Genomic DNA, 475725 nt, shown 5'->3' with positions numbered 1-475725 from the left:
GCTCAGTGGGTTAAAGCCTCTGCCTTCAGCTCAGGTCATGATCCCAGGGTCCTGGGATCAAGCCCCGCATCAGGCTCTCTGCTCCATGGGGAGCCTGCTTCCTCCTCTCTCTGCCTGTCTCTCTGCTTACTTGTGATTTCTCTCTGTCAAATAAATAAATAAAATCTTTTAAAAAAAAAGTAAATAGATTAAATTAAATTTAAAAATAAATTTAAAAAAAAAAAAAGTTGGGGAACCTGGACGGCCCAGTTAGTTGAGTGTCTGACTGTTGGTTTTGGCTCAGGTCTTGATCTCAGGGTCATGAGATCAAGCCTGTGTCAGTCTCCACACTCAGTCTCCTTAAGATTTTCTCTCCCTTGCCTTCTGCCCCTCCCCCACATGCTCGCTCTCTCTCTAAAATAATAATAATAATAATAATAAATCTTTAAAAAAAGTTGACTGCTGGGCGCCTGGGTGGCTCAGTGGGTTAAGCCGCTGCCTTCAGCTCAGGTCATGATCTCAGAGTCCTGGGATCGAGTCCCACATCGGGCTCTCTGCTCAGCAGGGAGCCTGCTTCCCTCTCTCTCTCTCTGCCAGCCTCTCTACCTACCTGTGATCTCTCTCTGTCAAATAAATAAATAAAATCTTTAAAAAAAAAAATAAAATAAAAATAAAAAAAGTTGACTGCTATTTTTTATCACCAAAATGATTTTTATCACCAAAAGTGATACTACCCGGAGTCATCCTATATATATCCATTGGAAATGTCTCTTGAGCTGTAAGCTTATGAGGTCAGGGACAATGTCTAGATGGTCAATTATATTGCCTGACATACAGTAGGTGCTCAACATTTGTGGATAACTAAATATGCTGGGCTTATTGAAAAGTCAGGGATGAATGAAGTCTCCTTTGTGTGACTAAGAATCACCTGTGCCAGTTGAATAAATTTCATTCCTAATCCTACCTCCACAAAGCAGGATTCAAAGATCTTGAGTGTATGGGGCACCTGGCTGGCTCAGTTGGTAGAGAATGTGGCCCTTGATCTTAGGGATCCTGAGTTCCATCCCCATGTTGGGCATAGAGTTTACCTATAACAACAATAACAAAGGTCTTGAGGGTAGAGTTTGGGAATCTGCATTTTAATAATTTCCCAAATGATTCTGATACAATGGGTCTACAGACCATACTTTGAAAAATATCAAAGAATTGTACTAGGAAAGAAAAAGAATATGCATGATTAGATTTTCTCTAGTTTGGGAATAGAAACATGGAACTTACGGAGTTACTTCAGTCATGATTGGTGGTGAAGGAGTCCAAGATCAGTTGAGAGGGGAAACCAAAAAAGAACTGATTGGGAAAAATAAGGGTGGCTGAGGGACTGAGGGTGTTGAGCAAGAGGGCAAGGTCAAAAGGCATAGGGGATGTGGTAAAACATATAAAGAAATATTTAAGACCTATAACAGATACTTTTATATCCACCTCCCAGCTTAAGAAAGAAAGGGCTACCTGTAGAGTTGGATCTGTCTGTGAATTCCTCACTGATTGCACCCACTCTCTCCCTCCCAGTGGTAACCACTACACTGAAGCTAACTTCATCATTCATGTGAATTTCTTTGTGCTGATATTTTATATATATATATCTTCACATTTTAAATCCAACTGAAAATGTTAAGTGGACAGATACAAATGTTTGGAGTTTAAGGGAAAGAGGCCTAGGCTGAAAAAAATTGGGGTATCATCACTTTATAATTGGTTTTTAAGTCATGAAATTGGATGAAGTTGGCTAGGAAGGGAATATATAGATGGGGAGAGGGGGAGAGAGAGAGAGAGAGAGAAGACTAGAGACTGAATTCTATATACTTCAAGGTTTAGTAATCAGGGAGAGGAGGAGAAACCAGCAGGAGACAATAGGAAAGGCCAATGAGGTAGGAAGGAAACTAGGATATGATGAGGGTCCTAGAAGTCAAGTGAAGAAAATATAAGAAGGAGCAAGTGATCAACTGTGCCAACTGCTGTTCATAGGTTAACTAAATTAAGAATTGAGAATATGGAATTATTGGTGACCTTGATGAGAAATTTTAATGAAGCTGGTCCAATGGTAGTGGGTTATCAAAACTTGTTAACATTAGTGTCACTAAAGCTGGTATACAACATCCCACTGTTAAATTTGACTGGCTTAAAAAATTTTTTTCAGTGAAGAGTTGGGAACAAAAGCATGATCATAATAGGTTCAAAAGAGAATGGGCAGAATGTCTCTAACATATTATTGTTAAATATGATCCTAACTGTAAAGAGAGAATGGGATGGGAGAACATTGAAGACATCTTTTTCAAACAGATTTGTTAAAAAAGGAAGGAGGACAGTGGCTGGAACACTGCTGTGGGGTCAAGACAGGGATTTTATAAGATGGTAGAGGGGCGCCTGGGTAACTCAGTCCTGAAGTCTCTGCCTGCGGTTCAGGTCATGATCCCAGGGTCTTGGGATCGAGCTCTGCATTGTGCTCCCCACTCAGTAGGAAGCCTGCTTCTCCCTCTCCCACTCTCCCTGCTTGTGTTCCCTCTCTTGCCATGTCTCTCTCTCTGTCAAATAAATAAATCTTAAAAAAAAATAAAATGGTAGAAACATCATCATGATTGCTTAAGGATGGGAAAACAGAGAAAGAGAGAAAAGTAGGTGATATTGGAGACAGAGAAAGCCATGTACTTGAACAGACAAGGGGTGGAGTCCAGGGCACGGATGAAGAGGTTGGCCTTGAGTAGGAGCACAGACAGTTTACATAAATAACAATTTAGAATACATAATGTAAAAGCAGATGGGTTGTGTAAGGACCTATTTAGCCCGAGTGACTCCATCTTGGCTAAAAGCCATTTTGTTGTTTGTGCAGTAAAACTTAAACTGACCCTGCCCTCCCCCCACCCTCAAGAAACTTACTTAGAAGCCAGTCTGGGAAGCCAGTAAAATATGGTAGGCTAGTTCCTAATAAGAGAGCCCAGAATACAAGGCCAGGTCGGCCAGTTCCTGATAACAGAGCCCAGAATACAAGGACGAGTCAGGCCAGGTGGAGACAACCAATCAGTAAAAGTACACATGCTGTCTCCCTAACCACCAAAGAATGTAAACTCCGCCTTTTGGGCGCCAAACTTAAGCGCCAGTTCTAACCAGAGTAATAGGTTAGTTCAAACAGCTACTAAAGGGTAAATTGTAATTCAATTGGCCACCTGCGTGTGACCTAACATGGCTATGCAACTTTCTCTATGTGTTACAATCTCATTGGCCACCTATGTGTGGCCAGGCTTTTGCTCTATAAAAGGTAATCTGTAAGATGGGGAGTGGTCGCTCTCTTCGGAGGTGGCCCTGACCGGTCAGTCAGTCAATTCTTAAGCCTGTAAGCTGGGGGTGGTCGCTCTCTTTGGAGACAGCCCTGGCCGGTCAGTCTGACTTCAAATGCTTAGCATAGAATAGAGCTTTGCAGAACTTTCACCTTGTCTCAGTCTCATTCCCCTGGCCGATCAGTCTAACTTCTAATACTTTAATAAAACTTTAAATAACTTTCACTTTGTCTCAGTCTCGTTTCATTTAATAACGGACCTAACATTGGGGGCTCATCTGGGATTAAATGACGAGAACTGAGCCAGCATCAGAATTTCTGGGAAAAGCCTCCGGAGGTAAGATCCTGTCTGTTTGTCTGTCTGGTTGCGGAGCTCCAGGGGTATGGCCCACTGGGGAGAAACTGGTTGCAGTATTGCTCCCAGGGCTGGAGTGGATGTGGGGACGCCCCATCCCTCCATTGGTGAATCGCCAGGGGTTTGGGTCCCCCTGGGTGGGCAGGGGACTGAAAAAGTCCCCACCAGTGGCAGGTTGTGTTTTTGAGTTGGGATTACATTTTGCACACCCTTAGACTTGATATCTGGTTGAGGAAGGGCCACTGGGTCTGTGGTTGTCTTTTTGTCTTTTTGTTGTCTGTTGTGTTGTTTGTTATGTTTGAAGGAATGGGGCAAGCAGAGAGTAAGGGAACTCTGACTCCTAACTCTCTGTTTCTCCTAATAGATATGGGGCTTCTCCCTTACTCATTTCTTGTGTTAATGGCTATAACTGGAGCCAACTGTGGTTAGTCTAACTCGAGACAGAGACTTCAAGGAATATTCCCAAGCAGCTACCAAAACTCCCTTTGTTTGGGGGAAGTTCTCTGTCTTCTCTGGCTTGATATGGATAGCCTAACCCCTCCCTCCTTGCTGGCGGGAAAGCATGGCATCTGCTCCTCTGTTGAAACTAATGAGCTCTAAAACTGGAATCCTTTCTCTGCCTTCTGGCAGCACTTTGTTCTTCTGTCTCCCCCTTCTGTTTCTACACCAACTTGGGTATTACCTGCATAGCTGGCCTCTAGACCATCCTTGGTTCTTCCTGCACCATGGCTCCTTCCCTGTCAAGGAATGAGAAGAGCACCCCCTAGACCTAACACCCCCCTACTCCAGATCTTCCCACCTGTGTCTCAGGTAAACATTTGAAATGAGTGGTCCCAGGTGGAATGTAAATCTGTATTTGAGCTAAGTTAAGTTTGTTGGTTTAATTAAGATAGACATGTCTTTGAAGTTACAGCAGTAAATGTGAAACCTTTATTCTATCAAAGTTTACTAAGGTCAAATAAGCTCATGTTATTTGTTAAAATCTGTTAGCAAAAAATGACTGGACTGATGGTTAATTGTCTGTCTCAAAGTTTTAATGGGTAATTGTTAAAGTAGCTTTCAAAGTCTTTGGTAACCTGAAACTTTAAAGTTTTAGATGACAAATTAAATTAAATAATGGACATCTAGGTCTTAACCAAATGGAATAAAATGCTAAAGCATTGAGTACTCGATATAGGTTTGTGCCTTTGACTTCCTAATGCAAAAAAAAAACTAAAAATATTTAAATCTGTTGGTAAACATGTTTTGTGCTTAACTGATTCATAATTTACCTCCTAAAGAATTCCGTTATAACAGTTCACAATTGGTTTATATTTAGTCTTCACTAGAGATTAAGATGTTTCTAAGAGTACAAAATTCTACTAACTGTAAGACTGATGAAAATTTAAAAAAAAACCCATCCCTGTATGTAGGAAAGTAGGAGATATGTAAGAAATATTTAAGAAATAAAAATGCATTTTGTTAAAGATAAAGGAAGGTAATTTTGTCCTAAATGAGAAGGTTGTTTGGAAGAAAATGGCTTGGGACAAAACCTACATGCAAAAGCAAGTTGTAGAAGGTTTGTGAAGGGAAATCTTCAGAAAAGGAATTTTAGGTATGGTCAGACAGACTAAGATTAACTGTACACCATGAAAAAGAGGGCCTAAGAGAGTGAATAGTTTTATCTTAAGGTAAAAATATCTGGTCTCACCAGAACATGAAAGGAGATAAACTTGAGGGTATGAAATAAAGTCATAGAAGGCGTAGGGAAAGTAACTTTTATTTGCCTTGGTTTATGGGTTTAAAAGAAAACAATAAAATATGTTGAAAATTTAACCATATTAGATCAGTTTTGGTGGATTTATTCACAAGAGAGAAAAAAAGGCTAATGAATCTTTTCCTGTAAAACGTTTCCATTCAAATGAGACATAGCATTTATTTTTTTTTAATTTTTAAAAAGATTTTATTTATTTATTTGACAGATCACAAGTAGGCAGGGAGGCAGGCAGAGAGAGAGGGGGAAGCAGGCTCCCTGCTGAGCAGAGAGCCCGGTGTGGGGCTCCATCCCAGGACCCCGGGATCATGACCTGAGCCGAAGGCAGAGGCTTTAACCCACTGAGCCACCCAGGCACCCCAAAATGAGACATAGTATTTAAAAAAGAAAGACTAAAGCCCTGTGTCATGACAAATCTATATTGGTGATCCACTCAAGTACAAAGTTTTCCTAGATTAATTGATCTACTGTTAAGAAAAAAATGTACATGGTTTTCTCTTTACCTGCCCAGAAAAAAACAGTTTCTATGTTTTGTTTTATCAGGTATTTAACATACATAATCCTATTTAGGCATGTATTTTATTTATTTTATTTTTTTAAACTTTTTTTTTTTTTAAAGATTTGTTTATTTGACAGACAGAAATCACAAGTAGGCAGAGAGGCAGGCACAGAGAGAGGGGGAGGCAGGCTTCCTGCCGAGCAGAGAACCCGATTCGGGGCTCGATCCCGGGACCCTGGGATCATGACCTGAGCTGAAAGCAGAGGCTTTAACCCACTGAGCCACCCAGGCGCCCCTAGGCATGTATTTTAAAAGATTTCAACAAACTTCCTCAAGATTAAAATATTGAGCAAAATCTTGATTCTCTTATAAAATGAGTTTTGTCTTAAAGGAGATTCACATAAAGAACTTTCAGGACAAAGACAGGTCTTTGATATGTTAAAAATCCTAAAACTGAAACAGGTAAAATGTCCAGAAGTAAAAACTGCATTCAAACTAAACCAGAATTAGTAACATGGGAATAAACAAGCTAAAAGCTTATAATGTTATGTCTCTTAATGTTTTATCTCATTTTAAACATTGCTGGTTCTCTAATGTTTGCTCTTCCAGACTAAGGACATTTTTTTCTTAAGTTATCTATAACTTACAGAAATGTAAAAATACTCATTTGTAAAGAAATCAAGACATTCAACTTTTCTCTCTATCTGAACCCTCTGAAACCAAAGGTCTCAGCAAGTATTCTTTCTTCCATGGTAACCAGTCATTTGCATAAGTTCAATAAGAATCTGTTCTCCTTTTAACAGGACACTATTAAAAACTCTAGTTATTTTACCAAGACTTTGACTGGAATGTCATATTTTAAAAAGACTCAGACAACTTAAAGGAACTAAGGTTGACTTTATAAAACCTGGAGCCATAAAGCCCCTTGCAACTGTTGGCCTGATACCTTGCTTACAGAGTTCCCAGCAGCCTCACCAGGTGAATAAAAAAATGTCACTTCCTGGAAGGTGCAGGAACCTCAAGATACTTTGGGGACCTCAGGAAGAGAAATTCGCCCAAATCAACAAGTATTGCAGGCAAATATATGGCTTGGCTTCTGGCCTAGATAGACTCCTTATAAAATTTCCAGCAAAGCAGATTCTAAAAGATCTATATGATCACTCATTGTTCTTACTGAGCTTATGTAGATAATTAGGCCAAATTTGTTAAAACTGGAACTGTTTTTTGGGGCACCTGGATGACTCAGTTGTCGCTCTCGGCCCGCAAGAACGACTCGGAGACTCACGTAGTGGCGAACCTTCTTCTTTAATTGCTTTTTTCTTCTCTCCCTTTACCCTCGGCGCATGCGTTTTTATACAGGCAGTGTTACCCAATCACAATGCAGTGCTCATGCACCTCCCGCGAGAGTGGACCTAAATGAACAGCCAATCATATTCAGTCCCTTACGGCTCTTAGAGTAGGCCTCCTGTACCGGCTCCCGACACTCAGTGGGTTAATGCCTCTGCCTTCGGCTCAGGTCATGATCTCAGGGTCCTTGGATTGAGCCCCGCATTGGGCTCCCTGCTCCACAGAGAGCCTGCTTCTCTCTCTCCCTCTGCCTGCCACTCTGCTTACTTGTGCTCTCTCTCTGTCAATTAAATAAATATATTTTTTTTTAAATTTCCTCTTACTTCTTTGTAATCTCACCATCCTGTCACTCCAAGCCCCCTCCCAAGGCAACCACTTATCTGCTTTTTGTCACCATAAATTAGTTTGCATTTTTCTAGAATTTTACATAAATTAAATCATATAATATAAACTTTTAAAATCTTGCCTTTTTGCATTCTGCATAATTATTTTTTGAGATTCATTGTTGGATGATTGCTTTTTATTGCAGAGTAGGATTTCATTATGTGGATTTACCACAGTTTATTTATCCATTCATCTGTTGATGGGCACTTGCATGCCTTTCCAGTTTTGGGCTATTATAAAACTGCTATAAACATTTATATACAGGGGTGCCTGGGTGGCTCAGTTGGTTAAGCCTCTGCCTTCAGCCCAGGTCATGGTCTCAGGGTCCTAGGATCGAGCCCCACATCGGGCTCTCTGCTTAGCAGGGAGCCTGCTTCCCCCTCTCTCTCTGCCTGCCTCTCTGCCTACTTGTGATCTCTATCTGTCAATTAAATAAATACAAATTTAAAAAAAAGAATGTAAAGCTTTGCATAGCTATTTTAAAAAGACTATTTATATACAGAGTCTCTGTGGACATATGCTTTTGTTTCTCTTTGGTAAATACCTAGGAATGGAATCACTGGTTGGATGAGTCACACTGTAAGTATATACTTAACTTTTTAAAAAACTGTAAAAAAATTTTTTTAAAATTTTTTAAAGATTTTATTTATTTATTTGACAGAGATCACAAGGAGGTGGATAGGCAGGCAGAGAGAGAAAGAGAGAGAGGAGGAAGCAGGCTCCCTGTTGAGCAGAGAGCCTGATGTGGTGCTCGATCCCAGAACCCTGGGATCATGACCTGAGCCGAAGGCAGAGGCTTTAACCCACTGAGCCACCCAGGTGCCCCATATTTTTTTTTAATTAAAAAAAATTTTATTTATTTATCTGACAGAGAGAGAGCACAAGCAGGGGAAGTAGCAGGAAGAGGGAGAAGCAGGCTTCTTCCCAGGCAGATCAGGGAGCCTGATGCAGGACTTGATCCCAGAACCCTGGGACCATGACCTAAACCAAAGGCAGATGCTTAACCAACTGAGCCACCCAGAATTCCAGTCAGTATGAATAGTTAGATGGGGAAACCTTGTCTACATAGTACCCGGCATAAGGTCATACATATGCCCTGAGGAAACATGCCTATACATTGTATGTCATGTAAAGGAGACTGAGGCTTCTCCTTGGACAGAGATTTTAGAATTATAATTTAAGTCATTCCAGAGGTCACACCATGATCCATCTGCTCTGCCACCAGTCAGGTTTAGCTCAAAAGGTCTGGGTGGCTCAGTCGTTAAACGGCTGCCTCGGCTCCATGATTCCAGGGTCCTGGGATTGAGCCCTATACCAGGCTCCCTGCTTGGTGGCAGGAAGTCTGCTTTCCCACTCCCACTCCCACTGCTTGTGTTCCCTCTCTCACTGTGTCTCTGTCTGTCAAATAACTAAATAAAATTAAATTAAAAAATAAGATCTGGGTGGTCTGAGCAGTGGGAGGTCTTGTCAGGCCAGTCACCATCACCTGGAGGGTGGTTTTGGGTTTCATTTGTCTGAGTTAAGGAAAGCTGGAAAGAAGAGCTTAGGGAAAAAAAGGTTAGTGAGGTGGTGGACGTAAAGGACTGGTCATGGGGTGTTGCTGGTGACAATAGTGCTGTCTTCTTATGGTTTTTAATTCATTTTTCCATAATAACTAATGATATTGAACATTTTTTCAGGTGCTTAATTGCCAGATATATCTTTTTGGTGACATGTCTGTTCCAATCTTTTGCCCATGTTTTTAAAATTGGTTTGCTTATTTTTATTGAGTTGGTTTTTGGTTCTTTTTTTTTAAGTAATCTCTACACCCAACATGGGGGTTAAACTTACAATCCTGAGATCAAGAGTTGCGTGCTCCACTAAGTCAGCCACGTACCACTTTACTGAGTTTTGTGAGTGCTTTGTATATATATATATATTTTTTTTTTAATAAATATTTTATTTATTTATTTGACAGACAGAGATCACAAGTAGGCAGAGAGGCAGGCAGAGAGAGAGGGAAGAAGCAGGCTCCCTGCCGAGCAGAGAGCCTGATGCGGGGCTCGATCCCAGGACCCTGAGATCATGACCTGAGCTGAAGGCAGAGGCTTTAACCCACTGAGCCACCCAGGTGCCCCTATTTTTTTTTTTTAATAAGTTTTTATTGAGAGGCGTGTTTTTGTTTGTGGAGTTTTTTTGGTTTCTTTTTAAAGATTTTATTTATTATTTCTTTGACAGAGAGAACACAAGCAGGGGGAGCAGCAGACAGAAGACAAGGGGGAAGCAGGCTCCCCACTGAGCAAGGAGCTGGATGAGGAACTTGATCCCAGGACCGTGGGATCATGACCTAAGCCGAAGGCAGACAACAGACTGAGCCACCCAGGCATCCCAGGAGGGCTTTGTTTTTGTTTTTGAGAGTTCTTTATTCTGAATGCAAGTTATTTCTTAGGTATATAATTTGCATATTTTTTCTTCTACTTTGTGACTTTTCCTTTTATTCTCTTAACAGTGTCTACTGAAAGTAGAAGTTATTAATTTTGTTGAAACAAATTTGCTTTCTTTTATAGATCATGCTTTTAGTATTGAATCTAGAATAGTTTCTTTATTCAAAGTCATGGAGTTCTTCTCCTGAAAGTTTATAGTTTTAGATCCATGATCCACTTAAATTTTTGTATGTGCTACAAGATGGATCAAAAATTTTTTTTTTGCTTATTTCCAATTTCCAATTGTTCCAGCACCCATTTGTTGAAAAGACTATCCTTTCTCTATTGAATTATCTTTGCACTTTTGACAAACATCAATTGACTATATATTTCTAGACTTTATTCTGTTCCATTGATATATTTGTCTATCTTTATACCAATATCATTATCTTTTTTTGAAGATTTTATTCATTTGTTAGAGAGAGAGAGAGCAAAAGTAGGGGGAGCAGCAGGCAGAGGGAGAAATAGGCTTCTCACTGAACAAGGAGCTCAATATGGTACTCAATCCCAGGATTCTGGGATTGTGACCAGAGCCAAAGACACATGCTTAATGGCTGAGCCACCTAGGTGTCCCCGAATATCATTATCTTGATCACTGTAGTGAGTGTTGAAGTTAAGTAGGGTAAGCTGCCAATTTTGTTCCTCTGGCACTTTATACAAAAAAAAAAAAGAAAGAAAGAAAGAAAGAAAGTTTGAGATTTGGAGGATTGCACTGAATGTATGGATCAACTTGGAGAGAATTTGACATCTTAACAATATTGGGTCTTTCCACCAAAGAGTGCAGAATATCCCTCCATTTATTTAGGTTTTCTTTAATTTCTCAATATTTTATAAGAAAACTCAATTTTGAAAGCTCACTTAGAGTCAAACTAGGCATACACTATGGGTCAGAAAATTAGCCAAATCATTGAAGGAGTAGACTCAAGTTATAAAGGCCTGGGTTGAAATCCCAAATTTTACTATCTATATTATATTAAGCAAGTTATTTAAACTTCTGGTGACCTAATGTCCTAATCTGTAATGTGAATAATACTAGTAAATTCCTTATGGTGTTTTGAAGATTAAATGAGGTAATAGGAGGGCACCTGGCTCAGTCAGTAGAGAGTATGATTCTTAACTCCAGGTTCTGATTTCAAGTCCCACACTGGGCCTAGAGCTTACTTAAAAAACAAAATTAAATGAGGTAATATGTTCAAGACATTTAGGATAGCAGCTGGCACACAGTAAGTACACAATAAATGTTACTTATTATTACTATTTATAAGGCATCTCATTTACATTTCAATTCCTGAGACACCTCTCCTTTTAGATCCAATCTTTGATGATACATTCCTAGCATTTCAAACATTCCCTTTATTATTTTTTTCAAATATTCCTTTTAATGTTAGCCTCCCATTTACACTAAACACAATCTACCAGCTTAACTCCCACTGAAGCTAAAGGCTCACTGCTCTTTCATTTATTTCTATTGATTTTCCATCACAAGATTGGAGATTTTATTTTTCTGTTTTTCACTATTTTCTCTCTCTCTCTCTCTTTTTTTTTTTTAGAGAGAGAGAGACAAGGACAGAGAGAGCACGAGCAGGGGGAGGGACACTAGGGAAAGGAAAGGGGATTCCCTTTTCCCTTCCCCTAGGGAGAGAAGGGGGTTTGGCCACTGGACCAGTCCCAAGACCCCAAGATCATGACCCAAGCTGAAGTCAACTGCTCAACCAGCTGAACCACCCAGGTCCCCCTGTTTTCTACTACCCTTAAAAGTTTATGGGGTGCCTGGGTGGCTCAGTGGGTTAAAGCCTCTGCCTTCGGCTCAGGTCATGGTCCCAGGGTCCTGGGATCGAGCCCCATGTCCCCACGTCTAGCTCTCTGCTCGGCGGGGAGACTGCTTCCTCTCCTCTCTCTCTGCCTGCCTCTCTGCCTACTTGTGACCTTTGTCTGTCAAATAAATAAATAAAAATCTTTAAAAAAAAAGTTTAATAAAATTGCAAAATACAAGGTAACTATGGTATTCCACTTTTTTTTTTTTTTAAAGATTTTATTTATTTATTTGACAGAGAGAAATCACAAGTAGGCAGAGAGGCAGGCAGAGAGAGAGAGACGAGGAAGCAGGCTCCCTGCTGAGCAGAGAGCCCGATGCGGGACTCGATCCCAGGACCCTGAGATCATGACCTGAGCCGAAGGCAGCGGCTTAACCACTGAGCCACCCAGGCGCCCAGGTATTCCACTTTTTAAGTGGGCAGAATCTTTTCTTCAAGTGAGCATCTCTCAGAAGCTTAATATTGTAACTGGTGAAAGTTTGCACTTGCTGGAGCAGGACGTATATGTGTCTATGAGGGGCTCACACTCTTCACTTCTCTTCCTTCTGCCAAAAACACCTCCAGGGTTCCAGGAACATGGTTAGAAAAATTCCTGGGGTGGGGGGTGGGAAACAAAGAAAAGGAAAGAAGAAAGGAAAGAGAGAAAGAGAGAGAGAGAGAGAGAAGAAGGGAAGAAAAGAAAAAAAAAAAAAAAGACAAGACAAATACTTCAATGCTATAATTGCATAACAGCTCCAAAAACAAAGTAACTGGTAGAAAGCAAACTGTTGGCTGTTTCAGGAAGCATCTTCATATAACTGTATGATGGGAATAATTTGCTGATGAAAGGAGGTTGAGGTACAAATATATAATGTGCAAAAGCACTGGTGTGGAGAGATGAGCCTAGAAAAGCTAACCCCTGTGTTATCCATCAGAAAGCCCTTGGGGACAGAGGCTTAGAATTCTGCTGCCCAGTTTCCTCTGAGGACTTTCCTTCCTGGCCTCTCTGTTCTATGGGCACACCACCCTCAGTACCTGTCCCAACTCTTGCCTAGTCCAAATGTACCCCACCTTCTGTATGAAGGTCATGGTTTTCTGGTCACTCATGCTCCCCCATTTCCGTATCTTTAAACACAACTAAGTTGCAAACCCCAGATTTGGGCTAATTCCAAATTTTGTTGTCTTTATTCTTTGCCTAGTTGCCTTCTAAAGCCAAGATGCCAATCTCTGATTTTTTTAAAGATTTATTTACTTATTATTTGAGAGAGATTACAAGAGAGCACAAGCACAGGGTGGGGGGCGCAAGGCAGAGGGGCAGAGGGAGAGGGAAAGACAATCTCAGACACATCCCCTGTTGAGTAAGCGTGGAATCTGATGTGGGGCTCTGTCTCCCAACCTTGAGATCATGACCTGAGCTGAAACCAAGAGTTCCACCCTCAACCACTGAGACACCCACATACCCCTAATCTGTGTATTCCTGATGGCACCTATCTCTAGCAAAACAATGAATTCTAGTCACTCCCTTGGGACAGTTTTCCCTGCCAGGTGAGTTAACTCAGGAGACCTATAAACTAAGGGTTTAACTATAAACTAAGGGTTGTTTTCAGCACAGGATTAGGACTGAAGTGGTAAACTGCCCTCTTCTACTCTAGGGAAGTTTTGTCCAGGAAAGATCTTTTCTGTATAAATACAACATACCCTCTTATGACTCTGTAAGTAGGCCATATTCCTACTAACCTTTCCCAAACCTCATTAAAAAAGTTTTTTTTAAATGCATTTACTATGTTTGTACATGGAACATTTCTAGAAGGATCTCCAAGATTAAAGTGGATAAGGAGATAACAGTGGTTGCCTCTGGGGGTAGAATTGGGTGACTGGAGGACAGTGGGAGGAAGGTTTCTTTTTCAGTTGCTGGGACACTAGTCCCAGCCACAGCTGTTGCCTCTCACCTAGATTACAGCAGTGACCTCATCACTGGTCTTCTTGCCTCAACTATTACCCATCACTCTTCATCGCCACATAGCAACATTCATATTAATGAAAAAATAAATCCAATCTGTCACTTTCCCACTTAAATCTGTGGATACAAGCCTCTGCCTGATCTGGCTCTTCCCTTCCTCTCTGACCTCCTTCCCATGATTCTTTCTGCTCCAGCCACATGGGTCTCCTTTCTGTTCCTCAGGCACTCCGAGCTCATTCCTTTCTCAGGACCTCAGATCAACACACAACTGGCTCCTTCTCATTCAAGACTTGGTGCAAACATCACCTCAGAGAATCTCCCTCTAATATTGTACCTAAAGGAGCCCCTCCCCACACACACCAGTGATCTCTTCCCAATACTTTGTTTTGTTTTCATCATACCACTTACTACTGAAGCTATTTCTTGAATTATCTGTTGAATGTCTTCCCTCCTAGAATGTAGGCTCCTTGAGGGTAAAGGACTAGTCTCTCATTTTACCATTGTTTTCTCAGCATTTAGAGCAGTGCATGGTACTGAATGAATGGATCTGTGCATAAGGTCATGTAGGAAGGTGTCAGGTGGTGGACGATTGTATTACTGACAATGGTTGCTGTAACAAATTACCACAGACTCAGGGGCTTAACACAACACAGGTTTATTATCTTACAGTTCTAGACATCAGAAGTCTGAAATGGATTCTACAGGGCCAAAATCAAGATACCAGCCCAGCTGAGTTCTTTCCGGAGGCTCTAGAATGCATTTCCTTCTCTTTTCCAGATTCTAGAGGCTATCTGCATTCCTTGGCTTGGGGCCTCTTCCTTCATCTTCAAAGTCAGCAGCATAACATCAAATTTCCCTGACAGTCATGCCCCCCTTTTATAAGGACCCTTGTCATTTCACTGGGCCAACCCAGATAATGCAGGAAAATTTCCCCAGCTCAAGATTCTTAACTTAATCGCATCTATTAAGTTTTTTTTTTTTTTTTTTTTTTTTTTTTTTTTTTTTTTTTTTTTGCCATGTAGGTAACATCACCACAGGTTCATGGATTAGAGTATGGACATCTTTAGGAGCCATTAATCTACTACGACAGCCATAAACCTCTGCCCTGGAACCTATCCTGGTTATCTTAACTCAAGCACTCCATCTACCCTGAAACCTTGTCAGACCCTGTCCCCTGCATAAACTGATAACCAGTCCTCCATTTGTGCCTGCTTCAGAGAGGTCAATGAATCTATTTACCTGCCTGCCCCTCCATTAGGGCTGTGAGCCCTTTGGGGCAGATTCTAATGTTATTCATCTTTGTGTCTTCAACACCAAAAACACTGATGGCTTCGTTAATTAACTGATTCATTCAAAAAATATGTATTGAGGGGCGCCTGGGTGGCTCAGTGGTTAAGCCGCTGCCTTCGGCTCAGGTCGTGATCTCAGGGTCCTGGGATCGAGTCCTGCATCGGGCTCTCTGCTCAGCAGGGAGCCTGCTTCCTCCTCTCTCTCTCTCTCTCTGCCTGCCTCTCTGCCTACTTGTGATTTCTCTCTGTCAAATAAATAAATAAAATCTTTTAAAAATATATATGTATTAAAGGCACAGTATGCTCAAGTTACTGAGAATATAGTGCTAAACAAACATAGGCATGGCCTCTGCCCTCAAAGAGCTTGCGGCGGTCTATCTAGAAAGAGAGGCAAACTATCCATAACCATAAAAGGAGGCCAATGAGAGGGTAAGTGCAATGGAGAGCATAGAAGGAGAATCTATCTGCTCTTATCTGGAGGTGTCAGAGAGGGCTTCCAAGAAAGTCCTGGTAGATGTCACAGATGAGAAGGAATTAGCCATAAGTGGAATCTGGGGGAGAAGGTGGCAGGCCCCATGACCACAACTAAGGCAGCACCACTACCTCCATGAGCCCCCCCACACCATAGGGTCCAGCCCAGTGAGCAGGTGCCCACAAGGCAGCCACATGCAAGGGATGCATTAGAAATGAGTGCTTCAGGGGTGCCCAGCTGGCCAGGTTAGTGGAGCATGCAATGAAGAGATGGAGGGAAGAAAGGAAGAAAGGAAGGAAGGGAGGAAGGGAGGAGGGAAGGAAGGAAAGGGAAAAATGAGTGCTCCTGGGAAAACTTTGAGGGTCATAGGTATCTTCATTATCTTGACTGTGATGATGGTTTCAAATACATATGTCAGAGCTTAACTTACACACTTGGATTTTACTGTATGTCAGCTATACCTCAATAGGGCTGTTAAAAATAGTAACGAACTGGGGCACCTGGGTGGCTCAGTTGGTTAAGCATCGCTCTCTGCTCAGGTCATGATCCTGGGGTCCTGGGATCAAGTCTTGCATTGGGCTCCCTGCTCAGTAGGGAGCCTGTTTCTTCCTCTGCCTGCTGCTCCCCCTGCTTGTGCTCTCTGACAAATAAATAAATAAAATCTTTTAAAAAGTAAAAGTAAATCATTATTAAAAAATAAATTAATTAAGGGGTGCCTGGGTGGCTCAAAGGGTTAAGCCTCTGCCTTCAGCTTGGGTTATGGTCTCAGGGTCCTGGGATCAAGCCCTACATGGGGCTCTCTGCTCAGCAAGAAGCCTGCTTCCCCTTCTCTCTCTGTTCTGTCTCTCTGACTACTTGTGATCTCTCTCTCTCTCAAATAAATTAAAATCATAAATAAATAAATAAATAAAAATTTAAAAAATAGGAGCGCCGGGGTGGCTCAGATGCTTAAGCATCTGCCTTTGGCTCAGGTGATGATCCCAGCATCCTGGGATCGAGTCCGGCATTAGGCTTCTTCCTCAGCCCGGACCCTGCTTCCCCCTCTACCTCTGCTGCTATTCCCCCTGACTGTGTTCTTCTCTCTCTTTTCTCTCCCTGTCAAATAAATAAATAAAATCTATAAATAAATAAATAAATAAAATTTGGAAAAAAAATCATTATCAAGTAGAGTTTATCCCAGAAATGCAAGAATGGCTCAGTAACAGAAAATCTAAAAATGAAATTTCACATTAATAGACTCAATGATAAAATCATAGGATTATCAAGGAGAGACCTCCTCCAACCCCCCAAAAAATGTTTTGGTAAAGTTCAATGTTATTTATTATAATTCTCTCTCTCTCTCTCTTTTTTTTTTTAGAGAGGAAGAGAGAAAGAGCGTGTGTGCACCCAGCCATAGAGCAGGCAGGGAGTGGGGGGTGCAGAGGGAGAGGAAGAGAGAATCTGAAGCAGGCTCCTCGCCCACTGCCAAGCCCAATGCCAGGCTTGATCTCAAGACACCTAGGTCATGTATGACCTGAGCCAAAATCCAAGAATTGAATGCTTAACCAACTGAACAACTCAGGTGCCCATGACCTTTCAATTTCTTAACCATCTTGTCCCGCATGATCTTTCCTCACTCCACCAATCGTAACTTAAACCCTGACATCACCAAAAAACTTTCATCTTAGAAACCTCAAACCCTGGGGCACCTGGTCGGCTCAGTCTGTTAAGTGTTTGGGTCAAGGCAATCCTCATCTTCAACAACCACGGGAAGCCATGGCTCTCCAAGTTCTACCAGACAGACTATAGTGAAGACACAGAACAGCAAATCATTAAGGAGATGTTTCATTTGGTATCTAGGAAAGGTGAAAAATTTCCTAGAAGGAGGATTGTTAACTGGAGGATCTGACAAATTGATTTATACACATTATGCAATATATATATATAATTTAATTTTTAAAATTTAATTTCAATTAATTAATATATAGTATATTATTATTTTCAAAGGTAGAGATCAGTGATTCATGAGTCTTATATACCACCCAGTGCTCATTATATCACGTGTCCTCCTTAATGTCCATCACCCAGTGACCCCATCCCTTCCCTCCTCCCCTCCAGGGACCCTGTTGGGCTCTCTGCTCAGCGGGGAGCCTGCTTCCCCCTCTTTCTCTGCCTGCCTCTCTGCCTACTTGTGATCTCTTTCTCTGTCAAATAAATAAAAAAAATCTTAAAAAAAAAAAAGAGTCTCTCATAGGGGGCACCTGGGTGGCTCGGTGAGTTAAGCCTCTGCCTTCTGCTCAGGTCATGGTCTCAGGGTCTTGGTATCGAGCCCTGCATTGGGCTCTCCGCTCGGCAGGGAGCCTGCTTCTCTGCCTACTTGTGATTTATCTCTCTCTGTCAAATAAGTAAATACAATCTTTTTTTTTTTTTTTTAAAGAGTCTCTCATGGTTTTTCTCCCTCTCTGGGTTTTCTTGTTTTAGTTTTTTCTCTCTTCCCCTATCATCCTCTGTTTTGTTTCTTAAACTCCACATATCATTGAGTTCATATGAGAATTGTCTTTCTCTTACTGACTTATTTCACTTAACAAAATACCCTCTAGTTCCATCCATATCATTGCAATGGCCAGATTTCATTTTTTGATGGCTGAGTAATATTCCATTGTATATAACTACCACATCTTCTTCATCCACTCATCCATTGATGGACATCTGGGCTCTTTCCATAGTTTGGCTATTGTGGACATTGCTGCTATAAACATTGGGGTGCCAGTGCCTTTTTGGATCTTTGGGTAAGTACCCAGTAGTGCAATCGCTGGGTCATAGGGTAGCTCTATTTTAAACTTTTTGAGGAACCTCTATACTGTTTTCCAGAGTGGCTGCACCAGCTTTCATTCCTATCAACAGTGTAAGAGGGTTCCCCTTTCTCTGCATCCTCACCAACATATGTTGTTTCCTGACTTGTTAATTTTAGCCATCCTGACTGGTATAAGTTATCTTATTGTAAGATATCTTAATGTAAGGTATCTCATTGTGGTTTTGGTTTGTATTTCCTTGATGCCAAATGATATGGAACAGTTTTTAATGTGTCTTATGGCCATGTGGCTGTCTTCTTTGGAGAACTGTCTATTCATGTCTTTTGCCCATTTCTTGATTGTATTATTTGTTCTTTGGGTGTTGAGTTTGCTAAGTTCTTTACAGATCTTGAATACTAGCCCTTTATTTGATATGCCATTTGCAAATATCTTCTCCCATTCTATCTATTGTCTTTTGGTTTTTTGGCTGTTTCCTTTGCTGTGCAAAAGTTTTTTTTATCTTGATGAAGTCCCAGTAGTTAGTTCATTTTTGGCTTTGTTTCTCTTGCCTTTGGAGATGTGTCTAGAAAGAAGGTGCTGTGGCCGAGGTCAAAGAATTTACTGCCTATGTTCTCTTCAAGGATTTTGATGGATTCCTATCTCACATTTATGTCTTTCATCCATTTTGAGTCTATTTTTGTGTATGGTCTAAGGAAATGATCCAATTTTGTTCCTCTGCATGTGGCTGCCCCATTTTCCCAACACCATTTGTCGAAGACTGTCTTTTTTCCAATGGATATTCTTTCCTGCTTTGTCAAAGATTAGTTAACCATAGAGTTGAGGGTCCATTTCTGGGCTCTCTATTCTGTTCTATTGATCTGTATGTCTGCTTTGTAGCAGTACCATGGTGTCTTGATGAGTATAGCTTTGCAATAGAACTTAGAATCTGGGGGGCTGAGCCTGGGTGGCTCAGTGGGTTAAAGCCTCTGCCTTCAGCTCAGGTCATGATCCCAGGGTCCTGGGATGGAGTCCCGCATCGGGCTCTCTGCTCAGCAGGGACCCTGCTTCCTCCTCTCTCTCTGCCTGCCTCTCTGCCTACTTGTGATCTCTATCAAATAAATAAATAAAATCTTAAAAAAAAAAAACAAAAACTTAGAATCTGGGATTGTGATACCACCAGCTTTGGTTTTCTTTCTTTAACATTTCCTTGGCTATGCAGGGTCTTTTCTGGTTCCATATAAATTTTAGGATTATTTGTTCCAACTCTGTAAAAAAAAGTTGATGGTATTTTGATAGGGATTTCATTAAATGTGTGGATTGCTCTAGTTAGCATAGACATTTTCACAATATTTGTTCTTCCAATCCATGAACATGAAATATTTTTCCATTTCTTTGTGTCTTCCTCAATTTCTTTCATGAGTATTCTATGGTTTTCTGAGTACAGATCCATTGCCTCTTTGGTTAGGTTTATTCCTAGGTATCTTATGGTTTTGGGTATGATTGTAAATGAAATTGACTCCTTAATTTTTCTTTCTTCTGTCTCATTGTTCGTGTATAAAAATGCATCTGATTTCTGTGCATTTATTTTATATCCTGCCTGTGCTGAATTCCTAGCGATTTTGGGGTGGAGTGTTTTGGGTTTTCTACATAGAGTATCATGTCATCTGCAAAAAGTGAGTTTAACTTCTTTTTTGCTGACTCAGATGTCTTTTATCTCTTTTTGTTGTCTGATTGCTGAGGTTAGGACTTCTAGTACTATGTTGAATGGCAGTGGTGATAGTGGACATCCCTGCAATGTTCCTGACCTTAGAGGAAAAGCTCTCCATTTTTTCCCCATTGAGAATGGCATTTCCTGTGAGCTTTTCCTATATGGCTTTGATTATATTGAGGTATGTTCCCTCTATCCCTATACTGTGAAGAGTTTTAATCAAGAAAGGATGCTGTAGGGATGCCTGGGTGGCTCAGTCAGTTTAGCAGCTGCCTTCAGCTTAGGTCATGATCCCAGAGTCCTGGGATCAAGTCCCTCAGGGGGTAGGGGGAAGTCCTTGCTCAGCAGGGAGCCTGCTTCTCCCTCTACCTGCTTCTCCCTATGCCTGCCAATACCCTGGCTTGTGCTCTCTCACTCTCTGTCTGTCTCTATGACAAGTAAGTAAGTAAAGTCTTAAAGAAAAGAAAGAAAGAAAGAAAGGTGCTGTACTGTATCAAATGCTTTTTCTGCATCTACTGAGAGGATCATATGGTTCTTGTCCTTTCTTTTACTTACGCAGTGTATCACTTCGATTGATTTGCAGATGTTGAACCACCCTTACAGCCCAGGAATAAATCCCACTTCATGGTGCTGAATAATCCTTTTTTTTTTTTTTTTTAAGATTTTATTTATTTATTTGACAGAGAGAAATCACAAGTAGTCGGAGAGGCAGGCAGAGAGAGAGGGAAGCAGGCTCCTGGCTGAGCAGAGAGCCCGATGCGGGACTCGATTCCAGGACCCTGAGATCATGACCTGAGCCGAAGGCAGCGGCTTAACCCACTGAGCCACCCAGGCGTCCCTGAATAATCCTTTTAATATACTGTTGGATCCTACTGGCTAGTATTTTGGTGAGAATTTTTGCATCCATGTTCATCAGGGATATTGATCAGTAATTCACCTTTTTGGCGGGGTCTTTGTCTGGTTTTGGGATCAAAGTAATGCTGACCTTAAAGAAAGAATTTGGAAGTTTTCCTTCCATTTCTACTTTTTGAAACAGTGTCAGAAGAATAGATACTAATTCTTCTTTAAATGTTTGGTAGACTTCCCCTTGGAAGCCATCCGACCTTGGGCTCTTGTTCATTGGGAGATTTTTTTTTTCTTCTTTAAGATTTTGTTTATTTATTGGCCAGAGAGAGAGAGCACAAGCAGCAGGAATGGCAGGCAGAGGGAGAAGCAGGCTCGCCACTGAGCAAGGAGCCCGATGAAGGACTTTGCCAGGATCAAGATCCCATGATGGTATCATGTCCTGAGCTGAAGGCAGCTGCTTAACCAACTGAGTCACCCAGGCATCCCTGTTGATAGATTTTTGGTTATGGCTTCAATTTCCTTGTTTATGGGTCTGTTCAGGTTTTTTATTTCTTCCTGATTCAGTTTTGTTAGTTTATCTGTCTCTAGGAATGCATCCATTTCTTTCAGATTGCCTAATTTGTTTGCAAATAGCGGCTCATAATATGTTCTTAAAATTGTTTGTATTTCTTCAGTGTTGGTTGTGATCTCTTTCATTCATGATTTTATTTATTTGGGTCCTTTCTCTTTTCTTTTTGGTAAGTCTGACCAGGGGTTTATCAATCTTATTAATTCTCTCAAAGAACCAGCTCCTAGTTTTGTGATCTGTTCTACTGTTCTATTGGTTTCTACTTCATTGATTTCTGCTCCAATATTTATTATTTCTCTTCTCCTGCTGGGTTTATGTTTGATGGGCTGTTCTTTCTCCAACTCCTTCATATATAAGGTTAGGTTGTGTATTTGAAACCTTTCTTATTTCTTGAAGAAGGCTTATAGTGCTATATAAAAAGATGCCTTTGCTGCATCCCAAGGATTTTGAACAGTTGTATTTTCATTTTCATGGATTTTTAAAATTCTTTAATTTCCCGGCTGACTCATTCATTCTTTAGCAGGATGCTCTTTAGCCTCCATGTAACATGATATTTTGTCTTCTGTGTAGATTCTTCAAAAAGTAAACTGGCATTTTAGATCTAATTCAAGTTTTTTTTAACTTTATTTACTTATTTGAGCGAGAGCAAGCATGAGCAGTGGGGAGGGACAGAAGGAGAGGGAGAGGCAGACTCCCCACTGAGCAGAGAGCCCGATGTGGGGCTCCATCCCAGGACCCTGAGATCATGACCTGAGCCAAAGGCAGATGCTTAACCAACTGAGCCACCCAGGCGCCCCTGTCACATATACATAATATGTGTTGCATGAAAACATGACCTTTTTCTCTTAGTTTAAATAAACTCCAAGGTACCTGGACTTCTAAAAAAGAAAAAAAAAAAAATCAGGGCACCTGGTGGCTCAGTCGGTTAAGCATGTGGCTCTAGGTTTCAGCTAGGGTCATGATCTCAGGGTCATGGGATCAAGCCCTGAGGCAGACTCTGCACTCAGCAGGGAGTCTGCTTAAAATTCTCTCTCCTTCCCCCTCTGCCTCTCCCTCAGTAGGCACTCTTTTTCTCTCTTAAATAAATAAATTAATTAAATCTTTAAAAGAAATTAAAACAAATTTAAAAAATAAAAAAATCATGGTTCCCAAAGCCACAGAAATGAAAAAATTAGAATATCTCAGTTACTCATTTGCCTTATCCCACATTACACATTAGTCTCAAAATAACTAGTAATATTACCTCCACCAATTACAGAAACAGATACTTTTTTTTTTGCAAGTGCTATACTCATTCTCTTGCCATTTTCTTATGGTTATAATATCTACCTTTTCAGATCATATGGCCATTACATAATATACTTTCTCTTTTAACCTTCATTTAGTCTCAGTTCTACAAGTAACTAATATTACAGTGTTTACTCAGAGGCCTTATGTTGATATCTCTCCAGACAGTTGGTTGTCTGAATTGTATTCTCCAGTGGATTTCCCTTTTTTTTTTTTTTTTTTTTAAGATTTTATTTATTTATCTGACAGAGATCACAGGTAGGCAGAGAGGCAAGCAGAGAGAGAGGGAGAAGCAGGCTCTCCTCTGAGCAGAGAGCCCAATGTGGGGCTCAATCCCAGGACCCCGGGATCATGACCTGAGTTGAAGGCAGGGGCTTTAACCCACTGAGCCACCCAAGTGCCCCTCCAGTGGATTTCTTAGGAAGGGCTCATGGGGACAATATTCTCTGAGTTCCTGCATATTGATATCAGTTTGTCTCTGTCCATTATAGTTAAGGGTTAGTTTGCTTTGGCTCACATCTCCTTTTCTTAAATATTTAAAATACATTAACTTTATTTTCTTCCTGCAAAAACATTGTTTTCAGACAAGTCTGAAAAGTATTTAATTTGTCCCTTATGAGTCTATGCTTTGTTTTTTTTTTTTTTTAAGAGTCTATTTATTTAGGACTTCCTGGGTGGTCCAGTGGGTTAAAAGCTTCTGCCTTTGGCTCAGGTCATGATCCCAGGGTCCTGGAATGGAGTCCCGCATCAGGCTCTCTGCTTAGCAGGGAGCCTGCTTCCCTTCTTCTCTCTCTCTGCCTGCCTCTCTGTCTACTTGTCATCTCTGTCTGTCAAATAAATAAAATCTTTAAAAAAATATTTTATTTATTTATTTATTGGTCATTGAGAGAGAGCACAAGAAGGGAGAGCAGACAGAGTAGGCCAGAGGGAGAAGCAGACTCCCCACTAAGCAAGGAGCCTGATGTGGATGGGATGCCTGGGTGGCTCAGTCTGTTGGGTGTCTGCCTTTGGCTTGGGTCATGATCCAAGGGTCCTGGGATGGAGTCCTGCATCGGGCTTCTTGCTCTGCAGGGAGCCTGCTTCTCCCTCTGCCTGCTGCTCCCCGTGCTTGGACTCCTTCTCTCTTGTTCTCTCTGACAAATAAATAAAATCTTAAAAAAAAAAAAAGAAAAGAAAAGGAGCCTAATGTGGGACTTGATCCCAGAACCCTGAGATCATGACCTGAGCCAAAATCAGTCAGTTGTCACCCAGGTGTCCAGAGCCTATGCTCTTTTTGTCTGGTTAAAGGATTTTTTCCCTTAAAGCCTAGGGGTGCCTGAGTGGCTGTCAGTTAAGCAACTGACTGATTTTGGCTCAGGTCATGATCTCAGGGTCGTGAGATCCAGCCACATGTTGGGCTCTGTGCTAGGTGTGGAGCCTACTTAAGATTCTCTCTCTCCCTCTGCGCCACTCTCCACCTGCACCTGCTCTCTCTAATAAATTAGAATATGCCTTGGTCTTGGTCATCATAGGTAAATATTTTAGGTACCTTCTGTGTTCTTTTTTTTCTTGTCAAACAATTTACTTGAGGCAACAACTGAAGTATAATTTTTTTCTTTTTGTTAAGAGAGAGAGCACGCAAGCATCATAGTGGGAGTGGGTGTGGAGGGAGCAGAGGGAAAGGGAGAGAGACACATTTTTTTTCTTTTTAAAGATTTTATTTATTTCACAGAGAGGAAGAGAGAGAGAGAGAGCACAAGCAAGGGGAGCAGCAGGCAGAGGGAGAGAGAGAAGCAGGCTCCCCACTGAGCGAGGAGCCCAATGTGGGGCTCATTCCCAGGACCCAAGATCATGACCTGAGCCAAAGGCAGACACATAACCGACTGAGCCACCCAGGCACCCAGGGAGACAGGATCTTTTTTTTTTTTTTGCTCCAGAATTTTTTTTTTTTTTTAGGGGGAGAGAGTCTTAAGCAGGCTCCACACGCAGCATGGAGCCCCACAGAGAGCTCAGTCTCGTGACTCTGAGATCATGAACTGAGTTGAAAATCAAAAGTCCAACACTTAACCCACTAAGCCACCCAGGTGCCCCCAACTGGAGTGTAATTTAATTCAGCAAGAAATATCACACTTAAAGGGAAAAGAGAGGTAGGGAACCCTTAAATTAAAGTCAAACATTTTTTTCCAAGCCACAGCACTGACATTTTCAAATTGACAAAATAGGTTTGTTTCCATAAAAGAAAATCATGAGTCCAAAGTTTGCCTTTGAAACAGCTTTCCACTTGGTCTCCATTTCTCAAGGCTCAGGGAATGACACTTGTGGCCTTCCTCAGGGACACATAGTCAGTGGTGACATTGAATGGCAGCCTCTGAGTACAGGAAAACTCTTCAGTGGTGCTGAACTCCAGCTTGCTCTGGGGGTCTGTGTAGTTGGCAAGAAGGCCTAAAACATCAGAAGACTTCTTCAATGGTTTAAAGGATGGAGAAGCATCAGTACTGGAGTTGCCATGGCCATGCCCTTTGAGAAGGGAGAATTTGTTTCAAGTTCTTCCAGGTTCTGTTCTTCTTGCCAGCTACTGCGCCACCATGGCCAGAGTGCACAAAGTTTGGGACCTTAAATGGCAATGGCTTGGCAGCGTTTTCCATAGGTCTTGTGCTGAAATCAGAGGGCATCATTTTATTCTCACTCATGGCTTCCATGCTGATACCCTGCCTAAAGCTGGTGGTAGACACTTTTTTTTTTTCCTGGCACTATAACCCCCAGCACTCCTGCCCTTGTGGGAATGACTGGCCGACCTCTTCTTGCTGTTCTGGGCTATTCTGGGCTGGAAGTAGTGGCCACAATTGAAATTTGAGCCACCAATCCTACCCTCCTTGTATCCTTTAATACGTAGTTTTGACATTTTTAATTTCAGGAAGATCTTTTTTTTTTTTTTTTTTTTTAAGGCAGAAGAATATTCTTTTTTTTTTTTAAATAAAGATTTTATTTATTTATTTGACAGAGAAAGAGAGATCACAAGTAGGCAGAGAGGCAGGCAGAGAGAGAGGAGGAAGCAGGCTCCCTGCCAAGCAGAGAGCCCGATGCTGGACTCGATCCCAGGACCCTGAGATCATGACCTGAGCCGAAGGCAGAGGCTTTAACCCATTGAGCCACCCAGGCGCCCCTCAGGAAAATCTTGAGTAATTTTTTTGTTTGTTTCTTTGTTGTTCGGGTTTTGTTTCGTTTTTGTTTTGTTTCTGTCCCTTTGCTTTAGTTTTTTTTTTTTTATCAGAGATTTCTATTAACCTGTTAGTGGAGGCCTTGAAAATGCTCAAAGGAAGTTGCCTAAGGAAAAAAAATGTGAGCCAAGAATTGATTTTATTTATTTATTTATATTTTATTTTTTCAGTGTTCCAAGGTTCATTGTTTATGCACCACACCCAGTGCTCCATGCAATCTGTGCCCTCCTTAGTACCCACCACCAGGCTCACCTATCCCTCCCCTCTCCCCTCCAAAACCCTCAGTTTGTTTCTCAGAGTCCACAGTCTCTCATGTCTTGTCTCTCCGTCTGATTCCCCCTCTGATTCACTTTACTTTTCCTTCTCCTAATGTCCTCCATGTTATTCGAGCCAAGGATTTTATATTTTCCTTGTCTGTCTTTACTATTTGTCACTTTTTATTGAAACCTCTTATTTCATTTGTTTTTACTTAAAAATTTTTCCCTTTAATTATTATTTTACTTTTTAAAGATTTTTTAAAATTTTAATTAATTATTTTAAAAAGATTTCATTTAATTATTTATTTTGAGAGAGAGAGAGAGCAGGGGGAGAAAAGAGGCAGGGAGAAGAATGGGGAAAGAATCCCAAGCAGACTCCACACTGAGCAACCTGGGGCTTGATCTCATGACCCTGAGATCATGACCTGAGTTGAAACCAAGCATTAGACCCTCAACCAACTGAGGTACCAAGGTACCCCTAATTTAATTTTTTAAAAAGATTTTATTTGTTTGAGAGAGAGAAAGAGAGATGGAAAGAGCACCATAGGGGGAAGGGGAAGAAGGAGAGGGACAAGCAGACTCCCCACTGAGCGGGGTGCCCATCCTGGGGCTTGCTCCCAGGACCCCAAGACCATGACCTGAGTTGAAGTCAGAAGTTCAACCAACGGAGTCACCCAGGTGCCTCTTTTTTTTTTTTAATTTATTTTTAATTTATTTTTGGCATAACAGTATTCATTATTTTTTCACCACACCCAGTGCTCCATGCAATCCATCCCCTCACCAATACCCACCACCTGGTACCGCAACCTCCCACCCACCCGCCAATTCAAACACTTCAGATTGTTTTTCGGAGTCCATAGTCTCTCATGGTTCACTTCCCCTTCCAATTTCCCCCAACTCCCTTCTCCTCTCTAACTCCCCATGTCCTCCATGCTATTTGTTATGCTCCACAAATAAGTGAAACCATATGATAATTGACTCTCTCTGCTTGACTTATTTCACTCAGCATCATCTCTTCCAGTCCTGTCCATGTTGCTAAAAAAGTTGGGTATTCATCCTTTCTGATGGAGGCATAATACTCCATAGTGTGTATGGACCACATCTTCTTTATCCATTCTTCCGTTGAAGGGCATCTTGGTTCTTTCCACAGTTTGGCGACCGTGGCCATTGCTGCTATAAACATTGGGGTACAGATGGCCCTTCTTTTCACTACATCTTTATCTTTGGGGTAAATACCCAGGAGTGCAATTGCAGGGTCATAGGGAAGTTCTATTTTTAATTTCTTGAGGAATCTCCACACTATTCTCCAAAGAGGCTGCACCAACTTGCATTCCCACCAACAGTGTAAGAGGGTTCCCCTTTCTCCACATCCCCTCCAACACATGTTGTTTCCTGTCTTGTTAATTTTGGCCATTCTAACTGGTGTAAGGTGATATCTCAATGTGGTTTTAATTTGAATCTCCCTGATGGCTAGTGATGATGAACACTTTTTCATGTGTCTGATAGCCATTTGTATGTCTTCATTGGAGAAGTCTCTGTTCATATCTTCTGCCCATTCATCAAAATCAAAAGCTTCTGCACAGCAAAGGAAACAGTCAAAAAAACAAAGAGGCAACCCACGGAATGGGAGAAGATATTTGCAAATGACAGTACAGACAAAAGGTTGATATCCAAGATCTATAATGAACTCCTCAAACTCAACAAACACAAAACAGACAAGCATATCAAAAAATGGGCAAGTGCCTCTTTTTAATTTAATTTTCAGAAATTTTATATCTAGTGTGGGGCTCCCACTGGATCCCACCCCAGGTTCCGGAATCACACACTCTTCCGAGTGAGCCAGCCAGGGGTCTCAAATCTTGGCATTTTTTGTTTAAAGCTTTTATTTATTTATTTATTTATTTATTTGAGAAAGGGAGAGAGCAGAGACAGTGACAGAGATACTGAGAAAGAGCTTGAGCAGAGAGGAGATGGAGAGGCAGGCTTGTTCCCAGGAACCTGGGACCATGATCTGAGCCAGAGACAGATACTTAACAACTGAGCCACCCAGGTGCCCCATTGCTTTTTATGTGCCTATGCTCTTTTTATGGGCAAATAATATTCAGTTTTCTGGTTATATAAAGTTTTGTTTATCCATTTTTCAGTTGATGGACATTTGGGTTGTTTCCATTGTAGGGGAGGCAAACTTTACCTCTACCCATCTTAGGTTCTCAGCTAGAGCTCTTTAACAAGAAAGATAGATTAACAAGATAAAACAGACAAGTTGTTTTTGTTTTGTTTTGTTTTTAAGATTTTATTTATTTATTTGTCAGAGAGAGAGAGCGAGAGCGAGCACAGGCAGACAGAGTGGCAGGCAGAGACAGAGAGAGAAGCAGGCTCAAGGAGCCCGATGTGGGACTCGATCCCATGACGCCGGGACCATGACCTGAGCTGAAGGCAGCTGCTTAACCAACTGAGCCACCCAGGCGTCCCTGTTTTGTTTTGTTTTAAGATTTTATTTATTTATCAGGGGGGGGGAGAGAGCGAACACAGGCAGACAGAATGGCAGGCAGAGGCAGAGGGAGAAGCAGGCTCCCCGCCGAGCAAGGAGCCCGATGTGGGACTCGATCCCAGGACGCCGGGATCATGACCTGAGCTGAAGGCAGCTGCTTAACCAACTGAGCCACCCAGGCGTCCCAAAACAGACAAGTTTTTAACACATGCAGCACTCATTAGAGGGGAGGAACCTCAATGAAGAGTAATTCAAAGTGGTGGCTTAGAACCTGTAATATAGCATCTTCAACAAAGAGCAAGAAATCTATGGGAAAATGACAAGAGAGGACAAAGGAAAAGAGTTTTTCACTTCTAGGGGCAGCAAATGGTGGGAAGGTAAACATATGGGAGGACACTAATGGAGTGAGGATTGTTTGCTGATTTCTCTGGTGCCATTTCTGGGCTGATAAGAGTCTAGAGCATCTCCAGTAAAGAATTTATATTCTGCCTTTAGGCAGAAAAGAAGGGGAGAGAGATAGCTTTTTATGTGTTTGCTGCTTCTTAATTGCCTTTAGTTCAAAATAACTTCATGTCAAAGAGGTATATTTTGGGGTGACATTTTGGTTTCCTTCACTATCTTTTAGCTATTATGAATAATGCTGCTATAAACATTCATGCACAAGTTTTTGTGGAGAGCCGTGTTTTCATTTCTCTTGGGTATATAATCACGAATGGAATTGCTGAGTCATTTTATTTACTCTGTTTCGATTAATGGACATAGTCTTCAGGATGTGCTAAATGGTAGTCCCACCTGTAATCTGTTATTGAATCCTGGACAACACACATTGCCAACTGGGCCATGTACAGCGAAGAGAGGCCAGTGCAATAGAGAAGGGATTGTTAATCAAGTCACCTGAAGAATAAGGGGAAGATGCGCAGACATCTAGCTGGAGAAAGGAAAACTAAAGGGGAAAGAAGGGACATATTCGAAGATCTAAAGGGTTGTTATATAAAAGGGTGATCAACCAGAGGGAAGAACTAAGTGTACTAGGTAGAAGTTTCAGAGAGATATAACTGGTCTGAAGATTTTCCTCCCTCCCTCCCTCCCTTCCTTCTTTCTTTCCTTCCTTCTTTCCTTTTTCCTTCCCTCCTTCTTTCCTTTCCAATTATTTTATGTTTTGATTACATAAAACATGAATAAAACATAAAAAGTACAAAAAATGTACAATGGCATCTTGCATTCAGTTTCCCTTCATATAGGCAGTTTCTTATATATCCTTTGAGATATATAAACAGACTTTTAAATTTTTTAAGGATTTTATTTTTATGTAATCTCTGTACTCAATGTGGGGCTAGAACTCTCATCCCCAAGGCTAAGGCTGTTCCATCTGATCCAGCCAAGCACCCCAGATTTTCTAATTTTACAAGAAGAAATTTAGTTTGCTCTAAAAGAGAGTAAAAACATTTCTAACTTAAAAAAAATTTTTTTGGAGGGGCACCTGGGTGGCTCAGTGGGTTGGGCCTCTGCCTTCGGCTCAGGTCATGATCTCGGGGTCCTGGGATTGAACCCCGCGTCAGGCTCTCTGCTCAGTGGGGAGCCTGCTTCCCCCCACCTCTCTGCCTACTTGTGATCTCTCTCTGTCAAATAAATAAATAAATACAATCTTTAAAAACATTTTTTTTATTTTACTATGCCCCAATCCTATGATGGCTATCTCAGGCATTTGCTATCCTGGAGATATTAAGGAGAAATACACAAATGGTCATCTATGAATCTTTTTTTTTTTTTAAGATTTTATTTATTTATTTGACAGAGAGAGATCACAAGTAGGTAGAGAGGCAGGCAGAGAGAGAGAGAGGGAAGCAGGCTCCCTGCTGAGCAGAGAACCCGATGTGGGACTCGATCCCAGGACCCTGAGATCATGACCTGAGCTAAAGGCAGCGGCTTAACCCACTGAGCCACCCAGGCTCCCCTCATCTATGAATCTTATGGGGTATTTTTCTCTTGCAGTTTATTTGTTGAAGACACTTAATTGTTATCCTATAGAATTTCCCATTTATAGATTTTGCTGGTAGAATTTTCTGCATTCTGGATTTTGCTGTGTGTTGTCTTTCCTTTGTTTTATGAATTTCTTGCAAATTGGTATTGGATTGAGAGGAAAAGATTCAGACTTGATTTTTTTAGTAAGCCTACCTCATAGAAGGTGATGAGTTTCTTACATCAGGAGCTATATAATATGTGGTTATCTCTTTTTGTGATGTTAGCAACTATTATTGTCCAAAATTCTGGTATTCTCATTGTATCATTTCTTCTTCATGTATTAGCTGCCATACTATTTTTTTTTTTAAGATTCATTTAATCTTAAATGAGTGAGGAGGGGAGGGCCAGAAGGAGAGAATTGTCAGGCCGACTTCCTGCAGACCACAGAGCCTGACTCAGGACTCGGTCTCGCAATCCATGAGATCATGACCTGAGCCAAAACTAAGAGTTGGACACTGAATTGACTGAGCCACCCAGGCACCCCAGCTGTCATACTTTTATAATGAAGAACTTCCCCTCAGAGTAGTAGTTGGCAAGGCAAGATAAATTTTTGTTACTTTATCCAGAGTTTTCAGAATAGTGGGTTGTTTCCCTATCATCTTACATGACTAGTATTTTTTTAAAAGTAACATTATGAATTCACGGATTTAAATCTATTTAAGGTGTTCCATTGTGGTTATTATTCCTGTCAAATTGGGATGGTTACACTGGGAGCTTCTTCAGTTTGGCTCTTGAGTTCTTTTGATAACACCTTAGTAGTCAGGCACCTGGGTGGCTCTGTGGGTTAAGCCTCTGCATTTGGCTCAGGTCATGATCTCAGGGTCGTGGGATCAGTCCCGCCTCGGGCTCTCTCCTCCTCGGGGAGCCTGCTTCCTCCTCTCTCTCTGCCTGCCTCTCTGCCTGCTTGTGATTTCTCTCTGTCAAATAAATAAAATCTTAAAAAACAAAACAACCTTAGTGGTCTTTGATAGTTTCTCCCATTCTCTCTTCAACCCACTATAAATTAAGTGTAATCCCCATCATGTGAGACAATATGTCTTGTTAAGGTCATCAAACACCTCCTTATGTGGTCAAATCCCTGCTCAACTCTCAATATTCAAGTTTTTTTGCCCTCCTAGTAGTTTTTGTGCCTGCTTATTAGGTCTTCTTTGCTTATCTTCTGAAACCATCTTCTTTTCTGGTTTTCCTCCTACTTCACTGAACACGGGCTTTCTGTCCTCTTTGCTGGATCTTCCCCTTTTCCTAAGATCAAACTCTAAGACCAAGGACCAAACTCTAGAACCCTCCATTGTTTAGAGGTTAAAAAGAAGAAGAAGATATAGCAAAGGAAGAGCAAACTAAGCCAAAGTCTAGCAGAAGTAAGGAAATAATAAGTACTAGAGCAGAGCTAGAGAATAGAAAAATAATGAGAAATGAAACCTGAAGTTGGTTCTCCGAAAAGAACAAAACTAACAAACCTTAGCTAGCCTAAGAAAAAAAAGAGACACAAATAACTAAAAATCAGAAGTAAAAGTGGAGATACTACCAAACTTACAGAAATAAAAAAGACTGTGAGAGAATACTATGAACAATTTTACACCAACAAATTGGATTATCTACATGAAATGGGCAAATCCCTAGAAACACAGGAATTACTAAAACCAACTCAAGCAGAAATTAAAAATCTGAACAGACCTATAACAAGTAAAGATAATGAATCAGTAACCAAAAACTTCCCAACAAAAATAAAGTCCAAGACCAGATGGCTTCACTGGTGAACTATACCAAACATTTTTTTTAAAGATTTTATTTATTTATTTGAGAGAGAGCGAGAGCACAAGCAGGGGGAGTGGAGGAGGGAGAGGGAGAAGCAGGCTACACGCTGAGCAGGGAGCCAAATGTGGGGATCCATCCCAGGACCCTGGGATCATGATCAGAGCCAAAGGGAGATGCTTAAGTAACTGAACCACCCAGGAACCCCTGAGTTCTACCAAAAATTTTAAGAATTAATACCAATCCTTTCAAACTTTAAAAAAAAGAAAATAAAAGAGGAGGAGGGGGAATGTGCTAACTCATTCCATGAAGCCAACATTACCTTGACACAAAAATCAGAAAAAGACATCCCAAGAAAAAAAATTACAATTCAGTGTCATTCAGTTTCTTTACAATACTGTACAATCATCACCTCTATCTAGTTCCAAATAATTTTCATCACCCCATAATAAAACCCCATATTCATGAAGTAATCACTCCCTTTATTCCCCTACCTCCAGTCCCTGGCAGCCATCATTTTTTCATTTTTGTGGATTTACCTATTCTGAATCATTTATATAAATGGAATCATACAATATGTTATCACGTATGTCTGGCTTTCTTTCACTCAATACAATGTTTTTGAGGTTTAGTCACATTGTAGGATGTAACAATTGTTTATTTTCTTTTTTTAAAAGATTTTTAATTTACTTATTTTACAGAGAGACAGAGAGTTTACAAGTAGGCAGAGAGGCAGACAGAGAGGGAGGGGGAAAGGAAGCAGGCTCTCCACTGAGCAGAGAGTCTGATGCCGGGCTTGATTCCAGGACCCTGAGATTATGACCTGAGCTGAAGGCAGAGGCCCAACCCACTGAGCCACCTAGGCGCCCCCAATTGTTTATTTTCTAAGACAGTAGAAAACTTTCAATATTTTGCCCTTAGATGTATACGATATTTGCTGTAGGTTTTTGGTAGATACCCTCTATCAAAAAAAAAAAAAAAAATTTTTTTTTTTTTTTGGTCAGAAAGAGAGAGAAAAAGCACACAAGCAGGCAGAGAGGCAGGCAGAAGTGGAGAGAGAGGCAGAGAGAGAGGCAGGCTCGCGCCAAGCAAGAAGCCTGATGCGGGACTCGATTCCAGGACCCCGGGATCATGACCTGAGCCAAAAGCAGCGGCTTAACCCACTGAGCCACCCAGGCGTCCCATCTATCAAAAATGTTTAAAGTCTTATCCATTTCTAGTTTGCTAATAAGTTTTTTAATCATCAGTGGTTGTTGAATTTTATCAAATACTTTTTCTGCAACTATAGAGAGGATTACATGATTTTTCTCTTTTATTCTGTTAATGTGGTAAATTGTATTGTTTGGTTTTCCAATGTTAAACCACACTGGAATTACTGAAATAAAGTCAAGCTGATTATAATGTTTCTTAATGTCTTTTAACATATTGATAGATCCTATTTGCTATTATGTGTGGGATTTTCACATCAAAGTTTATGAGAAAGGACTCTGTACTTGCCCTACTTTATAATTTAAATTTATATTTAAATTATATATAATTCGGGCGCCTGGGTGGCTCAGTGGGTTAAGCCGCTGCCTTCGGCTCGGGTCATGATCTCAGGGTCCTGGGATCGAGTCCCGAATCCGGCTCTCTGCTCGGGGGGGGGGGGGGGGCTGCTTCCTCCTCTCTCTCTCTCTGCCTACTTGTGATGTCTCTCTGTCAAATAAATAAATAAATAATCTTTAAAAAATATATAAAAAAAATAAATTATATATAATTCAAATTTTTCTTCAGGTTATATTGTCTCAAGATGAACTAGAAATTTTCTTTTTCTCTATTATCTAGAAAAGTTTTTGTAAGATTGGTGTTATTTCTTCCTCAAATGTTTGGAATAATTCACTAATACATCCATCTGGGTTTATAGTTTTCTTTATGGGAAAGCTTTAAATTATGTATTCAGTTTACTTACCAGATATAGGACCATTCAGAACTTTCTATTACTTCTTTGATCAATTTAGGCAAGTTTTGTTTTCCTAAGAAGATATCTGTTTCAAGTAAATTTTAAATTTTACTTATTTATTTTCTTTTTTTTTTTTTTTAAGATTTTGTTTACTTGACAGAGACACCGAGAGGAGGAACACAACCAGGGGGAGTAGGAGAGGGAGAAGCAGGCTTCTCACTGAGCAGGGAGCCTGATGCAGGGCTTGATCTCAGGATGCTGGGATTATGACCTGAGCTGAAGGCAGATGCCCAACAACTGAACCACCCACTCCTAAATTTTATTTATTTTTAAAAGATTTTATTTTTAAGTAGGGGCACCAGGCTGGTTCAATCCGTAGAGTGTATGAATCTTGATCTCAGTGTTGTGAGTTTGAGCTCCACCTTCGGTGTAGAGATTACTTAAAAATAATTTTAAGATTTTATCTTTAGAAAATAAACCTTTCAGAAAACATGGAGTTGTTCCTTTGGCCACAAACATGTGAATCTAAAAGAAATATGATATTGTAGACATTAAGAAAATGGGCACTATTCATAAAGGAACATTGCAAGGGGCGCCCAGGTGGCTCAGTCAGATGAACGTCTACTTTCTGCTCAGGTCAAGAGGAATCGAGCCCCATGTGGGGCTTCCTGGTCTGTGGGGAGTCTGCTTGTCCCGGCTCCTCCCGCTTGTGCTCTCTCTCTGTCAAATAAATAAATTGAATCTTTAAAAAAAAAAAAAAAAAAAAAGGAAAGAAAGAAAAAGAAAAAAGGAAACACCCCACAAATGTTACCATGGCAAAACCAGAGAAGTCTATGATGTTACCCAGCATGCTCTGCATTGTTGTAAGCAAACAAATTAAGGGCTAGATTCTTGTCAAGAGAAATAATATACATATTGAGCATAATAAGCACTCTAAGAGCTGAGACAGTTTCTTGAAATGTGTGAAGGTAAATGATCAAGAAAGAAGCAAATGAGGGGCGCCTGGGTGGCTCAGTGGGTTAAGCCGCTGCCTTCGGCTCAGGTCATGATCTCAGAGTCCTGGGATCGGGTCCCACATCGGGCTCTCTGCTCAGCAGGGAGCCTGCTTCCTCCTCTCTCTCTGCCTGCCTCTCTGCCTAATTTGTGATCTCTCTCTCTGTCAAATAAATAAATAAATCTTTAAAAAAAAAAAAAAAAGAAAGAAGCAAATGAAAAAAGTACTTGGGAAGCACCCGCTTGTGCTACCCAGAGAAGCATACTTCGTGAGAACAAGTGTGGAAAGGGGACTGGGCTGCTGGAACCCATTCCTTATGAATTCATCACAGGTGTATGAAGAAGAAAAGACCACTGAACTGTGGGGGGAAAAAAAGGCAAAAGTAGTAGTCCCCATAATATCTTCATTTAATCCACCAATCCGGCCCCTACAAAAACCAGGTACTGGAGGATATTTGTGAACCACTATATAATTCAGCCAAGTAGTAGCCCTAATTGCAGGTGCTTTGCCACACATGGTATCATTGCTAGAGCAGATTAGCAGGGGCCCAAGTACCTGGTATGCAACCCTTGATCCGCAAATGCATTCTTTTCCATCCCTATCAGAAAGAAAAGAAACCCTTCACGTTCACTTGTAAAAGGCAACACTGTACACTTACAGTCTTACCCCAGGGCTCTGTTTATTCTTCTGCTCTCTGTCATTAAATGATTTGAAGAGAGCTAACCGGCTAGACATCTCTCACAGATCCCAGATGGATCTGCTACGTTGATAACATCATGCAACATGGACTGGTTGAGCAGGAAGTGGCAAGTATGTCACGTGCCTTGGTACAACACTTGCTCTACAGAGGGTGAGACATTAACCTTTTTTGCCAGGCAAAAATAAATAAATAAATAAACCGAAAGTAAATTGGGGTTTTTTTTTTTTTTTTTTTTTTTTTAAAGATTTTATTTATTTATTTGTAAGAGACAGAGGGAGAGAGAGCAAGCGAGCACAGGCAGACAAAGAGGCAGGCAGAGGCAGAGGGAGAAGCAGGCTCCCTGCCGAGCAAGGAGCCTGATGTGGGACTCGATCCCAGGACCCTGGGATCATGACCTGAGCCGAAGGCAGCTGCTTAACCAACTGAGCCACCCAGGCGTCCCGTAAATTGGGGTTTTAATATGTGATAAAATTCTAAAAAGAAAAAATGTTTTTGAAGATTTTATTTATTTATTTGACAGAGATCACAAGTAGGCAAAGAGGCAGGCAGAGAGAGAGGGAGAAGCAGGCTTCCTGCTAAGCAGAGAGCCCGATACGGGGTTCAATCCCAGAACCCTGGGATCATGACCTGAGCGAGCTGAAGGCAGAGGCTTAACCCACTGAGCCACCCAGGCACCCCTATTCTCTTAATTAAAAAAATGGGGGGTTGACTGGCTGGATTAGCCGGTGGGACATGCAACTATTGATCTCAGGGTCATGATGAGTTCAAGACCCATGCTGGGCCTGGAGCCTACTTAAAATAAAAAATTTTTAAATGTAATGCGTGATAAAATTCAAGGCAAAAAATTATGGGGCCATGGCACCTGGGGTGGCACAGTGAGTTGAGGATCAAACTCTTCATTTTGACTCCAGTTATGACCTCAAGGTCCTAGAATCAAGTCCCAAATCAGGCTCTCTGCTCAGTGGAGAGCCTGCTTCTCCCTCTCCCTCTTCCTGTTCCTCTGCCTACTTGTGCTCTCTCTCTCTGTCAAATAAATAAAAACCTTAAAAAAAAAAAAAAAGATTCTCTCTCCTTCTGCTCCTCCCCCCCAAATAAATAAGACTTTAAAAAATATGTGGGACCAAAGAGAGAGTATTATATAATGATAAAACAAAGAAAATATAACTAACATAAATGTGCTTGGCAATATAGGCTCAAAATACATAAATAGTAAAAGTTTGGGGCATGTGGCTGACTCAGTGAGTAGAGCATGAGACTCTAGATCTTGGGGTTGTAACTTTGAGCCCCACATTGTGCACAGAGATTACTTAAAAATAAAATCTTTAAGGGTGATTTGGTCGCCCTAACCAACTCTTAATTTTGGCTCAGGTCCTGATCTCAGGATTGTAGGATCAGCTGCGAGTCAGGCTCTAAGCTGGGCATGGAGTCTGTTTAGGATTCTCTCTCTCTCCCTCTCCCTCTGTTGTCCTCACCCTCTCCCTTTTGAAGAAGAAGTAAAAAGGAAGAAGAAGGGGGAAGAGGAGGAAGAAGAAGGAGAATAGGAGGAGGAGGGGAAGGAGGAGAAGAAGAAGAAGAAGCGGAAGAGTTTAAAACCAAGTAGATAGGGGTGCTGGATGGCTCAGTGGGTTAAGCCTCTGCCTTCTGCTCGGGTCATGATCCCAGCATCCTGGATCGAGCCTGGCCTCGGGCTCTCTGCTCAGTGGGGAGCCTGCTTCCTCCTCTCTCCTCTCTCTCTGTGCCTGCCTCTCCCCCAACCTGAGATCTCTGTCTGTCAAATAAATAAATAAAATCTTAAAAAAAAAAATCAAGATCAGGGGCACCTGGGTGGCTCAGTTGGTGATCCTGGGGTCCTGGGATCGAGCCCCACATGGGGCTCCCTGCTCAGTGGGGAACCTACTTCTCCCTCTTCCTCTGCTGCTCTGCCTGCTTGTGCTCTCTTGCTCTCTCTGTCAAATAAATAAATAAAAGGAAAAAAGGTAAAAAAAAAATAAAAATCAAGATCACAAGCCATAAGAAGTAAAATCGATTAGATTATACCAAAAAACAGGATATCTGTCCAATAAACAATATTGACAGAGTTAATAATAAAAGTTGGGAAAAGATATTTGCAATGTCCAAAATCAACAAAGGACTAATATCTAAACTTACAATTAACTGATGCAAATCAATAAAAAATTTGGGAATCCTTTGGGCGCTTGGTTGGCTCAGTTGTTAGGCGTCTGCCTTCAGCTTGAGTCAAGATCCTGGGGTCCTGGTACTGAGCCCCGCATAGGGCTCCCTGCTCAGTAGGAGGCCTACTTCTCCCTCTCCTACTCCCCCTGCTTGTGTTTTCTTCTCTAGCTGTTTGTCCGTCAAATAAATAAAATCTTAAAAAAAAAAAAATGAGGTGCCTAGGTGTCTCAGTTGGCTAAGCATCTACCTTCAGCTCAGGTCATGAGCCTGGGGTCCTGGGATTGAGCCCCGCATCAGGCTCAGACTCCCTGCTCCATGAGGAGTCTACTTCTCCCTCTCTCTCTGCCCCTCTCCCCGCTCATACGCTCACCTGTGAGCTCTCTCTCTCTCTCCCAAATAAATAAATAAAATATTTTTAAAAATAGGAATTCCTATAGAAAAATTGGCAAAGGAAAACAAAGAGACAATTCATAAAAGAGAAAAACCAAAAGTAAGAATAAATTTAAGATGTCAAACATATTAGTAATTAAAGAAATTCAAGGAGATATTTTAAATTCATGGCAAATGAGAAAATTGGAAACCTGAATAACATTAAGTGTTGTCAAGCAAGAAAGTTGAGATATAGAAATCCCACCATTGATGGTGTGACATTCCAGAGAGCGTGGAGCTCAAAATGCACATGAAATTACCACAGAACTAAAGGAGAAATGTCCACATGCAGCATCACTTGAAGTAGTAGGAAGCTGAAGGCACTTACTGGAGTAGTGAACAAATAAAAGCATAGGGATCCACACAATAGTATATTTTGCAGCAGTTAAAGGAGCAAAGGACTAGAAAGCCATGACATCAAAGAAAGTTTGTTTTTACTTATTTACTTATTTATTTTTATTTTTAAAGGTTTTTTTTTTGTTTTGTTTTGTTTTTGGACAAACAGAGATCACAAGCAGGCAGAGGGGCAGGCAGAGAGAGAGGAGGAAGCAGGCTCCCTGCTGAGCGGAGAGCTGGATGAGGGGCTCCATCCGAGAACCCTGACACCATGACCCAAGCCAAAGGCAGAGACTTTAACCCAAAGAGCCACCCAGGTGCCCCTAATTTTATTTTTTTTTAAAGATTTGTTTATATATTTTCAAAGAGAGAGAGCGTGTACGCACGAACCGGGGGAATGGCAGGCAGAAGGAAAAGTAGGCTCCATACCGAACAAGGAGCCGGATGTGGGACTCGATCCCAGTACCCCAGATCATGATCTGAGCCAAAGGCGGATACTTTAACTGACTAAGCCACCCAATTGTCCCGGAAGTTTATTTTATTTTTAAGGTGGCAGATATTACTGCACATTTGTATGCTAATGTGAAAGATCTAGTAGAAAATTTGATAATATAGGAGAAAGGAAGAAGAAATAGACTGAGATACAGAACTGATACCTATAGACTGAGGTATAGGAAGGTGGGCATGGTGGTGAGGGATGGAAATGGGAGGGGACAGTTGGCTTAAACAGAAACAAGAATGATTCATTGTAACAAGATGAAGTCCCAGTATGTAAAAGAACATGGAGGTAAATTGGCCAGATTGGTGGTAGAAAGATAACTATGTTTTCTTTTGATTATTTCTATTTTCACAGTAAAATAAGAATCAGTCATTAGCTAAGAGTAAGGAAAGATAAGGGATGCTAGAAAGATAAGGCAGAGACCTGTTGTAAATAAAGTCTCCCTTTCTTCATTTATGCAGTGAGGGCAGCACCTAACACAACTGGCCACGTAAGTGTGTCAGCTTTATCCACTTTATCCAGTGTTCATATCCCTGATTCTTAGCATGATGTCTCTCTAAGTATAAGAATATATACCAGTAAACACACCCTGGGATCTAGTTGGAGAGGGAGAAAGTGGGGTTGCTCATAGAGGGAATAAATAGAAGTAGCATTCATTGAATGCTTTTTTTTTTTTTTTAAGATTTTATTTATTATTTGACAGAGCCAGTGAGAGAGGGAACACTAGCAGGGGGAGTGAGGGAGAATCAGGCTTCCTTCTGAGCAAGGAGCCCGATGAGGGGCTCGATCCTAGAACCCTAAGACCCTAAGATCATAACCTGAGCTGAAGGCAGACACTTAACAACTGAGCCACCCAGGAGCCTCAATCATCTGCCTTCAGATCCAGTCATGATCTCAGGGCTCTGGGGTTGAGCCCCAGGTCCAGCTCCCTGCTCAGCAGGGAATCTGCTTCTCCCTCTCCCTCTGTCACCTGCCTTGTGCCTGCTCTCTCTCTCTCAAATAAATAAATAAAATCTTTAAAAAATTCATTTATTTTATTTATTTGAGAGAGGGAGGTGGAGAGGGGGAGGGAGAAAGAACCTGAAGCCAACTCCACATTGAGCCAGAAGGGTAGCTGGATCCCACCACCTGGAGATAAGGATTGGAGAGGAAACTGAAAGTTGGTGGATTCGCAGACTGAAACAACCAGGTGCCCCTCATTGAATGCTTTTTTTTTTTTTTAATTGAAGGCTTCTTAAAGGACCAGCATGACACTGTAGTTAAGAGCTCTACTAGCCTTTTCTCACTGCATTCTAACAACAACCTTATAGATTGATAGAACTGTTTTACAAAGAAACTAAAGAGGGTTTTCTCTTTCATAACCAGAACTTTGAACATCAGGTGGGTGCTTAATAAAAGGAAAGGCCCCTGAAAATGCTCAGTTAGCTGATGAGAACTTGATTCTGAGCAGATGAAGCTCCAGTCTCTGTGACGGAAGAAACCTGCAACGAACCCTGAGCTCCCTCTCCTGATACACCTGATTCACTGTCAGGGAGTGGGTGACCTTGAAAGATCCACCCATTTCCAGTTCTGCAAAATCAAGTGATGTTGCCTACCCCACCTGAACTGGGTTTATGTTAAGTGAAATATCTATCTAAGTTTGGGGAAACGTTTGCAAATGAAGTGATATATGTATGTATATGTTAATGTTTCCCTGTTGATATTACTATTATGACTGTTATGCAAGCGTCCAGGGCAAGGCCAAGGCCTGAGGGCAAAGGTAAGCCTCCCGTAGAGAATGGGCGCTCTGGGTGCATATCAATATAGAACAAGTTTATAAAGAATTCTAGGCGGAAGCCCTGTCTCAATAGGGGCGAAATCTTTCTCCTTCAAAGTCTGGGTCTCGGGCTGGAAACTTGAGGAAATATATAATTAGGGTCTCTGGATTTCAGGCTCATCCAGAATGCCAATCTTAGGGATCTGAAATGCGACGCCGTGTGGGGCCTCACTGCCGCCCGTTGGGCACCAGGGGGCGCCCATCGGAACCGTCCGGAGGCTGGCCGGGTTTGGGGCAGCCAAGCCATTCGCGTTGAGCGTGGGACATCAGGATCTGGGAACTGGTGCTGGAGGTGCCAAGTGTCCGTGCCGTTCGTGGACGCAGTCTCTGCTGCCCTCTTTGAGCCTCCCCTTTCCAGCGCGAGCCGGGGCTTGGAAGGCGCCCGAAAAGGCGTGAGCGCCTGTAGTGGGGACGGTGTAGCCGGTGTGGGTCCGCGTTAAAGCGGCGGGAATTCCGGCCGCCCCGACGGCTCGGTGACTCGTGTGGAAGGGAAGGCAGCTGTTCTCCCAGGCGGCCGTCGGGGGCAGCAGAGGGGACCGCGACAGGTGCGGGAGCCCCTCCCGCGGTGGAAGTGAAAAGGCGGGCTTCGGGACTGTTCCCAGGCTGGAAACCGCCCCCGCCCCCCGCCCTGAGCCAAATCCCCCGGAGAGGCCGGGCCGGCGCCGGGTCTGGAGGAGGAAGTTGCCGGAGACAGTGCGATTTCACGCGGTCTCTGGGGCTCGGGTTCCTCGGCAGGGTAGATGAATTATGGGGTTTCGAAGGGTTTCCGGGGAAACTGAGGTGGCCTAAGAATGAGGCAAACACCTTTCTCCTCAAACACACACACACACACACACACTCACTCACATTCAGAGAGAAAAATCCCCCAAGTGACCCAACCGGCTAGGGAAGTTGAGTGATTTGGTTAATGGGCGAGGCCAACTTTCAGGGGGCCGGGCTTTGAAGCGCTCTCTCCACCCACAGTACCTTTTCCCTTTGGAGGCATTTGGGGGCGTTTGGAATCTTGGCCTCCCCTTAGTCCAGCTCCCGAAGAGAAATTAGGGCGAGACCCATGCCCGATGTGCGTGGCTCTCGTGGACCCGCACTAGCGCCTGGGGTGCGCTCGGGGCGGGCGGTCCGCGGCTCCAGCCTTTTCCACGCCGGCCTCGCGCCGGAGGGGGCGCGGCCGTGAGTCACCCCCTCCCCCTGCGCTCCCTCCTTCGCCCTCTCAGACATACACCCCTCCCCTGCTATCCCGCCCCGGACTCTGGCTCCGGCTCCGATTGCAGTTTGCAATCTCCTCTGCCGCCGCTACCAAGTCACTGGCGGTTCAGGTGGCTCCGCTTCGATGTCCTAGTCCAGCCCCCCCCCCCCCACGCCGCCCGGGCTGGATTCGGCGGGGCCGCCTTCACCCTCCGCTGGAGTCATGAGGGTGAACGCGGCTCTGCAGGTGCTGGGCTTTCTTCTCAACCTGGCCCAGGGCTCCGACGTGGGCAACTCTCAGGCAGGTAAGCCGCGCGGGAGCAGCGACCGTCTCGGAAACTGGGATCCCTAACCCAGTGCGCGGAATCCTGGAGGGCAGGGGGCAGGAGCTGGGGCGGTGCGAGGTTGGGGTGCCGACCCTGGGTCCGCTGGGACCACCTAGGCAGGGACCGTCAGCTTCGGGTTCTCGGCGCGGTCCGGGCGGGGTCGGAATTCCTGACATCCCCCCCACCCCCCAACACACACACACACATACACACACCCCACTCTCCCGAGCGCGTCGCCGGCCTTCTAATTTGTCTCTCTCGGGCGGGGATGGGGGGTGGCTGACGCCGAGACAGGTCACACTTCCGAGGGACTCTGTAGGGAGGGGAGCTGAGCTGCGACCTCCTTCTGTAAACGTGAGGAGATGATCGGAGGTGGAGGTCTTGGAGAAAGGGGGGGGGGTGTCTCTGTTTGTTCCCCAGCCCCATCCCTCGGCTTTCAGCACCTCTAGTTTCGTTGTTTTGCCGACAGGGCGGAGCTATGGAAGGGTTGGGGGGGTTGTTGTTCTCAACGTTTGGAAAAACAAGAATGGCACCTCCTCTTCCGTGAGTGGGCCTGCCCTGGGAAGGGCTGAGTCTAACCAAAGGGCCAAGTCCAGGTGACATCAGGGTGAGAGGCCACTCAGAGGCTGACCTCCCTCTTTTCCTGAGGATAATAAAGCTGCTGGTCCCCAACTTGATCAAACTCTCTTTGTCAAGACCCAGACTGATTCAGTTGATATTTATTGAGCATCTACTATGTACAAGGCCCTGGGTCAGGAGCTGTAGGGTCAAGGACTTCCAGCCTCTGCTTCTCAGTTTGTCTTTTCCCTCCCCAACTTGAGACCACTAGGGCATCACTCCCACCTTCTGAGCTTCCTGTATCCTGGGAGTCCTTCCTAAACCCAGCTTCTCCTCCACCTACATTGTTTATTGTCGGATATTGCTGGTCTGTTTCTCCAACTCTCATACCGTCAGAGCCCACCCCCTTGGGTGTCTCTGGGAGTCTGGACACCTGAGGGTGCTGGTGCTGCTCACACTGGAGATATCCTGTTGCTCTCTTCCCCTCCCCCAGACCTCAGCTTGGGGTTTGGCACAGCCAGGGCCTCTTCCCCAGAGTGGGAGTGGGAGAAACACCTGTGCTTCCCCCACAGTTGCTGGGCCTAAATTTAGACCTGGGATCTTGAATGTAAAACTCCCAGCTGGTGGAGGGCGGAGGGGTCTGGGGACTGGAGTGGGAGGGACCAAATAGAATGACTGCATCCTGGTCCCATCCAGACCCTTGGAATCTTCAACGAGGAACCCAGGAGTCCCAGATCTTGGCCACCTTCCCTGAGGGAGACAGGAGGCAGGCTTGGTTGGGTTTCTTTACCCTTTATCTGTATCGTGCAGCCTCTGGGCATCCGGCCCTGTCTCAGTCCTTCTATAGTCCCTTTGTCCTGGCTGTGATGGGGGTGGGGGATATTGGAGAGGAGGCCTCTGGTTGAGGAGGGGCTGAGGATTCCTGGTCTGACCCACCCCAGTGCTCTCTACCAAAGGAGCGCCCAGGCCCCTCCCTAGGCCCCTGGTGCCTGGGTATGGGGATCTTTATTATTCCCTTCCCCCAACCCTCCTCCCCAGGCTGCGTGTTCCTCCTTCGAGGTGGTTTTCATGTTTTTTTCCTGAGCAGGCCCTTTGCTCCCTGTTTGTGTAATATGGACTTTACCCCCGGGGTGGCAGAGAACGGGGACCTCTAACACTGTAGCCTCCCAGACACAGACAAGAGTCTGCACAAACACATAAAGGCAGGTGGGATGGATGGGGCCACCTGAAATAACCTCCTTATAAGGAAACCCAAGGACAGAACCAGTATAGATTTCTGGGCCAGTGGGGGAGCTGGGTACACGCTTGTCTGTGTGTGTGTGTGTTGCAGATGCACGTACACACACACACACCCCACTTCTCTGTAGAAATCTTGGCTCCTACCTTATCTGGGGAGGATTGGCGCCTTGTTTTGGAAGAAAGGGTGTCCTGCCAAGAAGGGGTTTAGGGTGGGGCTGTTCCCTAAATGACTAACCTTCCTAGTTTCTCTCCTTTCACCCCAAGGACCCTAGAGTTTCCAGGCTCCTCTGGGAGCTCCCAGTCCCTGCACCCGTCTGCTAGGTCTAGCCCACCCCCCTTCCTTTCCATTGTGGGGAGCGATAGGGAATGGGAGGCCTCAAAGGTCTAGTGGTCAGACTAGGGGTATGCCTAGGAGGAGGGGCTGGGGCCTCACTAATGTCCCTCCCTCCATTCCCACTCCCGCCCCCTACTAAACCACCAGCGCCTCAGGGAAGGGTGGTTGGAACAGGTGGTTTCTACCCCCACCCTCCCCACAGTCTTTCCCAGAGCCAGAGGAAAGAGACCTGCCTAGGGCTTCAGGGTCCAAGATTTCCCATACCCTCTCTATCCTCTATACTTATAAGGTCAAGTGAACCCCCAAGACTGGCATGCCTCATGAGGATTGCCATGTTGGAAAGTTTTTTAATGAATCTTTTGACAGTGAAATTGGGTGGAAGGCTTAGAATGGCGGGTGGGGGGGGGTAATCCTCTGCTGTTGCCCTCCAGGCTACTGTGTATTTGCTGGAAAGTGTGATGCTGAGGAGCTGGGGTGTGTTGGGATAGGGGAAGACAAAAGGGAAGTCAGAGTTTAGGAGGAGGGGATGTGTGGGGTAGGCAACCAGCTCCTTATCTTTCAGCTTTAAAGACAAAGCTCACATTGACCCCCTCTCCCCACCAGAGCTCCCCACTCTGGTGAGGTCACTTGTCTGAGCCCAGGGCTTGAGGTGGGGGGACGGGTGCTACTGAGGACAGGGTGTCTTGGGACAGGGTGGAGCAGCGCCCCTCTCCTAGATAGAATTGCCTCATTGTGGGCTGAACTGTGGCCCTGGGCACTGCCCCCACCCTCTGCCCCCATCCCACCCTCAGTAGACACAATAGGGGCTGTGTGCTAGCCCCAAAGAGATATTTATTCCAGGACCCAGAGAGAGGCAGGATGGGGGTAGAGAAGTAAGTACCCTGGTCAGAGAGGGGGAAGGGAAGAGGAGGGTAACCAAGTTGGAATCCTTTTCTAACCTCTCTAGGGAGGGAAAGAAAACCCTACATCCTCTTTGATTAACTCCTTAATACCCAAAGTCATACCTGAAAGGGGCACAGAGGAGGCCGTGGTGGAAAAGGGAAACCTTTTCACCTGCCTGTTCAGAGAGATGGTGAGGGGATTCTGAGAGAGGGGGGAGTTCAGGCTCTCAGTCCAACGTAGGCTTTTGTGTCTCTCTCTAGGGGTGACGGTTGGAGGTGGCTGCTTCCTGATCGTGTTGAATCTTACTGTAGGAGGCAACCAAGGGGATGGTTTTGGGGGACCGGGCTGAAAACTTGTGTCCAGCTCTCTGCCATTCTACCTCCACTTTGAGCAGTGTGTCCTGGGACTCTGAATGGGCTGAGTGTGACGGGCGATGCCGAGAACCAGTACCAGACGTTGTACAAGCTGTACGAGAGGTGTGAGGTGGTGATGGGGAACCTTGAGATTGTGCTCACAGGACACAATGCTGACCTCTCCTTCCTGCAGGTTAGAGTCCCTCACTCCCTCCCTCAACCTCTTCCCCCTTAATCCTCCCCATAGAAGGCTCCTTCCCTTCCTCAGGGTTATCCTCTGCTGGAGTTCAGCATTCCTAAAATTCTGCATTTCCAAAGAGCCAAACTTGTGTGTTTATGGGGACCGTGACTGGACTCTGGGACCTCTGGTCTGGTCAGGGTCCCAGGGATGCACAGGGGCTAGCGATGAGAAGCAGGCACGGGTAGAATAGTGTTACGCACTGGGAGCCAATGGAAAGAGGCACCTAGGAAGGCGAGGAAGGGACCAAGCGAGGACCCTCCTGGCATGAGGAGCTCTGAAAAGTAAAGGGTAGGAGATTAGAATTCCTGTCACTTCTGCCGCCTGTCTTCCTTGGCAGAAGAGACACGGCAGTGTGACACCAACTCCTCCCTACTTGGAGTAGGAATTAGAAAGAATTAGAGGGGTTGGGGATTCCCTAATGAGGGGATCGAGCCTTTTGCCCTGTTTTCCCTCCTACTGACCTGATCTGTTCCATCACAGTGGATCCGAGAAGTGACCGGCTATGTCCTCGTGGCCATGAACGAGTTCTCTACGCTGCCACTGCCCAACCTCCGGGTGGTGCGGGGGACTCAGGTGTACGATGGGAAGTTTGCCATCTTTGTCATGTTGAACTATAACACCAACTCCAGCCATGCCCTGCGCCAGCTCCGCTTTACTCAGCTCACTGGTCAGTTCCTGACGATTCCTTCCAGTCTTGCCCCTCAAGCAACCTGCAGACAGGTCTCTCCGTGATGATAACCCAAGACTGCCCATTAAGTGCCCCCTTCGTGGGGCCCGCTGTGCTCTAAAGGTCCACTACTCCCCACGAGGAGGGTCCCCATGTCCCGCGGGGCTGGAGTTAGCTAGATCTATTACCCACTCCTCTATCTTTATTTTTATTTTTTAAAAAGATTTTATTTATTTATTTGACAGAGAGAGATCACAAGTAGGCAGAGAGGTAGGAGAGAGAGAGAGGAGGAAGCAGGCTCCCTGCTGAGCAGAGAGCCCGATGCGGGACTCGATCCCAGGACCCTGAGATCATGACCTGAGCCGAAGGCAGCGGCTTAACCCACTGAGTCACCCAGGCGCCCCTCCTCTACCTTTAAAACACGGCATACTTTGATGTCCCTTCTTCTTTGGGAAGGAGAGTCCTATCTCCTCCCCCTCACAATTCCCCACAGGCTGGGGGGAATATCGGGTTTAATACCACAGGGCTACCTTTTACTTCTCCCTGTGCCAGTCAGTTGGAAAACACACAGGTAGGGCGGAGGAAGGAGGCGATTGAGTCAGGGATCTTCTCTCTTTCTTTCCCTTCCCCTCCCCCACTGGCTAAACCGGATCTGGACAGGTGTCTGAGGAGGCAGGAGTTTCTTTTGGCCTGGCTCCTCTACCTCACAAGGCAAGCCTTCTCTGCAGTGTAGATTTAATTAGACATACTTGTCTGCCCCATCTCCCCTTCTCTTGAGGCTTGGGTGGCCTTTTGGGTTGGTGGGGGAGGGAAGAGGAGGTCTGCTGTAGCCCTTATCCCTGTCCCTTCTCTTCCCCACCTCAGAGATTCTGTCAGGGGGCGTTTATATTGAGAAGAACGATAAACTTTGTCACATGGACACAATCGACTGGAGGGACATCGTGAGGGACCGAGGTGCAGAGATAGTGGTGAAGGACAATGGCAGGAACTGTGAGTGACCATGATCAAAACTGCTCCCCTACCCCCACCAAATAGAGTGACCTCTTTCCAGTCATCATTATATCCCTAATGTGAACCCACCTCTCCACTGGGGGGAAAAAAAAAACACCTCAGGCCTTAGACCCAAGGAGCCTGCCAGGAGAGAGCAGGCCAGTCTCCTAGAATCCAAATTCCCGAAGCATTATGTGAAAAAGAGGAGCAAAAGATCTCTGTATACTAGGTGGGGAAGCCAGATCTTTGGACTCCATATCCACATCTCTTTCCATTACAACATTCTCTCTTCTCCTTGAAACCTACCTCTCCCTGATCACAGTCTGCTGGTCCCGGTCCACTCACACACAGGTATTCCTACTGGGTTCGGTTTGGAAGGAGTCACCAAGTTCCTGGGCTGGGCCTGGAGCTGAGCTTGGCAGTTGCCCGGGACCCTCCCATTCAGCTGCCCTGTGGGTGGTGTGGAGGTGTGGTTCCGCCCCTTGTTGACCCATTCGCTGGAGCCCAGCCCTGCTCTGCAAGGGGAAGGAGGGACACTGCCCTAGCTCTTTGCTTCGCAGGACTGGGGTGCCTGTGTGCTGACATCATACCCTGTTGATTCAAGCAGGCCTTTCTTAGCCCTGACAGCCCTTTGTTGGTTTCTTTCCCAACCAGGTCCCCCATGTCATGAGGCCTGCAAGGGGCGATGCTGGGGTCCTAGACCAGAGGATTGCCAGACATGTGAGTTTCCTCCCCTCCAAAAACTTCAAGCTCATCCACTTTCCTATCCCTACCCACCCCGACCTGTGTCAACATTGTGGGAAGGGACAAGCCTAGAAGGCAAGAAGTTGAGCAGTGGCCTCAGAATACAATCTTAAGAGCCCTCGCTGCCATGCTTTCTGTCTTTCTGTAGTGACCAAGACCATCTGTGCCCCTCAATGTAATGGTCACTGCTTTGGGCCCAACCCCAACCAGTGCTGCCATGATGAGTGCGCAGGCGGCTGCTCAGGCCCTCAGGACACAGACTGCTTTGTATGTACCACCATTCGCCTGGATTCAGAAATGGGGATGTGGGCTTTGGGGAGGAAGTAGGGATACACACATAACGTGAATTTTATGCATCTCCTATGTCCTTAGGCCTGTCGACTCTTCAATGACAGTGGGGCCTGTGTGCGCCAGTGTCCACAGCCTCTAGTCTACAATAAGCTAACTTTCCAGCTGGAACCCAACCCCCATACTAAGTATCAGTACGGAGGAGTTTGTGTGGCCAGCTGTCCCCGTAAGTGCCTAAGAAGAGGAACAGGGGTTGTGGAACCAGGATTTTAGGAGGTAAAAAGGATCAAGTTGGGTGGGAAATCAGGCTGTTGGTTGTGATCCTCTAACCACTTCCAATGAATGATTCCTGTGTCCTACTCCCTGTCTACTTCCCCAAGATTTTTAGCCATGGCTCCTAGTTCTGCAACAAAGCGCAAAGGGCCTTTCTCATCAGTAGGACAGTACTTAAGGAACCCCGGGTAGTGAATTGGGACAAACCCAGCACAGGGCAGGAGGGAGCAAGGGTTAGCCGGTCATTGGCAGTGTTTCTCCTCCCTCATCTCTAACGGTGCCCTCTTCTTTCCTAGATAACTTTGTAGTGGATCAAACTTCTTGTGTCCGGGCCTGTCCTCCTGACAAAATGGAAGTAGATAAAAATGGACTCAAAATATGTGAACCTTGTGGGGGGCTCTGCCCCAAAGGTGAGTAGGAGATGGTGAGGAGGTGGTGAAGAGACCTCCTTTCCCCAGAGACCAAGCAGGCCCCACCCACTGAGCCTCTTTTGTGTTTACAGCCTGTGAAGGGACAGGATCTGGGAGCCGCTTCCAGACTGTGGACTCTAGCAACATTGATGGATTTGTGAACTGCACCAAGATCCTGGGCAACCTGGACTTTCTTATCACTGGCCTCAATGGGTTAGAGATTCTGCTTCCCCTCTCTAATCCCCTACTCCAGCCATCGCCTCACAGTTCATTGCATTTGGCTCAACCCTTCATATGGGCAGCTGATGAGGAATATAAATCTTATCATAAATAGAAATCGAGCCCCATTCTGCTCTGTGCTTGAGATTCTCTTCCTCCCCCTCTGCTCCTCCCCCTGCTTTCTTTCTCTCTCTCAACATTAATAAATAAAAATCTTCTTTTAAAAAAATAAAAGATCGGAGTGCCTGGGTGGCTCAGTGGGTTAAAGTCTCTGCCTTCAGCTCAGGTCATGATCCCAGGGTTCTGGGATCAAGCCCTAGCATCGGGCTCTCTGCTCAGCAGGGAGCCTGCTTCCTCCGCTCTCTCTGCCTGCCTCTTTGCCTACTTGTGATCTCTGTCAAATAATAAATAAAATCACTTTAAAAAAAAAGTAAATGAATAAAAGAGGGATGCCTGGATGGCTCAGTTAATTAAGCGGCTGCCTTTGGCTTTGGTCATGGTCCCAGGGTCCTGAGATGAGTCCTGCATGGGACTCCCTGCTTGGTGGAGAACCTGCTTCTCCCTGTGCCCGCCACTCCCCCTGCTTGTGTGCTCTCTCTCTCTGACAAATAAAGTCTTTAAATAAATAAATAAATAAATGGAATATAAATCATAGTTTTAGAGGACACACAGTTCCTGACCATACCTAAGTCTGTTTCCCACCCAGGGCTTGAATCCCTCAGAGACATCCCTAAGCAATCTGATACCATCTGGCTAAGTGACAGGGGACAAGGGCATTGTGTCCTCCTCCTCCTCTTTTTTGTTTTTTCTTCTTCTTTTTTTTTTTTTTTTTTAAGATTTTACTTACGCTATTTATTTGTTTATTTTAGAGAGAGAGAGCAGGAAGTGGGGGAGTGAGGGCGAGAGGGAGAGAGAGAATCCCAAGCAGGTTCCATGCCAGGCATACAGGTTCGTTCAGAGCCTGATTCATGACCTTGTAGTCATGATCTGAGCCGAAATCAAAAGTCTGATGCCTAATGGACTGAGCCACCCAGGCACCCCTTAAGATTTTATCTTTATGGGGGTGCCTGAGTGGCTCAGTGGGTTAAAGCCTCTGCCTTCGGCTCAGGTCATGATCCCAGGGTCCTGGGATCGAGCCCTGCATCAGGCTCTCTGCTCAGCGGAGAGCCTGCCTCCTCCTCTTTCTCTGCCTGCCTGTCTGCCTACTTGTGATCTCTGTCAAATAAATAAATAAAATATTAAAAAAAAAAAAAAAAGATTTTATCTTTATGTAATCTCTTCACCCAACGTGGAGCTTGAACTCCCAACCCTGAGACCAAGAATCATGTGCTCCACCAACTGAACCAGCCAGGTGCCCCTACCTGAATCAAAAAAACATTTTTGGGGGCGCCTGGGTGGCTCAGTGGTTAAGCCGCTGCCTTCGGCTCAGGTCATGATCTCAGGGTCCTGGGATCGAGCCCCGCATCAGGCTCTCTGCTCAGTAGGGAGCCTGCTTCCTCCTCTCTCTGTGTGCCTCTCTACCTGCTTGTGATCTCTCTGTCAAATAAATAAATAAAATAAAATAAAAATTTTTTAAAGATTTTATTTATTTATTAATTAGAGAGAGAGTGAGAAAAAGTGCACATGGGGGTCAGGGGAGAAGCAGATGGGGAAGGAGGAAGAGGTGAGCACAGACCTGACCTGGGGCTTGATCCCTTGACACTGGGATCATGATCCCAGCTGAAACCAAGAGTTGGATGCCCAACTGACTGAGCCACCCAGGTGCCCCGCCACTTGATGATTTTCTAATTCCATTATTCCTTATTCCTTCTGCATTTATTTGTTGGCATTTTAGTGTTAGGAAGTCTTTCCTTCCCATTGATTGATTGAGAACTATTTCATTCAGTCCTTTATAATCTTTTATAGTCGTTATTTTGGTGTTCAGCTGTCTCTGATCTGGTCACTGGGGGCTACTTCAAGCTGGATCCTGTGTTCTTAGGGCTTGTACCCTTCATTCTCTGACCACTTCTTTACTTTTTTGCATCAGCTGCTGTAAACTCATGTTATATTTCTCCTGCCCTAGCCGTTTCTCCAAGGAGCCCTGTTTCCTTTTAGTGGAGAATGGTATTTAGAAACTAGGTTCTAGGGGTGCCTGGTTGGCTCAGTGGGTTAAAGCTTCTGCCTTTGGCTCAGGTCATGATCCCAGGGTCCTGGGATCGAGCCCTGAGTTGGGCTCTCTGCTCATCAGGGAGAGAGCTGCTTCCTCCTCTTTCGATCTCTGTCTGTCAAATAAATAAATAAATCTTTAAAAAAAGGAAAGAAGGGCGCCTGGGTGGCTCAGTGGGTTAAGCCGCTGCCTTCGGCTCAGGTCATGATCTCAGGGTCCTGGGATCGAGTCCCGCATCGGGCTCTCTGCTCGGCAGGGAGCCTGCTTCCTTCTCTCTCTCTCTCTGCCTGCCTCTCAGTGTACTTGTGATTTCTCTCTGTCAAATAAATAAATAAAATCTTTAAAAAAAAAAAAAAAAAAAAAAAAAAAAGGAAAGAAAAAAAATAGAAACTGGGTTCTGAGGCTATGCATGCTTGTTGCTACTGGGTTCTATCTCTACCTTGTTGACCGGTTTTTACTGTTCTCTCCAGAGACCCCTGGCACAAGATCCCTGCTCTGGACCCTGAGAAGCTCAATGTCTTCCGGACAGTACGGGAGATCACAGGTGAGTAGGGGGAGAGGTTTCCCTTCCTGGAAGAGGTGAACCACTGGCACATATTCTTATTTAGCTACTTACAAAATCATGTACCCAGTAAGAGGGGAGGGACTGACAGAACTTGAAAAAGCAAGGGGAGAAGACTCCAGGCTCATGTGCCTCTTTCTAACCCTTCAGGTTACCTGAACATCCAGTCCTGGCCTCCCCACATGCACAACTTCAGTGTCTTTTCCAACCTGACAACCATCGGGGGCAGAAGCCTATACAAGTGAGTAGTAAGGAGTGTGGTGGTGGTAGCATGAACCCAGGCAACGAACCTTGTTTCTTACACAGCCTTGAGAAAAATCCAGGCATTGTCTCACACAACACGCCCAAAGGGTCTGAGAGTTTGAAGGGGAAAAGGCGGAAGGAAGGGGAATTGCTCTTCCTGGTCTGCCTGATCCAGAGAAATGTGTTGAATGAAAATGAATCCATTGCGTGGTCATTTTTCCCAGTATAATCTCCCTTATCCTGTCGTCTTGTTCTCAGCCGGGGTTTCTCTTTGTTAATCATGAAGAACTTGAATATAACATCTTTGGGCCTCCGATCTTTGAAAGAAATTAGTGCCGGGCGTGTCTACATAAGTGCCAACAGGCAGCTCTGCTACCACCATTCTCTGAACTGGACCAGGCTTCTTCGGGGGCCTCCTGAAGAGAGACTAGACATCAAGCATAATCGGCCCCGCAGAGACTGTGGTGAGGGGAAGGGCCCCTGGGGTGGTGGGGAGAAGGAAGTCAGGGAGGAGAGCGTAAGTGTAGAGACTTCTCAGGTCTGGAAGCAGGAATAGGGATTAGCGGGGAGGGGTAGAGCCAAGGAAAGGGGAGTGTTAGGCTGGAGGCATTTATGAGGAATAGTTCAGAAGAGGGCATGTGAAGAGACCCCTCCTAACTCACCCCTTCTTTCCAGTGGCCGAGGGCAAAGTGTGTGATCCCCTGTGCTCCTCTGGAGGATGCTGGGGCCCAGGTCCTGGTCAGTGCCTCTCCTGTCGAAACTACAGCCGAGGAGGTGTCTGTGTGACCCACTGCAACTTTCTGAATGGGTAACGCTGAGGGTAACGCGAAAGAGTCAAGCAGGGGTGGGGGGATGGAGCCCTGGGATGGAGCTATTCAGGTGGCACCTGAAAGCCTTTAGTCAACGTCCTTTTTTTTTTCTTTTCTTTTTAAGATTTATTTATTTATTTTAGAGATGGGTGGGGGAAGGGCAGAGGGAGAGAGAAACCCAGGCAGACCTGAGCCTGACATGGGGCCTGATCTCATGATCTTGAGATCACAACCTGACCTGAAACCAAGAGTTGGACACTTAACCGACTGCACCACCCAGTTGCCTCTTGGCAACTTTCTACATGTGTCTTGGTGGGAATGAATAAGGGGCCGCTGTGGTTAGGGAGCAGGACATAAAGGTCAGGACCTAGAAGTGACCCCTCTCCCTTTGCCCCCCTACCCCCAACTACAGGGAGCCTCGTGAGTTTGCCCATGAGGCTGAATGCTTCTCCTGCCACCTGGAGTGCCAACCCATGGAGGGTACTGCCACATGCAATGGCTCGGTACGGTAGCAGCACCAGGATCTCTAAGGGAAAGAGGGCAAGGGCAACACAAGAATGTCTTGGGATGACATGGCCAAATCACAAGGCCAACACGGGGAGGCCAGACAACACTAGGGTCTGTGGTTGGAGCATCCTAAATGTCTGGGTGGGCCCTGGCTGGGAAGTATGAAATTGACCTTGGGATCCCATTCTTCCCAACCTTCTCTTTCCATCCAGGGTTCTGATGCTTGTGCTCAGTGTGCCCATTTTCGAGATGGGCCCCACTGTGTGAGCAGCTGCCCCAGTGGCATCCTCGGGGCCAAGGGCCCCATCTACAAGTATCCAGATGCTCAGAATGAATGTCGGCCCTGCCATGAGAATTGCACCCAGGGGTCAGTGATGGGATGATAAAGGGAGAGGGGAAGAAACAAAACTAGGCAGGAAAGAAGAGGGTAAAGTGGGGCTGAAAGAAGAAAAGGACTATGATTTAAAAATCACTCCAAGCTGTATCAGGAAGGATTGGAGAAAGGGGATCTCTCAGTAACAGCATAAAATGATACTGGGTTTCGAGAACCTGGACTAACCTCAGCTCAGGGGACTTTCCTTCAAGAGAGGGACCCAGGGAGAATGGGAAAGCTAGAGATATGGGGGTCATGTCTCACATGATGGGGCTTCAGGATGGGTTACCATGGTAGGGTCTGAAACAGTGTCCTATGTTGAGGCTGTCAGAATTGTGCTTCCCATGAGAGTCTCCCAAGCTCCCATTTAAGGAGATGACTTTCTTCTCCAGGTGCAAGGGACCAGAGCTACAAGACTGTTTAGGTCAAACACTGGCACTGATCAGGTATGATGGGCTTAGAGACTTAGTTAGCTGGGGGTATTTGGGAGAGAAGCTAGGGAGGGGGCAGTTACTTGCTGGGAAGAGAGGAGTCTCTATTCATTGTGGCTTTCTATACACACCACTGTCACTGGACTTGGATACACAAGAATCCAGGCTTCTGGCATTCCCTTCCTTTTATTCTTTTCTTTTCTTTTCTTTTCTTTTTTTTTTTTTTTTTTAAGATTTCTTTTATTTATTTGACAGAGAGAGATCACAATTAGGCAGAGAGGCAGGCAAAGAGGGGGAAGCAGGCTCCTCGCTGAGCAGAGAGCCCAATGGAAGCTTGATCCCAGGACTCTGAGACCATGACCTGAGCCAAAGGCAGAGGCTTAACCCACTGATCCACCCAGGCACCCCTGGCCTTTCCTTCCTAAAATTAACTTATAGTATCCACAGAAGGTCCAGATTTAGGTTAACCCTTTCAGTGCTCAAGGATATGTGTATATGTGAATGTTAATTTCTTGCCTTAGATCTGTACTATACATTTACTGTAAGCATAGGTGACATTTATAAGGGAGGTGGAAACCCAGGATAATGCTGGACTTCCCCTATCCCACAGCAAAACCCATCTGGCAGTGGGTTTAACAGTGGTAGTAGGATTGGCAGTGATTTTCCTGATCCTTGGAGGCACTTTCCTCTACTGGCGTGGGCGTCGGATTCAGAATAAGAGGGCTATGAGGCGCTACTTGGAACGGGGTGAGGTGAGTGTCTAGTTTACACTTGAAAGGTAACTTGTATACCATTAGTCTTTAAGAGCCTCCACTTTTCCCAGAGATTTGATTCCTTTCTTCAAGGAGGTAATATGGTCCATCAGAAAGAACTCTGGCCAGAGAAATGGGAGAAAATTCATTAATTGCCAACATGACTTTGAAGAAGTTAGCTTTCCTTCTCTGTGCCTCATTTTATGCACATATACAGAAGAAATAATAACATTGATCCTTATAAGATGCTTGTAAGGGTGAAAGGGGATCATGTATGTGAAAGTGCTTTGGAAAGCATAGAGAATGATATAAAAAGTGATAGCATTACCAGCTCTCCCCTCTTTCTCCCATCAAAGAGGAAACCCAGCCCTCTTGATTCTTGATCTCATGAACACACCAGCGTCCTCAGTCCTTAGGGTCTGTTACTCCCCAATATGCCTGCAATGCTTTTTTTTTTTTTTTTTTTTTTTTTTTTTTTTTTTTTTTTTTAAAGATTTTATTTATTATTTATTTGACAGAGAGAGAAATCACAAGTAGGTGGAGAGTCAGGCAGAGAGAGAGAGAGAAGCAGGCTCCCGCTGAGCAAAGAGCCCGATGCGGGGCTCGATCCCAGGACACTGAGATCATGACCTGAGCCGAAGGCAGCGGCTTAATCCACTGAGCCACCCAGGCGCCCCCCTGCAATGCTTTTTAAGACTAAAGACAGTTCCTCTTGCTCCCCACCCCTTTGGGCCTTGTTGCTCTGGGCATCTACCCATAGGCAGGGGGTTGGAGTGGGACATGGGAATGGACTTCCCTGAGTATTTTCTTCCCTTCTGCTCCTCAGAGCATAGAGCCTCTGGATCCCAGTGAGAAGGCTAACAAAGTCTTGGCCAGAATCTTCAAAGAAACAGAGCTAAGGAAGCTTAAAGTGCTTGGCTCAGGCGTCTTTGGAACCGTGCACAAAGTGAGTGGCCCACAGGAAGTCTGTGGAAGAGGAAGGGAAAGGATCTAGGGTGAAGGAGAGAAAGAGTTGAGGAAAAGGGCTAGCCCCAGGGAGAATGACCTTATGCTGACTCCTGCCCAAAACTTTGCAGGGAGTATGGATACCTGAGGGGGAATCAATCAAGATTCCAGTCTGCATTAAAGTCATTGAGGACAAGAGTGGACGACAAAGTTTTCAAGATGTGACGGATGTAAGTGAGGGAAGGGTATTGTGTATCCCCACTGGGAGAGAGGTCACTATTAGACAGGATTTTGTAGAAGCATGGGCCTGTGTGTTAGCAGATACTGTTAGCCATAATAATGTCCTTGAATGTTGGGATAGGCCTGGTCAGTATACGTGAATCTTTTTGATTCCTGGATGACCCCTCCTATATCTCGTAGCATATGCTGGCCATTGGCAGCCTAGACCATGCCCACATTGTACGGCTGCTGGGACTATGCCCAGGGTCATCTCTGCAGCTCGTCACTCAGTACTTGCCTCTGGGTTCCCTGCTGGATCACGTGAGACAACACCGTGGAGCGTTGGGGCCCCAGCTGCTGCTCAATTGGGGAGTACAGATTGCCAAGGTGAGAGGAACCTGGAAGAGCTCTATCAACTGCCTGGCTGGTTGCTGGCAGGGAGGTTGAAATTCTGAGAGGTGCCTTCAGGGTTTGGGATGATTCTGGATCTCAAGGATCAATTCCCCCAACCTTTTTTTTTTTTTTTTTTTTTTAAAGATTTTATTTATTTATTTGACAGACACAGATCACAAGTAGGCAGAGAGGCAGGCAGAGAGAGAGAGAGAGAGGGAAGCAGGCTTCCTGCGGAGCAGAGAGCCCGATGCGGGGCTCGATCCCAGGACCCTGGGAGATCATGACCTGAGCCGAAGGCAGCAGCCCAAACCACTGAGCCACCCAGGCGCCCCCAATTCCCCCAACCTTAAGAACACTTCCTTCCTCTGTAGGGGATGTACTACCTTGAGGAGCATGGTATGGTGCACAGGAACCTGGCAGCCCGAAATGTGCTACTGAAGTCACCCAGTCAGGTTCAGGTGGCAGATTTTGGGGTGGCTGACTTGCTGCCCCCTGATGATAAGCAACTACTACACAGTGAGGCCAAGGTGAGGTTGCATGAGGGCTGGGTAAGGAGGTGGGGGGTAGAATGAAGCATGGGAGAAGGGGGCAGTCAGTGGTCTCCTTCAGAGGCAACAGAAGCTGCACAGTAAGTTCAAGGAGAGGAACCTGGAAATACTAGAAATTCAAGTTCAGAAAACAACAAAGAAAAGAAAGATTGAAAACCTGGGGTTTAGAAGTGCTGAGAAAATTTGTGGAAGTCAACTGATGACACTTTTGCCCTTAATTCCCCAGACTCCAATTAAGTGGATGGCCCTGGAGAGTATCCACTTTGGGAAATACACACACCAGAGTGACGTCTGGAGTTATGGTCAGTCCATTTGGATATCCTCCATACCATCATTGGCCCAAATTCTATAGTTGCCTCTTGAGAGGCCCTTCTTAGAGTTTCTAATCCGTCTAGATCCTTGTGTTGGCTCAAGTTCTGCTTTCCCTCCATTTTCACGCCCATGTCTACTGTTTCACCATCAACCAGTCATGTTTTCCTATACCAGGAGTGACAGTTTGGGAGCTGATGACCTTTGGGGCAGAACCCTATGCTGGGCTACGACTGGCTGAAGTACCAGACCTGCTAGAGAAGGGGGAGCGACTGGCGCAGCCCCAGATCTGTACCATCGATGTCTACATGGTCATGGTCAAGTGTGAGTTACCTGCTGATCCCAGCCATTTCCTGCCTGCCTGCCTGCCCTTCTTGCCTCCCTCCCTCTCTCCCTCCCCTCCTTTTTTCTTTCTTACTTTTTCTTTTTTTTTTTAAGATTTACTTACTTGAGAGAGAGAGAGTGCACATGGGCGGAGATGGGGTAGTGGTGAGAGAGGCAGAGGAAGAGACAGTGAGATTCCCAGGCAGACTCTGTACTGAGCAAGGAGCCTGATTCTGGACTTGATCTCATGACCTGAGCTGAAACCAAGAGTCCGGGTTTAACGGACTGCACCACCCAGGTGCCTCCAGCCATTTTCTAGCCGACTTCCCTCCCTACTCCAACTCCCCTCTTATGGCTCTACTTCTTTCATCTTACCCCCAGGTTGGATGATTGATGAGAACATTCGTCCAACCTTTAAAGAACTAGCCAATGAGTTCACCAGGATGGCCCGAGACCCACCACGGTATCTGGTCATAAAGGTGAGCAGTGATAGGAGTTGTCAAAGAGATCTAGAGGCAACGGGACTTGGCTGGGACTAGGACCCACCTTAACCATCACCTGTCCCTACAGAGAGAGAGTGGGCCTGGAATTCCCCCTGGGGCAGAGCCCCCTGCTCTGACAAACAAGGAACTGGAGGAGGTGGAGCTAGAGCCAGAATTGGAGCTAGACCTGGATTTGGAGGCAGAGGAGGATGGTCTGGCGGCCACACTAGGCTCTGCCCTCAGCCTACCTGTGGGAACACTTAATCGGCCCCGTGGGGTAAGGTGCTTCCCAGCATTTTAAGACTTTCTGCACCCTGAGCCTTCTACCTACCTGCACCCTCATGAACCCTACTGATGCCCAGATTAACTACTTGGAGGTCCCCATGATGAGTAGATTTCTCCCTTAACCTAAACCTTTTCCTCACCTTTTTCATCCTAGAGCCAGAGTCTTTTAAGCCCATCATCTGGATACATGCCTATGAACCAGGGTAATCTTGGGGAGACTTGCCAGGTAAGGTCTGTCTCTTCAAGGGGCTGCTGAGACGCTGGGTGGCAGTGTCTTGGGATCCATAGGGGCAGTGTGGGAGACTGTAGAAATCAGAGGTTTAATCAGTGCCCCACAAAAAAGAAGCATTGAACAACCCAGTCTTCTGAAGAAATACCTCTTCCCTCGTCTCTCTGTAAATCTCTGTGTATTCCTTTCCTCCTTAGGAGTCTGCATTTTGTGGGAGTGGTGAGCGGTGCCCCCGTCCAGCCTCTTTGCACCCAATGCCACGGGGACGCCTGGCATCAGAGTCCTCAGAGGGCCATGTGACAGGCTCTGAGGCTGAGCTCCAGGAGAAGGTGTCAATGTGTAGGAGCCGGAGCCGGAGCCCACGGCCACGTGGAGACAGTGCCTACCATTCCCAGCGCCATAGCCTGCTCACTCCTGTCACCCCACTCTCCCCACCAGGGTTAGAGGAAGAGGATGTCAATGGATATGTCATGCCAGATGCACACCTCAAAGGTGCTAGACTCTTCCTAGAGCTTTCCTCAAATCCTTCTCTGGTCCTTTCCCTAGGCTCCTCTTAATCCTTTCGTCTTCTCCGATCTTGTTCCCTCCCTTTTCATTTTTTCCTAACTTTCCCAACTCCCCACTGTCTACCACCACATTCTCCACATACCTATCCTCTTTCTCAATCCCTAGGTACTCCCTCCTCCCGGGAAGGTACCCTTTCTTCAGTGGGCCTCAGTTCTGTCCTGGGTACCGAAGAAGAAGATGAAGATGACGAGTATGAGTACATGAACCGGAGGAGAAGGCGCAGTCCAACTCGTCCCCCTAGGCCCAGTTCTCTCGAGGAGCTGGGTTATGAGTACATGGATGTGGGATCAGACCTCAGTGCTTCCCTGGGCAGCACACAGAGTTGCCCACTCAACCCTGTGCCCCTCATGCCTGCTGCTGGCACAACCCCAGATGAGGACTATGAATATATGAATCGGCGACATGGTGGAGGAGCTCCCGGGGGAGATTACGCAGCCATGGGGGCCTGCCCAGCGGCTGAGCAAGGTTATGAAGAGATGAGAGCTTTCCAGGGGCCTGGACACCATGCCCCCCATGTCCACTGTGCTCGCCTCAAAACTCTTCGTAGTTTAGAAGCCACTGACTCCGCTTTTGATAACCCTGATTACTGGCATAGCAGGCTTTTCCCCAAGGCTAATGCTCAGAGAACATAACCTCTGCTCACTGAAGTACTCAGGGAGCATTTGATGGCAGCTATTGCCTCTAAAGGGTACCCCTCTTCTCCCTAGTCCCTCTCTCACGGGTCTTAGCCTTATTTCCCCAGCCCTAGACAATTCCATTCAACCTTTGGAGGCTTTTAAACACTGCAACAAAATTCTTGTGAAATGTAGCCAGCTGTGCACTTTCTTCCCTTTCCCAATCCAGGAAAAGGAGATTTCCCCTATTTTATGTGTGTTTCTAATCCCATTCCTCAGCTTCCTCAGGGAGACTCCCTGGAGATATGAAGGATTACTCCCATGTCCCTTTCTCTCAGTCTCTGACTTGTTGAGATTAGGCTTTAACGTGTGCTTTTTGTTTCCTACCAGACTAGTAAGGAAGGGGAAAGTGGGTTGGGGGGAACGAGGCAGGGGAAAGTAAAATTTTGGCTGATGACTCAGCCCCCTGGAAAGAATGGAAAGCTTCAAATCTTGAGTGAAGAAAGAGGTTGGGCACAGATATTTAGAGTACTATTAATTCTGCATCTACTATGCCAGGCATCATGCTAAAGTTTACCTATGTTATGTCATCTGATGCTTACAACGATTCTGTGAGCTAGTTATTCTCCCATTTCACAAATAAGGAAACTGAGCCTTAAAAAGAGATTATGTAAGTACATAAAGTGGTGGGTCCTGGATTCAGAATCTCCCATTTGCAGGTTTTCTCCCTGTAAGGTATCAAGGCAAACTGATAAGTCAGAGTCCTTGTCAGGGCATTGTTGTCTTGTTTTTGCACTGAATCAAGTCTAACCCCAACAACCCCAGCCTCCTCCTACACCCAGACTTCTCATCTCAGGAAGTAGGGGGGAGGGGATGGTCAGAAGGAAAAAATAACTGGACATTTTTGTGTAAACCATAATCCATATGTGCTGTAAATGATCACTTCTTACCCAAGGGACAGATTCACAAGAGTCCCAAGAGCCACTTTTAGGGTCTGTACTCATCCAGGGAAACTACCAGTTAGGATAGAAAGAGGACCCAGCTTCAGGCCTTTGTCTGCTCAGATGGGAAACGGGGTGTCTTGTTATCACTGAAGATTTTTGTTTTGTTTTTATACACACCTGAATAAAAAAATGCCGGTTTTTCAGCTTCCTGTCTGTCAAATGTAAGAAAACCTTTAGTGTGTAAAGTCACCCCTTTGCTCCTCAGCAGTGGGTAGCCGCTACCGCATGCTGTTCTGTCTTGTGACCCTTCTATCCTGCACCTTGCAGTTTACTCAGCCCTACTTTTCTTTGCTGAAGACAAGCAAAGCACACAGTCCTTTTCATTGAAAGCTTTTACTAGGGATCTCTTTACAGGACAACCCACCGGGAATAAGAAAAAAAAAAACCAGAAAACCCACGTTTGCGAAAAAGCCTTACTGATGTGCCTCATGAGGTGGAACACTGAAACTCCCGTATGTTTCAGAACTCTTACTCTTGAAAAAGTCTGTATGAACACTTCCCTTGGTTGCCATCAAAGCCTATTGTTGGAACAACAGTGCCATCTTCAGTGGAGTCTGGCTTCTAGACTGGGAGGCTGTGAACGGATGATCTCTCCGGACTCCGCTGCCCAGTTAGCCCCCGCTTGTTGCACCCTTGGTCTCCTACCACAGCGCTCTTGCCCCTCCCCGACCCCCAACATCAGAGGATGATTGGACCGGCTGAGCCGGTCCCGCCGGCCGCTCTGGGGATCTGGGGAAGGGCGCACCCAGCCTCCCCGCCCTGACTGTAGTCACTCCCCAATCGCCGAGGCTCCACCCTGCTCCACCCTGCGGGGCTGCCTCTACTCTCCTGGCCCCGCCGTAGCTCCGCCCCTTCTCCCTTTAGCCCGCCCCTCCCTATTACGGGTTCTAGCTCAGTGCTCCTGGTGTGGTTTTTCCGGGAGAGACCACGCTTCCCCTCAGGCTCGCCAACGGCTCCGCCTTCCTGCCGGAGCCTGACCCTTCCCAGCGTGCTCGGCGACTCCGGCGTGCGAGGCCCTTGGAGGGCAAGGCCCTAGGGCCTGGCTGAGGGGCGCGAAAGGCGGGCTGGGAATTGTAGTTCAAAAGTCGGCAAGGTCGGCTAGAGGCGGGGTGTAGAAAGGACTCGTCGTCCCAGCGTGCCTTGTGCTTCAGCCCGCGCGCTCTCAGCTTCTCGCTCTCGCCCGCCCGCCTGCTCCCCTGCTAGATCGCGCTTTTGCTCGCGCTCTCCTCGCGGATCGAAGGGGCTCTAGCCACAGCCTGCGGCTGGAAGGGAGGCAGAGGCGGCGGCTCAGGGGAAACGAGGTTGCAGTGGTGGTGGTGGTGGTGGGAAGATGTCGGGCGAGGACGAGCAGCAGGAGCAAACTATTGCCGAGGACCTGGTCGTGACCAAGTATAAGATGGGGGGCGACATCGCCAACCGTGAGTGCGGGCCTTGGGGGTCCGGGGATCGAGGCTGAGAGGGGGAGGCAAGGGGGACGGGGCTGGGCTGGCTCCGGAGGGGCTGGAGCGGTGGGGTCATGCAGAGTGAGGTACTGAGGGCCCCTCTCCGGTCCGCTGGGGGTGGCGTGGTGGGAAGACTCCTTGTTGCGCCTGGGACCTGAGCCGCCAGGCCTGGGCTGGAGTCTGGGGAGGTGCGGGCCCGCTACCGGGAAGAGCGCAGAGCGAGGGCCCCCAGCCGTCTCGGACCTTAGGCCGTTAATCAGGAGTCAGGGTGCATCTTAAGCCCCTCACCCCTAGCTCCGGATCCCTGCCTTCTCTGGTTCTGGCAGCGGCAAGGCCACCTCGAAAAGGAAGCGCCCAGCTGTTGGCGACGGAAGTGCCCCTCTATTTTGTTTTGGCTCCGCGGCGTCAGGGGCCCAGCCGGCACGTGTCGCCGGGTTCCCATGCGGATCGCCGGCTCTCTTCTTCCGCTACCGTCCCTGACACCAGCTTCCTTACCACGTGCTTTACTGGAGTCTTGCGTTTTTTACTTGAACTCCTTAGCTGGTGGGGCTCCCTTCTACCCTTGGGCCAGCTCAGGGACCGTTGGAGGGAACTCCTGGAGATCTAACACAGCTCTTGAAGATCTATCTGGCTTTCCTTGAAGTTACTCATTACTACCAACTATCTGTGCAGATAGCCTTAGTTAGCCATCAAATTTGATTGTTCTCTGGGGCTTGTCAATTCTAGGAGTGTTTTGAGGTTCTCACCTCAACTAGGCAGTCTTGTGAATAGTACTGAAGGGGGGGGGGGCTACTGATTTTAGGGTCTCAGAAGTCATCCTCATTAGGACTGTGCTCTGACCTTAGCAGCTGCCTGCCGATCTAGGCAGATGTCTTACTTTCTATTTTCTCTCTCTCCAGTTCACCTTTTCACTTTAATACCCAGTTAGGAAGACAGAAAATGGTGGGGTTTGGGCTTTTAAATGGTTTTGACAGTAAAGATAGGTATTTAGGATCCCTTTAGTCCTATGGCTTAAAACCTGAGCCTTTCACACTTCCAAAGATTCACCAAAACCTAGATGACAAAAATCAAACCTGTAGTTCAGGATAGGCCATGGAGAGGAGGACATCCACTGAACAGAACAATGTTTTATAACATAATGGGCATTTAGTGTAGTACCCCCGCTTTGGGATGCTTTTTAGTATTAGTGGCTTGAATTAGAAAACAATGTTTTCCCTTGCAACTTACAACTCCAGGGCACTTGTGATCCCAGATACCAGTTTGAAACTTTTTTTGGGTCTTAACACCTCTTTGAGATGTGCTAAGATCTGTAAGCCATGAGCCTGTTGAAGCCCAGGAAACTTAGATTAAGTCCCCTTGGTTTATATACTGGTTGATGAGGAAATAAATTTACACAGATTGAGATTACTAACATCTAATTGGAGTGTCTGAGAATGGAAGAAGGTAGCATTTAACAATGCATCAGCTTCGAGTCAGCATTTCTGTGTCTACCTTCCTGTTGTTCCTGACGCCTATAAATTTCTTCTAGTCTGCTTTGCAACATATGTTGGTTACCTTGGTGAGCACCCCCTTGAACTTCGTAACTGTCTTACCACGCTGCAGGGATCTTTGGAAGGTCTCCCTTGACTGGGGAGACAGATGGTGTTTATCCAGTTGTCACATTCTATAGGGAGGGAAGGGTGTGTTAATTTATTATTTTAGGAAAAGGAAGGTAGAAATTTAGTGATCATCGGTAGGTATATTCCAAGAGGCAAAACTTGTTCACTCTTTCAACCTTTGGGCAATGGCACTAGGGAATATTAGAAGCTCTAACTTTAGGTATTGTTTGGATGGTAACTTAGACAACACATGCAGGGCTGACATGGTGGGATTCTGTCCCCAGGGGTACTTCGGTCTTTGGTGGAAGCATCCTGCTCAGGTGTGTCGGTACTGAGCCTGTGTGAGAAAGGTGATGCCATGATTATGGAAGAGACAGGGAAAATTTTCAAGAAAGAAAAAGAAATGAAAAAAGGTAAAAAAAAAAAATCCCTCACTAATTCCCCATTTGACCCTTATTCAGTCCTGTTTGTTTTATTGTAATGCTATAACCCCTGCCCGAGCTTTGGTTGAGATATTCGGAAGTTTGGAATGGCAGGTGGGATACAAGCAGTTTCCTACCCAATCCAAACTGATTAACCAGGCAAGACCCTGAAGAAAATCCTTCCATTTTTCTGAGGGGCAGCAGGACTCCAAGAGAGATTGGGCGAGAGAGACAGCAAGGCAGTAAGGCTGATGATTGTCTCTTTACAGGTATTGCCTTTCCCACCAGCATTTCAGTAAATAACTGTGTATGTCACTTCTCCCCTTTGAAGAGCGACCAGGACTATATTCTCAAGGAAGGTGACTTGGTAAAAATGTAAGCTTAAGCCATTTTAGAGCACTTATCTTTTTCCTAAGCATTTGCGTAGTGCCAGTTGCTAATACTGTGCTCTGCTCTTGCCTTTTAGTGATCTTGGGGTCCATGTGGATGGCTTCATCGCTAATGTGGCTCACACTTTTGTGGTTGACGTAGCTCAGGTAGGTGGCCTGCTTTGAACCCTTCCACCTGTGGAGAATGGGGGAGAATAGCTGCTGCTTGCTTCTTATTCCCACCCCCTACCACCAAATACGTCTTGAGAGAGTCCCTAGAGAAATAAAAGGAGAAAAGTGTTTTCTCTCCCACTCATTGGCTAGCCTTGCATAGTGACCAGTTGAGATAAAGTGCTTTCCTGATTGCATTTCCTTATCCACAGGGGACCCAAGTAACAGGGCGGAAAGCAGATGTCATTAAGGCAGCTCACCTTTGTGCTGAAGCTGCCCTGCGCCTGGTCAAACCTGGAAACCAGGTAAGCTGTTTAGTCCCAGCTCCAAAGATGATAGAGCTAAAGATGCATTAGTCATCTATAGCTGTTCTCTTGAATCTGAGTTGCTAGCTTCTCCTGCAGCTCCCTTATAAAGCAGCTTTTTTTTTTTTTTTTTTTTAAAGTAAGCTGTATACCCAAGGTGGGTCTTGAATTCACAGCCTGAGATCAAGAGTCGCCTGCTCTGCTGAGTGACCCAGCCAGGCACCCCTGATACAAACAGCTCTTTAAAGTTCGTTGTATCTTGGGGCACTTGGGTGGCTCAGTGAGTTAGGCCTCTGCCTTTGGCTCAGGTCATGATCTCAGGGTCCTGGGATCAAGTTCCGCATTTGGAGGGGGGGGGCTCTTCTCAGCAGGGAGCCTGCTCCCCGCTCCCCCCTGCCACGCCTGCCTCTCTGCCTACTTGTGATATCTCTCTCTCTCTGTGTCAAATAAATAAATCTTTATTTTTTTTTGTTAGTTGTATCTTAGAATGGGATTTCTGAAAGAGAAGAGACAGTTGACTAAACAGCAGTTAACTCTGAGTGCCTATCATAGATAAGTTCCATGCTTGGTGTATAGGAATATATGGTCCTTTCTTTATGGAGCCTAGAGATCCTTCCTTATTCATGTTTTGGATGTGCATCTTTTTCTAAAATAGTTTGAAGTATATCACAGTAAAACACATGGAAAAAAGAAAAAGTCTTTTTTACCCCTTTTCCAAGTAACTTAATTATTTAACTGATCTCTGTACCCACCGTGGGGCTCAAACTCACATCCCTAGGATCAAGAGTGATCCTTCCAACTAAGTCAGTTAGGTACACCCCCCCACCCCCCCGCCAAAAAAAACTCAACTTTAAAAACTTATAAGACAGAAATCATCATACCAGTAGACTGGTGGCAGAGAGGAGCCAAAAGTTAGTTCTGTGCCTTGCAAGACAATATTAGGAAGCCCAACAATTAGGAACTGTCATGAGTTAATACAATTTTACATTTAGATTATGAGTGGAGATATTTTTTCTAGCATTTCATTCTTCAGGGTCCTGTTCAGTACCTAAAGCTTCCTCCCTTTTTTCCCCATGCTCTCTTGTTCTTCATCCTTTTAATCAGTTTGTACCTTATCCCCGTCGTTACTCAGTTGCATCATTTTTACTTAAACCTCTGTCTTGGTTTCCTTATAATGGTACCTACTTCATACAGCTGTTATGAAGCACTTGAAGAGTGCCTGGCACATAGTAAGCACTTGTGTTGGCTATAATTACTTTGCACATTGATTTTTTTTTTTCTTTATATACTAACTACTGTGTTTCTCCCCTAGAAGGTAGTGTCGTATAGTGGCTATTGTATAGTTAGGACATAGATCAGAATTCTGGGTTCTTGCCCTGTTGCCACCCCTTACTGTTTAAAAATTACTTTGAGGGGAGCGCCTGGGTGGCTCAATGTGTTAAGACTGCCTTCGGCTTGGGTCATGGTCCCAGGGTCCTAGGATCGAGCCCCGCATTGGGCTCTCTGCTCGGCTGAGAGCCTGCTTCCTCCTCTCTCTGCCTGCCTCTCTGCCTACTTGTGATCTCTGTCTGTCAAATAAATAAATAAAATTAAAAAAAATAATAATAACTTTAAGGGCACCTCGGTGGCTCAGTTGGTTGGGCGAATGCCTTCGGCTCAGGTCATGATCCTGGAGTCCCGGGATCGAGTCCCTCATTGAGCTGTCTGCGTGGCGGGGAGTCTGCTTTTCCTTCTGACCCTTCCACTTCTCATGCTTGCTCTCTCTCAATGTCTCTCAAATAAATAAAAATAAATAAAGTTTCATCCCTTTGTCATACATACATCTCCTTCTTTAAAAAATAAATAAATAGGGGTGCCTGGGTGGCTCAGTCCTGGGATCAAGCCCCGCATCGGGCTCCCTGATCGTCAGGAGGCCTGCTTCTCCCTCTCCTACTCCCCCTGCTTGTATTCCCTCTCTTGCTGTGTTTCTCTCTGTCAAATAAATAAATAAAGTCTAATACATAAATAAATAGATAAATAAATAAAAATAGCTTTGAATTCTGATTTCCTCATCTACAAAAAAGGAAAAATAAAATTGTCCCTTATTATCACAGCGTTGTTGTGACAATTGAGATGAGCCTTATAAAGTACCTAACACATAGTTTAATAATAGTAGTTTTGTTTTTCATTTTGTTTAATGAAACAAATGAAATAGCTTAGATGGGGATCAGATCATATTCGAAAGAGGTAAAAAAGGGATAATCAGAGCTTGTTGTCCCCCTCTAAACAGAGATCTTGGAATAAACACTGGATTTGTCAGATTTATCATTAGAAAACCTGAGTTTTTTCCAGTTTCTTTCAGTTAACTGGCTTACCCCTGGGCAGATCTCTTAACTTTTCTGAGCCTCAGTTTCTATATCTTCTAAATTGGGATATGGGATATGGATCTACCCTATCCACTTTTAAGAATTGTTTAGTTAGACCATCTTTTTGAAAGCACTTTGTAAAATGATAAGCAGACATGTGGTATTGTTAGGTAGTAAGGGTAATAGGGCTATGAAATGAAAAACCAGTAAGAATCATTGCTCTTGATGGAGGATATGGGGATTCTTAGTTCTTTTATCCTTTTCATTTGCATGGTAGAGAACTTTTTGGCCCCTCATACGTATCTCACCTGTTATTTGATCTTGTACTTCTAGAACACACAAGTGACAGAAGCCTGGAACAAGGTTGCCCACTCGTTTAATTGCACACCAATAGAAGGTGAGACCTCACATAACAGGGTTGTGGGTCTAAGTGCTTTAGTAGAATTAAGGATTTTGTTCCTTTGAGGACCCATCCTGGCTCTAGCACAGTCTAAGCCAAAACCCTTACTACCCCGAGTTTTCATAACCAGGCATTTTCCCTTCATTGCCTGCTCCATCAAATGATGTAGGTGGGTGGATTTGGAAACCTTTTGGGATTCTAGATGGCTTTGCCTGTCTACAGGTATGTTGTCTCATCAGTTGAAGCAGCATGTCATCGATGGAGAGAAAACAATTATCCAGAATCCCACAGACCAGCAGAAGTAGGTGCCAGTTCCACCCTTCACCTTCCCTCCGTCTGACACTACTCATAGTGTTTTCTTCCATACTCCCAGCCTCATTGTGTCTGCCTTCTACTTCAAACTCCAGGAACTACTCATTGTTTTTATGATTCCCTTTTTATTTCTTTTAGGAAGGACCATGAAAAAGCTGAATTTGAGGTACATGAAGTATATGCTGTGGATGTTCTTGTCAGCTCAGGAGAGGGCAAGGTGAGGAGAGGTTGCCAGAGCTAGCAAAGAGGGGTGACTGAGTGTGTATCCTGAGAGCACCAGCCCAAACATGACCTAACTTATTACTCTTTTAGGCAAAGGACGCGGGACAGAGAACCACCATTTACAAACGAGACCCTTCTAAACAGTATGGCCTGAAAATGAAAACTTCACGTGCCTTCTTCAGTGAGGTTGAAAGGCGTTTTGATGCCATGCCATTTACTTTAAGGTACTACAGCCTCACTTAGCAAGAACAGGACTTGGAACCGGTCTGACTCATAGACCACACACCCAGGAACACTGTTCCTTCTCCCAGCACACCCCCTCCCACCCTGCCCCTGCCTAGACTTGTAGCTCCAGCCTGCATGCACGCCTTCTCTCCCTCTCCCCATTGCCCTCTCATTGAAGGTAATGGGAAAGAGTGATCCTGAGCATGATTGCTGCCTGAGGGTAGGAGCTATTTAAAGCCATGAGGAAAATGCTAAGACTTGGTGGGGGTAAGGAGACCTGAATTTGTCTTCCCCCACCAGAGCATTTGAAGACGAGAAGAAGGCCCGGATGGGTGTGGTGGAGTGCGCCAAACATGAACTGCTGCAGCCATTTAATGTTCTCTATGAGAAGGAGGGTGAGTTCTGAGAGCTTTGCTTAGGAGCCCCTGGTTAGGGTCCCCTCCCTCTAGCTTACAGAAAAGAGTATGACGAGGGGGCATTTTACCAAAACACTTCCTTTCTCCTTTAGGTGAATTTGTTGCCCAGTTTAAATTTACAGTCCTGCTCATGCCCAATGGCCCCATGCGGATAACCAGTGGTCCCTTTGAACCTGACCTCTACAAGTCTGAGATGGAGGTCCAAGATGCAGAACTAAAGGTCAGTGTGTGATGGAAAGTGTGAGCACATGGCACCTGTCCTGGGAGTGAGGGTGAGGTGTCAACAAAGTCCTGAAAAGAGGTGTGATACTGAGAGTGACACTTCGTGTTTCCTCTGCATTGCTCAGAATTTGTTATCCTTCTTCCTCCTCTTGTCCAGGCCCTCCTCCAGAGTTCTGCAAGTCGGAAAACCCAGAAAAAGAAAAAAAAGAAGGTATGTTTTGATCTTTGCTGTCTGGCATGATGAACCTGGTTCCTCTTTAGTCTACCTTCCTGGCTTGTGGTGGGCACACATATTTCTGTATAACCTTATTGCCTCCCTTCCCCCTCCTCCCACCTCAGCCCTGACCTAGAGCATTAGTATATTTTTGTCTTTGGTCTCCCAGATACTATTGCAAGTAGCTGAGAACTGAGAAGTCTTCCTCTCCTTTCCATGAATATAGGCCTCCAAGACTGCAGAGAATGCCACCAGTGGGGAAACATTAGAAGAGAATGAAGCTGGGGACTGAGGTGGGTCCCATCTCCCCAGCTTGCTGCTCCTGCCTCATCCCCCTCCCACCACACCCCAGGCTCTGTGAAGTGCAGTTCGTCTTCTCCACCCAGGACCGCCAACAGAGCAGGGTCTCCCTGCCCCCATCCCTGTCCCCACCCCAACCCCTTCCAACAACAACCAGCTCCAACTGACTCTGGTCTTGGGAGGCCAGGCTTCCCAACCACTGAAGACTACTTTAAATAGAAAAGAGAAATTGAATAATAAAATCAGGAGTCAAAATTCATCGTCTTCAAGCCCCTCTTTCTAGCCTTTTTCTACTACTCTCTGCTTGGTCAAGGTTTATGGCCCTACACCAGAACAGGGAGAAGGCTAAAGTAGCCACCACCACTAAAAATTCAGCTGAAATTTTTTTATACCACTTTGGTATCAGCATTTTCCCATCTGTGGGGCTTGTTCCTCTCTTTTCCCACTCTCCCCAGGTATTTTATCAGGCCTCAAAATAGAGAGGAGCTATATTCCTCAGATTGTTTTTATTCACATGCGGCAGATTCCTTTTGTGATCCAGACTGTCTGGTTAGGCCCCTCTCATTTTTAGGAGCCGGAGCCTGCATTTACCAAGGGATTCTCATCTGTCAAATGGATCCTCATTTGTAAATCTCCTTAGTCATTTTTGTTCCACAGGACCTTTTTTTTTTTTTTTTTTTTTTTGTCTTCACAAAGCTGTAAAGGAGTAATCCATCTCAACCTTGTCCATTTCTTTGGAGTCAGTGGGGTGGTGCATTCCCCTGCTCCATTTTAGAAACCTGGGCTGGAAGCTCAACTGTGGTTTTGTTCCCTGTTTGAAATATTTTGACCTCCCTCCCTGAAAGAAAGACCAGGAACCGGAGGAGCAGACTGACTGAAGAGACAACTCCTAGCTTTTTGAAGCTGTGGACTTGGATTGGATGAATTGCTAGGGGTTTGGAGAGAAAGGTGATGGATTTCAGTACCTCTGGCATGTTGTCCCAGGGAACTAGGGCTCCCGCTAACTTATGAGGTTTTTAAACATGTTGAAAATGACATGGCATTAAAATAAATTTGGATTTGCTCATAATCATGTGCCTTTGTATGCTGCTCTTATTTAATGGGAGGTGGGGGAAATGTTAGTTGATGTGATGGCCATTTGGAACTAGTTCTACATTCCCATATTCTGCCTTTCTAAAATGAGAGATAGTGTGGGTTGGGAAAAACCTAAATCCTGGGTTTTCTGAATGAAGACAGTACATTTTTTATGAAAGTTTCTGAATTTTTCTAAAGTCTTTTTTTTTAAGATTTTATTTATTTATTTGACAGAGAGATCACAAGTAGGCAGTGAAGCAGGCAGAGAGAGTAGGGAGTAAGCAGGCTCCCTGCTGAGCAGAGAGCTCCACGCAGGGCTTCATCCCAGGACCCTGAGATCATGACCTGAGTGGAAGGCAGAGGCTTTAACAACTGAGCTACCCAGGTGTCCCTAGAGTAACCTTGTTGGTGACAGTTTGGGATAAGGTGTACTGCAAAAAATAAAGCACTGTCTACAAATGTTTATTTTGATTTAGGAAGCCAGGAAGAATGCCTTTACTAGTATTCAATTTTTCAGGGCCAGTCTGAGATGGATAATTTATTAGGCTATCTTAGATGTGAAACATTGCTGACCAGGATATCCTATAGTAAACAAAACTGGACATAGCTCCCTTCATAAGAGCTTATAGGCTGCAGTCAACCCCTGAACAATAGCATTTTTGACTTCCCAAAGCTTAATAAAGCCTGCTCTTGACCAGAAGCTATATGATAACAGTTCATTAGCACATTTCACACGTTATATGCATTATATACTCCATTACAGAGCTAGGAAAGCGAGAAAATCTAGAGAAAATGCATTTACATTATTGTGTGTATGGGCGCCTGGGTGGCTCAGTGGGTTAAGCCTCTGCCTGCAGCTCAGGTCATGATCCCAGAGTCCTGAGATGGAGCCCTGCATCATATCACTCACACACAAAGAAACACACACCCACTCTGCTCAGCAGGGAGTCTGCTTCTCTCTCTCTGCCTGCCTCTCTGCCTACTTGTGATCTCTATCAAGTAACTAAATAAAATCTTTTTTTAAAAGGTTTACAGTATTTTGTGTAGAAACTACACAGGTACCTGTACCAATGGCAGTCAAACCTGTGTTCAAGTGTCAACTGTAGTAGCCAATCAACAGGTGAAATCCTGGTGAACTTGATATAATGTTGCTGGGTTTTTTTATTCTCAAAAATTTTTCATCATCTGTATATGTGCTGCCGAAGCAAGCACAATTTTTCATATTCTGATGGTGACAATACTAGAACTACTTAAAATCTTGGAACATGAGCCCTAAGTGTTAAAAACAAGAAACGTTTTTTCCCAGAGTTAAAAAGGTGAGGTGTTACTGTATAAATTATAAAGGGAAATTATGGAAAAAAGATGATCACAAACAGCCTTACAGTCTCTTACTATAGAAGTAAGGTGGGGGTGGGGGGCTCCTGGGTGGCTCAGTCGTTGAGCGTCTGCCTTCAGCTCAGGCCAGGATCCTGGTGTCCTGGAATGGAGTCCCGCACCAGGTTCTCTGCTCTCTCTGCCCCACTCCCCCTGCTTGTGTTCCGTCTGTTTCTCTCTTTGACAAAATCTTTGGGGGTTTTCTTAATATATTTAAAGATTTTATTTATTTATTTGACAGACAGAGACCACAAGTAGGCAGAGAGGCAGGCAGGCGGGTGGCGGGGGTGGGGTGGGATGGGGGGGGAGCAGGCTCCCCGCTGAGCAGAGAGCCTGATTGGGGGGGCTCAACCCCACGACCCTGAGATCAAGACCCGAGCTGAAGGCAGAGGCTTAACCAACTGAGCCACCCAGGTACCCCTAATCTTTGTTTTTTTTTTTTTTTTTTTTTTTATTTATTAGAGCGAGAGAGGGAACACAAGCAGGGGGAGTGGGAGAGGGAGAAACAGGCTCACCGCTGAGAGAGGAGCCTGATGCAGGGTTCGATTCCAGGACCCCAGGATCATGGTCTGAGCTGAAGGCAGACACTCAACGACTGAGCCACCCAGGCAGCCCGATAAATAAAATCTTACAAAGAAAAAAGATGAAGTCTGTATGGTATGGGGTTCTTTTTCATCCTTCCTAAGTCAAGTTTCCCTACAGCAAAAACTATGGGTACGTTTTCCGAGTGCTTTTGACCTGACCATACCTTGTGACTGGAAGTTCTCTAACAGCAAACATTCTCACTCTAGAGAAGACAGCTGATCTAGCTTCCTCTGTCCATTGATTTGATCTTCACCCCGAGGTAGAGGGAAAGTCACGGAAGTATTTTCTGAACAAGATGCATTGTGCCCAGGAACCTTGTGACATTCAGCCTCAGGTATTGTGGGGAAAGACCTTACGGAGTTGACAAGGAAAAAGCGTTGATCTAAATGACAAAGGTCTCTTTTTGTAGTATGAAGGCTTTCTCGACTCCCCACTTTACATCCTCCCAAGTAATCTTAGGACCTTCGTAAGTTCCGTGATAGAATCTCCCTAAAGCAATTTAGAAAACACACCAGTAAAACAAATTGGGAATTTTTGTAGACTCCGCACCTATCCATAATAAAATGGAGGGTATCCCGCGAAACTCTAACTCCCATGAAGCAGTGAGGGGGAAGGCGGAAGTCGCTATCGTATGCTCGTCCGCACGTCTCGGTCCCATATTGGAAATATGTGCTCATGTTGAAATAATACAATGTCCTCACAATAAAACTGGGCGAGGGGAATTTTGTAACGCAAATAAAATGTTTCCAAGAGAACTGCTAACGCAATCACTTAATCCGGCACCTGAAAGGCCACTGTTACTCTACTTCGGCAGCCCCGCCCCTCGAAGGAAGATCTAAACAGCGGAAGTGACGACACAGCTCTCCGTTAAATAGCTGGAGGCGGGCCGCCGCCGCTCTCTCGGCCTTAGCGCCATCTTCTTGGGTAAGTGTTGTTTGTTCCTGTGTTGGCATTCCGTGCACAATCCATTAACATCTGATCTCTACATTTGCCATCATTACAGCAAACTAACTGTACCCTTTTTCTCTTTACCTGTAGAAACCTCTGCACCATGAGAGCCAAGGTAAGCAGTTCCTGGCAGTAAGCTGAGGCAGTAGCGATGGGTGATGGGTGGAGGGATAGCCAGGCAAGAGAAGTCCGCCATGGTTCCGAGCCGCTGGGTTCTCAAGGGTGCCCAAGAGCTAGTAGGGGAGGAAAAATAATTGGGGAGAAGCAGAGGAGGGCAGTAAGTACTGTGGGTAGAGGGGGCGGGAGTAGAAAAGCGCACGCAAGATTCAGGTTTATATCCGCAGGTGAGAGTGGAAGTCCAAATTGATAGGGTTACTGCGACTAAGCTCTCCTACTTAGGAACCCGCAAGGTTTTAAATAATGTCCTTCACACCCCTGCCTAGACCTGTACTAAAGCTAATCTCTTGTTTTATTCACTGCGTCTGGTTATGATCGATTGCCAGTGGAGGAAGAAGCGAATGCGCAGGTATGTTAAGACTTGACCGTCCGAAACAGGAAAAGGGAAGTGTAGCGTGCCTTGGACAAGACGTGGGAGGAGTATTTGGTTTAGAAATATAAAAGAACTTAGGTGAAAAACAATTCTAAGTATTGACTTTACTAGTACGGGATTGAACACAATAAAGATGGTAGGACCGAAGTGCTCGTTTGTTTTGCTACCCCAGGTATCTGATGCACATTTTTAGGATGGGAGGGAAAGACTGAATTTGGGTTTGTGGGCAGGAGATGTATTTCCGTGTCTACTTTTCAGGCTGAAGCGTAAAAGAAGAAAGATGAGGCAGAGGTCCAAGTAAACCGCTAGCTTGTGCACCGGTGGAGCCACAGAAGCAGAAATATGGAAAGCCAGAGGCCAGGGACGCTGTTACCAATTGTTGGGCTGCATGCCTACTCTCGAGCTTGATTCAATGGATCTAGACCATCCATCGCCGTCTGATCGCAGCTACCACCTTTGAGAGACCCGCCTTGTTCATACCAAAACCGACTCTTTTGGCCCTTTGCCCTGGACCTGTGACTTTTCGGGACTGTTTTCATTTGTGGCTGAATGTAACACGTGTACAATAAATCATCTCTTCTGCTGTCTTAGCTGAAGGAAAAAAATGGTTTTGTCTGATACGTGGTTTTTATGGTTCCATTGGCTGGGGTTCTGGATCACTGGAGCAGATCTTGAATACCCTGTGCTGTAGAGTGTCACGCCACATGGGCTACAGCCGGGTTGTGAATCCGGCCCTGGCCAACCGGCCCCACGGCTCTCGGAGCTACATAACTGGGTGGCCCTTCCCGTATTAGGGTAGTACACGCAAGGGGACGGGTTTCAACCTGCTTCGCGACCAAGTTAGGGGCAAACGACGATCCCTCCCCAACTCTTGTCAGAACCTCGGTTACTAAGTTACCGCTTTGGGGGTCTTACTGTGCTGCTGGGTTGGGTTGCTATGGTGACACGCAAAGCTTGCTGGGAACTTCCTGCGGCTAGTCGCTAGCCGCACAAGTACTTTGCGTACCATAGAGTAGTTCCGGGTCTGTAGCTAGAGCGTCATTTCTTCCGCAGGAAGCGGAAGGGCGATAGGGTAGGCGGCTCTTTGTCGAAGCTACAGGACCGGCAGGCGGCAGCAGCAACTACGGCGGCGGCGGCAGGTGAGGGAGGCGGGAGACTTAGGTGGAGGCCGCGCCCGGAGGGGAGGAGTCGGGGCCGGCCCAGCAGCTGGGCTCGACCGGGCTACACAAGGCCCCCCAGGACCGAGCTGTTTCTTTCTCACGCCCCAGGGCCGAACCCTTTTTCTGACTGACCCTGCTTCGCGAGCAAACGCCAGCTTCGTGACGTCACAGCCCTGCCCATCCCCGCAGCTTGATGTCACCTGGAGTCCCCCCTTCCCGCTTCACTTATGCTTCCTTAATGTCTTCTTCGTCTGGTTCACGGCTGAGCGCCGGTCGCACTGCACAGAACCTGGCAAACTAGAAGACTTGCTGTGGGAAACTCCTAGGACTTTCCCCCCAAACTCTGGGGGGGAAGCGTCATAATCACCGTCTCCAAGTCTAATCAGCCATCCCATTGCACTGTCAGTTGCTGCCCTCGCACGGCTCCCCATTCGTAGTGAATTAACTTCAAGCCTAGGCCGGGCTCTGATCCCCACATCTTCCTTCATCTTGAGGCAGGGCACCTCTCACCTTTTGGTCACCCAGGGCTGGTTTTCCAACCCATTCTCCTAGGCTCTCCAGATTAGTTCTGTCTTATTCTTCTTACTGACAACTTCTCCCTTTGACAGGTGAAGTTCAGCTTGAACTCGCAGGAAACCTTGGAAGTGTTCAGAGCTCTTGCCATTTTGTCAAACTTCTTTATTTTAACGTCTTATAGTTCTCTGTTCTTACCCCTTCTCCCACCCAAGTCTCTCGTTTTTTATTCCTGTTCAGAACCCAGCAGTGATGTGGAGGTGGAGAACCACAGGAGCCCCGGACTTCACCTGAGCTACCTCAGGTATTGAACTATCCTGGGAGAGTTGGGTGGGGAGGAGTATTATATCTGATTATCAGCCTCTGGTGGGAGCTGCAGCATGGTTCAGACTCAGAGAGATGGTATTTATTTTTTTACCAGGTCCTTTCACTTTTAGTAAAAGTTTGATTCTTCCTTAATATCCTTCTTTTTTCCTTGGTTGTTTCGATTTGGGGACTACATCCTTTTGGAGGAAGAGGATCCCTCTTCTTTTACAGATTTACCTGTAATTCTGGTCTCTGATCTGGTTGGTTTATTTTAGGAAGGTTTAAAGGCAAAGTCAAGGCAATGGAAAAGGTGGTTGGGGGGAGATGAAGACCAAAGAAACCAGTAAAGATTTCCTTATACTCAAGTGGAAACAGTATGAAGTTTTCCTATTTGAACAGCAGGGGGAGCCTGATCACTGCCTTAGAAAGGCTTATGAGGTCAGACACGTGGTGGCAGGGACTCCTAGTCTTTTTGGGGGTGGGGAGAGGGGAGGGCTCGAACCAGGGCAGTGGACTGACATTCCAGAGCTCTCTTGGGAAAGAGGAGACTTAAAAAGCTTTTATAGAGTCTATAAATAAAGAGGATCTTTATGGGGTGAGGAATGGTGTGGTTTGATGTCAGTGGGATCTAATGGGGAATGAAAGGGGTGTGTAGAATGGAAAAGAAAGGTCACTGGTTCTTGTGAAATTAACTCCTTCCTCCCACCTTGGTCTTACCGCAGATGGTTTTGTCCTTTGGGGGTCTAGAAGCGGAGATTCCAGCTGTAGAACTCTTACCCTGAAATGGAGTAGAGGGGGGTGACCACATGGATTGAGAACAGTGGTGAGCTGGGAGGGAATACTAAAAAATGATAGATTTAGGGACTGCCCTCAAGCTGGTGACACCAGTCTCTTAGGACTTCCTGGGGTGTAGAGATCTGATACTTCACAGTGCCCTCATGTAAAAGAGGGGTTAAAAGAAGTTTTGTCTGCAGTGCCCCATTATCCAGAGCCCTAGTAAGCTCACCAACCCATCTTGGCCACTTCCCAGTCTCCTCCTAACCTATTGAGACACTGAGACAGCAGTTTTAATTTCACTTTCTCAACTTTAATAAGGTCAGCTCGGAAGGGGAAATAAAACCCAACACTCTTTTCTCCTTGCCCCCTCTTTGGCCTAACATCATTGGTGGGATGAGGTGGCTTCACCCCAGCTCCCTCCCTCCCCACCCCATTAGCCAGGCTAGTGTGAATCATTCTGAACCAGACCAGGTGCACAAGGGCCTGGGCGGGACTTCTGACAAGCCAGCCAGTCCAGCCAGAATTCTCATCCCTTAGATTTTCCACCTCCAAAGCCATTGCCCCTCTGGCCTGCTTTTTGCTGGACTGCCTGCTCTATAGCTGGGAAGAATGTGGCCTCTCTGGAAGATTCCTGTTTGACACGGTTCTCCTCTTTCCTAGTGGTCACCAAGGGTGGCAAGAAAAAGAAGAAAGCCCTGAGTTGGGGGGGACCAGGATGCCTGACCGGGACAGCTATGCCAACGGCACTGGGAGCAGCAGTGGAGGCCCTGGAGGCGGTGGCAGTGAGGAGGCCAGTGGGGCAGGGGCAGGCAGTGGCGGGGCCAGCTCAGATGCCATCTGTAGAGACTTCCTAAGGAATGTGTGCAAGCGAGGCAAGCGTTGCCGCTATCGTCATCCAGACATGAGTGAGGTATCCAACTTGGGGGTGAGCAAAAATGAGTTCATCTTCTGCCATGACTTCCAGAACAAGGAGTGTAGCCGTCCAAACTGCCGATTCATCCATGGCTCCAAGGAGGATGAGGATGGTTATAAGAAGACAGGAGAGCTTCCCCCTCGGCTGAGGCAGAAAGTGGCAGCGGGCTTGGGCCTTTCACCGGCTGACCTGCCCAATGGCAAGGAGGAGGTCCCTATCTGCCGTGACTTTCTCAAGGGTGACTGCCAGAGAGGAGCCAAGTGCAAGTTCCGCCACCTGCAACGGGATTTTGAATTTGACGCTCGGGGTGGAGGAGGCAGCGGTGGCGGTGGCTCAGCAGGCCCGGTACCCCCAGGACGACGTCATGACCTCTATGATATCTACGACCTCCCTGACAGGGGCTTTGAGGACCACGAGCCAGGCCCCAAGCGCCGGCGAGGTGGATGCTGCCCCCCAGATGGCCCCCATTTTGAATCCTATGAATATAGTCTGGCTGCACCGAGAGGCGTGGAGTGCAGGCTGCTGGAGGAGGAGAATGCCATGCTCAGGAAGCGGGTGGAGGAGCTAAAGAAGCAGGTCAGCAACCTGCTGGCCACCAATGAGGTACTGCTGGAACAAAATGCCCAGTTCCGCAATCAGGCCAAGGTCATGACCCTGAGCTCTACTGCACCAGCGACGGAGCAGACTCTGGCCCCCACCGTGGGCACTGTTGCCACTTTTAACCATGGCATTGCCCAGACTCACACTACTCTCAGCAGCCAGGCTCTACAGCCTCGCCCTGTATCCCAGCAAGAACTGGTGGCCCCCACTGGAGCTCCAGCTGCTCCCCCAACTAATGCTGCACCTCCTGCTGCTCCACCACCCCCACCCCCACACTTGAACCCAGAGATCACGCCATTGTCGGCTGCTCTGGCTCAAACAATTGCCCAGGGGATGGCACCCCCACCTGTCTCCATGGCTCCCGTGGCTGTATCTGTGGCTCCTGTGGCCCCTGTGGCTGTATCGATGGCCCAGCCCTTGGCGGGAATCACGATGAGCCACACCACCACTCCCATGGTGACTTACCCCATCGCTTCCCAGAGCATGCGTATCACAGCCATGCCACACTGAGGGGGCTAATGGACACTCCCGGGGTATAGCCTCCCAGGGCTGCGGTCGAGGGGCCCTTACCCGCTCGCCTAGCCCTCCCAGGCCCTGTGTGAAGGGCTCACTTAAGAACTAGGATGAGAGACTACAAGGAGTTTGCTTTTTGAGAAGGGATTGGGCTGGTCTGTTTTCTCTCACCTCCCTTTTATGAGGGTCCTCTTGTCCATCTTCCTTCAAGCCTCACAGAGGGGGCCTTGCGTAGGAATGCAAACTGAAGCCAGCAGAGAGGAAGGACTGACCGAGGGGCTGTATGTCCCCTGATGGGAAGATGGGGACATCCTGGTCTTGTCCTCTCTTCTGCATAGCACAGGTTTCAGCACTGGCTTTGTAAGAAAACAAAAAACAAAAAACCCTGCCTAGAGGGAAAGCCAGGAAAGATTGGGAAGCGGGTGGCCAGGAGAGAAGGCCTGATCGGAGCCTTTAGACAATTGGAGGCCTAGCGGAGTTGGACAATACAGGAACTGTTCCTGGTCCCATGGGAAGGTGGGGACCATAGTACTCCAGCCCAGAGACAAGGGGAGCTTTTCTTACCTTGGCTTGGCCTGGAAATCCATAGGGCAGGGCCCACCACTTTCCAAAGAAATAAAAAAAGAATTATTTTTAACAAATGGAGGCAGTGAAAACTTGCTTAGATATTCTGTATGGAAGATAGGAGCGGTAAATAGATCTCATGCCAAAATGGGATAAAGACCCCCCACCCTCACATAGTTTGGGTAAGGTTTGACTGAGGTCAGGTGAAGGGTAGAGACCCAGAATAAGACCAAATGGGGCTTTGTGGGGTAAAAACACTGGAGCCACCCAGTCTAGTTTAAAAATAGTCCCATCTGTTTCTGGTTTCTATCTGCATGTACTACTCCCAGGATACCTTAGTAACCAGGGCTCCTGGGGTCATTTAGGGGGGCAGGTACTAAGGAGGGTGGCTGTGCTGGGAAATGGCAGTGGGCTATGTATTGACAGATCCTTTCCTTATTCAAACAGTATGGCAGGTGGCAGTTGCTCTCTGAGTTGTTGATGGCAGTTAATATCCCCCATCCCTTCCTCAGTTACAATGCCTTAAGCCTTTAAGGCTTGGGAGGTGCTAGGAAAAGGAAAGTTCTTCTGGGGACACGAGCCTCGGTGTTCATCTCTTCCCGCTGCCTCCAAAAAGAACCACAGAGGTTTTAAATCCATTTTTAAGAGTCAGTAAGGCCAGGGACCCCCAGAGCCAATCCTCAGTTCCTCCTGAGCTCATGGTTGATGTAGGGGAAACAACTCAGGTGTCTGATGGGACAGTGGATTTGGGGTAGAGAAAGTGATCCTGAGTTGTGCTTCCCCCATTGTATCTCCTGCTACCTCTTGCTTTCTTGTCTGGTTGATCACTCAGGTTACACCTGGGGTTGGAGATGGTGGGCTAAGTCAAGGTTGGTCATAAAAAAAGAAAAATGGCCTAAAGACTAAAAGTGGTCAAATACTGAAATACTGTTTGTGGACTTTAGAAACCACACGTTGATAAGCTTAATGTTGATTTTTTTTTTTTTGGCACAATTTTGGATTATTAAAAGAGATGGTTTATAAACATTTAGAGACAAATGTGATCATAGATACCAACATGAGTTCATCCCAGCCAAATCCTGACTGTTTTCTTTTTGCTGAGTATCTCTAAAGAGGTAGTTGGGAAACTATAGACATTGTATGTTCTTTATTAACATAAGACCAGCTAAAGGCCACCAGGAATACACCTATAGCCAAATAAGCTGGGGTTAATGCTCACTGGAGTAGTGGAGAAAACATGGCACATGGGATCCATGGTGTGTCCTAGCAAGGGGCCATTAGAGAGGACTTTGAGGACTTGGACTTTGGTTGAGTGATTTGGGGAAAGGTTCAAGGGAGTGGGGCTTCACTCTGGATTGGGTGCTATCAGGGAAGCAGGGACACTTCTGTGATTGGGTATCTTTTTTTTTTTTTTTAGGGATTTTATTTATTTATTTGACAGATCACAAGTAGGCAGAGGGGCAGGCAGAGAGAGAGGAGGAAGCAGGTTCCCTGCTGAGCAGAGAGCCCGATGCGGGGCATGACCCTGGAATCACCACCTGAGCCAAAGGCAGAGGCTTTAACCCACTGAGCCACCCAGGCACCCCTGTGATTGGGTATCTTTATCTTATCCAGGAGAAGGGCAGACTAGAGTGAAGCTGAAGTTGGTGACAAAGCAGCAGTCACTCATTAGCTGGGAAAGGGGGATGGTTGCTATTTCATGATTTGCACACTGACCGTATTTCGTATTTAAACAATTGTGAAATACGATCTTGCTTTTTGCTTCACTTCATCACAGTCACTGAGTTCCTTTGTGTGACATTGGTGTTTTGTGAGATTGTGTCCAGTAGGAGAACACCATTTCCCAGCAGTGACCCCAGCTCAGCCACTAACAGATCCGAAGCCCTGTCGTGCCAAGCCAGTTCCCAGATGGCAGGGCTGCTGTCCTGCTTCTCACCTAAGTCATTGTGGATAAGAGAATAATCATGACTCAGTTAATAGTCGAGTTTGGTGGAGTCAAAACTCAACATCTATGCCTAGTAAATGTTGATTAGTGCATTTTGTTAGAGAAACCTCTAGTCCTCTAGTCTCTAGTGATATACCCAAGAGCTATGTTCTGTTTTTAAAAAAAGAAAGGAAAGAAAAACTTGTGTAAAAATACAAGAAGCCCTATTATCAACAGTAACACAAGGAAGTACCAAGTACTCCTGAAAGTGCTGTAACGTGGATTCACTGAATTAATCCAAGAGATCAGTCTGGATCATTTGGATTCACCCTCTCCCTAAAAAATTGCTTGAGCCCACCCAAGGAAGAAATGCAGAGAACTGTATTAGCAGTAATTCACATGAAAACAGCACAGTACTTCCAGCTGATTACAAAAACAAGTCCTTCTCAGTCCTTCTAGTAGGCGATTCATATATATTAAGAGTCTGCTATATTCTAGGCACCTCTTGAGGAGCTCCATAAGGGTAACAGAACTGGAGTAATGCATTGTAAATAGAGCAGTTCTACCATGCCTGAGTAGCACCACTCCTAAATATTCTGTGTTCTAAATGTAATTTTTAAAGAGGCCCATTGATAAACCAGTGAGGTAGCAGGGGGAAAAAAGGGAAAAGACTGAGGGAAGACCTAATAGACATCTTCAAATATTTGAAGACCTCCCCAAAATTTCCTGTCTTGCTGCACAAGAGATAAACGGAGTTCCAGAAGACTAGTTATGTACTTAATAATATAAGCCAAGGCACTGTGCTAACACTTCACGTGCATCGTCTCACCGACAGTGGGTAGTATTCTCGAACCTGTTTTGTAGAGGAGAGAGCAGGCATACTGAGAGTCAGCTACCCAGGATTCTGCAACTAGTAAGGTTTGGAGCCAGGAGTTTATTCAAGGAGTCTTGACTCCAGACTTGACAGAAAATTCTAACGATAGAACTACTTTGCAGTAACTTTTGAGGAATAATAGAGGAAATTTCCTCAAATCTCGTTGTCCCTTCCATCTTGAGGAGAGAGCAAAGACTAGGTTACCACGTGTAACCCTCTGCTTCCCCTAGAACATAAACGAAGTTTCCATACAGATGCAGATTGCAAATCCAGGAAGTTTCAGCGTTTTCCTCACTTACTTCTCTAATATAATGGCCATGCTCCCCGCCCCCCATTACTTATTTACTGCTTATCGCCACCAGGTGGCACCTGGACAGCAGAATTGTCTCCGGGCAGGGACCCACCCTGTTTACTTCTGGTCCCTGCATTGCAGCTGCTGATCCTGTGGCTGCTGGGCCCCAGCTGGGAAGAGCTCTTCCTGAGGATGGGCTTTTGTCTTCCAGAGACCATCTTTAGTAGAAGGGTCTGATGATCGAGATAGGGTGAGAAAGTGGAGAAGCTTGGAAAGGAAACCCCATTGGTGGTGCTCTCCACCCCTAGTGAAGTGACCTGCTCCTTCTACTCTAGTACTTGACACATTTAAGTTTACAGAGAGGTTTCCCTCTAAGGAGGCTCCTTCATTTTCCTGCTGTAGTTCTGCTTCATCAGTTGATGAGCAGGTCACCCTTACCTCTTCCAAACTCGATGAGCTCCTTCCCACCTGCTTACCTCTGAGAACAGGGAAGATGTACACAGAGGATAGAAAGCTGTTCCCTATGTAGTTCTGCACACTGAAGGAAGCGCTCTAGATACTGTTAGCCTCAGGGAAGTAGAAAAGGGGAAGTGGGGAAAATTTAAGATTAAGGGGGTAAGGGGGTACGGCTGATCAGGGCTAGGTTTTGAACAGTGAAACAGTCTGATGAAATCTGTGCCCTGCAGAAGCAGATAATATTTATCAGCTGCAGATCTGGACTCTCCACCAATCAACCCTACTTCCCCTGCTGCACCAAACAGAAACACAAGCCCCACACAGAGTGCATTAAAAGATAATTGTTTTATGACCAACTCTTCCCTCCTGGGCTTCCAGTTTAGTTTCTAAGTCCCTGGACAACACTGGTAAGTGCAGTTAACTAGTAACAGTAGTTATCAGTATAACCTGCACTTCTCCCTTCTTAAACTTACACAGCACAACATGGAATTGCAGTAGTTCTCCATCTGACTGTATTCCGAACTTTTCCTTCTAACTCAGGCAAATAAGAAACAGAATTGTCTCATTACTCTTGTTTTCTCATTTTAATGTTCTAGCAGTTCCTCAGGGTCAGAAAATTCTTGGAAAATGTAATCAAACCCGTTGCAGCTGAGGCGCCCCCCTCCCCCCACCTTTTCCAAGCCAATTTAATTTGTCTTCTATGATAGAAATAACTACGTCTTGGAGAGTTCTAAAAAAAAAATAATAATAATAAAGCCTCACTTCCTAGTCATGCTATCTCTCTCTCCTCTTCCCTGAAGGCTGGATAATCTCAACTCTGTAATTCTCGTATTTTCCAGTTTTTTTTCTAGCTGCTGTCTTTGCACTGCACAAAGTAGAGGACGGGACAAGATAGCCAGGGTCGGTCATCGAACATTTTCATTCCACACAGGGTGTTTTCCTTTTCTTTTTTTTTTTAAGATTTTATTTATTTTATTTGACAGAGAGAGAGATCACAAGTAGGCAGAGAGGCAGGCAGAGACAGAGGGGGAAGCAGGCTCCCTGCTGAGCAGAGGGCCTGATGTGGGGCTCGATCCCAGGACACCGAGATCATGGCCTGAGCCGAAGGCAGCGGCTTAATCCACTGAGCCACCCAGGCGCCCCTTCCTTTTCTTTTTTAAGGACAGCCAGGGAAACACTGAAGGCTAAGTAATGTACTCAAGAGTATAAAGACTAGGGAAAACTGACAAATGAACATGTAGGAATTCCAGACAAATCCTGCCAAACCGTGCGAATGGAGTGAAAGTAAATCTTGATCCTCCACAACCCCATCACTTCGCAACCCCAAGTCCGGGTAAAACAGTCATTGGCGGCGCGGCTCCGCATGACGTCATACCGCAGGCACTCCAATCCACGTGGGGGAGTGCCTGGTCCGCCTCTCCTTAAGCGGTACGTCACGCCTCCTTCTCTTTCTGACCAATCAAATGCCGCCCTTTAGCCTCTTTCCGACCTTTCCCGCCGTCCCAGACCGCCCATCTTGGCCCGCCGGTCTAATCAAGGAGGTCCTGCCTCTCCCGAACCCTACCGGCTCCCGGCGGAAGAGGGGCAGGGTTTCTATCTTTCGACTCCACCTTGGTCTGTGCAGCGAAGGCCAACCCGAGCGGTCAGATGAAGGGGGCGTGGCTTAGGGTCTCCTCCCCCAGCATGGGGTTTACTGTTTGCAGGGGGGAGCTGGGCGCTAGACCTAGCAACCTCTCTGCAGGGTGTGGGTCGGGCGGGTCCTCCCAGCGGTGGCACCATGGAGCGCTCTCCTGCCGACGGCTCCAGTCCCAGCCTCGTGGACCAGCCCTCTACTCCCTCCGACCCTTCTGACCAGCCCCCCGCTGCTCACGCAAAGCCGGACCTGGGTTCTGGGAACCAACCTGCCCGCCCAGGCGCTGCGGGTGAGGCCATGGCGTTGCTGTCTTCGTTCGGGCGGCGGCTGCTGGTGCTGGTGCCGGTGTACCTGGCCGGCGCAGTGGGACTCAGCGTGGGTTTCGTGCTCTTCGGCCTCGCCCTCTACCTGGGCTGGCGCCGGGTCCGCGATGAGAAAGAACGGAGCCTTCGAGCAGCGCGGCAGCTGCTGGACGATGAGGAGCAGCTCACGGCGAAAACACTTTATATGAGCCATCGAGAACTACCTGCCTGGGTGAGCGAGCACCCTCAGTGCTACATAGCCGCCCTACTAGTCCCCCGTTTCTAGGGATCTTCTTCCTGTCCCTAAAGGCAGCTCCCCACCCTGGGACCGTGGGAGGGAGACTCCCCTCTCGCTCCGCTAGCCACCTCCCTGCTGGGACGCGCCACTCTTGGGACCGAGTAGCCACTCTTCCCCCTCCCTCCTTTCCCCGCGTCCAGATCCCGATCCTTCTACAGAATCAGAACTTCTTCCTCTGCTCCTAGGCAAGCAGTAAGAACATCTGGGGAATCGGCCTCAGCCGTGGCTCTCCCTCCTAGCCATGCTCCTTGAGCGCTCCTCTCTTCTGGTGCCGCTCGCGCCTTCTGTTCCCGGACATCCCTGTTGCGGCTCAGAGGGTTCTCTAGTCTCTCCAGTCTTCCTTGAGACTTTTTCTTTTATTATTTTTTTTTATTTTTTCCTATTTATGGCCATAAGGTTCTCCCTTTTCCCGCTCTTATTCCTGGAGACCCGCAGGCACCCAACCTCAGGAGCACTGCTCAGGAGAGCCACCGCCCCCGACCGACCCCCGGCCCTCGCCTTCCAGCCCCAGGCGGTTGGGCCGCAGCACAGCAGAGGCGGCTGCGGGACGAAGGGCGGGGGTGCGGGGGGGAGGGTAGTGAGACTGCTGCAGTGCCCGCAGCCCACACTCCACCGGCCCTGGTCGGCCCCACCCTTTTCCGGACTGTGCGCTGCGCTTGCTCGGTTGGGACCCGGACCCTAGGTCTGCACCCCCCCACCTCCTTCCTTCTCTCGGCCCTGCGGGGGCAGAGCCCGTTACCCGGCCCCTCCCTGCCTCCGCTTTGCTGCCCTTCCCAACAGAGGTGCCAGTTTAGGGGAAGAATGGCAGAAGAGAAGAATCAAAGTTGACACTTGGCAGATAGGGCCATGGGCGCAGGCCCGCGGCTGGAGAGGGGAAAGGGGGGGGAAGTCCCAGGGGACGTGCAGCCCAGGCAGCAACTGTCTTTGTTCCTCCTACTCTTCGTCATAGAAAGCCATCTTCTTTCTGAAACAACTATCCCTCTTCCTCCCCAATACAAAGCACAGGTGTCCTTCTTTCCCATAAAAGGAGTCATACTGATAAAAAGAAGGAGGAAAAAAACAAAAACAAAAACCAGCTAGGGCCTAAATGACTCTGCTGGCCCCTCCCTAACTCTAGGAGCTGCTTCCCCTCTTCACCTTCTGGGTGTAGAAGCTCTAGTTCGAAGTGAGGTGGGAAGACTGCAAAAAGAAGCCAAGACTTCTCCAAATCCCAGGATTTCCTCCTTAAACTTACTTGTCAGGACCTCCCCCTCCAGAAAGAATGTGCCCTTCTCCTTCCCTCCCCCTCTGCTCCAGCAGCTGTCATCACTTCACATCCCCCAGCTGTCCACAAAGCAACGTTGTGTGGCCCACACCCCGTCAGGGCCCCTCATCAGAACTCCGTGCCCCTAAACCCTGTCTGTGGAGCAGTGAATGTTTTGGACATCCCAGCCTCTTCACACTGAACCCTGGGTGTGGGGAGGTCCTGCCACAGCTTTTGTTTTCTCTGTGGGCATGCGGCCCAGCATCTTGGTAGGAAACCACAGGTGGAAGGTGTGCTCATCTCTTCCTCTCCCTTCCTCACCTCTAGGTCAGCTTTCCGGATGTGGAAAAGGCTGAGTGGCTAAATAAGGTGAGCACTGGCTTTTTCTTGAGTGGGGAATGGGGTTTGTTTCTCTAGGCAGACCCTGTCACACTTCAGGTCTAGCCCCAGTGCTCTCTGTGGGAAGGATTCTGAAGGAACTTGTCTTTAGGGGGGGAAGATTAGGCTCTCCTGTGACAGGTTCCCTCTTCTTCCAGATTGTGGCCCAGGTCTGGCCCTTCCTGGGCCAGTACATGGAGAAGCTTTTGGCTGAAACTGTGGCCCCAGCTGTTCGAGGCTCTAACACCCATTTGCAAACATTTACATTTACACGAGTGGAACTGGGTGAAAAGGTATGTGTGTAGAAAAGAAAGTAATGGGAGGAAGGAGACAGGGCAGGGAAGGTGGGGGGCCCAGAAGAGGCTGAGATACTCCTCCCTTTCCCTCTTTTCTGTTAAGAATTCATCTCTCCTCAGCCATTGCGCATCGTAGGCGTCAAAGTTCACCCTGGTCGGAGCAAAGAACAGATCCTGTTGGATTTGAACATCAGGTAATACCGCTCATTCTTCCAGCCCCCTCTTCAGCAGGATCCTGGTCACTCTGACAGCTTTGTTCCCCCTTCCCCCATTTCAGCCCGGTACCAACCCTCTTTGTTCTCTTCCTTATCAACTGCCAGCTATGTAGGTGATGTGCAGATTGACGTGGAAGTGAAGAAATATTTCTGCAAAGCAGGAGTCAAAGGCATGCAGGTGGGGCAGATGTCAGGGGTCCCCATAATAGGGAGCCTTTGCCCTGAATTTCATCAGATATGGGGAAGTGGGAGGTTTGGAAAAACCAAGGCTGGGAAAGTTTGGGACCAAAAGAAGGCGTTTTGGGGGCGCCTGGGTGGTTCAGTGGGTTAAAGCCTCTGCCTTCGGCTCAGGTCGGATCCCAGGGTCTTGGGATCGAGCCCCGCATTGGGCTCTCTGCTTGGTGGGGAGCCTGCTTCCTCCTCTCTCTCTGCCTGCCTCTCTGCCTACTTGTGATCTCTCTCTGTCAAATAAATAAAGTCTTTAAAAAAAAAAAAAGGCGTTTTTTGGAGAAATGGTCTGTTCTTCTCCTCTTGCCCCAGCTACATGGTGTTTTACGGGTGATTCTTGAGCCTCTCATGGGGGACCTTCCTATCGTGGGAGCTGTGTCGATGTTCTTCATCCGACGCCCGGTAAGGGAAAACATTGAGGGTCATGGGGGAGCAGGGAAACCAGAGAAGATTGGGAGGGAGAAGGTGGCCAGCTCTGGGGCTTGGGGAGGAAAGCCTGAGGGGTCTGGCAACTGTTGGATGGGTGTGACCATGCCACCAGGTGCTCTTTCCTGACCCTGCTGCTCTTTCCTTCCAGACCTTAGATATCAACTGGACGGGGATGACCAATCTGCTGGATATCCCAGGACTCAGGTGTCAAGGATTTATTTTTATTTATTTATTTATTTTTAAGATTTTATTTGACAGAGAGAGATCACAAGTACACAGAGAGACAGGCAGAGAGAGAGAGAGGGAAGGGGGCTCCCTGCTGAACAGAGAACCCGATCCCAGGACCCTGAGATCATGATCTGAGCCGAAGGCAGAGGCTTAACCCACTGAGCCACCCAGGCACCCGGATTTATTGAGCACCTAAATGTTCCAGCCCTGGGCTTCAGGTTTTCGGGATACAAAACAGTAAAAGAGGGGTGCCCGGGTAGCTCAGTCGTTAAGCATCTGCCTTCAGCTCAGGTCATGATCCCAGGGTCCTGGGATCCAGCTCCTCATCGAGTTGCCTGCTCCTCAGGAAGCCTGCTTCTCCCTCTCCCACTCCCCCTGCTTGTGTTCCCTCTCTCGCTGTCTCTCTCTCTCTCTCTGTCAAATAAATAAGTAAAATATTAAAAACAACAAAAAACAGTAAAAGATGCAGCCAGTACCCTCCAGGAGCCTTGATCATCCTAGCTGGAGAGATGACAAATACCCCTGAGAAACTCCATACTGTGATTTTCTCCTGTGGGGGAGCATGCAGGGTAGAGTGAAGAGGGCTGCTGGCTTCTCCGTAGGGGTAAACAGAAAAAGAAGAGCTGAGATGGCAGTGAAGGTTCAGAGCAGTAGGTGAGGAATTGGGATAAAAGAGTAGCAAAAAGCTATTTTTTTTCTTAAGATTTCATTTATTTATTTGACAGAGACACACCAAGAGAGGGAACACAAGCAGGAGAAGTGGGAGAGGGAGAAGCAGGCTTCCCTCTGAGCAGGGAGCCTGATGCGGGGCTCGATCCCAGGACCCTGGGATCATGACCTGAGCCAAAGGCAGAGGCTTAACCACTGAGCCACCCAGACACCCAAAAAACGATTTTCAAGAAAGGATGTCCCTCTAGCTTTAGGCATCTCTTAGTTGTGGGAAACAGCTGGGGCTGGGGTTATATTGGAAGTTGGAGCCACACTCACCTCCTTTTCTGCTCCCTCATCCAGCTCCCTCTCTGACACCATGATCATGGATTCCATCGCTGCCTTCCTTGTGTTGCCCAACCGATTATTGGTGCCCCTTGTGCCTGACCTTCATGATGTGGCCCAGTTGCGTTCCCCTCTGCCCAGGGTATGGCCTCTCCCCCATCTGACAGATCGTCCTCTGAGGAACCTCGTGCTGGGTCCTTGGTTTCTCATGATCTGATTCCTCTGCACAGGGCATTATCCGGATTCACCTGCTGGCTGCCCGAGGTCTGGGCTCCAAGGACAAATATGTGAAGGGCCTGATTGAGGGCAAGTCAGACCCCTATGCATTGGTGCGAGTGGGCACCCAGGCGTTCTGCAGTCAAGTCATTGATGAGGACCTCAACCCCCAGTGGGGAGAAACTTACGAGGTGGGAGAGCTGAGGAGTGGGGCTGTCAGATGGGGGTGGGGGTATCCTGGGGGCCGTGAGAGAAGATGCTCATCAGATGATCCTCACAGTGTAGCTGGTGAGACCTTTCTCCCTGTGTGTGCTTCAGGTGATGGTACACGAGGTTCCAGGGCAGGAGATTGAGGTGGAGGTGTTTGACAAGGATCCAGACAAAGATGACTTTCTGGGCAGGTGAGATTGTGTGTGTTAGGATTCTAAAGCTTCAGTGCTACCAGGGTTGCAGAGGTCATTATAATGCTTTTCCAGGCCCGAGAACTGTGTATCATTTTCCTTCCCAACTTCCCCACCCCTTTGCCTCTACCACACACGCACCTGAACACACACATAAGTATCTATAGATTATAAGAAGGGAGTGTGAGAGTCGCCATTTATTTCTAGGTGGGTGAGTGGAAGGCCAATGACATGCTCCTAATTTCCACTCTCTCCTTTTTCTCTACTCACTGTCACCCCTCCCTGCCCCCTCCAGGATGAAGCTGGACGTGGGGAAGGTGCTGCAGGCTGGAGTACTGGACGATGTAAGTTGAGAGCAGAGGAAGAGGGTGGCCTCACCTACTGGGGTGACAGGAGTTGCTACATTGGTGGGGAAAGGGTTGTGTGAATATCTGATCTGCTAGACCTCACTTTCTTCTGCTTCTCCCTCCAGTGGTTTCCTCTGCAAGGTGGGCAAGGCCAAGTTCACTTAAAGCTAGAATGGCTGTCACTTTTGCCAAATGCAGAAAAACTAGAGCAGGTAACCAACATGGGAAACAGGAAGCTGGAAATACAGGTGACATGAGGGCAAAGGTCTGACTACTCCCACCCCCCCCTTCCCTCCAGGTTCTGCAGTGGAATCGAGGAGTCTCCTCCCGCCCAGAGCCCCCATCGGCTGCCATCTTAGTTGTCTATCTGGATCGGGCCCAGGATCTCCCCGTGAGTGTGGATTCTAAGGGCAACTGAACAGGAAGCTCTGGATGTAGCTTTCCCAGCCCAGCTCTTGCCCCCGCCCCACTCAGCTGCAGAAGCAGCAGCATGTAACACAAGGGTTCCAAGGAGGGGATCACAGCCACCTCGGAAAAGATTGAGAGCCTACCTTCCTTCACTGAGACAAAACCAAAAATACCCAAGATGGTGACTTCTCAATTCTACTCCCACAGCTGAAGAAGGCGAACAAGGAACCCAACCCCATGGTACAACTGTCAATTCAGGATATGACCCAGGAGAGCAAGGTGAGGGCCAGGACGGCATTGTGGGAGATTTTGTGTGCATGTACGCATGCACATCTGGTTGGGAGGGCTGTTCTATTTTAGGAAGGTGTCTCCCCTTTGGGCTGCCTGCAGAGGGTAAGGCTTTCTGGAGAAACAGGACTGGTACTGCGGCACATATCCTTACTCCCATCCTGTGCCCCTCCAGGCTGTCTACTGTACCAATAGCCCGGTGTGGGAGGAGGCTTTCCGGTTTTTCCTACAAGACCCTCGAAGCCAGGAGCTCGATGTACAGGTGAGATAATCACCTACTGAGCCTCTTCTAAATACCCTGTTCTGCCTTCCCAGGTCTGCATCAAGTCTCTCTCTCTCCCCTTTGATTATATTCCAGTCTGTCTACCTAGACTCTCCATCTCCATGCTCCCTGCTCTTCCCCAGTGATCTCCCTAGAATCATTTTTTTTTTAAGGATTTTATTTATTTGATAGAGACACAGCAAGAGAGGGAACATAAGCAGGGGGAGAGGGAGAAGGAGAAGCAGGCTTCTGGCAGAGTAGGGGGCCCGATGTGGGGCTGGATCCCAGGATCCTGTGATCTTGACCTGAGCTGAAGGCAGATGCTTAATGTTTGAGCCACGCAGGCGCCCCAGAATCATTATTTTTTAAGATTTTATTTTGGAGTGTGTGCGTATGCAAATGGGGGGAGAGGCAGAGAGAGAGAGAGAACCTCAATGAAACTCCCCGCTGAGTGCAGAGCCTGGTGCAGGGCTTGATCCCAGGACCCTGAGGTTGTGACCAGAGCCAAAACAAAGAGTAGGTCAACCGACAGCTACTCAGGCACCACTCTACAATCATTTTGTTTTCCTTACGATTTTATGTATTTATTTGACATAGATCACAAGTAGGCAGAGAGGCAGGCAGAGAGAGAGGAGGAAACAGGTTCCCCATCAAGCAGAGAGCCCGATGCAGGGCTTGATCCCAGGACCCTGGGATCATGACCTGAGCCGAAGGCAGAGGCTTAGCCCACTGAGCCACCCAGGCACCCCTAGAATCATTCTTTATAGGAGTGCCTGGCTGGCTCAGTTGAAGAGCGTGCAACTCTTGATCTTGAGGATAGGAGTTCAAGCCCTATGTCAGGTATGGAGATTACTTAATAAGCTTTTTTAAAAAAGATTTTAGGGGGACGCCTGGGTGGCTCAGTTGGTTGGACGACTGCCTTCGGCTCAGGTCATGATCTTGGGAGTCCCGGGATTGAGTCCCACATCGGGCTCTCAGCTCCACGGGGAGCCTTCTTCTCTCTCTGACCTTCTCCTTGCTCATGCTCTGTCTCACTTTCTCTCTCTCAAATAAATAAATATTAAAAAAATAGGGGCGCCTGGGTGGCTCAGTGGGTTAAAGCCTCTGCTTTCAGCTCAGGTCATGATCCCAGGGTCCTGGGATCGAGCCCCACATCGGGCTCTCTGCTCCTCGGAGAGCCTGCTTCCTCCTCTCTCTCTGTCTGCCTCTCTGCCTGCTTGTGATCTCTGTCTGTCAAATAAATAAATAAATCTTTAAATCTTAAAAAAAAAAAAAAAAAAGATATGTCTCCAAAAATAAATAAATAAATATTAAATAAATAAATAAATAAATAAGATTTTAGGGAGCCTGCTCCCCTACCCCCACTTGCCTCTCTGCTTACTTGTGATCTCTGTCAAATAAATAAAATCTCTTAAATAAAATTTTTAAAAAAGATTTTATTTAGAGAGAATAAGAGCAAGAGTGGAGGGGGGAGTGGCAAATAGGGAGAAGCAGACTCTTCACTGAGCAAGGAGCCGCACGTGAGACTTGATCCCAGGACCTGAGCAGAAGGCAGACACTTAACCAACTGAGTCACCCATGTGCCCTAGATTCATTCTTTATAACTGAGAGTTGTATACTTAAAATGAGTGATTTTTATGGCAAATAATGAATGCCTCATTGAAATTATTGAGTATGACCCTGTTTTCCACTTCACTACATCCCCTCTTCCTGTGCCTCTAGGTGAAGGACGACTCCAGGGCTCTGACATTAGGGGCACTGACCCTGCCTCTGGCTCGCTTGCTGACTGCCCCCGAACTCACCTTGGACCAGTGGTTCCAGCTCAGCAGCTCTGGCTCAAACTCCAGGCTCTACATGAAATTGGTTATGAGGGTATGGAGACAGAGAAAATGCTGGAGGTGGTGAGGGGCCTTATAGATTCCTTGGTATGAAGAATAAAGAAGAGGAATCTTCTAAGATCTAATGAGCTAGTGTATGTGGAAGCATCTAGCAGGCACACAAAAACATCTGTTGACCAGACTGGGGAAGAAATGGTGTTTGAGTAGGATGAGTGTGGCAGGAACCCTCTAGAGATGAGCCCAGCCAAGGCATGGACTGGTTTCTCCTGTCCCAGCCTCTGCTCTGCCCCCAACCCCACATCCCTTGCCTGCTGGTGCTAGCTGCACTTCTTTGATTGGACAATACACCACTCTCCCTAGATCTTGTACTTGGATTCATCAGAAGTGCACTTTCCCACTGTGCCTGGAACTCCTGGGGCTTGGGACCTGGATGAGAGCCCCCAGACAGGCAGCAGCGTGGATGTCCCACCTCGACCTTCTCACACCACTCCTGAGAGTCACTTTGGGATGGAGGTGAGTCTAGATCTAGAAAGGACGAAGTAGGATCTGTTGCCTAAGCATGTGCAAAAGCCTGTTTCGGGCTGGTTTTAATAGGTCTCTCTCTACCTACCGTCTGGTGCCTCTGTCTGTCCCTTTTGCAGAATGTGCTTCGGATCCATGTATTAGAGGCCCAGGATCTGATCGCCAAAGACCGTTTCCTGGGGGGACTGGTGAAGGGCAAGTCAGACCCCTATGTCAAACTAAAGCTGGCAGGACGAAGCTTCCGGAGCCGTGTTGTTCGGGAAGATCTCAATCCCCGCTGGAATGAGGTTTTTGAGGTCAGAACTGCACAGCCAGGACTCCTCCAAGTCCCTTCTCCTTCTTCCCTCTAGCTCTGAGAGTGGTCTGAAAGCCCACTGGGGTTCAGGTGGTTGAGGGTGAGGTTCCCAGTCATTTGAAGAAGAAAAAGAATCGACTTCGCACTGTTTTCTCCCTCTAGGTGATTGTTACGTCAATTCCAGGCCAAGAGCTAGACATTGAAGTTTTTGACAAGGACCTGGACAAGGATGACTTTCTGGGCAGGTGAGAGGATAGGAGTCCGGAGGGGAAGACAAAGGTTTTGAGGAGATGGACACTTGGCTGTGGCCACTGGCCTCTTGTTTTAATTTTTCTCTTCTCTAGGTGCAAAGTGAGTCTCACCGCAGTCCTGAACACAGGCTTCCTCGATGAGGTGAGCAAGGAATTACAAGCCATAATCCCTCCTATCTTGACCCATGTCTCAATCTCCTAGTCCCTCTGTCCCCCATCCCCAAGGCTTAAGCCTGCCTATGCCCACAGTGGCTGGCCCTGGAGGACGTGCCCTCTGGCCGCCTGCACTTGCGTCTGGAACGTCTGACACCCCAGCCCACGGCTGCCGAGTTAGAGGAGGTAGGGATGGGACTCCGGGTGGGTCGTGGCGAACGTTCCCATCCGTCTCCCAGGCATGGCCGGGACACAGCGCATCCAAAACGGGTCCCTCAGCCCGCGTGTCCTCCCTCAGGTGCTGCAGGTGAACAGTCTGATCCAGACGCAGAAGAGCGCAGAGCTGGCGGCGGCCCTGCTGTCTGTGTATCTGGAGCGGGCGGACGAGCTGCCGGTGAGAGCCGCTCCCCGCACCCCATAGCTCCCTGGCCCTTCCTCCGCCTCCCTCAGGTTTGGATGCTCCAGGAGATATTTGGAATAATAAATTCCAAATTCCTCTTTCCCAGGGTGGTGCTGGGGTGGGAAGAATGGTCTGTTGAAGGCCAGGAGGGTAGTGGCTGTCAAGTGACCATGGGGATGTGATCTGGGAGGGGAGCAGGAGATCTGCCTCACTAGGTCTCTCAGCTCAAGACCGTATTTAATAGTCAATGCACTGTTCTCTCTCCAGCTCCGGAAAGGGACCAAGCCTCCCAGCGCTTACGCTACTCTCACTGTCGGAGACACTTCTCATAAGACGAAGGTATTAGGAAATGCTGCAGGGCTGTTTGGGAGGGCTGAGAAACGCAGAGGAGAACGTTCCAAGCACTGACCTTAACCCCTCATCTCCACCAGACAATTGCCCAAACCTCAGCCCCTATCTGGGATGAGACTGCCTCCTTTCTCATCAAGAGACCACACACCGAGAGCCTGGAGCTGCAGGTACCATAAATTCATTCTGTGAACATTTTGCTACTGCGGGCAAGTCACTGAACCAGGCATAGGGAGAAAAGATTTAGTTCCTATCTTTACGTAGCTCACACTCCCTTTGGGGAGAGTAACCAAGGAAAACTTCCAGACTGACAAACTGCTGAGGTAGAAGGCACTGTGGGGAAGAGGGCTTCTACCTCAGATGAGAGGAAAAGGTGGAGGTAGTAGTAGCGGTAGCCCTAGATGACCCCTGAGCTTAAGGGGAAACAGGATGTGACCAAGAAGAGAAGGAATAGTCTCAGGCTGAGAAGGGAATGAGGACCAAGAAGGCAAACTGTAGATCACAGAGGCAGACAGGAGCAGGATCAAAAGGGCTCTTGACTCTTATGCTAAGAATGTGGATTTACCCTAAAGGCATAGGGGAATATTTGAAGGAGTGAGGGGTGACATACCCAGATTTGCACTTTACAAAGGTCGTGCTGATGGCAGGGTGAAGGGTGGACTGAAGGAAGACGGTGCTGGAGGCAGGGAGGTCAGCTAACAGGCTATGAAGCAAGACCTGACGAAGGGCAGTGGTATTTAGTGGTGGTTATTTTGACATGGGAGAAGGAACAAAGAACAGCCTAGACACGAACTCCTGGATTTTTAGCCTGGGGCAGCGGGACAGAGAAGGGAGCCATTGTCAACACAGGGAATGGCCAAAGCAGGAGTGCTTGAATCTGAGACCTCTGAGATCATCCAAGGGGAAACAGCTATCCAGAAGGCAGATCTGTGGCCCGCTATGGGGTTCTCACCGCTCCTTCGTTTGAGCACCAAGCACACCTAGCACCTGTAGTCCCGGGTGTGCAGGAGCACCCTGAGGGCCTACGGAGAGTGAGAAGACAAAGGAGGGACATGCTGAGCATGGCAGCAATGACAGAGCAGACAGAGGAAGAGGAGCCCTGCAAAGGGCCTGAGGTGTAACAGGGGCAATGGGGTGTTTGCCAGGAGAGAAGGGGGTATGGAAGCCAAAGAAGAGTGTCTGAAAAGATAGGAAGTGGCCAGATGTTACCGAGAAAATGAAATGAGATGACTGAGAATGACTGACGTTGAGGTAACAGAGTAGAGCAACTTTAGTGGCAAGCACGGAGTAGAAACTAGATTTCAGGGGGTTCAAGGGCGAACAAAGGTAAAGAGGTATGGGAGCAGGGAGAGGGTGGTAGAGGTAATACAGGGGTGCTTTTCCTCTTCTGGAGTGTGAGTCAAAGAGCCTCTAAAGTTGATAAGGTAATAAGTTGAGAATTACATGAACAGAAATCAAGAGACCTTAAAATAGTCTAACTGTTAACAACACTAGCAGAGGTAGAGAAGATAAGTCAATGAGCTCCATTCCTTACCTTGCACCGCAGGGAATCAGGAGATACAAAAGCTGGCAAACAGTGATAAGAGAGATCTAGGCATATTAGCTAGAATTATTCTGGAACTCAGAAGACAGGAAGGGTTTGTGGGTCATTACATCTGGAGTGTGGAAATGGAGGTTAGGTGGGCAGGAACCCTGTAATTCCATTTTTGCTGTTCTTTTTCTCCACGCTGTGCAGCAGCTATGGCCCTGGGGTGTAATTTGTGAAAGTTCAGGAAATAGAGAGGCCACAGTCTAGTCTGGCTAGGAAAGGAAGGGAAGTGGGGCCAGCAACATGGCTGCCATGTGGCCATCACAAAGTGGAATCTCTCTCCAAAACCACCCAAGTGTTTGAACCTAGAACACCAGGGTTAAATCATCTGCCTCTTGATTCCACAGGTCCGGGGTGAAGGGACAGGCACACTGGGCTCGTTCTCCCTGCCCCTCTCGGAGCTACTCGGAGCTGACCAGCTCTGCCTGGACCGTTGGTTTACACTTAACAATGGTCAAGGGCAGGTGCTATTGAGAGCACAGCTGGGGGTGAGTAGCAGGAGGTGACGGGCCAAGGCGGGGACAGAGACCGGGGGCTGTGTTCTCGTAGTCAGGGAGCTGAGCTAGATTCGGCCCAGCTCGCAGCTCTCTTGCCTCCCCAGATCCTGGTGTCCCAGCATTCGGGCGTGGAAGCACACAGCCATAGCCACAGCTCCTCCTCGCTGAGTGAAGAACCGGAGCTCTGGGGGGGACTCCCTCCCAGCACCACCTCTGCCCCGGAGCTGCGGCAGCGCCTGACACATGGGGACAGGTGAGGGGCTAGGCCAGAAAGACCATGTGAGCTCAGGAGTACGAAGGCTCCCGGGGCACTATCTCCGTTTCTCCCCACAGTGCGCTGGAGGCTCCAGCTGGGCCCCTAGGCCAGGTGCGACTGACCGTCTGGTACTACAGCGAAGAGCGAAAGCTGGTCAGCATTGTTCACAGCTGCCGGTGAGACCCTGTCCGCCCTCCCCTCCTGCCCCCCTGGTCCTCCTCCCCTTGGGCTGCCTTCTTACCTTCAGCTTCTTGTGCAGGGCCCTTCGACAGAATGGACGGGAAGCCCCCGACCCCTACGTGTCCCTGTTGCTACTGCCAGACAAGAACCGGGGTACCAAGCGGAAAACCTCGCAGAAGAAGAGGACCCTAAACCCTGAATTCAATGAACGGTCAGTCAGTAGGCATTCAGGTGGAGAGAAGGGCGGCTCAGGAAGGAACCCCTTCCCCTAATGCCCAGTGTTCCCCTCCCCCCAGATTTGAGTGGGAACTGCCCCTAGATGAGGTCCTGAGGCGAAAGCTGGATGTCTCTGTGAAGTCTAATTCCTCCTTCATGTCAAGGGAGCGTGAGCTGCTGGGGAAGGTAAGAGGGTGAGGGTGAGCCAGGCGAAGGTAAGGCTTGGAAGCTGCTGGGAGCAAGGCCATCCTCCCTCAGGGCCCTGGGGAGGAAGCACCGCAGGTGACACTACTATACATGTGACCTGATCCCCACGGCACTGGTTTGGAGCAGGAGTGTGGAACTATGGGACGTGGTCTTTGGAGATCTCAAAGTAACATCCGCACCCCCACACACATCTCCTCCAATGCAGGTGCAGCTGGACCTTGCTGAGATAGACCTTTCCCAGGGAGCGGCCCAGTGGTAAGTACCCAATGGGCTGGGGGTGGGTCTGGCTGTGTAAGCCAGAGAAATCCCAGTCCTGGGCAGGGAGAAGAGCATGCCTTCTGAGGTAAGAACCATTGATTCTCTGCAGTCCAAGAGCCCTTGGCTCATGCTTCATTTCTTGGAGGACACAAGTCCCCTTTCTACCTGAGCCTTCTCTGCTTCTTCCCCAGGTATGACCTCATGGATGACAAGGAAAAGGGCGGCTCCTAAGAGCCAAAGATTCCCAGCCTGACCACAGTTTCCATGCCTTGCCCCTCACTGCATCACCACCTTGATGTGATGAGCCTAAAGCTAGGGCCCGAGGGCAGAGCCTGTGCCCCTCAGCCCTCTCACCTCCCAGGCCCATGCTGGAGCCTTTGCTTGACCAAAGAGGAGGACCATGTCACCCTTTACTGCATGGCCGTGATCCTTCTGGGCTCCTGGGGCAGAGACCTGAGCTGGCTGTTTCCCGCTCTGCCTGCACCTTATCCTCCTTTGTCCCTCTGCCTCAGGGCCTTCTGTACCTGTGCCTGGCCACTAGCAGCACTAGCAGTGGCCTTCGCTTATGCCAAATACAGCTTCTGGAAAGACCTTTTCTCCTCAAGCGGACAGCCACCTTCTTCCCTACCATGAACAGTCAGGGAGGGCAAACATGTGGGTGGGAAGGAAGACGGGCTAACCATTCAAGCCAAGAGCCTCTGGGACTAGTGCATGTCATCAGCATACGGTGACCCAGACCCCCAAGTCCAGTTCTGCCCCCACTTCTCAAGTCTGTCCCGAAAATCACACCTGCTGCGATGACCAGGGCCAGTCTCTTGATGCACTCTGGGAACCAGAACGCTTAGCCACTACTTGGAAGACGTGGAGAGAACCTCTGTCTTAGGGCTTCTGGCTGGCGCCGTGCAGCCTTGGAGGACGGGAGGCAGCAGGGCCAGTATCGGTTCAGGTACCTAGGCTGTTAACTCACCGACTAGAACCAAATCTCTTGGTTTTGCACCAACTCTGCCAACCCACTGTACCTTATATTAAACATTATACTCAAACCAGCTGTGGCTCTTTTCTTTAAGGAAAGGGAATTTAGCCTACCATTATTATTTGCCAATGTCGTGGTACGTAGAGAAAATCCTTAAGACCCCACCAAAAAAACTGAGAACTAAAAGTTAAGTAAAATTGTAGGATACAAAGTCAACATACAAAAATCTGTATGTTGCATTTCTATACACCAATAGCTATTAGATAAAACCCATTTACAGGTGCTTCAAAGAGAATAAAATACCTACAAATAAATTTAACCAAGGAGGTGAAAGATCCATACAGTGAAAACTATATGGTATTTAGGAAAGGAACTGAAGATACAGAAGCCATTCCATGCTTAGGGACTGCAAGTATTGTTAAAATGTCCACACTTCCCAGAACAAACTACAGAGTCAATGCGATCCCTATCAAAAATCCAATGGCATCTTTCACAGAAACAAACAATCCCAAAATCTGTATGGAACCACAAAAGTCCCCGAACAGCCAAAGCAATCTTGAGAAAGAACAAAGCTAGAGGCATCATACTCCTTGACCTCCAACTATATTATAAAGCTATAGTAATCAAAATGGTATGGTGTTGGCATAGAAACACTCAACAACAGAAAGCCCAGAAACAAACCCTTTCAGGCTTCCCCTGCTACCTGAAAGTACAGTGTTCCTATGAAACCTTTGATAGATTGAATATAAAGCAAAAAAATCAATTACTGTTAGTTTAGATGGAGAAATTTTCGAGAATTCCGAGACCCTCAAAATAATCTCTTTAGGCGTCTCTGACACTTGAGGACACATCTTGCTAAAGGACGCACAAAATAAATTCAAATAAGATGCACACAGTTCAAAGCTATGGCATTCAGATGCTGTGCGTATGCCAAGGGAAGAAGCTTGGGGGGCCACTTTCCCGGCGTGGGGTGCTCACAGCCTCTATGTTGGCTCACTGCAACAAAAGCTGAATGTCCTTTTTGCTTTTCAGTCTCCTCAGTAAAAGCAAAAATCCCCTTTGGATTTCTTTTGGTTAGTGAAAACAGGTCTTGATGTAGCCATTTTTTTTTTTTTTTTTTTTTAAGATTCCCTTTATTTATTTGACAGCGAGAGAGGGAACACAAGCAGGGGCAGGGGCAGAGGAAGAAGCACACTTCCTGTCAAGCAGAGAGCCCGATGGGCTGAGATCACAACCGAGCTGAAGGCAGACACTCAATGACTGAGCCACCCAGGCGCCCCTTAATGTAGGTCTTCTTAAAAGCAAAGTGGCCTTGGGGCGCCTGGGTGGTTCAGTGGGTTAAAGCCTCTGCCTTCGACTCAGGTCATGATCTCAGGGTCGATCCCAGGGTTCTGGGATCAAGACCCATGTCAGGCTCTCCACTCAGTAAGGAGCCTGTTTCCCTTCCTCTCTCTCTGCCTACTTGTGATCTCTGTCAAATAAATAAAATCTTTTTTTAAAAAATAAAGTAAATAATTAAAAGCAAAGTGGCCTAACATGAACTTTCACAAAGCAGGGGCTATCTGCATATGGCTAACTAATTTATGATAAAGAAGCCAAGTATTCTATATAATGGGAAAAGGACGGTCTCTTTAATAAATGGCACTGGGAAAACTAGACAGCCACATGCAAAACAATGAGACTGGAGCATTATCTTATACTCAACAAAAAAATTAGCTAAAAATGGGCTAAACACTTGAATATAAGACCTAGAACATAAAACTAGAAAAAATATGCAATAAGCTCTTTGACACAGGTCTTGGTGATGAGATTTTTTTAATGTGATACCCAAAAGCAAAGGCAACAACAACAACAAAAAAATCTATATCAAACTAAAAAGTTTCCATACTGCATACATAACCAACAAAATGAAAAGCCAAACTACCAAAAGGGAGAAAATATTTGTAAATTATGTATCTTATAGGGAGTTAATATTTGAAATACATAAGGAACTTGCACAACTCAATAGCTTAAAAAAAAATGGTTAAAAAATGGGCAGATCTGAATAGAGATTTTTCCAAAGAAGACATACAGATGGCCAACAAGTACCTGAATAGATATTCACCATCACAAATCATCAGGGAAATGCAAATTTAAAGATTTTATTTATTTATTTGACAGAGATCACAAGTAGACAGAGAGGCAGGGCAGAGAGAGAGCAAGGGAAACAGGCTCCCTGCTGAGCAGAGATTCCTGATTCGGGACTTGATCCCAGGACCCTGGGATCATGACCTGAGCCAAAGGCAGACGCTTAACTGACTGAGCCACCTAGACACCCCAAGGGAAATGCAAATTTAAACCGCAATCAGACATCACCTTACAACTTTCAGAATGGCTCTCATCACAAAGACAAGAAATAACAAGTGTTGATGAAAAAGGGAGCCCTTGTACCCTATGGGATATAAACTGGTGCAAGCACTAGGTAAAACAGCATGGAGGGGCCTCAAAAAACTAAAAATAGAGGGGCACTTGGTGGCTCAGTCGGAGGCCTTCCTTGCTCAGTGGAAGGTCTACTTCTCCCTCTCCCACTCCTCCTGCTTGTATTCCCTCTCTCCCTGTCTCTCCCTCTGTCAAATAAATAAATAAATAAATATTTTTTTAAAAATGGAAAACAGAACTGCTGCATGATCCAATAATTCCACTTCTGGGTATATATCTAAAGGAAATCTCTATCTCAAAGACATCCCTGCACGACCATATTCACCGCACCATTATTTACAATAGCCAAGACAGGGACACAACCTAAGTGACCACTGAAGAATGAATGAAGAAAGAAATGTGGGGTGTGCATGTGTACACACACACACACACACAGAGGAATATTATTCAGTCATAAAAAGAAGGAAATCCTACCATTTGCAACAACATGGACAGGCCTTGAGAGCATTATGCTAAGTGAAACAAGTCAAAGACAAATACTGGGGCGCCTGGGTGGCTCAGTGGGTTGAGCCGCTGCCTTCGGCTCGGGTCGTGATCTCGGGGTCCTGGGATCGGGTCCCGTATCGGGCTCTCTGCTCAGCGGGGAGCCTGCTTCCTCCTCTCTCTGCCTGCCTCTCTGCTTACTTGTAATTTCTCTCTGTCAAATAAATAAATAAAATCTTTAAAAAAAAAAAAAAGACAAATACTGTATGATCTCACTCACATATGGAATCTAATAATACTAAAAAAAAAAAAAGCTCATAGAGGGGCGCCTGGGTAGCTCAGTGGGATAAAGCCTCTGCCTTTGGCTCAGGTCATGATCCCAGGGTCCTAGGAACGAGCCCCACATCAGGCTCTCTGCTCAGCGGGGAGCCTACTTCCCCCTCTCTCTCTGCCTGCCTCTCTGCCTGTGATCTCTTATCTCTGTCAAATAAATAAATAAAATCTTAGAAAAAGAAAAAAGGCTCATAGATACAGAGAACATATTGGTGATTCCAGAGGTGGGGTAGGAGAGTGGGAGAATGGGTAAAGGGGGTCAAAAGATACAAACTTCCAGCTATAAAATAAGACCTGAGACACAATGCACAGCATGGTGACTATAGTTAAAATACCATATTGTATATGTGAAAGCTGCTAAGACAAGAGATCTGAAAAGTCTCATCACAAGGAAAAAAAATTTGTAACAAAGTAAGGTGATGGATGTTAACTATAACTAGACTTACTGTTTTTCATTTTGAAATTGTATAAATATTGAAATGTTATATATCTGAAACTAATTTAATGTTCTATGTCAATGTTAATTTTTTTAATAAAAAAAGGAAAAAATACAAGTTAAAATTTTTAAAAAAGCCTTTCAATTAATGAATCATGTCAGTTTAATTAATGGTCACAACCTACTGTGCATCCAGCCACCAAGAATGCTGGTTCCGTTGAGCATGTTCAAGGCACCTGTGTGAAGCGGCTCCCTTTGAGGTTCTCAGTGAGACTCATTCCCAGTCTTGGTGATGAGTGAAGACAGCTCCCCGTCTACAGTCCACTGCCCATTATGATCCCCTGCGCTCTGCAGTGAAAGGACTCTAAGCCACAAACATGGACGCTCTGCGGCCCAGCACGGGCTCAGTGTCTTAGTGGCAGGTGTCGCCAGACTCACAGAGGCTTCAGGACCACCTGATAGGCAGCAAAATGAGAAATATTTTCTAGCCATTCAGTTATGCTCACTTTGAGCTCTGCTCCTTTGGAGACCCCTCCTTGAACAGCAACTAGAGAGGCTGTACTCCATCAGTCCTAACTACCACATGGAAGGAGAGTGGACCAAGTGATTTCAGAACTGCCTTGGGAGGGAGGGATGCTTTGTCATCTTCTCTGGAAAAATATAAACCTTAGGATGCTACCCACTGGGAGGAGAGAAAAAGGGCTCAGAGAAAAAAACAAAACTCAGTTCCACAAGGCATTGTCAAAATTCACCTTATTAGCAAAAGCTGAATTCAAATTTCATGCCATCCATGAATGCAGCTCCTATTTTTTCAATAACTTTCATACTCTGCTGCCTCTGTTTCCTTCCCACCAACTTATGAGGATTCTCAAGCTGTGGCCATGGGGGCAGAGCTGCCTTCCCCCCAACCCAGAAATTTAAGGAAGGAAAACCCAAGAAACACAGGGCAGAGGAACTTACATTTCTAAGGCCTCTTATTGAGTTATTCGATACTGGGCATGCGGCCCAAAGCCTGCTGCTCTAGCTGGCTTCAGATAATACAAACAGGGATCTTGTAATGTGTGACTTTAAAAAGGACTCTTGACCTAGTTCATCATTTCAAGTAGTTACATTTCCAGAAAACTAGAGGACATGGCACAAATTCTCCCATCCAGGAGGTCCCTAATCTTTCCCAACCGTTGCCAGTTCCGGATATATAAGGGAAGAGGTACTGATCTACATATTAAATGCAAGACAAGACACAATTCAGTACATTGTGGTACTTATATATACAAAGATGGAACAAATTCAGGGTCATTAATCACAAGAATTAAACAAATGTATATCTGTTACTTCTCAAACAGCTGGCCTAGATACTAACACATACAAGATGCCTGCTTCTTTCAGAGAAAGGCAGATACCATTGCATATAGGTAGACTATCACTGATATCTGCAAATACTACCCTTTTTTTTTTTTTTAAGTTTTATTTATTTAGGTAATCTCTATACCCCATGTGGGGCTCGAACTCACAACCTGAGATCAAGAGTCATATGTTCTTCTGACTGAGTTCACCAGGCGCCCCACAAATACTGCTCTCTTGAAATGTGACTTTACTGGCCCAAAGTGCTGTAGTTAACTGGATGTGGCAGTACAGTTGTCTGCCCAACAGCCATTTCCCCCTCTTCCCTACATACAGGATCCTAGAGCATTCCTGACAGTGTCAGCCCCAGGGGATTCATCAAAATCCTCTTTGCTGGATACTCTTTCCCAGCCTGCCCTGTAATGTGGGGTGGCTCTGTGTAGCCCCAGCTCTAGTCAATAAGATGTAAGAGGAAGTCAGCTGGGGACTAGAGTGTCAACAGAAGAAAGCCCTCATTGCCTCCTTCCTTTACCATTGGGTCACTGTTGGAAGGATGTGATGCCTGGAGCTGCAGCTACCTTTTTTTTTTTTTTTTTTTTTTTTTTAAGATTTTATTTATTTATTTGACAGAGAGAGGGAACACAAGTAGGCAGGCAGGTGGGGCGGGGTGGGGGGAGCAGGCTCCCTGCTGAGCAGAGGGCCAGATGCGGCCTCGATCCCAGGACCCTTACATCAGGACCTGAGATCAGGACCTGAGCCAAAGGCAGAGGCTTAACCCACTGAGCCACGCAGGCGCCCCGGCAGCTTCTTCTTTAAAGCCATGAGGTGACTACCATAAGGAGGAAAAGCTAACATGATTAAGGAATACATATTTTATAAATTAGGGTCATGTGGCATACCATACAATAAAATATTATTCAGGGGCACCTGGGTGGCTCAGTGGATTAAGCCGCTGCCTTCAGCTCAGGTCATGATCTCACAGTCCTGGGATTGAGCCCCGCATCGGGCTCTCTGCTCAGCAGGGAGTCTGCTTCTCTCTCTCTCTCTCTCTCCGCCTGCCTCTCTGTCTACTTGTGATCTCTCTCTGTCAAATAAATAAATAAATAAAATCTTTAAAAAAATAAAATAAAATAAAATAAAATATTATTCAGCCATTTAAAAAAAAAAAAAAAGGAAAACTTGCCATTTGCAGCAATATGGACGGGCCTCCAGGGTATTATGTGAAATGAAATAAGTCAGAGAAAGGCAAATACTGTTATGACTTCACTTGAATGCAAAAACAAACAAAACACTGAACTCACAGATTGTATATTTGAAAGTTGCTGAGAGGTAAGTTTTCATCATAAGAAAAAGATTTTGGGGGGCGTGTGGGTGGCTCAGTCATTAAGCGTCTGCCTTCAGCTCAGGTCATGGTCCAAGGGTCCTGGGATTGAGCCCCGAATCACACTCCCTGCTCAGTGGGGAGCCTGCTTCTCCCTCTCCCACTCCCCCTGCTTCTGTTCCCTCTCTCACTGTCAGATAAATAAAATCTTAAAAAAAAAAAAAAAAAAGAAAAAACTTTTTCTAAACTATGTGTGGTGATGGACATTAATTACACTCACTGTGGTGTTTACCTCACAATGTACACAAATATAGAATCATTGTTACACACCTGAAACTAATGTTACATGTCAATTATACCTCAATACAAAAGAAAAAAAAAAGAACTAAAAATCTAAGATTAGGCAAACAGAGTGATTATATACATAAAACCAAACATAAGAAAGGTACAAAGAATAAAAGGGAGCTAAGGGACGCCTCGGTGGCTCAGTTGGTTAAGCGTATGGCTTTGGCTCAGCTTATGATCCCAGGGTCCTGATCTGCCCGGCTGGGGCCTTGCTCAGCTGGGAGCCTGCTACTCTTTCTGCCTGCCACTCTCCCTGCTTGTGTTCTCTCTCTCTGACAAGTAAATGTATAAAATCTTTAAAAAAATTTTTTAAAAGGACAGCTAAGAGAGGAGATGAGGGACCTTGTATCATCTCTGCAAACCTATGTCAACCTAACACCTCCCGTCCACTCTACTCCTTAAAATTATTTTTACACAAAGCTCACTCTGGCCTCCTCTGAAATCTGGCTCACCTCCCAAGAGACCTCATTCACCTGGAGCACCCTCAAGGGGAGACTGCTCCTTTTCTGTGAACCCCATATTCTTATACCGGGAAGTGAGGTCCACATTCTCCTTAGACCCCAATGCTGTTTCCCCACTGTTATTCTCAGAGCAGTAAAAATCTCAGCTCCTCTGGAGTTGATGCCAATCTGATACACTGTCTCTACCTTTTCTCATCTCTGTCATTCACTAAATACACAGACACTCAATATTTACTGAAGGGTATGGCACTCTGAATATTGCTGTCACCGTGGCATCTGCAAGGTATAATGGGGGCTATTCAGTAATTAACATCATAGTTCCTCATTGCAGTGGACAATGTAGGTTTCCTCCCCAGTGTCCCTTCTACTCTTCCCCATTTGGATGGATTCCAGTCCACGTCCAATGGCAGACAGACCCTGACTGGCCTATCGGAGTAACATCTCCTTGTCATGGGGGCGGGCAAAACGCCACACCTAAGCCAAACAGGGCATGTTATTTCCCTAGTCATGCTGATTAATTCAAAGATGGATGGGCATTTTTCTTAATCAGGCCAATCAAAGTGAAGTTCAGGAACTGATTCCAATGGTGAAGAAAAGCTCATGCTGCTGTGCCTGGTTGGCTCAGTCAGTAGAGCATGAGACTCCTGATCTCAGGGTCATGAGTTCAAGCCCCATGTTGGTGTAAAGCTTATTTAAATAAATAAATAAATAAATATTTCCAAAATAAAAAAGAAAAGCTCCCTCTCTTCCTCCTGTGATATAAGGATGTGATACCCATGCAGCTAAGAAGGTATGGCTCCAGGAGGGACTCCAAGTATGAAGTCAACACATGAAGGACAGTGGTAAAAAAATTAGAAAGTCCTTTTGTGATGTCATGAAAGTTCTGGATCAAAATGAACTTGAACCCCACCCTACCTCTTGACTTTTCAATTACATAAGTCAATAAGCCCTCCCTATTGGTTAGCCAGTTTTATTTATTTTATTTTTTAAGATTTTATTTATTTATTTGACAGACAGAGATCACAGGTAGGCAGAGAGGCAGGCAGAGAGAGAAGAAGGGAAACAGGCTCCCTGTTGAGCAGAGAGCCCGATTCAGGGCTTGATCCCAGGACTCTGAGATCACGACTTGAGTCGAAGGCAGAGGCTTTAACCCACTGAGCCACCCAGGCGCCCCCACAAACCTTCTTTGATTCAGATTCTCAATCGCTTCCATGATCGTCCATCATCCCTACTCCACAAAACTCCAACGCATTACCATTTCCAGCTGCTGCTCTGTTCTAGCTCAATCATCCAACCAGCTGAGTACAGCTGGAAAAGGAAATCACTACCTCGTGGATTGGCATCATTACAAACTCATGATCTTCCATGACAACCACCCTCCATGCTACTCAGCAAGTTCATGTAGGGAGCACAGAGAAGGCAACTCAGTAAATGTCAAATGAGTATTTGTGAATGGGTCCCCAGTAAGCCACCTCCCACTTTTCATAGCACCTGTTTCAAACCTTCACCACTTTCTCAAGTCACCTTCTCCTCCTTCCTCTTTTATCAAATCAATCACCTCATGTTCTACTATAGAGTAAAAATACCCAGGAACTCTATCTCCTGAATCCCTAATCTATTTCCTAATTAACTTACTACTGTCAGTATCCATCCTTGACCCTTCCCTTTTATCCAGAGAGCCATTCATTCTCCAGATATTTGACTGCCCAGTACATGCCAGGCACCCTACTCTGCTTGGCCCCAGAAAGTGTGTGTGTTAGTAGGGACAGGGGACAGAGACAGAAAAGACAGTGGCAACAACCTGAAAAAAAGGAACATGATCCCTTTGAAGATCTGAAAGCTAGTAGATGTGGCTGGTATAGAGGTGTGGCTGGTACAAGCAAGCAGCGTTTGAAACTGCCGGGTTTTGTGGCCCAACTAAAGATTCAGTCTTTATCAAAACACATGGAAGGATTTTAGGTAGGGAGATGACATAATCAAATGCACATTTCAAAAAGATCACTCCTCTTATTAAAGCTGTAGTTACCTATGTTAGTTTGTTCTCTGTCCTTTCCGTAGCTAAAACTACCTTAAATAGATTTCCAGACCTAACACAGAACTAGAGTCAGAAGCTCTGCAGGCAGAGCCTGGAAGTCTGTCTGTTTATAAAATTCCCAGGAGATTCTAAAGAACAGCTAAGTCTTGGGGTGTCTGGGTGGCTCAGTGGATTAAAGCCTCTGCCTTCAGCTCGGGTCATGGTCCCAGGGTCCTGGGATCAAGCCCTACATTGGGCTCTTTGCTCAGCAGGGAGCCTGCTTTCTCCTTCTCTCTGCCTGCCTCTCTGCCTGCTTGTGATCTCTGTCAAATAAATAAATAAAATCTTTAAAATAAATCTTCAAAAAGAACAGCTAGGTCTGAGAACCACTATTTTAGAGCAGTAAAAAAAAAAAAAAAAAAGAAACTAGCATACTTACATATATTTCTATATATTTCTTTTTCTGCTTATATCTTGCATCTATTGTGGTCTTATTAAAAATGGGACTTGGGGAGCGTCTGGGTTGCTCAGTTAGTTTTTTAAGCATCTGTCTTCTGCTCAGGTCAGCTCAGGTCATGATCCCAGGGTCTGGGATTGAGTCCCACATCCGGCTACCTGCTCAACGGGAAGTCGGCTTCTCTCTCTGTTCCTCCCCTCTCCTTGTGCTCTCTCTCATTCAAATAAATAAATAAAATCTTTTAAAAAACGGGACTGGGGAAAGACTTTATAAACTACCCATGTATCATGAAACATCCTTATTATCCTCCTCCTTCTTTCTGTTATGGTTAACCATGAATACCACTTCCTGGTCAAGATGCCAAAGGACTGAGGATATTATTCCTAACCAATTCTCTCCTATTTACTTAGGAAATAGTGTTCTCTCTTCCTAAACTATTATACATCTTAACACATTAGCTAGTGTTTAAAGAGCTAGTTAAGCTCTATAGGGTGAACATGCAATTACAGTTAAGCTCTACAGGGTGAACCCACAATTAATTAAGTAACTGAAGATCTATAGTGCTGTGTAATTCCAAGAGTTGTTCTATTAGTTTTTTTGTTTGTTTGTTTAAGAGGGAGATAATGCATGCATGCAATGCAGGGGAGAGAGGCAGAGGGAGAAAGAACGTTAAGCAGACCCTGTGCCCAGAATATAGCCCACATGAGGCTCCATCTCACAACCCTGAGATCTTTTTTTTTTTTTTTAAAGATTTTATTTATTTATTTGACAGACAGAGACCACAAGTAGGCAGAGAGGCAGGCAGAGAGAGGAGGAAGCAGGCTCCCCGCTGAGCAGAGAGCCAGATTCGGGGCTCGATCCCAGGACCCTGGGATCATGACCTGAGCCGAAGGCAGAGGCTTAACCACTGAGCCACCCAGGTGCCCCACAACCCTGAGATCTTAAAGAGAGTCAAAATCAAGTCAGATGCTCAACCGATGCTCAACTGATTGAGTCACCTAGGCGACCCTGTGCTCTTAGGTTTTTTTTTTTTTTTTTAAGATTTTATTTATTTATTCGAAAGAGTGGGAGAGCACAAGCAGGGGTAACAGTGGAGAGAGAGAGGGAGAAGCAGACTCCCCGCTGAGCAAAGAACCAGATGCAGGGCTCAATCCCAGGACCCTGGGATCATGACCTAAGCTGAAGGCAGATACCTATCTGAGCCACCCAGGCGCCCCTCTCTTAGGTTTTTAATGTGTATTTTTCTTTTACTTTTAAAGATGTGCCCTTTCTAATTATTCTATGTTGAAACTAATATTAGAATAAATATGTAATCCCTAAAAACTTACAAGTCAAATGCTATGTGTGGAGAGAGGAGAGAGGCATTTGTCACAGAAAATCCAAAATCCACACATGTTGAAGAAATCACCTATGCCTGGTTAAGATCATGTTCAGTATAGTTTGCATTATTTATGATTAAAAAAAAATAGTACGAAGAACAAAGGAAATTCTCCAATCTGTTTGCCAAGAGTCTTCATGTTTTCTCTTTGCACTACTTCTTTATAAAGCAGAAAAAAATGCTAGGAAGTGGGGCGCCTGGGTGGCTCAGTGGGTTAAAGCCTCTGCCTTTGGCTCAAGTCATGGTCCCAGGGTCCCAGGGTCCCAGGGTCCCAGGGTCCTGGGATCGAGCCCCGCATCGGGCTTTCTGCTCAGCAGGAAGCCTGCTTCCCTTCCTCTCTCTCTCTCTGCCTGCCTCTCTGCCTACTTGTGATCTGTCAAATAAATAAATAAAATCTTAAAAAAAAAAATGCTAGGCAGTCAGATGATGCTATAACCGCTTCTACTTGACAAAGTGCCAAAAGAGGGCTACAGCTAGATCAAGGGGAAGAGGGAAGAAGAAAAATCAGATAAACCACATTTTCCAAATCAACTACTGCTAACATGATGAAAGACACAAAAAGGCATTTGTGATACAGCTCTTCCCCAGCCTCCTAACCAAACACTTATGTTCTCATATTTCTTCTTGCTCCATTTCTTCAGGTCCAGTGATCGTTTACGGGTAGAAAATGGGGAAAAACCAGCAACTTCATATGTTGGGAAGAGTAAAGGAAATTTATTTCACACTTATTCACTACTTACTCTGTGCCATGCCCCATTCTATTTTACAAATATTAACAGATCTCCTCCTCCCAACAGCCTTATGAGCTAGCTACTACTATCCTTATTTTACAGATGGAGGAACTGAGACACACAGAGGTAACTACACTTGTTGGTTACCAGCAAATACCTAGTAGAAACTGGGTTCCAATATAAACAGAGTGGTGTGAGCCCTTCTCTTTGGCTCCCCCTTTGCTGCCTGAGATAATTTAGCCCCTGGAGCGGTAAGGGCTCGGTGGAGGCTTCTGGGGATAGTTGCTTAGATTTCTACTCTTCCGAGCAGCTTCCCCCAACCAGCAAACATCACTTAGTGCCCATCAAGTTTATTTATGCTTCACCCTCCCAAGCTCGCACGGGCTTTCTACTCCGAACCTCTGCCTGCACACCTGCCCAGGTAGCAAATGCGCGGCATTTACTGACCCAGGGCCTGACCAGTTGGTTCCCTCCCAGCACAGGGCAGGGAACCTCTGATAATGGTTTGGGGAATGAGATGTCCAAGGCTAGCAGAGATGTCACAGACTGAAAGGGCTGGAGTGCCAAGCCTCCTTTCCAGGAGGACCCGTGAAGTCCCGACCGCGGTAAGGAGAAACCTCAACTTGGGAGAAACTGGGGTAGGGGACCAAGCTTAATCCCAAATCTTAACAATGATTTCAACTACTAGCTCATTTAAATAAAAGGAGAGAAGAAAAAGAAACACTTTGGAGTTATTGTTCTAAGTCCCATAACAACTCTGTGACCTCTGCTCTCTTCTACCAAACCGCGAGAGTAAGCTAAGCCGGGGCGCTGAGTGCACCCCACTACGCCTTCCACCCGGCCCGCGGTGTCTTCGGCCCGCCCCCTGGTCCGGCGTTCTCCCACAAGCCGATTCGGAGAAAATATCCCAGTCCGCACTGGGGAACTCACGGCTGGGCAAGGGAGCTATCCTGGGGGCCCCCCACACGCTTTTAGGGTCAGGGGAGGGGACTATAACTTGAGCATTGCCTTTTAGTTCCGGGACAAGAAGTGCGCCAAAACTTCCTGAGTCACCAACCGCTCCCACCTGCCGGAAGCCACCGCCTGGGTGTCCTCCTCCTGCTAAACAGCTGCGTCTCCCGTGAGCCCGCGGAAGCTCGAGGACTACGACTCCCGGCATGCTCCGAGGCCTCTGGAGTTAACCCTTAGGGGCCCGCAGCCTCCTCCCAGCGCCCCGCCTCCACCCTTACCTGGACCCCGCAGGGTGAGTTTTTGCGAGCTGGGGAGGGACTCTTTCCATTATTTAAGCTTGATTTAAGGTGCGCGTGCGTGCGTGCGTGCGTGCGCGTGCGTGTGTGTGGGTGTGTGTGCGTGTGTGTGTGATGTATTCTGGGAGGGTGGAATGATTCTGATTTTTCTAAAATGGGACAATGTTCAGTAATGAGATTCAGACGCATTTTTGCAAGTGGAAGACAGATCATCCACTCTGAACCCCAGGGTCTAAGGGGAATCACTACTATCTTACTCAGAATGCTGCCTAAATCCTTTCCTTCCTTTTCCCTAGAACAAAAGTAGCCAGCAACCTCCCCCCTCTCCCAACCACCTCAGACTTAGACCCAACCCTGGTGTCCCCCTGTAAGGTTTGGGACCTGGGGCCAGTGTCAGAGTTTTTATTATTCTCTGGTTGAGGGGTAAGTACCCTTGGAGCCCATTGGACCTCCCACATCCTTTTGGATTAGAGATTTTAGGATTTAGGCCCTTTGCCTCTCAGGGCCTCCTGCCCTTCCCCTCAGGTGCCACCACAGAGTGAGTCCCTGCAAATTCAGCTGCATATTCAGCAGGCACCCTACCTTCGTCTGACCTGAATGACCATGGGCTTGTGGAAAAGGGTTCCTTCCTTGGGAGTATGGGTGGTGGGCAGTAAACCTGATCCTTGCCCCCACCCCTTACCCTTAATACAATACTGGGAACAGGAGACAATGGGGGTGTCACACTCCTCTTTCTGTTACTATTCTTTATCTATATTGTGCACAATTCCAGTTCTGGGCTGTGAGGGAAGGCAGCAGGGACTGTAAATTTGGGGGATTATTAGTCTATGGGGTCAACTACCCCTGTTCCTCAATCGTGGTCGGAGGGGAGTGGAGGAACTGCTTATTCTTTTCACCTTTCACTGCTCCCAGACCCCACTTTTTTTTTTTTTTTAAGATTTTATTTTTTAGTAGTCTGCACACGCAATGTGGGGCCTGAACCTACAACTCTGAGATAGGAGTCGCATGTTCTACTGACTGAGCTAAGCAGGTGTCCCTCCCAGACTCCTTTAACAACCCCAGTTCACAAGTTCCCCCTCCCTGCCTCAGCCTTCAAGAATCTAAAGCTGCTAGAAAAAAGGGCTACTCTGTGTCAGGGGGTTGAGGCCTGGAATGCCTGCATCCTCTTCTTTGCTTCACCCCTATGTCAGTGTCTGTCACTGGCAAACATCCTATCCTTATCCTGGAGGTTAACTCCCTCATTCTGGGCCATCTCTGGCTTCCTTCCCCTGCCCCCAAAGGGGCCATTGTTCTGGCCAGCATTTGGGGCCAAGTGAACAGAAGCGAGAAGACCTTGGGACAGGAGTCCTGAACCATAGGAGTCCAGGGCAGGCCAGCATATCTCTCCTCTATCTCACCCTCCCCACTGCCAACTGGCTCCCTGCCCCTGCCCCCGCCCCTTGACATCCCAGACTCCCTGGCTATTTAAACAGAGATGGGTGCCCCCATCGGCACACTGTCCTTTGGCCACTGGACATCATGCCTCCCAAGAAGGATGTTCCTATGAAGAAACCGGCAGGACCCTCTATTGCCAAACCTGCTGCCAAACCCGCAGTTGGAGCCCCTTCAGCCAAGACCAAGGCTGAGCCAGCTCCAGCTGCCCCTCCAGCCCTTCAGAAAACCCAGGAGCCCCCCATCGATCTCTCCAAAGTGGTGGTGAGTTCTGGGAAGGTGAAGAAAGAATTTGGAAGGGATGATACAGGGTGGGAAACAGCCTAGGAGATGAGGGGGTATCTAGAAAACAGGGAATCAGTGAGCACCAGCAGATACTAGAGATTCCTCTTAGTCCCCCGCCCTGCCCCCCGCCATTTGGAAGCATCCAGGCTTATGACTCTGCTGTTCTTTTTTGTTCTCTCCCTCTAACCTATAACATGTGTGTGCGTATGTACACACATTCTCACTGACCCCCCTGCCAGAAGCAGGGACCTGTGAGATGGGGAACATCTGGGTTCTGAGGACGGTTTCAAGGTGAAGAGAGGGAGCTTGTGCCTGTGCCTGGCTGACTGTTCAATTCTAAAAGCCACAGCTCTGAACCCCAGGAGGGAAGGCTGAAGAGGACAGACTTGTTAGACAATCACAGCTGGGGGCCAGGGGTAAATTTAGCCTTTGTTCAACCCCCAGTTATGTGAGGGATGCAGAGCTCAGGGCACTGGAGGGAGGGAAACAGGTGGCATGGGATTAACCCTGTTCCCAGGAAACCCTCCCCCCCATAATTCCTCCTCTTGGGATTCTCCCAAGGTCCAGAGCTGGGAATGGGACTGAGGTGGCTGGGCTCCCAGCCTGGTCTCGTTGGGCCCCTCCCCAAGAGTGGCTGCCAGTTGGTTGAGAGGAGTGCTGGAGAGAGATTGAATGAGCCCTGTCATCCCTCCTCACCTGCTCTTTTCTTCCACAGATCGAGTTTAACAAGGACCAGCTGGAGGGTGAGGAGAAGCTGGTCCCTTAAGCTCCACTGTCTAGTCCCAAGCCCCTGATCAGATCCTCTTTCTCTTCCCCTGACTCCGGTCCCAACCTTGAAAACTTCCACACTAGTGGTCTTTGGGTTCCTTAATCTGCCCAGCTCTATCACATAGTTTCTGAATCTCCTTTCTGTCAGGGGTGGGGGAGGGGTGGCGATGGGAACCCCTGGTCCCAATACTGACCTTTGCTTATACTTCAGAGTTCAAGGAGGCTTTTGAGCTGTTTGACCGAGTAGGGGATGGCAAGATCCTGTACAGTCAGTGTGGGGATGTGATGAGGGCCCTGGGCCAGAACCCCACGAACGCCGAGGTGCTCAAGGTCCTGGGGAACCCCAAAAGTGATGGTGAGGGGGACGCCTGGAACATTGTGGGTTTTCAGTGTGGTGGTGGAACGGAGGAATGTTGGCAAGGTGACAGAGGATGCTGGGGTGGGTTTCAGGACTTCAAAAACTATCAAACGCGGCTAGAAAAACAAACTGAATGTTGAACAGGATGAAGGCCTACGTGGTAGGGTTGGGAGCTGGGTCCAAGGTGACACTGCACTGACCTTTCCCTCCTCTTTTCAATCATTAGAGCTGAAGTCCCGGCGTGTGGACTTCGAGACTTTCCTGCCCATGCTCCAGGCCGTAGCCAAAAACCGGGACCAAGGCACATATGAGGACTACCTGGAAGGGCTTCGGGTGTTTGACAAAGAGGGGAATGGCAAAGTCATGGGAGCAGAGCTCAGACATGTCCTTACCACCCTGGGTAAGGCAGGGACCAGAACTCCTGTGGGTTGGAGAGGAGGGGGTGGACCAAGGTTAGCCAAGTAGGCAGAGCCAGGGAAGGATTATCGGCCTATAGGTCATGGGCAGGAGACTGAGAAGGTCAGAGCCATGGCGGCAGAATCTGAAGGGCTTCTTCCTGCAGGAGGTAAAGTGGGGGTAGATGCAGATGCCTCCCAAAGGACAGAGGAAAGAAGATGAGGTGGAAAACCTGATTTTCTGTTGTGGAAGAGATGCTTGTGCTCTGTGATCTGGTAGCCCCTTAACCCTCTGGAATTCACTTTCCCTCTGTGAAAGCTTTCACCAGGTGCTAGTGCAGGTGAAATGGAAAACAAGATCCAGGGACAGCTTCTAGCTGTTACCATTACAAGGAGGGGATTCCTTTGGGGTTCTGTTGCCATGAGCAAGTTTCCAAGGGTGGGAGAAGAGAAGGTACCACCTAGGAGAGAGAGGCCTGGTTGGTGAGGGATGGAGGGCAGGGACTAAAATGCTATGTCTTGGGGCTCAGGAGAGAAGATGACTGAAGAGGAGGTGGAGACTGTTCTGGCAGGACATGAGGACAGCAATGGCTGCATCAACTATGAAGGTGAGGGGCCAGCGAAGCAAAAGGGACAGGAAAGAAGGGGAGGAAGGCTCGCGGTCTGTGGACACCCGAGGCCTAGATTGTCTAAAATCAGATGGATTATCCAAGGGCCCGCTTCTGAACCCCTCTTGCCTCCTCTCTGCAGCCTTCCTGAAGCACATCCTAAGCGTCTGAGCTCCTACAGGTAGGGCTCCTCCCTCCCCACTCCCCGAGAGGCAAGTTTCCTTTCCTTTCCTCAGCCAAGGCAGGAAAGCAGGGAAGTGCGTTTTCACGTCCTGCTGCGCGCGAGCGACCGGCCTTGGCAACTTTCATGTTTTTCCACAGATGCGGTGGGGGTCGGACACTGCCCCACCCCCACCCCCCCTCCTCTCCGGCAGGCGGAAGCACGTTCCTGCCGCTAGGAGGCCACCTATTGTTTCCAAATAAAGAGACGATTCCTCACTAGGCGTCCGACTGTTGCTTTCTTCCGAGGTGGGGGAGGGAGGAAGGAAGGGGGCAGTGACCGATATCCAATCCGATATCCTCTGATCTTCCTGCTGGACCGAGTAGCAGGCTCTCCGCGCCCCACTCGATCCGCTTCTACGGTTTCCTCCTAGCCAGGTAGGGATAAGCCGAAGGAAGCAGCGGCGGGCCCCGCCCACCTCATTACTAATATAGCGAAGTTATCTGCATAAAGCCAGGCCAGGACTCCTATTGGCTGGATCATCTGAGACTGACGTCATTGGGACGTACTAAGACTAGGGTTGGGCTGGGAACCGGAGCCATTACTGCAGGGAAAGGTCCCGCGGAGCGGAGCGGTCAAGATGGTGGGGCCCGGGTCCTGGAACGATGAGCGGGATTTGGGGCGAGAGGCGGGAAGTCGGGGGTGGGGGGTTGCAAAGGGAAGCTGAGGGCCTGGAAGGTCGGGGGTGGGGTTGGAAAGTTTGGGGGTCTTGTCCTGTCGGGAAGCGAGTCCCCAGCTTGGAACAGGAGTTTGTGGTTCAGTTTGTGGGACTGGGATAGAAGCTTGGGGTTCAGATGCTGACTGCTCCCCTCTTCCCTGAGCAGTGTGATTTCACCGAGGACCAGACTGCAGGTAAGTAATCTCTGACCCCTACTGAGGTCATGTTGAGGGAGAGGGACCCCCGCCTTCTAGCACCTACCTCCTAACCCCAACCTGTCATCTCTTCAGCGCCCCCAGGGAAGTACTTACCGAATTCCCTTCTCCCGCTTTCTGGATCCTCCATTTTCTTTTCTCACTCTTTCTTCCTCCCTCCCCTTCCACTCTAGATCCGAGCCCCAAGCCCCGGGTGAGTTTTAGGTGGTGTGGGTATGTGAAACAACTTGGTCACCTAATGCCTGTTGTGTGTGGGATGTGGGGAGGGTGTATTAAGTTGCCTGTGCTCCTCTGTCCCTTAATCAGCTTCTGCCTCTTTTTTCCTCCTGTGACAACACCCCGCGCCCCCCCCGCCCCCCCCCGCCCCCAGCTTGGAACTGTGAAGATTGTAAAAAGCAGTGACCTGGAATCTTGTGAAAATGGGGACAGGGGGATTTGCTGAGGATATTTCATAGCTGTACCCTCTGAAGGTCTCTTTCTGTACAGGAGGGGTGGGAAGTATCAGGCTGGGATGACCCCAGTCCCAGGCTGCTGCTCCCACTTCCTTATAAGGACAGGCCCCAGACAGGGCGGTAGCAAATTCCTGCCCTTAGTAAGAGTAGTGAGGCAGTTGGGCGGGCTTGCTGTAGGCAGGGGGGCATGTGAATGACAGTTCTGCCCAGGGAGGGAGGAAAGCTGTGTCATTATGTGGGACACCGGTGTTGGGAGGCAGGGACACTAGGCCCTCTTAGTGGACTTAGGTGTACAGTGGTACAAATACCTGGTTTCCTCAGCATGATCAAAGTTGAATGGGCAGAAGGGGTTGGGGGGGGGGTTAACCTGCCATATGCTTAGTGCTGATGTATATCTGAATCTTCAGAGTTCAAGGAGGCCTTTCAGCTGTTTGACCGAACAGGGGATGGCAAGATCCTGTACAGCCAGTGTGGGGACGTGATGAGGGCCCTGGGCCAGAACCCCACGAACGCCGAGGTGCTCAAGGTCCTGGGGAACCCCAAGAGTGATGGTGAGGGTCCTTGCGGACAATTTCTCAGTGTGGTGATGGGCCTACAGCTCTTCAGCTGAGAGCTTCCCTTTATCTGCATAGGCCCAGAACTCAGGCAGGTTTATCTTAGCTAGCAAACCCAACAGATTTCTCCTGCTTTGAGTGGCAGCCACCTCCTCACTCGTGGTCCCTATCATGTCCTCAGTCCCAAGAACCTGCGTGATTTTCCTTCCGCCTCCTTTATGGCAGAGATGAATGTGAAGGTGCTGGACTTTGAACACTTCCTGCCCATGCTGCAGACTGTGGCCAAGAACAAGGACCAGGGCACTTATGAGGACTATGTCGAAGGCCTTCGGGTGTTTGACAAGGAGGGGAATGGCACCGTCATGGGTGCTGAAATCCGGCATGTTCTTGTCACCCTGGGTAAGGCTCTACCCTGGCTCCTGGAGTGGTGGTGCCACCTGATACATGCCTGCCACCCAGTCCCCAAAATGCATTTTTTTCCTCTCTCTACAGGTGAGAAGATGACTGAGGAAGAAGTAGAGATGCTGGTGGCAGGGCACGAGGACAGCAACGGTTGTATCAACTATGAAGGTGAGGGATGAATTGGGGCTCTCGTGGACGAAGTTGTCTAGGCAGGTCACCCCCAGCGTTTGGGGCTCTCCCTGTCCCTGGGCTCCAAAAAGAACCCGGAGGCAAGGGGCAGGGCCCAGCCCAGCCCAGGAGTGGGAGGCCATGGGAACATGACAGGAAAGGAAGGGGTAATGTGTAAAGGGGGTTGGGAGGCGGGAAGGAATGGGAAGTCAAAGGGAATGTCTGTTCCTCCATCACCTGACCCCTTCACCCTACGTCTGTGTCTTGTCTTCACCACGAATGTCTCTTCCTTCCTGCAGCGTTTGTGAGGCATATCCTGTCGGGGTGACGGGCCCATGGGGCGGGTACGGCTCCTCCCAGCCTCCCCTTCTCTAGTTGCCCCCTCCCCAGTGTTTTTCTGCCCAACCTCTGCTCTCTAGCCCCTGCCCTTGCCCTACTACCATCTGACTTCCTCCTAGCATGTTTGTGCATGGAGCTGACTGGGAAGGGGAGGGGTTCCTCAAAGAGGAAGACAGCCTGGGGGTGTGGTACCTCCTTTTCTCCGAATGGGCTCTGAGGTTTTGCTTATAGGGCCCAAGGTGCTGGTGTCTGGGAGCTCACACCAGCCTGTTCTGGTCTTGCCTAGGGGTGATCCTCTGGCCCTGGGGCACAGGTGGTTGGCATAGGGGGGTTGGTTGCCTGCCCTGTTGTGCTGCTGGAGCTGACTAGTCTTTTCTTCTTTCTTCTGCTGGGCAGCTTGGAGGTACCCTAACCCAAACCTCTGTCTTCTCCTGCCAATGGCTGACAGTAGCTGTAGGTGTAGTTAAGAACTTTCCTGCCTCCTGCTGTGTTCTCGCTGCTCAGGGTGGGGTGGAGGGACTAATAGCGGGTGTGGGGGGAGCTGGGGGCCGAGAGAACTGGGCAGATCAAGGTGGCTCCTCCGCAAAGCCAGGGTTGGTTTCTGCGGGCACACTCCTAGGCTACCTTCGTGGTCCTGTGGTCTCCTGGCCCCTGGTGGACCCCTCCCCGCGGCCCTCCTCCCTGGCTCATCCCTCTCTCCAATCCACAGAGCTTGTCCGTATGGTGCTGAATGGCTGAGGATGTTCCTGGTGTGCCCAAGCCCCGTGCCTTCCCCTGCGTGAGACTGCATGTAGCCCCAAATGCGTCCTAGGTCCTCTTGTCACAGCACCTCTGCCAGCTTGTCTCTTGGATAATATTTGCTGTCAGCAGTCACCAAATAAACTTGCTCTGTGCCCTAAGTATGGTTCTACTTTCCTTCCTGAGCAGGGTGAAGGGCAGGAGAGACCATCCAGGGTCCTAGGCCAGGGGCTGGGAAAGCTTGGGGAAGAAGGGTTTTGTAGAATCCGTCTTGGTGTCATTTAAAGACTGCTGGCTCCATTCATTGATGCCACAAAGGCTACCCCCTGGGGGATTAAGGAAGCCAGACATACCCTTAGGACCAAGGCTGACCATGCTCGGTGCTGTCTCCACCAGGAGGTCCTCCTAGCCCTCCAGCTGGTTCAACCCAGCCCTCATCCTCCCAAGCACTGGTGGCCTCTTGTGGGGAAAGCCCAGGGAGTGTATGATGGAGCAAAAGCCAGGCCTTTGTTAGCACTGCCCACGCCTGTCACTTCATAACACAAATTGTGAAATGCCTGCCTTCTTCCCGCCTTAATAAGGAAAGGAATGAAGCCCTTACTTCGGCGAGGATAAATATGTAAAATCTCTAGGTTGTGGGGACGTTCTTCCAAGTCTCAGCTATTTTTAGGGCAGGTGAGCACCTCTGCCTGGCTCCCACACCCCAGGGCACAGTCCTCACGGTTGTGCTGCCTGCAGCCCATTGCAGAGAGAGGCCTAATGGCTGTGTCCCAGTGGCTGGCCCAGTGCCTCTCCAGCCCAGGCGAATGCCCCTGGGAAGGACTCCGGGAAGGCTGCCCCAGTCCAAATCCCCCTGCCTGATAGCCACAGGTCAGAGAACACAGAAGCATTCACAAGATGGAACTGAAAGCAAATTAATTTATAAAAAAAAAAAAAAAAAAAAAATGAAAAAAGGGAAAAGAAAAGAAAAAAAAAAGAAAATTTACAGATAACCTTGAACAGAAGAAAGGTGCCAAGACGCAGAGGAAGAGAAACACTGGGACATGAGGAACAAAGGCCTGGTGGGAGGGACCAGGGAGAGCTGGTGGGAGGTCTGGCGTCCTGGCTGCCTTCACATCAAGGATGAAGAAGGGAAAGGTGGTAGGGGAGGCAGTGGAATCCAGGGAGCAGAGCCAAGCTGCAAGCTGGGGGTAGGCACTACCCTGGGTCGGGCACCCCTCCTCCACTGTCCCCAAGTCCCAGGGAACCCCTAGCTACCAGTCAAGGTTCTGAGGATCTTGGTGGAAGAGGTTAGAGGGGTGACCCACCAAGTAATAAGAAGGAGGTGCTTAAGTGCTTTTTTAAAAACTCAGGTTTTTACAATTCCCCATCTTCTCTAGCTCCCCTCTCCCATGTCTTCTAGGAGCCCAGGGACTGGGCCCAGGGAGGAGGAACAGTGCTCTTTCTTCCTCTATTACCTATCACAGGAATCCCCAAAATACGTTTCCCCACCAAATACACATACGCTGACATCAACTACGCAGGTGACTTTTAAAAACACAAAACTGACATTCAGGGGCAAAGGGGTCATCAGCTGAGCTGGGGTGGCCTAAAACAGCGACACTGAGGAGGCAGCAGTAGAGATCAGTAGGAATAGACTGGGGATGGGGTGGCCGAGGGAGTTTGGGAGTTGCTTCGGGCACTAACAAGGGGCTGGAGGAGACAGACTCTGCACCCTATTCTATCCCCAGAGCTCTCTCCCAGAAACCTTAAATCCCCTTTCCTGTCACCTCCCTCCAAAAAATGGAATTTTTTTTTTTTTTTTTTTTTTTTTAAAGTAGGTGGAGGGAGCTCCAATGTGGCTTTTTTATATCTCTCTACTTCCTTTAAAGGGCTTCGGTTTTTTTTTTTTTTTTTCATCCATAAAAAATGCAGTAGTTTTGAGGGGTGCACCCTTAAAAGTGGTTAATCAGAACCTTGTATAAACACCTTTCCCCAGCCCTTTCTTTGAGGGCAGCATCCCCATCCTATCCTCTCTCCCAGACATTAGAAATATCTTTTAAACAGAAGTCCTTGAATAATCCGATATAAAAATGCACGCCTCTGCCAGGCATGGTGGGGGCTTTGGAGGGGCAGGAGGAGCTTTCCTTACGTAGTGATGAACTCTCCAGGCTGGGGAAGGGTCCCAGTGGTGGGGAGAGGGCTGTTCCTGGAAACTTGATCTCCATAGGGGGTGAGAGAGAGAGGTCTGGCTGGCTCCTCACTGTGGAGGTGGCACAGGGGTGACTGTGCCTGGGCTCGGGGCCGTGGGATCTGGAGGCAGGGGGGTACCTGGGTCTGTGGAGAGAAGGAAGAGGAATCAGCCAGGTGGGCAGCGGAGGGGTCCGGACCCAGGCCACCAAAGACAAACAGGACGGAGCACGCATGCAATGGGTGGGTAGGTGACCGAGGCAGCCTTCCCCCAGCGCTCTCTCCCACCTCACAGCGAGAAAACTGAAACACCCCAAATCTTCCTGCCCCCAAGGGAACTCTCTCTATGGGGCATTTGAACGTGATGGGAACAAGCAAGGGGGTGCCAGTCATCATGCAAACAGGTAGCTGTTTTTCAAGTTTACAACTGAGACGCTGTGCCTTAGGACTCCTCCGTGACCCACCAGTGAAAGGCCCCAACGTCATCCTAGAGGTGGCGGCTGCCGGGGTGGGGAATGGCAGAGGACAGCCAGAGAGGCCCTTCCCCCTGTGTTCTAATTTACCAAAGCGAGCGTTCAAAAAGGATGGTGGAAGTTCTATTACCTAAGCCCTTCCCCTACCTGCCCCCCGGCCCCGTCCCTCCATGTGGACCCCTCTCCCTCACCCTTCTCCCTCCAGGACCCTTCTCACCTGGCAGTGGGCTGGCACTGGGCAGGAGGTTGCCCTGAACAGCTGCCACAATGGCAGGGCTCTGGGCTGCGGCGGATCCGAGCCCCGGCCCGAGAGGCAAGGAAGATGGCATGGTGGTGGTCGCCGGCAGGTTAGGGTGTAGAGGGTTCGCCATGGACACAGGCAGGTTAGGTGGGGGGAGAGTGCCCGGGGCGAACGGGAGATGGTGGTGATGCCCATGCAGGTTAGGAGGAGGGGGCAGGTTAATACTGATGGAGTCGGCTAGACTACCAAATGGGATGACGGATGGAGCGGGAGGAGGAGGAGGAGGCGGCATGCCGAAAGGCAAACCCAAAGGAGCATTACCCGCCACGCCTGGGTGCCCGCTGCCTGGCACTGCCCCTGGCATCATTGCGGGAGGAGTTTGTTGGTTGGGGAACGGTGAGGGGCCTGGGAAGAAAGAGAAGAGACCAAGAAGCTGAGAGGCAGAAAATCTCCCTTCTTGACTCACTCACACAGCCAGGATGCTCTAGCCACGCCCCAGCACCCATTTGCCTGACAGACTCAGTGGTAAATCCTTAGAACAAAACCTCCAAGGCCTGGCCCTGGGGAGGGACCCCTGTTGGCTCAGGGATGTCACAGAGGTGAGTCCATCTGCAGAAGTCTCTAGTCCTGCCCTGTATCCCTTTTGAGGTGGGAGATAGGAATGTTCACCCAGAGGCCCTCAACCCCACCCCTGGTCAGCAAGAGTTCCAGAAACCATCACTTACCATGGGGTCCAGGGGGGGGTACCCCTGGTGGGACTGCCCCAGGCTGGGGGGCTCCAGCTGGTTGCTGCTGCTGTGGCCCCGCGGCTGACCCTGCCTGCCCAATCTGTTCAGAGGAGCCCAAGCTTCCGGGGGGAGCCCCACCGCCAGCAGGAGCAGGGGCGACAGAGGCTGGAGCCATAGCCAGGCTGTGAACCACGGGCGGCCCAGTGCCTGCAGGTGGGACCGGCTGGGAGCCCGGGGGCAGGGCTGGCGGGGGCTGCTGCTGCTGTTGGTGCATTTGCTGGAAGTGCTGCTGCCGGGCCCTCATCTCTGCATACTTCAGCTGCTCCATATGGAAAGCTTGTCTGTCGGCCAGGAGCTGCTGCCTCTGATACTCCAGCTGCCGGGCCCAAGTGAGTACTGTTACCCATTACCCATGTGCATAAAACCCTGCCCCCTGCTCCGCCCTCCAACACACCCTGTCTCTCCTGGTCAGTACCGGCACCAAATGCAGATGCAGACCTCATGCTTGGGCTTCCTGGGCCCTGCCCTGTCCTCCCCACCACAACCCCCAGCACCCGATCTTCTGGCTGCCTGCATGACTTCTCACTGCAGTGGAGTTCACCTAGTAGGAGCCCTTACTCATTCCAGCTCCAGAGCTCTGAATCTGTCATTTGTTTCTTCTCTTTTTTAAAGATTTTACTCATTTATTTGAGAGAAAGAGAGCTCACAAGCAGAGGGAGCGGCAGGCAGAGGGAGAGGGAGAAGCAGGCTCCCCACAGAACAAGGAGTCCAACGTGAGACTCAATCCCAGGACCCTGGGATCATGACCTGAACCAAAGGTAGGCACTTAACCAGCTGGGCCACCCAGGTGCCCTCTGTTATTATCTTCTTCTTTTTTTATTTTTTTTTTAAGATTTTATTTATTTGTCAGAGAGAGAGAGGAAGAGAGCACAAGCAAGAGGAGCGGCAGGCAGAGGGAGAGGGAGAAGCATGCTTCCCCCAGGGCAGGGAGCCCGATGAGGGGCTCAATACCAGGACCCAGACATCATGACCTAAGCTGAAGGCAGATACTAAACCAACTGAGCCACCCAGGCGCCCCTCTGTCATTATTTTCATTTGGAAAATGCCTCCAGTTCCTGTCAACTCATGTTCTTTTCTTCCCTCAAAATTGCCTAAATACTCACCATTCTTAGGAAGCCATCACAGATCAACTCTTTAGCCTCTGAGCTTTGCCTTTATTTTGTTATCTCTCAGGACTTTTAATCTGAATTTGTCAGATACCTTAAGCATTCACTGTTTTAGATGCCTCCTTACTGAATATTGGATGTCTCCAATTAAACCGCAGGTTCTGTTAGGATCCCTGTCTTGCATTTCTTTTTATATCATCTCAGAAACAAAATGGCTCAATACCTTGTCCCTCCCATCCCCTTACCAAGTTCACCTTCTGGATCTGAAGCCCCTTCCCTCTCATCATCCGTTAAACCTACTCGATGGCTCAACAAATACTTATTTACTGAAAGTCCACGGTACATCAAACACTGGTCAAGGACCTGGACATGAGGCAATGGAGAAACTGACTAGAATTTCTGCCCCAGAATGTCAACATTCCGTGGGACCTGAGGTTCCAGGTTTCACCAGTAGGCCATTTGTCCTATACTGTCCGGGGCGAGCGCCTTCTCCTCAGCCGTGAAGCCCTGTCACTCTCAGTCTCCTGCCACTGCTGCTCACCCACCCTCTAAACACAGCCCCCATTGGGTGTCAAGGTGTGGCCCTGGGCTCCACAGGCCCCCAGGGGATGGTACTCACTGCCTCCCGCTCCCGGTCCATGATGGTCTCTAACTCTTCAAAGTGCCGAAGTTTGATCTCCAACTTTTTCATCTGGGTCTCCACCAGCAGGGCCACTAGCGATTTGATCTTCCTCTCCTCCACAGCGGCCAGGTGCTAGGGAAGGCAGAGAGGGTGTTGTGTGAGCGGGAGGGGCCCACTGGAGGTGGGCTGGGACAGAGCGGTAAGGCGGGGGCTGGCAAGTTTTAAGAAAGAACTGGCTGTCGGGCGCCTGGGTGGCTCAGTGGGTTAGGCCTCTGCCTTTGGCTTGGGTCATGATCTCAGGGTCCTGGGATCGAGTACTGCATCGGGCTCTCTGCTCATCAGAAAGCCTGCTTCTCCCTCTCTCTCTGCCTGCCTCTCTGCCTACTTGTGATTTCTCTCTCTGTGTGTCAAATAAGTAAATAAAATCTTTAAAAAAAAGAAAAAAGAAAAAATGTCTGTGGTCACAGCCCACAGAGTAGCAAAGGCTTCACATTCTTAAAAGTACATGAAAAAAAAAAAAGAGTGAAAAAAGATAAGACAAGGTCAAATAACAAGAGGATAAAACCAGGCCTCATGGCAAAAAGCTTCAAATTGCTTTGAGAAGAGATGATCAACTCTCCCTCTCAGGTCAAACTGAGAAGGAAACAGGTCAGCGTTATGGAAGCAAGTGGGGAAGCATTTCCCGCAGGGGTCATGAGATCAGAGAAGGTGGTGGCGTCTTCCGGGACCCTGGTCCTCACCTTGGCCTTCACTGCGGCGGCGGCCAGAGCAGCAGCGGCAGCGGTGGACAGATTGCCCTCGCCGATGTCCCGCTCCACCTTCGTCTTCCTCTCCCCCTCTGACTCTACCACATCCTTCAGCACTTCCTCCTGCCCTTCCTTTGGCTCCTTCTCCTTCTCCGTGTCAACTGGGCCAAGAAGAAGGTAGGGTTAGGGCTGTTGCCCACTTCCGTCCTCTGGACACCCAACTACCATGCTGGAAGCCTCACCTATGGGGTCCCCATCGCTCTTCTCTGATTCCTTCTCGCTGTCACCTTGTTTCCCTCTCTCTTCGTCCTTCTTGGGGACCTCGCTGGTTTTCTCCTTTGTTTCTTCTTCAGCAGCCCCAACTCCTTCTCGGGGTTCCTGAGGTACCAGTGAAAGAAAAGTAGATGGCATCAGGTTGGCTGGTCCTGACACAGGGGCCAGTCTGGGAAGTGATTATGACTCCCCTCCCCATGCTGCCACGCCCGGCCTCTCCACCCTCCCAGCCCAGCTCATTCCTGCTGCACCTTGGGCTCCTTCTTTTCCTCCGTGGCCTGGCCCTCTGCCCGCGCCTCGTCGGTCCCGCTCTCCTCTGGGTCCAGGGGAAAGAGAAAATGGGAAATGTCTGATGCAGAGGCTGTCCCAGGATCGCTTTCCCGAAAGCCCACTCTCCTAGCCAAAATCTTAGTGCGAGGGTTGGCAGGGAGCCACAGCTCCTAAGAGGGAGTTCTGGGGAAGAGAAAACCCCCACCAGTTCCCGCCGTTGGTCTTGTGCTCTGAGGACAAGGCGAGGCAGGGATGGCACGGGGTCACCAAGTGGCGGGGGCTCTCGGTCAAAGGGGAAAACTCTGGGAACCCAGCAGTCCTCACCGATCCGCTCAGGCTCGTCAGAGGTGGTTCCTGCGATACCGCTGCTCTCCAGACCGAAGGCTGGGTCAGCCTTGCCTGTCACTTTGGCTGCCTCCTCCACTTTCCGAACGTGGGCCTCCACCAAGGCTGTGGGCACTTCTTCCTTCATTTTGGAGAACTCTTCTGCAAGATCCAGAGAGGACAAGGCTGGGGGCAAGGGCAGGCAGGCCATTTTGGCTGTCCCTGTGAAAGCTGCCTCAGAAGCCCATCTCTTCCTCTAGGCCAGCATGGAGCTCGACAGGTGCCTGAGCGGACGCTAGCGGCAGACAGTGCCAGTAGGGCAGCCAAACTTGAGGGTCTTTCAAGGTCTGAGTAACCAGCCTTTCAAACCAAAGAGGCCAGGACCCCTCCACATTACCTAGGGCCGACTTCGCAGCAGCAGAGGCGACTCGAGGATCGACGACAGAGGCCAGGAAGGCAACAGTGCTCATAACAGGGTTGCCTGACTGACTGAAGGGGATAGGCTGGTAGGCCAGGGGGCCCAGGGAGGCCTCTGAGTCCTCCAGGTACGGGTCTTCAATGGGAAGACGAAGAAAATGCAAGATGCACTCATCCTGCGTGCGGCTTCCCACGTGCTCTGACACTTTGTTCCAGTCATCTTTGTACATTTCCAGTGCCTGGTGGTAGTGGTGGAGACACAACTTCCTTACTTAGCCACTTTCCTTGAAGGTCAACTCCCCCCATCCTACTAAGGGCAGCGGGCTTCAAAGCTCTCTGTGTTGTGGTATTTGTGGATTCTGCTGGGTCCCAGGGGAATCTCCAAGTAGCACTACGAGAGGATATGGAGTTAATGAAATGGCCCAAATGCCTGGCTTGGAGCTGTTCCCTGGGGCAGGTGCGGCAGGCATTGGGGAAGAGAGAGACTGGGGACGAGATCACGCTCTGCCCACTCACGAGTGCAGCTGGCACCCAGGCCACTTCCGTTTTCAGAGAAAACTCTCCTTTCCTTGCCCCAATTACCTCCAGGAGGAGCAGGGTCTCCTGTTCTGTCCACTCTCGAGTGGCACTGGCCGCAGCTTTACTCTGCAGGAGATATGGGTGTGTCAGAGAGAGGAGCCCGTGACTACTGGAGGGTGAAGGCACCCCTGCCTGGAGTCAGCCCACACCTCTGTACCTTGGAGGGGACGTTCTTCTTCGTGTACATGTCTGTGCGCAGGCCAAAGTTCTGCATGTCTGTCGGTTTCTCTTTGCCCTTGTCAGGGAAGTTGAGCATTTGCTGGGAAGCAGAGGTCTGCTATTTGCGGAGGGGAAAGAAAATGGTGAGGATAGGTGACCCCGGGAGCCAGGGGCGGACAGAGAGAGAAAACAGACAGAAGGAGCTTCCTTCCCAAAGCCAGGGACACCCCTGGGTGGGACTTCCTCCCTCACTGCTGTAGCTCCTCTGCTCTCACATCTCTTCTCCCCGGGCAGGGGCCCCCCAATAAAGGGGCAAATAAGAAGCCCAGCGGGGTCTACACCCCACCTACCAGCTCTGGCTTGCCCTTAGCCGTCTCTGGCACCAGGTCATCCAGCTCTTTGCCCTTTCGCCCAGCCTTGGTATCAGCATCAACCTGGCGGCCCTGGGGGACAGAGCTTGGCGTCATGGAGGCTGGGCGGAAAATGACCAGGCCAAGGCCCTGGAGGCCTCAAGACCAAATGCTGGGCGGCTCACAAGCTCTGGGGGCACTCATGCCACTGTTCCGTGTTCCCATCATGATTAATTAGATCTGTAGTTGGCATGATCCCCATTTATGTTCACAGGGAACTTTATCGTTTCCCTCAGGAGCTGGACAGTTAGGTTCTAATCCTAGATTTGGTACTCTGTGACCCTGGGCAAGCCACATAATCTGTCTCCACTTAATATCTGTAATGATGGAATGGAGGTGGAAAAAAAATGGAAGTGATGATAATTATGAGGCAAAAATGAAAAAAAATGCTGGAAATGCCACAAAGTTAAAAAATTTCATGCAACTTAATTTTCAGCCATTTTTCTCTATCTGCTCCACGCCCTACACTGGCCTGTCTGCTCCTCAAGGACAAGGAGCATCTCTTCTCCCTCAGCAAGTCCTTGCAGTCTTAGGTACAGAGACTGAGAGAGGGTGCTAAAAACACGGGGCTGACTCCTGTGGCCCTTTGCATCCCATGGAAAAGGAAGAAGCCTCAAAACACTCCTGAACCATTACCCTAAAAAACCAGAAAAAGAAAAGTCCAAAGAAGCCCAGTTTTTCCCAGCACCCCCACCCTGCCCCCACAGCCCCTCACCCTACCTGCGGGGTCTTCGGCTGTAAAGGCACCAGCCCGGAGGGCGTGTCTGCCAGGACATGGAAGTGAGAGGTGGGCGGAGGCCCCATCGGGGTTGGTCGACTCTCAGCATCCACCTGGTAGTTAATAAGACCCCACTGCTCTAGGAAGGCATGGACCCTGGCAGGAGAGAGGTGGAGATAGGGTCACGTGGGGCTGCCGGAAAGGGGCGGGGTGGGGCATAAAGTTCCCTCTCCCCAGCCCTCTTCTCTGCCCATTCTATTGCCTGGTGAACCCCTAAAGGCCAATGACATCCAGGCGTCTGCCTCCAGCTGGGACCTCTCTCCATATCCACCATCTCCAAACATCTCTTCCTGGAGAGTCAGGAAAACTGAACCAGGATCCCTCAATGACAAACGCACTCCTCCCTTCTTCCACATGCCAAAGAATGCCACTGCCATTCCCTCAAGCCACATGTGCCCTGAATGTGGACTGTGCCTTTCTCTAGAGGTGGGTTTTTTTTTTTCCTGTTTGTTCCCCTATGCTCTTCGCTGCCAGCTCTCCTTCTGCCAAGAAGCGTCTGTGGCACCTTACATCCCCCCTCCCCTCAGCTGCAGACCCACCTCATGATGGCACAGACATCCCCGGCCAGGTTCCTGCGGCAGGCAGTGGAGGTAAGATATTCCTGGGGGTTCAGCCGGTAGGTGTCAATCATGAAGTTTCGATAAGCCAGGTAGCTTAAGGGAGGCGGGGAGGGAGAGAGAGAGAGGGGCGGGGAGAGAGAGATGAATGAGAGGAAGGAAAGTAAGTAAGCTGAGGACTGAGGGGTAGGAAAGGTGATAAAAGAGTGGATGGTTCCTCCTGTGTGACTAAAGGAAACAGAGTGGGTCACAGGCTGTGGTGAACACGGGGTCCGCAATGTGCTAGATGCAAGGGTTTCCTACGTTGCCACGTTTGCCTTGATGGAAGTGGGATTCACTTAAGTGAATCATCTCCTGGGCTGTACTTGGGGAAGTTTTCATCAAACTTTTCATCAGGCAATCAAAAAGCAAGAAAAGGTACCCTTATTTCCAAAGGCAGGTGTTAAGGGGAAGACTTTATCCATGCATCCGACTGTAGTCAACATGACGCGCTATAAAGGATTTATGTTTTGGGGCACCTGGGTGGCTCAGTGGGTTAAAGCCTCTGCCTTCGGCTCAGATCATAATCCCAGGGTCCTGGAATCGAGCCCCGCATCGGGCTCTCGGCTCAGCAGGGAGCCTGCTTCCCTTCCTCTCTCTCTGCCTAACTGTGATCTCTGTCTGTCAAATAAATAAATAAAATCTTAAAAAAAAAAAAAAGAATATATGTTTTTACTTTTTAAGCCCCACACTTAACAGGGAACAGGTGTGGAGCTTGCTGAGGAAAAAAAAATGTATATATATATATATATATATATATATATATATATATATATATATATATATATCTGTATTTTCTTTTAAAAAGATTTTGTCAGAGAGAGAGAGAGAGTGAGCACAGGCAGACAGAATGGCAGGCAGAGGCAGAGGGAGAAGCAGGCTCCATGCTGAGCAAGGAGCCTGATATGGGACTCGATCCCAGGACACTGGAATCATGACCTGAGCTGAAGGTAGCTGCTCAACCAACTGAGCCACCCAGGCGTCCCTATCTGTATTTTTTTTTTTTTTCCCTTTTCCCTTTTTTTAAAGATTTTATTTATTTATTTGACAGAGAGAGATCACAAGCAGGCAGAGAGAGAGGAGGAAGCAAGCTCCCCGCTGAGCAGAGAGCCCGATGCGGGCCTCGATCCCAGGACCCTGAGATCACGACCCGAGCCGAAGGCAGCGGCCCAACCCACTGAGCCACCCAGGCGCCCCCTATCTGTATTTTTTAATTAGAGAGAGAGCATGCACAGGGAAGGAGCAGAGGGAGAGAGAATCTTTTAATTTTTTTTTTTTAAGATTTATTTATTTGAGAGAGTGTGTGTGAGTGGCGGAGGGACAAAGTGAGAGAATCTCAAGCAGGCTCCCCACTAAATGTGGAGCCCAGTGCAGGGCTTGATCCCATGACCCATGAAGTCATGACCTGAGCCAAAATCACTAGTTGATGCTCAACTGACTGAGCCCCCCAGAACCCCAAGGGAGAGAAAGAATCTTAAGCAGGTTCCACACCCAGTGCAAAGCCTGATGCTGGCCTTGATCTTATGACCCTGAGATCATGACCTGAGCCATAACCAAAATCGGATGCTACCGAGCCACCCAAACACCCCTAGAATATATATACATATATATATATTTTAAAGATTTTACTTATTTATTTGATGGAGATCTCAAGTACGGGGAGAGGCAGGCAGAAAGAGAGAGAGGAGGAAGCAGGCTCCCGGCTGAGCAGAGAGCCCAATGTGGGGCTTGATCCCAGAACTCTGGAATCTTGACCTGAGCCGAAGGCAGAGGCTTTAGCCCACGAGCCATCCAGATACCCCGAATACATATTTTGAGGGTGGAAAGATCTAAGTTCAAATCCCAGTTCTACCATGATATCCTCAAGCAAAGTACTTATTAAAATTTTTTGAACCATGGTCTCCTAACCTGTAAAGTGGAGTGTCTGCTGAGCAACAGAAAGACCTGGAAAGATCTAGTACAGTGCCAGGCACATTTCAGCAGCTCAGCAAATAGTAACTATTGGGTGGTACAGCATACAGTTTGAGAACATGAGCCAGTCTGAAGGACTCAGATCCTGGTTTTTCTACTCACTGTGTGACCTTAATCAAGTGATTTAACCTCTCTCTGCTTCTCTGCTCACTTCCTCTTTGTATCTCAGTTTCCTAATCAGTAAACTGGAGAGGAGAATAGGACCTACCTCTAAAGCTGATGTGAAGATTAGTCAATGCCTATAAGACACTTAGGATAGTGCCTGGGAGATAGTAAGCTTTCAGGAAATGCAGGCACTTATCACTATTTACTATCTTAACCAAGAGAACAAAGTGTAGAACAATTCTAGATCAGGCCCTGCCTACGCTTGTCACCATGTTATTACTCTTTTCTCTTGCAGAGAGCAAGCTTCTTCATATATACTGCCTTCCCCGGGAAGAAGAGCAGAGAACCATACCACGCTCCAGGGAAAGAAATATGGTGGGAAGGCAAGATGGCCCTAGAGAGGGGAAGCTGAGGAATGGCTGGGAAGCAAGCTCAGGGAGATCAACACTTTCTCACCCTTCTCATTACATTTATCCTGGAGCACCCCTAGCCATAGGAGATTCCCAAGACTCAGTCAAAGCTAAATAGGTTTCGCTTGAAGCAACACCTTGCCGAAGATGAAGACTTCCAAGCCCCAAGCCTGTACTGTACACAACACTTCTCTCCAGAGAGCCTTCTCCATCCCTTAATTCAGAGTCTTGGATCTTCATAGTTCCTCCTCTTCTTTTTCTATTAAAACCTACTTTCAGGGACCAGCAAGGTCATTTACATTTTAGTCAGAGCTATTATGTATGCTGAGGATACCTGTGTTTTGGATATCTTAGTAATGATGTAAGGCTGTGGACTCTGTTGAAACAAATGGAGGCATCAGAGCAGGTACCCATTTTGTACAGAAGACCATGCTTAATGTTGCCCCCAGGCAATCCTAGAGAGCACCCTACTGGGGTCACAGTGCTGGGCTGGGGCTGCCTGTGGACAGAGATCATGTCTTTGCAAGAGGAGCACAAGAAATATCTGCTCAATGGGATATTGCTGGATCAGGAAGGATGATCAGGGACAGGAGGGAGAAAGAGTGTCGTGAGCTAAAATTTCCTTACATTTCTGGAGTCTTGGACTTGTTCTTGCCGTTAAAGAACTCAGGGAGAGCCCTCCGCTCAATGGCATGAACACTGCAAAAGAAGACAGAACAGATTCAGAAGGCACTGGTGGAGAGATGGGAGCCTCAGAAGGAAAAGCCTAGATGGGAGGGAGGGAGAACACAGCAGTCGTCCCTTCTTTGGGGAGACCGTCCCCCAGGGGGTGAAGACTCAAAGATACGAGCTTCCCTAAAACCAAAGTGTTCCCCAGTCTACCCGGCTGATGAAGAAATAACTTATTTGGAGACAGGAAGAGGAACAACATGTTGGCCCCAGAGGCAGGGCAAAAGAGAAGCAGGGAGGCATTGGAGTGACAATACCTGTTATAGTCAAACCAGGCGGCGTAGCTGGGAATGATGATGTGGTGGGTCTGCTCGGTCACGTTGTCCTCATGGAGGTCCGGATTCTTCGTCTGCTCCCCCTTGTTCCCCGTACTGTTTTCATCCTCATCCTAAAAGTACAGAGGCTTCTGGACACTCAGCATTCCCATTATGCCCCTGGCAACCCTCTGCTTCTCCCACACCCTAGGAAGTGGGCACTAAGGGTGGGTAGGGAATGAAAAGTTACAGGCCCCAGAACATGGAAAGGGTCAGGGTTTTAAGTTTTGAACAATAGCCAGAATTAGTCTAAGGTGGGAAAAGTCCAGGTAGTAGAAAGCTCTGGGTAGAAGGAACTTTATAAGCACAACTCAGAATCCCGTAGAGAGGTAGAGAGGGCCTCTCTAAACTGGCTCCACCTTGCCCGTGGTTTCCATGCTTTCATCCTCCTGCTCATCTGAAAGAGAGAGACAGGGAAACAGAAGGTTGGAGCCTCCTGATGGGCAGGAGAATCCCACTCTCTGAAAAGCCCCGACGGGCTGGGGGAGGCTGGCAGCTGGGCACCCCCCATCCTTACCCAGGTCAGTCATGGTGCCTCCTTTGACTGGGGCGGACTCTGAATCCTTCTTAGTGTTGACTGCCAGGAGAGAGAGTCATTTTATCAGACAGGTTCTGCCCAAACCGAACCCTTATACCTCTCCACCTAAGTTAACAACTCTAGAGATCTCATCTCCCCTAAGTTTCTCCATTGGATCGCAAAAGGTGGTAACTCCCTCTGGGCACAATCATTCTAGGCCTTGACACTCACTTGCCACTTTCCCTCCTTCCCCCACCAAAAATTCACTTAACTTTTTCCTGTAAAGAAGCATCTTCTACTCAATGGGAACTCATAAGGCATTCCTGTCTTTGACAGGCCCCTCTGGTCCCTGTCTGTGAGTTCTTAATGGACCGAGACCGAGTCTGATCAAATCCCTGTGCAGAGTTGTGGCTGGATCTTCAACATTTTTTAAAGCACAGGGCTTCCCTTAACTGAGTCCGTACATGGCAGCTCCAGAGAAAACACGAATACAGAAGAGAGCCGCGTGACTGAAGAGAGCCCTGTGATTGACAATGGGGTGGGAGCCAGCACTCCTCTCGCTCCGTGGCCCCCGCCCCCACCCCTGAAATACGCGCCGGGATATTTGCAGCTCATCCGTGGAATACAGATCATAGTCCCCCTTTGCAACTGTACCACCCTCTAACACTGCAGAGCAATGGTCTCCAAAGTGGGCTTTTCCCATAGGATGCAATACAGGCAGAATACAGGCAGAGAATTGCAGAATTTCTCTTTGTATTTGTATTTTAATCTTATCCTTTACCTTTTCCCACTTTTACGTGACATTTGCATGTGTTTCATAATGTTCCTAAAGTAACGGTACATACATATACGTACAACGGTATATACATCTAACTTGTGCTTCAATACTTTCCTGCTGAGGGTACGTGATCAAAAGCAGTTTGGAGACAACTATCGTCAGGTGCAAAGCACAGTCCACAGCTCCCATATGGATAAAGTCAGAGGACTGTCCATGATGATGAAAATAACTTTAATAACCAGCTAAACTGAAAGGGAAGGTCCTCCTGACCTGGAACTGGGCTGGGGAACTCAGCCCTGACAGAAGGTAGGTCCCAGGAGCTGGTGTGGCCCATACCTGTTTTAGGCAACGTCACCTCCTCTACGTTGGGGACTGGTGAAGGCTCATCCATGTCCTTCGTCAGGTCTTCTTGCTCCTCCTCTCTGTGGCCACGCTTCGACTTGGTGTAAGGTGTCGAGGGACTGGGAAGGAAAGGGAGTGAAAGATAACCCAGTCATCCTTGGACAGGAAGTCCCTGGAAGTTGACATTCAAGGGGAGTGAAGCCAGAGAGAACCCCAAATGTGGAGCTGAGCATACACAGAAACCAATCACTACAGAGTACTCAGAAGGGCAAAGGCTTCCACCAGAAGACTTAGCTCTCTCTGAGTTCACTAGTGGCTGCAACTAGAACTAACAACTGGGGAGCTAGAGAAGACCTCATCTTCCCTCTCAGAACATCCAGGAATCTGGCCTACCCCGGCAAGGGCCAGCTGGGTATTGGAAGGAGTTTGTCCTTCCTTCCTTCAACATGGCATGGAGAGAATGGTAAAGGTGGGGGCAGGGTAGGAGCTGGCATACCCTTTCTTAGCATTTTTCTTCTTAGCTTCCGGGGTTGGTGAAGGAGAGGGGGAGCGCTTCCTCTTCTTATAGTTCCCTCCTTTCTTGTCCCGCCGATCTGAATCTGGGCTGTTCACCTGCAGGTTGGAGAACTGGAGTGAACGTAAGCCAACAAGCCCCACTGAAGACCTATCCCGAGGCTTCAGCTAAGGGACCAGGGAAGAAAGAAGAGAAATTTTCACCTCATCTGTCAGCGTCTTAGCTGATATCTTCTTTCGGCGGGAGACAGGGCTTTTGTCGTCATTTACCTCGTAGTCTTCCTCGTTCATCCATTCATTGAAAGTGTCTGTGTCCAGAATCCACTTTGCATGAACCTAAGTATAAAGGTATGCTTTGCTGGAGAGAAGTCTGAAAGCCACAGCTGTCCAGGCACCCTTGACGAAAACCCCAAGGACATGGGCTCTCGAGCTTCACTTCCGAAGAGTGGCCTGGTTCTGGTACAGTCATGGTGAGAAAGGGAACACAAGCAGGGGGAGTGGGAGAGGGAGTAGCAGGCTCCTTCCAGAGCAGGGAACCTGATGCAGGGCTGGATCCCAGGACCCTGGGATCATGACCTGAGCCAAAGGCAGACACTTATTGACTGAGCCACCCAGGCACCCCTCATCTATAAAAAAAAGATTTCTAAGTAATATCCACATACAACGTGGGGCTCGAACTTAAACCCCAAGTTCAAGAGTCGCACACTCTACCAACTGAGCCTGCCAAGCACCCCCTGGCATAGTTTCTTGGGCCAGGAGACAAGAAGGGCTCACCTTCCTAGGTTTCTCAGGAGTTGGAGCATCTTCCACAGCTGCTTCGATTTCACTGGCTGGGATCCACGTGTCGTAACTGCCACAGGAGATGGAGTGTGAAGCGGGATCAACAGGATGGAGTCACGGAAAAGCAAAGTGCAGATCTTTTACTTTTTCTACTTATAAAAAGTATAGGGTTGATGGGTTCTTTCTTGGTATGGCTATTTTTCCAATTAATATTGATATCCTTTCTTTCTTTTTCTTTTTTCTTTCTTTCTTTTTTTTTTTTTATGGTATTCTTTCCATTATAAAGTAATAAAAACAACTCCAAAAAAAGGAAAGAGAGAAAAGAATCACCCAACATAACTATTTGGTATGTACTTTTTCTCAGCAAATTTTTCCTGTACAATTTTGTTTTTACATAACTTCAGTGTTATTTTATAATCACACTTTTTGCATTTTATATTTATCTACAAATTATCCATGTGGTTTCTTTTTTTCCCCATGTTATTTCTATCACTTTGATGGCTGCATAATAGTCCACTCAGTAGATATGAAAACTGCTGAAGCATTTTCCCACTGTTAGACATTCAGACTGCTTCTAACATTTATCGGAGATTATACTGGAATAACTATTTCACATATAAAGCCCCAATCTTTTTAGTCTAACCCACATGGGATAAGTCCAAACGTCTCCCAAGACAGAAAATTCTCATAATAGAGAGGAGGAGAACAAATTAACAGAACTAAAAATAACCCCCAAAGAGTGTCTGCTTTCTTTGCTAGATGTTCTAAGGCTTCTCAGTCTGGCTCCTATACTTAAACCTACCCCAGGACCCTGACCTCACCTGTCAGGATAGTAGCCCCAGTGCAGAAGAACCTGCTTATCCCGCTTCATGACTGGTCGTACCCATTCCTCTGGGGATAGAGATAGAACAATGAGAGATATAAGCTAAAGGCATACACAGAAAATAACTGTACATAGCTCGTGTTGCAGCCAGAGACCTGGACACAGGAACATAAGGCAGTAGCAGGGCACAGCATCAAAAGGAGAGAGGAGCCCAGGCCTTGTACAGAGACTGAATGGTTCCCAACTCCTTGTCCAAGCTGTCCACTGCAGAGGTCAAGAAAACCCAGGTCTCACCTTCTTCCAGGTTCCCTGGGACAGGATACACAACATGGGAGGCATTGTTCTTATCTTCAGTGACTGTTCCCTGGATGCCAGGAGGAAAAGCAGGTAAATAGTCCCCTCTGAAATATTCATGGGTGTAAATAAGCCAAAATAAGACCTAACCACATATCTGCCTTCCTAATCATGTTTTCCTCAGAATGGTATTAAAGTCAGTTTGCATTTTTTAAACACACACCAGCTGAGAGGCAAAAGGAAATAGCTAGGATAGTGCTAATAATGAAGAAAAACTAAAGAACTAAAAGTTGCTACAGATAATCCTCTGAATACATAATCTGCACATGGGAAATGTGAAGCTGCCTGTCCCCAGCAATGGCATCTGCTTGTTATTACAGAGTTCCAGAGTAGATGTTTCATTTCTCTGAAATCAGGCAATCTCTGGATTTCCTAATCCCCAGGCCAGTGCAGTCTCTAGAAACAGTGATCCAAGCCTGTCAACTGGGAAATGGGAGTGAACTGAGAAAGAGACGCTCAAGGCTTTAACACTAGTATTTTTTCAAGTAGGCAGAGCCGCCTTTGCAGTAGAAAATATGTCACCCAAAGGGCGGCTTATTGTACTGAAAACATCAGGAAAAAAGAGTCATGGAGTTTCCAAAACTTCCTCTGACCCACCCACTCACCTGGTGTCTCTTGATAATGTCCTTTAATTTCCCCAGCAGTTTGGGTTCAATTTCTGGGCACAGAAATATGTTAGGTCGAGACAGACAGTTATTCTGTAGGGAGAAGAAACAGATGCAATGAGATCATGGGAAAGGCGTGTTTGGGATTTTCACTGAGGGAAACGAGATGGACAGGGGAGGTTCTTGACTATTACCTGCACCAAGGACTTCTCAATGGTCATGAACATTTCCACGTTGCGGTCCATGCGTGATGGATTCTGGAAATCGTAACGCCGCCTGGAAAAGAGTCAATAATCTGAGTGATTTAGATCAGGCTCAAGACAAGGTTAGGGTATGTGGCTTTTTAGCATGGGAAATCAGGATGCAATCTTGCTCAAAACTGCTGTCAAAATGGCCTGGGATCTGGGGTTCACTGATCTCAACTCCAAATCATTTTGTACTTCATCCGAAAGGACAAAGAGAAGCTTGAGATGTCAACCAAAGAATTCCCTTCCCTCTGTGATACACACACCAATGCACACACACATGCTTGTTCACTCCTGGAGACTATTTTGGTTCTGTCAGCCACCTTTCTGACCCAGCACATCAGGTCTACTGATCTAGCAAAGTAAGAGACTCACAAGAATATCTACTCATGCTCTCCCATCCCAAGAAAGACCCAGGAAATCATAAAGGGGGAGTCCCCCTAAATATTAAGAACCATAGAGAAGAAGACTTCTCACCATCCCTGGTCACTCTTGAATTTGTAGGCAGCTGCAAGTATGTGGCACAGGGAGCCTCCTGCTTTGAAATCTAGGAAACATTTGATCTACAAAATTGAGACAAGAAAGAAGAATGTGAGAGTTATATCCTGAATTCCCTTACTAAGAATCCTTTCACAAAATCCCATGCTGAACTAACCTTGCTCTCAAAGCGGGAATTCTTTTTTCTTTTCTTTTTTCTTTTTTTTTTTTTTTTTTTTTTTTAAGATTTATCTATTTATTTGAGAGAGGGAGAGAGTGTGCTGAGGGAAGGGGCAGAGGGAAAGGGAGAGAGAGTCTTAAGCTGACTCCTCATTGAGCATAGAGCCTGATGCAGGGCTTGATCCCATGACCCTGAGATCACAAACCAAGCTGAAATCTAAAGTTGGAGGCCCAATCAACTGAGACCTCAAAGCTGGAATTCTTTAACCTCTACGCCATGGTATCACGTGGCCTGGAAGGCGGCACGGGGAGAAACCAGTATTCACAAAGCCCCACCTTGTGCCATGTACTTACAGGGTTACCTCACTGACCAGTACAGAAACCTTATAAGGTAGAGATATTAATCCCATCCAGAGATGAAGGAACAGATACTCAAAGGTTTAAACGGATTCCCCAAGATCACAGAGATACCAAGTGGCAGAGTCAGAATTTGAACACAAGCCTACATAAATCCAAATCTTGTACCCTTTTAACCATGCCATGAGAGTTTCATATATGAGCTTCGACACTCTCGGATAACCTGCTGAATGAAGTTTTGTGGTTTTCTTTTTTTTTTTTTTTAAGATTTTAAGCAATCTCGGTGCTCAGCTAGCAGGAGCTGCTGACCACCCGCAGGCGCGCGCTGACCATCCGCAGGCGCCTGCGTAACAATAAAGAACCTCTTGCTGATTGCAAAAAAAAAAAAAAAAAAAAAGATTTTAAGCAATCTCTCCACCTAACGTGGGGCTCAAATTCACAACCCCCAGATCAAGAGTCGCACGCTTCACCAACTCAGCCAGCTACGTGCCCCTTGTTGCATGAAGTATTATGAAGACAAAGGAAGTGGTAAACTGAGGACTAGGGCAAGCCACTGACAGCCTCACTAGGGGCAGAGATAATAGGCAATTATCAAATCTCAAAAAAGCATGAAATTGATAAAAACCCCACAACTCCCTCTCCAGTTTGGAGGATTCATTCCCTGGCATTTGCACTCACCGGCAGTTTCGTGAGCGGTGCATTGCTGACATGTTTGCCAAAAACTTCTTCCTGAAACTGTAGCAACTGTACAACCAGGCTAGACAAGGACTTGTTGGTAGGTGGTTCAGCTTGGATATACTAGGGAAACAGAGGCAAAGGGAAGAAAAGCAGACCCCAGATAAACTATCCACTATCTTCTTATTTCTTCCCCCAAGGTTCTGGAAGCATCTGGGGTAGGAAAAAATAGTGTCTTCTTCTCCCATATGTCTAGTTTCTATAAAGAAAATGGCAGAAGGGAAGCCCTCTAAGCCCCTCACAGTAAGTTGAAATTCTGCTGCCCCCAACCCAGCCTGCCAGCACTCAGTGCTGGAGGCAAGTGGGGCTTCCTACTTTCAGCTACACTCTGAAATTGGAGTTGAAGGACCCTGATTTCTAGTCAACAGCACTGAGGGCTATAAGATCCTAAAGGTTCGTTAAGTTCAGGCAATGGAAGGAGTGTCTCTGAGACTCTAAACAAGACAACAGTGTATTTCTTGGGAGCAACTTCTTGGAAGGCCAAGACTCCCCCTAACTTACTAGGGGTTACAGGGGGTTATAGTCTTATCAGACTATAGACTATAGTCTTATTAGACTCACATAGCTTAATAAGAATGGTGCAAGGAAGTGAGGCAAGGCAAACTAAGAGAATGAGCTTGTGTGTTCTGTTTCTCCTAGGAACTGGGCACAAATGTCTTTGTAGGCTCTCCTAGAAGGCAAGAACCAAGCTACCACCAGCCCGGTGAGAAAGAGCAAGGAAACATCTCTCCTTTCTGAGGAAATTGTATCTGAGACAGGCAACCCTGGGCCTTCTTACGCATTTCCATGTTATGCTACCTAGTATCCTAGCCTCCTGTTCTAATTTAAATCTGAGCCAGAAGGCTAACTTTCTCTTTACCTTTTGACCCCTGTTTCCTCAACCCTAATCACAGAGTAAAGTGCTCCTCTCAGTGGGAGATGTAAAGAGAGCCTTGAAGGAAAAGGTAAACGACAAAGAGCTAAGAACTTGAAAGCTGAATTTGAAAGCTCACAGGCTGTCAATCCCCCCAGGGCTAGAGACTAAGCCCCTAGACTGATCTCCTTTCCAAAAGGTCAAAGGTGGAGGCCTGGGAACCAGAGCCTCACGCTGGGGTACAGACATACCACAGACCCAACAGCTGTTTGTCAGGATTCTGACACTCAGAGAGACCTCCGAGATAGGCCAGAACCAGGATCAGAGGGGTGTACTCCTAAACCACCCATCACATTTCTGACAGGCTGGAAAGCTGGGCAGGAAGAACTGGGGAGCTAAGGAAAGCCAGAAAGAGAACCTCTAACTGGGGGTAGTGAAAGGGAAGAGGCAAACCATCTCCACAGAAAAAACCCAGGTATAGACATTCCTTTCAACCAGGCCAAAAGACAAAGACAACACCAGGAAGAGGTTTGACAGAAAAGTCAGGTAGGGCTTTTTGAACCCTTTGTTCACTACCTTATTATCTCGAGTTAAAGGCTAGGGGGCTGGAGATTTAAAGCCTGTCTTAGCCTCTGAACCCCAAACCAAAGGCAATGCAAGGCCAGGTGGTCGGATGACTTCATTGTGAAGCTGAGGGATGGTTTAAGAGGTCGCTGCCCAGGAACTGTTATAACCTGGCTCCCAAGGGGTTTTGTTGTCCCTTGGGTGGAGGTGGGGGACGAGCAGTGGAAACAGGTGTGGGGGCTTCTTCAGGCTGATGAGCAGCCAAGGGCCTGCTCTGTGGCTGTTTACCCTCCTGCTTTCATCATCTCTCCGAACATACACAAAGCACTAGGGAGGCCTCAGCCCTGCCGGTACCTGGCTCCGTGGAGAGCTCTGGCGGGCACCGTGGCGGGCACGCTGGGGCGGGCGAGACGGGGGGGGGGGCATCGGGCACCCAGTCCACCCTCGGCCGCCTCTCCCGGAAAAGCCCGGAAGGCTCTGGCCCAGGGGAGGGTGGGCGGCTGGCACCGGGACCCGCCGGGCAGTGGAGAAAAACAAGGGGCAGAGGGCGCAGCAGGGAGGGCGGGGGCTGGAATCCCAGGCTGCGGGGGGCGGGGGGGAGCGGTAAAAGAGGCTGGGGGAGGGGCGCGGGGCGCCGGCGGGCGCGCTGGGGCTGCTCCCGAGGCCGCGGGGGAGGGGCCGCGGGCTACCCGAGAGTGGGCAGGATTCGGGGGGGCTCCGGGGCCGCGGTCCCTTTGTCCCGCCCCCGGCCCCCGCGCGGCCCTGCCCGCGTACCTTCTTGTAGTTCTTGCCGAGCCAGAGCCTCACGTTGTCGAACTGGGTCACGGTGTCCGCGGCCTCGTAGTACTTCACGTTGGGGCCGCCGTCCTTCTTCCGCACCGCCATCTTCTCGGGCTCGGGCCCCGCCGCCGCCCGCCCCGCTCAGCTCAGCTCCCGCCTCCTCCGCCTCCTCCTCCGCCCGCCTCCCGCCGCCTCCCGCCGCCGCGGCCGCCGCCTCCCGCCGCCTGGGCCGGCCCCGGCCCGCGCAGCGCCCCCTGCCGACCGGCCGGGCACGGCGGCGGCCAGGCTCCCGACGCGGGACCCACCCTGGCGGCCTTCCCGGCGGCGGCGGCAGCGGCGGCGGGAGCTTTGGAGAGGCAGCTGCTTCCTGGAGGGGGCGCCCACTCTCCTGAGATCGTTCTCTACCCGAGGCGAAGGCTTTCCCCCTCCTTGCCTCTCAGCCCAGGAAGTGGGGTACCTCTCTAGCCTACCCCAAGCCGACGTCCGTCTCTGGAGGAACCCCCAGCTCATAGTTCCGCGTGGTCCTTACCTTGCACGTTCCCAACCCCACGGAGCCCTTAATCTTAAGGAACCCCAGACCCCTTTCCCCAGGAAGTTTCTTTCTTTAATCCATCCCCAGGACTTCCCCGTTTCAACTCTTCCGGAGTCTCCCTCACCCTTAACACCTTGCCTCAGCATCCCCTCTCACTCCTTAACCGGAGGAGTCCTCTAGCCGCCACCCTTGGGCCGAGCCTCTTCCCTCCAACTGAGTCCTCTGCAGGCCGCCATCGCCTTCTAAATAATTTTGCGCTCTTTGAGACCCCAATCTTGTCTGGGCGGGAGGACCCCCCCCAACTCCCTCTCTGGGTCTCCCGCTCCATCCGCTTGTTCCTTTGAGTGGCGTAGAGGCGAGGTAAGGGGCGGAGGGCGGGGGGTCCCAGGGTGTGTGTATATGGGGTCGGGCCGGCTTCCCATTGCTACATTCCCTCCGTGGTCGCAATGCGGACCCCTTCTGTAAGCGCGCGGCGAGATATGGTTTTGGAAGTCACGGTGGCCGAGTGGTTAAGGCGTTGGACTCGAAATCCAATGGGGATTCCCCGCACAGGTTCGAATCCTGTTCGTGACGGCCGCTTTTTTCCCCCTTCTTCAGGATACGTAAAGGGGACCCCCCGCACACGTGTCTTTCGTGCACTTCCCTTTCTGTCCCAGAAATAGAAGCCGAGAAGTCTCACGCCTGAATTGGGAGGGAGGGACGGAGGGAGGGAGGTGATCAAGGGAAGCTTATTCGTGCACAACTGTACTGGCTGCTAAGACACAAGACACTTTCTGAATCCTCTAACTTCGGGTTTGTTAGAACTTGGGCACACGTTTCATTCTTGGGGACGGGAATGGCAAAGGATTTGGTTAAAGAAGGGTTAGGTTTTTGAAAATCTGAATGCCTGTTGTGATATAATAGTCAAAATTCGAGTTTCCAGGAAAAGAGGGCACCTCTGGGTTTCATGACTGGAGGTGTGATTATAACTGAGACCCAGGAAAAGGCTTTTCTCTTCGGATTTCTCTGAGGAGGCTCATCTCAGATATCACTGGGCTAGGAGGAAGTAGCCTGTTGAAGGGTAAACACTACAGATCTAGCTGCAGCTGGAGTGTAGGAGATACTTTTTACTGATTGCTCATTAGGTGCCAAGTGCTGTTCTAAATTATCCGTGTATTAACCAAGCTAGGGAATTCCTTTTTAAACCTCTAACCTTCCTGTATTCACCTTATCTGGTTCTTCCCATCCCCTAATTTCTAATCATGGGGAATATGTAGGATACTTGTTGAGGACGTTCTTTTTGTATTTCATTTCTTGCACAGCATCATTTTTTCCAAGAAAGATCTGCCAAAGGGCAGGGAGTTCAAGAGTAATTCACAGAGCTTTATACACCTTTCTACTTTGCAGTTTTCCACCTTCGTTCGTTTTTCTCATACTCTTCTTTCTGAGATAATCCTCACCACTGTCTCCTTCCCACCCTGGCACCCTCATCATTTATAAATTCCCATCCTGCACATCCTTTTATCCTTTCTCTTTGAGACTCTTGATTACTCCAGCTGGAACCTGTTGTTCTACCACCGCCATCGACTCCGTTGCATGCAAGACATCTCCTTTGACACCTCTTTGCAAGAACTGATTAAAAGTTATATTTATTCTGCTTCCTAAACAGATCTTAACTCTTTTCACATTTCTCAGGGTCAGTGCAGTCTAGGCCGACCACTTCCTAGAGTCATTGGGAAAGTAGATTGTGAGGACCACATGAGTTACTCTATGTGAAGCTGCACTAAAGCATCCCATTGCAGGGGCTCCTGGGTGGCTCAGTCAGTTAAGCAGCTGCCTTCGGCTCAGGTCATGATCCCAGTGTCCTGAGATTGAGCCCCACATCAGGCTTCCTGCTAGTGGAAAGCCTGCTTCTCCCTCACCCTCTGCCTGCTTGTGCTATCTCTCCATCAAATAAGTAAATAATTTTTTTTTTAATTGTTGTAGCTGGAGATTCTAAACCCTCCCGCAGCTGCTTTCTGTGTTTCATGAGCTGGTCCCTTTTCACTCACCATTCTTTCCTATTCACTACTTTCCAACCACTGGCATAGTTCCTGGTCTAGTATTTGTCTATGTTCATGCTATTCTCTGCCTGAAATAATCTTTCCCATCCTCACACATCGATGTTGGTTCTCCTGGGAAGTCATCTCTAACCTCTTGTCACCCACCATACCCTAATCATGTTTTGTGAAGTCTTTCTTCCCCGGAAGAACATCAACTCTTGGCACATATAAGCCACTCAATTAAAAAAATAAAATAAAAAACTTTGTTGAGTAAATGGATTTTTTTTTGTTTTTATAGTAGGTATATATACATGTTTTAATCTTCACTCAGAATGGACTATAAGGTTCTTGAGAGTTAGGGCTGTGTATTTTTTTTCTCTTTTTCCTTTACTAGGCCTTTATACACAGATGTGATCAAGTGTGTCCTGAATGAACATACTCTTAACAGGCTCAGTACTCAGCTTCCTATCAAGTGCCATTTTGCGCATGCTCTCAGTTATGTCTGGAGAGGCAAGACCAAAATTGACCAGCAGAGGGCAACCAACAACTGTACTGCGAAGGGAAGGCGGCACCGTTGCTTACAAAATGGAGGACCTGGACGGATCTCCTACTCGGGAGGTCCTACCTTTCCCTCTCAAATACTTCCCTTGTAACTGTCATAGATCAGAGGCCAAGGCTTCAAACTTTAATGTACAATAGGTAATTTCAGATTTCTACCATCCCTACAGCTCACCTGAACTCCCCAATTCCTTCACCTTTCCTTTTCCATTTCAACAATTCTCTATCCTGATACATTTCCTTTGGCTATAGGTTCAGGTACCTCCAGGCATTCCTTCGTTTCTGATTCGACATTTGACTTTGCTCATCTGCCCTAAAGCTACCTTCTCCACCTAGTCTTGTGATTCCACTCATTTCAACCTCCTAAGGAAATTTCCCTTAACAACGTTCCCTAACATGTTCAAATTCTATCCCACTAGATCAATCCATTAAATCACAACTAACCTACACCCTCACCTGATAATTCCAAATGATCACATTGTTTTCTACTTCCATTTTTTTCTTCAGGTTTTATTTTTAAGTAATCTCTACACTCAACTTGGGGCTCAAATTTACAACCCCCAAATCAAGAGTCCCATGCTCCACTGACTGAGCCAGTCAGGAGCCTCTACTTCCTTCTATTTTTTGAATGAAATGTATACTCTCTGCCTCCAGCTTCACACTATCTTAGTACCCTGTTGTAAAAACCTTTGCTATGTTTGAAACCATTGAGATCTTACTGGACTTCAGAGACACTGTACTCTCATTATTCTTAAAACATTGTTTCTCCATCTCATTTGTTTTCTCCCTCCTCCTGTGGAATTCTGCCAAAATCTTCATTTTTCTCCCTCCTCCCAAGACAAAAATCCCAAGCTTAAATTGTGGTCCTATACCTTCAGCTATCTATATATCCCCTAAAATGCAACAAAACTTCTCCCTTCCCAGAATGACATTCTTTTCCCATTTCTGTTAATACTGTTCTTGCAATTCCATGGTTTCCAATCTTAAGAATTAATTTGGCATTTTTCTTTCTCCCATGCCTGACATCCATCAATCATTGTTTCTTCTACCACATCATCTAATTTGTTACAGTGGGCTTCCTGGTGCCCCAGTTTCAACACACTCAGAGTTCTACAACACTGGTTTCATCATATTCCTCTGCCCAGGGACTTCAACGCCCCATTTGATTACACAAATGCTCCTCTGATCAACACTTAACCTAAATCACCCATTAAAAAAAAAAAACCAAACCCAAGATTTGATAGAGAGCAAGAGCACAAGCAGGCAGAGAGGCAAGCAGAGGGAGAGGGAGAAGCGGGCTCCCTGCTGAGCAGGAAGCCTGATGTAGGGTTCCAATCCAATCCTAGGCACCAATCCTAGGCACCCCCTGAATTACCCGTTATATTTATTTATTTTTTAGATTATTTATTTGACAGACGGAGATCACAAGTAGGCAAAGCAGCAGGCAGAGAGAGAGGAGGAAGAAGGCTCCCCGCAGAGCAGAGTCTGATGTGGGTGGGGCTTGATTCTAGGACCCTGGGATCATGACCTGAGCCAAAGGCAGAGGCTTTAACCCACTGAGCCACCCAGGTGCCCAGTGAATCACCCATTTAAAAAAAAAAAAAAAATCCTTGGGATACCTGAGTGGCTCAGTCGGTTAAGTGACTGCCTTCAGCTTAGGTCATGATCCCAGGGTACTGGAATCGAGTTCTGCATCTGGCTCCTGGCTCAATGGGGAACCTACTTCTCTGTCTCTCTCTGCTTGCCAGTCTGCCTGCTTGTGCTCTCTCTCTGACAAATAAAATAAAATCTTTTAAAAATAAATAGGGCACCTGGATTGCTCAGTGGGTTAAAGCCTCCGCCTTCGGGCTCAGGTCATGATCCCAGGTCTTGGGTTTGAGCCCCGCATTGGGCTTTCTGCTCGGTGGGGAGCCTGCCTCTCTGCCTACTTGTGATCTCTTGTCAAATAAATATATAAAATCTTTTAAAAAAAAAAAAAAAGACTCTGCCTTCAGCTCAGGTCATGACCTCCGGTCCTGGGATGGAGCCCTGCAACACAAGGGGCTTTCTGCTCAGCAGGGAGCCTGGTTCCCCGCCCCCTCTGCCTGCTGCTCTGCCTACTTGTGATCTCTGTCAAATAAATAAAATCATTTTTAAAAAATCTAAAAATACATAAATAAATAAATCCTTAATCCTTTCCAGCAAGATACTCCCAATCTGTTCAGGCTGAGCATCCCCACAGCTTAATTCCTTCTCTCATGCAGCTCCTTCACCTTATAGCCAAGTAGCTAATGTCACCCTATACTGATCTTTTCAGTGACAAATTCTTAGATCTTAACCAAAATTGCTTTTATGTGACTAAAAAGCTCATGTGCAGACATCTGACACACAAGAACTTACTGTCCCTTTCCAAGTTGCTGACTTGTTCCAAATGTTAAGAGGTCTGGAGCTCTGTAGTTTATCCAGTAATTATTAGAGGACTTCCGCTGACATTATCTCAACCTACACTTATCTCAGGAATGTGGTCATTGCACAAAAACATTTCTGGAACTCCTTCATGGCTAGTTTATGGGCCACATTTAATGATTCATTACTTGTCAACTGTACTCAGAACATACACCATAATTCTATTATTATACCCCAAAAAATCATTCCTTCAAAATTACTTTTTTTTTTTAAGTGGAGGCATTTGCCAACTTTTTCTTCTATTTTTCAGATTAAAAAAAAAAAAGATTTATTTATTTGAGAGAGAGTGTGTGAGAGAATGAGCATGAGAAGTGGGAGGGTCAGAGGGAGAAGCAGACTCCCTGCCGAGCAGGTAGCCTGATATGGGACTTGATCCTGGGAGTCCAGGATCATGACCTGAGCCGAAGGCAGTTTCTTAACCAACCAAGCAACCCAGGCGTCCCTATTTTTCAGATTTTGTTACGGATTACTTCTGGGTTTCCCCAAGGTCCCATTCTTAGACTAACTTCTTGCTCTTAAGTTCCATATCCATGTTTCCATTTACTGGCTAAACAGCTTTATGTGGAAGCATTTTAACCCAAGTTCTCTAAATGAGCTCATTATTTCACGCCTGAAACTACTCATTCTCTCCTCTCTATTCGGGTTAGTTAATGATCCTATCTTCCATTCTCACAGACAAGAAATGTTTGTCTTTATCTGTGATTCATCTTTGGTTATGTGCCTCGTTATGTGCAGTGGTTAGGAGCCCAGGCTCTGAAAGGACTGTGGGTTCAAATCCCAGTTCTGTTCATTACCCATGTGAACTTTGCCTATTTCCCCATATAGAAACTGGAGATGGCAAAAGCACTTTTTAATAAAATGGTTGAGAAGTCAAGATGTTTGATACTTAAAATAGTGCCCGACTCACAGTAAATTCTCAACCCCTTTTCCTCACTGCCAGTATCCCAACCTGTTTAGAACACAGTTCAGTGATTCTCCTGAGAAGTAGCTCACCATTGGTAGTAGGTAGTTGACCCCTTTCCTCCTTCTTGTCCCACTGTACTGAATCCTTATTAGCAATGTATTCTTCTTCATTTCCCATTCCTTGTTCAAATTCATGTCACCTATTGAACTACAGGTTCCCCTTACCTGTTTCTCAATTATTTGTGTATCCTAAATGCCTGACACCACATGTGACACAGGCCAGGTATGGTATAAATGTTGGCTGAGTCAATCTAGTCAGTTACTAAGGCCTGTCAATTTTCTTCCCTGATATCTTGTCCTCTTTCAAGCTCTAACCCCCTTGCATGAATTATGGCAAAGCTTATTTAATATTGCCACCAGAATCATGAGGTGGAAATTACTCTTGTCAAAAACTTACCTGTAAAACTAAAGTCCAAAAGCCTCTGAAGAATTGGCCCCAGAATAATTTTCTAGTCTTATTTTCTATTATTTCTTTTGACGAACACTATGGTCCAGATGACACTAGTCTCTTCCTTCTTCAACATGTCCTTCACCTCCACTTATTTTCATGCTATGATCTAAACCTAAAGCAGAGGTTGCAAATTGATGGACCCCAGATTTTTGGGGGGGCCACAAGTATATTTTTTATTTGAGCCAATACTAGGCTCAATTTTGGGCATAAACACTAGGATGGCCAATGGTTCTTTAAAAAATAAGATTTGGCAATGTGGGGCCCCTATTCTTGTGGGGCAACAAACTACCTGAGGTGCATTGCTAGCTATCCCCTTCTCTCAGGGCACCTAGCCAGCTTTTATTTATTTTTTTAAAGAATTTATTTATTTGACAGAGAGAAATCACAAGTAGGCAGAGCGAGGAGGGAAGCAGGCTCCCCACTGAGCAGAGAGCCCGATGTGGGGCTCAATCCCAGGACCCTAAGATCATGACCTGAGCTGAAGGCAGAGGCTTTAACCCACTGAGCCACCCAGGCGCCCCTCCTAGCCAGCTTTTTAAAAAACTTCTCAACAATGCAAGTGTAAATGAAGAAATCAGGCTAATGGTGGGACAACCAGACCTATCTCCTGAACTTACATAACATAAAGACCACCTCTCCTGTGATCTCTTCTATCCCCAAAACTGCTTAACTCGAATCTCTCAGACTCTAGATCTGTTTAGTAAAAAATAGGGGGAGGAAGTTAAGGGACACTGTGAAGTAGCAATCAAATCCAAAAGACCGCTCTCTAGGGTAACTGGCTCAATCTCTTCAACAGATCACTGTTACAAAAAAGGTTGTTCCAGGAATCTAGATTAAGAGTATAAATGGGGTACCTGGGTGGCTCAGTCGACTGAGCATCAGACTACTGATTTTGGCTCAGGTCATGATCTCCAGGTCCTGAGATGGAGCCCTACGTCTGGCTCCACGCTCAGTGCAGCATCTGCTTAGGATTCTCCCTCTTCCTCTTCACCCCCCACCCCAACTTACATATGCCCTCTCTCAATAAATAAAATCTTCTTTTAAAAGAGTGGGGTGGGGCGCCTGGGTGGCTCAGTGGGATAAGCCACTGCCTTCGGCTCGGGTCATGATCTTGGGGTCCTGGGATCGAGTCCCGCATCGGGCTCTCTGCTCGGCAGGGAGCCTGCTTCCTCCTCTCTCTCTCTCTGCCTACCTCTCTGCCTACTTGTGATCTCTCTGTCAAATAAATAAAATATTTAAAAAAAAAAAAAAAGAGTGGGGTGCCTGGGTGGCTCAGTTGTTTGGGTCTGCCTTTGGTTCAGGTCATGGTCCCAGAGTCCTGGGATCTAGTCCCACATCCAGCTCTCTGCTCAGTGGGGAGACTGCTTCAACTGCTTCATCTCCTCCCCCACTTGTGCTCTCAAATAAAATCTTTAATAAAAAGTATATGGGGGCACCTGGGTGGCTCAGTGGGTTAAAGCCTCTGCCTTCGGCTCAGGTCATGATCCCAGGGTCCTGGGATCGAGGCCCGCATGGGGCTCTCTGCTCAGCTGGGAGCCTGCTTCCTCCTCTCTCTCTGCCTGCTTCTCTGCCTACTTGTGATCTCTGTCTGTTAAATAAATAAATAAAAATCTTAAAAAAAAAAAAAAAAAAGTATATGGGTGCCTTGGTCATTAAGCATCTGCCTTCGGCTCAGGTCATGGTCCCAGGGTCCTGGGATCAAGCCCTGATTCAGGCTCCACACTCAGTGGGAAGCCTACTTCACCCTCTGCTTATGCATGCTAATAAATAAAAGCTTTAAAAAATAAAGGTATAAAAGATAGTTAAGACACATAACTTGGTGTAATGCACGCTTCCTGGATTGGATCCAGGGCTGGACAAAAATTAGCTCTAAAAGTACTTTTCTTGTGTACCTAGGTGGCTCAGTCAGTTAAGTGCCTGCTCAGGTCATGATCTCAGGGTCCTGGGATTGAGTCCCACATCAGACTCCCTACTCTGTGGGAACCCTGCTTCTTCCTCTCTCCCTCTGCTTGTGTGCTCTCTCTCAAATAAATAAATTAAATTAAATTAATTAAATTAAATTAAATAAATAAAAGTACTTTTCTTGAGACAACTGGAGAAATGTACATATTAATTTTAAGAATTTGTTATGGTAGTAATGTAGAAAATGTTGATTCTTCAAATTAAAGTACCGAGGTAAAAAACTGAAACCAACCTTCATACTCCTGCCCATTCTTCTGGCCTTCAAAGTCTAGAACAGATTGGCAAAGTTTCTACACAGCCAAGCAGCAAGTATTTTAGGCTTTGTGGGTCATAGTTCTGTGGAACTACTCTGCTCTGCTGCTGTGATCTAAAAGTAGCCCCAGATAACACATAAGCAAATGGGCATAGCTGTGTTCTAGTAAAACATTTTTACAAAAGCAGGGAGCAGGACGCAAGCTCCAGTGTGCCAACCTCTGATCCAGAACAGATAAGTCTCGGAAACGTGTTTCCTGGTACCCATCTGAGTTAGTGCCTTTCCCTTCCCTCTGTTCACATAATGCTTGCAGATCTACTTACCACATTGATTACATCTTATTCTATCATATATTTATCTCCCTTGTGGAGGAAGTGCTTTCAAAGCCGGTGCCACTGTGCTACATGACACCCATCCCCACCTGAGTTCCTTGCACAATATATCCAGTGAGTATTGCTCCCCCAAACCAAATCTACCCCAAAAGAAAGATCCAGCACCCTTTGTGACACTCAAAAGAACAAGCAGCAGGTCCTGAAAGTAATTCTGAAGGAGCATCAGGCAAAACAAGAGCACTCCTTATCTCTCTAGATACTGTATATCCACTAGATAGCCCGAGTGTCGCCTCTGCCGCTCCACCGTGTGACGTGTTCACCATAAAGCATCAGACCTCGTGTGCACGCGAGTGTAACAGATGCCGTGGGCTCAGGGATGTCCTTGCACCCTTTTGCTTTTTAGCCTCACTAGAGTACCTAGAGAGCTAATGGATGTACATTAAGTGCATCATAAACGATCAACAAATTTAAAATATACTACTGGGGGGAGCGATTTCCTTTTTCTCAAGACCGAGGAGCAGGTGGCAGCAAACGCCTGGGTCAGGCTTCATCGAGACTTGACACCAGAACAGTACAGTCACCCCCTGCCTCTTGTTTCCTTTCTTGCTTTGGAGACGCTGGGTAATGGAATCCCAGATTCCACAACAAAGGTGCTTGTGGGACAAGGGAGAAGGGTGTATGCATATCTTCTGTAGAAACTGTCCTAAAATTCCAGGAGCCCTTAGGGGAAGACATGGAATTTGGGGCAAAGGCAAATGCTGGGAAGAACACATGTTGACTACTACAGAACAGGAGACAGGAGGGAGGGTGATAGGAGGTCACAAAGGGCAAAAAAATGAGATGCCCACTCCCAGACAGACATCCTGCTAAAACAGAGCTTAGTTCTAAGACAAGGGTACGTTATAAAACAAGAAATAAGGTGAGAGAAAGGCCAAAGCAAAGGAGAAAGCTTCACGAGAAAGGGAGTGATGTTGGATTAAGAATTGAGAGTTGAGTAAAAGGTTTATTATTAGTGCAGTCAACATCATGGAACAGCACATATAACACAACCAGCAACCCGCAGAGACACTAGTGCAAGGGGAGGGAAGCCTTAACTGAGCTTCCTGGTTCCGTCTCAGGGTGACAACAGGAGGGTATGGGCCTTGGTAAGGCAGGTGAGGGCAGAGGGGAGTGGAAGAAATGTAGTAACCAGACTAAGTATAGCAGCGATTTCAAATTCCTGAGCACAAGGTCCTGGAGCTTCCCTACTCCCTTCAAGCTGTAACCCTCACCCCACCCCATTCCCAGTGAAGCCATGTCCCAACTCCCCAGGCCCATAGCAAGCTGGCCTGGAATAAGACTCCAGAGAAAGAAGCAGCTGTTATATGGCCCTATCTCTTCAACCCCCCTCCCACCTGCTTATTAAAATAATCACACCCTCTATCCCTTCCTTTCTCTTCCTCTACCAGCCACCCTAGGGATTAAGGAATGTCCAGGTAGCCAAAGATGGAGCTAAAGTCCTTAGAGGGCATGGGCGAAGCCAGAGCACAGCCTGTACTCAGAGGCAAAGAGACATCACGTCTTTCCCATCTTGCCTGGCGCAGCTTAGAACCCAGTTCTGGATCTCCAAGGAGACCGGGGGTGGGGGGGTAGGAATGTCTTCAAAATTAATACTCTATAAATACAGAGTTTAGCAAGGAGACCCATGGAAGGGCTGGGAGCAAAGTTCTCTGGAGGGCACAGGCATCGATGCTGGACTGTCGTACCCATCACTGGAATAGAGGAAGCGCCTTGTCTCAGATGGGGTTATGGAGGGTTGGGGCAGACAGGTTCAGCCGAGGACTCCCTTGGCCCTTCCTATATTAAAGCCAAAGGTTGTGCTGAAAAGGAAAAATATAAAACAGATCCCCCACCCCTGGCCCACCCTATCCAGAATCCCCAAAATAGGAACATCAAAAAGAAAGTTTTAAGCTTTGTTAATTTTTTTTTCTTTTTCCTTTCTTTAAAAAAAAAAAAAAGTAAATAAATTAGATTGCCAACAATGTGGCTGGGCTGGAAAAGTGGGGTAGCCATAACCAGGCCATTCTTTAAAAAAAATAAAAGGGAGGGAAGGAAATACGAACTAAGGAATTATCAAAATAACTGGTTAGAATCACAGGGCTAGAGAGGGGTCCAATGGAACTATTATCAAGTAGGAAGTGCCTACCTGATTTCAGCAAAAGCCAGAGAGCTGCTGCTTGCTGGGCACATCCACCCCAACAGACTAATCCCCTACCCCCAACCTTGTCATTCCCTAACATTGAGAAAACGTAGGAAAGCAGAGCTCATCTGGAAAATTCCGGCATCCCAGCCTGCACACCTGCAGAACCAGCAGGAGCCTGCGCCCGGCAAGTGGGCTGGACAGGGTATTGCTTGGCACAGAGGTCCAGTCTTCCCGTAAGGGTCATCAGTTCCTGGTCTCAGGGCCGGTTACTGGCCTTACTGCATATTTCTAGGGTTTCGATTCCACCCTTACCATTTCTTCGGGATGTCTGCTCCCCAGAGCTGCCCTCTCATGCTGTTTAGTGTCAACAGGCCTGCCCGCTCCGATTCCCTGGTTTTGGAGGAGGGGGAACGATCAGGTAGTCCTCACTCTGCCCTGATCCTCTAGAGAAAAGGAATTCTTTGTGCTTTCTAAAAATATCTAGAACCAGGGACCCTGGGCAGGAAAAGAGATATAGAGGTGGGGACTTTTCCCAAACTGACTAAAAATTTACAGACATCTTAGGGGAAGAAATTAAGCAAAAGGAAGAAATCTGGGTTTCCCACCTGAAAGGCTGAGCAGAATGCCCTGGGCCCTTCAGTGCCAGAAGAACAGGGAAACGGTGCGGCCCACATGTAGGCCACTATACTGTGGATAGGAGGGAGGACTCAGAGGCCGGCTGCTGGAGTGATGGGTCTTCTGGTCTCCATCTCTTCCTGCTAGCCCATAGAGATCTCCTATATCTCTTCCACACCATGCGCAAAGATCATGACAAGGCCCGGCTCCTGCACCATGTCGTCACCCATGTGCTGGTTCTCACAGGCCATCACGACGACAGCCTGCTTGCCAGGGATGCGCTTGGCCACATAGTTCTCATAGTAGCGCCGGTTCATCTGTCTTGTCTCTAGGGTGGCCAGACCCTGCGGCCAGCTCCGCTCGTGGGCATTTTCAATCAGCTCGTTGACGATAGAGGCGGGACAGCCACTCTCCACCAGGGAGCGCTTGATTACAGCCTGGAGTACAGCATCTGGGGTCGAGATCATCCCTCCCCAGCGGGTCACTCTTGCCGGCTGCAGGGAGTTCACCCACCTGTATGGACAGGGTGGGAGACGGTCACTCCAGCTCATTCCCCTTCTCTGCACTAGGCTTTCTCTCCTAATAGGAAGGACCACCCGCTCTGCACTCGGCCTAACCCTGATCTTCCATTTTCCTTTTTCCATCACTGGTTCAGAAACTCTACATCTTCCCCTGGTTGGTCCCATGTGAGTCACTACTTGTCACTCACTCACCAGATTAAACTCTACAACTGAAGAGTTTGTCATTTTTCTAAAAATCCCAATACTTAGCACTTACGGCGCCTGGCACAAACTAAGTGTTCAACAAATGGGTACTGATTGAAGCCCCAGTTCCTGTGCCCCACGTGGCGCTATTTGCATGACAGTTATTGATTCACACCTAGAATTTACAGGACTCCAGCACTGCAAGGGATTTTAGACTTTGTGTATGCTGCGCTTTGGATCACTCTCCTGGATTTGCATTCGCTCTCTTTGGATTGTAAGCTACCTGATGACAGTGACACTATCTCTTTCTTCGTGGCCCTCCTAGCCCTCCACAGCCTTTATTTTTTTTTTTTTTTTTTTTTTTTTTTTTTTTTTAAGATTTTTTTATTTATTTATTTGACAGAGAGAAATCACAAGTAGACGGAGAGGCAGGTAGAGAGAGAGGAAGGGAAGCAGGCTCCCTGCTGAGCAGAGAGCCCGATGCGGGACTCGATCCCATGACCCTGAGATCATGACCTGAGCCGAAGGCAGCGGCCTAACCCACTGAGCCACCCAGGCGCCCCCTCCACAGCCTTTAATGCAGGGCTTGGTACCTGCAGGTACTCGCTAAAATCTGGATGGACTGCATCCTTGGGTAAGCTCTCCCTTCCATCCATCCAAAAGAATATGAGAGAGGGGCGCCTGGGTGGCTCAGTGGGTTGAGCCGCTGCCTTCGGCTCGGGTCATGATCTCAGGGTCCTGGGATCGAGCCCCGCATCGGGCTCTCTGCTCTGCAGGAAGCCTGCTTCCCTCTCTCTCTCTCTCTGCCTGCCTCTCTGCCTACTTGTGATCTCTGTCTGTCAAATAAATAAATAAAATCTTAAAAAAATAAAATAAAATAAAACAAAACAAAACCCCCCCCCCCCAAAAAAAAGAATATGAGAGATTCTCTAGTGGGCTGAAAGTTATCCTCTTCTCTGTTCCTGTCCTTCATCCCAGTGTCTGAAAAGAGGTGGCCCCACCCAGCCGTCTTATTACCCTACTTCTGCCACTCCCCTGCTCCTCCTCCATTCAGGGCTGGGTGCAAGGACATGGAGCAAGTGACTCCACATCCTGAGTGACACTCACTCTAGGATCTCGTTGTATTCAATTGTCTCCTCCAAGTTCTGCAGGTTGGGGTTGACGCTGCGGATAGCTCGCATGTATGCCTTTAGCAGCTGGATATCTCGCTTCTGTGGGAGCGAAGAAGAGTCAGAGATGATGGTTAGCGCAGACAACAAATCAAAGACAGAAGTGTGTCTTAGAAGGAGGGTGACTGAGGGATCTGAAGAACACCAAGACCTGGAAACTTCATGAAGATGGAGATATGACGGTCTCATTCACTGCTCTATCCCTGGTGCTTAGCAGGGTGCCTTCTTAGAGGAGGCATGTAATAAATGTTAGGTGAATGAATGACACTGATGGGATGAAGGAAAGGGAGAAGAGCTCCAGGCTGATTCCCTCCCAGGCCACAGGCAGAGTATCCCCTTCCCTGGATGCACACACACCTGTGCAGACCTGCATGCTCACAGGGGCGCCCCTCACCCCCAGTTACCAGCACATGTGCATGGCATGCATGCGTGTGTGCGCACACACACATACCTATCTGTTACATATCTGTTTTACGCACTTATCTGAATATTAGGGACAGGCTCATGCCTATGTTCTCTGGAGCCCACCTGCTCGGCCAGCTGGTGTTTGTGCTCGGCTGAGGTCTTCTCCAGCTCTGCGATGCGCGTCTGCTGCTGCTGCACCACGGAGCGCAGGTGCTTAATGCAGTTGTGATTTGGCAGCTCATCTTTGGGCATCTCCAGCCTGCCACCCAGAGAAAAGCAGAACGGGAGCATTCAATGGGACGTGTAGACAAAGGCAGGAAATTGATGAGAGGGCTTTCTCCTAGCCCAGATTTCGAATATGCAGGCCTCCCTCTCATTCCCTTCGCTTCCTTTTCCCCAGCTCTGCTCCCCGTTCCCACCCCGTACTCCTTTGCTCTCTACTTCTTCTGGGCCTCTTTCCCTTTCTAAGACAGTGCTTTATCTACCACATGGCTCTCCTATCTTCCTACAGATTCTGCCGGTACACTCATTCCTCCTGAGAAGCTCTAGATTCACAGCCTCAGCTAGCAGCATTTAATCAAATACTTCACACCCCAAAGAAAGGGAAAACAAAAACAAAAACAGAGCAGGAGGAAATATGAGAAGCCTAGAAATTAGAGCAGTCAATCTGAAAAAGAGAAAGGGGGTACCGGGCTGACAGGGAAGAATAAAGGAAATCAGTCCTTATTATTAGCACACCGACTGGGAATTGTTGCCTCCTTCCCTTTATATAAAGCAAGAACGCAAAGATCATAGTTGGAAAAGCATCACGGAAGTGAGATCTTGGGGCAGGGAGCCAGGGAGGCCAAGGACACTCCTTGCGTACATTCAGAGGAGACCTCCTGAGCTGGTGGGCAGGGGATCTGGAGACGGCGAGTGGGGATGGGGAGTGTGGTTGGTGGCGGGGTGGGGGGAGGTCATAAACCGGAAGGCCCTTAACTGTGTGGGGCAGAGGAAGGGAAGCAATCTCACCCGCAGCCCTGCTCACAGGTCACAGGCCGTTTGGGGTTGTGCTCACAGTCACTGAGGTGAGACATGAGGTTGTCAAGCCGGACAACAGCACTACAGCCAAACACAGCGTTGTCGCAGGCGATCTGCAGCTTTGACAACATGTTCCGCATGATCCGAGGTACTGGGCGCAGGTGGGCGACCGTCACAACGCTACGGTCCACCGGACACGTCTGCTGCTGAGAGAACCATTGGGTGATGCAGGCATTGCAGAAGGCATGCTCACAATGAGGTGCCTAGAAGGAAGAGCAGGGCAAAAGGGGCACAAGAGAATTAGCCGGAGTTAAGAGCCTGAGTATGATAAGTCCACAAAGCCACTCAAGCTCCTGAGCAGCTGCCAGGACCACGGGTCCCCGGGGGGGCACAGCAAAGTACAGATGTGCCATAGTCAAGGCACTGTGTAGGACAGGCTTCAGACAGATTTCCTGTGCTCAGGATTCCAAATGGATTGTGACATAAGACAAACAAGTACAAAGTTATATAACAATAAGAGGTATAAATAATATTCCAGGACAATAGGAGAGATGACATGAGGCAGTTGATTATTAATTGCCGACTGGATTGCATACACAGTAACTGCCAAAGTCCAGAGGAGGATGAGATCTTTCTAGGCTAGGTCAGTCAGGGCAGGTATTTATGGTAGAGGACATAATTTGATATGGGTCTGGAAGGATGTGTGGAGAGGACAGGGAAGAGATTTAGTGCAGAAATACAATGTAAGAAAGCAAAGCAAAACAAAACAAAAGACTGGAACTCCTGGTGCGAGGTTACGAGTCCTCTCTGTAGGGGCCCAAGTTCCTATCTTGTGAGGGTTGATCTGAGGCATTGCCCTGAATCCTAATGGGAAGGACTAGCCTCCAAAATAGGGTCATTTTCTCACAGAATTACATTCTTTTCAGTCTCATAAAGATCGTATTTCAGCTTACTTTCTTGATAACTCAGATAAACTCTGAAATTAATCCCTCAAAGTTAGAGGATTCCTAGGCTTCTGTGGAGACACCATCTGCATGGGACAAACACAGCAGGCACTTAGTAGTTGATGAATAAATGGCCATGCCATGTCCCAAATACTCTGCTAGGTGCTTAAGATACAAAAGACATCTTGAAGGCAAAACCTGTCTCACAAAAGACAGGTTTTGCCTTCAAGATGCTCACAGACACCAAAGACTGGAAACGTAGAAAGACCTTGGAAGAAGTCATTCTCAGGGCACCTGGGTGGCTCAGTCAGTTAAGTGTCTGCTTTTGGGGGCACCTGGGTGGCTCAATGGGTTGGAGCCTCTGCCTTTACCTCAGGTCATGTTCCTAGGATCCTGGGATCGAGCCCTGCATCGGGCTCTCTGCTCAGCGGGGAGCCTGCTTCCTCCTCTCTGCCTGCCTCTCTGCCTACTTGTGATCTCTGTCTGTCAAAAAAATAAATAAAATCGTTAAAAAAAAAAAAAAAGTGTCTGCTTTTGGCTCAGGTCATGATCCCCGGGTCCTGGGATCAAGGCCCATATAGGACACTCCACTTAGCGGGGACCCTGCTTCTCCCTCTCCTTCTGCCTGCTGTGTTCTCTCTCTCCCCTTGCCTTGTGTGTTCTCTCTCTCCCCCTCTGTCAAAATAACATCTTGGGGGGGGGGGGGACTCATTCTCAATGTCACTAATCCAACTGTCAGTAGATTTTTATTTTTCACTCAAAGACATATCTGAGTCTTTTCAAAATCTTTATTGACCTTATCTCCAAAAAAAACCCCTATATTTGTCCACTTTCCCCCATCTGTCCTGCCTCTAACCCAGTTCAAGCTATCATCTCTCACCTTCATTATTAAGTATGTCTTCTGGTTGGCCTCCCTACTTCTTTCTACCTAGCGCTTTGTAATTCAGGCTACCTTCATCAGTCAGAGTGATCACCTCAAAATGAAAACTAGATCTTATACTCCCCTGCTTAAAACTTTACAATGGTTTCTCATTGTGCTTAAAATAAATCCAAACTCCCACTCAGGACCTATAAAATTCTGCTGGATCTGGCCCTGTGCCTCTGACCTCTCCTCACCTCACACCACGCTCCCAGCACTGTGTTCAGGCCATTCTGGCCTCCTTTCTATGCTTTGTTTACATCCAGATCACTTCTGCCCTAGGATCTTCACTTTTGCTGCTCCTCTTTGCCTGAAATGCTCTTCCTCTAAATTTCAGCATGAATGTCCCCTTATTATTCAGATCTCATCCCAACTGTCACGTCCCTCATGACCAGCCCATCGAATCCTGCCACCCCTACAAAAATATACAGAATGTGCTATGTTCTGTGTAAGAAAAGTTGGACAAATAAACTAATACAAAGAGTTAACTGTCAGGGCGGTAGGGATTACATGGGCTGGGACGAGGACGGGGAGTGTATGCCTTTTTATACTGTTTTGATTTCTGAACTGTTGACTTTACTGCCTATTCAAAAATTAAATAAATATGGGCGCCTGGGTGGCTCAGTGGGTTAAGCCGCTGCCTTCGGCTCAGGTCAGGATCTCAGGGTCCTGGGATCGAGTCCCGCATCGGGCTCTCTGCTCAGCAGGGAGCCTGCTTCCTCCTCTCTCTCTCTCTCTCTGCCTGCCTCTCTGCCTACTTGTGATCTCTCTCTCTGTCAAATAAATAAATAAATAAATAAATGAATGAATGAATATGTTGGAGGTGGGGGAACTGCCTGGCTCAGAGGAGAGTACAACTCTTGATCTCAGGGTTGTGAGTTTCAGCCCCATATTGGCGGTAGAAATTACTTAAAAAAAAAAAAAAAAAAAATGTAGGGAAATCAGCATTCCTAGCACGTGCCTTCTACCCTTGGTATGTGGCTGCTGACCCGGCATCCTGAGGTCTGCCTGACCTGCTCCTCAGAAGGCAGAGGTGGGGGAGTGGGTGTGGCTCCTGATTTAGAATGTCACAAACCAACACTGACTTCTCCCCACGTGACTAACCTCAAATGACAGTGCCAGGGGAGGGAAGAAACTGACACAGCCCATGACCTCTTGACACCACCAGGAGAACTTGCTACATATCCAGCCAATCTGCTTCTAATGGCAGTAGGCTACAAAGACCTAGGCAGGGAATAGGTCCAGGGCTAGCGGCCACTGGAATGCAGTCTGATTTTCAGTCAACTTGGGCATCTGCGCTCCTTTGGGTGGTTGAAAACTGGAGTAAGAATAAACCCAAAGGATCAAGTGGAGCCCCTGGGAGCTGTATAAGCAGTGAGTGGGGGAAGGGCCATGAGACCTCACTGACTAGTGTCCTGGTTTGGAGAATGGGATTAGGTCTAGCTAGCCAGGAGTGGCAGAGGATTAATTGGTATTTACAGAAGGCGGCCAATAAGAACCATGCAGGATGACATCCATGAATACTACTGCTAAGGATTCATCTCCCTCATTATACTTGCCTGTTAATCAGGAGTTTCTCCTCATACTTGCCCCGGGAAGACAGACTCTGGTCTGGCAAGGCTTGTAGAGAAATGACCTAGTGAAGGGGGCAGCTTTCATATCAAAATGCAGAGTATAAGGCTGCATCAAAAATTGGTTTTTCTAATAAATCCCAGGAAGAAAATAGGACAATACATACAGTTCCCACTCCCTGTTACTTAGTAAGTAGGCTGAAAAGGCCTGCAGGCAAACTGGCTGATTAAGTGAAACATGACATTATCTTGAGAGAGAACTCGGGAAAATCCAGAAGTTCACTCATAGCTAGGAAGATGGAACCTAGTCAGAGCCCCGGCAGAGGAAAGGAAGTTCCTGAGCTACTGTCAGAAGACAGAAAAAAATTTCTGACCAATGTACAAGTGGAAAAATCTCAGTCCAGCCTCGGAAAAATCTGGAGCACTGGACTTCTGTGGCATCTGCCTCTAGACAGACTCTGGAAGGTCCTGTTCCTTTCATAGCCGTCACTGCTTCTCTGTACCAAACCTCTAGTCTCTGTCCATGTGGCTGTCAAGGGGGTCAGGGGAGGGGAGCCAGAACACAGTGCCTTCCCCATTGGTCCCATCGCCTATATTTTCTATTAGCGCCACTGTCTAGGGCCCCCATCAAAACTGCCATCAGACCAACTCACCTGGACTGGCTCCTCCAAGACCCCACTGCAAATAGGACAGATAAGGTCTTCGTCAACATCCCCCTGGAAACGGGTTACATCATACCCCATGTCTCATCACTGAAACCCAGGACCTGGAAGGAGCAAGAGGGGGGGGGGAAAGCCAGTTCAAAAGAAGCCAGAAACGTGTGCCAATTTGCACTTACTGTCAAGATCCATTCATTTGTTCAACAATTATTTACTGAGCACCTACTATGTGCCAGTCATTTGGGGGGGGGTGAAATCTGATTCAAGAAACTTAATCTAATGGGAGAAGATAATAAATAAGCATACATTTAAAATATGAAATGACAAATGCCTTGACAGGGCATTAGAAGGGCAAAAAACGTGGATACCTAACCCCGGCTAGAAGGAAAGGGTGATTTTGGGAAGTTTTATGGGAGCAGGTGTCATCAAAGGACAAGCAAGAGTAGCTAGGTGTTGGGGATGGGGGCAGGTAAGGGCATTAGCATTAAGGCTGTAAGAACATGAAATTGCACATTCCAAAGCCCAGAAGTAAGAGGACATATGATGGATTCAGGGAACTCTGAGTGGTTCAGAAAACGGCATTCAGAAAATGGCTGATCTGAAGGATCCAAAGGAGGGAGTGTCTAGATACAAGGCTAGAGAGGCAAGCAAGGGTCAGGCCACGAGAAGTCTTACGTAAGGAGTTTGGGCTTTATCCTGAAGGCTATGGGAAACCACTGCAAGACTTCAAAGGAATGATGCAATGAAAGTACTCCTCACTCTGTCAACACGGGTGAGACTGGAAACAGGAACAACGTGTAGGCAGGAGAGAGACAGAGATAGTCTGAAGTTAGGTGGTGGTGATGAAGATAAAGAAGGGAGGTTTAGGAGAGCAAGGATTCAAAGATCAGGGAGGCTGCCGTGCCTCTTCTTCAGGCTTTCTAAGGGTTAAACCCAAAGAAGTCACTGAACGGTGACTGAAACCCTACTGTGGATTTCCAACTGGTGGGCTAGCTGCATTGAGGATGAGCACCTAATACAAGGACAGCCACACCACAGACCAGCCATCAGTTGTGATGTCCTAGAAAAGACAAAATAAGAGGGTTCTCGGCAATTTAGAATCACACTGTCTGACTCAAAAGGGCAAAAAGAACGGGATGCAGAAAGACCTCACGAGGTCAGTGCAAACTGAAGTACAGCACTGGATTGAGTCAAGTGACTGGATTAATCGGTTGCTATTCACTAGGCATGTGACCTTGGGCAGGCTATATGAACTCCCTAAGTCTATTTATTTTTTTAAATAGATAAAATGGGTATAAATAATAACAGAAGTGACTTTCACAGAGTTATCCACAAAGAGATGATGTATATAAAACATTTAGGGCCACTTGGTTGGCTCAGTCATGTGAGGGCCCAACTCTTGATTTCAGTTCAGGTCGTTGTCTCAGGTCATGAGATCAAGCCTTGCGGTGGCCTCTAAGCTCGGGAGGAAATCTGCTTCTCTTCTTCCCTTTTTCCCTTTGCCCCAACCTCCAGCAGCACATGCTCTCTTTAAAATATATAAATAAATCTTAACAAAACAAACACATTTAGCAAAGTGCCTACTGGCCCATAGCAGACACTCAACATACAATAGTAATCACTATTTATATGCATGTTTAATTTCTACTACTTGATTAAAAATTCCTTAAGAGCAGGGGCACCTGGCTGCCTCAGAGCACGTGACTCTTGTTCTCAGGGTCATGAGTCTGAGCCCACGTTGGGTGTAGAGATTACTTAAAATGAATAAAATTAAAACTTAAAAACAAACAAACAAGTAACTAAAAATAAAAATTCCTTAAGAGCTGAAACTTAGGTTCTACGTCCAATGTAGCACCAAGCAGAGTTCTTACATGTCACTAAAATGTTTGGTGCATTCATATGCTGCTTTCAGTAGGAGCTTCCAGCAGTGAGAGCATATAATCTCCTATTTCACCTAACATCCCATTTTCTGTAAATAGAACCGGTTTTCATTTAGGAATCACAGCCTGCCTCCTTGTGGATCCTCCTTGTGGACAGTGAGAGTGATGCCTGGCACTTCTGTGGCGCTCTCAAGGGTGTCTTTCCCTGAGGATTGCATAGCTGGTAGAATGTATAACCGAGTGGTCAGAGATCATTTCTGCCATTAATGAGGAGGGTCTGTTTATAGAATGAAGGCAATAATGAAGAAAGCAGAGCTGAGCGGCGCCTGGGTGGTTCAGTCGGTTAAGTGTCTGTCTTCAGCTCAGGTCATGATCCCAATGTCCTTGGATTGGGCCCCACGTGGGGCTCCCTGCTCAGTGGGGAGCCTGCTTCTCCCTCTCCCACTTCTCCTGCTTGTCCTCTCCCTCTCTCTGTCAAATGAAAAATAAAATCTTAAGAGAAGCAAGCAAGCAAGCAAGCAAGGAGAGCTGAGAGAATTCAGATGAGATCATTTGAGGTCCTGCATTCCCCCATGCCTGAAGCCACAATCACCTTTTGAACACAGTTACATGAGCCAACAAATTCCCTATTCTGTGTAGGCTAGTTTGAGCTGGGTTTTTATCTCTTTCAACTGAGAAAAATGCTGGGGACACCTGGCCTGTTCAGTTGGTAGAGTATGCGATTGCTGATCTCAGGGTTGTTGAGTATGAGCCCCACAGTGGGTGTAGAATTACTTAAAAAACAAAAAACAACCGAACAAAAAAAACCCAAGCCAAACCCAACAAAACAAAAAAAATTCAGTAACGGCTAACAAGCCTAATGGGTACAAGAAATCCCTCTATCCATTTTATACAGGAACAATGACACCCCATGACACTGCTTCATTTATATTGACCTCTATCACTGCCATTTCTCTATACACTTGTTCCTCCTTTTTTAGGGCCTAAAGCTTATAAACAACCCCTCTGAAACTGTCACTGTCTACCACCTTGGCCAGACTATATCACATATAAAATGGGGTGGGGAGAGGGTACCTACCATGTACGTGTTTCCCCTCAGACCTCTGATCCGTTCCAAGGCCAACATGATAGGGAAAAAAATGGAAGCAAAGGATATAATTCTCTTGAATCTACAGTGATGGATCAGGATGAGTACATAAACAGTGATACTGAAGACCTAACACAATAAAATGTAAAACCCAGAACCAAGGTCCCTGTGAGTCTCCCTGTCGCACCTCACTGAACTGAACAAGGATGGAGGTAAGAGAGCAAGGGTAGCCCATGGTGTCTTTGGTCTGTGTACTGCAATTACTAGGAGCTGCAGTGGGCCCCATGGCACTGGTGCCCCTGCAGCCACACTCCGGGGCTTGTGCTCCTCTCTCATCTGTCTGGCTCTGGTGGAGCCTTAGTGCTACGTAGCACTCCCCCCCAAGCTACAGCTGATTGGACAAAGGGTTACCCTATCCAAGTGGGGCCAATGGAGCCTATCCCTGAGAATTTATTTGAGCTGAACTCTAAGAAAATTAAGTTAGTCTTTCTCTGGTTGTCATATGGACTGAGGAAGACAAAAATCTACAGATGGAAAGAAAAGCTTGGAACAGAGACCGTGAGAAAGGCTCAGATAAGAGCTGGAAAGAGTCCTGAGGCTTCAAGTACCTAGTTTGTTCCCAAGGCCTTCCTGTCTTTGGTTTCTGTGAAACATCGTAGTATCCTCTTCTTGTTTATGTTACTTTGAGTTGGGTTTCTCTACCTTACAGCCAGAAGAATCCTGGCTTCTACAATAGCAAAGAAATAGCATATTAATATCAGAAGTCGGACAGGGAAGGATAAATTAAGAGCAATGTTTTTCTTTTTTTTTTTTTTTTTTTTTTTTTAAGATTTTATTTATTTATTTGACAGAGAGAGACCACAAGTAGGCAGAGAGGCAGGCAGAGAGAGAGGAGGAAGCAGGCTCCCTGCCGAGCAGAGAGCCCGATGTGGGACTCGATCCCAGGACCCTGAGATCATGACCTGAGCCGAAGGCAGCGGCGTAACCCACTGAGCCACCCAGGCGCCCCAAGAGCAATGTTTTTCTTTAATCTTAAACCTGTTTAGCCAAAAACCATACTGTAAAACAATCTACATAGTATTCACTTAATAGACATTTACTGAGTACTATCTATACATCAATAAGCCTAATAAAACCTAGTCGCTGTGAGGTAAGTGAAGAGGAGGAGAAAGCACAAGATACTAGAGGAACAAAGAGGGAGTTCTACCATCGAAAAGAATGAAAACTTGCCATCTGCAATTATGTGGATCAAACTAGAGTGTATCATGCTAAGCAAAATAAGTCAGTCAGAGAAAGACAAATATCTCATGATTTCACTCACATGTGGAATTTAAGAAACCAAGCAGATGAGCATAAGGGAAGGGAAGGAAAAATAAAGATAAAAAAAAGAGGGAAGGGGCGCCTGGGTGGCTCAGTGGATTAAGCCGCTGCCTTCGGCTCAGGTCGTGATCTCAGGGTCCTGGGATCGAGTCCCGCATCGGGCTCTCTGCTCAGTGGGGAGCCTGCTTCCTCCTCTCTCTGTCTGCCTCTCTGCCTACTTGTGATCTCTCTCTGTCAAATAAATAAATAAAATCTTTAAAAAAAAAAAAAAAAAAAAAAAAGAGGGAAAAGGCAAACCATACGTGACTCTTAACTACAGAAAACAAGCTGAGGGTTGCTGGGAGGTGGGCAGGAGATGGGATAACTGGGTGATGGCATTAAGGAGGGCACATGATATGAGGAGCACTGGGTGTTATATGTAAGTGATCATCACCAAATTCTACTTCTGAAACCAATACTACACTATATGTTAACTAACTTGAATTAAAAAAAAAAAAAAAAAAAAAGGGAGTTCGAGATCAGACTAGGGATGGTCAGAAAGACGTCCCAGAAATGTCTCTCAAAATATGTCTAGAACAAGGGTTCACAACTATAGCACTAGAGGCATTTGGGCTAGAAAGTTCCTTGTTGTAGGGGGCTCGCCTATGCACTGAACAATGTTTAGCAGCATCCCTGGATTCCACCCTCTTGAAGTTGGTAGTAATCCTCGAATCACGACACCCAAAATGTCTCTAGACATTGGCATATATCCTCTGGGGAACTAAATCACTCGTGTTTGAGAACCACTAGTTTAAAAAATGAGCTAGCATCATGGAGCAGGGCATGGGTCTTCTAGGTAGATAAAATAGCATGAAGCAAGAAGTCGCTAAAGGTTTGTGCAGAGATATGCTGAAAGAAGTGCAGAGAGGCGGGCAGGAGCCAAGCACTGAAGGCCCTGGGACATTTCACCAGACTTAGAATTAACCTGAAAGCTATGGGAGGTACCTGAAGGATTTCCTTTGTTGACATATATTTATATGTTTTAATCTTTTCTTTTTGGTGCCTGGGTGACTTAGTTGGTAAAGCATCTGCCTTCGGCTCAGGTCATGATCCCAGGGACCTGGGATTGAGTCCCTTGTGGAGCTCTCTGCTCAGCGGAGAGTCTACTTCTCTCTCTCCCACCAGCCCTCTGCCCTGCTTGTGCTCTCTCTCATTCTTGCTCACATTATTTTCAAATAACCACAACCTTTAAAAAACAAAAAACAAAAAACCACCCAACTTTTATTTTGACAATTTCAGACTTTCTGAAAAGTTCTACAAATAGTAAAAAGAACCCATATACCTTTCATCTAGATTCCGTAAATGTTAACATTTTACCGCATCTTTTATAATCCCTCTTGATATACATGAATAGATAAAAAATTTTCTGAGCTGCTTGAGAGTAAATTATATCCTGGATGCCTTTTTTTTTTTTTTAAAGATTTTATTTATTTGACAGACAGAGATCACAAGTAGGCAGAGAGGCAGGCAGAAAGAGAGGAAAGGAAACAGGCTACCTGCTGAGCAGAGAGCCGGATGAGGGGATCAATCCCAGGATCCCGGGATCATGACCCGAGCCGAAGGCAGAGGCCTAACCCACTGAGCCACCCAGGCGCCCCCTGGATGCCTTTATCCCTGAACTTTTTTACTGTGTATTTCCTAAAAAGAACACTCTCTGGGGTGCCTGGATGGCTCAGTCGGTTAAGCATCTGTCTGCCTTCACCTTGGGTCATGATCCCAGAGTCCTAGGACTGAGTCCCACATTGAGCTCCTTGCTCAATGGGGAGCCTGCTTCTCTCCCTCTGCCTGCCGCTCCCCCTGCTTGTGCTTGCTCTCTCCCTCTGCCCTGTCAAATAAATAAGATCTTTAAAAAAACAAAAACAAAAAAACCACCACAACAAAATTCTTATATGATAGTAAAATTAGAGAAATCAGGATATTAACATTGACAGGATACTGTTATTTACAAAACCTCTTCCAATTTTGCCACTTGTCACAATAACCTCTTTCAGCAAAAGAACATTCAAGACTATGTATTGCACTGAGTTGCCAAGCTTCTTTCAACTTATTTTAAGATTTTATTTACTTGAGAGAGCGCATGTGGAAACAGGGGAGAGGGGCAGAGGGAGAGAATATCAACCGGACTCCTCACTGAGCATGGACTCTTATGCAGGGCTCAATCTCATGATCCTGACCCAGAAATCATGACCTGAGCCGAAATCAAGAGTCAGACACTCAACTGACTGAGCCACCCAGGAGCCCCTTTATTTATTTATTTAAAGATTTTATTGGGACGCCTGGGTGGCTCAGTTGGTTAAGCAGCTGCCTTTGGCTCAGGTCATGATCCCAGCGTCCTGGGATCGAGTCCCACATCGGGCTCCTTGCTCAGCAGGGAGCCTGCTTCTCCCTCTGCCTCTGCCTGCCATTCTGTCTGCCTGTGCTTGCTCTCTCCCCCTCTCTCTCTCTGATAAAGAAATAAAATCTTTAAAAAAAAGATTTTATTTACTTGACAGACAGAGATCATAAGTGGGCAGAGAGGCAAGTAGAGAGAGTGGGGAACCAGGCTCCCCACTGAGCAGAGCCTCCCCCCAATGAGGGGCTCCATCCTAGGACCCTGAGATCATGACCTGAGCTGAAGGCAGTGGCTTTAACCCACTGAGTCACCCTGGCGCCCCTATTTTTTTTTTTTTTAGGGGCACCTGGGTGGCTCAGTGGGTTAAAGCCTCTGCCTTCAGCTCAGGTCACGATTCCAGTGCCCTGCGATCGAGCCCCCATATCGCACTCTCTGCTTGGCTGGGAGCCTGCTTCCCCCTCTCTCTCTCTGCCTGCCTCTCTGCCTACTTGTAATCTCTGTCCAATAAATAAATAAAATCTTTTAAAATTTTTATTTATTTATTTATTTGACTGAAAGAGAGGTCACAAGTAGCCAGAGAGGCAGGCAGAGAGAGAGGGGGAAGCAGGCTTCCTGCTAGGCAGAGAACCCAATGCGGCACTCGATCCCAGGACCCTGAGATCTTGACCTGAGCTGAGGAGAGGCTTAACCCAGGTGCCCCTTTAAATTCTTTTAATCTGAAGAAATTATTAACACTTTTGGGTCTTTCATGATCTTGATTTTTTTTAAAAAGTTTATGTTTTAAAGATTTATCTATTTGACAGAGAAGAGTGCTCAAGCCGGGGGAGCAGCAGGCAGAGGAAAAGGGAGAAGCGGGCTACCTGTGGAGCCCAACACAGGGCTTAATCCCATGACCCTGGGATCACGACCTGAGCCAAAAGCAGAGGCTCCACCCAGTGAGCCACCCAGGTGCCCCACCCTGAATTTTTTAAGAATACAGCCAGTATAATGAGAAGGTCTTTCAGTGTGGGTTTGTCTGATGTTTCCTCATGATTAAATTCAGGTTTCAAATTGGGCAAAAATGCCACAAAAGTCAGACTGTAATCTTAACGTATCAGGAGTACATGTTGATTTGCACCTTTCCTAGGGAAACTAACTCTGGTTAAGTGTTGCTGGCAAGGTTCTCTACTGTAGAGTTACTATTTCACTCCTTTGTAATTAATAAGAAATCTTTTGAGGAGATTTTTTGAATCCTGAAGGGTTAAGAAACTGACATGATTTAAAAAAGAAACTGATGTGATCGATTTTCTGTTTCATTCAGATAATTCTGGCAACTGTGTAGAAAAAGTAGGGGGTAGGGAAGATAAGGGGAAACGAGACCTCTTTAGGAGGTTATAAAAATTCAGATCAAAAAAAGTATAAAGCCTCAAACCAAGGCATTTAAGAGAAACAATCTATATTGGTTTAGGAAGTAATTATTTACTACAATAAGAATTTCAAGAAAAAGATCAGGATTAGGGAGGAAAGATAATGATACTAATTTTGGACATGTAGAGTTTAGGGTACCAAGTACAAATTCTGAAGGGGGTAGCAGACATTAGGAATTCTGAAAGGCCACACAGGGAAATTACACAGAATAAAAGCAGAAAATGAGTGTTCAGGGTAGGGGGCAGTGCCTAGATGACTCAGTCGGTTGGGCGTCTGCGTTTGACTCAGTTTATGATCCCAGGGTCCTGGGATAGAAACCCAGGTCAGGCTCCCTGCTCAGCAGGGAGTCTGCTTCTCCCTCTCCTCTTCCATTTGTTTTTTCTCTCTCTCTCAAACAAATAAATAAAATCTAAAAAAAAAAAGAAAGAAAGAAAGAAAATGAGAGTGGGTCTGAAGAATACAGAACGCTGGACAGCACTGATTCTTTATTTTTTTAATTAATTTTTATATTTTTATTTATTTTTTTAAAAGATTTTATTTATTTATTTGTCAGAGACAGAGGGAGAGAGAGTGAGTGAGCACAGGCAGACAGAGAGGCAGGCAGAGGCAGAGGGAGAAGCAGGCTCCCTGCCGAGCAAGGAGCCCGATGCGGGACTCGATCCCAGGACCCTGGTATCATGACCTGAGCCGAAGGCAGCTGCTTAACCAACTGAGCCACCCAGGCGTCCCAATTCATCTTTATATTTTTAAAAGATTTTATTTATTTATTTGATAAACAGAGCAAGAGAACACAAGTAGGGAGAGGGGCAGAGGGAGAATCAGATTACCTGCTGAGCAAGGCACCTGACAAGGGGCTTCACAAGAGACTCAATTCCAGGACTCCGGGATCATGACCTAAGTTGAAGGCAGCTGTTTAACCGACTGAGCCAACCAGGTGCTCCACTCTGCTTTGTTTCTTAGACTTCTTTTTTCCACAAGTAATATATGACTACATTCCCATTTTAAAAGACTCAGAGAGGGGCGCCTGGGTGGCTCAGTGGGTTAAAGCCTCTGCCTTTGGCTCAGGTCATGGTCCCAGGGTTCCAGGGTCCTGCATTGAGCCCCACTTTGGGCTCTCTGCTCAGTGGGGAGCCTGCTTCCCTTCCTCTCTCTCTGCCTGCCTCTCTGCCTACTTGTGATCTCTGTCAAATAAATAAATAAAATCTTCAAAAAATAAAAGACTCAGAGAATATAATTATTAGCCTTTCTTCCCACTTTCCTCTCCCCCATCCATTGCTGGGTGTACACTCGTTCTTTCAATGTGCCTTCTCTGTCATACACAGATTCTTGTATGGACAAGACAGACAAAATCCCTGCTCTCATGTAGTTTTATGTTCTAGTGATAACAATTTCTAGGGGCACCTGCATAGCACAGTCAGTTAAGTGTCCACTCTTGGTTTGGACTCATGTCCTAATCTGAGGGTCCTATAATGAAGACCCATGTCAGGCTCTGCAGTCAGCAGAGTCTGCTTGAGATTCTACCTCTTCCTCTGCCCCTCTCACTCATGCTCTGAAAGTAAATAAATAAATCTTAATTTTTTTTCCCCAATCTACAGTCTAAACCTTGATTACAATATATTTTGCCATTCGCCCCAGGACTTCAGTTGCCTTGTTGCCATTTTTCCCCTGGAAAAAAACATGTTGCAATTAACATCCTGGTAATGTGATTTTATTGGAACACAAGATCAAATCTCTCTCCTAGAACAGATACCTGGAGGAGGAACAGCTGGGTTGGTTGAATAGTGTGCCTACTATTTATTTTTCTAGCTATATAATCTTCTGGAAAGCCCTTCGCAATTTAGACACCACCAAGGGTGCCTGAGAATACTTTTTTTTTTTTAAGATTTTATTTATTTATTTGACAGACAGAGATCATAAGGAGGCAGAGAGGCAGGCAGAGAGAGAGAGGAAGGGAAGCAGGCTCCCTGCTGAGCAGAGAGCCCAATGTGGAACTCGATCCCAGGACCCTGGGATCATGACCTGAGCCGAAGGCAGAGGCTTTAACCCACTGAGCCACCCAGGCACCCCGCCTGAGATACTTTAACGATAATATTTAAAAGCAAACTAAAAAAAGAGCCTGCCCCCACCACACCTCAAAAAAAGACTGAGAGTTGGGGGCACCTGGGTGGCTCAGTGGGTTAAAGCCTCTAACTTCAGCTCAGGTCATGATCCCAGAGTCCTGGGATCAAGCCCTGGCATCTGGCTCTCTGCTCAACAGGGAGCCTGCTTCCTCCTCTCTCTCTGCCTGCCTCTCTGCCTGCTTGTGATTTCTGTCAAGCAAATAAATAAAATATTAAAAAAAAAATGGGGCGCCTGGGTGGCTCAGTGGGTTAAGCCACTGCCTTCGGCTCAGGTCATGATCCCAGGGTCCTGGGATCGAGTCCCGCATCGGGCTCTCTGCTCAGCGGGGAGCCTGCTTCCTCCTCTCTCTCTCTGACTGCCTCTCTGCCTACTTGTGGTCTCTCTCTGTCAAATAAATAAATAAATTCTAAAAAAAAAAAAAAAAAAAAGGCTGAGAAGGGCCTGAATGGCTCAGTGGATTAAGCACCTGACTTGGGCTCAGGTCGGGATCAAGCTGGCTTCAACTCTGCTCAGCAGGGAGTCTGCTTGTCCCTCCAACTCCCCCCATCGCACCCCCACCTCTGCTCACAGGCACTTGCTCTCTCTCTCAGATAAATAAATGGGTAGAGTCTTAAAAAAACAAAACAAAACAAAAAAAACCTGAGAAAGATTGATTAGATAAGAGAAAATCCTGGAGAGAAGAGCCTTGTAAAAGTCAAGGAAGTTGGAAGAAGGGGACTTTTTGTTTAATGGGTATAGAGTTTCAATTCTGCAAGATAAAAAAGTTCTGGAGATGTTTCACAACCACGTGAACATACTTAACATTCTGAAATACACACTCAAAAATGGTTAAGATGGTTAATTTTATGTTACTTTAAAAAAAAAAAAAGGACTTTATTTATTTATTTGACGGAGATCACAAGTAGGCAGAGAGGCAGGCAGAGAGAGCAAGAGGGGGAAACAGGCTTGCCGCTGAGCAGAGAGCCCGATGCGCGGCTTGATTCCTAAGACTCTGGAATCGTGATCTGAGCTGAAGGCAGAGGCTTTAACCCACTGAGCCACCCAGGCGCCCCGTTACATGTTTTTTTACCACAATAAAAAAATCAAGGAAGTGGAGTGCTTGGAGGAGGGAAGGGAAGTGTCAAAAGCTGCAGTCAAGTCTGATTAAAAAAAAAAAAAAAAAAATGGCCGGGATGTGGGACCGGATACCAGGGCAGAGCATGGCTGCCTGCAGCTGGGAGGCGCCATGAGGAGCAGCTGTAGTGGCTCACAGAGGTGGTCCCAAGTGAGTAAGACGGGAGGCATAGAGGCAGGGATGCAGAGAACCCTGCCCAAAGCTTGATTTCAAAGGAAGGGAAAGAGTACTACCCTAAGGATGATAAGAGCTTGAGGAAGTGGGTTGTGAGGGGGTCGTTTCCTTCCAATGAGAAAGGCCCCAGGATGCTGATATAAAGAGAGGAGAGTGCTAGTGAAGCAGGAAAGGCAAAGACAGGAGAGAATCCAGTCACTGTGCCAGTGGTAGGCAGGAGGCCTGGAATGAGGTTCAACAGGAAGAGGGACACCTCTGAAGCAGGAAAGAAGAATGGTACTAAAAACAGTCCACATAGGTTTTCAAAAATCATGTCAGTAAACCTTAAACAAAAATCAGATGATCCCTGATTCATTTACATGACCAGGAAAGTGTATAGTTGAGTGATTATGGTAATGCAAGCCCATTTGATGGAATAATGTATCTATTTTAAATGATGCTTATGAGGAATACGCAACAGAATAATGAAAGGTAAATATAGAAGGACACAAAATTGAATATTGAGCTGTTTAAGAACACCGTATATTTATAAATAATCCATACATAAAGAGACCAGAAGGAAAGACCAAAATGTTACCAGTGGTTTTATTTGGGTGTAGGATAAGGATATTTTTTTTTCTACTTTTAGTTACCAAAAACTTTAGTAGGTATACATTTTTTTAAAAGTCATAATTCAACTTTAAACAGTCTTCCACATTATGGAAAAAAAAAAAACATATACTTTTTAAATTTAGAAATTACTTGAGAATAAAAAATACAGAATGTTCTTACTTTTGAAGTACAGTAATAAAAGAGGACAGAATTTGGTCATACTGGGAATCGTCTCCCATGGACCTGGTTAAGAGTCTTATGTTTGCCTTTAGAGTTAGAATGGACTTTGAGAGACCATGTGGTTTAACACCCAGGGAAGGAATCTTCTCCACAGCACCCAAGAGTCAGTCACTCCATGCTTAGACACTCCTGGGAAAGGTAAAGGATGTGGCAAGAGCACAGATGAAAAATATTTATCTAGCCCAGACTCATTTCTCTCATAGCATTCTAGAATGTCTATGTCCCTCTAAAACAGGGTACCCAGAGCTCCACATGCAGACTGACCAATATGGATACCTTTCCGGGGCACCTGGGTGGCTCAGTGGGTTAAAGCCTCTGCCTTCAGCTCAGGTCATGATCCCAGGGTTCTGAGATCGAGCCCCCGAATCGGGCTCTCTGCTCAGCAGGGGGCCTGCTTCCCTTCCTCTCTCTCTGCCTGCCTCTCTGCCTACTTGTGATCTCTCTCTGTCAAATAAATAAAAAAAAATCTTAAAAAACAAAAAACAAACAAACAAAAAACACTTGCAAGCTCCACCAAATGAGCCTGCCAGGAGCTCCTGCTTTTGGTACCTTTGGTTTTTTTAAAAGATTTTATTTAATTAATTTATTTATTTTAAAAGATTTCATTTATTTATTTAATTTATTTATTAGACAGAGAGAGGGGACACAAGCAGGGTGAGGAGCAGAGGGAGAAGCAGGCTCCCTGCCTCAGATCATGACCTGAGCTGAAGGCAGACACTTAATGACTGAGCCACCAAGTGCCCTGCTTTTGGTACTTTTTTTTTTTTTTTAAGATTTTATTTATTTATTTGACAGAGAGAGAGAGATCACAAGTAGGCAGAGGCAGATAGAGATGGGGGGGGAGAAGGCTCCCTGCTGAGTAGAGAGCCCGATGCGGGGCTCGATCCCAGGACCCTGGGATCATGACCTGAGCCAAAGGCAGAGGCCTTTAACCCACTGAGCCACCCAGGCGCCCCCGCTTTTGGTACTTTTAATTCACTCAGTGTTTTTTGTTTCGTTTTTAAATATTTTATTCCTTTATTTGACAGAGAGAGAGAGCACAAGCAGGCAGAGAAGCAGGCAGAGGGAGTAGGAGAAGCAGGCTCACCACCAAGCAGGGAGCCCAACGCAGGGCTCGATCCCAGGACCCCAGGATCATGACCCGAGCCGAAGGCAGGCACTTAACCAATTGAGCTGCCCAAGCGCCCCTCACTCAGTTTTGCTTCTTTTTTTTTCCTACTTCTTCTATAATGATCATATTTTAATTACCGAATTAAATAATAATGAAGTTAAAATAATAATAATGAAGTCAACATTTATAGAGCATTTCTCTACGCTAAGCACTATTCTAAGCATTTCTTGTATATTAACTCATCTAATTTTTACTACTCTGTTAGTTTCTCTCTGAGGTTGGGACTGTCATTACCCACATTTTACAGATGAGTAACAGATGCACAAAGGTTAAAAAGCTTGCCTAAAATCATACAGCTCACAACTGGTGGAGACTGATTCAAACCCAGGCAGACTGGCTCCAGAGCCCAAGCTTTTAACCACCATACTAAATTCCCTCTCAATTCGAAAAAATGCAAGCTGCAAAAGGCATGTTGTATGAATAGTATGGTCCCATTTTTACAAGAACAATTTAAAAAATAAAAATTATAGGTGCCTGGGGGCGCCTAGGTGACTCAGCTGGTTAGGCATCCAACTCCTGATTATGGCTCAGGTCTTCTCTGGGTCGTGATGCTGAGCCCCGCATCAGGTTCTGCACTTAGTGCAGAATCTGTTTGTCCCCTCTCTCTGTTCCTCCCTCTGTTCAATCTCTTGCTTTCTCAAATAAATTAATTTTTTAAAATTTATTTAAAAATAAATTTTTAAATAAAATCTTAAAAAAAAAATTGGGAGTGCCTGGCTCAGAGATTACTTAAAAATAAAATCTTTAGGGGAGCCTGGGTGGCTCAGTGGGTTATAGCCTCTGCCTTTGGCTCAGGTCATGATCCCGGGGTCCTGGGATGGAGCCCCGCATTGGGCTCTCTGCTTAGTAGGGAACCTGCTTCCTCCTCTCTGTCTGCCTGCCTCTCTGCCTACTTGTGATCTCTCTATCTGTCAAATAAATAAATAAAGTCTTTAGAAAAATAAAAATAAAATAAAATCTTTAGGAGCGCCTGAGTGGCTCACTTGGTTGAGCAACTGCCTTTGGCTAAGGTCATGATCTCCGGGTCCTGGGATCAAGCCCCATGTCCTGCTCCCTGCTCAGCAGGGTGCCTGCTTCTCCATCTTCCCTCACCCTGCTTGTGTTCCCTCTCTCAATTTGTCTGTTAAATAAATAAAATCTTTTAAAAAAAAAAAAAAGAAAAAAAATCTTTAAAAGAAATAAATAGGGGCGCCTGGGTGGCTCAGTCATTAAGCGTCTGCCCTCGGCTCAGGTCATGATCCCAGGATCCTGGGATGGAGCCCAGTGCCAGACTCCCTGTTCAGCACGGAACCTGCTTCCAGGGAGCCTGCTTCTGCCTCTCCCTCTGCCTTCCTACCCTCTGCTCGTGTGGTCTCTCTCTCCCTTGTGCTCTCTATTGCAAATAAATAAACTTTTAAAAAATCTAGACGCTAAAATTTTACTTGGTTTTTTAAAATTTTATTTTATTTTATTTTTTAATAGGCTCCACACCCAGCATGGGGCTTGAACTCATGACCATGAGTTTAAGTGTTCCATGCTCTACCAGCTGAGCCAGCCAGGTGCCCCACCAAGATTTTACTTTTGATCAGGTTATTTATTTCTGCAAGATTTAATTTAAAAAAAAATCAGTTATACTTAGAGCAAAGGGCAAAAATTAAAATAACATTTTCCTTTTCTCCCTTGTTGCTATGGGGCAATATAGAAAGCAGGCCTAGAGGGGCGCCTGGGTGGCTCAGTGGGTTAAAGCCTCTGCCTTCGCCTCAGGTCATAATCCCAGGGTCCTGGGATCAAGCCCAGCATGGAATCAGGCTCTGCTCGGCAGGGAATCTGCCTCCTCCTCTCTCTCTGCCTGCCTCTCTGCCTACTTCTGATCTCTGTCTGCCAAATAAATAAATAAAATCTTTAAAAAAAAAAAAAAAAAAGCAGGCCTTGCACTTTCCTTCATTTTACTTTATTTTACTTTACTTTATTTATTTTTTATTTATTTGTCAGTGGGAGAGCACAAGCAGGAGGAGTGGCAGGCAGATGACCCCAAGATCATCTACAGACTGAGCCTGTGAGGCGCCCCTGTACTTTACTTTTTAAATTTATTTACTTATTTATTTGCACTCCTTATTCATTTCTTTTACAATAGACTCCATGGAGCCCATCATTGGGCTTGAATTCATGACCCCAAGATCAAGACATGAGCTGCAATCAAGAGTCAGACACAACCAAGTGAGCCATATAGGCGCCCCTGCACTTTCAATATACCAACGCTAACAGTATTTTCTTAAGGAGGAATACAGATTCTGAAACTTACCTTAATGGGGCCTCAGGAGATCCCATTTCCCAAAATAAATAGCAGAGAATTTGTCTCTCCTGGCAAAAGGATGGCCAGAGGGGGAGGGAAGCCACTAGTCAGTGTTAAGAGCTGGAAGGTTCCCACCATAAAGTCAGCATTTACAAAACTACAGACTTGCTAGGCATTGTTCTTTCTAGTTTTATTTATTTATTTGTAGTAATCACTACACCCAGTGAGGGGGATCAAACTTACAACCCAGAGATCAAGAGTCACATGCTCTTCCATCTGAGCCAGCCAGGCACCCTGGCATTGTTCTAAATCAAAACCCCCTTTATCAGTAGGGATTCTCCTGTTTTATCTACTCTTACACAATTGCATTCTTTCAGGGGTGCCGCCTCAAGAATTAAGGGGAAATTTAGATTTATAATCTGATTAGGGTATTCCCTATTTGTCATCTATGGGAAACAAAAGTCTTAAACAACCTTGGAAGCCAGCTCTCTGCCCTGCCTTGCCCTGCCCCCAGGCAGAGAGTCAACCTGATGGGCTAGGCTCCTAGACGATTCCTTCCATTCTCTGGGACTCTCAACACTGCCATGGGGCAGTCAGAGGAGCAGGTTATCATTCCAAGGGGGGGAGGCATCACAAGAACTCAACTGCTCACTGCCCTGGGGGTGGAAGCTTTAATAAAACTAACACTTTAGGGACCTCAATAGTCATAGGCAATGACCATAACCACTGGAAGCAGTTTCCTTGAGTTGTAGAATAGAAGAAAAGGCCTTCTGAAGGTTTCACCTGAACTAAGGAGCACTGAGGTGTCCCTTCAGGCTGTTCTGCCAACCTCCCTGATTTGAACATCCCAAACCCAACCTGAAGACTGCATTTCCAGCCTTCTTTTATAGGCCCAGAATTCAACAAGGTAATTACATTATTTTATTTCCTTACTGTCACACTGGGGTCTCTCTATATAATCCTCTCTATATAATCCTTGTCACTATTACCATAAAATGCAAGGGCTTTCTCAGATCCCTTTATATACCCTTTATATACCCTTTTACCTTGCTGTTGAAGTTGCTTTCTCTGGTCTACCCCTAAAGAGAGCCAGAAATTCAAAATAGATCGTTGCTAAAAGAACCTAAACATTTATCCTCCCTTATTCACAGTTTCTTAAACCTGTGTACATATGTGCAAACCATGCACCTTGTCTTTTTAAAAAAAATTTTAATTTTAGGGGCACTTGGGTGGCTCAGTGGGTTAAGCCTCTGCCTTCAGCCCAGGTCATGATCTCAGGGTCCTGGGATGGAGCCCTGCATTGGGCTCTCTGCTCAGCAGGGAACCTGCTTCCCCCCTCCTCTCTGCCTGCCTCTATGCCTACCTGTGATCTCTCTCTGTCAAATAAATAAATAAAATCGTAAAAAAAATTTTTTTTAATTATGAAGATTTTATTTATTCGTTTTTTAAAGATTTTATTTATTTATTTGATAGACAAGTAAGCAGAGAGCCGGGCAGAGAGAGAGAAGAAGCAGGCTCCCTGCTGAGCAGAGAGCCTGATGTGGGGCCTGGGATCATGACCTGAGCCCAAAGCAGAGGCTTTAACCCACTGAGCCACCCAGGCACCCCGAGATTTTATTTATTCATTTCAGAGAGATAGAGTGAGAGAGTATGAGCTGGGGGCAGGGGCTGGGTGGGCAGAGGGAGAAGCAGACTCCCCACTGAGCAGGGAGCCTGATGCACTGCTCAATACTATAACCTGCTCCAATGTAAGGAAACAGGTGACTTCTAGGAATTTCATCATAGTGAAGAAATTAACTGGTGAAGGGTCTCACATTTTATTACAAATCTCCCAATGAAGGAATAGGTATGGAAAATAAGAAAACATAGTTGGGAATCCAGAAACTTGAGACCCAGTTCCAGCTCTATTACTGACCAGATGTGTGACCTTGGGCAAGTTACCTAACTGAGCTGAGCCCTAGTTCCCTTACCACATAAGAAATGAAGCATCTTGGACTACATGAATTCTGAGGTACTCTACAAGTTGCAGAGCTCTGAGATTCAACATATAAAACAGAAATGGCTAAGATTAGGGTATAATTAAGTTAAAGAAGGTGCCCTGGCTTTACCACTAACTGAACTGACTTTGCTCTCTTTAGGCAACTCTCTTGACTTTTTAAGTGAAAGGAAGTGGTCCTAGGACACCTGGGTGGGTTGCTCAGTTGGTTAAGCGTCTGCCTTCAACTCAGGTCTGTGCCTGGGATCAAGCCCTGCCTTGGCTCCCTGCTTAGCCAGGAGCCTTCTTTCTCTCTCCCTCTGCTGCTCTCCCTGCTTGTGCTTGTGTATACATTCTCTCTCTCTCTGCTAAATAAATAAATAAAATCTTAAAAGAAACAAAGTGGTCTCTTTATTTAAGCAGTAGAGTTCTTAGACTGAAGTTACTCCTTCTCTTAGAGAAATGACTTCTGAGGAATTCTGCTTCCTCACTTATGAGATGAAGGGGTGAGCTACGTTGCCCCAAAGATTATTTAATTCTAGAATGCTATGATCCATACTGGATTTACCATAGTGGACTGAATGATTGATTGATTGAAGTGAGCTCCACACCCAATGTGGGGCTTGAACTCATGACCCTAAGATTAAGAGTCCTCTGAAATCAAGAGTAGCATGGTCCATCAACTGAGCTGGTCATGTGTCCCACCACAGCAGATTTTAAAATTAAAATTCCTTAGGGGACACTCAGTTGGTGGTTCAGTTGGTTAAGTGTCTTGACTCTTGGTTTCAACTCAGGTCATGATCTCATGGTCAGGGGATCGAGCCCCGCATCTGGCTCTATACTGAGCTGAACACAGAGCCTGCTTAGGATTCTCTCTCTCTTCCCCTCTGCCCCTCCTCCCTGGCTCATGCGCTCTCTCTCATTAAATAAATAAATATTTTTTTAAATGAAATTAAATCCTTTCGTATGTTTTAAGTGGTTCAATTTTCAAAGAATCCAGAGGGCACACAATACCTCAAGAATTTATTTAACACATGAAGTGAGCCCTACCAGGCCTGAAGGCCAGCAAGGACCTCCCACTTAGTCACCAACTCCAAGGACTATCTGTGTGGTTGCCCCAAACCTCAACTTCATCATCTACGCACAGTCACTTTGCCAGTAGAGACATGTAAAAGATAAAGAAAACACAATCACTGTCCTCAAACAAAGGTGAAGGCTTGAGCCCAATGAATATACAAGATATAAAACACATAAAAAGACATAAAATTGACTGAGCAATTCACCAAAAAGTAAAAGTTAATAGTTACTGTCAGACATAAATATGCAAAGAACAGACTGATGTGGGTTAATCACAGAAAGCTTTATGCAGAAGAATCTTTAAGAACCAGGTTTTCAAAAGCAGAGGGAATCCAGACAGGCTGAGAAGAGACCTGAAGCCTGGAATGGGATTCTGAATCAAGGCTCTTTACCTTCCAAGTGTTGGGGGGTAGGTTCCCTGTTCACAAGGCTCCAACCCCCTGAGGCCTCCACTCAGTGCCACTCAGGAGACGCTCCCAGTGACCCATCTTGTTGGCTATTGTCCGACTGAGTCTTCCTTCCTAGTAACAAGCTCCATCGCCAAGGGGATGGATGTGATGTCACATTCAGGAGCACTCTATTAATAGGAACAAGGAAGAAAAAGGTGAGTCAGGGGAACTACCTCCACCTGGCAGTGAAACTAGACAGATTTGGATCTGGCAGTTGGCTGAGGAGGATGAGATGATTCCATTAAGGGCAACAGGCTGCAGGGCTGGGGACATAGGACTGCCTTCTAAAGATGGAGAGCACTGCCTAAGGAATCACATACACAGTCCAGGAGAGTCAAACATAGCTGAGAGAAGCAGAGGAAGGAACAAGAAAAAAGATAAAGAAGAGCTCCTTGAGACAGAAAAAGATTCTCTTATTCAGTGCACACAACCACGAGTAATGTCAACGCTTCCAGATCTGTGGCTATATGATGCAGAGATCAGTGACGGCTTACATGCACAGTACGATGCTTTCATGTTTCCCAAAGGCTTTCACAGAAATTACTGAAGTAATGTAAAAACAATTCTAATCCCACCTCCAACTGGAAAATACTATTTCATAAGGAGAAGATACTCAAGAATCTCTGCAGGTGTGATTCTACTTCCCAAATCAGATAATATTCCTGAGGGGATTAGCCTTTGAAAAAGCAGCAGCAGCAATTACTCCCAAGTGGACAACCGGGAGGATCAGAGGTATGATTAGACTGACTAAGAATGGGACGAAGTAAAGGGGGACAAGGCTTCAGATGAAGGGTGCTGTGAGATCTACTCACTACTACACAGGAAAAAAGTAAATATTCAAACTCCTTTCCTTCCCATCACATGGCTATCAACAGATTAAGGGCTGTCTTACAAAGCAACAGGACGATGATAATTTTTACACATAAAACTGAGACCATTTAATCTTGAGTCCAGTACACATGTTCATTGGTTTACAATGCTCATCAGCCACAACACGTTTAGTGTAATATTTTTAAATGAACCAGAGAGATAAAGGTGCAATGTCAGACACACTTTCTCTTTCGGGGGTAGTGAGGAAGCTGTTTCTCCCTCATCCATATCACAAAGCAGAGTATAATGCTGTTTGCATTTTGACACACCCTATTTCCCAACAACCTGGCACAGGCACCTGTACCTCACTAAATGTTTCCAGGAACCACTGTTACTGGTTATGCTCAGTCTTCTAATGACAAGCTCCAGACTCAAAATCTTGCCCATGCTGGGATGTCCCCTTAGCCAGAAAAAAACAGGATTTTTTCAACTGAGAAGAGGACCAGGAGTCAGGAGACTTGGGTTCTGGTCCCAGGCCTGCCAACTGTAGGACTTTAAACAAGCCATATATCTCTTCCATAGCTTCAATGTCTTCACCTGACAAGTAGGGAAGGTACCTGCCTTTATCTACCTTATATGTTGTTCTGGAAAATCAAAGACATAATAAATGTGAAAACATACTGAATACAGCTATGTTTCAGGTAAGATATTTGTAGTAAAAAATGTAAAATAAATTTATAATACTGAAGGCTAGTGAGGAAATGTTTGAAAAGGAACTTGTTCCTTTTCAATTACAGGGAACCAGGCCCAGACACAGTCAGCTGGACAGAGAGTAGTAACATGATCACATAACTCAGATTCCCTACCACTAGTCTACCCCATTCCCACCTGGGGGAAAACTAACAACCAGCAACACTACCAGCTTCTTGCCCTATTATCAGACTCTAAAACCACCTGTTTAGGAAGTGGCCAAACTATCACTATCACAGCCCAGGCCCCATGAACAGTGTGGCTCCTTCAACAGCCACGGATGCTATTAGGGAGAATGAACTCAGTTTCTGAATGGGGAAGATGTCTGTGAGCCCCTTGGGCAAAACACTCTGACCTCTCAGCTTTCTGCTCCTTCTCCAGCCCCCTCCTCCCCATTCCCAATTCCGCAGAGTTCTGGGTTGGGGAAGGCTTTCGGTGTGTGAAGCCTGCGAAAGGGCCTGGCTCTGCAAAGCCAGGGAAGGGATGTAAGGAATGTGAGATTCCTTCAAGGAGGGGTAAGAGGGGGAGGGGGAAAAGGAATGGAGGAGGAAGACAAGGCTGCCAAAGACAAGGCACGGGAGAGGAGCCAAGCTATGGCGCTTCGAGGGCGGGGGTTCAGATTCCGCCGCCCCTGCCCAGGCTAGCCCCCAGAATGTTCCCTCCCTCCCCTCGCTGCCCGTCGTCACTGCCCATTTAAACACCACGTTGTAACTCCAGTCCCCTCCTCCCTGTCCTCCAGTCAGCGTAGACCCCCTCCCGCACTTAGGATTCCCCTACTCCCAATGCACCTTCCCAACAACCCACCCTCCAGCGCCCCTTTCTCACCTCCGGACTCCTCCCTATTCCTGCTCTCTTCCTCCATTTTTCATCTTTACTCCTATCCCTTCTCCTGACCTCCAATACCTTGAACCCCCCCGCCCCAACCCCCGTGGGACATCGCCCCCTCCCGCCCCACACCCTCTTTTAGGTGGAAGCCCGCGCCGGCGCAGTACGCACCGCCCTGGAAGCGGCCTGGACTCTCCGCACCCCGGCCCGACTGGAGCTGAGGCCGCAGCGGCCACAGGATAGCTCCGGTGCCGGGTCCCAGCCTATCCTGGGAGGGGAAGGGGAAAGGGAAGGAGAGGGTAGGTTCCAACCACTCGCTGTCCTGTGAGTTGGGTCCCTTGCCCCGCCCACCGCTGCTACGCAACCGGGCGGAAGCTCGTCACCAAACCCCGCCTCTTTGTTTAACTCGAATCTAGACTAGAAGCCAAGAGCGACCAACGAGGAGAGAGGAGGGTTACCCGGGCTTCCCCTCAACACCGGAAATCTTTATGATCCCAACGAGGGCTATATAGTCATTTGGGAGGGAGAACTCTATGGTGTTTCCCGCGTGATTGTAGGGGGCGGAGCACGAGGCTGACTGCCTGCCGGTCTAGACTTCACTTTACGGGGGAAAACGAGTCCGATCTCCTATGGGACGAGGTGCGGGATTATTGCGAGGCCAGCCTGTAATGATACTTGGCATCTCCTGTTTCCAGAGCGGTGGTCAGCATCCCGGAGCCTCCCGACCCTATGACTCATAGTCACGGGAGTGGATACTGTAGTCTACAGGGCGACCACTGGGTGGAGAATGGGGTAGTGTCTAACCGCAAGGCTTTGATCTTGGGTGCCCAACGGGTTGCCTGCCTCTCTGCTAGCCGCCCTCCTGCTGTATCTACGTTGGCTCTCCGGACACGACTAGAGTTCCACGAAACACCTAAGGGAAGGGGAGATAAGATGTCCCTCTTCCTATGTTATGCTCTGATTTCCTTAGGATACAACACCGTAGTTGGGGGTGTTGGGGGGAGTGAACCTGGGATGCGAGGAAAGTCAAAGCGGAGCCTAAAGCGCTCCAGCAGGTAAGGAAATAATCAAGCCAAGACATTACAATTACATGACCTCTTCGGCTAATCTGATATTAAATAGTATTTGTTAAGGGGGCGCCTGGGTGGCTCAGTGGGTTAAGCCTCTGCCTTCGGCCCAGGTCATAATCTCAGGGTCCTCCGATTGAGCCCCTTATCGGACTCTCTGCTTGGCGGGTAGCCTGCTTCCCCCTCTCCCTCTGCCTGCCTCTCTGTCTACTTGTGATCCCTCTCTCTCTCTCTCTCAAATAAATTTAAAAGAAAATCTTAAATAGTATTTGTTATGGATAGTCGGTAAACAAATGGTTGTGCACTCTGAAAGGGACTAATGTAAATGCTGTTCTCTGTGCCCTGGGTTCCATTCTTCCAAAAAGGGTGAGTCAGCCTCTGGTGTGAAGGCTACTTTTTCCAAAACCCTGACGAAGCAGGCTATGTAGCGCATTAAAGATGGGGACCCCAAATCAGGAATAAAGATGAGGGCTACAGCAGTGGGAGAAAAAAACTGTGCCTGCTATGTGCTAAGCACTGCTTTTTATATAACTTACGTTTTCTTGTCTGCAAACCGGCATTGCATATTTAAGAACTGTCGATAAAATAAGTGAAGTGCTGAGCCTGTTTCAGACTTTTGTCCACCGTATTCCAAAACCCCTGGTACTTTTTCCAGGGCCACGTCTTAGAAATAAAGTCGTGGAGACTAAGCATAGTCTCTCAGTCAAGTAAGGAAAATTGGACCCCAGGCGCCCCCTGCTGGCCAATCTTTCTCGAGGTGCCAACCATCTGCGGGGCTCCTTTAATACATAAAATCCGCCCCTTTCGCGGCGCGTCAATCTTCGGGTCCCGATTGGCTGAGTGGGGGCCGGCGGCGGGGCGGGGCGGGGCGCGTCGGGTCAGTGCTGATTGGCCGGAGGGAGGCCAGCCGGAAACTTCCGGGAATGTCCTCACTCCCGCGTTCCATCGGGCTGCATCCGGCGGCAGCGGGGCCTGTGGCTCCCCCTGCGGGCGGCTCTGCGGCGTGAGCGGTCCTGCCCGCTGGCTGGGTGGGTGGTGGGTGGCGGTGGCTGAGGGGAGGAGGGGATGGACCCAGTCCTGGGTTGTCCGGATGAGGGTTCGGGAAGGTTTGGCGAGTAAGGTTGCATTCCTTGGATCTGCACCAGTTTCCCTAACCCCGTCTCTGTCAGCTCCCCGACGTCGGGGATTGAGACTGAAAGAGCATCCCGGGACGGGGCCTTCCGGCCTCAAAGCAGCCTATCCAGAGACCCGCAAATTCTGATCTTGAAGTTGGAGGCTCTTGGGTTAGTTCGTTTCTAAACTTTTAGAAGAATTAGAGGATTTGCGGCTGCCTGACCCCAACCTAGTGTGGTAGGTAGGCCTTGGGAAGTGGAGCATGGGGGCGAAGTCTCCAAGCCTTGAGCCTTCATGCCCCTTTACTCCTTCTAGTGTGGTGCGAAGGCTCGGACAGCATGACGACGGAGACCTTCGTGAAGGATATCAAGCCCGGGCTCAAGAATCTGAACCTCATCTTCATTGTGCTGGAGACAGGTGGCTATTCTGGGATGGTGGGCGCCCTGCGCTGTCTCTCTGGGTTGGGGGGAGGGGTCGGAGGGGGGAACATCATCTCCGCACTTAACTAGCTACCGGGATGTCAGGGCGCACCCCAAGAAATTGTTCACATCTAACCACTCCTAGATCCTGGCCTGGAGAGTTGTAGTTGCGCGTAGGGTAGATGGAACTCTCCAGATCCAAGCCTCCAGCACCACTCGGGCCTCTTTCCACTAGCGCCCCTCTCCATGGTACTGTCCCTCCACTACCCCCCTCACCCCACCAGTATCTAGATCTCATCCCTCTGATCATCTGTTCCTCCCTCCCGCCCCACCATTTATCTTCCCTGCAGGTCGAGTGACCAAGACAAAGGACGGGCACGAGGTTCGGACCTGCAAAGTGGCAGACAAAACAGGCAGCATCAATATCTCTGTCTGGGACGACGTGGGTAACCTGATCCAGCCTGGAGACATTATTCGGCTCACCAAAGGGTAATTCCTGGTTACTTCTGGTTATCCACAGGCAGTAACAGCTAAGGCAGGGGTGTGTGTGTGGGGGGGGGGTTAAGAGTTAACAGCCCTTGTAACAACTTTTATGAGTATTCCAAATCTTACTTTTTTGTGCCCTCACAGGTATGCTTCAGTGTTCAAAGGTTGTCTGACACTATACACTGGACGTGGGGGTGATCTTCAGAAGATTGGAGAGTAAGTGTCTTGGGGATTGAGATGTAGAAGCACCAGGTCAGGAGGGTAAGTTCAAGCTTTGCATGGAGGCAGCATATGGTTATAGAGTCCATGTTTCATATCTGGACCTTTCTGAGGCCTCCAGCAGTGGCCCAGAGACTGGGTCCTAGGCTTTAGCCAACTTCTCCCCTTGCAGATTCTGTATGGTATATTCTGAGGTTCCTAACTTCAGTGAGCCAAACCCAGAGTACAGCGCCCAGCAGGCACCCAACAAGGTGGTGAGTTCCATGGCCTTGAGGCAGGGAAGGAGGGCATGTCAGTCCCAGAAGCATGGGGGGCGGGGGTGGAGGACAAGGTCTGAGTATTTAATTTGTGCCTTCAGGTGCAGAACGATAGCAGCCCTCCGGCCCCCCAGCCTACCACCGGACCCCCTGCTGTTTCTCCAGGTACACCTCTTTCCTCCCAGACGCTGGTGCTTTTAGCTCCTCTTCTCTCCCCAGCCTGGAAAGATGAATTGCCTTCATCCCTTTTCCCAATTTCTTTTCTCTCAGTGTGTTCCCTTCCAGCCAGTCCTTCCTCCCAGTTCTTTTGCAAGTCCTTGTGGGGAAAAGATTTGGGGACCTGTTTCTGTCACTGCTAGAGCTCTGGGACTCTTGTGCCACTAATACTCAGGGACACCAGTGAGAACAGTATCTCAGCAAATATTGCACTCCTTCCTTGGAGCTTGTTTCTTTCTGCTTCTTTGGCGGGTCCTTGCCCTTTTCCCCTTGCCCTTTCAGTTCATTCCACCGTTCTGACATGGATGCAGAGGACTTAACATGGAGTCCACACTGTACAGCTTTAGAGCACCAAGGAGTTTCCTTTTAGGGTCATCACTCTTCTTGAAACTAAAGACCTTTCTTGTACGCCTTGGACCTCAGTGTTAGGATTCTTTCATCTCCTATACTTCAAGCCCTGCTTTTTCATTTCTTGCTTTTGATTAGAATCACTCACCAACATCATCTCCTTCATCCCTTCACTTTTCCTTAGGAACTGGATTTTTACTGCTCTTTTTCTCCATCTGGGTCCTTTCCCAGCTGACCCCAGCACTCCCTGGGATTTGGCTCTCTCTTACCTCTGATTGGTGCCTTAGGTTTCTGCGTATGACACGAGGCTTCGGGGTTGCTTCTGCCCTTCCTCAGTCTGTGCCTATATCCCCAGTTGCTATAGTTCTCAGAATTGTTTTTCGTCAGAACCACCAGGGTCAGGGGGTTCCTTGGACACATCGTGAAATAACATTTAATTCCACCACAAAAGTCAGCATCCATGTTTTCTTTCTTTCTTTCTTTCTTTCTTTCTTTCTTTCTTTTTTAAGATTTTCTTTCTTTATCAGAGGGCAGAGGGAGAGAGCACAAGCCGGCAGCAGGGGGGGTGGGGGAAGGGCGAGGTAGGGGGCAGCAGGCCGGGGGGGGAAAAGCAGGCTTCCTCCCATCAAGAAGTCCAATGTGGGACTCAATCCCAGGACCCTGGGAATTACAACCTGAGCTGAAGGCAGACACTTAACCAACTGAGCCACCCAGGCGTCCCAGCATCCATGTTTTCAATGGGAAATGTGACTGTTATTTATTTCCAGGTCTCCCTAACTCTGTAATTTGTAAAAAGTATTTTAAATAAGATACATGTTAGCCTCTTGGCCCCTCATATATACCTGCCAGATGTTTATTCACTTGGTGACCTGACAGGTAAAAAAGGCTTAACAAAAAAACAAAAAAATGTGGATGGCATAAAAACTTAACAGAAAAGCTTTCTATATTCTCTTCTAACATTTTTTGTGTATTGAGCAAAAGGCATTATATTTTTCTGTTTCGGCTGTCTTGGTGTGGAGCAGCAAGGATGTGGTTGGAGAACTGCTAGCCTATGACTTTTGTCCCACTTAGGGGTTATCGTGCCCTCTACATATGAGAGGCAGGCCTGTGTCTTCACTTAACAAGCATGTCTAGAGGAGAAAGCCAGGAATAAAACACAGCGCCTGCCTTTAGGAGCCTGTAGTTTATGAAGGAGATATTGGAACATAGAGTCACACTGTGGCTGTGGCAAGGTTAGTAAGATGCCCCTTTGCAGGCGCTCAGGGAAATCATCTCACACACCTGGCTCCCATCAGACATGTAAGCTACCCACAAAAATGTTACTTATTATTTGGGGTGGAGTGAATAATAATTGTTTTGCTCACCCTTAGCTATATTTTGTGATACCCACTTTTTTTTTTTTTTTTTTTTAAGATCCTTATATTTTAACACAGAAACTTCGGGCCCTTCCCCTACCCATGCATCTCTGATTTTACAAAGACTTTTGATAAAGGGGCATTCTTGTCAGAAGTCCTTGAATCTAGAACTAAACAGCGAATTCTGGGTCTGACCTCCCTGATACATAGACGAATAAAAGAGAAAAATATCACACTGGGGCTCACATAGCAACTTCTCTGGGGCTCCATTCATACAACCTCCACTTGCTTGGTCCTATCGGGCAGGAGTGCACAGCTGTGCTTGATGAAGACTGGGTTCCTCTCTGGGACCTGCAGCAGGGCCTCGGGGACGCATCGCTCTCCTTAGTTCTCTAATTCCTGTATTTCTTCCCCTTCTCCCACTGCTAGCCTCCGAGAACCAGAACGGGAATGGACTGAGTGCCCCACCAGGTCCTGGTGGTGGCCCGCACCCCCCTCACACACCCTCGCATCCCCCCAGCACCCGAATTACCCGAAGCCAGCCCAACCACACACCTGCCGGCCCTCCTGGCCCCTCCAGCAGCCCTGTCAGTAACGGGAAAGAAACCCGGAGGAGCAGCAAGAGATAGCAAGACTTTCTTCCTCCCTTCCCACCACCCACCAGAACCCCAGTGTCTTGAGCACCCGGCCTTCTAGGGTGCTGGCTTTGGTGGGGTGGGGTGGGTAGGTAGTAGTATTTTAGCCACTAACTTTCACTAGAGGGGTGTGGTGAGCAGCGGACTTACCCACCCTAATCCCATACTCCCTGCCTTGCCCAGCTGAAACTGCCTATCAGCTGGGATTCAAGGCCCCCTGCCCACCCTTCTTCCTCTTAGAAACAAGTCACAGTCTGTTTCTGGTGTGTGTGATGTGGAAGACAAATTGAATCCCTCCTTCCTAATAAACGTTACCACTCTGTACTGGACTCCTTTGTTCTTTGTGGGAAAATGAAGAGGTTAGCAGTCAGATATTTGGCAAAATGGGCTATCCCTAGGAGGTGGGAGGAAGACAGGTTACAGGTAAGGAGGTCTAGGCAAAGCGGGCCTGCCCCTTTAAGGTAGTTCCCTCCCCTGCCCCCCCCCCCTGCAGGTGACCCTTGCCCGCCTGCCTGCTTACCCCCCCCACAGCTGGAACCAAGAAGGCTGTGTCCCCCTTCTTCTGGGCGTCCTTCCAGTCCTGCTGTCAGGTAACACCAACCTCAACCCCCTAGGCAATTGCCCTAATCAGACTGCTCCCCTGATCTTAAGCCAGGTCAGACATCTGAGGGGAGCCCAGTTATTTCTTCCCTCTTTCCACCAGAGCGTCCCCCTTCTTGATCACTGATTCCCAGAGCTCTGGCTCTTATTCTGCTGGGACAAGGAGTTGCTAAGTATGCTTTCTTCTCCACACCCCTGGGGTTATCTGCCTCTTTACCCCCTTAGCAGCCGAGGAACACCCGGATCCCACTTTCCCAGGGAATGTGGGGAATGGGGTTGGAAATGAAGGACTCCCAGTACCAGATGTAAGGTGGGGTGTGGTGAGAGGATATGTAGGGGGAAAAGCTGAAATGGTACCAAGGGGGTTAGTGGGGTGAATTATTTAGAAGAAAATGCCAGACTCGGGTTTTTCTTAGCCACGTGGCTTTTCCAGGGGCAGAGGGTGGCCCCTCCCTACTTGGGGGCCCAGCTAAGACTGACCTTTGACCCCACCCCAGAGACCAGTGAACCATTAACTCCTCTCTGACGTGAGCCTTCCCACACTGGCTCCTCCCCTCCCAGACCCCGCCCCAAGGCAGGTGGGCTAGGAGTCGGGAGAGGGGTTGTCCATCCCAGCCTTCCATCTGACGTGGCCTGGATTCCACCTGACCGCCTGGAGGCTGAGGCCCGCTCCCCTTCCCGCCTCAGGAACATCTTAACGTCCACAGTAAGGCCTGCCCAGGACCAGAGGTGACGGCTCTCACACTGCTATAAAGGGTGAGGCCCTGTGGTTTGAGGGGAGATGGAGAGGTGGGGCAGGATTGAAGGGTGGGGTTTTGGGGACAGGATGGGCCATCAGCTCTGGATCAGGTGAAGCAGGCGCTCTGGGTCAAGGAAGGTGTTCTGGGAATTGGCAAATAAGAGGCTGCTCCAGAAGGAGGCAATGGAGAGGGAGAAAGGAGGCTAGAATGGGGGCTGCAGCTAGGTTCTAGGCAGGAAGTGAGGAATCCCCAGGCCTGAGCTGGACAGCAGAGCAGAAGCCCAGGCCTTTCCTCATTCTTCCAGGTCACAGTCCTCAGGATGTTCCAAGGGGAATAGAAGCCCGAAGCAGAGCCTCTAGCCCATTCTCCCCAATAATGGGGCCCCCAAGGAGTTATCTGGTGGCTGGCCTGTGTATGTGGATGACCTTGGGCTGGGTAGGGGGCTCAGCCCCCAACCTGGGCCCTGCTGAGCAGGAGCAGAACCATTACCTGGCCCAGCTGTTCGGCCTGTATGGAGAGAACGGGACACTGACCGCGGGGGGCCTAGCACGGCTTCTCCACAGCCTGGGGCTAGGCCGAGTTCAGGCCCTTCGGTTGGGACACCATGGGCCTCCAGCTGGTCGGGCTGCACCTCCAGCTGGAGACAATTCCACGCACAGGTACTAACCCCTTCCCCCACCCCAAAATGCCACATCCCCCGCTCTTCCCAGGGCTTGCATCAGTCTCCAGTTGCCTAGCTCTGGCTTCCTAAAATCAGATTCCTGGAATTAGAAATTTCTCAAAATCTGACTCCCTGTATTCTTTCATGGTCCCCTTTGCCTCTATTGCCTTTTAATTCTCCCCTCTTCCAAATCCTGGGTCCTTCAACTCCTTGCTCTTAGTTCCAGTGTTCAATGTCTCCAGGCTGACTTGGTTCCCAATCTGTAGCATTTTAGATGTGAGGTGGGGGCCTCCTATAAATCAACAATTCCCAGATCCTCCTAGAACTGACATTCCACGGCTTCTGGGTCCCAGGAACTCCAGCTAGTGGCTGTACCCTCCTTTTCCCCTTAAGCACCCTATGATCCTCAAGGGGGAGTGTCTTTCTTCCTTTAAAAAAAATTTTTTTTAAGATTTTATTTATTTATTTGACAGAGAGAGAGACAGATCACAAATGGGCAGAGAGGCAAACAGAGAGAGAGGGGAAAACAAGCTCCCTGCTGAGCAGAGAGCCTGATGCGGGGCTCGATCCCAGGACCTTGAGATCATGACCTGAGCCAAAGGCAGAGGCTTAACCCATTGAGCCACCCAGGCACCCCTCTTTCTTCTTTTCTAAAGATTTATTTATTTATTTATTTATTTATTTGAGAGAAAACAGGGGGAAGGGGCAGAGAGAGTCCTAAGTAGACTCCACGCTGAGCTCAGAGCCCGACTAAGGGCTTGATTTCAGGGCTCGATTTCATGACACTGAGATCATGACCTGAGCTGAAACCAAGAGTCCAACGCTTAACAAACTACACCACCCAGGCACCCCTGAAGGGCAGTTTCTTAAAGAACATGCGCTAGTCTGACTTGCTATCTCATCCATTCCAGATCACAGGACCCTGAGCTGAGTGTGGATGTCTGGGCAGGGCTGCCTCTGGGTCCCTCGGGATGGGGTGACCCAGAGAAGCCAAAGGTCCCAGCATCCCCCCGTGGGCCAGCACCCTCGGGCCTGGACCTCTTTCACAGGCTTCTGTTGTTGGACCATTCACTGGCTGACCATCTGAATGAGGATGTAAGTCTGGTGATCTCTAGGTACAGGGTAAGGACCATGGGCTTTAGATGGCCTAAAAGGTTTAAAGAATTATTTTTAAAAAGATTTTATTTATTTATTAGAGAGAGTGCATGCACAAGAGACAGAGAGAGAGCAGGGGCAGGGGGAGACAGAAGCAGACTCACCGGTGAGCAAGGAACCCTACGCAGGGCTTGATCCCCAGGACCCTAGGATCATAACCTGAGCCAAAGGCAGACACTTAACAGACTGAGCCACCCAGGTGCCCCTTAAGAGTAATTTAAGACAGTTAATTAAAAAAACAAACCAATCCAGGTGTGCTCTTAGGGTATGTTATTCCAATAGTGAAATGCGGTTCCTCTGGGCTCAGCACACATGAGCCCACACCAAAATCTCCCAGACCTGGCTTAGGGACCACACTGGGCAAAGCAGAGAATCCAGAGAAACAGACCAGGGTAGAATTTGGGGCTGGCTCTCTGGAGAGGAAACCTGCAGGGAGAGGAAGGCTGTCTTCAGTCAGAAAGTGAGCTTGTTTTACACACACCAGAGGGCAGCGAAAGCTAACTCTGAAGCGGGCCTGGTGAGGATGAGCACCCTATCATAGGGGGCATTCAAGCCAAGGCTGGATGAACATGTGACAGGGCTGTTGCAAGGAAGGTTGGATGGCATTTCAAGTTCTTGCCCTCCTAAGATTCTGCAACAGAGGGCTCTAGCCATCCAACCAACTCCATCACCAAATCAACGAAGTCATCAGGGGCTTGGGAGGGAGGGAGATGGTGGCATTATTTATTAGCACCCAATCTGTACTGAATTGAACATTTGCACTGGACTGGATATTCACTAATAGTTAACACATACTGATCATACAGAACTATCCCTACTCCCTGATGCACCTGCTGGGGTGAGCAAAGGGGACCCTGGAGAGACCCAGGAGTCCATGCAATGGAAGGACAGACATTAAAGATCTGAGTTACCGTTCTCAGCGGTGCCCCAGTGTGTGACCTCCAACTCAACTCCCCTAGTGTCTGAATGGCTCCCAGCTGCTGGTCAATTTTGGCCTGAGCCCCGCTGCTCCTCTGACCCCTCATCAGTTTGCTCTGCTGTGTCCAGCTCTGCTTTATCAGATCGACAGTCGTGTCTGCGTCCAGGCCCCAACCCCAACTCCCCCAGGGGATCTTCTGTCTGGTCAGTGAGTGAGAGTGGGTGGCAGGGCTCCTTGAATCCTGGCACAGAGTGGCCCCTTAGCCAAGCAAGGGGGTTCACTGGGGGTGCTGCCTCCCCTTGCAGGGTATCCCTGCCCCACCTTGCTTCTGAGGCCCTCCCTCTACCCCTAACCTAACTTCAGTCCCTGATTCTCCCTAGCTCTGGTTCATAGTGCCCTGGCAATCCTGTTGCTCAGCCTCCCCGCCCCCCTCTCCCTGCTCCTGCTGCGGCTCCTGGGACCGTGTCTGTTGCGGCCCCTGCTAGGCTTCCTGGGGGCCCTGGCCGTGGGCACACTTTGTGGGGACGCGCTGCTCCACCTGCTGCCACATGTACGTGAAGCCCCCTTCAGGTACCCAAGGGCTTCCCTTCCCCTTCCTGTCAGCTCCCACGCTCCACTCCCCAGCCCCAGGCTGCAGCCTACACCTGCCTTCTGATAGAAAATGAATGAAGGCTTGCAGCCTCCCTCACACGAGGGAGATGTTGTAGGTGCACGGGCTTCTGGGGTCTGCCCTGACCCCCCTCTCTGGCAGGCACAAGGGGGGCAGCATGCTGGACCTAGCGGACGACCAGAGGAGGACCTGGCACCGGGACTGTCAGTACTTGGAGGTCTCCTCCTGCTCTTTGTGCTGGAAAACATGCTAGGGCTTTTGCGGCGTCGAGGGCTCAGGCCAGTGAGTGATACTCTTTTCTTCTCCTTCCACCAAACCCAGAATTCTGGCCAACACCAGCCAGGTGAGGCGCCGAGGGTGCTCCTGGAGCTCTTGACATTTGCCTGAGGGTGCAGGACCTGACAGCTAATGGGGTGGGTTGGGGCCCCTCAGCACAAACCCAGGATTTCTGGCCAAAGGGCCCCTCCTCTCCCAAGTTAAAGTCAACAAGAAACAGGGAGGTGCCAACCCTGAAAGAGAGTGGAGAGGCCAAAAAAACACCCGCAAGTGCTAGAGGTGAGCCCAGGTATCCTTTTCCCAGTGAGCAGCCCGGCCTCTCCTTAGCCCCTGGCTCTGCTGCCTCCCCCACCAGGAGGGATACCCTCCCATTTCAGAGATGCTGCAGGCAAAAAAGAAAGGATCTCAGAGTACCGACCCTGGACCTGGAGGATGGCAGTGGGATGGCCCTTCAGTCCCTACAGGCAGCTCCAGGTAAGCAGAGAAAATGAAGAGCAGGCTCCCCGCTCTCACCTGCAGCCACCCGCACTGCCCTTGTCCTTCCTGCAGAGCCAGAAGCTCAGGGCCACGGTGAGCAAGCCAGCCAGCCCCTACCGGCCCCAGCCCCCGCTGGGCACCAAGGCCACAGTCATGGGCACCAGGGTGGCGGTGGTGCCCACATCACGTGGATGGTCCTCCTGGGAGACGGTCTGCACAACCTCACTGATGGGCTGGCCATAGGTGCGAGGGGAGGGGAAGGAGGGAGGCAGAGCCCAGGAGAGGGCACCCAGGAACTAGGGGAGAGGAGGCCCGGTGGCTGTGCTGTTCCCCAGACTGATGACCTCCAACCCTGCCAATCCCAGGTGCTGCCTTCTCCGATGGCTTCTCCAGTGGCCTCAGCACCACCCTGGCCGTCTTCTGCCACGAGCTCCCCCATGAACTGGGTAGGAATGGCAGTGAAGTGGAGTGGGGTGGACTCCAGAAAGGAGAGGCCTCCGAGAGGGGGAAGCTGGGAGCCTGGCAGGTGACGAGGCTGAGAGGCAGCCCTGGCTTATTCCCACACCACCCCTGTCCCCACAGGTGACTTCGCAATGCTGCTCCAGGCAGGCCTGTCCTTCCGGCGGCTGCTGCTGCTGAGCCTGGTGTCTGGAGCTCTGGGACTAGGGGGTGCAGCCCTGGGGGTGGGGCTCAGTTTGGGCCCTGTCCCCCTCACTCCCTGGGTGTTTGGGGTCACTGCTGGGGTCTTCCTCTATGTGGCCCTTGTGGACATGGTGAGAGGTGTGGGGCGGTGCAGAGAAAAGCAAGGGCAGCAGGGAGGTGGGTTTGGCAGGGAGGGGGGTGCCGGTCCCTAGTCCCTCCACCTCCACCGTCCCCTATCCCCCTGGCCTCAGCCACCTGAAAGGGTGCTGGACCCCAGGTCCGGTGGAGCCTGAGAAACAAGGGCCTGGAGGAGTTTGGAGGGACTGCCGGTACTTTCCGACACCTCCCTCTCCTGCTTCGGGGTGGAGGGTAGAGACCAGGCCAGGATCCTGATGTCCTTCCTTTCTTTCAGCTACCAGCCCTGCTTCGACCTCCTGAGCCCCTCCCTATGCTCCATGTGCTACTGCAGGGTATGGGGCTGCTGCTGGGGGGCGGCCTCATGGTCACCATAGCCCTGCTGGAGGAGGAGCTGCGGCCCCCGGTCTCTGATGGCTGATGGGGACCAGCGGAAAGGTTGCCCTTCCTTCCCCCCAACCACAGGAATGGAGGCGGGACACAGGGCCAGTAGGAGCAACAGGATTTTAATAAACAGAACCCATCCCAAAGCCATGACTACGACAGTTGTACTTGCACCAAAACAGCATAGAAAACCAAGATGTGGTGGGAGGAGGGCTCAAAGCAGGTGGGGGCGGGGCAAGAGGACAGGAGCAGGGCCTGGAGGGGACAGGGTGCGTCCATCTGCAGGGAGAGCATTGTGCTTTAGCCCAGGGGGGAGGGGAGGGGTGGGGCAAATGCACTGCAAGGTCCCCACTTTTTCCTGCTGCCCTCAGCACCCTGGGGATACAGGCATCTGGGCAGACCTGCCCTTTATTGCTGCCCACCAGCATTAAACACCCCCGACCCCAACACTAGCACCACAGGCGGATCTGGGACAGGGTACAAGGGCGGGAACGGGAAAATTGCTTAGAGAAAGATTCAACTAGAATCCAGTGAATTGTGCTCAGTTCTCTTTACTTCCTACAACCGAGTACATGGGTCACGGGGTGGAGGGGTGACAGGACATGGAACATGCCCCTCGGTGCCCCCAACACACCCCTGCACACAGGATGGTGGTGTCTGCAGCATCACAGGTCATGCAGGGCACAGGGGAGGGGGGTTCACACACACAGAGACGCCCACAGCGGGTACCAGACAGAGAACACCCCTGAATATACACAGCTGTACACAGGGAACCCCCAGGTCCCCAACCCAACCCTCTCCCCTGTCTTGCCGTCCCCCAGGCCGGAGGAACTGTATTGCTTTGAGAGAGCCACCCTGGGGGCCGCTCTGCCAGGCACCCTCCCCTCCCCTCCCCTCCCCCCCACCCCCATTTTGGCACATCTGCAAGACACGTGGCAGCGAGAGTAGGCACCCTCCCTCCCAGGCTTCTGTGGCTTGGAGCTGAGGAAGGGGGTAGGAGACTCTGTCCTCCATCTTGTCCCTAGCCCTTCCCAAACCCCTACCAAACCCACTCCAGCCGGAACCCACCCCCACCCCCCGAAACACACACATACAAAGCTGAGCTATCCAGGAATACAGGGGAACAAGGAGATTGTCCGGGACAGGAGCGGAGGCAGTCGGGGGAGAAAGGACTGGAAGCAGAGACCCCCACCCTGGTGTGGGGATAAGACTGGCACAACAGCTACTTTAGTGCAATTGGAGAGGGTGCCCAGAGTGAGGGATGGAGATGGGAGGGGAAGGCTCTCCCCGTCTTCCCTGGGGGGCAAAGCCAGGCTCCCCAGGGAAAGGGCCTAGCAGGAGCGAGCGAGGGCCAAGGGCAGATGCTCTCGTCACCCGCCACCCTCTGCCTTCCCAAATGCAGTGACAGTGTCCCCCTCACACCTAAGTGGGCAACAGCAGCCTCGGAGTCAGTACCTTCAAGTAATTCATAGAACAGACCCTCCCCACCCCAGCTTCCTCCCATCTCTGGGATTTGGTCGCTTCTCTAGGGTTGGGTCGGGAGGAGGGAGTCCCCAAGTCAGGCCCTTCCCTCTCCACCTCCCTCTTCCCAGACCACTGGGCTTGGTCCTCAAAGATTCCTTGCCTCCACCCTTGCCCGACCTGGGTCAAGGTCACGGAGGGCTGGAGCCACCACAATTAGAGGGGAAGGGGCTGCTTTGCTCCTTATCCCTCCTTCTTAAAAGGTAGGGTTCAAACTAGGCGGGATGGGGCCCCTATACTGGTTTGCCCCAGGAGGAGGGCTTCTGGGCTAGGGTCTGTAAGGCTATTTTCCTTTGCGGTGGGAAGGGAGGTGGGGATGAACACAGGGTGTGGGGAGAGGGGGAGGAATGGCGGAGAGGGAAGGAGGAAGGGGCCTCCCTGCTGGAGCGCAGTCACTGGAGTCATTCAGACCAAGAAACACTCCTGTGCACAGAATAGAGCAGGCCTGCTCCCAGGCCCACCAGCCAGGCCCTGCCCTCAACTCGCGGGGCCCCTTCCAAGACCCCAGCGGAGGCTTCCGGGGGTACAGCTGCAGAACCATTCACTCTGGCCCCACGCCCCCCACCCCGCCCCCAGCCTCTCCTCCCCTTCTAGGTTCGGGGAGTAAGAAGGTGCTCGGGTGGGCAGACAGCGGTGGAAACAGTATTGAGTTTTCCTTTGGTTACATATTGAAGGCAAAGGTGAGCTGGACTTACAGTCAAAACGGATAGGGATGAGGAAGGAAGAGGGGCCATGCTGGGGTTGGAGAGGGAGGTAAGCCCTCCTCAGCCCCTCCACCCCAAGAAACACATGTCTAAGTGGGGTGGCAGTCCCTCATCTCATCTCTCCCACCCCCCACAGCACCAAACAGAAGGAGAAGCCCCCTCCCCCAGGGGCTGCTCCCCACCCCAACCTGGGCTGTACATTCAGTGGTTTTCAGCAGTCCTATGGCTCAGGGGGCCACGGCGGGGGAGGTGGCCCGTCAGTCTCAGTTGGACAGTGGCAGTGACCCGGGTCTGTTGGCCCATCCTGGGACCCACAGTTTGTGCCATTTGTTTTTCTGAAGGATAGTACACAACCCTACCAAAGCCACCGCCCAATCAGAAACATCTCCCCAAAAATCAGAAACTAAAAACTGGCTCTTTTCAACTCGCCCTCTGATTCACAAGCCTGTTTCCCTGTCTCCTATGTAGCCCTCGCTCTGTCTCCTTTGCTGGGACCTGGGGCTGTTCCCAGGGTCCTCACTTAAAATAGGCCTTTTCTCAAAAGTGCTTATTACTTGAAGCAAGTGCTTTAGAGCTGCGGTGGGGAGAGGGGGAGGGAAGAGGGAGGGCGAAGGGAAGGAGGTGTTTCCTCCCCACCCTACCCCCTTAAGATTGGGGGGCATTCTGCCTGCTTTACTTCTCCACACCCGTTTAAGTCAAAGAGGTTTAAAAAAAAATCTTAACATTAAAATAAATATGCAGTGGCCATGAGAATGGTCAAAACACTTCAAAAAACACTAGGGGCTGGGGAGCCCGGGGTAGGGTGTGGGATTTCCTTTGGCATAAGGAGAGGGGGCTGCTCGTCCTCCACATCTGCCTCCTCACAGCCGCACGAGGAGGGGCAGGGGACTCCCCACGACCTGCCCGAGCACTGCTGACGGTGTGCTGAAGGGGCAGCGGGGGAAGAGGAAGCAGCCAGAAATCTCATCTAGCAAAACAATGGGGCTCCTGATAAATACTCAGATTCTTCCTGTCATCGCCAAACATTGATAAAGGAGAACACGACTGATTCCCCACTGATACCCCGAGAGTCTTCTCTGGAGGACCCATCTCTCTGCCCACTCCCTGCCCCCCTACCCCCCGTCACCTAATTCCCAGCACCAAAATGAGAGGGAGGGGGTGGAATGGGAAGATTTGAGGAGAGAGAGTTGAAGTTAGGGGCAAGCTTTGCAGAACCAGCAGGGTTGGGGGTGGGGGGCTGCAGCCCTTAAGAGAGGTCACATTGATTGTCGTATTGGGGAGGGCAGGGTGTGAAAGGGAGGTGGGCAAGAGGGGCGTCGCAAGGCCCTTTGGCTTTGAAAACAAAATTAAAAACTAAAAGCTGCACAATCCTTCTCACCAATAATGGTCATTTGGAAGCTTTGAAATGGTTTAGGAACTGAGGTTTGGGGGATGCAAGACACAGAGAGAGGGAATAGAGACCATGACAAAAAGAATAAGGACTTGGACAAACACCCCAGGCTTCAGGGAACCAGCATGAGGTATGGTTAAGGGTATCTGTTAGGGAGGGAGGGGTCCCTGGGATGCCCCCCTCTCCCCTCAGGACCCCCTTGGCGAGGGCAGCAAGACTTTCAGGGGACACGACTGAAAAGTGGGTGAGGTTGTGAACAAAGCAAGCGTGGGTGGGGGAAGGAAACTGAGGGATCCCCCGGGGGGCGGTGGGGCGGGGGGTGGGGGGAACCCTGTACTATGTAAACGAAGCCTGTCCAGTTCTCAGGGGACAATACTGATGGCAGCCAAACTGGGCAAGGGTGCACTGTGGGAGTGGAGGGGGCATGACCTCTATTCAAGTTCTGTGTCTTGGCCCCTGGCTGAGGTATTGAGTGTGAGGAAGGGAACACTGGGCTGTGGGAGTGGGTCCAACTGTCCAGGAGGCTTAGCTGGGAGATGGATGGACAGGGCGTTGGAAGGGACCAGGGCCAAATTCAATGCTACATTTAGAGAGAAAACTGCCCCCTCCTCACTCCGGCCCAGTTTGGCTTTTGGGGTGCGACTTTTGGGAATCTTCTCAGTGCGGCCCCTCGCTCAATCCCATCTCTCCCCAAGGCCAGGAGGGCAGGGACCAAGCCTCAGCGGGTATTTATCGCTCCCTAGATCAGAGCTTCATCCTCACACTGGAGGGGAAGCCGGTCCCGAGTCGTCCACGATCCCTAGTCTGCCCTGCCCCTCCCACCATCTTTGGCTTCAGATCAGGAGTGACTGGGGGCGGTGGGTACTCTTGGACATAACGGAAGGTGCGGGCACAGAGGAACTATGAGGTTTGGGGGGCACAGGAGGAAGAACACGGTCCTTCCCTCCCCACACATGCAAACACATGCCTGAAACACACAGGACATACTAGGGCTGTGGTTTTGAAATGGGCAGGAAATTAATTTGTTTCTTTCCCTAAAGGATAAAATGCTTACTTAAAAATTCATGACAAGCCTCAAAGTTAAGGGAGGGGGAGCCAGGGCGGGAATGGCCACAGGCTCTGCCCTCCCAAAAGAAGTGAAAAGAAAGAAGCAAGGTTAAAGTGCGTGGTTAGGGGGCCAGGCCAGCGAGGCAGGGAGTCAGGGAGGAGCAGGCTGTGGGGGCAGAGCCAGCCCTTGATTTGCATATGAGGAGCCAGGGGAGAGTGCAGGATTGGGGCCCAGGTACAGTAGTTGCTGCTTCAAGTGTTTTGCATTTGAACTTTAGGGGTGACAGGGTACAGAAATGGGGAAAAGCTCCAGGCCCCAGTGCTAAATACCCTCCCCCCTCATCCACTAGCTGCCCCTGAAGGGGGGGGGGGACACCCCCAGAGTGCTCACACAGTACCAGAAATTAAGGCTTCTCACTGCTGCGGGGGTGGAGGGGCCAGCCGAGCAGGGAGGCAGTGATGGGTATGGAAGAGGAGGAAGGATCTGCCTGGCAGTAGGGGCAGGGGGACCCAGAGAGGGGAGACAGAGGGAAGGGAAGGGGGAGTTGGCAGCAGAAAGGGGAAACCGAGAGATGGGGTAAAAGAGAGGGTAGCCAGGCATTTAGCAATCATTTGGGGACACTTGGCAGAAGGGGTTGCCCTGGGGGTGCCAAGGGCCTGGGGTGCTCCCTGTCGGTCCCAGACCCCTGCCAGGCCAGGATGGTGTGGCAAAGGGGTGAGCAGCTGCTCCCCAGTGCTTCTTCCCCCCGCTCTGTCCCCCCCACCCAGTCGTGTTCTCCTTTAAAGTGCCCTAAATGTATAGACTTTTTCTAAATAAATAGAATAAGATATCAAGCCACCGGCAGGGGGAGGGACACCGAAGGGGGGCTACTCCGAGTAGCAGCCGTCTAAGCCAATGGCGCCGTGCCGCTCCTGGCTGTAGGGGCAGGAAGCCCCGTGGGGCAGGGCGCCGCAGCCACCCACCGTCTTGGCTGCTGCGATGCCGCAGTTCTTGAGCAGGCTGAAGCTGAAAGGACTGACGGCGTCCTTGGGTGGGAAAGGCTTCATGGTGGAGAGGATCAAGGCCAGGCAGTCTGCCACATCTTTGTTGGGGGCGCAGGCCAGCGCTGGGGTGTGACCTGCAGGGCAGAGGGGGAGAACTGAGGCCTGGGTCCTGCAGCCCCAGAGCCCCACCCATCTTCCCCCAGGCCCTGAGCTCCCCTGCTCTCATCTGTGGAGGGGAGCCAAGGCAGGCAAGCACCCAGAACCATCAGAATTCAAGGCCAATGAGGGCCCAGGGAGCTGACAGGCAGACTGTCAAGGTGGGGGGTAAAGGGCAGAGCACAGGGGACACAAGGCTGGGAGGCTGAGGTGTGTGGGAGGTCTTCCTGAGGACAGTGCTGGGTCTGCCTAGTTTTGTCAGACTGCCCTCAGAGACTCTAGCATATTGGTATTGTGTCCCTGCTCTGAAGAGTTCCCCTGGGAGAAAAAAGACACCCCAGTTTATAGGTTAAGGTTAAGAAGTCACCTCCTGAAGAGTGTCCCTGACCCCAAACCCAGGAGAGGCGGGGGGCTCGGGACCCCACTCACCTTCTTCATCCACAGCCAGCACTGTGGCCCCACGACTCAGCAGGGCCTGCACCACAGAAGCAAGACCATTCCGGGCAGCAATGTGGAGTGGCCTTGGAAGAAAGGAAAAAGGAGCAAGAAATCAGTAGGGTACCATGCTGCTCTTCCTCATCCAGCCGGAGTACCCTGAGTGCTGAACAAATACCGGGAGTTCCAGAGAGCCCCTGGATGGCGGGTGGCTCTTTCTTCACCCACCTGCCTCCCCCAGACAGGAGCCCCCTTCCCCGGGCACTCACATCTGCAGCGCACTGTTGGTAGCATTGATAAGGCCAAGGTCTTGGGTTTCTGCCAGGATCATGAGGGCACATTTCTCATGGCCCTGAGGGAGAGGAACAGAGATGGAAGGGAAGCAGGCAGGCTGCAGAGCAGGAGTTGGGTAGTGGGAGGACAAAGAGCTATGCAGGCTGGACAATCCTGATGGCCGTTCCAGTCTGCCCCCGAGGTGGGCAGACCCTCCCACTGCCCCCCCGGCCCCTCGTCAAGCCCTGCCCCTTACATAGCCCTCGCCATCCCTGATCCAGGCCATACCTTGCTACAAGCCAAGTGGAGGGCAGTGTTCTTGTTCTCATCCAGCACAGTAAGGTCTGCCTTCCCTCGATACAGCAGAAATTCTGCAAGAGAAAAGAGGGCAGAGGACTGACGCCTTTTCTCCAGAGCAGGAGCCCTCCCGGCTCCTAGTCCTCCCATCTGCATCCACTCTGCATGCCATCTGCAGAGAATGAACTACCCAGAGACATGCCTCCTGCTTCCTGAGGCATGCCACAGGCAGGGCTGCCCCATCTTGCAGAAACACAAGGAGAGCTCCCCCTCCCACACACAGCCCCTACACACCCACAGCAGCGGTCTGGCCGTTCTCGGCCGCCGTCATGAGCGCGGTGCGGCCGGTGTGGTCAGTGGCGTTCACCTCGGCTTGATGCTGCAGGAGCATCCGGAGCCCAGATATGTTGTCCGCGAAGGCAGCGGCGTGAAGAGGGGTCCTGCGGGGGAGTAGGGGGTGTCAGGGCAGAGAGGAAAGGGAAGGCTCGTTCGCTTGAGCAGAAAGAGGCCAGAGGCAATCGAGCCTTTTCTCTAAGCCTTCCACCACTCACCGTCCTTTGGCATCTCGGCTGTTCACAATCTTGGCACCCAGAGCTCCCAGCAGCATCTCTGTGGTGCTGTCCTGGTTATTAATTCTAGGGGAGGAGGAAGGGTCAGTAGGAAGGACAAGGAAAATGGAATGCTTGTCCTAAGCCCCAGTCCCAGACGCCCGAGCAGGGTGGAGGTGCAGGAAAGGACTTACACTGCACAGTGCAAAGGAGTGAAGGGGTTTCCCTCCAGGTATGAAAACGGGCTGTGTTCAAGTAACAACTCCAGACAATCTTCATGTCCTGAGCAGGAGAAAGGAAGAGCAGTGGAGGGTGGAGAGGGACGAAGACCACCTCTGTCCGGTGCCATCTTGGGACATCCCACTTCCGGATGCAGCTTAAGCTGGGTCCCTCCCTCAACTCCACAGGGCCTCAGTCTCTGTTCTGTTCTGCCCTCCCCCATCCTGCACCCCGACTCCCGCACCCGCCAAGACCGCAAGCCCGCACCAGTGTAGGAGGCCCAGTGCATGGGCGAGTATCCACTGTAATCCACGCCAGCATCCAGGGGGTCTGTGGAAAGGGCAGCCTGCAGCAGTGTCCGTAGCACGGCGGTGTGGCCGCAGGCTGAGGCCAGGTGAATGGGGGTGCGGCCCTTGAAGTCTCGGCACAGCACAAACGCGTCGTGGTCCAGCAGGGCGGCCAGGCAGTCCTCACAGCCGGTCACTGCCTGTGGGCGACATAACGGTGTGAGGGAGGGCACAGGGCCATTCCCTGCCTCACAGCCAGTCGCCAGAGCTCGCCCCGAAATGAGAACCACTTCCAGGGTGCCCATCGTTGTCTTTGCGCCAACTCTAAATGTTAGGTGTCAGCATCTCCTGCCTCCCTCCTCTCTATGCCAACAGACAAGCAGAATGGCAAGAGTTAATTCTGGCACTCTGGAATAGGGGACAAATGGCAGTGTTGGAAGATGAAGGGATCGAAGCATCCCCTGAGTTGAGGAGGAGACAGCTTTAGGCCAACTGATGGTGGAGAAGGCCTGAGATGGTGGCATCATTAGCCAGGGGCCCAGCACCAGGGCTGGGGTTCCTGAGGCATGGACTGGGTAGTGAGCATGTGGCTGTATGAGATAACAAAACAAGGGAATCGGGGAGACCTGCTACGAATGTCAGGTACTCCTCCTGGAGCAAACACAGTAAGGCCCAGTTAAGACTCTGGACACAAAATACTGGCCCACCTGCTAGACAGTCTGCTGTCCTACTGCTGATGGGTCCTGTGTTCCCAAGTCCAGGACTGTCAGTGAGCAGCCCCACCCAGGAGGTCACTCACCCCACGGTGGAGGGCGGTGCGGCCCCGGAGGTCAGCAGCATCAGCTGTGGATCCTTTCTCTAGCAGCAGATGGACACAATCCACATGGCCATTCATGATGGCCAGCATCAGTGGGGTTCTACAGAGGGGGCAGGAGAAAGGTGAGGGCCCGCAGGGACATGAAAAGCTGCTCCCTGCCCCTGGCCCACACTCACTGTCCATAGGCATCCATGACATCTGTGATGTCAGCTCGTTCCCCACTGTCGATCAGCAAGTGCAGGGAGTCAGTGTGGCCAGAGGCAGCTAGGAGAAAAGGGTCTGGGTCAAGGCACAGTCAAGGGGAAGGAGGCAGCCAGGTCGAGCAGAAAGGACTCAAGGGTGGAGATTAAGGGAAGACCTGGAGAAGCAGGCCGAAGTCTTAGGGGAACAGGAAGCCACGAATCAGAACTTGAAGTTTCCATTCTCCTCGCCCTGCTCCACTCCCAACCCTAGGCCTGTTCAGGAAGGGTCTGGGACCCATCTCCATGCCCTCCAGCAAGGGGAGGGAAGCGCCTGAATGGCGTCCTCACCAGCAGCGTGCAGGGGCGTCCACTTGCGTCTGCGCTCCCTGACAAGTGCGGAGGCGCCGTGGGCCGTAAGTACCTCCACACACTCGGTGGAGCCCCGCTCGGTGGCCAGGAAAAGCGCGGTCCGGCCCTTGTGGTCCCTTACATCCAGATTCACCAGCGTCTCGGCCAGTGTCTTCAGGGCTTCACAGTGACCGTTGTAGGCCTGGGTGGGGCAGTGGGGGGGTCCAGGTAACCGATGGATACAGCTTGGGACACTGTCCCCACTCTGCTCTTGAGCCCCATGGGGAAACTCCAGGCAGCAGTCCCTGCCACGAGCTCAGGCCCCTCAGACTCTCGACTTGTACCATGCCCAGCCCTCCCCAGACCACTGCCTGTTTGCCACATCCCCACAAGAAGGCAGAAGCTAGGACAGATTCCCAAGTGCTCATGCCTGTGTGTGGGTCTGGGGCAGGGAGGGTCAAAGAAAGCAGGGGGAAAGGACTGCAGACTCACAGCTAAGTGCAAAGGGCTGACTGGAATGGTGCTCTCCACATCCTCCAGGCAGTTAAAGGACATTTCTAAGAGCTGCAATGGACAGGAAAGTAGGGGCAGAGGTTCTGGAATTTCTAAGATGTTATCCCTCCACCCCCACAGTGACCCCCGAAGCCCCTGGCGCTAGAGACCACATCTGAATCAACCACCCCTCAGTTTCAGAATCCACAAACACAAAGATGACGGTGTGCCCTGCCCCTCTCCTCTACTCCTCGCCAGATCCCGCACATACCAGTTCGAGGTTCTGTCTGTTGCCGTAGGCGGCTGCATAGTGCACAGCTGTGTAGCCCTGCCTGTCCCGCAGGGAGGGGTCTGCACCGTTATCCAGTAAGAACTCCAGACAGCTGGGGGACAGGGGCACACTGTGAGGCAGGGACAGGCCCAGCAGGGGAGGGCCCAGTTGTGCAAAGTGCAGAGGAGAGGGGGAAGGGAGCCCCTCCAGGCCAAGCTGCCCAACACCAGTCCTCTGCTCCATGGAGGCCAACTCCTGCCCATTCGACCCTGGCTCCAGACCCACCACCTCTTTCACATCAGCCCTACTCTGGCTTTGATGCCTTCCTTTATCCCTGGAACGCTCTCCTGGAGAACCTAGAGCATAGTTATTAGTTACCAACACTTCCCACCCACCTCCACACACGCTGACCTCCTGTCTGGAATGCCTTCTCCTTCCAACATCTCTGAAGAAGTCCTACTTATCCCAAGCTTACTCCTAGCCTCCTCCCCTTTGTGAGGCCTTCCCCAACCTTCCCACTGAGGTGCCTCTTCCTCTGTACTCCCTTGGCCCCTTCTCAGAGGATCAGCTTAGAAGTACTAGCAGCAATAATAATAATCAGCACTTTCTACATGTCAAGCACTGTTCTAAGCACTTCAAGTGTATGAAATCGCTTAGTCTGCATCACGCTCTCATGGTCTTATTCTTATTCCTATCATAGTTAAGGAAATTGAGGCACGGAGAAGTTAAGTTGCCAAAAGTCGCACAGTTGAGTTTCTTGGATTGGAGTATCCTTCTTTAAAGAAAAACAACCCTTTCATTTCAGAACACTCATAGATTTACAGAAAGACTATAAAGATAGTCTAGAGTTTCCACATGCGCTGCACTATTCTCCCTACTGTTAATATCTAACATTAGAATGTGTAAATGCCCTTTCATTTTTATTTCCCAACAGCTTATTCGTTTTCAAAGGGTAGAAATTTGAGGATTTTTTATTTGTTTGTTTGTTTGTTTGTTTGTTTTGGAGAGTAAGATGCAGGAAGGAGCAGTGGGAGAGGGAGAGAGAGATTCTCAAGCAGGCTCTAAGCCCAGCTCGGAGTCCGACGTGGGGCTCGATCTCATAACCTTGAGATCCTGACCTGAGCCAAAATCAAGTCAGATGCTTAACTGACTGAACCACCCAGGCACCCCAAGAGTAATTCATCTTTTATCCTTGTACCTATCACAGTACTTAGTATCTAATAAGTAAATCCTCAATTCTTCCAGAATAGATAAGTGATTTGGTGTGTTTAGCTCATCTGATTCTCTCAAGAAGACCAACCATTCCCTGAGAGAAGGAACTAGGTCTCCTACTTTGGTTTGTACCCACAATACTTAGTCTAGGACTGGGTTCAGAGTGCACCCAATGTACTGCAGGTGGCCCAGCTGCCAGCAGCGGAAGTGAGAGTGGGATCCAGAGTGGTTGGGAATGTGGCTGGGCCATAGCCAAGGCCACTGGGACAGCACATCCAGGGGCTCTGCTCAACTACTCACAAGAAGGCCTCCTTCCTGCGGGACTCCTTCAGTGGCTCGTCCTCTTCAGCATCGTGGCTGGAAGATGAGTGAGGTTCCGCTCTGGGGTACAGATAGTGAAGTCAGGGGAGGCTCAAGGAGGTGAGTGGAGCTGAGAAGGCCAAAGTGGGACTCTCACCTCCGGTAGGTGTCAGAGGCAGCGGCATAGTGGAGCGGAGAGCAGCCTTTACAGTCGGCCTCATTGACGCCCGCACCAGCCGTCACCAGCGTGACTGCACACTGGTAGCTGCCGTTGGCGGCTGCGTAGTGCAGTGGGGTCCTGTGGAGAAGGCAAGGAGGGTGGGTGAAGAGCCGAGGGCAGACCCAAAGGCAACCAGAGTTGCAGCGTGCAGCTGCTCTGTAGTACTCTCCCCACTTAGTCTCCAAGCCCCTACCACTCCCTCTGTCGTCTGTCTCTCTTAGCTGACATTCCTCACATCTACTGCTGCGTATCAACACACCTTCCAAATTTGTCTCTCCTCCTCAAGTCAGCTCCACTGCTCAACAGCAAATTAAGACATTCAACGTTCCTAAAAGGAAAGAGGATGAGGGTTAAGAGAGCGAGAGGCTCAGAGAGAAGCCACAGGCACAGGGAGAGGCTGAAAAAGGATAGCGCCGCAGACGGTTCTTTCTGCTGTTGACTGCTCGCACTGTGACAGGGGAGACATCTGGGCAGAGAGAAGGGCCCACACTCTTGCCCAGATCTCAGTGCCTGGGAGACAGAAGAGAACTCACCCTCCAGAAGCAGCAGCATGAAGACAGGTGCGGCCAAGGTTGTCAGGCGTATTGATGTCAAACCCAGCTGAAAGCACGTGCTCATTGCTGAGTGAAGATACAATGCTATACAGCTGACCTGCAGGGCCGGAACAGCCACGGATCCCATCTGAGGGCCCTGACCAGAGGGAGAGGCCTGCACCCACCTACACACCTGCCCAACCCCCCAACCAGTCAGCACATACCTGAGGAAAGAAGCTTACGACAACAGTCAGAGAATCCAAAGAGAACAGCTAAGTGCAGAGGGAACATGTCGTGAATGCCGCGCCTGGGGAGAAATTGAGGGACTCGGTCCTTAGGTCCAGGAGAGACTGGTTATAGACCTCCTTTCTGTAGGCCCCCTCCCACTAGCTCAGGAGATGGTGGGGTTCAGCAAGCTTCCTTTTGGCAGCTGGCAAGCTTCTTTGTGCCTCCACGTTTGACATGAGAAGCCTGTACAGATCCAAAGGACCCCAACTCACCGGGCGGTATCCGCGCCATTGGTCATGAGGGTGCTGATGAGCAGCTCGTGTCCATAGCGAGCAGCCACGTGCAGTGGCGTGTTCCCAAATTTGTCGGCACAATCAATCTCGCTGCCTGAGAGGGGAAGCACACAAACTCAGGCTGACCTTAGGCTCCAGGCCACTCACACCACCAAGCTACCATGTGAGTGCTTGGTTCATGCCGTGTCCCAGGCCAAGCCTTCCACAGGTGTTAGTTTGTTTGTAAGCCTTAAGGACAGGCAGACCAGGGCCATTTCCACAGATGCCTTGCTCAGAACTCCAGGTGCTCATCCTGGCTGGAAGGGGGTGTGGGAGGTGGAATGAGGAAACAAAGGGGTTTCTAGGGATGAGTTCTCTGGGGAAGTGGGAGAAGAGAGCACAAAGTCCCCCAAGTTCATACCATTCTGGATGAGGATCTGGGAGCGGGTGAAACGACCATGGATGGCAGCCATGTGCAGAGGACTTTTCCCTTCCTTGCTCTGTGAAAATATGGCAATTTTTTTGTTTTCAGCACAAGGCACTGAGAAGGCCCCATTCCCCTTTCAAAAGGACACATCTCTGAGGATGGACTAGTCTTGTGGACATCTGCTCAGCCCATACTCTCCTGGCAAGGTCTGATCAACCTAGGAGGCAAGTGACGATTCCCCAGAGTTATCCACAGGGGAAGATATGGTCAGGACCCCCAGAGCCAGATTCCTCTCCCAGCACTCCCAGAGCTAGGCTATGGCGTCATCCCTTCAGGCACCTGGTAGTTGACATCAGCCCCATTATTGACCAACAGCTCCAAGCAGAGAGCGCCATTGGTAGAGACTGCAGCCACGTGCAGTGGCGTGAAGCCCTTGTCATTCGGCTGGTTGACATTGGCTCCTGCATTCACCAGCTCAATGGCCACAGCATCCTGGCCCAGGTAGCAGGCGATGTGCAAAGCTGTGTTTCCAAAAGCGTTGGGCTCGTCGATCTGGATTTCCAGGGGTGCAGATAAGGGCACAGGGAAGTATCAGTTTAAATAAAATGGAAGCCAACACAGATAGCCTAGAGAACCCCAGAATTCCAACAACCTCCCAAGATACCTCAGGATCCTGACTCAATAGACCGAGCCTATTCCTTACAGCAAGCGCTATTCACTGTGTTTCACTGTATCCTGCTGACCTCCCCCAACCACTCCAACAATCCCAGCACCTTACGTCTCTACACACAGACTCCGACGCCCAACTCCCTGTCCTTAGCACCCAGCCTCCTGGGCTCAGCACCCTGACCTCAGCCCCCATCCGGAGCAGGTACTTCACCACTTCAATCTGGCCACTGGCCGCTGCTGTGTGGAGCAGCCCATAGCCCTTGCGGTCCTTGCAGCCGAGGTCTGCTCCCCGTGCCACCAGCAGTTTTAGGACCTCCAAATGCCCTAGAAAGAAAGAGGAGGCTCTCAAGGGTGTGGAGGGTGAACTAAGACCCCAAGTGCCTCTCTCCAAAGGCTGCAATCCCCATCCCTGCCTTAGCAACCCTAAATGTCAAATTCCTCCTCTTTCCATGAACCCTTTCTCACCCAGAAAAGCTGCCCAGTGCAGAGGCTGCCGCTCCTTTTTGTCACAGACATTCAGGCTGGCTCCCTTGTTCAGGAGCAGGTTCACCGTCTGTATGAGGATATGAAAGACACCTGCTCAGAGCCAGGTTCATGCTTTCAATGTACCTAAGGGCAGAAGCCTCAGTTCCTGAAAAGGCTGAGGCAGCCAAATGTCTTTGTTCTTGAACAGAACAATCTGGAGAACTAAAGGGAACAGAGGAAGCAGATACTAAGAAGGAGATCCCATACATATTTGGAAATTTGAGGGAAATTTGAGGGAGTGTCTTCCTATGATCTGCCGGTTCTTAAATTCTTTTGAAAAATTTCTAAAACATTTTGAAAAACAGGGACACTCACTTTTCAGAAAGAGGCATGCATATAAACATTTTCCATCCAACTTCAGAGAGTTTACCTTGGACTTAAGTCCAAGTCAAGAATTTCAATCTAACCCAACCATTCATTTGATGCTCAAGCCCAAGTGTCTATCCAGGCTGCTGTTCCCCAGACCTGATGGCCCAGAAGCAGAGGAAGGTAAGTGGGGTGGGAAGGGAAGGGAAGGGTCAGGACAGAATGGGACGGGGCTCAGCTGGGTATGGATTGGAGCAGTCCCTACCTCCAGATGCCCACTATGCACTGCATGGTGCAGGGCACTGCGCCCACTCCTGTCGGCCACGTTGAGGCTACTCAACAGGGGTGCCAGAGCCTCAGCACACTTCGTGGCCCGGTTGGCAGCAGCCACATGCAGTGGTGTTTGCCACAGCTTGTCCCGGGCATTCACATCTGCTGAATGTGCCAGCAGCAGTCCCAGCACCTTCTGTAAAGGAGCAGGGGATAGGAGAGAAGAGAGAGGGGAAGTAGAAGGTAAAACAAATGGAGGGAAGAACAGATCAGCATGGCACATGTGGCCCCATGGAATCCCCCCATAATCCCCATCCCCCAGCACAGAGTCTCTTCTCATTTTTCCAACATACGTAGCCTCTCAACCTCTACTTCCCATCTTCTGGATTTTTTTTTTTTTAAGATTTTATTTATTTATTTGACAGAGATCACAAGTAGGCAGAGAGGCAGGCAGAGAGAAAGAGGGGAGGAAGAGGCTCCCCGCTGAGCAGACAGCCAGATGCGGGGCTCGATCCCAGGACCCTGGGATCATGACCTGAGCTGAAGGCAGAGGCTTTAACCCACTGAGCCAGCCAGGCGCCCTCCATCTTCTGAGAGTTTAAAATCTTCCCTACCTTGCTGAAGTCCCCTCCTCTTCCTCAAGCCACCTGGTATCACTCCCTAACGCAGACCCTGAAAATCTTCACCCACACATATAGCTACGACCAAGCAAATCCACATATACAGAGAATCCCAATCCCTCATACTTTTCACTAGGAAAAAATACACACTCCTGCTATGTTGCCCCAAATGCCCTCCTTCAGTCCTTCCACAGGCACAAAAATAATTTCCGTTACTTCAGTAAGCAAACAGATGCTGGTTCCTCTCTAAAACTTAGGCTAAAGGGTCCCTCTTAATCACAACCCACCACATTCCCATTGGTCCCCCATTCCCTTTGGTCTTAGTCTCTCCCCTGGTAGTTGGAGCCAGGGAACTGACCATAGAATCAAGGGAGAGGTCTCCTTACCTCCTCCCCCACACCCCACCTGTTCTCTTCAGGGTTGCTGGACCCAATTGATGAGGCACGTTTGACCTCTGTGCTGTCAACTTTCATGCTGCTTGAGAGGCAGGGATGCAACAGATCACCACCCTCAATCCCTCCATCACAAGGTAAGAAATCTCAGTGCCCAGAGGGGTATCAGACTCCAAGGTGGCCCCCCAGGGAAGGATGAGTCACTCAGGCCTGGCAGCAGGGCCCCCTGCAGTCTGCCAGCCCAGTGTTAAGCTCTCCCCTGACGTCACATCAGCTGGCAACACTCAGCCCCCCTTAGCAGCCAGTTCTAGGGGTAAGAAGGAGGGGCCAAGGTCTAGTCTCCTGACCTAGGGATAGACCAGCTTGTAAGCAGACAGCTGAGGCTCTCTGATCCTTAACTTCTACCTTTAACCAACTCATCCTCTCTGAAAGGGTGAAAGGGCAGAGGAGGCCAATACCTCATTTCGGGAAGCAGCAGCACGATGAAGAGGGGTCAGCCACAGTGTGTCCTTAGCATTGACATTAGCACCTGTGGAGATATAATTTCCTCTTTGGGTGGGAAGTGGACAGCAAGTAGGGAAGGAAGCCAGTAATCAGGCTAAGGAATATGGATAGAGATGAAGCCTCTCCCAGAACAAGTACCAGGGAACAATTATTGGATGGGCGGGGGGAAGCTCTTCCCTCAGGTCCCCTCCCTAGGTGCCACACCTTCCAGCTCCCCACTTTCACCTGACATCAGTAGCAACTGGAGGATGGGGACATCGCCTACATAGGCAGCAGCATGCAATGGGGTCCGCCTCTCTTGGTCCTGGGAAGGCAGAAAAGAGCAGCAGCTGTGCTGGAGGGTGAACTATCAAGGACCCCAACCCAAGTCTTAGAGCTCCAGGCCTTTCCCCACCTCTTCCCCTAGGTTCTGCAGGCTCCTAAATCCCTATCCTAGGTCAAAACAAGCACCTAGGGAGGGTGGAGTCAGGGAGTCAGGGGGTCAGGGCCAAGGGGCTGTAAGGCAGGCTCCTTCTTCCAGGAGGGGTGGGGGCGCTGCAGATACTGATGGTTCAGAAAAGAACACCGTTTCTGGGCATCCTCAGCTCCACTGTTCTATGCTTCAAGCCTGACCTGCTCTCCATCTCCAAATGTAGAGCAGGCGCCCATCCCTGGGTAGAAAGAGCTGTGGCCTCTTCCGAGCCAAGGAGCCACGGAGCCGCCCCACAGGTTGGGAGGGGTCCAGAACACCAGGGCCCAGATTACTGGCTCCCCATCCTCCCTGATCCCAACTCACCAGTACATTGATGTTCTCCTTCTGCGAGAGGAGGGAACGCACTTCCTCCACATCTCGGCTAAAGATGGCCTGGACCAGGGGCGGCTGCAGGAAGAACCGGCGTTCAGAGAAAGCGGGCCGGAACGGAACCAGCGGTGGGGGGCGGGGGACACCTGGCTTGATGAGGGGCGTTGCTGGAGGGGCTCCGCTCTGGGGTCCTGGCTGCAGAGGACACTCCCGCGGCATGTTGGCCGGTCGCCAGGCCCCCAAGGACACCGGCTCGGTTGAGGGGAGCACGGCGTGGGGCGGGGCGGGAGCAGCGGGAGCCCCGGGCTCGGGCCCAGCCTAGGCCGCACATCCCCGGGCTCGCGTGGCGGCGGCGCCGGACCCTGGAAGGAGGAAGCGGGCAAGAACAGAAGGGCTGACCTGGTCCGTGATGCTGAGGATCCCCATGGCCCGGCCCGGGCTCCGTCCGCATCGAGCTCCCGGCGGCGGCGGCGGCGGCTCCACCGGGGACACGGGGCGGCCCAGGCGGCGGCTGCGGCGGCGGCTGCGGGGAGAGCGCGGCCCCGCCTACCGGGGGGCGGGCGAGCGGGAGCCCGCAGCGCTCCCTGGCGGCCGTCCTGGGCCGGGCCGCGGGGCTCTAGCCGCGCTGGCGGCCCCAGGCCTGGCGCCCTCCGCCCTGTCCTGGCGCCCGGAACGACCCCGGCGCCCCCCACCTCGCGCGCTGGTTCCCCGGCTCCCCAAGCCGGCTGCGCCGTGCTCTCTGCTCCAGTCTGGAGGCTCGGCGAGTTTCTCACAAGACCCAAGCGACAACGCGGGCCTTGGCCCTGCGGGGCCTCCCACCACCCAGCCCACCACAATGCCTCCGCCGGAGCTAATTCCTCCCGTCTGCGATTACATACCCCCAAATCCGCCACACACTTGGGGAAACAGGGGCGTGGAGACCCGGGGGTTGTATATGACAATAGCCCCGGAGAGAAGGAAGGCGTGTATCTCCACTGGCGGTGACATGAGTTGGGTAGACAGGAAATAGCGAAAGTGCTCAAACTGCAGAGAGAAATCCCAAAAAGGATTCTCCAGCTGCAGAAAATCCCCACAGAGAGGCTGGGACAGCTGGCAGCTGAAGAAGGCCTCCAAGGCCGACACAAGGGGCACTTCCCGAATTACTAATTACTTCATGGCCAGGTTAAGGTGGTAGGGTGGCTACACTTTAAGAGGCTCAATGGCTTCTCCCCAGAAAAGGGTGGGGTGCTTTCCCTCCTCCATTGGCGAGGCCAGAGAGCAGCCAATCAGGCAAGATCTAGATGGAGGTCATCCCAGCCCAGAAAAGGAAGAGGGAAGAAAACTGGATATTGAAAAATTGCTGGAGTTTATAAAAGGTGATCCAGGGTCCTTAGAGCTCAGCAACTCACTATGTGTGTTCTAAGAGGGAACACATTTAGGAAGAAGTATAGCAAGTTGGCCCCCTATCAAGGTACAGATATAATAAAAGCTCTTCTTTGCTCTCTAACAATGTATGCCCTTAGTTGCCTTTGGTGTCTTGATTCCCACCAGAAAGATACACAAGACACTGATATCTGTGATTTTTCCTGGAGAGAGAAACTAGGGAACAGGGAATGAGGAATGAGAGGGGAAAATACCCATCACTACATATCTTTAATAATTTTTGAACTTTTACCATATTGAAAATAAAATTTACAATATTACTCAAAACTGAACCTTTTCCCAGGAGTCTTTCCTGGTTAACGGGTTCTTTTCCTTTTGTTACATCCTTAACCCTTAAATATTTAGTTTACACTGTAGCTGTCAGGTTTATTTATTTTTTCAAAGATTTTATTTACTTGGAAGGGAGGGAGCACACACAAGCCTGGGAAGCAGCAGAGGAAGAGAGAGAGGCAGGCTCTCCACTAAGCAGGGAGCCCAATGCCGGGCTCAATCCCAGGACTGTAGAACCACGACCCGGCCTGAAGGCAGATGTCCAACAGACTGAGCCACCCAGGCACCCTGTAGCGGTCAGGTTTAAACTGCCTACCTTTGTGACTCATTTCACCTTAATGTTTTTTTTAAAGATTTTATTTATTTATTTGACAGAGAGAGACCCAGTGAGAGAAGGAACACAAGTGGGGGGAGTGGGAGAGGAAGAAGCAGGCTGCCTGCCGAGCAGGGAGCCCGATGCAGGGCTGGATCCCAGGACTCTGAAATCACGACCTGAGCTGAAGACAGACACTCAATGACTGAGCCACCTGGGCGCCCCTCACCTTACATGTTTGACATACAAGTGTCCAACATTTCAGAATGGATTTTAAACTCCTTAGGCAGTCTTCCAACACGGGACTATGCATTACTTTGGGTTTTTTTGTTTTGTTTTCTATGAAAAAAGGATTTTGAGCTCTCCAAAGGCAAGCGTATACATTATTCTTTGTAGCTTTAACAGAGCAGGAACAGACACTTAACATTTGATGAGGAGGAGAAAGATGAGGCTGAAGAAGTAGAAACTAAAGGAAGCTGGGGATCAGATGGATATGGGTGTTAGGACATGTTGACTTGACTACTGGACCTTCCAGGAAGGGCTGAGCTAGGATATGACCCAGAGGATGGGGAGGAGTGGACTACATGGCCTTCATTGCCTGAAATAGCTCCTGGTAACCTGAGGAATTGGAGTCAGGGGTTGAGCTGAGGTCACGTGCCTGGTTCTGGTGTGGGAATAGAGGTGAACAAGTGAGGTTACCAGCCTGGTACTTTGGGCAGCTGTAAGAAGAAGGAAGAGCTAAGGAGTTATTTTTAATATTATTCAGAGCACAGAAAGAGGATTTCTCAGTAGGGGGAAAAAGGGATGTAATGTAGGTAACACAGATACTTCCAAGGTTCAGGGAGAGGCATAGGGGTGGGGTCGTGGGAGTGGTATTTAGGCTGGGAGTAGTTGCAAAGCCCTTCTATGAAGACAGTCCTATGATTCAACTACTGAATTCACATTTGGGTAACTCTAGGCAGATATCTGCCTATTTTTAAGCCTCAATTTTCATTCCTTTTTTTTTTTTTAAAGATTTTATTTATTTATTTGACAGAGAGAAATTACAAGTACACTGAGAGGCAGGCAGAGAGAGAGAGAGAAGGAAGCAGGCTCCCTGCTGAGCAGAGAGCCGGATGCGGACTCAATCCCAGGACCCTGAGATCACAACCCGAGCCGGAGGCAGTGGCTTAACCCACTGAGCCACCCAGGCGCCCCTCAATTTTCATTCTTTTAACAAATACTGACTGAGGACTCAACCATTATAGAATGCACAGTACAGCACTATACTAACTGGCTTGGAAGTAGAAACTTAGAAGTAATAGTGTCTATTTTTGTGGAACTTCGAAGAGCATACATATACATACAAAACTACTAGAGAATATAGGATACATGCTATTTTACATGGCATCGTGTGTTTGGAGTAATTTTCAGGAATGAGTTCAGTCGAAAGATGGTCTTCCTCGAGTAGATGTATTTTGGGTTAATACCTGAAGGAAGTTATTGATGTAGAGTGACAGGGAAATGGAAAGAAATTGGTTGGTCAAGTACGAGGAATGAACTAGGAAAGTTTAAATGGCAGTAATTAGCTAATCTAATTAGTAGGGGGACAATAAGCAAATTGGCTCGGCAGGCCTATTGTACCTTGGGGATTCTGCAGCAGTTAACTCGGTTAAGGCATAGTGTTAATGAGGTCACAATTCAGTCATGTATCCCGGTTAATTTCTGTCTTTTATCCAGCCAGAACCTTTCTCCTCACTCTAAGCAGCTGTCTCACATGTGTAAGCCCTTAGTCAGAGGGAGTGGGTCTGGACAAGAAAGCAAGGCTGGAAAGAGTAAATCTGTCCCTCAAGGTCACATGCCCACTGAGAGTGGCTCCAGATTACCATCTTTGAACTGGAAAGTGATACTGACTGTATCCTGGTGGTGGGGGTAGGGGTGCTGAGGGAAAAAGAAGAAACGTTAGGAGAGAAAAAGAGGTAAGATCATTCTCCAATTTGGGGCTTCATGTATATATAATATAAATATAAATATAAAATAAGGATGAAAATGCCTTCCTTCAAAAAAATTTTTTTTTAAAGATTTTGTTTATTTGTCAGAGAGAATGCAAGCACAAGCAGGGGAGAGTGGCAGGCAGAGGGGGGAGCAGTCTCCCCACTGAGCAAGGAGCCCAGCAAGGACTTGATTCTGAAGCAGATGCTTAACCACCCAAGCTTTCTCCATAAAACGCCTTCTTTAAAATGTTAAATGTAAGCCCGAGTTCAAGGGAGGGTTCTTGGTCTTCGACATTCAAATAAAATAGGCTCATAATTTAAAAGCAATCCAAGGCCACCTGATTGGTTCACTTGATAGAGGATTCAGGGTTGTGAGTTCGAGCCCCAGGTTCGGTGTAGAGATTACTTTAAAAAATAAAATCTTTTTGGGGCGCCTGGGTGGCTCGGTGGGTTAGGCCTCTGCCTTTGGCTCGGGTCATGGTCTCAGGGTCCTGGGATCGAGCCCCACATCGGGCTCTCTGCTCAGCAGGGAGCCTGCTTCCTCCTCTCTCTCTCTGCCTGCCTCTCTGCCTACTTGTGATCTCTGTCTGTCAAATAAATAAATAAAATCTTAAAATAAATAAATAAATTATATATATATGTATATATGTGTGTATATATATATATATATATATATATATATTTTTTTTTTTTTTTTTTAAATCACAGTAGGAGAGAGGAAGGGAAGAGATCAGAGAGAGAGGAAGGGAAGCAGGCCCCCTGCTGAGCAGAGAGCCCGATGTGGGACTCAATCCCAGGACCCTGAGATCATGACCCGAGCCGAAGGCAGCGGCTTAACCCACTGAGCCACCCAGGCGCCCCTAAAGTATTTTTTTTTTTAATATTTTATTTATTTGTCAGAGAGAGAGAGAGAGAGCATAAGCAGGGGAGCAGCAGGCAGAGGGAGCAGCAGGCTACCCGCTGAGCAGGGAGGCTGATGTGGGACTCAATCCCACAACCCTGGGATCATGACCTGAGCAGAAGGCAGAGGCTTAACCAACTGAGCCACCCAGGCATCCCTAAAAAATAAAATCTTAAAAAAAAAGTAATCCATATCCAATGGAAATCCCAAAATTAATGCCAATCTCATTAGTGGGGAGATGGAGGACTTCTGTTTCCAGGCCCCTGTTTCTAGAGAAGCTGTTTCTCTTCCACATCAGTTAGACCCCAAATGCGACATAGTCTTTAATTACTTCATCCTTCTTCCCCTTTCTACACATTATTTTAGACAAAACTTTCCTGAGTGTGGAAATGTGACCAAAGGTTTAGAACAAAAACAGAGACAGGGTTCATAACCAAGCACCACCATTCTTTTCTTTTCTTTCTTTTTTCTTTCTTTTTTTTTTTAAAGATTTTATTTGTTTAGGGGCGCCTGGGTGGCTTAGTGGGTTAAAGCCTCTGCCTTTGGCTCAGGTCATGGTCCCAGGGTCCTGGGATCAAGCCCCACATCGGGCTCTCTGCTCAGCCAGGAGTCGGCCTCCTCCCTTCTCTCTGCCTGTCTCTCTGCCTACTTGTGATCTCTGTCAAATAAAATCTTAAAAAAATATTTTATTTGTTTGGCAAGCCTGGGTGACCTAGTCAGTTAAACATCTGCCTTGGGCTCAGGTCATGATCCCAGGGTCCTAGGATGGAGTCCTAGGGGAATCCATCAGGCTCCCAGCTCAGTGGCCAGCCTCAAGGAGGCTGCTTCTCCCACCGCCTCTCTGTTTCTAATGAATAAAATAAAAATAAAGTCTTTTTAAAAAATAAGATTTTCAGGATGCCTGGTTGTCTCAGTCGGTTAAGCTGCTATATTCAGTTCAGGTCATGATCCCAGGATCCTGGGATCGAGTCCCACATTAGGTTCCTTCCTCCGCAGGGAGCCTGCTTCTCTCTCCACCTCTGCCTGCTTGTGCGTGCTCTCTTTCTCTCTCTGACAAATAAATAAAATCTTTTTTAAAAAATAAGATTTTATTTATTTACTTGAGAGATAGAGAGGGATCACACACAGGGGTAGTGGGAAAAGCACACTCTCTGCTCAGCAGGTAGTCTGACTCCTGGAGGGTCTCTATCCCAGGACCCTGGGATCATGACCTAAGACAAGGGCAGACCCTTTACCAACAGAATCGCCCAGGCGCCTTAGGCAGCGCCATTCTTAAAATGTGTGGAGAATTTCAATTACTTTTGCACCCATCTAGATCTAATCTTCCTCTTTTTATTTTCCTTTTGTTTTTCCCACTTTTATCAGGAGCATTGTTTTCCCTACTTGTATCAGGATGGAAAGCAGTATAGTGATATCTTTTTTTTTTTTTTTTTTAAAGATTTTATTTATTTATTTAACAGAGAGAGATCACAAGTAGGCAGACAGGCAGGCAGAGAGAGAGAGGAGGAAGCAGGCTCCCTGCTGAGCACAGAGGCCGATGCGGGACTCGATCCCAGGACCCTGAGATCATGACCTGAGCCGAAGGCAGCGGCTTAACCCACTGAGCCACCCAGGCGCCCCAATACAGTGATATTTCTTTGCCTGGGTTCCCGCCCTGAGGTCGCACCCTTCAGGTGCACACTTCCAGACAAAGAGGGTTTTCTCCCCTAAAATTAAATCTTGTTCTTCCCCTCCCCCCTTCTTTCTATCAATATCAAAAGAAAAAATTGTGCAAAACCTTAGCCCAGAGGTCGGAAGATTAATTTCCTTTCACAAAGATGTACAGCATAGTACCAGGCACTATAGAGGCTACAAAGATTAACAGAAATTCTACTCATGAACGAGGAAGAATATAATAACGGCTCTAGGGGAGCCTGGGTAGCTCAGTGGGTTAAAGCCTCTGCCTTCGGATCAGGTCATGATCCCAGGGTCATGGGTTCGAGCCCCACATCAGGCTGTCTGCTCAGCAAGGAGCCTGCTTCCTCCTCTCTCTGCCTGCCTGTCTGCCTACTTGTAATCTCTGTCTTTGAAATAAATAAATAAATAAAATCTAAAATAATAATAATAATAATAATGGCTCTAAAAGAGACGTTCAGAAGATCAACAGATGTCTGACGATGACGCGCCCACGAAGTCGCTTCTGTTCTGCTTATGTATCAATTCCGTGACCACAAACTCGCCAAGCAGTTTGCCACGCGACTCCGTTCCTCCTGGTCATCTCTGCAGCTTCTCATACACTCACTCCTGCGCCCTTTATCGCTAGAGGTGTGAAACTACATCTCCCGAAAGGCCGCGTTGTCCCCTTCCTTCCTCCTTCTCCCAGTTCCGAGCCATGGCAACGGCGTGACGTGGGGGTACTGGGAGCTGTGGGAGCAGCGGTCGCGGCTTCAGTTCTAGGCTACCCCGCCGCCCGGGCGGGAGCAGGGCGAGAGGAGCTGCAGCCCCGAGGCGCTCCTGTTCTCGGGGACCCTGAGCCCGCCCGGCGGCGGCTTCCTGCCTCTTTTCCTCCAGAGTGAGGAGGGCGCAGCGGGGGTCAGAGCCCAGAGGGCAAGGGAGGTTCGGTCCCGCGCATGGCCTCGGCGGGTGCGCGGCGGCTCCCAGCCGGGACGCGCGCAGCGGCCCAGCGTTGCTGCGGCTTCACGCTCCCCCTGGGCACGCGCCCGGCTCCTCCCCCGGGCCCTCCGCGACCGCCGCGACCAATGAGGTGAGAGGGAGGTGCGAGCGTCTGCGCGGCTGGCAAGGGTGTCGCCCCGAGGCCCCAAGTTCCACCGCGGAGGCTTTTAACCCTAGGGTGCGGGCGCGGCGTGGGGCGGCAGCGGTCTTTCCTATGGGTCTCATATAGAGCTTTGGGGAAAGGGGAAGTACCCGGGATGGGTGCCCTATCACTACGTGCCCCTCGCGGGAGCCCTGGCAACGCCCGGCTTGGCAAGGCCCCAGAGACTGGGATACTTTCTGAGTCCTAGCTTTTAACAGTATCGTAGCCCACACTCCAAGGCAACTACGCTTCGCATGCACCCCACTTTTCCCCATCTCCTCCCCCGGCACTGTCCTCATCCGCCCTCGACCTTTCGCACTCGTGACTGCCTGGCAAGGGAGCCTGTCGGGCTGCAGCAGGTGCTGGGGAAAACGCTTGTTTGTTCATATGACCTTCCTCTGGGATGTACCCCCGCCCCCTTTCCCCTGGGAATGGTTGAAGAATACAAAGAATCTTGACGTCCTCTCTCCTTTCCTTTTGTCCGTAGATTTCTGATGTCTTGCAGCCTTTTCTTGCCCCGGGCTGCCCAGGTCTTGGGGGCCGAGGTTGGCTTACCTCCTACGCGCTCCTTCATGGGCTTTGCTGCCCCCTTCACCAACAAGCGAAAAGCTTACTCTGAGCGTAGGATCATGGGGTGAGCATCCTCCCCTGTCCAACATTCTTCCATATTCCCTTCCTCCCCAAATGATTAAATCCAAGCTAGAGTGTAAAGGTAGCAATAGTGAGCAAGATTCATCCCTGGCCATCTCTTTCCCAAGCTATTATTACTGATCCTTTATCCTTCTCTGCCAGCCTTCCAACCTTAATTTCCCTCTTCTTCGTTGTCCTGCATATGCATTAAGTGAAACGGGATTAGATTTGGACAATATAAGACAACAGAGTATTATTTCTCTGCCGACCTTTTAAATGTATTTGTGGGCAAGATATAATACTAACACTTAATTGAGCACTTGCTACTGCTAGTAGGTAGACTACTCCAATGTTTTAGGTAGGTTTTCTCATTTGATCCTCTCAAAAGACCCATGAACCAGGTATTATTATTAACTCTGATTTAGGGATGAGAAAACAGAGGTAGTTTACTTATTAGGGCTACATTTTTGGAAAGTTGTAGAGCTAGGTTCTGAGTTCTTGTGTGATCACCAGTAAAACTGATAGCTTCTGTTCCTCCTAAAATGATCTCTGTTAGGATCAAAATAGATAATAAATACAAAAGCATTCTGTGAACTGCAAAACATAATTTTAACATCATGGAAATTTCCATGTTTGTTTTTGGGAAGTCATTCATCTGGGCTTCTTTGGGATCTCTAGTTCTTGACGGTGAATGGTTGATGGGCAAAGGCATGGGTAGGGGGAGGGCAATTAGGGCAAGGAGGAACCTGACCCAGGTGGCAATCTCTTGGCCTCTCTCTGATTCCTTCCATTAGGTACTCAATGCAGGAGATGTTTGAAGTGGTGTCCAATGTCCAGGAGTATCGTGAGTTTGTGCCCTGGTGTAAGAAGTCCTTGGTGGTATCTAGCCGTAAAGGTCACCTGAAGGCCCAGTTAGAGGTTGGCTTTCCACCTATTGTGGAACGTTATACCTCTGCTGTTTCCATGGTCAAACCTCACATGGTCAAGGTGAGGCTTTGGGAAGGATAAATTAGCAAAGTTTTTGTGTTCTCTTGCGTTTTTACATGTAAGGGCTATTTTGGCCTTCTTTGTAATGATTGTATCTCCATGTGTCAAATACTCTCCTAAAAAAACATTAGAAGGGAAAGAAAACGTTTCTTTCTTATACCCTCCTCTACCTACTACAGGTTTTATCCCACTGTAATATTATTTACCTGACTGCCCTCTTCTAGGCTGTTTGCACTGATGCCAAGCTCTTCAACCACTTAGAGACCATTTGGCGATTCAGCCCTGGTATTCCTGCCTACCCCCGAACTTGCACTGTGGACTTTTCGGTGAGTCAAGAGGCTGTGTAGCAGAGCGCTACAACTGGTTTGTGAGAGTTGAGCAGAGGTACTATGAAAGTTATTAGGTATAGCTAGCACTTAGCATTTTCCGAAGTCAATGACACTTTCTACAGGTCTGAGATTATATCAGACTTATACTCTGTGCTCAGTCCCAAGTAAGGGCTTTTGAAGGGATCTAAGGAACTGGAGGGGGAGGGAAAGAAAACACATTGAATAGTAAGTATCCTTGTGTTTGGCCAGGAACTATCCAACATGGTCCTGAGTAGTTTCTGTCTGTCTCTTACCTCTTCCAGATTTCCTTTGAATTTCGTTCTCTGCTGCACTCCCAGCTGGCTACCATGTTTTTTGATGAGGTTGTCAAGCAGAATGTTGCTGCCTTTGAGCGTCGGGCAGCTACCAAGTTTGGTCCAGAAACAGCCATCCCCCGTGAACTGATGTTCCATGAGGTGCACCAGACTTGAGGCAGGATTGTTCCCTGGCCTCTCCTCTAGTTTCCCTCCCAACCAATTCTCTTATTTATTTCATTTGGCTCCTGCTCCAATATAAGGGAAGAAGAGTCTGTGTTCATACTGATGTTCTCTCTCTCACTTCCCCAGAAATTGGGTTATAAGCTGGCTGGAAATGCTGGGGCAGAAAGGCAGGAGGTTATGGAAAGGAGACATGCCAAGGAAATGGTCAGGCTCACCTTGAGAGCCCCATATGCCTGATGTCTGCAACCTACCTACAATGAATTATAATCAGGACAGTTGGTTGTCTCTGGACCCTGTCAAGGTGTTTTAGTATATGACCAGGGGAAGATAGCAACTTTCTAGGGAATGAATAAACTGAGCTTTTTCCTCTGACAGAGGTATTGAGTGGTTGATAACTGCTGCCTGCCCAAGACGCCTCAGGAAATGCCTGAGATCTGGCCCCAGCTTGAAATCCATATGACCTCACTTTAAGAATATTTCCATGCTGCCTGGTTAGTGGAGAGTGAGGGGCTTTCTTAACATCAGTGCCCAGGGGCAAGGAGAAAAAAAGCACTGAAGAGAATTGTACTCTTGGATCGTATCTTTTTCTTCTACTTGGCTGAGTTTTTATAAAATTTCAATAAATTAAATGTGACAGTATGAATTTAGCTTTTTTATACTGTCTTGGGGGAATGATGTGGATATACCAGAGTAGAAGAAAGTCATGGGTTCCTTCCTCAGGGGAATAAAGGTGCAAGAAGGCCTCTTGGACATAGTGTCCCTGCTAACTATAGTAGCACATTCTACAAGCCAGGACCTAGTACCCACTCCCTTGGCTATTTATAGACTTTTTCAGAAGGTCAGTTGTAGCAGGAGGCTCAGGACAGAATAATCTGGCATCAGATCTACCATATAGCTGATGGTCTTAGGACCACCTCTTACTTTGAGGACTTCCTTAAGAGACTGCAAAGAGGAGGCATTCCACACAGTACCAGAGCCCTCTAGTGGCTCAGATCCAGAGTTAGCAGTCCTCCTCTGCCCTTGGTATGGTTTTGTTCTTTTCACCCAGTGGGCTGCACCAGTTTCCTTGGATTAGTCACATATGCAGTTGTGAGGTCTCAGCTTCGGTCCTCGAGTGTTCTATCTTACAACAAAATTAGGAAGGATGGGGGGCTAAAGGTCAAGGACATTTAACCCTGAGGAAAAACAGAACTCTTCTTTGGAAATTTCACAGGGACCCTGCCTTATTAGGGTAAATGAATGTCAAATCCACATAAAGATAAAGGATGTATAGGATAACTTAGAACCCACTTAGTCTAGGATCTTGCTAGTCAGATTCCTTACTTTATAACAGAGATTCTTACAGGCCTTATTTAATAGCAGGCTCAAGCATTGTTAATAAAAACATTTATTTTGCATTTTATACAGAACAACCTGAAGTCTGGATCATGACTTGACAGTTACCCAGGGGTATACAGACAATGTGTCCATCTCAGCGTGGTTCTAGGGATTAGGGATCCACACAAACACAGGCAGGAGTTGCAAGAGAGGAAGGGGGCACAGTAGGAGTGTATTTCAATCCTTTCTTAAAGAAAAGGCAGTAGAGCATTCTGAGTCACTGAAAACCTGTGCAAATGGGGCTTCTAAAAAACAAACACTGTACTGTGAGCTCTTGGGGAAGGGACTGGATAAGGAACTTGATAAATAAAGGGATATTTCCTGGTAGCAGAGAAAGAGAAGGGAAGCCTATTATTAATGTTCTCAGCCCCAGGACCTGATATTCAAAGGAAACCACCACCAATCTTAAATTTCCCTGCTCAGAAAGTACCCATATCCCTGGAACCAGACTATGAAGATACCATGCTAGTCATTCCCAAGTCCTTACTCAATGGCCCACAGCATATTAAAATAAAGGGGGAAAAAAGTCAGAAGATAGTGGCTTGTGTTCCATGGAAGTGAAAACTCAGTTCATGATAAGCACTGATAAAGCCAAATGACTGGGAAGGACCACAGCTCAGACAGTGGCATATACAACCTGCTGAAAGAGGTCTCTAGTGAGGACCAAGAAGGGAAGGTCCGGAGCACCTTCAGCTTGAGGTGCAGCAGGTACAGAAAATCTGAAAGGAGGGTCGTATTAAAGTAGTGGGGAAAGAACACTCTAGATCTTAATTTTCATGTGATAATTAAAAAAATCAAATACTGGGTGCCCGTCACAATGAATCCCATCGCCTTTATGGTCACCTGGTAGCATAAAAGTGCCAAAGATGTTCGACTAACCACAGGTCTTGCTAGAAGTGTCTGTGTGCATGGGAGAGAGCAATGGGGTTTGATAGAGCTGACAATCCAACATGATTCCTATGGAAACAGAAGAGGCCAGAGTCCTGATTTGCTGGCCTCTGGAGGGCTGGAGACAGAAGAACTAAAAGCTCTGAAGTGGTTGCAGAGAATCTGCAGCTTCAACCCAGGCAAAGGAGAGTGAGATTCTCACTCTAGATTTGGTGGGGGGCCCAAACCTAACCCATACCACATGCACTAGTCCTGGTCACCCTACAGTTGATGGGCAACTCACCAGGCAGGAGAAAGGAACTGGCTGGGGAAGAAGGGGTTACTTTTTATCTTTTAAAGTCTTAATTTATATTTTAACCTCAAACTTATTATCAGTGCCTCAGATACAATTTAATCTTAAGTCTTAAAAAGCCCCCTGAAACAAAACAAAATTATACTTTTTTTTAAAGCTCCCTCACTTTCTGATAGTTTCCCCCAGTCTTCAGTTTTACCCTGACTTAGAGTCCACAAACTTCATCAGACCATCCGTGCTCATGGACTTGGGCCTCTCTAGTGGGAAGCCTAGGGCTCGGCTCCAGATGAGTTGTGCCAGTACACCCAGTGCCCGTGACACCCCAAACAGGACTGTGTAGTAATTCATCTCTGTCATGCCATAGTACTGTAAGATAAGAGAGAAAAAAGTTATGTTAAAGGCCCTGGGGTAATGGCATGCACAAGTCCCAGGTGATAGTAACCTTAACCAACTCAGCCTTCAACAGAAATGACACTAGGGAAAGTACAGTAACTAGGATTCTGAAAAGAGAACAGCCCGTTCCTCTTGTCTGCACCTGCCCTCCGCCATATGCAACTTTATCAAAAGAATAAGGAAGAAGGCATGAGTCCTTGCTCTGACTAGTCCTTGCTCTGATTTTCTGCATGGCAGAGAACACTAACATTTGGCACAAATTAAAGGGAATGCAGAGAAGGGAAGACTCACCTGGAGCAGCACTCCACTGTGAGCATCTACATTGGGCCAAGGATTTTTGGCCTTGCCCTGCTCTAACAGGACATTAGGCACAATCTTGTACAGCTGAGCAACCAGCTTAAACATGGAGTCATGAGGCAGGTGTTTCAAAGCAAACTCTCGCTGACAGGTATATCGTGGATCAGTCTTCCTTAGTACCGCATGGCCATAGCCTGGGACAACCTGCAAAAAGCAAGGGTAAAAAGCCAGTTGTACTCTCAAGAAGAAGTTCTTGTCTTTTCTAAATTCTTCAGGATAGACAAATATGGGGGAAGTCTTCTCTAACTTAGGGGACCTCTTTCATTCTATTCTTTATTCTTCCAAATTGTACAATTTGGGTCTTGGCTTCTTTCCTAGCTGCTAAGCATCTCTGCTTACCCGTCCTGAGTTCAGTGTGTTCCATATGTAGTCTCGTAACTTCTCATCTGACACATCTTTGCCAACTTCTTTCTGTAGTTGTGTCAACCAAACAAGTACTTCCTGTGGGTAAGGTTTAGGGAATAAGATAGTATCAATACATATGCCAGGAGAGAATGCCAAGATCAGAAGCATGGGAGTAAGAAAAACAGGGAGCAGGAAAAGAAAAGGAGTCTTACCTGATTTGCCAAACCATGCAGGGGCCCTGCTAGCCCATTCATGGCTGCTGCAAAGGACAGGTAGGGGTCTGAAAGGGCACTGCCCACCAGGTGGCTAGTATGGGCACTTACATTGCCTCCCTCATGGTCACTGTGGGGGAAGTAAGAAAGGAGAAAAGCTCTGGTAAGACAAGTCCCAATCTCATTACCAGCCTTTGTTCACTAATCCACAGAGCTGGAGAGGTCACTGGTTGATGATGCCTGTGTGCCAAGCTCCCACACTCTCACTCCAGCTTTAACAGCAATGGCCAGAAGAGGGAGCTCCTGGAAAGCTGAAAGATCATCTACTGCAGCAACTAGCACCTTTCCCAAGCTTCTTAGAAGCATTACTTTGTTCTTATTGTGGTTATGGTAATTTCCCCACACCTCTGGACTTCCTTTACTAGACTCCTTTTTTGCCTTCTGTGATCCTACGCCAAGTTTCCATCTCCATGTTGCCTGCCACCTGTTCCCAGAAGATGAGAATGTTAAGGAGCTTTTCTTAAAATTTTCTACCAACCCAGGCATCTGTAGCTGTGGTTCCTGGGTCTAGCTTACCTGTGGATGGTGAGGTACAAGCGCATGAGCTCAGTGAACTGAGCATCGGTATAGCCTAACATGTTGGTGAAATTGTGGGACCAGTCCAGCTTAGAGTCAATGGCCCCAATGCTGCTGCCCTCCCGGTAAAGATTCCGGTAAATCTTTGCTGCAACACAAGGTAGCTTTGCGATCAGATCCATACAATCTTCATAAATCAACTGAGGAGAGGAGGAAAATGGAGAAAAAAGAAAAGAATTTATCAACAAAAAAAGAATTAGGCAAGGATGCTCTTTGTTCCCCATGGATTGGTTGATGGTGTTATGCTCAGCGATTATATAAGGAGGCTAACAACAATAACTATTTAATCAAATAATTTTATGATCCAGGCTCTGCACTAAGGGATTCACATATAGGATCTCATGTATGTCTTGTGTATATTAAAACATTATTTCTGGGGACACCTGGGTGGCTCAGTCGTTAACCATCTATCTTCAGCTCAGGTCATGATCCCAGGGTCCTGGGATCAAGCCCCATGTCAGGCTCCCTGCTCCGTTAAGAAGCCTGCTTCTCCCTCTCCCTCTCCCTCTGCTTGTGTTCTATCTGTCAAATAAATATATTAAATAAATAAATAAACCACATTATTTCTGGGGTGCCTGGGTGGCTCAATCACTTAAGTGTCTGACTTAGACTCCCCCTGCTTAAGCTACCCCCCAAATAAATAAATCTTAAAATACCCAAATCTTAAAATAATAATACCCAAATCTTAAAAAAATACCCAAATGAAATCTTAAAATAAAAATTTCCAATTTTGGGGGCACCTGGGTGGCTCAGTGGGTTAAGCCGCTGCCTTCGGCTCAGGTCATGGTCTCAGGGTCCTGGGATTGAGTCCCGCATCGGGCTCTCTGCTCAGCAGGGAGCCTGCTTCCCTTCCTCTCTCTCTGCCTGCCTCTCTGCCTACTTGTGATCTCTGTCAAATAAATAAATAAAATCTTAAAAAAAAAAAATTTACAATTTTTACCACATAGTGACCTCTATTTTAAAGGTGAGGGAACTAAAGCTCAGAGCATTCAGTTAAATGCCAAAGTCAGATTTTTTATTTTTTTTTTTAAGATTTTTATTTATTGATTTATTTGTCAGAGAGAGAGAGAGAGAGCACAGGCAGACAGAGTGGAAGGCAGAGTCAGAGGGAGAAGCAGGCTCCCTGCGGAGCAAGGAGCCCGATGTGGGACTCGATCCCAGGACGCTGGGATCATGACCTGAGCCGAAGGCAGCTGCTTAACCAACTGAGCCACCCAGGCATCCCCAAAGTCAGATTTTTAAAAAAGAGTTATTTATTTATTGGTGGGGATGGACAAAGGGAGAGGGAGAGAGAATCTCAAGCAGACTCTCCACTGAGCACGGAATCCCATGCAGGGGTCGATCTCATGACCCTGAGATCAGGACACCTGAGCCAAAACCAGAGTTGGATACTTAACTGACTAAGCTACCCAAGCGCCCCCAAAGTCAGATTTTGAAGCCTTTTATGTGTAATCATGATCCTTCCCAGTACATGACTCAATGAATGAGCTAAGACACTAGGTTTTAACAATTAATTCTATGTTCCACCTTACAAAGAAAATTCACCATATATGCCAAGGGTCAAACAGTGGCATTCAATTGTTAGTTAATAACAAAGGCTTCCATTTTTAAAGCACTTATTATATAATAGGCACTGTGGTATGTTATTTGCATTTTTTTTCTTTTCTCACAATAGTCCTATAAGGTAATACATCCTCATTTTATAAATGAAGAAATTGGGGCTTAGCCAGGTCAAGTAACTTGCCCAAAGTTACCCACTCAGCTAATAAGCATCATGTAGCTTAAACAATTAACTCATAGACATTTTTGTTTCATCACACCTTTACTTTCCCCTCCCAAATTACTGTGAGTAAATTCCAGACATTATATATTCCAACACATAAATATTTAAGCATATTATCTCTAAAAGATAAAGGCTATTGATAAATAAAAATCACAAAACCCTTATCCTACAGTAAAAAAATTAGATCCTCAATATCATTAAGTATCTACTCCGTATTTAAGTTTCCCTGATTATAAAGCCCCCCACTTCATTTATTTGATTCAGGACTGATAACAGCCCACATTGCAATCATCTCATGCTTCTCTGAAGTCTCTCTCTCTCTTTCTTTTTTAAGATTTTATTTATTTGACAGATCACAAGTAGACAGAGAGGCAGGCAGAGAGAGAGAGGAGGAAGCAGGCTCCCTGCTGAGCAGAGAGCCCGATGCGGGACTCGATCCCAGGACCCTGAGATCATGACCTGAGCCGAAGGCAGCGGCTTAACCCACTGAGCCACCCAGGCGCCCCTGAAGTCTCTTTTTTTTATAATCAATGTTAAGCTCCCTCTTGTGCTCTTTCTTTCCCTTTTTTTTTTTTTTTTTTTTTAAAGATTTTATTCATTTGACAGAGACACAGTGAGAGAGGGAACACAAGCAGGGGGAATGGGAGAGAAGAAGCAGGGTTCCTGCCGAGCAGGGAGCCCAATGCCGGGCCCAAATCCAGGACCCTGGGATCCTGACCCGAGCTGAAGGCAGACCTCCAATGACTGAGCCACCCACGTGCCCCTGTCTCCCTTTTTAAACTTTGCAATTTATTTATGGAAAATTGGATCACTCATTCTGGAGAACTTCCCAGTTTAGATTTTGCTGGTTATATACCTGTGATATCATTTAACGTGTTCCTCTGTCTACTGTATTTTCTACAAACTGAGAGTTAGATTTAAAGGCTTGAGTAGATTCAGGTTCAAGTTTTTTTAGGAAGACTACTCGAATGAGCAGCTGGTGATATATAGAAGTACTGAACCACTATATTGTAAGCTGAAACTAATACTATACTGTATGTTAACTAACTGAAATTTAAACTTAAAAAAAGACTACCTGATTGGGGCGCCTGGGTGGCTCAGTGGGTTAAAGCCTCTGCTTTCGGCTCAGGTCATGATCCCAGGGTCCTGGGATCGAGCCCCGCATCAGGCTCTCTGCTCCGCGAGAAGCCTGCTTCCTCCTCTCTCTGCCTGCCTCTCTGCTTACCTGTGATTTCTCTTTGTCAAATAAATAAATAAAATCTTAAAAAAAAAAAAAAATAGACTACCTGATAAATAGCCTTGTGTTCATTTATTAAGAGAAACATAGAAAAAGAAAAAAGAGAAACACAGTTGGTAGAGCATAAGACTCTTAATCTTGGGGTTATAAGTTCGAGCCCTACACTGGTTATAGAGATTACTTAAAAATAAAATCTTTTGGGGTGCCTGAGTGGCTCAATGGGTTAAGCCTCTGCCTTCAGCTCAGGTCATGATCTCAGGGTCCTGGGATCAAGCCCCATGTTGGGCTCTCTGCTTAGCAGGGATCCTGCTTTCCCCTCCACCCTGCCTGCCTCTCTGCCTACTTGTGATCTCTCTCTGTCAAATAAATAAAAATAAAATCTTTAAAATTAAATAAATAAAATCTTATTTTATTTTATTTTATTTAATTACTTGACACACAGAGAGAGAGAGAGCACAAGGCAGCAGAGTAGCAGGTAGAGGAAGAGGGAGAAGGCGGCTCCCTGCTGAGCAAGGAGCCTGACATGGGGCTCGATCCCAGGACCCTGGGATCATGACCTGAGCCAAAGGCAGTTGCTTAACCAACTAAGCTATCAGGCGCTCCAAATAAAATCTTTTAAAAAAAGATAGAAACATATAATCTAGCCACCTGTGATATTAATAGCTTACTCAACTCTTATGTCTCAATTCTATCTTCTCAAAGGGATTTTAAGTTCCTTAGGGACAAGACAGGATTTTGGCATTTTCTTTTTTAAAATAACTTTAAAGGGGCGCCTGGGTGGCTCAGTGGATTAAGCCGCTGCCTTTGGTTCAGGTCATGATCTCAGGGTCCTGGGATCGAGCCCTGCATCGGGCTCTCTGCTCAGCAGGGAGCCTGCTTCCTCCTCTCTCTCTGCCTGCCTCTCTGCCTGCTTGTCATCTCTCTCTGTCAAATAAATAAATAAAATCTTAATAAATAAATAAATAACATAACATAACATAACTTTAAAAAGTACCAAATAGTGAATTTTGTCAGTGCCGCTGGATTCTATAAATTAAAAAGCTACTTGAAGCAAGAAATACTCAGCCTAACACAAGTTCTCAGGAGATTACTTATATGCCAATCATACTACTAACTATACCTCCTTTATATCCCCCAAGGAAGGAGGTTACTTCCAGAAGTCTGCATCAAGTATATGCAGTTCTAAGAGACCTGGATTGATTAGCACAATGCCAAGAACAGAATCCTGGCTAGACAAATTGTTATCTGTGGTATATATACTAACTTGCAAAACTATTTGGAAAGTATGGATGGCCACATCAAAAAGAAGACATATAAAGGAGATTGTATGTCAGTTTCCACTACTGAGAATGAAGTGTATAAACCAACATATATCAGATCAGGTATGACAATGTGGAATCCTTACTATGGTCAATGCAAAAGATCAACACAAAACAAAACAAAACAAAAATGACAGAAAACTCCTGCTATTTATTTTTTAATAAGCTAACACTGAGGTGCTATTAGCTATTTGTACCAACACATTCTTCATCAAGCCTTGGAATTAAAAAGACAATTAAGACATGTCAACATCACAACTATCTGGAATAAAGGTTACAAAGCTGACTATAATCATCAACATGAGCCAGCATCTCCATGGCTACCAAAATCCTGGCCATGTAGTTAGCTTTCAATCATTTTTAAGGAGACAAAGAAAAAGAAGAAAGCTAGTATTAATTGTGAATAGCCCCCAGAGTGAGGGAAACTCAAGTTTGAATCTGGTCTCTATCACTTTTAGCTGCAAGACCTTGGGCTACTCAACTTCTCTAATCCTGAGTTTTCCCATTCAGTAAAATGAGAATAACAAATAACATCTACCTCATAGGGTTGTTCTGAGGATTAAATCAGATAATGATTAAAAAGAATTTAAGCGGGGCGCCTGGGTGGCTCAGTGGGTTAAGCCGCTGCCTTCGGCTCAGGTCATGATCTCAGGGTCCTGGGATCGGGTGCCGCATCAGGCTCTCTGCTCAGCGGGGAGCCTGCTTCCTCCTCTCTCTCTGCCTACTTGTGATCTCTGTCAAATAAATAAATAAAATCTTTAAAAAAAAAAAAAAAGAATTTAAGCATAATATCAGACATGTATTCAAAAGTTTTCAGGTGTTTGGATGGTGATTTTATAAAAACTTCAAAACCTATGTATACCAGTCATAGGCTTTATAAAGGTGGCATTATCAGGAAAACTTGATCTGCCAGCTATTTAGCAAATTTTACTGAATTCAACATTTTTTTAAAAAGATTTTATTTATTTATATGACAGACACAGTGAGAGAGGGAACATAAGCAGGGGGAATGGGAGAGGGAGAAGCAGGCTTCCCACTGAGCAGGGAGCTCGATGCAGGACTCTGGGATCATGACCTGAGCCAAAGGCAGACGCTTAACAACTGAGTCACCCAGGTGCCCCTGTATTCAACATCTTAAGGTTATTTCATAATTAAACACCTGGTAGCATCATAGCAATCTCCTGGTCATGAGTGAAGTGAGGTCATTCAGCAAGAGACCCAACTTTTTCAACTCAATAGATTATACTATACTATTGATCTCTGTTATGGAAAAAATGTTACATTCTAAAAATCATCCTCTTAAGGTATACATTAAAAAGAAAAAGGAAAAAAAAAGTATGAACTGACTGATAGCTCTAGTAAAAACTCAGGTCATGCATGAACTCCTTGACATAAATTTTTATTTTTTTAATTTTTATTTATTTATTAGATTTTATTTATTTATTTGACAGATCACAAGTAGGCAGAGAGGCAGGTAGAGAGGGGGAAACAGGCTCCCTGCTGAGCAGAGAGTCTGATGCAGGCAGGGCTCAATCCCAGGACCTGAGCCAAAGACAGAGGCTTAACCTACTGAGCCACCCAGGCACCCCTCGATATAAATTTTCAAACAGAAATAACCAGCCTAATGATGTCATGCATTTCTACTTAAGTAGCCTATGGTTAACCAAGGCAGAGCAAGGCAGAGCATTGAATAGAAATAGTGTGTCTGACCACTGAGAGAGATATAACATGTAATACCAAAAGAGCATGAAGCTCTACTGAACTAAAGTTACCAGTGCTAGTATTTGTGCAGTGTAAACTCATCAGACACATACCCTACGGCTGACAAATACATCAGTACTGCTTATAAATACTCTCCAAAAGATCGGCAAAGTCGTGGAATATAACACATTCACCTCAAGACAACCACACTCACATGACATCTCATGAAGAGATAATGGCAGAACAAGGAATGATATACGTTGAAACAGGATTCATTTTAACAATTCAGTAAAGAACAGTATAAAGTAATGAAGCATGTTTGGATGCCTAGGAAATATCTTACAGACATCTATTGTAAAGCATGAAGAAGCTGTTTTCTCCCCGTCTCATGACAGTCAAGACAACGGCATTATAAGCAGTTAACAGCCACATCTACGTGGTAAATTTCTAAAAGACAAGTTTTACAATAGCAGAACTGCTCATCTCAATTTAACCTTTTCTGTTATGGTGACCCATAACAGAAAATAACAAGCTTGAATAGCAAAAAAGAAAATGGAAAGCAATATATTCAGATTCTACAAACTTCTGAGCCTGCTGATATATGGCTTTAAATACAATTTAAGCACTTGTGAAAGTGTATATTTTCCATCATTCCTATACCTTCCTTCTCAATGCCAACCAAACTAATTTCAAACCCACTCTCCCTCTTTCCCCCAATAGCAAACACAATTCTTTTTTTTTTTTTTTTTTTAAAGATTTTTATTTATTTATTTGACAGAGAGAGATCACAAGTAGGCAGAGAGGCAGGCAGAGAGAGAGGAGGAAGGAGGCTCCCTGCTGAGTAGAGAGCCCGATGCGGGACTCGATCCCAGGACCCTGAGATCATGACCTGAGCCGAAGGCAGCGGCTTAACCCACTGAGCCACCCAGGCGCCCCGCAAACACAATTCTTTATACACAGTTGGCACTGAGTAAATATTGACCAATCAAATGAAGGAGGATTTGCCAAAACCCTAAGAGCATTGCATCAGACCAGTGGGCGATGCATGCTCTTCTGTGCCAGGCATCAAGTGAACTCTTTGGGGGCTTTCTCCTGGTCAAATCATCTAATGTACCTGCTTTGCAAAAAGGAACTGATCTGTTCTGTATTATCTGTCTCCAAACAAGGAAAGAAAATGAGATGTCTTGCTGTAAACCTAGCCAGATAACTTGTCCTTTACCCAGTGTTTGTGGGTACCATGTGGGGTACTGGAAAGAGGACGGAAGCAATTATGTACTATGCATTGGGACAAGGCACAATAGTCTTCACATACTCAGACCAGTTCGAACTATTAAAATCACATTTCATTTTCAGAAAGTAAAGCTCGGGGCGCCTGGGTGGCTCAGTGGGTTAAAGCCTCTGCCTTCGGCTCAGGTCATGATCCCAGTGTCCTGGGATCAAGCCCCGCATCGGGCTGTCTGCTCTGCAGAGAGCCCGCTTCCTCCTCTCTCTCTCTCTGCCTGCTCTCTGCCTAGTTGTGATCTCTGTCAAATAAATAAATAAAATCTTTTAAAAAAAAAAAAGAGGGGCGCCTGGGTGGCTCAGTGGGTAAAGCCGCTGCCTTCGGCTCAGGTCATGATCTCAGGGTCCTGGGATCGAGTCCCGCATCGGGCTCTCTGCTCAGCAGGGAGCCTGCTTCCTCCTCTCTCTGCCTGCCTCTCTGCTTACTTGTAATTTCTCTCTGTCAAATAAATAAATAAAATCTTTAAAAAAAAAAAAAAAAAAGAAAAAGAAAAGAAAGCTCATTTGTGTCTGGATCCCACTTCCAGGATACTAACCATCCTTCTGCTCCTGAGAGGTATCTTGAATGGGACAGTACAGAACACTGGTTGATTGGTATTAGTCCTCCTAGACTCTAGAACTGCCTTAGTGCCATTCACCTAATGTTCTCAAGGTTCTCCTTATTTGAAGAAGAAGAAGGGACTTTTGGGGGCTAGGGTGAGACTGCTCTGCAAAATCTTCCTCTGGGACCCTCCAGTTAAGTTACATCCTTTCCAGTGTTCCAAAAGCCCTGTTTAATACCTCTATTACAGCAAGACTACTGAACTGTAATTTTTTTTACACGTATATCACCCTAACCAAATCAATAAACTTGGTGATAGAAAGCATGTTCTATTTATCTGTGTAATCCTAAGGACTGAAAGAAAGCAAGCCTAAAATAAAAATGTGTTAAATGAGCTTCTAGCATAACTCAGAGAAGTAGTTCTCCTGAAGATTCTACATTCCTTTTTCTTCCTTCACGCTCAAGTTCTTTGAATCTCCACCACACATCAATCATTGCCATCAAAATTTCCTACCTCCCAGTACTTGGTTCGGTTGATACCCTCTGCGTATGCTCGGGCAAAGTTACTTTCACTGTTGAGGGCTGTAATAGCAGCACTGAGCTGAGACATGGGGTGTAGATTGGTAGGGAAGTTGTCCAGCATGGTGACCACATGGGAAGGTAGAGCTGCCCTCTTTGCCCACTCTTTTGAGAGCCAAGACACCTGTGGAAAGGGAGACATTGCTCAGAACACTAGGCAAAGGAAAAGAGGAGAAATAAAAAGACAGTGACATCTGAGTAAAGAAAGTCCAAGAGAATTCAACCCAGTCCACTTATACAGAACTCTGCTGTGATTCCTTCCCCTCACTACACATCCCTATAAACCACCACCCAGAGCCAGATCAGAATTAAGTGTCTGAGATTAGAGAAAGGCAAAGGAGGAAGAGAATGAGAAGGGCCAATAGCTTTCTGCTTTACCTGTTCCTCTGTTGGGATTTGTCCAGTTACCAGCAACCAAAATAAGCCCTCCGGCAGTGGTTCTTCACCCCCTTTAGCCTTGGGCAGCAGTTTCTGGCATTCAGGGATACTGTAGCCTCGGAAACGGATGCCCTTGAGACAGAAGAGTAAGAGGTGCAAATCTTAAATGTATCAGCCTAGAAGTCACATAATGGACTACTCTCACTCTTATTAGACCTTTCAACAAGTTAGAATTTCTAAAGCTTAAAAAAAATTGTTTTTAAAAGCTTAAATCTTCATATAACTTAATTCTGTTTGGTACTTTTAGTTTTACTCATTGATATACTGAAAAAGTAGACTTATTCTTCAGTTATTCCATATGTACCTTATTTTCCATCTTCCAAAACATGAAGGCAGATGCTTTGTTTTCCTTACCCTCACCAGTCTAATCCAGGGTGTGCAAACAGTCAGTAAACTCAGTGATTATTAGTGTTGACATAAGGGTCTCTCTTACCTCATCAGGATCAAGAACTGATGTTTCATATACTAATCCCTTCATGCCTCTCATGCCACCGTACATCTAAAAGAAAAAGACAAGATGTAACCAGTAGTCAGAATAACTCAGACTAGAGCTTGTTAATGTTTCACAAGATCTGAGAGATGAAATGTATTCTCTGACTTACAACACTTCATTTTGGAAAGATTTCTGAGTTAACTAAAAACTTTGTAAGGAAGACCACTAACATTGGAAATGAAAAGTTTAAGCTGAAAAATCATTATCTTTATTTAACTATCCAGTCTTACCTCTCATTCCCACCAACCAAAGTCAACAGAATGGGATCTACAGGAGCGCTTGGGTGGCTCAGACTTAAGGTTAAGCATTTGCCTTAGGCTCTAGTCATGGTCCCAGAGCCCTGGGATTGAGCTCCACTTTGGGAATCTCTGCTCAGCAGGGAGCCTGCTTCTCCCTCTCCCTCTGCCTGCCCCACTCCTCTGCTTGTGCTCTCTGTCCAATAAGTAAGTAAAATCTTAAGAGAAAAAAAAACAAAAACAAAAACGTGATCTATAACAGGAAAAGGAGATAGAGACCACAGACTAAACAGTGTTGGGGAATCATCATCTGAGCTGCTCAGACTCGTCGGGCTGGAGAAGTCATCCTAAAACTGTTCTCATTGGTCTGCTAAAGCTGTGGTATAAATCACAGCATTAATTCTAATAGTCCTGGCCCCAAAAGCTGAGGGACTGGGAAGAATAGAAACTTTATTCATCCCTCCCATAGATAAATTAGGTTAGGCTCAACTATTAAATTCACAGAAAAGAATAGTCTAATTTCTTTTTTTTAAATTTATTTTTATTTTTTTTTAAAGATTTTTATTTATTTATTTGACAGAGAGAGATCACAAGTAGGCAGAGAGGCAGGCAGAGAGAGAGGAGGAAGCAAGCTCCCGGCTGAGCAGAGTCTGATGTGGGACTCGATCCCAGGACCCTGAGATCATGACCTGAGCCGAAGGCAGCGGCTTAACCCACTGAGCCACCCAGGCACCCGAATAGTCTAATTTCTAACGAACATCCTAAGTGCCAACATTTCCATATTTGGGACAGGATGCTTGGATGCTTCTGAATAGCCAGTGAAGAGAATAGTATTTTTTGTTGAGGCACATTACAGAGCTACTTTTTCCAGCCAAAACCCCGTAATCTTTACCATGTCCACAGTGATCTGGCCCACTACCGTCTTGCCATGTTGCTGCCTGAAGGTCTTTATTCTGGCCTGCTCCTTAGGTATCAGGTCAGCCAATATATCTTTCAAATTCTAAAAAGAGAAATAGAGAAGTTAAGTGATGATCAAAGTGTTGATTCTATTTTTCCTACAAAGTAGGTATGTTGAGACTGCTTTTTAAAATCTGGCTTTCTCAATCTGCCAGAGAAAATCAGTCAACTACTGTGCACAGATGAAGATAAAAGAAGTAGAGAGGGAGGGGAATGGGAGAGCTTATTTATTTAATGGCTACCTCAATTTGGGAAGATGAAAAGTTCTGGAGATGGACAGTGGTGACAGTTGTACAATAACATGACTGTACTTACTGTCACTAAACTGTACATGTTAAAATGGAAAACTTTCTGTTATGCATATTTTACTACAACTTAAAAAATTAGGCAAAAATATTTGATATTTCCATCTCACTACACTATTGAATTATTTCTTAAAATAGTAATAATAGTAATAATTTATAACAACAGTAACAACAGACATCTCTTAGAGTTATTTAGGATAATGATGAGAGGCTACGTGGTAACCAACTGCTGCTCCCCACCCCACAATCCCAAGATCAGATTGCCTCAGTGATTCTCCTTTCCAAGCCTTACCGTAGGGGAAGTGCTGGCATGCCGAGCAGCAAGAATAAGACAAGATGCATTCTGCAGAGAAAACACAAAACCTTATGCAACAGTTACTCTTCCCTCCTATAATATTAAAAAGGAGTTATAGTGACTCATCTCTTTTCATCTTAGCCTCCAAGGACAGTCTGACATAAAAAAAGAGCTGTGAAAGGCCCTAAACAGCTTTGAAGGAGTTCTCAGTCTGGAGCAATAGCAGACCTAACTCTGTGTCTTGCATCCATAGCTTTTTTTTTTTTTTTTTTAAAGATTTTATTTATTAATTTGACAGAGAGAAATCACAAGTAGACGGAGAGGCAGCCAGAGAGAGAGGGAAGCAGGCTCCCCGCCGAGCAGAGAGCCCGATGCGGGACTCGATCCCAGGACTCTGAGATCATGACCTGAGCCGAAGGCAGCGGCTTAACCCACTGAGCCACCCAGGCGCCCCTGCATCCATAGCTTTAATAGCATTCCCTGAGGAGAGGCTCCTTCCCATCATCTGGGTTTCTGCCTGGGCTTTGTTAGGCACAGAAAAGGTCAGAGGGGCAATTGTTGGGAGTACCCAGGCCATCCCACTCTAGCTGTCAATTGTTCTGGGTAGGCCTCAGAAAAGCAAATGAGGAAACTGATCAACTACCTCACCCTGCTGGTAAGACCTCTCCTGAATCTAGTCTTTTGGCAGCACTTCAACCCCTCCAGTCTAGAGCAGCCCACAGGCAGAGGCTGCCTTTCACAGGTTTCTGGAAAATGCACAGAGAAAACAGAATACCTACAATGTAACAATGGACAGACCACTCAAAAACAGCATTGGGAAACTAGAAAACTGGAAAATTACATTTCAAGTGCTGAGAGAAAATAATCAAGCTAAAGTTGTATATCCAAGTAAGGAAAAAGTCTCAAAAGAGGGCGAAAAAAAGACATTTCAGAAAAACAAAAGCTGAGTTTATCAGTGACACACCTGTACTAAAGGAATTTTTAAAGATATACTTCAGAACCGTAAAGACAGGTCTGAGATTCAAGGCTATTCTTCACTACAAAGATGAATAGTGTAGCTAACCTATGTTTTCTCTTTAGAGATAGGTTTTTTCCCCCCAAAAGAAAAGTTACTTTCTATGAGAAGACTGCTGAGTTGCAACAGAAAGTTCAACACTGCCTTTGAAAAAGGCAACAATTATACTAGTAACCAGCTATAAAGTTTGACAAGATTAACTTTTCTGCACCAGATTATTTTGAATATAAAATGAGAAAGTCAAACTAAGCCTATTTAACTGGTGTTAAATACCCACCACATATCTCATAGGTTGTCTTGTGATAATTAAATTACAATATTGTGAAAGCACTTTGCAAACTAAAAAAATTACATACACAGACAAACTAATCCAGTAGCAAGATCAAACCTTTCTTCTTTTTGCCAAAAGGCCAGATACACCTTTTCTTGTAGTAACTACTGCACTGTTGTTTGATTGTGTTGAAAATCATTTGAAGCCATAGTACTGTGTAAGTTCTAAAACACCACACGCCTAAGGTGAGAGTTCAGAAAGGCTGGAGATTTTTTATTTTATTTTTTTTTTTAAAGATTTTATTTATTTGACAGAGAGAGATCACAAGTAGGCAGAGAGAGAGGAGGCAGCAGGCTCCCTGCTGAGCAGAGAGCCCGATGCGGGACTCGATCCCAGGACCCTGAGATCATGACCTGAGCCGAAGGCAGCAGCTTAACCCACTGAGCCACCCAGGCGCCCTCTGGAGATTTTTTAGAATTTAGTATTCCACCTTCTGTTGGGGCATCAGGGAGAGCTGAAAAGGGAAGAGATCCTTCAGAAAAGCTGTGTTTTTTGTTTGTTTGTTTGTTTTGTTTTGTTTTAGAGAAGGGGGAGGGGGAAAGGGTGAGGGAGAGAGAATCTTTTCTTCTTTTTTTTAAGATTTTATTTATTTATTTGACACAGAGAGAGAGATCACAAATAGGCAGAGAGGCAGTCAGAGAGAGGGCGAAGCAGGCTCTCTGCCGAGAGAGCCGGACGTGGGGCTTGATCCCGGGACCCTGGGATCATGACCTGAACCAAAGGCAGAGGCTTTTTTTTTTTTTTTTTAAAGATTTTATTTATTTATTTGACAGACAGAGATCACAGGTAGGCAGAGAGGCAGGCAGACAGAGGAAGGGAAGCAGGCTCCCTGATGAGCAGAGAGCCCGATTCGGGGCTCAATCCCAGGACCCTGGGATCATGACCTGAGCCGAAGGCAGAGGCTTTAACCCACTGAGCCAAGCAGGCGCCCCAAGGGAGAGAGAATCTTAAGCAGATTATGCGCCAAGTACAGAGCCAACTGGGGCTTGATCCCACCACCCTGAGATCATGACCTGAGCCAAAATCAAGAGTGTGGAGACTACTTGAGATTGTCTCTCCCTCTGCCCGCCTCCCATCTTCCACACATGCAGCCTCCCTCTAATATAAATAAAATCTTCAAAAACTAACAAGGTTAAAAAAATTTCAAAAATTTAAAACAAACAAACGAATTCAAAGCTAAATTCAGAGAGTACAAGGTAAGTTACTATGCCCCTAAAGTAAAGGGGGCTGCCTCAGCTTTGTTAACCAGGACTGTCTTTAACTCCTTTCATTAACTTCCTAAAGAGTCTCTTCTGGTTCACTGAAGACCATCTGGGCAAAAGTAGGTGGCACAAGTAGGCCTTTAGTCTCTTCACCCTACATGGGGCAAATGGGAATTTGACCTAACACCTAAGAAATAATTTTACCTTTTCTAACTAGTCACCAAAAAGTGAACAAGAGAAAACATGAGAGTAAGTTCTATTCCACGCTCTGTGGTCCCACAGTTCCCCTGTTATAAAAGGGCCACCTCCCAGAGACTGTATCAGCCCTGCAGCAGACCATTCAACTGTGGTTGGTTGGTTGGTTGGTGTGGCAGTTTGGTTCTAAAAAGGCTACAGGGGCACATATCATCTTAAAGAAAGATGTTAAAATCTCCTCATAAATAATTTTTCCACTTTTATTATTATTATTATTATTATTTAAAGATTTTATTTATTTATCAGAGAGAGAGAAGGGGAGAGAGCGAGCACAGGCAGACAGAATGGCAGGCAGAGGCAGAGGGAGAAGCAGGCTCCCTGCTGAGCAAGGAGCCCGATGTGGGACTCGATCCCAGGACGCTGGGATCATGACCTGAGCCGAAGGCAGCTGCTTAACCAACTGAGCCACCCAGGCGTCCCATTTTTCCACTTTTAAATCATCTTTAAGTTTCTATAACGTCAGGGTACCCTGCTGGCTCAGTTGGTAGAGCATCTGACTCTTTTTTTTTTTTTTTTAAAGATTTTATTTATTTATTTGACAGACAGAGATTACAAGTAGGCAGAGAGGCAGGCAGAGAGAGAGAGGAGGAAGCAGGCTCCCTGCTGAGCAGAGCCCAATGTGGGGCTTGATCCCAGGACTCTGAGATCTGACTCTTGATCTGGGGGATTGTGAGTTCTGCTCCATGTTGGGTGTAGAGATTACTTAAAAGTACAATCTTTGGGGCACCTGGGTGGCTCAGATGGTAAAACATCTGCCTTTGGCTCAGGTCATGATCCCAGAGTCCTGGGATGGAGCCCCACATCGGACTTCCTACTCAGTGGGAAGCCTGCTTTCCCTCTCCCACTCCCCCTGCTTATGTTCCTGCTCTTGTTGTCTCTCTCTCTGTCATACAAATAAATAAAATATTTTAGAAATAAAATAAATAAAATATTTAGGGACACCTGGTGTGGCTCAATTGGTTAGGCATCTGCCTTCAGCTTGGGTCGTGATCCCAGGGTCCTGGGATTGAGCCCTGCGTCGGGCTCCCTGCTCCTTGGGGAGCCTGCTTCTCCCTCTCCCTCTGCGGCTCCCCTTGCTTATGCTCTCTGTCGAATAAATAAATAAAATCTTGAAAAAAAAGTAAAAAAAAAAAATCTTAAAAGAAAAAAAAGTTTCTACAATAGCTGGCTGGCTGTATTTTAAGGTTAAATCTTACGGGGGTAAAAAAAAAACACCTATCCAAGGTCAACAAAGAGTGACTGTCCACATCTTAATTTAGATGAAAATGGAGGGGTGCCTGGATGGTTCACTCAGTTAAGCATCTGACTTCAGCTCAGGTCATGATCTCAGGGTTCTGGGATCGAGCCCCACACTGGGCTCTGCACTCAGCAGGAAATCTGCTTGTCCTTCTCCCTCGGACCCTGTCCCCTGCTCATGCTCTCTCAAATAAATAAAATCTTAGAAAAAAAAAAAGAGGAAAATGGAATTCCCTCAGGCTGAAGTCCTTTCTTCCACGAATATGAAGTAAAATAGAACAAAAATAGTTTCTTTCCTCCTTGTGAGAGAACTGCTAGAATTAATGAGCTGCCCTCTTCTTTTACTTCAAGATAAAACAAACAAAAAACAGCAAAAAATGAGGAAATCAGAAAGAAAAGGAAGGCAGATCACCTAACAAGACTGTGAGATGAGACACCATTCAAAGGAATCAGATGGGTCATGACTGCTGCTTTGTTATATTCATTTCTCAGATCTATTTATATGAATGCTACTTTAGGAGAATGCATAGGAAGAGAAACTGAGAACTAAACTATCACCCCACTTCCAACATCAGTGAAGTCTTCATTACCTTTATTTATACAGAGTATCTTTGCCATTTCATGTGAGGAGCTTCAGGAGTAACTTAGAGGGATGATCTCTACTATTCCTGATCTTCATCTGCAACACTTCTTAGCCAGAACTCCAATTTGCAAAGCAACACTAGTTTGTGGATAGCATGGCTATGTAACTATAGAATAAAGCCAGTATATTCTATTTCTAAAGCCCTTTTTTGCCACTTATCACCTGCATGATTCCAGCCAAATCATTTAATGTTTCTATGCCTCAATTTCCTTATCTATAAAATGGGAACAATAATAGTACCTATTTCAAAGGACTGCTGTGAGGATTAATTAAGTCAATACTTAAAAAGCACTTAAAATGACATCTGGCCTAAAGCAAATATTCTGCATTTGTTATAAAATAATTATAAAATTAGGGGTGCCTGGGTAGCTCAGTGGGTTAAAGCCTCTGCCTTCCGCTCAGGTCATGATCCCAGCATCCTTGGGATCGAGCCCCGCACTGGGCTCTCTGCACTGTAGGGAACCTGCTCCCTCTCTCTCTGCCTGGCTCTCTGCCTACTTGTGATCTCTGTCTATCAAATAAATAATAAAATCCTTTAAAAAATTATAAAATTAGGGGCGCCTGGGTGGCTCAGTGGGTTAAGCCGCTGCCTTCGGCTCAGGTCATGTTCTCAGGGTCCTGGGATCGAGCCCCGCATCGGGCTCTCTGCTCAGCGGGGAGCCTGTTTCCTCCTCTCTCTCTCTCACTGCCTGCCTCTCTGCCTACTTGTGATCTCTCTCTGTCAAATAAATGAATAAAATCTTAAAAAAAAATAACATAAAAAATAAAAAAATTTAAAAAAAAAAAAAATTATAAAATTAAACAGTATGTCAATTTTCTCACACCCTTCAGCATCAGGATTAGTCATATTTTTAGCTAACCACGAAAACTAAAGAAATTAAAAGGATTTTTTTTTTTTTTATTTTATTTTATTTATTTATTTGACAGAGAGAGATTACAAGCAGGGAGAGAGAGGGGAGGAAGCAGGCTCCCTGCTGAGCAGAGAGCCCGATGCGGGCCTCGATCCCAGGACCCTGAGATCATGACCTGAGCCGAAGGCAGCGGCTTAACCCACTGAGCCACCCAGGCGCCCAAGAAATTAAAAGGATTTTAAAGGCAGCAATTCGGGGCGCCTGGGTGGCTCAGTGGGTAAAGCCTCTGCCTTCGGCTCAGGTCATGATCTCAGGGTCCTGGGATCGAGCCCCATATCAGGCTCTCTACTCAGCAGAGAGCCTGCTTCCTCCTCTCTCTCTGCTTACCTCTCTGCCTACTTGTGATCTCTCTCTCTGTCAAATAAATAAATAAAATATTAAAAAAAAAATAAAGGCAGCAATTCATGATTTAACCACTGAAAAGGGTAGAATAGGAAAAATTCAAGTTAGAACAATTTTATCTAATGATGTAGAAGACAGAGCACATAACTTGGAATTTGGAAAGGAAACCTGGGTTTAGCTACAGCTCCATTATGAAATAACAGACATCCAAGGCAAAACAACTAACTACCATTGACTCTTGAACAATACAGGAATTAGGGATACAGACCTTCCCCCAACCCACCCCCATGCAGTCAAAAATCTAGATATAACTCTTGACTCTCCCCAAATTTAACTACTAATAGCCTACTGTTGAGAAGCTTTATTGATAATATAAAGTCTATTCATACCTATCTTGTATGTTACATATATTATATACTGTATTCTTATAAAAAAGCTAGAGAAAATGTTACTAAGAAAATCATAAGGAAAAAAACATATTTCCAGTACTGTACTATAAAAAAGCCACATGTAAGTGGACCAGCACAGTTCAAACTATGTTGCTCAAGGGTAAACTGTATTGTTTTCCTTTCCTTCTCCATATTTATTTATTTATTTATTTATTTATTTTTTTAAAGACTTTATTTATTTATTTGACAGAGAGAAATCACAAGTAGGTAGAGAGGCAGGCAGAGAGAGAGAGGAGGAAGCAGGCTCCCTGCTGAGCAGAGAGCCCGATGCGGGACTCGATCCCAGGACCCTGAGATCATGACCTGAGCCGAAGGCAGCGGCTTAACCACTGAGCCACCCAGGCGCCCCCTTCTCCATATTTAGAATAACACTCAAGCTACTTAGCTCAAAGTCTGATAAGTCTAATAAGGACATATGTAAAGGTACTCAAAAGCCTTGCTATTTAAAATATAACTGCCTAGGGGAGCCTGGGTGGCTCAGTGGGTTAAAGCCTTTGTCTTCGGCCCAGGTCATGATCCCAGAGTCCTGGGATCGAGCCCTACATCGGGATCTCTGCTCACCGGGGAGCCTGCTTTCTCCTCTCTCTCTCTCTCTCTGCCTGCCTCTCTGCCTACTTGTGGTCCCTGTCAAATAAATTAAAAAAAAAAAAAAAAAAAAAAAAGTCTTTAAAATATGACTGCCCAGCTGGTAGCATTAGCATTACCTGGAGCTTGTCAGAAATGCAGAATCTTGGGCCTCACCTCAGACCTACTGCATCCAAATCTGCAGTTTAATAAGCTCAAAAGGTGATCTATATGAACAATAAAGTTTGAGATACATACATGGTCTAAAGTGTTAAGCAATGGAACAGAAGGATAAAATGTAGACCCTAGGATGTACAATTACTAAGGATCAGTCTTAAGTCCAGGTTCTGCCACTACCTTGCTGTGTTACCTTGGCTATATGACCTAACTTCTAGGTCTCAGGTTTCACACCTCTAAATTGGTAATAATAAAGCCAATTCTGGGGTAGATAAGTAGACTGTACAAAACAATCTGCATGAAAGCATCTAGAACAGTGCCTTATACATAAGTAAGCTCCAATAAATATGTGTCTCTGGGGTGCCTGGGTGGCTTAGACAGTTGGGTGGCTGCCTTCAGCTCAGGTTAGGATCCTGGGGTTCTGGGATTGGGCCCCACGTCGGGCTCCCTGCTCAGTGGGGAGCCTGCTTCTCTCTCTCCCTCTGCCTGATTGTGCTCTCTCTCTCTGTCAAATACATGGATAAAATCTTTTAAAAATAAAAAATGAAATGAAATAAATATGTGTGTCAGAAAAGTGTTGGCCTATTACCGACCATGTCAAGTGTCACTACCCTCTCCTGTAGTTGGATTCCAGGAAAGAGGCAGTCAGACCTGAGCAAGGGGTAAATGGATAATTCTCTCTACCTGTAGAACAGGAAATAAAGCCCTGATTTCCTTTTTAAGGGCCTTAAAGGCCTCCCGATCAAGAGGGGAGGCATCTCAAGGAAAGAAAACAAATTGAACTACCCAGCAGAACAGACAACTAGAAAGGAGATACTGGAGGACTGTTCTACCCAAGGCTACACACCTCAGTTCTCTATCTCCTAGCTGCCAAAGAAACCTGCTGAATAGCTTTGTATAGGGCATTCAGACTATACTCACTGATGGAACAGGCAGATACAAACTTCTGAGTCATCCCTGAACTTTCACCTACCAGCTCCTCCCCCTAACTCCAAGGTGTGGCAATTAGGCTTTTGCCTTCTGGAGGCAGGCCACGTGTAGAGTCACCCTACTGCAACAGCAGCTGTCAGGTGAATCAGGGAGTCACCTCATTCAATAGGTCAGCTCCTTCATGAGGAGAGATGGAGACAGCTGCTTCCAAAGACAAGGGCCTGGCTCACGTGCCTAACAGCCAGGATTCTCTGCAGGGTGGGGGTAGGGGTATTATAACCACTAAGAGGCTTTGTCAAACCTCAAATGCTGCCACCCCTTGCAAGAACTCTCCTAGTGAGTTTGCTATTATTGATGGAAATGCACTATCATAAAGGGCCAAGAGAAGAAAGGACTAATCAAATAAATAATGCAGGAAATTCTGCCATGCCAAAGACTTGCCTATAAAACTTAGGGTATTTCTGGAATAGGGTTAGCCGAATCACCAAAAATCATCTGAAACTACTTCCTCTGCCCTAAAATTCTAGGAACAAAGGAATCCTATTTGAATAAGTACTTTAAAAAGTGGTTCTTTCTCTCTCATGCTATTACCATCATTGATCCACACCTAGGACCTTTACTTCAAAGGGGAAGAGCCAAATTTTCTTTGGTCCTCCATCCCAGGCACATTTAGAACATGTCCTGCAACATATTTAAGAGCTCCAACATTAGAAGCCTGAGAAAGATGCTCCTGATTTTAATAGAGCCCTTGTCCTTCATTTAAAAAAAAAAAAAAAAAAAAAAAAGATCAGAACTTGCCAAGCCAGAACTGGCTTAGTTGATGAAGCAAACATAATGCACTAATAACTGGCAGGAAAAATCTTGTGCTGCAAAGGCTTCCAATGCAGAAGGAACAACTTGCATTAAGGGAAAAAGAACACACATAGGACAAAGGCTCCTCTCTCCCCAAAACCAGGTCAGAGAACTAAAGCCTTTTAACATCTATGTTTCACTATGGTGATACTGGAAGGCGGCCTGCACTACTTGGTCAGCCCACTTAATAGCCCCAGCACAGCAATCTTCAGATTTCATACTTTGATCCCCTTCATACTCACAGTAGTTTCCTTAATGATTCTACATAACTGTCATTTTCTAACAGACTCTTCCCTAAAGATTTACTCCAAGGAAGACCACCAAAGACCTCAGAAAAGAATCAAGAGTCCTAATTTTCCTTTCAATAGAAATCCTTGGGGCGCCTGGGTGGCTCAGTCAGTTAACCGTCTGCCTTTGGCTCTGGTCATGATCCCAGGGTCCTGGGATCGAGCCGCGCATTGGGCTCCCTGCTCAGCGGAAAGCCTGCTTCTCCTTTTCCCTCTGCCTGCTGCTCTGCTTACTTGTGATCTCTCTCTGTTGAATAAATAAATAAAATCTTAAAAAAGAAAAGAAAAGAAATCCTTACCATTCTTTAACAAATATTTTCTGAACATCTACTTATTCTATACACATTACATATATACTACTGAATATAGTCTACAGGATCTGCTGTCCTACTAGTTTTTGGGGAACGAGAAACTGCTCTCACTTCTACCAGGAGTAAACAAATTTTAGTGCCTAGCACTTTGGTTCAGAAATTTACAAGAAACTTCCCTTTCTTTCTTTCTAAGATTTTATTTACCAGAGAGAGAAAGAGAGAGCACACACAAGCAGGGGGAGTGGCAGGCAGAGAGAGAAGCAGGCTCTTTGCTAAGCAAGAAGCCCAATGCAGGACTTGATCCCAGGACTTTGGGATCGTACAACTGAGTTGGACATGAACCGACTGAGCCATCCAGGCATCCCAAGAAACTTTTCTAAAGGCATTTGAAAAAAGGCCTAGGTAAACAAACCTAGAGAAAATAGCCTAATGAACTATTGCTTAAAATAGTCACTTTTGAAGTCCATTTTAAAAATAATCACAAAGGGGCGCCTGAATGGCTCAGTGGGTTAGAGCCTCTGCCTTTGGCTCAGGTCATGGTCCCAGGGTCCTGGGATCGAGCCCCACATCGAGCTCTCTGCTCAGCGGGAAGCCTGCTTCCTCCTCTCTCTCTCTCTGCCTGCCTCTCTGCCGGCTTGTGATCTCTGTCAAATAAATAAATAAATAAAATCTTTAAAAATAATAATAGTAATAATAATCAAAAAAAGCCCAAATACTCAAAAATTTCATATATACATTCTCCAAGTTGCAAATAAAAAGTCCTGCATGTGGCTTTACTGGCCCAACAGAAGGGGACCACAAGGCACTATCAGTCAACAGAAGTCCTTGAAAAACAAAACAAAACAACAAACAAGTTTCCAGATCCCATCTCAATGTTGCTGAACAAGAATTTGGAAGACAGGATTCATGAACGTGCAATGTGAACAGGTAACCCACGTGATGATGCCCACTGTGAACTTACAGAACTTTCATTTTTTAATTATTATTTTTCTTCTTTTATTTTTTTTAAAGATTTTATTTATTTATTTGACAGAGAGAGATCACAAGTAGACAGAGAGGCAGGCAGAGAGAGAGAGAGGAGGAAGCAGGCTCCCCGCCGAGCAGAGAGCCCGATGTGGGACTCGATCCCAGGACCCTGAGATCATGACCTGAGCCGAAGGCAGTGACCTAACCCACTAAGCCACCCAGGCGCCCCTATTTTTCTTCTTTTAATATATTTTTTAGATTTATTTATTTACTTATTTATACGAAAGAGGGATAGAGACAGCGAGAGAAAGAGCACAAGTGGAATGAAGGGCAGAGGGAGAAGCACACTCCCCACTTAGCATGGAGCCCAACATAGGGCTCAAACCTGGGATCCCAGGATCATGACCTGAGCCCAAGGGAGATGCTCAACCAACTGAGCTACCCAGGTGCCCCTATTTATTATTTTTCATTCCTTTTTTTTAGTGGGGGTGAAGGAGAGAGAAAGAATCTCAAGCAGGCTCCATGTCCAGCACTGAGCCCAACTTGGGGCTTGATCTCATAACCCTGAGATCATGACCTGAGTCAAAATCAAGAATCAGGGTGCCTGGGTGGCTCAGTGGGTTAAGCTGCTGCCTTTGGCTCGGGTCATGATCTCAGGGTCCTGAGATCGAGTCCTGCATCGGGCTCTCTGCTCAGCGGGGAGCCTGCTTCCTCCTCTCTCTCTCTCTGCCTACTTGTGATCTCTCTCTGTCAAATAAATAAATAAAATCTTTAAAAAAAAAATCAAGAATCAGGTGATTAAACAACTTAGCCACCCAGGCACCCCAAGAACTTTCAAAATGATAATGTGTTAAAAGAAATACAGGGATCTATGGGGCGCCTGGGTGGCTCAGTGGGTTAAAGCCTCTGCCTCTGGCTCAGGTCATGATCCCAGAGTCTGGGATTGAGCCCCGCATCCAGCTCTCTGCTCGCTGGGGAGCCTGCTTCCCTCCCTCTCTCTCTGCCTACTTGTGATCTCTGTCAAATAAATAAATAAAATCTTTTTAAAAAAAAAAATAGAAAAGAAAAAGAAATACAGGGATCTAGGGGTGCCTGGGTGGCTCCGGAGGATGGGCATCTGCTTTCAGCTCAGGCCATGATCCTGGAGTCCCTAGATCAGGCCCCACTTCAGGCTCCTTGCTCAGTGAGGAGTCTGTTTCTCCCTCTGCCCCTCACCCTGCTCTCTCATGCTCGCTCGCTCTCAAATTAATAAATAAAATCTTAAAAAAAGAAAGAAAGAAAGAAATACAGGGACCTAAAGAATTTGGGCAGTTCAGGAGCACTGGCTCAGTCATGGGTGTGCAACTCTTGATCTTGGGGTCATGAATTCGTGCCCCACATAGAGATTGCTTAAAAACAAAAACTGAAGGGAAAAAAAAAAAAAAGAATTTGGGCAGTTGAGGAAAAAACTGAAAGCCCCTCAAATATTCAGAAACCCATTGTTAGCTTTGCTTCACTGTTTCAAACTTCACTGACCTACTCAACTCTATTGCATAAAGCACTGAAACAGGGCAAAAAGAATTACGGAGCTTTAGAGAGATGTACCACATCTGGCTTCCTGCCTTCTGCCCACTTGGATTCTAAGAAACAGAAATGCCAGCGTTCCCATCTAATGATCTACTTCAGCACTGCTCACCTCACTGCTTCCTCATACCCATATATTCATCTGTTACCAATCTAAAGGCCACTAGGAAGGACAAATGCAATCATCCCACCATTAGCACATGAGGAGGCTTTACTTTCTATTTTTTATCTTTAGCCCACCTAGTAAGCATCAAGGAACTGACATCACTTTGGGTAGGCTAATAATCAAAGTTAAGATATACAGATGTGGGCACCTGCCTTTAAAAGTTCTAGGCTGGGGGCACCTGGGTGGCTCAGTGGGTTAAGCCGCTGCCTTCGGCTCAGGTCATGATCTCAGGGTCCTGGGATCGAGTCCCACATCGGGCTTTCTGCTCAGCAGGGAGCCTGCTTCCCTCTCTCTCTCTGCCTGCCTCTCTGTCTACTGTGATCTCTGTCAAATAAACAAATAAAATCTTTTTTTTTTTTTTAAAGATTATTTATTTATTTATTTGACAGAGAGAAATCACAAGTAGGCAGAGAGGCAGGCAGAGAGAGGAGAGGAGGAAGCAGGCTCCCCGCTGAGCAGAGAGCCCAATGCGGGACTCGATCCCAGGACCCTGAGATCATGACCTGAGCCGAAGGCAGCGGCCCAACCCACTGAGCCACCCAGGCGCCCTAAACAAATAAAATCTTTAAAAAAAAAAGTTCTAGACTGTAAAGGGTGCCTGGCTGGTTTAGTTGGAAGAGCATATGACTCTTTTGATCTTGGGGTCGTGGGTTCAAGCCCTATGTTGGGTGTAGAGATTACTTAAATAAATAAACTTTAAAAAAATGTTTAAAAAATAAAAATAAAAATAAAAGTTCTGGGCTGTAAGCCTAACTAACATTTCACAGAAAAAACTGACTTAGTTTTGTTGAACCCAATTTCAGAATAGGATTTTTTTTTTTTAAGATTTTTATTTATTTATTTGACAGAGAGTTCACAAGTAGGCAGAGGCAGGCGGACAGAGAGGGGGAAGCAGGTTCCCCGCTTAACAGAGAGCCCAATGTGGGACTCAATCCCAGGACCTGAGATCATGACCCGAGCTGAAGGCAGTGGCTTAACCCACTGAGCCACCCAGGCGCCCCTCAGACTACGATTTATATAAATGCTCAGTGGTGTAGGTCTACTATAAAGGAATTAATGGGTATTCATTTAAGTGTCTTGAAAAGGTCTAGAAATAACATAAAAATACTTTTGTCTTGATTTTCTCAAAATCATTGAACATCCTAGCTTGGAAGAGCAATTCTCAATGGTACAGGAAGTAACTAGAATTTGTTAAGTCACACTGGTGTTAAGAGTCCAGAAGTGAATTGGTAGCCATACTCTAACTCCCAACCCAAATCCAAACCCAGATCACATGTGAAAAAGTAATACATCACAAAGCTAAGGCACCCACAGCTGATACTAAGGTCACTGCTAAGTATAAGTTCACTTGGGTAAATAAGAAATCAAATAATCTGGAAGCTCTGAATTCGTCTCTTTCCAATTCAGGTGTTCATTGAATTACCTAAAAGTAAGTTAGGTGGAACAACACAACAATGACTGGCATTTGTGTCACCTAGCAAGGTTAAAAAAAAAAAAAGTCTTCTGAGAAAAGTGAAACTATATCTGACCTTGAGAATCAAAGTGGTAGGTGTCAGTTCTTCCAGATCAGAAAACTATTTATTTTTGCCTTTCAAAGCCTACCTTAACACTTACCAGCAAAAGTAAAACTGAGTACCACTTAAGCTGCAAATCTGGAAAACACAGGTAGGTACTAACAATGCTGACAAACTGAACAGGCTTCCTGGTATCCTGGTCATTCTACTTAGATCTCAGGAAATTTCCACTCCTGCATTTTTTGGGCTTTGCTCGTTTTAAGGGTCAAAGCCTTCAAATAGCTTCCAAGTTACTGGGATCCTCAGGTTCATATATAACAGTGAAGTAAACAAAACAATAATGATTCTACAATTATGTAGTCACCCCAAAAGCTTTCTGGACTTCCCCAGAGGCTTACAAGATAAAGTAAATTCAAAAGGTAAATTCTAAAAGCTTTTTCAAATTCACTGAAGATTTAGATTATCTATGTGGTCTGGGTTAGGAGCTCTGGAATGAGCTAATTATAGTGTCATGTCCCCTATTCTGCCAAAACACTATCTAGAACTTGCTTCATTTCCCAAGAGGCTTCCTTACCCTGTTCCCTGGCAGCAGAAGAAGCAACAGTCAAGTAAGACAAGTGTCTCCCAAATGATCAGCCTCCACCTTGCTGCTGGGTACCTGGAAGAACCCCAGTGTAAATTCTACAGGCTTCACCTTATCTGCCAACCATGCAATATAACACGCAAAACCATTCTAAGATTTTCCTTTCCTTCAGGTGCTGGCAGCTTTAATCTGCAGAAGAGAAAGTATAAACTCTTTGCAGAAGTCAAGGTCACTTGTGGGACTGTCCCTGCCTGGATTGAGAGGACTGGGACTCCCCCCTTAACAGAGAAGTTTCTCTATTTAAAGAGCTAAGTTACCCAGAGACAAAAGTCCTGGCAATCTGAAATTTAAAGCACCATTACCTGCAACAAGATTCCTATGATCCAAAGTTAACAAAATTCAAATAAATTAGGGCCTCAAAGAATGGACTCTCTTCTGGGTAGACTTAAAAGCAATAGCTAAACCTGAGCGAGCAAGTAGTAGTAGGTCATGTGACTTTAGCAGTACTGTATCCTGCCCAGTATCTTCACTTAATTGGCCTGCAGTTTGAAGGAACAATCTTTCTGGTTCTTTCTCCAATCATATGTGATAACCATGCAGAAGGTCTTACAGAAGGGCTCCACCCTACCCAAGCTCCTCCTATGTGAAGAGTAAGTGCAAGAGTCCCAAGGACAAAGAGGACCTGAGTCCCACTCCACTAGCAGGAACTACTAAAGCTTGGTCCCTGAAAGCTTCAAAAATTGGGTTGGTGAAATGGAAAAAGGCAGTTTAGAAACCGACAAGGCTCTCTCTACAAGGCGGAAGCCGAAATTAGTCACTGCTCCATCTCTGGCCCTGGGACAGTGAGCACATCTGTTCACTCCTGCCACTTCTCCTAACCCCGCACCCCCTCCTCCAAGCAGGCCTCTTCCCTAACTCCAATGGAACAGAACACCTATGTTCTCCACTGGCAGCTCCCTTTTTTTACATGGCTCTTCCACCCTAGACATGCGGGTGTCTGTAGGGTCCGAGCTCTCCACCCGCCCAAGACCGCACGCCGGGGGCGGGCAGGGCTCTCTTCACCCCCAGGCGCAGAAGGCCAGCGTAGCACATGGTCCTGAGAGCCCCACAGTGGGCTGGCGACCAGCCAAGAGCAGGGCCCCTTTAAGGCTCGCGGGGGTGCGTCTGGGTAGGGGAGGGAGACCCCGCGCTGGAGGGCCTGCAGTCGCCTCAGCCCCACCCTGGGGCCGCGCGCTCCCTCCCATAGTTGCTCACCTTGGCTCCCAAGAGCCGGGCGGCCGCAGTGAGTAAAGCCATGACGGGCGAACTCGGGGATCTGGCGGGGAGGGAAGGAGGGGAAAGCGCTGCGGCAAGAACGGGAGCTGCAGCCGCTGCACCAAAGGCCGCGCCGACGGGTGGACAAGGTTGAAAGGAGGTGGCTGAGGGAAAGGGTAGACAAACCGGCGGCGGCGCCCAGCCCGGGGTCCTCAGTGAGGCCCCGCCCACTGCCCGAACTCGCTCCCGCCCCTCTCAGGGGACTCGCCTCGGGCTCGGCCATTGGTCCGGTGTATGTGGGGGCGGGACCTGAGCGGTTGACAGCAGTTGTGGAGGGCAGGATTGGATCGCCTGGGTTAGGCTAATTAGGGATAGGCGCGCGGGGTGGGGGTGACGTGTAGGTGACTAAATAAGTGCCTGATAAGTCAGTTAACTTCCTTCTTAGGCTTCCCTTCTTGCCTTTAATACATTTGGGGTTTGTTCTGAGGTGAATATGAGAGAAAAAGGTCCCAAGGACTCCGACCTTAGAAGGCCCTCGGAAGCCAATCCCTTAATATTCTATCACAGCTACTGATCATTTACTGCTCCTCCTACCCATTGGCACGATTTCGTGATGAATGTCTTTGGTCAATGACTTAATGGCCATAGAGGTGACGTCACGTGGACAGAAGCTATGATGCCAGAGTTGGCTGCCTGGTGACAATTTGAGGTCAGCAGAGGCCATGGTATTAATAGGTACGAACAGACCCCAATATGTGGAGAATGAAAGCAAAGGCAGGAGCCTGAGTATCCAGTGCTCTTTATGGGCTGTCAGTTTGGCATCCAGTGTAGGGAAATTGAAGTCTTACAAATGCCAAGGGCACTTGGCTGGCTCAGTCAGTGGATCATGCCACTATTGATATCGGGGTTGTAGGCTGGAGCCTTATCTTGGGTGTAGAAATTACTTAAACAAAATCATAAAAAAAAATAATAATAATAAATAAATAAAACAAAACATGGGTTTCCATCACAGGCTAGAACCTCTAGGTCCTGGGCATTATTCTCATTGCCACTCCAGTCACATGAACCCATGCAGCCAGCCCACCCATCTAGCCATAAGATCAAAAGCTGCAGACTACCCCACATTCAAAATCAGGCATTAAGCACCCTCTCTTTTTGTCACATCACTCCCACTGGGCCTCTGGACCCCTTCTCTTACTTGGCTGTCTTCTATATACCCTTATCATATGCTTCCCAGAGACCATTAAATGAACCACAGTACTAAAGTGACCTTCCACATCACTCTTGACTAACTCCTCTAGCTAGACAAGAAGAACCTTAGAACCTTTCTACTGCCCAAGAATATCATTGTCATTGACCAAGGGGCAGAGAACTGACCCAAGGACCAGGACACCTTATCTATAATCCAGGCCCCAAATGAACAGTCCTTTTATCTCTTCACATAGCGGTAATAAGATTCAGAAGTCTCAGTGCCATTTAACCAGGTTTAGATAGACCTACTTTATAAAGAAACTAGTTTATATTTTGGAGTTGGGGAAAGAGAAGGAAAACCACCATTTTCTCTTCCCAAGTTACCTTGGACTAGCTTCACACCTACCAACCAATACTCCTTTGGCTTGGGGATCAGATAGGTAGGTCTTAGGAAAGAACTTCAAAAAGAGAAGCCAAGCAGAGCCCCAAAGGAACACTGACCTCAACTACCTTCTCGGTGACTTCAAAGCACCACTGATCAATATTTGCTCCCAATTTAGCATCTCACAGAGGATTTCCTCCTACCCTAGAATAGTCTGACCTGATTTCTGCTCTCTGGTTAATCATCCACAGAGACTAACCAGCTGACCAGAAGCTTGAACTCCAGTGCCCCGAAAAGACAGGAGGCATTCTCAGGGTGAGGCTACCAAAGTGATAATAATAATAATTGTTATTCTATATATTATCATTAGAGATTTTATTTTTAAGTAATATATATGCCCAATGTGGGGCTCGAACTCAGAACCCTGAGATCAAGAGTCTCACTTTACCTAGTGAACCAGACAGGTGTCCCCCCACCCCCACCCCAAAGAGATAATCATTGAGTGTCTTTAAGGGTAACCTACTTTGGGGCTCTAATGATTGGAGGGAGGGTGGGAAACAGCAATGCTCTAAGCCTCTTGACACTGTATTTTGGAGTTTAGTGTTACAAAGGCTTTATGGACTTGTTTTGAAGTTGTTTAGTCCAGACATCCACTAACATAAAGCCAGTGGGAAAGGCCAGGGATGAGAAGGACTAAATGCTACCTCCCAGAATCTAGCTTAGAATCAGTTTCTAAATGTGAGTGGGACCTGGGGAGGAGAGAAGAAAGTTAAGGCAGGATTGGCTCAACTAAAGCAGCCAAATGAGCTTTAGGTCCAAATACACCTAAGTGCCGCAGGAGAGGGGCAATGCATAGAAGGCTGACAATTGAGGTCATCTTGACCTTGGCAGGACCTCTTTTTAAAATGGACAGGGGCAATGGTGCCCCCTCGTGGCTAAGGGTAAGTGAGAAAATGCAATCTAAACTTCAACTGAAACTGCCTATTTCAGTCGGTCTCCTGTATTTAACAAGTAATACCTTAAATTTATTGAATACTTAAAATTTCTAGGTACTATCTAAACGTGGTACATGCCTTATCTTAATTAATCTTCACAACAACAACTCTAAGGGATGTAGATAATAGGATCTCCACAGAGCAGAAAACCAAGGTTTAGATAAAGTATCCTGCTGAGGATCATAGTTTGTGATTGGCCTAAAGCTGTATCTTAACTACTAAGCTGTATTGTTTATATGGTGATGACTGTGAATTATCAGCTGCAACTCTGAGTCATTGTTAACTGTCTCCTGGGCACGCCAGCTCAATGTGTTCTATGAAGTATTTTACAAAATAAGAACTATAGTCTTACTTATCTATAAAACTTTTGTACATTAATACCTGGAAATACAGGATAAATCATGACCCTCCCAGAATACATACAGGTAGGAAAAACAAACAGCACCTAAAGTGACCAGGGGTAGAATGGCTTCTTATTACAAGGAATAATCAGTCTGGAGAAATAGCTTACAGGAGGTATGATGCCTTTTTGGTGTTGATTATTAGAGTCAGAGGGCATGTATTCAAACTTGGGAGGTAGTTTTCAAACAAATAAAAGTACTAGTGTATACAGGCACTGGGGACTACATGGAGACTCAACTATAGGGAGTGAAATGTAGCAGAAAGACCACTGGCCCAGGAGTAAGACGATCACTAAGACTAAAGTCTTGGCTCCCCAAGACACAGTCCCTTTGAGCTTAGTTTCTTCATCTGTAAAATGGGAGTAACATTTATTTGTTAGAATTGTATAGGTTAAATAAGGTGTATGTGCTTGTTATAGGAGGATTCACCATATACTAGTTCTTTTACCCTTGCGATTCATCTGTGTCCTATATTTAAAGGATAATCTTATCCCTGCTCTGAATCCTTTTTAATAGCATAAAACCCCTCTAAATCAAATTTTTTTTTTAATTTTTAAAGATTTTAATTATTTGAGTGATTTAAAGGGAGAGCATGAACAGGGAGAGAGGGAGAAGCAGGCTCCCCACTGAGCAGGGGCCTGATGCGGGGCTCAATGCAGGACCCTGGGATGATGACCTGAGCCGAAGACAGACGCTTAACAGACTGAGCCACACAGTAGCCCCTAAAACTTTTAAAGAACTAGATTTTCACATAATAAATTTGCTTAGTCACATCCAGATCTCATTTAATACTATGTCTGAGGATGTTTCTTTAAGTTCTAACATTTTACTGATAAACTCATTTAGAAGATATCTAAAGCTTAAGGTGTAATCAGGTATGCAAAGTTACTATTTGATCTACCAAATAATGAGCTAGAATAATTTGTTGTAGGGAACCTCCAGAACGGTTCAGATAAATTGGTGGATTCCTTGTGGTAACCTGTGAAATGAATAAAGAACTGTGTAAACTCCTAACTGAGGATCAAGTCAAGGACAATATGTCCACTCTTCCCTATGTAGGACACACCCCTGTGTAGCAATGGCAAGGATTCTTGGGCAGGAGAGTTCTTAACAGCTGTGTCTTGACAGACTAGTGAGGTGTATCACTATTAATTTATTGTCAGCTAACAGTATTTTATTAAAACTTGTAAATAATTTGCTTTTTTGTACATTAACACAATTTCGAGTTTCCTATAAGAGTATTCTCAGACTTCTGATAAGCTTTCTTTTTTTTTTTTTTTTTTAAAGATTTTATTTATTTATTTGACAGAGAGAGATCACAAGTAGACAGAGAGGCAGGCAGAGAAAGAGAGAGGAGGAAGCAGGCTCCCCGCCGAGCAAAGAGCCCGATGCGGGACTCGATCCCAGGACCCTGAGATCATGACCTGAGCCGAAGGCAGCGGCTTAACCCACTGAGCCACCCAGGCGCCCTCTGATAAGCTTTCTGATAGAAGAGTAAGTTTTCAGACACAAAACAATGGACAGAATCCTGGGTATACTACAGGGGTATGAAGCATGTGAACATTATTCATATGCAACATAGAAAAAATGGTTAGTGACAGCTGGTCTGGAAAATGGACTTGACAGGATATAGCATTTCTTGTGTCTGATGAGAGAAGAAGGAATTAACACTAGACCCTGAGTTTAGTTGTCAACTAATATCAGGATACTTGCTCTGAACTAGTTCATGTGTTAGATTTCATAGGGATTTGTGGTACAAAAAAGCTTCGTTGAACCTGTTCACTTTGTGTGCCAGGCTTAGTGCAAGGTATTAAGAGAAAAAAAGATTTAAAATAGAAGCTACTTTACACCTCTATTTGATCAGACTGACACTTGGGAACATTAGCTTATTGATCCAATTTTGCCACTACAGAACTTCAAGACTGGTGGTATCTCTGGGCTTCAGCTTCTTCATCTGTAAAATGGGCAGAGGTGAACTAGATGACCTGCGAAGTCTCTTAGATTCTAAAACGCGTAATTTAAAAAGTCTTCAAAATGTTTATTCAGGTGTTCTTTCCCTGAGGCATTCCCGGGATAGAAATGTTCCATTCCAAACCCTGAGAGAGACACACCTCTGGATCAGAGGTGTTTAGAAGCTCCTTATAGAAGGTATCATCCCTATAGGTTTTCATCCCTATGCAGTACAGAATCTCTACACATAAAAAGTGGGGACAGACTTACAGTCCAGGGTGACAGATGGAGATGATAAAGGTATACTTTAATGTTGCAGTTGGCATCAAGATCTAAAAGCTTAGGTCAGTAAGCAAGGGCCTTCGTTAAATAACACTCCTTACCTCATCTCTCCCTATCTGATAGAGCCCTTACGTTTCAGATGAGTTGATCATATCCATTTCCCCTTTCTGTCTGCTACTGCTGATCCCTCCGTCTGGAAGGGCAGGGAGGGGAGAATAATGCATGTCCATTATTTCAAGACCAAGCTCTGTCTTACTTTGTTTCATCGGTATAAATACAAGTAATTTCTAGAATCCCATACTACCACACACTTACCTATGTTCCCTTGCTTATTCACAGAAGCTCCTCTTCTCACCACGATTAGTCTCTAAACACATGGTACTGAGTAAGCACTGGTAAGTGCTTATCTAGTTTGTGAGTCCAGCAGGAATCTCAGATGGCAAAACAAAGAAAGCCTCAGACTCCTCCTACCTCCATGCTTTTCAAATACTTCACCATTTCCAAAGCTCCTCCTTCCCTTTCCTTTCCTATTGGGAATCCCCTATCTTTAAACCTAATATAAGGATTAATGCTGGGTATGAAAAGACAACACAGTCCATACTTTTGGTTTCACAATTTTTCAGTTCATTTCAATAAAAACATAATATAAAAGGCATTGCCACCCTCTTCCCCTCCTGGGGGTGATCCATCAAGCCTGTCAGTCTGGGCCGCTCCAGTAGTTCAAAGCTCATCATGCGATATGTGCAGGGCATGGTCACAAAGATCTGCAAATAGCACATAACAATTTCAAGGAAAATGCCACTCTCATATCGATATATGCCACTATCGAGAAAATACCCAAAACCAAACTAGCACACACCAACCATCATTTCTCAGAGCATATCCTTTTCAATGACAAAACATTCCCACTATCCTCTCACCTGTAGCTCAGGCGAGGGAGCCACAAATCCTAAAAGCTGACAGGAAGAGAATGGAGAGGAAGAACCCAAGTCCCTAAGTCATAAGTAATAGAAGCCATGTCTGGAGCTACTATCAGAGAATGGGGCATGGGGGCGGGAGGTGGAGGAACATGCTAGGGAATGTGCCGGGTTCCAAAGGGCTGTGAAGACTGGCAATAAAATAAGAGTAGTTTACCTGTTCGCTTACTACAAAGTTTGTCTTTAACATTGTCAGCCTCTCGGGAAAAGAATTCAATGAGTTCATCCTCATATTCCTCCACAATGCTCTCACACTGTCAACCCAAGGGAGAAATGAGTGAGAGAGGGCAGCAAGAAGAAGCCTCCAGAGAGGAGGAGGAGGAGGATGTTAGCAGAGCTTGCCACTTGGGCTCTCCAGTAACTCCCCGAATCTTCAAAAACCAGCTACCCTCTCCCAAAGCTCACCGCAAACTTGAGAGTGCCACTGATGTCTGAATCAATTCGGATGCCCTGTAGGTCCAGTTCATTGGATTCTCCATTCCGGCCCACTACACGTACATAGTTCTTGCGGTGGGTGGAAGGGTCAATCTGCTCCCCATACTCCTTCATCCGGTCACATACCTCCTCTAGCAGCTCTGTGAGGTGGGCCTCTGAGCGAGCATAAGGCACCTAGAAATGTCCTCAGCCTTGGGTCACATTCTTCTACGTCTGTACATTAGTAATTTATATCCTTACTTTTCCTTCCAAATCTAGTTTGATCAACTTATCCTAGAATGCCTTAATTAAAAACAACAGAATTCATCTGTATAGTTCCAAAGTGCTTTCAAATATGTGATCTTATTTTACCTCATATACTAGATGCAAGCTAATGGTTTTATTTTATTTCTTTGTATTAAATGAGACTAAAACCTATCCTCAACAGGAGCATTAGAGAGGTGGTATAGGCTTTGAGGATAACAATTATTAAAGCATCTCACAGACATTGTAGCCTTAAGTTTTCTTTTTTTTCTTTTTTTTTTTTTTTTTAAATTTATTTATTTGAGAGAGAGACAGTGAGAAAGAGCATGAGTGAGGAGAAAGTCAGAGGGAGAAGCAGACTCCCCATGGAGCTGGGCGCCTGATGCGGGACTCGATCCCAGGATTCCAGGATCATGACCTGAGCCGAAGGCAGTCGTCCAACCAACTGAGCCACCCAGGTGTCCCAAGTTTTCTTTATATACTGCTCATTAGATACAGCTTTGCGTATTTGTGTTATGTTTTCAACTAAAACACAGATTTCCTAAATACGAGGCTAAGACCTTCTCTTTCTATTTTGAATGAATGTACATATACGATTATGCCATAGTGAAAACATGAGTGACATGAATGAAGGATGTGGAGAAGGGTGCTGATCTGGGTTTGCTGACAACAAACCACAGCAGAAATAAAGTCTAAAGGTTTGGGACCAGGAAACACGTGCAGCCTTATCTTTTAGCTACCTCTCTGGGTCAATGTTTTCTTCACTTCTATTAAACCAAGGTTCTTAATTAGTCGAGTTCTCATTCAAAGTCCGAGTGAGCTACTTTATTTGGGGGAAGAGTAACAGTTACCTCCACCACTGACTGGCTGCCATCCGGATTAATTCGGAAAGAGCCCATCTGAATGGTCTTCTTGGGATCCACCTGGGCAATTTCCCACTCTAGTTCATCCACCAGAGCCCTGCAAGCTGGTGGGAGGGGAGAGAGAGGAGAAGGAAGGAAAGGAGAAAGTAATCACCAGGGATTTCCATTCATCTTTCTCCCAGGCCCTGGATCTCATGCTCTCCCAAGGCTCTGTCTTCTCCACCCTCCTTCTCTCACTTTTTCTCTTTGTCCCCTTACCTCCACAGTGTAGATCCTGGCTCCTTCGAGCCCAGGCAGTTCCCAGCAGGGCCCCCAGAAGCAGGGCCAGACAACCCCAGCCTTTCATCTTTAGCATAACGGGGTTGCTCCACCTGGGTTTTGGTTGGAATAAAACATAGGTGTGAGCAGCCGGCTCCATTACCCAACCCCCATCCCTCATCCCAAGGCCTACAAAGGCCTCACTGTGACTGTGGCTCTACTTTTCAGGAAACGGCCAGGACACAAAGGGGCTCCTCTGTTCCCAGCGCCTGAGAACTCGGATTCCCGCGGCCGTGAGTGAGAGCGCGAGCTAGGGACTTGGGGCTCAGCCCCAGACTCTACGTCGACAGGTGAGTCCCCAGATGTTGGTACTTCAGCGTCGGCTGCCTAGGACTTACAGGGTTATGTGGCAGCTGCGGAACGGAGGCTGGCGATTAAGCGAGGACAGCAGGCACAGAGGACCTGCCTCCAAGAGAGGGGGCTGATTCAGGCCAGGAGGCAGCGAGGTGGAGGGCGGGAGAAGAGCACTCAATAACGGGCCTATGTGGACCCACCACCTTAGATTACTGCATCCCCACCTCCAGCCCATAAGCTATTTCCCGAGCGGACCAGCCCCCTTTCTAAGGACGCCGCCATTGCCTTCGCTTCAGTCCATCCCCGACACTTAGTGCCACTTGCACCCTTCCCACCTCTGCTCCCAGGGCCGCCGCCGTGGCCCAGGCGCTCGAATACGGCCGGACTCTCACTGTAGCTCCGAACCCTAGCACCTGGCTGCTGGGGAGCGGGGCTGTCCAGGCTTCTCCAGAGCGCTCCAGCACTTTCCAGGCAGGGTGCCCCAGCGACTGCCTGACCCAGCTCCCCGCACTCTACGCGGGCGCCTAAGCGGGGCTCCGATGCGCGGCAGTGCGAGCCCCACACCGGTGACCGACCCCAAACCCGCCCCTCCAAACTCTCGCGCGAACAGGCAGCTCAGGAGGGGCTTCCAGGCAGCGAGGACCCCGGTGGATCGCAGAAGGACCCAGACTTGCGTGGCGAGCAGCTCCACGTGACCACCAGGGGTCAGCCGGAGAATAGGAGTGGCCTGAAGCAAGGACAGAGCGTGGCGTGGCGTAAGGAGGCGGTCTGACGCGCGCGTCTGTCAGTCTAGGTGGGCTAGTACCTTCCAAAGGAAAGGTGCACTGCTGGCGGTTGAGAAGCCCTGGTTTCAAAAGTCAGGGAAGTCGGGAAACTACAACTCCCAGGAAGCACCGCAGCACTACACGGATCCTGTTAGTATCTACAGATCTCAAGATAACCTGAAACCTGTAGTTTGTCAGCTTCCCCAACTTTCCTTTTGCAATGTTAACGAGGAAACCATACCTTAAGTCTCAAAAGAATCCGACCTTAGGCCGCTGGGCAGCTGCAGCAAAGACCTAATATTGTGGAGGAAAGACAGAATTGTATTCCTCCAACATCTTTAACTTTGGGCTCCAGAGCTTCACCTTCATTTCTAGGTGAGAATTTGAAAGCTTTGGTTTTTCTCCCAGTTTTAGAAAGCCAATACAAAGAAAGCAGAAGAAGGGCTTAAGTCAGAGCATCCCACACTCCCAGGTCTCTAATGACATAGATAACAGCCAATAATATTTTTGTTTTTATTTTATAAAACATGCAGTTTAAAACAAAATTTTAAAAAATAACAAAACATGGGACAGGAGAGTGGATGGAAGACAGATGCTTCTCAGCTGTCAGCAGGAGTGAAGCCAGCAGCCAAGCTTTGTCTAGGACCCAAAGGCCCTTTTGGCAACGATGGTGTTGGCAACACTGGTTTGCTAGGAACACCAATACTCAATGTCCTGGCCCCTCCCGGCATCCCTCAAGCAGTCAGAGACTTGAGCTGTCCTGAGCTACTGTTTAAGCTTGTCACTGTCCAGGACTTCAGTCCTTAGCCAACTTGGAACTGAGAGTACTGGTTCCAGGAGCATTTGTTTTGTTCTATGTGGGGTTTTGTTTTTGTTTTTGTGTGGCCTGGATATTAATTACCCAGGATATTAATGGAGAATACCAATTACTTTCCATTTGGGTCATTTCTAGACTCTGTTTCTGGACTTCTATTTTGCAAAGGACAAAAAAGGAATCTGGCTCCTCTTCCCTTTGCAACAACTCTGCTGCATTCCAGTTCTATTAATAGCACCATCTGTAGACCCTGAGCAGGTCCAATTCCGGAAGCGGATAAGGTATAGCCAGCTTGGAAAGCCATCTCCCAGTTCTGGGGCCACAGAACACTGAAGGGAGAGGGGGCAGTTCGCTGGAAGAGGGTGAGGTCAGAGTGCCAACACTGAGGAGAAGACAGCTGCATCTATCAGAGACAAAACCAAGAGCATTGACTCTTAAGGTGAGTGTAGAAAAAGCAAGAGAAAAGAGGGCAAACTTGCCCCAAACATTTTAGAACCGGGAAATGAGGTTAGGATCAATGGAGAGTTTCAGTAATCAAATCTACTTCACCGAATGTTGGGAAGATTAAGTGCTTTGTAAACTACTGAGTGCTTTACAAATACAAGGTGGCGGGGTAGTGTTGCTGACATCACCATGATTATTATCATCATCCTGGGTATAATCTTTTCATACAGTCAAAACCCGCCCTGTCCAGTTTCCCTTGTCCCATCCCAGGTCTTACTCTTGGGACTTGTTTGGCCTTCAGGTTCAGGCACCTTCCAGTCCATCTTTCGGCCCTTCTCATAAAGACCCTTGAGCACTTTGTGGAAGGACTCAGGCTCAGTGCCATTTTTGCTTAGCTCCAGATATTTTCGGTAGAGCTGAAGGGCTGTGCGGGCATCCTCAATACTGTCATGGGTTTCCCCTTGAATCTTCAAGTCTGTGGAAATCAGAAGTGAACAGTTTGGGACCTAGCAAAGGAAGGTAAGACCATGTCCCCTACTCACATCTCCAACTCCCATTAAACAATAAAAAACTTGACTGCCCCCAAGGGAAAGAGCCAAACACCATCCCTAATGCAGAGATACTGGAGCTTCTTAAATCCCTGAGTAACTCTCATTACTAACTCAGGGTCCTCCCTACTCCTCTGATGAGCACCACAGGGGCCTACAAGGTACACCAATACCAACTCACCCAGAAAGTACCAAGCAAGGAATCGCAGGGATATCATTCGTTTTCGGGGCATGTGAAACAGATAGACAGTGTCAAGGACTTGGTCCTTGGGCACCTGGCAGAGATAAAAGAGAGAGAGACTGAAGGCAGGTGATCTGTAATTTTCCATTTTCCGAAAGCAAAACGTATATCCTCAAGGGCCCACACTCAAAGACTCTTAAAAGAGCCCTGCCCGGGATGCCTGGGTGGCTCAGTTGGTTAAGTGGCTGCCTTCAGCTCAGGTCATGATCCCAGCAGTGTGGGATCGAGTCCCACATCGGGCTCCTTGCTCGGCAGAGAGCCGGCTTCTCCCTCTGCCTCTGCCTGTGCTCACTCACTCTCTCTCCCTCTCTCTCTGACAAATAAATAAAAATCTTTAAAAAAAAAAAAAAAAAAAGAGCCCTGCCCGAACCATGAGGTTGATGACCCGGAAGTCCTTCTGCAGACCATGACCCACAAACTTGACTCCAATGTCTATAAGAAAACGAAGCTTTAAGTAGGTAGACTTGAGAGTTGTGAGGTGCTTAGAGGAAATCTTGGCATCTAGGTCTCCTGGCTTTATCCCCGAATACTGAGTCAAGTAATCCACCACCTAGGCATAAAAAAAAGGATAAGCCGCTCAGGAAGTGAGGTGCAGAGTCTCCCTCAACCACTCTTCCTGAGGGTCTAGAGCACTCTACATATGCACAAGGTCTGTCTCACTTGCACCTCCATATCCTAATACCTGCTCCTGAGTAGAGATGTAGTCATCAATGAAGGGAATACCCTCATTGGGTCCCTGGCCCCGAACACAGGTGATCCTTGCTACTGACATCTGGCTTGGTTTGATGGTAGACTTAGTGCCATCACTGCGTAACTCTGCTTCCTCCTGCGTGACGAGAATTGATAAGGAAATTATGACTCCTAATATCTCTCCAGAGTTCTGTTCCAACACCACACCCTTTTGGACTTTGTTACCTCATTAAGGGTGACAAACTCAGCATCCAGGCCCACCAGGTCCCCAACCTGTGGCATCTCATTCAGCATCAGTGGAATAAAGGTAGTATGTGTTTTCCGCTGCTTCCGTGCTAATGAGGCTTCAGCCAGCAGGACACTTGCCTCAATAGGGTTCTTGACTGGAAGGAAAAGTCCAGAAGACAGATGGCTTGGGATAGAGAAGTAACCAGAGGAGGGAAACCCAGATGGCCGACCAGAGACTGGGCTCTATGCTGTGATCCCTCAATAATCAAAGCATGTGAGTAAAAAAATCATGGCTGATGAACAGATGGATGGAACAGATCAAATCAGAAAACTATTAAGGAATATGTTATGAAAAAAACAAAAAAGCAGAGAGGAAAGAATAAGACTTTAGCTTAAAAAATCCAGAAAAATAAAGCTGCAGGGAAACTATGGTTAAAGACACCAAAAATGGCCTCAGTAAGGAGATAACCTCTAAAAGAAGAAGAAAGCTTCACTTGGGGAAAAGAATGATTAGACTGAAAATCATAACCTTGGCCATTTTGATCAGATTTCTCCCCATCAATTCTTCCCCCATTACACCTCAGGATTTCCAAGTTCTAAATTTAAGGCCTGATGAACAGGACTCTCTTTAGTATCCCTGGAAATGTTAACACTGTTACCTATCCTAATCTTAACACAATCTCTCCCTAAAGATCAATCTTAATGGCCCACACCCTTTGGTCTACTCTGTACCACTTACTGTTCAAGTTGTATTTGGAATTAAGATTCCTTTTGACGTAATAAAGGATAGCAGGCACTTTCCAATTCATGTCAAACTGCACAGCTTCGTGCTGTAAAAGAAAAAGCACTTAATGGCCTACATATATAACCCTTTTTCCTTTTTCTCTAGCCAGAGAAAAGATAGAACTAGGTGCTATTTTTTAATTCTGCTAATGCTTTTTATTTATTTATTTTTAAAGATTTTATTTATTTATTTGACAGAGAGAGATCACCAGTAGGCAGAAAGGCAGGCAGAGAGAGAGGGAAGTAGGCTCCCTGCTGAGCAGAGAGCCCAACTTGGGCCTGCATCCCAGGACTCTGGGATCATGACCTGAGCCAAAGGCAGAGGCTTAACCCACTGAGCCACCCAGGCACCCAACACTTTTTATTTTTAAGGATCCCTCTCTCCCTCCCGAATCTGCAATCTGCATGGCATTCTCTAGAAGGATGAGAACCGTAGAAGGGGAGAGAAAGGGAGAATGGAATGTGTTACAACTAACCTTATCAATAGGTTCAATAAGAAAGTCATTGAAGAGATACCACTGCTGGTGGGTAACACCCTGTGGAGATAAGAGAAAAAAGACTGACACTAAAGTGACAGCTGGACCACTCTGGCTCAGACTTAAGATGGGGCAGACCTGGGACTCCACTGTGGCTACCGCCAGGAGTGTCCCTGCCTTGTAGAATCTCACTCACCTCCTTACGCTGGTGGTAGGTCTCTCCGACTTTGATGTGAGCCACCAGGCTGCCCCCTGTGCGTGAGTCCAGGATGTGTACCACAGTAGCCATCAGGTCATACACAGAGACACCATGCTCCTCCTCTGCCCTGGCTGGGCCCCACTGTGAGGGGGGTACCCAGGCTGCTAAGCTAAGTTTAAGGATGGGGAAGGAAGGGGAAAGGGGATAGAGGACAGGGAGTTTGGGGTATGGGGATGGGGGACCAGGGTGGGTTATCTCCATTCTAGCCCATCTATGACTTTTAATACTGAACTGAGTCACTTTGGAAAAGCCCACAACTGGGAAATACTCGGGTTTATTCCCTTTCTTTTCCCTACACTAAATTCCATCTTCCCCTTGCCCTGCTTCTGTCCCAACCTTCTCTCCCTTATTCCCCTTTCTCCTCCCAGTTGTTCAACAACCTGTATCTCATCCCCATCAGTCCAATTGCAAACGTCCAGCCCTTTGTTCTTGGTTATCTTCATGCGAATGGAGAAAGGAAGCCAGACATTCTTCAGCTCCTCAATGGAGGAACACATCAGCATGCCCTCTGGACTCCCTAGTTCTTTCCTGTCAGGACAAGAAAATTAGGTTTGTTCTAAAATCTAGCCAGTGACAAGAGAAGCCATGGGGTAGCTCAATTTTTTGACTGCTGCCTCAGGCCACACCTACCAATCAGCCAAAGCAAACTCCTTGTTCTTGGAGATTTCCCCACCATGCTTCTTTATTGCCATCTTGAAGGCAACCTGAACACGAAAGAAAAAATATCTGATTCCCAGGGCGCTTGGCTGGCTCAGTTGGTTAAACGTCCGACTCTTGGTTTCAGCTCAGGTGATGATCTCAAGGTCATAGAATCAAGCCCTGAGTGAGGCTCTGCACTCAGCACAGAGTCTGTTTGTCCCTCTCCCTTTGCTCCTCCCCCTGTGCTTGCTTGCTCTCTCTCTCAAATGGATAAATAAAATCTTAAAAACAACAACAACAATAATTGGGGATGCCTGGGTGGTTCGGTCCTTAAGCATCTGCCTTTGGCTCAGGTCATGATCCCAATGTTCTGGGATGGACCCCTGCATCAGGCTCCCTGCTCAATTAGAAGCCTGCTTCTCCCTCTCCCACTTCCCTTGCTTGTGTTCCCTCTCTCGCTGTCTCTCCGTCAAATAAATAAATAAAATCTTAAAAAAAAAATCGGATTCCCCAGGAACATTAGTCATAAACGGAGCACAGAAGGGAGAGAAGGGGCACCTGGGTGGCTCAGTGGGTTAAGCCTCTGCCTTCGGCTCAGGTCATGATCCCAGGGTCCTGGGATCGAGCCTCACATCAGGCTCTCTGCTCAGTGGGGAGCCTGCTTCCTCCTCTCTCTCTGCCTGCCTCTCTGCCTACTTGTGATCTCTGTCTGTCAAATAAATAAATAAACTCTTTAAAAAAAAAAAAAAAAAAAAAAAGAAGGGAGAGAAAACTGAAAAGTACACTTAAAGTCCTGCTTCCAGCCCTGGTCCTTACCTCAGCCTGCATTCTCCAGAAATCAGCTTCTTTCAGACTGTTCACCTCACAGTTGATGACGAGAATATCTGGCAGATGGCGGATGTTGCGGGTCTGAATCTGAGAGGACAAGACAAACAAGGAATGGCAGGGAGCCTACAGGAAAGGAACCTGGGTAGGAACAGTAAAACCTGGACCTGCACTTCCTAACTGAGGTTCTTCCCACTCCCTATACATCTCTGGATGGCAGTGCTGACAGCTCGTCCCAGACAAGACCCCAGCCATGTCCCCAAGGCAGGAGGACTCACCGTGGGCTGGTACTTTTCACAGTTGTCACACCAGGCCTGTGTATTCTGCTCTAGGCAGATGCTTCGCTTCAGCACCTGAGCAAAGTCACAGTTCTTCCCAGTTTTATCTGAGGGGAAACCAGATGCTTCGCTCTACATTCTTCCTTTGGCCTACGGTCAGCCCCCCAACACCCTCTCCTTGATGTTACGGGACATCTGGGGGAGGCTCCCCAGCCCAGCTGCAGGGTATTCCACTGGTGATACCTTCAGGGTAGGAGAGTGTGAAGAGCAGGGTGGAGGAGGCCCGCACGGTCTCGCTGCCACAGCGGCACAGGCTACAGTTCTCCATCTCACAGCTGAACAGCTGCCCAATGACTGAGTCCCCCGATGAGCAAAAGCTGCTAAGAGTGGGGAAGGCAGTGCATGCACATGGAGCCAGTGAGGAGATCCCTGAAGTCACGGGGGGCCTTCACTGTTCAAGGCCCGATTTCATACCTGCCTCCAGCACCTCGATAAGCCTGAGTTACTTCGAGCTCCTGCATGTCCTGATGCAGTTGAGTGAGAATAAAGCGATTCCACCTCTGAATAAGCCTGGCCAGATTGCCTTTGCCTGAAGCCTCATCTGAGTCCGCCAGGATCAGACCAAGGGCTGATGCCTCAGGGATGGTGCGGAATGCCCGAAGAAAATTACTGCCCTGGAATCCAGGAAGTGTGTTGGTAAAATGGGGCAATTTTCTCTTTTGTGGTTGTTTGCACAGCAATGTAGATGCCTACCGGCAACTTCCCTTCCCCTTTTATGGTCTCAGGTCTCCAGACACTGACCTGACAAGGGTCACCCCGAGAGAGGTCCAACATATGGAAGAGGAAGCCCAGCTCACATGCCAGGCAGAACTCCTTCTGGCAAAGATGGTTCTGGATTAGACAGCGAACAGGTTCCAGGAAGTAGAGCACCTGGTGGTGGAGAGAGCAAGAGAATTGATGCAGGCAACCAGTACAGGGAGGAAGAGAAATGGGAAGGTTAAGCAAGCTGGTGAAGAATACAGAGCAGGAGGCCACTGAAAAATGGAGTACACAGAGGAGACCTGAAGGCTGTGGAGCAAGAAAGAATAGTGGCAGAGGCCACAGTCAAGTGGGCTTGGCTGGAGAGGCCTGGAGAAAGAGTAGTGGATGTGGGACGACAGAGGAGAAAGGCAGTAGGCGTGTTAATAGCAGGCGGACCCACCCTTACCTGGATCATGCAGTTACAGTAGGCATTGGGGATGTGGGGCTCCAAGCCAGCAAACAGGGTCTTATTGTAGTGTTTGAAGTCAAAGTCCTCCAGCCCTAGCTTGGAGTATTTGATGGTTACCTGAGGCAGAAACAGTCTAAGCAAGATAAAGATATCCTCAGAGTTCCCCATATCTTCTGAGTAGTCAGAACCTTCCCCAGAACCTCCCTCCTGAGTCTAGGTGGTAGGTGAAGGCATCTTGACTGAGCCCTTTCTCGTATGACCGCCTCCCTCCCCAGGGAACCTTTCCCCATGTCCCAGAGGGCTCCTTCCTTGGTATCCCCAGCACCTTGCGGTATTTTTTAGAGACCATGTGGAGATGTGGCTCCTCTTCCCGCCCTATCGGTGACTCAGTGACCTGGCTGAAGCTGTCAAATTCACTGTCTGACTCCTTGAGTCGGTAAGGAATCTAGAATATTTAAGAAGAGGTACTTTTATTGGATGTCTTTTTTTTTTTGTTAAGATTTTATTTATTTATTTGACAGAGAGCGATTAAGGGAACACAAGCAGGGGGAGTGGGGCAGGGAAAAGCAGACTCCCTGCTGAACAGGGAGCCTGACTCAGGGCTTGACCCCAGACCTGAGCCAAAGGCAGACGCCTAATGACTGAGCCACCCAGGCACCCCTGGATGTCTTAATTATCTTTGGTATCCCCCCACTTTGATCCCAACACTGAACTTTCTGATTTCATGGGGTTTTCAGCAGCCACTGCTTCCCTTTTTTCCCACTGCCACCACCTGACCTCGTCACAGCCCGACAACGATGATGGCTCCCACGCCGGGCTCTGCACATTCACTCTGTCCAACATCCCACTACTAAACTGTCCCAAAATGCCTATTTCAGTGCATCAGTTCTCCCACTATACACCAGTGTATCAAGGCTTCACAACTGGGCCCTTTCTAACCTTAACGCCTTGTGCTTTTCCAAAACAAGCCACAACTATAGGCATACTGGTCCCAGCACAGTCCCCATCAGACATGCCTTTCACAGTTATGCTTCTTGAGACCTTTGCTAACACTGATCTCTCATCTTGAACGTGCTCCCATATTACTTTCTACTTACCCATCTTTCACCTTTCCAGCTCAATATATCCACCTTTTTCAGTATGTCTTCCCTGACCACTCTGGCCCAGAGTAACACTTTTCCTCCAGACGGCCCCTGGCACTGAACTAACATTCCTTCTGAATTTTACCAGAGAATATAAATAACTTGTTACAGACAGGTCTTATCTTTACCAACCAAGTACTAAACTTCTTAATGGCAAAGACTATCTTCTGTGTCTCTGAATCCTCCCTAACACCTGGCATGGTACCTTCAATTCAGTAGGCCTCAAAAAACCTTCACTGACTGACCTAAAACTGAAAACTGCTGAGGACTAGTAAAGAACCAAGACAGGAGAAATGCCAGGGTTAGGGCTGACCCTCTCCCTCTGAACATACCTGATTGCGCAACCGGGTGCGGGGGTTGGGTGCATAGCCAATGAAGCCCACCTTCTTCATGGTGCGGAGAATCTCGGCATCCACAGGTGGCGCTCGCCTGTAATGCAGTACAGTTCTAGGCCTGAAGGTTGTGGGGTCTGCCCATCAAATCCCCAACCCCCAAGGAGCCAGAAAAAAAGATAATGAAGGCAGTCAAAAATCAGGAAAGATGGCTACTCCTACAGGGCTTGCTGAGAATCCTGGTATCCTGGCCCTTCCCCACTCCCTCCTTTTGGCCCAGATGTAAGGTACAACCTGGGAGCTGGAGCGGAGTTGGCAGCAGGCCAGTCAGAGAGAAGTGTGTCAGTGGTGAGCGGGACAGGGATGAGGGAAAGAGGCAGCAGGTCTTGGCTCCAGTCCAGAGGAGGCAGTGAGTCCACGAGACAGGGCAAAGCAAACTCGGTCTCACGGGAGTAAGGGTTGAAGGAAGGTTCAGGGGAATCAGTCCAGAGGTGCACACAGCCCTCAGAATCCCCAAAGGCCAGGGCCTGCTTGCTGGCTGATACGTCAAATGTCATTAGCAGAGGCCCCACAGGATTCACATGAAAGATGTCTGCTGGGTTGGCAAGGCCTGTGGGCTCACAAAACTGGCACTGCCCTAGAAGAGAGGAGGAAGCTCAGTGAGCCCTGGAAGTTGAAAGGGGGCCATCGTCTTATGCCCTGGTATCAAGGAAAGATGGTGCCTAAGTTCATGCCTAGAGATACAAAGACCACCTGATGCCTTCCCATAAACCACAGGCAAGTCCCGTACCAGTAAAGGCAGTTCTAAAGTTGATTTGCCTGCTCCACCTTTATCTTGTTCTGTGTTCTTCACGCGGAGGGAGAAAATGTAAGTCCTAATCTCTGGCCAAACCTAAGTATGATCCTGACAGCCCACTGAGAGGTTACTGTTTCTGGGAGGTTCCTGGGAGTACAGGCCTTCTGGCGCCTAGTTTTCCTTCACTCATCAGTGCCCCCTGACCTTATCCCTCCCTACATCCCTTCCTACCTGACTGGGAGATGATAGCAAGTCGAGAAGTATAGGTGGGGATGAAGCGCAAGAAGGCAGGATCCACGTGTACTTGAAGGGGTGTGATGGCGCGCATCATGCGCAGATCATACACCTTGAGGAAACGGTCACAGGCCAGGCCGGTGAGGCGGCTGGAGAAGCCGCAGGCGGCCAGCAGGTTGCCATGTACATCAAAATCTGACAGACTCCCTGAGAAAGCATCGAACTCATGCTCCACCTTAAAAGTACGGAGGTCTCGCAGGGAAACCTGAAGAAGAGAGGACTTGGTTATCCTTCAACATTGGCATCATGAAAGGTACCTGCCACCTACCTCACCCTGTGAGGCCCTTGCCCAAAGAACTAAGGCTCTAGGATATGGGCAATCAAAGCACAGAAAAGGCAGAAAGAGAAGCCAAGAGCTGGAAGGCACCCCCAAGAGAACTCTTGTTTATTCTTGTGCCTTGAAGGTATCTAGTTACAATAGAAACCATCAGACTGAAAGATAATCTAGTACATTCTGGCTGAGGAGGAACTCCGTTCATTCCTCCAGTTCCCCCTCCCAACCCCGCCCCAACTATAGCCCCAGCTTTGAGGGAAAGGAAGATCCCAAGCACATGTCTGATGAAACAGGGCCTTGTGGTAGGAGGAAACACAGAACCGAGTCACCTTGCCAGACGTGTGGCCACAGAAGAAGAAACGATTTGTCTGTCTCATAATAGTGACTCCAGGTGTCTCAACCGCATACTGGGGAGGAAAGCAGGAAAAACCAGTGAGAATAATTCTTCCCACAGACCAAAGGAACAGAAAGGTCGCACATACACTTAGTCATGTTCCCAGCTCAGGCATATCCCCAGCCTCCCAAAGTCTCAGACCCTGCCTGGGTCTTTCCTGCCCCAGGCTTGTACCTTCTGAGTCTCCTGGACAGTGTTAAGGTCAATCTCTAGTATGTGGTTCTGCAGCCCACCGACAAGCAGAGTGCTGCTGTCAGTCAGCAGGAGACTGTGCATATCCTCACTCTCATCTAGCCTGTGGCAGAGAGAAAAGGCTAAGGGACCAGGCCCTCGAAAGCTTCCAATCCTTTAGCCTTCCATTCTAGGAGGGACCCTCTTTCCCAGTCCAGAGCTGAGAAGCCACTTACAGGTAATCAAATATAATGAGGCCCCCACGGGCCATATACTTGAGGTTGTTCTTGGTGAGAAAAAGGATACCATTTTCTAGGCTCTGGATCTGTCGAATGTCATCACTGCCATTGACCTGAAAGGATGAGTAACGCTCCAAGGCTGGGCCGAAAAATGAAGTAGCATGGCCCTGTTGGGGGAAAAAAGATGAGACACACCCTGAATGGATGGGCAGGGCCATCCCAGATATAGGTCAGGAACTGGACAGTCCTCGTTCAGCTTTCTTCCATTCTTGCTTGGGCTTTCTGGTTAGCAGCCCCCAAGGCATAAGCCTGGGGACCAATCTAAGTGATAAAGACATTGATGATACTATCTATGTTCGCTTAATGCTTTACAAAGTACTTTTGTAAATTCTACCTCATTTTATCCTCATAGTAACCCTGCTGAATAGGTAATGGCTTTGTTGGTTAGAACAGTTTCAGGTCAAGGACGTGGGTCCCTCGGATCCTCCACTGGCCTTCTGACATTCCAGAGTCAAGTCTAAATCTCTACCAGCCATCTGGGAAATGTGTACTATGGGTCACAGGCTGGAACAGAGAGAATGTGAAACTCATTCCACGCTTAGCTCCTATTACATCATTCCACTACTGGTTTCTCTCCTGACTCTTAACTCATACCTTCTCCTTATGTGCTTCCCTTCAGACCACTCTTGAAACATGGCTATTCCCAGTCCACTACTTTCTCATTAGTCCCCCTAGGTAATCTCATCCACTCTCAAGGTTTTCACTATCCATGTTTTTTTTTTTTTGATTTATTTATTTATTTGACAGAGATCACAAGAAGGCAGAGAGGCAGACAGAGAGAGAGGAGGAAGCAGGCTCCCCGCTGAGCAGAGAGCCCGATGTGGGGCTCGATCCCAGGACCCTGGGATCATGACCTGAGCCAAAAGCAGAGGCTTTAACCCACTGAGCCACCCAGGCGCCCCTCACTATCCATGTTTTTAAACTGATGGATCCTAACTCCCTTCCCTAGCCTAGACCACTGCCGCAAGCTTCAGACTTATACATCCAAATACCTGTTAAACATCTCTTTTCAGATAATTCCATGAGAACCCTAAACTCTTTACATTCCCACTTAAATTCGTTATTTTTATCTCATCTCAATTCTTAACTATATTCCTTATGGTACCATGACCCATGTAATGGACTAAGTCACTGGTAGTCAATTTAAGTCTTGTTTACTTCCTAAATATTTCCCAAATCTGTTCCAATGTATGTATCTCTACAGTGCTTCATTCAGGCCTTCATATTCTATGTGAACTGCTACAATAACAAAGTCTCTACTTCTACCTTGGCACTCTAAGATACAAACCTAACCTTATCATTCTGGATAAAAAATCTTCAGTGGTGTAAAGGATCAAGTCCAAGCTCTCTCAGCACAGCATACAAGGTTTTTCTAGAATGTTTTCCCCCCAAATAGCTACATGGCTTCCTCTCTCCCTTCTAGGGGACTTAGAATGGACAGTGTGGCCTGTATTCAGGTGTGGCTTCATCAGAGAGACCTTTCCCTGACCAACTATCTGAAACTGTAACATCTCCCACCTTCATTACCTCAACCCCCTTAGTCCACTTTATTTTCCTTAGAGATACTAAACAAGACTTAATGTATTATAAATGTATTTTTTTTTTAAATTTTTTTTTTTTTTTAAAGATTTTATTCATTTTATTTGACAGAGAGAGATCACAAGCAGGCAGAGAGGCAGGCAGAGACAGAGGGGGAAGCAGGCTCCCTGCTGAGCAGAGAGCCCGATGCGGGGCTCGATCCCAGGACTCTGAGATCATGACCTGAGCCGAAGGCAGCGGCCCAATCCACTGAGCCACCCAGGCGCCCCTATAAATGTATTTTTGATGCCTTATTAAAAGTTCATTCTAGGGGCGCCTGGGTGGCTCAGTGGTTAAAGCCTCTGCCTTCGGCTCAGGTCATGATCCCAGGGTCCTGGGATCGAGCCTCACATCGGGCTCTCTGCTCCGCAGGGAGCCTGCCTCCTCCTCCTCTCTCTTTCTGCCTGCCTCTCTGCCTACTTGTGGTCTGTCTGTCAAATAAATAAAAATCTTTAAAAAAAAAAAAAAAGTTCATTCTAAACCTAGACCACAGAGCAAGGTCTAGCACTTAGTAGGTGCTCAAAAAACACTAGTAAAATGAAGTCATGTCTATCTCTTCACCTTTATCTCCTAGTGCGGTAAATCCTCATTGCTTATAGTTCCTGTACTCTGCAATCACATTGTATAATATCTTGGAAATCTTTATCCTGTTGCTTTGGCCAAGACAGCATTTTCCCCTCTTTGCCTGGCTCCTACTCACCTCTCAAAAACTCATTTCAGGTGTCATTTCCTTCTGAAGGCCCTCTGACCCTTCTCCACCCAGTACATATATTTATACTGGCACTTAGTAGTTTATAGCTTATTTCCTCTATCTTATTTCTTGTATTTTAATTAATTCACTAATTAATAAGTGAAACAATTCAGTTTCTTCTAAAGTATCATGAAGTTATCTGTTTATGTATCCTCTTTTCCTCATTGTTTCCTCATGTTCCCTCATTCCTTGAGGGCCAGGATTATGTTTTATTCAGCTTTATTCCGTGGGCCTAGCATAGCAGTAGACTGCCTACCGAAATCAGTGTATTATCAAAAAAGCTCATTCTAGGGGCGCCTGGGTGGCTCAGTGGGTTAAGCCTCTGCCTTCGGCTCAGGTCATGATCTCAGGGTACCGGGAACGAGCCCTGCATCGGACTCTCTGATCAGCAGGGAGTCTGCTTCCCACCCCCCATCCCCCCCACTGCCTGCCTCTCTGCCTACTTGTGATCTCTTTCTCTCTCTCTCTCTGTGTCAAATAAATAAAATCTTTAAAAAAAAAAAAAAAACTTATTCTTTCTAATGGGAAAAGCAAAATTCATGCTCTAGGGAAGGTAAATTAGTAAACCAAGGATAACATGTTATTTCTTACAATGTCTTGGGCTCCCTAGCATATTGGCAATATAGATACACATTTAAAAAAAAAATTTAACATTGATAACTGCTCTCGCAGAAGACTAAAATCAGCCAGAGAAAACAAAATGATTCCACGTAAGGTAGCAGAAACACGTGTTAAACATTCTATAATTAAAAAAATGGGGGGTGCCTGGGCAGCTCAGTGGGTTAAGCTCCTGCCTTCGACTAAGGTCATGGTCTCAGGGTCTTGGGATCCAGCCCTGCATGAGGCTCTCTGCTCGGTGGGGAGCCTGCTTCCCCCTCTCTCTGCTTACTTGCGATCTCTGTCAAATAAATAAAACCTCATTTTAAAAATGGAAAACAGAGGAGGGGTATTAGAGACTGGATTTGATTACAGACTAACTGATGGGTAGAGTTAATAAGATTAATCAAAGCTTGGAAGGGGCAAATAGTAGTAGAAATAGGACGATTCCTATTTCTTTGGAAAAGACCGCCTATGTAACTTCTCCCTGGATCCTATGGTTCCTTTCACTCCCTTCCTCCTAACTTAGAGACCTAACTAACTCTCATCACCTCAACTCAGTCTGGTTCCCAGTAAAACAGCTGCCCTTGGGCTAAAACCAGATAAAAGACCTCCAACAACTCCTTTCATCCCTTACAAAGGGGTACAGTTCTTACCCCGTGGCTTCCCACCCACAGCATCTCCTCGTGCAAGTCAAAGTGGGAGACGGAGACAGGCACACCCACTTCAGCCACCACACTGTGCAATTCAGAGTAGACACCTTCCATTATGTGCACTGACTCCTGGACAGGAAGAGCCTCCAAGGCCACCCCCTCCGGATCCAGCTCCACATTCTGTAGCAGACTTGGGTTCAGATGGGCATCCAGGACAGGGTCCAGGGCAGAATGCATGGCTGGGGCATACTCTGCCAGTCCAGGATCCAGACCCTCGAAGTTCATGACGACGATGGCAGATTAGACCCTTGTCACACCCTCCCTTGCAACAGCCCCTTAAGAGGCCTGACCCAACCTTCAGCAGAACAGCACCAGTGGGCCTAGAATGGACATCCTGGCCTGCAAAGGGAAAGAGGCAGCTGAGTCAGTGGCAGGCCCAAGTATTTGTATTTAATGTGTTCTCGATTATCTGGGCAGGAGGGAGATGAGGCAGGCAGAGGTGAGAAGGCCAGGTAGGGGATGAAGCAGGCAGGAAGGGAAAGGGCAGCAGGGGTAGAGGTGGAAGTCTTGTCCCTTTTTCTCCTCTAGGCCCTCTGTACTCACCACCACCCCCACTATCTAACCTAATACTTGACTTCCTTTCCATCTCCCTTCAGGCCTGCTCACTTGCCTGGTTCACCCCAGAACCATCAGTGGAAAGAGCAGCAACTGCGGGACAGGAGTTAGGCACAGGGGCTAAGGTGCTTGTTTCCCAAATCAGGGATGAGGGGTAGGGGGTTGGTAGGTGAGAACGAAAGAAGTCAGTTTCCCAGAATCCTCTGCATGTTACCCAGGATTCTCCAGAGAAAAATAAGAATGTCCAGTTACCCACAATTGGGGCGGGGGTGGGGGGACATGATGAAAATGCCTAGTTACCCACAATTCTCTAGGGGAACCAGAGAAATCAATTACCCAGAATTCTTCCCAGGCAGCGGGGAGGGGAGGGATTAGGGCAGGGGTCAGATGTGTTCTTGGGATGCTTATAGGGATTGGGTCATTACCAAGATTTCTCCATGGCGGATATTTTGGAGCGCGTGGAATTAAAACGAGTAGGGGGAGAGAAAGCGCCGTCACCTCCGCGGGAAATTCCAGTTTCCCCAATTCTCCCCCGCGCCTGACGCTCAACCAAACCCTAAGGCGGAAAGGACGTCGCTCTCCCAGGCAGAGCTTCCAATCAGGAAGGGCGTGGGGCTCACCTAAGCCAATCAGAAGGATCCAGGTACAGACGGCTCCGCGAGAGGACGCGCGACGTAAGGGCTGGGCAAAGACAAGGTTACGGGCCGCCGGTGGGGACAAACAGTGTCAGACCCTGGCCGTATTTGGTGTCGTGAAACGTAGCTTTTCCTCGTTTAAGTTTTCTTTGAGCAAAACTAGAGAACTCGCTTGGAAACCGACCTTTCACACTCCCTAGAACTTTAGAAACTCTAGAATTAGGAACGCCCAAGGTAAAGTACTGGGAATCATCTGCTGGGTATTCCCAGCATGGTCCAGTCCACCCCCTCTGTCCGCGATGCTCTTGTGAGCTACTGCGCTACCTTTCACCCTGTTGCCCCCGAAACTCGCCGGCATTTCCTGTCATTTTCAGGCATGGGAGAGAAAAAAGGAAGCGGGAGCCGGGCTCTTAAGACGGTCCAGATAGCCGTGGATTTTACGATTCTGTAAGCATCCGTCTGAAACACCCATCTGTGATGATCCCTTCCCCACATGCTCCAATGATAGTCCCAGCGAGCAAGACCCCTCAGCCATCAAATTTCCCTACCTCTTGAATCTGGGCATTCTCCCTCAGAGAGGGATGAGCACAGCAAATTGGGACATTTGCTTACCGCAAACTCTTAGAGATTTAGCACCAACGGTTATTTTCAGGGATTCTTGGGGTCTGATTCTGAGCTTGAACTGCTGTGGAATGGGGCCAGGTTGTGAGATGTCTCCAGGGCGCTTTAGCACAGTTTCTAAAGGCCGCAGAGAGGGCCTCCCTGATGGAAGGAACTTCTCACCAAGGATAGAATGTTAAAGGACTTCTCTCTCAATAAAGGCTGCTAAATACACTGTAATAAAAGGATTCCAGGGGTGCCTGGGTGGCTCAGTCAGTAAAGCATCTGCCTTTGGCTCAGGTCGTGATCATCCCACCTGGGGCTCCCTGCTCAGCAAGGAGCCTGCTGCTCCCTCTCCCTTTACCCTTTCCCCCACTCATGCTCTCTATGGCGCGCTCCCACTCAATCTCTCTCTCAAATAAATCAAATCTTTTTAAAAAGAAAAGGACTTCGTAATTTAGACTTCCAGGATTCACCGGGTCCTAGAATCAGTCAGAAGTCAAAGATGGAGAGAAAAACACCTTAATTCAGAGGGTCTCTCAAACTGATCTGGCTTCACAGTTCCCTAGATTTAAAATCTTGGGGAAAGATGGGTGCTGAGAGACCTAGACAGTTTGTACACTTTGAGAGATTTCCATATTGAGGTCTCAGATTGAGAAAAACTTCACAGACCTATGGGAATTACAGGGCCCGAGATACTCAGAGATACCTGGGCTAAATGAGCTACTTTATAAAGATATTTTGTGTCTTCTCACAGTAGTGTCCAATGTAATAGAATGAGAATGCAGGATCTGAAACCAGATGGTCTGCACTGGACTTCTGGACACTCAACTCTGTGATCTTGGGTAAATTACTTATCTCTGTTTCTTCATCTGTAATACAGGGATAATAATAGTAACTACTTCAGTGGGTGGTTAATACATGAAAAGTGCTTAGACCAAGGACTTGGCATAACATGAGAGTTGCATATATATTAGCCATCATTACTAACTCCCTAGGGGTACCTCAACTGGATTTGGAGTCTGGGCATCCAACTGGAAAGGCCTGCTTAGGAGTGTCTTGTAAATGTGATTTGCATAACGGTTGAGGCCCTGCTGACGTCAAGGGGTCACTACAGCTCCAGGTCAGATCTAGTCCTGGAAGTAGCTCCTGCCACAGAACAGTCCCACAACAACCCCACCTACCTTGCTTCCTACCCAACTCTCGAAGCACCAGGAAGTGAAACAGAGCAGCAGAGCCCCGTGCCTCCAGCTCACCCTTGTCTCCCATCCCAACCCCCAAGAGTCTACTTCCTCTTCCCTCTTTTACCTTTCATCTCCTATCCTTTAGGCCTCCCAGAATGGGGCCACATTTGGGAAGAAGACAGGAGATATTAAACACAAGTGAGGTGAGCTTCCCCTCCTTCCTCCCACCCCCATTTCCTTATTCCATTTGTGTCTACCATGTGTAGAAAGAGCCAAACTGTTTCCCACTCAAACTGAAATAATCAGTCCTGATGCTGGGAACATTCCATCTGAAGGATAGATTTACCACAGAGACCTAATTTTTGAATCAAAAGTTTCATTGGGCAGTTTTGAATAGTTCTAAGGGAAGGGAGACTTCTGTCAAGGGTAACTTTCTCAGAGAAGGGTCAGCCTCTTGGGGAGGCTTTCAGGACCATCTGTGTGGTCAGCCATGTCCTCATTCTGACGTCCAAATCGTTCTGGGACCCTCCACTGGGTTGGGGCAGTCCCAGATTTGGACTACTCCCCACTCCCACGCCCAACCTCACATTCTCAGCTGTTTCACTGGATGTTGCATCAGGGAGGGTGATGAAATCAGTGTCCGTGGATTTTACCCATGGATGCAACAGGCTGAAGGACGGGTCAGTGTCACTAACATGGTACACCTTCAACTCCCCAGAACTCCTGGACTTCCTAGTTGTGGGATAGGGGCTGGGTGCTGGAAGATCTAAATTTGACTCCTAGCCCTTGCTTATGCCAGTATCCCAAAAGAACCAAGGCCTGAACCCCACAGGTGCTATGAAACTTTTGGCCACTAAGGCTGAGGAATCAGACAGTTCTTAGCAACAGCTCTCTCCCTCTTCAAGAGCCCTCCTAGCCTCCACAGCGAGCCCTGAAGAAGGAGCAGTTATACCTTATATGGCATTATCTGGCTTCCCAGTTCACAAAGTTCCCTCGAATTGTGGACTCTCTTCCAGTGAAAATGACTGCTCCCAAGGGAGAAAAAGAAGCCCCCTGGGTCTTAGATAGAGGGCACTAGGTGGGAATCACACTTCATTCCAAACTGAGCTGGCTATTCTACGGGGAAATAAACAAATGCTTCTGTTTTTGGTTTTTCCTCAGGCAGGAGGTAAGGAAATTAGGTGCTGGGGCGGGGGGGGGGGGGGGGGATGTAGCCTGTAGCCTTGCGAGGCAAAAAGATGAGGGAAAGGTTAAATAGGAAGGAACTTGAGACTAGATTCATTTAAATATTCATTCCTCCTACCCCCACCCCCTCCACAGCCACCACGATTCATGGAGAGCATTACACACATACCCCATCCCAGGCCTCCAGCCACAGCAACCACACGTCTCATTTCCCTTGGAGCTGAGGCTGCATACCTGGGCTCCCCACGGAGGGGGATGATGCAGGGAGGGGAATCCCACCTGCTGTGAGTCACCTGCTGCTATAAAGGGCGGGCCTTACAATGCAGGGACCTTAAAAAGAGACTCAGAGACAAGGGGAGAGAAAACAGCAGGAAGCAGCTCAGAAACTCAGTGAACAACAGAAGGAACCAAAGCAGAGGTGCGCAGAACAGACAGCATCAGGCTCAGAAGAGAGGGAAGTGGGCAGAAATTCCACAAGGACCGGCGCAAGGCACAGAGCCAGCCAGATTTGAGAAGCAGGCGACGGGATGCTGGGGAGCAGGGTTCTGATGCTGCTGTTGCCGCTGATGCTGCCGCCACTGACCTGGCTGGCTGAGACCCGGGCCGTGCCTGAGGGCAGTCGCCCTGCCTGGGTCCGGGGCCAGCAGCTCTCACAGCAGCTCTGCACGCTGGCCTGGGGCACACATCCTCCGATGGGGCATGTGGTAAGTCACGGGCTCTGGTGCCAAACAGGAGACTCTCCAAGCTCTCCAAGGCTGCGGTGGAAGACTCTGTGTGGCTTTGGATGAAAGCTGGAGGGTCGAGGGTCATCACAGAGTAAGAGAGGAAGGGAGGTGGGGTGAGGAGTGGTGTTCCTGGGAAAGGTGTGGGCCTGAGGGTCCCAGTGGAGTTTGAAAGTATTTCTCTTATATCTTCACTCTTCCCACACCTCCTCCGTTCCAGGACTTACCAAGAGAAGAGGAAGATGATGAGACTACACAGGAGGTCCCCCGTATCCAGTGTGGGGATGGCTGTGATCCCCAAGGACTCGAAGACAACAGTCAGGTAGTAAGAGGAGGCTGGACCACAAGGAAGAGGGACTGGGACATCGTTGGGTATCATGGTGAACTAGCAAAAGTTCTGTCCTTGTCCATTCAGCTTGCTATATAACAAATACCATAGACCGGGTGGCTTATAAACATCAAAAATAATTTAGTTCTCACTGTTCTGGAGGCTGGAAGTTGGAGATCAGGGTGCTGGCACGGTCAGGGCCCTCTTCCAGACTCCAGACCTCTCATTGTATCTGGCAAAAGGGCCTTGGGATTTCCGTGGGTCTCTTTTAGAAGAATACCAGATGCGTTCAAGAGGGTCCCACTCTCATGACTTCATCACTTCTTGAAAGCCCTCCCTCCTAATACCATTATATTGAGGAGTTAGAATTCGACATATGAATTTTGTGGGGACACATTTAACCCATACCAGTGTCTAAGAATGGCAAAAACTGGGTGGGTCTTTGGAGAATGGAGTAGGAGGAAGGGATCTGTTTTTTCACTGCTTTCTTCCCCCTACCCCCACCCCAGTTCTGCCTACAAAGGATCCACCAGGGCCTGGTTTTTTATGAGAAGCTGCTGGGCTCAGACATTTTCACAGGGGAGCCTTCTCCACTCCCCGACGGCCCTGTGGGCCAGCTTCACGCCTCCCTCCTGGGCCTGAGGCAACTCTTGCAGGTATGAACCAGGGGCCTGGAGAATGGGGGCCTGCAGGTACCACAGATGAGGACTGGAGGGTGAAGGATCTCAAGTTCTCTCTGATTGTGTCCTGTGTCCTTTCAGCCTGAGGTTCACCACTGGGAGACTGAGCAAACTCCAAGCCCCAGTCCCAGCCAGCCATGGCAGCGCCTCCTTCTCCGCTTCAAGATCCTTCGCAGCCTCCAGGCCTTTGTGGCTGTAGCTGCTCGGGTCTTTGCCCATGGAGCAGCCACCCTGAGCCCCTAAGGCCAACGGCTTAAGGATGGCACCCAGATCTCCATGGCTCAGGAGGGCTGAAATCAATCAGCCCAGGCACCTGGGAGCCAATAAGTTAATTAGTCCATTAATTCTAATGAGACTTGCATATGTTGAAAATTACCAATACTAACTTATGCTGCTGATCTAGGACCAAGTTGAGTATTTATTAAATAGGAAGGGAAAACTTGAGATTATTTATCCTCAGGACAGCAGCTTGGGGAGGATTATTTATTATATTTATTCTGAATTATGTACTTTTTTCAATAAAGACTTATTTATGTGGATATATCTGAGTGTGATTTCTAGCCTTGGTTGGGAAAAGGAAAAACAGGGCCAAAAGACTATAGTATGCATCTTTCTGTTCTGCAGGGCTCCAGTGGAGGGGCTGTATCCTCATGATCTTCTGGTGTACGCATAAAGTAACAGGGATCTTTTTGGTCTAGATCCCTGTATAGCTAAGCAAGCTGAATGGGATTACAGGATTAAGACTAGGAAATTGGACCAGTAAATGTGACTTCTTTTGCTGCCTGACCCTGTGCTTCCTTACTTTCTTGGCCAAGAGTGTATTTGGCCAAACACAGGAATCCCAATCACTGCAGGATCAAAAGAGCTTTTTGAGCAGGAAGGGCATTCCAGAAAGATGGTGATAAATCCCTCAAATTAATGGAATTCTCCCTGAGTGGTCATCTGTGAGCCCCATTAGAGGGTTTGACTACTCAAAGGGAGGTCAGCTACCTTTGGAAACAAAGAAAAGGGGAAGGCTACTGTGGTCATTCCCCGTCCTTTTCTCCATAGTCACAAGATTAAAAACACATGGGCTTTGGAATCAAACAGACCCCGTCTTGTATCTTGGCTTTGTCACCAACCAGCTGAGTGACAATGGGCTAGTTATAGAACTGCTCATCATATACCCCAACTCACAGATGGCTCCCAACGCCCCTGGAAGAATCTAAGGGACAGGAAGACCTGTTCTAAATAGGGGGGTAAGGAGTGCCTGGGTGGCTCAGTCATTAAGATTCTGCCTTCAGCTCAGGTCATGATCCCAGGGTCTTGGGATTGAGCCCCGCATCAGGCTCCCTGCTCAGTGGGAAACCTGCTTCTCCCTCTCCCCATCCTCCTGCTTGTGTTCCCTCTATCGTCGTGTCTCTGTCAAATAAATAAATAAAATCTTTGAAAAATAATACATAAACAGAGGGGTAAGAAGAAAAACATCACAAGAGGATGCCTACTTGGGTGGCTGGAAGACAGGTTGTGATTTGCTGACCTTGATCCTACATAGCCTGCCGGTGTCTCCAATGACATCAGTCTTTGTGAGCAGAGAAGTAAAGAAGTTCAGAGAGGAAACACTTGTAGGTCAGCACAAAGTTTATTAGCCACTTCTGCTAAGAAGGGCCTCTAACATACCAGCCAGAAAACAGCCATACGTACAGGGCCTCACTTTCATTCCATCTCAAGTTATGCTAGAAAAAAACAGCCATTGTCCTGGGATTCCCTGGGAATGATTAATGTGTGAGACTGTCTGGAAGCCAATGATAAACATTCAAAGTTCTAAGTTCGGGGAACGTGGTTTTTGCCCAGGTCCACACCCAAGGAATAGAAACTCTCCTTTCAGATAAGCAATATATTGTACAAAAGAACAAATGGTTATCTTAATAGAGAAATATCTAAGACCCAGGGCTTCTCTTCCTCTGTAAAAATACCACATTCTATCTAATACTATAAAAAGTGATCCCTAAATTCTCAGCCACCCTACCATCCCTGGCCTCCAAGAGTGATTTGTCTCCTAAGCATTGAGGAAGTGGAGACTGAACGGAGTAAATTATTGTGCAAAGCTTCACAGAATATTAGATTGGCAGGATCATTTTAGGGGAAGGAACGGGTGTGGCCAGCTTGGGGGGCAGGGGAAGACACTGGTATGCAGGGGACGTTTATCTCCTATTCCCTTCTGCTGAGGAGAGCTTCGCATGGTGGGCTGAAGCAGGAAGCTCTCAGTCATGGCAGAAAACAAAGGAATTTAGGCCTTGAATCAGGAGTGGGAGAAGGAAGGAAAAGGTTATTCTAGACATGAAAGAACCAGAAGAGAGAAATGGAATCCTATCACATGTCTCTGTTCCCTATGGATGGCCAATGCTAGTGGGCACCACCACATTAGCCTTACCAACTATTCAAATGTTGACATCTTCCTTTACTGGAAAGAAGCCACTCCAAGTGCCTGAGCCCCCTCAACACCACCTAACTCTGCTGGCCTACCCTCAGAACTCCGGTACCTCCCCAAACAGCAGCTGGCCTCAAAGATCCTAGTTAGAGCCATGGCTAACATCTCTTCTGGTTCCTTGGTGCCCCTTCCTTATCCATAGTCTGCCTTTACTTCCCACTCCCAATGCCAGAGTTAACCAGGTTGGAACAGGTTTTCCATCCTTGGAAAGCAACACTGTGATGTGGGGGGGTAGAAGGGACAAAAGATACAGGAAGAACAGAGGAAATGTTGTTCCTAGTAGTCAGAAGGTATCAAGGGCCCATCCGTGTGGAAATGGCTGGGGTGGAAGACGTAAGCCTCGTCCACGGTGTTCTGTCCAGCAAACAGAGGGTCACCATTTGTCATGATTTCTTCAATCTTCATAGTGTTTCTGAAGACTAAGGTAGTCCAAAGAAAGAAATCAGGCCCTGATCTTAGGTAAGGAGTTCCCAACCCAGCAGGGAAAATGAGGGAGGATGGCAGGAGAGGTCTGAACAAGGCCCAAGGAGGCACTTAGGTTGGGGAAAGAGGGGCATGTACATTTCCTAATAAAAGGAATCACAAAGAAATGAGCCTCCCTCCAAAGAGGAGCTTAGAGCTCAGCTTTTTCTATAATGGGTAAGGGAGGGCAATCGGTAAAGGGAATGTGTCCCCTCTTCCCGAGCTCCATCTCATCACTTACTTTCCATTTCGTCAGTGTTCAAGTGTCTCAGGTCATGGGGCAAATCTGGCTCTGACACTGCCTGGGATACAGGGTCTAGAAGAGGCTCCAGCTTCAGCTCTGGTCCCACGTTTGGCTCTGGCATTCCTGCTACCACATCTAGTGTGGGCTCTGGCAGGGGCTCGAGGGCTGGCCCCAGGTCCAGGCCTGCCTCTAGCAGTGGCCCTAACTCCAGGCCTGTTTCTTGCCCTAGCAATGGTGCCAGGCCCGACTCCAGCTCAGATGACTCCGCCTCTGGCTCCAGCTTAAGGTCTGGCAGTTGCTGCAGCTCATCGACCTGTCTGGATACCACAACACAGACAAAGGTGCAGGGCTGGTTGTTTAGGGGAAGTGGGGAATGGCAGAGCAAGCAGAGACTATCTCTCTAGGCTAAGAAGGCAACAGAGCGGAGAGGGGGGTGGGCAGTGCCTGGTTGGCTCAGTGAGTTAAGCATCTGACTCTTGATTTCAGCTCAGGTCATGATCTCAGGATTTTGAGATCAAGCCTCAGGTCAGGCTCCATGCTCAGTGTGGCAGAATCTGCTTGAGATTCTCTCTCAGCCTCTCCCTCTACCACCCCACCCTACCCCACTGCTCACCCGCTTTCTCTCTCTCAAATAAATAAATACAATCTTAAAAAATAAAAAAGAAGAAGAAGGCAACAGAGCAACAGAGCAGAGGGCTTAAAAGCACAGGCTTTGGAATCAGGCTTGCCAGAGTTTGAGCCCTATTATTTATTGGATGGGTGATCTTTAGCTTTCTGAGCCTCAGATTTATCGTCAATAAAATGGGACCACCACCGCCTAATAGAATACAAGAGGCAGTAGGATGGTTAAACGCAGGACTTTGGAGATTCTCCTGTCGGCTTTGAAGACACAAGCTGCCAGGAATCCTACAGCTCCAAGAAAATTAATTCAGCCAACGATCACTTGAGCTTTGAAGAGAACCACAGCCTCAGATGAGATCGAAGTCCTAACCGAAACTCTGAACTGCAGCCTCGTGAGGCCCTGAGCAAAGAACTCAGCTAAGCCATGACCAGACTCTTGATCCATGGAAAATGTGAGATAATAAATGGGTGTTGTTGGGGTGCCTAGGTGGCTCAGTGGGTTAAGCCTCTGTCTTCGGCCCCCGTCATGATCTCAGGGTCCTGGGATGGAGCCCTGCATCGGACTCTCTGCTCAGCAGGGAGCCTGCTTTCCCCTCTCCCTCTGTCTGCCTCTCTGCCTACTTGTGATCTCTCTGTCAAATAAATAAATGAAATCTTTAAAAAAAAATAAATAGATGGGTGTTGTTTTAAGATGGAAAAAAAAAAAAAAAAAAGCAGGACTTTGGAATTTGGCAGACCTGGATCGTTTCTTAGCTAGGTACCGGAAGCATGCTACAGTAAACCTCACGTTCTTTGGCTACAGAGGTTCATACCCACAGCCACCTCATGGGCCTAGTACAAAGATTCAATAAATCAGAAACTAAACACAGACATTTAGTCCCATATCTGCCATATGATAAATTTTCCTTAAATGTGGCTGTTAATCACCTACTTGGGTGGATTCTCAAAAGGATTCAATAAAATGAAAAAACAAAACAAAACAAAACAAAAAAACCAACCAAACCTGTTGTTAAAAAAGTATCTAGTACCATGCTTCAAGTAGCTGCCCAGGAACATCAGTGGTGATGGCGGGTATTAGCAGGGAAGGCCTGTAGAAACAACCTAAGGATGGCAGCAGAACACTAGAGAGGAAAGAGGATGGCAGAACCAGAAAAAAACCCTAGAGGCTCAAGAGTATGGGTTAGTAGGAGAGTAGGTCAGCGAGGTGAACTGGGCAGATCTGGGTCACTCCATCAGCCAACAAGGGTTAGGGAGGATGGGTCGAGAAACACATCTCTCACCTGTTAGAGACCACGATGAGCTTATGTTTCAGGTATTTCCTCCGTTCTTCAATATTAACTGTGGGGCACATATGCAAGAGGATAGGGACGTCAGGGGGCTGGATGCATAGCCCAAGGACCCCTCATGCAAATGGTCCTGATAACCATGTCTCCCCACTAACAATTGGCATCCTAGGCACAAAGACTTTCACTTCTCTGGCTATCCATTTTTCCACGTCTGGAGGAAAGATATTGGGTTTGTAGATGCCTGAGAACCCCTGCCACCTTCCAGGGACGTGTGTCAACACTTCTCACCTTTCTCTTGGTAGTAGCGCCCGAAAGCCTCATCCCGGGGGATTCGGGGGTAGAGGAAGCGCAGTGGGTTCTCCGGGATGTTCTCCTCGGTGAGCAGCTGATAGTGGCGAATGATTTTAGTCAGTGGGAGAGACTGCAGCACGTCCTTGGTGAAAGGCTGCACGGAGTAGATGAGCACCCTGTCTGCAGAAGGGATGTGGGAACAGGCAGGCATGAAAGAGGAGGTTGGGCCTGGGATGACCCCGCCCTGCCCGTCCAACCCCAAGCCTGCTGAGAGATTGCGGACAGAGCCAGGGAAGTCCAGGGCGGCCGAGGGCCAGAGTGGACCGGCTCTGGGGACCTCGAGGGCAAAGCTGCTGACCGTCATCCTGATGTTCCACCCACGAGCAGGTAATGCCCCCTTCCGATGTTTCGCTGAAGCGCAGTAAAAAGGTGCCGGACATGGTCTTCTTGAGCAGCTTGCGCTCCTGGCTCCGGCTCACGAAGCCCATGATACATCTGAAACACAGAAAGGCTGCCATGAGGCTGACCCGCCTCCCTGCTCCCCCGCTCTCCCTGTCTGGGGAGGGAGGGCCAGGTTCTGGGGCCTTGCTCTCGGCCAAGTCACTTCATCTTACTGACAGTATTGGTATCCGCCTTCCATGGTTGGAGGAGGTACGAGACTTCCGCGAAGTCAGAGACGAAAAGCATCTTGTAAGAGGCAAAATGCTGTACAAATGAGCAAGGCAGTGTCGTGCAAAGCGCGTGGGCTTGCAGACAGGCCTGGGTTTGAATCCCAACTACGCCCGTTGGGTGAATTCTTGAACATCTCTGCGACTCCGCGTCGTTCCAAGGAGTACACGAAAGAACTCATAAAGAGCGCTCATCAGGCTCCCAGGGCTCAGTGGACACTGGGCGTGCGCTGGCTGTGACTATTTTTGCACACCGGAGCGGATGTGACCTTGCGATCTTGCACCAGTGTTTGCTCTCTCCTTTTCCACCACAGGAGGGCGCACCGGTCCGCTCTCAAGCCCAGAAAGCCAGAAAGGGAGTGGCGGGGAGAGGGAGGCTGACCTAGGCCTTACCCATCATTCCAGAGATCCTTCAGGTGGTCATGCACGAGCTCCAGAATTTTGTCCAACCACGTCCAGAACGGTAGCTTGCCAGGAGGGCTCTCTCGCTGCAGGAGGAATGGGAAAGCAGGAAGAGACGTGGAGGTGTCCGCAGTGAGCAGAACGTGTGAGGAAGGGAAGGACTAGGGTTTGCGTAGAAGCTTGATCTGGCCGCATGGGATGCAGGGAGTTACCTTAGTGAAGTCAGCCCAGGATAACAATGCGCCCTCCGTCCTACAGTTCTGCCCTGAGGGAAGACAGGCAGTTCAGATAATGGAGAAGGCAAGGCCAGGGTCCCTGGAACGGAACGGATGGAGGGCTGGGGAGACAACAACGAGGGAAAGGCTGAGGGAAAAGGAGGTCTGTACCAAACAGCTTGTTCTTCAGCATGCTCAGCTGGTCTTGGTCAAGACCTCGGCCAACGTAGGAGGAGAACTGCCAACTGAGAGCAGGACCCAGCAAGCTCCAGGGGGCCTTGGGGGGGCTGGAGAACAACTGCTGATTCTGCACGGGTGGGAAGAATGGCTCAGAAGAAGTGCCCTCATGCCAAGCTTCCACACCCCTCCTGGCCATCCTTCACCGTTGGCCCCACCTCCTACCTGGGGGTTTGAGCTAAGCAGATTGAACCAAAGAACTGAGGCCCAGGCAATGGAGACTTGGTTCATGTTAGAAATAATCACCACAGGGAGGGTGTCCGTCTGAAGAGAAAACAGGAGTCAGTGGAGGGATGTAATGTTTCTAGCTTTGACGGGGGCAAAGGGGGAGAATTTCCCAAGGCTTCTATTTATTTATTTTTTTTAAAGATTTTTATTTATTTATTTGATAGATAGAGAGAGATCACAAGTAGACAGAAGGCAGGCAGAGGGAGAGGGGGAAGCAGGCTCCCCGCTGAGCAGAGAGCCTGATGTGGGGCTCGATCCCAGGACCCTGAGATCATGACCTGAGCTGAAGGCAGAGGCTTAAACCACTGAGCCATCCAGGCGCCCCCCAAGGCTTCTATTTAACCCCTTCTTAATGCCTTCAGCCAAATCTGCTTCATTTCTCCCTGCCCTCCATTTTCACTCACTTTCAGCTCCTCCTGCAGACCCTGGTAGGTGTATTTGACGGTAATGCTTATAATGTGCAGTTCCTCTGTCACACCCACCATTCCCTAGGACAGCCGAAGACACAAACATCAGAGGGCCCTTTGGCAAGTTCCTCCCATCCCCCCATTCTCTCTGTCCAGGCCTCACCTTATTGCAGCCCTTTCCTGAACCACCTGAACGTTGCTCCACCAGAGTCTGTGGGTTGAGAGAAGGAGAGAAAAATGCCAGAGTGGGGATGTCCAAGTTCCCTGGAACCCCTGTTTTGCCTCAAGACTTCCCAAGGCCTGGGAATTTCCTTCAGCCTGTTCCACTGGACCAGACACTTAAGCTACTAGCCCTTCTTACCAGGTAGCGGAAGTCCCAAATTAAGCCCTGACTCTGCCCTTTCTCCGGGGTCAAAGTTTTCTGGTTTGAGGTTAGAATGTTGAACTTCCGGAAGCTATTTCAGGGGGAAGAAGATATATGGAGAACAGAAGCAGAGTTACTCTAAAAACTCAGCAGGAAAAACAACACATATTCCGCCTCATGTCGGTTCTCCCTTCTCCCTTTGTCCATACCCCAACCAAATCAACCTCCTCCTTGCCTGCGCCCCCATGTGGTTGTGCAGGTCGTGCAGCGCCCAGATGTTTGCAGCATCCTTGTCAGACACCTACCTTTGTGATTGAGGAGGATTCCTGAAAAGGAAAAAAAAATCACTGGGAAGCAAAATCAGTGTAGAAGTTAGGAATTTAGTCTTTAGGAATAGATAGACCTGGGTTCAAACCCAGATCTGCGCTCACTAGCCACATGGCCTTGCACAGGAGACATACCCTCTCCAGGCTTATTTCTTCATTTGAATGGTGCACTGATAATACCTAACTCATGGGGTCCCTGTGACGAACAAGGACTTGACAAGCTGTAGGTTATGTAGTGCTCGACAAAAGTGAGGAGTTCATTTCTGAGTAGGCATGGACAGGGTAAGAACACAACCCCAGGACCTTATGGTAAAGACTGCGTGTCTCCTCTGCCCCAGAAGCCTATGCCCCAGCCTCCCCATGGTCCATGTGCCCCACCGGACCTGTCAATGGAGACTTCTGCAGTCAGTGACTCATTGCCTTCCTGGAGTCTCACCAGCAGCCTAGGGAAAAAGGAGTTGGATAGAGAAAAGCAGTCAGTCTCCATCTCCTGGAGAGATCAGATGTTTGAAGAAGACAAGGTAAGAGATTAGAAGACCTAGGTGACAGGAGGAAAAGAAGCAGAAGAAGAAGAAGAAAAAGAAGAAGGAGAAGGAAAAGAGTAGGTGGGGGGAAGGTGGTAGTGGTGGTGGTAGGTGGATTGGGGAGAAAAGAGAGAAGACAAGATCAGAGAGATCTGTAAAGCCAGAAAGCAAACAGTAGTACCAGAGCTGGAGAAAGGAAGCAGGAATGAGTTCTGAAATGCCAACCTTGTTTGGACAGTGAACTTGGTCCCAGTCTTGAGGATGAGGGGTCGATGGGGAGTTTGGGGCATGCAGGGCTGGATTTCTACCACAAAGGCTCTGCAGAGAGAGATGGAGGAGAGAATAGAGCTCAGTCTCTATACGGATGGCTCCTCTTGCTCTTTCTGCCCTCCCAGGAGCTCCCACACTGGCCTCTAGACCTTTGGAGCAGGTGGTGTAGCAACTCCATGACCTGAGCCTCCCGCAGGTCCACCCCTCTGGTCAGAGGGTCATTTTGATAGCTAACCAGGCATCTCAATCCCTTCAGCTCCTTCAACAGCTGGCGCAGGTGAAACAACAGCTTGGCTCCAGCTGTGAACCTGGGTGATGGGATTCCAGAGAGGGAGAGAGAACTGATGAGTGTCCTGGTGCCCCCAGACGGGCTCCAGAAGCTCTCCTTTAACTAGATAGAAAGCAAGAAACTGACTGGAACAAAAAAAGAACCCAGAAGCATATGAAAGATGATGCAACATGACTGATAATCCGAGGGATTAAAATCAAAGCCACTTTCACATATGAAACTGCTGAGAGATTTATTTCTATAATGAAGCTATTTTCATATGATGCTTGATATGTACTATTACTCTAAGTACTTAATGTATTTAATCCTTATCACAACTCGATGAGGTGGCTACTATTATTAGTTCCATTTTACAGATAATTGAACTGTAGTAGAGAAAGGCTAAGTGACTTGCTCAAGGTCATAGAACTAGTATGGAATGAGTGGGTGATCCAGGCAGTCTGGCTGCATAATCCAGACTTTTTAAAGTAGGCTCCACCCCCAAAGTGGGGATCAAACTCACCACCCCAAGATCAAGAGTCACATGCCCTACCTACCAAGTCTGCCATAATACTTCAACTTCTGTACTTTACTATCTCTATAACAAAAGATAATAATAGGCAATGTGGTGACAGGAAGTCAATTATACGCTACATATGAGCAAATAGACTAGGATAGCAATTTGGAACTAACGTCTAAAAAGACTCAAAAAACATGCACACCATTTGCAGTATTTCTTTTCTCTCTCTCTCTCTCTCTCTTTTTTTTTTTTTTTTTTTTTTTTTTTTTTTTGTAGGTTTGTGCCCAGCATGGAGCCCAATACAGGGCTTGAACTCACAACCCTGAGATCAAGACCTGAACTGAGATCAAGACTTAACCTACTGAGTCACCTAGGTGCCCCTGCAGTCTTCTATTTCTAAGCTGTATCCTAAGGAAATAATCAGACAACAACTATTAATCATATAGGTTCAATTGCTTTTAAGTTTATTAATTTAAGTCATCTCTATGCCCAATGTGGGGCCTGAACTCACAACCCCAAGATCAAGAGTCACACCCTCCAGAAACTGAGCCAGGCAGGTGCCTAGGCTCAAATTTTTAACTTGCAAAAAGTATCCAAAAATACTAAATTGTTAAAAATCACAAGATAGTACATATGATATGACTCCTATTTAAAATAAATATACAGGGGTGCCTGGGTGGTTCAGTCAGTTAAGGACCTGCTTTCAGCTTGGGTCATGATCCTGGAGTCCTGGGATGGAGCCCCATGTTGGGCTCTATGCTCAGTGGGGAGTTGGCTTCTCACTCTCTCCCTCGGCCCCCCGCCAAATAAATAAATAAGTAAATAAAATACTGAAAAAACAAAACAAGGGATGCCTGGGTGGCTCAGTCAATTAAGCATCTACTTTTAGCTCAAGTCATGATCCCAGGGTCCTGGGATCAAGTAGTGCATAAGGCTCCTTGCTCTGCAGGGAGCCTGCTTCTCCCTCTGGCTGCCACTCCCCCGTTAATGCTTGCTTGCTCGCTCTCTCTCTCTCTCTGACAAATAAATAAATAAAATAAAATCTTTATTTTTATTTCTTTTTTTAAAAAAGATTTTATGGGGCACGTGGGTGGCTCAGTCGTTAAGTGTCTGCCTTCAGTTCAGGTCATAATCCCCGGGGTCCTAGGATCGAGCCCTGCATCCAGCTCCCTGCTTAGCAGGAGGCCTGGTTCTCCCTTTTCCACTCTCCCTGCTTGTGTTCCCTCTCTCGATGTATTCCCTCTCTCACTGTATCTCTCCCTGTCAAATACATAAATAAAATCTTTTAAAAAAATTTAAATTAAAAAAAAAAAAAAAGGGATGCCTGGGTGCCTCAGTCAGTTAAGCCGCTGCCTTCAGCTCAGGTCATGATCCCAGGGTTCTGGGATCGAGTCCCGCATCGGGCTCCTCGCTCGGCAGGGAGCCTGCTTCTCTATCTGCCTCTGCCTGCTACTCTGTCTGCTTGTGTGCATGCTCTCTCTCTGACAAATAAATTTTTTAAAAATTTAAAAAATAGAAAGATGAAAAAGATTTTATTTGGGGCATCTGGGTGGCTCAGTTGTTAAGCATCTGCCTTTAGCTCAGGTCATGATCCCAGGGGCCAGGGATGGAGCCCCGCATTGGGCTCCCTGCTCAGTAGAGAGCTTGTTTCTCCCTCTCCCTCTGCTGCTTCCCCTGCTTGTGCTCTCTCTGTCAAATAAATAAGACCTTTAAAAATAATAATAAAAGGGGCATCTGGGTGGCTCAGTGGGTTAAAGCCTCTGCCATCGGCTCAGGTCATGATCTGGGATGGAGCCCCACATTAGGAATTTCTGCTCAGCAGAGGGCCTGCTTCCCCCCTTCTCTCTCTCTGCCTACTTGTGATCTCTGCCTGACAAATAACCAAATAAAATCTTTTAAAAAGTAATAATAATAAAAAATAAAAAAGATTTTATTTATTTGACAGAAAGAGAACAAGCAGGGGGAGCAGCAGAGGGAAGAGAGAAGCAGGCTCTTCGCTGAGCAGGGAGCCCAATGCAGGGCTCGATCTCAGCACCCTGGAATCATGACCTGGACCAAAGGCAAATGTTTAAACAACTGAGCCACCCAGGCGCCCCAATAAAATCTTAAAAAACAAAACAAAACAATGAAACAAAGGATCAACACAATAACACCACCAAAAGAAAGGTGTATCTTTTAACCCAGGAATACCACTTTTGAGAATTTATAGTACAGAAATAATTAGGGATATAAAGATAAAGCTATGAGGATGTTTACTGCAGCACTGTTTAAAATAGCAAGAAATCGGGGTGCCCAGCTGATTCAGTTGGAGCAGCACACAACTCCTGATCTCAGGGTTGTGAGTGTGAGCCTCACACTGGGTGTAGAGATTGTTTAAATAAATAAATAAACTTAAAAAAAAATCCTTTCTCAAAAAAAAAAAAAAAAAAAATCCTTTTTCATCTTACAAAATGGTGGGTGAAAAAGATGAGAAGCCAGATCCTAAGGAAAAGAAACCTGGAGCCAAGAAGGCTGAAGCTGGTAGCAGGATGAAGGAGGGTAACCTCAAGGCTGAAATGCCAAAGAAATGGGAGCCCCATTGCAGCCCAAAACCCTGTCCTAGTCAGAGGAATTGGCATGTAGTTCCTATCGGCTATGTATTCCAGAAAGGCCATGTACAACAGGAAGTATTCAGCAGCTAAATCCAGAGTTGAAAAGAAAAAGAAGGTTCCTGCTACTGTCACAAAACCAGTTGGTGGTGACAAGATTGGTGATACCGGGGTAGTTAAACTTCCCCAAATGCCTAAGTATTATCCTACCGGAGATGGGGCTTGAAAGCTGTTGAGCCATGGCAAAAAAAACCTTTCAGGCAGCATGTGAGAAAACTGCAAGCTAGTGTCACCACTTTTTTTTTTTTTTAATTTTATTTATTTATTTGAGAGAGAGAGAAAGAGAGAGAGAATGAGTGGGGGGAAGGGCAGAGAGAGAGGAAGAAGGAGAAGCAAACTCCCTGTTGAGCAGGGAATCCCATTCAGGGCTTGATCCCAGGACCCTGAGATCATGATCTGAGAGGAAGGCAGACACTTAACTGACTGAGCCACCCAGGTGCCCCTCCAGGCACCACTGTGATCATCCTCCCTGGGCTCCACAGAGGCAAGAGGGTGGTTTTCCTGAATCATTAGAACAGTGTGGCTTGCTACTTGTGACTGGACCTCTGGCCCTCAATCAAGTTCCTCTGCGTAGAACATACTACAAATCTGTCATTGCCACCTCCACCAAGATTGCTATCAGCAGTGTGCAAATTCCCAAGCATCTCACTGATGCTTACTTCAAGAAGAAGTTGCATAAACCCAGACACCAGGAAGGTGAGATCTTTAACAGAAAATTGTGAGATTACAGAGCAGTGCAAGGTTGACCAGAAAGCTGTGGAATTGCAAATTGTGCCAAAACTCAAAGCTGATCTTCAGCTCCAGGGCTACCTCTGCTCTGTGTTTTCTCCCATGAATGGAGTTTACCCTCACAAACTGGGGACTTTTTTTTTTTTTTTTTACAAAGAATCTAAAAACGGACCCATTTCCAGATTAAAAAAAGAAAAAAAGAAAAGGAAAGGAAAGGAAAGGGAAGAGAGAGGGAGGGATGGAGAGAGAAAGAACAAAAGAAAGAGAGAGGGAGGGAAGGAAGGAAAAAGAAAAAAAGGGAGGGAGGCAGAAGGAAGAAGAAAGAAAATGAGGGTAGGAAAGGAAGAAAAAGCTTGGAAAAAAACAAAATATTTGTTGAATATATATAATGGAATATTACTCACTCATAAAAAGAACAAAGTATTGCCATTTGCAATGACCTGGATGGAGCTAGTGTGCATTATGCTAAGTGAGTAAGTCAGTCAGAGAAGGACAAATACCATATGATTTCATTCATATGTGGAATTTAAGAAACGAAACAGATGAACATAGTGAGGATAAAAAGAGGCATACTGGGGCGCCTGAGTGGCTCAGTGGGTTAAAGCCTCTGCTTTCGGCTCAGGTCATGATCCCAGGGTTCTGGGATCGAGCCCCACATCGGGCTCTCTGCTCAGCGGGGAGCCTGCTTCCACTTCTTTCTCTGCCTGCCTCTCTGCCTACTTGTGATCTCTGTCTGTCAAATGGATGGATAAAATCTTTAAAAAAAAAAAAAAAAAAAAAAAGAGGCATACTATTGAACTGACTCTTAAACCATAGAGAACAAACTGAGGGTTGCTGCAGGGGAAGTGGGCTTAAGGAGGACACTTGTGATGAGCACTGGGTATTGTATGTAAGGGATGAATACCTAAATTCTATTCCTGAAACTATGGTGACTAACCAGGAATTTAAAAAATTTTTTTTGAAAAAATTTAAAAATTAAAAAGAGCAAGATATCACTCGTAGGTCAGAGTTTACCATACCCTATACAAATGATGGCTATGTTTGCAATTGCAGTTTAAGTAGTGATTCTTTATACTAAGCCCTATATATCTGTTTTCAATTTACCTGAACATTGTTGTGATTGATTCTTAATAGTTCACTTTTTATTTATTTATTTATTTATTTATTTGATGGAGAGAGAGAGAGAGAACAAGCAGTGGGAGCGGCAGGCAAAGGGAGAGGGAGAAGCAGGCTCCCCACCAAGCAGGGAGCCCAACCCAGGGCTCGATCCCAGGAACTTGGGATCATGATCTGAGCTGAAGGCAAACACTTAACTGACTGAGCCACCCAGATGCCCCAATAGTTTACTTTTTAAAATATTATTTAATTTTTTTAAAGTAAACTCGTGCTCACTTCGGCAGCACATATACTAAAGTAAACTCCACCCCTAATATGGGTCTTGAACTCATGACCCCAAGATTAAGAGCTGCATATTCTACCAACTGAGCCAGCCAGGCACCCCCATTTTTAATAAATAACAATGAATTTTCTCATTAGAAAATATTTAAAACAGTAGGTGTTTTAAGTATATTGAAAGACATAATTAGTTTTTTCCCCATTACAAAAAATTAATATAAAAGAGCTTACTTAAAAAAAATAGCAAGAACGGGGCGCCTGGGTGGCTCAGTGGGTTAAAGCCTCTGCCTTTGGCTCAGGTCATGATCCCAGGGTCCTGGGATCGAGCCCCACATTGGTCTCTCTGCTCAGCAGGGAGCCTGCCTCTCCCTCTCCCTCTGCCTGCCTCTTTGCCTACTTGTGATCTCTGTCAAATAAATAAATTAAAGAAAAATAGCAAGAAAGTAAAAAATCTAAATGTCCAAAAATAGGAGTTCATTAACTAAATTATGTTACCTCCATACAGGGAACTATGATGCAACCATTAAAAATAAAATGGGTGTAGGGCACATGTGTGGTTCAGTCAGTTAGGCATGTGACTCTTGATCTCAGCTCAGGTCTTGATCTCAGGGTCGTGAGTTCAAGCCCCACGTTGGGTTCCATGCTGGGCGTGGAGTCTACTTAAGCAAACAAACAAACAGACCCAAAAACATGGGTAAGGGGTGCCTGGCTGTCTCAGTCAGTAGGGCATGCAACTCTCAATCTCAGGGTAGTAGGTTTGAGTCCCACGTTGGGTGCAGAGTTTACTTAAAAAATAAATAAAATCTTAGAAAAAAAGAAACATCAGCCTGTCTTATTTTAAAAAAACAAATAAATAACACAGGTAAATACTGTAATACACTGCTAAGATAAAAAGCAAAAACCACAGTTCTCGAAACAGTACAAAAATACGATTCAATTTTTGTATAGTGTTACAGTAGCTACATCTGGGCAATAATAATAGGTAATGGTCTTTCTTTTTTTCTGATATTATAGTCACTACAGTTTAAAAAAAAAAAAAAAAGTAGTGGGGCACCTGGGTAGCTCAGCTGGTTAAGCAGCTGGCTTAGGATCTTGGCTCTGATCATGATCTCACAGTCCTGGGATTAAGGCCTTGTATCAGGCTCCGCACTCAGTAGGAAATCTGCTTAAGGATTCTCTTTCTCCCTCTGTCCCTCTCTCCTCCCCCGCCCTGCTTTTATTCTCTCTCTTCTAACATAGATAAATACATCTTTAAAAAAAAAAGTAGGGCGCCTGGGTGGCTCAGTGCGTTAAGCCGCTGCCTTCGGCTCAGGTCATGATCTCAGGGTCTTGGGATCGAGTCCCGCATCGGGCTCTCTGCTCAGCAGGGAGCCTGCTTCCCTCTCTCTCTCTCTCTCTCTCTCTCTGCCTGCCTCTCCATCTACTTGTGATTTCTCTCTGTCAAATAAATAAATAAAATCTTTAAAAAAAAAAAAAAAAAAAAAAAAAAGTAAAAAACCTATTTCTTAGGTGATTAAAAAGGAAGGAAAAACCAGCTATGGCTTAAACCATTCTTTTCACCAAAGCAAAGACCGGGCTCTGGGTTCTCTGCGTGGTGAGAATGAAGAGAGGTTCACTGTGGTCAGACAAGGGAGCTGGGATCATTTTGGGGAGCAGAGAGTAAGGACAGCAATATCTCCTGCCTAGATAGATCATTCATTACATGAACAAGAAAATTCATTACAATTCATGGTTTACAATTTACAAAGCACAGCGGCGTGGTTGGGACAAGGGCTGGGCGGGCCTCTCACCACTTCTCCAGCTGTTCCAACCCTCCATCCGAAGGGGCTCCGATGCAGGCTTTCTGCTGTTGGACTTTCCATTCCTCCAACTTGGGCAGCAGTAGCTCCACGAGGGTCGTTAACTGGCCTAGCAATGCTTTGATGGCATCCAGCACTTCCTAAGAAAGACATAAAGTAAGTAGTGAGCACTTCTCACGATCGCCCTCCACCACCCAACTGGGGAGGAAGAGACAAAGCAGCCAAGGCTAAGAGGCCAGGCCTCCCACATCCCTCATTTTCCCCATTCTCTGTTGCCCACTCCCTCTGTCTGCCTCCCACCTTTCTCCTTTTGTCCAGTTCATTGAGAGTCTCCTGCAGAAGCTGCTGCTGTCTCGTCTGATGGGGGTCTAAAGAGAGTGTCTTCACTGGATGATAGGAGCAGGAGTGAGACAAATGCTCAGACCTAGGGCTCCTTCCCCTCTCCATCCTGACCAGGACCTTGGGCAGATTTAGGGGCAGGGAGCAGGGGGCATTTTGAAGGGAGAAGAAGGGGACCCAAGCAAAGCAGAGGCACCTTTGGGCCCTCGGGGAGACTCTGAAGGGTCATGCCGGAACCAAAAGCCCACTCGATCTGCTGAGGCAGCTTGTCTCCCCAAGCGCCCACCCACTGGCCCTCAGCCACACCTCCAGCCTAACCTCCAGAGCCCTGGCTGGCCCTTGTAGCTCTCCCTGGGAGTGGGGCTGCACCCACTGCGGTTGGTACAGTAGCCAGAGATTACTGCTTCTTGGGGCTCTTCACTTCTCCCCTCTTCCACCCCTGGCCTCCCAGCAGGCACTAGTGTTTCGACCACCCCTCAGTGTGCTTGCTTCCTACCTTGGGCCTGGATCTTATACCGGAAGCAGAAGACATCCTGCTGGTCTTTCAGGTGGCAGATGGATTTCTTCAGTGTCTGGAGACGAGATAAGACCCAGAGGAGGCTGCTTCTGTGGGAGATGGCAGGCTGAGCCCTACTGACCCTAACTTTTCCCACATCCACTCACCTCCATCATAGCCTTTAATTCCAGGATCCGGGATTCAATCTCATGCTGCTGGCTCTCTGCGGGTGCTTCGAGGACTGGCTCTCCTTGCTCCTGAAATAAGAGACTCTGAGCACATTTTAATTCCGATCTTTCATCCCTAAAATCCAGCCTGCAATTATATATATCATGGAATGTGGGGGAGGATCTTGTTCTGAGACAAACTTCTGAGTCCTTTCCACAGTCACTCTCTACTCCAGGAGCTTTCAAAATCACTACAAATTGTTCTTACCAACTGAGCCCTCTGAGCCTGGATCAGAATTCTTTTTTCTTCCAGAAGGAGATTAAAGATCATCTCAGCCAACTGGGTAGGGCCCTGGGGAAGACCCTGCAGTAGGAAGATAAACAATTGGCTAAACTCAATTGTCATCAATGATCTAGCCCTCCAGACCTGCCCCACCACTGATCCCAGTAAGTCCTCCTCCTCCAGGGTCCTTTGCCCTCCCCCTCTTCACCACTGGTACCCTAAAACCTAGCCTCTTCCCCAACAGGGTCATCTAGACTCTGCCTTTCTCTCTGCCAGTGATCCCCCCAAGTCCAGACCTTGTCCTCCCTTTGCCCGGATTTGCCCCCATCCTTTCACATCTCCAGGTCCTGTTCCATACCCTAAACCATACTCCTCTATACTCCTCTATACTTTTCTATTCAGCTTTTTGGCTCTTCCTGGCTCCTCTAAGTACCTGAATGTCCCGAGAGAATTTTCGCAAGTTGTGCTGTAGTAACAGGAGCTCAGGGTCCTGACTGCAGCGGCCACACTCATTGTTCAGTTGGTCCAAGAAGTCGAAGAACAGCACGATAGCCTTGGAATCATCATTGCCCAGTGCAGCCTCTTGCCTGGGGATCAGAAATGACAAGGATTAGTATCACTGCGGGGTTGCTACCGTCTTTTGAGGCCTTCTAACCCCATCCTGCTTTTGGTGTCTCCAGGATCCTGGCGCTCAGAAGAACACTGTCTTCATCCTACCCACATCCAACTTCTTGAGGCACTCACCAGTTCTGGTCTTCAATCCAGACAGCTAAGTACTGTCGAATGTCCACCGGCAGGAGGCTATCTGAGTACAGCTGGTGCAGCTGATCCTGAAATGGGTTGTTGAGATTCTGCAACATCTCCCACTGCGCCATTTGGGGTCTGAGTCTGAAGGATGCAGGTTACAACCGGAAATTTTGCTAGACTAAATCAGCCACAGTCTCATCACTGCTTATCACTACAATAAAGATTTTTAATTACACAGGTAAGAAAAAAATGCGCACACACACATACAATTAAAGCTACATTGACCCCGCTCCTAATCTTGGTCCCTTCCCCTCTTGTCTTCACACATAACCAGTATTACCAGTCTGGTTCACATTCTTCCAGAGAGTACTATTTAAGAGCTCTAATATGGGGGCCTCTTTAAAGATAATTTTCAGGGGCACCTGGGTGGCTCAGTGGGTTAAAGCCTCTGCCTTCCACTCAGGTCCTGATCCCAGGGTCCTGGGATCGAGCCCCGCATCAGGCTCTCTGCTCAGCAGAGATCCTGCTTCCTTATCTCTCTGCCTGCCTCTCTGCCTACTTGTGATCTCTCTCTGTCAAATAAATAAAATCTTAAAAAAAAAAAGATAATTTTCAAACACACACACCAAGAAGAGTGAATAGGACAAGAACCATCCATGTATCCATCATTCAGCTTCACTAAACAATATTTACAACATCTTTATTTCATCTATCACCCTCAATGAATTTATTTTAGATTTATTTGCTTGTGTTTGTATTCACTTACATCGTAGATATTTATTTCAGCATGACCCCTGCTGGTCCCAAAACTTTATCAAGGGCTGAAACCTCTTTAGAGATAGGTATAATTTATAATCTGCTCTCCATACAGGAAGGAGGAACTCCATTCCAGATATTTAAATACTGCCCAAGGGGTCACTTAATCCCTAAGACTGTGATACTTCTAAGACCTCTATCGACCTCTGATTCTTCTTGTAGATTATCAACTTTGTGATAACTTTCCCTCCACCCCCCCCCCCAACCAGGGTGGGGTCAGGCAAAGAAAGCAGAGGTGTTTGTTTTTTCACAGTGAAATTTCACTCAAAACTGGTTCTTATGTCAACAAGTAGGCTGGGCTAAGAATCTTTCTTCCTCTCTTTCCCAGCCCCTGCCATCTGTCTGTTTAGGAAATCAAAACTTACTCTTGCTGCAGCCTGAACCTAACAGAAAAAGGTATTTACATACATCTGTGGTCTAAAAAAGGTCACATGATCTTATTACAAATGAAAGAAATATCTCTGCGGTGGGAGAGATTCTCTTCCACCAGTATGAATAATCATGAGATGCTTTTTAATGTCTTTGAAGTAGAAACACGGGGAGGAAAGGACTGGTCAGGAGTTCCTATTTTTCATTTTAAACCTTTTACTAGTGCTTAGCTTTTTAAACTATGCACCTGTACTGCTTTAAAACAAATAAACAAATAAAAAACAAAAAACAAAAAATGGAGAGGCCCCCCCCTTCTCCAGGAACGAATCTCCGTTATTATTAAAAGAGCAAGGTGGGAAGTTAACCTTGAGGTTTAAATATGAAAAAACAAAACAACAAAAACCCATGGTCTTCCCAAAATTGATCGCAAATAGGAGGGTTAAAGGCTGTAACACTTAACAAGTTTTTTTCCAGCATCTCCCATTCTCTTAGGCATATATTTTGTGCTCAACAGCTTTTGGGAAAAGAATTGCATTTTGTATGTGACCTCAGGCAAATCGTTTCACCTCTCTGTACCTTACACTTCTTTTTATTTATTTGACAGATCGCAAGTAGGCAGAGAGGCAGGCAGAGACAGAGGAGGAAGCAGTCTCTCCGCGGAGCACAGAGCTCCATGCAGGGCTCGATTCCAGGACTCTGGGATCATGACCTGAGCCGAAGGCAGAGCCTTAACCCACTGAGCCACCCGGGCACCACTGTACCTTACACTTCTTAACCTAACAATGAAGGAAGTGAAATCGTATCTACCTTCAGACATTGGTTTATTTGTTTTTGGGTTTTTGTTTTGTTTTGTTTTTTGGTGAGAATCAAAATTAAGACAGACCGGAAGGTAAAGGCATTGGCTAAGGGTATTGGAGGCTGCCAGGGAGTTTGGGAAGATGGGTTTTAGGGCTGGAGAGCTGGGCTGGATGGGGAGATTCGGTTATGCAGCAGGAGACAGTTCCTTCAACCTGGAGACGAAGTTTTACCACTCCCGGGCGTACACCCGGGGCCTGCTGCGTTTCCCACGCAGGAACTCGCGCCTGCACCCGACCCCCGCGCGCCCCCTCTGGGCCCGTACCTGATAAGGGTCTCAATCCCGTCTCTCCCTAGCGGTTCAGGGCCAGGCTTCCGGCCGCAAGAGCTCCAGCGCCCCGGCTAGCGCTCCGCCCTCGGCTTCATCCCACCCCTCGGGTCCGCCCCCTTGTAGCTGACTTTGGAGCGGAAGGCTGAACCCGGGAGCCAGCCATTCGCTGCCTGGCAACCGTGACGCTAGCTGCCATTCAGCCAAACCTTCCTAAGTTCATTGGCGCCGCCACAACTCCTCCCCCCCGTGGGGCGGGACAGGAGGCGCCGAAACCACACTTCCATCTCGAACGATTGGTGGGCTAGCTCAACTACGCCCCACCCCGTGCCCACGGAGGGAGGAGTCCAATTAATGGAATAGCCTGGAACTGAAACAGCTGATTTCCGAGAACCCTCGCTACTGGAACGAAACCGAGAGTTGCACGGGACCCTACAGGCTCTGAGAGCGCTTGGAGAGGTGGGACCGGAATTTCGACACTTTGGGATAGGAAGGGACGAGCTGTAGTCATATTTATTGATAGTACCTTGCTAAGAACTTGAGGTTCATTGTTTGGTTTTTAGTTACCACAAAACCCATACAGGTGAAAAATGATAATCACAGACATTTTGAAAATTGAGCTTGGAGAAAAGTTGTTACTGGTCAGTGATTACTGAGGTTCTTACAAGGGGAGCCTGGATTCAAATCTAAATCCTCGGACTCCAAACCCCAAACTTAAAAATTCCTGCATTTTACAGCATTGCCTTCCTCCTTGATAACAGCCAGAGATTTGGATTTTGAACATATACACATTACAGCTTGTCAAAATATTAGATTTATTCATTCTGTGATCACCAGCTTTTATATCCCAAGACTGCCATTCCCAGGATCTAAGTCATAGCCATTAAATAAGTCCTGTACTAGTCAGGCCGCTGAACCAAGACCAAAGGGCCTGGGTGGTTGTTTCTTCCAGGTCACTCACACCTGAGGCCCCCCACAAGACCTCCCTGCTGATCGCTGGTAGAGCCGTGTTTGCCTCTTTCACTTCGAAATACTGGATCAACTGTTCAATCCCAGCCTTCACTGCAGGTTTAAGTGCAGCACTGATTAGTAGTCCTGTGGGTCCCCCGGACAATCCAGCCATGGTCATCAGAAGGTCATAACCCATATCTACGACTCCATCTTGGCCTCGTTCCTTGGCCTTGTCTGGACAATTCTGAGCAGCATAATACAAAGCTGTGCCGAGATTGTAGAAGGTTCCCACTTGTGGCAACAATCGGACTATATTGTACACACCTTGCTCCTGCTTCTGCTCACAGTTATTGATAGGGGGGGAGCGTCGGGCCCTTGGTGGGCCTGTTCGCTCCCTGGCCAAAAACTGTAGAGCAGAGAATAGGTCATCCCCTGAAACCGCCCTCACGGTGCTTCTGCTTTTCTGGAGTTCTTGAAGATGGTGGATGAGTTTCTGTGTTGCTTTTACACCTCCCTGGCGGTACAGCTGAAGTTGCAGTGTCCAGACATCAGCCTGGCAACCAGCTTTCTCCAGGGCAATCACCAGTGGCAGAGCTACCAGGAACTTGGGTAGAGGAGGCATGTGAGTAAAGCCAGGCAGGGACTTTGGGAGCAGAGTCTGGCAGGACAAGGGGTCTGAGGAAGGTGGCCAGGATCTCAAGGATGAGGGAATATTTGTTCGGTTTCCATATGAAATAACAGCCACAGGGTACAGCAGGAGGTAGCAAAGAAGCAACTCAACTTGTATTGTGATGAATCTGAGACCAAACATGTCTGAAACAGAATATGCTGGAGAGGGGAGAAACAAGAAACACACAAACCGTTTCCCTAAGGGCTGTGGTCTGAAAGGAGTCCATGACACAGGGCACACCTCATCCATCATCTCCAAAGTTCTGTTATTTTTAGGCAAAAGCCCAAGAATCAAGAAGCGCAGCCCAATTGTTCCCACTTGGCCTTCCCCATTTTCAAGTCACCAGAGACTTCCTCTGCTTTATTTCCACCCATTTATACGGGGCACCAAATTACCACAAAGTTCAGGCAAGAACTAAGACTGTCTTGATAGGTTTGGTTACTCCTCAATCCAGTTCTGCCCACTTCTCTGCCCCATGAATAAAGGAGATATTTGCTTTCCCCCATAATCAGTAAGAGATGCAATCTCTGCAAGTCTTTGTCCATTTGTATTGGCTCCTCAAACCTTGTTCCCTTGTCCCACATTGACCTCAACACCTAAGACCCTTTTCTTTGGCATTTCCTACACATCCCTGTCACTTTTCCACTCTAGCTCACGATATGAGCTGGGAGACCCAGTCAGGAGAGATTAGATATCTATGATTCGCTCTTACTGGGGCGCCTGGGTGGCTCAGTGGGTTAAAGCCTCTGCTTTCGGCTCAGGTCATGATCCCAGGGTCCTGGGATCGAGCCCCACATCGGGCTCTCTGCTCAGCAGGGAGCCTGCTTCCACTTCTCTCTCTGCCTGCCTCTCTGCCTACTTGTGATCTCTGTCTGTCAAATAAATAAATAAAATATTAAAAAAAAAAAAGGTACGTATGATTCGCTCTTACTGTATCTCTTTTCAGTTTAAGAATTAAATTAGTGAGCTACAGCATCTAGTTGGGGATTTAGTACAGGGTTGATGAATGAGAAAAAGGTTAAATTACCTCTCATGCATAGTATATATTACATGCACAGTATATGATGACTGAAAGGAAAGAAAAGAGCAAAATGGAATAAGAACTAGGGGCTGGGAACTACTAAATGGAGAGGGTTAAGACTAATCCCAGTCACATGTATGATTTAGCTCTGGCATGAAATAAAGTACATCTGTTGAGTGTTTGTCTACCTTTCTTTTTTCTTTTTTCCTAATATTTTTGAGGGGGAATCTGGGTGGCTCAGTCGGTTAAGTATCTGCCTTCACCTTAGGTTATGATCTCAGGGCCCTGGGATCCAGCACCATGTCAGGGCTTCCTGCCCGGTGGGAAGCCTGCTTCTCCCTCTCTCTCTGCCTACTGCTCCCTTTGCTTGGGCTCTCTCTCTCTATGTCAAATAAATAAATAAAATATTTAAAATAGTATTTAAAAATAAATAAATAAAAATATTTGGGGGACACCTGGGTGGCTCAGTTGGTTGGGCAAATGCCTTTGGCTCAGGTCATGATCCTGGAGTTCTGGGATCAAGTCCTGCATCAGGTTCTCTGCTCAGTGGGTAGTTGGCTTCTCCCTCTGATCCTCTCCCCTCTCATGCTCTCTCTCTCTCTCTCAAATAAATAAATAAAGTCTTTAAAAAATATTTTATTTTTTTTTTTAAAGATTTTATTTATTTATTTGACAGCGAGAAATCACAAGTAGATGGAGAGGCAGGCAGAGAGAGAGAGAGAGAGGGAAGCAGGCTCCCCGCCAAGCAGAGAGCCCGATGCGGGACTCGATCCCAGGACCCTGAGATCATGACCTGAGCCGAAGGCAGCGGCTTAATCCACTGAGCCACCCAGGCGTCCCTAAAAAATATTTTAAAATTTATTTGTTAGAGAGAGAGAGAAAGCACAAGCAGGGGGAGCAGCAGGCTCTCCGCTGAGCAGGGAGTAAAATGTGGGGCTGGACCCCAGGACTCTGGGATCATAACCTGAGCCAAAGGCAGACACTTAACTGACTGAGCCACTCAGGAGCCCCTGGTCTTCTACATTTCTAACTACCTCATCTACCCCATCATTGAATAGTCCCAAGAAAAGAGACTTATTGCCGGGGTGTCACCGAGTATCTGAAGTAAACGTAGACAAATTCCTGAATTAATTTCTCCATAAAGCCCTCCCAAATAGCTGTGGAACGTTTCATAAATTATATTGTCATCATCTGTAGACACCGAGAAGTTCTTAACTTGGAGAACCTTAACTTAGAGGTTTCTTCAGCTTTTTGCCTCATTCTTCCTCACGCTCCCATCACTGCTTCCTGCAGCTCTAGGGGGTACTAGCAAAATTTTTGAACTGTGTCTCCAGTAACGAGGCAGATAGCTGGTAGACCTACCATGCCAGGGGGTGTATTTGCCACCAGCAAGACATTCCTCAGGCAAAATAGCTGAGTGTTAGGTTCTCCAAGCTTCCCTGCAGGTCCCCCCAGATTCCTCAGTGACCTGAGTACTGTCAGTGTTTTCCTTCTCATTGTGCTCTCCTCTCATGGAGGAGAGTTTCAGTGATGGCCTTTCCTCCCATCCTAACAGGCTTACACTGCAGACTGTGGGCCTCAGTTGGGCAGTCAGCCTCCTCCAGGGCCACCCCCAGAGCTAAGTTGGATAGGCACTCAGGCAGAGGGGCTAAGGAGGAGCTGGTGTGCAAGAGATCCATGCAGGTCTTGGGATCTGGGAGAGGGATCTGGCTGGAGAGTGTGTTCAGAGGATGGCCAAATTTTTGTCAAAAATGGCTGGAAGGTCAGGGCTCTTTCTGGGCATTTCTTGGAAAGACAGCCAACGGGGACAACAAAACACAGCAAAGGGGCACCTGGCTGGCCGAGTTGGTAGAGCATGAGACTATTGATCTTGGGGTTGTAAGTTTGAGCCCTATGTTGGGTGTAGAGATTAATTAAAAATAAAATCTTAAAAAAAAAAAAAAGACACAGCAAAGGAGCAGCACAGCCTGGATCATGGTGGGTCAGGAGGAACAGCCCACAGGAAACAGGAGAGAAGTAGTGGTCGAGGTGAGAAGTGGGGAAAGTCTTGGGACAAAGAAAAATCAAGACTAGTCAGGCTAAGAAGTGGCTTTTCCCTTGGGAACTTCAGTTACACCTGGACATAGCTTTACCCCCACCCTTGTAAGCTGTGGGTAGTCCTCACCTGCTCCAGAAGGAAACAAGTCAGAGGAACAAGACGATAAGACGATCCAAACACGTCCTTTCCTCAGTGCTTCTCTAATCTGAATGCTAACCTTCTCTACACTGCAGTCAAAAAAAGTTGGCCCTTCTGAAAACAGTGAAGGACATATGCTTACAAATATTTATCCACCTCTTCCTGGCTCAGGCTTTTCCCCCTCACCTTTGCCCCATGCTGACAAAGGGCCATTGCTCTTTGTGGCTACTCCTTTTCCTGCCTCATATCCCTGTCACCATAAGGATTTCTCTAGACCTAAACCTAGATCAGGAAAAATGCCTCAGTCCCTTCTGGAGAAGCAGGGAGGCAAAAGGCAGGGATGCCAAGGATTTCTGGGCAGGAGACCCCAAAATGGATTTCAATGGACTTACCAGGTAAAAAAATGAGAAAATACAACCTACTGGCAAGTCAGATCAAAGCAGAGCAACTTTTGTTTTATCTCATTATCCCAGCACAATACCCTAATTAAACACTTGCATTACCCTGATAGTACCTCTTTCTGAGCTTGTATTAGTGTAGGAATTGATCTTCATTGCTCATTTCTGAGGGTCTAGATGAGAAACTATAGTCTGGAAAATAGGGAACAATGGCATAGGGTGCCTCCTAAAAACTGGTACAAAACCCCCATCACTTTACCATACAGGTTCCTCGCTGGTAATATCATCATCTAACTCTGGCAGACAGCCAAATGCATTAGGCTAATGAACAAATCCCAGGTCCCTTCTATCTTACTCACTCCTCTCAGTCCCAGGAGGGGCCCTAAGTAGCAAGGAAATCGGAGGGGAGAAAAAGTTTTCTAGAACAAGAGGAATAAGTCTTCAGAAAGCTACTGGGACACAATCCTACAACTGGGAGAAGGATGAACTGGATCTAGAGGCATCCAGCCCAGCTGCTTGAAATTCCTGGAGTCCAAATCCATGGAGCGTCTCAAGGCTCTGCTGCTTCTCAACAGTTCAGGGAAGTTTGGGGATCCTGTCAGATTCTCCCATTTCTTTTCTTTTTTAAAAGATTTTATTTATTTATTTGACAGACAGAGATCACAAATAGGCAAAGAGGCAGGCGGGGGTTGGGGGGAAGCAGGCTCTCTGATGAGCAGAGAGCCCCGTGTAGGGCTTGATCCCCGGACCCCGAGATCATGACCTGAGCTGAAGGCAGAGGCTTAACTCACTGAGCCACCCAGGCGTCCGATTCTCCCATTTCTGACTGGAGTTGGCCATCCATAGCAGGGCCCATCTTCACATCCAGTTTGTCAGTCAGCATTACCATCCCCCTTAACATGAAAGTGGCTTCTGGTTGAAATTCCTCCAATTTCCAACTCTAGTGTCTTGGGAGTGACCCTAGAGAAAAGAATGTGTGAATATGGCAGGGGGAGGAAAAGTGGTGATGAGTTCGTCTCCAGGATCAAGGAGCAAAATGACAGAAGGAGGAGGCCAAAAGCAGATCCCCTCCCCAATCCAGCTCCCTAACTTTGGTCCTGTCCTGGTCTTCCACCTATTCCTCATTAATTCCCATCAGTTGTCAGCTGAATTTTTTTCATTGTTATTTCAATTAGTAGAGTATATTTTTTTAAGACTTTATGTATTTATTTGACTGAATGAGAGAGAGAGAGAGATAACAAGTAGGCAGAGAGGCAGGCAGGGAGCGGGAACAGGCTCCTCACTGAGCAGAGAGCCCGACACGGGGCTCGATCCGAAGATCCCGAGATCATGACCTGAGCCGAAGGCAGAGGCTCAACCCACTGAGCCACCAAGGCACCCCAAGTGGAGTATTTTTGAAAGTATTTATCTATTTATTATTTTTTTAAAAATATTTTATTTGAGGAGGGGAACACAAGCAGGGGGAGCAGCAGGCAGAGGGAGAAGTAGGCTCCCCACTGAGCAAGGAGCCCGAAGTGGGACTCCATCCCAGGGTCCTGGGACCACGACCTGAGCCAAAAGCAGACACTTAACTGACTGAGCCAGAAGTCCCAGTAGATTTTATGTATTCATTTGAGAGAGAAAGCATGATCAGGGGAGAGAGGCAGAGGCAGAGGGGATAGCAGACTCCATGCTGAGGAGGAAGGGCAATGCGGAGCAGGATCCCAGGACCCTGGGACCATGACTTGAGCAGAAGGCAGATGCTTCACAACTGAGCCATCCAGGTGCCCCAGGTTATTTATTTGAGAGAGATATAGTGGGAAAGAGCACAAGCAGGAAGAAGAGAGAAAAGCAAACACCCCACTGAGCAGGGAGCCCCATGTGGGGTTTGATCCCAGGATCCTGAGATCACGACTTGAGCTGAAGACAGAAGCTTAAATTACTGAGCCACCCAGGCACCCCACAGCACATCTATTTATAACATGGTGTATTGAATATTTTAAGCTCACTGTTGAGACTTACTGCTCAGAAAAAATGATTCCTTTCAAAATATTACTGCTCATTGACAATGCACCTGGTCACCCAAGAGCCCAATGAAGTTAATGTTTTCATACCTGCTAACACAACGTACACTCTGCAGCCCATGGATCAAGGAGTCATTTGAGCTTTCAAGTCTTATTATTTGAGAAATACAGTTTGTAAGGCTCCCATAGATAGTGATTCCTCTGGTGGATCTGCACCAAGTAAACTGAAAATCTTTGGGAATGCAATCACCATGTGAGATGCCATCAAGAACATTCATGGGATGGCTGGGTGGCTCAGTAGGTCTAAGCAACTGCTCTCACCTCAGGTCACAATCCCGGGGTCCTGGGATCGAGTCCTGCATCAGGCTCCCTGCTCAGTGGGGAGTCAGCTTCTCCTTCTGCCTCTACTGCTCCCCCTGCTTGTGCTCTCTCACTATGTCAAATAAATAAAATCTTTAAATAAAATAAAAATTAAAAAAAAGAACATTTGTGAGTCAGGGCACCTGAGTAGCTCTGTTGGTTGAGCATCCGACTCGATTTTGAGTCAGGTCATGATCTCAGGGTCATGACACTCCAGCCCCACGTGGAGCCCTGCGTCAGGCTCTGGGCTCCACATGGAATCTGCTTTTTTCCCTCTCCCTCTGCTATTCCCCCAGCTTGTACTCTCTCTCCCTCAAATAAGTATAAATCTTAAAAAAAAAAAAAAAATCACGATTCATGGGAAGAAGCCAAAATATCAACATGAACAGGAGATTGGGAGAAGCTGATTCCAGCGCTCAAAGATGACTTTGAGGGGTTCAAGACTTTAGTGGAGGAAGTTTCTGCAGATGTGATAGAAATAGCAAGAGAACTAGAATTAGAAGTGGAGCCTGAAGATGGGATTCAGTGGCTGCAACGCCATGATAAAACTTTCTCAGATGAGCAGGTGCTTCTTACAGATGAGCAAAGAAAGTGATTTCTTTTCTTTCTTTTTTTTTTTTTTTAAAGATTTTATTTATTTATTTGACAGACAGAAATCACAAGTAGGCAGAGAGAGAGAGGAGGAAGCAGGCTTCCCTCTTAGCAGAGAGCCCGATGCGGGGCTCGATCCCAGGACCCTGGGATCATGACCCGAGCCGAAGGCAGAGGCGTTAACCCACTGAGCCACCCAGGCGCCCCCAGAAAGTGATTTCTTGAAATGGAATCTCCTTCTGGTGAAGATGCTGTGAAGAATGTTGAAATGACAGAAGAGAATTTAGAAGGTTACACAAACTTAGTTGATAAAGCAGCGGCAGGGTTTGAGAGGATGGACTCCAGTGGTGGAAGTTCTACTGTGGGTAAAATGCTACTAAGCAGCATCACATGCTATAGAGAAATCAATCACGAAAGGAAAGAGTCAATCAGTGCACTAAACTTCATTGTTGTCTTATTTTAAGAAATTGCCACAATGGTGGTGTCTGGGTGGCTCAGTTGGTTGGGCGTCTGAATCTTGGTTTTGGCTCAGGTCAGGATCCTGTGGTCCTGGGATGGAGCCCAGAGTCAGGCTCCTTGCTCAGTGGGGAGTCTGCTTCTCCCCCTGCCACTTCCTTGCTTATGTGCTCTCTCTCTCTAATAAATAAAATCGTTAAAAACAATATTTAAGGGGCGCCTGGGTGGCTCAGTGGGTTAAGCCGCTGCCTTCGGCTCGGGTCATGATCTCAGGGTCCTGGGATCGAGTCCCGCATCGGGCTCTCTGCTCGGCAGGGAGCCTGCTTCCTTCCCTTCCTCTCTCTCTGCCTGCCTCTCTGCCTACTTGTGATCTCTCGCTTCCTTCCCTTCCTCTCTCTCTGCCTACTTGTGATCTCTCGCTGTCAAATAAATAAATAAAATCTTTAAAAAAAAAAAAAACAATATTTAAGGTTTGGGAAGTAGGAAAAGAATAAATGAAACAAGATGGAATTGGGAGGGAGACAAAGCATAAGAGACTCTTAATGTCACAAAACAAACTGAGGGGGCCGGGGGAGGGGGGTAGGGAAAGGGTGGTGGGGTTATGGACATTGGGGAGGGTATGTGCTATGGTGAATGCTGTGAAGTGTGTAACCTGGTGATTCACAGACCTGTACCCCTGGGGCTAATAATACATTATATGTTTATAAAAAAATTTTTAAAGACCCCAAAAAACAAAAAAACAAAATTTAAAACTATGGAGTAAATAAATGGAAAAGGACAGCAATACTTCTGTACCCAATCATAGTAAATGGTCTATACTTAATAAGAGAAACTGGTAGAAGAAATTGGGACTGGAAGTTTCAAAGAAGGCTTGCAGGTCAGGGCCCCTTTCAGGGCATTTCTTGGAAGGACAGCCAATGGGGACAGCAAGGCACAGAAGAGGAGCAGGAACAGCCCTGCTGAAAAGAAGCAATGCTCGGGTTGGGAAGTGGGGAAAGGCTTGGCATAAAGATATACCAAGACCGATCCTAGCTGGGAAGCGTCTTAACCCTTGGAAACCTCAATCACCCTGGAGGTAGCTTCATCCCTACCTTTAGAGGCTGTGGGAGGGAAAAACAAAACAAAACAAAACAAAACAAAACAACCTCCAGCAAGTTGAAGGAACAAGGCAGTACAAACGAATCCTTTACCTAGGGCTCTCCCTGATCTGAATGGTTATTTCCTAAATCTCTCCTTCACCCTACCTTAGCCAGAAACACAGAGCCAGAAAGCTGACAGTTTCCAAGAACTGGGAAGGACATGACATTTGCAATATTTATCCATCTCTTTCTTGCCCAGACATTATCCTTTACTCTGCCCCAAGCTGGCAGACTGGCTCTTGCTCCTTTTTGTGGCTCCTGCTTCTTCCTGCTAGATACACTTGTCACACTGAAGATTGACCCTAGACAAAGGGTAGGGTACACCTACAGAGGTGAGAATGTTTTTGTGTCTTCTGTAGGGAAGGCAGGAGAAAAGGGATGGGTGATGGTTTCTTTTAACCCAAAGAGTTAAAAGTTCTTCCAAGAACATAGGTGGAAGGCTGGGGTACTTAGACAGATGGGCACATTAGATCAATGCTGGTGACTTTCAATTTAATTAAACACATTTAATTTAATACCAAACATATTCGTCATCTAGCGAGTACTGCATCCTAACCCTACCTCAACTGCTGGAATTAGGTTCAGTCTGGTGTCTACGGGGTGATCACAGGAAAGAAATGAGGATGGGAGCATCTGGTGCCTTTTAAAACTGGTGCAACCCCCCGCCCCCCATCATGTCACAAAGCTCCCCATCTGGTGTTATGACCCACCTCTAGCAGAAAGCCAAAAGTGTTCCAAGGTGCCTTCTATATGTTACTCACTTCTCCCATTTGCTAAGGGGCGCTGCTAACCCAAAGAAATGAACCCTAAAAGAAGAGGAGTAAGTCTCTGGAGAGCTACTGAGTCAGACTGTTAAAACTGGGAGAAGCAAGGAATGATTGCAGAGTTGCCCACTGCTGTTGCCTAAACTTCCTGAACCCCAGATCTGCTTCTGTCCGGTAAGAGAAGTTTCTGGGTCCTGTGTGACTCTCTGAACTCTGACTTAAAAATGGTCTGCCCTTCCCCGAAGCTTCTGGCTCCTCAGTCGCTCTCATCTTCATCCTCAATCTGGAACCGTTTCTTCTTTGGGATTTCTGGAGCTCTCGACTCTGGGCCTAGGGGAATGACAGGGGTGAGAAGAGAGAGTATCTAAATACGTTAAGGGGGAAGAAGGCGGGTAGTGTCAGTCTTCAGGACTGAGGAGAAGAGTGCTAAGGGTGAGAAGAAAAAGCAGATCCCAATCAGACACCCTACCTTTGCTCCTGCCCTCATCTTCCTCCTGTTCCTCATCACTGTCTAGCAGCTGACGCTTCCTGGGTGCCATTTTCAGCTGTTCTTTTTCGCCAGCAGGCCCTTCCCCTGAAATGACCGTAAGAGGTCTGGAATTAGGGAACCGGGCCCCCAAATATTCTCAAAATACCCTATCACCCTTTGTGGTCAACATGGCTGGTCCATAATACCCCACAGGTAAATGGTCTTACCCTCTGGGGACTCCAGGCCGGCTTTCTTTCTTCTGGCTAACAGGAGGGCCCGTAGGGCCTGTGCACGGTACTCCTTTTGGTGTTCCTCTTCAGGGCCTTGCTCTTCAGGGATGGTAGGTTCCAGTCTTGACTGAAGTTTTCCTTCCTCCTCTGGCTGACTCAAAGAAGCTGCTATCTTCCGGAGCTGGGTAGGACTCAGCTTAGCTGGAATTCTCCAGAAGGTTTCCTACAGGAGCAAAAAAATTGAAAATGGGAGTGACATGGAAGGAGCAATCTCTAGTTCACCAGATCTTGACATTTTCACGAGTAAATACGACCCCACATTGGTGGAGATCCACATCGGTTGTCAATTCTACTTCTCACTTATTTATCCAATGTATGCACAAAGTCTAACACAATGCCGGAGACATCAGAAGGTTCCCAGTAAATTCAGTTGTTAAATAAATCAACAAACAAATATCAGGGATCTAAAGGTGAATGAGATATGATCCCTGCTTTCAAGAAACCCACGATCTAGTGGAAGAAAGAACCAACATACTGTAACATCATGGGATTGGAGCTACATCGAGGGAATGAGCAAATCCCAGCTGCCAAAGGTCCTACTTTCACCTCAGTGGGGGAAGGAGTGGTAGGGACTGCTTCTCTGAGGGGACAACTGAACTGACTGTTGAAGGCTGAGTGGAGGTTCAGCCGGAAGATGGGTGATAGGTGAGTATCGCCTTGTATATGTGGTTGGAGACCTCCAGTGGAGGGGCTGGCGTGATCAGCTGTTTGGAGGTATGGAAAGTAGTCCTGAAGAACGACGGTGAAATAAGGTGTGTGGGTGGCGTGGGTTTGAGGCTGTGAAGGCTGGCCCAGGCTCAGCATGCCCCCCAGAGGCTGTGGACTGTGTCCCGCCAACAGCACAGAACCACCCAGTGCTCTGGACAGGGGGGTGATGTAATAAAAACCGTACTTTAGGAAGATAACTTGGGGGGCAGCATGTAAGGTGGAACAGGGGACTAGGGGATCAGAAAACACGAACAGGACGCCTTGTGCAGGAGCCTTAGTCAGAGGTGACCAGTAAGGAGGTCAGAGACGGCAACTGCAACAAGGAGGAAGAGATGTACAGTTAAAAGAAAAAGAGAGAGAGAGAGATGTACAGTAGCAGCAACACGCCCCGTGGCCGGAAGTGGAACTGGTGTTTTTACCTGCCCAGAGGCAGGAGGCCGAACCCCTAGCTTGCGCAGTAGCTGTTGAAACTGCTCATTTTCCATCGCTTCCTCGTTTTCTTCTGTCAGTGGCACCAAAGGCACTGCCTGGGAGCAGCCTAGGACGGGGGCGGTAGTCATGTGGTGAGAGTCAGAAGCTAGAACCGGTCGTCCTCCCCAGGGCCAGGTCTCTGGCAGCCTCCAGTACCCTCAGCCCCGAAAACCGTCCTCTATCCACTCACCATCCTCTTCTCGATCGTCTGCAGCTCGAATCAGACAGTTCTGGAGCCACAGAAGGGGAGCAGAGAAGCCTACGGCAAGGAGGGAAGCTTAACATTGGCTCATGCTGCTAACCCCTCCACTGGGACATGTCTCCAGCCCAAGCGCTCACCTTCCTGAGACAGGCTTTGCCCAAGGGCTTCGGTTGAAAGGACTGAGCTACCCTGGGCTTGCCCTGCTTCTGAGTCCTCCTCTTTCTCTTCACCCTCGTCGCTTTCTTCCTCTGGCAGGTTTCCTTCTTCCAGATCCTCCTGGCAAACATCCTTCCGGGACTCCTCTCCGTTAGGCTAAAATTCAGTGGGTGTGGGGATGGAGCGGAGTCATATGGAAACTGAGGGTACCCGGCCAGAGGAGCCTCAGGCAGGAAGTATGCAGGTGAGCAACCAGTGAGGAGCACTTGGGGTGGGGGCGGTGGAGAGGGAGGGCCTGCAGAGCCAGGGAAGGAGCATTACCAGGTTGGAGGGCGCCAACTTCTTGCGGCGTTTCTTATACAGCTCCCGCCGCTCGGCTACCACTCCCAGAGCCAGCAGCTTATCCACGATCCGGGCCCGTGAGCGTCTGGCAGTGATATTCTTCATGATATGACCCAGCACATCTACAAAGAGGGAAAGCGTGTAGAGCGGCAGCAGGGAGGGAGTAGTGAAGGAGAGCAGAGGCCTTTGGAAAGAGGCGAACTGAGTGAATTACTCACAAATGACACCACAAATAGAGTAAAGGGAAAGAAGGGATGGGATAAGCCTTCCTCGGGACTAGGAGGCAAGGGCAAGACAGGGACAGCTCGGCTCCCATCTCAGAGGCTCGGAAGCCGCCCCATCACTTACCATCTGAGTCCTGGAACTCCTCAAAAAGCCGCTGCAGCTCTAGCTCCTGATCTTCCGTCCACAGTACAATATGGGTTCCTTTCCTGCTTAAGGAGGTGTCAGTGGAAGAGTGGGCCCCAGAAGCAAACGGAGGACCCCTTATCTCAATGCCCCCCAGAGCATATGAGCCTCTACCTCTGGAAGTCCTTGACGCTGTCAGCCAGTCCCAGCCGTACCAGATGGTGGATGACCTGCTTGCGTGTTCGAGGCGTTTTCAGCTGGGCCAAGATGACGTCCACCACATCCTGACCTAAGGTGGAGGGGGAGTGAAGCAGTAAAGAGGGGTCCTAGAGCTCCTGCTGCTCACTGCAGAAATCTTCAGATCTCAAGGACTCATACCTTCCACATCCCGATGAGCAAGGTACAGTTCCTGAAGCTGGGCCTCCTCCTCTGGGCTCCAAATAGGGGGTCTGCGACTGGAAGATCTAAACGGGGCAAGGAGAAAGAGAGCATGTAGGATGTTGGCCCCGAAAAAGGAGACCACAGGCCCGATCTGGTCAGCTCTAAAAGGAACAAGGGCAACGCAGGGAACTCAGAGAAGCCAGCTAGTGGATGTCTCCGTGCGCTTCCTTTCCCTCATTGTCCTTCCACTTAATGAACCCAAAAGTCAAATGAAGAGACTTTCCGAGTTGGGCCTGTGGAAGCAGACACTGCAGGCGCTCAGTGGATATGGAAAAAGGAGAGGAGCTGAGTTCCAGGAAAAGAGGGCAAACAGTTCCACAAACCCTCACAGTTGCCTGGCACATTTTGGGACGGGGCATATAGGGACTTTCTCCAAAGAGCCAAACCCCACTGACAACTGACTGCCCCCCACGAAGGCGGGTGAAGGAAGGAAACCAGAGTAGAAAGGAGACTTAGGATCCAGTCCCATTTCCTCTCTTGAGTGGTCTCAGGGAAAACTTGAGGGCTTGTTTTTTCACCTATGAAAGGGGAAGTCCTACTAACTGATCTGCAAGCTCCTCCAGCTTTGACACTCTGTGCCTGTGTCGCCCACCATTGCCCATCCTTCCCCATCTTCAAGCTCACCCGCCATCCAGAGAGCCATAGCCCTCGGCCATCTCTCGAACCACAGCTGTGTTTTTCCAGAACAGCAGCTCCACAAAGGCTTTCTGGTTGACGGCAGCCAATGCAAAAAACTTGCCCAGGATGTACTTGGCGAAAGTCACCAGCTCCTGGGGAAGAAGGAGGCTCCTCTGAGACCTCTGGCCTCAATGTACACATCAACCAGACCTTCTAGGTACTTTCTCTCTATCTGTCCCCAGCTGCCCCTCCTCCCTCAGACTATCTTCCAGCCTCCCTCAATCTGTCTGCCTACCTCCTCACCGTTCTGTCACCTCTCAGCACACTTTCTCTCCTGAAGACTATCCTTTGTGACCCTAGAACTGCCCTAAGCCTCTCGGTCCCCACTGCTTGTTGTGTCCTCACTTGGTAGGCCCCAGCAGCTGGGTCACTAAGCACACGGTTGAAGAGGCAGAAGAGCGAGAGCTGGAAAAGCAGGGCTTCCATCTTGAGGTCATGGGCCAAGCGGTGCAGCATCTTGACCAGGCAGTGGTTAGTGTGGGCACTGTTCTGTCGGTAGCTCCGAAGCAGCAGCACATAGGCTCGCACGACAGCTGAGCTCGCAAAACTACACCGAGACGGGGAGGCAGAGCAGGCATCAGCACGAGAGGGGTGCCGCTCACCCTCCCCCCAGCTCTACGATCTCCACCCTGGGGCCCAACTCTGTGTGCTTGGCCCACACCGTTTGAGGTAGTCCAGGAAATTAAATTCTTTCTCTGACACCTGGACCGCTTGCAGCTCTTCCTCCTCTTCTTCCTCCTCCTCCTCTTCCTCTGCCCCTTGTTCCTCTGGCCCCTGCTGCCCTATAGGAAAAATGAGACTTATCAGGTCTCTATGACACTGGTTCCGGAGAAGAGCTGGAAGGAAGGGGATGTGAAGAAAGTGGAGACTCACGGGGGAGCGGGGCACCAAGGATTTGTTTCAGCAGCTCGATCTCTTCCTCTGCGGAAATGTCTTGAGAGCCAAACACATTTCCTTCTGGCCATACCTCCCTGAAGCACAGAGGAAAAAAAAAAGACCTTCGTCAGCGGGGAGTCGGAGTTATTATTTGAAGTGGGTGAAGAAATTTGGACTCAGCTCTCATCTGTCAGCCAGAAAGAGAATGCAAACTGTTACCTCAAGGATGAAACAAAGACTCTAGGGAAATCAGCCACACTGCAACCCACACCATAAGAACAAAACGCAAGCAATCTAAATGTATCACAATCAGTTGAACAAATGTACATTTCACACTGCCATTAACAATTATGGCAATATGTCTCATGAGAAACCATGCTCACGATAATACTGAGAAGTAAAAAAAAAAATACTATAAAACAGTACGTACAATATTTCATTCTTGTCAAGGCAACTCTGTATGTCTATAGATAACACAGGAGGAAAAAGATGACTCATCAAAATGTTAAAGATGATTACCTTCAGCCAATAGAATTATCTGTATTTTCTCCCCAATTAACTGTGCTCGCTGATATTTCTCAAAAATAAAATAAAAACTAAAAACAGACCCCCCCAATAAGCCAAATGAAATTGCCCAGGACTCAGTGCTCAGTACAGAGCCCCTGTGCTTCTCATGGGACTTCTCTCTTTGGAAGACAAAGAACCTTGGACCACAATGAAAGCCTCCCTCTGCCTCCAAAAGCCCAGGAGTTGGATCCAGAAGGATGTGGGGGCAGGGCTCTTACCGGGCAGACCTAAGGAGGGCCAGGGCCTGTGGGGCCTGGCCAGCCAGGAGACAGTCTTGGATCCGCACCATGGCTTCTGCCCGCTGCTCTTCCACTGGCACCTCTGAGGCCGCGTCAAAGGGAACCACGGAGTCCAAACTGAGCTCTGGATCCTAGAGTGGGATTAAGGCTATGGGAACAGAGGAGGGAAACCCAGACAGCCTACCAGCACACTACCCTAGGGAAAGGCAGGGTTTCTGCAACTACCCACCTGGGCACAGCACTGAAGCTGCTCGGCCAGGGACAGCCACATAGCCTCTAGTTCCCCTGCACTAGAGGGGACATCTCCAGATGCCAGAGGCTGATCTAGGACCTTCTTTTTCTTCTTTCTCTTCTTTCGTTTGTTCTATGGAGAAAGAACTGTTGTTAGGATGGCTGGAAAGCTAAGGAAATGTTTTCCTGTCAATGTCTTCTCCATTCATTCATTCATTCATTCATTCAAGGTCTGAATTAATTAATTCAATAGTCATGGAGTGACCATGTGCTATTCATAAGCAATAGGGAAGCAAGAGTGAGCGGTCTACTTCCTTGCCCTTGAGGAGCATAGTCTAGTGGAGGAGACAGGTGTGTAGACAGGTAAAGTATACTACAGTATGGATAAGACCTAGAGTATGGCTGGGCATAAAATGCCAGAGCAAAACATAGGAATAGTACTTGACTTATTTCTTGGGGTCAGAGATTTCCCCAAAGCAGTGATATCTTAAGCAAGTTTACAGAATGAACGGATTTGCTAAGAGGATATGAAATTGTATATGAAAAGGCTTTGTAAAATGCAAAGCCCTATGGAAACATAAACTGTGTTTTTTCTCCTGAAAAGCAGGAAAATGAGAGTCAACACCTCACCCCTGCTCCCCCAAATCAAAGCTGTGAACCAGTTTGGGGCATAAATAGAAGGACTAGGAGGCACTCGAGGTTCACGCTCTATTCAAGAAACTCATAACACACCAAAGGTTAGGAACATGAGCTTCGGAGCCCGACAGATGGGGACCTAAGTACTGACACTAGCCACTAGCAAGACCTCGAACAAGCTGCTTCACCACTGTGTGCATGTGTCCTGGCAAGACTGCAAGGATGACATGAAAGCCTTAGCACAGTGTCTGACACAGAGTAGATACTCAATAAACAGTAATACCAGGGCGCCTGGGTGGCTCAGTGGGTTAAGCCTCTGCCTTCGGCTCAGGTCATGATCCCGGGGTCCTGGGATCGAGCCCTGCATCGGACTCTCCACTCAGCAGGGAACGTGCTTCCCCCTTTCTCTCTGCCTACTTGTGATCTCTCTATCAAATAAATAAAATCTTGAAAAAAATAACAAAAAATACAATAGCACCTAGCATTTCTGATAATGCAATAGAACCCTGAATGTAAAAATATCTTTTCTCAAGGTCTCACTGGTACTACTGGCCCTTTTAGGTCCAGTTCTGACCAAATTTTAAGCCATAGCAAAAAGAATTACAGGAAAATTTTTACAAAGCAGAGTGCCTGAGTCTCCAGGATACAAATTCATTGAGATTTTCTTCTTGTCTTAGACTTTATCATTTTTTTTTTAAAGATTTATTTATTTATTCATTTGACAGAGAGAGAGAGAGAGAGAGAGATCACAAGTAGGCAGAGAGGCAGGCAGAGAGAGAGGAAAGGAAGCAGGCTCCCTTTGAGCAGAGAGCCCGATGTGGGACTCGATCCCAGGACCCTGAGATCATGACCCGAGCCGAAGGCAGTGGCTTAAGCCACCGAGCCACCCAGGCGCCCCTATCATTTTTTTTTCAATCACGGTAAGTGTATTCTTTAATCCTCATCCTTCATTTCCCCTAACCCCCTACCCACCTCCTCTCTGGCAACCATCAGCTTGTTCTCTGTAGTTAAGAGTCTGATTCTTGGCTTGTCAGTCTCTCTCTTTTTTCCTTTGCTAATTTGTTTTGTTTCTTGAATTCCACATATGAGTGAGATCACGTGGTATTTGTCTTTCTCTGCTGAATTATTTCACTTAGCATTATACTCTCTAGCTCCATTCATGTTGTTGCAAATGGTGATTTTATTCTTTTTTTTAAAATTTTATTTATTTATTTGAGAGAGAGTGTGTGAGAGTGGAGAGGTCAGAGGAAGAGCAGACTCCCCGCCAAGCAGGGAGCCCGATGTGGGACTCAATCCCAGGACTCCAGGATCATGACCCGAGCTGAAGGTAGTTGCTTAACCAACTGAACCACCCAGGCACCCCGATTTCATTCTTTTTTTTATAGCTGAAATATATATATATATATATATATGCCCCCGCCCCGCTCCATGGGGAGCCTGGTTCTCCCCCTCTCTCTGTCACTCCTCACGCCTGTGCTCACCCATGTGTGTGCTCTGTCAAATAAATAAATAAATGAATCTTTAAAAAGAGGGAAAAAACAGTCACATGCTCCACTGACTGAGCCAGGAAGGCACCCTTTGTCTAAGGCTTTTAATTTTTTATTTAATTTCAGGCTTCTTTTTTTTTTTTTTTTTTAAGATTTTATTTATTTATTTGACAGACAGAGATCACAAATAGGCTGAGAGGCAAGCAGAGAGAGAGAGGGGGGAAGCAGGCTCCCTGCTGAGCAGAGATCCTCATGGGGCTCGATCCCAGGACAGAGGCTTAACCCGCTGAGCCACCCAGGTGCCCCTCGTTTCAGGCTTATATTATAATACCATCTTAGGGATCTGGCAATGACATGAGCAGCTTGAGTTAGTCTAACAGTTACTAATACAGAATGAGATTCTAGACCTCCTGGCTTTTTTTTAAGATTTTATTTATTAAAAAAAAAAAAAAAAAGATTTTATTTATTTATTTGATGGGTTGGCAGGGGACAGCACAAGCAGGGGGAACTGTAGGCAGAGGAGAGGCTTCCCCACTGAGCAGGGAGCCCAATGCTGGCCTTGATCCCAGGAACCAGGACCCTGGGATCATGACCTGAGTAGAAGGTAGACACCCAACCAAATGAGCCACCCACGTACTTAGAGAAAATTAGGAAACTGTATTAGACTCACAGAGGCAACATCAGCAAATCCCTTGGCCAGTAGTTCTCACAGGTCAGCTCAAGCTACAGAAATATGAGAAGAGTTCCCTGTTCTCTGCCCCTCCCTGTGATTCTTTCCACATCCCAGGGCTGTCCAGTACCTGCACAACCAGGTTCCCACGGCTCCGACAGAACCGCTCCAACATCTTGAGGAAGAGGTGAGTGGTTTCCACCAGGTCACGAAGGAAAGAACGTGGCTGGCATCTCTCATCAAACTTTCGGAAGAGTGCCAGGAAGAGTTCTCGGTACTCCATCACATAGAAGATGTTGTCTAGGAATGGGGAAGAGAAAGGAATGGAAGGACTGGTCTGGAAACTTTGGGAAAGAGAGAGAGACGGATGAAGCTGGAACTGGAAAGAATGAGAATATAGTCAAGAGATGGGAAAGGCCAGGATTAGAGACCAGGCCAGGGCCTTACTCTTTTTTTTAATTTTTATATTTTTTTTATTTTAAAGATTTATTTATTTGACAGAGAGAAATCACAAGTAGACAGAGAGGCAGCCAGAGAGAGAGAGAGAGGGAAGCAGGCTCCCTGCTGAGCAGAGAGCAGGGCCTTACTCTTGATGATGCGGCTGCTCTCCCTCACAGCCTCGTCTGGGGACATGTCCATCTCATTCACTGTGGCCAGCAGTTCCTGATAGGCCTTCAGCGCCAGGTGCATCCTGGGAGATGAGGTGAAGAGGAAACACACAGGACAATTTAGGAAGCTGGCCCGTGGAAACAGTACCACTCCTACCCGTTCCAAAAAATATTTCATCAAAAACAGTAACCCAGCCTGTCCTTTCTCCCCAGCCTAATCACCTTAATCCTGAAACAGCAAGGAAGTACCACTCAGAATTCAGGCACTCAGATTCCCAGCCTGGCCAAGATGCCCACTTTGACCCCAATTCTTGTCCCACTCACCGACGTGCCCAGGAGGCAGCTTCCTTGCGGTCAGTCAGCATCATCTCATAGTAGTTGGTGAGGTTCTGCTCAATGAAGTGGAAGGTACGGACACTGAGGGTCTCAGAAACCAGGCCTGGCCGGAAGGAGGCAGCTCGGTTGAAGGCCATGAAGAAAGCCAAGGACCACATGTAGTAGGTCTCGTCATGCTGCTGAGCCTTCTCCCGCAGCAGGTGATCCTGATGTCCAGGAAAAAAAGACCACGTCATGACTCCAGGGCTTCCAACTTTTTCCTCATCTTACAGGATGATGGGATAGACCCTGGACTCCATTGTAACATTGTAATACTGATTCCAGGATTTGCAATTTCCAGCCCTCTCTTGTTCTCTCCAGGTCTTTCCTCTTCCTCTGGGAATTTCTCTAAGCCTCTTTTTAAAATTTTTTATTAATTTTTAAAATTTCTTTTCAGTGTTCCAAAATTCATTGTTTATGTACCACACCCAGTGTCTAAGCCTTTTTAAAACAGCCCCAATAACCCACTCCTCCCAGCATTCTCACCATCTCTCAAGGGCACCCTATACCCCGCCTGACTACTAGTCTACACTCTGGGATCAGCCTCCCATAGGCTCTTCGCCAGGTCCCCTTCTTACCCACCACCGGCCCCATCACCTCTCTGTTCCACCTTCCCAGGCTCTCACCTTCACTGAGCCCATGAGCCGGTTATAACAGTTCTCTAGGAACTCAGAGCAGAAGTCTCTGAGGAAGAGTCTCACATTGAGGGCAGAGCGGCGCTGAATGGACAGCTCCCGGGCAGCTTGGCGACGTTTAGGCACCCTTCGGGGCTGCTTTCCCAAATCTGAACTGTAGTTTCGGAGCTAGAGGTGTAGGGTGGGGAGGTCAGAATTACTTCCCACCACCACCTTCCCCCTGCAGCTTTTTCCACATTCCTACAATTTCCTCAGAAGAAGCTCTTAGGGGTGCCTGGGTGGCTCAGTTGTTAAGTGTCTGCCTTCAGCTCCGGTCATAGTCCTGGGGTCCTGAGACCAAACCCTGCATCAGGCTCCCTGCTTGGTGGATAGCCTGCTTCTCCCTCTCTCACTCCCCTTGCTCGTGTTTCCTCTCTAGCCGTCTCTCCCTCTGTCAAATAAATAAATAAAATCGTTTTAAAAAAAAGAAAGAAAGAAACTCTTAGAAGGTTCTCTCCCTCTGGTACTAAGTGAAGACATAGATAAAGACAATAATGCCGGAGGCTCAAAAATTTTTCTCCTATTGTCTCTAACTTTCTTTTTATTTTTTAAGATTCTCTTTCTTTCTCTTTCCTTCCTTCCTCCCTCCTTTCTTTCTTTGTTTTAAAGATTTTATTTATTTGAGAGAAAGAGAGGGGTGCCTGCATGGCTCAATTGTTAAGTGTCTGCCTTTGGCTCAGGTCATGATCCCAGGCTCATGGGATCGAGTCCCACATCGGGCTCCCCGCTCATTGGGAAGCCTGCTTCTCTGTGTTTGCTTATGTTCCCTCTCTCACTGTGTCTCTCTGTCAAATAAATAATAAATAAAAACAAAATAATTTTAAAAAAGAGAGAGAGAGAGAAAGAGAGCACACGCGCAAGAGCAGGGAGAGGAGCAGAGGGAACTGGACAAGTGGGACCCCTGGGATCATGACCTGACACTTAACGGACTGAGCCATCCAGATGCCCCCCAAACTTTTTTTTTTTGGAGACAGAGAAAGAAAGAAAGAGTGCACATGTGAACAAACAGGGAGGAGGGCCAGAGGGAAGGGGAGAAGCAGACTCCACACTGAGCGGGGAACCCAATGAAGCACTTGATCTCAAGACCCTGAGATCATGACCTGAGCCAAAGGCAGAAGTTTCACTAACTGAACCACCAAGGCATCCCTGTCTCCAACTTTCTAAGCCCAAGAACAAAGACAGTTTACTTCCAGAGATGCTTGCTTACTTTTATTTCTTTTGTATGATTTTATTTTTTTTTATTTTTTTTATTTTTTAAGATTTTATTTATTTATTTGACAGAGAGAAATCATAAGTACACTGAGAGGCAGGCAGAGAGAGAGAGAGAAGTAAGCAGGCTCCCTGCCGAGCAGAGAGCCCGATGTGGGACTCGATCCCAGGACCCTGAGATCATGACCTGAGCCGAAGGCAGCGGCTTAACCCACTGAGCCACCCAGGCGCCCATGTATGATTTTATTTTTAAGTAATCTCTACACCAACATGGGGCTCAAACTCACAGCCCCGAGATCAAGAGCTGCATGCTCCACCGATGGAGGCAGCCAGGCGCTCCCTCGCTTACCTTCCTTCAACTCTCACCCTTAACTCCACAGTGTTCCCACCCGGGATAAGGAGCATACTCACGTTGTGGAGACCTTTGTGAAAGATGAGGTCCCTCTCCCCAATGGATTTCAAGCCTTGGACAATGTAGGAGCCCCCAAATCGAGAATGCCTGCAGTAAAAACAATAGTCCAGGGTGATTCCTCAATTCTCTGGAAGCTTTATCCCCATTCTCTCTCATCAGCACATCAGAGCATATTATGACTCCAAAATGTTATCTGGTCACCACTGTCTTAGCCTTTGGCCCAAGCCCTCAGCCTTCCACACTGAAGGGCTGGGGACAGAGGGAGGGCACCTCCCTGTCACTCACTCACCTGTTGCCTCGCTGAAGGGCTCGAGTCTTCTTTTCTGCCATCTCTCGCTGGCGTAACACCTCCAGTTCTGCCACATCTGTGCTTCGTTCCTGCGCTAAGCGTCCCTGTCCTACTCCCGCCAGCTGTTCAGGGTTCTAGATTCAGAACAGAGAGGAAGAGTCAGAAGGACAGTCATTCCTTATTCTAGGTTCAGTCCTGCTGGGAACAGAAGAGGTGAATGAAATAGAACTGTTGAAGGTAACCCATACTCAGGACATGGTCACCTGTCACCCACCTGCTCCCAGATAATTCAGTCACTGTTTCAAGAGTAAGCCTGGCTACACAGCAGAAAGTACATGGGTGAAGGGACTAGAGAAATACGCCAGGTTCTCACCTGGTCACGAAACATAAGGGAGATAATCTCTAGCACATGCAGGCTCCACTGTTGCTCAGCGGGTGAGCTGGCCAGAAAAAGAAGCAGGTCATCCAGACCACTGAGGTGAATTGCCCAGAGAAGCTGGTCATGGACACTGGCGTCATCGTCGATTCTCTGGGGAGTGAGTGATAAGGAGAGGAAGACAGGTCATTTGGTTTCACTGCCCTGCCTTGAGGTTCTCCAACTCATTTCTTGACCAAGGTTCCCCCCCTAACTTGTCAGAGGGCAGAAAAGCAAAAAAGGGCAGCTCACCTTAACCAAGCATAAGAAGGCATACAACCCCAAACCCTCTCACCTTCTCCTGATCAAGGTCAGTAGGAACATGGAGAATATTTCTGACTAGCAGCAGGATCCGTTCAATCAGCAAGTTATCTTCCTCTTGCCGCTCCTCCCAGCCCTAGTCAGATGGATGGTTAGAGGCAAAGACTCCCTGTGGAAGGCAGCCAGCATCTACCCTCGCTAAAGGGCAGAAGCCCAGAGAAGAACCAGGATTAAGGGAGAAAAGAGGGGTGCCTGGGTGGCTCAGTGGGTTAAGCCTCTGCCTTTGACTCAGGTCATGGTCTCAGGGTCCTGGGATTAAAACCTGCATCAGGCTCTCTGCTCAGCAGGGAGCCTCCTTCCCCCACTCTCTCTGCCTGTTTCTCTGCCTACTTGTGATCTGTCTCTGTGTCAAATAAATAAATAAAATCTTTTAAAAAAAGGGGGGGGGAGGATAAAATAGTACAAGCAGTCCTGAGGCAGCCAGAGACAATGGACGGGACCATGTATTGCCAAGGACTAGGACCGTATCTCCAAACTCCACTGTCCTGACAATGACCAGCCAGCCTGGTGCTCTGCCTGGAGGAGGAGCAAGGCACTAAGAGTCTCCTGAGATCCTGGGAGGTGGACCCTCACTCACCAGCTGCAGCAGCTTATACAAAGTTTCACTGAGGACTCCAAAAGCCTTCTCACTGGCAAAGGCCTATAAAATAGGGGAAAGGACCTTAAGTGGTACCCACCCTCCCTTTTCCTACCGCCCCCAACTTTGGCCCCAGGGGGCCCTGAAGGAGAGCCTCACCTCTTTGTAGGCCTGCAAGTAAGCTAGCACTTGCAGAAAATGGCGCCGGAAGCTAGGCTCCTTGGGCACACTGCCAAAACAAAGCAAGGCTGGTTGTGTCAAATTCACCATCAGCCTGGGGAGACCATGAAGGAAGGAGATGTTGTTCAGTTTCCTCACTGGGGTCAAACGCTGAAATCTATCAGTTCAAACGCCAAAGGCTGGCACATCGTAAAATGGAAAAAGCTGGGGAACCAACCTGATAACAGCATCAAAAAGAGGCTTGTCCTGGCAGTGCTGGGTAAGCATGGGTAGAAGGTCACTCTGCAGGATCTGGGCTGCCCCCAGCTGTCGCCGCACGTCGCGAGTATCATCCTCATGCCTCAAGTACCGGATCAAATCCTTCACACTCTCTTCAGGGACAGAATAAACACTTACAAGAACCCTGGAAGAAGCTCCATCCTGGCCCCCAGGCTACCCATACCCACAACTGGAGAAATTCTACAGACCTCTGCAATTCAAGCAAGTTTTTTTTTTTACCTGTTTCCTCAAAAAGGTACTCACCTAAGCAATCTGGTTCCTTGTGGTAAGTGTCTCCCTCTAAGTACCCAAGGGCACTACACGTGGCTAGAAGTTCACAATTCATCATGTACAAGTCCATACACCAGTGGAGCAGCCGAGAGAGACAGATGGTAGGTGGAGACAGGACTCAGCAAGGAGGAGGCCTGTAGAGACAGGGAAAGGTAACACATGGAGGGCCCTCTCCACGAAAGGGAGAGGGGAACAGAAGAGGACCCTAATGCTCAGAGTATTCTAAACAAGGTCCTCAAATGCTTCCCTTTTGTCAAAAGTACCAAAAGTCTTATGCCTAGTTCTAGGGAAAGCTTAAATGAAGGCTTCTACCTCATCAAAACCAAGGAGACCCCAAGCCTAAGAATTAAGCATCTGCTCCATACTCTAACTTGGATCTAAAACTATGGAAACAGCCTGTTTCAGAGTCAAGGTAATATATAGAAAGAAGGGCTGGTCAGAGAAAGGCTGACACTTTCAACCTCAGCGAGCTCCGAGCTCCGTAGCCTTCTGGAGGAAGGGTGGGGCAGGGTGGGATAAGCTTCCCTCTCCTTTAAGGCCCCTCCACCTACCACAGCCCCGCCACACACCCTGTCACAGCTCTGTGTACCACAAGAGCTAAGAAACACAATGATTCTACTTAGGATCTGACATTTCTAGGAGTCCAGAGGCTTCTGAGGCACTGGGGATGCAGAAAGTTCCCTCACCATCCTCCCCAAAGTTACTCTTAAATTTTGGGGATCTTAGTAGAAGCTAGTGTCTAACAGAATAGGTATGGAAAAGAACTAAATAGAAACCGGTTCTCAAAAGAACCATCTTCCTTTTCTAAAGCTTGTCCCTTTTGATTAAGATCCCTAAACCCTCATCAGGTAATCAAGTAGGCGGAGATCCTGAATCTTGGATGTTTCAGAACCTGACCCTAATAATGCAGACACACACGCACACATTATATTCACTAACCTGTTCCTGTGGAAAACTGGGAATGTCCTCAGTCTTGTCCCCTTGGCATATTCAGCTACACTGTTCTCAGGCCTTGGCAGCTTCCTCTGAAAAGACCTTTCCCTGTTCCATATAGCCACCTCTAGCCCCTGACTCCACCCCTGTTCCCCAAGAGTAAATGGGTAGTGTCCAAAGGACTAAGGTTTAATGCCTGATGTTATCTCCTTGCATTTATGTAATTGGTCTGCTTCTCTAGGCTACATGCTACCCTTCTACCCACACACAGTGCTAATCTACTTTCTGAACTCTCAGCCCAGCAAGAGTGAGCCTATAAAACACTGAAGGACTAGAAGTCTGAAGGGAGACTTCTGTTCAGTGCCTTCTCTCATGGGACCTGTAGCTCCTCAGACCTGGACTCCAGTGTGGTAAGTGCAGTGTGTGGGATCTCTGATTCTCCCGAGACACATCCCGCTTTTTCAGATAGGTCACTGGCGTGTTTACATACGTACACACACGGACACGTGCACACACACGCACACACACACACACAGACTGCATACTTCCCTGTCTGCTCTCTCTAAGTGGCAGCCTAGGGAGCTGACAAAAACAAATAGAACAGTCTATAAAGATGCGGAGTCAGTACATCCTCCTCGAAATAAGAGCCAGCATCACACTCTGGTACTGAAAGGTGTGTCAGGATAAAGCCTTCTAACAACAGAGACAAAGCCATGTCTGGGGGCCTCTAAGACATAACCTCATACAGTCCTAGCTCCCCTTCCCCGATATCTTTGTAGACTGTAGACCAATGTGATGTAAAGATTCAGTATTTGTAAAATTAGCCCCAACAGAGTACTCAGACGTCTGCTTTCAACACTTTACCTGAAAGGCAAAAATGAGCTAGTAACAGCTACCTGCTACTTGGCTATCGAACTAAGAAGGGAAGGGGAGAGGAGATGGGAAAGGAGCGGTCCTTGCAGACTTGAGATGGAAAGAGGTTATGTAAGAGACCCAGGACTGCAGATTCTAATCCCCTGCAGGTTTGTTTTTATCCCCCGCTGCAGTTCTGACAAAACCAGAGAGCAACAGGCAAGGCAGAGGAAGAAATGGGTCAGATGACCTAATGGAAAGCTCTCTGGTCATGAAGCAAGCTGGCAATGTTGGGCCTGTCCATTAGCACTGCAATCAAACAGCTCTCTTACGCATTTCAGCCATTCTGGGTGGAAACGCGCTATTAGGAAATCATCCAGAGACAGAAAACTTAAATAGTTCACTCTTCATTCATTTAACGAGAAACTACTCACTTTAACTGTCTGGTCTCATCTTCCTCTCCTAGACCACTTATACTCTGATTGTCTTATTCTCCTTTACTAAATATTGGCTTATGGATTTCTGAATGCACTCAATGTCTTTCATTTAAGAATGACTCGGTAGGAACGCCTGAGTGGCTCAGTCAGTTAAGCTGCTGCCTTCGCTCAGGTCATGATCCCAGGGTCTTGGGATTGAGTCCCGCATTGGGCTCCTTGCTCAGCAGGGAGCCTGCTTCTCTCTCTGCCTCTGCCTGCCATTCTGCCTGTTTGTGTGCTCTCTCTCTCTGATAAATAAATAAATAAAATCTTAAAAAAAAAAACCATTGGGTAAAAACTAACACAAAGAACAGTACAAGGGTCACAGGGTAGGGTCAGGGTCCTGGCTTCTCTTCCTCCCTCTCTGTTCTTCACCAAGGCAGAGTCACAGAAAGGATGCTGTGACAGCCATGGAGGTGCCCGCTCGGAGATTTCTCATCAAGAAAGAGCTTGTCAGGACGCCTGGGTGGCTCAATCACTAAGCATCTGCCTTTGGCTCAGGTCATGATCCCAGGGTTCTGGGATCCAGCCCCACATCTGGCTCCTTGCTCAACAGGGAGCCTGCTTCTCCCTTTGCCTGCCACTCACCCTGCTTGCGTTCTCTCTCTCTGACAAAGAGATAGAATCTTAAAAGAGAGAGAGAGAGAAAAAAAGAGAGAGCTTATCATTCAGCTGCAAAGAGCGTGGCTTGCTGACAGCACCTCCAGGATCCACCCCAGCTCTGCGCTTCCTGGGCAGCCCCTCAGCGAATGATAAGCACAGGGGTCCTCAGGCCCAACAAGGACCCCTCTACCAGTCAGTCCTTGCTTCTGAGTTTCTCCCTGGCTTGGCCAAGACTGGCCAATCAGCTCTGTGGGCTGAGCCTCTTGCTGCCCTCCAACTTGCTCCCGCCTTGATCTATCACAGCACTCCTCACTCCACTCAGCGCCTGCTCCCCAGAGGCGCTGAACTGACAGACACCTACCTCACTTCCATTACATGGTTACTGTATTGTGAGAAGTTTGTTAAGTTATATCACTGCACGTTGTAAACGCAGATGAATACAAAGTTAAAATAAAAATCAGTGGTTCCCAAGCCTCATGATTTCATGTACCAGTGTATGTCCCCCGCCAAACTGGAGAACCCATCTTCACTGGTAAAGATAATAAAGATAGGGATATTAAAAACAAACAAACAAACAAACAAAAACCAAATGCTTTTTAAAAGCCCCACTAACATCTATTAACACCAGTGTTTCATAAAAGAAAAACAGCTTAACACACACACAAAAAGTAGATATTATATAATCCCAGCTATGCCCTTTCCTTTAAGGTACGTAAACAAGTCTTAATGAAAAACTCCCTACACTGTCCTTCTTTTTCTCATTTGACTTCAGACTGATAGAAATGTTATTACAGAACAGTACTGTTCTGCTCACTGGCACTTAGGAATCATTGATTTATATATTTATATAATAAAAGACGGGGCACCCGAGAGGCTCAGTTGGTTAAGGCACGGCTTTGGCTCAGCTCGTGATCCCGGAGTCCTGAGACTGGGTCCCCCCCCATGGGGCTCTCAACTCTGTGGGGAGTCTGCTTCTCCCTCTGATCTTCTCCCCTCTCATGCTCTCTCTCCCTCTTTCTCCAATAAATAAATAAAATCTTTAAAACTAAAATAAAATAAAAGTCGTAAACCAGCCCAACAAAAGGAAAGTTCCCCGAGGACACGGTTTCATTTTACTGTTTATTGCTGTACCACTCAAAGCCTAGAACATGCCTATACAGAGCACGTTACATATTTGCTGAATGAATTAATTTTGAATTAACAGATTATCCTGGTCATAACCTCTGAACCAGTGAGCCCATTTTGGAGATTATAACCCAAGAAAACAATTTAAAAAAAGAGAGGAAAACAAAAATAATACCTCTTCCTAAAACATTTTAGTTTATAAAATGTTTTCATAGCTTTATTACACTTTGAACCTCACAACAGTCCTAAGTGATAGATACAATCATTTCCATTTTACAGATGAAGAAACAGGCTCAGAGAGAATGAACATTTCAGGAAGATGTTTATGGATGAGTTATCTTTAATGGTGAAGGCTTGGAAACAAGTCAGGTATCCTAACCCTGAGGAACAACTAGGAAAACTTGATAATTTCAATAAACAATATGTCATGTAAATAAAAACTAACTGCACACTAAAATTCAAAAGTTTATATTAAAAAATGGCACATAGGGGCTGCCTCGGGGGCGAGGGGCTGACTCTTGATTTTGCTCCCTGCTCAGTGGGGAGTCTGCTTATGATTCTCCCCCTCTCTCTGCACCCCACTCATTCAACCCACTTGTGCTCACGTGTGCTCTCTCTAATAAACAACCCCCCCCCTTTTTTTTTAAAGATTTTATTTATTTATTTGACAGAGAGAGATCACAAGTAGGCAGAGAGGCAGGCAGAGAGAGAGGAGGAAGCAGGCTCCCTGCTGAGCAGAGAGCCCGATGCGGGACTCGATCCCAGGACCCTGAGATCATGACCCGAGCCAAAGGCAGCGGCCCAACCCACTGAGCCACCCAGGCGCCCCCCCCCCCCTTAAAAGATTTTATTTATTTATTTGTCAGACAGAGAAAGAGAGTAAGCACAAGCAGGGGGAGCGACCAGCAGAGGGAGAAGTAGGCTCCTTGCTGAGCAAGGAACCTGATGCACAGGATTCAATCCCAGGACCCTGGAATCATGACCTGAGTTGAAGACAGATGCTTAACCAACTGAGTCACACAGGTGTCCCAATAAATAAAATCTTAAAAAAAAAAAAAAAGGCTTAATTCTGATGCACAGATGAGAGAGTGGGATTTCCTATAGTTACCCACCCCCCCAAATCCTTTCCTCCTACAAAGAAGGAAAAGGAGAAACCACATGAGCTATTTTCAGGCTTGGACAGAATAAACAGAAGTCTGTAATTTCTCTTTGTTCTAAAATAAGAGCATTTGATTACACTTCCTGGATTTTCTGCTTTGAAAGCAATTCCTCCCATGTTGCCCCTTTCACTCACAACAGAGGCAAAACGGGAAAACCATCCATTCTCGTTTGCCAAAGAACCAATAGAAAAGGAAGAAATTCCTTTTTTTTTTCCATTAATAAACTCTTGGATAGGTTTTTTTGTTTGTTTGTTTGTTTGTTTTGAGAAATGCAGCAGTTTCTGAACTGTTGGATTTCATAGATGGGTCTTTAATTTTTTTTTTGGGGGGTGACTAACGTAAGGTTGCATACTTCACATTTTGTAACTTAAGGACACTTACACACACACATATTGCTTACTCTAAAATGGTTCAGCTGCTGTGGAAAATAGGCAATTCCTCAAAATGTTAAACACAGAGTTATCCTAAGACCCAACAATTCCACTCTTAAGTATTTATCTGAGAGAAATAAAATGTACGTCCACACAAAAATGTGTACATGAATGTTCATAGCAGCATTATTTATACTAGTCACAATGTGGGGAAGAACCCAAATGTCCAACAGCTGATGAACAGATTTTGTGAAATGCAGGGATAGACAAGAAGTGGCATATGTACAGAGTAGATATTTGGCAACAAAAAGAAACAAAGAGCTGATACATGGTACAACAGTGATGAAACTGGAGAACATTATTTTCGGTGAAAGAAGACAAACACAAAAGGTTACATAATTTATGTTCCATTTATATGAAATGTCCAGAATAGGCAAAAGCATAGAGACACAAAGTAGATTAGTGGTTGCCAGCGCCTGGGAGAAGGAGAGATGGAAATACAGCTGGTACAAAGTTTCTTTAGGGGGTGATGAAAACACTCTAATGTTAGTGCTATTGGTTCTACAACTCGGTGAACTGTACCCTCTGCAAGGGTGAATTTTATGGTCTGTAAATTATATCCCAATAAAGCTGTTATGAGAAAATCCCATGCAATTACTATATATCTTATTTTCCATTTAAACATTAAAACAACAACAACAACAACAACTAAGAATAAAATCTCAGGATAAAATACAGACCATTGGGTGCCTGGGTGGCTCAGTTGGTTAAGCAACTACCTTCAGCTCAGGTCATGATCCAGGAATCCCGGGATGGAGGCTCCCATCTGGCTCCTAGCTCCACGGAGAGTCTGCTTCCCTCTCTGACCTTCTCCTCTCTTACAGTCTCTCTCACTCTCTCTCTCTCTCAAATAAATAAAATCTTAAGAAAAATAGAGTCCATTAAATTTGATAAACCAGAATTTATGAAAAAACTAACTATATTTTACTTTCACAGTTCATCAGAGACAGATGGGAACCTTGTCAAACACCTTAGAGCCAGCAGACCTGGACATTTAAAGGGATTTTAGTTACTTTTCCCACTCACCTAAGTACCAAGTGGTTCAGAGGAAGCACTATTCCTCTGAAACATACTTGCATACTTGTAGGCCTCAAAATGCAAGAACCAAATAAAAGCAAAGGATAAAATATTAAATACATGTACTATTGAAAATAGAAAATTAACTCACTTCTTGAAAACAAAGTAAACCCAAACAAAAAACTCTGCCCCAAACCAACTCTAAGAACCAGCTCTGAGAATCATTAGTATGAACAGAATGACACTTGGCATTTGGATTCCAGTTCTGACCAGTACTAAATTAGTGATCTTGAGTTTATGGCTTAACCTAAAGCTCAGTTTCCTTATCAGTCTACCGAGAAGATAAACAGGAATATTTAAATGCCATCATACATGTAAAGCAGTGCTTCTCAGAGCATGACATGCAGACCACTGCTGGTCCACAGTCTGCATCAAGTATAGACATGAAGCGTAAGCATTTAGAACATCTTACAGGGGCGCCTGGGTGGCTCAGTGGGTTAAGCCTCTACTTAGGTCAAGTCATGATCTCAGGGTCCTGGGATGGAGCCCTGCATTGCTCTCTCTGCTCAGTGGGGAACCTGCTTCTCCACTTCTCTCTGTGCCTGCCTCTCTGCCTGCTTGTGATCTCTGTCTGTCAAATAAATAAATAAATAAATAAAAGAACATCTTATAGCACGTAAGAGTTAATGTTTGTTGAATCTAATAATTTTTTAAAAGATACATTTCTTGAGGCGCCTGGGTGGCTTAGTGGGTTAAAGCCTCTGCCTTCAGCTCATGGTTTATGATTCCAGGGTCCTGGGATCGAGCCCCGCATCTGGCTCTCTGCTTGGCAGGGAGCCTGATTCCTCCTCTCTCTCTCTGCCTGCCTGCCTCTCTGCCTACTTGTGATCTCTATCTGTCAAATAAATAAAATAAAATAAAATATGCATTTCTTTATTTGAGAGAGAAAGAGGGCAGGGATGGGCAGAGGGAGAGTCCTAAGCAAACTGCACTGAGCACAGAGCCCAACATGGGGCTCCATCCCATGACCCTGAGACCATGACCCAACCTGAAACCAAGAGTCAGCCACTCAACCAACTGCGCCACACAGGCTCCCCTTGAATCTAATAATTTTAAAAACTCTATATAATTCTGTATTTTTTTCCATGTTATTTTTCTAGTAATTTAATTTAGTTTAGGTCCTGAGTATCGCTAGATTAGATTACTCCACTGCTTCCTAACCTAACCTCTTTCCCTGCCTTAGTTACTAAGTCTTTTATAATATGGTTACCGGATTTGACCATATAACCACTCTACCTAAAACCCTTCAATGGATACATAAGAAACTTCATAATGATTATCTCTGGGGAAATTGGGGGGCGGATGTCTGGGGTAGGAGAAACATTTATCTCATTTGTCTTTCACTTTAGCACTATTTGAATTGTTTATCATTAGTAATTAAATAGTTCCAGTGTTTTACAAAAGTGTTTTTAGAAAAGTACTTTATATGTCAATTCTAACTCAGTAAAGGCGGAGGTGGGAGAAGAAAGAAAGAAAAGTACTAATTTTTAACACCTTCGTGGAGGTGGGGGGGGGGAACCTACTTGGTCCTTTACCAAGATAGTTTGAGAAGCACTGATTGCTACCAGGCACTTAACTGAATGCTGAGCACAAAGTAGAACTCTCAAAATGTTCATTTCCTCTCTGCCTATTGGACTCTATAATCAGCCACTAAATGCTTATGATGAGCCTCCAAAGAGAAAAGGTGCTAAAGGAACTTAAGAAATGTAGTTGTAGAAACAGAACCCGCCTAATAGAAAAGGGATAATATAAAAGACAAGTCAGGATAAGATCTAAGGAAGTGACACTGAAAAAAAGTTTTCTGAAAAACTAGGGCTCTTTTCAGGTAAAAGTGGTCTAGGAGGTTTGGTCAGAGGAAGTGTGACTGGATTGGGGCCTTCGAAGGTTCCACAGTGTCCAGGCAGCTGAGAGGAGGTGGGGAGTTTAGGTAGAGAATGACCAGAGCAAAGGCCAAGAGGGAACCACTGTGGGTAACTGAAACCGACAGGACAGCAGTAGAAAAGGGGGTTGGAACTGACTTTATGGGACAACCTTGTCTTTGTCTACCAATTCAAGGATTTAAACAAAAACCAAGAAGTCATTGAAGATTTTTGAGCTGAAAAACAAAATGATCACACTGGGGTCACACAGGCAGTATCACATAACCTGGTAGTGTATCACTAAATATCATTCTCTGCAAAGGGTCAGTCTTTTTCCTTTCATTACATTCAACCCTGCAAAAGATCCCAACCTCAGTTCAGTTCAACCATCCACTTCCCAGACTCTTGAACTTAGGTCTGGACTCAGACTTGCTGAAGAAAACCAAATCCTGCAGAATAATACACAATTACTGTGTACTCTCCAGCCTGACCACAGCCGTCAGCCTGGCCCAGCCAATCTTTTTTAGTGTTCCTAGGCCACTTCCTCTTCTCTTTCCCAAGGAACAACTGTTTCTAGCTTTCACCATTATCCTCAAGTCCCTCTACTCCACTGCTTCCCAGACCTTTTAGCTGATGTCTCTGCCCCCTTCCTCTGAGGAACTCAGTCCGTCATCAGACAAAGAACTCTTTCAACTTTCTCCACCCAAGCCTAAAAACGTACATATTTCAAATGCCCACCCAGAATTCTTTGCTTCTAATCTAAGCCCTCCATTTGTGATTTATCAATCACTTCCTGTCCCTTAGTTGGTTGTTCCTCATTTCTTTTTTTAAAAGATTTTGTCTTTTGTCGGGTGGCTGGGTGGCTCAGTCGTTAAGTGTCTGCCTTCAGCTCAGGTCCTGATCCCAGTATCCGGGATCAGGTCTGCATCAGGCTCCCTGTTCAGCGGGAAGCCTGCTTCTCCCTCTTCAGCTCCCCCATGCTTGTGTTCCCTCTCTCCCTGTCTCTCTCTGTCAGAAAAAAATAAATAAAATCTCAAGAAAGAAAGAAAAAGAAAAGAAAGAAATGAGGGAAGAAAGAAAGGTGGATATGTAGGAAGGAAGATTTTTATTTTTTTTAAGTAATCTTTACACCCAACATGGGACTCAACACACTGAGATCAAGAGTCTATCAACTGAGCCAGCCAGGTGCCCCAGTTGTTCCTCATTTCTCATTTGTTTCCAGTCTTCTTTATATTGGCCCATATAAGTTGCTCGAAGCCCTTCCATCTCAGGGAGGAAAAAACCCAACATAAGACAAAACCTTTCCTTAATGCCATAAGCTACTCTCCTTCTCAAGCACAGGTGGTCATAGGCCTTGGTCTTCAGTTCTCTTCTGGTCTTATTCTACATAGCCTCTTTGGGCAAACTCATCCATTTCCACGTCTTCAACTACCATCTCTGAGTCATTAGCCAGCAAATCTCTACTCTTGCCATACTGAGGTCCCATGGTATCAATCTCACATTCCACTAATGAATAGCATTCTCCATTTTTATGTCTCACTGATACCTCACATTAAACATGACCAAAATGGAGTATCTTCCCCCTAAATTTGTCTCTACTTCTATTCTGGATCTCTTTAGGGACTGACACTCTCTACTTGGTCATTCATGTAGGAAAGCTAGGCGTCATCCTAGATACCTCAAGTCATTAACTCAGGCTAATTCTACTTCCTTAACCTCTCCTATCCAACCCCTATAAAACCCCCCTGCTACTGCCTTTGTTCAGACCCTGAATATCTCTAGCTTAGGCTACTCAACCACTTCCTAACCTCCTTTTCTGCTTCCAGTCTTGTTCCCTTAAATCTATTCACAGAATGGTTACTAGATTTGGCCATACAACTATAACTACCCTGCTTAAAACCCTTCAATGGATACATAAGAAACTTCATGGTGATTGTCTCTGGGGAGAATGACGGGGGCGGGGCTACAACAGAAGGAAATATTTACCTTTCCTTTAGTACTATTTGAATTATTTACCACAGCATACACTACAAAACCAAAGTTTCAGCAGCTTCAAATGCCTACAATACAAGGTCCTTCATAATCTCCCTTGAATTATTTACCACAGCATACACTACAAAACCAAAGTTTCAGCAGCTTCAAATGCCTACAATACAAGGTCCTTCATAATCTCCCCTGCTGGTTTTTAAGTTGCTCTCTCAAGTTACTCTTCTGTCTTAAATGCGCTAGAGTCTATCCTTTCATCTATTAAGATTCAGCCCAAATTGTATTTCCTCCCAACTTTTCCATACAGAAGAAGAGACCTCTCTCTCCTGTGTGTCTACTTTGTGCTGTAAATATACTTCCATCATGATATCTACAGATCATGTTATATGTCATACTTAAACAGATTGTTTGAAATGTCTGTCTCTCTCCCTTAGCCTTAGATTCCCTGAGGGCATGAAGTATTTCTTTCTCATCTCTGAATTTTCAGAGTCTAGTTACAGAATCCAAACTTACATGGGGTTGGGCTTGGACAAGAGTGTTTTGAAAGTGCTCATTGGTGATTCTAACTCAATCTCCTGTTAATAACTGATCTAAATTATAAACTCCTTGAGATCAGGAATCATTGTGGCCAGCACAATGTGAATGATCAAGAAATGGTTTTTAAACTGGAATGGAAGCAGACAAGTCCTGAAATTGAGGGAGGAAGTGTTGGAACTGGAGATTTGGAGGCATCAGAATACAAGGTGTGTGAAACTGTGGCAATAAATAAGCTTACTCAAGAGGGTCCAAAGTGAGAGAAGTTAGGAAGCCAGTGCTGACTTGTCACCCAGTAACTACAGAGGACTCATTTACATGTGTTTTTCCATCTAGACTGTGAGTTCCTTAAGGTCAGGAACTCTATCCTATTCATCTCTGTCTACCTGTCGCTGAGCACAGTGCACAGCTTAGAACTTTTTACTACGCTGTATCAGTGACACTAACAGAAGGAGGTACAATACTTCCAGAACACAAAGATAGAAGTGACTACTTTGGCCAGGGCAGTGGGGGGGCCAGAAATAGAGGTTTTCAGAGGGACAAATGAGCTCAGTCCTGAAAGAGAACTTCATTTGGCAGAGAAGTAGTTCAAGTGGAGGGAACAGCAGGAGCGTAAGGCATCAAGGACCACAAGGCAGATACACCTCTTCCATGTAGCTGGGATTCGAGTGCATGACACAGGAAAAATGTGGGAGCTTCAGAAAATTAGTCTGAGAGGATCAGACTGTGAAGGGCCACGGACGCCACCAAAGGATTTAAACCTGACTGTGGGGGACCAGAGGGGAGTTTTAAATTTAATCTGAAATGACCAGATTGACTTTGTAAAAAGGCAACCAGTGGCAGCACGAAGGGCAGAGTAAAGAACCAAGACTCGGGGGAAGGAGCTTCATTAGTAGCTGACAGTCCAGCTCACAAACCCAAGCAAGAGCTGTATCCTCCTAATGCCTCCCACCCGAGAGAAAGGAGCTAAAGAAACGAGAAATCCATTCTATAAACACCCAAGATTTAAGTCAAGCGAATTCCGATTTCCGACTCCTGCTTGGCGGGCTGCATCTGTTTCTTCGGGTCTGAAGAGGATGGAAAGTTCCAAAATGGAAATGCCCGGGAACCTTCTGTTCTACCTGAGGGGTTCCACTCCATCCAACCCATCACAGTCGCACCACTGCACGAGGACCGGCTGTACAGCCGAGCGCGGGGCGAACACCGCGGCACCTACTGAACTCGGGGTGGAATTGCGCGTGCGCGCCTATCGCGCAAGCCCCGCCCCCTGCCTTGAAAGCCGGTGGCGGGAAACCAGACGCAGCACTTCTCGAGGGTGCCCCCACGGTTCGGAAAGGACGTTGTCCGGTAGAGCCCTCTCTCCCCCACACTCACCCGTTCCCGGCCGGTCCTCAGGATCCCTGCGGAGCCAGCGGCCCTCAGGGGCCCGGCCGCAGCCTTTCCCGCCACCCGACCCGGCGGGACCAGTCCCCGCCTGCGCGGGGAGTTGGGCGGGCGAGCCGGGCTGGTCCATGTAATGCCAACCGAGCCGCGGGGTGGGGAGGGATGGTGGTGGTGGTGATGAAGTAAGGAAAAGGGAAGCGAGTACAGGTGCTGTTTGATCTGAGCTGATCCCCTATGGTGAGCTAAGAACCACAGCGCTATAAATTTTCTGCTAAGATAATAGGGATCAAAGCCCGATTAGAGGTAAATTTGCAAACATTCACCCCCCGCCTAGTCAAGTGGATTATTCCAAAGTCTCACTGGTTAGTTAGAAAAATTAGGCTTTATTTGGGAGGAAGTGGAGAGTTGAGCTACAGGCTAGAGTGGTCTTCCAAGCTAGAGATATAGTTTTAAAGCTTGCGAAGCGAGCGGGCTCCTAAAAGGAAGAGAACAACAATAAATATTCATTGGTAAGTTGAGGATCTCCTCTGGACTCTGCTGAGATGAGTGTATTTTGCTGATGACAAAAGAAGATAGGGTTCAGACGAATAATAATCTGAATCATTAAGCATTTGAATAGAAGGAGTCAATTTTGGGGATATGAAGAGAGGTTTAAGAGATTTGCTGAAAGGACACACGAGAGAAAAGTGAGAAGACGCACACAAAAAAGGAAAATAAAGAAGACTATAAAACTAGGGGTAAAAGCAGAAAGACACCATTTGAAGAGTGTTTCTGATCCGGTCTAACGAAATTAAAACTCAGGATCAAAGCCTCTCCCTCCTACGGCCCCCCACCCCTACCTATGCATTTGCTCTGGGCACCAGATTTCCTGTTTTGACCTTAGGGAGCTCTCCTTTGGCTTAAGTACCAGTTGCCTGGAGGCACCTCTGGGTAAGTCTGGTAGAACTGCTAAACTATTTAAATTTTCTAGGTTCTAGGCTCACCCTACCCCTTGTTTAGATTGGGAGCTCACTGGCCCAGGGCCTGCGAAAGAGATCCGTCATACCAGAATGAACACAAAACCCAGCTGGTGGATGTAGACAAGTTTATGTGGCTTTACCCAACAGTTCAAATCCCACCTGCCACTTTTCTCAGAGCTACTTCCCCACCCAAGTCCCTGGGGCAAGCATCCCCAAGTTGGCTACACTCTTCCATTAACTTCTCCCAATTTTTTTTGTACAATTGCAACCTGGTATGGGGCTCATGCCTCCATTTTCTTTCTCCCTGCCCTCAACCCCTTCTCCCAACCCTTGCAATGCCATGTCTCCATCTGCCTCCTGTGAGAGTATCCCCTGCTTCCCTGCTCCCGCATAAACCTAGGGCCATAATAAACTTGACTGGCAGCAGGGTGAAGGCCAGAAGCTGAAAGGTCTTGGTTCTCTGTGCTCACCACAGTGGGTTGGGAGAGTAAGGTATAGGGTGATACCTTTTTTCCCTTCCCTACCTCTCCTGCTGTGCCCCAAAACTCAGACACAGCCACATTCACTCACATTCATACCATTCATACGCACAATCATACACACAGCGGCGAAGAGAGGTGGGATGGGGAGGAAGGGAAGTTTGCACAAACCAGCTCATGAATGCAACTTGAAAGATTTCACACAGCAAAAGGGGGGAAAAAAAACACACATAAATTAAAAAATAAAGAAGTATATGTCCCTCCCCCAGTCGTCCAGGGGTTGGCTTAGCCCCTCTGAGTAAACCCAGAAGCTTCCTAATCCCTCTAGCCAACTGGAGTTTTCACAGGGCCTGGGTCTTCAGTTCAACAGGTTCCCCAGTGCCCTCTGGTTGTCCATTGGAGTCACTGGGCCTGGCGCCCTTGAGAATAGACAGTCTCTCAGAAACACTCTTGAGCCGGGGAAAGAGGAGAAAGTCGTAGAGGAGACTGCCTAGTCCCCCTCCAATGATTGGGCCCACCCAGTATACCTGTAGGAAAAGGGAGAAGAAAACAAACATCTGTACTTGGCAAATACAACCAGTGTTTGTTTTTAAATTCTAAATTGCTCTACTGCTTGTACCTTAAAACTTACCATTTCTTTTCTGACTCACCAAATTAGTCCTTTATCCCCCATATATATTCTATTTTTTGTTACCAGTTTTCACTAGTTTATAGATTGCTTTGGGGGGAAAAAGGGTTTGATTGTGGTAAAACACATGACATAAAATTTACCACCTTAACCTATGCTAAGTGTACAGTACAGATGTATGTTAAGTATATCATATTGATGCACAACAAACCTCCAGAACTCCTTCTTCTGGTCAATCTGAATCTCTGTACCCATTAAACAACAGCTCCCCATTGCCCTTTCTCCTGAACCCCCATCAAGTACCCTTGTACTTTGTTTCAGTGAATTCGACTACTCTAGACACTTCACATAAGTGGAGTTATACAGTATTTGCCATTTGGTGACGGTGTATTTCATATAGCATAATGTCCTCAAGGTCCATCCCATGTTGAGCCTTTGACAGGACTTCCTTCTTTGTAAGGCTGAATACTATTCCGGTGCATGTGGAGACTACCTTTTGTTTATCCACTCACTTGTGAGGGACACGTGGGTTGCTTCTACCTTTTGGCTTCTGTGAATAATGCTGCCGTGAAAATGGGGATACAGCTTTGAAAAAAATTTTTAATTATTTCTGTATGCTTGGCTGGCATATGACTAAATAACATAGACATAGCCCATTTTTATTGAGGTCTTAGTCCAGACCAGGTTCTGTGCTAAATATTTCACACATACAATGTTCACACTTACTTCTCCTCACCCCCGTTTTATGGTAAGGAAACTGGGACAAAGAATGACAGCGTCATTTACCATGGTCACACACCGGGCCAGTAATGTGCTAGAACTGGGCTGAGGTGCAGGCCCATCTGTACGCATACATATCCTGAGCCCTGAGAGGAGCAGGTTTTGACTGCCTGTTCAGTTGTCTATCCTCATAGAGCTAGTTTTAGAATCCTGTGGATACTTAGTAAGAAATCCCTGACCAACGAACCAGTGAAGGAACAACATGAGCAAGAGCTTCTCTTTCTAGCAAATTAATGAATTGTGCTCACAGAGGCATGCCAGATTCTGCGACAGCCCCTTTAGCTGAGTGCTAGTAAAGCAGTTAACATATCCAGATGGAAAGCGGGAACCAAACATGGAGCCTGCAGCCCACACCCATAAAGGAGGGCTTTGGGATCTTGGCCCTCTCCCCTCACTCACCCAGTGGTTGGTGAAGTTTCTGGTGAGAATGGCAGGAGCAAAGGAGCGGGCAGGGTTCATGCCTGCACCAGTATAATAGATCTGCAAAAGACACAGTCATAACTGAGACACTTTCCACTACTTCACCCCAGCTTCTCTCCCCACAACCCACATGACCCCAAGGGCTGGCACCTTGCCCCAGCCAGCAGTAAGAAGGGAAGGATGAACTGAGGGTGGGCGTTCCATAATGGAGTAAAGGTACTATGGATTCCTAGACAAAGCCCACATCTACCCTTGAAGCATACACTCCACCTTGGGGTCAAGAAGGACCAGATATAGAGATTACAAAAAAGAGGATTAGAACAGGGTCAACTCCTCTGTGCCGACCAAAACAGAGTGAGGAGGACTATGTTCATGTTTGACCATGAGCTGGGCAGAAAAAAACGTTAAAAAGTTGGGAAAGGTCTAAGGGCCATAGAGTCCTTAAACAAGAAGCTTCTCTCCTCTCCTGCTTACCCCAAAGAGGTGTCCCAGGGTGAGGGAGAAGCCAACAGCCAGGGCTACAGATCCCAGGCGGCCATTGCGCCTCTCGTCGTATGTAGCAAAGATGCAGAGCACAAACTGGAGCGTCAGGAAGATCTCCACCGTGGTGGCCTGGCCCACACTCACCCCAGGGTGCAACTGGGCAGAAGAAGAAGAAAGGAGGCAACTCATTAGGGTTGTCCCAATGTATGGCATCATTTCCCTGGAGAGGGAGGATGATACAACCCCCTTCATAGTAATTGTATTTGCTTCTTATTTCTCCCAATAATACTCCTACATGGTAGAAAGAATTGTACCCACTCAGGCAGATGAGGAAACTGAGGCCCTGTCAGGTAAAATAATTCTCCTCAAGAACCTGCAAGGAGTTGGAAGGAAAGCTGAAACCAGAACTTGGGTCTCTTGAGTCAGTCCAGGCCTTTATGCCTTCCTTACTCCTCCAAACTACACTTGACACACATGTGTGTGCATGTGAGCATACACTCCCCCCCCACCCCCCATCCCCACAACGTCCCAGACCCCTGAGGAACTGATTGGCCTCCGCCAGGCAGGGAGTCAGGGTACCAGGTTCGTCCAGCCCCACTTAGCTGACCATTACCGTATTAAGGGCTAGGTTTCCTCGGACGGCAGGCGGGGTGACACTGTACAGCACGGCGGCCCCAGCCACGGCTCCCAGGAGTTGGGCTGCCATATAGCAGAAGGCCCGGAGCAGAGACATCTGGGAACCCACAAGGAAGGCGAAAGTGACTGCAGGATTGACATGGGCTCCGCTGATGTGGCCCACAGCCTGCACCAGCGTAGCCAGGGCCAGGCCAAAGGCCAGAGCCACCTGCAGGACATGCAGGGGTCCGGGGGTCCAACGTAGTGAGGCCCCCAGTCCAAAAAAGACATAGAAGAGGGTGGCAAAGAACTCAGCAAATATGGCCCTCCAGAAGGAGGCTGACCTTAGTTCCCACATGGCAGGGGGGATGGGCACAATGCCTGGGTCCCTGATACCCCCCTGGCCTGATCTGGGTGGACAGTCCCCTTTATAGAGGACTCTTAATCCCTGGGAGGGGCAGGCTGAAGTGGCTGGTCCAGCCTCTTAACCCCTTCAGAGCTGCAGAGGGCTGGACCCACTTTTACACATCTGATAAAGCTGCTGGATTTTCCCCTCCCTCTTCCAAGGGAGATGAGCAGAGCTGTGGGTGGGTGTTAGGGTAGGGGTAGAGCCAGGGCTAGAGAGACTCTGAGAGAAAAGGATCAAGAACAGGGGGACCATCGAAGTCCGTTTCTCTCTTTGTGTCAAAGTTGGGGTTCATGGTCCTGATTGACATCTATATTAGAACATTCCTCAGTTCTCCTTGGAAGATCAGTCAAAGTGAGTTCACTTCACAGGGTATGAGACTGTGCTCCTAGGGGCCTTCAGTCTCCTCTGAGTCGGCCACGGGTAAGGGTGGGGGTGGGGGTCAGGAGTGGGGTCCAGCAGGGAAGTTGGATAACTGAAGAGAATTCTTTAGTTCTCTGGGATTAGAGGGCCTTTCCCCATTGGTTGGTTTGGTCTGGAATCTGTGGACCCTGCAGCTCTGGGACAGAATAGTTCTGCTGTGTCTGTTTTTCTCCAAACCCAGGTTCCCTACCCCCAATCCATGCCAGCACCTCCCTTTCCAAGCCCTCAGCCTGGCCTTGTAAACCACAAAGATAAGAGGAAGAATCTATCTTCTATGGATAGGGTGGGAGTGGGCTTGGGGACTGGGGAGGAGAAAAGGGCTTAGTAGTTAAATTTCAGAATCAGCTTATCCTTCATCTTTCCTAACTCACAAAGTCCTAGCAGGAAGTACTCAAAAGAAAGAAACTGAGTCATGGCTATGGAGCAATGCAAGGGTCTAATGCTTCCTAATATGGTCCTAATCAGGACCCTGGGGCCTTAAATCTTGATCTCTAAGGAAGAGTCTGGGGATGGGAGTGTCTAGACAAGCAAGAAGAGGACAAAATGGGGTAGAAGAGCATGGGGAAAGAGGTTCAGTTGTGTCCAGGCTTGATGGGGGACCTAGTGGGGGGCTCTGCAGTAGTAGAGAAGGCAGAATGGGATACACTGGAAGGCTCTACCATCTCTACCCCATGGAAAGTCATACATGCCACAAGTGTTTCCCACGAAGCACTGGAGGAGAACAAAAATTTAAAGAAGAGGTCTGCAATATTGGTTCCCAGCATTGGACCCATCCAATATATCTGTGGAGAGAGAGGAAGAACACAGATTCGGGCTTCTTCTCCTCTCATCCTCCAATATCCAGCTTGGGAATGGATAGGAACAGTTATAGCAAAGGCAGAGAGCCCATCTCATCCACCCACATGTAGGAAGTTTCTGAGAACAGGTCAGAGGGCACCCAAGGAGACTGGAGCCCCCAATTTCATGAAAGAGGAACAATCCATTAGAGATCCTTGGAATCTCTTGGGTTTTAGATGGCCCACCAATATCCTCACTTCAGGCCCTGGGACCCTTGTTGCATCTCACCCAGAGATGCTCCCAGTTTCCAGTCACCTCTGTTGGCCCCCGAGGAGATACAAGTTTCATGCTGCTTCTGGGGAAAGGAGCCTGGGACAGGACAGAAAGTAGTATGTCATGGTAGTAAGAACAGAGACTCTGGCAACAGATACCTTGGTTCAGATGTGGATGAGAATACAAAGTGACAGAAGTAGTTAAGACTGATAGTGGGAGGGGCGCCTGGGTGGCTCAGTGGGTTAAAGCCTCTGCCTTCAGCTCAGGTCATGATCCCAGGGTCCTGGGATCCAGGCCAGCATCAGGCTCTCTGCTCAGCAGGGAGCCTGTTTACCCCTCCCCTCTCTCTCTGCTGCCTCTCTGCCTACTTGTGATCTCTGTCTGTCAAATAAAAAAAAAAAAAAAAGACTGATAGTGGGAGTATAAATTGGGATTATTACTTTGGAACGCAGTATATAGCACCATATTATAAAGACGAACAAACATAGTTTCTGACCCAGGAATTTCACTTCTCATTTATATATCCAAGGGAAACTAACTTCTTCCTTCTTTCCTTCCTTTCTTCCTTCCTTCCTTTCTTTCCCCTTCTTTCTTTCTTTCTTTCTTCTTTCATTCCTTCCCTCTCTCCCTTCCTTACTTCCTGTTTTTCTTTCTCTGTCTCTCTCTTTCCTTCCTCCCTCCCTCCCTCCCCCTTTCTTTCTTATTTCTCTCTCTCTCTTTCTTTCTTAGGAGACAGAGAGGGGAGGGAAAGGGGTAGAGGGAGAGAGAGAATCCTAAGCAGGCTCCATGCCTGGTCAGATGCTTAACCAAGAAAATTCTCTATACCTACACCAGGAGACATATACAAGAATGTTGAGAGCAGCACTGTTCACACTATGGAAAATTATTTGGCAGTCAGAATGAGAGAACCTGGGGCACCTGGGTGGCTCAGTCAGTTAAGCATCTGACTTTTGATGTCAGCTTAGGTCTCCTCTCAGGATTGTGAGTTCATGCCCTGTGCTGGGTTCCATGTTAGATGTGGAGCCTACTTAAAAAAATAAAATACAAAGTGAACCACCACAATGATACGCATTAACAGGGAGGAGCTTTAGCAATAAAATATCAAGTAAAAAAAGAGTCCCAGAAGATTATACATGGCATGATAAACTTTTTATAAAATAAAATAAAATGAAAAAAATCGGGGTGCCTAGCTGGCTTAGATGGTAGTGCACGTGACTCTTAGTCTCAGGGTTGTGAGTTCTAGTTCCATGTTGGGTGTAGAGATTACTTAAAAAAAAATCTTAAAAGAATCTAAAATAAAAATATGCTTTTCAGAACACATACAGATAAGATGAAACTACACAAAAAAGTAAATAAAGAATGATGAAATGGGATTCAGGATGGTGTTTACCTCAGGCAGGGGGAGCAAGGGGATGGAGTGGAATATTTATTGATTTCTGTGATTCTCAAGGCTCTAGTTTTTCTGTTACATGGTTGGTTTAATTGGGGTGCCTACGTGGCTTAGTCGGTGGCACACCCAGCTCTTGATCTTTGGGTTGTGAGTTCAAGCCCTCCATGGGGTGCAGAGATTACTTAATAAAACGATGCTTAGTTTGTTACTTAAAAAAATAAATTAGGGGTGCCTGGGTGGCTCCGTTGGTTAAACATCCACTCTGATTTTTGGCTCAGGTCGTGATCTCAGGGTGCTGGGATCAAGCCCCATGTCAGCCTCCACACTCTGCGTGGAGTCTGCTTGGAATTCTCGCTTCCAGTTCCCTCTGCCCCTCCCCACCCAAGCTCACACTGGCGCTTTTTCTCTCCCTGGTAAATAAATAAATAATAGTTTTAAAAATTAGGGGAAGCCATATATAGGCCAATGAGGAGGGGATGTCATAAACAAAGGAATAGTTCAAGCCCTTGAAATCCTTAACAAACAACAGAAACAAACAAACAAACAAAAACAACTGGCTGAGGTTATCCCTACTAAATATAAATTCCAGAAGGGCAGGGATGTGTCTGACTTGTTCACCACTGCAAACCCAAAGCTTAACACACAGTAGAAAACAAATAAATCTTTGTTGAATAAATTAACATAAGCTCTCCAAGCCTCAGTTTCTTCTGGATCAAATAACATAATGTAGGTAAAGTCTTAACATACTGTTTGGTACAGAATAAAGCACTTAATAAAATAAATAGGAGCCATTTGATTAGGGTTTTATTAAAAGCAAAAGCTTATCCCTAACCACCAATTCTATAACCTCTTGTAGTAAGGAACAGAAGAGCAAAGTGCATCTAATTCAGTCCCCTTGTTTACATCAAATAAAATTATTAGATTTCCTTATTTGAAGCTATCAACTTTTTTTAAACTTTTTTTTTTTTTTTAAGTAATCTCTATGCCCAACATGGGGCTCAAACTCATGTCCCTAAGATCAAGAATTATATGCTACACTGACTGAACCAGACAGACACCCAAATCTCTTCTCTTTATTCCTCACCAAATATTGACTAGAATCTCATGGAAAACTGAATCCTGGCCCATTTCCTTTCGCATTGGCCACTTAGCTGAATGACAAACTTCCAAATTCAATATAAGCTCTCAAAAGCTCACTTGAGTTTTTGCACAGATTTACATTAAACTAGAATAACTATTATTTTCCATTACCCTAGACTCTTGATTTTATTTTTTTTAAGATTTGGTTAGTTAGTTAGTTAGTTAGTTAATTAGTGAGGGTTCAGGATCAGAGGGAGAGGGAGAAGCAGACTCCCTGCTGAGCAGGGAGCCTGATGTGGGGCTCCATGTCAAGGACTCTGGGATCATGACCCAAGCCAAAGGCAGATGATTAATTGACTGAACCACCCAGGCACCCTTAAAGAATGATTTATTTGAGTGAAAGAGAGAGAGAGAAACTACATACACACAGAGGGAGAAGGAGAAGAGGACACCCCGCTGAGCAGGGAACCCCCACATAGGCTCAGTCCCAGAATCCTGGGATCATGACCTGAGATGAAGGCAGCCACTTAACTTACTGAGCCAGCCAGGCACCCCTAGCCTAGCCTCTTTAAAGGCGGATGGGGAGGGCGCCTGGGTGGCTCAGTGGGTTAAAGCCTCTGCCTTCGGCTTGGGTCATGATCTCAGGGTCCTGGGATTGAGGCCCGAGTCAGGCTCTCTGCTCAATAGGGAGCCTGCTTCCCAGCCCCTCTCTCTCTGCCTCTCTGCCTACTTGTGATTTCTGTCCGTCAAATATATAAATAAAATCTTTAAAAAAAAAAAAAAAGGCAAATGGGGGGGCGTGGGGGGTAGCTGTGTCTCCCTTGAGGAGTGGAACCCAGGCTTCCCCAAGGCCCTGCTTGGTATGGGTTGGGTTCTTACCAATGCCGGTTCTCTAGTAGTCACTGAGCAACCCACTGCTGGGCTGGCTGGCTCACCTGCTTCCAGGCACTATAGTGAGCCACAGCAAACGTGGTGAGTACCTGCTGGATAGGGACAAACACTTCACGCCCAGAGATTGGCCTATGACTCTTCCTGCTCACCTAGATGAGACCAGAGGTGCTAGGACCAGAGTGGGAGGACACAAACTACCCTCCTGCTCCCAGCAGCCTCCCAGACCCCACCACCTATCTACCAAGCAGCTGTAAGCAAAGGATCTGCAACAAGTTACCCAAATTCTTGAGTGGCTGAGCCTAACTCATTGACCTATTTGCATCATACTGAAGGTAGCTGAATGAGAGGATGCAGAGAGCAGGGGGCCCTCCTCTTTTGTTCATTTCTTGAAGTCCTATCAGCCACCTGCTTTCATTACCTACCTAGTGTCACCCTACTCAGGAAGAGGGGCTGCTGCCTACCTGGATGACTAACTGTGCTGTAGCCACCTGGGGCAGTGCTAGGTAGAAGAAGACCTAGGCCAGGATGGCTGCTGTGCTCTTGGCAAGGATATAGGACACCTCCTGGAGGGAGTCAAGCCAGTGGGCACAGTGCAGTGCCAGAGTGAGGGCAGGATTTGTCTGGGCCCCACTGACCTCATCAAAAATCTGTGCCAGACTCACCACCATCAGCTCTTCAGGCAAGAGTTGAGGGAAGGTGCCTGGCACAGAGCTCCCACTGGGGCACTGGCCCTAAAAACAACCCCTACAAAGACCAGGGTGCCTAGGCCTTTAGCCAGCAGGTCTCTCCCAAACCGTTGGCACTATAGGTCCTGGGGGAGAGGGCGGGGAGGGGTCGGCAAGATCAGGCTGGCTGTGTGGGCTGGCAGTGTCTGCTTCACTCTTTTCCTCACTGGTCTCCCACCTCTCTCCTCCTCTTCCTCTTTCTGTCCCCCCCCCTCAATAAACTCTCCAGCCTCTTCATCCTGCACCTACTGTCCACCCCCCCCCCCCCCCACGAAGCACCTGTCATGAGAGGATGGGAGAAAGACTGCAGGACAGAATAAAGGAGTAGTCAGTGAATAAGCCTCCATTTGCTTTTACTGGGATTTAACAGCAGAGAAGAGGAAAAGTCTCAGTTTCAATAGGAGAAGGAAGGAGTCTATAGAAAAAGATGGTGGTTTCTCCTTTCTGCAGGAATCTCATCTTCTAGAACACCATTTCGCCAATCTGGTTCAGAGTCTCTGTTGAGTATCCTGCTCTGGTTTGGAGACTGCTTTTCTAGGTCTAGGTGAGTGGAGCTGGGATGAGGAGCAAGTGTCTCAGGTGCTTTCTCTGAAGAAGGAGGTAGCCAGACAGGGGAGAGCTCCACTCCTGTGACTAGAGAACATTTCGTGTTCTTCCTTCAGCCAATAGAGAGGAAGCTCATCCCTCAAACTGCCACCTCTACCCAGTCAGTGCTCTCCCCAATGAAGCCTTAGACTATCATACTCACACCTAAACATTCAGTCTCCCCAACCTTGTGCATTCCCTCTCTTACCCATCTCTTTCTTCCTCTTTAGCCCTCCAACCCAGACTCACCATGGGAGGGGCATGAGCTTATAATGGCTTCTATCTACCAGAAGTGCTCACAGTGAAAGTAGGACTCATCCTTACACTTCCTAATCATCTTTATACAACTGGGTTTCAGGAGCCAGAGAAGTGAAGAGGAAAGCTAAAGCAAGGATCTGGAAGACAATGAGGATTCCAGGGAAGGCAAGGTAAGGATATTTCCATTCCTCACCAGAAACAGAGCAAGCCAGTGAGAAGGTACCAATGCTGAATTGGCAACTGGGCCACTAGAATCTGCAAAGGAAAGTTCCTCTGAGGAATTTCCTGGGACTGCAGGGGATTCCTGGGGTTGAACACTTTTAGGATTACCCAGGACACATCCCAACCCATCCTTGTCATCTCTTCTGGTTGGCTTGGTCACTTTCTTTTTCTTTTCTTTTCTTCTTTTTTTTTTTTTTTTTTTTTTTTGTTGCTATCACTCTACTTTGTTATATTTGGGGTCCTTTCCAGGGGTTGCCAAAATTTTAAATTCTAGATTCTCTCCCTTTCTTTCTTCTGCCATTGAGTAGGCATACACATGTTTTTGATTTTTTTTTTTCCTACTAAGAACTATGGATGTGGAGGAAAAGGATTTGTAAAACAACAAACTTGGAGTAGTTACAAACTTATTTTAAGTATTAACTGCTTGTAGAAGTGAGCATCCTGGAGTCTCATCTATCTCTACACTAACTAGACTGAGTTATCTCTTGATTACTAACAATCAGCCTTCCAAACTCTTTATACTCCTGGGGCTAGGTATCCTAAATTTACTGTACCCTCTTCAATAAAGAAGGCTCCATTTCTCAGTCTCTGGGAGGTGCCATAGGAAGCATAATCTATAATATTAGGGAGTAAGTACATCTATAAATCTCAGGGAATCTTCAGGCAGAGCTATTTGTCTTGTCTCATTTCTCCACAGTGGGTCCCATGTGATTACCACCACCTCTGATGTTATCCACCAGCTTACTACCTCTCTAAAGCCAAACCACAGCCAGCCTGTATGATCAAGACTTAGAGCATAACCTAGGTCTGAGTTCAATAGAAGTATCTAACTTGCTGATCTTATAGGATTTTATGAGGATCAAATGAGATATACCCAGGCAATAAACATGTGTTAAGTTAGCTGCCTTCAAATGTAAATGAAGTAATTCATGAATTAATCAGATATACACATAATTTATGGTTATCAAGTCTTGAACATCCTCTGTGGCAATTACAATGTAGGGTGAATTGAATTGAGATGTGGTCCTGAGGGGCTGGGTGAGCATCTGTCTCTGCATCCCCCACATGGAATCTCTATCCTAACCCATATTCAGAATGTCACATCAGCATGTAACCCAGCTCCATTGTGTGGACAGTTTCATAGGACAAAGGCCCCAGCATAGCACAAGCCAGCCTAGCAGCCCCTTTGGCTAGCTCCTGAGGGCCCCCCTTCTCTCTTTTTCTCTGGTTATGCTTTGCTGACTGCTGACTCCTGGCAAAGTCCAGAACAATCACCAACATCTGAGTGCCTCATCCCTCTCGTGTCTATAGCTAAGAGCTCCAATTAGCATGTGGGTCAGATGAGGACCCCCACATGTTAAAAATGGCCTAATCTATGAAATAAGGTGAAAACAGACTGACACATCCTGTTCTTGCCTCCTTCTTCCCTTTTCTTCCTAGGGAGTCATATATAACTCCATGCCAGACAAATCAATGCTCATTATGGTTAGAACCTGTTTTAAGTTCTTACTTAACAGTATATGTGTTATCTAAGATACTGGTTTTCACTAGCATTGCACCATCGGTTTATACCCTTCTTATTCTAGTTGACAGCCTCTCCTTAGATGACTTCATCTATTCCACTCTCCCTCAAAATTTATATCCACATATTTACAGAACATTTTCATGTGGGTGTCCTGTAGACACCTCAAATACAGCCTGCCTGAAACAGAATGAGGGATGTCTGGGTGGCTCAGTTGGCTGGGCATCTGCCTTCAGCTCAGGTCATGATCTTGGGGTCCTGGTATGGAGCCCCACATTGGGCTCCCTGCTCATCAGGAAGTCTGCTTTTCCCTCTCCCTCTGGCTCTCCCCACCCCCCCTCATTCTGTCACGAATAAATAAACAAAATATTTTTTTTCTTTAAAGATTTTGTTTATTTGACAGAGAGAGAGAGAAAGAGAGAGAGATATGGAATAAAAGCAGGGGAAGTGGTAGAGGGAGATGCAGGCTTCCCAGAGAGCAGGGAGCCCCATGCTCTGGGATCATGACCTGAGCTGAAGGCAGACACTTAATGACTGAGCCCCAATAAATAAAATCTTTCTTAAAAACCCACGAAAAAACAGAAAGAACTATCTTCCCCCATTCAAACATGATTTTCCTTTTGTATTCTCCCATTAAATCAGAAACCTATGAATCAGCTTTGACTCCTTCCCCTATCCTCTCACTCCCACCTAACCAGTCACCAAAACTCGACCCATTCTACCTCTTACGTGGCTTAACCAACACCATCTCTCACCTGAGGATTCTAGTGGCTTTAGACCCCATTGACTGTTTCTTTTTTTTTTTTTTCCCAATATTTTATTATTTGACAGAGAGAGAGAGATAAAGAGAGATCACAAGCAGACAGAGAGAGAGAAGGGGAAGCAGGCTTCCCACCAAGCAGAGAGCCTGATGTGGGACTTGATCCCAGGACCCTGAGATCATGACTTGAGCCAAAGGCAGTGGCTTAGCCCACTGAGCCACCCAGCCACCCTCTTTTTTTTTTTTTTTTTTAAGGTTTTATTTATTTGAGAGAGAGAGAGTGAGAGAGAACATGAGAGGGGAGAAGGTCAGAGGGAGAAGCAGACTCCCCATGGAGCTGGGAGCCCAATGCACTAATTGATTCCGGGACTACCAGGATCATGACCTGAGGTGAAGCAGTTGCTTAACCAACTGAGCAGTTAATGGGTGCCCCCATTTGACCCTGTTTCTGGTCTCATTCCCTCAATTCATTCTCCATGTTGCTGCCAGTTTTATCTTTATAAAAGTGCCTGCAGAGGTGCCTGGGTGGCTCAGTTGGTTAAGCACCTGACTTTAGCTCAGGTCATGATCTTGTGGAGTCTGTTTTTCCCTCTTCCTTTGCCCTTCCCCCTACTCATGCGTGTGCATGCTCTCTCTCAAATAAAATCTCTTTTTTTTTTAATTTAAAGATTTTATTTATTTATTTGACAGAGAGAGATTACATGTAGGCAGAGAGGCAGGCAGAGAGAGAGAGAAGGAAGCAGGCTCCCTGCTGAGCAGAGAGCCCGATGCGGGACTCGATCCCAGAACTCTGGGATCATGACCTGAGCCGGAGGCAGCGGCTCAACCCACTGAGCCACCCAGGTGCCCCTCAAATAAAATCTTTAATAGAAGTACTTGTAGGGGCGCCTGGGTGGCTCAGTGGGTTAGCCTGCTGCCTTCGGCTCAGGTCATCATCTCAGGGTCCTGGGATCGAGTCCCGCATCGGGCTCTCTCCTCAGCAGGGAGCCTGCTTCCCTCTCTCTCTCTCTCCCTCTTTCTGCCTGCCTCTCTGTCTACTTGTAATCTCTGTCAAATAAATAAATAAAATCTTAAAAAAAAAAAAGTACTTGTAATTTGTCATCTCCCTGTGGCCCTTCAACTGTTCCTGAATGCCTGAAAGACATTCTTACTGTGAATATGTGACTCTTCATAATTCAGCTTTAACTGAATTTAACATAATTCAGCATATCTCCCCATGATGAGGCCCTGACAATTTTGTGCTTCTTGTCACTCCTCAAAACTTCATTCTATTTCATTACCCAGTGCTTTAGCAGAAGCTGTTCCCTATACCTTGAATGTCTTTTTTTTTTTTTTAAAGATTTTATTTATTTATTTAGCAGAGACACACAGCGAGAGAGGGAACACAAACAGGGGGAGAGGCAGGCAGAGAGAGAAGCAGGCCTCCCACCAAGCAGGGAGCCCCATGTGGAGCTTGATCCCAGGACCCCAGGATTATGACCCGGGCTGAAGGTAGACACTTAATGACTGAGCCACCCAGGCACCCCTACCTTAAATCTCTTTTCCCCTTTTTTCTATCAAGTGAAACTCTATCACTTCTTAATGATTATGCATGGAAATGTTAAGAATTAATTACTCGTGGGGCGACTGGGTGGCTCAGTGGTTAAGCGGCTGCCTTCGGCTCAGGCTGTGATCCCAGGGTCCTGGGATTGAGCCCTGAATTGGGCTCCAGCCCGCTCAGCAGGAAGCCTACTTCTCCCTCTCCTACTCACCCTGTTTGTGTTCCCTCTCTTGCTGTGACTCTCTCTGTCAAAAAAATAAATAAAATCTTTTTTAAAAGGGAATTAATTATTGTATATTAGCAACGAGGTAGGTAAATCATCTGAACACTGAAGGTGAGTTTATCGGGTGGATGGTCAGTGTGCAAAAGTGAAATAACAAAAGAGATGACAAGCAAGAAGCTATTTCCTGAACAGGAATAAAGTAATAGAGGTGTGTCTAACTGACAGTGTGAGGAATATGCAGTGATTGCTTTAGCTCTCGCATCTAGGATGGAACCTAAGGAGAAAAACTATAGAAACAGAACCCAGGAACTTTTCTCTCATTACTACCAAGATGCAAAGTATTGACAGAGCAGGACTTTTCTGAAGGAAATCTGTCCGCCATGCCTTTGCTCCTAGAATTAAGGGGAATAGAAACATCTCTTCTCACACATTAGGCAGGATGTAAAGGCTGGACCAGGCTGACCCCTGGCGGAGAATGAGCCAGCCACTGCACTCCAAGAATGTGGGTACAAAACTTTCTCCCTTCATCCTCATTCATGTATTAATTCAAAAACAACAGTACACTTACTCTGTGTTAAAGGTAATACTGAGGCCCTAGGGCACAGAGAACAAAGGATTTAATTCCCATTCCTAAGAATTCTTAAGAACCCATTTTAATCCCTATTTCCAAGAACTTAACAGGGTGGAGCGCCTGGGTGGCTCAGTAGGTTAAGCATCTGCTTTCAGCAGGGGTCATGATCCCTGAGTTCTGGGTTCTGATCCTGGATCAGGCTCCTTGCTTCTCTCTTTTCCTCTGACTGCCTGTCCCCTGCTTGTGCACTGTGTGTCAAATAAAAACAACAACAAACGAAAACACAACCACCCTAACAGGCAAGGGGCACCTACCTGGGTGGCTCAATGGTTAAGGGTCTGCCTTCCACTCAGGTCATAAAGGCAAGGTTCTGGGATTGAGCCCTGCATAGGGCTCCCTGCTCAGTAGGGAGTTGGCTTTTCCCTGCCTCTGCCTACTCCCCCAACATGCTCTCTCTACTCTCTATTTCTCTCAAATAAATAAATAAAATCTTAAAACAAAACAAAACACCAAATACATGGGTTATCTAGCTGCCTCTTTAAATGTTCCCTCTTAATGGGGAGAATGGGGAGTCCAGTTAGAAGGCCAGTGCAGTAATCCAGGGGAGAAATAATTTGATTGGGGTTCAAGGACAATCAGATATGTGAGATGAGGGAGACAAAGAAGTCAAGGACTTCCAGGTTTCTAGCCTGGGAAGCTGGTTGGTTATGGGTTGTACTTCACAGAAGTCAGGGAACCTAGGTAGAGGAGGAAGCTTGTTTAGGAAGACAAAAAGTAAGTTTTAGACATGTTAAATTGAGGTGACTAGCTAACTGGGGGCAGGGGGAGTGGGGGTCAGGAACATCCAGGTAGAAATATCTAATAGGTTGTTGAATATACAAATCTGCCAATGAGGAACGAAATATACAGTAGAGATTGAGTCCTTCTCCAACAACCCTTAAAATACAAAACCAACATTTACAGTACTTACATATTATTATTTATTAAAACAACCTGCCACTTCACCTAGGAATCGCTTTTTGTCAGGTTGTATTCTAGGTTATTCTCTCAATTTAATTTTTACCAAGGTCTAAAGGGTTATTATTTTTGTTTTACAAATGAAAACACTAAGGTTCGGAGAAGTTAAGTGATTTGCCCAAAGTCACATAGCGGAGCCGTGTTCGAATCCGATTATTGCTTAATTCTAAAATCTACTTTTGATCTCTTACTACTCCATCTTTTTAAAGGTCCTACTTGGTAAAAACGTGAGCAGCAAGCCCCTCAGCAAAAAACTAAACAAACTGTACCTACCAGGTCCTGACCTGAGCAGAATTCACTAAAATGGCTCCCCTACCGGGCGCTGGCTCTTTTACGTCATCATACTGCGCTGCGGCCACTCGCGCACCACGTCGGAAAGGAGCTGGCAGGCAGATGGCGAGGTCCCAGGCCAGGGGGCGTGCCCTAGTCATCCCTGGCGCAAGATGGCGCTGCCTTTTGCACGTTCGTTTTGCTCATGCCGCTGGGGAGCCAAACGGTTGGGGGTTGCCGCCGCCGAAGCCCGCAGAGGTAAGATTATTTCCTTTTACTCTCTTTTATCTCCAAAATGGTTACCGTTATTCCCGGGAGCTCCTTTGGTTCATTTCCCCTCCCCATCTGCGTTGGTCTTGGAGTCCAAACAGGGGGCACAATTTTTTTTTTTTTCTATCCCGAGGGGTCCGAAGGTCCATATTAAAGTGCCTCACTTTTGCCCGCGTGACATTCTCTTTCCCATGTACTCATGAACTCATGACTGCCTTTCAGATCGTAATGTGTATGTATCCCTAGTTGTGGGGTTCTAACTGCCGTCATCATCCAGTCTCTCTGCTCTGCTCACAGGCTTCAGCTTCAAACTGGACGAAAGAACGGCCCACAGCAGTCTAGCGCTCTTCAGAGGTGATACAGGTGTCAAATATGGCATAGTGGGATTGGAGCCCACCAAGTTGGCCCTGAATGTGGAGCGCTTCCGGGAGTGGGCTGTGGTGCTGGCAGACACAGCGGTCACCAGTGGCAGGCACTACTGGGAGGTGACAGTGAAGCGCTCCCACCAGTTCCGGATAGGAGTGGCAGATGTGGACATGTCCCGGGATAGTTGCATCGGTGTTGACGATCGTTCCTGGGTGTTCACCTATGCCCAGCGCAAGTGGCACACCATGTTGGCCAACGAAAAAGCCCCTGTTGAAGGCATCGGGCAGCCAGAGAAGGTGGGGCTGCTGCTGGAGTATGAGGCCCAGAAGCTGAGCCTGGTGGATGTGAGCAGGGTTGCTGTGGTTCACACGCTTCAGACAGATTTCCGAGGTCCAGTGGTACCTGCCTTTGCCCTTTGGGATGGAGAGCTGCTGACCCAGTCAGGGCTTGAGGTGCCTGAAGGCCTCTAGTATGTCCATTGCTGGAGTCCCTAATCATGCTCTCAATCATTCTCTGAAAGTGTCTGAAACCTTTTAATTTTGCCACCGCACAGTGTCTCATTTTGGAAATGCAGTGTTGGGTTCTCTGTGCAATATCTTAGTCTTCTTCCTCTCCCATACCCTGTGAAAACTGGGCATACAGCCACCCTTCCCCATCCCCAAATTACTGCTGATTTCCCAAGCTATCATGTGTGTACTTGGCCTGACTGGCTTCCTTTAGCTCCTCTGCTTCCTTGTACCCAGAGCTTTCTCAGACTGCATTCAGTCCTGGGGTGTTAGCTTTGAACTTTGAATTTATTCATCACTGTGATACCTCTGCCTCCTTTTGCCCCATATAATACCCCCCCCCCAACCTTGGGGCACTACAGGATCTCTCCAGAGTAAATCCTTTCTACCTCTGGCTGGAGGAGTGGTGCAGTCAGTGACTTGGACCTTTCTTTCTATAGCACATAGAGTCTGGGCTCTGGATCCCTCAGGAAGTGCTTCACTGTGTCTGAATGAAATAGGGCCCTCCTTCCCCAGTACCTCAGTGCCAGACTCTCAGCCCCACACAGCTGCAGCTGTCACCACCCAGAGTCCGTCTGCCTTAATCTGCACACCTCTGACATTTGGTCAATCTCTTAGAATCACTGGGCTAGTTACAACAGTGACCAAAGGAAATAAGATACTTTTGCCACAGTTGGAACTTCCAGAGGGAGGAGGGAGGCCTGAAGTCTTGCACAACCCATTTTGGGGCCTGCTTAGTCCCAAACCCTCATGTATTGCCACCTCTCCCTCCCCGCCCCCCCCACAACCTGACCTCTGGCAGGTGAATACAGTTAACCTACAGTAATATTTAGGGTTGAGGAAAACGTGGTGGGGTGAGTATATATGTGAAATAGGTATTCTCAGGCTCTGACCTTGCAGTTCCTTCTTATCCTCCTTTCTGATGGTGATGCGGCTGGATACCCCAAAGGGAGAGGGATAAGAACTGGGTTTAACAACAATAATAATTTGTGTAATTAAAGTTTATTTGAGCACAAAATACTTTCTCTGTCTATAAAATTAGCAGTAGCAGCAGTACTTTCAAGCCAAGGAGGGCAGACCTGTCCAGACTGTTAAAACCTGGTACATGGCTGTCCTACTTCCTCTTTGGACATATACCTGTGCATGGTGGCTAGGGCCCCTTTTCCAGAGTATCTCTGTCTCTCTCATGATGGTTTCTTTAGGGAAGGGAGAGGGGACCTGGGCGAAGACCTGGGATGATTCTGAGTGGGCCAAACCATTAGGCTGTACCTTGAAGAAGCTCATCGTCTCCATGGATTGCTGTACTGCATGTGTCCACCAAGGCACTTCTCTAGACTCTGTCTGTCAAGGGAATGGGGTATTTTCACTCTCACAGAAAGCGGTGGCCTAAGTCTTGGTCCCCACTGAAGCAGTGTGGCTGTCCATAGCATGTTTGGTGGTTATGGATTGAGTGTGTGGCCAGCTCATGCTTTTCTTCGAGCAGGGACCATGTGCATGTCCCAGGCTCACACCATGCTCTCTAAGTTCTCTTTGGACAGGGCTTCTGCCGCTGCCTCAGCCTGAGTCTCCGATGGTGTGTAGGAGTCCTGATAATCCTGAAGCAGCTTCACCACCTCTAGGTGGTTGAACTGCACAGCATCATCCAGGGGAATGTTGCCCCACCTAAAAGGAACCAAGATCGGGATCAGGGAAAGAAGACAGTGACAGTGCTCTGGTCACACTACATGACTGGGGTGGCTGGAGGGCACAGGGAGAGAAGCTGTGCCCAGACTCCACCCCCGCCCCTGCCACCTCCAATTTTAGCTTACTCTTACCTGTCCTTGACAAAAGGATTCACTTTGCAAGCTTCAATCAGGAACTTAACAACTTCAATATGTCCTAGGAATATGAGCAGAAGGAAAATGAGATGGTATAGATAAATCCTCAACCTTTTGGTGTTAGCCACATTAGACTTTGGCAGCTGAAGTCTGAACCAAGAGGGGTGGGGGAAAGGCCTCTTCCCATTGTGCTCCCTGTGGCAGCCAATAATAGTTGGCCTGAAGACTGCAGGGCATCTGGACAAAACTAGTTGCTGCCCCTGTAACCTTATGGGCATAGACAATAGGGAGTACTCTTCATAGAAAAGAAATGGTCTTGGGGTGCTTAGCAGGCTCAGTCGGTAGAGCATATGACTTTTAATCTCAGGATTGTGAGTTTGAGCCCCACACTGGGAGTAGAGTTTACTTTAAAAAAAAAAAAAGGTATAAAATATTTTTTAAAGAGAGAAAAAAAAAAGGATCTTAAGCTCTGGTTCCCCTTTTATTTAACCTTCAGATACCTTCAGCTGCAGCAACATGCAGGGCTGTGCGGGAGTCATAGTCTTTCTGTTCCATGTCCATGGCTGACAAGGCAAACCTGAGAGTAGTGGAAAGCAGCTGGAGTTACCCAAATTAGTCTAGAATCACTAGTGTCTTTTCTGAAGTGGGGATCCGACTAGATGGGTTCCAGAAAAAATAAAACAGGCTCACTAAGATCTGTAGACCCTGCATAATCATGTTCCATACCCAGATGAGACTGTTACTCCCAAATCAGACAGGGGTGTGATGCTTCCAGAAACATCACTGCCTACCCTTGGAAGGTGCCCAGCACATGTTTGTTGATGTTGGTGATCTACTTGAGGCAGGGTGCTTACTTCCCTCCTAGGACTCTGCTCTTAGCACCCAGATTAATCATAACATGGCTGCCATTATTTAAATTCGTATCACATGGCAGTCACTGTACTTAAAACAATCTCATTTAAATGCAGTCTGTATCCATTCTATCTGGCTCTAAAGCTGAAGCCTTTAACTATTTTGCGGTGTTGACTCCTAATGAGATCTCTGATCAGGAGTATTTTACTGTGTTTATTTGGTACCTTCGAAGGGCTGAGACATCTCCACTATAGGCAGCAAATAACAGGTTCACCACAGTCTTGTTCTGGAAAACAAATTCCCACCTGAGATTAACTGCGACTTTGGGCTCACCCATGCTCAGCTCTGTCCTGTGACCCTTCTCCAAAGATGCTTAGCCAAGGGTATTGCTAAACCACTAATGGAATGTTCTATTCTGAAATAGTCTTACAAGCCACCTGGGGTTTTCCTTACCCGAACTTCTCCCCCTTCACGCCGTGGGTCTAACTTTCGAGCACAGTGCCTCAGGTTGTCGTAGTTGTGGAAATTGAACAGAGACACCAGCTTCTAGAATTGTAAGCCAAAGAGATCGATTATTTACTCCCTGCACTCACTAGGAGCTCAAAATTTTTTCATTTACTCATTCAAAATCATTAAGATCTTCAGGCAAAATAACTCACCTGGCAGAAGCTGATGCCCCTATGGCTGTTCCCTAGCTTGTCCAAGGGAGGTGACAGACACATCATTCCCATGACATTGGGCACCACTAGGAGGATGGCTCCTGATACAGCTGACTTGGCCGGCAGGCCCACCTTGGAGATAAAATTGAGACTGAGGATAAGCTAGTGGTGCCCTCAAGTCTGGATTAATAAATTCGTCTATTCCAAATGACTGCACAGGCAAGGTCATGTCCACCTCAACCTCTTGGCTTGTTAATTAGCTTCTTACTCCTTACTCCTTACTTACTCCTTACTCCTCCCCTGTTCTATCTCCTTTAAACTCGTGGCTTCAGTAAGAAAATACTTGTTGAGTGTCTATGCTGTGCCTGATGCTGCCCTAGAACTAGGATAGTCTCTTGACTTCATGCTGGTGGTAGGAGATGGACGATCAAGAGACAAAAAGAATCACAGCTTATGAGATAACACAGGAGGAAAGAAGCAGAGTGCTGCAATAGAGAAAGCAGTCGGAGGGGGGCCTACTGGAGACAGGATGGTCAGCAGAGCCTCTCTGAGGAAGGGACCTCTACACCGAGGCCTAGAGGAGAAGTGCCAGGTACATGGAGGGTGGCAGAAGTGGGGTTCAGAAGCCACAACATCATGTATTAATGTGTTTGAGGAACTCGGTGTGTTTGACAGACTTGCCTAAGGACTCTCAGCCCAACTGCCAGACTAGGAGTTACGAAGGAGAGGCAGGAACAAGCTTCCAGCCTCTACCTTCAGAGACTCCATGGCCTTACTTCTTGGCTCCAGACTGGTAGCAAACGATGGCAGGGCTGGAAGCACTCACATGGAAGGCAAACTGGCCTGAGAAGTCATACATGCCGCAGGAGTGCATGAGGCTGAGGGTGTTGCGCACTGCTTCAGCACTCAGGACGCTCTCTCCTGTGATGGGGCAGATCCCGCCATTGGCCAAGGTGGCTGCCATGACACTGCCTGACTCACAGGTCACTTCCACTGAGCACAGCTGTAGAGACAAGGCAGAGGGGTGGGTGCAATGTGGACCATGAACACCATGTTCTTGGGCACAGAGCCACGTTTTTGGCCTCCTGATCTTTCAGAAAGTTCCCCTGGTGTTTCTGAAGGACACCAAAACCACTGGAGAGGACGCATCCCTCATGTGGGTCAGAGCAAGGATGGCGGACTGTCCTATTCCTTTGGCCCTGAGCTGAACAGCAGTGTGTGCTCACCTGGAAATAGAGGTCGAGGGCTGCCATCATGTCCACCCCCTTAGGAAAGCACTGTAAGGAAGAAGAAGGGAGAACATTTCTTTTCAGGCCATCAGCAAACCCTGTCACACTGCCAGGATCTCAATCGAAGTCCCCAAACCCATGTGCCCTTCCACCAGCTGCAGAATTCGCAGGGACTTTCTCTACCAGCCTCTCCCAGTTACCTTCTTTTCCTTTAGATAATAGCCGATGGCATAATTCCGATCGCCTGTTTCCTTCTCTGACTGGAATCTGAAGCAAACACCCAATTTAGTACTTGATGGTTGAGGGGTGAGTTTTAGGAGAAGGGGAAAAAATACCTTCCCTGAGAGAGACAGAACTAGATCACACGTGTCAAACTAAATCAGCCCCCAAATAAATCCTCACGGAAATCATGGAGAAAACTACTGACCCTGAGCAAGCACTGGACATAGCTTTACTGTTAAGTGTGAAAAAGAAACTCCCAACCCCCAAATTGTCTAGTCATCTAGTTTGGAGAAACTGATGAGGAGGTTTCTGGCTTGGAGAGGCTTGGCAAGAAGGGCTTGGGAATAAACCCTCACACTGCCTCTCTAAATACTAAAGAGAAATGGAAGAAATTATTTTACAAGATAAACCAATATCAATGAATTGGCTCAGAGGAAGCTGGGTAGCCAAAATTCTCCTGGATTTCTTCCTCTTAAGATTCTATCATCCCCCTTCTCTATGGCAAGTGCACATATCCCACAATGTATTCGGCCAATCCCGCAAACGGGGCCTTACGTGGCATTGCTGAAACCCATGTATTCGTTCCCAGCCATTTTGTTCAGATACTGCAGCACCTGAAAGAGGAAAGGGGGCATGAAAGGCATCACATGGGTGAGGACCCCTACTGAACACATACTAGCCTGATGAAGCCTTCTGAATTTCTAAGTCATTATCCCAGCAGAGACTCAGGAGTCTTTCCCCTCTGAGGCCATAGATTCCCACGCCTCTGGAAATAAGGCTTCTAGTAGTATGGGCTGGTGCACTATCAGAGTGGAGTCAGAGCTGAGCACTGGGGTAGGTGGAGGGGACAACATGCTATGGAGAAAAGCAGCCAGGAGCTGAGTAGCAAGGGAACTTACAAAATCAAACTTCTCTGCTTTGTTACAGTCCATCTGCAGAGAGAGGGAGAGAGAAAGAGAGATCGAGATCGAGAGATCAATCAGCATTCCAAGCCTAGGATGCCAGGGGAGTGTCAGGAGGACTTAGTGGAGTTTAATTGCCACTGGGAATATTTTACATTTTACAATGATGATTTTTTTTTTTACGACTGATATATATATGGAGGGGTATGCCTACATATCTAGTGATCTTAAAAACCAAACCATTTAGATTTTATTATCAAGTAATGAGTACAGATAACTTCAGCCCATCCATGAGTCTCACCCATCTGAGTCTCACTTCCAATTCCATTCTCAATCCCAGGCCTCATCCCTGCCTCTCACTTCCATTGTCCTGAGTCCAGTCCTGTCCTCAAGTCCCACTCCAATTCTGATCCCCATCCCCATCCCTTACAGCCCAGGCTGGCACCGTACTTTAAGATATCCCTGACTCCCATTGCTATCTCCAATGGGATTAACAGGAATGGGATAAGAGGTGTGTTGCACAGAATATTGTTATATAGATTATATTGATAACCAAAATAAAGCTGAAGATCTTAGCTAAGAGTCAGGTCCAATAAGGCCTACTTCAATGGGAATAGGATGAGGCAGGTGCGGGTTATAGGGCTGCAGGCAGAGGTAACCCAGGGCAAGGGAGAGCTTGAGCCTGGTCTCCCACCCCACCCCCACCACACCCTGTTGCTTCCTACACATGTCAACTATAGTGTCAACACCATAGGGACACTGACACCTGAGTCCCTGGGGGGAGGGTTCCTAACACCACCTTCCTCAGGAGGGGCTGTGATTGGCTCTGGAATGTTGCTGCCCACGCTGTTCTCAGGTTCTTGCTCAAGCCCTGGGAGACCTACAGCTGACAGGCCAGCCTGATGCCCTTGCTCAAGGCCAACTCACAGTTTCAGGTGACGTGAATAGCTGCCCTGGCCTGGCCATTCACCCTTCTTTTTGTGTCCCTCACCCAGAAGTGGCCAATCAGTGCCCAGTAGTGCTGTCCTCCCCCTGTATCTGGCATGTGGCCCTTGGTCCTAGGCAGGGGTCAAGACCTGCTCACTTCTCTAAGGGCCAGGAAGCTCTGGGCTCCAGACTCATGGGTGAGGGCAGAGGTATAGTTCCTTTTACTAACATCTTCAATATATGTGGTCGTTGCTGTGCCCTCACTGCCACCTGGAGACCCTCAAAGGAATCAAAGACCCAGTAATCCCCCTGAAGAGCTGGGCAGATATGAGGAATATAGAAACAAGGGGATTTAGAGAACAGTACCTTCCAGAAGGCTAGGATGGCACTGACCTTGATCAGGGAGCTCACGACAATGGCACCAGCATTGACCATGGGGTTATGGGGGATTCCTGGGGAAATACAAACCACCCAGTCTTATTAGCCACTGTGCAAAGCCTCCTTTACAGCCTGCCCACTCTGCAGGCTAGACAAATCTTTCTTTGCTGGGGAGGATAAAATGACAGAACTGACCAGGAAGGTCAGGGAAACAAATAGGGCTGCAGGGGTAGGTGGGAATAAGAAGGGGGACACCTATGAGTCTGACCTGAGCTCTGGTGGCACTCACCTTCCTCATTGAGAGAGAGCTTGTTGTAGCGTAGGCCACTGGGCTCCTTGCCCACAAACTTGTGCACGTAGTCAGTGCCGAGGGTGCTGATGGAAATGGCATAGGTGAGGGGCTTCACACAGGACTGCAGGCAGAAGGGAATCTTTGTGTGGCCCACGGAGTGCCTGCAGCAGACAGGTGCCGTGAAAAGGATCAGCCTATGTTCTGCACCTGTGCCCTGCCTCCCCATCCTCTCACCAGGCATCTCACCGCTGACCATCCACAGTGCACAGGGAGACACCCCACAGGTCCGGGTTAGACTTGGCCAGCTGGGGAATATAGGCTGCCACCTGGGCGTGAGTGGGGAGAGAAAACAGAATGGGGATATGGATGTAGAGAGGGGAACAGAGCTGAGGTTCAGGGTCAGGAAACTCTTTTAGATAAAAGTGAGAATTCTGTCTTCTGCAGGGCAACAGGGTTCCCTCCTGCCTGTTGTTCCCAGGGACACCCAAGTCTTAAGTCTAAGAAGGCTTTATCTTTCTGTAGCCTTATCCCGATAGAGATGGCAGTAAAGCCTACAGAAGGTAAAAAGTAGAGAATTTTGGGGTCAGCTTCCCTTTTTGGGTCTTGGGCTTAATTACCCTACAGGTCTCCTTCAAAGTTCTATTGAATCCTTCATGCCAGTTGTCCCCTTTGGAACTTTGGCTTCCCTCCTCTGCTCTAGAAATCACATGTATAGAAATACATAAAACCCTTGTCCCCATTTTTAGAGATTCTGCTTCTCATCTCTCAATCATGGATTCCCAGCCCCCGGAAATTTCCAAGAAGCAAGGCATATCTGGCCCAGAACCCTTGTCCCGCCCTTAGTCCCCTGGCCCTCACTTTGCCTCCAGTGAGCTCTTTGGCATCTTCAAAGATGCGATCCACATGGCTCGTGAACTCCTCAAAATCAGGAATGACAAACTTCCTTCGGAATGCCTGGGTCAGGAGCACAATGTTGCTGCTCACACACCTGGATCCCAGACACGATGGGGTTAGGGGGCTGGAGAGATGCAGCTGCGACTCACTCCAGAGCCAGGGAAGTCAGGAATAAGGAGAGTGTGAGTGGTCATTAGGTTTGGGACCAACAGCTGTTATATGACCTTTGGCACATTATTTTATCTTTCTGGGTCTCAAGTTTCTTTTGCCCCTAAAATGAGGGGTGGCAATGATGTGGAAAGATAGCCCAAGACACAGTGTCTTAGGATATGAGAAAAAAAAATAAGTACTCAAATAATATGTACAGTGGGTCACCTTAATATTTTTAAAAATTCCTAAATCATATAAGTATATTTACATATATTCCTATATGTACATAAATGCATAGGACATTATCTATAAGATACCCACTAATCTGTCAACAATGCTTCCTTCCAGGAAAAGGGACTGGGTTGGGGAGACAGGGAAGGGAGAACATGTATCTCTATGTTGTTTGCACTTTTAATAATGAGTATGTGAACATTCATATGTTACTTGTATAATAAATAAGTAATACATTGAGGAGTTGGACTTGATCCAGTCCCCAGGAGCCCTCCCTGCTGTCATAGTCTATGTCCACAGAACAGTTCTGAGAATGGTGCCCTTGACTGTGGGGCCCTCACTTTTGGAAGAGATCTCGGTCCAAGAGGCCACCACTGCTGGACTCTCGAACCATGCGACGCATCTGGCTCATGCAGTCCCGGAGCCGGGGATCTGATGTCTGCAGTCCAGTGGCCTTCAGTGCCTTTAGGGGAAAGAATAAGCCTGGTAAGGTCAACTACAAGGACAGTAATGCAATCCTAACCTTCTTTCCCAATGGATAACAATTAGCTCAACCCCAACTACTACGACAAGTGGACCAAATGGGTTTGCAGACTAAGAAAGAAGGAAAGGTGCAGGGTTGAAGGCTGATAAGAGTTTCCTGCCCTTTTTCATCAAGGCAGCTGGTTTCTGAACCCCTTGGGTCAAAGTTTCAAACTAAGAATATGGATTGAGTCCGAGGGTTTAATCTTTCCAGCCTGGAGCAGAGATGGGATTGCCTTATAAGCCTTGATATCTACTGCCATCTCCTACTTTTCACCCTCATGAGGCAATGTGTTAGCTGCCCTACACTTCCTGTCCTCCTTTTCCTGCTTTGCAGAGATCCTGCGGGCTCAGCATTCTGAGAAGATAAGAGAGGAACTTACGGTAGTGAACTTGTGGATAGGGATTCGTTCCTGTCCTTCAGCAATAGTGTAGAAGAGCAGATCACCCAGGCGGGATAGCATGCCACTCTCTGATGAGTCACTGTTCGGGGGCAGAGATAGGAAAGGAGGAGAGGAACATGAGAACTCTCTGCTTATCCTCCTCGAACATGGCCTTATAAATAGGTAGGTGTCCTAGGGACACCAAAGTGGTTCAGTCGGTTAAGCGTCTGCCTTCCTTCAGCTCAGGTCATGATCATAGGGTCCTGGGATTGGGGGAGGGGGGGGGTCCCTGCTCAGCGGGGAGCCTGCTTCTTCCTCTGCCCCTCCCCCTTGTGCTCACTCTCTCACTTGCTCTGTCTGAAATAAATAAAATCTTTAAAATAAATAAATACATAAACAAACAAACAAACAAATAGGTAAGTGTCCTCACTCTACCTCACTCAACCCTCCTGCCTGAATCATTTGATCTCTCCCTATACTTCCAGCTTTCACATCTTTCCTGGGAGGTCTTAAATCTTACTCTCTAGCTTTCTTTTGTTTCTAACTTTCAGACCTTTATTTCTAGCTGCCTTCTAGACACTTCCATTTCTAGATGTCCTATAGGCACTGCCAACTCAAAATGTCCAAACTTGATGTTATCTCACCTCCCTCCCTCTGCTCCTCTTCCTGTGCTCCCCATTTGGGTTAATAGTGGTATCACACACCCTGGTGCCAAGCTGGAAACTTGAAATCATTTGGAGAGTTCCCATACCTTACATCCACGTTCAGTTGGTACCCCACATTATGGTGACCACCATAATGTCTCTCAAATCCACCCTCTTTTCTTCTCCTATGCCAGCATGGTATAGTAGAAAGAACCGAATTTGCCCCTTAGAAGCTGTGTGACCTTAATAGGGTTAGTAAGTCAGATTATTTAATCTTGCTGAACCTCCTTCCTCATCTGTAAAATAAGGGTAACAATGTCTACTTCACATGGGTGAAGTAGGCTTAATTAACATACCATTTTGCGAAAAAGTCTTTCACAAAGTAAATGCTCAGTAAACCATGTCTCTTTATTAGCAGTCCACATTGTCTATTCCCTAACTGTTACTACACTCCCTTGACTTCCAACCCATCTTCCACCATGTGCCAGTTCTTTCTAAAACTCAAATATCAGAGTGCCTGGGTGGCTCAGAGGGTTAAAGCCTCTGCTTTCAGCTCGGGTCGTGATCCCAGGGTCCTGCGATTGAGCCCCTCATCGGGCTCTCTGCTCAGCAGGGAGCCTGTTTCCCTTCCTCTCTCTCTGCCTGCTTCTCTGCCTACTTGTGAACTCTGTCAAATAAATAAATAAAATCTTTAAAAAAAAAACAACTCAAATATAATTTCTCTACTCAAAAACCTTTGATAGTTCCCCAGTGTCTACAAAATAAGTTCTTATTTCTTGGTTTGGCACTCAAGGCTCTTTAAAACCTGCCAACAGGGGCACCTGGGTGGCTCATTTGGGTAAGCATCGGACTCTTGGTTTTGGCTCAGGTCGTGATCTCATGAGTTATGAGCCCTGAGTTGGGCTCCGTGCTTGGTGGGGAATTTTCCAGAAGAGTCTCTCCCTCTGCCTCTCCACCACATGCACACACTCTCTCTCAAATAAATAACTCTTAAAAACAAACAAACAAACAAAAACAAACCAGGCCTGCCAACCTTCCTTTCCTATTCTCCACCATGCCCTGACACTCCAGTTATGCCAGATAATAGGTAGGTGTCCAAATGGGCCAGGCATTGTCAGCGTTCCTGGCCTTTGCTTATGCTGCAACTTCTGTATGAAATGACCTTTTTCTCCTTCACTTGGGACAGTCCTGCTCATCCTTCAAGGTCCAGACAAATATACTAATTCCGTAAAGACTTCCTCAAACCTCCCAATATTGTTTATACTGCTGGTATGACACAACCCACCATCTTATTGACAGAAGGATCTCCCTTGCTCCACTGTTAGGTCTTTGTGATTTTTTTTTTTAAGACACTACATTCATTATTTTTCTAAATTAGAAGTGCATTGCAAAATCCAAACAGATGATATTTTGGATTATAGATTAAATTCAGAAAAGATGTAAAAATTTCCCTTTTTTTAAAAGATTTTATTTTTAAATAACCTCTGCACTCAATGTGGGGCTCAAACTCGTGATATGGAGATCAAGAGTTGCATGCTCCACTGACTGAGCCAGCCAGGTGCCCCAAGATGTAAAAATTTCTTTTTCTTTTTTTTTAAGATATAAAGATTTCTAATTCCAATTCTCCCAATTTTTTTTAAGGCTTTATTTTCCACACCCCCACCCATTTTGCCCATTCTCCCACCCCTCCCTCTTCATACATCTTTATCTCTCTCTCTATATATATATCTATATAGATCTAAATATATATCTATATAGATCTAAATATATATCTATATAGGTTTATATAGATATACATCCCTCTATAAATTTTTGCCTTCCTAACATTGAGCAAAGTCCCTAACACATAGTGGGTCTTCAATAGAGAATTACCAATTTACATTTCTAGGAAGCTTCCTGTTTCCCCAAATCTCTCTTTTGCTGGCTTATAGTGCTTAAAATTTCAGGTACTGAAGACTTCTTGGTTTTCATGAATTCCGCTACTAATATGCCAACAGATTTAGAGGAAATATTTTTTCAGATCATTCCAAACATGACAGGTAATTGAAATTAAGATCCTTTAAAACTCTTTGACCCAACAATTTGACTCTGGGTATTTATCCTGTAAGTGTATACTTACACACCTGCAAAGTAACATATTCACATTTATTGTATTGTTAGTAATAGTTAAGACTGGAAATGACCTAAATGTGCATCAACAGGGAACTAGCTAGGTAAATTATGGTATATTCATGTAATGACATATTATGCAGTATAAAAAAATGAAATGAGAGAGTTCCTTAAGTACTGATATGGAATGTTATCTAAGATGTCATATTGCTGCACATCAGGCTCCCTCCTCCAGGCTGTGTTCTCTCTCTCGCTGTTTCTCTCTGTCAAATAAATAAAATCTTTAAAAAAAAATAAGATGTCATTTTAACTCAAATAAGCAAGCTGTAGAACCATGTTCATAGTATGGTACCATTTATGTTAAAAGAAAAAAAGATATACTTCCCTCTTCAGGCACAAAATATTTCTAGAAGGATATATAAGAAACCTATTTAAAAAAAGAAAGAAAGAAAATTTTAAGTCTGATTTACCTTCCTCTAGGGTGATGAAGCAGGTGCTGGGCAAAAGGAGTAGGAGGGATATTGTCCACTACATATCTTTTTGCGTATTTTGAATTTTGAACCATATGAATATGTATACAGTATTTATTGAATATGGTATATATGAATATGGACATACTATCTATTAAAACAATGCATTAGAAAATAACAAGTCTCTCAAGAAACTTGGCATAGACGATGCATGTACATATTTAGGGCCAGGAGAATACCAGGAGAGGGGCATTTCTTTTTCTGAGGAAATCCAGTTGTCACACGAGGCCAGTGACTTTAGGGAGGACAGGATCCATGCAATGATAGAAGAAGGGTGAAAAAGCTATCTGAGGAATAAGTCAAGAAGGCTTTAGGGCAGGCCTCTCTGTGTCTGGAAGCTGAAGGAAGACAGGAAATTATGCCACACCACTAAGGTATCACAAGCCTTAAGTAAACTGCATACCCTTTGGCTCAAATATGGATTGATCTATAATATAATATGGGGGGGGACAAGGTGCAGGACAATGTGTACAGCATGATGAACAGAAAATAATATCAACATGTATTTGCTGATATATGCATAAAATATCTCTAAAAGGTTATACAAGATACTGATGACAGTTGTCCCTGGGAAGCAAAATCTCCTAGGAATTTACTCTAAGAAATAATTGAGTAGATGCACAAGAATTTGCAGGAACCAGACTGAAAATTGATTACATAAATTATGATGCCTCATATAATATAATCTCGAAATGGTTAAATAGCCACCATTAAAATGATGATATCACACATACATATTCAATATTAAAAACTGCTTGTAGCTATTGGGTGGCTCAGTTGTTAAGCATCTGCCCTCGGCTCATATCCTGGGATCAAGCCCCACATCAGGCTCCCTGCTCAGTGGGGTGCCCACTTCTCCCTCTCCAGCTCCCCCGTTTAAAAAAAGCTCTCCCTCTTTAAAAAAAAAAAAAAAAAAAGCTGTTCGTAAATGAAAAAGATAGGTTACCAAAAATATGAATACTATGATCCTATTTGTGTTAAATTTTATATATACATATATAAGGTATATATGGATATATAGTGGGTTACCTCTATTATTGGGGTCCTTTATTTTCTTGATACTCTATCTTGTTTTTCTTTTATAACAAAAAATAAGAAAGCTAAATATTAAAAAACAAACAAGAACCCGAATAACAGGGCATTTTCTCTTTTCTCCTTTCCTTTCCCCCTCAAACACAAGAACCCCTCCCCATCATGGTATCACACTCCCAGAGCCCATGCCCTCCCAGTCCTTTCAACTCCTTCTGCCCAAGAGAACACCAGATCAAGGCCCTTACCACGAATTCCCTGGGAGCACAGAGAGTCAGAGGCAGGAGGATCAAGGTTCCCCAGAACATGTCTATCACCTGATTCCACTGGACAAGGAAGAGTGTGTGGAAGGAATCAGGGATACCCCTCGCTCCCCATCTCGCAGAAGGTTTTAAGGTGAGGGAGGTTAAGGCATTGCGCTATCCCACCATTTCTCCCATGGTGATTACTTGGGAAAAGTTGGAATAGAGAGTGGAATGGAAGAGAGAGGGCTAATTTTTGAAAGTTCAATGTTCCACATTTCCTTGAGAAGAGGCACGTATAGCCTAAAAATTAATAAGTAAATCATACCTTACTGGTCTGTTACCTGTCAGGACAGAGGCTCCAGTGGTGGTGAGACAGTCAGTGCTGTGTCTGTCTGGCTACTTTAATTATGATGTACATGTCTTTCTGAATGTCATCAGTACATGTCAATGACAGGGAGATGGTCCATTTTTTGTTCCTGCTATAACAGAGCAAGAGCTACTTGGGCAGTGTCTACGTTGGCTTCTGGAAAGGACAAAATTTCCTTCTCAGCTCTGTCTGCATTTCGGAGAAAAGAGGCTCAGCCACCAAGTGTTCCTGGGTGGTGGAGAGAGGTGCAGCCTCTGGGGCAGAATAATAGCCCAAGGGAAGCAAACCTTTTATTATTATGATTTCTTTGTAAGAGAACCTTTTAAATCGGGGAGCCTGAGCTGCACAAACAACGGCTCTGACTGGGTCTGATTTGAGAAATCTGCATCTTGCGATTTTTTCCCTATTACGACTTTCCTCATTCAACAGCCAATTGGAAACTACCCTTATTCTACAGATTTGAGGGCCCTGACAACGCACACATCCAACACATAAGCAAACGACACACGCACATACCTGCGCACTAATAATACACGCGCATCACACATTACACGCCGAGGACATGCCGAACACAGACACACCATATAGCTGGACAGACCCAAGTACACCAAGACACGAGACGGGAGGCTGTTCCATACCCACTCATCCCCTAAAATACATCCGTGGACCTAGGAAGAGAGAGGGAGGGTGAGGATGCGCGGTGCGCACACGGCCCTGCACTCAGACACGTGCACCAAGCAACACTCCGCGCCCATCTGCGTTCCCAGTTAAGTACGCACCTTGGACAGGCACCATCCCGAGGACCGACCTGCCCAAACGCCCTCCCGGGCGGACGGCGTGTTACCGCCCGAGCGCGGCGGACCCAAAGCCCCAAATCTAAAGGAAAAGGCATCGCAGGCTAGTGAGCGAGGAGAAGAGAGGGGAGATGATATGCGCTCTCGGGGTAAAGGGACTCGGGAACTGGCGACAATGTCAGTGGGAGTAGCGAGCGAGCCTGTCCCCTGCCCCTGTCCCGCAAGCCTTACTGATCCTGGCGCTGCGGCTGGTGGCTGTGCGGCGTCTCTCTGCCCAGCGCCGCGGCCTCACTGAGGTGGTGCCGGACACCCCCGCCAAGGAGAGGGCTCCGGCTCAGGTGACCCCAGCCTCCCAGCCAGCAGTGACTGCCGGCCCCGCTCAGCGCATTCTGCAGAGCCCTCATAGAGCGCATCCCCCCAGCGTGTCTCTCGCTCGGCCGGAGCGCCCGAGGAGTCTGAGCGCTGGTTGGAGGGAGGGCCGGAGGAATCGCGAACGCCGCAAGGTGGGGGGAGCTGGGTGTTGGAGTGCGGAGCCTAGGATGTGGAGAGGAGGGGTGGGGAGGGGCCCAGTGGGTGGGGTCCCGGAGCAGGGGGAGGGGCCGGTCCCTAAGTGTCTCGGACCATTGCGAAATGCACTCACGCGCCCCTATACAGGGGATGGGCGAGCAGTGGATAGGAGAGAAAATGGGGGTGGAGGGGCGTTTAGTGGGTGGTTAAAAAAGGGCGGTGCCCGAAGGTGGGATGGACAACGTCCAGATCCAATCATCGTGGAAGCAAAGACCTTGGGGGCGGAGAAAAGAGGAGGCTACCCAATGAGAGCAAGGCGGTGGGCCATCCGCGAAAGCTCCGTGAATTCCTTGGTACCCGGGCACCTTGCGGCGGCCTTGCGTGCGGACGTTGAGGGCGGGAAAGCCGAGGGTTGGGGCTTTGCGAAGCCAGGCGAGCTCCCGGAGGACGCGGCGGCGTTAGAACGATGGCGCTCTCGGAGAGAGCGGGGAGGAGTACCTGTCTACACTTGGATAAGAATGAGCCCTTTTCAAGAGGCCGCTTAGTGACCTTCAGCATTCGAAGGCCAGACCCGACCACAGTAACCCGCTGCGTCGAGCGGCATGGAGGTCAAATGAACGCCTCGTCTCCGGCACGCGGCATTGGTGAGTGAGGATTCTGATGGCCTGGCCGCAAAATAGCCCGACCAGAAACAGCCCCGGGCACTTCAGGGAGGGCCTGAGCTGGATGAAAAGGTCATCCTGATGGTTACTAGGTTGCCTGGGTTCTCATTTCAACTCTGACAGTCATTTGGCGCCTGTTTAGGACTTGCATGTTCTTGACTGGGCCCTTAACACATTTTATAAACCTTTACGTGCTCCCAAGATTTTAGGTATTTTTTTTTTTTAAGATTTTATTTATTTATTTGACAGAGAGATCACAAGTAGGCAGAGAGAGAGGAGGAAGCAGGCTCCCTGCTGAGCAGAGAGTCCGATGCGGGACTCGATCCCAGGACCCTGAGATCATGACCTGAGCCGAAGGCAGAGGCTTAACCCACTGAGCCACCCAGGCGCCCGATTTTAGGTATTTTAATTGCTTGCCCCTGTATTCCTTACAGAAAAGAGGTGATCTAGAAAAAGAAATTTGGAAAACTAAGGAAATTTATCATTTGCAACTAGAAAAACATTCATCTGTGGTTTCGCAGTGCTTAACACAGCATCTGTGTGTAATAGAAACTCTGTAAATATTAGCTACCATCTAGTGTTTATGGTGGATTTTATATGGTCTATCACTCCCACTTACCAGAGACTTCAGAATAGTTACAGTTAGTCCCATTTAGAAGATGAGGAAACTAAGACTCAGAACTAGGACTTATTTGAACAAGGTAACCCAGTTGTAATTTAATATCAGAGATATCATTGTAATTTAGTATCAGTCAGGAATCAGACTCAGGTAAGTCTCTGACTATAAGGCTTTCTTTGTCATGAAGCTCTTCCCAAAATTAACCCATTGAATTGGATTATCCCAGGAAATGATCCTATCCCTAAAGGAAGGGTTTTATGTGAGAAACATTATGGTAAGGTACTGGGAGTTGTCTAGAGGCTGTATCACAAACCCTTTTCTTAAAAAAAAAAAAATTTTTTTTTAAGGGACCCCTGGGTGGCTGAGGTGGTTAAGTAACTGCCTTTGGCTGGGGTCATGCTCCTGGGGTCCTGGTATCAAGCCCCATGTCGGGCTCTTTGCTCAGCAGGGAGCCAGCTTCTCCCTGGCCATCTACCTGCTGCTCTGCCTGTTTGTGCTCTCTCTGTCAAATAAATAAATAAAATTTTTAAAAATTTGTAATTTCTCCATCTAACGTGGGGCTCGAATTTACAACCCTGAGATCAAGGTTGCACACTACCTTCACTTTTTATTTAGGGATTAAAATGAGCATCAAGGGCATTTGGGAGAATAAATATCAAAACCATTTTCTGGTGTGTTTTGTAGAAAGGCAATTCTCCTTTGCTTTGGTTAGGGATGGAGGGTTTTTTTTGGGTTTGAAACCAGATAGAGTGACCTTTCTTTTGTTTGTTTTTCCCTCTGGCGGTCATACCATATCTGCCCTATCTTCTATTGGGACTCTCTCTAACTCAGGAACTCTAACTTGCTCTCAGCTGCTTCCTGCTTGGCTTTGCCCATGACTTTAAGAATGTTCTGGTAGGGGCACCTGGGTGGCTCAGTTGGTTAAACGTCTGCCTTCTGCTCAGGTCATGATCCCAGGGTCCTGGGATGGAGCAGGAGTTCCGGCTTCTTGCTCAGCAGGATGTCTGTTTCTCCCTCTCCCTTTTCCCTCCAACACTTGCTTGTGCTCCCACTCCCTCAATAAATAAATATTTTTTTTTTTTAAAAGAGAGTTCTGGTAGTATAAACTCAAGCCAGCATTAGTTTTTCCAAATATAATAAAGCTAATCTTATCCTTTTCTCACAGGAATGTAATTTCTCTGAAGCGTTTTAAGCTATCAAGAAAGCGATACCATATGTTAGTATTTCTGAACATTACCTAGAAGTTATTTGCTTCCTTTTATTTCCTCCCCCTGCTTTTATGAATTAGCCTTTTTTTTTTTTTTTTAAAGATTTTATTTATTTATTTGACAGAGAGAGATCACAAGTAGATGGAGAGGCAGGCAGAGAGAGAGAGAGAGAGAAGCAGGCTCCCTGCTGAGCAGAGAGTCAGATGCGGGACTCGATCCCAGGACCCTGAGATCACGACCCGAGCCGAAGGCAGCGGCTCAACCCACTGAGCCACCCAGGCGCCCCAATTAGCCTTAATTATAGTCAGTAATGAGGTCCTCAATCTTCTTCCCAGTTCTCTCTGACTAGAGGAACATGTTGAGCAGTGAAGTAAATCTACCTGTAGAAGGGGAGGTTCTTAGCATAGAGAACTAGCTTCCAGCTGCCCTTTGACCTTTGGTGTGATTCTTCTTCCACTACAGTATTGTTAGATTTACATGAGGATGGAGCATGAACTAGTGACTTGGGACACCCAAAATACTGTGTAAAGTATAAAATATTCAAGAAGAACAAGTTTGTCATTCCAGGTGGTTAAAGCTTGGTAGTGTCAGATCCTTTTTTTGTTCTTGATTTGAAAAAGACCCATCTAGTTAAATCTGTGCAAAAGTATTAGCCAACTGTGACATGACCAGCTAGAAATGAGGCTTTCGATAATATGAAAGAAATCCTCTGTCATGTCTAATAGGTTTTTAGGTCAGTCCCTGGTTCTGCCAGAGTTTTGTGGTGTATGGGGAAGGATTGGTCTTTTTTTTTTTTTTAAAGATTTTATTTATTTATTTGCTAGAGATCACAAGTAGGCAGAGAGGCAGGCAGAGAAAGAGGGGGAAGCAGGCTCCCCGCTGAGTGGAGAGCCCGATGCGGGGCTCGATCCCAGGACCCTGAGATCATGACCTAAGCCGAAGGCAGAGACTTTAACCCACTGAGCCACTCAGGCGCCCCGGGAGGATTGGTCTTAATGATTTTGAACCTAAATCAGAAAAGCTAAATCCTCTGTGGTACAATATTGGAAACTTGGTTTGTGTTTGGGGAATGTGTTTGTTATGATTTAGAGATTCTCATTCGTTCTACTCTTTAGATTGTAGCTAGGTTATTAATTAGTGCAAATGAAAGATTTCAAATAAATTTTTTTTTCATAAATCTTTGTCCTGCTAATGTTATTATTGGTGCACATGCCTTCCTGCTTTAGTTTTTCCATTTGCAAAAGATAATCTGGTTAAATATTATATTTTGTATATATAACATATGTATGTATATATATAATATATATAATATATATAAAATAATACTGGTTAAAATATAAGTCCTGGGGGCTCTAACATCATCTTCCATTCATTCAGTGAGTATTTATTCATTGGCCTATCGTGTGCTGGCCTGGAGCCAGGGAATCCAGACGTAAAGCAAAAATAAACAAAACCATTTTCTGACTATTGAAAGAAATGAGAAAGCAGTGCTTGGGATACCTGGGTGGCTCAGTCAGTTGAGGGTCCGACTCTAGATTTTGGCTCAGGTCCTGATCTCGGGGTTGTGGGATCAAGCCCTGGGTCAGGCTCCAGGTCAGTGCAGAATCTGCTTGTCCCTCTCCCCCCCCCCCCAATAACATGCTGGTTTGCTCTCTCTTGAATACATAAATAACTTGATGTTAAACCTTCATGGAGTAAATGAAATTTCATATAAATTCAGATGTATCTATGATCTATACCAGTGTATGTTTCTAATTCCTGTTCAGTTTAATAATTACAAAACTAAATTTTAACAGTTTTTTTTTAAAGATTTTATTTATTTATTTGACAGAGAGAGATTACAAGTAGGCAGAGAGAGAGAGGAGGAAGCAGGCTCCCTGCTGAGCAGAGAGCCCGATGCGGGACTCGATCCCAGGACCCTGAGATCATGACCTGAGCCGAAGGCAGCGGCTTAACCCACTGAGCCACCCAGGCACCCCAAAACTAAATTTTATAAGACTGAAAAAATATACACAAGAGGGTGTGAAAAAAAATCATAATATATCACTACACTGGGTCAAATTTACAATGCCTAATATATATTGTCTCTTTTGCCAAATAATCTCTCTGTAAATTGGTTTCTTTGATGGCCATAGAATAGATTATAGTAAGTGTGAATCATTATAATATGCTAAGAGAATGTAAAGATTTTTAAAAACTCTTTTTTTTTTTTTTTAAAGATTTTGTTTGTCAGAGAGAGGGAGAGAGAGCATAAGCAAGGGGAGAGGCAGCCTCCCCCTGAGCAGGGAGCCCAGTGTGGGATCCATCCCAGAATGGGATCATGACTTGAGCGAAAGGCAGATGCTTAACTGACTGAGCCACCCAGGCGTCCCTAAAAAACCTCTTAATAGACGAAAGTGAATTTGAAAGAATTTGAAACAGCAAAAAGAAAAAACCTTTGGTGGATGGTTGTGGTTGGTAACATTTTTTTTTTTTAAGATTATTTATTTATTTATTTATTTATTTGAAAGAGAGAGAGAGAGAGAGAGAGCAAGATAGGGAACAGAAGCAGGAAGAGTGGGAGAGAGAGAAGCAGGGTTCCTGTAGAGCAGGGAGCCCAATGCGGGGCTTGATCCCAGTTCCCCGGGATCATGACCTGAGCTGGAGGCAGAGGCTTAACAATTGAGCCACCCAGGCACCCCTGGTAACATTTTAATACTTGTTTTTTTAACCTAAAGAACATGAAAGATGTTTTCAGAATCTTGTGTTACCACACAATAAACAAAGCCATTCTCTAAAAAACTACATAAAGTTAATTTTAACCACATTCGTCTATTTAACACTCCATAAACTATAATTTCTCAAGATTTTATGTAATTTGAAAAATTTTACATTATCCTATTTTGCCTCTCAGTTTGCTAAAGCTGCTATTATAACTCTCTTATGTTGGGAAATTTAGAGGAAACAATTTTAATTAATTTATTTTTGTTTTTCAGGTTTTTATTTAAATTCCAGTTAGTTAACATACAGTGTGTTACTAGTTTCAGGTGTAGAATTTAGTGGCTCTTTACTTAACAACACCCCGTGCTCATCTCAACAAGTGTCCTCCTTACTATCACCTGTTTAACCCATCCCCCTGCCTACCTCCCTTACGTAAAAATTTTAGATTATCAGGTAATATGTATAGTAACTACCACTTAGGTAAGAGATTTTCAAGGGTAAGTTTATTTGTTTATTTGCATTTATTATTCCAGTTTAGTTCAGTTTAATTTAGATGAAAAAGTACAGAAGGTACTAAATAAATTTATGATGTATGAAAATGATTAATATAATTGTGAGATTATTAAACACAGAAATTGGAAAAAAGTAATACATATACATATTTCTGTGATAGTTACTGACAGTAGTGGTACTTGATTTAAAGTTGTTCTTAAGTATTTTTGTTTTGCACAGTTCTCATGTTATTTATAGCAGAATTAAAATGATTTAAAAACAAGGTTACTAAGGGCACCTGGGTGACTCAGTTGGTTATGCGACTCCTTTCAGCTCAGGTCATGATCCTGAAGTCCTAGAATCGAGTCCACATTGGGATCCCAGCTTGTTAGGGAGTTAGCTTCTCCCTGTGACCCTCCCCACCCTCATGCTCTATGCGCTCTCTCTCGCAAGTAAATGAAATCTTAAAAAAACAACTTAGAAAACTCTATAGGATCACAGTATTTAACAGCATTTTTATTATTGAGCATAGCAGCTCAAACAGGGGGAAAATACAGATTGTAAAACTTATAAATTAAAATTCATTGCTGAGGGGCACCTGGGTGGCTCAGTGGGTTAAGGCCTCTGCCTTCAGCTCAGGTCATGATCCCCGCATCGGGCTCTCTGTTCTGAGGGGAGCCTGCTTTCTCCTCTCTCTCTGCCTGCCTCTCTGCCTGCTTGTGATTTCTGTCTGTCACATAAATAAAATCTTTAAAAAAAAAAATTCATTGCTGGGACTATTTTATGATTTTATTTACTCATCTGAATTTTGGTTCAAAATTTAGAAGGTACAAAAGGGCCTAGTATCCCCTTTCTCTTATAAAAGTGTCCCAATTTGGGGGTGCCTGGATGGCTCATTCGATTAAGCCTCTGCCTTCAGCTTGATCCCAGGGTCCTAGGATTAAGCCCCATAGGGAGCTCTCTGCTCAGCAGGGAGCCTGCTTCTCCCTCTCTCTCTGTCTGCTTCTCTCTTCCTGTGCCTGCTGCTCTGCCTGTTTGTGCACCTCTCTCTTTGAAATTAAAAAAAGGTGTCCCAATTTGGACAATATGTTTTATGGTTACCCTAGGTATTACAGTGCTGCAGTGAATAATACTAAATATCTTGTCATTTTGCAGGTTTGCAAATATAACTCGAGGATAAATTCCTAGAATTAGAATTGCTGAGTCAAAAGGTATATATGTTCTGATGTTGCTAAATTGCTTCCTATTGGTCATATCATTTTATAGTCTCACCAGCAGTGTGGAGATGCTTGTTTTTCTGCCCTCATCTCAGGTGATTATCACCTTTTTAAAAATGTTTCCCATTCCAGGGGCACCTGGGTGGCTCAGTGGGTTAAGCCTCTGCCTTCGGCTCAGGTCATGATCCCAGGGTCCTGGGATCGAGCCCCACATCAGGCTTTCTGCTCTGCAGGGAGCCTGCTTCCTCCTCTCTCTCTGCCTGCTTCCTCCTCTCTCTCTGCCTGCTTCTCTGCCTACTTGTGATCTGTCAGATAAATAAAGAAAAAATCTTAAAAAAAAAAAAAGTTTCCCATTCCAATACATATTAAATCATTTCTAAGTGTTTGTATTTATTTTAACTTTTTATAAATTATGAGATTGAGGATCTTTTTCTAAGGTTAAGAATTATTTGTTTTTTTATGAATTATATATTTCCCCATTTTCTGTTGGGTATTAAAATTTTGATATTGATTTAGAAGAACTCTGAACATATTTTGGAAATTAGCTTTATATAAGATGAGTTGCATACATTGCCTCTCCTTGTCCTGGTTTATCATTTGACTTTTGGTTTTCCTTTTTTTTTTTTTTTAAAGATTTATTTATTTATTTGACAGAGATTACAAGTAGGCAGAGAGGCAGGCAGAGAGAGAGAGAGGAGGAAGCAGGCTCTCTGCTGAGCAGAGAGCCCGATGCGGGACTCGATCCCAGGACCCTGAGATCATGACCTGAGCCGAAGGCAGCGGCTTAACCCACTGAGCCACCCAGGCGCCCCTGACTTTTGGTTTTCCTTTTGTGGTTTTTGCCATGTAAGGATTTTTTTTCTCCTTTAAAAAAAAAATATTTGGGGCACCTGGGTGGCTCAGTGGGTTAAAGCCTCTGCCTTTGGCTCAGGTCATGATCTCAGGGTCCTGGGATCGAGAGCCCTGCTTTGGGCTCTCTGTTCTGCAGGGAGCCTGCTTCCCCTTCTCTCTCTCTGCCTGCTTGTGATCTCTGTCAAATAAATAAATAAAATCTTAAAAAAAAAAATTTACTGAAGAAATCTCTACACCCAAAGTGGGGCTTGAACTCACAACCCCAAGATCAAGAGTCACACACACTTCTGACTGAGCCAGCCAGTTGCCCCAAATGTTGTATTTTTATATAACCCACTAATGATTTCCCAACTCTAACATAAAATACAGTAAAAAACAAACAAACAAAAACATGGGGAAAAACAATGAGAGATGAGGACACTTAGTAAATGTAGATTACTCTAACTATAGGACAATTACTATTTTTATTTTACTTACTTAAGTAATCTCTACAAATGTTGGACTCGAACTCATAACCTCAAGATCAAGATTTGAATGTTAAAAAAAAGAGTTACATGCTCTCCCAACTGAGCCAGCCAGGTGCTCTAAACTATGGGAAAAATGAAAGGAACAAGAATAGGTTGCGGCACCTGAGTGGCTCAGTCGATTAAGCTTCTGACTTCGGCTCAGGTCGTGATCTCAGGGTCCTGGGATTGAGCCCTTGGTTGAGCTCCTCCCTTGGAGGGGAGTCTGCTTGTCCCTCTCCCTCTCTCTTTGCCCCTCCCCATGCTTGTGTTCTCTCTGTCCATCTTTCTCTCAAAAAAAAAAAAAAAAAAAAAAAGCTGGAGGAGAACCTAGATTTCAAGGAGAGTGCTTCTGTTTGTTTTACTTGTATGTATGTTTTTTATATTTATTTTTAAAAGATTTTATTTATTTATTTGACAGATCACAAGTAGGCAGAGAGAGGGAGAGGAGGAAGCAGGCTCCCCACTGAGCAGAGAGCCTGATATGGGGCTCCATTCCAGGACCCTGGGATCATGACCTGAGCCGAAGGCAGAGGCTCTAACACACTGAACCACCCAGGCGCCCCTGTTTTTATTTAAAAAAAAAAAAAAAAAATTAGTCACCCAGGTGCCCCTGAATTCTCTTTTTAGCCCCAACAATTAACCTGTACATTCATCTTCCTAATGAATACCATTGTGAATGACACTTTTGTTTCTTCTAATCCTTATACCATTTCTTTCTTTTTCTTATTGGGCAATAAGATGTCCAATAAAATAGTTAACAGAACTTGTTACCTATTGGCCCTGTTTCCCTGATAAACTTTTTTTTTAAAGTCATTTCTACAACCAAGGTGGGGCTTGAACTCACCAGCGCTAAATCAAGAGTCCCAGCCTGTACAGACTGAGCCAGCCAGGAACCTCCCTGATAAGCTCTTTATCAGGTGTATGACCATGTTCCCTTTCTTGTCTGTTTTGCTTTGGGAAGGAAAAGGCATTTAATATTATCAGATACTTTTTCTGCAATGAACAGGAAGATCAAATAGATTCCCTCTATTAATCTGTTGATGTGGTTAATTATGCATATTTTCCAATGTTAAAACATTCTAGCATCCTTCAGATATATTCTACTTGGTCATAAATATATGTTGTTGTTTTTTTAAAGATTTTATTTATTTATTTGACAGACAGAGATCACAACTAGGCAGAGAGACAGGCAGAGAGAGAGAGGAAGAAGCAGGCTCCCTGCAGAGCAGAGAGCCTGATGCGGGGCTCGATTCCAGGACCCTGGGATCATGACCTGAGCCGAAGGCAGAGGCTTTAACCCACTGAGCCACCCAGGCGCCCATAAATATATGTTTTAATGACTTTTACATTTGTATCTTTGTTATTTATTTTTTCTCATACTATCCTTATGTGCTTTTGGTTTTAAAGTGATACTAAGTGGGGTGCCTGGCTGGCTCACTCAGTAGAACATACAACCCTTGATCTTGGGGTCATAAATTCTAACCCCATGTTGGTAGAGGTAACAACAGCTATTCTAATTTAACAATACAAGTTGTGAAGTTTCGCTTTTTTTTTCCAATTTCTTGGAACAAAGTACATAAAATTGGGATTATCTATTCTTTGAATGTTTCATAGCACTCCCACATAAAATTATTGTATTTATTTTCTGCATAAATGGCTAAACTACAAATCTTTTAATCTCAGCAGGCTCTTAGTATTTTCCAACAATCCTATAAGACTCTAGAATTTTCTCTTAGTCTCCACAATAGTTACTCTAAATATTTACCATTCTCAAGTTTTCTACCTATTTCTCCCTATATTCTTAGCATGTAGTATTCATCTATCTTTAACCTTTTTGTCTTACTAGTTACCTTTCCCAGCATATTGATGATTTTTTAAAAATTAATTTATTTCACAGAGATCACAAGTAGGCAGAGAGGCAGGCAGATAGAGAGAGGAGGAAGCAGGCTCCCTGCAGAACAGAGAGCCCGATGTAGGGCTCCATCCCAGGACCCTGGGATCATGACCTGAGCCGAAGGCAGAGGCTTTAACCCACTGAGCCACCCAGGCGCCCCTCTTTTTTTTTTTCTCTTTTCTTTTTAAGTAATCTACACCCAACATGGATCTCAAACTCATGACCCTAAGATTGAGAGTGATGACCAACTGAGCCAACCAGGAACTCCTGGTTTTAGTAATCTTTGACAATCATTGCCTAGATCAATTGTTTCACTAAGGGTTGCGAGTAAGTGGTGCTCTTTTGTCATTCCTTATTTCTTTATTATTTTGAATTCTTCTTTTAAAGGATTTTGTCTTATCAACTAGGGATAATGGTTCATATGGAAAAGATAGGCTATTTGATTTGTTTCTCTTGCTAATTTTCAGAATAAGTTGGTTCCATAATATCCTTTAAAGGTGCTCAGTTAGACTTTTAAAAACTTATAAATTTATGAATTTTAATATGTTTACATAGTTGATAGTTTTTTTAAAAATTATTTTATTTTAATGCTCAAGTTGTCTTATCTTTAAACACTGAAAGTTCCATCAAGTTGACTCTTGAATCTTTTGACACAACCCTAGTAGTTTGTGGGGGTTTTTGATGGTTCACATTTTTTTATTTAAAATAAAAATACTTGGGGCATCGGGGTGGCTCAGTGGGTTAAGCCTCTGCCTTTGGCTCAGGTCATGACCTCAGAGTCCTGGGATTAAGCCTGGCATCATCGCATCATTGGGCTTTCTGCTTAGCAGGGAGCCTGCTTCCCCCTCTCTCTTTGCCTTCTTGTGATCTCTCTGTCAAATAAATAAATAAAATCTTTAAAAAAATGATTGAGAGGGCGCCTGGGGTGGCTCAGTGGGTTAAGCCACTGCCTTCGGCTCAGGTCATGATCTCAGAGTCCTGGGATCGAGTCCCGCATCAGGCTCTCTGCTCAGCAGAGAGCCTGCTTCCCTCTCTCTCTCTCTGCCTGCCTCTCCATCTACTTGTGATTTCTCTCTGTCAAATAAATAAATAAAAATCTTAAAAAAAAATGATTGAGATTTTCCAGTTTAATACAGAAAATGGTAGAGCTGGGTTTAAATTTCAAACTTCTGATCTTCCTAAATGCTATGCTTTGTTTTCCCTGTATTTGCAAGAGGTTGTATGACCTATGTTACCCAGGAGGTGGCAGTGTTATCTTAGTATTCATTGAGAATTCACTTACCCAGTGGATGTACTTCAATGAAGTGGAAATTATATTCTTTTCAGCTAATTCTTTTTTTTTTTTTTTTAATTAACATATAATGTATTATTTGTTTCAGGGGTACAGGTCTGTGATTTATCAGTTCTACATAATTCACAGCATTCACCATAGCATACACCCTCCCCAGTGTCCATCACCGAGCCACCCCATCCCTCCCACCCCTTCATTCCAGCAACCCTCAATTTGTTTTCTGAGATTAAGAGTCTCTCATGGTTTGTCTCCCTCTCTGGTTTCATCCCATTTCATTTTTTCCTCTCTTTCCTCATGATCCTCTGCCTTGTTTCTCAAATTCCATATCAGTGAGATGATATGATAATTGTCTTTCTCTGATTGACTTATTTTCCTTAGTGTAATACCCTTTAGTTCCATCCATGTTGCTGCAAATGGTAAGATTTCACTTTTTCGATGGCTGCATAATATTCCGTGTGTGTGTGTGTGTGTGTGTGTGTGTATCACATCTTGTTTATCCATTCATCTCTAGGTGGACATATAGGCTCTTTCCATAGTTTGAGTATTGTGGACATTGCTGCTATAAACATTGGGGTCTTTCAGCTAATTCTTGAACATAAATTATGTTTTAATTTTAAATTAGCCAGATAAGCGTGCTTGGGTGGATTAGTTGGTTAAGTGTCTGACTTCGGCTGAGGTCATGATCTCGGGGTCCTGGGACTGAACCCTGCAACACCGGGGTCCCTGTCAGTGGGGAGTCTGCTTCTCTCTTTCCCTCTGCCCCTCTGCTGCTCTTTCTCTCTCTCTCGAATAGATAAAATCTTAAAAGAATAAATTAGCCAGGGGTTCCTGGGTGGCTCAGTGGGTTAAAGCCTCTGCCTTAGGCTCAGGTCATGATCCCAGGGTCCTGGGATCAAGCCCAGCACTGGGCTCTTTGCTTGACAGGGACCCTACCTCCCGCTCTCTCTGTGCCTGCCTCTCTGCCAACTTGTGATTTCTGTCTGTCGAATAAATAAATAAAATCTTAAAAAAAAAAAAAAAAGAATAGGGGCGCTTGGGTGGCTCAGTGGGTTAAAGCCTCTGCCTTTGGCTTAGGTCATGATCCAAGGGTCCTGGGATCAAGCCCCACATCTGCTCAGCAGGGACCCTGCTTCCCTTCCTCTCTCTCTGCCTGCTTCTCTGCCTACTTGTGATCTCTGTCTGTCAAATAAATAAATAAAATATTAAAAAAAGAAAAAGAATAAATTAGCCAGATATTGTTATATGCTAGGGATATAGTAGTATACACCAAATGGTACCAGTCCTCATCAAGCTTATGCTTTTGGTAAAACCTCCAAGTGACTAGTGTCCTTATAAATAATATAGATTGATTAAAAAAAAAAAGACTTTATTTATTTATCTGACAGAGATCACAAGTAGGCAGAGAGGCAGGTGGGGGTGGGGTAGGGAGGAAGCAGGCTCCCTGCTGAGCAGAGAGCCCAATGTAGGGCTGGATCCCAGGACCCTAAGATCATGACCCAAGCCGAAGGCAGAGGCTTAACCCACTGAGCCACTGAGGCACCCCATGTAGATTGATATTTTAAGAACAATTTTTTATATTCAAATCTTATGTTTCATCTGAGTTTCAGGATATGATACAAGTTATCCCCAGAAGGAAAGCAGAATTCAAGCAAATTACTTTCCAAATATATAGTAAATCAGACCTTAAATAGAATCTCAAACACTTAATTAGCAGTACTTCCCAGCAACTGTAGGTTTTTAAAAAATTATTAAGCTTTGTATTTTAATTCCAGTGTAGTTAGCATACAGTGTTATAAAAAAAATACAGTGTTATATTAGTTTCAGGTATATAATATAGTGACTATACAATTCTTACACATTACTCAGTGCTCATCATATGTATATTCTTTAATCCACAGCACCTGTTTCTCTCCAACCCTCCTTCCACCTCCCCTCTGGTGGGTTATCGGTTGATGGCTATCGGTTTGTTTTCTATAGCTTAAGGAGTCTGATTTTGGTTTGTATGTGTTTCTCTCTCTCTTTTCTTTTCTTTTTTTTTTTTTCCTTTGCTCCTTTGTTTCTTCAATTCGACATATTAATGAAATCATATAGTATTTGTCTTTCTCTGACTGATTTATTAACTTTAACATTTTCAATTAGCAATAATCGCGCCTCGGATAAACCTCATTGGCTACGATACTGCCACTGCGCAAAGCTTCCTTTAACATTTTAAAAAAGGATTTTATTTATTTGAGAGAGAGAACATGAGAGGGGTAGGTCAGGGGCAAAAGCTGATTCCCTGCTGAGCAGGGAGCCTGATTTGATTCTGGACTTGATTCTGGGACTCCAGGATTGTGATATGTGCCGCATGCAGTTGTTTAACCAACTGAGCCACCCAGGGGCCCCATTATTTCACTTAACATTATACTCACCAGCTCTCTCCATGTCATTGCAGATGGCAAAATTTCATTCTTCTTATGGCTGAATAATATTCCATTGTATATGCATACACCACATCTTCTCTTTATCCGTTCATCAGTCTATGGATACTTAGGGCTTCTCCCATAATTTGACTATTGTGAATAATGCTGCTGTAAACATAGGGGTGCATGCATCTCTTTGAATTGGTGTTTTGTATTTTGGGGGTAAATACCCAGTAGTGCAATCAGTAGATTGTAGGGTAGTTCTAATTTTTTACTTTTTTTTTTTTTTTAATATTTTATTTATTTATTTGACAGAGATCACAAGTAGGCAGAGAGGCAGGCAGAGAAAGAGGAGGAAGCAGGCTCCCTGCAGAGCAGAGAACCCGATGGGGACTCGATCCCAGGACCCTGGGATCATGACCTGAGCTGAAGGCAGAGGCTTTAACCCACTGAGCCACCCAGGCGCCCCTATTTTTTAACTTTTTGAGTAACATCCATACTCTTTCACAGTGGCTGTACCAGTTTGCATTACCACCAACTGCACGAGGGTTCCTATTTCTTCACATCCTCATCAACACTTATTCCTTGAGTTTTTTATTTTAGCCATTCTGACAGGTATAAGGTGATATGTCAGTGTGATTTTGATTTGCATTTTCCTAATGATTAGTGATATTGAGCATCTTTTCGTGTATCTATCCAACAGCTGTAGTTTTCTACAAATCTTGTTGTTTCCATTATAAGTGTAGTCCTAGAAATATTGTTCATTATGCAATTTAATAATAGGCCAAAGTATTGTTCATCACTGCTACTTGACATAAAGAGCTGGTTTGAGGAGAATAGTTGAACTTTCACTTCTGGAACCATAGGATTATTCCTTTTTTACTTTTGACCCCAAAATAGATCTCTGGGTTATTTTTTTGTTGTTGTGTGTGGTTTTTTTTTTTTTAAGATTTTATTTATTTGTCAGAGAGAGAGAGGGAGAGTACAAGCAGGGGGAGCAATAGGCAGAAGGAGAAGCAGGTTCACTCCTGTGCAGGGAGCCCAGTGTGGGACTCCATCCTAGGACCCGGGGGATCATGACCTGAGCTGAAGGCCGGCACTTAACCAACTGAGCCACCCAGGTGCCCTCCCAAAATTTATTATTTAAATTCTTCATCAGAATTTTTATTTTTATTTTTTAATTAAAAATATTTTTTTTTAAGTAGGCACTATACCCAAGTGGGTGCATGAATTCATGACCCTGAGATCAAGAGTCTCATGCTCCACAGACTGAGCCATCCAGGGTCCCCATCAGAATTTTTAATTTTATAGACAAATCAGATTGGTATGGAAAGGAATTTGTTGTTGTTGTTTTTAAAGATTTTATTTATTTATTTGAGAGAGAGATCACAAGTAGAGAGGCAGGGGGAAGCAGGCTCCCCACCAAGCAGAGAGCCCAATGTGGGGCTGGATCCCAGGACCCCAGGATCATGACCCGAGCTGAAGGCAGAGGCTTTAACCTACTGAGCCACCCAGGAGCCCCGGTATAGAAAGGAATTTTTTTTTTAAATATTTTTACTTATTTAACAGATCACAAGTAGGCAGAGAGGCAGGCAGAGAGAGAGGGGGAAGCAGGCTCCCTGCCAAGCAGAAAGCCTGATGCAGGGCTCGATTCCAGGACCTTGAGATCACGACCCGAGCCAAAGGCAGGGGCTTAACCCACTGAGCCACCCAGGTGTTCCTAGAAAGGAATTTGAATTGAGAAACAGAAAGTGTGGATTCTGGTGTCAATTATGCCATTGTTTGACTGCCATGATCTTTGCAAGTGAGTTTACCTCTTTAGTTTTTTGGGTTTGTTTTTTTTTTTTAAGATTTTATTTATTTGAGAGGGAGGAAAGAGAGCAGGGGGGAGCAGCAGAGGGAGAGGGCAAGCAGACTCCATGATGAGCATGGAGCCTGTTTGGGTGCTCAATCTCAGGATCCCAAGATCATGACCTAAGCTGAAATCAAGAGTCAGACTCTCAACTGTGCTGCTCTGGCACCCTTCTAAGTTTTTTTTTTTTTCCTCTGAAATTGAGAGAGGAGAAAGGAAAGGAACTATGCAGTTAATTAGTATTCTGAATCTGTATCATCCTCCCAGTTTCACACTTTTTGCAGTGTTAGATTTAACTATATGAAATTGCCAATATTGATCTGTTTGAAGACATTCGTATTTGACCTAAAGAAACAACCATTTCATTTGTTCAGCCTAATTGTTGAATTCAGTTGTGGGGATCATCTGAGTTATTTATTTTAAGGATAGCTGAGGCCAAGTAAGATTAATGTGTCAGGTGCAAAGGAAATATACATTTAGAGGATATAATATTACCATGTAATCAATGTAGTTCATTCTGGGTATACATAGAATCCAGTCTAGTCTATTTTTTCTATATTATGCTAATTTTCTGGCCCAGTGATTCTAGATGATTTGACTCCTGTATTTATTTAGTGTCTGGCAAAGGAAAAGTGTACTTGAAAATTTGGTAGGATATTCCCTATAGTAATTTTTGGCCAAAACTACCTGTTGCTGTAGGAGAGGAGAATGTACTATAAGCACTGATATTGAATCTGAGGTAAATAATTCTTCAAAGTTGTCTTTTTCCCTGTTTTCCAGTGGACTGACTCAAGGAGTTAAGAAGCCAGACTTCCCCAATTTCTAGTTTAAAGGCAATTTTGTCATTCCATCCTCTGTCAGAAGGGGGTGGAGGTAAACTCTTCTTTGTTGTTTGATTCAACTCCTTAAGTTTTCCTTCTTTTTTTTAATAATTAATTAATTTATTTAATTGACAGAGAGAGATCACAAGTAGGCAAAGAGGCAGGCAGAGAGAGAGGGGGAAGCACCCAATGTGGGGCTTGATCCTAGGACCCTGAGATCATGACCTGAGCCGAAGGCAGAGGCTTAACCTACTGAGCCACCCAGGTGCCCCTTAAGTTTTCCTTCTTAAGACAGCTGTTGGGGTGCCTGGGGTTTAGTCATTAAGCGTCTGCCTTGGGGTCATGGTCCTAAGGTCCTGGGATCGAGCCTCAAGCCTCACATTGGGCTTCCGGCTCGGCCAGAACCCTGCTTCCTCCTCTCCCACTCTGCTTGTGTTCCCCTCTCTCACTGTGTCTCTATCAAATAAATAAATAAAATCTTAAAAATAAAAAGGAAGGTGATGTGTTAAATAACTCTTTGTTTTACTTCTTCCTGAGGTATTACCTCATCTTTTACCATGAAATAAATTAAACTTTTTGGTATCTTTCCATTTTCTAGTCTCTGAGCACATAAGTTAATCAAGGGGAGGAAAGATAATCCACAGGAGACTACTAACAGCAACAGGGGGAAAAGGATCCTTGGCCCTAATATACCTTGTTCAGGTTTCTGAACCAAACTCAAAGTTTTTCTAGCAAACTGTCCCTGTCTCCCTACTTTCATATGCATGTTCTCCATCACCCTGGCTCCAGGTGAATATCTTTCACAGGGCCTAGCACATCTGCAGATGATAGGTTCTTTTGAGTTCTCTACCCTGATGTGGAGGGCTTGATAGTTGCATGCAAACATCTTTCAGTATACGAATCACATTGGATCTAGCCCTAGATCCTTTACTTGAGACACTTATTTCAAAGTTTGTTTTTCTGGAGAAATAAAAAAAATGAGGCTATATTGAATCAGAGGTGCAAATGTCTCTTTCCAAGACAAATCTCTAATAACTCCCATTTTACTTTTTCCCCTCAGAATAACTTTCGAGTGCTGGGCCCATGAGAATCAAGAATTGGAGAGGCATTGAGTAGATCTTGAAAAATGTGGGCCATATAATTGGCAAAGCAGGTGGGTATGGGTGTGAAACACACTGAAGAAATAGGATTCTTCCTCCTCTCCTTTGTCTCCTGAGTCTAACCATGGAACTCTATTATTGCATTCTCTATCACTTCCACAAAATTCCATAACCTTCTTTTAAAAAATACTTACCAGAGTAAAGGATGTAGTTTACAGTCTTGTTAGTGCCATTTGACATAATTAGCCTTTAGCGTCAGTTCATAAACCTACGTCATTTTTACTTCTGTGGCCCTGAGAAGACAGACTATAAAAACCTAGGGTTTTGTATTAGCTCACATAAAATAGAATTTATTTATTTATTTATTTATTAGAATAGAATTTATTTAATTGGATTCTTCTTTATCTTCCTTCTATTTGATAGATTGTCTACTTTACTTTATTTTTATATATTTTAAAGATTTTATTTTTAAGTAGTCTCTATACCCGGTGTGGAGCTTAAACTTACAACCCCCCCAGCTCAAAAATTGCATGCTCTATTGACTGAGCTAGCCAGGTTCCCCCACTCCTCTTCCTTTCCCTTCCCTTCCCTTCAGTAAAAGTCTTAAATGTTTATTTTATTTATTTGACAGAGATCACAAGTAGGCAGAGAGAGAGGGGAAGCAGGCTCCCTGCTGAGCAGAGAGCCCGATGCGGGACTTGATCCCAGGACCCTGGGATCATGACCCGAGCTGAAAGCAGAGGCTTTAACCCACTGAGCCACCCAGGTGTCCCAAGATTGTATTTTTTTTTTTAAAGTAATCTCTGTACCCAACATGGGGCTCAAACTTGTAACACCAGTATCAAGAGTCATGCTCCACAGACTGAACCAGTCAGGTATCCCTGAAAACTTTTTTTTTAAAGATTTTATTTATGGGGACACCTGGGTGGCTCAGTTGGTTAAGCGGCTGCCTTCGGCTCAGGTCATGATCCCAGCGTCCTGGGATCGAGTCCCACATCGGGCTCCTTGCTTGGCGGGGAGCCTGCTTCTCCCTCTGCCTCTGCCTGCCACTCTGTCTGCCTGTGCTTGCTCTCGCTTCTCTCTCTATGACAAATAAATAAATAAAAAATCTTAAAAAAAATATATAAATTAAAAAAAAAAAAAAAAAAGATTTTATTTATGTATTTGCCAGAGAAAGAGAGAACACAAACAGAGGGAGAAGCAGACTTCCTGCTGAGCAAGGAGCCTGGTGCGGAACTTGATTCCAGGACCCAGGGATCATGACCTGAGCCAAAGGCAGATGCTTATCCCACTGAGCCATCCAGCCGTCCCCTGAAAATGTCAATTAAATCAATATCCTCAAATTTATTGTAATACCAATATTTTCCCAGATCATATGAGCATGAAATTCATTTGGATTTAGTTTCTATTTTTGAAAATTTTTATGAATACTAAATATATGTGAGTGCCATTTTTTATCCCCCCCCTTTTTTGGGAGAGCTTCTTCGATGTGGCCTCTTTTCTACCTTTAGTTGTAAAACTTATTTTGCCAGTCTTCAGGACAATTTCTGGGGTACTTTGGATGATTTGATAATTATCTAGTTGCATTTGTGGGTTGAGTGAGGCTTGGGTCTTCTTACTCTGCCACCATCTTCCATTCTCCTGATACTGTCTACTTTTAGAGAAGAGAAATGGTATTAAATCTTAGAATGGTTGAAAATGCTTTTTTTTCCCTTTTCTTTTTTCTGGATCTATTTCTATTTCTTAGAGTAATAAGACTCTAGAGAAATGGGAGCTAGGTGTCATATCTAGTAAGGTTTGATGCTGTATTATTTTGTTTCTTTTTTTGGTAGGGATAAGAGATGTTCTACCAATTTCCAGATCAAAGTTAGGAATTTTTGAATGATCAGATTGTTAGCTTATACAATATAGAGAAAGAAAAAAAATTGGATGGATGATTCCTGAAACTTCTTTTTTGTTTGTTTGTGGATATTTTTTTTTTTTTTTTTTTTTTTTAGTATTTTATTTATTTGACAGAGAGAGAAATCACATGTAGGCAGAGAGGCAGGCAAAGAGAGGGGGAAGCAGGTTCCCTGCTGAGCAGAGAGCCAGATGGAGGGCTCAATCCCAAGACCCTGAGATCATGACCTGAGCCAAAGGCAGAGACTTAACCCACTGAGCCACTCAGGCTCCCTGATTCCTGAAACTTCTTATCCAGTATTTCCCATTAGAGTTTAGCCTGCCTAGTCCTAGTATCTTTTGAATGTAATTAAGATACTAGTTTTTTGAAATATTCACTTCACATCATCCAATCTGGATTATACAGTACCCACAAAGTATACACACTGGGAGATAGTAGAGTAATTAGTCATAATGGAGCTAATATCTATTGAGTGTTCACCAAGTGCCGAAGACTTTCCTCAGGGCTTTTTTTTTTTTTTAAGATTTTATGTATTTATTTGACAGAGATCACAAGTAGGCAGAGAGGCAGGTGGGCGAGGTGGGGGGAGAAGCAGGCTTGCCACCCATCAGAGAGCCCCACGTGGGGCTCTATCCCAGGACCGTGGGATCATGACAGGAGCCGAAGGCAGAGGCTTTAACCCACTGAGCCACCCAGGCGCCCTTTTCTCACGGCTTTATATGTATTGTCCCCTTTCACTACAGTTTTAGGAAAGAGATACTCTTTATTTATCCTGTCTTATAGGTGAGAAAACATTCAGATATGTGAGGTGATTTTCTGTGTCACTAGTTTGTGACAGAACTGAACTAAAACTTAGATTTGATTCCAAAGACTAATGAAGTAGGTATTATCTCCATTTTGCAAATGAGTGATTTAGGGATGTTAAGTACCTTGATGTAAAGTCACATAAGTAATAATGATGGTGTCAGCATTTGAATTCATGGGCTCTAAGACTCATGGTTTAAACTATTTTAGATTTTATTTTTTTAAAGATTTATTTATTTTATTTGAGAGTTAGAGAGCATCAGAGGCAGAGGGAGAGAGAATCTCAAGCAGACTCCATACTTAGAACCCAAGTTGGAGGTGAGGGGGTTGGGCCATGACCCTGATATCATGACCTGAGCCAAAACCAAGAGTCAGGTGCTTGACTGACTGTGTCACCCAGGGGACCCTATTTTAAATTCTAAAATATCATTGAGCATTAAGGAGTAAAGGAGGAGAACAAAACACATTGAGAATGTTAGAATTTTTAAAAAAATTAAAATAGGTTGACTGGCTTTATAAATTCCATTTTAAATCAGGTGTTACTGATCAAGATTTTTGTACCACATTGTTAAGCTAAGGGAGAAGAAATCAACCAAGGGCCTAACTGGCAAGGATATTTTGGCATATAATGAATGAGAATCTCTGAGGGCAGAAAAGGGACTTTAAAAAAATACAGTAGCACTGAGAGATGCCTTTAGTAATTTATTTATTGCATTTGGCCACTGTTCTTCCAGTCTCTGTTATAGTTCCCACATTGAGGCTGTTCCCACCCTTCCTGTGTCCCTTGAGCTGAGCAGGCACTTCCTGTCCTGTTGGAAATGAAAGTTAGAGATTGGGGGCTGTGTGTGGTATGCAAGTATTTACTCTGCTGATAGTTAGTCCTGTCTGTAGCATTATCCTAGCAAAAAGGTGGCCTGAAAACTAGAAGGGAGAAGGGAGCTTCATTTAAGGGAGGGTTTGGGCTTAAGGTTTGTTGGGGCAACAACCCTGCAGACAAGGTTAATTTGTATTTTGACAGAACATCTATGATGGCACAAGGTAACCTGAAGAAGGGATTTGAAGGCTTTGATTTTACATCCCTGTTCCATTTGGATTGGTAGGAATTACTGGGTATCATTCTTGAATTTTTGGTTTCCTACAAGTTTCTTATTAAAGCTACTTTTACAAGCCATCACTTTGAAACTGTTTGAGGTGAGTGTTGTCTCAACTGTGTTAGATTCTTCTTCCCTAAGAACTTTGTATTTTCTTCTCTGTGAAGCATATGCTTTTAAAAGTAATTTTTTTCCTACAGCTCAGAGACACTTGAAGCAAACATTCCAACTCCGAACTTCAGTTTGGGCATAAATTCCACGTTTGGTGAGTAATCTTAATTGTTTGAGCTTCATGCACCTTGATGACAGAAAATGGTGGGATAAAGAGTCAAACAAGATAGTTTCGAGTTTTTGAAGAAACTGCTAGGTAGGCAGTTTTATCTGGTAAAGCTGAGGGGAAAGAAAAGAAACCACCAGACACTAAATTTCATGACATAGTCCAGGTTGGTAATTCCTTCTCAAGTATGAAATCATGCCTGGGGGAATCTGAAAAGGAGTGAGAGGCTGAGCCCAACAGCATGACCCAAGAGGAATGAGGAATAAAACTATCCAAGGATCTGAAACTAGTTACTTCCCATACTCTGTCTCTGCTCTTTGGCCTGCTCTTCTGTTTGTTCTTTCTTCCTGCATGAAGATCACTCTAAGTATATAGTGTGGGAAATGTCCTGAGCTCATCTCACATATTTGTTCTTAGTATAGTTGTTCTCACGTGTTCTCTGGGGCAGTGCGTCCCAGTGGTCCCTTTAAAAATCAAGCTTCTAAATCTTATAGCTCTAAGGCAAAAAAAAAAAAAAAAAAAAAAAAAGGAAAAAAAAATCCTCAGTGTCTTTTAGGAGGGAATCAGAACCTGTTCTTACTGGAAAAGGGATGGAGTTGAAACAGAGAACTTTTCTTTTTGCTTTAACTACCAAGACTGTGAAAATAAAATAACATCTGGGGCATTAGGACCCAGTGGAAGTGCCTCATTCAGACTCTTGGTTAACTTCTCTCAGTGACGTAAACAAGCAGCCCTAGCTCATTCTCTACCCGCCCCCCCCATCCCTCTCCCTCTTGCTCCTTTTCTCCCCCTTTCTCCTCCCCCTCCCTTTTCCCTCTCATTTTCTCTTTCCCCCTCTCTTCCCCCTCCCTTTCCCTCTCCCTCTTCTCTCTCTCAGCTCCCTTATATTAAAGAGAAAATGCTGCTATCAGTGACTTCCAGGCCTGGGATTTCGACTTTTGGCTATAACAAGAACAACAAGAAGGTAGGGAAAAGTGCTTTTTGGAATCCAGCGACTTCCTTTCCTGGGGATCCGGGAGTGCCCTTGGCTTTAACATTCCTAGTTAGAGGGGATAGGAATTCCTCTCTCCACTCAGTGCCTCTCCCTTTCCACCACTTCTTTCTACATCTTTTCTCACCTGGTTTTGAAGTTCCAGCAGTTTATAGTCCCTGCCTGTGAGGCTGGAGAAGGCAGGGGTATTAAAAACAAATCAAGCTTGTAAGTTTGTATCTTTGTGAAATGAAGTTAGTTTGACTTCCTGCTGATATAGCCAGTCTCCACTGGGATAATATGTCATCTCAAACCCTGGTCTCCTGCTCACTCCCTCCAAGGTTATTTTTATCTTTTTGATGAGCTGTTTCTACGCTCCCCACCCCTTCCTTTCTACCCACTTCACCAGCATTATCAGGTACCTGAAATATATAGTCTGTGAAATCAGGTCAGCTTCATCAAGAACTGGGTATATACTCTTCTAGACTAGATAGAGACCCTGTCCCACCCAGCCCCAAGGGAAGGAGTCCTAAGAGAGAACATACCTTGGAATTAAGGCAGCAGTCACTGATTCTTTGGGTTCTGCTGCTGAGCTGGTGATGGCCAGGCCCAGCAGGGATCCTCAGAGTCTTTGTGATTAACCTGCAGATGCCAGAGAATTGTGGTATGCTTGGAAGCATGGGCAGTTTAACAAGAGGTGGACAGTCATGCCCACATTCAACAGAGAACATCCTTGGCAGTTTCTTGGCATTTCAGGGCACACAGTGGTGATTAGGAAGAACTTCATGGTGTAGGAGAAAGACCCTTTACCCTCTCTTCTGTTATGTAGCTGTTCTTTGAAGAAAAAAGATGCCATGGATGTGTAGGGATCTTTTACCCATCTGATGGAGCATTGGAGGGTTTGGGAAGGATTCCTGGTGCTTTCTCATATATCTAAAGATATTGTTATAGGTAATTTAAACCAAGTGTCTGATCAAGGCAGTGGATAAATATTTAGACCCAAAACACTTAGTAGCAATTTGTAATGGTATTCATTCTGTTTATATCCTTAAGAAATATGGGTCCATATATGATTGTTAGTTATCAATAATACACATACATATATGAATATATAATTTTGATAGAAGAATATATTTTTAAGATTTTATTTTAGATAAGGAGCCCACGAGTGGGGGGGGGGTCACTGAGGGAGAGGGATTGGTGCTCGATAGGGTGCTTGACGTGGGGCTCCTTTCTAGGACCTTGAGATCATGACCCAAGCCGAAGGCAGACATTTAACCAACTGAAACACCCAGGCACTAGGTGGCTGGATATTTCATTTGTTTTTATTCTTTTCAAAATTTATTATATACTATATGAAACTTTCCCCAGTTTTTTTCCTCCAAGTCTCTCAGGTTACCCAGACCCATTAAAATAAACTAAAAATAAATTCTAAAAGTTAGGTTTTTTTCCTCTTAAGGGCTTCACGTATTCAGTGCTATCTAAAATCTTCTCTTACCTGTCTTTACTCCCTTTCCATCTTGTAGTGTAGGAAGCATTTAACCAGCTTCTAAATCTGGGATACCGTAGGGGATAAAAAGGTATAATTGTGGACTAGGATTCAGATCTCATATCTCTTCTGATAACTTGTAAGGTTTGAGAAGCAATCGAGAATCGTGTGGGTTTTTACAGGTCAGTGTTACGACAACATCACTTTGTGGCTGTGTATATGACTCGTGTATGTACATATAGGTTGGTGAATATTGGGTATATTTAAAGCATTACAACATTGCTCTGTGTTTGTGTTGACATATAGTACTTAATGTGTTTGTTTCTCTTTTAGGAAGAGTGTTTAGGGACGCCTGGGTGGCTCAGTTGGTTGGACGACTGCCCTTGGCTCAGGTCATGATCCTGGAGTCCTGGGATCGAGTCCCGCATCGGGCTCCCAGTTCCACGGGGAGTCTGCTTCTCTCTCTGACCTTCTCCTCGCTCATGTTCTCACTCACTGTCTCTCTCTCAAATAAATAAATAAAATCTTTAAAAAAAAAAAAAAGGGAGAGTGTTTAGATGGATTTGTTCATGCAATTTGTAAATTTCTACATTCAAGATTACTTTTTCACACTCCTTTAAAAGATTTTATACTTGAGAGAGAGGCAAGCGTGCAGGTGTGCACGTTTGTAGAGGGCAGAGGAACAGAGCGAGAGGGAGAAAGAGTCTCAAGCAGACTCTGCCCTGAGTGTGGAGCCCATTGCAGGGCTTGATCCCATTATCCTGAGATCAAGACCTGAGTCAAAACTAAGAGTCAGCTGCTAACCAGCTGTGCCACCCAGGCACCCCCAAGCTTACTTTTTTTTTTTTTTAAAAGATTTCATTCATTTACTTGACAGGCAGAGATCACAGGTAGGCAGAGAGGCAGGTAGAGAGAGACAGGGGGAAGCAGGCTGCCTGCTGAGCAGAGAGCTCGATGTGGGACTGGATCCCAGGACCCTGAGATCATGACCTGAGCTGACAGCAGAGACTTAACCCACTAAGCCACCCAGATGCCCCAACCAAGGTTACATTTTAAAGTAACTTTTGTTTTTAGTAAAAATTTAAGACATGCTCACTTAAAAAAAGTAAGTATAAAGGTGTATATAAAATAAAAAGTTAAGTCTTCCTTTCTTGTCCTAAAGTTCCTTTCTTAAATCCTACCCTCATGGAAAATAACTGGTAGCAATTTGGTGTACATATCCTACCAGACTTTTCTATGACAAGGTTAAGTTTTAACGTTGATGTTGGCTTGTCATTTATATTAAGTTTCTCAGGTAGAGAAAGTTTCTCAAGTAGATCAAGTCTATGCGATGAAGTTCTTTGACCTGTCCAAAATGTTTAAAACACTGAAAGAACAATCAAAATTTAAACTTTTAAAAAATACAAATTCTCAATATCTGCTTTAACTGTCATTATGTATTACAAAAATCTAGGTATAATAGATTTGTAGATCTGTTTTCTTTTTCTTTTTTTAATTTTATTTATTTATTTGACGGAGATCACAAGTAGGCAGAGAGACAGGCAGAGAGAGGAGGAAGCAGGCTCCCTGCCCAGCAGAGAGACCAACATGGGGTTTGATCCCAGGACCCTGGGATCACCACCTGAGCCCAAGGCAGAGGCTTTATACCCACTGAGCCACCCAGGCACCCAAGATCTGCTTTCTTAAAGGAGGATTTTTATATCATAATTTATTGTAGTCATTACTTCTAGTTTGTGGAGTAGAAATAATTGCCAGGGAGCTCAGAAGAACTATTTGCATACCACTGTTGTGACTTTTTTGAAAGTGTTAATTTTATTTACTTGACTTTAAAAAGTAGGATTGTTTTATTCGGAAGCATATTTGTATACTTCACTTGTCAGGGAAGTTGTTACCTGAGGAGTCCATGAGAGTTTTCTTACTGTTTTTCATTGTGGTAAATGCAGGAATACAACCAACGAATATATAATTCCTAATAAAGGCACATTCTTTCTCAAGATGTAGTGTTGAATATCTATTCTTTTCTCGGAATAAAAAATAGTCACAGAAAGGGGGAATATGGATTTCAAAGACACATTCTGAAACACAATGTAGTGCATGTTTTAAAAACATCTGTTTAAATGGGCTTCAATTACTCTTTGGTTCATTTTTTAAAAATTGAAAAGTAAAAGAATCAGAGTTCTAGGGTCTCAACACTTCAGTGTTTGAAAGGGTTGCCTTGGTAGAGAGACTTGAGTGTAGGTGAAATTGAAAGAGGAAATGTTTGGAACTGAAGGAATCTCAGACTTGTAAAGGGCCTAACCACGCCTTCCCTGACATCATCTTCCTGGCATGTGTTATTATAATTTAACTCCTCAGAGCATCAACAACTATTTCCTGTGGGGGGAAAAAAAAAAAGAGATTGTGTTTAACTTGGGATAATTTGCCTTGCCTAACCTACTTTGCATAAATTTCTATTTCCTCTTGATCTTAACAGACTGAAGAGCAGTACGGGGAGGGGGTTGGAAGCAGTGATGGATGGGAGTAGAACTAACTGGTGGGCCCTGTCAGATCTTCACTCTGAGAAGCAGGAGTTACCTGAAAGTTTTTAGTATTTACTTAGGAGAGAAGAAAGTGGGAAGCAATGCTATAAGCTTTTATGCTTATAACAGGGAAGGATGATTTTTCTGTGTCTACTACACTTTCAGCTAGTTTCCATCAAATCAAACTTTATTAAAACTGAGGACTAAGGACTTTTAGGTTTAACATCTCTTGACTGGGGGCAGCTATTTTGTTGTCCATAATAAAGTTGACTCAGTTGGTTAAAGTTTAGTGGTAGCGTCTTTCCTTTGATCCTTCCTTTTACCTTTTGAGCCCTACCAAACTAATTTATGCACTCATTACTGATTATCTTTACTACTGTAATAAGTATCCCACATGATCTCCTTGCCTCCTGGTTCTCCTGGCTTTGCCCCTGGCCCCCAGATAACTTTAAAGGATTTTTTTTAAAGACTTTTTGTTTATTTATGAGAGTGAGTGAGGAGCAAACACACAAGAGCAGGGGCAGAAGCAGAGGGAGAGGGACAAGCCTAGCTGTGCTTTGCAGGGAGCCTGCCCTGGGGCTGGATCTCTGCATCCTGAGATCATGATGTGAGCCCAAAGCAGGAGTTGGTCCCTTAACTGACTGAGCCAACTCCTCCCCCCTCCACCCAGTAACTTTATATTTGCTGCCATGACAGTCTTCCAGCATCCCAGCAGTAAGTCTAGTACTGAGCATTTCTTGTGTAAAAATCTTTAATGGCTATATATTACCTGCTAAACAAAGCCAAAATCCTAACCCAATACCCACTATTTATCCAGCCTTTTTTTTTTAATTTGAAAAATATTTATTTTTATTTTTTAAAAGATTTTATTTATTTCACAGAGAGAGAGAGAGAGAGTGAGATAGAGAACAAGCAGGTGAGTGGCAGGCAGAGGGAGAGGGAGAAGCAAGTTCCCCACTGAGCTGGGAGCTGAATGTGATACGGGGCCCAATCCGAGGACTCTGGGATCATGACCTGAGACAAAGGCAGATAGGTGTTTAACTGACTGAGCCACGTAGGTACCCCTTAATTTTTATTTTCAATTTTTTAAAAATAGGCTCCATGCCCAGTGTGGAGCCTGTTGGAGGTCTTGACCTCACCACCCTGAGATCAAGACCTGAGTTGAGATTGAGAGTCAGACTTAACCAACTGAGCCACCCAGGTGCTCCTATCCAGACTTTCCTTATCTTCCGCACCTCCCCCCATGGAGGTTATGGTTATGGAATTATAACCATAGAGTTTTATCCTGGAAGATGAGGACTGAAGAGTAGCCATTGATTTTTTTTTTCTTAATTTTTTTTTTTTTTTTTTAGATTTTATTTATTTGGGGGTGCCTGGGTGGCTTAGTGGGTTGAAGCCTCTGCCTTCAGCCCAGGTCATGATCCCAGGGTCCTGGGATTGAGCCCCACATCGGGCTCTCTGCTCAGCAGGGAGCCTGCTTCCTCCTCTTTCTCTCTGCCTGCCTCTCCACCTGCTTGTGATCTCTCTCTCTGGGAGGGGGCTTCTGGGATCCAGCCCTGCCTCGGGCTCCTGACTCAGTGGGGAGTCTGCTTGTCCCCCCTGCTCCTCCTCCTCCTCTTGCTCTCTTTCTCTCAAATAAATAAAAAATTAAAATTTTTAAAAAAGGTTAAAAATGGTCCTAGGTATATACCTAAGAGGAATTAAAACATGCCCACACAAAAACCTGTGCACCTCTGTTTATAGCAACATTATGGTAGAATAATAGCAAATAAGTGGAAACATCCCAGATACCCACCAACTGATGAATGGATAAATAAAATGTATGTACCCATATAATGGAAGTTTTGGAATTTTATTCATCAATAAGATGGAATAGAATACTGATACATTCTACAAAATGGATGAACCTTGAGAAACATTATGCTAGGTCAAAGATGCCCCTCACGAAGCCCACATATTTTAGGCTTCCATTTATATGAAATGTCTGGAGTAGGGGCGCCTGGGTGGCTCAGTGGGTTAAGCCTCTGCCTTTGGCTCAGGTCATGATTTCAGGGTCCTGGGATTGAGCCCCATATCAGGCTCTCTGCTCAGCAGGGAGCCTACTCTCCCACCCCGCCCGCCCCCTGCCGCCTGCCTCTCTGCCTACTACTTGTCATCTCTGTCTGTCAAATAAATAAATAATCTTAAAAAAAAAAAAAGGAAATGTCTGGAATAGGCAAATCTATGAAGATAGCAAATTAGTGGTTGCCTAGGTCTGGGGGAGAAGGGGATGGTTGGGGGAAAATGGGGAGTGACTTGTAATGGGTACTGGGTTTCTTTTTGGGGTAATGGAAATGCTCTAAAATTAATTGTGATAATGGCTGTGAAACTGTGATCTAAATGCCACTGAATTTATACTTTAAGTGGGCTAATTATGTGGTATGTAAATTATATATCAATAAAGTTGTTATTTTAAAAAGATAGGGAAAAAAAAGATGGGGAACAGAGAAGTGAGAGAAAGGCAGAAAGAGGATGGGGTAATATTGAGAGAATTTTCTTAATGAAAATGGGAGCCAAAATGTAAAAAGAATTATGGTGAGTTACTTGATACTTATTTTCCAAATATATATGTTCCTATTCTTGTCCTTCTTCTCTCTGATCCTTTTGTTTTTGTTGTGCCTCAAGTATTCAGCCTCTCTGATCCTTTGTGGTTGTTGCCATACCTTCCTTTTGGAATGGACTTTCTGTTTGTTCTCTGCACCCACATTCATTAAACAGCTCGGGGGCTAAAGCACGATTGTGGCTGTTCAGTAGCTCACAGTTCAAACCCTCTTGGGAGATCCTGTCTAACCCTCAAGTTCAGCTGAAATGTTACCTCTATCAAGCTTCTAATTCCTCTACCTCCCAGCCCTCAAGAAGACTTTTCCTGAGCCTCTATAATATTTTGTATTTCATATATGACTGTTTATATAATTTTGCGTTGTTTTGGAATCAGGTGATTGTCTTATTTTCATTGGAATAGAAACTCTGTAAAGGTAAGACAATGGCATTCAGTTTGTTATCCTCCAAAACACCTGATAACAGCTTCTTAACCATACCTAGTAGATACTGAAAAGTATGTATTTCTAATAATGTAATTAAGCTGATGTTAGGCATTAAATTAAAGTTAAATGAAGGAAGGCAGCATTGTATATTCTATACAAAACATGAAATAAGGAGTTAGACCTGAATTTAATTGTGACTTTGGTCAATTATGAGCTGTGTGGCTAGTTGCAAGTTTCTTAGGCTCTCTGACCTTGAGTTCTTCATCTTAAAGTACAGGTATACTTTATTGGTTATTTTGAAAATCAGTAATATTTGATAATATTTATAATCATGCATGAGCATGTGTAAATGGACTATTTTCTTTTCTTTCTATTTTTAAAGTAAGCCCTACGCCTAACATGGGGCTTGAATAGGACCCCAAGATTAAGAGTCGCATGTTCTACTGACTTGATCCAGCCAGGTGCCCCAACTGTTATTTCTTTTATCAAAAAAATCCTTTTTTCTTTTTTCTTGATGGCATTTCTTCCCCCAGCTGCTGTCCCATTTCTCTTCTTCCCTTTACAGTAAAATATCTTGAAAGAGTTGTTTATTCAAGAGTTGTATATACATTCTCTCATTTATTTCCTTGCATTTTTCTTTTATTATTTATTTATTTATTTATTTTTAAAGATTTTATTTATTTGACAGAGATCACAAGTAGGCAGAGCAGCAGGCAGAGAGAAAGGGGGAAGCAGTCTCCCTGCCGAGCAGAGAGCCTGATATTAGGCTCGATCCCAAGACCCTGGGATCATAACCCAAGCGGAAGGCAGAGGCTCAACTCACGAAGCCACCCAGGAGCCCCATTATTTATTTATTTAAAAGATTCTATTATTTATTTGACAGAGAGAGAGTGCACGCACAAGCATGGGGGGGGGCAGCTGGAAAAGGGAGAGGGAGAAGTTAAAGGCAAGATCCCAGTGCCCTTGGATCATGACCTGAGCCAAAGGCAGACACTTAACCAACTGAGCCACCTGGGCGCCCCTCTTTTTTATTATCTTTAATATATCACTTGATAATGCAAAAGATTACGTGCAATTATAAAGTATAATAATAAGAGGAATACCTGTAAATCCACCTTTCAACTCAAGAACTAAAGTAATTTCCTATAAATTGCATATACTTACGAGTTTCTCCCTGTTCCTTTCCCTACCTCCCTTCTAGAGGTAACCACTCTCCTAAATTTTATATTTATCATTCTGTTGCTTTTTTAAAAACACAGTTAAAAATCATGTTAATCTGCTTATTTACATTGTCCTAAGTGCTTTATGTATATGGTTGTACAATATATGCATATTATCTCATTTAATCCTTATAACAATTTCATCATCATCATCCCTATTTATAGATGATCCCTATTTATAGATGATCCCTATTTATACAGATTAGAAAAAAATGAAGTATAGAGAGTTTAATAATCACATTACTAGTAAATGGCCCAGTTAGGAGTTCAACTCAGAGAGTCTGGCTCCTAGTCTATGTTCTCAACCACTACCATACTGCCTTATTGCAATTCATAGTCTTCTGGCCTCCCCCCACCCATTCTGTATTATATTTTCATGATCTATGTTCTATATAGCTATGATTTATTCATTTTTCAATACTGTATGGTATTTCATTTTGCAAATATACTGAATTTATCCATTCTCTTGCCAGTGATTTTTGGATTGTTTTCAGGTTTGTGTGTCCTATTACTAACATTGCTGCACTGAACATTCTCATATTTATAGTACATTGGTGTAAGAATTTCTCTTGTGTTTGTACTTAGTTGGATTGCTGAGTCATAAGGTATGTGAATATTCACCTTAAAGAGGTAATGCTAAATTGCTTTCCACCAAGTGTACCAGATTTCTTCCTCTCCACATTGTATAAAATTTACTGTGTATTCACATCCTCTCTACTTGTTCATTTCTCTTAAACCTAATCTAATTAGGCTTTTACTCCTACCACTCCACCAGAATTGCTCTTAGAAAGGTCTGCAGTGACTTTCATGTTCTTGAATGGTCAGTTCATATACTCATCTTATTTAATCTGTTGTCAAAACACTTGATACAATTGATCATGCTATTCCTCGAAACACTTCCTTCGTTTGTTTTATAGAACACCACATTCTCCTGTCCCTTTACTACCTGTGGAGTGCCTGGGTGGCTCAGTGGGTTAAAGCCTCTGCCTTCAGCTCAAGTCATGATCCCAGTGTCCTTGGATCGAGCCCTGCATCAGGCTCTCTGCTCAGCAGGGAGCGTGCTTCCTTCCCTCTCTCTCTGCCTTCCTCTCTGCCTACTTATGATCTCTGTCAAATAAATAAACAAAATCTTTAAAATAAACAAAAAACTCCTTTGCTTGTTCCTCTTTATTCTCCTCCTCTTTAAATCTTGCAGTTCTCCGGGATTCAGTCCTTGAATTTCTTTTCTTTTGTTCTTTTTAAAATTTAATTTAGAACATGGCGGGGGGGGGGGGGGGGTTAAGGGGGTAGGAGAAGAATGAATGAAACAAGATGGGATTGGGAGGGAGACAAACCATAAGTGACTCTTCTTTTTTTTTATTTTTTATTTTTTATAAACATATAATGTATTTTTATCCCCAGTCTCATAAGTGACTCTTAATCTCACAAAACAAACTGAGGGTTGCTGGGGGGGAGGGGGTTATGGAAAAGGTGATTGGGTTATGGACATTGGGGAGGGTATGTGCTATGGTGAGTGCTGTGAAGTGTGTAAACCTGGCGATTCACAGACCTGTACCCCTGGGGATAAAAATACATTATATGTTTATAAAAAATAAAAAATAAAAAAAATGTAAATTGAAAAAAAAATTTAATTTAGAGGAGCGCCTGGGTCGCTCAGTGGGTTAGGGCCTGTGCCTTCGGCTTGGGTCGTGGTCTTGGGGTCCTGGGATCGAGCCCTGCATTGGACTCTCTGCTTGGTGGGGAGCCTGCTTCCTTTCCCCCTCTCTGCCTGCCTCTCTGCCTACTTGTGATCTCTGTCAAAAGAATAAATAAACTCTTTAAAAAAATTAATTTAGAGGTGCCTGGGTGGCTTAGTCCTTAAGTGTCTGCCTTAGGCTTGGGTCGTGATCCCAGGGTACTGAGATTGAGCCCCATGTCAGGTTCCTGCTCAATGGAAAATCTGCTTCTCCTTCTCCCTCTCCCTCTGCTTGTGTTTCCTCTCTTGCTCTCTCTGTGTCAAATAAATAAAAAATCTTTAAATATATATATATATATATATATATATATATAATTTAATTTTTTTGAGAGAGTATGCATGCAGGTGCATGTGTGCCCATAGGAGGAGTGGCAGGGAAGAGTAGAGGGAGAGACTTTTAAGCAGACACCATGGTCCTGACACAGGGCTCGATCATATAACCCTGAGATCATGATCTGAGCTGAAATCAAGAGTGGGATGCTTAGGGGTGCCTGGTTGCTCAGTGGGTTAAAGCCTCTGCCTTCAGCTCAGGTCATGATCCCAGGGTCCTGGGATCAAGCCCCAGTATCGGGCTCTCTGCTCAGCCGGGAGCCTGCTTCCTCCTCTCTCTCTGCCTGCTTCTCTGCCTATTTGTGATCTCTGTCTGTCAAATAAATAAAATCTTAAAAAAAAAAAAGAGTGGGATGCTTAATCTGCTGAGTCACCTAGGTACCCCTTGAGTTTCTTGTCTCTCTTTACTTCTCCCTTCATAACTTTATGCAGTCTCATAGCTTTAAATATCACCCATATCACGGAACTCTAAAATTATATTTCTGACCTAGACTGCCTTTTGGCATCCCAAATTCGTATATCTATTGTCACCCTTAACATCTCCATTTAGATGTTTATTGAACATTTCAAATTTAACATGGCTAAAACAGAGCTCCTGCCTGTTTTCTACCTTCCCACCAAATTGTCTTCAGTATCTTCTCTGTCTCCGTAAATGGTAACTTCATTTTCCCAAGTGCTCAGCCAAAAAGTTTGACTTATACTTGACTTCTCTTTTTCTCATAGAGCCTCATGTCTAATAGTGTAATACTCATACGTATTGTGTTGGACTGTTAGTACTTAATACCTGGTACACCATAAATGATCATTAAGGTTAGCAGTTATAACAAACTACCTGTGAAAATAGGATTCCATTTTCTCTATTCCTCTCTTCATATAAATAATTTTTCTCCCCCTAAGTTTTTATTTAGGAGTAGAATTTAGTGATTCATCGCTTGTATATAACACCCAGTGCTCAATACAAGTACCTTCCTTAATACCCATTACTCATTTAGGCTATCCCCCATCCATCTCACCTCCATAAACCCTCAGTTTGTTCAAAACTTATATTTTTTTAAGATTTTAAAGTAATTTCTGCATCCAATGTGGGACTCAAATTTACAACCCCAGCCACGTGCCCCTATTCCTATCTGCATACAAACAAGTTTATAATTTTCCCATCTTAAACAAACAAATAAAAGCAACCATATCCTGCTTTGATCCCATGTCTCCTGCCAGTACTGCCCATTTCTCTGATCTCTTTCATAATTAAACTTCCTGGAGTGCCTGGTTTGCTCCATCGGTAGAGCATGTGACCCTTGATCTCAGGATTGTGAGTTTAAGCCCCATGTTTGGTGTGGAGATTAAAAAAAATAAAAACAAAACCAAAATTTATTGAAAGAGCAGTTCCTGTAGAGTCTTTATTTCTTTACCTCTCCCTCCTTTTCTTATTTTTGTATTTTGTATTTTATTTTTTCTTAAGACTTTATTTGACAGAGAGAGAAACAGCGAGAGAGGGAGCACGAGCAGGGGGAAGTGGGATAAGGAGAAGCAGGCTCCCTGCTGAGCAGGAAGCCCTATGCAGGACTTCTTCCCAATCAAGACCTGAGCAAAAGGTGGACGTTTAATGACTGAGCCACCCTGGCACTCTGTATTTTTTATTTTATTTATTTATTTTTTAAAAGATTTTATTTCTTTATTTGACAGACAGAGATCACAAGTAGCCAGAGAGGTAGGCAGAGAGAGACAGAGAAGCAGGCTCCCCACTGAGCAGAGATTCCCAGTGCGGGGCTTGATCCCAGGACCCTGAGATCATGACCTGAGCTGAAGGCAGAGGCTTTAACCTACTGAGCCACCCAGGCGCCCCTGTATTTTTTATTTTTGACTGTGGTAAAATATATATAACATAAAATTTACCATCTTACCTATTTTTTTTCAAAGATTTATTTACTTATTTGTCAAAGGGAGGGAGCACAAGCAGGCAGAGTGGCAGACAGAGGCAGAGAGAGAAGCAGGCTCCCTGCGGAGAAAGGATCCCAGGACCCTGGGATCATGACCTGAGCCAAAGGCAGCAGCTTAGCTAACTGAGCCACCCAGCAGTCCCTCTTACCTATTTTTTAATTGTATAGTATGTAATAATAATTACATACATTGTTGTGTAACCAGTCTTTAGAATTCTTTTCATCTTGCAGAACTGAAAGTCCATACCCATTAAACAATTTCCCATTCTTGGGGTGCCTGGGTGGCTCAGTCATAAGCGTTTGCTTTCTGCTCAGATCATGATCCCAGGGTCCTGGGATCGAGCCCTGCATCAGGCTCCCTGCTTGGCGGGAAGCCTGCTTCTCCCTCTCCCACCCCCACTGCTTGTGTTCCCTCTCTTGCTGTGTCTCTTTGTTAAATGAATAAATAAAACCTTAAAAAAAAAATAAAAACAATTTCCCTTTCTCTCCTCTTTCCAGACCTTGGCAACCATTTTTCTACTTTGTGTCTCTGTGAATTCTCTTAAGACTCTTGTACAATTTGGAAACACACAGTATTTATCTTTTTGTGATTGGCTTATTTCACTTAACATAATATCCTCAAGGTTCATCCATGTTGAAACATATGTCGGAATTTCTTTGCTTTTTAAGATTGAATAATATATATATATATTTCATCATATATATAAAAGAATGTGTTGTGGTTCAACCATTTATCCATTCAATCCAAGTGAGGGACACTTGGTTGCTTCCATCTTTTGGCCATTATGGATACTATATGTGAACATGGGTGTACAAAGATCTTTTCAAGACTCTGGTTTCAATTTTCTTGGGTATATTACCAGAAGTGGAGTTACTGGATCATATGGTAATCCTATTTTTAATTTTGTGAGGAATCACCATGTTGTTTTCCATAGCAGTTTTACTGTTTTGCATTCCCACCAACAGTACACAAGGATTCTGAGTTCTGCTTTTTTTTGCCAACACCTACTTCCTGTTTTTTTGATAGTAGCCATCCTAATGGGTGTAAGATGGTACCTTAATGTGTTGTTGCTGTTGTTATTTTGTGAGCCCTGTAACCATTGTGGGCTTGAACTCAGGACCTGGATATCAAGAGCCTGGATGTCAAGGGTCACGTGCTTTAGTGACAAGCCAACCAGGTGCTGCTTGTAATAGTTTTTATTTGCATTTCTTTAATGGTTAGTGATATTGAACATCTCGTCATGTGCTCATTGGTTGTTTGTATATCTTCTTTGGATAAATGCCTGAATCTTTTGCCTGTTTTTTTAATGGGATTGTTTATGTTTTTGTTAATTCATTGTAGTTTGGTTATTAACTGCTTATTAGATAATGTAATTTGCAAGTATTTTCTCTTATTCTGTAAGCTGCCTTTTGACTCTGCTGATTGTGTTCTTTGAAGCACAGAAGTTTTTAATTTTGATATAGTCCAACTGATCTGTTTTTTCTTTTGTTCTTTAGTTCTGTTTGGCTTTTTGTGCTTTGGGCAAGAAATTGCCTAATCCAATCTCATGAGGCTTTTCTCCTATGTTTCCTTCTCTGCCTCCTCCTTCTTGTTTGTTTATTTATTTATTTATTTTTAAAGATTTTATTTATTTATTTGACAGGCAGAGATCACAAGTAGGCAGAGAGGCAGGCAGAGAGAGAGAGGAAGCAGGCACTCTGCTGAGCAGAGAGCCCGAAAAGGGGCTCCATCCCAGGACCCTGGGATCATGACCTGAGCTGAAGGCAGAGGCTTTAACCCACTGAGCCACCCAGGTGCCCCTCCTCCTTCTTTTTTAAAGATTTACTTAGGGGCGCCTGGGTGGCTCAGTGGGTTAAAGCCCCTGCCTTCGGCTCAGGTCCTGGTCCTAGGATCAAGCCCTGCATCGGGCTCTCTGCTCAGCAGGGAGCCTGCTTCCTTTCCTCTCTCTCTCTGCCTGCCTCTCTGACTACTTGTGATCTTTGTCTGTCAAATAAATAAATAAAATCTTAAAAAAAAAAAAAAGATTTACTGAGAGAGCGAGCGCATGAGCAGGGGGAGGGTCAGAGGGAGCAGCAGGCTCCCCACTGAGCAGGGAGCCAGACGGGGGTCTGGGTCCCAGGACTCTGAGATCATGACCTGAACTGAAGGCAGATGCTTAACCAACTGAGCCATCCTGGTGTCCCTCCTACGTTTTCTTCTAAGAGTTTTATAATTTTAACTTTTGTGTTTAGGTATTTGATCTGTTTTGAGTTAACTTTATATATAGTATTAAGTAATGATCTACCTTCATTTTTTTTGCAGGTGGATATTCTATTTTCCCAATATCATTTATTGAAAAGACTGTCCATTTCACATTGAATGGTCTTGATACTCTTGTTGAACTCATTTGACCATATATTCAATAGTTTCTTTCTTTTCTTTCTTTCCTTCCTGCCTTCCTTCTTTAAGATTTTATTTATTTATTTGTTAGAGAGAACTCAAAAGCGGGGGAAGTGGCAGAGGGAGAAGCAGGTTCCCTGCTGAGAAAGGAGTTCAATGTGGGACTCAATCCCAGGACCCTAGGACCATGACCTGAGCCAAAGGCAGATGCTTAATGGACTAAGCTACGCAGGCATCCCGTGGTTTTTCAATTTTAGATGTATGTTGCCTTTCTGCTGTGAAAGATAAGGATTTGATTTTTTGTTACTGTGGTAGTTAGAAGCCTGCCTTTTCTTCTCCCTTACAAGATTTTAAGGATCTTTATCCCAGTGTTAAAAAAAAATTTCACGATAATGAACCTTTTGTGGGTCTTATTTATTTAGACTTGTATACCAATTTCAACCTGGAAATATGTATCCTTCAGTTGTAGTGTTTTTGTTGTAATTTATTCCCTTTATTTTTCTCTATGTGTTCTTTTTGAAGTCCTGTTTTTGTTTTGTTTTTATATGGAATAACATTTAAAAAAAATTTTAAGTAATCTCAACACATAATATGGGGCTTACTCTCACGATACCAAGATCAAGAGTCCCATGTTCTACCAACTGAGCCAGCCAGGTGCCCCTGAAGCCCTGTTTTTGTATACGACTTTCCACATCAGTATTTTTCTTCTATTTTCTTTAATATTTTCCCTTTTCTTAAAAGTTTTATTTTCTGTGATATTTCCTCTATCTTCTGTTTATTTTCTAGCCCATCTATAGATTTTTTTGATATCTGCTATCATATTGTTAATTTCTTTTTCTTTTTTTTAAGAATTTTTATTTATTTGACCCAGATCTCAAGTAGGCAAAGAGGCAGGCAGAGAGAGAGGGGGGAAGCAGGTTCCCCCTGAGCAGAGAGCCCAATGCGGGGCTCGATCCTGGGATCCTGAGATCATGAGCTGAGCTGCAGGCTCCCTGCCAAGCAGAGAGCCCGATGCGGGACTCGATCCCAGGACCCTGAGATCATGACCTGAGCTGAAGGCAGCGGCTTAACCCACTGAGCCACCCAGGCGCCCCACTAAGAGCTTTTTTTTTAATCTCTGTATGTTCCTTTTTTTTTTTTTTTTTTAAGATTATTTATTTATTTATTTGACAGAGATCACAAGTAGGCAGAGAGGCAGGCAGAGAGAGAGAGGGAGAAGCAGGCTCCCTGCCAAGCAGAAAGCCTGATTCGGGGCTTGATCCCAGGACCCTGGAATCCTGACCTGAGCCAAAGGCAGAGGCTTTAACCCACTGAGCCACCCAGGTGCCCTGAGTATGTTCCTTTTTTTGTTGACTTTTGTTTTTGCTTCATAGATAAAATATTTTTGTTTAAATCTCTTGAGACTATTCATTAAGTTTTCCTCTTTTGTCTCTGTTTCTTTTGAGTTTCTTTTTTGTTTTTGTCTTTGACTTCAGAGGTTTTCTTTAAATGTCTAAAGATTTTGGCTGTTTAAGTGAAAGACATTAAAAGACCAGATGGAAATGCTGTTGGCATGGGAAAAGCTTACCAATTTATGGACTTCGCTTTAGGTGATAAAAGTTGTTGCATAGGGAGGGGCCTGAATATCATCTTTTATGGAGCTTTTCTATTGTGGTAGTCAGTTTCCCTAGAGAGAAATACTCCAATCTCCTAAAAGGGGTGGGGTTGGAGAAATGGCTGAGAATATTGCTTAATCCTCATGTTTTCACTTTAGTATTTATTCCCACCCAGCTCTGCTTGGTGGCTAGGAAACCAGAGTCCCTCTGGTTCAACCTCCCCAAAGAATAAACCGGTTTTCCTCTGGAGGGGAGATAGAAGTGGGGTAGTGGTAGCCAGACTGTGTGGCTAATGCTTGTCTTTTTAGGTGCTTGGGGCTTCTAATTTTTGAGTGTCTCTGGAATTTTACAGAATTACCTTTCTCCTGGTATGCTTCCTATTAGGTTTTAGTTTTCTTTGCTCTTCTAAGTTATATATCACTTACCTATCTGGTATCCAAGTTCTAAAATGTTGTTGGGATCTGTTATCTGTTTTCTATATCCTCTGAAATCTACGTCTTTTGAAATTTATTTATTTATTTATTTAAATTAAAGTTTTCATTTATTTTTTAGTAATCTCTACACCCAGCATGGGCCTTGAACTCACAACTCTGAGATAAAGAGTTGCATGTTTTTCAGATGCCAGACACCTGTATCTTTTTTAAACCTTTATCATAATTTTAGTGGGATTCAAGAGGCTATAGAGATAATTACATATATTCAATTCAGAATCTCCTATTCATGCTTCATCCCCCTCCAGTCTGGTTTTTGCCTCTCTTGTCCTACTAAAATAGGTCATCATAGTAATCATGTTCTCCCCCGCCCCAGTTTTACTGAGATATAATTGGCATATAACATTCTGTAAGTTTAATGTATAAAATGTGCCGATTTGCTACAGATCTGTATTGCAAAAGGTTTGCCACACTAAGATTGGTTAATATATCCTTCACCTCACCTAGTTACCTTTTTGTTGTTATTATTACTGTGAGCACATGAAAACACTACTGTCCTGGCAACTTTGAAATATACAGTACAGTAATGTTAAACTGTAATCACCATGCTGTACATTAGATCCCTAGAACTTACTCATCTCATAGCTGGAATTTGTACCCTTTGACAATATCTCCCTATTTGCCCACCCCTCAACCCTTGGCAACCACCCTTCTCCTCTCTGCTCCTCTCTTTGATGTTTTTTAGATTCCACATAAACTGAGATCATATAGTATTTGTCTTTCTCTGTTTGACTTATTTCACTTAGCATAATGCCATATAAGTCCATCCCTGTTGTTACAAATCAAATTACATTTTTATGGCTGAATAATATTCCTTTGTGTATATATACGACATTTTCTTTATTCCTCCATCAGTGGATGCTTAGATTTTTTCCACATGTTGACTATTGTGAATAATGTTTCAGTGAACATGGGACTCCAGATATCTCTTTGAGAAAGTGAGTGATTTTATCCCCTTTGGATATATACCCGGAAGTGGGATTGCTAGATCTAATGGATTTCTTTCTTTCTTTTTTTTTTTAGGATTTTATTTATTTGTGTGTGTGTGAGAGAGAGAGAGAGAGAGAGCATGCTCGCACATGAACAGGAGGAGGGGCAGAGAGAGAAGGAAAGGGAAAGACTCTCAAGCAGACTTCACACTGAGCGTGGAGTCTGATGGGGTGCTTGATCTCACAACCCTGAGTTCATGAACTAAGCTGAAACTAAGAGTCAGAGGCTCAAAGCACCAAGCCATCCACATACCCCGTGCATTTCTATTTTTCTTTTTTCTAATTTTTATTTTTTAAAGATTTTTTTTTAATTTATTTGTCAGAGAGAGAGCGCGTGCGTGAACACAGGCAGACAGAATGGCAGGCAGAGGCAGAGGGAGAAGCAGACTCCCTGCCGAGCAAGGAGCCCGATGCGGGACTCGATCCCAGGACGCTGGGATCACTACCCGAGCTGAAGGCAGCTGCTTAACCAACTGAGCCACCCAGGCGTCCCTAATTTTTATTTTTTAAAAGATTTTATTTATTTATTTATCAGAGAGAGAGAGCACAGGAAGGGAGAAGGGAAAGCAAGGTCCCTGCTGAGCAAGAAGCCTGATACAGGACTCCATCCCAGGACTCTGGGATCATGGCTTGAGCCAGAGGCAGACATTTAACCGACTGAGCCACCCAGGCATCCATCTCTATTTTTAATTTTCTGGGGAATCTCCATACTGTTTTTCGTAATGACTGTACCAATTTACATTCCTACCAGTGGTGCACCAGAGTTCCCTTTTCTCCACATCCTTGCTAGCATTTTTTTTTAAAGATTTTATTTATTTATTTGTCAGAAAGAGAGCGAGCGAGAACGAGCACAGGCAGACAGAGTGGAAGGCAGAGTCAGAGGGAGAAGCAGGCTCCCCGCGGAGCAAGGAGCCCGATGTGGGACTCGATCCCAGGACGCTGGGATCATGACCTGAGCCGAAGGCAGCTGCCTAACTAACTGAGCCACCCAGGCGTCCCCTAAAAAATATTTTATTTATTTATTTGAGAGTGAGAGAGAAAGCATGAGAGGGGAGAACGTCAGAAGGAGAAGCAGACTTCCCGTGGAACTGAGAGCCCGACTCTGGACTCGATCCGGGGACTCTGGGATCATGACCTGAGCCTAAGGCAGTTGCTCAACCAACTGAGCCACCCAGGCGCCCTCTTGCTAGCATTTTTTATCTCTTGATTTTATGATAGTCATTCCAGCAGGTATGAGATGATATCTTGTAGTGGTTTTGATTTATGTTTCCCTAAGGATTAGTAACATTGAGCACCTGTAGCTGTTGGCCATTTGTATGTATTCTTTGGAAAAGTGTCTATTCAAGTTTTCTGCCCATTTTTTAAATTGGATTTTTTTTTGCTCTCGATTTGTATGAGTTCCTTATACATTTTGTATGTCAACTCCTCATCAGCTATATAGTTTGCAAATATTTCTTTCATTCAGTAGATTGCCTTTTCATTTGTTGATTGTTTCCTTCTATGTGTAAAAGCTTTTTATTTTAGTGTAGTCCCAACTGTTTACTTTTGCTTTTGTTTTCTTTGCTGCAGAAGATATATATATACATATACATACACACATAGATATGTGTATATATATATATATATATTTAATGCTGCTAAGGTTGATATCAAAGAAATTACTGTCTGTGTTTTCTTCTAGGAGTTTTATGATTTCATGTCTCGCACTTAGATCTTTAATCCATTTTGAATTTATTTTTACTTTTTTTGTTTTTGTTGTTTTTTTTTTTTTAAAGATTTTATTTATTTATCTGACAGAGAGAGATCACAAGTAGGCAGAGAGGCAGGCAGAGAGAGAGAGGAGGAAGCAGGCTCCCTGCTGAGCAGAGAGCCCGATGTGGGACTCAATCCCAGGACCCTGAGATCATGACCTGAGCCGAAGGCAGCGGCTTAACCCACTGAGCCACCCAGGCGCCCCTTGTTTTTTTAATATATATATATTTTAAAGATTTTATTTATTTATTTGACAGAGAGAGAGAGACCACAAGCAGGCAGAGAGGTAGGCAGAGAAAGTAGGGGAAGGAGGCTCCCTACGGAGCAAGAGAGCCCGATGTGGGGCTTGATCCCAGGACCCTGAGATCACGACCCGAGCCGAAGGCAGAGGCTTAATCCACTGAGCCACCCAGGTGCCCCTGTTTTGTTTTGTTTTAAAGATTTTATTTAGGGTTGCCTGGGTGGCTCAGTGGGTTAAGCCTCTGCCTTAGGCTCAGGTCATGATCTCAGGGTCCTGAGATGGAGTCTCGCATTGGGCTCCCTGCTTGGCGGAGGCCTGCTTCTCCCTCTCCCACTGTCCCTGCTTGTGTTCTCTCTCGCTGTATTTCTGTCACATAAATAAATAAAATCCTTTAAAACAAAGATCTTATTTATTTATTTGTCAGAGAGCGAGCACAAGCAGGGGGAGCAGCAGGCAGAGGGAGAAGCAGGTACCCCTCTGAGCAAGGACCCTGATGTGGGATTGGATCCCAGGATCCTGGGATCATGACCTGAGCCAAAGGCAGATACTTAACCAATTGAGCCACTCAGGTGTTCCTTGAATTCATTTTTGTGTATGGGTTTAAGAAAGTGATCTAGTTTCATTTTTTTGCGTGTAGCTGTCCATTTTTTCCAGCACCATTTATTGAAGAGACTGTCTTTCCCCTGTTGTATAATCGTGCCTTTTTTGTCGTAGATTAATTGACCATATAAGCATGGGTTTATTTCTGGTCTCTCTTTGCTGTTCCACTGATCTTTGTGTCCATTTTGTGCCAGTACCAAACTGTTTTGGCTACTATAGTTATGTATGTATGTATTTATGATGACTGTAGCTTTTTAAATAGTTTGAAATCAGGAGGTGTGATGCCTTTAGCTTTGTTCTTAAGATTATTTTGACTATTTGGGATCTTTTTTGGTTTCATATGAATTTTAGAATTTTTTCTGTTTCTGTGAAAAGTGCCATTGGAATTTTGATAAGGATTACACCGAATCTATAGATGGCTTTTGATGCAGATTTCAGCAATCTTAATTCTTCTGATTCATAAACAGGTATATCTTTCCACTTGTGTCTCCTTCAGTTTCTTTCAACAGGTTTTATAGTTTTCAATGTACAGATCTTTCACCTTCTTCTTTATCTTATTTTTACCCATTTTATTGGTTTTGATGTTTTTGTTAATAGAATTGTGAGAAGCTGTGGGTTTTTTTTTTTTTTTTAAGTTTTGTTTATTTAAGTAATCTCTGCATCCCACATGGGGCTGGAGCTCAAGACCCTGAGATCAAGAGTCGTGTGCTCCTCTGACTGAGTCAGTCAGGTATCCCAGTCAGAAGTTCTGTGAAACCATGCTCTCAGCTGTGGCCAGAGAATGAAGTCATCTGACTGACCCATCCTGTAAATGACACCATGGATAGTGTAGGTTTTATTTTATTTATTTATTTTTTAAGATTTTATTTATTTATTTGTCAGAGAGAGAGAGAGAGAGAGAGAGAGAGAGCACAGGCAGACAGAATGGCAGGCAGAGGCAGAGGGAGAAGCAGGCTCCCTGCCGATCAAGGAGCCCGATGTGGGACTCAATCCCAGGATGCCGGGATCATGACCTGAGCTGAAGGCAGCTGCTGCTTAACCAACTGAGCCACCCAGGCATCCCGATAGTGTAGGTTTTAAACTGACCGTTGAACCTCCCAGTCACCTTGCCAGCCTCGGCCATGTTCTTCTGAATGGACACGTGGTCCTTGGCACTGATGATGTGGTTGCTGGAGAAGCAGTTTTGAGACATGTACAGTTCCATAAATTTGCTGGCATCATTCTGCATGTTGAGGGTATGCCTGCTGCCACCCTGGATACCTTTCTTTTTCTAGCCTACTTGCTGTGGCTAGGACTTCTAGTACTATGTTGAATACGAACGGTCAGAATGGGTACCTTGTCTTGTTCCTGATCTTTGAGGGAAAGCTTTGAGTATACTAGCTATGGGCTTTTCATATATGGCTTTTATTATGTTGAGTTATGTTTCTTCTATGTTGTTGATCATTTTTATCATGAAATGATGTTGAATCTTGTCAGTTGCTTCTTCTGTGTCAAGATGATTGTATGATTTTTGTCTTTCATTCTGTTAACGTGGTATATTACATTTATTGATTTTCTGTATGTTGAAACATCCTTGCATCCCAGGAGTAATTCTGACTTGATCATGGCATATGGACTTTTTAACGTGCTGTTGAATTTATTTTGCTACTATTTTGTTGAGAATTTTTGTGTCTTTATTCATCAGAAATTTTGGTCTGCTGTTTTCTCATAGTGTCCCTGTCCGGCTTTGATATCTGTGTAATGCTGGCCTCACAAAATGAGTTTGGAAATGTTTCCTCCTCTTCAGTTTTTGGAAGAGTTGAAAAGAACTCATGTTAATTCTTCTTTCAGTATTTGGTAGAATTCTCCCATGGAGCTGTGTGGTCCTGGGCTTTTCTTTATTGGGAGGTGTTTGATTACTAATTCAATCTCCTCAGTTGTTACTGGTCTGTTCGGATTTTCTGTGTATTTTATTTGTCTCTGTTTATGATTAGGACTTGGTAGGTTGTATGTTACTAGGAATTTATTTCTTCTAGGTTATAGAATTTGGTGGCATATCTTTGTTCATGGCAATCTCTTAAGATCTTTTGTATTTCTGTGGTATCAGTTGTAATGTCTCTTATGTATAATTTTGAGTTCTCTTTTTCTTGGTAAGTCTATCTAATGTGTTGCCAGTTTTGTTTATCTTTTCAAAAAACCAGCACTTGTTTGTCTCTTCTCTATTTTATTTATTTCTGCTCTGATTTTTGTTCTCATTTTTTCTGTTAAGTTTGGGCTTAACATATTCTTTCTCTAACTCCTTGAGGTTTTGGAGGATTTTTTTTTTCTTTATGTGGGCACTTTTTGCTATAAACGTCCCTCTTTGCATTGTTTTTGCTGCATATCATGAATTTTCATATGTTGCATTACCATTTATGTTTGCTTCAAGACTTTAAAAATTTCATCTTTGACTCATTAGGTTGTTCAGGAGTATATTGTTTAATTTCCACATATTTGTTAATTTTCCGATTTTCTTCCTGTTACTGATTTCTAGTTTCATATCATTTTGGCCAGAAAAGAATACGTGGTATGATTTCAGTATTTTTGAATTTGTCAGGATGCGTTTCGTCATTTAATACATACTCTATCCTGGAGAATGTTCCATGTATACTTGAAAAGAATGTGTATTCTGCTCTTGGATGGAATGTCCTATATGTGTCTGTTAGGGCCATTTGGTCTAAAGTATAGTCTTTTTCAAGCTGATAATACTTGATTTTGATTATGTACAAAACCTATCCTTTTAGCCTCCTCCTGACATTTTATGTTTTTATATTACTGTTTACATCTTTTTATGTTGTGTATCCATTGACAAATTATTGTACTTATAGCTATTTTTAATACTTAAGTGGGCTCCAGGGGCACCTGGGTGGCTTAGTGGGTTAAAGACTCTGCCTTCAGCTCAGGTCATGATCCTAGGGTCCTGGGATCGAGCCCTGAATCAGGCGCTCTGCTCTTTGGGGAGCCTACTCCCCCCTCACTCTCACTGCCTGCCTCTCTGCTTACTTGTGATCTCTGTCTGTCAAATAAATAAATAAAATTTAAAAACAAACAAACAAAACAAAAAATAAAGTGGGCTCCACACCCGGCGTGGGGCTTGAACTCAGGACCCTAAGATCAAGAATCACCATGCTCTATCAACTGACCCAGCTAGGTGTCCTGGTACTTTTGTTCTTTAAACTTTATGCTAGAGTTAAGTGATTAACATGGCTATATTGCACTATTAGAATATTCTGAATCTGATTATATGTTTAGTTTTACCAGTGTGACTTGTATTTTCATGTTTTCATATTGCCAGTTAGCATCCTTTCATTTTAGCTCAGTGAACTCCTTTCAGCATTTCTTACAAGTTAGGTTGAGTGGTGATGAATTTTCTTAGTTTTTCTTTGTTAGGGAAAGTGTTTCTCGCCTTCATTTCTGAAAACAAACTTTCTGGGTAAATTATTCTTGGTTGGGATTTTTCTTTTTCTTTCATCACTTTGAATATATTATTCTATCATCTCCTGCCCTGCAAGGTTTTTGCTAAAATGTCCATTGCCTGATGGAGGTTTTCTTGTATGAGAGAATTTTTTTTGTGTTGATTTTTAAATTTAATTAATTGATTTGAAAAATTTATTTATTTAAGGGGTGCCTGGGTGGTTCAGTTTGTTGGGGTATCTGACTTCAGCTCAGGTCATGATCCCAGGGTTCTGGGATTGAGCCCTGCATTGGGCTCCTTGCTCAGTGGGAGCCTCCTTCTCCCTCTCCCTCTCCCTGCTGCTCCCCCTTCTTGTGTTCTCTCTTTCTCTCTCATATAGGTAGATAAAATCTTCTTAAAAAGAACCATAAATAAAATTTTATTTATTAAGTAACCCCTACACCCAAAGTGGGGCTCGACCATGACCTTGAGATCGAAGTTGCACACTCTTCCATTGAGCCAGCCAGGCATTCCTTCTTGTTGATTTTAAAAATTCTCTCCTTACAGCATGCCTTGCCGGTGCAGTCTGTGAAGTATGTAATTCTTGATTTCAGAGTCATGAGTTCATACTGGACAGTGGGATAGAGTTTACTTAAAAAAAAATTAAATTCTCAGGGCACCTGGGTGTCTCAGTGGGTTAAAGCCTCTGCCTTCAGCTCAGGTGCATGATCCCAGGGTCCTGGGATCAAGCCCCACATCGGGCTCTCTGCTCAGTGGGGAGCCTGCTTCCCCCTCTTTCTCTGCCTGCCTCTCTGCCTACTTGTGATCTCTGTCAAATAAATAAATAAAATCTTTAAAATAAATTTAAAAAAATTAAATTCTCTCTCTCCCTCTCTCTCTCTTGTTTTTTTTTTTTAAAGTAGACTCCATGCCCAGTGTGAAACCCAGCTCAGGGCTTGAACTCATGATCCTGAGGTCAAGACCTGAGATCAAGAGTTGAATGTTTAACTGACTGAGCCATCCAGGCGCCCCTTAAATTCTCTCTTTATCTTTGATTTTAGATACTTTTATTATAATGTATCTTGGAGAACATTGTTTTGGATTGGAATTTTTGGAATTTACTTTCATGAATTGGGTGTCCAAAACACTTTCCAGGTTTGGGAAGTTCTCAACCATTATTCCTTTGAATAAACTTTCTACCATTTCTCTTCTCCTTCTGGGATTCTAGGGGTGCAGAAATTGTTTCTCTTAATGTGTCCCATAAGTTCCATAAGCTTTCTTCTTTCCTTTTCATTCTCTTTTTCCCTTCTGACTGGGTAATTTCAAATGATCACTCCTCAGGCTCACTGATTCTTTTGTTTGATCTAATCCATGAGGTACTTGTAAACTGCCAAATCCAACAAGGTTTTGTTTTGGTTTTGGTTTTGGTTTTGGTTTCATCTTACGTAATGTCTTAGCATCATTCGCTAGGGTTGACTATTCTCCATTTCTTGAAATAATCTCCTTGTTTGTCTCTGGTTATACAACCACTTTTAGTCTTGCCCTTTTGACCCTTCTCTTTTGGTCTCTTTGTCAGCTATTTTATTCAGTTTCTGATTATTTAAAGTTCTTTAGGTCTTCTTACTTTACCTTCTCTCTAAATATACTTTCTTCCTAAATTTTAGTTATAACTATGGTAACAGATTACACGTTATAATTTCTAGGCCAGACCTCTCCTCTGTGTATCCAGCTGCCTAATTGGTATTTTTCCCTGGAAATCTGACAGGTTATTCAAGGTTTTGTTTTTATTTGGTTGTTTGTTTTGTTTTGTTTTAGTAAATTCTAGGCCCATTGTAGAGCTTGAGTCCATGATCCTGAGATCAAGAGTCAAATGTTCTATGACTGAGCCAGCCAGGTGCCTCTCAAATTTAACATATTCAAAATTTAATGCTTGCTAGTAGTCCCCTAATCTCTACAATGTCGTTAATGATATCACTGTCCATCCAGTTACTCAAGCTAGACACTGTCCTTGCCTACGTCCAATCAATAAACTAGTCCTATTGATTCTTATAAGCTAAATCTCAAATCTTTCCACCCTTTTTTTTTGTTTTTTGATCTTTACTGCCATCTCTTCAGTTATAGACTGCATTGTGTCTTGTTTGGGTATTATAGTGACTGCCTAATTGATATTCCCAGTCAACTCCTGCCTCACTCTAATTTGTTCTTCCTGTAGTAGCCACAGTAATATTTTCAAAACATTGATTAGACCTTACAACTTCTTTCTTACATAAAATTATTCATTAACTGTCTAATGTGTTCAGAATGAAAACCAAGCACTTCAACACAGGCTGAAACTTTCTGTATCCCTCTCCCTCCTTCATTACACTCTAGCTTCACTGCCCTTCCCTTCCTTTTAGATCCATTTGAAAGTCCCACTTTGTGGGGCATGTGGCTGGCTCAGTCAGTTAAGCATCTGCCTTTGGCTCTGCTCATGATCCCAGAGTCCTGGGATCCAGCCCCTGCTTCCCTTCCTCTCTCTCTCTGCCTGCCTCTCTGCCTACTTGTGATCTCTGTCTGTCAAATAAACAAATAAAATCTTTAAATAAATAAATAAATAAAATCTTTAAACATAAATAAATAAATAAATGGATAAATATCACCTTTTTGACCAGACTGACTAAAGTAGGTTACAGCTTTCTGTTTTGTCTTTCTAGCCCATTTATCATAGTGGGTAATTATGCAATTGCTTTATGATTATTTGATTAATGTCTTTATCTCTGCTAAATGCTAAATTTCATTAGGACCAAGACTATCTCTGGTATAGCTTAGAATTTTGTCCTTGGTACCTGTCCTTGTCTGGTACTCTAAAGGAGAATTCAGTATTTGTTGAATAAACAGATGTGAACTCTTTTTATATCTCAGGGACCATTATAAGAGCTTTACATGTATTTATTTTCATCTCCATAACAATTCTATTGCATAGGTCCTATTACTGTCCTCATTTTACAAGTAAGGTTAGGCAACTTATCCAGAGTCATACAGCTAGTACATGGTGACAGAATTAAATCTAAGTCTTTGTAATTATTGAGCCTGTGTTTCTTTATTTCTTTTTTAAGCCTGTGTTTTAACCACTTTCTGCTAACTAATAGGATCTGTAATCAAGAAAGATACTTTTGAAGAAACATTTGGTAAACATTGATTCATTGCCTACTTAATTCCTAAATGAGTAGTGAATAATTGAATAATAAAAACTGAATCCGAGGTGCTTGGGTGTCTCAGTGGGTTAAAACCTCTGCCCTCCGCTCAGGTCCATGATCCCAGGGTCCTGAGATCCAGCCCCTGATCAGGCTCTCTGCTCAGCAGGGAGACTGCTTCCTCCTCTCTCTGCCTGCCTCTCTGCCTACTTGTGATTTCTGTCTGTGAAATAAATAAATAAAACCTTTAAAAAATAATAAAAAAATGAAAACTGAATCTGATTCTTCTTCATTTGTAAAATAATGAAAATGATTTTTTTTGTTGTTAACCCAAGTTGAGTTATTATTAAATCATTATTTTATTTTTTAATTATAGGATTTACAAACTGGAAGGGCCAGGCAAGCTAACATTTTACCCCTCCCCCACCTCATTTCAACTATCAAAGATAATACTTGCCTTGCCTTTAAAGAATGTTGGGGTTTGAGGGGTTTCAGTTTGAAGCATTCCTCTTCCTCCAGTCCACATGAGAAATAAGAGAGTTTGAGAGATAAAAATCAAAACAAAACATTTATTATTATTAAAACTAATAGTCAAGAAGGTAGCTTATATCTCCAGCCAGTGGATTTCTAATACTACCCCAGAATTGACGGATTTATCTACCTAGATACAGCAGTGATTTAAAAAAAAGTAAATGGAAAGCTATGGACTTCCCTGTCTGGTGGCTTACCCTTTTAAACTTAACCAGTTTGAAGGGGCACCTGGGTGGCTCAGTTGGTTAAGTGACTAACTCTTGGTTTCTGCTCAGCCCATGATCTCAGGGTCTTGAGAACAAGCCCTGTGTCGGGCTCCCCAGTGAGGGTGGAACCTTGTTTGGGATGCTTTTGCCCCTTTTCCTTTGCCTCTCTCCCACCCATATACGCTCTTTCTCTCTCTAAAACAAACAAAAGACTTAATCATTGTGGAGTAGCAGCGCTGAATGTGTATAGGCATACCTTATCCTATCATGCTTCACTTTATTGTGCTCTGCAGTTACTGTATTTTTTACAAACTAAAGATTTGTGTCAGTCCTGTGTTAAGCAAATTGGCACCATTTTTCCAACAGCATTTGCTCATTTCGTGTCATTTTGGTAATCCTTGCAATATCTCAAATTTTTTAAATTGTTACATTGTTCATGGTTATCTGTGATCAGTGATCTTTGCTGTTACTATTTTAATTGTTCTGGGGTGCCATGAACCCATGTGAGACGGTGAACTTAACTGATAAATGTTGTGTGTGATCTGACTGCTTCATTGGCTCTTCCCCATCTCTCTCCCTCTCTTTAAGCTTTCAAATAAGTAAATAAAATGTCTTTAAGTGAAGAGTCAAAAATGACACCTAGAGGAGAGGAGGAGGGAGGGTTTTTTTTTTTTTTTTTTTTTAAGACTTTATTTATTTATTTGTCAGAGAGAGAGAAAGAGCACAAGCAGGGGAGCAACAGGCAGAGGGAGAAGCAGTTCCCTGCTGAGCAAGGAGCCTGATGTGGGACTTGGTTCCAGGATTCCAGGATCATGACTTGAGTTGAAGGCAGAGGCTTAACCCACTGAGCCACCCAGGTTATCCCTTAAAGATGTTTTAGAAATTGACTTTTCTTTTTTTAATAATTGGGATTAATTATTGACCTTGTTTATAGTTTATGAAAGCCATTGCTTTCTCAAAGACTAACAATGGAAAGGCTGTGGTTGGGGGAGCCAGATGATCCTGAGTTAAGAATAAGATTCCAGGGGTGCCTGGGTGGCTCAGTGGGTTAAAACCTCTGCCTTCGGCTCAGGTCATGACCTCAGGGTCCTGGGATCAAGCCCCAAATAGGGCTCTTTGCTCAGTAGGGGGCCTGCTTCCTTCTCTCTCTGCCTGCTACTCTGCCTGCTTGTGATCTCTGTCTGTCCAGTAAATAAAATCTTAAAAAAAAAAAGAAGAAGATTCTACTATTTATTTATTATGTGACCTTAAAGCAGCAGGCTCCTCTGAATCTGTTTCTGAATCAATACCAAAATGGAAATGAATGTCTTATTATCTTCTTTGTAAGGATTATGTTAGATAACAAAGTCCTCTAGGACTTGGAATATGGTAGGTAGCCAGCAAATGTTATTTTGCCTTCTCTTTTCCTGACAGAAAGATAATCAAATAATAGGTCAGTTGCAACTATCTTGTGTTTACTTTTCTACTTTGTTTGTTTGTTTTTGATATTATCTTGGGTAATTACTTTTGAAAAACTAGGTCAGGGGCACTTTTACTTTGCTACTGTGAGTTTTTGGTGATTTTTTTTTTTTTTTCATGTCATTGTTCTATTTTTGCATTACATCTTATGCCCATTGAAGGCCAATTTTTTCTTTTAAAGGTTTTATTTAGGGATGCCTGGGTGGCTCAGTTGGTTAAGCATCTGCTTAATGTGGGTTCAGACTAAAAACTCAAGATCAAGAGTCATATGTTCTACCACCTGTGCCAGCCAGGCACCCCAGGAAATATTAATTTTTTAGGTGATATAGTGACATTGTGCTTTGTTTTATTAAAAAGATTTTCTTTTTCAGGGCTGGCTGGCTCAGTTTGAAGAATGTGTAACTCTTGGTCTCAAGGTCAGGAGTTTGAACCCCACATTTAATGTTAGGATTGCTTAAATAAATAAATAAAGTTTTAAGAAAAGAATTTTTCTGGCTTTTATGTGGGAACATTTTAGAATGACATGGTATATTTTGTATTTGTTTTGAAATCATGTGGGTGGTGGAGAAATAGGTAGAGCTACAGATGAAGCAATTTGTCCATGAATAATTATTGAAGCTAAGTAAGAAGTATGTAAGGATTCATTATACTCTTTTGTTTACTTTTGTATATGTTTTCCATTATAAAAAGTAAAACAGGGACGCCTGGGTGGCTCAGTTGGTTGGGCAGCTGCCTTCGGCTCAGGTCATGATCCCAGTCCCACATCGCGGTCCTTGCTCGGCAGGGAGCCTGCTTCTCCTTCTGCCTCTGCCTGCCTCTTTGTCTGCCTGTGCTCACTTGCTTTCTCTCCCTCTGTCTCTGACAAATAAATAAATAAAATATTTAATAAAAAAAAAAAGTAAAACAGTTCTTGTTATTAAAATTTGCTTCCAGGGCACCTGGGTGGCTCAGTGGGTTGGGCCTCTGCCTTCTGCTAAGGTCATGATCCCAGGGTCCTCAGGTCGGGCTCCGCATAGGGCACTCTGGTCAGCGGGAAGCCTGCTTCCTCCTCTCTCTCTGCCTGCCTCTCTGCCTACTTGTGATCTCTCTCTCTGTCAGGTAAATAAATAAAATCTTTAAAAAACAAAAAAAATTTGCTTTCTATCCTCTGCCCGGAGTGTCATCTTTTTTTTTTTTTTTTTTTTTTTTTTTTTTTTTTTTTTTGAGTGTCATCTTTTTTTTAATAGGTAGGATGTGAGCAACTTTACCACAACCAGACTAGTTACTACTTAAGAATATCACTGAACAAAACTGTCAGGAGTAAGCCTAAACAAAGATAGAAAAGAAGGGGAAAAAATGGAGGAAGAAAGGAAGTGAGTAAGAGAGAAGAGGGAGACTAGAGAAAAGGAAAGAAGTCAGGGACAGTGGAAGGTTGCCTTAAAGTGTAGGTCTCTTACTCTCATTCTTAATTTTTTATCTAATTTCACCTCTAACTGATATCTTTAGTAGCTAGGTAGGAACCTGAGATTCTGTTCTATAAGAAAAATAGCTCTTTTGTTTTAATATATCAGCTTAAGCGAGTAAGGATTTCCCCTTTTTCTATATTCTTTATAGATGCTACTATATTATAGCTGTTATGTATATAGTATATATTTATGAGAGAGTGGATACTGGGCCTTGCAGAAATTCTTACATAATCTTACACATTGCTATCCAGGAACTGGATGGAATTTTCTCCTTCAGAGAAAGACATACCATATGATTTCACTCATGTGGAATTTAAGAAGCAAACCAGATGAATATAGGGGAAGGGAAGGAAAAGAAGATAACATACAAACAGAGGTATTTATTTGACAGAGAGCATAGCAGGGCGAGTGGCAGGCAGAGGGAGAAAGAGAAGCAGCAGGCTCCCCTCTAAGCAAGGAGCCCGATGTGGGGCTTGATCCCAGGATCTGGGATCATGACCTGAGCTGAAAGCAGATGCTTAACCAGCTTAGCCACCCAGGTGCCCCAAGAGACTCTTTTTTTTTTTTTTTTAAGATTTTATTTATTTATTTGACAGACAGAGCAACACACGCAGGGGGAGTGGGAGAGAGAGAAGCAGACTTTCTGCTGAGCATGGAGCCTGATGTGGGGGTCGATCCCAGGATCTTGGGATCATGACCTGAGCTGAAGGCAGACGCTTGACAGCTGAGCCACCCAGGTGCCCCAAGCCCCAAGAGACTCTTAACTCTAGGAAACAAACACGGTTGCTAGAGGAAAGGTAGATGAGGGGATGGGGTAACTGGGTGATGGGCATTAAGGAGGACATGTGATGAGCGCTGGGTATTATATGTAACTGATGATCACTAAATTCTACCCTTGAAACTAATAATACAGTTATGTTAACTAAATTGAATTTAAATAAACAATTTAAACAAGAATTTTGTCCTCCTTTTTTGGAGAACTTACCCTTTGTTTATACAGTTGACCCTTGAACAGTGCCAGTGTTGGGGATACCGAACCTCTGTGCATTTGGAAGTTCAGGTATGGCCTTTGACTCTCCCAAACTTAACTACTAATAGCCTACTGTTGACCAGAAGCCTTACCAATAGCATAAACTATTGATTAATACATATTTTGTATGTTATATGTATTATATAACATACATATATATATATGTATTCTCACCGTAAAGTTAGAGAAAATAAAATGTTTTTAAGAATATCATAAGGAGAGGGCGCCTGGGTGGCTCAGTGGGTTAAGCCGCTGCCTTCGGCTCAGGTCATGATCTCAGGGTCCTGGGATCGAGTCCCGCATCGGGCTCTCTGCTCGGCAGGGAGCCTGCTTCCTCCTCTCTCTGCCTGCCTCTCTGCTTACTTGTAATTTCTCTCTGTCAAATAAATAAATAAAATCTTTAAAAAAAAAAAAAAAAAAAAAAAAAAAGAATATCATAAGGAGGGGCGCCTGGGTGGCTCAGTGGGTTAAAGCCTCTGCATTCCGCTCCGGTCATGATCTCAGGGTCCTGGGATCGAGCTTCGCATCGGGCTCTCTGCTCTGCTGGGAGCCTGCTTCCCCTCTCCTCTGCCTGCCTCTCTGCCTACTTGTGATCTCTCTCTCTCTCTGTCAAATAAATACATCTTAAAAAAAAAAAAAAAAGAATATCATAAGGGAAAAAAAAGACATTTACAGTACTGTACTGTATCAAAAAAACTCTGCATGTAAGTGGACCCTCACAGTTCAAACCCGTTTTTTAAGGATCAGATGTAATTGGGTTTTGGTATTTAGTGCTCAATTTAGCAGCAATTCTTCACCTTCACTCCTTATCTCCAATCTCTGCCCCATTCCAATTATAGTTTAAGATCTTGAGTTTGATAAAGTAGGTTAACACTTTTCCTAAGAATTAGTTTTGTTCAGATCACTGTCTTTTTGAGATTTAAAGTGTTTTAGGAAGTAGAAGATCATGGATCCAGGACTTAGGCTATATAGACTCAAGTGTTTTAATATTCTATCCTACTTTTTTTTAAAGATTTTATTTATTCATTTGAGAGAGAGTGAGCACAAGCAGGGATTGGAGAGAGGGGCAGACTCCTCACTGAGGTGGGAGCCTGGCAGAGGGCTGGATCCCCAGGACCCTGGGATCTTGAGCTGAGTGGAAGGCGGACTGAGCTACCAGTTACCCCAATAGTCTATCAGTATGTCGGGTTTGTTTGTTTGTTTTAGATCTTATTTATTTATTTGGGGCACGGAGAGAGAGTGGACAGGTAGGGGATGCTGCAGAGAGAGAGAGGAAGAAGCAGATTCCCAACTCAGCAGGGAGCCCGACACCGGCTTGATCCCCAAACTCTGGGATCATGACCCGAGCTGACCAACTGAGCCACCCAGGCACCCCTAGTATGTCAGATTTTTTAAGAGACTTTTTAAAATTTATTTATTTTAAAGTAATTGTGGGGCATCTGGCTGGCTCAGTCAGAAGAGCATCTGACTCTTGATCTTGATGTCTCGGTTCAAGCCCCACATTGGGTTTGGAGATTACTAAAAATATAAACTTAAGAAAAAATATCTGCCCCTAAATGGGGCCCAAACTGAAGACCTGAGATCAAGAGCTGGATATTTAGGGTGCCTGGGTGTCTCAGTTGGTTGAGCATCTGCCTTTGGCTCAGGTCGTGATCTCCGGGTCCTGGGATTGAGCCCTTCGTCAGGCTCCCTGCTCAGTGGGGAGTCTGCTTCTCCCTTTCCCTCTGCCCCTCTGCTTGTCCTCTCTTACTGTTTCTTTCAAATGAATAATAAAATAAAATAAAATAAAAAGAGCTGGATGCTCTACTGACTGAGCCAGTCAGGTGTCCCAACTTTTATTTGGTTTTAAATATATAATAGATGTTTGGACTTGGTATAAAACAAAAGTTTCAGCAGAGGCTGCTGGGAAGATGGTGGAGTAGAAGGACCCTGGCTCACCTCCTGCCATGTGGCAACCTAGAGAACACACTCATTGGCATAAATAACCCAGAAAATGACCTGAACAGAGTCTGGCAGAACAGACTCTCTGCAGCCAGACATAGAGAAGAGGCCATAGTGAAACAGATCACCCCCTCAGATTGCTCCTGACAAGATCCCATCAGAACAGTGCCACAAGCCTGGAGGTGTGCGCACAGCCTAGACAAGGGTCAGCGTCACTCCAAAGTGAGTCCTGCTCCAGGGAGAGGGGAAGATAGCCACACACCAGTCTGACTGTGACCCCAGCAGTGGGTTAGGGGCAGACAGCTGGTCTGACTGCAGGACCCCCACCCCTGACCAATAAAAGCTCCTCAGAGAACAACACAGGGAAAGTGCCTGCAGTTTGGTGCTACTTCATCTCTGGCAAACACCTGGTCTTACTGAACTCAAGCCCAAGGCTACCTGGGACCAACCCACTAACACCACCGGCGCCAGACTCTGCCTGCAACAGGCAAAGAGAGCCATTGCACACTGAACCGAAGTCAAATACATCCCAGCCACAATAGGAGTGTGCACAAACACATAAAGAGATAACCCTGAAGCACCATTTTCTCGTGAAAAGGAGACATTGCACTGCAGGGCACTACAGGACCTCTTTATAAAGCCACTGTTTTCAAGTGTGGGAGATGTAACTGACTTTCCTAACACAGAGAAACAGATGCAGCAATAGACAAAATGAGAAGACAGGGGGCGCCTGGGTGGCTCAGTGGGTTGGGCTGCTGCCTTCAGCTCAGGTCATGATCTCAGTGTCCTGGGATTGAGCCCCGCATCGGGCTCTCTGCTCCGCAGGGAGCCTGCTTTCCTCTCTCTCTCTCTGCCTGCCTCTCTGCCTACTTGTGATCTCTGTCAAATAAATAAATAAAATCTTTAAAAAAAAAAATGAGAAGACAGAGGGATATGTCCCAAATGAAAGAGCAGAACAAAATCACAGCAAGAGACCTAAACAAAATGGAGACAAGTAATATGTCTGATAGTGAATTTAAAGTAATGCTCATGTAGAATTGAGAAAGGATTATGGGACCTCCATGAGATCCTTCACAAGAAACAGGAGATCTAAAAAAGAACCAGTTAGAAATAATGAACTCATTAAATGAAAATAAAAATAGACCACCTGGAATAAATAGCAAACAAGAGGAAGTAGAAGAACAGATCAGCAACCTAGAGGACAGAGTAATGGAAAGTAATCAAGCTCAGCAGATGAGGGGTGGGGAATACAAAATGAGAATAGGCCCAGGGAACTCAGTAACACTGTCAAGCATAATAGTCATAATATAGGGATCCCAGAAGGAGAAGGGAGCAAGAAGGCAGATTTATTTTAAGAGATAATAGCTGAAAACTTCCTGAATCTGGGGGAGGAAAGAGAAATCTAGATCCAGGAGGCACAGAGAGCCCCCAACAAAACCAATCCAGAAAGGTCTGCACCAAGATACAAATAAGCTGGCCAAAAGTAGTGATAAAGAGAGAATTTTAAAGGCAGCAAGAGAAAAGAAAGCAGTGACATACAAGGGAAACCCCATAAAGCTATCAGTGGGTTTTTCAGCAGAAATTTTTCAGGCCAGAAGGGAGCAGCATGATATATTCAAAGTGCTGAAAGGAAAAAATCTGCAGCCAAGAATACTCTATTCAGCAAGGCTTTCATTCAGAATATAAGGTGGGAGGGAGTTTCCCAGACAAACAGAATTCAAAGGAATTCATGACCAGGGACAAAACCAGCCACATCCCTATTACACTTGATGCCATTGGCTTGTGGGTCCCAAGTTCACAGTCCAGCCACTCTCCTGCCCAAGTCAGCATGCACGGCCTGCCACCTGCTCAATGCTAAGTCAGCACGCCCTCACCTCAGAATGACAAGGGCTCAAACTGACACTCTTCTCAAATTCCAGCCACTGTTCTCAAGTTTGTGCACAAAAATAGGCATAATTATAACAGTGGAATGAAGCAACCCAAACAGTGACACTAATTCTGTGGAATATATAATGGATAAAAGGAGTGTGCTAGGCTGAGAACATCTCCAAAAGGCACATTAAAGAACAATACATACAGCATGATTCTGGTTGGTAAAAGAAACAAATCCGGGAGAAATAAGACAAAACCAGAGAGGGAGACAAACCATAAGACACTCTTTTTTTTTTTTTTTTAAGATTTTATTTATTTATTTGACAGAGAGATCACAAGTAGGCAGAGAGGCAGGCAGAGAGAGAGGGAAGCAGACTCCCTGCAGGGCAGAGAGCCCAATGTGGGGCTCGATCCCAGGACCCTGGGATCATCACTTGAGCCGAAGGCAGAGACTTTAACCCACTGAGCCACCCAGGCGCCCCCCCATAAGACACTCTTAATCATAGGAAAGAAACTAAGGGTTTGGGAGTGGAGGGGTGGGGGTAACTGGGTGATGAGCATTAAGGAGGACACTGATGGAATGAGCACTGGGTATTTCTTTTTTAAAAGATTTTATTTATTTATTTGACAGAAAGATAGCAAGAGAGAACATAAGCAAGAGAAGCTGCAGGCAGAGGGAGAGGGGAAGCAGGTTCCCCACTGAGCAGGAAGCCTGATTCGGGACTTGATCCCAGGACTCTAGGATCATGATCTGAGCCAAAGGCAGACACCTAACGACTGAGACATCCAGGTGCCCCTGAGCCCTGGGTACTATGTAAGACTGATGAATTACTGAACTCTACCTCTGAAACTAATAATACACTATATGTTAATTAATTGAATTTAAACTTAAAAAAAAAAAGAGCCCCCTTGGGGTGCCTGGGTGGCTCAGTGGGTTAAAGCCTCTGCCTTCGGCTCAGGTCGTGATCTCAAGGTCTTGGGATTGATCCCCGCATTGGGCTCTCTACTCAGCAGGGAAGCCTGCTTCCCTTCCTCTCTCTTCCTGGCTCTCTGCCTACTTGTGATCTCTGTATGTCAAATAAATAAATAAAAATCTTTGAAAATAAAAAATTAAAAAATAAATAAAAGTCTTTTTAAAAAATAAATTTATTTTAAAAACCCTCCCCATAAAACAAACCCCCCCCAAACCCAAAATGTTCAAATGGGTATTAAAGAAATACAGAAAAAGTCTGTGTTTTCACCCCATCCTCCATATACCTAGTTCCTTTCTAGTAGCCATAATTATTAACTATTTCTCTTCTATCTTTTTAGAGATACTTGTATGAATATTACATTAGACTTTGTGACATCTTTGTGACTTGTAAAAAGCAAGCTAGAACAAGGTTAAGGACTTGATATACCTGATGTATTACAGACTGGTTGTATATGTACATTTTATTTTGATCTGGAAATAGACTAGGCACACGTACCTTTCATATCATTGGGTTAGGCCAGTTCCTTCAGGTGTGTAGTATTGCCAGTATTTATTGTTTGGTGAGTCAAAAGTATTTCTGTAATGAAAAAAAGTTCTATAATGAACAGAGGAGCAGAATCTTTTCATGACTTTGAGTCTTAGTAAGACCAGATCCCCAGTATTCTTTGGGTATTCTGGGTGTTCCTTGATCAGGTACTGTGAGGGTGGAAAAGACGAGTGCTGGTGTTTCCTGATTTCCTGTGGGTTTATTTGATTTATTTCTGGCTAATATGAAATTGGGTCAAATGATGACTATATGGCAAATGATGAGGTAGGGTAAAACAGACTATTGGCTGGCGTTCTCTTTTCCTGTCTTTTCTCTGTCTGAAAAAGCCATATTGTGGCAGAGCCAGATACACTTCTCTTTGAGCCACGGAGATCCAACAATGCTGCTATTCTGGCTCACTTTGCAGTTCCTTCCCAGCCTGTATACTCTCCTGAACAGAGATGATGCACCAGCTAAGCTGAATAGTGGAGGCGTTGGGTAATGCAGAATAACACTCAGTGGGGGCTGAGTTGTGTTCCACACCTATTCTCCCCAAGCCGCTGGCTGTCATGTTCTGACTTCAGCTGCTTAACCCTTAAAGATCCCTCTATCACCCTGAGAAGTTATTAAGCCCTTTGCTGTGTGTTTCCTGGTACATATGAGGTATTGCCACACTGACATGTACCCACAAACTGGTGACATGGTTGGTTATTACTTGGGTTGCAGGCATGGGCTTGTGCTCCTTAAAACCAATGTGTCTAAAGGGGTCTGCCCACCACAGAACCGCCGATATACTTCAGTTGAGGGCTGTGGCTCTAGTTGGTTTCTGTAAGCACCAGTCTTTATAAGAGATTTTCCTCTAGCGTATTTGAGTCTTAGTTCAAATACCTTTGTTCCTTAAATGTTCTACACTGACTAGACATTACGAGTTGCCTGGGAACTTAGAACTGTTCTTATTCCAGAAGGAGAGAAACAGAGGATATAAGGTCATGTAAAAGGCAGCTTTATGTGTTTACTCAGCTGTTTGCACTGGTTTGGATTCTTTTAGTATTTGGGTTTTCTGTACCTTGGTTCTGCTAAATGAAAAGCAAAGTGATATCACAGAGGGAGTGGTGAAATAAGACTGAGACTCAGTTTCTGAGTGTCAGAGAATAACACGTCCCCTGTTCGACCTCATAGAGTTGTCAGGAAGATCAAATGAAATCATTAAGTGTGAAAGGATTTAAGACACTATTAAAGTTTAGACAAATTGATAGAGAACAGAATTCTGTGTTAAATTGCGTCTTGAGGATTTTTGCACAGTGAGAAGGTTTTTTATTCAGTTTTAAAGAAAGCAGAATTTCTCAAGAGCTTCTGACACAAATCTTCCACCCAAGCCTTCAAGGTAGAATGGTTGGTTCATCATTCAGGGTCCCAAAAGGAAATAGATGGCATATCCAAATTGAGTAATTTGAGAAAGATTAATAAAGAGACTATTTACAAAGGGGTTTAAGGAAACCAGTGAGAGAGAGCAGAGTATTCTATGGCCAGCAATTACAGAGCCTATATTACCTCATTACCTCTAGATCTAATAAAGGAAAATACTGAGAGAGATTATCTCAGGATCTGAGAGTAGCTGTATGGAAAGTACTGTGGGCTTCAGTAGTACGCAGCCAAATCATGGTGCTTTGGCAGGAGCTAGGGAAATAAATACTCTGATCTCATTCTCCATCTACTCTTTGATCTGCTACTGGTGTACATCTGGTTAGCCAAATCCAGCTGGAAGCCAGAAGGCAAGGGAACCTGTGCATGTACTCTATATGGTCAGCTTCCTGGTACACAAGCAAGTTTGGTAAGAGTGGTGAGTAGAGGGACGCCTGGCTGACTCAGTTGGTTGAGCAGCTACCTTCGGCTCAGGTCATGATCCCGGCGTCCTGGGATCGAGTCCCGCATCGGGCTCCTTGCTCGGCGGGGAGCCTGCTTCTCCCTCTGCCTCTGCCTGCCATTCTGTCTGCCTGTGCTCGCTCTCTCTCCCTCTTCTCTCTGATAAATAAATAAAATCTTAAAAAAAAAAAAAAAAAGAATGGTGAGTAGATCTGGAAAGGCAAATGGATTCCTGGGCAGCATGCTGTAGTATATGCTTAACTGTGGATTCTGTAGTTACTGTGGCTGAGGGTTTTTAAATATCAGTCGTATACTTGAGACCCAATCTGAGCACCACCTTATATTATGTATAAACATAAATAACTCCCTGGAGGCCGTATGGTTTGTGCACTTTACTGTTACCATCTTGGTATTCAAGGGATCCAGGAAACAGATTGCTGTTATAATGGTGAGAGCCATGAAAGAGGAGGAGGAGATGAGCTGGAGATGGTGTCAGGTTTACTTGAGTTAAGAGGAAATAGTAGAAAGTGCTGAGTCAGCTTTTAAAACCAGCTATGGTAGACACATGGTATGTGTTCTCTGGTTCAGGCTCTGCATTTTCCAGAAATGCCTTTTTGTTTTGTTTTGCTGTTAATATTGTTAATGTTTATTTTTCTAGAAAAGGGGGAATGTAGGAAATATCCCTCTTTTTTTAAGCTTTTTAAAATTAATACGTATTATTTGTTTCAAGGGTAGAGGTCTGTGATTCATCAGTCTTACACAATCCACAGCATATCACAACACATCACAACCATAGCACATACCCTCCCCAGTGTCCATCACCCAGCCGTGCTTTCCCTCCCATGCTCCTTCCCTCCTACAACCCTCAGTTTGTTTCCTGAGATTAGGAGTCTCTTATGGTTTGTCTTTTTCTCTGGATGGTCTTGTTTCATTTTTCCCTCCCTTCCCCTATGATTCTCTGTCTTGTTTCTCATATTCCTCATATCAGTGAGAGCATATGATTATTGTCTTTCTCTGATTGACTTATTTCGCTTAGCGTAGTACCCTCTAGATCCATCCATGTCATTGCAAATGGCAAGATTTGGGTTTTTTTATGGCTGTTTAATATTCCATTGTATATATATACACCACAACTTCTTTACCATTCATCTGTTGATGGACATCTAGGCTCTTTCCATACTTTGGGTGTTGTGGACATTGCTGCTATAAACATTGGGGTGTATGTGCCCCTTTTGGATCACTACATTTGTATCTTTAGGGTAAATACCCAGTAGTCAGTTGCTGGGTCATAGGGTAGCTCTATTTTCAACTTTTTGAGGAACCTCCATACTGTTTTCCAGAGTGGCTGCACCAGCTTGCATTCCCACCAACAGTGTAGAAGGATTCTCTTTTCTCCGTATCCTTGCCAACACCTGTTGTTTCCTGACTTGTTAATTTTAGCCATTCTGACTGGTGTGAGGTGGTATCTCACTGTGGTTTTGATTTGTATTTCCCTGATGCTGAGTGATGCTGAGCACTTTTTCATGTGTTGATCATCTGGATATGTCTTCTTTGAAAAATGTCTCTTCATGTCTTCTGCCCACTTCTTGATTGGAAAAGCTCTTTTTTTTTTTTTTTAAATAAAGTAATCTCCACACCCGACATGGGATTTGAACTCACAATGCTGAGATCAAAAGTCACATGGTCTTTCAACTGATCCAGCCAGACAGAAGTATCCCTTTCTTGCTCTGATATGATTAATGGTTGTTTTATATTTCTACTTGAATTTCAAGAAAATATAGTAGTCTTAGAACTTTTCTATCTAGAAATGAAGTAGGCTGATGCCAACCTAAGCTGAATTCTGTGCTAGTTCATGCTAGCCTGTGGCTGTCTAATATCTTAAGATGTTTTTAGTGGTTGGAATGCCCTCTTCTCCCCACCCATTACTATCACATTTTTTAAAAAGATATTATTTATTTATTTGACAGAGAGAGACACAGCAAGAGAGGGAACACAAGCAAGGGGAGTGGGAGAGGGAGAGGTGGGCTTCCTGCCAAGCAGGAGCCTGATTTGGGACTTGATCCCAGCACTCTGGGATCATGACCTGAGCCAAACGCAGATGATTAAACAACTGAGCCACCCAAGCTCCCACTAATCTACTTTCCTTTTTTTTTTTTTAAGGTTTTTTTTTTTTTTTTTTTTTTTTTTTTAATTTGACAGGTGGAGATCACAAGTAAGCAGAGAGGCAGGCAGAGAGAGAGGAGGGGAAGCAGGCTCCCTGCTGAGCAGAGAGCCCGATGCAGGGCTCGATCCCAGGACTCTGAGATCATGAAGGCAGAGGCTTCAACCCACTGAGCCACCCAGGCGCCCCTAATCTACTTTCTATCTCTATAGACTTTGCCTGTTCTAGACATTTCATGTGAATTCAGTCATACAATATGTGCTCTTTTGTGCCTGACTTCTTTCACTGTGTGTTTTGAAGTTTCATCAGTGTTATTCCCACACTGCTGGTGGGAACATAAAATGATAACATCTGGTTTGAATAGTAGCTGAATAGTAATTTTCTGTATGAATATACAACACTTCATCCATTCATCAGTTGATAGATATTTGGATTGATTCCACTTTGGGCTATTATAAATAGCCAAAAGAAATTTGTACAGGTTTTGTGTGGGCATAGGTTTTTAGTTCTCCTGGGTCCATCCTTAGGAGTGGAATTGCTGGGTCATATGATAACTGTGTTTAACAATTTTAGGAACTGTCAAACTGTTTTTCAAACCAGATGTTATCATTTTATGGTCCCACCAGCAGTGTAGAAGGATTCCAGATTCTTCACATTCTTGCCAGCCTTGTTATTTTTAATTATAGATAACATCCAGGTTACCTTTGGTTAAAACCATAATGTTTTTATTATACCCATCCTAGTGGTTATGAAGTGGTAACTCATTCTGATTTTGATTTGCCTTTCCCTATGGCTCTCCATTAAAAGGTTAATATCCTATACATCCTTCAAGATATAGCCGTTTTTTTTGAGAAACCTTTCTCTCAGGAATTAAGAGTCTTTTCTTTTGTACACTTATACAGATTTGCTTGGATCCCCATTAGCACACTTATTTCATTCTGGTAGTTATCTAGATTGTAAGCTCTGGTTTGTGAATTCCTTAATGGCTCCTTGTGGGTGTGTGTTTGAATTTATTATGAAATATTTCACTCCTACTCTCGCATTTGTGAGTCCCCATCGCGTCACATAGGGCTTGCACATAGTTGGTGTTAAGACATTTTTTTTAAAGATTTTATTTATTTATTTGACAGACAAGAGATTACAAGAAGGCAGAGAGACAGGCTCCCTGCCAAGCAGAAAGCCCAATGCGGGGCTCCACCCCAGGACTCTGGGATCATGACTGGAGCCGAAGGCAGAGGCTTTAACCCACCAAGCCACCCAGGTGCCCCGGTATTCAGACATTTACTGAATGACTCAAATAGTGCAAAGGGTCTCATGAGTGATTATTAAGAGGTCTGTTATTTCTCAGGGAAAGTGGGCTTTCTCTTGTTAGGATGTATTATAATGAAACCAGGGGAATAATGTATTTTAGACAAAAATGTTCAGATATGGGGACACCTGGCTGGCTCAGTCAGGAGAGCATGTGGCTCTTGATCTTGGATTCGTGAGTCCAAGACCCATGTGTGGAGTAACATTTACTTAAAAAGAAAAGAAAAGGATTTTTTTGAAAAGTTCATATATGGGGGTGCTGGGTAGCTCAGTCGTTAAGCGTCTGCCTTCGGCTCAGGTCATGATCCCAGGGTCCTGGGATCAAGCCCCACATCATGTTCCCTCCTTGGTGGGAAGCCTACTTCTCCCTCTCCAATTCCCCCTGATTGTGTTCCCTCTCTCGCTGTCTCTCTCTCTGTCAAATAAATAAATAAAATCTTAAAAAAAAATAAGTTCAGATGTGTTGTATGTCCAAGAGACCACTGGCTCCAGGAATATGTTGCCTAGATCATCCATATTCATGTTGCAATAGGAATTTTGATGTCAGGCCACTGGATATTATATTTGTGAGATTGTTTTTAGGGGTTTATTAAAATGATACACAATTAGCAAATTCCCTGAGTTTGTTTTAGCAAATATATTTCATGCCTGTATACTATATACCAGGAATTTAACTAGCTCGGAAATAGACGTGGGATGGGGTTTTCTCCTGCCCTGATGGTAATAAATAAAGCTAAGGGCCCAGGATGGGGATGACCTTGATGGCAAATGAATGGATCCAGGATTTTTGAGTTTTATTAAACCATGCAAAATGAACACTTGATCAGAATCTAATTTTCAGAATAAAGGTAATGTTTTATTACATTATAATTTAATTAATAAGTAGCTTATGTGACTGGATCATTCTTTTAAGGAGCTGATGAAAACTTAGTGATTGGAAAGTTGGCATTGTATCATCTCTACCTTTACGCTCTCTTGAAGGAGAACAAGAGAAAGAACACTGTCGTGTCTCCTAGTTTCCTCTAACTCAGCAAGACAGGAAACATAAAATTCCTGCTGCAGCAAGAAGGGAGTTTGATTTTTTTTCTTCTGGATGGAGATGAAGGAGTTACACATTTCTGTATCTGGATCCTACCAGTCCTTTTCCTGGTATTTATCCCCAGGTATTCTTCTGGGATGTATCACAGTGTATTTTCTGCACATCGTTTAAACACTCCCCCACCAATCTTTAGGCTTTTTCCTATGTCCCTTCATGTCTCATATCTCCTAATAGTCTTACCACCTCTGGTCTCCCACCTCTCTGAACCAGCTTTGATGATGTAGCTGAGATCCGTGGCATCCTTTCTCTGTTCATAAACCCACTCATGTTTCCCATTCATTTCCAGAATTAAATCTCCTTCCGAAGAACACTGATACCTGTACTCTTCTACTGGATAACTTTACATATCCCTTTGATCCATAATATGCTATCATCCTTTATTTCTGAAGGCAGATTTAATAATCTCAGGCATCTAAGATTCTAGGCCGAATGTGAGGGCCCTTGTTTAGAGAGTTCACATCTTGGAATTACCGGGCATTGGACAGTTCCAAGTCCTGTTCTCTCTCTCTCTCTCTCTTTTTAAGATTTTATTTATTTATTTGAGAGGGAGAGAGCATGCATTTGTGTACATGTGAGCAAGGAAAGGGCAAAGAGAAAGGGAGAAGACTCCACACTGAGCAGGAAGCCCGACACGGGCCTGGATCCCAGGACCCAGAGATCATGACCTGAGCTGAAGGCAGATACTTAACCAACTAAGCCACCCACGTGCCCCTCCCAGTCCTGTTCTCAGTGGCCACTAATCCAAATGACTTCAGGGGTTCCACCTACATGAATATGAGCCAAGGTTATACATAAAATCCTGCCAGTTTTTCTTTTTCTTCTAGGAGCAAAACAAAGCTACACGTCATTCAAAGGAATGTAGTTAACTGATAGATGCTATAATAGATTTCTGTCCCTTCCTGAAAAGAACCTCATGTAGTAATAACTCAGCCATTTCCTCTTCTCTAATAACCCTATCTGTGTTCCTTACATGAAAATGACATTTTTTAGGACAAAGTGATGAAAAGCATATTAGCTTTAAGATTTAGAGTCTGCTTTGGTTTATGAAATCTACCATAATACAGGATGATTAAAAGAATATCTTGCTCTTCAATTTCTAGCCTTAGGCCCTGGCAGAGGACCAGTGACCTCAGAGAACCATTTCGGTAGGCGCTAAGAAAGACAATACTTCCCTATCCTTCCCTCCCCCCATAAGAATATCTCATTTCTCTGTACCATTGTGCATACTCCTCTTTTCTCTCTTACCTACATAGATAAACATGGATTTTTAGTTTACATTTGTTATTATGTCTGTCCAAATATTTTCTTTTGTGAAGCCAGATAGGCTTTACTTAGGGGCTTCCTTGATTGATTGATTGATTGATTAATACTCTTTCTCCTTGGAGCCAAACCTATGTGGCATTTGCAGAAGCTACATAGGAATATCAAGAGATAGAAGGGGTTATTTTGAATCATATCTTTTTTCCTAGGAATTTTTCTGGCCTTGCAATAAGTTTATTATCAACTAAGTTAATTTTTAAGTTAATAGCTAAGACCTTAGTATTAAAGCCAAGGTTATAGCTATGTAGCAAACCAGTAATGTCTTTTCAGTATATCTCTTTCCTCAGTAAAGCTTGTGTTCTTGTTTGGACAGTCCTGGCGTCTTTGATACTTTTTCTTAGAGATGTTCTCTCACACTGGGAAAGGGGCTAGATAAACTCAGGCAAATGGTCTCATGCTACTGGAGATGCTTTTTCTGCCACTGTTGTAGTTCATGTCATCATGATCATTTGTCATCATCATCATCACCCCAGGCCTAGAATCTCCTATTCAGGAGGAAAATTTTGGCTTTCTCAGCCAAGGGTAAATAATAGTAATTCCTTGGAGACAAGAAAAGACATATACTACTGAATGATCTTTAGCAGTAATCTTCTTATTCTGACCTTGGGAACAATCATGATTAGAATACAGGTCACAGTTTTGAATGTACTTTAAATCAGGTGGTACAATTAGGATAGTAATGATAATGGAGGGGGCCTGAGCCCTCTAGTATTTGCATTATTATTTTTAAAGATTTCATTTATTATTTGGCAGAGCGAGAGAGCACAAGCAGGGGGAGCAGTAGAAGGAGAGGGAGAAGCAGGCTCACTAGCAAGCCTGATGATATGGGGCTGGATCCCAGGACCCTGGGATCATGATCTGAGCCATCTGAGCCACCCAGGTGCCCCAGTATTTGATTGTTATTGTAGATCTAGTAATTCAATGGAGATTTCAATGTCATTTTTTAAAAGATTACTTATTTATTTATCTGAGATAGAGAAAGAGAGTGAGCATGAGTTGGGGGGAGGAGCAGAGGCTGAGGGAGAAGCAGACTCCCCTCTGAGCAGAGGTGGGGAGCCTGATCCTAGGAGCCTGAGATCATGACCTGAGCCAAAGACAGACGTTTGACAGACCGAGCCATCCATGCGCCCCTTCAGTGTCATTCTTAAAATGAGTACTGCCATTTCCAGAGCTGAATGTATGACTTGTAGGTTTATTTGCCCTATTTTTGTCTTGTCTAAAAGTTGCTTAAAAATACACACATGAGGGCGCCTGGGTGGCTCAGTGGGTTAAGCCACTGCCTAGGGCGCCTGGGTGGCTCAGTGGGTTAAGCCGCTGCCTTCGGCTCAGGTCATGATCTCAGGGTCCTGGGATCGAGTCCCGCATCGGGCTCTCTGCTCAGCAGGGAGCCTGTTTCCTCCTCTCTCTCTCTCTCTGCCTGCCTCTCTGCCTACTTGTGATCTCTCTCTGTCAAATAAATAAATAAAATCTTTAAAAAAATAAAATACACACATGACAGGGACGCCTGGGTGGCTCAGTTGGTTAAGCAGCTGCCTTTGGCTCAGGTCATGATCCCAGCGTCCTGGGATTGAGTCCCGCATCGGGCTCCTTGCTCCGCGGGGAGCCTGCTTCTCCCTCTGACTCTGCCTTCCACTCTATCTGCCTGTGCTCACTCTCGCTCACTCTTTCTCTGACAAATAAATTAAAAAAAAAAAAAATCTTAAAAAAAAAAATACACACATGACAAAAAAAAAAAAAATACACACATGCCCCATGCACCATCCTGCCCTTATTGACTGTATCACGTGACTGTCACCACCATCACATGGCTGATCATTATCACCACCGTCACATGGATTGTTCTATATGGGAAATCCTAGTACAAGTTCTGGCAAAGAGAAGGGGGACAGGGATGGGAACTGGAACTGGTGTGTGAGAGCCGTAGTAGATCAGGAGTCTTTGAGCCCTCTCAGAATATGGTCTTGGTTCTACTCTTTGCTGCAGTATAGGGCCAAGAGATAAAGTGTGTTTGTGCAAGTGGGTGCACATTTTTTATTGTGTATAGTGATAAGAAAATTCCTACTTCAACATATTTTAGCCCAAGCAAAGATTTTAAAGTTTGCTCAAGGTCAGGGGCATAAAATAGAAGAGGCATAATTCACATTAATTAAGATTTTTTGAGGGGGAAGATTTCCTCTCTTTGATATTCATGTTTCTCTTTTTCTTCTGTTAGTACTGCTTGTCCTCAACACCACCACCAAAGAGAGAGGGAGGAGAAACCTGGAGATGAAACTAGCATTGAGAGGGAAGTAATTCCAAATAGATTAATATTATAAATGCTTTGAGCCTAGGGAGAACTTGAATATGAGTGTGGTATAGTAAAATGCATTATATTATAGGTAACTATGCAGATTTAGAGTATTATGAACCCAATATAAATGTAAACACCAAAAGCCTGATTAGAATATAAGGATTTAAAATATCCATGAGGAATTGATCCATATTCCAGCCAACTTGGTATTTGCCTCTAATGGAAGTACCTTAAAAATGTAGCAGACTCTGGTTGTCTGTCCTGCTATCAGTAGTGAAAGATAAGGGATGCTTGGTCCCAAATCTTGGGTTTCCTTGACCATAATGTATCTATTGTTCACTCAGTTAAACTTTTCAAAATTTGTAACTTAGGACTAAATCCCTATTAGTATGGTAACAAATTTTAGTTTTTACCGGTAATTAGTATTTTTACATGGTCATTAGTATTTCATTTTATTTGTCTAAGTTTACAGAAATGTTTAAGCTCCTACAGGGATTTGGCATTTCTCATATTCTACAGTGTTTTGAATCATCTATGTTAAACTTATTTATACTTTCATGATTTGATAAAGTTTTATTATTTTGCCTTCATCATTTTTATATCTTTTAAGGTTTTTAAATTATTTATTTATTGGAGGGAGAGAGACGGAGATCGTGAAAGAGGAAAGGAACAGGAAGGAGAGGGAGAAGCAGGCTACCCACTGAGCAGGGAGCCTGATGAGGGACTCGATCCCGGGACTCCAGGATCATGACCTGAGCTGAAGGCAGTCGCTTAACCAACTGAGCCACCAGGTGCCCTTGTCATCATCATTTTTTAAAAAAATATTTTATTTATTTATTTGACAGAGATCACAAGTAGGCAGAGAGGCAGGCAGAGAGAGAGGAGGAAGCAGGCTCCCTGCAGAGCAGAGGGCCCGATGCGATGCCGGGCTCCACCCCAGGACCCTGGGATCATGACCTGAGCCGAAGACAGAAGCTTTAACCCACTGAGCCACCCAGGCGCCCCTCATCATCATCATTTTTAAATAGAACTTAGATTTTATTAGCCCTGTCTCATTACATAGGTTACTTAAGAGGCATACACTGTGTTCTCCAGTATCAGTAGGATAAAAGCATTCTACTATAACAAAGTGCCTTTTTCCAAAATCTTTAACAAGCGGATTTTGGCCTCTCTTTATTCATGAAAGAGAGGTAAGATAGTTACATGTGTTCTTATTCTATGGCAGAGAGGAATTCCTTTAGTTTGTTTTGGTTTTACTCTCTATTGAGTTCATTGCTGTTAAGTTTGGAATCATTCTTTCCAAGAAGCCAGGATCTTCCTCACTTTCTGGTATCTATAGGTATAATCTTCTGACCTTCTATTCCTCCTGTCTCTCTGCAGCCATATGTGTCATTGTCTCAGCAGATGGCACCACCTAGTCCCAGCAACAGTACCCCAAACAACAGCAGTGGGAGCAATGGAAATGACCAGTTGAGCAAAACCAACCTCTATATCCGGGGATTGCAACCAGGCACTACTGACCAGGACCTTGTCAAATTGTGCCAGTCGTAAGTTGGGGAACATGTGGGTAGGCTTCGAGGGCTAGTAAGGATTTGGTGATACTGGCTTCTTGCCAGATACTCATGTCCTGAAATGCAGTCCTATTTGTCACAAGATTTCTTAGCAGTCCCTCGTAAAGAAATTCTACCTGCTACGAATATATAAAACCTTTATATGTTACTCTGAGGGAAGTCAGGATGGGACTGGCCTTTGGAGCCTAGTGTGACTGTTTCCAGTGTGCTCCCAGAATTGATGGTCTTTGTGGAAAGAGTATTGTCCTTATGCCTCAAATAGCAATACTCAATGTCCTGGGACACCTGGGTAGCTCAGTCACTTAAGTGTCTGCCTTAGGCTTAGGTCATGATCCCAAGGGTCCTGGGATCAAGTCCCACATCAGGCTCCTAGTTCAGCAGAGAGCCTGCTTCCCCCTCTGCCTGCTGCTCCTTTCCCTTACTTGTGCTCTCTCTGATAAACAAACAAATAAATAAAATCTTTTAAAAAATGCTCAATGTCCCTAGAGATACTGATTAGAAGGCAGTAGGGATAGAAGAAAGTGGAACTAGCCAATTGAATTATATATTGAGGAGAGTTTCTGCTGATAGAGATAATCCCAGTGACCCGGAGGAGCTCTCGAATTAGTGGATAAAGGAGAAGGTGGAGAAAGAGGCTGTCGCTCAGCATCTCCCCGCTACAGACCTCTAGGGGTTCTTCACAGTAGATTTGAGTCATGAGGTAGAGAAACTTACTGTGGAATTAGTCCCATTGGGAATGGTGGAAAAATGGCAAGAGTCCAAAGATGCCAGCTCAGTTCCACTGGGTAGAAAAATGTGTGTGTGTGTTTCTTTTTTAAGATTTTATTTATTTGACAGAGAGACAATGAGAGAGGGAACACAAGCAGGGGTGGGCAGAGGGAGAAGCATGCTTCCCACTGAGCAGGAACGGGATTCAGGACTCAATCCCAGAACTCTGGGATCATGACCTGAACTGAAGGCAGCTGCCTAATGACTGAGCCTCCCAGGTGCCCCAGAAAAATACGTGTTTCGAATGATACATTTGGGGGGATGCTTAGAGGAAGAAGTCTGGGAGTGGGGAGGGAGAAAATTGAGTTTGGGTAAATGAATGGTGGAAAGAAATAGAAACCTTAGACTGTGTAATTACCATCTTTTAAAACTTTTTATTGATATGTAACAAACGTATAGAAAAGTGCACAAATCATGAATGTATATACAGCAATGATGTCTCAAAGTGAACAGACCCTCCTAAGAGTCCCTGGTAACCATATCAAGAAATAGAACATTACTAGCTCTTCTGAAGCCCACCTCTCAGTTTCTACCCCCTACACCCAAGCAATCTACCGTTTGGATTCTAAATAATTGGTTGGTGTGGTTTGCTTGTACTTCATGGAAAGACAGTGCTAGAGCATACATGCCCTTCTGTGTCTGGCTTCTTTTTGCTCAGTGTTATTTGTGAGATTCCTCTACATCATTGCACGTCACAAAATTTTGATTATTCTTACTGCTTTCTAGAATTCGGTCAGGTCACCTAAGCGGCTCAATCGTTAGGTGTGTTGGCATCCTGGGATCGAGCCCCAATCAGGCTCCTGGCTCAGCAGGAAGCCTGCTTCTCCCACTTTGTGTTCCCTCTCTCGATATGTCTCTCTCTGTCAAATAAATAAATAGAATCTTTTTAAAATTCCCTTAATAGGAATATACTATAGTTTATTTACCCATTCTGTTGCTGGACATTTTAATTGTTTCCAGTTTGTGACTATTGTCAATACGAATAATGCTGCCATGAACTTGTACATGGCTTCTCGTACAGATGTGTACACATTTGTGTTGGGTATATACTTAGGAATAAGATTGCTGAGTCACAGGATATCCATATGTTCAGCTTGTGTAGATACTACTAAATGATTTTCTGAAGTGGTCAAACTAATCCAGACTCCCACAACAGTATATGTAAATTCCAACTGTTCCAAATCCTGGAAAGGCAGAACATTCTGCCCCCCAAAATGTAGTTGTGGGAGTTATCAGAGGTATTTTATAAGTCCCTTATTCTTCTGAGGTTTGGTCCATGCAAATCACATGGACTTTGCTAGTGCTGGGCTGCACAGACTCCATCTCTAAACATTAGGCATTAGTGTAAAATTGGTTTCTTTACCTCAGCTCACCTTGCTAGAAAAGTATTTCAATGGAAGTGAGGGGACTTAGTCTAGGACTAGTAATTTTTGAGAGAAATGGGAATTGGCAGAAATGTTGGTTGATGAGGCAAAAGACTCTCATATGTGTCTAGTTCCTTGATTTCTTCACCCTGTGTTTCTTGTACTAAATATAATGGGCTACAAAAATTCTCTCACTCCATGAGACAGACAGAAACTCATTTCTACTTCACTATGCTTTTAGACTTTCATTTTGCTCTTCCCATCAGCTGCCTTACCTTTGAGTCTATCTGAAGAGATAAGAGTAGTCAAGGTCATGATATGGGCTAGAAACCAGTACCCCGATAGGGGACTACAGAGAAGTAGAAATGAGGCAGGGAAAGACTAGGTGGTAGATGAACTATGACAAAAAAGGAGACTGAGAAGAGAGAAAGCTGGAACCCTTATGGCTTCTCTTGAGCATCCTGGAACTGGAACCTCTCTAAGAAGGTTTTTTTTTTTTTTTTTTTTTTATCAGAGAGAGAGGGGGAGAGAGCGAGCACAGGCAGACAGAATGGCAGGCAGAGGCAGAGGGAGAAGCAGGCTCCCCGCCGAGCAAGGAGCCTGATGCGGGACTCGATCCCAGGACGCTGGGATCATGACCTGAGCCGAAGGCAGCGGCTTAACCAACTGAGCCACCCAGGCATCCCTCTAAGAAGGTTCTTACCATGCATAGAGGGACCTCCTGTTTGGGCCCAGTTGTGTCTCCAGGTTGGAGAGGAAGTGAATGTTGCTGGATGCTAAACTCTGCTGGGCAGGCCAGAGAGGCATGGATTCGGGGACTGGAACCCCTCATTCTCTGGAGGGGCTCCTTCCTCTGCGGAGGAAGCAGCAGCAACCCAGCTGTTGCCAGTTGCCATGGAAACTCTGGGCTCTAAGTCTCACCCTGCTCAGACCACATCAAGCTCCACCTTGGTGCCCCGGTAAGGGCAGCAGCATGCCTGTTCTCCCGCTGCTCTCATACCTCCTTTCTCTTGCCTACATCCGGGGAAGAATCCAAAAGGTGACCCTGGAGGGCTAGAGTCACCACATTGATCCCCACCACCTTTGTAATGTGTTTCTTTTTTTTTTTTTTTTTTAAGATTTTATATATTCATTTGATAGGCAGTGAGGCAGGCAGAGAGAGAGGAGGAAGCAGGCTCCCTGCTGAGCAGAGAGCCCAGTGCAGCGCTCTATGCAGGGCTCGATGCAGGGCTCGATTCGGGGTTCCATCGTAGGACCCTGAGATCATGACCTGAGCCAAAGGTGGAGGCCTAACCCACTGAGCCACCCAGGTGCCCCTCTTGTAATGTGTTTTTTCCCCAACCTCCAGACCACTGCTTGGCTTACTTAGCCTGTCTAATCTGTTGGGTGACAGAAACCCCACCAAAAAAGTCCATGAGAGGCTGCCAAGGAGCAAAACAAATATATCAATCATCATATGTTCTTTAAGGGTAAAAGGGGGAAAAAAACCCACAACACTTGTTTGGGGTATTGGTCTCGTATTCAGTCCCTGCCAGCTGTTTTCACTTAAATCCTGTACTTCTGATTCTATTAGTGATTTCTGTCCTGAATCTTTAATATTTTCACCTTCCTAGAGAAGAATGTAGAGACTTCTTTCTAGTGGAACGCCTCTAGTATAGTCTTGACCTGTGGTACTGCCCTGCTCAAGTTCGGGGAAATCCACATGACTCTGCTGCCAAAGTATACATTTCAGAAAGTTGACAAACATGATTCCTACAAATATAGGTAAACACATGCTCAAGATTTATTTCATTCTTTAATAAGGGAACCAATAGGATGGTAAAATGGGTTCAAAGAGCACTTGAAGGATTGAGTGTAGGTACTGAAGAAAGAATGTTAGAATAGGATTGCTAGGTTATATACAAAACTGGTTCATCTCCTACAGGACATTATAAAACAGTAATCTTTGGGATTTTCTTTTCTACTGGACGGAAATTATTGGCATCAGAGCACTGGGTGGCTCAGTTGGTTGATCCTCCAACTCTTTTTTTTTAAAGATTTTATTTATTTATTTGATAGACAGAGATCACAAGTAGGTAGAGAGACAGGCAGAGAGAGAGGAGGAAGCAGGCTCCCTGTGGAGCAGAAAGAGTCCGATGTAGGGCTAGATCCCAGGACCCTGAGATCATGACCTGAGCCCAAGGCAGAGGCTTTAACCCACTGAGCCACCCAGGCGCCCCGATTCTCTAACTCTTGATTTTGGCTCAGGTCATGGTCTCAGGGTCATGGGATCAAGCCCACAATGGGCTCTTTGCTCACCACGGAATCTGCCCGTCCCTCTCCCTCTGCTCCCCTCCCCCAAATAAATAAAACCTTCTTTAAGAATTAAAAAAAAAAAAAAAAAACTTGCATTTCTCCTGGACAAAATCTACAAGTTAATGTGTATCTTCGCAAGGTCTGGATTCTATTGGTAGTAAATATAGAAACATTCCCCCTAGATAATGAAATATATTTCATGGGGCACCTGGGTGGCTCAGTGGGTTAGGCCTCTGCCTTCAGTTCGGGTCAAGATCTTAGGGTCCTGGGATCGAGTCCCATGTCCAGCTCTCTGCTCAGCAGGGAGCTTGCTTCTTCCTCCTTTCTCTCTGCCTGCCTGTCTGCCTACTTGTGAGCTCTCTGTCAAATAAATAAAATCTTTAAAAAAAAAGAAATATATTTCAAATAGGCCTTTGAGATAGTATTCCAGAATGACATTGAAAGAATGCGCAATCTTCATTTTGTCTTATTGTTACGTTTTGGGCAATTTACCTTACACTGTTGTTGTACCTGGTCTTATACCCATTCATCTCCCTAACATGCTTAGGTCTTGACAGTGAGAAATAGAAGTCTTAGACTAAAGCAAAGCAGGAGAGAGAACTGCTTGCATTAAGGTTGAGGTTCCTTGAATATAATAATTTATATATATGTATATATATTATATATGTATAATAACAAAAACAATAACAATAATAATGACATTAAGAACATTAAGAACTTCTAAGTGTTTACGAAGTGGTGGACATTAGTGCCTTATATTCATGAATTCTTTTCATATTCCCAATGATCCGGTCTCTACAGATGACAAGACTGAGGCCCCGGAAAGTGAAATGACTTGTCCCCAGAAAGTGAAATGACTTGTCCACGATGGTGGATAGCTACAAAGTAGCAGAACCAGGGTTTGAACAGTTTGACACAGGTTAACCTTTGCCCAGGGGTGGGGAACAGGATGTCAGAGAAGAGAAATGTCTACAGGTTTTCCTAGGAGGAATGGTGTTTCTCCAAAAGAAAATAATTATCAAGGATTATAGTTAGTCTGCAAGGAACTCCAGGGCCAGAGCTCTGCCCGTACGCACTCTATGTGGACACCACCAAGCTTCGTTCCAGAAGATATTAGTCTCTTTCCAACTCACACCTGAGTCTTAGTTGGGGAAGAAGAGAGAAATGTGTTGTTATCGTAAAGAATTATAGTTACCTTATTTCTTGTAGGCACCTTTGGAGACTAGATTTTGTATGATAAGTATGACATTTTAAATTCATTTCTTCTTGTTTTTGTTAAGGTTTAAGTGGGAACAGTTGTGAAGAAAGGGCATGGACTCGTCCAGATATCTCAGTGTCTGTCCTGTTCCAAATCCTTGCCCCTACATTATCACTTAGCCTTTTCTTTTCCCTCAGATATGGCAAGATTGTCTCCACTAAGGCCATCCTGGACAAGAGCACGAACAAATGCAAAGGTGAGGGAACAGTTGTCTTGGGTGATGGAGAGTGACTTCGAGGGAGGCTGCGCCTTGCCTCTGCTCTACTGCTCTGTGCTCCTAGGACCCAGTGCCAGGGAGGAGTCTCTGAGGTTTTAAGGCTTTAAAGACTAGTAGATATTTAGGTTGTTCGGAGACCAGGCAGCTGGAGCTGAAAACGCTCTTCTGGGGACCCAGTGCTAGAAGCCTGCACAGAGTGAGTTCCTTGGGCTTATTTTGGACTTCATGTTTCCAAGAAGCTTCCCCAGACTGGAGGGTGGGTGTGGGTAGGTAAGATATTTCTACTTAGTAAACCCTTGTAAATGCCTTGTGGTGGTGACAGTGGTGGGGTGTTCTGGTGGGTCTTACTTTGTAAGGATGAATAGCTTTTCGAGGTTTTGAGCAGCTCTGGGAGGGGATGAAGAGAGGAAGGATGGAAAGGAGATCTTTGGGGCGGGGTGGGGCTTCTGTCAGGCGGCTGGCTGTCTGGTCTGCAGCAGAGAGGCCCTATTCCCAACACGCCTAGCATTCCTGGGAAGTGGCTAGAAAGCAGGGAAGCGTTCTGTTAGGAGTGGGGGCTGCGGACTGTTAAAAGAGCCTCTTTTCTGAAACCTCTCATTTCTTAGTGCGGAGGGCAAAGGCAGGAATTTCACCAGGACTTTGTTGCCCTTGGCATTCTTAGCCGTAAAACAGACCAAATATCCCAGGGTTTGAAGAGCACACGGATAACCACCTGAAACCTCTTAATTTCTCTCTCTCCCTACCACTTCTGTTCCGTGGATCCTGACTCTTCCTCTGTCTCCTAAAAAGCCTGGGCCTCCCACCTCCCTCACACACACACCCCCCCCCCCCAGTGATGCTGTTTCCCTGTTCCAGGCTATGGCTTTGTGGACTTCGACAGTCCTTCAGCAGCGCAGAAAGCTGTTGCGGCGCTGAAAGCCAGTGGTGTACAGGCACAGATGGCGAAGGTGAGCCTTCTGCCCCACGTCTGTTCCTCAGAGGGGTGTTGGTTAGCAGAGGTCAAGTTCTAGGGCTTCCATAGGGCACAAGGCCATGAATTTGATGGGCACAGGCTATCTGTTGTACTTTTTGACTCTATCTGGCCAAAGACAGGCTGGGCCAGGGTCCCACTGAGCACCCCTTGGCTGCCAGAGGAAGTTCTTCAAACTCTGTGGCGGTAGCTCTGGAGACTCTGTTCCTCTCATCAGATAGTATAACATAAGCAGGTGAGAGGGTCAAAAGGCTTCCCTTTCTCTTGCTGTTTCCCCATTTCCACCCTGGCCCACTTCCCTACCAGGCAGCTTGTGGTAGTTTTGCAACATTCTCTGAAGAAGCCAGTTGTGCAACTCAGAAGTTCAGAGCCTCTGGCTGCCTCTTTGGGGGTGGAGGGAGGTAGGGTAGGAGAGTTGTTAGGGGTGGGGGAGAGGGAAGCCACAGCAAGGAAGGAAACTGTCCCTCCTTGTCACATCTCCTTGGAGCTTTTCTTTTAATCCAAACTACTAGAAAACTCGAGGCTTTTCTGTCCCTCTTTGGAGGTGGGATTGCCCCCATCACCTTCTGGAAATCAGTGTGATTACTCTGTAGAGCTGATGAGGCAGGCCTGCCCACTCCCCTTCGCTGTCTGGTGGAAGAGACACCAAGCCCTGAGGGGTGAAGTTGCCGGTGACCCACTGTCTGGAGCAGGGACTGCTTCAGTTTTTAAAAATACAGCTCTGGGAAGTTACTGCCATTTTGCACATTCTGCCCCCTAGAGGGGCTTTTCTTTCTGGAGAAGAGCCCTCTGACAGTGGAATTCAGGAGCTTTCAGGGTTCCTATGAGACTAGAGCTCTCTGGCCTGCAGGGCAACCCAGTGACTCTACATCTGGCCCCGGGCGCACCCCCAGCACTTTGCCTTCCCTTTCCCCTTCTCCCTCTTCCTGCTCTCTCTCCTCTGGGGAACGAACAGGCATTTCTACCCAGAGGATTCTGCTGCGGCCGGAAGAAGAGGGAGGGGGATTACTTAAAACAGTCCGGCAGGGGAGCGGCGAAGTCCTGAGAATCCAGCCTCCAGCCCCGGAATAGGCTGTTTGCGGCGAGGGAGGAGGGCTGGTCTGCCTGGTTCTTAAAGAGACAGCCAGAACTTCATCAGCGGGCTTGTAAAGCACTAGAGATACTAAGTCTGCTTTTTTTTTTCTCTTTTTCTTTTTCGCCTGGACTCAACATAGAGTCCATGGTAGTAGGACTAGGTGTTATAAATAGTTAATATTCCTTTTGTTTATGTGGGCCGCTTCCTACCATGTCTTTTCTGAAATGAGGGCTGCCAAGGGTGGGGGAGGGATAAGAAATGTGAGCTTCATTTTCTCACTTTTTTCCCACAGCAACAGGAGCAAGACCCTACAAATTTATACATATCAAACCTTCCACTCTCAATGGATGAGCAAGAACTGGAGGGGATGCTGAAGCCCTTTGGCCAGGTTATCTCCACTCGAATCCTCCGAGATACCAGTGGGACCAGCAGAGGGGTTGGCTTTGCAAGGTGAGGGACGCCAGAATGGGAAAGGATGAGGTTAATGAAGAATGTCCCTAAAAAAAAAAAGTCCTTTAGAAGGTCACCAAAAAAATCTGTGCCCCCTCCCTCAAGGGGCCAAACTAAAGTACTTGACAGTGAATCAGAAGTACATTTAAACTGTAGGTCATGGGGCACCTGGGTGGCTAAATCATTACACTTCTGCCTTCAGTTCAGGTGGTAATCCCAGGGTCCTCAGATTGAGCCCTGCATTGGGCTCCTCGATGTTCCGCCTGCTTCTCCCTTTCCCTCTCTTGCTCCCCCTGCAAGTATTACCCCTCTCACTTTCTCTCTCTGTCAAATAAATAAATAAAATCTTTTAAAAAAATAAACAGTAGGGGCACCTGTGTGGCTCAGTGGGTTAAAGCCTCTGCCTTCGGCTCAGGTCATGATCTCAAGGTCCTGGAGCTCCTCAATGCATCAGGTTCTCTGCTCAGCAGGAAGCCTCCCCCCCCCTACTCGTGATTTCTGTCTGTCAAATAAGTAAGATCTTTAAACAAATAAAAATTAAAAAAAAATAAACTATAGGTCACAATACTTAAAGACCCATTTGCCCTCAGTTCTTTATCCTTTCCCCACCATTTCTTGCAACTCTAGCATTTGTTCCTTTGATCCAAACCCAAGCAGAATAAACTAATTTTGTATCCTTTTATGTAACCAGAGTCTTCACTGTGAAGAGATTTGCCCAGGGTCCCCTAGCAGTGGGTAGTAGAACAGCCCCTAATCCTCTGGCTTCAAGATCAGTGGGATGAAGTAGGAGATTTGGTCTTCCTTTTCAGTTCTGTTGACACTTAGATTCTGGAACTAACCCTGCCACTAACTGCCCCTAAGCCTTGGTTTACTCTGTGAAGTGGAGAATGACAGAGATGAGTGGTTTTCCTCAGGTGTTCCCTAGAGCCCTGGAGTTCAGAGCTTACCTGTCACTGTAAGGCTTTGGCTTCTCCCAGCCCATTGAAGAAATGTTTTTGCCTTTATTTTAAGATTTTGTTTGAAAGGAGATTCTGTTGCTTTTTCTGAAAGCTTGAAAGTTTGAAAAACGATTGGAGTATGTGATCTGAAGGTCGCATTTTGTTTTATAATACCTTGTCTGTTCCAGGAGCACTCCTTTACTCTGGAGTGTTTCTCCATGTCTTGCTAACAAGGAATGGGGAGGGTCTCTTCCCTAGCCAGCTCAGTCTGGGGAGCACCACCTGCTGGCAATCCTAAGTATAACTAAAAGAAAGTTCCTAGGCTAGTGCTCATCAAACTGTTTTTGCTCCCACACTTTTTTTTTTTTTTTTTGAAATTCAGTTAACATATAGTATATTATTAGTTCCGGAGATAGACTTCTGTGACTCATCAGTCTTGTAAATACCCAGTGCTGGGTGCCTGGGTGGCTCAGTGGGTTAGGTATCGGGCTCTCTGCTCTGCAGGGAGCCTGCTTCCCCCCTTCTCTCTGCCTACTTGTGATCTTTCTCTCTGTGTCAAATAAATAAATTTTTTTAAATTAATTTATTTATTTGACAGACAGAGATCACAAGTAGGCAGAGAGGCAGGCAGAGAGAGAGGAGGAAGCAGGCTCCCTGCTGAGCAGAGAGCCCGATGCGGGGCTCGATCCCAGGACCCTGAGATCATGACCCGAGCTGAAGGCAGAGGCTTTAACCCACTGAGCCACCCAGGCGCCCCTATAAAATATTTTTTTAAAAATTATTAAATATGCAGTGCTTATTACATCATGTGCCTTTCTTAATGCCCAGGCCCCAGCTACCCCATCCCCTGCCTCCCCTCCAGCAACCCTCAGTTTGTTTCCTATTGTTAAGAGTCTCTTATGGTTTGCCTCCCTCTCTGATTTCATCTTGTTTTATTTTTCCCTCCCTTCCCCTATGATCCTATTTTGTTTCTTAAATTTCATATGTGAGTGAAATCATCTGATTGACTCATTTTGCTTAGCATAATACTCTCTAGTTCCATCCACATCATTGCAAATGGCAAGATTTCTTTTTTTTGATGGCTGAGTATTATTCCATTGTGTATATATATATATATATATATACACATGTATATATATATATATACCACATCTTCTTTATCCATTCTTCTGTCAATGGACATCTGGGCTCTTTCCACATTTTAGGTATTGTGGTCATTGCTGCTACATAAACATTGGGGTTCAGGCGACCCTTCGGATCACTGTGTTTGGCTCCGACACTCTCTTAAAGCAGAGGTTCTCAATCCTTTTCAGTTCATGGCACCTTAAGTTGTGTCAGCATTTTTTTTTTTTTTTTTTGCTCTAAACCGAAAGAAATACTTAAGGGTCATTTGGCTGGCTCATTTGGTAGAGCGTATGACTCTTGATCCTGGAGTCATGAGTTTGAGTCCCACTGGGAGTAGAGTTTACTTAAAAAATAAAAATAAAAAAAGGGGCGCCTCGGTGGCTCAGTAGGTTAAGCCGCTGCCTTTGGCTCAGGTCATGATCCCAAGGTCCTGGAATCGAGCCCCGCATTGGGCTCTCTGCTCAGCCGGGAGCCTGCTTCCTTCTCTCTCTCTCTCTCTGCCTGCCTCTCTGCCTGCTTGTGATCTCTCTCTCTCTCTGTCAAATAAATAAATAAATATTTAAAAAAAAAAAAAAAAGGTGAGGGGTGCCAGGGTGGCTCAGTTGGTTAAGCGTCCAACTCTTGTTTTCGGCGTAGGTCATGATCTTAGGGTCATGAGATCAAGCCCTGTGTCAGGCTTTGCATTCATCATGGAGTCTGCTTGTGCTTCTCCCTCTGCTCCTGCCTCCCCCCGACCCCCGCTCCCTCACTTGCTTGCTCACTCGTGCTCTAAGTAAATAAATGAATAAAATCTTAAAAAAAGAAAAAGATTTTTTATTCCATTCTTAAACATGCTAGTATTTACTAATAGGATGTCTACCTATTGAACACTGCACAACTTCTTGAACCTTGGAATCAGATTGGACACTTACACTCTCATTTCCTATCACACATAGATTTTCCTACAGTATTTGCGTTTGTCGTAGCAACCATGGAAAAACCAGCTTTGCAAAAAGAACGTTATTAAAAGGATCGTAGGGTGATCCAGTGTTGAAATGGTGACCTGTTTAGAATTGGTACTCCACACAGTATCTAATAGATGTTGCTATATTTTCCTTAGAAAGTTTAAAAAAAAAAAAAAATCCCCTGCATGTGTCTCTGTGAGCTCACCACAGTGGCATGGGGTACATCAGAGCCCAGGTTGGAAACTGGCTTCGAAGACTTGAAAACCTGCGAAATCTCTTGCATGTGCCTATGCTACAGTCTACACATTTTCTTCATACGGTTAGATCTTGTGAAGTCTAATTTCCAGCAAATTACAAATATTGACATTTTAAATAAAACTGTCATGTCATTTGTAAATGCATCCAAATGGATCTAAGTGTCATAGCAATTTGATTCACAAAATCATCCATTTAAAAATACTTAGGGCCAGGGGGCGCCTGGATGACACGGTGGGTTAAAGCCTCTGCCTTCAGCTCAGGTCAAGATCCCAGGGTCCTGGGATTGAGCCCCGTATCTGGCCCTGTGCTTGGCGGGGAGCCTGCTTCCCCCTCTCTCTCTGTCTGCCTCTCTGCCTGCTTGTGATCTCTCTCAAATAAATAAATAAAATCTTAAAAAAAAAAAAAAAAACTTAGGGCTGGGGCGCCTGGGTGGCTCAGTCCTTATGGGGCTGCCTTGGCTCATGTCTTGATACTGGGGTCTTGGGATCCAGTCCCGCATTGGGCTGCCTGCTTGGCGGGAGTGGGGGCTGCTCAGCAGGGGGCCTGCTTCTCCCTCTGACTCTCCACCTGCTTGTGTTCCCTCTCTCACTGTATCTCTGTCAAATAAAAAAGAAAACAAACAAACCAAACTTGGGGCCAGGGACTGTTAAGGGACCAGTCAGTTAAGCATCTGCCTGGGATCAAGTCCCACATGTACCTCCTTGCTCAGCGGGGAGCCTGCTTCTCCCTCTGCCTGCCACTACCCCTGCTTGTGCTCTCTCTCTTTCTGACAAATAAATAAATAAAAATAAAAATACTTAGGGCAGGGCATCCCAGTGGCTCAGGAGTGTAAGCCTCTGACTCTTGATCTCAGGGTTGTGAGTTCAAGCCCTGTGTAGGGCCGCAGGCTCAGGGTGGAGCCTACTTTAAAACAAAAATACTTGGGGCATTTCTTCTATAATAGTCATAATTCATGTCATTTTTATTATAGTGTTCCTTGTTTGTTCTTGATCTTGAACTTTCATTCCATTTCCTTACAGAATTGCATTCTAGTATAGAGGTGTTTATTTTTTTAAAGATTTTATTTATTTATTTGACAGACAGAGATCACAAGTAGGCAGAGAGGCAGGCAGAGAGAGAAGAGGAAGCAGGCTGCCTGCTGAGCAGAGAGCCCAATGCGGGGCTTGATCCCAGGACCCTCAGATCATGACCTGAGCCGAAGGCAGAGGCTTTAACCCACTGAGTCATCCAGGCGCCCCTAGTATAGAGTATTTTTATAGTTGTAAGTCTTTTGTGGATCATCCTGTCATACTTTTCCGCATCAAAAATATGTATATACAGGGTGCCTGCCTGGCTCAGAGGGTTAAGCCTCTGCCTTCGGCTCAGGTCATGATCTCAGGGTCCTGGGATCGAGTCCCGCATCAGGCTCTCCGCTCAGCGGGGAGCCTGCTTCCTCCTCTTTCTCTCTCTGCCTGCCTCTCTATCTGCTTGTGATCTCTGTCTATCAAATAAATAAATAAAACCTTTAAAAAAATATGTATATACAATAAATAAGACCTTTTTCCTGCAGTTGTGAGACACTACACATCAAGTAAATTTACTTGGAGAAGCTTACTCCTATGACGTGGATAAGTTTCATTATGTTTAGGTTTTTCTAATTAGGTCGTGGAGCCAACAATGACTATTGTTTATTGCTATAATATCAATTCTGTATCTGTTGTTTGTTTTCATGCTGAGAAACCTTGTTCACATAAATAAGTAAATGGGACTAAGAAGAGTTTTGTTAAAATAGGAATTCTTTGAATTCTTTCTCAATTATAAGCCAAGAACCAAGGTGGTTGACCCATCAAAACTGATTTTTTTTGGGTGCCTGGGTGGCTCAGTGGGTTAAAGCCTTTGCCTTCAGCTCAGGTCATGATCCCAGGGTCCTGGGATCAAGCCCCGCATCGGGCTCTCTGCTCACTGGGGAGCCTGCCTCCCTTCCTCTCTATCTCTGCCTGCCTCTCTGCCTACTTGTGATCTCTCTCTTTCTGTCAAAAAATAAACAAAACCTTTAAAAAAAAAAAAACCTGATTTTTTTCTGCATCAGTTAACAACCTGCTGAGTTGTCCAGCTTGCTGAAAGAATTAGAAACATCTGACTTAGAAAAAGACTTAAAATAGCATGGAGGACATGGGAGTTAGAGAGGAGAAGGGAGTTAGGGGAAATTGGAAGGGGAGGTGAACCATGAGAGACTATGGACTCTGAAAAACAATCTGAGGGGTTTGAAGTGGCGGGGGTGAGGGTGCGGGAGGTTGGGGGAACCAGGTGGTGGGTATTAGAGCACAGATTGCATGGAGCATTGGGTGTGGTGCAAAAATAATGAATACTGTTATGCTGAAAATAATAAATAAATAAATAAATAATGAATGAATGAATGAATGAGTCAGGCATCATTGCCTCCTGTTGAATTTAGGGATACATGCAGAGGAAAGGCAAAGCTGTGGCTGTGAGAGGGCCTGGATCTTCTGTGAGGATGAGCTGTCCTCAGACAGGAACACAACTGTTCCTCAGTTGTAGGAAAGAGCTTATGAGGAAGCAGAGGTTCCGTGAGCCCTTCTCGTGAAACTCCCCAGGCCTGCTCATGCTCTTGGAAGATTAAGAAATAGAAGTAACCCAACTGAAGACTGCTGCTCTGGGATACCTAGCTCATGGTTTTTCCCTAAACGTTTCCATGTGAGGCCTTTTTTTAGTGACTGCCTTCATAGGACTGGTTCGTATTTTTAGTGGTTATTGGCATAGAAAATATAATGTGATTTAATTTAAATATGGAAGGAAAGAGAGGTGCTTGGGTGGTATAAACGTCTGCCTTTGGCTCAGGTCATGATCCCAGGGTCCCAGGACCCCACCCCAGTTCACACTCCCCGCTCAGCGGGAAGCCTGCTTCTCTCTCTCTTCCTGACCCTCCCCCCAGCTTGTGTGCAGGCACGCGCGCGCGCTCTCTCTCTCTCTCTCTCTCTCATGGGCTCTCTTTATCGCAAGTAAATAAAAGCTTTAAAATAAATAAATAATAAATAGGGGAGGAGGGAAAGATACTGTGCCTTGTGTCATATAGACCCTTAGAATTTTTAGAACACATGGAAATACATTATCTTATTTGCTTTATAGTAGGTAGATGGATGTTATGTCTAATGCAGAAATGAAAAATGGGTCCAATGGGGTTTTGTGCAGGTCCTAACTCACAGAATTTGAGGTAGTGACCTGGAGCAAGAATCTAGATTTTCTGATTCCTTACTCAGTTATTTGTCTTTCTCTAACAAGATACTTTAACTCCAGGGCGCCTGGGTGGCTCAGTGGGTTAAGCTGCTGCCTTCGGCTAGGGTCATGATCTCAGGGTCCTGGGATCGAGTCCCGCATCTGGCTCTCTGCTCAGCAGGGAGCCTGCTTCCTCCTCTCCCCCTCTGCCTGCCTCTCTGTCTGCTGTGAACTAACTCACTCTCTCTCTCTCTGTCAAATAAATAAATAAATAAAATCTTAAAAAAAAAAAGTTGATGATGATGACAACCACTATGTATTCTTGTTTCTTGTTAATGAATCAGACCTAATAGTGGGCCCATCCATTAGTGTCTTTGGAATAGCATAGCTTCCTTTTTCCTTTCAGGTGCCCAGCAGGAGCCAGTTGAGGGAACTTGCATAGAAGCTAGAGTTGCCTCTTCAAGTTATCTTGAATTTGTGTGGAGGAGACTCTGTTTTTATAGTCACAACTTCTGGACCACTTGTGGGCTGGGAACTTAAGTTTTCTCTTTGAATGTAGGGGGAGCACAGATCCTAGAGAAGCTAGAAACTAACCCTTCTTGTGCTCCTTAGGATGGAGTCCACAGAGAAGTGTGAAGCCATCATCACCCACTTTAATGGAAAATACATTAAGACACCTGCTGGAGTACCAGGTGAGGCTTCTGGGAATCAGGCTGAGAGACCCATAGGTTGTTACTTCCAGTGAAGATTCTGGAGGCGCTTTGCATGAGTGTGAGTGGACTAAGTGAGGTGGGACTCAGCTGTGTCTTTGCTTTCTTCCTTGGCAGCCCCATCTGATCCCTTGCTTTGCAAATTTGCTGATGGTGGTCCAAAGAAACGACAGAACCAAGGGAAATATATGCAAAATGGACGGGCCTGGCCAAGGAACGGAGATATGGTAAGAGGACCTCTGAGGAGACAGTACTAAGGACATTGATGTGGAATGGAAATAACTAGGGCCCAATTTCTGTGAGTTTAAGTGGCAAGTGTGAGAGTTATACTGAGTAACTGAGAGACAGCCGGCTGCTTCTCATGGTCTTCAGTGGGATTTTGTAGCCCACGCAACCAGGCAAATTCTGGTTTAATTCACTTTAATCTGTTGAGTCAGATACATCCCAGTCTTGACACTCTGGCCTTCCTCCTGTTCTCCCCAAGGGCTCGCAATATGAACTGTGTTCTTCCTTTACAGAGTGGTATGGCCTTGACCTATGACCCCACCACAGCTCTTCAGAATGGGTAAGGGTGTTATATAGAATTGGGGTACCTGAAAAATGTCAACACATCCAGACACTGGGATGTTTCGTCTTGGTTTTTAAAGAGCAGTTAGTGGGAAGTGGCTGTGTCTATCAGTGGGGGCCTTACCTTGTGGTTTCCTGTGGCTCCTTACTGATGAGGTTCCTTCCTCCAGGTTTTACCCGGCTCCTTATAACATCACCCCCAACAGGATGATTGCTCAGTCCGCCCTCTCCCCCTACCTTCCATCTCCTGTGTCTTCCTATCAGGTATGTTCGTGCCCAGAAAAGGGTGTGGGGTTTTCCCCTGTCACTGTGCTTTAGGTAAAGGAGTGTAAGGCTGGAAACTTCTTATTTTTTAGTTTTTCCTTTATACATACTGCTCACAAATAATTTTACATGAAAGCATAATGTCTGATCACATGACAGACTGTCATGGTAGTATCCTTTTACTCTGTCCGTCACCCCACAAGTAAACCTATATTATTAGATTTTTAGTTTTATATTTCAGAAAATTCCAGATTTTTCTTCATGTGCATATACACAGATGTATACAATTTTGGAAGCCATTGTTTATTTTACAAAAAATCTGGCCAGATTAAATATATTTTTTACACTTTACTCCTCTCACTTAACAGTATCTTAAACCAGTGATTCTTAAAGTTTGGTGCCGGGACGAACAGTATCACCTGGGAATTTCAAAAAACAAATTCTTGGACTCCACCCCAGATCTGCTGAATTAGAAACTCTGGGGAGGGGCGCCTGGGTGGCTCAGTGGGTTAAGCCGCTGCCTTCGGCTCAGGTCATGATCCCAGGGTCCTGGATCGAGCCCCGCATCGGGCTCTCTGCTCAGCAGGGAGCCTGCTTCCTCCTCTCTCTCTGCCTGTCTCTCTGCCTGCTTGTGATCTCTGTCAAATAAATAAATAAATAAAATCTTTAAAAAAAAAAAAAAAAAAAAAAAAAAAAAGAAACTCTGGGGATGGGTCCCAGCAATCTGTTTTTTGTAGTCACCATCTGTCACCATACAAAGTTATTCTAGTATTATTGACTGTATTCCCTATGGGGTGCTTTCCATCCCTGTAACTCAGGTATCTTGTACCTGCTACTCTGTACCTCTTAATCCTCTCCTGTATTCCACGTGCTCGTGCTCCTGTCACCATCCTCAGCCCTGCCCCAGCCAGCTGAGTGTTTTTTAATAGTCCCTCCAGGTGATTCTGATGTAGCTAATAGTGAGATTTTTTGTTCTGGTTCTTTCTTTTTTTTTTTTTTTTTAAGATTTTTATTTATTTATTTGACAGAGATCACAAGTAGGCAGAGAGGCAGGCAGAAAGAGAGGAAGGGAAACAGGCTTCCTGCTGAGCAGAGAGCCCATGAGGGGCTCCAGGGCTCCATCCCAGGACCCTGGGATCATGACCTGAGCGGAAGGCAGAGACTTTAACCCACTGAGCAACCCAGGCGCCCCTGATTGTTTCTTTTTTTAACGACTGCACTGTATTAAAAAAAAAAAAACAAAACGATTGCACTGTATTTCATGCAGCAGAGAGATCAGGATTCTTCAAGCCTACTTCCGTGAAGGGCATTCAGTTGGATTTCAGGGCTTTTCTGGTACAAATACTACTTCCATCCATATATTATTCAACTCGAAGTCTCATTCCTTGGGCTCTAATTCCCAGAAACAAAACCATGCATATGTAAAGATCTTCATGCCCACATTCTTAGATAGGAGTACTGGTGTTTCTGGGGGCTGGAATCCGAGGATGGGATTGCCAGGTTGGCTAGTATATGGCCATTGAGTTTTGCAGGTGTTGTCCATCGCTTTCCGCAAAGGCCATGTCAGTTCAGATTTCCACTAGTGATGTCTGAGTGGCCATTTCCCTCCAGCCATAAGTGACAGTGGTCTTTTCAAGTTTTTCCTTAAATCTCAGCAGGTGTAAAGTGCATTGTTACTTTAATTTGCACTTCCCTGACTACAGCCGAGTTGAAGCGTGTCTGTGTGTTTGTCGTATTTTGATTTGCTCTTCTCTGGTGGCTCTTCATACGCTTGGCCCATGTTTCTGTTTGGTTATTCGTTTCCCTCAACTTACAAAAACCATTTCCATATTATTAAAGTATTAATCTTCTGACTGTTATCTTTCTTACAAATGTCTTTTTCCAGGTTTAATTTTTGTCCATTGACTTTGTGCGCTGGTGCTCAAGCTTGAGCTATCAGAATCACTTGGAAAGCTTATCAAACCCAAATTACTGGGCACCACACAAAGAATTTCTGGCTCAGTAAGTCTAGGCTAGGAGGCAAGAATTTGTATTTCTGTTTCCCAGATGCTGCTGCTAATTCCTGCTGCCTGTCCCGGGACCACACTTTGGGAATCGCTCGTTTTCCCCAACAAAAAAACCTCACAAAAGTTTAAAATTTATATATAGTTAAACATTTCTATTTTTCCACTAGTTTTTGAATTCCTTAATTGAATTCCCCCAGGGCACCTGGGTGGCTCAGTCAGTTATATGTCTGCCTTTGGCTCGGGTCATGATCCCAGGGTCTTGGGATGGAGTCCCACATGGGGCTCCCTGCTCTGTGTTCTGCTTCTCTCTCTCCCTTTTCCTCTGCTGCTCTCCCTGCATGTACTCTCGCTCTCTGTCATATAAATAAAATAATAAATAAATAAAATTGAGATGATTCACATACCATAAAATTCATCTACTTAAAGTATCCAGGTCAGTAGTTTCAATTATATTTTGCCAAGTTATGTAGCTGTCACCATTATCTAATCCCAGAACATTTCTGTTAGCTCAGGAAGCGGCTGTGTACCCAGTAGCCATCATTGCCCATTCTCCCTCACCCCCACCCCTGGGGCACCCACTGAGATATGTACTCTGGTTGTAGACTTGCCTATCCTGGCCACTTTGTGTAAATGGAAGCGTGCAGTGGATGTCTCTGGGGTCGGGCTACTTTCACTTGGCATGCTTTCGAGGTTTATCCATGTTGTAGCACACAGCAGGACTGAGTCCGTCTCCCGCCGCTGTGTGACTATACCTGTTTGTTTTCTGCTTAGTAGTTGATGGCCTTTTGAGTTGTTTCCACCTTTTGGCTATTAGAATAATGCTGCTTTGAGTATTTGTGTACGATTTTTGTATCCCCACATGTTTTGACTTCTCTCGGATATACACTTCCAGTGGACTTGCTCGGTTCCACAGGAACTCTGTGTCTAACTTTTTGAGGAAATGGCACACTGTACCATTTTATATTCCTGCCCACAGTGTATGACGTTTGTTCTGTCTTTTTTTTTTTTACAAGATGTATTTATTTTTAAGCAAGGAAAGAGAGAGAGAATTGGGGGGAGGAAGAGGAAGAGAGAGAATTTCTAGCAGACTCCCTGCTGAGTGAGGAGTCTGATGCAGGGCTTGATCCCCCGACCCTGCATGACTGGAGTCAAAATCAAGAGTGAGACACAACCCATTGAGCCATCCAGTCCCCACTCTTCTGTTCTTTTCATTACAGCCATCCTGGTGGGTGTGAAGTGATCTCATCATGGTCGTGATTCTCATTTCCCTGGTTACTCATGATGTCAAGCCTCTCTCATGTGCTTATTGGCCATTTGTGTATCTTCTTAGAGAAGAAGCTATTCTTATCTTTTTTTAAAAAATTTTTTAATTTTTTAAATTTCTTTTCAGTGTATTCCTATCTTTTGTCCATTTTTAAATTGGGTTATTTGTTGACATGTACGGGTTGCAAATATTTTTTAAAGAGTTTATTCTTCGTGTTTCTGTTTTGTGAGGGGGTACTTTTTTGGGGTTTTGCTGAACATTATTAGGCTACTGGGAAAAACAGTAGTTTCTAGGCGATTATTGTTTTTGTCTGTGTCTTTTGTTTGCACTAGAGAATAAGCCAGACATCTCCTCTGCAAGTACCTAACCCGTCCTGGATGCATCCCCAGTCATACCTCGTGCAGCCTCCAGTGAGTGTTCCAGCGTGGGCAGAAGCCAAAGGGGCGGTGTGATGTAAAGAAAAACAGTGGGATCTGACGATAGATGATGTGGGCGCGTGAGCTCTGGCTCAGTCCCTTGTGCAGCCCAGCGGAATGACCTGAACTGTCAGTTTGTCATTTAGATTTAGAGCACCTGTTTCTGTTGCACAGTTGGGTTGCTTTTCCCCTGTCCTCTCCCAGGACTTTGAAATGTCTGTCTTCAGCAGCCCCGAGAGGCAGAACTCACTGCAGGTCTGTTGGGTGCTGCCAGCGAACCCTGCCCTTTGTTCCTGCCTCCAGGGTTCCGTTCTGCCGCCGGGGATGGATCACCCCATTCCTCTCCAGCCTGCCTCCATGATGGGACCCCTCACCCAGCAGCTGGGGCACCTCTCCCTCAGCAGCCCAGGCACGGTAAAGCGGTATTTCTGACTCCAGACTCTGACGGAGCAAGGAGTACCTGTGCGGTGCTCTGTAGTGGAGATGCCTGTGATCGAGGGTGTCAGCCGCGTCCGTGTCCTGGAAGGCACACTCAGACGCAGAGTAGGAGAGCCACAGAACGTAGCCATTCGGCTCCCGGCTCACTCCTTTTAACTGATCTGCACCTACGAAACTAGACAGTGCTTTGTCTACACAGCAGTTTACCCAGGAGCTCCCACATATTTACTAGAAATCCTTCCCAACATGGTGACAAGAAGAACGTGGTGGGGGGCGCTCAGCAGGCTGCTCCTAGGTCTGCGGCCCTGGCCCCCGCCCGGTGTGCACGCGGGGAAGGAGGAGAAGGAAGGGAAGCCCCGGAGGCAAGTTTCTCCAAGCACCGCCCTCCCCCCTCCCCCCCCCCCCCAACTTAAACACCCCTGGAGTGCTCCGGACAAAGCTGTTTGACTCTTCTGGGGATGAGACCTAGGCATCCCTAGATTTAGAGCTCCCGGGTGCTTTAAATGTCGCCAGGAGTCCCCTCACTGCTCTGAGCCTGTGGCTGGGTTTCCTTCTAGTACGTGCCAGCGGCCGCCCCTGTGCCCGGAGCTTACCTCTCCCCGTACACCCCCGCGCCTTCTTCCGGTGTTGCATCCGAGGTAAGAGCTCTCGACTCTTTGCTTGGAGGGTAGGAAACGTGAACCGAGGTAGCTCTCCCACGCCCCCTTCCGCCACTTGAAGATCTTCCTCTACCGGTGATGCTGCTTCTGGGCTACCGGCAGCTGGTAGGTATGCGGATGAACGTAGGAGGGGAGGACCTCGTCTGCGTCCTTGGACCAGGCCCTTGCTGCTTGAGGCTGGCTGTCTCGGGAAGAGGCCATGGCGCCCTGGGTGGCCGGGAGGTGATGCTGTGTGCGTGGGGGAGGGGATGGGTCGGGAAAGAAACTCCACCCTGGGTGGGAAGAGACTGAAGGAACATACACCTTGACTCCCCTGCCTGGGCTGTGTTGCAGGAGAGCAGCGGCCAGCAGACTCAAGTGCCGGTGGAGGCTCCCTCAGACCCCGGGCTCTACTCTTTCCAGTTCAACAAGTAGCAGCGGTAAGAGCCCCCCACGGAGGCAGCCAGCCTCTGGTTTATGCCTCCTTTAGGGTTCCTCTCCCCATCTTTGCAGACTTCATCTTTTTCTTGTGCTTTACTGAGCTTTGCAAATACTGCTTTTTTTCTTTTTTGTACAAATTGAAGGTCTGTGGCCATCCTGCTTTCCCTGCTTTGAGCAAGTCTGTCAGTGCCGTTGGCATTTACTCACTTCGTGTCTCTGTGTCACATTTGGGTAATTCTCAAAACAGGTTAAATTGGGGGCGCCTGGGTGGCTCAGTGGATTAAGCCACTGCCTTCGGCTCAGGTCATGATCTCAGTGTCCTGGGATCAAGCTCCTTATTGGGCTCTCTGCTCAGCAGGGAGCCTGCTTCCCCCTCTGTCTCTGCCTGCCTCTCTGCCTACTTGTGATCTCTCTCTCTGTCAAATAAAATAAATAAATGGAATCTTTAAAAAAAAAAAAAAAACAGGTTAAATTTGAGGGCGCCTGGGTGGCTCAGTCGGTTAACTGTTATGACCCAGAGTCCTGAGATTGAGTCCCACATTGGGCTCCTTGCTCAGCCGGGAGCCTGCTGCTTCCTCTGCCTCTGTTCTTCCCCATGATCCTGTTCTCTCTCTCAGATAAATAAAATCTTTTTAAAGAAATGTCAATTTTTTTATTGCATTTTTATTGTGATCTGTGATCAGTGAGTTAACAGTGTTAGCAATGAAGTATTTTATTTTATTTCATTTATTTATTTGACAGAGAAAGAGGGAACACAAGCAGACAGAGAAGCAGGCAGAGAGAGAGGGGGAAGCAGGCTCCCTGTTGAGCAGAGAGCCCAATGCAGCAATGAAGTATTTTTGAGTTAAGGTCTTCATATTATATTTTTACACCTATTGCTGTTGCATACCTAATAGGCTACAGTAGAATGTAAACATACTTTTTGTATGCACTGGGAAACCAAAAATTTCATTTGACTTGCTTTATTGTGATATTTGCTCTATTGCAGTGGTCTGGAAGCGAACCCGCCATGTCTCTGAGATGTGCCTGGACAGGTGGACTCTTGGAAAGGCTGATGCTCCCGAACTCCCGGGGGCTGACCGGGATTACAGCCCCGCTGTGGGCCCTGCTAAGGACTAACACTTGGGCAGCATTTTTCACAGGCCTGGTCCTGGAGAAAGAGATCTCTGCACTTGCGCCCTCTGCTTCTGCCTCCATTCCTGGGGCAGCCGGGGGTGGAGGGGGGAACTGTAACTTTGTATGTGTGCTGCATTCAAGGAGATCAAAAGAACTTTTTTCTTTCTTTTGCAAAGAAAGTTTTATATTTTGTTTTTAACTGCAATATACTCTTTCCGTATCCCAAAGAGACATAGTGCCTTGAGCTTCTTCTCATCTTTATGAAAAACAGTTTTTGATGTGTTGGATTTATCTGGGGAGGCTTTAAAATTTTTTGTTATTTCTTAAAAAAAAAAAAAAGTGCAGTGATAGAACATTGATGAGGGAGTCCTACTATGGGCCCTTATGTGGAGTTTAGTTATAGGCTTATTTTGGGGTGTGTGTGTGTATGTGTGTGTGTGTAGGAGAATATACAGACTTTACAAGTTTTGTTTTATAAAACTCTTAGCTCACACATCCCATCTCTTCTTTACACCTTTTATGCCTTCTTTCTCTCATCCGGACTGTTCTTTTTCTCTTTTTATACAGCAGAGCCTGCCTACTTTGCCTTTTTTACAGTTTTTAATTTTGTGAATTTCTTTTTTGAATGAAATTTTGTATAGACTGTTTTGGGGGCTGGGCAAGGAACACGTAGAACACTAAGCAGGCAGTGGAAGGGGCTTTTCCTCCCTCTGCCTAGTCACATCCTGAGAGAAGAGACCAGACTTTGCCTTCAAGCAGAGCTGTGCTGTAGACTTCATTAAAGAGACACTCCCACAGTCTTTGGAAGCCATCCTTGAGCCAAATTTAGATGATTAGGTCTTCCCTGGCAAGTTCCAGAAGGGTGGACTTTCTGACTTCTGACTAATTTTTCTCAGCGCTGAGGCCAGCACCATCTGAGGAAGTGTCTTCTCCAGCCACAGCTTTTCAGGAATCCCCACTTTCCTGTTTCCTGGAGGATCTCCTTTCCTGCCCTGGGTCCTAGGGCCCCTGCCTTCCCCCCTCACGTTGCTGTGCTCAGAGGAGCCTTTGCAGTTATTCACTCAGGTTCTTTTGGCACTGTGGGAGAGCAGCTGCTTCATCTAGACCAGTGGTTCTCAGGAAGGTGGTTTTTTTCCCCTAGAGGCCACTTGGAAATCTCTAGAGGCGGTTTTGTTTTGTTTTGTTTTGTTTTGTTTTGTTTTGTTTTTTTATGGTCTTGCTTGGGGGTGAGGGCTGTGCGATGCTGGCATCTAGTGGCTGGTGGAGCAGCAAGGATGCTGCCAACCATCCTGCAGGTGCACAGAACAGCCCCAACCCCCGCCCCGACCCCCCAGAGAATTATTTGGCTCCAAATGTCGGTGGTGTCAAGGTTGCGAAACCTTGATGTAGACAGTTTTGTTAGTCCTCTGATGCCAGAGGACTTGGTAAATTCCCACCCTAACCCTGGATGCCCAGTGCCTTTTGATACTCAGTGTAACTGGTTGAGAGAGACAGGACTGGGGTCCTGAATTTTCCCCAGGCTTTGACCTTGGATACCTAGAAAGGCTTGTGCTGTGGTGCCTGTGCCACGGGCACGCGTGCACACATGCACGCACACACAGCAGGGTCAAGGTTGGGGACTGTTCTGTGTTGTGTGCTGTGCCAGGGTGGGAAGGAGAGGAGCTCTCTGTAACTGGCCAAGCAGCCTGCTCTCCCCTGATGTGTTTGGATCCCTTTTCCAGGGAACCAGGACGTCAAAAGTAATGTTCCTTCTTGTGGAAGGCTAACAGGGAGCTAGGACAGGAAAGGGCAATAAACCCCATCTTGTTATTTACAAGGTCGGCAATTCTTTAAAACCTGTATTTTGCTCTTGAACTCTTCCTCCTCCTTCGAGCCCTGACGCTGTGAGGGTGGAGACAGGAGGAAGCCTTCACCCATCTCCTGGAAGCGCAGTATGTGACCGTATGACAGCTCCCCGCAGCTGTCCTCTTCCAATCCCTCCCTCGTGCCCTGGCAGTCCTGCTCCCCTGCACCTCAAGGTCAGGTGTTTTTCACCAGACAGGCAGAGAGCCAAAGAGAGACCATGGAGAAACGGGTGTTGGGGAGGCTGGCTGTCAGGAGAGGAGGGAGAGGATACGGAGGGACAAGAAGCTGAGGTAGCAGTTCTTGGACGTAGAGCTCGCAGCCAGCTTTCCCCTCACTTCACCCACCCCTGAAGTGAGAGTCCCCTGTTCCCTGCCTGTAGACTGCCCTTTTGTACAATCCTGGAGGTAGGGGAGGTGGGTACGGGTAGGGTGTCAAGTGTGAAGGACAGAATTCCCACTATTCATTTTCTCATGGACACTTCCAACCTCAGGAAGGGCTTATCCCTTGTAAAGCAGCCCTAAATCCAGTCACTTTCTAGATGGGTGTGGCTGGGTAAGTGGCTCTTGTTTCTGAGTCTCCGGCCCCAGGAAAGTATACCATAGTGACCTTGAAGAAGAAAACAAATGCAGAATCCTGTTCATTTGATCCCTAGTTTGGAGGAGACTTGCTGGGTGGGCCGTTTAGCAGGATGGGGGCCTCTCAGTGTGGAAATTATTGTTCATATGACGGCTGCCTCTCCTTTGCCTCCCAAAGCTTTTTTTTCCCCTTTAACTTCTTTTTACTCTTGATCCTTTTTTTTTTTTTTTTTTTAATGTTCAAATGGCCAGGATTTTGCTCTGTTTTGTTTTAAATAATGGAGTTAACTTTTGTGTGTTCTTCTCATGTGAATCTAACTAGGGATTCTGTTGAATGTTTCTGGTTTGGGCAGGTTAGGGCATGGGACATGATGGGGAGCCTGAAGTTATGAAGTAGTAGTTAATGGCACTGTAGAACTTCTTTTAGTTTTTTTGGGGGGGGGGGGTATGTTGTTTTCCCCCTACTTGTTAGCTCATGTCTAACAGTTGCTAACATGAGGGAGTGATTGGGGAAAGGGGAGAAAAGAATGAGGGATGCTTTTTCTCTCATGAAATAGCCTGCTGGTGGCAGTAGTGCCAGTGGATGTGTAGGGGGCCTGGGGCGGGGCTCTTGAGACGCTGTGCTTAGAGGTTTCTCCATTGTCTTCGTGGACCTAAGATCGTACTGTCTGCACGTCACATCTCACCCCCACCCATTACAGATGCTTGTTAACACTCTTAAAAACCTTTGTGTTTTTCTGTTTCCAGTCAAAGTATGTCAGAGTCCTTTCCTCCGATGATCTAATCCTTTCCGAGGCTCAGAGCCTGCTGTCCCGTCTCAGGTCAGTGTTCTTACTGTTCCTTCACGCTGCGAGATGATTTTCAAACCCTAGGCTGATTAGATTTTTCAGAGGAGGGTGTGGGTAGAGGGTAAGGAAGATGTGGGAATGATGATAAGGAGAGATGTTATTTTTTAAGACTGTTGTTAAAGAATTTGAAGAGCTGCCAAGACTCGGAAGCTTGGTGGCTCTGAAGAAGCAAGAGCTCTCAGCAGTAATACATAGGTAGAGGTGGCAGGAGGACATGACACTCCTGGAGGGTGAAGACTAGACCTGCTGCTCTTCCAGCCCTTCCTGGCTTGGGCCGCCTCAGCCCAGCTCCATTCCTCTTTCTTCACTTACTGGTCAGTGAGTTCATTCACCCTGTTGGTGCCAGCGGGGCTCACTCTCTGCTCCTTCAGTGCCGACCAAATTATGGGTTGTCGTTTTGCACTTGAGAGGCCGCTGAATGGAATGTTGCAGGGATCTCTTGACAGTTTAGTCTTTAGGGGTCAGGGGAGAGAAGGAATCATGGCTGCTCTGTTGCGCACGTGCTCCACCTTCTGGGAGAGCAGCAGCACTACACCCTCGAGGGAATATGTTGATCTTACCCAGTGGCAATAAACTGAGGTCAGTGATCAGGTCTAAACTTGTCCCCAGGCTCTGCTAAACCAGCGTCAAGAGATGAGGGTAGGGGTTATGAAAGCCGATGTGTAAGGGCTAGGTGTTCAACTTGTGCCTGCTCACACT

The 475725-nt window shown here is 46.1% G+C and overlaps 22 protein-coding genes, 2 non-coding genes and 2 pseudogenes across 93 annotated transcripts; 13 read left to right on the top strand and 13 right to left on the bottom strand.

Moving 5' to 3' along the window:
- Positions 1-25082: 25082 nt before the first annotated feature.
- Positions 25083-41652, bottom strand: LOC131839722 (INO80 complex subunit C-like; annotated as a pseudogene).
- Positions 41653-42406: 754 nt separating this feature from the next.
- On the top strand, positions 42407-62006 carry ERBB3 (erb-b2 receptor tyrosine kinase 3). Its single transcript, XM_059185011.1, has 28 exons — positions 42407-42892; positions 46321-46472; positions 47001-47187; positions 48052-48177; positions 48832-48897; positions 49070-49188; positions 49294-49435; positions 49779-49892; positions 49985-50105; positions 52728-52801; positions 52970-53060; positions 53321-53526; positions 53738-53870; positions 54284-54374; positions 54591-54745; positions 55144-55197; positions 55793-55934; positions 56761-56880; positions 57011-57109; positions 57300-57485; positions 57863-58018; positions 58266-58341; positions 58526-58672; positions 59054-59151; positions 59243-59431; positions 59594-59665; positions 59866-60160; positions 60341-62006. The coding sequence occupies exons 1-28, from the start codon at positions 42811-42813 to the stop codon at positions 60865-60867; spliced, it is 4020 nt and encodes a 1339-aa protein (XP_059040994.1). The 5' UTR covers positions 42407-42810; the 3' UTR covers positions 60868-62006.
- An 887-nt stretch (positions 62007-62893) lies between these two features.
- PA2G4 (proliferation-associated 2G4) lies at positions 62894-71884 on the top strand. Its single transcript, XM_059185012.1, has 13 exons — positions 62894-63271; positions 65178-65306; positions 65585-65690; positions 65782-65851; positions 66067-66159; positions 68838-68901; positions 69127-69205; positions 69355-69433; positions 69529-69662; positions 69964-70058; positions 70172-70299; positions 70459-70512; positions 70742-71884. The coding sequence occupies exons 1-13, from the start codon at positions 63184-63186 to the stop codon at positions 70805-70807; spliced, it is 1185 nt and encodes a 394-aa protein (XP_059040995.1). The 5' UTR covers positions 62894-63183; the 3' UTR covers positions 70808-71884.
- Positions 71885-74784: 2900 nt separating this feature from the next.
- ZC3H10 (zinc finger CCCH-type containing 10) lies at positions 74785-81718 on the top strand. 2 transcript variants are annotated; one of them, XR_009356657.1, is made up of 5 exons: positions 74785-74911; positions 75300-75322; positions 75605-76485; positions 77260-77323; positions 79067-79081. XR_009356657.1 is itself a non-coding variant. In XM_059185010.1 (3 exons), exon 3 carries the CDS (start codon positions 78818-78820, stop codon positions 80123-80125), a length of 1308 nt encoding a protein of 435 aa, XP_059040993.1. In that variant the 5' UTR covers positions 76385-76485; positions 77260-77323; positions 78763-78817; the 3' UTR covers positions 80126-81718. The 2 variants fall into 2 exon arrangements, 1 of the variants encoding a protein (XP_059040993.1); XM_059185010.1 differs by lacking the exons at positions 74785-74911; positions 75300-75322 and having other exon boundaries at positions 76385-76485; positions 78763-81718.
- A 3851-nt stretch (positions 81719-85569) lies between these two features.
- On the top strand, positions 85570-100458 carry ESYT1 (extended synaptotagmin 1). Its single transcript, XM_059185008.1, has 31 exons — positions 85570-86405; positions 88042-88083; positions 88251-88385; positions 88509-88582; positions 88709-88781; positions 89144-89233; positions 89409-89464; positions 90500-90623; positions 90712-90888; positions 91016-91098; positions 91394-91442; positions 91571-91657; positions 91744-91836; positions 92061-92132; positions 92317-92403; positions 94126-94275; positions 94602-94754; positions 94883-95059; positions 95221-95303; positions 95403-95451; positions 95559-95648; positions 95761-95856; positions 96130-96201; positions 96294-96380; positions 98146-98286; positions 98400-98548; positions 98629-98727; positions 98811-98942; positions 99028-99133; positions 99360-99409; positions 99604-100458. The coding sequence occupies exons 1-31, from the start codon at positions 86016-86018 to the stop codon at positions 99641-99643; spliced, it is 3306 nt and encodes a 1101-aa protein (XP_059040991.1). The 5' UTR covers positions 85570-86015; the 3' UTR covers positions 99644-100458.
- A 12712-nt stretch (positions 100459-113170) lies between these two features.
- MYL6B (myosin light chain 6B) lies at positions 113171-117638 on the top strand. Its single transcript, XM_059185005.1, has 8 exons — positions 113171-113346; positions 114823-115045; positions 115782-115809; positions 116046-116189; positions 116419-116592; positions 117118-117195; positions 117338-117376; positions 117517-117638. Exons 2-7 carry the CDS (start codon positions 114869-114871, stop codon positions 117364-117366), a joined length of 630 nt encoding a protein of 209 aa, XP_059040988.1. The 5' UTR covers positions 113171-113346; positions 114823-114868; the 3' UTR covers positions 117367-117376; positions 117517-117638.
- Positions 117639-117868: 230 nt separating this feature from the next.
- MYL6 (myosin light chain 6) lies at positions 117869-121102 on the top strand. Of its 2 annotated transcripts, XM_059185007.1 has the most exons (7): positions 117869-117998; positions 118240-118267; positions 119148-119291; positions 119520-119693; positions 119787-119864; positions 120164-120208; positions 120913-121102. In XM_059185007.1, exons 1-6 carry the CDS (start codon positions 117996-117998, stop codon positions 120190-120192), a joined length of 456 nt encoding a protein of 151 aa, XP_059040990.1. In that variant the 5' UTR covers positions 117869-117995; the 3' UTR covers positions 120193-120208; positions 120913-121102. The 2 variants fall into 2 exon arrangements, with proteins under 2 accessions (XP_059040990.1, XP_059040989.1); XM_059185006.1 differs by lacking the exon at positions 120164-120208.
- Positions 121103-121839: 737 nt separating this feature from the next.
- SMARCC2 (SWI/SNF related, matrix associated, actin dependent regulator of chromatin subfamily c member 2) lies at positions 121840-143506 on the bottom strand. Of its 8 annotated transcripts, none has more exons than XM_059185002.1 (30): positions 143319-143506; positions 141071-141190; positions 139856-139941; positions 139328-139409; positions 139134-139226; positions 138469-138538; positions 138173-138242; positions 137346-137421; positions 136776-136907; positions 136555-136670; positions 136053-136177; positions 134939-134998; positions 134781-134818; positions 134365-134495; positions 134006-134077; positions 130836-130949; positions 130239-130392; positions 129459-129551; positions 129107-129223; positions 128953-129015; positions 128351-128609; positions 127954-128115; positions 127611-127675; positions 127329-127464; positions 127081-127247; positions 126338-126472; positions 124550-124928; positions 124146-124229; positions 123801-123866; positions 121840-123257 (listed from the first exon to the last, which is right to left on the bottom strand). In XM_059185002.1, exons 1-30 carry the CDS (start codon positions 143427-143429, stop codon positions 123181-123183), a joined length of 3453 nt encoding a protein of 1150 aa, XP_059040985.1. In that variant the 5' UTR covers positions 143430-143506; the 3' UTR covers positions 121840-123180. The 8 variants fall into 8 exon arrangements, with proteins under 8 accessions (XP_059040985.1, XP_059040984.1, XP_059040979.1 ...); XM_059185001.1 differs by having other exon boundaries at positions 129107-129226; positions 143319-143505; XM_059184996.1 differs by having other exon boundaries at positions 123801-124229; positions 129107-129226.
- Positions 143507-144347: 841 nt separating this feature from the next.
- TRNAS-CGA (transfer RNA serine (anticodon CGA)) lies at positions 144348-144429 on the top strand. The gene has a single exon. It is a non-coding gene; the product is annotated as a tRNA-Ser (tRNA).
- A 10355-nt stretch (positions 144430-154784) lies between these two features.
- Positions 154785-185016, bottom strand: RNF41 (ring finger protein 41). Of its 5 annotated transcripts, none has more exons than XM_059184984.1 (7): positions 184835-185016; positions 182222-182406; positions 163024-163136; positions 158928-159199; positions 158040-158175; positions 157450-157553; positions 154785-156151 (listed from the first exon to the last, which is right to left on the bottom strand). In XM_059184984.1, exons 3-7 carry the CDS (start codon positions 163111-163113, stop codon positions 155800-155802), a joined length of 954 nt encoding a protein of 317 aa, XP_059040967.1. In that variant the 5' UTR covers positions 163114-163136; positions 182222-182406; positions 184835-185016; the 3' UTR covers positions 154785-155799. The 5 variants fall into 5 exon arrangements, with proteins under 5 accessions (XP_059040967.1, XP_059040968.1, XP_059040970.1 ...); XM_059184985.1 differs by lacking the exon at positions 184835-185016 and adding an exon at positions 184664-184752; XM_059184987.1 differs by lacking the exon at positions 163024-163136.
- Positions 185017-185695: 679 nt separating this feature from the next.
- NABP2 (nucleic acid binding protein 2) lies at positions 185696-191100 on the top strand. 6 transcript variants are annotated; one of them, XM_059184993.1, is made up of 7 exons: positions 185696-185718; positions 187159-187260; positions 187613-187751; positions 187893-187964; positions 188140-188221; positions 188326-188389; positions 190573-191100. In XM_059184993.1, exons 2-7 carry the CDS (start codon positions 187182-187184, stop codon positions 190770-190772), a joined length of 636 nt encoding a protein of 211 aa, XP_059040976.1. In that variant the 5' UTR covers positions 185696-185718; positions 187159-187181; the 3' UTR covers positions 190773-191100. The 6 variants fall into 6 exon arrangements, with proteins under 6 accessions (XP_059040976.1, XP_059040977.1, XP_059040978.1 ...); XM_059184994.1 differs by lacking the exon at positions 185696-185718 and adding an exon at positions 186625-186758; XM_059184995.1 differs by lacking the exon at positions 185696-185718 and adding an exon at positions 186664-186733.
- A 154-nt stretch (positions 191101-191254) lies between these two features.
- Positions 191255-197527, top strand: SLC39A5 (solute carrier family 39 member 5). 5 transcript variants are annotated; one of them, XM_059184980.1, is made up of 13 exons: positions 191285-191368; positions 191482-191551; positions 192066-192134; positions 192423-192777; positions 193691-193874; positions 194894-195056; positions 195234-195403; positions 195605-195745; positions 196117-196213; positions 196289-196459; positions 196582-196662; positions 196799-196989; positions 197271-197527. In XM_059184980.1, the coding sequence occupies exons 4-13, from the start codon at positions 192494-192496 to the stop codon at positions 197412-197414; spliced, it is 1626 nt and encodes a 541-aa protein (XP_059040963.1). In that variant the 5' UTR covers positions 191285-191368; positions 191482-191551; positions 192066-192134; positions 192423-192493; the 3' UTR covers positions 197415-197527. The 5 variants fall into 5 exon arrangements, with proteins under 5 accessions (XP_059040966.1, XP_059040961.1, XP_059040963.1 ...); XM_059184983.1 differs by lacking the exon at positions 191482-191551 and having other exon boundaries at positions 191255-191368; positions 196799-196899; XM_059184978.1 differs by lacking the exon at positions 191482-191551 and having other exon boundaries at positions 191256-191368.
- Positions 193873-215155, bottom strand: ANKRD52 (ankyrin repeat domain 52). 2 transcript variants are annotated; one of them, XM_059184976.1, is made up of 29 exons: positions 215007-215155; positions 214602-214685; positions 214052-214130; positions 213781-213851; positions 212306-212506; positions 211675-211762; positions 211391-211533; positions 210880-211092; positions 210535-210613; positions 210114-210228; positions 209838-209920; positions 209614-209731; positions 209340-209408; positions 209018-209158; positions 208861-208941; positions 207349-207460; positions 207078-207149; positions 206586-206787; positions 206232-206319; positions 206038-206155; positions 205219-205438; positions 204927-205014; positions 204736-204819; positions 204479-204624; positions 204176-204258; positions 203884-203966; positions 203609-203700; positions 203003-203157; positions 193873-194360 (listed from the first exon to the last, which is right to left on the bottom strand). In XM_059184976.1, the coding sequence occupies exons 1-29, from the start codon at positions 215031-215033 to the stop codon at positions 194238-194240; spliced, it is 3258 nt and encodes a 1085-aa protein (XP_059040959.1). In that variant the 5' UTR covers positions 215034-215155; the 3' UTR covers positions 193873-194237. The 2 variants fall into 2 exon arrangements, with proteins under 2 accessions (XP_059040959.1, XP_059040960.1); XM_059184977.1 differs by lacking the exon at positions 193873-194360 and having other exon boundaries at positions 199519-203157; positions 215007-215154.
- Positions 215156-221860: 6705 nt separating this feature from the next.
- On the top strand, positions 221861-227381 carry COQ10A (coenzyme Q10A). Of its 2 annotated transcripts, none has more exons than XM_059184954.1 (5): positions 221861-222229; positions 222768-222914; positions 223705-223897; positions 224122-224223; positions 224529-227381. In XM_059184954.1, exons 1-5 carry the CDS (start codon positions 222096-222098, stop codon positions 224694-224696), a joined length of 744 nt encoding a protein of 247 aa, XP_059040937.1. In that variant the 5' UTR covers positions 221861-222095; the 3' UTR covers positions 224697-227381. The 2 variants fall into 2 exon arrangements, with proteins under 2 accessions (XP_059040937.1, XP_059040938.1); XM_059184955.1 differs by lacking the exon at positions 221861-222229 and adding an exon at positions 222346-222639.
- Positions 226075-264986, bottom strand: LOC131838599 (protein canopy homolog 2). 5 transcript variants are annotated; one of them, XM_059184949.1, is made up of 14 exons: positions 264588-264986; positions 264297-264379; positions 263899-264011; positions 263629-263744; positions 240368-240418; positions 239706-239813; positions 238518-238583; positions 238025-238156; positions 237582-237770; positions 229146-229345; positions 228570-228699; positions 228352-228453; positions 227947-228156; positions 226075-227628 (listed from the first exon to the last, which is right to left on the bottom strand). In XM_059184949.1, exons 3-14 carry the CDS (start codon positions 263993-263995, stop codon positions 227458-227460), a joined length of 1572 nt encoding a protein of 523 aa, XP_059040932.1. In that variant the 5' UTR covers positions 263996-264011; positions 264297-264379; positions 264588-264986; the 3' UTR covers positions 226075-227457. The 5 variants fall into 5 exon arrangements, with proteins under 5 accessions (XP_059040932.1, XP_059040933.1, XP_059040931.1 ...); XM_059184950.1 differs by having other exon boundaries at positions 264297-264360; XM_059184948.1 differs by lacking the exon at positions 264297-264379 and having other exon boundaries at positions 264588-264983.
- Positions 264028-286220, top strand: IL23A (interleukin 23 subunit alpha). 19 transcript variants are annotated; one of them, XM_059184961.1, is made up of 8 exons: positions 281032-281216; positions 281357-281429; positions 282340-282427; positions 282912-282969; positions 284278-284655; positions 284894-284995; positions 285511-285657; positions 285763-286220. In XM_059184961.1, exons 5-8 carry the CDS (start codon positions 284479-284481, stop codon positions 285922-285924), a joined length of 588 nt encoding a protein of 195 aa, XP_059040944.1. In that variant the 5' UTR covers positions 281032-281216; positions 281357-281429; positions 282340-282427; positions 282912-282969; positions 284278-284478; the 3' UTR covers positions 285925-286220. The 19 variants fall into 19 exon arrangements, with proteins under 19 accessions (XP_059040940.1, XP_059040952.1, XP_059040951.1 ...); XM_059184959.1 differs by having other exon boundaries at positions 284087-284655; XM_059184957.1 differs by lacking the exon at positions 281032-281216 and adding an exon at positions 264028-264248 and having other exon boundaries at positions 282912-284655.
- On the bottom strand, positions 265516-280908 carry PAN2 (poly(A) specific ribonuclease subunit PAN2). 3 transcript variants are annotated; one of them, XM_059184940.1, is made up of 26 exons: positions 280773-280908; positions 279736-280131; positions 276091-276260; positions 275858-275978; positions 275619-275696; positions 274953-275220; positions 274220-274562; positions 273926-274022; positions 272777-272896; positions 272449-272568; positions 272043-272171; positions 271716-271915; positions 271485-271621; positions 271242-271348; positions 270955-271053; positions 270130-270203; positions 269880-270027; positions 269437-269580; positions 269241-269300; positions 268721-268811; positions 267979-268136; positions 267746-267889; positions 267434-267613; positions 267004-267097; positions 266552-266749; positions 265516-266233 (listed from the first exon to the last, which is right to left on the bottom strand). In XM_059184940.1, the coding sequence occupies exons 2-26, from the start codon at positions 280015-280017 to the stop codon at positions 266199-266201; spliced, it is 3597 nt and encodes a 1198-aa protein (XP_059040923.1). In that variant the 5' UTR covers positions 280018-280131; positions 280773-280908; the 3' UTR covers positions 265516-266198. The 3 variants fall into 3 exon arrangements, with proteins under 3 accessions (XP_059040923.1, XP_059040924.1, XP_059040925.1); XM_059184941.1 differs by having other exon boundaries at positions 271485-271618; XM_059184942.1 differs by lacking the exon at positions 280773-280908 and having other exon boundaries at positions 279840-279978.
- A 1322-nt stretch (positions 286221-287542) lies between the features above and the next one.
- On the bottom strand, positions 287543-306539 carry STAT2 (signal transducer and activator of transcription 2). Of its 4 annotated transcripts, none has more exons than XM_059184944.1 (24): positions 306393-306539; positions 304085-304298; positions 303774-303927; positions 303326-303421; positions 303058-303147; positions 302891-302966; positions 302356-302441; positions 302047-302195; positions 294846-295004; positions 294652-294744; positions 294286-294345; positions 293882-293902; positions 293574-293667; positions 293376-293423; positions 293210-293293; positions 292743-292841; positions 292512-292647; positions 292338-292390; positions 292117-292211; positions 291414-291550; positions 291053-291235; positions 290759-290816; positions 288855-289174; positions 287543-288570 (listed from the first exon to the last, which is right to left on the bottom strand). In XM_059184944.1, exons 2-24 carry the CDS (start codon positions 304213-304215, stop codon positions 288428-288430), a joined length of 2565 nt encoding a protein of 854 aa, XP_059040927.1. In that variant the 5' UTR covers positions 304216-304298; positions 306393-306539; the 3' UTR covers positions 287543-288427. The 4 variants fall into 4 exon arrangements, with proteins under 4 accessions (XP_059040927.1, XP_059040929.1, XP_059040928.1 ...); XM_059184946.1 differs by having other exon boundaries at positions 302356-302423; XM_059184945.1 differs by having other exon boundaries at positions 304085-304228; positions 306393-306518.
- Positions 306540-307191: 652 nt separating this feature from the next.
- APOF (apolipoprotein F) lies at positions 307192-311327 on the bottom strand. Its single transcript, XM_059184939.1, has 2 exons — positions 311202-311327; positions 307192-308174 (listed from the first exon to the last, which is right to left on the bottom strand). Exon 2 carries the CDS (start codon positions 308155-308157, stop codon positions 307279-307281), a length of 879 nt encoding a protein of 292 aa, XP_059040922.1. The 5' UTR covers positions 308158-308174; positions 311202-311327; the 3' UTR covers positions 307192-307278.
- Positions 311328-316310: 4983 nt separating this feature from the next.
- TIMELESS (timeless circadian regulator) lies at positions 316311-343877 on the bottom strand. Of its 2 annotated transcripts, none has more exons than XM_059184937.1 (29): positions 343755-343877; positions 331318-331478; positions 331013-331166; positions 330775-330889; positions 330616-330678; positions 330013-330114; positions 329676-329831; positions 329303-329436; positions 329013-329100; positions 327345-327521; positions 326668-326885; positions 326323-326426; positions 325866-326035; positions 322941-323075; positions 322691-322842; positions 321903-322000; positions 321691-321811; positions 321375-321576; positions 320976-321121; positions 320289-320374; positions 320085-320199; positions 319911-319996; positions 319542-319684; positions 319202-319376; positions 319053-319121; positions 318811-318929; positions 317621-317846; positions 317394-317498; positions 316311-317254 (listed from the first exon to the last, which is right to left on the bottom strand). In XM_059184937.1, exons 2-29 carry the CDS (start codon positions 331412-331414, stop codon positions 317181-317183), a joined length of 3630 nt encoding a protein of 1209 aa, XP_059040920.1. In that variant the 5' UTR covers positions 331415-331478; positions 343755-343877; the 3' UTR covers positions 316311-317180. The 2 variants fall into 2 exon arrangements, with proteins under 2 accessions (XP_059040920.1, XP_059040921.1); XM_059184938.1 differs by having other exon boundaries at positions 319911-319993.
- Positions 343878-344149: 272 nt separating this feature from the next.
- Positions 344150-348485, bottom strand: MIP (major intrinsic protein of lens fiber). The gene is made up of 4 exons (XM_059184934.1): positions 348126-348485; positions 347504-347668; positions 347009-347089; positions 344150-345728 (listed from the first exon to the last, which is right to left on the bottom strand). Exons 1-4 carry the CDS (start codon positions 348483-348485, stop codon positions 345543-345545), a joined length of 792 nt encoding a protein of 263 aa, XP_059040917.1. The 3' UTR covers positions 344150-345542.
- A 12677-nt stretch (positions 348486-361162) lies between these two features.
- SPRYD4 (SPRY domain containing 4) lies at positions 361163-363220 on the top strand. Its single transcript, XM_059184935.1, has 2 exons — positions 361163-361318; positions 361628-363220. Exons 1-2 carry the CDS (start codon positions 361234-361236, stop codon positions 362164-362166), a joined length of 624 nt encoding a protein of 207 aa, XP_059040918.1. The 5' UTR covers positions 361163-361233; the 3' UTR covers positions 362167-363220.
- On the bottom strand, positions 363186-378046 carry GLS2 (glutaminase 2). Of its 3 annotated transcripts, none has more exons than XM_059184914.1 (18): positions 377610-378046; positions 371661-371760; positions 371097-371218; positions 370339-370468; positions 369727-369806; positions 369478-369641; positions 369204-369262; positions 367881-367913; positions 367537-367595; positions 366960-367026; positions 366757-366807; positions 366357-366533; positions 365531-365662; positions 365325-365417; positions 365096-365157; positions 364520-364596; positions 364017-364080; positions 363186-363864 (listed from the first exon to the last, which is right to left on the bottom strand). In XM_059184914.1, the coding sequence occupies exons 1-18, from the start codon at positions 377789-377791 to the stop codon at positions 363708-363710; spliced, it is 1809 nt and encodes a 602-aa protein (XP_059040897.1). In that variant the 5' UTR covers positions 377792-378046; the 3' UTR covers positions 363186-363707. The 3 variants fall into 3 exon arrangements, with proteins under 3 accessions (XP_059040897.1, XP_059040898.1, XP_059040899.1); XM_059184915.1 differs by lacking the exon at positions 377610-378046 and adding an exon at positions 377364-377601; XM_059184916.1 differs by lacking the exon at positions 377610-378046 and adding an exon at positions 377223-377245.
- Positions 378047-391379: 13333 nt separating this feature from the next.
- LOC131839939 (U4 spliceosomal RNA) lies at positions 391380-391522 on the bottom strand. The gene has a single exon (XR_009357081.1). It is a non-coding gene; the product is annotated as a U4 spliceosomal RNA (small nuclear RNA).
- Positions 391523-399017: 7495 nt separating this feature from the next.
- Positions 399018-471985, top strand: RBMS2 (RNA binding motif single stranded interacting protein 2). 16 transcript variants are annotated; one of them, XM_059184918.1, is made up of 18 exons: positions 399018-399053; positions 399224-399396; positions 399497-399561; positions 400451-400537; positions 432070-432129; positions 448833-448999; positions 454846-454904; positions 455781-455872; positions 457263-457420; positions 464511-464590; positions 464726-464835; positions 465127-465173; positions 465346-465439; positions 469042-469119; positions 469429-469534; positions 470121-470201; positions 470556-470641; positions 471631-471985. In XM_059184918.1, the coding sequence occupies exons 4-18, from the start codon at positions 400472-400474 to the stop codon at positions 471955-471957; spliced, it is 1611 nt and encodes a 536-aa protein (XP_059040901.1). In that variant the 5' UTR covers positions 399018-399053; positions 399224-399396; positions 399497-399561; positions 400451-400471; the 3' UTR covers positions 471958-471985. The 16 variants fall into 16 exon arrangements, 15 of the variants coding, with proteins under 15 accessions (XP_059040901.1, XP_059040909.1, XP_059040908.1 ...); XM_059184917.1 differs by lacking the exon at positions 399018-399053 and having other exon boundaries at positions 399070-399396; XM_059184928.1 differs by lacking the exon at positions 399018-399053 and having other exon boundaries at positions 399071-399396; positions 469429-469539; positions 471631-471768.
- LOC131838594 (small ribosomal subunit protein eS21-like) lies at positions 421584-422072 on the bottom strand (annotated as a pseudogene).
- Positions 471986-475725: the final 3740 nt, after the last annotated feature.

The sequence above is a fragment of the Mustela lutreola genome, chromosome 8, assembly GCF_030435805.1.
Source record: "Mustela lutreola isolate mMusLut2 chromosome 8, mMusLut2.pri, whole genome shotgun sequence".
NCBI lineage: Eukaryota > Metazoa > Chordata > Mammalia > Carnivora > Mustelidae > Mustela > Mustela lutreola.
The sequence above is the reverse complement of the archived record's forward strand: the minus strand, read 5'-3'. Positions and strand labels throughout refer to the sequence as shown.

What these genes read in the sequence shown, in the direction of transcription:
- LOC131838599 (XM_059184949.1), bottom strand. Translation starts at nt 263,995, where the DNA reads ATGCTAAAGATGAAAGGCTGGGGTTGTCTGGCCCTGCTTCTGGGGGCC. An exon ending in TTGTACCTCACCATCCACAG is followed by an intron (nt 228,700 to 229,145) that starts GTAAGCTAGACC and finishes CTTCCCCCACAG; the next exon opens with TGACCATGAGGGAGGCAATG. An exon ending in ACACACTGAACTCAGGACGG is followed by an intron (nt 228,157 to 228,351) that starts GTAAGCAGAGAT and finishes TGCTTTTTGCAG; the next exon opens with GTTGTCCCAGGCTATGGCCA.
- GLS2 (XM_059184914.1), bottom strand. Translation starts at nt 377,791, where the DNA reads ATGCGCTCTATGAGGGCTCTGCAGAATGCGCTGAGCGGGGCCGGCAGT. An exon ending in CTATCCACAAGTTCACTACC is followed by an intron (nt 371,219 to 371,660) that starts GTAAGTTCCTCT and finishes TTTCCCCTAAAG; the next exon opens with GCACTGAAGGCCACTGGACT. An exon ending in GATGTCTCAGCCCTTCGAAG is followed by an intron (nt 364,597 to 365,095) that starts GTACCAAATAAA and finishes CACTACTCTCAG; the next exon opens with GTTTGCCTTGTCAGCCATGG.
- ANKRD52 (XM_059184976.1), bottom strand. Translation starts at nt 215,033, where the DNA reads ATGGGGATCCTCAGCATCACGGACCAG. An exon ending in GTCATGGATGCCTATGGACA is followed by an intron (nt 206,156 to 206,231) that starts GTGAGTGTGGGC and finishes CCCCCTCTGTAG; the next exon opens with AACCCCACTGATGCTGGCCA. An exon ending in GCTGGCTGTGGATGAAGAAG is followed by an intron (nt 203,158 to 203,608) that starts GTGAGTGGGGTC and finishes TCTGCCCTGCAG; the next exon opens with GTCACACCCCAGCGCTGGCC.
- ERBB3 (XM_059185011.1), top strand. Translation starts at nt 42,811, where the DNA reads ATGAGGGTGAACGCGGCTCTGCAGGTGCTGGGCTTTCTTCTCAACCTG. An exon ending in TCGGCCCCGCAGAGACTGTG is followed by an intron (nt 53,527 to 53,737) that starts GTGAGGGGAAGG and finishes CCTTCTTTCCAG; the next exon opens with TGGCCGAGGGCAAAGTGTGT. An exon ending in ATCTTGGGGAGACTTGCCAG is followed by an intron (nt 59,666 to 59,865) that starts GTAAGGTCTGTC and finishes TTTCCTCCTTAG; the next exon opens with GAGTCTGCATTTTGTGGGAG.
- SMARCC2 (XM_059184996.1), bottom strand. Translation starts at nt 143,429, where the DNA reads ATGGCGGTGCGGAAGAAGGACGGCGGCCCCAACGTGAAGTACTACGAG. An exon ending in AAGAAAAATGCTAAGAAAGG is followed by an intron (nt 136,178 to 136,554) that starts GTATGCCAGCTC and finishes TTTCCTTCCCAG; the next exon opens with TCCCTCGACACCTTACACCA. An exon ending in CAGTGCCAGCCCACTGCCAG is followed by an intron (nt 123,258 to 123,800) that starts GTGAGAAGGGTC and finishes TTCTCTCCACAG; the next exon opens with ACCCAGGTACCCCCCTGCCT.
- SPRYD4 (XM_059184935.1), top strand. Translation starts at nt 361,234, where the DNA reads ATGGCGCTGCCTTTTGCACGTTCGTTTTGCTCATGCCGCTGGGGAGCC. An exon ending in CGCCGCCGAAGCCCGCAGAG is followed by an intron (nt 361,319 to 361,627) that starts GTAAGATTATTT and finishes CTCTGCTCACAG; the next exon opens with GCTTCAGCTTCAAACTGGAC.
- PAN2 (XM_059184940.1), bottom strand. Translation starts at nt 280,017, where the DNA reads ATGAACTTCGAGGGTCTGGATCCTGGACTGGCAGAGTATGCCCCAGCC. An exon ending in GTGGCCACACGTCTGGCAAG is followed by an intron (nt 275,221 to 275,618) that starts GTGACTCGGTTC and finishes TCTCTTCTTCAG; the next exon opens with GTTTCCCTGCGAGACCTCCG. An exon ending in TCTGGAGAATGCAGGCTGAG is followed by an intron (nt 270,204 to 270,954) that starts GTAAGGACCAGG and finishes TTTCGTGTTCAG; the next exon opens with GTTGCCTTCAAGATGGCAAT.
- RNF41 (XM_059184984.1), bottom strand. Translation starts at nt 163,113, where the DNA reads ATGGGGTATGATGTAACCCGTTTCCAGGGGGATGTTGACGAAGACCTT. An exon ending in TCTTGGAGGAGCCAGTCCAG is followed by an intron (nt 159,200 to 163,023) that starts GTGAGTTGGTCT and finishes TCTTCCTTCTAG; the next exon opens with GCACCTCATTGTGAGCATGC. An exon ending in AACACCAGCTGGCCGAGCAG is followed by an intron (nt 157,554 to 158,039) that starts GTGGGCTCCAGA and finishes TCGCTCCCACAG; the next exon opens with AAGCGAGATATCCAGCTGCT.
- PA2G4 (XM_059185012.1), top strand. Translation starts at nt 63,184, where the DNA reads ATGTCGGGCGAGGACGAGCAGCAGGAGCAAACTATTGCCGAGGACCTG. An exon ending in GGGGGGCGACATCGCCAACC is followed by an intron (nt 63,272 to 65,177) that starts GTGAGTGCGGGC and finishes TTCTGTCCCCAG; the next exon opens with GGGTACTTCGGTCTTTGGTG. An exon ending in TGGTCAAACCTGGAAACCAG is followed by an intron (nt 66,160 to 68,837) that starts GTAAGCTGTTTA and finishes TTGTACTTCTAG; the next exon opens with AACACACAAGTGACAGAAGC.
- COQ10A (XM_059184954.1), top strand. Translation starts at nt 222,096, where the DNA reads ATGGCCTCGGCGGGTGCGCGGCGGCTCCCAGCCGGGACGCGCGCAGCG. An exon ending in CGACCGCCGCGACCAATGAG is followed by an intron (nt 222,230 to 222,767) that starts GTGAGAGGGAGG and finishes TTTTGTCCGTAG; the next exon opens with ATTTCTGATGTCTTGCAGCC. An exon ending in CTTGCACTGTGGACTTTTCG is followed by an intron (nt 224,224 to 224,528) that starts GTGAGTCAAGAG and finishes TACCTCTTCCAG; the next exon opens with ATTTCCTTTGAATTTCGTTC.
- ESYT1 (XM_059185008.1), top strand. Translation starts at nt 86,016, where the DNA reads ATGGAGCGCTCTCCTGCCGACGGCTCCAGTCCCAGCCTCGTGGACCAG. An exon ending in GAGTGGAACTGGGTGAAAAG is followed by an intron (nt 88,386 to 88,508) that starts GTATGTGTGTAG and finishes ATCTCTCCTCAG; the next exon opens with CCATTGCGCATCGTAGGCGT. An exon ending in TCCCAGGGAGCGGCCCAGTG is followed by an intron (nt 99,410 to 99,603) that starts GTAAGTACCCAA and finishes CTTCTTCCCCAG; the next exon opens with GTATGACCTCATGGATGACA.
- RBMS2 (XM_059184918.1), top strand. Translation starts at nt 400,472, where the DNA reads ATGCTGCTATCAGTGACTTCCAGGCCTGGGATTTCGACTTTTGGCTAT. An exon ending in CTTGTCAAATTGTGCCAGTC is followed by an intron (nt 449,000 to 454,845) that starts GTAAGTTGGGGA and finishes CTTTTCCCTCAG; the next exon opens with ATATGGCAAGATTGTCTCCA. An exon ending in ACCACAGCTCTTCAGAATGG is followed by an intron (nt 465,174 to 465,345) that starts GTAAGGGTGTTA and finishes TCCTTCCTCCAG; the next exon opens with GTTTTACCCGGCTCCTTATA.
- MYL6B (XM_059185005.1), top strand. Translation starts at nt 114,869, where the DNA reads ATGCCTCCCAAGAAGGATGTTCCTATGAAGAAACCGGCAGGACCCTCT. An exon ending in TCGATCTCTCCAAAGTGGTG is followed by an intron (nt 115,046 to 115,781) that starts GTGAGTTCTGGG and finishes TTTCTTCCACAG; the next exon opens with ATCGAGTTTAACAAGGACCA. An exon ending in TAACAAGGACCAGCTGGAGG is followed by an intron (nt 115,810 to 116,045) that starts GTGAGGAGAAGC and finishes CTTATACTTCAG; the next exon opens with AGTTCAAGGAGGCTTTTGAG.
- TIMELESS (XM_059184937.1), bottom strand. Translation starts at nt 331,414, where the DNA reads ATGGACTTGTACATGATGAATTGTGAACTTCTAGCCACGTGTAGTGCC. An exon ending in GCTGCCTCCTGGGCACGTCG is followed by an intron (nt 326,427 to 326,667) that starts GTGAGTGGGACA and finishes CTCATCTCCCAG; the next exon opens with GATGCACCTGGCGCTGAAGG. An exon ending in GGCCTCCTGCCTCTGGGCAG is followed by an intron (nt 317,847 to 318,810) that starts GTAAAAACACCA and finishes TTGCTCCTGTAG; the next exon opens with GAAACCTTCTGGAGAATTCC.
- ZC3H10 (XM_059185010.1), top strand. Translation starts at nt 78,818, where the DNA reads ATGCCTGACCGGGACAGCTATGCCAACGGCACTGGGAGCAGCAGTGGA.
- SLC39A5 (XM_059184978.1), top strand. Translation starts at nt 192,494, where the DNA reads ATGGGGCCCCCAAGGAGTTATCTGGTGGCTGGCCTGTGTATGTGGATG. An exon ending in CACTGATGGGCTGGCCATAG is followed by an intron (nt 196,460 to 196,581) that starts GTGCGAGGGGAG and finishes TGCCAATCCCAG; the next exon opens with GTGCTGCCTTCTCCGATGGC. An exon ending in CGAGCTCCCCCATGAACTGG is followed by an intron (nt 196,663 to 196,798) that starts GTAGGAATGGCA and finishes CTGTCCCCACAG; the next exon opens with GTGACTTCGCAATGCTGCTC.
- MIP (XM_059184934.1), bottom strand. Translation starts at nt 348,485, where the DNA reads ATGTGGGAACTAAGGTCAGCCTCCTTCTGGAGGGCCATATTTGCTGAG. An exon ending in GAAACCTAGCCCTTAATACG is followed by an intron (nt 347,669 to 348,125) that starts GTAATGGTCAGC and finishes TCTTCTGCCCAG; the next exon opens with TTGCACCCTGGGGTGAGTGT. An exon ending in CCCTGGGACACCTCTTTGGG is followed by an intron (nt 347,090 to 347,503) that starts GTAAGCAGGAGA and finishes TGTCTTTTGCAG; the next exon opens with ATCTATTATACTGGTGCAGG.
- NABP2 (XM_059184993.1), top strand. Translation starts at nt 187,182, where the DNA reads ATGACGACGGAGACCTTCGTGAAGGATATCAAGCCCGGGCTCAAGAAT. An exon ending in CTTCATTGTGCTGGAGACAG is followed by an intron (nt 187,261 to 187,612) that starts GTGGCTATTCTG and finishes TCTTCCCTGCAG; the next exon opens with GTCGAGTGACCAAGACAAAG. An exon ending in GATCTTCAGAAGATTGGAGA is followed by an intron (nt 187,965 to 188,139) that starts GTAAGTGTCTTG and finishes CTCCCCTTGCAG; the next exon opens with ATTCTGTATGGTATATTCTG.
- APOF (XM_059184939.1), bottom strand. Translation starts at nt 308,157, where the DNA reads ATGTTTGGTCTCAGATTCATCACAATACAAGTTGAGTTGCTTCTTTGC.
- STAT2 (XM_059184944.1), bottom strand. Translation starts at nt 304,215, where the DNA reads ATGGCGCAGTGGGAGATGTTGCAGAATCTCAACAACCCATTTCAGGAT. An exon ending in AATTCTCTCGGGACATTCAG is followed by an intron (nt 303,422 to 303,773) that starts GTACTTAGAGGA and finishes TTCCTACTGCAG; the next exon opens with GGTCTTCCCCAGGGCCCTAC. An exon ending in TTGGAACAGCTGGAGAAGTG is followed by an intron (nt 295,005 to 302,046) that starts GTGAGAGGCCCG and finishes CCCATCACCCAG; the next exon opens with GTTCACAGCTGGAGCCAAGC.
- IL23A (XM_059184969.1), top strand. Translation starts at nt 284,479, where the DNA reads ATGCTGGGGAGCAGGGTTCTGATGCTGCTGTTGCCGCTGATGCTGCCG. An exon ending in ATCCTCCGATGGGGCATGTG is followed by an intron (nt 284,656 to 284,893) that starts GTAAGTCACGGG and finishes CCTCCGTTCCAG; the next exon opens with GACTTACCAAGAGAAGAGGA. An exon ending in GACTCGAAGACAACAGTCAG is followed by an intron (nt 284,996 to 285,510) that starts GTAGTAAGAGGA and finishes CCCCCACCCCAG; the next exon opens with TTCTGCCTACAAAGGATCCA.
- MYL6 (XM_059185006.1), top strand. An exon ending in CACCGAGGACCAGACTGCAG is followed by an intron (nt 118,268 to 119,147) that starts GTAAGTAATCTC and finishes CTGAATCTTCAG; the next exon opens with AGTTCAAGGAGGCCTTTCAG. An exon ending in CGGTTGTATCAACTATGAAG is followed by an intron (nt 119,865 to 120,912) that starts GTGAGGGATGAA and finishes TCCAATCCACAG; the next exon opens with AGCTTGTCCGTATGGTGCTG.